This window comes from Carassius auratus, chromosome 7 (assembly GCF_003368295.1).
Source record: "Carassius auratus strain Wakin chromosome 7, ASM336829v1, whole genome shotgun sequence".
NCBI lineage: Eukaryota > Metazoa > Chordata > Actinopteri > Cypriniformes > Cyprinidae > Carassius > Carassius auratus.
Window position 1 is genome coordinate 10,526,510 of NC_039249.1, and position 435,000 is coordinate 10,961,509.

General features: G+C 37.8%; 12 protein-coding genes, 3 long non-coding RNA genes, 16 other non-coding genes and 3 pseudogenes across 44 annotated transcripts; 10 read left to right on the top strand and 24 right to left on the bottom strand.

Moving 5' to 3' along the window:
• Nucleotides 1-2,448: 2,448 nt before the first annotated feature.
• Nucleotides 2,449-49,499, top strand: LOC113105851 (lysine-specific demethylase 6B-like). 6 transcript variants are annotated; one of them, XM_026267203.1, is made up of 24 exons: nucleotides 28,407-28,774; nucleotides 28,888-28,950; nucleotides 37,063-37,161; nucleotides 38,520-38,609; nucleotides 38,855-38,978; nucleotides 39,100-39,189; nucleotides 39,274-39,484; nucleotides 39,616-39,867; nucleotides 39,950-40,114; nucleotides 40,838-41,341; nucleotides 41,515-42,022; nucleotides 42,113-44,639; nucleotides 44,765-44,891; nucleotides 45,050-45,155; nucleotides 45,281-45,486; nucleotides 45,650-45,750; nucleotides 45,888-45,956; nucleotides 46,144-46,292; nucleotides 46,405-46,519; nucleotides 46,618-46,805; nucleotides 47,074-47,215; nucleotides 47,296-47,422; nucleotides 47,550-47,720; nucleotides 47,814-49,499. In XM_026267203.1, exons 5-24 carry the CDS (start codon nucleotides 38,860-38,862, stop codon nucleotides 47,841-47,843), a joined length of 5,907 nt encoding a protein of 1,968 aa, XP_026122988.1. In that variant the 5' UTR covers nucleotides 28,407-28,774; nucleotides 28,888-28,950; nucleotides 37,063-37,161; nucleotides 38,520-38,609; nucleotides 38,855-38,859; the 3' UTR covers nucleotides 47,844-49,499. The 6 variants fall into 6 exon arrangements, with proteins under 6 accessions (XP_026122985.1, XP_026122984.1, XP_026122987.1 ...); XM_026267200.1 differs by lacking the exon at nucleotides 28,407-28,774 and adding an exon at nucleotides 2,449-2,470 and having other exon boundaries at nucleotides 41,515-44,639; XM_026267199.1 differs by lacking the exon at nucleotides 28,407-28,774 and adding an exon at nucleotides 12,779-13,144 and having other exon boundaries at nucleotides 41,515-44,639.
• A 6,069-nt stretch (nucleotides 49,500-55,568) lies between these two features.
• Nucleotides 55,569-62,207, top strand: LOC113105888 (transmembrane protein 88). Its single transcript, XM_026267258.1, has 3 exons — nucleotides 55,569-55,852; nucleotides 57,705-58,103; nucleotides 61,513-62,207. Exons 2-3 carry the CDS (start codon nucleotides 57,711-57,713, stop codon nucleotides 61,792-61,794), a joined length of 675 nt encoding a protein of 224 aa, XP_026123043.1. The 5' UTR covers nucleotides 55,569-55,852; nucleotides 57,705-57,710; the 3' UTR covers nucleotides 61,795-62,207.
• An 8,902-nt stretch (nucleotides 62,208-71,109) lies between these two features.
• LOC113105906 (uncharacterized) lies at nucleotides 71,110-73,714 on the bottom strand. The gene is made up of 5 exons (XR_003292412.1): nucleotides 72,841-73,714; nucleotides 72,112-72,753; nucleotides 71,914-71,999; nucleotides 71,699-71,779; nucleotides 71,110-71,611 (listed from the first exon to the last, which is right to left on the bottom strand). It is a non-coding gene; the product is annotated as an uncharacterized LOC113105906 (long non-coding RNA).
• Nucleotides 73,715-89,083: 15,369 nt separating this feature from the next.
• Nucleotides 89,084-89,274, bottom strand: LOC113106652 (U2 spliceosomal RNA). Its single transcript, XR_003292527.1, has one exon. It is a non-coding gene; the product is annotated as a U2 spliceosomal RNA (small nuclear RNA).
• A 647-nt stretch (nucleotides 89,275-89,921) lies between these two features.
• Nucleotides 89,922-90,085, bottom strand: LOC113106638 (U1 spliceosomal RNA). The gene has a single exon (XR_003292513.1). It is a non-coding gene; the product is annotated as a U1 spliceosomal RNA (small nuclear RNA).
• A 1,521-nt stretch (nucleotides 90,086-91,606) lies between these two features.
• LOC113106654 (uncharacterized) lies at nucleotides 91,607-91,782 on the bottom strand (annotated as a pseudogene).
• A 1,261-nt stretch (nucleotides 91,783-93,043) lies between these two features.
• On the bottom strand, nucleotides 93,044-93,234 carry LOC113106649 (U2 spliceosomal RNA). The gene has a single exon (XR_003292524.1). It is a non-coding gene; the product is annotated as a U2 spliceosomal RNA (small nuclear RNA).
• Nucleotides 93,235-96,099: 2,865 nt separating this feature from the next.
• Nucleotides 96,100-96,262, bottom strand: LOC113106645 (U1 spliceosomal RNA). Its single transcript, XR_003292520.1, has one exon. It is a non-coding gene; the product is annotated as a U1 spliceosomal RNA (small nuclear RNA).
• An 8,574-nt stretch (nucleotides 96,263-104,836) lies between these two features.
• Nucleotides 104,837-105,000, bottom strand: LOC113106639 (U1 spliceosomal RNA). Its single transcript, XR_003292514.1, has one exon. It is a non-coding gene; the product is annotated as a U1 spliceosomal RNA (small nuclear RNA).
• A 7,377-nt stretch (nucleotides 105,001-112,377) lies between these two features.
• Nucleotides 112,378-112,568, bottom strand: LOC113106646 (U2 spliceosomal RNA). Its single transcript, XR_003292521.1, has one exon. It is a non-coding gene; the product is annotated as a U2 spliceosomal RNA (small nuclear RNA).
• Nucleotides 112,569-114,234: 1,666 nt separating this feature from the next.
• On the bottom strand, nucleotides 114,235-114,398 carry LOC113106640 (U1 spliceosomal RNA). The gene has a single exon (XR_003292515.1). It is a non-coding gene; the product is annotated as a U1 spliceosomal RNA (small nuclear RNA).
• Nucleotides 114,399-118,794: 4,396 nt separating this feature from the next.
• Nucleotides 118,795-118,985, bottom strand: LOC113106647 (U2 spliceosomal RNA). The gene has a single exon (XR_003292522.1). It is a non-coding gene; the product is annotated as a U2 spliceosomal RNA (small nuclear RNA).
• A 652-nt stretch (nucleotides 118,986-119,637) lies between these two features.
• Nucleotides 119,638-119,801, bottom strand: LOC113106641 (U1 spliceosomal RNA). Its single transcript, XR_003292516.1, has one exon. It is a non-coding gene; the product is annotated as a U1 spliceosomal RNA (small nuclear RNA).
• A 4,397-nt stretch (nucleotides 119,802-124,198) lies between these two features.
• LOC113106648 (U2 spliceosomal RNA) lies at nucleotides 124,199-124,389 on the bottom strand. Its single transcript, XR_003292523.1, has one exon. It is a non-coding gene; the product is annotated as a U2 spliceosomal RNA (small nuclear RNA).
• A 655-nt stretch (nucleotides 124,390-125,044) lies between these two features.
• Nucleotides 125,045-125,208, bottom strand: LOC113106642 (U1 spliceosomal RNA). The gene has a single exon (XR_003292517.1). It is a non-coding gene; the product is annotated as a U1 spliceosomal RNA (small nuclear RNA).
• A 7,020-nt stretch (nucleotides 125,209-132,228) lies between these two features.
• Nucleotides 132,229-132,419, bottom strand: LOC113106650 (U2 spliceosomal RNA). Its single transcript, XR_003292525.1, has one exon. It is a non-coding gene; the product is annotated as a U2 spliceosomal RNA (small nuclear RNA).
• A 1,184-nt stretch (nucleotides 132,420-133,603) lies between these two features.
• LOC113106643 (U1 spliceosomal RNA) lies at nucleotides 133,604-133,767 on the bottom strand. The gene has a single exon (XR_003292518.1). It is a non-coding gene; the product is annotated as a U1 spliceosomal RNA (small nuclear RNA).
• A 1,342-nt stretch (nucleotides 133,768-135,109) lies between these two features.
• On the bottom strand, nucleotides 135,110-135,300 carry LOC113106653 (U2 spliceosomal RNA). The gene has a single exon (XR_003292528.1). It is a non-coding gene; the product is annotated as a U2 spliceosomal RNA (small nuclear RNA).
• An 18,762-nt stretch (nucleotides 135,301-154,062) lies between these two features.
• Nucleotides 154,063-154,226, bottom strand: LOC113106644 (U1 spliceosomal RNA). Its single transcript, XR_003292519.1, has one exon. It is a non-coding gene; the product is annotated as a U1 spliceosomal RNA (small nuclear RNA).
• An 8,045-nt stretch (nucleotides 154,227-162,271) lies between these two features.
• Nucleotides 162,272-162,462, bottom strand: LOC113106651 (U2 spliceosomal RNA). Its single transcript, XR_003292526.1, has one exon. It is a non-coding gene; the product is annotated as a U2 spliceosomal RNA (small nuclear RNA).
• Nucleotides 162,463-165,516: 3,054 nt separating this feature from the next.
• Nucleotides 165,517-168,501, top strand: LOC113105890 (transmembrane 4 L6 family member 5-like). Its single transcript, XM_026267260.1, has 5 exons — nucleotides 165,517-165,771; nucleotides 167,133-167,213; nucleotides 167,425-167,567; nucleotides 167,709-167,898; nucleotides 168,184-168,501. The coding sequence occupies exons 1-5, from the start codon at nucleotides 165,601-165,603 to the stop codon at nucleotides 168,199-168,201; spliced, it is 603 nt and encodes a 200-aa protein (XP_026123045.1). The 5' UTR covers nucleotides 165,517-165,600; the 3' UTR covers nucleotides 168,202-168,501.
• On the bottom strand, nucleotides 167,150-169,914 carry LOC113105909 (uncharacterized). The gene is made up of 3 exons (XR_003292416.1): nucleotides 169,862-169,914; nucleotides 167,722-167,879; nucleotides 167,150-167,223 (listed from the first exon to the last, which is right to left on the bottom strand). It is a non-coding gene; the product is annotated as an uncharacterized LOC113105909 (long non-coding RNA).
• Nucleotides 169,915-172,334: 2,420 nt separating this feature from the next.
• On the top strand, nucleotides 172,335-178,300 carry LOC113105904 (uncharacterized). The gene is made up of 3 exons (XR_003292410.1): nucleotides 172,335-172,487; nucleotides 177,657-177,752; nucleotides 178,015-178,300. It is a non-coding gene; the product is annotated as an uncharacterized LOC113105904 (long non-coding RNA).
• A 1,288-nt stretch (nucleotides 178,301-179,588) lies between these two features.
• Nucleotides 179,589-185,783, bottom strand: LOC113105868 (N6-adenosine-methyltransferase subunit METTL3-like). The gene is made up of 11 exons (XM_026267225.1): nucleotides 185,500-185,783; nucleotides 184,924-185,111; nucleotides 184,023-184,478; nucleotides 183,778-183,953; nucleotides 183,328-183,541; nucleotides 182,263-182,450; nucleotides 181,428-181,466; nucleotides 181,241-181,349; nucleotides 180,173-180,238; nucleotides 179,961-180,073; nucleotides 179,589-179,817 (listed from the first exon to the last, which is right to left on the bottom strand). The coding sequence occupies exons 1-11, from the start codon at nucleotides 185,600-185,602 to the stop codon at nucleotides 179,706-179,708; spliced, it is 1,764 nt and encodes a 587-aa protein (XP_026123010.1). The 5' UTR covers nucleotides 185,603-185,783; the 3' UTR covers nucleotides 179,589-179,705.
• A 123-nt stretch (nucleotides 185,784-185,906) lies between these two features.
• Nucleotides 185,907-187,471, top strand: LOC113105898 (ribonuclease P protein subunit p20-like). Its single transcript, XM_026267274.1, has 2 exons — nucleotides 185,907-186,113; nucleotides 186,662-187,471. The coding sequence occupies exon 2, from the start codon at nucleotides 186,682-186,684 to the stop codon at nucleotides 187,123-187,125; it is 444 nt and encodes a 147-aa protein (XP_026123059.1). The 5' UTR covers nucleotides 185,907-186,113; nucleotides 186,662-186,681; the 3' UTR covers nucleotides 187,126-187,471.
• A 290-nt stretch (nucleotides 187,472-187,761) lies between these two features.
• On the bottom strand, nucleotides 187,762-207,982 carry LOC113105893 (erythropoietin). Of its 5 annotated transcripts, XM_026267267.1 has the most exons (6): nucleotides 207,771-207,982; nucleotides 206,506-206,673; nucleotides 191,599-191,729; nucleotides 190,804-190,890; nucleotides 190,526-190,690; nucleotides 187,762-189,404 (listed from the first exon to the last, which is right to left on the bottom strand). In XM_026267267.1, exons 3-6 carry the CDS (start codon nucleotides 191,707-191,709, stop codon nucleotides 189,252-189,254), a joined length of 516 nt encoding a protein of 171 aa, XP_026123052.1. In that variant the 5' UTR covers nucleotides 191,710-191,729; nucleotides 206,506-206,673; nucleotides 207,771-207,982; the 3' UTR covers nucleotides 187,762-189,251. The 5 variants fall into 5 exon arrangements, with proteins under 5 accessions (XP_026123052.1, XP_026123053.1, XP_026123049.1 ...); XM_026267268.1 differs by lacking the exon at nucleotides 206,506-206,673; XM_026267264.1 differs by lacking the exons at nucleotides 206,506-206,673; nucleotides 207,771-207,982 and adding an exon at nucleotides 205,819-205,886.
• A 720-nt stretch (nucleotides 207,983-208,702) lies between these two features.
• Nucleotides 208,703-209,528, top strand: LOC113105887 (ufm1-specific protease 1-like; annotated as a pseudogene).
• Nucleotides 209,529-210,218: 690 nt separating this feature from the next.
• Nucleotides 210,219-212,233, bottom strand: LOC113105883 (endonuclease domain-containing 1 protein-like). Its single transcript, XM_026267252.1, has 2 exons — nucleotides 211,686-212,233; nucleotides 210,219-211,045 (listed from the first exon to the last, which is right to left on the bottom strand). The coding sequence occupies exons 1-2, from the start codon at nucleotides 211,977-211,979 to the stop codon at nucleotides 210,464-210,466; spliced, it is 876 nt and encodes a 291-aa protein (XP_026123037.1). The 5' UTR covers nucleotides 211,980-212,233; the 3' UTR covers nucleotides 210,219-210,463.
• Nucleotides 212,234-212,381: 148 nt separating this feature from the next.
• LOC113105881 (endonuclease domain-containing 1 protein-like) lies at nucleotides 212,382-214,465 on the bottom strand. The gene is made up of 2 exons (XM_026267249.1): nucleotides 214,093-214,465; nucleotides 212,382-213,918 (listed from the first exon to the last, which is right to left on the bottom strand). Exons 1-2 carry the CDS (start codon nucleotides 214,384-214,386, stop codon nucleotides 213,319-213,321), a joined length of 894 nt encoding a protein of 297 aa, XP_026123034.1. The 5' UTR covers nucleotides 214,387-214,465; the 3' UTR covers nucleotides 212,382-213,318.
• A 1,156-nt stretch (nucleotides 214,466-215,621) lies between these two features.
• On the top strand, nucleotides 215,622-220,133 carry LOC113105864 (uncharacterized protein K02A2.6-like). The gene is made up of 2 exons (XM_026267220.1): nucleotides 215,622-217,819; nucleotides 218,379-220,133. Exons 1-2 carry the CDS (start codon nucleotides 215,852-215,854, stop codon nucleotides 218,385-218,387), a joined length of 1,977 nt encoding a protein of 658 aa, XP_026123005.1. The 5' UTR covers nucleotides 215,622-215,851; the 3' UTR covers nucleotides 218,388-220,133.
• A 2,126-nt stretch (nucleotides 220,134-222,259) lies between these two features.
• Nucleotides 222,260-232,168, top strand: LOC113105853 (interferon-induced very large GTPase 1-like; annotated as a pseudogene).
• A 2,189-nt stretch (nucleotides 232,169-234,357) lies between these two features.
• Nucleotides 234,358-379,381, bottom strand: LOC113105858 (neuroligin-2-like). 2 transcript variants are annotated; one of them, XM_026267208.1, is made up of 9 exons: nucleotides 378,494-379,380; nucleotides 322,255-323,059; nucleotides 302,547-302,600; nucleotides 284,093-284,242; nucleotides 241,845-242,030; nucleotides 240,121-240,386; nucleotides 238,233-238,392; nucleotides 237,264-237,630; nucleotides 234,358-235,900 (listed from the first exon to the last, which is right to left on the bottom strand). In XM_026267208.1, exons 2-9 carry the CDS (start codon nucleotides 322,724-322,726, stop codon nucleotides 235,069-235,071), a joined length of 2,487 nt encoding a protein of 828 aa, XP_026122993.1. In that variant the 5' UTR covers nucleotides 322,727-323,059; nucleotides 378,494-379,380; the 3' UTR covers nucleotides 234,358-235,068. The 2 variants fall into 2 exon arrangements, with proteins under 2 accessions (XP_026122993.1, XP_026122994.1); XM_026267209.1 differs by lacking the exon at nucleotides 302,547-302,600 and having other exon boundaries at nucleotides 378,494-379,381.
• A 16,844-nt stretch (nucleotides 379,382-396,225) lies between these two features.
• On the top strand, nucleotides 396,226-398,289 carry LOC113105902 (transmembrane protein 256). Its single transcript, XM_026267279.1, has 4 exons — nucleotides 396,226-396,386; nucleotides 396,529-396,566; nucleotides 397,066-397,146; nucleotides 397,742-398,289. The coding sequence occupies exons 1-4, from the start codon at nucleotides 396,305-396,307 to the stop codon at nucleotides 397,883-397,885; spliced, it is 345 nt and encodes a 114-aa protein (XP_026123064.1). The 5' UTR covers nucleotides 396,226-396,304; the 3' UTR covers nucleotides 397,886-398,289.
• A 3,348-nt stretch (nucleotides 398,290-401,637) lies between these two features.
• On the top strand, nucleotides 401,638-409,134 carry LOC113105872 (protein MB21D2-like). 4 transcript variants are annotated; one of them, XM_026267237.1, is made up of 3 exons: nucleotides 401,638-401,856; nucleotides 402,462-402,673; nucleotides 406,561-409,134. In XM_026267237.1, exons 2-3 carry the CDS (start codon nucleotides 402,472-402,474, stop codon nucleotides 407,922-407,924), a joined length of 1,566 nt encoding a protein of 521 aa, XP_026123022.1. In that variant the 5' UTR covers nucleotides 401,638-401,856; nucleotides 402,462-402,471; the 3' UTR covers nucleotides 407,925-409,134. The 4 variants fall into 4 exon arrangements, with proteins under 4 accessions (XP_026123022.1, XP_026123023.1, XP_026123021.1 ...); XM_026267238.1 differs by having other exon boundaries at nucleotides 401,638-401,801; XM_026267236.1 differs by having other exon boundaries at nucleotides 401,639-401,811.
• Nucleotides 409,135-435,000: the final 25,866 nt, after the last annotated feature.

The following is a 435,000-nucleotide window of genomic DNA, read 5'->3' on the forward strand; positions in this document are numbered from 1 at the left end:
TCTGTGTTTATGTGTGTATATATATCTGTGCTGCACTATTTGAAACATTTCAACAGTTTACGTTCCCTTTGTAATCATGTGCAGTACTGTTCAAAAGTTTGGAGGAAGTAGGCCTGGTTTTTTTTTTTTTAAAGAAACAAAGTAATACTTTTATTGATCATGGGTGCATTAAATTTATCATAAGTGTCTGTAAAGACATTTATAATGTTTGAAAGATTCTGTTTTTAAATTGTTTTGTTTAAATGTTGTTGTTTTTTGTTTTTTTTCTATTCATCCAAAAATGTATCGCAAAGATATTCAGCTATTCATATTCAACTTCATTTTTGAAGGATCATGTGACAATTAAGATTCAAGTAATGACTTCTGAAAAATTTAGCTTTGCCAAATCAGGAATGAATTACATTATAAAATGTATATCTAAATAGAAAACAGTTATTTTAAATTGTACAAATGTTTTACAATATTACAGTTTTTACTGTGTTTTGGTCAAATTCTTTCAAAACCATTAAAATGTCTTACCGACAGTAGTGTATGTAAGGGGATTCATTCTGTCATCAGTATCCCATCTTAAAATCATTGTGGGAATATTGTTTTCATATAAAAAACAGATAAAAAATCAGCTCAGTGTAAAACCCTGACAATGCAAGAAACCCTCATTTATGTGATATATTGCACATTAGATAAGCCAGCAGACCTGTGGTAAAGGCATTTATATGCACAGCGAAATCGAAGCACTAACTTGACCTTACACGTCTGAGTGAGTGTGAAAATTGTGAGTGAGTCTGCGTACAAAAACTTTTAAGACACCCTGAACCCTCATGACCTCTGCGCCCAGACGTTGTCCCTTCCCCCATGCCAGTGAAAACCCCATCTGCATTCAACACAACATCACAAACCTACACACAGCTTCCAGCAGTCACCATCCCTCCTCTCTCACTCAACACGTATGAAGAAAACACTCATGCTTTATCTGCATGTAACATGATGACTTTTACTACACAGCATCTGCAGTCCTGTGTGTGTTTTGAAATAAAACAGTGAGCCATGCACCGCAGTACTTTTCCACAAATAAGGGATAGTGTTGTCACAATACCAAAATTTCAGTAGTTAGAAATCAGTTCTCAATATGACCAGTACAAACATGCAGGCTAAACAGACTAGCAAAAACATGATTCTTGCTTTGATGGATTTTTTATGTATAATGTGGTCATGCGAAAAAGTTAGGACACCCTACTGAATTCCATAGTTTTCCTATCAGGATATAATAAATAAAAAAAATAACTGGACCTTTCCAGTTCTTAAAATTTGGAAAATAAAACCTCAGATGAACACATGGTATATTGCATATATTCAACAAAATAAAGCCAAAATGGAAAAAGCCATGGGTGACATAATTAGGGACACCCCTGCTGTTAACATAAGATTTAAGTGGGTAAGTAGCAGTCAGGCACTGCTTTGATTAACTGATCATCAGCAAGTGTGAGCACCTCTATAAAAGCTTCAGGTGTGTGTTAACACGGTGCCAAGGAGGTAAGACATCAGAATGATCTTAGAGAAGCAGTTGTTCTATCTAAAAAAGCATGGCAGCACGGTTTAGGTTTGCAAGTTTGCATCTATCTTTTAAAAGTGTTTTAGAAGAATGTCCTTTGAACAGATGAGACCAAAGTGGAGATGTTTGGCTATAATGCACCGCAGTACGTTTGGTGAAAACCTAACAAGCATATCAGCACAAACACCTCATACCTAAAGACACACATGCTGGTGGAGGACTGCTGATTTTGGGCTCGTTTTGTAGTCACAGGACCTGGGCACCTCACAGTCAAATGTGAGGACATCCATTCAAAAGTGGATCAAAAGGCAATTGAATAGGCTATGTCTTTATATTTATGTTTTTTTTTATTCCCAATAAAGTCAGGTCTATTATATTAACTATTAAGAGTTTTTAACTATTCTTTTGACTAATCACACCTGCACCATTCACTGCAGTGAAGAAAAGTATATGTACACTTCATTGCTTTTGTTTCATTCACACAGTACAGCAAGGCGCTTAAAACGCCAAGGTTATGGGTTCTAATGCATGAAGACTTATACCTTGAATGCAATGTAAGAATCATAATGCAACAATAAAGCATCTGGCATATGTATAAATGTAAATGTAGTAATCTTTATTTGTCAGATTCACTATTGTGAATGCTGCTACACTTCTGGATCTATTGTGGAACTTCTGAAATGTAAAATTCTTGTAAATATGTGAACTTGCAAATATACACAGAAGAGCGGCTAGCACAGTTTCACTGATCAGAGCGTTTGGAAAATGCTGCATGGGCTCTTTTGGGTGCTTTTTTATGTGTTAAAGTGAGTCTTGAAGTACTACATGGTAATGAATCCGTCCTGCTGGATATTCATGAAGTTTTCCCTTTTTGTGTTCCACAGAAGACAGAAACTGATTCGGGTTTGGAGTGACGTGAGGGTGAGTAAATTGATCGTTTTCTTTTGTTGATGAACTGGAACTATCCCTTTTAGTAGAGTTTTGTACACTGTGACCATTTAGTGAGTGTGTGAGTGACAGAAGTAACATAAAGGGGGGTTGAAATCCAAGATAAAAGCCAAGGAAAGAGAAACTTCCAAAACTTCAGAGCCTGTCTGTCTCCCTCACATTCTCTCCCTGGAGTCAGACAGGAGCGGGATGGGGGCGGGGACCAGACAGGTCGACGCCCCCTCAACCATATGCCCACAGTGAGAGGGGCACACATGTCTCTGTCCAATAGGTGGTCTGCAACAGAAACAGAGCACAGTAGTTTGATGGATGTGGCCTAAAGTGACTCAGTCTTTGGTCAGTGTGTTTGTGTGTGTGTTTCTCTTCCACTCTATTTTTATATTTTTTAACCCAAAAGGTGACTCACTCTCTTTCTGTCTTTCTGTGGGCCAAAACCAGTGTGTGTGCAGTGAAGACAGCAGTTGAACACACAACCTTATGAACATTTTTAAACAGCAGCCTTATATATATATATATTTCTATATGCATCCATGCACACAAAAACTCCTTGAACCCGTGAGGAAAGTCTGTAAGACTCACGTGCTGAGGCATGTACAAACCAGCAGCATGTGGTTTGTGTTTGTGTGTTTGACCCTTTTTCCCTTCCTCTCTCTTTTTTCCTGTCGCTCATTCTTTTTGGACTTGTTGCCTTTCCTTTTCCAACATCCAGCAGCTATCAAAGCACTGACCGAACATCCCAACACACACACAAATAGCACATTCAGAGCGGTTCACATACTTACTCCTTTGTATGTGAGCTAAGAGAATCCAGATGCACGTGCCTGTGTGTGTGTGTGTGTGTGTGTGTGTGTGTGTGTTTTGTCTAAGCCTGAGCTGTCTGTAGCTGACTCAGCTGATAGTGAACACTTAATAAGGTCTTTTTTGGACAGATCCGACAGTAGTTTATTAGGTCTGTGGGCTTTCTGGGCACACATTCAGACCCTGCTTTCAGACGCAAGACTTCTTAAACTGAAATGTGTGTGATGAACATTTTGCATGGTTGCTATGTCAAGGACCTGTTATGGAACAAAACAAGAGTAGTGTGTAAACTAAGTTTGTGTTGAGGAAATTATTTCATCACTTTTTTTCTATAAATATTGAGCAGCACAACAGTTTCAGTGTCAGTAATAATAAGAAATGTTTCCTGAGCACCAAATCAGCATATTAGAAGGATTTCTGACATCAGTATATTAAAACAGAAAACAGTTATTTTAAATTGTAATAATATTTCAATATATTACTGTATTTTTGATCAAATAATATAGCCTTGGTGAGCTTAAGAGAGTTGTTTCAAAAACATCTTACTGCAAACAAACATTTGTAGGGTAGTGTACATATGTGTAAACACAGATGTATGGCACCGTCCTGTTTCCACCACTCAGCATTTATTAATCATCCTGCTTCAATCCTCTTTAAACCTAGTATTCTGCTTCGAGTCAGTCACATGTGGTCAGTGTTAAACACATGCGTAAACAGGGTTAAAAACAATGTGTCTCATTGCATTAACATTACCTGATATTGTGAGTTGTGCATACAATCATGAAATCAGAGACCCTCTTGGTCACAGGAGATGCATTTCAGATGCATGTTATTACCAGGTGTAAACAGCAGTGTGTATCCGTTTACCACTAGTGACCGGATCACATGAGACGGATGTTAATGCCAGGTGTAAACAGACCAAGGTCACACACACACACACACACACATACTGTACAAGCAATAAAAGTGTGTGTGAAGTCTATTATTCATCATATACACAATGCATAGAAAAAAGGCAGATGCATTCATATCTAATGTGAAATTGTTGTTGCATTATTTGTGTTTTTACTTGTGTGTGTGTTTCAAAACCACATGCACACGTTCATATGTGAATATTAAGTATTTTCGCCATTACATTCCAAATAACTTTCACGTTCACACACACTTGCTCCATCCTACACACACACTTTTAAACTATCTCTGCAAGCTGTGGATCAGGGCCAGAGGGGAAAGATGAAAGATCAGATGGGAGAGTAGGCCACATGAAAAGCCATGCTACTGCAGGGTCAAAAAGATCACCTTCTATAAAGGTCAAAGTTCATGCAGCCCTGTCATGCTTCAGCACGTGTCCTGAGCAAGTGTCCTAGCAACCGAACCGGAGTGTTTGCTGAGTAAATATGCATCAGGGTGCATGAGCCCGAGCTCGCCCGCACACACAGACTTTGATGTTCAGGATCCCGGTGGGTTGAGATGAAATGTGGAGCAGATTTTCCAGGGACTTTTTATTTGTTCTTCCTGTTTTTCGGTCCATGTGAGATGAAAATAAATCTGTGTGTGATCTTTGCCTCAGTAAAACAGGGAGCAGTGGGGAAGGAGGCACATATGTAGATAAACGTACAGCATTTCTTCAAACTGTTTTTCCACCATGATGATAGCTAGCATGAATGCTTGAAAGCTTTTCGCTAATGTGACAAGCCTGCATAGCTAGCAGTATTTGTGTTCACATTGATCGAGATTGATCTTAATGCCTCATTTCAAACACAAATAAACTTATTCTAAGTCTAAGATGTTAACCTGAGGTTCCCAGGATCATTAAACAGCGTATCTTGTTGATACAAGAGAGAATTTTACTTTTTGGGTTTCAGGGTAAGAATAATTTTTTTTAAATGGAATTAATACTTTCATTCCACAAGGATGCATAATTGATCAAAAGTGACAGTAAAAATGTTACAAAAGGCTTATTTCAAATAAATGTTTTTCTTTGTGACAGCTTCCACAAAAATAGTAAGCAGCACAACTGTTTTAAACCTCGACAACGATAATTACAATAGAAAACATATTATAAACATATATTATAAAATATAATATTAGTTTTTGGCAATGATTAATCTCATCCAAAATAAAAATAAAAGTTTGTATTTATATAATATATGAGTGTGTACTGTGTATATTTATTATGTATATATAAAGACACATACATACAGTATATATTTAGAAAATATTTACATGCATTTGTATGTGTGTGTGTGTGTGTGTGTATAGATATATTATAGTTTATAGATATAAACATATTTTTTTAAATAAATACATGCATATGTGTGTGTATTTATATATATTCATAATAATTAACAGTAGACACACATATATTATATACATGTACTTTTTATTTTAGATGGAATTAATTGTTGCCCAGCACTAAATAATATTTCACAACATTACTGTTTACTGCAGCCTAAGTGGGCATAAGATATTTGTTTGAAAAGCATTACAAAATCTCATCAACCCCAGACTTAACATTTAAATAACTTAAAATTCAAAGTAGCATTTGCTGTCCCTGGTTGCCCCCAGCTAACTTGAGTCTGAGACCCTTGGGTTAACCTTTGTGAGAGAAACATGTCCTCAGAGACAAAGTCTTAAAGTCTTGCTTGAAGTTTCACTATGGTGCAGCATGCATGCATTTGTGTTTGCACATCTGGTTAAGTAGGTGTGTAAATGCCTTGTGCAAAAGATGTGTCTGTGTTTCTGCAGGCCAGTCTTGTGCAATACAGCTGTATGTGTGTGGATTTGTGAGTTGTTGTCGTCTTGGTTTCTGCTGGTCTGCTGAAGTTCCTGCTAATGTTTATTCCTGAGCCTGTTTATCTCATGGTCCACGTGAACTAGACAGTAGACATGATTGTGTGTGAGCGTGTATATGATTCCTACCGCTGCTTATAGCTTTGCATTGCCTGTGTTGCCAGCAGAAGTGGTATTTCTAAAAATATCCCATAAACCCACTCACCTCCTCCTGCATCCCCTGCTGGATAACCTCCCCCCGCTGTGGATCGCTCCACCCTGTCATGAAATGCAGGCTGCTCCTGCTGCACATTCCACATGGAAGAGCAAACCATCTGCCTGCAGAGCCAAAGGGGGAGAATTCCCAAGGAAGCCTTTCTTGCTCTACAGCATGCAAATGATATGAAAATTTGTGTTTTTTCATGTTTTCTCACATGCACACACTTTAGCAGAAGTTTTACTTTGCAACACACTTGCTACCATGCATGCAAGTGTCTTTGTGTGCAACCGTAGTGCGTACTGAAGTGTGCATGCAAGTCATCTCCCAGTATGTGTTTGATTCTTATGTATGGATAAGGTGTGTTTCCATGCATGTGTTTTTATTCCCATATGAGAGCGTGTGTTTGGCCAGCTGTGTAGAGGTACATTCTTTAAGCTCCAGGCGGAGGGGGGGTTGGAAAACAGAGCAGGCGAATTCCCTCTGAGCATGTCCAGGACTAAACTGCAAACCCAACAAAACTCACGTGGCTTTCTGTTTGTCTCTTTCTTTCTTGTATAAACAGAAGTTAGTTTGAATTGAGAAATGTCAGTTTTGGTTATTCTGCAGTTTGTTGCTTTGAATTGTTTTAATGCTGTAATCTTGGAAATAATATAACATATTAAAATATAATAATGCCAGCCCCGCCCCATTTTTACTCCCACTAGTCTAAACAGGAAGCACTTTGGATCCTGCTTTTTCAGGGTTGCAAATAAACCGTATGTTTCTTGTTCTCTTTCTTTACAACTCTTATTCATTCTCTGTTACAGATTGGGGAAAAAAGTAACAAGTTCAGTCAGAAGAGAACGGAAAAGTTTAGTTTTACTGCATGATCATAGTTGCTCCTGTAGGTGTTAGTGCTTTTGTGTAGAAGATAACGTGTTTAGTTATGAGTCTAACTTTGAAAAAAGTAAACCCATTTGCTTCTAATTATTTTTGTAACAATATAAATGACTTTACTGTTACTTTTGATCATTTTAATGCATCCTTGGTGAATAAGGGTATTCATTTCTTACTGAGTGATAGATTTATAACAACAATTTGATTCAATTCATTCAAAAGAACAAGTGACAAACTAACTGTGCATGTTGATAGCGTTCTGTCTCAATTGACCACTTGTGATTGGACATGGAAGTTAATGTCAGATGTAAACAGGTGCAGAGTGCAGTGAGAAATGACTGTTCTTGTAGTCATGTGTATGAGTAAAGGGTGCACTGACACACTCATGCCATCAGTGCTGAAGGTGTGTGTGTGTGTGTGTGTTCATCAGGACCGGCTGACAGTGGCAGACTAGCACACTGAATAGCACTTAACCTTCACCTCACATTCACAGCGGGAATGTGCATTTTGCTGGCACGCATTAATAGATTATTGATGTGATGGTTGACAGTCAGATGGAGGTGGAAATGGACCTATAATTTCATGCCGATGTCAGACAGACAACACAAATACTAATTTACATCCTCACAGGAAATGATTTCTCATGGAGAAGAGAGAAGCAAGAATGGGTGAGCGAAAGAGATTAATAGAGTTTTCTCTATAACACCCTTTTCTCTCTCTATCTGTCTCTCCCTGGTCTGCGTTTTGGACAGATGGGTTGAGGTATCAGTTTTTAATGAAAAGCGCAGTGTAAGAGTCACATGACCGTCTCTCACACACAAACAGACAATTCAAATCATTGTGGAGCTCACATATAGACACTTAGGGTCCTATTTTAACGATCTAAACGCAAAGTGTGTGAAGCGCACATTTTTGGAATGGGTTGTGCCTATTCTTTTAATAAGTAATGGGCGTAACGTTCAATAAACTAATCAGAGTGTCATCTCCCATTCCCTTTAAGAGCGTGATGCGCTCGCGTCATGGCGGATCGCTATTTACATGGCGGAATTTGTTGGTGGAAAAGCTGAACGCTTCTCAAGCAAAGAAACCAATCTGCTCGTGCGTGAAGTAAAAGCATGTGAGCATATCATCTACAGGACAAGCAGGAATCCACTAAAGCTTCCCGAGGTGGGATGGGATGAAGAAGAATTTCATTCATCATAAGTAGTAATAGGCTGAATTGCAAATAGGTAGCCTAATTCTAATACCCACAATGACTATCCATCACTAGGATACATTTTTATATTTATGTAGCCTACACAATAATATTCTTTTACACTGTAATCCTTTTGTTTTTAATATTTGGCATGTTTGTATGATGCGCATCCCTGTGTGTAATAAGCAAAGCCAACGCGCACCGTGGACCCGCCCAGAGGCGCATTTTCTACCAACTCTCTCTTTAAATAACAAAAAAAAATTGCGCCATTTACTTTAAACTTTAGACCAGGTTTGAGTTGGTCTATGGCACAGTCAATTTTCAGCTCCTTAAAATAGCAATGCACCTGAACACACCTCTTTTTTAGACCAGCACGCCCATGGGCGCACATATGGTGCAAATGCATTTGCTAATTAAACACATGGTGCTGGATGGGAAAATGCGAACTGCGCGGGACTGAAACTAGCAAACACACTTCCTCTGAGCCTTGCATCGCATTGCGCCGGGTGTATGATAGGGCCCTTAGTTTGGAATAAGAACAGAATGGTTCAAATTTGTGTTGTGTTATTGAATAATGGAATAATTGCATGTTACTTTTTGTGGTTCAAAGAAAGAATAAAAACACCTAGATTATAGTCGTTACATTCAGTGACCTGAATACATTCTGGGCAAATTTGACTGGTATGATCAATCAGACAAAAGTGTTTACATGATTTTATCTTTTTGAAAAATATTTTACGCTCACCGAAGGTGCATTTATTTGATCAAAAGTTATTATTTAAATTTTAATAAAAAATATTAAAACAAATTAAATTAAAATATTAAAATTCCATTTCTTCCTGTGGTTGCAAAGCTGAATTTTCAGCAGCTATTACTCTGTTCAATCATTATAATATGTTGTTGCTCAAGAAACATTTCTTATTATTATCAGTGTTGAAAACTTTTACAAATTTCTGTAAAACATGATTAATTTATTGTTTTATCAGGTACCATTGATGAATAGATATTTCAAAAGAACAGTATTTACTTCAATTAGATTTTTAAAATAATTTACAAGTCATATTTTGCTCAGTTTAATGTGCATTAATTAAAGTAAATGACTTAAATGTAGTTGTTACTTCAAAAATGTTGCTGTGCATTCATGGCCATGCTGTTGTTACTAATCAGCTCATAATGATTCCTAATGGGTTAACAGTGTTTATATGAATTGATTGACAGTTTCCTTGACAAAAGAGAACTTAATCTAAATCTAGGTCAGAAGTCGGAAGCAGTGCATTGTGGGATGCATTGTTAGGAATGTGCTGATTGGTAATAGCACACAGCTGCAGCTCATTAGTCATTAATTGCCAATTAATCAGCAGCTCCTCATTGTGTATTTTAAAGGGAAATAAAGAAGGGAAACGAGAAGTTGGAAATGTTGAAAAGAGGAATCGATTGGTGGCATGGGCAGAAGAACATGATTCTTACTTTCCTTTCCTCCTATCACAGTTTCTTTTCTTAATGACAACACTTGCTCTCTCTCTCTAACATCTCCACAGTATGTTAACAGGAAGAACAGTAGACAGAAGAGACATGTTTTTATGTGTGTTTTATCTTTTGCATATATTGCTTGTATACTGTATATGATGGACAAAGCCATAGTCATCAGAAATTAAACTTTTACAGTGAATGAAAAAATAAAATCATGCAGGCATTGTAAAGAAGTTGTTAATTAAAGACGGAGTAGTGTAAACTACATCATATCTGACTTGCTGACACATGGTTATTTGTCATGTGTGTCATTCAGTCATCTTTTATACGTTTGGTTACATAACTCCACAAAGGACTTTGATACCAGGAGCATTCCCTGACACACATTTACTCACAATCTCTTTTCTTTTGTCTGTTGGCCAAGAGTCAAATATTTCACTTCTCCTTGGCACACGGCCACATCTCTGCGGTAATAAATCAATACAATGGAAATTATGTAACGCTTGGGCCAAAGGCACTGTGGACGATAGTGAATGTGGCTTTATTTGGCTTCTGAATTCTCTTGCTCTCTCCCTTCCTTCCTTTCTCAGAGAGATTTTTAAAATAACTTTCGTCTTTGTTGTATCATGGGAATGGAATTCATGAAAGAAAGCTAAAAATAGCTGGCATTTTATCTTGGGACGACTTTTTTATGTGTGTGTGTTTTCTTACTTTATTACTGAACAATGTAAGCATGACTTTTTTGCACCAAGTCAGCAGGTTTTCCATCCAGCCTCCTTTTTCGGGTCTCGCAGTGGAACGTTTTCTGCTGCACGTGGATATCGTCATCTGTTGTGTGTGTGCTTGAGGCTGATTTGAGTCGACACCGTAGGAATAAAGTTACAGCACAAAACAGCTGTTTCTTTATTCTCTGTCCCACGCCTTCAACACACATACAGATGTGTATCTCACACATGCACATAAATTTCACTAGTGATGTATCCAAACAAAATCATGCAGAAACATGCATACATGACTGTTTTCAACATTGATACAATAAAAAGTTTTTCTGGCGCACCAAATCTTCATATTAGATTGATTTCTTACACTGTGACACTAAAGACAGAAGTAATGGCTGCTGAAAATTCAGCTTTGCCATAACAGAAATAAATTACATTTGAAAGTAACTTCAGTTAGAAAACAGTCATTTTAAATTGCAATATTTCACAATATTTATTTTAATATCAAACAAGTGCTGGTTTAAAGGGGTCATATGATGTTGCTAAAAATAACTTTTTTGTGTGTATTTGGTGTAATGCAATGTGTTTATGCCGTTTAAGGTTTAAAAAACACATTATTTTCCACATAATGTATATTACTCTTTCTCCTCTATGCCCCGCCTTTCTGAAACGCATCGATTTTTACAAAGCTCATCGTTCTGAAAGCGAGGTGTGCTGTGATTGGTCAGCTATCCAGTGCGTTGTGATTGGCTGAAATGTTACGCCCCTCACTATACTGTTTAGTTGTGTGTCCTAGCATGACAAGACAAAAACATTGAAATCCATTACAAATGAGGCATTTGTTGCATCCAGTGGGCCAACAATAATCCAATAGTTACTGATTATAATGACTTATACTGTCTTTTTATGCGTTGCATTGTGTATCGCGCTGTGTAAATATCAAACCATGTCTGCATTTGTGATTGGAGAAACGACAAACAACAAGCGCTGCTCTACAGCTCATCAGTGGAAATCCTTTACATATGTGAATGTACTTACAGACTGTGAGTTAGAAGTGCCCCACTTTATAGTAACAGACACCGGTGTTGAGGGATACTCTCCCAGGAAACAGTCCTTGTCCTTCGTAAAATGCACTGCACACATCTGAATATTACTACAACCGAATATACTACAAACAAAGTAGTTTCGCTTTCACAACCAAACACAGCATCTCCACAACATGGTTCACATTTCTTTGCGTGAACATTTGGGTGGCGTTATGCAAATCTTCCCACATTGTGACAGAGACATGTGGGGGTGTGTCTTAGGAGGGCATGACTGATTAACTTAAAAAAAATATCTCTTTGGATTTGAGACTTTAGTCTTTGCTTATCACTCCAAAGAGAAAGAAAAATGTAAATCACATCATATGACCCCTATAAAACCATGAAGGCTTACTGTCCCCAAAACTGTAGTATATGTTTGATCATTCTTAAAATAATTAATAAAAAAAGGTAAATATATAGTGAAAACATAATAATAAAAAAGGAAGAATAATCTAATCTGTATGAACCAGAATATAGGTATCTAAAGTTGCAGCACTAATCGGCCAAATAAGAGAAGTAACAGCAGATCATTTCAAGAATTACTAATATAATATAATACTGATTGACCTACTGACCTCCTTGACGTGTAGTTCACTAAGACTTTTTCACTCGGATTCTTAGTGAAAGCATTGAACACGTTGCACACTTAAAATATTGAATAAACAAGCATTCGAGGAAAGTGTGTAAGTTTGTGAATGAGGGGCATCTGCAGAAATCTGTGATGCATTTTATGGATCTCTGCAGGTGTACCGGCATGATGCTCTCTGAGATCACACAGAAATACTGGAAGGGAACGAGAGAATGAACTATAGTAAAAGGATCCCTTCCACTTTCTGATCCCTTATATCTGACACACACTGGGAGGGGGGGAGGGAGGGAGGGTGAGAATGAGGCTAAAGAGAGAGAGAGGTGACAGGGGACAGGGGGGAGGGGCTGTTTAGAGCGAGAGATGTGAAAAAAATGAAGAGAGGCAGGCTGGCCTATAGCAGGGGTTGGGCTTAAGCGCTGTCTGTGTGTGTGTGTGTGAGATCAGCTCCTTTCCTCTCTTTGTTTGACTACTGAGTGGAAAAAAGCAGAGAAAGAGTGTGTGTGTGTGAGTGAGTGAGTGAGAGAGAGAGAGAGAGAGGGAGGGAGTGAGAGAGGGGAGAAGGATTGAAGGATTGAGGGAGGAAAGCAGTGAGAGAAGGAGAACGAGGGAGACACACTCTTTTTTTTTTTCTTTGGCTGAAATAGAAGGAATTCTGTTTTGTTTGGAGCTGGAAACCTGCATCCTCTTGACTGTCTGCTTCTGCATGGTGTGATTATTGTTTGCAAGCCCTGCTGCCGGTGTGTGTGTGTGTGTGTGTGTGTGCATGCGTATGCGTGTGTTTGTGTGTGTGGGGGTGGGCAGGTAGTCAAGCCTGCAGCTGGTTAAAGGGAAAATAAGAGCCGAGATTTTACCGAACTGGCTGAACGAGCAGCTCTCAGTGTGGAATTACCTCAGAAACACAGGGAATAACACTGGGAAACACGGTAAGACACACACGCTCCCTCTATCCACTGCTGCTGCTCTGTTTCTTTGTGCTTCCAGCAGGGCATTTAAACTGAACTCGTGAAAGTATCCGGGCTGCGTTTGCACAGCTCAGCAGAATAAAAACACACACTAGGTGGAGAGCAAAAGAAAGTTGCACTGCTTTTCCCAATCGGAATGCCGCACAAAGAAAGCTTTATGTATGCATTCACTCCGGCTGGCTCTGTTTATAATCTGACTGTCACACAAATTCACTCTACTGCAAAAAAGAAAAGATAAAACAGAAATGCTCCTCAGTTTTCCGGTGTCTGCTTCCCACACATCCATATGGAAAAGCAGGATGTATACATCCTGACAAGATTCCAGTTCCGTTAGCGACTCTTTGTTAAGTGGGGTGAATTTGTGTAATTGTTTTGCAGGTGTGTGTGTGTGTGTGTGTGTGCTGTCCGTTGTGGTCTTAGGAAGTGGTGGTTATGGATTGTGTTAGTTGAGAACTAGAGTAAAACCCCGGCGGCGTGAGTGTGTGAACCTCCACTTCCTCCTGGCCGTGTGTCCATCTCACACAACCCACATCCATTACCGGCATCCTGGAGTGTTTCGATCAATCAAGAGTCATTGTGCGGATGTGTGTTTGTGTGTGTGTGTGTGTGTGTGCGTGCATTGCTGGGCGTGTATCAGTTGGCTCCGCCCCTCATTAAAGCTCTCCACTAAGATAAAGAAACACAAAACATTGCCGGAAGAGCACACTTCATCATTGTCATCAGGAGATTGTGTAAAACAATCGCACGGCCTTATCTGTCAGTATTCGGTTTCTCCATTCCTAGTTCTCCACATCTCTCGATCTTCTTCCTCGCCCCATCTATCGGCACAAGAGCGAATTTCGACTGTCTGCCCTGAAACGAATTTGACGTAGTGTTGCCAGTGCTTGTTTTCATCAGAGTGTCTGCGTGTCGCCCTCAGGCCGCTTTTGCTTTTAGCCTACATTCCTGTTTGAGCTCCACTAGCTGCTGTTTACGCTGAGCACAATCCAACTCTGTTAACATTAGCAGCATGAAGACTATTATTACCCATAATGCCATGGTGATTAGCAGTGTGCTAATCTATTCATTAGCTGCTAATCAGATAATTGTCAGCAGTGGTAATGACTGGGCTGTTTGTGTGTTCCTGAAGTAGTTTTGTATAGTTGTCAAAATACCAGTGAGCTAACATGATGTCATCAAAAAAACTAAAGAAATTAAATTATAATAATAACAAGTTTTTTTCCTGACTGTTCTTATGTGATTTCTAATTTCATTTTGATGTTTACAATATTGACGATAAGTAATTGCTAAGGTATTTTTGGCGTAAACCATGCTCTTGTATTACTTTGCCGAAAAACCAGCCTAAGGTGATTTGCCGGTCTTATATGGTTTAAGCTGGTTTCCTAGGCTGTCCCAGCTGAAGTTTAACTAATTGAGCTGAGACTTTATCGCCTGAACAGCTGAAGTGTCCAAAGCGTCTCTAAAACCATCTCAGACCATCAAATCAGTGAAGGCTGGTTTTGTGTGTTTTAGCTTTCCATCCAATGTCCCTTTCACACTGCACGTTGGACCCCGGAAAATTGTCGGAACATTGCCGGGTCGCCTTCTGTGTGAATGCAAACATGTCCCGGGATTGATTCCGCGATTTATCCCGGGTCGCGTACTTAGTAACATTGCCGGGTTCAGTCCCGGAACGAGCGCTGTGTGAACAAAATCCAGCTAATGCCGTAAAGGGTGTGTCGTAGTGATGACTTATTGCGTGACTTTTAATCAACATTTGGGGCGAAAAAAATATGTGTAAACTATAATGAGGCAAAGATCAGTTGGTTTATCACTTTCCGCGCTGAAGCTGAGATCGTTCGCCAGCTTCAGTGAAACTTAACGTACCTATCGTTTTCGACGCGTACATTACACGTCACATCCATATGTCATGTGTCTTTATGGGTTGTGTGTGAAAGCACGCACGCACATATTCCGGGTAAACACTTGCAGGGTGAAAGGGACAAAATCTAGCGACCCGGGTACAATTCCCGGGACACATTACCCGTGTATTTTCCAGAATCGCAGTATGAAAGGTGGCTCGAGTCATGTTGGATTTGCCTCAGTCTCCATTGTAAACTCTGTCTTTATCACTCCCTGTGATGGGTGTTTGTTCTTCTGCAGATGTGGTGTGGGTGTGTGTGTGTGTGTCCTGAACCCCACCCCCAGGACAGGCCTGGCCGAACCGGGGATTGTGCATTCATTGGAATGGAGAGAGAAGGGAGGGAGGCAGGCAGGAATGATTGAGTGGGCTGCCTGGAGAAGAAAAGGAGACGAGAGATAGAGAGAGGGATGGGGGAGGGAAAATGTTGTTTGGCTGGTGTTATGCTCTTTGGTTGAAGGAGGAGAGGGGGAGGTGGGGAGGTAGTGACACCCAGCTGGTTAGTTTGAAAAGGAAAGATGTGCAAACATCATAGGACGAGAGAATGCACGGATTGCTGAGGAACAGGGTCTTATGTGCTTAAACGAGAGTGAAAACACAAATATCACGTGACAGGAACAATTTGCACAGAAAAAATGCTTATAAACACTGACAATAAATTGACACTACAGTCATGTATGTGTGTTTTCAACTCTTTTTATCATGGCAGTTAGTGCTGACAGTGCGCGTGGTTTCTTGGTGAGATCACGTTTGATGTGATTTGTTTTGTAAAGTTTGTTCCGTCTCCCCTCTGTCTCTCTCAGAGTCATGCACTTTCTATCTCACACACACTCTCATAAATTCCTTATTATCGTTAGCGTGCAACTCGATCAGTCCAAATACACACCTGTGTTTCCTGCGCCTCCTTTGTCTCGCTTGAGTCTCCTGGGAATGAGGTGGGACTGACACACACATGCACACATTCTCTTGAGTAGACAACAGAAGCTGTCTTGCCTCAGAATATCAAGTTTATTCATATTTAGCAGCGTCTTTGTTCTCTAGCATGGAAGGCACAGTGCTTTTGTTAAAAAATTAAGCTGTAGAGATTCTGACAGAGTTATTCTATAATATCATTTTGGGTTTATGGAGGGTTTATAAGAAAACAGCCACATTTAATCGTACAGTTTTGCAGAATTTGATGTTTCCCCATTTAAAGTGATAGGAGATGCGAGTGCAGATTAGCAATTGGCTGGTTCATTCAGAAGGCGGGGCTTCTTGCGATTGAGCGGCCATATTGGCATAAACAGTATGCTTCTTTATGGTTTTTCTTGCAGAACTTTGCCAATATTTATACATTTCCACAGTCTTTATCCCATCTCTTTCATGTTTGGTATGCATGAAATCCATTTATAAATCCGTTTAGTATGCATTCGTTTTTTAGTGTGGGCGGGACTACCTGGAAGTAAACGATTTAATTTATTTTCATGACGTTCTAAATTCCATCAAAACATTAAATGTGAAAAATATTCCTTTGTTAGAAAGTAATGCTGACAATAGAGCAGGGACTTAACACGAAATCAGCTTTATAAACACTCATAAACACAAACACAGACTGTGGTTTGAGTATGTGTGTGTGTGTGTGTGTGTGTGTGTTTCTGTCATCTTTAATTCTCTGTTTGTATGCCTTTGATCTGCCTCTGTTCTTTTCGTCCTTTCTCCACCATCTCTCTATGTTTGTCTGCTGACAGCCCAAAACACTTTCTTGTTAATCTTGAATTGAGTCGTGCTCTGTACAGTATACACACATCCCGTCAGTGAGCTATTGTAAATGTTTCTGGAACATCGCACACCTGCTTCAGAGGAAATGTGTATTATGGGGCGTGACCCCTCTGTGACCCCTGGGCGTGATCGATGGCCGTTTCGCATTACTTAAATGGAGTCATGTGACTGAACGATAGAGTTACGCCATCAGTGGATGAAATGGCACCCGGCCAATCGATGGCAAGATCATAGTGATATGGAGAGAGAGAAAGGTCACATCAGGGTCAAAAGTGTGTGTGTTAGAGCCCCATTTCTTCATGATTGTGTCATCACCCTTTTTCCTCCCTCTTCTCTCTCTCTCTTTCTCTCCTCTGTAATACCATTACGGGCGAGCCACCTTTCTAACCCAGTTTTCCAGTGAGCTTTGACCTCATGAGTAAGGTGTGTGTACAGTATGTCTGATTATAGCAGTACTCTGACCTGTTGTGTAAGGTGTGTGTGTTTGTGTTGTGTAAGACTCCACATTAGTGTGTGTGTGTGTGTGTGTGTGAGGTGTGCGATAAGAACTGGAGCCGCTCAGGCTGCACAACGGTGAGATTCTTTGCAGGTCTGTACGAGATTTAGTGCCTTTCTCTGGACTGAGATACGTGTGTGTGTGTGTGTGTCTCACACTCCAGTAACCTGATCCATTTCCTGTAGATGTGGGAGCCTGTATAGACGACCCCCGTGTGTCTGTGTATGTATGTGTGTCTTGTTGCAGTCAAAGTCATTGTTGATGTTGTAATTGATTTCTCACTGCACTTGTTTCTGTAGTGTGAGACGTCTAGAGTGTTAATTCAGCTGCCTTAATGCGAGTGTGTGTGTGTGTGTGTGTGTGTGTGTGTGTGTGTGTGTTTATGAATGTGTTTTCTGAATGACTATTGGTTTTGTAGATGAAGTTGAATTTCTCTTTATAATAAATAGGAAGTTGGTCTCCATTTCTTCCCCTTAGTTTACAGTTCACCTGCATGAAGAGTGTTAGGACAGAAACTTTATGCATGAACGCATGTGGCACGATTGAAGATACTTGTCCAACATGTTTCAGAAATAAGCTGTACATAGTTGTAATTTAAAATTTAAGTCAAATGTATATTAACAAACCTCTGCTCCAAATGTTTATTTTATTTATATAGTTAAAAAAACTTTTTTTATATTTAATGATTATTTATATTTAATAATCTTTATTGTACTTAATGATTTTATTTATTTATTTTTATTTATTTAATTTTTTTTGTGGAAAAAAAAAAGAGCAAATAATGTATGTTTTCTTACATTGTGACACATCCAAAAAAAGTAGGACAGGAATGTTTTCGTTTTGCAGATTGTATTGTTAGATACTTTCATGAGTTCAGATTTTAGATGCGAGCTTGCAGTCATTTTCAAGCAAGGGGCGGAGTTTAAGCAAACTAAATGATTGGAGAAGCCCGACATAGATCACTAGAGTCTCGCTTTCACATGACGTTATGACATTTTTATAAGCTCGATAACATGCATTCACAAAGTAGGATGAATTTTTTATAGGATGCAAACTTTAAACCTATTCCAAGACTATTTACTATTTATTTAAAATAATAACAAATAATAATAGTTATTGGCAAGTAATGCAGCACCTTCAGTCCATCTTTACTGATGAGCCCTGGTAAGGGCCTGAATATGTATATATCCATAATTTGGAAACAAGGCTCTGTTAAATGTCTTAAAATGTTGTGTTGTAATGTGATTCTTTGTTCTAAGATCATAATAATACCGGTCTGTTCATAGAGACAGTCTTATCTGTGAGATGGCATCATGAATAAGAGATGGAGTAAGAGAGGTGGCTTTTGAGGTTTAGATGCTGAATACTGTCTGAATCATTCGGTGTGCGTGTGAGCAAGCTGGCGTGGACATGTTACCACCTTCAGTGCGGCAGGTGCGAGATACGAGGAGTGTGTAAAGCTGATCCCATTTGGTTTTAGCAGCAGTATCAAAGGCAACTGTGTACGTTGCTCTCATTGAATGTTTATGTGGAGCCATTTGCTCGCAGCTATAGTGGCGTCCCCTGCTGTGTGTGTGTGTGTGTGAGCATTCGTGTGCTCTGGTTGAGAATAAATAGAACAGCAGTGTGATTTCACACCCCTCCTCCTCTCCTACCATCCCCTTCCCCCATCTCTCTCTCTCTCTCTCTCTCTCTCTCTCTTCAGCATCAGTGCATCTGTGTCATGTCACAGGGTTCTGCCGTCCCAGAGTAACCCACATCCCCCTCCTTCACACTAAATGCTCGCTTTTTCTCTTGCCCGCTCTCTATACCTCATCATCTCTCCTTGCACTTACTGTTTATATACACACACTTCTTTGATATTACAGCATCTGCATTCGTAAAATACATTTAGTTGGCTTTTTCTGTGTGGCGTTGTCATCAGCCCTGATCACACACATGTGCACACATTCAGCACATATATACGTGTGCATGTGTGGTATGCAAGAGCGAGTGAGCACAAAAGGCTTTTGTATGTTAATGTGTGTTTGCATGTGTGTTTGTTCGGCCTCAGGCTCCTCCCCCAGGGAGAGACGGGCAGGTGTGGAACAGATTGAGTTCTGCCTCAACGCACACACGCATGAACACACCTGCATGCTCACTAACACACATACAGCATCACACACCAACTCAACACAAAGCATGCAAACCTATTAATGTACACATATACAAACACACTTACTATCATGCACTCTATCTCGGAAAGTAATGGCAGAGATAGAAGAAGCCTAATATACATATATCTTGAATTCAGCCACTCTCTTATAATGAGGGAATCATTGAATTGTTCACTCGAATGATTTGTTCAAAACACTTATTCATTCAGGAATGTAACACCACTAGTATGCAAATCTCTATTCATTTTGTGTTTATGTAGAAAGGTCAGCTGCTGTGGTTATATTTATAGATATTCATGTAAATTGTTTATTGCCATAGAATTAGAATGATTTCCACAGAAACAAGACTGTAGCTGGGACTGGCAAAGTTTACTTTGATTTGATCATGTTTAACTAAAATAAAACAACACTTCATCCTTTGCAAAAAAAAGAGGGGAACACTAGAACATGTTTTTTTTGCTCCAGAGAGTTTACTGTGCAGTGTTTAATGCTATATAGAGAACTCATTATAGAGGAAAAGGCTAGAAAACCCATGATCACAGATTGATGTTCTGCTGTGAGGATTGTCAACTGATGCTATGATGTAGTTTGTGTTGGTCTCACATCATATAGAACATGGTTTCTTCATTTTCCAGTTCAAACGAATCAGAACAAAACTCCCAGAATCCCCCTAAACAGACCCACATTTCACTGAATTTCTCCTGCTCTCTGTCTTTTTCTCAATCTGCTTTGGGCTTTCTCTTCCTCTTTTGCAGACATTATCACATACTCATCGTGCCTTACATTTTCTGCATACTTTAGTTTTAATGACAGTGTGTTTTGACTGAGCATCTGCTGTTAAACCCAGTGTTTATATGAATGCAAATTTCTATTATTTTGCTATATTAAGTGTGTTTGTGTGTGTGTGTGTGGTCTTGTGGTGGTTCAGACACATGTGGATCATATGTGAGTTTAAGCCGTTTTGTGAAGGTGAATTTTAGTGTTAACAGATGGATTTACTGAAGAATACACCACACACTTATACAGACATATAGAATATAAATTACATGCATGCACACACAATGTCAAACCAATTGTTTAAACAATTTGCAAACCATCACATACAGTTTTAATTACTTGCTCTTTGTCTTTTGTTTAACAACTCTTTGTAACTATTAAGTATTGCAATGCAATGTAACTAGGTCTCCAACCTGTAATCAATCCCGGGAATCAATCATCCCACAGAAGGCAATCCGGCAGTTTTCCGGGACCAACATGCAGTGTGAAAGGGGCTTTTATGCCAGGTCAGCCAAAAATGATGTTGTGCTACCTATCCATCCGATTTTCTAGTGCAGAATTATGCTATTTCCTTTGAATTAGCCTATAGGTAAATAACTAGAGTAGAATAACAAAGTGTGGTGAAATACCTGCACAACAAAACAGTGTGTTTATAATTATAATAATAAATCAAACTAATCTGATAACAAATACCAGTCTACGGTAACAAACAGTAACTGGAAACGGCGGACACTGGAAGCCCTGCACATTCGAGGTGAAAACGGCCATGCCTCTTATGCTAAAGATAAGGTGGATAATACTGGAGTGCATTTCCTTTTCATTCAACCAAACAATATTAATTGCACACACAGAGGGTGAATAATTTCTATGTTTTGTCGTTCACTTCACTTTTTCCATAAACCAAAACATGAAAGTTAAAGGTGTCCAGTGTTATTTCCTCCTTCACAGAGTCACACAGGTTTAGCTCAGCATGAAGTAATGACATGAGTTCATGTTGACAGACTTTTAATTTTGGGGTGAACTATCCTGTCAAGGCATAATTATGTCCTTGTAACAGTACAATCAGGAAAAAGTAGTTATTTGACTATAAATAATAAAAAAAGACTTACAGGCTATAAAACACAGAATATGGGTTACATGGGCTGCTAAAACAGACTTTATCTCTGCCTCTCTGAACGACTTTACCTCTTTGGGACATGGTAAAACAGCTTTTACAGGTTTCAAACGCACATATAGCGCCACTGTTTTTGACAGAGTAGAAAAGCTAGTACCATTAAAGGCTGAAGACTGTATTTGTGATGTTTGGTGTGGCGTATAATGACAGTCTGTGCTGTCTGTCTGTGCTAGTCGTCTGCAGCGGCTACGTTCTGTAGGAACTGAACTCAGTAAAAAATGTCTTGCCCAAAAGTCTTGTTCACTTGAGATCTGTGAGATTGATTTACAAGAAGTTGGTCCCTCGGGGTTTAGGATATATTTGTGCGTGTGTTCGTAATAGAGAAGGTGCAGAAACGTGTGTGAGCCTGTTTGCTGATTGTTTTTACCTGACTGGATGATGTTCTTGTTTCTGGCTCTGTCTGTCTGTGTGCGTGTGTGTGTGTGTGTGTGTGTGTGTGTGTGTGCGTGCACGTGTGTGTGCGTGCATGTGTGTGTGCGTGCAAGAAAAAACATTTTGTCTAGTCTGGCTGTCGGTGGATATAGATGGAAAGTCAATTATTGAACTTTCTAAGGGAAAAACAGAGAAAATAGCTGTTTTGTTGTGGGCTGCTGTCTGTTTCTCAAACTCAGGCTACTGTTATGTGGTCAGCTGAGTGTGTTTGTGTTTGAAAGAGACCTACAGAAAATGCACCACACCCTCATGAACGACTGACAGATGTTCAAAGACGTTTTAATTATTCATGAGAGAGTTCAAATGCACATGCACACACACACAGATGCTCTTAAGAGAGTCTGCGTTTAGCATTAGGGATTCCTGTGTGTGTGGGTACAGGTTTGCATGTGGGTAATTTTCGCAAACCATACATTGCTGAATCTGACCTTTTCATGCGACATGTGGCAAAAGTTCACTAAACCAAATCTTCAGTGCGGTTTCTGCACACCCCCACACACGACCGATCACAGTCACAACCACACGAACGAACGCAAACTAGTGGGCCAGACCAAAACAAATGAAACGGACTTAAGCGGACATAAGTGGGATCATGATTTGACTTGGTATCACGCTGTAACATTGTACTTCAACAGGACGGAAGGCTCTTGGTTTGAATTTCACAGATTTTAGATACATTGCCTTAAATGTACTGTTAAAGTGATGGTGACTGTACAATACTTTCTATATTTAGGGATGCTTGCTAAGGCAGCTACTATAAATGTTTGTTACTGCGGTTAATCAAAGTCATGTTTATTGGCATATTAACATATTGCAGGGCTGTGGAGGAGACATAACACTTTTCAGCAAATACAGGCCATAAATAAGATCTAACAATAATATAGCAGTGGGTAAATTAGGGATTTTAAAAAATCTGCAGGAATATTGAAACTTAACTTGTGTTTGCATTTAAGCATTTCACTGGCATTTTTATCCAAGGCGTCCTACATTGTATTCAAGGTATGTTTTGCATATGTCATGATCTGTTTTGCGCTACATGAACACTAATGATGTTGCATTGCAACGTGATTGTTAAGCAAAGGTGTGTGGTTTCTTTTAAAAGCAATCTGTCTGGTTGACCAAGAAACAAGGGACAGGTGATGAACTTAAACTTTAGTTCCCAGGAAGCGATTGCAACAAACTCCCATTAAGAAAACTTTTGGTTATCATTGTAAACCAATTATCAGTAACGGTTTAAATTTTCTTAAGGGTTTGTATCAACCGGCTGCAGAACATCAGAGATATATTTGGTGTGTTCTTCTGTGCACTAAATAACTGTGTAATAATAAACCCTGAATAACTTTGTAAGGCACCTTAGTAAACACCACATACAACTGCATAGCAATGCCATTGCAACCAGTCACTTGTGATTTTGCATGGAACATTTTCTTCAAAAAGTATCTGTATGTCTGTGCTCATGTGAATGTTGCGGTGTGTGTGTGTGTGTGTGTGTGAGTGTGTGTGTTTTGTGTGCACATTGGGGTATGTGGTCTATTGTCCCAACACGAGGAACAGTTCTGAGTCATATAGTGACTAACCATCAGAACAGCTGAATACAGTACCATGATTCACACAAAACAAGCTCACACATGAACATGAATGCACTTAGTCTTCCACTTTGCACCCATAAAAGCGGTGCACACGTGTCGGTCTGTGTCAGCTTGAGTGTAGGTCGCAAGGAGCAGGTGTGGTAAGGAGGTTGGTTAGGTAAGTAAAGTGATATAACCTTAGTGCTCTATAACATACAGGATGATAAACTGTGACACAGCTTGTAATCTGGGTTTGAGGCTCTCAGGGGTGAAAAAGCTTTTCAGACATAGTTACGGTTTTACTTAAATGTTTTGACTAGTAGCTCTGGGGTAATTGTGCTTGCATGTTTGGGGGGGGTTGTCTAATTTTTAGTTGAATAATGTAAGTAAAACCTGAAATTATAGGCTACTTAGTTCTGGTTGGCATCTTTTTGAGATCATTAATACAAAGGCAGAACAGGTTGTACAGGATGTATATAATAGCTTTGTTTGCTAATGCATACAGTAAGTTCATTAATGGCTAATGGAGTGTGTATTGAGTAGGTCATCATATGTGTGTGTACATGCCCCAGCTGGTGTACATACAACAGGGAAGGGAGAAAAATCTGTGCTGGTAAATCCAGCTAAACCTGGTGAGCCATCTTGGATCTGCAACAAACCAGCTGGCCAGAGCAGTTTAAAGTCTCGATTAAATGGAAGTAGCGCCAGATCTTATCTTCCATAATGGGACATACATCTGAGTCAGTTTAACGGATTATTGAAAACTAAAAAAACTAAAGTAACGATAAACGCAAGCTTGCAGGGGCAAGTTTAAGCAGAATAAATGACAGAGAAAACCTTGTAATTTTCACTAGAAGAATGATAGTAATGATATTTTGATTGAACATTACAATATATAAAAATGAAACATGCAGTGATAAATTGTTCACTATAAGATCTATAGCATGCATTGAGAAAATGTTGAATTTCATGCTGACTCTAGTAAGTTCAAGCTGGTTTGTTAAGCATTAAAGCTGGTTGACCAGCTGCCGTCTTGAGCTGGATTTCCCAGCAGGTATGGGGACTGTTTTTCTCTCTTTTTCATTCTCTCTCGCTCTCAACCTGTCTCTCGCTTTCATGCTCTCTGATCACCAGTGCTCTCATCTGTATCAAGAACACTTTGAGTCTGAGTGTCACACTTTCTGTGACTCATGGACTTGTGTTTTCTCATGTTTGTTTGGTCTGTGGCCTCTTATACTCCTCTGAATCCTCTCTTCACCTTCAGAGATTAGATACGTCTTTGGGTAGTGGAGATAGAGGCCTTTTCTCATCTAAATCTTGTAAACTCCCCCTCACTGTGACCTTTGAGCTCATGGAGCCTGTCAGAGTTCAGAGTGACATTTAAAACGAAATACTAGATGTTAGCTTTGCGATTTGCTGTCAGGGTTTGATTCCAGAAAAGATATCACTTTTTTTTTCATCTCTGTGTCTCTCTCTCGATCTCAGTGATCACACTGGCCTGTTGTGTTTCAGTTGCTACTAATAGCAGTGCTTTTGCAGTTGCACAGCGTTTGGACTTTAGGTTCGTGTTGACTTTACAGTTGTCGCTGGAGGCCTGTTATAAAACTCAGAGCAGCTGTCTCTCTGCAGGGGGGCGACCTTTGGACTTTAAGGTCATAAGTCAAGCAGCCTAACCACTTCTGGTTTATAGTCATCAATAAACAAATAAACCCACTTTATCTGACCAAAGATTGCTGTCGTTTTCATTCTACAGAGAGAACGGTTTTGTGTGGGGCTTTTAAATGTTTCCACCTCAAGCTACAGCTTTGGGTAGCAACAGAGAGAGAAGGTGGAGAATTGGTGAGAGTCCAAAAAAGAAAGAGTACCCGAGTAAATTACAGTGAGGAATTTTATTTTTCTTGCCTTCTAGCATTTCCACCACAATAATTATACATTTTTTGAGAAATTATTTATATACAGTGTTTAAAAAGACAGAAAAAATGGTGAAGCACCTTATTATTTATTTATTTATTTTTAATTCAGATGGCCAATTAACAGCAGAGACATGCAAGCTGTTCAAAGCCAAAGGAGGCCATACAAACTTTTTTGGTTGTTATGGATGAATAAAGACTCTTTAGTTGTTTCAAATTAAATTGAATGTATGCATTTCACAGACGCTTTTATCCAAAGCGACTTATAGTGCATTCAAGCTAAAAAAAAACACATACCTAACATGTGTTCCCTGGGAATCGAACCCACAACCTTTGCACTTATTACACAATGCTCTACCACTGAGCCACAGGACTATATCTGCCTACTAGCTGACAGTAACCAATTTTAGTTTAAAACAAGTGTTTGACAGATTCCTAAACTTTGGGTCTTCTTTTTATTAGACTGTATTTATTTACTGCAATTGGGCATATGAATATAAAATAAAGCATTTTATTATTATTACTCCCTTGTAAAACAGATAATTTTAAAATTCATCGATAACAACAATAATTATATCTTAGCATTACAAATACTACTGTGACTAAAGAGCATACACATACTGTTGTATTGATCATTGCAGAAACATACAAAATATTTTTGATAACCACACTGTTATATTAAGGCAAATTTGGCACAAACCTTACATTGGATTTAAGTTTTACTAATTCACTTCATTTTTTGTCTTTGTGTTGTTTGTTTGTTTAAATGTTGAGCATATGTATGTAAAAAGATAATAAAGCCCATGTATAAATCTTAAAATACTCAAGTATAAATACAAATTTTTATTTCTGTATGTGTCTAAAACAATATTCATGTGACTGATTAAATGTAAAGTTTTCTTTGCAATAAACTAATCATGCAATATGTATATATTACTATAATATTATTCATTTTTTTTCATGAAACTGAATTGAAATAAACATGTTCTATGTATATTACTGTATTCATAAACAACAAAGATTTTGACATTTTCAACCCATTATTAATGATGAGACTTCAATGACACATCATTGTCAGTATGCAGTCACAGATAATCCTAGTTAATATGCTTGCAAGGCACAGATACACATACAAGATAAACGAAATTAAGGTTTAACAATACTGCTAACGCTTATCTGTATATATCGTTCCTCCTGTGTCCTCAGAGGGTGGTTACAGTCCCCCTACTGTTTGAGTGGGACATCTACTTTCCCTATGAGTTGGCATGAACTATGGTGTGTAATGCATATGTGGGAGTATGTGGCGTAAATGTGGGCACAGTGGGCAGACGTGGGAGTTAACCCTATGAATGAACCATCCATCCATGTGTAGCAGCTGTGACAACTAATGCACCCTAATGCTGACTCAGTGGAGCCCACAAAGTGGGAGCAGAGAGTTGATCTAAAGGCCGCTGTCGGTTCTCACACGCACACATACACATACCACTCATTTCTGCCATTGCACATCTGACAGTTCTGCGTATTTCACTTCTGTGTGTGTTCAGAGTTCTGCGGTGCTCATGGGAACGCTGCTATATTTAGCCGCTGTGTGAGAACGGGAGACTGAGCTCTGTCCCTCCCTGATTAAATGGCCAGAGCCAAGCAATCGGAACTACAAGCGCGCCTCTGGAATTAAAGTGCTCTAAAAACACGCACATATCTTTTGAAATCTGTTGTAAGGGCAGAATGTTAGTGTCCTAGCCCACACGAGCACAATGGTTGGGTGTGAGTGGGAGAGATCACAGGCCGTCACACCCCGGTCATATCCCTTCTTCCTGTCTGGTGTATCCTATGATGTGGTCATCGCCACACACACAATCTCCGAACAGCAAAGACAGTCTGCGGCTGGAATGTGATGAGGGTTGCATGATAGAAAAAGAAAAGCCATATTTTTCAAGCTCCCAAAGAAGCCATTCGCACATCTGCTGTTGTTGATGTTTGCCTGTTTTTGGTAGGAGTTGTGCTCGGAGCAGCTTATGTCCTGTGTGTGTGTGTGTGTGTGTGTGTGATGTCCTTCTGCTGCTGTCCAAGAAGCCTGGTTCCCGTGACACACTCCCGTGGTTTGGCTGGCCTGTTTTGTCTCGCTGCCACTGATGTAACCTTGCTAAATATAACGTGCTGATCACACACACGCATGCAGCGTCTGTTCTCTGTTAAATGAACATACCATGCTGTCCTCACACAGTCAAGAAACATCCTGACATAGCAGATGCCATCAGTTAAAAAAAAAAGAAAAAAAAAAAAACTTCAGTCGTGACTGTTGAATAAGTCCGAAAAAAAAGTGGATACTCTTCCAGTGTAATTTTAAAAATTTTATCCAGAGTTTTTCTCTGTTTTTCTTCATTTCAGTACTTCTCGGTCCATCTGTTATTCCCGTCCTATTTTTATTCCACTTTGATTTACAGCGCTCGTCTGTCTTGTCCAACGCTCTCAACTTCAAACCTTTTACATTTTGAATAAACTCTGCAATAGCTGCCCTAATGTTTTTTTTTTTAAGTTCATCTGAACATCAGATTCAAGTTTTTTAGTTATTTGTTATTTTTTGCAATCTAATTTTATATAATAATAATAATAATAGCAATAAGAAGAATATTATTATTATTATAGTATTATCATCATCCTCGTTGTTGTTGTTGTTTATTAATAAATATAGAATTATAAATGGATGTTTACATGGTATAAAATTGAAATCGACCTCTTACAAAAATTTACTAATAGTAACAAATAATAATACATTATTATTATTATTTTTAGATATGGGACTAATTATTATTAGCCCCATATATACTGAATAGCGTGTCCTGAGTCTATATATATGACGCTGCTTGTATGAGTGAGTCTTGGGTACAGCATTTTTGTGGATTATTAATGTGTGATGAGGAGTGATCATCGTGTTCAGACTTATTAATAGTTGGGAGGCGGAACTGCTGTCCCGGCTGGCTGTGAGAGTAGGACACGAGTCACGAGTCCGTCTTAAATAAGGCAGCAGGCGGAGATGCGCCGGTTTGCGCTGTCAGGGAATTCCGGTGCCGTGCGCGCTGACGTCACGACAGGGGCGGTCCCGTGGAGAGAGAGGAGAGCGCGCGCCTCAGTAGCCGAAGCTGTGCGTCCCTTTAAAAAACCCAAGCGCAACTCGATCCCTGCCTTAGCTCACAAACACAGCTCTGTGCTCGCTATACAGAGCGAAGACTTACCCAACAACAACATTAAATATCAGCAGCACGCCGTCTGCGGAGAAAAACAACAGACTTTTGACGTTTAAACCGAAGGATTTGCGAAAACAGACGATTTTGCCGGATTACTATTGTTGTTATTCAGCTGGTACACTCATCTGCACGCCAAGGAGAAGTTGCTGATAAACTGCGCGTGCGATATTCACCGGTACTGTCATGGATTTAGCAACATATTCGTGTTTTAACGCTTGTTTTTGTTCTCCAGCAGCGTTTTATTCCGGCAGCGCTTATAACATGATGTCCTCGTTTGTTCTCCAACAGATCCCGTCTAACTTTTGGGAGCGCTAGTGGAGACGCAAGCTGAACGAGTTTTACTACTTCGGGGTAAGTTAAGTCAGATCTCTCTCTTGTTTCAGTTGTTTTATCGTTGTTAACCCTGTGGCAAACTCGTGACTACTTCATAGTTCAGTGCTGGAAAGAAATGAACGTTGCACTTCTTATTAAAGAGTAGCAACAGTTTGTGTGAATGAAAGCGTTGTAGTAACAGTGACCGGAAGAGGAGCGCTCGCGCATTAACGCGCATTAACTCTTTAGTGCCCACAAACGCATGCCTTTGAAACAATGAATGACGTTCTGTCTTTAGAGAGATAATCTTTGGGCAAATCAAAGCATGGTTTGATTATTGGGTTGGGTGTGTGATTGTGTAATCTATTGCTGTATTGTGTAAGTAGGGTGTTCAGGCACTAAGTGTTTAGATGTAGGTTGTAAAGCCTCAGTCCCACGTGTGTCCGGTGGAAGGGGGTTGGTTTCAGTGTGTAAACTGACCTGGCCCATCCCCAATGTCCAGACATGCTCACTGGTGCCAAACAAATCCAGTTCTCTTTTACAAGTATCTTACTACATTATACTAAATTATAAAGCAAAAGTTATTTTTTAGTTTCATATAAATCTTCATGACCTTGACACAGTCATGAGTCTAAATTGGTCCCCTGTTATATGGTTTTCTTGTCACATGACAACAACAAAATAGCCTGCATATGCTTAAGCCATACTGAATTAAGAATATGTGATCCTGGAGAGCAAAACCAGTCATAAGTAGCGGTAGCCAACAATGCATTGTATGGGTTAAAATTAGTGATTTTTCTTTTATGCAAAACAATCATTATGAAATTAAGTAAATGTTACATTTATGTAAATGTTATGAAGATTTTTTGTGAATTTCCTACCATAAATATATCTGAACTTAATTTTTGATTAGTAATTGTGCATTGCTAAGAACTTCATTTGGACAACTCTAAAGGCGATTTTCTCAATATTTAGCTTATTATTATTATATTTTTTTTTATTGCTACCTCACATTCCAGATTTTCAAATAGTTGTATCTTTGCCAAATATTTTCCTATACTAAAAAAAAAAAATCTTATTTATTCGGCTTTTAGGTGATTTAAAAAAAAAAAAAAAAAACTTTTTTTGTGGTCCATGGTCACATACTTGAAAACAGAATTGCTTCTTTACATACATTTTTTAACACTAGCAAAATATTATGCCAAACGACTACTATTTCTATTTATCTTCATGCATCTACATGTTTTTGACCTTCAACTCTCTATGGAAGAAAAGAGGTTGAAATAAAATTTAACCGACCTAAGAAAGAGCACCACTTCATTGACCCATTTATGTGTGTGTGATGGCAATGTGATCCGCTCCTCTTTGTTTGACACGGGAGGGCTGGGCAGTCTCATAAAGCTGAATGGATTGCCTCAGCCTGCTCGTGCTGAACTCAGTGCGTCTGTCTGAAAGGAAATCATTTGCATCTTTTTCAACTACAACAAGCCTCCAGCCCAACCTGGGGTGGGGTGTTTTTTCTCTCAGCGTTTGCATGTGCGTTTGAACATATTCCGGCGTCTGGGTTAAGGGAATATGCAGGGGAAATTTCTCCGTCACATGCTAGGAGGAATATTTTGTGTTGACGTTGAACAAACATTGCTGACAGCATGTGAAGTTACAGTGAAACAGTTAGGTGTTGGTTGTATGAGCGTGTCTGGAGGGCGAGTTGGGACACTCTGCATTTTACGGGCGCTCATAAACACCGCATGGAAGTAAACACGGGGGTATATGAAGGACAGGAAGATCCCTTTGAAGATCGACTTCCGATCAATTAGCACGACTGATGTAAAAACAGAGAGCCTGCGTTTGTTTCTCTTTGAAGTTGTAGGTTGTATATTTCGAGAGCGCAGCAGCTGCCGAGACTCGGTCCTCCTCAGACCAGCGGGTGTTTTGAATCAGCCGCCGTATTGCAGCGTCACTGCCCCTTTATTGTGACGGCATAGACTTGTGTTAAAGCTATAGGCCAGACTAAAATAAGAAACACAATTGCTGTGAATATATACTTCTCCTCAATTGTTTGAAAGTGTGTAGAACTGTGCATTAGGGCAATGTTTTGATTAGTGAAGTTCAATACGACAACTAAAATAATCACTAAATCAGTGTTTTTTTATTTTTATGCACTATGTCTGTCTTCCCATCATTAATTTTAAGTAATGATAGAACAGTCAAAAGGGTGTGTTTGTGTTCTTAACAAGTGAAGTAAAGCGAGAAAGGTGTAGGTTGCATATTTCATGTGTGCATATTTCAACAAAGGAATGATAAAATATCATGTAGGTCAGTGGGCTTGCTAGTGTGTTTAGTCAACGTATGCTTATGTCACGGTTGCCTTTCGACAGTGATGATGGCAGAGAGCCAGGCTGAAGCGAGTGTGGTTATACTGGTATTTCAGGACTGTCCGAATAATAATAAAAAAAGTTGTAGGCTGTAAAGTGCTCCTCATTCATTCCACTGAACTCAAACGGTTGTGTGTGGGCGAGTTTTTCCCATGTTAGGACTGTACTTTTGTGGTAAAAGGAAGTGATGTAGGCAAGCTAGAGGAATCTCACAAGAGAAAGTGTGTGAGTCTGTGATTGTGTGTTATTAAGTTTGATGAGTTGGACTTAGGTGGTCTAATAAAAGACACCAAGAAGGAAAAGGGTTTAATTCTGTTTTAAACCAGATTATCTTTTTTTTTCCCTCTCATGACTGATTTATTTTTTCCTTTGTTGCTTTGCCTGTCTGTTATCTCACATTTTGGCAGAACACCGGAGTGAGGGGAAAAGGGAGAGTGAGTAAAAGAGAGGGAGGGGTGGCGAAACTATTGTGGGAGGGGCTGAAAGGAACGGAGAGTGGTGGAAAACAAAAAAGATCAGTCATGTTTCTGTGACTCAAGTCAGAGGTTTTTTGGATCGAGTGAGCAGCCAGGATGCATCACACAGATCACTAACATGCGTCATAACCTGGGGAGGGATTATTGTCCTGTATTGCATGCATAAAGTAACATTTTCAAATCACTAACTCATCATATTTCAATTAGTGTCTGAAATATTTTAGATGCTCAGCTGCATCCCTCTTCGACTTTGTAGGCGTCAGACACAAGTTGCCTTGTCAACCCGAGAGCCAGCTTCTTTGTGATTTATCCTTTTTGTTACTAATAACTAATAAGTGTGCCTGTTTTGTTGGTGTGTAATGCACTTGCTTCTGGGAAACGAGGAGTTTGAATGTAGGAGGGGGCTAACGAGAGATAAACAAGACCGATGTTCAAGGTTTGACTGTTCCAGTAATGCAAAGCTGCGATGTTGATGGCTACAGAGAAAGGTCATTAGTGGTGCTTTGTATCTATAATGTTAAAAGAGAATGGAAGAGCAAACTTGTGTCTCCTGATATCTCACAATGACACATTCGTACAGTCTGTGCGGCTGAGTGCATTAAAAGTTGTTGTTTCTCGCAGATGGCTGCAGAATTTGATGCAGACTCCAGACTTTCATGTCTAGCAGACGTTCACACACACTTGAGTCACTGCCATTCAGGCACAGCACACGTCTTTCAGCTTTTTGCCATTTGGGCTGTCTGTTGTGTAAAGTGCTGGCACGTCAGCCACTCTTTCTGTTCCTTAAAAGTTTTACTCGAGTTCTCAGAAGAACTGTCACACAAGCTGACCGACAGCAGTATGGATATAACCCAGACAGAAAGACAACAGCAACATCTGCTGAGCCTAATGGGACTTAACAGGATGAGAAACTAGACACTTTTTTGACCATTCATAAATAAATACACACAGTATATATTCCACAGGATGTTTCATCATTCCCCCTAGTCACTTTTAAGACACCCTCCCCTCTTTTGAGAGGCCCACTTCCTGTTGCACTGGCGACGACTTCCGTTCTCATCATATCTGTTCTGCTTTCTTTAATCTCACATGCTGGTACAGTCACATTCACAGACGAGCGCAAAAGCAGAATTTTCCCTGACTATCTAGATAAGAGATATCAACATGTCTTAGGTCTGATCTCTTGCATTTCTTTTAAAACCGTTGAAATGGCACGTCTCTGAAGTTGTAACACCGGTCATATAGTTGTTATTGGGGAAGTATCACACACGCACACGTTTGTTTTTGTGAAGAGCGGGGACATCCCATAGGTGTAATGTTTTTTATACTGTACAAACTGTATATTCTATGGCCCTACACCAACCCTAAGCCTCACAGGAAACTTTGTGCATTTTTACTTTCTCAAAATAATTCTGTATGATTTATAAGCATTTTGAAAAATGGGGACATGGGTTATGTTCTCATAAGTCACCCTCTCCTTGTAATACCTGTGTCATACCCATGTCATTATACAGAGTTGTGTCCTGATATATCACAAAAACAAGAGCACACACACACATACATACATATTTATATGTGTGTGTGTGTTTAAATTGAATCATAATCTTCTGGCATGCATCTCTCTAGTGACATTTGCCGGACTTCTCCAAAAAGTTAGTTCACTTTCACTGACTGCAAAATCTGCCTCTATCTAATCAACAACTGATGAACATAACCGAGTCCCCACCCTCTTTCTTCTCTCTCTCTCTCTCTCTCTCTCTCTCTTGAGTATTCTGTGATGTACATCACAGTGAACTGAAAAAAAAGATCTGTTGTCACTTTTGTTTCATTATGTTTTTGAAGTCAACGTGAGATCAAAATGGACCGTATTTACTTTCCGAATGCACATCTCTGGTCTTATCGTGCATAGAAAGCCTACATCATCTTTCATCCAAATTACTACACAATCCACCTCTAAAGCTTAGTCAACACGAAGCCAGAGTTTTCCCTATGAAATCTTTTTTTTAAAATCTCATCTCAAGAAACATCTGCGTCCACACGAAACCACAAAACCGACACAAAACGATGTAGTATACATGTCCGACCAACATGTGGCGCTGTAATTCTGCCACAGAGATGCAGTAAAAACACAGAAAGCTTGGACTATGCACATAAACCTTGCATGTGGTATACAAATGAACATGTCAATAAAAAGACTGTCATTTTAGTGTTTGTTCATTTGTTGTTTCGGTTACGTGACGTAGCGCTGTCTGACTAGGGTCGAGACGTGGGCTGATTACGTCATCGTTTCAGAAAATATACAGATTCGCTTTCCAAACGAAAACGCAAGGGTGGCGTTTTCACATTTATCTACTCAGGGACCCGGTTTCCAAAAAAAAAAAGTTTTATTTTACCCAAAACGCACGATCCGTGTGGACGAAACGCCTATACGTTACAAAAGTCTCGTACTTCAGTTTTTCAATGAATATCCTTTTTCATTTAGAAACATGGCAAGTTACAGAAGTAAAGTTTCATGTCAACAACTTCTTTTATGAGTAATATCAGTGTCAGTAATACACCTAATTCAAGGTAGTGACAAAGGGTGTTTTCTCAGCAGTGCTTACCACAATGACAGCATGGTTGTTTACTCATAATAGGACATGAACACTAGTTACTAAGAAAAGCATGGCGTTTCTCTGTGTCGACTCAAAAAGAAACAACTGAGAGCTGAGACCTGAATCAAAGATGTCAGGAATGAGGGTGAATATTCAGATTAGGGTCACCTGAGTCTTTCCCCCTCTAGTAAGACAATCTTTTATAGACCGCTAATGTGCCCTGGTTTATATATTAGCCTACATGTTTATTCATTAACAGCTGATGCCAGCTGGACAACATTTTAGTGCTGGAGTGTCAATATCATATCGATGCCTGTGATGTTAGCGCTGCTTATCTTCAAACGCTCCATCCAGATGGATTTATCATCTGTCTAGCAACCATAAATCAGGAGCGATGAACTAGGTCGAGGGCGACGACATGAAAACCAGAGCAGGGAAAGTAATCATGGTCTGTGCACAGAAGCCAGTTGTGACATTCTCAAAGCGTAATGGGGCCAGTCGTGAAAGTTTTTATTGTAATGTTATTTCTGGAAGGGGGTTGCAAGGTCGAGGAAGGCTTGTTGCAGAGTTACATGTAGGCGAGGGCTCGGCCAGAGAGTCACATAGAAGCGAGGACTGTGTGTGTCCTCGGTTGAACTCAGGATCAAGATGTACAATCATGTACACCATCGTGACGTGAGGCAGACACACACGGAGGGAAGGGAACAGACACAAGCCTACTGTGACGTTGTACTTCCTTGTGCCTCTGTGTGTGTGATCGCTATCTGAGGTGGGTTATATAATGGCCGAATGTGAGCGCTCACCCACAGGCCCTTCCGCTGGCCCCCTTTGATCACTGAGGAACATTCCAGCGCTGCCATTTCCCCTGTTCTTCGCATCTACCTATCTTTATCACAATCTGTTCTCCCTCTCCTGGCACAATTCCTTGAATCCGTTCCATGCCGTTCTTTTCCGCATACTCGAACGCTCGGCTGTGTTGGCTCTCCGAGTTGCGTTGTGGTATTTTCTGGCGGGAATGAGGACGCTGTCGTCATGCTGGGAGATGACATCATTCACACGACCCAAAGCACTATTCTAAAATGGAATTTTCACATTGCCATGTTATTGATGTCAGTCCTCATCTATTCAAAAGTGAATCATAACCTAAAACAGTTTTTTTTTTTTTTAAGTGTACGCATCACTTCAGACGTCATATTTTAGTTGGTTAGTTCTCACCGTGATTTCCTGAATATATATGTATTTTTTTTGGTAGCTTGATTGGACAGGGTTGGTTGGAGACGCCCACATATGGGTCCCTCTTTTGGTTTGGTGTTTTTAGGCATTGATCTGGTAAGTGTGAAGACTTGGTGTGACTGGAATAGTTGTTTGATGTTTCTTGTCATGGGGAATTTTAACAAGCTGAGGGGCGATGTGGGGGTGAATGGGGATTTTTTTTATTAGTTATGACATCGTTGTAACATTTATGATTTAGAAATTATTCAAAATCTATGACTTTTAAATCGTTTTTGAAGAATGAGTAAATACACATGACATTTCTAGAAAACGGTTGGCTAAAGCATGACGGCTAATAGAGATGCAACGCCTTTCAGTGAGCCAACAACCACACAACCTCATTCACTCTTATAATCAATCACCGCAAGCCACCTGTTTTCTCCTGTCTGATCGACATCGGTGAGTTTCGGATTCCCCGGTTTGGTGAAATATAAAAAAACCCCACTGTAAATTTACAGTTCGTATGTTTTGCATCCAAAACAACACACTGTGACAGATATCGATGACGGCACACGTTCTGAAATTCCCGGTGCTGTGACTGAGGTGGATCATCCCCGATCACCTGACCGTAAGGCGTGTGCGAGAGAAGTCGGGCTATGTGGGGTAAGCCCTCTCCATGTTTGAGTCATGGGAGTTCCCCAGTTACACAGCAGACAGCGAGCTGTTATCAGACTTTGTGTATGCGTGTTTCGATTTGTCTCTCTTACAATAATAAGAATCAGTTTCGGGGTGCTGTATTGTTTCCACATTACTAGAAATCTGTATTACTTGAAATTAAAACATGTTCTCGTAAAAAGCGTAGCTGTAGCAGAATGATTTGTCATTCTATGTGTAATGTGGGAATGGAAAACTTTCAGTTTGGGTTAATGTGTGTTTTCCCTCAACTTTCTACCCTGGTCTTCAAACTTTTTTGGAGGACAAAAGACCACCAGTTGAAAACGGCAAAAAATTAAGTTTTAGCATTTTTGCATAAAGCTTTAGTTGGGTTTTTTTGGGGGTGGTTCTCTAAAACTAGTTTAAGATCACACAATATTTGGCAGACTCGCTGCTGAAGACCCTTGGTTTACACTGTGAACGTGCCTCTTTACAAACATTTTCTCTGATGCTAAAACATGCACATATACCAACTGAAAACACTTTCTATAAATCCCATCAATTCTGAGCGTTATTTCTCATGAGGTGTTTACACTAGTGATAGTTGGATTTCCGCACCGATACGACTCTTAAAAAAAAAAACACTTCTCTTCTCTTGAGTCATTTTTGACACCCTGTCCATGATAGGTTACTGCCGGCACAGCTGCAAAGCCTGGCTGTTTTTACCGCACTTATGCTGATTGGATGGAATAAAGCCAGTGTGAAAGATCAGGAACACAAATGAAAGCAAAGTCAAACTCTGTGCACTGATGGTTATTACCTCTTTATCTCTCTCTACAGCAATCTACGACCACCGAGTCAGCTGAGATGATCGATAGTTGGTGCTAAACCCTAATTCCTCTGACGTTTGAGAAGTGGTGCTAGATGCTTATTTGACAGGTAAAGTGTGTGTTTGTGTGAATGTGCAGAAACCGTTCGAAGAATGCCGTGTGCTGCAGGGTCACGATTAATACAGTCCCCAATAGGCAGCTAAATCCGGAGTTCCTGAAATATCGCAGAAGCCTTTTAATAGTACGACACTGCGAGCCAGAGAGGAGTGGGTGGGCTCGTGTGCACTGTAGGCTCAAAATACACACACTTGCGCACTGACTAAACCTGCTGAGCAATGAATAGCTCACACACACTATCCAAACAGTCCCTGAATATTGTCACATACTTATTTATCTTTAGATTCATTGATGCCTCATCGCCAAAATTGCAGCTTAAACACTGTATTAAAGGGTTGTGAATTTCATCAGTAAGTGTTACACTGCATGTTGAGTTTGTAGCTCAGGACTAATCCATCAGGTTATACAGCATTTTATGGATGACACGTTTTGCATCTGTGGCCTGTTTGATTGTGTAATGTGTGTGTGTGTGTGTGTTTAATTTGTGCTATAGAGAGAGAAAGCCTGTGTGTGTCACACTTGAAACGCTTTTGCCAAGTCCATAATTAGTGTGCACTAGGCGTCCTTTGCCGTATGGGTATACATGCACATGTGCCAAGCGATTTTCAATCGAGTGTGTGCATGCTTGCCAATGTTTGTGCATTTAGTGTGTGCCATGTGTGTTGAGAATGCATGGGAAAGCTCAGTGTGTTTGCATGCATGGATGTTTCATGGGAGCACAGCCGGTCTTCTCACTTTGGTATCTCCCTAAAGAACACTTTAATTTTAGACCCGTCTTTTTACCCTAATCTGTCCATCCATCCTGTTCAAGCCTTCTGCTGTTCCTTTCTTCCCTCCACCCCTTGCTCTCTTTCTTTCTATCCTTTCCTCTCTCCATCACGCCTGGCCTAATGAGATTAACCTCTCTCTTGTCATAGACACACACACTCATACACATGCAAATAATCAAACTCGAGCAACACAACACAAGTACACACTATCCTTTCGGTACACATGCACACAGACACCGCTGGCTTGACTCCAGGGCTTTGCTCTGGTCGTCCCCTCCCTCCAATCACTCTCACCCTCTGCCAAGAGGCCCTAGGAAGGGTTATAATGACCTCAGTGTACTCACCCTACAGGTGAACTCCCACAAGCCCATCTGTGCACCCTTTCCTCCCATTAGAATACAGAAAAACACTGCCCCCTAGAGGCAGAGAGTGGAGGGTTCCTTTGTTATTAGCTGCCTTCAGGCCAAACATTCATACAGACTACAAAGGATGTGTTTTCCCCCTGTGTTTAATGGATTTGGCAGTTATTTGTGCCTCACCCCCTTATGTCCCATCTCTTCTCTTTTCTTTCTCTCTCCAGTTGGCAAGAGTAGCAGTAAACAGCTTCTCCTTGTTGGTGAGTGGCCCTCTCTGTTTTGCAGTGGAGGGCTTCACACTCACAGCTAGTGTGGTGAGTAACCATGTGCTTTGTTCTCTTGTATTCTCTTATCTAATAAATTAAAAGTGTCTGCTCTTCCATCTTAAGTTAAGCCAAGATATAATGCATAACGATTTAGTAGTTGAGTAGTCCAGTGTCACAACCACTTCGCTACATGCTGGAATGCAAGATTTTGCATATTTTTCCTGGCAGTGATAGATGTATTGGCTAAGACAATGAAGACATGTAGGAAAGTAAATGGTCTGTTTATTGTCTAGGCTGGATGCATCACACAACAGAACAGTTCACCGGGTGCAGCACACGGGACCCTTTTCCTCTGGACGGTCTCAACCGGGGACCATGGGCTCCCGTGGGCAGCCACGCCTGGCCACCTCCCTCCAGGTAATATACCTCATGATCAGGGCCGAATCATGCTTTTAGTGAATTCACTGAAAAAGTTACGCTAACTGAGCTATGAGAAGGAATGATCACAGCAAAACCTTGTTTTCTTATCTCTCGATAGGTGCTTACCAGGTGTCAATCAGCACCAGTTCCTCCCCCATATGCCACATAGTCACGTGACTGGGCTAAATCATAAATTCGTAAACAATGGGTGAGTTTTTAATAAACTACCGTATATTGTTGTTTTACAAATGCATCTGGCCTAAGGTTTGTTAATGTGTCTTTGTATTTGCAGTCCCTTACATCGAGGAGATAAGCAAGACCTGTCTCAGGCTTTGTTGCCAGGATTACAAAGGACAACCCATGCTCCTCCCAGGCCTTGGGAAACAACCAGAACTGGCCAGGGATATGAGCCATTGCCTGGTGATAACCACAACCGACTGCACAATGGCTACAACGCAGGACCTCCTGCACACCTCACAGCTCGAGCCAGTCAGCTACTGAAGGTGATTATTGTGCTTAGATTTCATTACTGTGCTCCTTATATGCTCTCTTGTTAAATGAAAATGAATAGTGCTCCTGTATAAATCAGTATTTAGTACTGTAGCCAACTACTTTCTCTCACTTTATCCACCAGTACGGTGTACCTCATTCTCAGCTCTCAGCCCATGGCTCACGGCCCATGCCTCCTTTACCTGATATGTGGACTCAACCTCAGACTCAGCAGCAATCCAGGGGTCCTCATTCTCACTCTGGACAGTTAAAACGACCTGGGCCCCCTCTTGGAGAGCACTCGGTCATTCAGCATACCCCTGCTCCTTCTTTGCACCGGCCCATGGAGGACTGCCCCAGTCCAAATAAAAGAAAGAAGAGTTCTGGGTCTGAACAGGTTAGTCGAGTGCACATCATGTGATATGCCCAATTCTGCATTTTTTGTCCTAAAACCTCTTTTTTACTGTTTCTTATGACAGACGCCTAATTCCGCTATACAGCGCATATCTGGGCCGCCTGTACATTTGAATCAGCAACTATCCTCCAACTACCCCCCACCAAAACCTGGCTTTTGGAACCCATTGCACAAAGGTGGAGCACCCTGGAACCCAAACGAACACAAAAGCAGACCCATTGATTTCCAGGTCAGTCACTGCTGAAATGGAGCATAGAGTTAGTTCTGGCAGGTCACGTTAGTCTGCCTATAGGAATACAACACCAATCATAATTCTCTTTATAAGGTCATTTCAGTCATTATTCAGCAGCTATTGCTTTGCTCAGGAGCTAATCACCCACCTCCATCTGCAACTCTTCCTCTCGTCCAGTCAGGACTTGGCATTGGATAATCTCATTGAGTCAGACGACTGAATAATATTGTTACATAAAATAATCACTTAGAACATTAATGATATCGGTTACATTAATCATTAATGTTGGTTCTGTTCTATTTACCATAGGGGTGTTATTTATCCTCTCCCAGCTCCTATCCATGCCTGGCCGCATGGATGGGCAGGGACTGTTTGCCCAGAACAGAACCACACCCCCAACCTAAAATGTTATGAATATTGATATTCTAAAATATTTTTTTGTTTGGCATGCTGATATTTGGCATCATCTGTAACTGCCTCTATCAGCTTTTACTTATAATCTTTGTGACAAAAGCCAGAAATCAGGTGTGAATGAATTTAATGGGTTAAATATCTAGAACTGTCTGTAATCCAAGACCTGTAGCGTGAAATGCGGTATGACTGAAACTGAGATCAGCGAAGATCGATGAAAGTCGTGTATTGTGTGATGTTTAGTCTTCTCTTTTGTTTTACATTTGATGTACTTGGCTCACATGGCCAATTCCTATTCTCTATATACAGGATTCAGCTAAGTCAGGAATTGGAAGCTTCCCCTATAAACCACCTCCCTTGAATCCATCAACCACGTCTTCACCCACCGTTCCCAACACAAGAGGCTACGAAGAATGCAGGGGTCCTCCACCACAGTCCCACAAGACTGCTCAGTCACCACAGTCTCTGGGACCACCTTCACAGAACCCTCACATCCACCATTCTACTTACTCCTACCCCAACAGCAGACCTTCAGCCCAGACCCAAGTGGAACCACGTGGTACTACTTCACAAAGAGGACATGATTCTGCATTGAGTTCTTTGAATAAACAAGCTCCACCCCAACCTACATCCTCATCATCACCACCACGGGCAGATGGGGAGCGCCCTGCACCCTCACCAGCAAACCACACCTCTGTGCCTTACAGTCACCCCCAGTTCCAGCCTCACCCAGGGCTGGACCATTCCAGCCCACCAGCCAGCAACCAGGCCACAGTACCTCAGCACAAACCCCATAAACCCTGGAGGAACCAGGTAACACACAGAGTTTCACATTAAACAAAATTTCTGATACACAAACAGATCTCCCTGTTCAAGACCTAAAATTGCTAGCTGTTTAGTCACAACATGTGCTGTAAAATGTAATTATCAATAGTAACAATTTTGTGTCATATGATTTGTTCACTATAATATTAATTACCCTTTAGGAATCTCGTGACTTTTCAGCAAGAGGGCATTCTCAGGCTGCCACACACCTTTCTCAGGCACCGAATAGGCTTACTGGGGGCGACCAGGGTCCAGGGACCCCCCAGCGTGTAAGCCCTCCTCAGGCCCCTGCACGAAAACCTGTCATTACCCCAAACCTAGAAACTCCTCGTCCACCTCGCCCTCTGGAACTATACACAAATTTTGGAAGCATCCCTGCCTCAAGCTCAGCACCCTCTACCACCTCCTCCATTCCCAGTACCCTGAGCAACTGGAGAGCAATGGATTCTTCAGTGTTAATCTCAAACCCAAACCATGTGTCGATGATTGGTCAAAATGTAACTCATCCAGGGTATCAGGGTGTCCACCCTGGTGTTGCAACCCTTCCAAACCCACATCGAGGGGCACAATCTCTGATTCAGTCCACTCAACCCCACATAGGACAAGGCAGACCCAACTACTCCCCAGTGTCCTCTTCCTCCACCCTAAACTCAGGTCTTCAGAGATCAGGTGAGAGCGTCATCACCAGCAAGACTTCTCAACACTTTTTCAACATTCTCCCTCCAGTCAGTTCACCTTTACCTTTTCCTCAACCTCCAGAACACATAAAGGTCAGCTCAGCCCTCAAGCCAATTTCTAGTAATTCATACAACTCCGCACCCACCCAAGCCTCCTCCTCAATTTCTCAGGCAACTACTACTGTTCCAGCCCCAGTCTACCCAAGGTCCTGTTTGCAGCCTGCTGCCCCAAGCTCCCAGTCCATTGTTGATGCTTTGAATAAACTTGATGCAGAGCTGCAAGGCCACATGCAAATAGAGGAGAGAAGTAGAGACCAGAATGAAGAGGGAAAACGGAATGTAGTACGGAAAGAAATGGAGACAAAGCCACACGGTGAGTCTGCCATCAAGAGTCTGGAACGTCTGCTGTCGGGTAGTGCAGGGGAGTCTCCAGCTCCTCGTTTGTCCCCAGCCAATGCACTCTCCTCCAGCTCACCTCCTAGCCAGAATTCACCGCATTATCTCTGGCTGAGTCGGGGAGGAGTGCCCCAACATCTTTCTGGAACTGCAGCGAACAATATGGAACGGTCACAACCACCTCCCCTCACCCCCCAGACAGAATATGCCCGTGAGAAGCAAAGGCAAAGAGAGAAATGGAAAAGTGGTGCACCATCTCAGAATTCCACTGGGAATCCCAAATACCCCTCAGAGTCAGGTCTCATCAGCCCCATCGACAGCCACACCATGCAATTGAAACCTGACCCATCCAAAGATATCAGCATGTTGAAAACCTCTCATAATGCTGAGATTATAAATGCAATTCCCAACCCTCCACCTCTGCGAGAGCCACCCAAACTTTATCAGGCTTTCCCCAAGGACGTTCGCTCTCCATGCACACCTATCAGCACGACTACGAGCAGCCTTCAAAAGCAAATGCCCAGTACAGGACTTGGTAATTTGGTTAGCAGTGCTAGAAGTTGCAGTGGTGACTCTGATGGTGCCCAATTTGAGGAGGAAACTTCTGAGCTCTTACCAGATGGATTGGCTAACATTATGAAGATGCTGGATGAGTCCATCAAGAAAGAAGAGGAGTTGTATTCTGGCCAGAGCAGAGAACAGGCAGTACCGAAACCTCTGTTTTCTACAAATGTGGCACCTATGAAGAGTTATTTGTGTGCACCAGACCTCATGCCTGCCCTAAAGCAATCTCCGACTGCTGCTTATCAGCCAGATGGCCATTCAAGCCCACCTGTGTTAAGTCGGCAAGGTTCACTGGCTTCTCCTTGTAGTCGTACTTCTTCACTTGAGGAAGAAGAGGAGGTTCTTAAGGTCATTCCCAAGCCTGCCAATTCCATTAGCATGCAGTCTCAACAAAGCAATCTTTCCACAACAGGAACAAACTATCGCCATAGTGACTTGGCCAAGCTGTATGGCCTTCCAGACGTAGAGAAAAGTGAGTGTGAGGATGATGAAGCAGATCGGGATGAAGATGAAACTCCTTCCTGTTCACCACCACCACAGCGGCCACACCTCCATCAAACAGGTGTGAACAGCATGTTTAAAAACCTTGCATCTGTACTTGAGAGCCAGAAGTACACCTACAGAGGTGGACCCTTTGGTCGTCCTCCTCCTTCTGCTTTTATGGGAGTGAAGTACTCTTCATCTCTTTCTCTGGAGCCTGACATTTGCAGACAACAACAAAGCACTTCTCCCACATCAGGTTCATCCGATCACCCAGGTTTTAGCAGTCCAACGCAAACCTCCAACGCCATTAGTAACTCAGGACAGCCCTGTCCCCTCTCACCTACAGATTGGGCATCAGAGAGCAAGAGAGGGGATAAGATAAGCCAGCCAGATCTTTTGGACAATGATGATGAAGATATTTCAGAGGAATCCACAGGAGAGAAGGATTCTGGAAACGTGAAAGACTTGTTGAAAAAACGGCCAATACTGACCACCATCTCCGAGTCTTCACTAGCAGAGCTTGGTCATAGCTATGAGGTGAACAAACACGTACTCCCTCAAAGGCAGAGCTCTAAGGCAGAGTCTGATAAAGAAAAGGACCGACACAGAGACCGAGAACGAGAGAAGAAACACAAACACAGTAGCAGTAGCAAAAAACATGAGGACCGGAAAGAGAGAAAGAAAAAGCACAGAGAAAGACACGATGATGCGTCTCTTTCCTCATCCTCATCTTCCAGCTCAAGTCGACGGCACAGGGACGGAAAGTCACACAAGGAAAAAAAGAGCAGGCAGGTTCTGGGTAACCTGGACCTTCAGAGTAAAGAATTTAGAGAGAAGGAACAAGACCGTGACGGAGACAAGAAGAGAAGGAAGGATGAATGTAGCCGACCCCAGAGTGAAGAAGAGTGGACGCGGAGTAAAGATAAGGGCGCCAGCTCTGGATGTTCGTCTGATCACCCATCAGCTTCTTCAGCATTATGTTCTGATGACTTTCAGAAACTGAAAGCACTGACAGATGGGCCACCCAAAGAACTGAAGATACGCCTCATAAAGGTGGAGAGTGGGGACAGGGAGACATTTATTGCTTCAGAGGTAGAGGAGAGAAGGATTCCTCTGGAGGAAATCACCATAAAGAACACCGCTAGTGAAATCATCAGAGCTTGCAAGTAAGCAATATTTGTGTGTAGGAAGTCTTAAAACGGTTTATTTCTTGGCTGCGGTTGCAATATATTTTGATGTGATTTGGACCCGTGAAAGGCCGTAACTGATATTTAATGTCTTGTTGTTTCAGGGGGGCTCGTGTGAAGGGGAAATTTAAGGAATCGTACCTTCTACCTGCCCTCTCTGTTAAACCAGTTTTGACCACAGAACTGCCCATCCCTCAAGAGAAACTCAACCCCCCCACACCTAGCATCTATGTAAGCGCTGCAGTAGCATTGTCAGCATCTCTTGCCCCTTGTGGCCTTTTTGTGTATTACATGCACAACAACCTCTGCTCCAGTAAAAACACAGTTAATGCTCCAATGTGTGAAAGTTTGTCTTAATTGATTTCCATGTTGTTGTTGTTTCTCTGCAGTTGGAAAGTAAAAGAGATGCATTCTCTCCGGTCCTGCTACAGTTCTGCACGGATTCTAAGAACCCCATTACTGTCATCCGGGGACTAGCTGGCTCCCTCAGATTAAGTAGGTTTAGGCACAATGTATTATGGATGGATGGATGGACAGATACTCAAGTTGTACATTTTGTAACTTTTTAATAGTTGCTGTTGTGGAAACTTAGTTAATTTTTCTTTCCTTCCTCTTCATAGATCTTGGTCTGTTTTCAACTAAATCTTTGGTGGAGGCAAATGCGGAGCATGCGGTAGAGGTCCGGACCCAGGTCCAGCAGCCAGCTGATGAGAACTGGGATCCCAGCGGCACTGGCCAGACCTGGCCCTGCGAGAGCAGCAGGTCGCATACAACAATTGCCAAGTATGCCCAGTACCAGGCCTCCAGCTTCCAAGAGAGCTTACAGGTTTGAACACAAACATACAACCAAACACATAAAAAAATTTAGTTTGTTAGTTTCCAGAGATTTCTTGGTCATTTTGCAAATATTGTACAAATGAAACGAATTTCAATATGAATCATATGCATCATGCACTAAAATGCGCCTATATAATTATCTACCTTTAAAGGAAGAGAAGGGCAGTGATGACGAGGATGATGATGATGAAGATGAGAAATCAGCCACTAACTCTGAGAATACAACCAGTAGCTCTTCAGCTCCTAACTCCAGGTAATGTTTTGCAAGTTTAGCACAGCACCAAATTCTTGATTTTGTCCAAATATCTGCCTCTTTTTAAAATTTTTAATGCATGTACGTATAAATCTTTAAAATGTTTTAACTTAAAATGTCTTGATTTGTCTTTATAGTTTAGAGCAGAAACCTGTGGGGAAGATAATAAAATTTGGCACCAACATTGACCTGTCCGATCCGAAAAGGTAAGACTACTGTGCAGAAATGTATAACCTTTTCTTGTCATCTCATTTGGATGATATAAAAACCTTAAATATTTAAAACTTCAAGATATGGTTGGGGATACAGTAATGGGATACTGCCCATGTAAAGTGCAAGATTGTATACAGTTTTTGTTTCAAACTAAATTGCGTTTTTTGTCTTTTTCTTAAGATGGAAGCCTCAGCTGCAGGAGCTGCAGAAGCTGCCGGCATTTATGCGCGTGTCCTCCAGTGGTAACATGCTGAGTCATGTTGGCCACACCATTCTGGGAATGAATACAGTACAACTCTACATGAAAGTCCCTGGCTGCCGCACACCAGGTTTGACACAAGCACTAATAGCTTTCTTGATTTGTGTGTTGTAGAAATCAAAGATAGGTCTGCTTTGGCAAGTAGTTTTTTCTTTATTGGTGTTAAATGCTTGTATCATCAGGACACCAGGAAAACAATAACTTCTGTTCCGTAAACATCAATATTGGGCCTGGAGACTGTGAGTGGTTTGGCGTTCATGACAACTACTGGGAGGCCATCAGTGATTTCTGTGAAAAGTAAGAAAGTTTACAAAAACAGTCAAATTATGTTTAATTCTTATACATTTATGTTAAACTAAATACTTTATTAAGAAGTTTGTGAATTTTTCTATCAGGCATGGAGTCGACTACCTGACAGGATCATGGTGGCCGGTTCTGGATGACTTGTACCGCGCTAACATCCCTGTGTACCGGTTCATCCAAAGACCAGGAGACCTGGTGTGGATCAATGCAGGCACTGTACACTGGGTTCAGGCTGTGGGCTGGTGCAACAACATTGCTTGGAATGTGGGACCTGTCAACTGTGAGTAACCCACACATTTACCTTCTCTTCTCTTTATCGTTCAAAGCTTGGTGGTTTTTGGATGTTTTAGTGCCTGTAGCTGAAAATCCTGATTATTCATTGTCATTGCAATTCCATAAAATATGTATGATGTGTGCCAGGAATAGCCTACATTCAATGGAATAAAATACAATCTAATCACTTTGAAATACATTTTATCAGTCATTGCAACTGTTAATCTAATTGTCACTAAATGTGTAATACTAAAGCTGTTTTTCTGACTTTGTAGCTTATCAGTACCAGTTGGCTTTAGAGAGATTTGAGTGGAACGAAGTGAAGAAAGTCAAATCCATCGTTCCAATGATTAACGTATCCTGGAACTTGGCACGGAATGTCAAATTCACTGACCCAGACACTTACAAGATGATCAAGTGAGTATGCAGCAGCAGCAGCAAGTTACATCCCAGTTTAGTAGCAGACATTTAATCCGTTTGCCTTTGCTCTTTTTCAGACACTGTCTCCTCCAGTCTATTAAGCACATTCAGATTCTGAGGGACCAGCTGGTGGCAGGAGGAAAGAAGATTTCCTACCAGAGCAGAGTGAAGGATGAGCCGGCCTATTACTGTAACGAGTGTGATGTGAGTGGATTGTGCCACGCAATTTGTAAAGTATATGTAGGCAGGCCCTAGATAGAAAAAACAACCAAAGAAAAAAACAAAAAGTTACACAATAATAATGCAAGTTTTTGTTTTTGTTCTCATGCAGGTGGAGGTGTTTAACCTGCTGTTTGTGACCAGTGAGAATGGCAGCCGGAAGATGTATGTGGTGCACTGTGAGGACTGTGCACGACAACGCAACCCAAACCTCTCCAATGTAGTAGTGCTGGAGCAGTACCGCATGGAGGAGCTCATGAGCGTGTACGACTCTTTCAGCCTGGTGAGTGCACCCACACCCTTCGTCAAATCGAACAAACAACCGCCAAGCTTCAAAAAGAGCTAACCTTTCTCATTTGTATGTGTGCTTTCTCAGGCTACCAGTTCCAGCTCCAGCTCCCGATGAGGACGTCTCATCCCTCGTCCTCACACAGCCATAACCAAAACTCCTGTTCGCAGGACAAGATCTTTTATTTTAGTCCAATTAAGACTTGGGGGAAAAAAATACTTACTACTGTTAATATTTGTTGAACAGCCAATCGAGAACCAGTTTACTCCGCACTGTTTACAAAACCAATCAGCCAATAAGACTCCAGTTTGGTGCTGTCGTGGCTTACAAGCGGCAGAGTTGCCGAGATCCTGTCGTTTTGGGTTTTGTTCTTCATTTTTGGGGTATTAAATACTGAAATGTGTAAATGCTCTTTGTATTTTTCCGTGGGTGCTTTTTTTTTTTTTCTTCAATAATTTATTATTTTTAAACCTAGAACAGCCTAGATATATACCACATTGGCCTTGTGACTTGTATTTAGTGAAGAGAGAAAAATTAATAATACTAATAATAGAGCTATGGACATTTTTCTAAAGCATTAAGACTTAAAAGAAATACAGTTGTTCAGAATGCTTCAAAACATACGGGTTTTAAAAGAGGCTTTCAGTTTCAGTATGGAATGTTGTGTTTATATCATCAGGACAAGCATTTTAGGATTGCATTTCGGATCAGTCATTTTTTTCCTGCATTTTAGGAGTATAATTGTTCAGTTTTGTCGGTTTTATTCAATGAATTGTTTCTCACCTCTATATATTCTTTTGATTTTTTTTTTTTTTTTAATGTTCTATTTATTGGATATAAAATGTTCTCCCCTGCCTCAACTTGGTTATCAGAGATGTTTTAAGGGTTTCTATTGTTAGTCTAAATCCTCAGTAAGATTTCAAGGGTGCTGGTTCTTTTTATGAGTTCCAAGCTTTGAGTTCTGGTGCTTGCCCCTTTAAATATCTTTCCCTGTCTATATATGAAATATCTCTGAACTGACTCTTTGTCCATGTAGATTGTAGAGCACAGAGGGTAGGGTTTGATTCATCAGACGTTGTCTGTTATACACGACATATGTTAACAGGTGACTTGGTATCTCTTTTGTTTTCGACTAAGATGGTGACTTGGACTGATGTCAGTGATTCTGAGCCTAGGTTAGCAGCTACTCTTTATCGGGGCTAAAATCAGTTTTTTGATACTCTTACACATTTAGTGGTGCTTCTGTCCTGTTGTAAATGCTGTTTGTTTGAGGACACAGGTGCTTTGCTGAATACAGCAGCCATAATCTTTATATATTCACAGTATACAGTAATTGGCTGTAGTGGGATGTCATACTGTAAGGCCGAAAAATCACATTGAACTGTAAATTGCGGCATTTTACTGAAATGAGTAACGGTGTGAAAGGGGATTTAACGCATTATTGTTTTTGATTTATATACTGTAATTTGTTACAGCTTTAGAAGCGTTAGTGTGAAATAATTCATGTATTATCAGGAAAATGGTTTTGATTATGATATAGATGGTGCTGAGTTCTTCTTGAGCGACTCAATATTTTTAAGAAATATTTTTCCTTCTTGCAATATACACACTTTTCCTCTTTTCGTTTTATTTTTGTGGTTATTTAAAATCTGCACTGTTTTGGAATTCACACACAAAGCAAACTGAGCCAGACATGTCTTAAACACTTTGTGAATTCGTGTGTCATTGATATTATTACTCTGAATAATATTAAATGCTTTTGATAAACTTTGATCAGTGCCATGTCTCTGTATTCATTCAGTCAAAGCAGCAAGGTTTCAAAAGCCTTAATGATTTATCACGTTTTAACATCATAAAATGCCCAGTACTTAAAACAGAAGAATGGTGATTTATAGCAATAACTGAAATAAATACATGTCTATGAGACAAATATGCATACATTCATTATCAGGTTCCTAACATTTACAAGTGTTAATCATATATATATATGCTTCATTTATTATGTATTTTGGCAGAATCAACTGTCTGTCATTTAATGAAGTATGAGTGACCCTTGCTTGCATTATGTTGCATCTTTCATCTTTTGCATCAAAGGCCAGCAGGGGTCATGCATACATCATCAAATAAATAAACTCACAAGATACATAACTTAAACCGTTTTCAGCTGTGATTTATTCAGGATACAGCACATAGAATGTATAAATGGGGGAAAAAAATATAGATATATATATATAATATACATATACAATTTTACCTCAAACTTTTTTTATATGTAAAAAAAATATATATATATATATAATTAAAAAAAATATTCTCCTACACACTCGCAGTCAAAGCTGAAATATAGTACTTTCACTAAAATAAATTTAATTTTACCAAAAACTTGCTCCCTCAGCTGATATTTAATAGATTAAATGCACTAGAATGTTATTGGAATAATTAGTGGAGACACGTTTCTTATTATTATTAAAAATATTCATATTACTCAAGGAATTGTTTGAATTAAGTTCTGGTGCTTTTATTTAGGCTTCACGATTCTTCAAAGTTACATTTCTTTGTGAAGATTATCTTGATGGGCAAAACATGAAAGTTTCATGAACTATGATTGAACACCGTTTTTTTTTGTTTAAGATAATCCAAAAGCCTGTGGAAAAATCCTATTGGCTTTTTGTCGAGGGAACAAGTGTCATGCTAACAGCCAGAGATGGGACCAAGTCACACATGTGCAAGTCTCAAGTAAGTCTCAAGTCTTAACCTTCAAGTCTCAAGTAAGTCCCAAGTATTTTTTTCTTGGGCAAGTCAAGTCAAGTCAAGTCCAAGTCAAGTCACCTTAATATTGTTATTTTACCTGCAGAATCTGATCTTAATAAAGTTAAAAAATAAGATATAAGTAACTGTCAGTAAATTAAAATAATTTGGATTTGCATTGAAAATACTCATGTTCAGTAAAATACATCATGGAATCAAACAAAATTGTAACTTCCTAAAATTATTTATTTTTCACTTCTGCCAACAGTGTTTGAAATGTTTTACATTTTCAACATTGAGTCCATAAAACAAATAACAGCTAAACATCCAACAGACTCCTCTCTGAACACCTCTCTCTCTCTCAAACACAGTTTACATACAACATTAAACTGTTACATTTCTCCTCTCTCTCTCTCTCTCTCTCTCTCTCTTACACTCTCTCTCAGAGTATAGAATATAAATATGACATATTTTCAGTTGTTTCATACTTTTTTGTTATGTACAGTACAGACCAAAAGTTTGTACACACCTTCTCATTCAAAGAGTTTTCTTTATTTTCATGACTATGAAAATTGTAGATTCACACTGAAGGCATCAAAACTATGAATTAACACATGTGGAATTATATACATAACAAAGTGTGAAACAACCGAAAATATGCAATATTCTTGGCTCTTCAAAGTAGCCACCTTTTGCTTTGATTACTGCTTTGCACACTCTTGGCATTCTCTTGATGAGTTTCAAGAGGTAGTCACCTGAAATGGTCTTCCAACAGTCTTGAAGGAGTTCCCTGAAAGATGCTTAGCACTTGTTGGCCCTTTTGCCTTCTGTCTGCGGTCCAGCTCACCCCTAAACCATCTCGACTGGGTTCAGGTCCGGTGACTGTGGAGGCCAGGTCATCTGGAGCAGCACCCCATCACTCTCCTTCTTGGTCAAATAGCCCTTGATGCATTCAGTGTGACTCTACAATTTTCATAGTCATGAAAATAAAGAAAACTCTTTGAATGAGACGGTGTGTCCAAACTTTTGGTCTGTACTGTACATAACAAAAAAGTATGAAACAACTGAAAATACGTCATATTTATATTCTGTACTGTGTATATATATATATATATGTATGTAATATGCACTTGTCATGATTGGGTAATCGCGGCAGCTACATTTGTTTTTCTGATTAATTGTTTTGCTCTATGAGAAAGACAAGGTAACAAAATATTCGGGGCTTATGCCCCCTTAGCCCAACCCTAGCGCCGCCCCTGGAATGCGTTTTTTTGACGGCCTGCTAGCGGATCATTAGGGGCCGTTCACATCACGTCTTCTGTGCGCGCAAGTTCGTTATTTCCAATGTAGGCGCGCGGTATGCGCGCTCATAATGGAAGCAACGCGCTCAACATCTAAACTTTTCAGAATGCCGCAAGCGCACCGCAGGTCATGTGACAATAACTAACCAATCAGCTTCATCCTTTCTCGTATCAATGTTGAAAGCTCAGCTAAGATGAAGGAACAGCTGTTCATAGCTTTATATGGATTGCCATTTTGAAATGAATTTAGTAGCAGAGCTACTGCGAGCGATTTTTAGTGCTGCAAATCCATTTATCCTTTGCTGAAATTTCCGCGTTTTCATTGAGAGAGAGCGTGTCATGGATGCTTAGCAACGACAGACGCCCCAGGAGCACTTCTGCCCAAGCGCTTTGGAAAGAAGTAGAAAGCGGCGCGACTAGCGTTTTCCACGCGTTTTTAGGCGCGAACTATTGAAGACAAAAGCGATGACCCTCGGTACCTCTCAGGCTGACATGTTGATGTGCTGGGATATCTGATTTAAGTGGGCGTGGTGTGTGTAAGGTAGAGAGGGCATGACTGATGATAGTGTCCTGATCCAGTCACGACGCTATTCTCAGCCTGCGCTCCAGCTGAGTAATTAACTTTATTTTAAAAAATAATTTATATATTTTATATTCAAAATGAAAACATGATGTGATTAACACTCAAGTCATTCAAGTCATCGTGTCTCAAGTCAAGTCAAGTCCCGAGTCTTTAACTTCCAAGTCCGAGTCAAGTCTCAAGTCCTAAAAATAGCGACTCGAGTCGACTCGAGTCCAAGTCACCAAGTCACAAGTCCCCATGTCTGCTAACAGCTGATCTCATGTTTTGGTGTCAGATTCATCCCTATCAAAGTTCTTTCCTGTTCTTCGCTGCTGACGCAGGTTCAGAGGAACCAGAGCTTGTTTGCGTTTGGGATCAGCTTTCAGTAATATGGCCTATCACTAAACTTTTGGCACAAGAAATTTTGTCATTTTGTGTAGTAGCGTTCCATATGAACACACCCATGTGGGCTCCTGATGTTGACGGCTGTTGAAATGATGATCAAACACCAAGAATTCATTTCAACTGATAACACCTTACTTTGTAATACATTGTTATCCATGCTCAGTTATTGCAGAAATTTTACTCCCATCATATTACTCCCAGTTTGCTAGCTTAAAGTGACATGGCACAAAACTGCCCAGGACCTCAAGTAAAGAGTTCAAAAAGGACAGAGGTTCATTCAGAGGTTAATGTTGCACAGGCTTGCGGATTTCCTACTTCCTGTAAGTACAGGAAGCTCTTTTCACCCTTCCTTTATCACATTACTCAGTTTTGCTCCATTCAGAAAGCCAAATCCTTGTTTAATGTACAAAGTCCCAAAGACGAGCATCACCGAGGTGAACTCAAAATAGCACTTGCCACAAACCAGAGGCTGGTGAAAACAAATCACTCAAAGACATGTAAAGCCTTATAAAAAAATACAAAATAAAATACACAGGGGTTTTAACTACTTACTGCAAACCTTGACAAGCTATATTTTGGATATCATTTGCACAACACCTTTTAGCCAGTAATTAATTAAGCCAGTTAAGTCAGCCATAATTACCAAATCAAGCTTTCTTTATTTCTTCCCTTTAGAAAAAAAGAAAATAAATATTCACTCCTCCTATTTATGTCCTGTTAACTGTTCGTATGTATTGCATATTAGCCCAGGTTTTATCTTTTCATTTGGACTGTCTTAAACTGACTGCACTCCTTTGAGTGAGGTCAGGGGTCGCTACCCAGGGGAACAGATAAAAAGTAAAGGAACCACTGACTCTAGAAAGCAGTGGGAAATCTTATATCTACACATTAATTGATCTGTGTGTGATTTGGACCACAGATGGGCTCTTATCAGTTACGCAACCCAACATTTACTCTATTCCTCCCCTTGCAACCACTCCCACTGTATTCTCTGATTTTCTTTTCATCATTGAGGAACCATGCTGCTCCTCTCCATCCTTCCTTCAGCTCTCTCAATCTGTCCTGGACATCAGTTGTTTGTGATCATTTCTGTTTCCCCATGTGGCCTTCAAAACTAAAGTCTGATCAAAAGACCCTAAAACAGCCTCAGTCACATCAAATGTTCAATGTGAAATAAATGTATGTTGGCCAAAATTATTGGCACCCCTAGAAATTCTAAATATATTTTCATTAATAAAAAGCCCAATTCCCTTAATCATCCATTACAAGGAGTAAAACCAAAGAATATAGTTCTGATGTGTGGAACAGAAAACATTGTTGAGCTTCACAACATAGAAAGTTGCTTTAAGAAAAGAGTTAAAGCATTGAATATTTCTACCATTTCCACCATCAGGATAATAATTAAGTGGTTCCAATCAATCAAAGATGTTACAAATCTACCTGGAAGAGGACATGTCTATATCGCCCTAATGCACGGTGAGGAGGAGAGTTTGAGTGGTCAAAGACACTCCAATGATTACAGCCGGAGAATTGCAAAGATTAGTTGAGCTCTGGGGTCAGAAAACCCTAAAAATTGGTTAGGGTTAGGGTTACAACCACATGTTGTTCGGGAGGGTTTCAAGAAAAATTCTCCTCGCTCATCCAAATACAAACTCCAGCATATTCAGTTGTCACACACGACTAAAACTTAAAAAAGGCACTGGCTTCTATGGTCAGATGAAACAAAAAAATGTTTGAGAAGTAATACAACCAGATGAGTTTTGTACAGTTATGTTCAGATACATGGCATCATGGATTGTATCAAATACCAAGAAACAAAAAACTAAACCCTTCTGCCTCTGTTAGAAATCTTATAATAGACCATGTTTGGATCTTCCATCAGGAGAGTATTACAAAACAAACGTCAAAATAGTTTATGCTGGAAATGTTGAAAAATTGCATCCAGTGGGGACATAATTACTGATTATAATGACGACTTATAAAAAACACAGCACAATGTAAAAAGACAGTATATTTAAAAACAAATATAAATACGCACTGCCTTCTTTGCGTAAACAATGGTGTGTTATCCAAATCTTCCCAAATCTTGACGTAGACATGAGGGGGCTTGTTTAAACGAGGATTTTTTAGGACGGCATGGAAGAGTCTTAACTTTTCAATAGAATATCTCTTTGGGCTTGAGACTTTAGTCTTTGCAACTTTAGGGATCTTATCTATTCACAAACAGCTTGTAACACTCCAAAGAGAAAGGAAAACTTGAAAATCGCATTATATGACCCCTTTAAAGAAGTAATGCTGATGAATAGATTAAAGACCGGAATTCTTTTGATTTCTAATTACATTTCTAAATTCTTATTTCTGATATGGTCCTAAAAGCCATGGGAACAGCCTCACCAAAAATGAATAAATAAATAATTGCTGTTATCTCTGCAATGCCCCATAAAAGTCCAGCAATAGTTGCATAACAATTGCATTATGGGTGGAGGATGATGGATAACGTGTTTATACACAGAACACGTAGAGATGGCAATATCAATCAAACCAACACGATTACAGGAAAGCAAACACTCGTCCCCATGTGCTATGAGGAGTTTATGATACGATTAAATAAGAATAATGGAAGTCTGGAACATGTGGGGTAAATGTGAGGTGGTTTCATGCCCTCTCTATCCATCCGGAGTAATTAAAGTTCTCACTTCAGATCTTTAAATAAACATTGCTTCCCCCATACAAAGAGTGAAGAAAGAGAGAGAAGAGAGGGGTAAGGGAAAAGGGGAGGGGGCACGAGGGAGGCACAGAGAAAGGCACTGCTATAACTGCCAGGCAGGACACATACATATCTCAGTCTGCCTCAGAGAGAGAGAGAGAGAGAGAGCCAGTGGACAGAATACAGCAAACCTGAGCTAAAACCAACGATAGACTTCAGAGAACACAAGAAATGAGAGCAACCATCAGACTAATACATGAGGAAAAACGTTAGAATTTAAGAAATTCTACCCATTTCTGAACCAGGAATTCCAAACAAACTTCCATTAAAACAAAACAAGGAGTGCATGTTGTGTTAGTCAAAGGCAACAAAAAGAAGAGGACATCTGGAGTCACACCACTGGGTGAGTGGAGGCTGTGGAGGGCTTGTGAGACTTACCTATCAGAGTCATGATACAGCTATCTGCTTGACTACTCTTTTTACATTCATTCACATAACCAGTAACAAGCAAATGCACTTCTGCGTCATTTAATGTTGCGTGATGCATATCTGTAAGGTCTAACATGTCAAATCTAATGAGAGACTGTTTAACAATGAAACAAAATATAGTTGAATCATTTAAAATACCACATCATGCAAAAGCATATATTGGCATATATATACTTTTTTGAAGTACTGAAGCCACATCAGACCTTAATGCAAATGTAAAAGTAAAAACCCATTCCACCTTGAAGCTACAAAATATTTAAGTTGGTTTCAATTCTTAAATTGAGCCTCATACATGCATAAAAATAGTAGAGTTTAGTTAATGGTCCCAAAGTTTTGACTCCAAGTTAATTCTCAATTTAGTGATTCCCAGAAACTGCAAACAGAGTTAGTGGGTGGAGCAGTGCAGGTTTGACATGGTGTGCGCTTGTGTTCAGGTTTCCTGTGAGTGAGGGGTGATCTAGTGTTTGTTGAGTCACCTGCTGTGTAACAAACAGAATACAATGGCAGGAAGACAACACAACCATCAGCAAGCGCACAAACGTGTGCATGTCTCCCTCATCATGCATCACTGATGGCATATTCAGGATCTAGTGTTTAAGGGTCAGACTGCATGTGTGTGTGAAAGAGTCGTAGACCATCCTGTATCCATTTTTAGATGATTTGTGTATGGCACTGAGGCCACAGCTGTATGGCGTGTAAACTATTTGTGTAGTTTGACCTCGCTCTATTGTTCTGGAGTGCTATCTGGATGGTCAACCTAACCGTCCAAGCATTGACGGGGGTGTAAGGCACCTCTTTTCAATGCTCCACCTTTTACTGGAGCCAACATCCTGAAAATCTAGCTTGAAGAATATAGTGAAATAAAGAAAATTAAGTCTCTTAAGATCTTAAATGACAAGAATCTGTTAGATTTCCATTTCTACATTGAAAAAGAATGTATACATCATAGTAGCATTTGTTGTACCACCATGAATTTATTCTGAAGGGATTTATTCTACAAGCATTGGGTCCCGACAGGATGGGTCTTATTACGGTTTTACTTATTGCAAATTTATGATAAATGCATATTTATTTATGCATATAAATGCAACTCTTCATCACTTGATCTTATCGCCAGTGTTGTTCCAAACACACTCAAATACCAATAAGATTCTGCCACAAAGCGCCAGTTAGCTTTCAGATAACAATCAGTCGCTGATAAAAGAGCTAATTAAAAGATCACAAACCCAGCTTCCTGGCGATAAGTGATTTAACCTTGCCCTGAACCTTTTTGAAGCAGTAAACTGTCCAAGGCAGATATCAAAGTTGACTATGATTGCATCCACCCCTGACAATATTTATTGTAAGACATGTTCCAGGGTTCTGAACAACTGCTGACAGGGATTGAGAGAGAAATAACTTCAGACAGCTTAGTGCAGCCACTGCCATCAACAAACAGAGATCACATTCACTGATTTTTCAGGGTGTTGACAGCTGAGTTTAAGCTCAGATTTTAAGATGGTTGAGGTTAAAGATGGGGAGCCGAAACCCCATCTATGGCCACTTTAAAATTTGTGTAAATTAACTGTTTTAATCAATGCATGTACAATCTAAAAGCATAAAAATAATTTACAAAAAAAAATGTTGGCTAACTGTTTTGCAAACAATTTGCTGAGCTCCGACAATGTGGTTCAAGCCTACAACTGAAAATACAAAACTCAAGAAGCACTTTCATTCACAGTTTAACAAAGTAATATGTAATGTCCATGATTCTCTGTTTTCATCAGACTAGGATGAGCATGAATAGCACACTGGAGAAGGGGGCTCATCACCAGGTCCTGGACCTCTCTGAAGAGCTCCCAACCAACAGCCATCACCACCACCACCATCACAATCACACCGGTCTCCAGCACACCAACTCCTTGGCCTCCACTGTGCCAGTCGGGACCCCAGTGGGTGGGTCTGGAGTGGTTGTGCCTCCACCTTACTCGGCTGCGGAGGCTGGGAGAGGTGAAGCGCCGCTGGAGCTCCGGGGCTCTCTGGACTGCTGGGCGTGCTCCGTGCTGGTGACGGCGCAGAACCTGCTGATCGCAGCCATCAATGCCTGCCTGGCCGGGGTGGTTTTCGGGCTCATCCTAACTCCTGCTATTGTCATGGTGGTGTTTGGCTTCGTCTGCCATTCAACAGTAAGAATTGAAATGAAATTGAATTTTTTTTTCAGGTTTTTCATTTTTCATGTATAGAGGACTTTTAAGTAGGTCCACAGGAACAAAAAGCAAGCCGCTTAATTCTACAGGTCAGAGGGTAGGAGACTTTCATAAAATCATAAAAAAGTGAACTTAAGAAAAAAACTAAAATTATTTTATAATTCATCAGAAAAACACTGATAAAGATAAAAAAAAAAAAAAATAAAAAATAAAAAAATAAACTTTACTCCAAAGATCATAAATATAGTATATGCCAGATTTACTAACAGTTTACACCAGCACAATCCATCTTTTGACATTAAAATAGTATTTTCAGGATTTACTAAAGATGCGCAGTGAAGAATTAGCGCTTAAAAGGCGTGAAAACATTTTTTTTTTGCACTTGACCTCATTGAATAGGCCTTTCAGGCATAACATTTATGGGAGGAGATTATTAAAATGAATCACGCAATGCGATTTACTAACGTTTGAATTCAACAAATTACTGGTATTTGCACCATTTTTTAATGCCCCCCAAACCCCACCCACCCACCCAAAAAAAAAAACATCTTAAAGCAGGCGGTAATTTGCGTTGCTCTTAGTAGATTACTCTGGTCGTTATGAAATAATGATCTCTCTGCATCTATGTTCTTTAATGTGCGCAATTTTTTTTTTTTTTTTTACATTTTTCCCTTCCATCTGCGCTTTTATGGAATTGCGCTCTAATGCTAATTTGCCCTGTTTCGTTAAAAATGGCTCTATATGTAATATACCATACTGCATACAACATATGATACGCAGCCAGTTTTTAGTATCGGAAAAATCTAAAGATAATGACAAATCTTCACAAGTAATAAAGTCTATACAAATTCTTTCTTAAATGAGATTGAATACCAATGGGAAGAATACTGCATAATAATGGAGTCTTCACTGCAACTTTCATATTTAGATCTTGGAAAAATAAAATCCATTTATGCTTAAAGCATACTGAAAACTTGGTCCCCGAGAAAAACAATGTTGATACTAAAGGAATGTCCTTTATAATCTGGGAAAAGATATCCTTCTAGGGATTTATGGGAGTTTGGCCTCTGTTTCTCTTTGATACACCAAGTAATCTCTTAATCTTGGGCATTTCTCAGCAGTCTGAGTGCAGGAGTATTAGCAGGGGCAGGTCATGACGTCGGATGAGGAGTGTTTTCAGGACAGAAGTGGATTCATGGAGTTTAAAGGGGTCATCGGAGGCCAATTTTCAACAAGTTGATATGATTCTTTAGGGTGTTATTGAAAAGACTGTAACATAGTTTGTAGGGCTGGGCGATAAATCGATTTTATCGATTAACTTGCATGGGAGTAAATAACACGATGATACATAGGCGGACTGATAACAGCTCACTCAGGGCAGGTCTAAGGTAAGACACCAGAACAGTCTGTGCTAAAACACTACTGTCAATCAGACAATCGATTTGAGAAAGTTAAGATTTTAGTAGATTAAAAAAAACACTGGGTGGATTTTTATCATTATAAGGTGGTTGCTCACACACTGCCAACACACATTTCTTGTAAAAGTGCATGTGGTATCCGATGACCCCTTTAAAAACATTCTCACAACGCTGTATAGCGAGCGACCGCCCTCGACATTCTTGCACTATTACCCACAGAAGATTAGATCTACTGCTTCTCCACCGTATCAGCTCTGTTCATTTTCAACAAAACACTCTCACATTTTATTACAGACAAGTTTGTGTAAGATACAAACCTTTCAGCTCACTACTACATTCTCTTCGTCTCTTGCTAGAAGAAAACCGCTTAAATCATCTTGACGCATCCCCCGTGGGTCAGTAAGGGTCAATGTGTGTAAATAAAGGCCGAATTCTTCTGATCTCTCCAATTACAAGACCTTTAGGATCTAAGATCAATAGCCACTCGGACCAGTTAGTCCCCATGTGACACTAGATCACCCATGAAAGAGAGATTAATCCAAACGGAGCAACAGACCACCATGGTACTCAAAAGAGTAAATAGTTTGTCATAGAAGCAGTCACATACTCAAGATTCTGTCTAGATGCATAATAGGATCACTTCTAAACAAAGCGTCAGCTCCAACTCCAGAATGAATCTGCATGATTTAAATCCAAATCTAAAAGACTGAAGTGATGAGTGTGCATTTGTCTCAAGGTGTTGGATCCTTTCTAAACATATGGTTAACATCAAGGCCACATATGTGCATCAGTTCCCTGAAACGACTCTAATCTTATCTGCACACACAACAGTACTACAGACAGCTGGAATCCCTCATACTTTAGAGACATACCAAAAGAGAACTGTGGCCGATTTCCAACTTTGAGAAGTTTTACATTTTATTGCATCACCCTTTGACGTTTTCTTAAATTCTTACAGCCCAAAAATATACATTTGCTGATGATTTACTCACCGTCAGGCCATCCAGAAAGTAGATGAGTATGTTTCTTTATTGGACCAGATTTGCATAAATTCAGTGCTACATCACTTGCTCGCCAGTGGATCTTCTGCAGTGAATGGGTGCCGTCAGAGTCAAAATAGCTGATGAAAACATCACAATACATATTACGTTTCTAACCACAATGAAATTCATAATTAAAGCTGTCACAATATTATTTAATGATAGGAGTAGTGAATTTTACAAGCATCTACTCGAGTGAAGAAACCTGTCAGAGTGAGAAAGTGCAGGTCAAATTGCAGATGGGCTTTATCGGTTATCTCTCTCCTCTGTTTATTCAGTCGCCTCTTCTTCCCTTCAGCTCACAGGGGGATTGATGAAGAATGTAGGGGTCTCTTTATGCCTCAATCCTTTCCATCCTGCGCAATGCCAATTATCCAAAAGAATTAAAATAATGCATAATGTTTATTTGAAGTCTCTGTGCATATATGAAGCTTTAGGCAGGCTGATGCAGAATCTATATTTTGGTAGCGATCGGGCACAGAGCAGCTCAAACGGAGAAAAAATTAAAAAGCGTTGCATACATATTTAAACAATGTCAGCTGCACTTCTAATATTAAATGTTTGCACATTTTAGCAATACTTTCCCTAGGAATTTTTTACAAAGCAAAGATTATATATTGAAGTTTTAGTGATTTAGAGCAGCAGTGGCCTTCTGTCAAAATATAACATTACATTAAAATAATAATAATAATCAGAAATAAATAAAAAAGACTACCTTGGAAGTAAAAAGGGATCAACTCCCTAAAGAAAACAAGCATATGGTAGACATTCTTCAGTGTGTCTGTTCTTCGTCTGTCCACACCTCAAAGATGGTGTTCCTCCAGGGACACTTCATTTCTCTTTGACCCTCCTCTGCAATGCCTACATGCATTCCTGCACTCATCCTTGACCTCACACAGGTCCACACCAGTCAAATGTCTCTCTTTTCAGGTGCGACCGCACGGTTCATCACCATACTGCTCGGATCTACTGACTGACGGCGGCTGTGTGGCTTTGCTGGTTGTGGGTTTCTTGCTAGTGACGCCGCTCCTGGTTCTGGCCTTGGCTGCGTACTGCCGGCTTGCTCGTCACCTTCAGCTGGGTCTGTGTTTTATTCCATACAGCCGTGCCGTCTACAAAAACCTTCCAGCGACCCAGCACCGTGGCTTGACAGGGGGCTGCTGTGGACAGCGATCTGGGAAAGGAGAAGGGAAGGGGAAGGTGTGGGTGTGAAGGAAACGACTACACTTCTGTTGTACTGGAGATATGCAATGTTGTGAAAGAACACCATATGCATTATAGACCAAAAATCCTAAATATTTCAATCTATATGACAGACAAAGACAAAGAATTCCTATTTACCGATTTACACCATGTTTGTAAATTTTTGATGCAACTATTATAGTGTTAATTAATCGATTTCAGTACTTGACATTTATAAAATAATCAAATATCCAAAAATGATGTGTATGTACTCTTTGTATAACAAATGCTATCTGCATTCTTAACGGTCAGCACATTTTTCCGGAAAACATTGTCAAAAATATATATATTTTTTTTCTTATAACCTGTACAGTGTTGTGTATTTCTCTTTTCTTAAATGTTAGGCCTATATTCAAATCATTAAATTCTGTAATTTCACAGAACTGAAGGGCTGCTCTCCTAATTCTGCACAATATTTATTTAGACAACATAGAAATTCCTCATAAGCCTTATTCAGAGGGAAGTTGTTTATCATGGGGACACACACATTACTGGGGGAAAAATAACAATATTTCATAATTGCTCCACCACAGCTAGTGGGAGCCGTTGACCACCCGTTTAATCCCAATTTTTTTTCCAGACAAGAACATTCACAGATAGTGTTTCATTAGTGGCCAATAATTATTTTTTGAAAGTTTTTTGGAAAGGTGTGTAAAAATTGTTTTATAGTCTGTCATAATTGTGAACATGGAATTAACATATTTCCGCAGTCATAAAATGTTAATATTGTAACTTATTTGTAACATTTTCAACTTTTAATTTAATTGCAGTATTTTGTCATTTACATATATGTATAAATTCACTATTATGCCACCTGTCGTAATTATGATCCTCAACGTGTTTTCTCATTCTGTGAAAACACTCAACAAAATATAATAATTGTGAATTCACATATTACACCTTAAATATATTATAGAACAAAAAAATCTTTTTCATATCTTTAACATACTTTACTAATCTTTTGTTCTGGAGCTTTGAGGTGGTCATCATCGACTGATGGTGCAAACAGGACAAAAACTGCTCTGGTCATGTGACAATTTGCATTAAACATGTGAAACTGCATATATTTCAGTGAAACCCTTTAAATTTTTTAATTTTTCTTTTTTTTTATTTACATATTTTCAGGAAATGCACTTAAACGTTAGTCAATGTTTTTAGAGCTTTATAAATGAAAACCTTTATTTTTTTATGGTCAAAATTGTGACCGGTGGGGTTAAATGGGTAAAGAACAAAAAGATGAAAGACAAGCACATGGGTCATTATTATGGCAGCAACAGGTATGCTATACAATTTTAAAATATGTATTATATAGGTCCACAAATTCATACATAAACATATAAAATATTAAAATTTATGTTTAACTTATGTAAGAGGTTTCTGCTTATATCCACATTTTTAACATCATAATTTTGAGAGATAATATATATATATTTCATATTATTCTATGCATATGACATTTTATCTACATCATGAGGTGCCACATGAGAAACGTATGAAAAGGGATGAAGACAAAAAGCCAGGGTGTAAGGAAATACTACAAATGGAAACAATTTATGGAAAGCAAATCACTGAAGCGTTCAAAATAATATGGTATACAAGTTAAAACATTTTCAGAATGATATACTTCTACAGAAAACAAATAATTTTTATTTAGATACATCTTTTCCATTAAGTACTAGCACTTATTCATTAGACAGTACATACTAATTACTAGTTACTCATTTATTAGATACTAGTCCTAATTGCAGTAGTGGCTACTAACTATTATATTGTTTCTACTAACAAATTGTTTTTTTTTGCCATTGACTTCTATGGGAATCTGTCATTGAGAGATCAACTATTCAGTTTTGACTAGTGTTACTAGTATTATTTACATTAGGAGTTATTCATTAGGTACTAGTACTCATTCATTAGACTCTAGAACCTATTCAGATTAACTATCACTACCAGTTCATTTTGAGAAATCGGCAAATGCATAAAGAACCAGTGAGAATATAATTGGAAACTTTTTAATTCAAACAGATCACTACATAAACATACGTTTTTGTGTGTTAGCCTATCTTGCTAATTGGTTACCATCAAAACATAAGAAAAGATTACAAACCTGTTGTCCAACAAAAGTATAATGATGTTTTACTCCAAATTCACTTCATAACATCAGTCAAGTATTTGAAATTACTTATTTTTGTGATCTGACATGGTTTTATGAAACAGAATGAGGCAAAATATCCTATAACGTTATAAAGGCTGTCGATTAGCATTGCATTTTAAATGCACTTTATTCTTATAAAAATACCAGAGATGTCTTGAACAACATATAAAACTATACATTGTCACAATCATTGCTTATTGTCTTCATGTATCATTAGTAAAACATCTATATGCATATTATTCAGCTACTAGGCTACATCTACAGCGAAAGCTGAAAGTGTTTTGTCCATATAAGGGATTTCCTGTAATGTCATCAGTGAGTCTCACTTGTTATTTTTGTAATAACAATATTTTAATGTTTTATATTTAGAAAGAATAACCATAATCATCATTAGTTATAATGATCTATAAAAACCCAATTGTGCAGCCCTACAAGTAAAGCAGAGCTATTGTTTTCTTTTTATTTTTTCTTTATTCATTTTGGGCTTTTTCCCCCCAAAATATAGAAAATGTTTGTCTGAAAACCATAAGGTTTGGATTTTTTTTTGTGCCTGTAAAAACATTCAATTTCTGTAGCATCACTGCTATATGCAAACATGTATAACAACCCTGATATGATATTTATTGTTTTAACTGGAGGAAAATAATAGATAATAAAATTGAGCCTCTGGTGTTGCAGGCAGATGCTACTCCTCTGAGGGGGTGTCATCTCTTCTCAGGTGTTCTGGATCCAGACTAAAGCTGGTGGAAATCCTAAATTACCACGGGATGTAAATCCTGTGGCAAAACAGAGAAACAAATAGAGAAATAATAAGCGTAGCTGCTGTTCCAACCAAGTAATGGTTGTGTGTGTAGCAGGTGGAGCTTGATGGTTGAGGGCGGTTGTGGAAGAAACCCAATGGCACCCCCCACCTGTACCAGGCTTACTGGGGGACATTATTATAAAAATGGACAGCATATTATTGTCATGGATTTTGATGATGTGCGGCTGAATTAAAATAAAGATCAGAGGAAATCAGAAAATAGAAGTTAAACAAATTGTTCAATTTATTAGTCATTCCCACATTTAGAAAAACAAACAGACTGTTCTCAATTATCTGAACTAACTTTGTTAAAAGTGCAAAGGAAAAAAAATACTTTTGAACGTGTTGTTTGACCTGCTCAAAATTACACATTAGATATGTGACTAGTGTTTGTAATGAATATCTCTGTATTATTATCGGAAGTTATATTAATATAGTTGCTAGCAACAGTAACAGGAATAGTGATATATTTATAATAGGCATTATGCCAGGTCAAGTATTCCAGGTCAGTCATTCAAGTAAAAAAGACATCAGTATTGCAAACCAGTGAAGAACTGTAAACCATTATTAAATGGCAATAAACTATAAAACGGTCACAACCATAACATAAACTGTAGAACAATCAACTGTTGTGTAACATTTATTAATAACACTGATAAAAGTCAAGTGGTATGTAGAGCAATAACACTTGGTGATGTCTGTTTAGACAAACTCACGAGGCCTGAGATTGAGAGCCCAAGCGAACGTCAACTGCTTTTTTAAAGTCTGCAAAATTCTTAAAAGTTTGTCCAGCAAGGTCTTTGGACGATTTAGAACTTTCGCAGTAGCTCTTTTTTCGGTACTTTTTGTGGCCTTGAGTGAGTTGGCCACACATTGCACAGACGTATACTTTTACTGTGTCTGGATGTTCCATGCCACTGCGCTCTGCTTTCTTTCTTTTGTAGAATGTTGATCTTGATGCCGACGGTGACGGAATGGATGCCTGCGGCAGGGAAACTGCAGGAGGTCCTGTTAGGGGTGCACCCATCAGCTGAGTTGGCGTGGACGTGCGCATGGTCTGGACTGGTGCAGGTAACATCTGAGGGGGAGGAGCGGGAGCCAGAGAGAAGAGATGTGGGAGTCTCGGTTTAAGCTTTCTGGTCCCTGCCAAAGATGGAGTGGCCTGATACTGCACTGTAGGTCGGCTGGTGTGTGGTCTTTCGTCAGGAAGCTCAATCGCTGGAGGCTGGCTGGTGCTAGAAACACTCCGATGACGACGGAGCACAGCCAAACCTTGATCTGTCACATTTGTGGCTGACAAGACCTCCTGCCTCCTGATGAACTCACTAACACACTTTGAATTAATTTTTAGTATCGGAATGCCGAGCTTGCTGAGTGCAGCGTCACCCACAGTCACTCTCTGCTGCACACGCTGAACCAGGATGAAGCCACAGCTGTTTAATAAGGCAGTACATCAGATTGTTCTTTCTGGAGTCAAACAAGTGGGTGCCCGAGTAACGCTTGCTGAACTTCAGCTTTTGCACCGAAGATGCCTCAGACGGATCTCCACTTGTTCGACCGAACAGAGCATTGCCCCAGCATGCCGAGTAAAGGCTGTCGAACTGCTGGATGCTGCGATCGTGGAGGTTAAGGTTGTTCCAGGCACTGATGACTGGAACAACTCATCGCAAGCTTTTCCTCCTCAAAGGCAATTTCTACAAGGACTTTGCACAGATCCTCTACGTGTGAGTAACCCCAGAGTGCAGTCTGGACGATGGGGCGGGGCGACACTTCGAGGCGGAGCGACACGTGTCGCCCCGCCCATATTTGTTTCCCCCGCCTTTGACATTTTCCTCCGAGCCAGCAGGGGGCAGTTTGCGTTGAAACAAACAGAACGGTGGCAACTACAGCAGCAGAGTAATAACGCTATTCCGTTGATTGCTTGAGGTGAGTAAAAGTGGTTGTGTAAATATCTTATAATATGAAATGCATGTTCGATCATTTATTTATCCATGGTACGTTCAATTTGAATAATTATTTTTAATAATTGTTATAAATTGCTCATTTTATTGTTCTTTGTGGATTGTAACAGTACACTCTGTACATGGCTTTAGTTCATAGGTTCGATTTTACAGAGGTATGGCATCACATTTGTCAAGTTATTTGAACAGACATGCATGATTTTTGTGTGTATATTATTATTATTATTATTATTATTATTATTATTATTTTTCAGGATGACATGATCCGGAGGTGGTGGTGTTCTGTTCTCCTGGACAGCTTTACTCCGCAAATGTATGTAGCTGTTTGAATGTTGCTACATGAAACATTACTCTGTACTATATCTAGCAATATACCTACCTCTTGACATTTGTTCTTTTAGAGCTCAACCTCTGAGGGGAGGAACTTCACCATTCACCATGTCTTCAGGCAGAGTCCAGCAAAGCAGGTTATTTGTGCACATACATTCATTAAGAACTAATAATTACACATGTGTGCATGCAGAGGTATTTTAGTTATTACAGCTACATAGTTGTTCAGATGTGAAATTGGTATTATGTACAAGTACTATATTGGTCAGCACTGTGGATTATTTCATATATAGCTATCAGTTAACATCAGCATCAAAGACATTTAAAAACATTTCAGCCTAATTCATTTTCAGCAAGTTTTTTAAATAATTTCTGTTTGCGATCTAATGTGGATTTTGTTCACCATATAAGACAGAAATATTTATATTCTATGTAAAAGATCTTCTTGTGGATCATGCATACAAATATATAGAAATATCTCACTGGATTATTACAATTAATGGCAAAATGAATGTGTTGAAATGTAAACTAATATATCCTACTGACACCCAACAGCAAAAGATATAAATAATTGGCTTAAAACAGTTTTTTTTTCAATGTGAAAATACTAACTTGCCTAATACTTCTGCACAGTACTGTATATATTAACATTTTATTAGTGTTATTATAAAAGAATGAGTATGCAGTTGTGACAACAATCTATAGAGTTTTTAATGAGAGTTTTAAAGCAAGGTTGTCTGTATTCAGGGTTTATATAATGTTTAATAACTTTTATATACATGTATAAATAAACCTATGTATGTTTTTGATTCAACAGCTTCCACTGGCAATCCTCAGGGAAGTTATTTTGTCGGCGGGTGACTCTCCATATTTGACACTTTCTCTGGTTTGCAGATGGTTTAGGGATGTGCTCCGAAGTTTTTCGGAAAGTGGCACAGTTTGCCTGGCTAGACAGTAAGATTTCCCCGTTTAATGCTCATTCTCCAATTGAATTTTGTAGTATAATTATTATTATCTTTCATGTATTTTGTCTTTACACTATAAGTTGTGGCCAACTGGAAGAATTGTCCTCCTGTCTCTCGGAACGAGTTCAGACGGATGTACAGCATCAGGGAACGCTTGCAGTGCAGAGCCCTTTTCAAGTTTAACCCACCAGGGTACAGGGAAGAGACCGGCGTGGTGATCTTCTGGGCTTTTGTGTACACAGGATTTTTTTTTTTTTTTTTTTTTTTTGCGGCATGAAACACATTTGTGTTAAGTTCATTGAAGGGAAACAGAGAATGGGCTGAGATCAACTGGTTTTGATTATTAATTGATGTCATTTAAAGTTAAACTTTGCAGTGTATAATGTTTTAATAAAAAAGCTATGGAAAACACGTGCATGACAACAGGTTTCAGTCATTTACATCAGTCTATCATTCTTTAAGGTTTCTCATATTTGATGGTAACATCATTTGCTAAGCATTGCTCATAATGGATTCTTAATTTAGTTGTGACAGGATTGTGAGGATTAATGAGGTTTTCAGTAGTGCAGTTCAGAAAACAAATAACAGAAAGTAACAAGTGTTTGTGGGCAAGTTCTTTAGAACCTGTATAGTTCCTTCCTTGCAAAAAGTAACCATGGATTTATTGTAGTAAAAATATTTGTTGGCATATTAATTACTGTGAGCTGCATTTATAAAAACACCATAGTTTTACTATAGTTACTGTAGCAGAACCATGGTAAATTTTCGTAGGGGCCAAGAGAATGTTCAGAATATTATTGGTGACGTTCAGAGACTGGTGACAATTTGTTATACACACACACACAGATATATATATATATATATACACACACACATATATATGTATGTATATATAATTTGAATATATAAATAAAGGTACTCCATGACTATCTACATAACCATACTTCGCATAATATTGCCGTGTCATTTTCAAACCAGCGAGTAATGCCGAGGTAGCGTCTACACTACAGCCATTGAGGGAGTAGACCATTTATTTCTATTCTGTTCGTCGTAATCCAAAACTATTTGTATTTATACGGGAAGTTGTGGAAATGCAACAATAAATGCAAAAACACAACATTTATATTCACTTTTTAATTTATATTAAAAGTTTATTCATCTGAGTGTCTACTTCCGCATTCCAATCCTGCTAATAGCGTCATAATTCTCTATACCAATAAGCTGTAAAATCATCACTCATCTGTACACCAATAAGCTCATCTTAATCATAAACCAATAACCGCTGAGGTGGGCGGGGCGACAACGTGTCGCCCCGCCCCATCGTCCAGACTGCACTCTGGGATACTTGCTACGTGTTGGTATCCAGGGAGATGATTGGGACCGCACACATCCTCCACACAGGGATCAAACTCTGCAGCCGCTACCTAGGCAGGGAGACACAGACTGTTTCTCAGAGGAGTCAGACGATCACCCTCACTGTTGGAGTTATATCCCACGTCCTCCTCCTCCTCTTCCTCCTCTGCTGCGGCAACAGAGACCTCATCATCTTCATCCTCACCCACTCGAAATGACTTTTTGGTCTTCCAGGCTGTTGCTCCCTCTCACTGTGCTGTATTGTGGAAGACGCACACCGTTACGGATGTGATGGTGTACATGTTTCTCACCGGCAGATACTGGATGCATTTGAGGTGCTTCTGTTGGTTCTCCCAGATGTGGTCGATGGCTGCAGCGTCCTTGAACAGATGCACCTGGTTCATCCATCCCAGCTGCTCCCTTCAAGATATCAATGGCACTCTGAACACCTGCACAGGTTTCCTTGGCACCCACTTTTATCCTCCTGACATGACAGCGGAGGACTGACTTGCAGTTCGATGATCTGGCTGTTGGGTAACTGGCACGTACCGCCTGTACCAGGAGAGCCACATCGCCCTTGTTGTAGACAAAGACTGCAGCGGAAAGGGCAGACTTAAACAGGGCATACTTTGGATGGTAATCCATCCGTAGGGCTGCATCAAATCGATGGATCCAATGAAAGATGTCGAGCCATACCAGCATACCCCTGTCAGTCCACTCCCTCAAGAGCTGCTCCCCAGAAGACACGTCGTGGATACAACAGCAGCCGCAATCCATGTACTGCTGAAAAAAAAAATAAAATGAAAGATTTTGAATTCATATTAGATTAAAAAATCCAATCTTGGTTTTGATCTGGATTAAATCCTCAGTTTGTGTTGTTTAAAATGTTTTCATAAGATTTGGATACTTTTGATCCCCAAAAAACTGGATTATTCTGATCCCAGCAAAGAAGGGAATATTTCAGTACCAAAAGTGTAATAAAACTTTAAAACTGGTCCAACAAATACTTCTTTGTAAAATGTAATATATCTCCAATTAACCGTCAAAATAAAATAAAAATATTATATTTACCATAATAGTTATTACTACTGTTTATTAATGACTGAAATTCCCCATGATGCAAGAATAGATAATCAGACTTTTGTTTGTTTGTTTGCATTTGTAAAACGATTTAATTTACCTTTTGGTGGAGTTGTACTTTAGGACTTTGCCAAAAGTAGACATAATCTGTGTGCGGTCGTCCTCTATGTTAACTGTTTCTGCAATGAGAAAGGCCTTTCTCAACAGCTTTGGACACGGCAGCTCTCTCCTCGCTAGTGGTCACTGGAATAGTTGGCAAAAATTCCCTAAAAAGCACCAAAAATACTTCATTATAGGTGGTGAAAAAACAAACAAAAAAACCACTTAGAGAGTGAATTGAGGGGAGATCTGTTCCTATTGCAGTGAGGTCTCCTGGTGTGCTGAAGTCAGATGGAAATCTGCAGTCATATGCGAAAAGAAACCAATGAACTTAACTTACGTGTGATCTTCCCAGGTTTTTCATACTGGATGAGGAGGATGGTGTACAAGTCCTTTCTTTGCAGGTACTTCTCGCAGTGGCTCTCCAGGACCTGCCTCCACACTTTGGCCATGGTGTTGCCCTCGGTGCAATGCCTAGTCAGGCGGATAACCTGCTTAGATTTTTTTTTTTTCAGAATCTATCAGAAATTAAATAATTGGGAAATTGTGCAGAAAACTCACTGTAACATCAAGACAGCAGGGAACACTGCTCTGTGACTCCTTTGCAACCTTTCTGCAAGCATTGCATGCAAGGACTTCTGTCAGCATGGAGTACCAGCCAGACATGTGGCAGATCTGCCTGAAAGTTTTCGAATACCCACAACGTTAAGAAAGGCCTTCTGACTGGAACGTGCCGATCAGTCAGACCTTGGACACCGAAGACTGTAACGCCACACTACGACTGGTCTCCAGAAAACAACGGAGCTATGAAAGGGTCTGCTGAGGGGAACTTTCCTTCCACCACTTCAGGACATTCAGGAGGGTGAAACCACATTCTGTTGTCCTTCAGGACTTTCCTCCACCTCGTGCTGCCGTGCTTGTCTTTATAAGACATTGCCCTCTGAAAAAGTCCTCTTTCAGCATCCTCCTTTAGCCACGTTATGTCTGCGCTGGTGAGCCCATTAGGACCAGACTCCCACATGTTGTGCCAACCCTAAAGCGTCACCTGGTAGTATAACAGAGACAAAATCTTATGTAACAAACACCCAAACAGTTTCCTTGTCTAACAACCACTGACTACTTAGACAGTTACCTCAGGATGTGCTGTGTCTGCTGCTGATGTCGCAGTACCCAGGCATGGCTGAGGTGCTGATGCAGGAACTCATGCATGAGCCTTAAACGCAAGTGTATTAGTGAAAACATTTTTCATTTTCCTATGCATACTTTTGCATGCCCTACCCATTTATGGTGCCCCACCTGGAATTGGGGAGGTAACAGGTAATTGTGATGTACAAACTAGGGACTTACAGCATACGGTGAAACAGTCTGTGGTTGGCTTCTGTGGAGGATCAGGATGGGAGTTTTTTCTGGAGACTTTTTTCTACCCCCAACTGCTAAATGAGGACAGTTGTTGTCATCAGCACACACAGTGTTTTTTGACTATTAATACAGGGTTCATGCCATGATAACATTAATAATTCAAGACATTAATAAAGTGAAATAAACCTTTTAAAGGAGGTGAGAGCTTACACCAGCAGAGCGTCATCCACCCAGCCACCATCGCCTTTGGACCCTGATGAGCTGGAGCTGGCAGCTGCTGTGGGAGGGTCCCTTCCTGAAGTGCTTCAGAGACTTGGTGGTGATGTCCTCCGCCTTCATCACCAGCTACTGCTGAACAGAGCAGTGCGTCTCCTGTGCCATTTTCCATTCGTGGTCGGTCCCGGCTTGTGGGTCAATCTGAAGAGTCTTGTGCAGGCTGTACCACTGCCACTTCTCCAGGAATGTCCATTAATGGCCCTGTCCACGTAGATCTTCAGGTGACAGGAGACTTGTGGAAACAGCTGCACATACCTCAGAAGGAGATCATTCACCCACTCATCAGGGCTCGCTTTTCTTTCATGACGGTGGTGTTCTTTTATGTGCATATCAAGCAGACTAAAATATCACATAAGACCATCAATTTGTGGAAAAACAAGTGATGAAAAATGTTAATTCTGTTAAGTACAGCATACTACTTCATGTAGCCAACGTTGTTCTCCACCAGCAATTTAAAACTTTGGCCGTTGTATTTGCCAAATGTAATCTGGAGTTGGCCAAGGAACTGCACCTCTGATGGAGTCGAGGTAATGGACTGACATCTCTTTTTGGCTGAAAACAGAGAAATTGTGATGACTTTAATGATAAGCTTAAAAAAAGAGACTATGCTGCAGTGGAAACACATCAATGAGATATTACCTTCCTCACAAGCTGTTTTTTTATCCTGGACTGTGTTGTGAGATGCCAGTGCCTTGGCCTCCTTTGAAGCCTTAAGGCGGCATTGTTGCCTTTTTGTGTCTAAAATGCACAAGGTGGGAAACAAGGGATCCATGTTTAACACACCTGTAGGAAACAGTCTCTTATAATCACCATATTATTATGGGGAAAAATTTGTCCCCAAGCAAGTATTGAATAAATTTGAATGTGTTCAAATGTGTTCAATACTTTTTATTGTTCCTTTCCACATTATTACACTCATCTTCATAATGGACTTAACTGATTTTTTGTTGTTGTTTATGTCTCTAGCCCTATTCAGACGATACTTACCAGCTGACCCAAATCTGAACCTCTGCTTCATGAAGTAAACGGAAACACTCAGGAACCGTCCCAACGGATGGAAATTATTTTACTCTATCGCTTTATTCCAAGCAACAAGGTCGTCCCAAGGCACGAAATTCGCAGGCTATGAGGGGGTAGTGATGCTGGGTGTAACTAAAAAGGTGCCATTGTGAGTCTCATTTCAGATAATCTTATTAACTGTTAATCTCCTGAATTGCAACTTTATCACGCTATTCAGCGCCAATCCCGTCATTCAGTCAATTTCACTGGTTAAGGTAAGGTGTGGGGTAGGTTTAGGGGTTTGCATTTCTTGTTGTTTTTTGTAGTTTAGGAAACACTTTAACTGACACAACCAGTAAAAACTTCTGAATCAGCTGTGGGGCAGAGTTTGCACAAGTGGATTGGGGGAAAAATTGTGCATGCGTGTAATGCGCCTGTCTCTCAATGGGAGGAAGCCACGCCCTATTTTGGAGGTCCCACCCCATTTTGGAGTTTCCGCCTCTATTTGGAGATCTCCAGGCTGCAGTTATACCCTTCTCCCGGGCATTGACTCCCATTCATTTTGGCGCCACTTTGACAGCGAATAACTCTACATCTGAGGCTTTAAAGACTCCATTTGTCCATTTATACATTTTCGTGTTTCTTTAGAAATAATTAAAGGCTCCCTTACCTTGTATCTCATGTTATGGTTTTTGTGAAAATAGGCTAACAATTGCGTCATAACCTGCGAGAAATTACCGTATGGACAGGAGAAGCTCACAGGCAATCTTTTACCGTCTATGAAGCAATCGGGGGGAAGTGGAGGCATAAAGTCAAGAGAGAAGCCCATAGAGAGTCCATAAAAGCAACGGGACAAAATTGTTCAACAACGTTTTGAGGAATTGAAATATAATTTGGTATGTGGCAAGTATTAAGTATTCACTACATATGAAGTAACACTTATCCACAAACTTTAAATAATTTATCTACTTCATTAAATAATGTAGTATGGATAACAGGGTATCTATATTAATGGAGGATGCGGAAATTATCATGAAATTATACATGCAATGGAAGAAAAAAAAAACATCTCATTGTCAATCGTGTTTAACGTTATTCCTTTATTTATTTACAGATAAAGGATACGCTTGAAGATGAATGTGATCCCTTTCATCCTGGTCGGAAGCCATCTACAACATGTTCCATCCTACATAACCTAATGTGAAATAAAGGAAACCATTTCTGTTCAAGTGTTTTTGACCATGATTTATTAGCCAAAACTACATGATTTAACAACCTAGCTCACAATTCTTTACACGTTGGAATATTATATGGTCAAATGTTTTACACAAAGAGATGAAATCAAGTAGAATGAGCAATTTTAAGAGACTAATTAAAATGAATATATTGAATGGATACAAAAATGACTGTTATTGGTGACATAAGTTATTGTCCATTTATTATCTATATGTTATTTAACAGGCCAAAGCAGACATTTTTGTCCCAAGCGATTTACTATAACTCTTATATGAATGATTCGTCCATTTCTCTTGCAATGTAGATAACAGTTAACGCCATTTTGTGGTTATATTCGGTGACCATTAACGTTATACAACACCATGTTCATCAATTAACATGTGCCCAGCAAGCACGTTATCTTTACCAATGCCTAATTTAATCATGCTTAATATTTAAAATATGCGCTCCCTGGGCGGTTAAATAAATATGACTTATTTAACTTATTCAACTTAGCGGTTTAAAATTAATTACTAATGTTAACTAGCATTTAGTTAACATTCAAGGCGCAGGCTAATTATTGCTATCTTGTTATCTCCTTGCATGTACATGGATAACTTATGAATTCATATCACAAGTTGAATATAATTTAACATAACTTTTTAATATTATGCATAACTTAATATGGTGTACTGGCTTTAAAAAATGTAACAAATACTATGCAAAATGAAACATAATGAATCAATACTTACCAAAATGTGCTCCTGTTCACGCTCGCCGTCTCTGCAAGAGTGATTCAGATTCCTTTTGGCACAGTCAGACTTGTTGCTCACGTCTCATCTACGTCATCAAACTCAGTTTGAGTCTGCTACGCTCGACCCCCAGGAAGTACTTCACTTGTCTCTGTTAGTTTAAAGGTACATCTGTACTTAAAAGATTATGTAACCGAGTGCATAAATAAACGTTGAGTAATCTTACCTGATGCTGATATTACAATAGCCAGTATTAACGGTTCACTCTTAATTTTATTTCAATTTATTTCTTATTGTTATTTATTATTATTTATTTGCCGGGAAGCAAATATATCAAACATTGTACGTGGTAAAATACATCTACGGCAATTCACATGGGCCAAAACACACGAGGAAACGCAAAAAATTATTTTTCTCAGAGGATCACGGAGTAAACAGTAGGTAATTTGCTCTGGAATTATCACAGAGAGGTTGTGTGAGAAAAACACAGACGTGGCAGATTGGGACGGGATTAAAATACACCAAGGACGTCTGTGAAACCGATTTCTCTAACGACCCCCTGTAAAACTAGTCCCGTCCGAACAGGGCTTTTGCGTACATTACCTTTTTCATAGATCTTTATCAAATAGGAAGGAGGAAGTCAAGTGATGATATCAGTGTGATTTTTATTTCAAAATAAATAACACCAGTGACAACTTCGGGGACCACGGTTTTCATCATTTTATAAAATTCATCATTTTGTTTTATTATGCCATTTATATCACATATTTGATCGATATGAATACATTATTATATTTTAAAGGGTAGAAAAACCTGCTTTTGACTGCAAAGTAAAGCAATTTCCCTCTGTACATGGCTGTGGGGATAAGCAGTTTTGTGGTGCTTGTAATTCTTTAGAATTAATTAAAAACAAATATTGCCACATTGATGGCGCAAGGTCTAATTGGTCAAACAACACATTCTTTTATTTTCAAATATTTAACAAGTTTAACACTACTGTGTTTTTCAATTGTAATATTTCTGTAAAGGCTAGGGACAGAAAAATAGATGTTTCTGTAGAATGACCAACACACACACACAAACACACAACATTATAATAACTGTGGATGATGGGACCAGTTTGGTCTAAGCTTTAGACAGTCCAGCCTTCTGATTGGATCACTGTAGACTCGTGACCAATCGACAGGCCGGACTGTCTAAAGTCTACAGTGGCCATTGCTCTGCACTATTTGCACAGCAGCATAGACTGTTTTTTGAGGTTATCTTTAAAAAAAGTCATTACAATTTCTATGTCTTCAGCCAAAATTAGATGTCACCCCATTACCTCAATTCAGTAAACAAATGACTAATAAAGCATATTATTCACAGACAAGCAGATTTGAGCCCAGAATAGGAATATAACATGTTTAATTATGTGTAAAGCATTTTCCTCCCATTACCTGCTCGTCTTTAAATAGAATGCTTTATTAAAAAGGTTTACTGAGTTTGGTCTTATTTAAAACACGTTTTAATGCATTACGCCACATTAAGTGTTTACCTTTTAAGATGATGATTTTCTATGGAAGGAAAATGTTTAACACGTAACCTGATTAAACACCTTGCGTTCCTATTCTGGGAAGTCGTGGCCTAATGGTTAGAGGGTTGCACTCCCAATCGAAGGGTTGTGGGTTCTAGTCTCGAGCCGGACGGAATTGTGGGTGGGGGGAGTGCATGTACAGTTCTCTCTCCACCTTCAATACCATGACTTAGGTGCCCTTGAGCAAGGCATCGAACCCCCAACTGCTCCCCGGGCGCCGCAGCATAAATGGCTGCCCACTGCTCCGGGTGTGTGCTCACAGTGTGTGTGTTTCTGTTCAGTGCTCTGTGTGTGTGTGCATTTCGGATGGGTTAAATGCAGAGCACAAATTCTGAGTATGGGTCACCATACTTGGCTGAATGTCACTTCACTTTCACTTTCACTTTCATCTGCTTGTCTGAGAATATAATGCTTTATTATTAATGGTGTTTACGTAGTTTGGTCTTTTTAAAACACATTAATGCATTAAGCTACATTAATGTCCCAAATAATTCCAGCTAACTTAAAAATTATCAGCTCAATAATGGTCACAAAATGGGTCTCTGAGAAGAGGCAAATTTAATATATTAATTTAATATAAATAGATGATACTTTTTTAAGTTTCTCTCAATATTTGACCGCTGTGGTTTAGATTTTCGGAATTGGTTCGAACTAGGAATGAGTCAAAATGTGATTTTTTTTTTTTTATTTTGGTCACCCCTGAAACCGGTCATATCAGAACTTATGCATGGATTATTTCTAGGATATGAGTTTATTACATGGACTGAGTAAAAACAAAGGGTCTAAAATGCATTTGCATCACTAATCTCTAAATAATACCATTGAATGATTAAAACTTAAAATTGTGTAAAAATTTATGAAAATGTTTGCTAAAATAATTTTAACTGCACTAAAATAAGAGCATGATGTGCATGAAATTGAATTTATTACTGAAGCAACAGATTACAGGTGTGTCCTTTCTGAATCATCAGTGGCCGGTAGAAATGAAAGTTTCTCGCTTTCTTCACCTTAAAAACACAAGGAAGAGCATATTTCCTGAAATAAAGGGGAAGAAGTCAATGTTTTGCAACGTAGTAAAGAAAATTAAGGTTCATAAAAATTGAAATGGCACACAGCAGACACATTAGCCTATTGAGTTGTCATTTATCAACTCCATGAAAGATAATTTATATGTAACAATAATTGTCTTGTCAAGATACAAGTTAAAACAATACCGATACATCCTTTTCATTTTCTTTTTCATACTGTAATCTTCTGTGCATTATAATGAAAGCTTTGTAAAACTGTACAGCGTTTTTAGCTTTTTAAACAATATACTGTCGTACACCAAATATTGGATTTCCTATCATGTATGTCTATGAAAGATGGTCGAACCAATCAGAGTAGTTATGGGGTGAGGTGACACATGTAGCCCTGCCTCGATCTGCAAGCTGCAGCCTGGTGCTTCTCATCATGAAAGAAAAGCGAGCCCTGACAAGTGGGTGAAGGATTTCCTACTGAAGTATTTGCAGCTGTGTCCACAAGACTCCTGTCACCTCGAGATCAACATGGACAGGGCCATTAATGGGCAGGGCCGCTTCAGGTCATTTACATTCCTGGAGAAGTGGCAGTGGTACAGCCTGCACAAGAATCTTCAGATTGACCCCCAAGCCGGGACCGACCACGAGAGGAAAATGGCACAGGAGACGCACCGCTCTGTGCAGCAGTAGCTGGTGATGAAGGCGAAGGACATCACCACCAAGTCTCTGAAGCGCTTCAGGTAGGGACCCTCCCACAGCAGCTGAAGGACAACAGAATGTGGTTTCACCCTCCTGAATTTCCTGAAGTGGTGGAAGGAAAAGTCCCCTCAGCAGACCCTTTCATAGCTCCGTTGTTTTCTGGAGACCAGTCGTAGTGTGGCGTTACGGTCTTCGGTGTCCAAGGTCTGACTGCTCGGCACGTTCCAGTCAGAAGGCCTTTCTTAACGTTGTGGGTATTCGAAAACAGTCAGGCAGATCTGCCACATGTCTGGCTGGTACTCCATGCTGACAGAAGTCCTTGCATGCAACGCTTGCAAAAAGGCTGCAAAGGAGTAGGAGGAATACTCCATCAGTCGGTGCCTCTCATGGGACGCGTGCATCCTTATCCAGCTCACAGATCCGTGTTCCCTGCTGTCTTGACGCTACGGTGAATTCTCTGGACAATTTCACAATGATTTGATTTCTGATAGATTGGCGAGGTGTGGACAAGCAGGTTATCTGCCTGATGAAGGTTTGCACCGAGGGCAACACCATGGCAAAAGTGTGGAGGCAGGTCCTGGAGAGCCACTGCGAGAAGTACCTGCAAAGAAAGGACTTGTACACCATCCTCCTCAACCAGTACGAAAAACCTGGGAAGATCACATGTAAGTCAAAGTTAGTGTTTACCAAAACACTTAAAAAAAAAAAAAAAAAAAAAAAAAAACAACATTAAAAGGTCCCCTTCTCCGTGATCCCATGTTTTAAACTTTAGTTAGTGTGTAATGTTGTTGTTAAGAGTATAAATAATATCTGTAAAATGCTAAAGCTCAAAGTTCAATGCTAAGCGAGATATTTTATTTATCAGAATTCGCCTACAAAAAACGACCCGTTTGGACTACAGCCCTCTAGTTCCTGCAGTAATAACGTCACTAAAACAGTGTTTTGACTAACCTCCGCCCACACAAAAAAGGGGGCGTGGTCTAGTTGCGCTCCGACAGAGAAGAGGAAGAGCTGCGTTTTTGTTAAGGTTTTCATGCACATCTCGTCAGTAAAAACGCTCCTGTGATTATAAGTACATCTCTAGCACGTGCATTCTAGCCCAATCACGTTAGCAGGAGGGCAGTGCACGCTCAGCTGCTGTCGAATCACAACACAGGAACCACTGGCCCAATCAGAACTCGTTACGTATTTCTGAAGGAGGGACTTTATAGAACAAGGAAGTCATCAGCCCGTTTTTATGAGAGTGAAAACAGAGGTATACAGATAGGTGAATTGCGTGAAAAATACTTGTTTTTTACACGCGAAACATGAACACGTTATATTGTACACTGTAAACACGAAGCTTCAAAAAACTGCGAATAACGGGACCTTGAAAATTGCATATGACTGCAGATTTCCATCTGACTTCAGCACAGCAGGAAACCTCACTGTAATAGGTTCAAATCTCTGAATCCACAGTATAAGGTTTTTTTTTTCACCACCAATAATAAAGGTTTGTGTGTGTTTTCTCTGCTTTTAAGGAATTTTTTGCCAACAATTCTGCCATGGGCTGCCATGTCCAAAACTGTTGAGAAAGGCCTTTCTCATTGCAGAAGCAGGTAACATTGAGGACTACCGCGCACAGATTAGAGCTGCAACTAATGATTATATTTTTCTGTCGACTAATTTAACGATTATTTTTTCGCTTAGTCGACTAATCTAACGATTATTTTATTACAATAAATAATCTAATGTTATTTTTTTTAATTAGCTAGTGAATCCTTTGGATAACTTTACAAAAAAAAAATATAAGTACAACTTCTAATATAATATTTCAACCTTTATTCATTTTCAACCAATGTGGTTGAAGTTTTTACAGTATAAAATAATAAAGAGGGAAAGAAAATTATTTTACTATGGTAAATCTGAGTTTATGATAGCGTTTATAATTAAACCACAGAAGCCATAAATTTACAGTTGTCTGAGACCTCATGAAATGTTCTTTAGCATCACAAGCCATAAAATGTAGGCAGGGTTCTGCTATGGTTTAACATGGTTTCCAGAGGTCTGGAGCTGATTTTGGGTAGCTCGGTGGTGTGTGACTGATTTTTAAGGGGCCGTTCACATATCACGTCTTTTGCGCTCTCAAGTTCGTTATTTCCAATGTAGGCGCGCGATAAGCTCGTTTTTTCCAGGCGCGTCCGCACCACATCTCAACTTTTCAGAATGCCGCAAGCGCAAGAATATCAGACCTGAACCAGGAAGTTGGTCACCAGATCACACGGTAACCAGTTAAACCATATTATATATGTAAAAAACACATTTTTAAATAGGCACTGTCTTTATAAATAAACAGCAGATTTGAGTTTTAAACAACTACATTATCGCCTGAAATACTTCTAAAACTACATTTCATGACCCAATAACAGTAATATTTAAAAAATTATCTGAATAAATGGTGGTTGAAATCACATTGCAGCATGAACTCAACCTATCAGCATGTTGAGCGCCCAAGTCCCGCCCCTGAAAGTTCCAGATCTTGAAAAGTACTACCTCACCAGCAGGAACTTTCTGAAGTGCAATTTTTACCCAGAACTTTAAGATCCTGGTTCCTGCTAGGGCTGCACGATATTGGGAAAAAAATTACGATATTTTATTTTTCTGCAATATATATTGCGATATGAAATCAAATTTTTCTAACAAACAAAAATGGGGTGAGCACCCTTACATTCTCATTTTAAATCATTTAAACCGTATTATTTAAATTAGAGTAAATTATTTGTTTGTAACTTTAGGGTATGGTTTGAATTGTTAACATTAACTACGGCTGTCACTTTTCGTTAAAAAATCGATTGCTCAATCGATCGGACCAACCAAAACAAGTTTCGAAAATGAAAATAGGGAATCGATTTCATCCCCTTTGCGTGCAAACATCGCCGACGGCCCCAGTTTATTATTGTTTCACTTTCACAGCACATTAAACATCACTGTCTTACTTCATCTGGAAAAACTGTGCATCAATTGAAAGTTTAAAGACTCTAGCTTCGATATTTGACCAATATTTTGATAAAACATTGTTGCAGTGACAGATATTTAGTGATTTATGTCAGGAGTGCAAAATAATAAATCCGTATTATGCCACATTTTGAATAGAAATTCACCACTCACTCATATTCCGTCACGTCAGCAGCATTTTATTTGTGTACACATAGACTCACAGAACAGCGTCAATAAGGATTTATAGACCAAAGATGCATATCTGCGGAGATATATGGATATATTTACTGATGTTTACTTCATATTTCTTCAGACAGAATCGTCATTTCTATTCATTTTCCACGGATTTACGCGATCAGATGATAAACAGCCTCTCCCAGCGATCTGTGTATGTGTTTGCTATGTTGTCAGCTCGTGCTGTGTGTCACTCAGACTCCGATTGGGCCTTCCCAATGTCAATCTGAGAGTGTCATATCTGGACACTAGGGCTGTAGTACTCGAGTCCGGTCTTGGACTCGAGTCCGGACTCGAGACATTTTTCTGTCGTCTCGGACTTGTCTCGGACTCGTTGAATTTGCACTCGGACTTGTCTCGGACTTGGCCATTGGACTCGCCAAGTCTTCTAGTTGGTCTCGACCGAGTCCAGCAAAAAAAATAAAATAAAAAATTTCTCCTTCAATACAAAACCACATTTGCATGATGTCGCGACTGAAAACGTGTGGAAAACGCTAGGCGCGCCGCTCTCCTTATTTCCAAAGCACTCTGTAGCCTGCACTCTACGCTCGCGCTCCAGTGGCTTCTGCTGTTGCTGGGCAACCATGACCTGCTCTCCATGATGACGCAGAAGTTTCAGCAAAGAATAAATGGAATTCCAGCACTTAAAATCACTTGCAGTAGCTCTGCTAATAGATTCATTTAAAAAATGGCTATCCTTGTACAACTGTTTCTCCATCTTGCCTTAGCTTTCAGTATTGTTCCGGGAAAGGATGGGCATGACCAGTGGTGCGACCTGAAAAGTTTAGATGTTTCTAATTTAATTTTCTACCTGTTAGATTGTGTTTTATTTACGTCTACACCTAGATAGCCTTTTTTTAATCAATAAACGCGTATTAATGTATAGCCTTATGCAACAATTACATATGTAAATTTTAAAAACTTTATATATGACATTACATATTTACATTTTCATGTAACAGCCAGTATTTGTATCTGTAACAATCACAAAATGTTTCCTATCCGCATTCGGATACAATATCGTACAGTTACTTGATAAGACTGTTATGACTTTTTATATATTTTTTCGTAGTTATCACTGAACAAGTATGTCGTGTTAAACTGAAATAATTATTAATTTCTAAAATAATATTTATCATGCAAGCAGAGAGATGTCATGACAAACGTTTAGTGATCATTTGAACACGACTGAATCCATTCAATGCGCACATTCTCATTACGCAGAACACTTTAAGCGAGTCTTAATGTTAATGAACTTCACTAAACAGATGTGTGTGTTCCGCGCAAACCAGCAAAAGGTAAAGATGCAAACATGTAGGACAAGTAGACAATGTATCCGTATCTAAGCTGATCATTAGCCTACTCTGGAGAGAGAACTGATTTGGTTTTTGAGAGACTGAGACGCGCAGCGCGGCTGTTTGATTAGTGAGCGCGCTATGCTTATTCCATTCATTCGTATCATGGTAGCCTAAGCTTTCAATATTTGCCTTTTAAATATATACAAATAATATAACGTGTAGCTATGATGTATTATTATAGGTAAAATTACTCTTGCAACGCTCTGATTTCTGAGAGATGCACAGAGAGGCGACAACAATGCGGTGTTTGATTTGCGCTCTCTTCACTCATAAAGTTTACATTCATTCACTTCTGGCGCTGATGCCCTGGCTCACCTGTTATCTAGCAAACACCAGACTCTGTCAGCTTTAGCCGAGTATTCAGGCAGAATTATTCCTTGAGCGTTATTGGTTTTTTAAGCCATTATCCGTGCCATATTCGGCTTCAGGCACAACCCTAATTATTACATTACATATTTTATTTTTACATGCAACATAGATAAGGTCATATAGTAACAGCTACACGCAATATTGTAATTCTAAAATTCACGTCGTACTTGCAAACACTTTGTATGCTTTATGCATGCTGGAGTAGTCGATTGTTTCCGACAGAGCTCGACTAGTCTATGCAAGCACAAGCACAGTATGACAAAAATTTTGCTGTATTTATGTGCGCATGTCCAGTAGAGCCAAACGTATCCATTCTAGCCTTGCTGCGCGCATTTGTCATATCCCGAGCTTTGCGTGTGTCTGTGCACTGTGCCAATTGGCATAGTCATATACATTTTTGACCACAGATATAATGTCAACAAAAAATAAAGTACATAAAAATTATTTGACCTTACAGTTCCAAACTTTGTTTGTTTATCCAAGTTTAGCTCCCAGGGTCGGACTGGGGGTAAAACCAGTACTCATTACCAGGGCCCCAAAGGAAGAGAGGGCCCTTGAAAAGTATGAATCTGAAATATATATTTTTTACCTGGATATTTTCATGGGTGGGGGCCATGGGGGCCCATCAGGACTGCCTATGCATAGGGCCCAGGATCTTGTTTAACGCCCCTGTTAGCTTTAACCCTAATTATACACACTTGAACCTTATCAAGCTCTTACTAGATACACTAATCTTCCAGGTGTTTTAAGGCCAGTTGGAGCTAAACTTTTCAGGACACTGGCCATCCAGGATGTAGTTTGGAGACCCCTGTCCTACAGAGTTGTTACTTTGCACATGCTTTTTGATCATTACAAATAATAATGTAAAATGATTTTCTTAGAATAGGAGATATGCTTTCTCTCGCATCACAAACATTATCAGTAGTTAAGTATGTGGTCTTGAAGAGGACCCTTTTTCCTTTCATTTGGACTCGGTCTTGGACTTGGACTCGAAACTTTTGGACTTGGACTTGGACTCGAACCTCTTTGGACTCGGGTCTTGACTCGGTCTCGAATAGTCCTGGACTTGGACTTGACTTGGACTCGGCAAAGCCGGACTTGACTACAGCTCTACTGGACACCGCCCATCGTGTCACATGCTTCCTGCACACTTCCTGGTAGTTATCTGGCCAAAACTGTACACACAAAATATCCGAATAATAAACCCGCGATTACGATAGTAAAGCTTGGTATGAGAATTTCTTTAGATCTGGGGCTTTTTTATAAAAAATAATCGAAAATGTACATCGGAAATGCTAACTTGTGCAGCGATGAAAAAGGCTACAAATAACATTTTTACAACAGTAAACGACCAAATTCCACCCCTGATCGCTAAAGGAAGTTATTATAAACACTTGATCGGGGTTTAAAGTGAGTTTTGAGTAAAAGTGTACTAATAATTTCATAAATTGTCAGATGTAGCTTGATGCTAACGTTAGCACCAATGCTACTAATAGCAGGTGCTTTTCTTCTTCATAATGCATTTTTGTCTCAATAATTCACGTAAGGTCGTAAGGAAATGTTTTGTTGTATTTTTATAGTAAGACTTTTGATAAATAGGGGCTAAATGCAAAGAGAGACTGAAGTGAGATCGCTGCTTTGTTGCTTTGTAAAGCCTGAAAAACCACAATCAAGGCTAATAAAGGTGGAATAAAAACAAAAGAATAATGATAAAAGAATAATGCAGATAATGTGTCATACCTGGCGGAGGTGTGAAAGACTCGTTTGGTGAGAACAATAGAATAATGAATCGGGCAGCTTTCAACAGTGAAACATACACAAAGAGCACAGGAATGTTTACATGTGAGATCTTCTAGAGATGACAAGTGCCATAAATCCATCTGATTAACCTTCTCTAAAAACACACATGACATGGCCTTAGAAAATATTTCATAAAATTCACAGTTTTACAGATTTGATTATGAAATTGGAGTTTCGGAAGACTTGTGGCCTTAGCTACACTGTGTTTTCAAACTCATTTCCTACATCAACATTTTTTAAAATACATTTAAAACATATGTTTTTTATATTTTTATTTTTGTTTTTATGTTTGAGCTTATATATCTCTATTATCATAACAGTCTGAGTGATTCTGATTCCTGAACAGTAAACTTTAAAGTGTCAGCTTTGTGAACAAAGGTTGATTATGTATCTAGTCAGAAAGAATCATGAGCAGAAACATTTTTATTTTGGGTATGTAATTTCGGTCTCCATGCCAAAAAAGGGGGTTACTAGTAAGGGGTTAACCAAATATGTACATTATTTAAAAAAAAAAAAAAAAATAAACAATTAAAAACTCACAAACAAGCAGAAAAAGAAAATAAAGAATTCCAAAAGTGCAGTATGCATTGCGAAAGCTAGACAGAAAATACCAGCAAATATGCGCCTGACCAAGTGACGTCGAAAGCGACCTCTTACAGGAGATGCTGAGTTATGAAAATAAGCCACCATTGCCAGCTGACAGCACTTCATGCCAATTAGAGCTGAAGATCTTGGGTTTGGTCGGGTTCGGGCTTAATTTATTAGGGATGTGCAAAAGTGATCGATTACTCGAGTACTCGACCGCGACAGCGATGATCGATCACGTAAACGATGATCGAAATTATTATTATTATTATTATGGTTATGGCAGCACGCTGGGCGGCGCCCTGGTCTCTGATTGGTTAGTTTCCCACTTGATGCCTCAAAAGACGTAAGACGACATAATCATGGCCTCAAAGTCACGTAGTGATGGCTGGCTTCCCTTTGAGAAGAACGATGAAAAAACAGTTCAGGGTAAGCTGTGCAGCGCCAAGCTGTCACACAAATCTACAACAAATACAATCCGCCATCATCTAAAATTTGTAGATAAAATATCTGGCGATAACAGAGCGGAACTCAGACGAGCATTGAATCACCTGCTGTAAGACCTAAATGCAAAGCAGGCAGAACCGAGAAGACGACAAAGCTATTCGCTGAAATGGTGGTGAAAGATTTGGTGCCCTTTAGTTTCAGGGACAGAGAAGGTTTACTTGTCCAGCGGTACCTGGCTGTTCCTGCAACATCTGTTCCAGCGGAGCGAATTTATTCCACTTAAATGTGAACAGGCTGCACACTCGGCTCTCATCTGAGCACGTAGACCGCCTTATGTTTTTGAATAGAAACCGGTCGCGGTAAATATAGCCTAATACCCATTTTTTAAATATAATATTATTATTTTAGTTTTGAGTTTTAGCCATAGTTAAAATATCTAGGCTATTTGGTCTCTGTTTTATACCTTATTAATAGTTGTTTGGTTAAACTTGGTGAACTTTTTTCTTTATCTTTTAAAAACTACGTTTCACCGCTGGATCAAAATATGCTGCTGGAAGACCATGTTTTGTTACAAAAAATGCCGTTGAATAAGTAGCAAAAAAAGAAAAAAGTATCTTTGTGTGTTAATTTTTAAATCACAGACAAATAATGAAATGGTCTTTATAAAATAAAAATGCACTGGATATATTTGTAGCCTAATTATATCATATTCGGAGAGATGACGAAAATAAAAATTATTTGTCAGTTTTTATCTTAAATATATTTTACATCTTATTCAATTATTTAGCAATAATCAGTGATTTCCATGCTGTTAAATAATATTTAAATAATATTTTGGTTGATCAGAAAGTGCAAATTGAATACAAAATATTAATTAAATATTAAAATACATAAAAAAAAACGACAGTGACATATCAGCGATTTGTTTCATGCTCATATAACCAATGCCTGATAATATTGCTCTTAAATGTTTTATTTTTCTATTATTATTGATATTTTATTATTGATGTTATAATAATGCAGCCGAGCTTTTTTTCCATCATATTTGTGGGCATAATTCAATTCATATGGCTTCGAAAACGCGCAGGTGGTTTATGGAAAATAAAACTTAACTTAAAAATAAAACTTAATTACAACTATTACACTTAACGTAGATGAAAATATAGCACAAATCTGCCATATATTTACAATGAGAACTTTAAAGGAATCTATTGTAAAATCTGCCCTTGCCCATCTTTCAGCGTGCTGTCATGAAAACGCATCAGCGGGAGCTCGCGCGCGCTCTCTCTCTCTCTCTCTCTCTGTCTGTCTAACGCGTAACTTATCATCCTTTTGCGCTGATACATGTTGTAATTTTACGTCTGATATGTATCTCAGTTATCTGATTTATCATAGGATGTGTCATAGAATTAGCTTCCATTTATTGGTATACTCTTCACCTCAGGCAGATATTTCTTGCTCCTTTATTAATAACATTGCTTCATCATAATCATTATATAACCTGTCCTAATCATGTGTTTATGTTTTCATAGACAGATTTTCATGTCAGATTTTTTTATTTTATTTTCATAACAATCTTTTTTTTATTATTTTATTATATACATTATGGCCATGCCCCGACCCCTCAAGCCCCGTCCCCGATTAATCGATTAATCGTTTTTGAAACCTATCGATGATCGAAATGAGAAATTTCCCAAAATGCCCATCCCTATAATTTATATCTTATGTGAGCTCGGGCTTGCGCTCCGGTTTGAGAGGTAAACGAGCGGTCATGTGATGTGTTTAGATTAGCTTGAGAAAGATGTGAAAATGGATGCTGAGCAGGTGTAAAAGAGGCTTGCCTCTGGTGAACATGTTTTGGTTGCACCAGCAACTAAAGCAAAGTCTGATGTTTGGAAAAGTTTTTGACCTGTTTATAATGAGTGAATGAGTGAAAAATTACGCACCATTAGTGAGCGCAGGAGCGCGCTGAAGACATCTACAGTGGATTCAATCATTTTCCTCCACAAAAACATGTAGGCTTAGCCTAATCTCTGTGAGGTAAGGTTTATCAAATGACTATATATTCATTGAGTATTAAATGCAAAATGTGGACAGAGTATATACGCTAATATTGGCATTATTCTTTTATTAAATGTCAGCTGCTAGTGGCGAAGCAAATCCGGCGGAGCCTTTATCTTAATTTCATTATTGCCCAAATACAATTTATCTTAATTTAAGTTGTTAAAAAAAGACTCGTTTTATTAGTGGCATTTGTATTTATAGGCTAAATGGGCCTATGCCTATTTAGAGTGCTGAGATGTTACGATGCTACAGAGGACTCATTTTATTTCTTTATTCCAACTTCAAAGTGGCCTAGTCTACGTTAGTTATGCTGCTGCTCCTGGGGAGCAGTTGGGGGTTCGATGCCTTGCTCAAGGGCACCTAAGTTGTGGTATTGAAGGTGGAGAGAGAACTGTACATGTACTCCCCCCACCCTCAATTCCTGCTGGCCCGGGACTCTAACTCACAACCTTTCGATTGGGAGGCCGACTCTCTAACCATTAGGCCACGACTTCCTTGTTAAATAGTTTAAGTGTTACAGATTTTTCATCAAAACATTTCATCACCGGATAGTCTTACTCTTTTTTTTTTTTTTCTCTCGACACCATCGTGTCAATTGATTTTTTTTTTATATGCGCAAGGGAGAGAGAGCAAGACAGCCCTCATGTTGTTTTAAGACAGTGAAGGTGAGCTTGCGCGCGTGGCTGGGTCCCTCACATTTTATTATTAGTAGTATTATATTATAAACCATTTCTTTAAACATCTACTGACATCACACATGACAAATATAATAACTTTTAACCATTTTAGGGGGGGTGCACCATTCCCGGAGGTACTGCAATACCGGGTCGATGCGTGGAGTGGACGGAGCAAGCCCCTATTCCATCTCCCAATTCCAAAAATCAATTTAATATATGGTGCCCGGGTAGGGCACGTATCAGATATTAAACTGATAAGAACAGATACTACACTTGATCTTAGCCAAAAGGCCGAGAAGCGATACCCACAAACAGTCAACAGCAGGAACCACATTCTGTGACACAGCAGATATGATGCTGGTAAGGTAAGGTTTATTTTATTTTTTACCTCTAATACTTCTTGTGCAGAATGCTATTGTTAACACAGCTCAGGTAAGGTAAGGCTTAAAGGGTCATTAAACTCCCCTCACTTGAGCACCGGTCGTTCACACCTTAGACTTGAAAAGGGTTCAAGAAATGGGCAGACGAAGTGTTGATAAAATGGGAGGGTAAAGGGGTGGGATGAGGGGAGGAGACAGTATGAGGAGGGGAGGGGTCAAAACATAACTCAAGAGTCCTACAAATCACACTCACTACAGACACAAATACAATGAGTGGAGATAAAGACTGGGGTATACTGCATTTGAATAGAAATCTAAATAAAAATGACCATAAATTATAAACTTAAAGGCCTTAAGAATCAATATTAATAGAACTTTCACAAATTAAGCAAATATATACTTTAAACATTTTATTTCAGGACAAATATATGTATTATGTATATGTATTATCACAAACAAGCATACTGATATAAAATCCCAAAACTTATTCACAGTTATAATAAACCCCTTTTTAACTAGTAATAATTCCTTAAACAGTGTAAATTACAGTTCTATTGTTAACCAGAAAATCAGGGGAGAGCGCGAACGCAGTCCCCCACTACCAGAAATTATGCAGTCGAGATTCCCACATTTGGGGAATTCGCAGGGGTCAGCACAACCGGAGTGCAATGGCTGAGCCTCGCCCTGGGTGAACCACCTTCTTGATCATGGTATCTCCCCTGCCAGGTAAGTATGAATTCTACACCGACCCTGAAGGGGGAGCACTTAAGGTCACATTATTTTCAGTGATGATGAGACATCACTCCATATGGTTCATCACGATCTAAACTCTCAATCTACTAAACTCCAGATCTTGTTGAACCACTGGACCTTTAGTTGTTTTTACAGTAGTACAAAGGCTAAAGCGATCATTGACAACTACATTCAGACAGTTGGGCCTTCTTATGAAAGACCGCTCACTGCAGAGAAAATAGGTGGAGCTTACATGTAGCTCCCCCTCTCTAGACATCCAGCGAGGAGGAGTGAATATAATGTGCGCATATGGGAGGAGGTAGAACACATCCTTACCCTACCAAATAAGTGTTTTTCCAGGATAGCGACAGAGTTTAGCAAGTGTGTTTGTGTTGTTGTCTTTTCAGTGACGAATGTTTTATAAACAAGGCCCAGGTCGACACTGAATTTCCACATCATTTGCTATTAAAAAATGGAACGGTCCCAGTGATAAAATACCCCATTCATGCAAGTACAATTTCATCAGATTTCTGTATCTTGTTGGAAATCAGCACATAAGTGAATATATATTAAATGGAAACAACACACGCCCCCACTTGACTATATAGCTCCACCCACAGCATGCCTCCAGGAGCTCTGCTTTTTCCGAAGAGAATCGGAAAACTGTATTTTTCTTTTATATACATGATAAAACTATTATTATTATCATGATCATAACTTTTATTATTATAACTACTACTACTACTAGGGTTCAGTGTTTTTTTTTTAAGCACCATTTTAGTTTTTGTTCAGTATCCATTTTAAAAACTATCGGTTAATCAGTATCGGCCAGTGTGGTCCAACCTAACTATTGTATCTGCAAAATCCACTGTTGGTCGACCTCTATATGTTCATTAAATAAAGGCCTTCAATAAATACGTGTTTTTTTAAGAAAAATATATTTCAATAGGAATGCACTGAAGTACAAACCAAAGATTTGCACAGAAACATGTAGGATGATTTCAATATAAACCAAGAGGAGACTGGTTTTCCTTTGCCAAAGAAAGGAAACTTTGCTTTCTTCACTCCAATGAACAAACTCGAGAGACTAGCATAGGTACACGCGGTGCGCATACATCTTACGTCATCCATCGGAACGACTTCCACGCATGACCGATAACTCAAGTCAGAGAAAAGTGTTTACGTTAGAAAAGTGGTAACGTTCCGTCAGTCCCCTCAGTCGGAAGATGACAAAACGAGCGCAATGGCGGCACCGTTTTTTTCATGGAAAATAAGGTGAATATTGTTCGTTCTTCTGTAAATTAGGTGTCTTGAATTAGGGTGTTTTTTCTACACAATACAACCAAGAGTTCGAGGTGCCCTGTTCACAGACCCAGTGCCTACGGTGCAGTGAGATATTTCTAATTGACCCTCTGATGTCACATGGACTACTTTGATGTTTTCTTATTTTCAAATGTAATTATATGTAAACCGTTTCTTTAAACCGCACACATGACAAAAATAATAACTTTTAACCATTTTAGGGGAGGTGCACCATTCCCAGAGGTACTGCAATACCAGGTCGATGCATGGAGTGGACGGAGCAAGCCCCTATTCCATCTCCCTATTCCAAATATCAATTTAATATATGGTGCCCGGGTAGGGCACGTATCAGACATTAAACCAGTAAGAACAGATTTTTTTCTTTTGAAAAAGTTGTCACCGTTTTACTTTTTCACACACTTTTCTTTTTTTTTTCAATAACCCAATTTTTTTAAAGCATGCCAGAAACCATATAATAAATACACGTTTTAAAATAAAATACAAACTTCATTAAAACCATTATATATAACTTTGTTTTTAAAATTCCATGTTTGTGATATGTTTAACAGGTGTGAATGTTTTAAAAGTAGAAATAATAGTAAAAACAAGTTTAAAATAGCACACATGCATTATATTTTTGTAAAACAACAACAATTACTTTTGATATAACAATAAAAAAACAAATTAATATTCTTTAAAAGTAATCTGTTGTGCAAAAACCGGGGATGAGTCTTTATCAATTTATTTTTCACCCCACTCTCCAGAACAGGCATGTGAGATGCTTCTTTATGGGCTCAGTGGAGACGTGCGCGTAAACATAGTATATCTAGCCTAGCTACGTCATCGTGCAGCGAGGAAAAACTCGAGACAACAATAATATGAACAACAGAACATTTCATAATTTTGTCAAAACACTCACTGGTAGAAGCATGTGACAAGCAACAGCAACCTACTTCAAGAAACACTAGACACGCCCGTGCGCTCGAGAACCACATTTATTCATTTTGCACACACAAGCAACACGGTTAAATAGTTTTAAAGCATTTTCAGGAGAATATGGGATAATGCAAAGGAAAACGGCTAAATATATAATCATACAACAAAAAAAATCCTCAACACAACATACAATCTAAATATCTGTTTTTGGCGGCACTTGTTTAGTTTAAAAATAGACATGTCAAGCTTTCTATAGATATCTCTCTCATGTCATTTCGTTGAGTATTCATGTTACAGTACATGTTACAAAGTTACATGTTACAGAGTTACAGTTCATTTTAATGACGTGTTTGTAAAAGAAGATCAGCGAAGACAAAGGATGCAGACAGCAAACCTTGTTTGTTATCTTTATTTTATAAGTGTACAAAGTTTTATGTCTGTATCCCAAAAAAAACACTTTACAGAATCGATTGATGTATTGCTCTTATCTGTACGATTAAAACTGAAAGTGTCATTTAAGTTCTTTTCGGGGTTATCAGGAGAAAATGACTCAAATGTATCCGCGTTAATCGACTCCAGGCAAAATATATTATCATACAACACAAAGAAAAATCCTCAACACAACACACAGACCACCACGGAAATAAATATACAGTTCTCTATTAAGCATATTACATTAATGTAATCAACATACATTGCAATTCTTTTTTTAACAATTTTAGGGGGGGTGCACCGTTCCCGGAGGTACTGCAATACCGGGTCGATGCGTGGAGTGGACGGAGCAAGCCCCTATTCCATCTCCCAATTCCAAAAATCAATTTAATATATGGTGCCCGGGTAGGGCACGTATCAGATATTAAACTGATAAGAACAGATACTACACTTGATCTTAGCCAAAAGGCCGAGAAGCGATACCCACAAACAGTCAACAGCAGGAAACACATTCTGTGACACAGCAGATATGATGCTGGTAAGCTTTATTTTATAATTTTTTTTTACCTCTAATACTTCTTGTGCAGAATGCTATTGTTAACACAGCTCAGGTAAGGTAAGGCTTAAAGGGTCATTAAACTCCCCTTCATTAAGCACCGGTCGTTCACACCTTAGACTTGAAAAAGGTTCAAGAAATGGGCAGACAAAGCGTTGATAAAATGGGAGGGTAAAGGGGTGGGATGAGGGGAGGAGACAGTATGAGTAGGGGAGGGGTCAAAACATAACTCAAGAGTCCTACAAATCACACTCACCACAGACACTAATACAATGAGTGGAGATAAAGACTCAGGCACACTGCATTTAAAAAAAAAAATTGAACCATGACACCCGTTTCACACATACTCCTCCTGCAGTGCGTATGAGTTGCATATTTTTTTTTCCACACCCATGTTAACTGATTTCAGCGTTCACACTGCATGTGGTTGAGGTCCGTCAATGGGTTCCAGGAGCAGTGCGTCCGCAGCAGTGCAGCGATCGTTTACATCTATTTTTGCTGTACTGTATGCGCTGAATTAAAGTGACAGCGCGGTAAGAATGAACATGGATTGACATGGAAATGCAGTCATTTCACAATAAATGTACACTAATTAAAGCTCGCTGTGTGTCACACGCAACACATGGGTTTTTGGCTAGATTTAAAACAAGAAAAAGAGCAGCTTTACAGAAACAAGGCAACATATATGCACTTTTATAGAGGCAGAAAAACAATGTTATTTAAGACCCGTTGGATAGCGTGCAATAAAGATTTAAATGCAAGGCACAAGAGTCGACTGTTTCTGTCAGTGGTGAGATTTAATATGTTTGTGATATCCTAACAAGTAGGCTAATGTTGTGTTTAAATGTGTTGCAGCTTGTTTCAGCAACTTATTATAAAAACCTAGGAGTCAAATGGAAGTTTTTTTTTTTTTTTTTTTACATGATTTGATATCAAAATAATGGACAAATGTTGTGTTTTGTGGCTTAAACAGCTGCGGATCAGTAGTGACTGCAAACGCGTCCTGTGTGAAAGCACAATAGCCGCATTTCCACTGTCGGGCCAGTGCGAGCCAGGGCTTAAAGCGGGCTGGGTGGGGCTCATAGCCCCGGGCCAGTAGCACAAGGTCAGAATAGCGCAGGATTTCCACAGTGGAGCCTGAAGCTCCGCTGCACGTCACTAAAACACGCCCTTTACACGCCTCTCAGAACAACGTCATGCAACCTCATCATTTCACCATCAAAGAGAAGTTATCAGAAAACTAAGAAATAAGTCACTGGAACATGTGCGATCACACAGGAACATGATAAAAGCGTCCGTTTGTTTGCATGCTTTGTGATATATATTCAAATTCAAAAGCATCGATGTTATAACTATAGAATTGATTTAATTTATCATCAGGACTCAAAATTAATCACACATACACTTATTTCTATTTTATTTATTTATTTTTAACGCTTATGAAAATAGCCTGCTTATTGAGTCTGTTTCTGTTTATTAGCCACAGTATAGCCGTCATATTTAGATTGAATGATAATATCTCTATTTTTATAAAAGCTCCCGAACAAAAAACATTATTAGGCTATATTCTTTTATGATAGGCAACGTGAGATAAACTCTCGAGACGAGGCTTGTGGCAGATATTTTAAGTTACTTAAATACACGATTGTGATAGAGAATAAGAAGCTGATGATTTCTTCAAGCGGTCATATTTTACCATGTTTACTATGGTCACATGTTTAGCGTGCATATCTTTTTCATCGCTTATAAATATTTCTGCCTTGTATGGTGATTCTTTAATCCACATTGGATCAAGTTATTTCAAACACTCGCTGCTGACTGAAAGAGGGTTTTGAGCTCGACTTATTTAAAAACGTGTTTAATGCTGGTGTTAAAGCTGTTATCTTTCTGAAATGATCTGCAGTGCAGACTCGCTATTTTTATAAAAGCTCATCCCGAACAAAAATCATTATTATATTTTGATGATATGCAACGTGGAGCTAAACACACGAAATGAGACGAGAGATAAAATGTTACTTAATAAATACACAATTGTGATAGAGAATAAGAAGCTAACGTCTGATTAATCCGAGCGGTCATATTTACCATCTTTACTATGGTAACGTAAATGTTTAGCGTGCATAGTCTTTTACATAGTTTATAAATATTTCTGCCTTGTTTAGTGATTATAATCCACATCGGATCAGATTATTTCAAACACTTGCTGCTAACTAAGAGTTAGTTTTGAGCTCAACTTATTTTAAAAAGTCTTTAAAGGGGGGGTGAAATGCTCGTTTTCACTCAATATCCTGTTAATCTTGAGTACCTATAGAGTAGTACTGCATCCTTCATAACTCCAAAAAGTCTTTATTTTTATTATATTTATAAGAGAAAGATTGACTCGTTGGCCCCGAGGAAGCCCCGGAAGTGACAGTGGAAACGCGACTGGCCCTGGCACGCACTAGCACGCACTAGCACGCCCGGTCTTAGCTCGATACATACAGCACCACATACGTAACATCCTTGGACTGCATACGCACTGCAGATGGATTATATGTGAAACATGCGTAAATGATCAAATTAAAGGCCTTAAGAATCAATATTAATAGATCTATCAAACAAATTAAGCAAGTTTTAAAAATTATACTTTAAGCATTTGGTTATTTCAGGTCATATGTATTATGTATATCACAAACAAACATACTGATATAGAAATCCACAACTTGTTCACAGATGTAATAAATCCCTTTTAAACTAGTTAAAGTTCCTTATAAAACATGTACATTATATTTCTATTTTTAACCAGAAAATCAGGGGAGAGCGCGAACGCAGTCCCCCACTACCAGAAATTATGCAGTCGAGATTCCCACATTTGGGGAATTCGCAGGGGTCAGCACAACCGGAGTGCAATGCTGAGCCTCGCCCTGGGTGAACCACCTTCTTGATCATGGTATCTCCCCTGCCAGGTAAGTATGAATTCTACACCGACCCTGAAGGGGGAGCACTTAAGGTCACATTATTTTCAGTGATGATGAGACGTTACAAAATATGGTCCATCATCACAATCTAAACACTCAATCTACTCTAAACTCCAGATCTTGTTGAACCACTGGTCCTTAAATTGTTTTTACAGTAGTATAAAGGCTACAGTGTTCATAGATAACTACATTCAAGACAGTTTGGCCTTCTGATGAAAGGCAGCTCACTGCAGAGAAGATAGGTGGAGCTTGTGTAGCGCCCCCCTCGCTAGATGTCCAGCATGGAGGAGCAAATAAAATGTGCGCCTATGGGAGGAGGTAGAACATCCACCCACACCCTCACCCTACTCAACTTTATCAATCTACCGCATTAGATATCCAGAGAGGTGAAGCTGGAATTCATTTGACTGCAGTTAGTACCATTTGCCACAGTGGTTGTAGGTCATGCGGAACTACCAATCAGACAAGAGATGCTCCAAGGTCTAATTTTGTCTGCTCATTGACACATTTACAAACATCATATTTTCAGAATTTACCAGGAATATTATGCAGGATTATATAACTGGAATGACAAGAAAATGTACAATGAAGGCTATAAGAGAAGAACCAAATGTATCTATTTGTGATTTTTTTAATGAGATTAAATAGTTAAATACAGCTACAAGCTTGGCAGACCATGAGATAGTTCCTTCAAATACAGTCCAAAAAAGCATAAACTGCGTTTCATGACAACACTCAGATTGACTAGTTTCATTAAAAAGGCCGATAACATTTTATAATAACTGCATGCTATTAATCATTAGTTAAGCATTAGGAAACGGTTAATTCATCATTTATAAAGCATTAATAGACATTTATAAGCAGTTTATAAATACAGATATAAATGCTTTATACCTGATTTAAAAGCATATCGATAATGTATTTAATAATTGCTTTTTCATACTTTATTAATTATCAATTTATCATTTCTAAAGTATAGCATTATTTACACAAAAGTTAAGGAGTTGTCAGTGGTTCATAAGATCACTTAGAAATTGTACGTAAATGATTAATAAACTATTTAAATGTGCATTCATACATCTTTTTATTCAGACATATAGTAATAGTTACTTATAGTGTTAATGGTTTATTAACATGTATTTTTACTGTAATTCAGGGTTAATTCAGGTAGTTATAAAACATGTAGTTGTTAGTTAACTATTTTTGTGAGCTCATCTAAAGTGAGGACTATTTATGCCTTGTAAAGCTTTTACAAATGAGATTTAAAGGCTGTTAATATTTCTATGTTCTGTATCACTGTGTTGTGTTTGTTTCTGTTTTTTTTCAGAAGATAACTTTAAATATCCTTTATAAATGCTTTACAAGGCATAACTAGCACTCACTTTAGATGAGCTCACATCAATAGTTAACTGACCACTACCAAATGCTTTATAACTACCTGAATTTACTACATTTCTTGTGATCTTATGAATCACTGGCAACTCCTAAATAACTGGTTTGTGAATAATGCTATACTTCATTGAGAAATGATAAATTGATCATGAATAAAGTATGAAATTACACATTATAGATATGCTTTTAAATCAAGAATAAAGCATTTATATCTGTATTTATAAACTGATTATTACTGTCTATTAATGCTTTATAAATTATGAATTATCTGTTTACTAATGCTTAACTAATGATTAATAGCATGCAATTATTATAAAGTGTTACCAAAAGGCCTAGATTTAAAAATCTGGAATTAAAAAACATGGAAAACATGATTAGATTAAAACATGGAAAAACTTGACTTTTACTATGTTCTATCATGCATGCAGATTATATTTTAAGTTCTAAATCATTGAATTCATAAGACTGGTTACAGCGCTGCCTATGAGCAGAAATATTAAGGATTAGGGCTGTCACTTTTGTGAAAAAAATCATTTTCGATTTAAGACAAAGTGTTCATTGAAACGATTGAAAAATCGATTTTCCATGTCTAAAAAACAAGACGTTTCCTTTTTCAACGTCAAACAATTTCAACGTCAAAATATATATGCAGAGGGGAAGGCTGCCATAAAAGAAAACCGTCACTGCAGGCTTCAACCCAGCTGCATTTATGATTCAGGCATTTCAAAAATCTCCAAGATTATTTTAAATAGTGATTCAATCCATTTCAAACAACTGTTCAAAGAATGAAACTTTAAATGGACTTGAGAACAGGCCATGTTTTTTTTTTTTATTGAACGTGACCGACACTTAGGCTAGTCGGCACTAGGTAGGCATGAAACGCGCAAAAAGGCTAGGGACATTACAAATTTATTGGACAAGAAAACAAGTCGTTCAACATTTTCGGGGTCCAGAGCAGAGCGTTTTTTTTATACACTATATATCCAGCTGTTGAGAAGAAGCGCTCCGACTGCACTGATGTCCCAGGGACACTCAGGTACAGCTGCGCAAGGTGGGGGGTATTACTGCCAATTTTCCATCACAAAAGCAGATTGCTGTCAGCTTGAAATTGTCCTTTTCATAACTCAGAATCTCCTGTAACCAGATGCGCGAATGAAGCGAATTCACGTCTACCTTGCCGCGAGACCTCAACACGCCTCTACATTGACTTAACATTGAAATCATTTGCGCCAGAACACAGCATACGAGGACGCTTTCGACTTCACTGGGTCTTATAGGCGTGTAAAATTGCTTGTATTGTCTGTCTAGCTTTCGCAACGCATACTGCACTTTCGGAATTCTTTATTTTCTTTTTCTGCTTGGTTGTGAGTTTTGTTACATCTATATTTTTCAATTGTTTAATTATTTAAAAATTAATAGTGTACATATTTGGTTAAAATCGATTCCCTATTTTCATGAAACTTTTTTTGGTTGGTCCAATCGATTGTGCAATCGATGTTCGAACTAAAAGTGACAGCCCTATTAGGGATCTGCTGATAGACTAGTGCTGCAACAACGCGTCAACGTCATCGATAACGTCGAAGTGCGTGAAATGCGTTGACGCGTCACACTGTTTGTTTACATCTCGCGAAATGGCATACTGGCAATGGAGAAAGTTGCATTCTATAACAAAAACAGTCTCAGTCAACCCATTGTTATCAAAAGTATGTGAATACTTTAAACAGAGGACAAATAAAATGGCCCTTTGTTCCCTTTGTAAAACCGATATGGTGAACCATGGCAGCACAACTGCAATGCGCGAGCACCTCAGGAGGAAAACATCTCGGCGCTCTCCGATGTTACGGTTAACTGGTTACCGTGTGATCTGGTGACCAACTTCCTGGTTCAGGTCTGATATTCTTGCGCTTGGGGCATTCTGAAAAGTTGAGATGTTTTTAACTCGATGTGGTTGCAGACGCGCCGGGAAAAAACGCACGTCGCACCGCGTCGCTTCCATTATGAGCACGCTTTTCACGCGCCTACATTAGAAATAATGAACTTGAGCACGCAATAGACGTGATATGTGAACGGCCTCTTAAAAGACAGCGCGCCGCGAGACAACAGTCACAAACCACCGAGCTACCCCGAATCAGCTCCAGATCTCTGGAAACCATGCTAAACCATAGCAGAACCCTGACTACATTTTATGGTTTGTGATGCTAATGAACATTTCATGACTTCTGAGACAACTGTAAATTTATGGCTGCTGTGGTTTAATTATAAATGCTATCATAAGCTCATATTTACCATAGCAAAACAATTTTCTTTGCCTCTTATTTATTCTATACTGTAAAAACTTCAACCACATAAGTTGAAAATGAATAAAGGTTGAAATATTATATTAGAAGTTGTAATTATTATTTTTTTGGTAAAGTTATCCAAAGGATTCATTAGCTTATTAAAAAAAAGAACATTAGATTAATTATTGTAATAAAAATAATCGTTAGATTAGTCGACAGAAAAAAATTGTCGTTAGTTGCAGCTCTATGAAAGACGTGGCTTTCAAATGCTCCAGTGTGCATCTGTGTAAGCAGGGGTGGGCAATGACAAATCTTATCAAGAAATGAGTAATTTTAATGATCATATATTTCAAAGTTAAATTATTTTTGCTTCAAATAAGGTCTTTTTAATATCAAAATGTTTTATACCATAGAAGAGTCTTTTAATGTCACCAGTGTCAATCACAAACAACTATGCTAACCCTAACCTGAAAACAAGTTAACAGCCAGCAATTAACAATTAAATAAATAATTTAAATTATTTATAAAATAATATATATATATATATATATATATATATATATATATATATATATATATATATATATATATATATATATATATATATATAAAGACTGCATATTCTTCTGTGTAAGTAAAATGTATATTTATTATTAAAGTTACATAAGTGATATAATTAGGGTTGCAAAGGGGTGGAAAATTTCCGGTAAACGTCTGGGTCTGTCCTCGCTGCAGCCTGATGTAATAGCTGGACTATATCCATTACGTAGTGGATATTTTACATGCACGCACTGTAGCAGGTCTCTAATAAATTCATATTTTTATTTTACATTTTGCCATAGCGACTCAGTTGAACGAATTGGTCTAAGTCTAACGCAGCACACGTAGCAAGTGTTTTGACTTACATTGTAAAAATGTTAATGTATAAATTAATTTGCAATGTTTATCGCCAGGATGCACATCGGTGCTGTAACCATTACATACAACAAGCACTGCAACATGATTGATATGCAGAAGTTGCACTGTAAATAGCTAATTATTAAAGGGGGGGCTACAGTTTTTCATGTATTCAGAGTTGTTCACAGAGTTAAAAAGATGGATTCTCATGCTAAACATGGCCAAAGTTTAAAAAAATAATTTGAATCAATGACAAAATCTCTGTGCCGAAAATCGTATTTCAGGGTTGGTACAAGTTTTGGCTATTTTTTTTTCTATTGTGGATCTAATGACTAGGGGTGTGCCGGTTTCAGAATTGGTGATGACGGTTATGACGTTAGTCAAATGTGGGGGGGTGGGGGGGGGTGGTTAGTGGATCTACCGTAGAGTCAATTGGTTGTTCTTGGAGATAGCGGTTTAACTCCGTGTCAGCGTGCGCTCTGATCAGTAAAGGGGCAGAGATTTCAGACCTCCATTTATTAAGGAGATCGGTCACAAAACTCATCATCCGAGCCAACGTTTTTTGAGCAAATTTCAAAGCCGCATCCGCCCGCCATCCGCTGATTGTTTTGCGGTCTATGGCCATGCAATGCTTTGCTGATGCGAGTCGCAAAAAAAAATGCCATTGTCTGTTCTAGAAAGGATGCAGCAAATATATTTAATGCTAATGTATGAGGCATAGGCCTACGCTGAGTTTCATTTGCGATGAGATGTGCTCTAGTTCACAGTGCAGTGCAAGTGAACGCGGCGTGCTGCTGCTTCCATGTCAGGGTTATCATTGTCTGCTATATTTGCTTTTTATTTATTAAAATACATGCAATTGGTTGATGAAACATTTATTAAAATTAAGACAAAATTTGTACAAAACGAAATTCGTTTTTAAGAAAGGTTTTCTACAAAGCAAAATTTTATGAAGTGGTAAATATGTCTGACGATTTACAAAACTTCATTAAGTGGTAAAAACCATGTCTCCCGATATATTGCGCATCTTATGATCCTATCTAAAAATGTTTGTAAAAAATATTTTAATGACACGGTTTTGGCGGTTATAGAGTTCTAATGACGGTGTTCAACTATAACCGCCGGTCTCACGGTTATATACGAACCGTCACACCCCTACTAATGATGTAGACGATGGTGGAACTCTTTATATGAGCATTTCTCTCTGAAAAGAGCACCCACGCACATGTCGACCAGAGGACATTTTCAGAGGAATTTTAAACAAATTAGCACATCGTGACGTCATTGACTGGGTCTTCAACCCGTGCCTTCAGGTGCATAATTGGAAACCTCATTTTGATGCAGGCTATATAGACCTCAAACAAATTAATACCTTTGTCAAAAATGTTTAATGCATGAATTTCAGGTGAGAAGAAAAAAATGAGGCACTGTTATACAAATGAGAGACCGTTTACTTTGCTTTCTTGGGTTGTCACTTTTGTGAAAAAAATCCTTTTTGATTTGTGTGACAAGTTTTAATTGAATCGATTGTAAGATTAATTAGACATTTTGCATGTCTAAAGTTTTATATGGCAAATAACACCAAATATAGATAAATCCATGGACAACAGGCAGGAAGAATGTAAAGACCAATATTTCTGATGATTTATCGGTGTGATGTTACGTGCACAATGACAAACAGGAGTGCAACAAAAAAAATAAGCAGAGAGGACTTCCATAATGCAAAACATTTACTGCAGGCTTCAACATGGCTGTGTTTACGATTAGAAATGTCAACAACAACAACAACAAAAAAACGCATAGGCGATTCTAGGGCTGTCAAAAAAAAAAAAAAAAGAATTTTGAATATTCATCGAATTTAAAAATAAAAATCCACTTCCGAATGCAAAAACGTTGCATTCAAATTTTAGGTGTGCATTAAGGAAGCCACCTTATGAGCCCCGGTACTTCACAGTCTGCGTTCCATTACATCTCGCTGCGCGCACAACCGTGTCTACACAACTTTCAAAGGACGAGCTCGACACACAGTAGCTGCTGTCTCATCTTTCACTTCATGTACGCGCACCGTCCGCGCGGTCTCAAAAAATGCCTACATGCGGATGACGAAAAGGACGTAATGCAGACAGTGTATTTAATTTAATTTTCTAAAAACAGAGACTTTATGTTGGGTTTTTGTTCCCCATCCCACTGCATCTCATGTTTTTAAATGAACAAAAAAAAAATTATTGTGTGCGACTGATTTTCTGCCCTTTTTATTTAACAATGCATGCATACATGACGCTGTTTTGTTTATAGTTCTTTAAGCAACTTAATAATTGGTTCATAAAAAAGATTTTAATAACCGAATAAACGTGCAGAATTATTTTGCTCAATGCGCTATCTTGAGGCCTCAGAATAGAAGCAAAAACTTTTCTTCTCCCTAACTGAAATTATACATTTTAAAATCGAATACAATTAGAATTTGATCATATTTAAGCTATTTTGACAGCCCTAGGCGATTCTAGCCCGAATCTTTATCTTTATGCATGAGACTGTCTACATATCGTCAGAATTCATATTTCTGTTGTAAAAAATAAATAAATTGTGAAGTAGTATTATTTGCTGTTATGCAGGTGTCCGAAGCTGCAGTTGCAGTGTGACGCATGTTCCAAAAAAAAAAAGAAAAAAAAAAAAAAAGGAAAAAGGTTTATGGCAGCTGCAACCATCATTACCAAGGGCGAACCGTTACACCGAACATTTTGTTCACTGCAGCCGCAACCATCATTACCAAGCGCGAACCGTTGACTCAGACAATGAATGAGAGGAGACGAAGCGAACGCACAGGCCATATTGTGACATCCGTTAACCAATAGTGTAAACAGATGACGTCACTGTTTTTTTTTTTATTAAGGAAGATAGCCTTCGTTTGTATGTAGGCCTAGGAAATGTATATATTTACAATACTTAAATATAATTAATACTACTATTGCTTTTGTATTAGTTGTTTGAAGAGTAAAAAAAAATGGGTTGGTCTTAACGCAAATTTACAATCTGCAAGTCGGTCAGAATGAAAGCAAAACAAAACAAATTGAGTCGGTCCTAAATTAATAGGGTCGGTCGGGTTACGGCAAACAAGAATATTTTTAAGGATGGCCTCAGCACTGCTCTTATTTTGATTAGATAATCATTAAGTGTTTAAGAATAGAAGCAGTTAAAGTGGGATGGAGCGTTCACACCAGATGCGAATGAAGCGTGAGTGACTTACATATTAAGTCAATGCAAAGACGTGAATAGACAACCTGCGGCGCAAATTGAATGTTTCGGGGGTGAGTTGAAAAATCTAACTTCAGAAATGTTGAAACTTTAGAAATTTCACACCGCTTTATTCAATCAGGAGCTTGCTCTAGTAGTGACATGATTACGACATAGCGGAGGGAAAATCCGAAACAACAATGGGGGACAAACCCTAATCCTAACCCATACAGAAAAAGGAATAAAAAGAAACATGCTTGGAAGAATTAGATTGATTGAATAAAGACCATACATCACCTGTTAGATTTACCCAAAATGAATTATATTTTGTTGAACCACTAAAGAGACATCAGAGCCAGCAGTAAATGACAGAAAGACTAGCAGAGTTGAGAATGCTCTCGGCAGATACATGATCACAAAGCTTTGAAAAAAGCAAGACAAAACATGAAAAAGCACTTTTTGGCTTTTTAATTCATGCAATGGTGAAAACAAAATGGGCAAAATACATAGGGAGAAAATAAAAAACATATATGAATCAAAGTAAAAACCTAAATAATATTTACAGCTATCATGAACAAATGTACCAAGATTTTAAAATTACGCTTTCAAACATTCAGCATTTCATTATTTCATGGAAAATAATACATTTATGTATATATCATAAACATACTGATGTATTAATCCACAATTTGTTCACCGACGTGATAAACCCCTCTTAAACTAGTAATAATTCCTAAACTAGCATTACAGTTCTATTGTTAACCAGAAAATCAGGGGAGAGCGCGAACGCAGTCCCCCACTACCAGAAATTATGCAGTCGAGATTCCCACATTTGGGGAATTCGCAGGGGTCAGCACAACCGGAGTGCAATGGCTGAGCCTCGCCCTGGGTGAACCACCTTCTTGATCATGGTATCTCCCCTGCCAGGTAAGTATGAATTCTACACCGACCCTGAAGGGGGAGCACTTAAGGTCACATTATTTTCAGTGATGATGAGACACTACAAAATATGGTTCATCATCACGATGTAAACACTCAATCTACTCTAAACTCCAGATCTTGTTGAACCACTGGTCCTTAAGTTGTTTTTACAGTAGTATAAAGGCTACAGTGATCATAGACCACTACATTCAAGGCAGTTGGGCCTTCCTATGAAAGGCAGCTCACTGCAGAGAAAATAGGTGGAGCTTATGTGTAGTGCCCCCCTCGCTAGATGTCCAGCGTGGAGCAGCAAATATAATGTGCGCCTATGGGAGGAGGTAGAACATCCACCCACACCCTCACCCTACTCACAACTTTATCCATCCACCACATTAGATATCCAGAGAGGTGAAGCTGGAATTCATTTGACTGCAGTTAGTACCATTTGCAATTTGCCAGTGGGTGTAGGTCATGCGGATGAATGAACTACCAATCAGACAAGAGATGCTCCAAGATCTAACACAATTGACACATTGACACAATCACGAACATCATATTTTCTGAATTTACCAGGAATATTATACAGAATTATATAACTAGAAATGACAAGAAAGTTTACAATGAAGGCTATAAGAGAGGAACCAAATGTAACAATACTAAAAAGGTTTAGATATATTTGTGAATTTTATGAGATTAAATACAGTTAAATACAGCTACAAGCTTGGCAGACATTAGATTTTTCCCTCAAATACAGTCCAAAATTGAAAAAAACAATGTCATGACAACACTCAGACTGACTCGTTTTATTAAATAGGCCTAGATTTAAACATTTGGAATTAAAAACATGGAAAACATGATTCGATTAAAACTGAGATACGTGACTCTTTTTACTATGTTCTACCATGCATGCAGATTATGTTTTAAATTACTAAACTAAAATCTGTGAATTCATAAGACTGGTACAGTGCCTATACAGATCTGTACAGATCCATCTATGAGCAGATATATTAGGGCAATATGACAAATCTTATATCAAGATTTAAGTTATAAAAAGTTATTTTTGCTTCTAAAAAGGTCTTTATAAAATCAAAATGTTTGATACCATAGAATCATCTTTTAAATGTCACCAATGTCAAAATCACAAACAACTAATGCTAACCTTAAAAGAAATAAAAACTCACCTAAAACAAGTAAACAACCAGCGATTAAATAGAAACTAATTACAGGCAATAGGACAAAAAAACACAGTTGAACAATTAAATAAGAAATGCTACATTGTGTAATCAAATATAAGACTACTGCATATTCTTCTGTGTAAACAAAATATATATTTCTTATTAAAGTTACAAAAGTGATAAAATTAGGGTTGCAAAGCGGTGGGAAATTTCCGGTAAACATCTGGGTCTCTCCTCGCTGCAGCTTGCAGCATGAAGATATAGCTGGACTACATGCATTACGTAGTGGATATTTAACATGCATGCGCTGTAGCAGGTCTCGAATAAATTCAGATTTTTATAAATGAAAAAATGTTAATGCCTAGATTAATTTGCAATGTTTTTGTCTTTAAAGTTTTATTTATTGAATAGGATGCACATGAACATATCCGCGGGGTTCTGAATGCTAACTCCTTTTGTGGACACGTTCTTTACGAAACAATGTGCAGAAACACTGCAGCTAAACTCTAAAAATTCATAGCGTTTTAGTATAATGATATTCTTATTATAATAGTATGTATTTAACGATCCCAATCATAGTTATTTATATTTCGCGTTGTAGTCTGATCTGCTCGCGCAGTGCGCTGATGAGATATCACTACAATGAAGTGCTTGACTCAAAACCAAATGCATCCTTTATCAGGTAAATAATATATCCACAATATATATACACTGGCTGAAATGTTTTAAAATCACTTGTACCCAACCTGCTTGAAAAAATCCAGTCTGTGCCTGTGTCAGTTTGAGTCTTGGTAAAGTTATAAATCCGTGGCTCCAAGATGCTCCTCTGTCGGTCACAGATTATGGGAAGTGAACCAAACCTATAGGAGTGGTTGGATTTATTCCCACACTTTAAAATATTAATTTGAATTAAATTAATAAATTTTCATTTCAGATTCTTACAGCTTTATCATAATAGGCTGTATATTAACTTAATGGGAGAAAACTGGTAGTTCTATGTGAAATCAGACATTTGAGCTCCCCTATATAGTCAAAATGGCATAAACACACCGCAAATATTCGACTGTTAGATTGGTAGTCGAATCAGGGTGGTCGAATCAGGCTCCTCAAATCAAAACATCAATATGTCGACTTTTTGGAGTCACCCCTACTAAATTTAATTATAAATGTTTATAAAATATTAGCATTTTCACAAATTAACTCTTAGCTGTGGACAGTGGCAGCTGAGCATAGCAAATTACTGTAGACTAATATGTTTTTCAAATGCAGCTTTTACAATTCAAAAATAACCCTGACGAGATCTAGCCTATGTAGATGGATTTTCGTGGCTAATGTTTATGAATAAAGCTTTAGCCCATGTTAATAATATTTATTGAGTGTGGTAATTTAAAAACTGTTTAAAATGCACAAGCCACGTTAAGCATTTTCCTTGGGAGGAAAACCTTAACACATAATTGAACACTAATTCTGGACTGACAAGCTGTGCAAATCCAAGCTGATAATGAACATGGGTTTGGGCAGCTTGTCAGTTAACAACGGCTCTGGGTATTTACAACTGCTCTGTGAAATCACGCACCTGATAGAATTTACTGAGGAGATGGGCATTAATCATCGGCCGATATATATTGTGCACCCCTATGGACTAGTATTTGTAAATATTACGCCACAAATTTTGATTTAAGTATGAATCCTCCTTGTTCTGAGTGTCTCAGTTAACGAATGGCGCAGACACTAGGTTTAAATACATATAAGCCGCGTTTCCACCGCAGGAACTTTACCCAGGAACTAGGGACTTTGGCCTGGTACTTGGTGTGTTTCCACCGCAAGAACTAGGAACTAAAAGTTCCGGGTAAAAAAATGCCCCTCAGAAAGTCCCTGCTGGCGAGGTGGTACTTTTTCAAAGTCCTGGAACTTTCGGGGGCGGGACTTTGGCGCTAAACATGCTGATTGGTTGAGTTCACGCAACATTGGTTGAGTTCAACCACCATTTATTCGGATCACCATTTTCAAAATATTACTGTTATTGTGTTATGAAATGTAATTTTAAAAAGTATTTCAGGCGAGAATGTAGTTGTTTAAAACTCAAATCTGTTGTTTATTTATAAAAGACAGCGCCTATTTAAAAATGTGTTTCGCCGATCTCGTAGACGGTGAGCTCCACTTGATCATCGGGAGCTTAGTCCTCATGTATCCACAGAGAGCAGCCTCTCCTGGGATAGACCTTCTGATATGTGCCGCTGGCTCTGATGTGTCTTTAGTGGTTAAACAAAATATAATTCAGCTGCGGGGTAAATCTAACAGGTTTTTTTTTGGTCTGTATTCAATTTATCTATATGTTAAAATGAAAATAAAAAAGGCAAGTCTATATAATATTTCATTTCATTGCAATGGCTGTATATAACGTTACACATATCCCTGAACTAAGTACATTTCTGCAGCTGTTATTATGTTTAAATGAAAACGAAAGGAGGCAGTGGTATTTTATATCCTATTTCGTTTTATTGTAAACATACAGTAAGGAAAATTGCTGTAGCCATGACGAGCTGACTGAAGTTATCAAGTGCTGCTGTTTATAGATTTACCGGACTTGCGTCGTCGCGGACATCACACTCCCCAGTCGAATGCACAAAGTCTGAACTAACTACCGATGATGCACGTCCAAAATCAGCGTAATTTTTTTTTATTTTTATTTTTTTATCAGTGGTACTTTGTATTGAGAAATGAGCGCAGACCTACGTTACCATTCTATTTGCCTAATCTACCCTGTACTTTACACCGCAGTGGAAACGCAGAAAGCAACAGGTCTGGGGGGAAAAATGTTCCTGGTAAAAAAAGTTCCTGGTAAAAATGTTCCGGGTAATTAATATACTGAAGAGCGCATGATGCTCACTGATTTCAGCATCTACCGTCTCACTAAATGATGAAAAAACACATGAAAAATGTAGTAGAAAAAAAATTATTTTACTCTTATTTACTTTCTTAGACATTGTGTGGGTTTTTATATATTTTTATTTTCCTTTTGATTTAACTTGTGTTTCTCTCTCAATATGTCACCTGAAATGCAACAAAGACATCACACAGTAAAGCAAAGAGCCTTTGAACTCTTCAGTGTGGGTAATTTACTCAGGAAAGACAGGAGTTAGCTATAAAGGCCTTTGACCTCACGGGTGTGAAGGCACACAAACACACAGTAAAATGAAAGATCAGAAAGAGCCTTTGAACTCTTTAGTGCAGAAAAGACAAAGCAATTGAAGACCTCATAGATGTGAAGATCTGTGAAAAGCCCAGGGGGTTTGAAGAACCATTGCTTTTTCTGAAAACCAATAAGATTGGTTTATGGGGTTAAGTGGAAATTTACAGAGGAGGAGCCTTTTAAGACGTGTGTGTGTGTGGGGTGGGTTATAACAGCATAATAAGGCTGTCTGTTTTCAGTGTGATCTAGGTCTGTTGTGGTTCTGGGTAGCTGCTAAAACTTGAACACACCTCTAAGGAAAATAAACTTCTTTATAAATATAATTTCATTCCTTGTCTCTTAAACTGTGATGCTATTTGTTAATAATTGTTTTTGCCACAACAACATCATCATCACCAGAACTGCTCTGAAAGTAACTTCATGAGCATTTGACCGTTTGAGTAAAACTAGCATCATATCACATTCACAGAATTGTAAAGGTATTCACGGCAACCCATCAAAATAAAAGTCCAGATTGTTTTGAAGTCTATTTTTCAGTAGAATGTACATAGCCTACTACTCCTACTAAAATGAAAAAAAAAAACAGTATTTAAGGAATAATCACATTTCAATGTTTTAACTTTAATAGTAAATCCCCTTTGTTCGCCAAATTTAATTTTCATTAAAAGATAAATGAAAATAATTTTGTTTTAGTTTATGCCTTCAAATAATTAGACATGTTGAAACACAATTTGTACAATAAACAAAAAAAGGTGAGAAAAAAAGAATGTAACATTTCATAAGGCCCTAAACATTAAATTGATGTAAAAATGTATAAGTTTTATGATTTTAATTAATTATACTTGCTTTTTGATTGCTAAACTTTACTTTATTAAAAAGGAGTGGAAATAAAATGGAATACAGAAAAATGAAAATGGAAATTATGGAATTTTGAAAAAATAAATAAAATGGAATTTAGGAAAAAATAAAACTGATTTACTAGTGCCCTATTAGAGTGAGGTAATTTCAACATTCACTATTACTATTATTTTCATTTTTTTTATTATTCTAACTACTACTACTACTAGTAGGGTTCAGTAGTTTTTTTTAAGCACCATTTTAGTTTTTGTTCAGTATAGATTTTAAAAACTATCGGTTAATTAATCAGTATCAGCCAGTGTGGTCCAACCTAGCTATTGTATCAGCAAAATCCACTGTCAGTCAAACTCTATATGTTCATTAAATAAAGGCCTTCAATAAATACAACATGCGTTTTTGTAAGAAAAATAGATTTCAATAGGAATGCATCGAAGTACAAACCAAAGACTTGCACAGAAAGATGTAGGAAGATGTCAATATAAACCAAAAGGAGACCGGTTTCCTTTGCCAAAGAAAGGAAACTTTGCTTTCTTTACTCCAATGAACAAACTCGAGAGACTAGCATAGGTACACGCGGTGCGCATACATCTTACATCATCCACCGGAGCGGCTTCCACGCATGACTGATAACTGAAGTGAGAGAAAAGTGTTTGTGTTAGAAAAGTGGTAACGTTAAGTCATTCCCCTCAGTCGGAAGTAAGATGACAAAACGAGTGCAATGGCGGCACCGTTTTTGCCATGGGAAATAAAGGTGAATATTGTTCGTTCTTCTGTAAATTAGGTGTCTTGAATTAAGGTGTTTTTTCTACACAATACAACCAAAAGTTCCAGGTGCCATGTTCACAGACCCAGTGCCTTCGATGCAGTGAGATATTTAAAGACTGCCTGGGTATAGGGATGCATCGATACCACAATTCTGGTTTTGGTACATTACTGAATCTAATACCTCGTTATCGATATTAAATCGATACCACAGGTGACCAAAAACCAGCCTCAGAAGTTGAATGAACAAACAATTTTATTTAAAAAAGCACTGCATGAAACTGCTGCACCAAATGTACAAACCAAAAGAATCAAAATGTTCACAAAAAAAAAAAAAACCTACAGCCAAGCCAGGGAACATACAGTAGGTTAAATTCTGAAAAGATACTATTAAAATAGTTTAATATCTTCATATCTTGTCGGTCTTTACTCATCACACGGTGCAAAAAAAACCCAAAAACGTATCAATGTAACAAACCAAAAAAAACAACAACCGTTTAAGTCAGACACATCAGATTCTTGACTCGTGAACAAGTCATTATCTGGCTCGGCTCAGTGTTCATCTTCAATTCTCTCTTCACAGCAGTTCAGTCAGTGTACGGTTTGAGTAAATGAATTACTCCGGGATATTGGTTTGTTTGAACTCAGAGGGAGTGTCCGCCACGTTAAAAAAAAAGTTAACAGCTTAAGTCATTTGTGGATTAATGCATATTGGAGACAGTTTAAAACTATTCAGTTCGATTTGGTTAACTAGTTCAAAAAGATCCGGTTACATCGAATGATTCGATCGCGAACCGGATATCACAAACTGCTTTGTTCTGAACTCTCTCACAACAGACACGGAAGAGAAGACAATGCTGAATAAAGTCGTAGTTTTTGCTATTTTTGGACCAAAATGTATTTTCGATGCTTCAAAAAATTCTAACTGACCCTCTGATGTCACATGGAGTACTTTGATGTTTTTCTTAACTTTCTGGACATGGACATTAGACCGTTCACACAGCTTCAATGGAGGGACTAAGAGCTCTCAGACTAAGTCTAAAATATCTTAAACTGTGTTACAAAGATAAATTGAGGTGTCACGGGTTTGGAACTACATGAGAGTAAGTTAATGAAACAATTTTGCTATTTGGGTTAACTAACCCTTTAATGTTCTTTAATACTTTAACATTTTATTATTCTGTAGAGTATTCTGTTAAGTATGCGCATGCGCTTTTAACGACGCGTCACGTAGGCTGCGAAAACAATTGATGTCATCACACAATGCAAATTACACGCATGCGTGTTATAGACACCATATGCCGCATTTCCACCGAAATTACCCAGAACAAATGTAATTATATATAAAATGTTTACACATTTCAAACATCACGCATGACAAAAATAATAACTTTTAACCATTTAGGGGGTGCACCGTTCCCGGAGGTACTGCAATACCGGGTCGATGCGTGGAGTGGACGGAGCAAGCCCCTATTCCATCTCCCAATTCCAAAAATCAATTTAATATATGGTGCCCGGGTAGGGCACGTATCAGATATTAAACTGATAAGAACAGATACTACACTTGATCTTAGCCAAAAGGCCGAGAAGCGATACCCACAAACACTCAACAGCAGGAACCACATTCTTTGACACAGCAGATATGATGCTGGTTAGGTAAGGTTTATTTTATTTTTTTACCTCTAATACTTCTTGTGCAGAATGCTGTTGTTAACACAGCTCAGGTAAGGTAAGGCTTAAAGGGTCATTAAACTCCCCTCACTTGAGCACCGGTCGTTCACACCTTAGACTTGAAAAGGGTTCAAGAAATGGGCAGACGAAGCGTTGATAAAATGGGAGGGTAAAGGGGTGGGATGAGGGGAGGAGACAGTATGAGGAGGGGAGGGGTCAAAACGTAACTCAAGAGTCCTACAAATCACACTCACTACAGACACTAAAACAATGAATAGAGATAAAGACTGGGGTATACTGCATTTAAAAAATAGGACCATAAATAATCAAAGTAAAAGCCTTAAGAAACAATATAAATAGAACTATCAAAAACAAATTAAGCAATAGAGGTGGGCAGATCGATACTAATATCGATAATATCGATACCAACGTTGGTATCGGTATTGATCGATACCAACGGGAAAATATCGATACTTAAGTTTCAGTTTCTCTCGTTTTGCGACCTGGCCGTGTTTATCAAAATGCTGCTACTGTCACAGAGCAGAGCAAGCTCTCAAGAGTGCTGCTCGTGCTCGACACTGCTCTCCGCCCCTCTACTGTGTTGTACCGTCACGTGACTCACCACTAGCGCTACCACCAGCAGTCAGGCGCGCGCACCGCTCAGCCGCGCATTTCTAACAGCAGTCAGTCAGAGGCGGAGAGAAAGAGGAGCGTTGTATGGCTGTATTTTCAGGCCGATCTACCCTTTTTGTGTCAGCTGTGAAAGGGATACTAGTTTCTATATTTAAACTACACATAGTGATGTGCACCAGACTTAATTATTTTTATTATTTATTATTTTATCAATAGCTGATTCTCCAAGAGCAGTGGATATTACAAGGCGCCTATCAGAAATGATTGTGAAGGACCTGCAGCCTCTTTCCATAGTGAAAGATGTCGGCTTCAGGAATTTTGTACAAGGAGAATTTGTTTTTACATTGTGAAGTAAAACTTTATGACTTTAAGAAAAAAAAATCCTGAAAAGAAGTGCACTAAAGAGGAGAAACATTTTTTTATTAACATGCTACTTGAAAAGAGAATTTGTTTTTACTTTTTTTTATATATATATTTGTGAAGTAATCATTTTGTAACTTTGTTTAAAAAAAAAAAACAGAAGTAACCAAAAGTTGTTTCTGAACAAAAGCTTTTGTAGTACTGATTAATAACCCGAAATGCAAATCACAAAAACAAATTAAAAGTCATGAAAATTCATTTAGATTTAGGTTGAAGACGCATCCACCTTAATTATTAAAAAGTATTGGTATTGGTATCGGTATCGGCGATACTGGCCCTGTATTTACTTGGTATCGGATCGATACCAAATCTAGCGGTATCGCACACCTCTATTAAGCAAGTTTTAAAAATTATACTTTAAACAATAAGCATTTTGTTATTTCAGGACAAATATTATACGTATTATGTATAATTATCACAAACAAACATACTGATATAGAGTCCCAAAACTTATTCACAGTTATAATAAACCCCTTTTTAACTAGTAATAATTCCTTAAACTATGTACATTATATTTCTATTTTTAACCAGAAGATCAGGGGAGAGCGCGAACGCAGTCCCCCACTACCAGAAATTATGCAGTCGAGATTCCCACATTTGGGGAATTCGCAGGGGTCAGCACAACCGGAGTGCAATGGCTGAGCCTCGCCCTGGGTGAACCACCTTCTTGATCATGGTATCTCCCCTGCCAGGTAAGTATGAATTCTACACTGACCCTGAAGGGGGAGCATTTAAGGGAATATTATTGTCAGTGATGATGAGACATTACTCCATTAGATTCATCATCCCGATCTAAACAATCTACTCTAAACTCCAGATCTTGTTAAACCACTGGTCCTTAAGTTGTTTTTACAGTAGTACAAAACTACAGTGATCACTGACAACTACATTCAGACAGTTGGGCCTTCTTATGAAAGAAAGCTCACTGCAGAGAAAATGGGTGGAGCTTACATGTAGCTCCCCCTTGCTAGACATCCAGCAAGGAGGAGTAAATAATTTGTGCCTAATGGGAGGAGGTAGAACACACCCTCACCCTACCCACAACTCTATCCATCCACCTCATTTGATATCCAGAGAGGTGAAGCTGGAATTAATTTGACTGCAGTTAGTACCATTTGCATCCAATTACAAGTACACCCGGCTGCAGCCTGCAGATCGAGGCAGGGCTGGACCTGGGGAGTGTTTGCATGTACAGCCCCGCCCCCGAACTAATCTGATTGGTTTGATCTTTCATAGACATACTAGATAGGAAATGTGTGCTTAGTAGGTGTAGGACACACTATGTTGATTAAAAAGCTAAAAACGTTGTGCAGTTTTACAAAGCCTTTACAATAATGCAGTTGTATATTGGTAACTAGACTCAATATAATTGAATCAAGAGATGTCTGCTGCAAGTTTTATCTGGACCAGTCGAATCCACAAATGAATCATTGGGACATTCAAAAGTGTTTAGCATGAAAGTACATGGCCTCATGAAATAAAACCGTGTTTTAAAAAGACCAAACTAATTAAACAAATTATTAATAAAGCATTATATTCACAGACAAGCAGATTTGAGGTCAGAATACGAACACAACGTGCTTAAGGTGTGAAGCATTTTCCTCCCATAACCTGCTTGTGTGTAAATAGAATGCTTTATTAAAAATGTTTACTGCTGTTTGGCCTTTTTAAAAACACGTTTTAATGCATTACGCCACGTTAAGCGTTTTCCTTTTAGTCTGATGGTTTTCTATCGGAGGAAAATGCTTAACGTGCAATTAAACGCATTGCGTTCTTATTCTGGACTTATCTGCTTGTCTGTGAATGCTTTATTATTATTATTATTGCGTTTATGGAGTTCCGTCTTTTTTAAACACCATTTTAATGCATTAAGCCACATTAAACTTAGTATGTCCCAAATCATTCTAGCTGATTGAAAATAATCAGCTCAATAATGGTCATAAAATGGGTATCGGAGAAGATACCAATGTAATATATTAATTTAATATAAATATGATACTTTATAAAGTTTCTCAATATTTGACGGCAGTGGCGATGAGACAACTGCACAAAAATAAGAGCATGATGATCATGAAATTCCGCTAGTTACTATAGCAACAGATTACAGGTGTGTCCTTTCAGAATCATCATTGGCTGGCAGAAATAAAAGTTTCTTGATTTCTTCACTTTAAAATAACGAGGAGCAGCATATTTTTCTGAAATAAAGGGGAGGAAAAAAGTCTATGCTTTGCAATATAGTAAAGTAAAAATGTAAATGTCACACAGAAGACACATTATTGCAGTGTCATTTATCAACTGCATGACAGATAATTATATGTAACAATGATTGTCTTGTCATGTTATATAAATAAAAATGATACTGATACATCCTTTCAATTTCCTTACTCATACTATGATACGAAATAATCGCGACTGTTTTACCAGCTATTTTGAAGATCAACGTTCGCGACAAAATAAAAAGTGCAAACTAATGAAGCAGAAATCACTTAGTTCCTCACTTTCCGTGCTGATGCAGAGATCGTTCGCTTGCTTCAGTGAAAGTATAACGTGCCTAACGTTTTCTACTCATACATTACACGTCATGCCCTGATGTCACGTGTCGTTACAGGACCTTTACGGTATGTGTGTGAAATCACGCACCTATCCCGGGTAATCACTGAAGGCGTGAAGGTGCAAAATCTAACGACCTGGGAACAATTGCCGGAACACTTTACAGAGTATTTGCCAGAATCGTAGTGTGAAAGGGGCTTTAATGAGCATTTGACTGTTTGATTGGAGTAAAACTAGCATTATATCACAACCCATCAATTAAAAAGTTCAGTCTGTTTTGAAGTCTACTTTTTAGTAGAATGTACATAGCCTACTACTACTACAATAAAACCAACAATATTTTTTAAGGAATAATCACATTTCCATGTTTTGTTTTTAATAGAAAATCTTTTGCTTGCCAAAAAAAGTTCTTAATTTTGATTAAAAGAAAAAAAATGAAGTTTTATTGCCTTCAAATAATGAAAAAAATTCTGAATTTTGAAAAAAAATAAAATGGAATTCAGGAAAAAATAAAACTGATTTCCTAGTGCCCTATTAGAGTGTGGTAATTTCAACATTCACTATTACTATTATTATCATTACTTTTATTATTCTAACTACTACTACTAGGGTTCAGTAGTTTAAGCACCATTTTACTTTTTGTTAAGTATCCATTTAAAAAAATATCGGTTAATTAATCAGTATCAGCCAGTGTGGTCCAACCTAGCTATTGTATCAGCAAAATCCTCTGTCGGTCTACCTCTATATGTTCATTAAATAAAGGCCTTCTATAAATACAACATGCGTTTTTGTAAAAAAAAAATATATATTTCAATAGGAATGCACCGAAGTACAAACCAAAGATTTGCACAGAAAGATGTAGGAAGATTTCAATATAAACCAAGAGGAGACTGGTTTTCCTTTGCCAAAAAAAGGAAACTTTGCTTTCTTCACTCCAATAAACAAACTCGAGAGACTAGCATAGGTACACGCGGTGTGCATACATCTTACGTCATCCACCGGAGCGGCTTCCACGCATGACTGATAACTGAAGTGAGAGAAAAGTGTTTGTGTTAGAAAAGTGGTAACGTTACGTCATTCCCCTCAGTCGGAAGTAAGATGACAAAACGAGTGCAATGGCGGCACCGTTTTTGCCATGGGAAATAAGGTGAATACTGTTTGTTCTTCTGTAAATTAGGTGTCTTGAATTAGGGTGTTTTTTTCTACACAATACAACCAAGAGTTCCAGGTGCCATGTTCACAGACCTAGTGCCTACGGTGCAGTGAGATATTAAAAGACTGCCTGGGTATAGGGAGATATATAACAATTCTGGTTTTGGTACGTTACTGAATCTAATACCTCATTATCGATATTAAATCGATACCACAGGTGACCAATAACCAGCCTCAGAAGTTGAATGAACAAACAATTTTATTTAAAAAAGCACTGCTTGAAACTCTGCTGCACCAAATGTACAAATCAAAAAAATCAAAATGTTCACAAAAAAAAAAAAAAAACTACAGCCAAGCCAGGGAACATACAGTAGGTTAAATTCTGAAAAGATACTATTAAAATAGTTTAATATCTTCATATCTTGTCGGTCTTTACTCATCACACGTTGCAAAAAAAAGCAAAAACAAAAAACATAAATTAAACAAACCAAAAAAACAACAAAAACGTTTTTTTTTTTTTTTTTGTGAACGAGTCATTATCTGGCTCGGCTCGGCGTTCATCTTCAGTTCTCTCTTTACAGCAGGTCAGTCAGTGTACGGTTTGAGTAAATGAATTACTCCGGGATATTGGTTTGTTTTAACTCAGAGGGAGTGTCAGCCACATAAAAAAAGTTAACAGCTTAAGTCAATTGTGGATTAATGCATATTGGAGACAGTTTAAATGATTCAGTTCGATTTGGTTAACTGGTTCAAAAAGATCCGGTTACATCGAATGATTCGATCGCGAACCGGACATCACAAACTGCTTTGTTCTGAACTCTCTCACAACAGACACGGAGGAGAAGACAATGCTGAATAAAGTCGTACGTTTTGCTATTTTTGGACCAAAATGTATTTTCGATGCTTCAAAAAATTCTAACTGACCCTCTGATGTCACATGGAGTACTTTGATGTTTTTCTTACCTTTCTGGACATGGAAAGTAGACCCTTCACACAGCATCAATGGAGGGACTAAGAGCTCTCAGACTAAGTCTAAAATATCTTAAACTGTGTTACAAAGATAAATTGAGGTGTCACGGGTTTGGAACTACATGAGTAAGTTAATGGAACAATTTTGATATTTGGGTTAACTAACCCTTTAATGTTCTTTAATACTTTAACATTTTATTATTCTTTAGAGTATTCTGTTAAGTATGCGTATGCGCTCTAACGACGTGTCACGTAGGCCGCGAAAACATTTGATGTCATCACACAATGCAAATTACACGCATGCGTGTTATAGACACCATATGCCGCATTTCAACCGAAATTACCCAGAACAAATGTAATTATATATAAACTGTTTACACATTTTAAACATCACGCATGACAAAAACAATAACTTTTAACCATTTAGGGGGTGCACCGTTCCCGGAGGTACTGCAATACCGGGTCGATGCGTGGAGTGGACGGAGCAAGCCCCTATTCCATCTCCCAATTCCAAAAATCAATTTAATATATGGTGCCCGGGTAGGGCACGTATCAGATATTAAACTGATAAGAACAGATACTACACTTGATCTTAGCCAAAAGGCCGAGAAGCGATACCCACAAACAGTCAACAGCAGGAACCACATTCTGTGACACAGCAGATATGATGCTGGTTAGGTAAGGTTTATTTTATTACCTCTAATACTTCTTGTGGAGAATGCTATTGTTAACACAGCTCAGGTAAGGTAAGGCTTAAAGGGCCATTAAACTCCCCTCACTTGAGCACTGGTCGTTCACACCTTAGACTTGAAAAGGGTTCAAGACATGGGCAGACGAAGCGTTGATAAAATGGGAGGGTAAAGGGGTGGGATGAGGGGAGGAGACAGTATGAGTAGGGGAGGGGTCAAAACATAACTCAAGAGTCCTACAAATCACACTCACTACAGACACGAAAACAATGAGTGGAGATAAAGACTGGGGCATACTGCATTTAAAAAATAGGACCATAAATAATCAAAGTAAAAGCCTTAAGAAACAATATAAATAGAACTATCAAAAACTAATTAAGCAAGTTTTAAAAATTATACTTTAAACAATAAGCATTTTGTTATTTCAGGACAAATATTATATGTATTGTGTATAAGTATCACAAACAAACAAACTGATATAGAACCCCAAAACTTATTCACAGTTATTATAAACACCTTTTTAACTAGTAATAATTCCTTAAACTATGTACATTATATTTCTATTTTTAACCAGAAGATCAGGGGAGAGCGCGAACGCAGTCCCCCACTACCAGAAATTATGCAGTCGAGATTCCCACATTTGGGGAATTCGCAGGGGTCAGCACAACCGGAGTGCAATGGCTGAGCCTCGCCCTGGGTGAACCACCTTCTTGATCATGGTATCTCCCCTGCCAGGTAAGTATGAATTCTACAACGACCCTGAAGGGGCAGCATTTAAGGGAATATTATTGTCAGTGATGATGAGACATTACTCCATTAGATTCATCATCACGATCTAAACAATCTACTCTAAACTCCAGATCTTGTTGAACCACTGGTCCTTAAGTTGTTTTTACAGTAGTACAAAACTACAGTGATCATTGACAACTACACTCAGACAGATGGGCCTTCTTATGAAAGAAAGCTCACTGCAGAGAAAATGGGTGGAGCTTACATGTAGCTCCCCTTGCTAGACATCCAGCAAGGAGGAGTAAATAATTTGTGCCTAATGGGAGGAGGTAGAACACACCCTCACCCTACCCATAACTCTATCCATCCACCTCATTTGATATCCAGAGAGGTGAAGCTGGAATTAATTTGACTGCAGTTAGTACCATTTGCATCCAATTTCAAGTGCACCCGGCTGCAGCCTGCAGATCGAGGCAGGGCTGGACCTGGGGAGTGTTTGCACGTACAGCCCCGCCCCCGAACTAATCTGATTGGTTTGATCTTTCATAGACATACTAGATAGGAAATGTGTGCTTAGTAGGTGTAGGACACACTATGTTGATTAAAAAGCTAAAAACGTGCAGTTTCACAAAGCCTTTACAATAATGCAGTTGTATATTGGTAACTAGACTCACTATAATTGAATCAAGAGATGTTTGCTGCAAGTTTTATCTGGACCAGTCGAATTCACAAATGAATCATTGGGACATTCAAAAGTGTTTAGCATGAAAGTACGTGGCCTCATGAAATAAAACCGTGTTTTAAAAAGACCAAACTAAGTAAACAAATTATTAATAAAGCATTATATTCACAGACAAGCAGATTTGAGGCCAGAATACGAACACAACGTGCTTAAGGTGTGAATCATTTTCCTCCCATAACCTGCTTGTGTCTAAATAGAATGCTTTATTAAAAATGTTTACTGCTGTTTGGCCTTTTTAAAAACACGTTTTAATGCATTACGCCACGTTAAGCGTTTTCCTTTTAGTCTGATGGTTTTCTATCGGAGGAAAATGCTTAACGTGCAATTAAACGCATTGCGTTCTTATTCTGGACTTATCTGCTTGTCTGTGAATGCTTTATTATTATTATTATTGCGTTTATGGAGTTCTGTCTTTTTAGACACCATTTTAATGCATTAAGCCACATTAAACTTAGTATGTCCCAAATCATTCTAGCTGATTGAAAATAATCAGCTCAATAATGGTCATAAAATGGGTATCGGAGAAGATACCAATGTAATATATTAATTTAATATAAATATGATACTTTATAAAGTTTCTCAATATTTGACGGCAGTGGCGATGAGACAACTGCACAAAAATAAGAGCATGATGATCATGAAATTCCGCTAGTTACTATAGCAACAGATTACAGGTGTGTCCTTTCAGAATCATCATTGGCTGGCAGAAATAAAAGTTTCTTGATTTCTTCACTTTAAAATAACGAGGAGCAGCATATTTTTCTGAAATAAAGGGGAGGAAAAAAGTCTATGCTTTGCAATATAGTAAAGTAAAAATGTAAATGTCACACAGAAGACACATTATTGCAGTGTCATTTATCAACTGCATGACAGATAATTATATGTAACAATGATTGTCTTTTCATGTTATATAAATAAAAATGATACTGATACATCCTTTCAATTTCCTTACTCATACTATGATACGAAATAATCGCGACTGTTTTACCAACTATTTTGAAGATCAACGTTCGCGACAAAAAAAAAAAAGTGCAAACTAATGAAGCAGAAATCACTTAGTTTCCTCACTTTCCGTGCTGATGCAGAGATCGTTCGCTTGCTTCAGTGAAAGTATAACGTGCCTAACGTTTTCTACTCATACATTACACGTCATGCCCTGATGTCACGTGTCGTTACAGGACCTTTACGGTATGTGTGAGAAATCACGCACCTATCCCGGGTAATCACTGAAGGTGTGAAAGTGCAAAATCTAACGACCTGGGAACAATTGCCGGAACACTTTACAGAGTATTTGCCGGAATCGTAGTGTGAAAGGGGCTTTAATGAGCATTTGACTGTTTGATTGGAGTAAAACTAGCATCATATCACAACCCATCAATTAAAAAGTTCAGTCTGTTTTGAAGTCTACTTTTCAGTAGAATGTACATAGCCTACTACTACTACAATAAAACCAACAATATTTTTTAAGGAATAATCACATTTCCATGTTTTCTTTTTAATAGAAAATCTTTTGCTTGCCAAAAAAAGTTCTTAATTTTGATTAAAAGATAAAAAGAAAAAACATGAAGTTTTATTGCCTTCAAATAATGAAAAAAATTCTGAATTTTGAAAAAAATAAAATGGAATTCAGGAAAAAATAAAACTGATTTCCTAGTGCCCTATTAGAGTGTGGTAATTTGAACATTCACTATTACTATTATTACTTTTATTATTCTAACTACTACTACTAGGGTTCAGTAGTTTTTTAAGCACCATTTTACTTTTTGTTAAGTATCCATTTAAAAAAATATCGGTTAATTAATCAGTATCGGCCAGTGTGGTCCAACCTAGCTATTGTATCTGCAAAATCCACTGTCGGTCTACCTCTATATGTTCATTAAATAAAGGCCTTCAATAAATACAACATACGTTTTTGTAAAAAAAATATATATATTTCAATAGGAATGCACCGAAGTACAAACCAAAGATTTGCACAGAAAGATGTAGGAAGATTTCAATATAAACCAAGAGGAGACTGGTTTTCCTTTGCCAAAGAAAGGAAACTTTGCTTTCTTCACTCCAATAAACAAACTCGAGAGACTAGCATAGGTACACGCGGTGCGCATACATCTTACGTCATCCACCGGAGCGGCTTCCACGCATGACTGATAACTGAAGTGAGAGAAAAGTGTTTACGTTAGAAAAGTGGTAACGTTACGTCATTCCCCTCAGTCGGAAGTAAGATGACAAAACGAGTGCAATGGCGGCACCGTTTTTGCCATGGGAAATAAAGGTGAATATTGTTCGTTCTTCTTTAAATTAGGTGTCTTGAATTAATGTGTTTTTTCTACACAATACAACCAAAAGTTCCAGGTGCCATGTTCACAGGCCCAATGCCTTCGATGCAGTGAGATATTTAAAGACTGCCTGGGTATAGGGATGGATCGATACCACAATTCTGGTTTTGGTAAATTACTGAATCTAATACCTCATTATCGATATTAAATCGATACCACAGGTGACTAATAACCAGCCTCAGAAGTTAAATGAACAAACAATTTTATTTAAAAAAGCACTACTTGAAACTCTGCTGCACCAAATGTACAAACCAAAAGAATCAAAATGATCACAAAAAAAAAAAAAAAACCCTACAGCCAAGCCAGGGTTAAATTCTGAGAAGATACTATTAAAATAGTTTAATATCTTCATATCTTGTCGATCTTTACTCATCACACGGTGCAAAAAAACCCCAAAAACGTATCAATGTAACAAACCAAAAAAAACAACAACCGTTTCTGTCAGACACATCAGATTCTTGACTCGTGAATTATCTGGCTCGGCTCGGTGTTCATCTTCAATTCTCTCTTCACAGCAGTTCAGTCAGTGTACTGTTTGAGTAAATGAATTACTCAAGGATATTGGTTTGTTTTAACTCAGAGAGAGTGTCAGCCACGTTAAAAAAAAGTTACCAGCTTAAGTCATTTGTGGATTAATGCATATTGGAGACAGTTTAAAACGATTCAGTTCGATTTGGTGAACTGGTTCAAAAAGATCCGGTTACATCGAATGATTCAATCGCGAACCGGATATCACAAACTGCTTTGTTCTGAACTCTCTCACAACAGACACGGAAGAGAAGACAATGCTGAATAAAGTCGTAGTTTTTGCTATTTTTTGACCAAAATGTATTTTCGATGCTTCAGAAAATTCTAACTGACCCTCTGATGTCACATGGAGTACTTTGATGTTTTTCTTACCTTTCTGGACATGGACAGTAGACCCTTCACACAGCATCAATGGAGGGACTAAGAGCTCTCAGACTAAGTCTAAAATATCTTAAACTGTGTTACAAAGATAAATTGAGGTGTCACGGGTTTGGAACTACATGAGAGTAAGTTAATGAAACAATTTTGCTATTTAGGTTAACTAACCCTTTAATGTTCTTTAATACTTTAACATTTTATTATTCTGTAGAGTATTCTGTTAAGTATGCGCATGCGCTTTAACGACGCGTCACGTAGGCCGCGAAAACAATTGATGTCATCACACAATGCAAATTACACGCATGCGTGTTATAGACACCATATGCCGCATTTCCACCGAAATTACCCAGAACAAATGTAATTATATATAAACTGTTTACACATTTCAAACATCACGCATGACAAAAATAATAACTTTTAACCATTTAGGGGGTGCACCGTTCCCGGAGGTACTGCAATACCGGGTCGATGCGTGGAGTGGACGGAGCAAGCCCCTATTCCATCTCCCAATTCCAAAAATCAATTTAATATATGGTGCCCGGGTAGGGCACGTATCAGATATTAAACTGATAAGAACAGATACTACACTTGATCTTAGCCAAAAGGCCGAGAAGCGATACCCACAAACAGTCAACAGCAGGAACCACATTCTGTGACACAGCAGATATGATGCTGGTAAGGTGAGGTTTATTTTATTTTTTACCTCTAATACTTCTTGTGCAGAATGCTGTTGTTAACACAGCTCAGGTAAGGTAAGGCTTAAAGGGTCATTAAACTCCCCTTACTTGAGCACCGGTCGTTCACACCTTAGACTTGAAAAGGGTTCAAGAAATGGGCAGACGAAGCGTTGATAAAATGGGAGGGTAAAGGGGTGGGATGAGGGGAGGAGACAGTATGAGGAGGGGAGGGGTCAAAACGTAACTCAAGAGTCCTACAAATCACACTCACTACAGACACGAAAACAATGAGTGGAGATAAAGACTGGGGCATACTGCATTTAAAAAATAGGACCATAAATAATCAAAGTAAAAGCCTTAAGAAACAATATAAATAGAACTATCAAAAACAAATTAAGCAAGTTTTAAAAATTATACTTTAAACAATAAGCATTTTGTTATTTCAGGACAAATATTATATGTATTATGTATAATTATCACAAACAAACATACTGATATAGAGTCCCAAAACTTATTCACAGTTATAATAAACCCCTTTTTAACTAGTAATAATTCCTTAAACTGTGTAAATTACAGTTCTATTGTTAACCAGAAATCAGGGGAGAGCGCGAACGCAGTCCCCCACTACCAGAAATTATGCAGTCGAGATTCCCACATTTGGGGAATTCGCAGGGGTCAGCACAACCGGAGTGCAATGGCTGAGCCTCGCCCTGGGTGAACCACCTTCTTGATCATGGTATCTCCCCTGCCAGGTAAGTATGAATTCTACATCAACCCTGAAGGGGAAGCACTTAAGGTCACATTATTTTCAGTGATGATGAGACGTCACTCCATATGGTTCATGATCACGATGTAAACACTCAATCTACTCTAAACTCCAGATCTTGTTGAACCACTGGTCCTTAAGTTGTTTTTACAGTAGTACAAAAACTACAGTGATCATTGACAGCTACATTCAGACAGTTTGGCCTTCTGATGTCAGGAAAAGGGTATAACTGCAGCCTGGAGATCTCCAAATAGGGGCCGGAACTCCAAAACAGTGTGGGAGCTCCAAAATAGGGCGTGGCTTATTTCCATTGAGAGACAGGCGCATGACATGCATGCACAATTTTTCCCCCAATCCACTTTAGTGCAAACTCTGCCCCACAACTGATTCAGAAGTTTTTATTGGTTGTGTCAGTTAAAGTGTTTCCTAAACCATGCAGCAAAAAAAACGCTAACCCCTAAACCTACCCCACACTTTACCTTAACCAGTGAAATTGACTGAATGACGGGATTGGACCTGAATAGCATGGTAAAGAAAGTTGCAGTTCCGAAGATAAATGGTTAATAACATTATGCGATATGAGAATCACAGCACAATGGCACCTTTTTATTTACACCCAGCATCACTACCCCCTACTAGCCTGCAAATTTTGTGTTCCGGGACAGCCTTGTTGCTTAGAATAAAACGACAGTAAATCTTTCCCCTCTGCTGGGACGGCTCCTGGGTGATTCCGGTTTACATCATGAAGCAGAGGTTCAAACTTGGGACCAAACACCACTGGCTTTGGCCTCTGCTCTCAAGGAGAATGTTTATTCATATCGCATATTTTATTTTAGATGAACTAGAAACAATGTTTCATTTATAAAGTTTTATTTTTAAATGCAAGTCAGTAACAATTGGCTGAAGGTACAGCCAATGATGAAAGTCTTTGCGAAAGGAGACTACGTCCCATTTTGGAGGTTCTGCCCAATTTTGGAGTTCATGGCACATTATGAAGATATCCGGTCTGCAGTTATACCCACTTGGATGTCAGGCTGCTCACTGTAGAGAAAATGGGTGGAGCTTACATGATCTCCCCGTGGCTAGATGTCCAGTGAGGAGCGAATATAATTTGTGCCTAATGGGAGTAGGTAGAATATCCACCCACACCCTTACCCTACCCAGAACTCTATCCTTTCATCGCATTAGATATCCAGAGAGCTGGAACTAGAATTCATTTGAGACTGCAGTTATTACAACTTGATTCTGATTGGCCGCAGTGGCTGTAGGTCTTTCCACCAATCATGTAGAAGAACAACTGAACTACCGATCAAAGAGGCCGGTCAAATGACAAAATAACTTATTTGGACTAGGTAATCTGCCCAAGACAAACTAGACAAGACCACATCATCCAAAAGAAGTCTCACAACCAAACAATAACTTGCCAACAAGGCACTGGAAGATGGCTGGAAGTTCAGGAATTTTGAAAAAGTAATACCTCGCCAGCAGGGACTTTCTGAGGGGCATTTTTTCCCCCCAGAACTTTATTTAGTTCCTGGTTCCTGCAGTGGAAACACAGTACCAGGCCAAAGTCCCTAGTTCCTGGGTAAAGTTCCTGCGGTGGAAACGCGGCTTATGTCACTCAACATGTACCATTGAAAACAAAGGTTTAAGAGATACATCATCTAACTGCTCTTGAATAAAATTCTCCCTGGGGAAATTAAAAATAGAGGGCAAAAGATTATCTGATATACCTTTCTGCTGAGAGACAAACTCCCCAGAAAAAATGTCCGAAGTGATGTTGTCTGTTAAGGTCATACCAAGTGGTTCACCTTAAACTGTCCCAACACCAACTTAATCTGAAAGACCACTCTCACCCACATCATTTTCACAATGAACAGGTAAAGTTTCCTCTATGGTTAAGTCACTGTCAAGGTCTAAAGAAACTTCACCTTCATACAGTCAGTCAGCTTCAAGCTGTTTTCTCCTGGCTCAGATGACAGCACAGGAAGGAAACGCATGGGCAAATCTCTGACCGCATTCATCAGGAACATCTGCAGACACAGGTTCAATCATTCTTGATTGTTTGTGGTTTTCCCTTTCCTTTTTTTTTTTTTTTTTTTTTTTACAGTTGATCACTTGGTTTCTGGCTTGTATATGGAGTTATATGGAGTATAACGGTAAATTATAGTGTGTGTGTGTGTATGTGTGTGTGAGAGAGATTCTTGATTGTTGGTGGTTTTACCTGTTGGGAAGAGGTAACATTTGTTATTTTTTACAGTTGATCACTAGGTGGGACCATTAACCCTTTAGGTAGGCCTGTGCAAAGAAAGGCTTAGTTTCTGGCTTGTATATGGAGTTATATGGAGTATAATAGCAAATTACTGTGTATGTGTGTATGATAGAGAGAGAGAAAGAGAGGGTGTGAGAGAGAACTTTGTGCACTTACCTTGATGTACAGTATCTGAAAAAAAAATCAAAATATGCACCCCATGCTCTCAGAACTACATGGAGTAAACAAAAAAACAAAAAGAAGTGTTTCTGCACTTGCTTTGATGGTGAAAAGTACAGATGGCCTAAATATGAAATGCTCCTCTTTTCTTGATGGTAAAGACAGTTTAAAACCTTAAAATCCTGTAAAAAAAAAAAAAAAGAAAAAAATCTACTTTGCATCAAATTGATGAACAATGTATTATGAACCAAAATGCAATACCAATTTCAAATAAGCTGCAGCTCGCTGGAGGGGTCACGCTACATAATCATTTCTAAAACTTTGGTACAAGTCAATCCCTTTCTAGTGTTGCTTGCTGCTCTTTTCCCCATTAAATATTCAGCACGATGGCATGCAAGTATTTAAATCCACGTACTTTGCTTTTGTTTAGTCTATTCGCTTAAGTCTGACGTCACGTAGCAGTGCTTCCGTGTCCAAACGCTCTATCAGTTACCAGGAGAAAACAACAAAATGCGCTAATATAACCTCACAATGTTATAGAATACTAGCGAAAAAGTTAGAATATTAACCTTTAACTCCATACCGAAGAACCAGATAGCCAGACAATGAAAATATTAATATAAAAAAAACAAATATTATTTGTGTTTGGGACACTGTGAACACAGAGACTGTAATGTATATCGTAAGTTTGAAAGCGTTTAACTTAAATTATCAATATGAATAAACAATGCTCATAAAAGGCTGCTGAGGTCATATTCTCAAGTGAAGTGAGTTGAGGCCTGGACCCGGAAACAGCACTTTTTACTTCATCACTTAACCAAATACTTTCACCACCATTAAAAGGCAGCAGGTGCATAAATACAGTTTTGTTTACTCCATGTAGTTCTAAGAGCTGAGGTGTACATTGTGATTTTCTGAAATACATTAAGGTAAGTGCGCAAAGGTTTCTCTCACACACACACTCTCCCTCTCTTTCACACACACACACACACACACACACTCAATATAATATGCTGTTATACTCCATATAGCTTCATATTCAGAAACTAAGCTTTTTTTGCACAGGCCTATTTAAATGGTTAATGGTCCCACCTAGTGATCAACTGTAAAAATAACAAATGTTACCTCTTCCCAACAGGGAAAACCACAAACAATCAAGAATGCATGATTACATGGTGTCATGGCTTTGCAATCAAAAAATGTTGTTATAATTGAAGTCAATGGGGCAAAAACAGCCACCAACAACAAATTAGGGAGAAAAAAATAAAATCTAATGCCGCACAAAAACTAAAAATGCATCAAAGCCAATGTTGCTACTAATCTTTGACATGCCCAAGACTGTTATAAAAAGTAAAAAAAAAAAATCCAGCCACAATTACTTTTATATTGAAAATGTCATTTTGTGTGTTTTTTCCCCCAAATCAGTAACATAATTTATGAATTTGGCAATTAAAGAGTTAAAATCTTGGATTTTTTTTTAAAACATTTGGTAGTTTTGATCAGGACTGAGGTTGATTAACAGATTTATGAAAAAAAAAAAAATATATGAATCTGATACATTTTTACAGCAGTTTAATTGAGTGGATGTTTTCATCCCGAACAACTCGAAAGGGTAGTGAATTTGAACAATCCACAAGGGCTAAATAATGGCGCAGAAGCGCTACTTGGTTTATTACACCCACAGAAGCATGCATGACACTCGCAGTGATTTCAGCGTACGGTTCAATTTAAAGAAAAGTATTTGCCAGTAATGTATTACTATTGTTTAGCAAAATGTAAATAGTGCAATATTATTGGTTTTTTATTAACTCTGGTTGAATGTATTTGCAATCAACTGTAGGCTGCTGTTCTTTGTTCACAATAGTGTGAAACAACTGGAACATATAATCAGCCTCTTAGGTCAACATCAGGTCAATGAATGGGCTCTCCATGGGAGAGATCCTTTCAAGTCATCAAAAGGTTACACTATCATTGGCTCTCCATGGGGTGTTATTGTATTGTTTGTAGCACATTTGTTGACAGGTATAAAGGTCCGTTCTCACAGACAGTACCTTGAGTTAAGATTGTTTGAAGGATAACATGCTAGCAACACTGCTGAGGAACTGCTACCTCCAATAAATTCTTCTCACCACAAGAACTTCGGTCAAGTTGACTTATTTTATGAAAAAAAAAATGAATAAATTAAGTTGTTTAATGCCACGAAATTAAAATCTTGATATTCCATTTTTGAGAATCGATACAGTATCCCCAAACAAAATATCGGGATACTCCAGTGTATTGATATTTTCTTACACTCCTAGTACTCACCAGGGTTTCCATTGGTTTACATCTCCGATATGCCTGCTTGTTGAAACTAACCTAACTAGTCTTCAAAGGACTACTGGGCTCCAGACAACTTGAAATGCTGAACAAGTATGTGAATTAATATAAAGTTTCTATGCCGTGCACTTTAAATATGTCACAGACTTTTACACACTGTTCTGTTATTTTGGCGACATTTCCACGCCTCGAAACATGATGAAGGTTGCTGGATGAAGGTTTCCTGCGTGTTCGGTCTTTTAGCGCATAGAGTTATTCAATTTAGTTAGGTCAAATCTGACACCATTTTATTAATCTCACTCCATTTTAGTATGACCTTGAATTTAGGTTGGAATGCAAATTGGTTGTAGGTCTTTTTCTAATTAGTAGACCCATTCTTCTGACATTTGATTATTCTACTTAAACTTTTTTAATATTAACTTGTGTCATGTATTCATGTCGCTAACAAGGATTCACCGCAAGACTAGAGTCAATTCTGCCAATTACATATCCAATTCAAACATATAAAAATCATATCAATACAAAATATCAAATTCTCAAAGATGCATCTTAAAGTAAAATATGCATACCAGACCTTAGAAAATACATTGTATGAAGTGAAGAGACACTCAACACGCTTTCTGGCTACAGAATTGCCCTGATCCTTTTACTGCAGTCCTTTAAATACTGCAGACCAAGACAAACATCCCCCGAGATGAAGACAGAAACTAACAATTGGAATTTGCATTAACTAGGGTGCCAAACCTGAGTGGGTTTACAACTCAAAGGGAACAGAAAGTAATTTACTTGGAGGACCCTTGGAAAGGGCACTCCCATTACAGTAATCAAAATTTCTCTTGACTCTTAGGATCTGTATCATCTTCTAATCTACTTTTGTAAGATTGAGACCATTGTACCAGTTGCACTGGGACATTTTAAATCATACCAAACATATAGTCACCTGTTGTATACACTTAACATTGCACAGATTTAGAGTGAATTTTAGGTGAGAGAGAAAGGATGTGGAATATAGAATGAGGGAGTGTGATGGTTAGGTGTGAATGGCTAGGCGTGGTGTGTCTCCGATGGCACTTTAACCTATGCAGGAGGGTGTTCAGGAGAGTGTTCAAATGTTAATTATCAAGAAAGTCCTTTGTTCTCTTAGGGAAAAGTCATCCCTCAGTCCAGACAATCTAAGTGGGATTAAGTAAAGACCGGAGATCTCCAAAATGGGCAGTGAACTCCAAAATTGGGCAGAACCTCCAAAGTGGGGCAGGGTCTCCTTTTGCAGAGACTTTCACCATTGGCTGTGGCTTCAGCCAATTGTTACTGACTTACATTTCAAAATAAAACTTTATAAACTATTCTCCACGAGAGCAGAGGCCAAAGCTTCTGCCCTTTGGTGTTTGGACCCAAGTCTGAACCTCTGCTTCATGATGTAAACTGCAATCCCTCAGGAGCCGTCCCAGCGAAGGGGAAAGATTTTACTCAATCGTTTTATTCCAAACAACGGAACATGAAATTTGTAGGCTAGGAGGGGGTAGTGATACTGGGTGTAACTAAAAAGATGGCATTGTGCGGTGAGTCTCATATCGCATAATCTTATTAAACGTTTATCTCCTGAATTGCAACTTCAACACGCTATTCAGCGCCAATCCCGCCATTCAGTCAATTTCACTGGTTAAGGTGTGGGATTGGTTTAGGGATTAGCATTTTTTGTTTCATAGTTTAGGAAACACTTTGAGAGACAACCAATAAAAACTTCAGAATCAGTTGAGGGACGAAGTTTGCACTTAAGTGGATTGGGGGAAAATTGTGCGTGTCATGCGCCTGTCTCTCAATGGGAGGAAGCCACTGCCTATTTTGGAGCTCCCTCTTGTTTTGGAGTTCCTGCCCCTATTTGGAGATCTCCAGGCTGCAGTTATACCCCTTTTCAGACAATCTGACTCCAGCCTTACAAAATAAACTGTGATTGGTTGTTTGACATGTCGGTCAAATGGCCTCATGGGAGGGGCCTTTACCAATGAAAGCTGCAATGAATTCCAGACCTTCTATCATGCTATCTTACTACACGCTGGAGTGAGAACCTATAAACATTTTTACCCATTGCTTTTGTGAAAACATACACTTGCATAAAGTTTATGAATGAACCCTATTTCCTTGCCTGCTGATTAAATCAAACCTACAAAAATAAAAAGTATCTCCAGCATCACTACTCCACATTTTAAAAAGGTTAAACTACACTACACCAATAGTGTAAATATTTTTTTTTTTTTACCATTTTAGGGGGGTGCACCGTTCCCGGAGGTACTGCAATACCGGGTCGATGCGTGGAGTGGACGGAGCAAGCCCCTATTCCATCTCCCAATTCCAAAAATCAATTTAATATATGGTGCCCGGGTAGGGCACGTATCAGATATTAAACTGATAAGAACAGATACTACACTTGATCTTAGCCAAAAGGCCGAGAAGCGATACCCACAAACAGTCAACAGCAGGAACCACATTCTGTGACACAGCAGATATGATACTGGTAAGCTTTAGTTAACTTTTTAACTCTTAATAGTTCTTCTGCATAATGCAATTGTTAACATAGCTCAGGTAAGGTAAGGCTTAAAGGGTCATGAAACCCCTCTTACTTGAGCATTGGTCATTCACACCTTAGATTTAAAAATAAATTTTGAGAAATTGGCAGACAAAACAACAAAATGGGAGGGGGTTAAAGAGTGGGATGAGGGGAGGATCCAATATAAGGAGGGGAGGGGTCAAAGCACAACAACTCAACAGTCCTACAAAAAAAAAAAAAAAAAAAATCACTACAGACTTTAAGAACAATAAGTGGAGATAGAAACAGGGGCACACTGCTTTTTAAAAATATGACTATATCAAAGTAAAAAAAAAAAAAACATTTAATTAAGAAACTTAAGAACATTTACAACTATCATGAACAAATGAAGCATGTTTTGAAGTTGTGGCCTAGTAGTTAGAGAGTTTGACTTCTAGCCCTAAGGTTGTGGGTTTGAGTCTCAGCTGGCAATACCACAACTGAAGTTCCAGGGAGCACAAAACCGCCAATTGCTCCCCGGGTGACGCAGCAGAATTGGCTGCCCACTGCTCTGAGTGTGTGATCACACCGTGTTAATGTTCACTGCTGTGTACGCGTGTGTGTGTGTGTGTGTGTGAACTTTGGATGGGTTAAATGCAGAGCATGAATTCTGGGTATGGGTCACCATACTTGGCTGTATGTCATGTCACTGGGGGGCACCTAGGGGTTCAGTGCCTTGCTAAAAGGCATTTAAGCCATGGTTACTGAGAGTGGAGGAGTGCTCTGTTCAGCTACAACTCCTGCCAGCACAGACTCGAAACTGTGACCTTCAACTCTCTAACCATTAGGCCACAGCTGCCCCAATAAAGACATTTGTTGTTTAACACTTAAAGGGGAAATAAAAGGCACAAGCCTGTTTATCTTTTAGTCCATACTGCATTGAATTTTGGGTTTTCATCATTAACTTCATGTTCTTTATCCACTTAGCTTATTAAACAATCCACTGTATTACCACTAACAAACATACTGATCCACAACTTTCTAACGAGATAGATAAACTCCTCAAACTACTAATAATTCCATATATGTTAGAATTCTATTTTTAACCAGATGATCAGGGGAGAGCGCGAACGCAGTCCCCCACTACCAGAAATTATGCAGTCGAGATTCCCACATTTGGGGAATTCGCAGGGGTCAGCACAACCGGAGTGCAATGGCTGAGCCTCGCCCTGGGTGAACCACCTTCTTGATCATGGTATCTCCCCTGCCAGGTAAGTATGAATTCTACACCGACCCTGAAGGGGGAGCACTTAAGGGAACATTATTTTCAGTGATGATGAGACATTACCTTACTCCATATGGTTCTTCATCACAATCTGAACTCTCAATCAACTCTAAGCTGTATACCTTGTTGAACCATTGGTCCTAAAATTTTTACAGTAGTACAAAGGCTACAGCGATCATTGACAACTACATTCAGACAGTTGGGCCTTCTGATGAAAAGCTGCTCACTGCAGAGCAGATGGGTGGTGCTTATGTGTAGCTCCACCTCACTAGTGAGGAGCAGCAAATAGAATGTGCTTAAATGGGGGGAGGTAGAACATCCACCCACACTCTCACCCTAACCCTACCCACAACTCTATCCTTCCACCCCATCAGGCGCCCAAAGAGGTGGAGCTGGGGTTCATTCCACGCTGCAGTTAGTAACACTTGCTTCTGATTGGCCACAGTGGCTGTAGATCTGTCAACCAATCATGTAGAAGCAGGCTTGCCGCGAGAGACGGTGCTGACTGTGTTAAGCCGCAACACCAGGCATGTCACTTGGCCACTGCGGCACTGACCCCAATGGCCCCCAAAAGCTTATGCTCTTCTGTGTAAGCAGTGACACAAGGAGCATTTACACATTGATTTCAACAAAAACAGTGCATCAATGCAGCGCGGATGACACAGAAGGGTGCACGCGGCTTGTGTTCAGCTCAAGTTGCCCAAAATGGCGCTACGGTTATGCAGAGAGACACAGAGGAGACAAACTGTTGAATTAAGTTATTTTTGTTTTCTTCAATGACAAAAGCAGTTTGATTAAGATATAAATCAAAAATGCAAAAAGTCTGGCTGTGCTTAATGGGTACATGTTTATCATGCAGTTGTAGGCAGGCACTAGAAGGTTCTGTCAAACAGTACTGCAGTCAAAAAAAAAGCAAAAAATTAAAGTCATAACAGTGATTGACAGATGCCTCCACATGAACACACATCCCACTTTATTCTTTTAGACGATCAGAATACTTATAAAAAGTATTAAATAGTAAAAGCTATATAAAAAAATTTACGGAAAAAAAATTAGTCTAGTTACAACACCTTCTAGCAGGTGTAAATGACAACACCTTCTAGCAGGTGTAAATGACGCCATCCAGCAGAACCTTTACCCACTGCTTTTGCACACACAAAAAATTATGATTGAAAAACCCTTGTTCTCCTGCATTTTCAAACATAAATAAAATGTAAACACTATAACAATCCATCCCAAAACTATACACTAACAAAATGTAAAACATAAAAATACTGACTATTTCTTAAAATGTACTAAAATCACACAAGAACAACACATATTATTAACCATTTTAGGGGGGTGCACCATTCCCGGAGGTACTGCAATACCGGGTCGATGCGTGGAGTGGACGGAGCAAGCCCCTATTCCATCTCCCAACTCCAAAAATCAATTTAATATATGGTGCCCGGGTAGGGCACGTATCAGATATTAAACTGATAAGAACAGATACTACACTTGATCTTAGCCAAAAGGCCGAGAAGCGATACCCACAAATGGTCAACAGCAGGAACCACATTCTGTGACACAGCAGATATGATGCTGGTTAGCTTTTATTTAGTATATTTTCTTAAAATGGGTCTTTAAGAGTTCTTGTGCAGAATGTATTTAACATAGTTCAGGTAATGATTAAAGGGTCACAGAGAGGTAAGGATTAAAGGGTCACAAAATCCCCCTTACTTGAGCACCAGTCGTTCACACCTTAAAAACAAAAGAAATGGGCATACAAAGCTGTGAAAAGTAGGAGGGTAAAGGGTGAGATGAGGGGAGGAGTTAAAGCACAAAAACACAACAGACCTACACTCACACTCACTACACTCACAAAAAAACAAAAAACAAAAAAAAAACACCACAAGTGTTGGGAAACACCACATTTACATTTTTTTATGTTTTTGTAAATATATGCAAATACGTTCAAATTGAATAAACATTTAGTTATTACAGGGCATGTAGTCTGTAATAGTGTTGTCACGGTACCATAATTTCAGTATTCAGTAACGATACAATTGAAAATCCAAGGTTCTTGATACCAATTTCAGTACAAAAGCAAAACACAAAAATATGCTAATAAAAAAAAAAAATAACTTTTTAGCACTAAAAATAAAACCAATGCCATTCTTTATGCTTATTTACAATTGTGTTTATAGTTTTTCTACAAGTTATATAATTATGAAAAACAGTAAACAAGTTTCACCCAAATTTAATTTGTCTTAATTTATGAAATGTAAACATTTTATTTTTGGTAAATAAAGGGGATTTGCTATTAAAATTAAAACATTTAAGAAATATTGTGATTTATTTCTTTATAAATTTTTTTTCAACAGTAGTAGCAGTATCACATACATTTTACTAAATAATAGTAATATTCTTAGTAATGTAATATTAAGGCCTAATGAATGCATATTTGTCATTTTAACTGAACTTAAGACTGGTGGTGATGCTTAAGATATTTTTGGTCATTGAGGGTTTCTGTAAAAAAACACAAAAAAAAAGTAATAGATCATATTAATTATTATTAAAAGATAATACTACTACTAATTCTACTATCATACTAATGTATATACAATGCACTATGAATTGATGAGCTGCTGGGTTCATGAATATTAATTACGTTCTCTGCGTTGATTTGCTGAAATCAAAACAGGGACGGTACAAGATCAGCACCAGCCAATGAAATTGCCATTTGCACATTAGCTCTGCCCACTACCAGAGAAACCGGTATGTCTTCTGCTTGTTCGAAAATGAATATGAATAATTCTAAATGAACTCCATTATTTTGACAGGAGAAGACAAAGAATAGTTTACATACAGCGAGTCGATTCAGCGTGGTAAGACTCTCGCTCGCTCTCTCTTTGCATGTGTGAGAAACAGCGCTATCAGTAAAGCGACGGGGAGTCGTGCGCCTTCACAAAGAGTTTACAGAGCATCAAATACAGGTGTGTATTTGGACGCTGTGCGTCCATTGAGATTAACTGATAAGTTCAGATCGCTTGATGGAGAGAGAACTCTGAAGCTCAGATGCTGAAATTAATGCGTCATGCGCTTCAGTCTATGAAGTAAACAAACCCGCACGTCTCTGCCATTCATTAATTCACACAGAGACGCGCAGAACACATTCATATTTCAAACAACTTTTGCGGCTTAACATTTACAGATACTGGTCCATATGGAGATTTGATTTGATTAATTTATGCTAACTTTGACAAATTCCATGACTGTCCATATTAAAATGCAAGTTTCATTTTCATGACTTTGAGATTCCGTCCTCGTTTTCTTCTTCGCGGAAATCATAGCGCTGAACCGGGTTTGAATGGGACCTCGGTACTACCGGTACTTAAAGAAACCTGGTACCGTCACATTTAAAAAAAATGTAGTACCAACTTGGTACCGAAATACCGGGTCTTTTGACAACACTAGTCTGTAATTATAAAAATTGAGGATGAAAATTTAAAAGATGTTTTAAAGCTCACCATATCCTTTTACAATATCTTCATCACGGTCATAATCACTACAAACTAGAAATGTAACAATATCAAAATCTCAATGAAATATTGCAATAAAGTCCATGATATTGATATATTGAAGAATTGGAATTTTTTTTTTTTTTACATTTTAAAGCTTAAATCGAATGCATGTTGAGAATTCAAAATAAAGAGCTCCATCCTATGTTCTTAAAGAGCCAGTAAGATGAAAATTCTAAGCTTCCTATCACTGTTTATAAGTCCTGTACATTAGGTTTAAATCCATCCAAGGTTAAAAAACATTGTCATTTTGTCAAAATATCATTTTAAAATTACCTCAATTCTCAGAGATCCCCAAACGGTTCGCGCGAAGCTGTTCAAAAGATTCAGTTTCCTTAAAGGGGGGGGGGGGGTGAACTGCTCGTTTTCACTCAATATCCTGTTAATCTTGAGTACCTATAGAGTAGTACTGCATCCTTCATAACTCCAAAAAATCTTTATTTTTATAATATTTATAAGAGAAAGATAGTCTGTACCGATTTTTCCCGGAAAAACACAAGTGGCTGGAGGTGGGATGTGTGGGCGGAGCTAAAGAATCACGAGCGCCAGTAGGCTTTCGCGTTGAGAGCGTTTGGAAGCTGCCTGTGACACAGATCCAGAGGCTGAAATTTAACAAGAGCAGTATCAGCAAAGGCGTCTCCATGTGGTATGTACTGAAACTGTATATATTTGCTTAGCGGTTTTTGAAAATGACTAAGTTCCACTTTATGTCGTCTTTTTTTTTTAAGCTGTACATTTGGAAAGTGCAGTTTGATGACAACATCGCATGTTGTTTACTTGATGTGCTTACTCGCTGATAGCTAAGTTAAGAACAACGAGATATTTGAAGCAGTTTTACTCACCGCATTTGGTTCCAACACACGATCGTGACCCTTTTTCATTGGGACTGCACATCATTGGCGCATCTTTTGTAGTCTTTACGATGGGGTAGTGGAAAAGCACAGACCAACTGCATGCATCATTTAGTCAATCAAGCCTGTGCATTTCAGGCAGTAAACATTGCAACTCTTCTGAGCAGACAGATGAGAGAGAGAGAGAGAGAGAGAGGAGGCAAGTAACATGAAAAATTTAGCGACATGTAAAAAACCATGAGAGAGAAACAGGAGAGTGAGATGGAGAAAGTTAGGAAAAAGACAAGTGAGATGGAGAAAGTTACAGAAGATTTAGAAAGATCTAACAAATCATGCTCTCCAAAAAAAGAAAAGTTGACAGCGGAAATAGAGCTTTTAATCTGGAATGGACAGACTCATTTCAGTTTATACTTCCCACTTGGAGCACCTAAATCAGTGTGTCTCATGTGTTCAGAAACCGTGGCAATTATTAAAAATGCCAATGTGAAATTCCATAAGACAAAACAAAAGTTAAGAAACATAACCACTTAAATCTGAAGTGAGCTCTCAAATAATAAGTAGTCTCAGAGCCCAATATGGCCAGTCAACCAAGATCCTGAGCCACACATTGACTGCCCAACAACTTGCTCATGAGTGTTCCCCTCAAGAGTTGCTTGGACTTTGGGTCAACGCAAAACCCATATACTGATGGAGGGGTTGTCAAAGAATCCATGAGTGCAGTAGCCAAAACAATACTTGAGGGAAACAAATACAAAAGCTTTGTGATTAAATAAAGCAAATACCCATGTAAGCATCATCTACCACAAAGATAAGGGAAATATTAACTCTGTGCTAACACAAAGCAAATTAAAATAAATAATTGTATATTATTCCTATGACAATAATAGCCATACATTGTAATATTATTGCACTGAAAAAAAAAGTTAGTATTTTCACAGGTAAATAATCTTGTAACGCTACAGTAGGAAAATTACAATACTTTTGTCCTAATTTCCAAATATGCAAGCAGAGCCTGAAACTATAACTTTGACACATCACATTAATTTGCATATTTATGACGTCAGGTTTGCGTTCAGCACCTCAGATCTGTTCTACTCTCTGATCTGTCACATACTGTTTCAAGAAGGATTCATTCAATCAGAATGCAGTTTATTGAATGATATCAGTCAGTGCCTCATTGTCAGCAAGAAACTAACGGTGAACTCTCCTACACCGCGCTAATCTCTCCTTTGCCTTTATTAGTGGTCTTATGTGAGCGAGTTAATGACTAGAAAGTAAATTGTTTATATCCAGTAAATGCAGCTTTGTGGTCTTTGAGTTACAAGCTTGTTTACTTGTCATTGCGGCAATCCACGCCAAAGTTTGTCTGTCAGTCCTTACCTAATACTCCAAAACAATTTGAACCTTCGAGCTGGATGCTGCGTCTACACTTGTCTAATGATGTTAGATGACCTGAATGCAGAGAATCAAGTTCAAGGAGCACACCCTAGACGTAGTTTGTCAGCCAACCTACTTATAAGATTTTGAATTGCAGTACGCTGGGCTGCCTAGAGCTAATGTCCTCCTGCCACAGTCAACCCATCAACCACATGGGTCATATGACATTCAACAGTATGATTACTACATAGATCTTTTTATGGCCCATCCGAGTACATCTAGTATTCATCATGATCAAAGAGAAGAGTTTGTTGGTTCACCTGATTCTTTAGAATAATCAAGCTCGACACTGGACCCCTGGTACCTTACCACAGATTATTGGAGTAAGAGAGAAGAACACAACCGTCACAGGACTGCACATTCATCATCACTCCCTGATGTCCAAAGTGCAGTGGGGTTAATACTTGGGGCTGAAGTGTAGGATCTGACCTTAGACTTGGTTAATAAGCATCTCCTGCATGCTTTTCTGGATCTCGAAGTCGGCTCCTCCTCATGCAAATTTCTTTGTTCCAGATAATGTAGCTGCTCTGATTTACTCTGTTAGTGTTGCTACTCAGAGTTACTCAGGACACAAGACAGCCAACAACAGGAAAGAGAGATTCTTTTACCTCCTCACAACCTCCTCCTTGCTACAGTTTTGCTCTTCAGATACAAGCCCTTGTAGGATTCCTTATGACATTAGGGGATGAAGGAGATGTTGAATTGCACTGTGGATCTCATGTGGCTCAACTTTTGTCTAAACTCCCTCCAGAACAAGGAGCATCCTTCCGCAGACACGTGAGTTATGAACCAGGAGGAGTATAAACTCTCCTTGACTTAACAAAATGGCTGAAGTTCAAGTCTTGGTTCCAAGATCCAGAGAGCTTTGGTGGCCCCAGAAAGATATAGCCCATTCCTGAGTGGATCAATGGGAGACCAAAGCCAAGACTAGACAGACAACAAGCCTCCATGGCTCAAATGAACCATTTTCCTAAATTTCACAAGCGTCTAGTTAAGATCTCTGCCTTCTGTCCATATTGTGACAATAAAGAACACTACCCGAATCAGTGCCCCACATTCCAATCCCTAACCAAATTCCAAGTGATTGGATTAAGAATAATAACAGATGCTGAAAGTGTGGACGCAACAATCGAGCTCTTGTGCACTCTTAAGAAACTCTGCCATTTGTGTAATGGAAAACACCTCCAGATTCTCCATCAAGTAAACAATTAAGCCAGTAAATTAAGGGACCCGTTTAGTTAGTTAAACGAGCAAAAGGCTATGCCTAGATCGCCCTCAAGTGTTTAGTAGCATACTTCTGAAAGTGGTCAGAGTCATTCTAAAGCATTCAGGGGCAGAGCCTAGATACTTACACTGTGCTTAATGATTGTTTTGAATAAACTACGCTATTACCAATGGCAGCCAGAAAGCTGGGACTCACAAACCAGGCAAAGGACTTAGCCTTGTGAACTATAAGGCAAGACATTACTAGGCTTTGTGGTGCCTCAGGGTCCTTTCAGATTTTAACTTCATCTCAGCCAGGCAGGAGCTACAACACAATGGGAGCCTTCACTTCAGAACAACTGAGCTTGACTGAACATACTTACACTGTTGCAGAACTTCAGTGACATTACGACTCCTACCGACAGAGGCTTACCATAACAGCCTGTACACAAAGCCTGTCCCTTGTTACTGATCGGAGTGGATCATCCTCACCTTATCACTCCTATCAAACCAGTATGACTTGGTCCACCTGGAGGTCCGTCAGCAGTCAGGAAATGACCAGGTTGGTATTTACAAGGTCCAGCAACAGTCTTCAGAGATGTCACCTCCCACCAGTGTCTGCACATTGCAGTTAATCCCTCCATGACAGAGTTGTTCCAGAATGTTGAGAGACTCTGGCAAGCAGACGTGATTCCTGACAGATCAGAGAAATCTATTACTCTGTCTAAGCAGGACAAAGAAGCCCTTAACTTGCTCCAGTCAAAGACTGTCGGAGTAGTGATGGATGGCGTGTGTCGCTATGTCACTCCTCTCTTGCGTAAGAAGAATATGCTCAGTCTTCAAGCTCCCATGGAGGGAGTGCTTTGTAACCTTAAGAAAAGAGAAAAACCTGGAGAAAGACCCAAATCAAAGCGTCACCTACCAACAGGAGATGAAGAAATTTGAGACCTTGGGTTATGTCGTCAAACTCCTACCTGAAACATTTCATTTACACAGCGAGTCATGGTTCATCCCTCACTACACCTTGTGCAGCACAATGGTAAAAACAGAGTGGTTTTTAATTGATCATTTAACTTTGAAGGCCTTAACCTGAATGACTATTCACTGCCAGGACCAGCCTTCCTACGCTTTCGTGAACAATAAGCGGCAATAAGCGGCAACATTAAAGGGATGTTCCACAACTCTGTTACTGTTTTGCCAGCGGTGGTTATGAACTTCACCAGTGGGCAAGTAATGACCCAAATATGCTGGTGTAACCCAGCTATCTTGCCAGGTGTATTCTCCTTATTTGCGGTTCCCCTCTGTGTTCGCGGGGTGTCGCGGGACTTTGCGAGGTGTCGCGAGACCTGAAACCGAGGGTTGCGTCATTTCCCTTTAAATATGGCCGCGCGCTGTTGTTTGGTGTGTGTGTTCGGGAGCTGGTGTGTTGAGCTGCTGCAGGTGGGCGTTTAGTCGGTAAAACATTTCATTAATTTAACTCTTGGTTTAAATTATGTATGTCAACCTTTTAGATTGCCCTTACCTTTTTGACTGCTGTTGAGTGACTTAATGACACAGGAACTGGTGAGTTGTCATTGTTATACGGTGCTAATAGTGTATTGTATGTGTATATGGATCGGATAGCCGGTGCTGGCGCTGGCTGTACTTTAATTATACTGAGTCTGACTGTGTATGTATATGTATATATATAGTATGTATATATTTAACTGAGTTATACATTAAGCTTAATATTGTTGTATTATGAAGTTGTCAACTACCCTTTTTGATTTTGAAATGCATTATGATGATATGTATTGATGTCTATTTATAAGAGTACTCTTGTTGATTGTTAAATTATTTATATTGCTATATGCAGTATTTAATTTGAAGAATGTACATGGAACAAATTAATTGAGATTATGATATGACGACTTTATTGCATTATGGTGATTAATAGTTGAGATGCTTGGAACCAGAGTGATGTATTAATTGGTCCTGTTTCGTACAGGCCAGGTTCTGTGCATTGATGGCGAGCCACTAGGCCCAAAAACGGATGCTTTGGGATGCATTCATCTATCGGCATGGTAGGAGGTGCTGCAGCTGTTAATTGATACACCTGCACACACACCCTTAGAGACATTTGCACACACCTTTTGGGGATTCTCTATACATCAATACTGAGCTTATGAACTGTTCCATTATGGACCCCTTGGACTCTGCCTGTCTTGAGGGCTGTGTGATGTGAACTGCTGTGGCTTTATGCATTTTTTTGTTATTATGCTTTATCAAATACTGAATTGTTGTATGTTCATTAATCAATTTGAACTGGATACTTATGTGCACGTGTAAATATTGTAAATATTTGTTGTTCTATATGTAATACAATTCACAATTGCACTGCAGCCTTGACTGTGTATCATTGAACTTTGCCTTTTCCTCCTTGAGCCAAACTAGAACCTTCTGATACTGGTACAATATTCTGATTTATAATTGCAGTACTTATAGATGCTACATAACTTTGGCGAGCCAGCCAGGAGGAATTGGTAAGTTTAATGTGCATTGGAGTTATTTATTTGGATTATATTGCAGTTCAGTAAGAATAATGGATGTGTTTTTGAAGCGTGGTATTAAAATACCCAATGCTGTGTTGTTGGAGGGCATAACTGAACCAGGGAGTAATGAAGTTATTGAGTTTTTAAGCAAATATGGGTCAGTCGATAAAATTGAGGAAATTTCTGAGACCGAATCGGGGTATGATGGTGTGCTTGTGGTTGAATTTACTACCGGTGCAGCTTTGGAATCGTTGCGTCCCATTTTGCCATACACATGGGTCTCGTCTAAAAAGACACATACATGTTGTATTTTGGAGTTATCTTCTGTTTGTACAGATCACCTTGCTAAAGTTAAAACTATGTTGTATTAGTCAGATTTGAAGAATTTAGCCAAATTAACTGGGGTTGACTACACAGAAGAACTCAAAACAACGATGTCTCAGATTGGACTTTCGGTTTCTGAGCTCTGCCCTGCGCCTCATGTGGAAGATCCATCAGTAACTGGGTCGCCTACGCTGCCAGAGCCATCAGTGAAGCAATCAACTCAGTCTCCATCAGCCAGTCCTGTTCCCCTTGTGGACACTGCCGCACCCAGGTCTGTCACTTAGCCCTGCAGTGACCCAGTTAATCCTAGGCAGCCAGGTATGAGACCTTCAATTTCCAGCATTGATGTCCATCCACCTGAGGTTCAGCGCTACGTAGTAGAGCACATTGTGAAGAATGAGGAGAGTGCAGTACATCAGAGGCTCAGAGTTTTCTCAGGTCGGGTTCCCAGACCCACTCATGAGGCTGACTATGACACCTGGCGGTCGGGAGTAGAACATTTGTTGAAGGATCCATCTGTGTCCGACCTCCATCGCTCTAGAAGGATAGTGGAGAGCCTCCTTCCTCCAGCAGCAGACATGATAAAGCAATTGAGTACCAGCACGTTACCTATAGAGTATTTAGACACTCTTGACTCTGCATATGATACTGTTCAAGATGGGGACGAACTGTTTGCTAGATTCATGGATACATTTCAGGATACCGGCGAGAAACCATCTGCCTACCTCCAACGGCTCCAGGTTGTCCTGAATTCTGCCATGAAAAGGGGTGGAGTCATAGGGTCTGAAGTAAATCGGCATTTGTTGAACCAGTTTTGTCGTGGATGCTGGGACAATTCTTTGATTGCTGAGCTCCAGCTAAAACAAAAGAAGATATGCCCACCCACTTTTGCTGAACTGCTGCTCCTCTTGCGCACTGAAGAGGACCGAGAGGCAGCAAAAGCTCAGCGAATGAAGCAATATCTCGGGTCTACACGACAGAAACTTACTCCAGCAAAACCTGGTTATTGCTTTCGGTGTGGTGAGGATGGTCACATCCGTCCCCAGTGTGAGAATGAACCAAATTCTACCCTGGTTGCTCGTAAAAAGAAACAGTTTAATAGCAACCAACAAAACACTTCCAATTTCGCTCATTTAAACTAAGTTCGGTCCCTGTTGTGGGACAGACAGGGGCCGGAGGGGATCAAATCTGTCCAAAGAAAAAAAAAGATTGTCAAGTGTGCAGAATTGTCACAGTCCAAGATAAAGAATGTAACCATACAACTTCCAAAGGGTTTGGTGGGTTCAAATTGTTCTGCAGTTGTTCAAATTGCTGGACATAACTACCCTTGCCTTTTGGATACAGGTTCACAGGTCACCACAATTCCAGTCTCTTTGTACAATCAGAGTCTCAGCGATCACCCTGTGAAGCCACTTTACGACTTAATCCAGGTAGAAGGTGCCGCCGGTCAGTCAGTACCATACCTGGGGTATGTAGAGATGACCATAGGTTTTCATAAAGAGTTCTTGGGAGAGGAATTTGATGTACAGACTCTTGCCTTGATTGTACCCGATGGTCATCCTGAGGGTTTTTCAATGGTACTTATTGGCATGAATACTCTGGAGCCTTTATATGAGCGATATACCAGCAGTGATATCTCTAATTTTCAACATACGGCTAAAGGGTACAGTGCAGTCTTAAAGCTCCTACAACTGAAGCACCAACAAAGCCAGCTGGGTCGAGTAGGATCCGTGAAGTTGAGTCAGACATCAGTACTGATCCCTTCTGGTCAAACCATTGTTCTAGAAGGATCTGCCAGAATAGACAGTCCAACTACAGTTCAATGGGCTGTGATTGAACATCCTGTATCCTCCCTCCCTGGTGGGCTATGTGTCCAGAGTTGTCATCACATTCCCAACTCATGCTCCCTATAAGGTTCCTGTTCTCGTTATGAACGAGTCTGAACCGGATATTCTTATTCCGCCAATGACCGTAATTGCTGATATTGGTTTGTCACCTATCATCCTGGCTCAGCACACTGTAAACACTCCTTTAGTTCCAGAATGTTCCCAAAGAAGCACTTTGGAGTTAAATTTTGGTGAATCGGTTATCCCAACTGAATGGAAGGAGCGAGTAACATCTAAGCTCAACCAAATGCCTGAAGTGTTTTCTCACCATGATCTTGATTTCGGCTGTACAGACCAGGTAAAACACCATATCAAGCTCCATGATGAAACTTCTTTCAAGCTTCGAGCTAGGCCGATCCATCCCCATGACATTGAAGCTGTTCGAAGCCATTTGCGGGATCTGCTTGAAGCTGACATCATCCGAGATTCTGAGTCATCATTTGCCTCCCCAATTGTGGTGGTCCGGAAGCGGAATGGTGATGTTAGGTTGTGCATTGACTATCGTAAATTAAATTTACAAACTGTGAAAGATGCCTATGCCCTGCCGAACCTTGAAGAGTCGTTTTCAGCATTAACGGGCTCCAGATGGTTTACAGTTCTGGATCTAAAATCTGGATATTACCAGATTCAAATGAGTGAAGCTGATAAGGCTAAAACTGCATTTGTGACACCGTTGGGGTTCTGGGAATGGAATCGGATGCCGCAAGGTGTTACGAATGCTCCAAGTACATTCCAGAGACTTATGGAGAAGTGTATGGGTGACCTGAATCTCAAGGAAGTCCTTGTATTTCTAGATGACATCATTATTTTCTCTGACACCTTAGAGGAGCATGAGAAGCGCCTATTCAGAGTACTTACCCGCCTGAAGGAATTTGGCTTGAAGCTGTCTCCTCAAAAATTAAAAATTTTCCAGTCCAGTGTACGTTACCTTGGACATGTTCTATCTGAGAAGGGGGTTGAAACGGATCCTGAAAAAATATCTGCTCTCAAATCCTGGCCAGTCCCCCGAAATCTTAAAGAACTACGGTCCTTTCTAGGATTTGCAGGATATTATCGGAGGTTCATCAAAAATTACGCCACCATAGTAAAACCCCTTAATGTCCTTACGAGAGGCTATGCACCCCTTCGTCAGTCTATCAAAGATAAAAGGCCTGCTGGAAAGTTCTTGGATCCAAAGCAGTCCTTTGGGAAGAGATGGACGCTTGATTGCCAGGCTGCTTTTGACACCATAATTTCTAAGCTAACAACTGCTCCTGTCCTTGGGTTCGCCAATCCGAAGTTGCCTTACATCCTTCACACCGATGCTAGCATAATTGGATTGGGAGCCGTTCTATACCAAGAACAGGATGATCAACTCCGGGTAATTGCTTATGCCAGCCGAGGCCTATCTCAGAGTGAGTCTCGATATCCGGCACACAAACTTGAGTTTCTGGCCTTAAAATGGAGTGTTACAGAGAAATTCCATGATTATTTTTATGGTGCTAACTTTACAGTTGTTACAGACAACAATCCTCTTACGTACGTTTTGACCTCAGCAAAATTGGATGCCACAAGTCACCGGTGGCTAGCTGCATTATCATCTTATTCCTTCAAGATGCAGTATCGAGCTGGCAGACACAACTTTGATGCCGATGCTCTGTCTAGACGTTACAATGAAGTGTCCGATAAGGCTTCAAGCTGTGAAGAATGGGACCTTGTGAACCGCCTAGCAGAGCAACTGTGTGACCCTGGTGAAGCTGTTGAAATTGACCCCGACATTGTGGTCGCTATATGTCAGAGCAGCCTTGTTAGATCATGCCATCCTGCTGATTATACTCAATCTGAAGTGACCTTAGTTGAGTCTCTTTCTGTCCATGCTAATATTATTCCTAACTGTTTTGCTGAGGAAGAGTCACATGGCCTTCCTGTCATTTCTCCTTTAACCATGCTGACTTAAGAGAAGAGCAGTGTGCTGACCCAGCAATTCGAGAAGTCATTTACCAGCTTGAGACAGGGGAAAAGGTTTCTTCCGTTGTCAGAGAGGAACTTCCTGAGCTTCCATTGTTGTTACGGGAGTGGAATCAGTTGGAGCTGGAAGAGGGAGATTTATACAGGAGAAGACAGGACGAAGATAAACTTACCCTTCAGCTTGTTCTGCCTCCAGTGTTGCGTTCCGTAGTGTTGAAGAATCTCCATAGTGATATGGGGCACATGGGTATAGATCAAACTCTGGATTTGGTGCAACAGCCATTCTTTTGGCCAAAAATGACTACTTATGTTGAGAACTTTATTAAGACCTGTGGTCGTTGTATAAGACGTAAGACTCCTCCTGATAAGGCAGCTCCTTTAGTAAATATTCAAACCAGTCGTCCTTTGGAATTAGTATGTGTGGATTTTCTAACGCTTGAGCCGGACAGCAGCAACACTAAGAACATCTTGGTGCTTACTGATCACTTCACTAAATTTGCAGTCGCTATCCCAACTGCAAACCAGAAGGCTAAAACTGTGGCAAAGTGTCTGTGGAACGATTTTATGGTTTGCTATGGCATTCCAGAACGGTTACATTCTGACCAAGGTCCAGACTTTGAGTCTAAGCTGATTAAAGAGCTCTGCGATGTAGCTGGCTTCAAGAAAACTCGGACCACTCCATACCATCCCAGGGGCAACCCTGTTGAGCGCTTTAACCGGACACTGTTAAACATGCTGGGAACTCTCGAGAACAAGCAGAAGGCTATTTGGAGGGAGTACGTTAAACCTCTTGTCCATGCATATAACTGTACGCGGAATGAGGTAACCGGGTTCACACCTTATGAACTCCTGTTTGGACGATCCCCACGACTCCCAGTTGACTTGGCTTTCGAGTTGCCAGTATGTAACTCTTCATCTCCCTCGCACTCCCAGTATGTGAAGGATTTAAGATCACGTCTCGAGGAGAGCTATAAGCTTACATGCCAGAATGCTCAGAAGTCAGCTAAAAGGAACAAAAGTCGGTTCGATCAATGTGTAAAACCTGCGAGCTTGGATGTTAGGGACCGAGTCCTTGTTCGGAATGTTAGAATCCGAGGAAAACATAAGCTCGAAGATAAGTGGGAACAAGAGGTGTATGTGGTTGTAAAACGTGCAGGGGATCTTCCAGTTTACATTGTGAGACCAGAGACTAGGGAGGGACCTACCCGTACGCTCCATCGTGATCTGCTCTTGCCCTGTGGCTTCTTATCAGCTTCGGTTACAGAGGATTTCTCAGAAGATCTTATTTCTCAAAAACCCCATACTCGTAGCCAGAGTCCCAACCGTACTGACCAAGTTGATTTCTTTGAGGATGGGGATACTGCGGATGCTGAACTTACTATCTTTGGGAGTTTTCCCCAGATTCCAATGAAGTTTAGTGTGGAAAGAGCGAGTGGAGGTGAACATGATACAACGATCCATGACATTGTGGGGTCTACCTCACTGACAGCCCCAAGTGACATTGCTTCGGTTTTACCATTACCACAAAGTCCTGCAACAGGACCTTCACTTGCAGTTTCAATTGAAACCCACTTACCTGAAGCTGAAGAGTCTTGGCCAATTATTGGTGAAGACCCAATTATGTCAAGCTGTGAGGTAGGAACTCCTGTGGAAGAGGCGGAGTTAGGAGAGCCTGGAAATATTTTGCCTTACCCAGTAGAGGAAGATAATATGAGAGAGATGGAGCTACTTGTAGGAGAAGAATTGGAAAGTCTTGTGGAAGAGATAATTGTTAATGTGCCTGAAGCTGAAGTGCTTCTGGAACCTGAGGCTGAAGATCTTGAGCCAGTCCAATCTGAGTCAATTGTGGGTTTTGATGTTCATAGTTCTGCTACTGCCCCCAGTGATATAGTGGGATCTGATGTAGTACCCAGGCGTTCAGGTCAGCAGCGTCAACCCCTTCAACGACTTCAATATGCAGTATTGGGCAACCCGTTAATTTCAGTCGTGCAAACCCTTTTTCATAGTTTGGCTAATGTTTATACAGAGGCTCTTAGTCAAGCTGCAGCAACTGACTCCATCCCTAGACCATAATAGTTGCAGTTTATATGCAACGGGGACGTGCATGATTTAGGGGGGGAGGGTGCAACCCAGCTATCTTGCCAGGTGTATTCTCCTTATTTGCGGTTCCCCTCTGTGTTCGCGAGGTGTCGCGAGACTTGAAACCGAGGGTTGCGTCATTTCCCTTTAAATATGGCCGCACGCTGTTGTTTGGTGTGTGTGTGCGGGAGCTGGTGTGTTGAGCTGCTGCAGGTGGGCGTTTAGTCGGTAAAACATTTCATTAATTTAACTCTTGGTTTAAATTATGTATGTCAACCTTTTAGATTTTCCTTACCTTTTTGACTGCTGTTGAGTGACTTAATGACACAGGAACTGGTGAGTTGTCATTGTTATAAGGTGCTAATAGTGTATTGTATGTGTATATGGATCGGATAGCCGGTGCTGGCGCTGGCTGTACTTTAATTATACTGAGTCTGACTGTGTATGTATATATATATATAGTGCCTATTTAACTGAGTTATACATTAAGCTTACTATTGTTGTATTATGAAGTTGTCAACTACCCTTTTTGATTCTGAAATGCATTTTGATGATATGTATTGATGTCTATTTATAGGAGTACTCTTGTTGATTGTTAAGCTATTTATATTGCTATATGCAGTATTTAATTTGAAGAATGTACATGGAACAAATTAATTGAGATTATGATATGATGACTTTATTGTATTATGGTGATTAATAGTTGAGATGCTTGGAACCAGAGTGATGTATTAATTGGTCCTGTTTCGTACAGGCCAGGTTCTGTGCATTGATGGCGAGCCACTAGGCCCAAAAACTGATGCTTTGGGATGCATTCATCTATCGGCATGGTAGGAGGTGCTGCAGCTGTTAATTGATACACCTGCACACACACCCTTAGAGACATTTGCACACACCTTTTGGGGATTCTCTATACATCAATACTGAGCTTATGAACTGTTTCATTATGGACCCCTTGGACTCTGCCTGTCTTGAGGGCTGTGTGTTGTGAACTGCTGTGGCTTTATGCATTTTTTTTGTTATTATGCTTTATCAAATACTGAATTGTTGTATGTTCATTAATCAATTTGAACTGGATACTTCTTATGTGCACGTGTAAATATTGTAAATATTTGTTGTTCTATATGTAATACAATTCACAATTGCACTGCAGCCTTGACTCTGTGTATCATTGAACTTTGCCTTTTCCTCCTTGAGCCAAACTAGAACCTTCCGATACTGGTACAATATTCTGATTTATAATTGCAGCACTTATAGATGCTACACTAGACCACCTATAGAAAGCAAGATCTACCAGTACAGAATTGTGGCTCTCTCTAGATTGTACCAATTTGCAAGAATCTGCACTAGGTTTAAGGTGGCACTACAAATCAGATGTCCTTTGGTATAATACCCGTCCTGTCAAGCCTGGACCAATGTACCCTTCGACACATTTACAGAGTACTTGCAACTCAAGTTAGTTCAGAGATATGGGACAAGCAACAAGACTGGGATGATCCAAATCTATCTGCTGAACTTTTGAGATCCTGTAGCAAATGGGAAGCAGAACTGCCTACGTTGGCAAGTATCTCTGCTGTGTCACAACCTCAGGTATTGATCATTCTCACAACACCAAACAGAGTCACATCTTTTGCAACGCATTTAAGTGAGTGTATGGATCTGTTGCCTATTTTACATATGGAGGATGACAATGGTCTTTTTCAGTTAGGCTTTTTACTAACAAGGTCGCCTCAAACTGATGTCTGACCATTCCCCAACTAGAGCTGTGTGCTGCCCTGAATGGTGCCCAAATAGCCAAACTCTTACATACTGAGCTCTCCCTCCAATTCAATACAGTGACACAATGGACAGATCCCACTACCATTTTAGCCTGGCTCAAGTCTGAATCATACAGATTCAAGGTGTTTGTTGGTACCAGGATAGCTGAAATTCAAGAGCTGACCGCTGAATGTACCTGGCGATATGTAGATTCAAGTAGTAATCCTGCTCATGACCAAACCAGAGGTAAAACTCTTTCCAAACTTTCAATGCCCAATAGATGTAGCCAAGGACCATCATTCCTACTTGAGTTTGAATCAGCATAGCCTATCAACCCCCTCATACAGCCACCGGAAATCCGTTTATTAATCATCTGTGGCCATATGAGAGAAGTTGCTGTAACTGATATTACTGACTTACCACAACAGTACTTGGAACTAGGGGTGTGCACTAGGGCTAAACGATATGGACAAAATTTCATATCTCGATTTTCATGCCTGATATCTTGTTATCGATACTATATGACTACGTGTTCTTTTGCTAAGCACGACCAGCACAACACGTCACTCTTGTTTGCATCGTCTTTTCTGAATCCTAAATACTTCCAAATTATGGAAGATGATTTAGGTTTTGGCACCAAGTCAGATTCTGCACTACCACCGGCCGCATTATCTCCCGCACTCATTTCTTTCTTTCTAATTTATCCGCTGTCTCTGTACAGCGTGCATAGACGTTGGAACAGGGGGGCTGGGGGCAGAGACAGGAGCGCTCAGAGGCAGAGCTGTCATATATCACAACTTTTACGTGTTTTCAACCACATAAGTACTAAAAAACAATACATTTAGAGTTTGTAAAATACACACTGATGTCTATGAAAGAGGTAATAATCCTTTCCATTATAATTCGACACGTTTTATTCATATCAGATACACATCGTGTAAGTAACTTCAGTGTTTACATATTCTATTCCCAGTTTACCAGCCACTTACTTTTAAGTATCTCGGGAGAAGTGGATGAATTCACATGTTGTAAACATAGAGGTAGTAAATCCTACAGATCCGAATCTCTGAACTGCATAGTGGGAAGCTATCCGTAATCAACAACATCTGTGCAAATTCATAAAATGGCAGATCTCCCACCAGCTAGACTACTCAAACCTCCATTTTATAGTACAGGCATGGAGTGTTTTGGATCATTTCAAGTCAAGATTGGCAGAGGATGTAAAAAATAATTTTCAATTGGTCTCACAACTCAAAGTATTCACCTAGATCTCCTTACATCCATTTATATGGATTCTTTTCTAATGGCCTTGAGGAGATTTGTAGCCCGTCATGGCACACCTGCTGAGCTGTATTTAGACCATGGCACTAACTTCCATGGAGAACAAAGAGTTGCAAGAAGCCATTGTGACACTCACTTTCCAGATGCAAAGCTAAACAGAAAATTGCATTCCACTTAAATCCACCTGTAGCCCCACACTTTGGGGGTGCTTGGGAAAGAGAAATTAAGTCTGTCAAGACTGCCCTTCGCATCACAGTTAGCTCCCAATTCGTAACAGAGGAAGTACTCCAAACAGTGTTCATCGCAGTGGAGGGAATACTTAACAGCAATTACCATTTCCAGTAATGTAGCTAACCTCGACCCTGTCACACCAAATTACCTGCTCATGGTGCGGCCAGAGAGCTCACTACCATTTGTAGTTTATCCTGCTACAGAACTTATGGACAGACAGAGATGGAGGTAGTGTCAATTTCTAGCCGATCAGTTCTGGTTAAGTTTCATCCATCACTACCACTACACAGACACCAGTGAACTCTCTACTGGAACTATTGTAATGTTCATCGATCCACAACTACCACGAGCATTATGGTTTAGTAGACAAAATTGTAAAGACATTCCCAGGTTCTGATGGCCATATCAGAGCTGCAGAGATTCAAGTTAACGAAAATATCTACCTCGTCTGATCCGCCTTCCTGCATTCACAGATCTAGAGGAGCCTTAGCCCCCTCAGACTGACTAGTGTTCTAGAGTGCAAATATATACACACACACACATAAATAATATGTGATGGAGTTTCTGACATGGCTTTCATATCTAATGCTAAGAGTAACCTTACGACGCCATCTTGTGGACAATTGTGTACTGCAACAAATGTAACCTGTATTATTGCTTGAGTGAATGTTATTTAAATGAGCTGTATTTCTAATAATTCTTTGATCTTTTCAGACCACTCACTGTTACAACTCAACCTAATCAACAGTAAACTCCTAACTTTGGTTCAGTCTTATGTGTTCTTACCAACACACCAGTGCAGATACAAAATGACCTATTCCAGCACAAATACAGTCCTTACCTAATTCTCCAAAATCTATTGTATACAACTGAATGCCCCAAAAAGCTCTTCACATTTTTCTGTTGTGATACTTAAAATGTATTTATATTTGTTTTAATATCCAGGAGTCATTCGCACTTTATTCCTTAAATCCAGAATTATTAGCGACATTGTCTGATAAAATCAACATACCTCTACACTTACTATACTTTTGTTCAATATTTACATTCTATTAAAATGTTAAACAAATTACTTTGTTTTATAGGCATAGACAATGTTTTGCATTCGTGCTTTCAGAATTCTACAAACACTTTCTACACAGAAAATTCAACACAGACTAGTTTTAACACTACAAAATTTTACTATTTTTAACCAAAAGATCAGGGGAGAGCGCGAACGCAGTCCCCCACTACCAGAAATTATGCAGTCGAGATTCCCACATTTGGGGAATTCGCAGGGGTCAGCACAACCGGAGTGCAATGGCTGAGCCTCGCCCTGGGTGAACCACCTTCTTGATCATGGTATCTCCCCTGCCAGGTAAGTATGAATTCTACATCAACCCTGAAGGGGGAGCACTTAAGGGAACATTATTCTCAGTGACGATGAGACACTACTTTACTACAATCTATCAAACACACAAATAAGGCAGAATATTTTCACCTGTTCTTAGAAGGTTTCACCACAAATCTAACTATTAACAGCATATCATGATACTTCTACAGAGAAAACATTCCCATGATGCAACAGTAGAGTAAATCAGCACATAAAATTCTCCTCAGAACATAGAAACCCAACCTTAAAGACCACAGACAATTAGCTAATCTTCTCTGAATGCTGAAAAACAGTTGTAAAGCAGAGATTCTCTGCTTTTCGGAGAACTTGTGTCATATTTTGATATTCAGCGGCTCCTAGTGTACGTGATTACGTTATCACATTTTGACAACGTTGATTCGTCAGAAGAAACCAATGCATTTCTTTGCTTTGAGCCAAACAGGAACGATTGTTGATGCTAAATCCCACCCCCCAATGCCCAGATTGGTTCAAACTGTCCCATATTCAACCAATAAACACAGGTTTTGGTCTTCTGAACCGCCATTTAGGATTTTTAGCATGGTAAATTTGAACAAATGCAAAGTGAAAGTAAAATCTGTCATGTGTGCATGAAAACTAACACAAAATACATTTGCATAAGATAACGCTCCAAAAAAAGCCCAGAAAAACACACAACTGAGTACTTTAACATAAAACACAGGGTTTCCCCAACCATTATATAAGGGGGGGCGGGCGCCCCCCTAACGGCTCGGCCCGCCCCCCTTGAAGGTCAAGTAAACTGGATTAGATTTTCTTTATAGCGCCAGATTACTCACACAAAAACACTTGCGTCACATACAGATGAGCACTAGAGGATGGATAGCACGCGGCGGGAAATGTCGTGTCAAACAGATGAAAACCAGACAAAAATATTTCTGTTTTTTAAATGCTCACAGGGAACTGAAGATGGCAACACTCGTTGTACTGCGAGTAGCAGCCGGAGTAGCTCTCCTTCTCAAAGTTTAAGTGCTGAGCATCCTGCCCCTGACAAGCATCAAAAGTCCACTCATCACCGGATGACAGGTTTAGACCCAGAATGGCTGTTTATCCTGAAACGTTGTTTTTTATTTGGCATTTATGTAATCATGCATACATTGCTAACAAGTCTTCACTAGCGATCATGCTTGTGGTTGCCAGATGAGAAGAGCTCTAAGCCCCAAAACAGAGATGGCGGAAAAAGCGCTGATGATGATGATGATATGAAAACAGCCTATGAGTTTAGCGATCTCTCCACAACGATATTCTGCTTACATGAAAGTGTCATATAGACAATCCAAAACCATTTGTTACCGTTTACCGTTTGTGTTACAAAATGGGTCATGATCAAACTTTCACTGAGGTTCAATAATGGATCTGTTGTGTTTGAGAAATAAATGCACTTTTCCTCCCTTTGACAATAAAATGAGGAAAAATTAACATATATTGAAATAGCTGGAAATTATATTAAGAGTTTCTAAAGTTGTTTTTTTTTTTTTTTTTTTTACCAGTTTTCGTGTTGAAAATGGCATGGCAATGTTAGTTTTCTGTGTGTATTCACGATATTTGAGCAAATTTACTGTGCGATCGGAGTGGCTTTTTCCCATTTGCAAAAGACCCGGCTTTAAGTGTTGATGTCTGTGTCAATTTTCCCCAACCCCCCAAAAGCTGTAAATCTAGGGGAAACACTAAAACAAACCAAAAGCTTTTTCAGTTGCAACAAGCATATGTTTCATTCATATTGTGTGTAGTTTGTAAATCGTCTGCAATTCTTTTATTTTTGTTACAGAAAACAAATTGTGCAATTGTTTTAACTAAATCGCTGCACAGGTTGTTTTGTTGATCATAGATTGAAAACATTTCTCTGAAAAAGACACTTTTTTTTTTAACTGGGTGATTCTCACGAAATCGTAGTTTCAAAGATTTCATACATGACATTTTAAAAAATGTTTGTATCAACAAATTTTCTTTTTAAGCATTAAGAACCAGGTCTGAAGTGTCGGTGACCATAAATTGAAATAAGTTTTACTGACAATTTAACCATTTTTTGAACATTTTCCAAAACATGTCGTTAAAAATCTCATTACCGTAACACTCTGATAAGTCCAGTGCCATGGGGAAAAATAATACATTTTTACATTTTTAAAAATGGTTTATTAACAGTCATGCACAGTTACTTGAAACTTTGGTATAAAATATATTTTTATAATCACATTTTTATGTGTTTTTCAATTATTTCTCTCATTACCGCAACACCTTCTGCATTTTGCAACCCATTTTTATAAATTTTTTCATTAAAAGCTGAAATATTTTCAAAATGATGTGGCAAACCTGAAAGAACATAATGTATAGATTCTGCACATACAGTTAAAAGCAGACTACTATTTTTAAATTTGTTAAATCTTAAAAGAATGCATGTTGCGGTAATGATACATAGGTTACGGAAATGAGGTTCATGATTTCGGTAATGATAATAAGCATATTAAGTATGTGGTATAGTCAAACAAATAATATTTAATGTAGAAAATAAATTAGATAATATTGGCATAAATTATTTTGCAGTGCTTCATAACTAGTTAACATAGGGTATAAACCCCAGGGGCCATTTTCACAAAATATTTTAAGTGAAACTAAATGTTGCTCCTATCTCCACATCTTTAGGACTCTTTGACTCTTCTTCAAGTACTTCATAAAGTGTTTTTATGTAAAAATCAGCTCTTAAATCTGTGAAAAGTTAGTGGTAGTCAAGAGGACAGCTAAATCACAAAGACCAAATCATACACAATCCTAAAATGGCTGTTTCCACAGCAATCCAGTTTGGATTTATTTTACCTTTGTACTAAATCTTACTGTCATATCAGCCATAATATTTAACGTCTGTTAATTAAAAGGCTGCTTATACATATAATAATTATTTATAAGATGCAGACATGTAGAGGCTGACAATTAGCTGAACATATGCTTGTTTAATTAGTGACACTCTAGTTCAAACTTTATTTGAATATTGCAACATTTTAATTTTGAAATCTTTATTTGATTATGGCAACATGATATCTCATTCTACAATATTTCTATTATTAAATAACTGACAGATACCCATCCCTTATCAGCCAATCACTGTGGGTGTAGTTAGTAATCATGCTGACATCATCCATACCAAAAAGGTCGTCCTCACTCTTTTTCTTAGCTTAAGATTTCTCCCCATTCCTTAGTAAAATTCTGTCACAGCTGATTTATGAATAAGTTTTAAGAGAAGCTGTTTAAAGGGGACCCTGTGGTTTTCCGCAAAAATAAATACTTAATAGTGCAATGTTAGAAAACAAACAAGACTAATATTAGTTTTGTAATTTAGTTTTATTATTAAAAACATATTAACAATACATTATTACAAATAATGTTTCTTATTTTTTTATATTTTATGTAATAATCATATAATTATGTAATAACTATTTATTAATTGTCATTGACAGTGGGAATGTAGTCTTTGATAACTCAAGTGGATTTTTTTCTTTCTACTGAAAGAGTTGGTTCTGCTAAAGAGTACACCCAAGTGTGAACCTTAAGCTTTTACAAAATCGCTCATTCCTAAAAAGATGGTTCACAATATATTTTTCTTTTTTCCATAAAGATGTTCTCCTTCAATTTAACCCTAACCATTCTTTAATAATTGTTTTTGAATTAGAATTTAAAACTGCTGCATTTTGTCATATTTAAATACACTGCCATTCAAAAGTTTAGCATCAATAATAAAAAATAAAAGTTTTTTAAAGCCTCTTCTGCTCATCAAGGCTGCATTTATTTGATCAGAACTACAGTAAAAACAGTAATATTATGATAAAGTGATGGTTATCTTTTTAATATACTTTAAACCAGAATTTTATTTCTGTGGTGACAAAAGCTGAATTTTCAGCATCATTACTCCAGGTTTCAGTGTCAAATGATCCTTTAGAAATTATTCCAATATGACATACAGTAGAGCTGCACGATTAATCGTTAAAAGATCGCGATCTCGATTCAGACACCCTCTCGATCTCATTTCTAAAAGACAACGATTCCCCGAGTCTGTTAAACATTTGACTAAAGTCTTACCGGATCATTCAAATCCGTGCGCGCACTGCCGCTGACACAGAGAGAGCTCTTACCATGTTTGGTTATGAAACATATTCACAAACAGTCTTTTCAACTACACAGTATTATATCTGTCTTACAGTCATTTATATTATCACAGAAATACTGGGATAAAGTTTATAGTTTAAATATAAACATTGATGTCTATATGGCAGCGATCAAAATATAACAAATCCCCTTTTGAAAGTACTGCGCTTTAAATAACGTTTGTGTCGATTGCATTGTTTCACCAATAGGTGGCAACAAGTGTCTTAATTTATTTGTCAATGAATTAATTTTTCATTCAAGAGAATCGTTCAAAAATGCTGATTCATCCATAAATGAAACAAGTGTAGTAGGTTTATGAGTGAGTCTTGAATCAGTGATCTAAACAACTTTTTCATCATTCTAATATTAAAAAACTGGGGTTTTAAATATATTATATATACACTACCAGTCAAAAGTTTTTGAACCATAAGATGTGTAATGTTTTTTTAAAGTCTCTTCTGCTCACCAAACTATATTTATCTGATCCAAAGTACAGCAAAAACAGTAAAGTTTTGAAATATTTTTACCATTTAAAATAACTGCTTTCACTTGAATGTATTTTAAAATGTAATTTATTTCTGTGGTGTGCAGCTGTATTTTCAGCATCATTACTCCAGTCTTCAGTGTCACATGATCTTCAGAAATCATTCTAATATGCTGTTTTGCCGTTCAAAAAAAACATTATTATTATTATTATTATTATTGTTGTTGAAAACAGATGAGTAGATTTTTTTCAGGTTTCTTTGATAGAAAGTTCAGAAGAACAATAATTGTGGTGTAATAGAAATATTTTTTTATAAATGTCTTTGTCTTTTTTTTGGGGGGGGGGGGGGGGGGGGATCTGCCGTAGAGTCAATTGGTTGTTCTTGGAGATAGCGGGTTAACTCCGTATCAGCGCCACTCTGATCGGTAAAGGGGCAGAGATTTCAGACCTCCGTTTATTAAGGAGATCTGTCACAAAACTCATCATCCGCACCAATGTTTTTTGAGCAAATTTCAAAGCCGCACCCGCCCGCCATCCACTGATTGTTTTGCGATGCAATGCTTTGCTGATGCGAGCCGCAAAAAAAGCCATTGTCTGTTCTAGAAAGGATGCAGCAAAGATATTTAATGCTAATGTATGAGGCATAGGCCTACGCTGAGTTTCATTTATGATGAGATGTGCTCTAGTTCACAGTGCAGTGCAAGTGAACGCGGCGCGCTGCTGCTTCCATGTCACGTTTCATCAACCAATTGCATGTATTTTGATAAATAAAAAGCAAATATAGCAGACAATGATAACCATTTATTAAAATTAAGATAAAATTTGTACAAAACGAAATTCGTTTTTAAGAAAGGTTTTCTACAAAGCAAAATTTTATGAAGTGGTAAATATCATGTCTGACGATTTACAAAACTTCATTAAGTGGTAAAAACCATGTCTCCCGATATATTGCGCATCTTATGATCCTATCTAAAAAATGAAAATTTTTGATAAAAAATGTTTGTAAAAAATATTTTAATGACACGTTTTTGGCGGTTATAGAGTTCTAATGACGGTGTTCAACTATAACCACCGGTCTCACGGTTATATACTAACCGTCACACCCCTAGCTCTGCATTTAACCCATCCAAAGTGCACACACACAGCAGTGCGCGCACACACACACACACACACACACACACACACACAAAGTTCTGTTGCTCAGTATAAAAATCATTACACTTATAGAAAGTCCTCATAATGACAGATGCACCAACATTTGTGTAGGCTTCCCAACAATTTTTGATAACTACTCCTGCTGTAACCTCTAACCCACAATGTCTCTCTCCTTCCTGGGGTTTGGTGGGTTGGTATAAACGTTTTCTCTGAAATTGGTCACCCTAGCCTTTGCTTAAGCTTTTTTGTTTTGTTATTAAATAATATTTAATTTAACTGTATGATTAAATTCTCATAACCGAAAAAGAGGTTCTCTCTACCGCAACTGGCCTTAAATTGTTGCGGTGAGTGAAAATGGTGTTGTGGAGGATGAGGTGTCTTAGCATGTTTTGCTAACAACAGAGAAACCATGATGATTTAGCAAATTTTTTACTCCGTGTATATAATCAGGCATTAATGAAGTATATTTTCATAGAAAATTTGTAATCTAATATTTTTCTAAATGTGGAAAACTACCCGTTTCGGTGATGATAATCAATTTGTCGTGTACACGTTCTGACAAGAGAATTTCACACTTTTAACTGGAACAATATGAAGATATCTGCCTACCTTGTTGGTATTTTGAAGGTTCTGCCTCATGTATTGCTTAATTTAAAATCAAGATTTATATACACATACATGATATACACATACATACACACACACATATATACATATACACATATATACACATACATATACATATATATACACATATATACATATACATATACATACATACATACATATACATATATATACACATATATACATATACATATATACATATACATATATATATATATACATATACATATATATATCATGGGTTAAGGAACAAAATTAATGAAACATGAGCAGTTGCCACAAATTAATAAGTCGTAGGAATGAATATCCTTTCTGTCCTGTGTCCCGCAGCCCTGCAAAGCGCACAATATATAATAATCTGGTGAAATTACTTAGTTACTACATTTCTATTTCTTTCAATGATGAAGAACTTTGTGTTGTTTCAATTTTAATGTCCTTTTAATATTTAAATCACATTAAAAGCCTAATTTGTACATTATGATTGAATGATGATGCATTTATAAAGGGTCACTCACAGCTGCTCGCACATGTTTTGTGCATGAGCCGCATGCATTCCAATATTAAATAAGGTAACCGGCCATCGATAAACTTTAATAGATTCAATCTCTCTCTAGATTAATCCATTAATTAATCGTTGACATCCCTATGACAGACAAAAGTCTGTAAAATGCCTGAGACAACCAAGAGGTCCTTGCTGCAGCCTGTAGGATCAGATTCAATATGTATTGGATGTTTGACGAGCATGCTCAGTATTGGATTTTAACGTGCAAAGTGGGGCTGTCACTAAAGACAGTATTTAATGTAAATTAAACCATTATTATGAGATATAGATGCATTTCATAGGCTTACACAAGTTATATTATACTGTGATTTTAAACTAGTAGTGTATTCAAACTTTAAGCAAATTATGGCAGTTTTGAATAAAATAGTTTGGTATGGAAGCTGTATATTTTTTTTATTAGTTTGATTAATTTTAGAAATAAAACTAAATTACAATTTTGTTTTTCTTTATGAAAAAATGGGTAACCATGGTCTTTATTTTTTCCTCTGATAGTCTAATAGTTCAGCAATCGAATATTATTTTTCGTTGTCACTCTCTGTGTGCTTTCCGTGACAAGAGTATAAAAGTTATAGGTCTACTAAAACATCCAGATATTTATTTATACCATATAAATATAAAAAGAAAACAACGTGCGCGTAAGCGTAGTATAGAAATCTATCCCAACTACGTCATCGTGCAGCGAGGACAAACTCGAGACAACGAGAATGCGAACAGAAGAGAACATTAATTTCGTCATTTTGTCAAAAACTCACTGGTAGAAGCATGCGACAAGCAACAACAGCCTACTTCAAGAAACACTAGAAACGCGCGTGCGCTCGACAACCACATTTATTCATTTTGCACACACATGCAACGCGGATAAATAGTTTAAAAGCATTTGGAAAGCAAAGGAAAACAGGCAAAATATATAATCATACAACACAAAATCCTCAACACAACACAACACACAGACCACCACGGTGACAAATACACACTTCTCTATTAAGCACACTACATTAATGTAATCGACATACGTTGCAATTCTTTTTTTAACCATTTTAGGGGGGTGCACCGTTCCCGGAGGTACTGCAATACCGGGTCGATGCGTGGAGTGGACGGAGCAAGCCCCTATTCCATCTCCCAATTCCAAAAATCAATTTAATATATGGTGCCCGGGTAGGGCACGTATCAGATATTAAACTGATAAGAACAGATACTACACTTGATCTTAGCCAAAAGGCCGAGAAGCGATACCCAAAAACAGTCAACAGCAGGAACCACATTCTTTGACACAGCAGATATGACGACGACGTTGGTTTTATTATCGTTTCTTTTTAACCGACAATACTCTTGTACATCATGGTATCTTGACTACACACTCGTATTACCACTTGGTTATATCATTTAGTTTAAAAAATCGGAGCTTTATTCAACAGAGGCTGAGAGGAGGCGTGTGTATTACAGTGAGGTAACGTGCTTGTTGGCCAACCAGAAGCTTAGAAGCAATTCCAGGACTGTAATAATATAAAGCTGTTGTCATCATCAAACGTATCAAACGGAAATGAAAATAAAGTCACTTGGAACATGACAGCAAAGGTAAAATACACGGGATTTGTCGAGTTAACGTGAAACATCGCCTTCAAACGCGGGAAGGGTCTGCCCCCCAGCGGACAAAACAAGAACTACCCTTCAAACAGCTCAGCGATGACGCAGTTACAAATAAATCATGTTAAAAAAACCCATAAATAATACTTCTAGGGGAACTAACGTTATACAAAACAACGCTATGACTAAATAAGTGCATACATCGTGTTTTTTCCTGATAAACCTAGTACAAGCACATGCAGTGTCTCATTCCTTAAACTTTTTAACACTTTATTAATAAACATATCATCTTAATTTACTAAATGCACACGGAACCACTTTTGTATCTTCGGATCAATATATTTAGGCCCTGTAACTTTACTCAATTAACAGTAACGTTCCAAGTTTACAACGCACTACTAGCTAAAATGCTCCAGGGCAAATTATAGGCTAACATTACTCATCTTCATGCTAATTACATAGGCTAACTGAATTTGCAGTTAATGTCATCCAACAACGAACATATTTTATGTCAGATAACGCAATACTTGAAACAACACCTCGATGTTAAACATTAATTGGATGGCGTTAACGTTACCTGAATTTGAACTAGCAACATCGAAAAACTGTCAAATTGTCGACGCCTTCGACAAAACACATCAAATAACATCTGACTGTCGGTTAGTGTTACACTATAACTTGTTTTAAATGACTTACCTTGCTTTGAACCCGAGCAGTTGTGACATTTGTTAACGTTCAACGCTTCAAATCCTCTCGCGAACTTTTTTTTTTTCCCCTCTCGCGAATTTCACGTGCACCACTTAATAACGTCACAGATTTACGTATCCTACAGATTACAGACCAACAAGGCCAAATATTATAAACATTAAAATGTTATCCTCCTTTAAAGTCTCAAAAAGTAGTATTTTATTTCTAGTATAAAAAAAAAAAAGTATAAACAAGTTTTAATGTTCTACCGTTACCCTTGGTCGTCGTGACGACATGCCTTGGCGTAGCCGCCATGTTAATGGCCTCCTTTACTGCCATTCGGACTACTGCGCAGTGTTTAGACGTACTCCCTCTCAGCCGTGTGTCTTAATTTAATTAATAAAAAATCTATTCCAACCATGGTAAACCATTGTTGTATTGTGGGTTGTAATAGCGCAAAAAAAAAAAAATCGCCATGGGGAAATAAATGAGAATGGATTAACTTTCCACAGCTTTCCTGCTATGAGGCGCGACCACGGAGACCATAACATCTGAATATTAATTTATATAGCTTAAGTCAACATTGACATTGAAAATAAGCGAAATTTTCCGGGCCACCCATCCAAAATACGGGCATATTTCAACATTCATCTTTGACAGGTCCGATGGAAGGGCTTACGGGATATTTTACATGAAAAAACTAAAAGGGAAGACAGCGGGGAAAGAGCTAAAATACGCGAGAACCCCGGAAAAAACGGGAGGTTGACAGACAGCTACTAACTAAACTTTTTAAACACATAGTTAAAAGCACACGTTTGAATGGCTGTTAGCATTAACGGTTACTAAACTAGCAGCTAGGTGGAGCGCAGCTTACCTTTGTCCGGATTACTGTAAACTGTTTGTCTGCTTTATGACCTGCAGCTCCTGAACCCATCCATTTGTGAACCACACATGAGACTCCAATGACTTGTAGCTTCGTTACTGTTCTGAAGTGCGCTCACAAAACAAAAAAGGTAGCCGAAGATATCTGTAATGAAAAAGTGCGACAGCAAGTCGTCGTCGTTGGTGGCGCTCCACTCTTTGTTGGGAATTTCATATAGATCCAAACCATTAATAGTGCCGATTTTGTCCACATTACAGTCCCTGTCATCCCTATTTAGCGTATCCCTGTAAATCCCACAGCATTTTGCAATTTTAACATTTTTTTTCTTTCTCCCAACTCTGCTTCTTCTCGTTCGACTTGCTGTATATTTCCATTCGCGAGGCCATCAAAATGACCGCCACGTCCCAGAATGCAACGCGGCGCCCAGGTCCTATTATATTCAACAAAGAAAAAATATACTTTTTATGACTACTTTTAATGTCCATATTATTTATTTTCTGCCAAGATGTCCGTTCAGTCACCTCAACAGTCATTTTAACTGTTTTAGGTATTAAAAACCATTGGTAAAAACTCTTTTGAGTTTTACAGTAAGCTTCTGTTAGGGTTTAATGTTCCATGCAACTTTTTTTGAAAGGAAAAAAAATTGTCTTAATTGTCATGGTCCTTTCAAGCTTTTTTTCACACCTTACAACACTTTATAAGGGTAAAAGAACATCTAGCCTATTAAAAATGTTATTTCAACAAACAGTAAACTACTTAAACTGAAGTGTTTTAGTGAATGGTACTGAATGAAGAATATCTGAAAAGAAATAACAATGCAGAAGTATCATTAACCTTTACAAAACCATTATAAATAAAGTTGCCATTTCTAACACAAGATATTATAAAACAGGGCTGTAAAATGGGCCTTGTTTTTTTATCAGGATTCATTTTATGGCTTTACTGTAACTATTGTCCCCACACACCTTACACTGATCAAACCAGCCACAATACACGTACACATGTCAGTAATTATCCAAACCAGAAACTTCATCCACTTCCCACTGTTATGGTAACGCACCATAAATGGCACTGATAAAAGCACTGTAAACATTGTCAAGTCTCAAATGGCATTCTGTGCAATCATTCAGAGCCTGTGCTGCACTGAGAATAACACAGCCTTTGACCATTTCTCCTGATTTATAAAGTTTAAAAAAAAAATACAGATCCATTTCAATGTGTACTGGGAAGTGTGCACGGTTAGTGGGGCTAATTCTTCTGCCCACAGCTTTTATGTGTATAATAGCCAATATACTTTTATTCTTCCCTAATGGAGAACAGCTGGAAATTGGCCAGATTTCCCTTCAAGTCTGGCTTATGGGAGGTGTGCTCGGCGGTGGACTAATTGTGAGTAATTCAGTCTATTTAATTGATCTCATCATTAATGCAGCATTTGCCTGAACTTGGCTGTTTCCTAAAAAACTAAAACAAATCTGTCTGTCTTGTTATTATGAGATGCACTCACCAAAGCTGTCACTGGGGTGCTGCTTTTTTGAAAGGTACAAATACTAATATGCACTAATATGTACACTTTAGGTATTAATATGTATCTTTAAGGTATTAAATACACCCTTAAATAAGGTTCAAATGTGTAAAAGGGTAGCACCCCAGTGACAGGTTTTGTACCTTTTAATTTTCTGAGAATGTGAGATTATTAGTGGAGTATTAATGTTTAATGTTTAAATGAACAGGCCTAACCTGGTCTGATGTTTTAGGTAGAACATCAGATACTTCAAACACTGCAACAAGGCTTTGTGTGCTATTTATTTAATTCATGATAATCCATGGCACACCAATCAATAAATAAAATAAGTATGGTTGAATAAGCATTAGCATAAGTCAATAAGAATAAAGGAACTTTAGATTGGAGGAAGAAAAATATATCTGTGGTGAGCAAATACAGTGATGACAAACAGTGGTCCACTATGCAGAGATTCAATGCTCAGAACGGAATAAAAAAGGTACAAAATCTGTCACAGTACCCTTTTCGAAAGATACATCTTTGTACATTTTTTTTTTTACCCCTGAAGGGTGCATTTAAGGTTCATTTTAGTACCTTAATGGTACACACACACACACACACACACACACACACACACACACACACACACACACACACACACACACACACACACACACACACACACACACATATATATATATATATATATGACCAGATATGACCTGGATGGATTAATCCTGAGTAAAGTTATAAGTTATGTAAGCTGGCTCAGGATCACATCAAACAATAAGTGCATTTACAGAGGAACATGCTATGAGCAAGTACACATATCAGAGAAAAAATAGATGTGTGATGTGTGATGTGTGATTAAGCGCATTTTGATAAAACAATCACTCTTAAAAATAAACGTTCCAAAAACTTGATTTTGCAAAGTGATGTCAGAAGAACAATATAGGGTTTCCCATAGAAGCATTTAGTGAACAGTTATTTAAAGAACACATTTTCTCAGTATGAAGCACTTTTTAATAATCCGAAGAGCATTTTTCCACTTTAAAGTACGTTAAAAGTTCTTCATGGAATCATGGATGCCAATAACGAATCTTAATTTTGAACTGTTCAGTACAAATTATTTATCCTAGATTTAAGTCATTTACACAAACATTGTTTAACCTGCTTTACGGCAAACCTTATCTCGTTGAGATCACAGTTTACGATAAGTTAATATGCACTCACTTTTATTCATCAGATGATGTGTCCAAGCTGCTCAGCCATCAGAGCCGGGGGCAAAGGCTGTTGCGGGGCTGGTTGTTGTGGAAACCGTTGTCGTGTGAGTAAATCTGACAAAGAAAATCACCCTAACATGTAACAATTAACAAAAAAATTTAAAATCACTATCATTCACAACAAGAAGCTCACTAGTGGAGCCGTACAATGTAAAAACATATAAACAACTTTCTCTTTTGCATATACAGTAAATGCAGTCTATATATAAATGATTTTGATAGTTTAATGTTTCATGTTCTCTTTTTTTCGTTCAGATGCTGAATTCTGTTTTCTCTTCTGTATTTGGCATTGTTGGGTCGGCCTACTGTGCCTCTGTTGCCATTGCAGCACTGGCTGTTGGGCCTCTATGCAAAGACAAGAATGGTGATTGGGTATATCCCTTCGAGGATACGGCAAGGTAAGAACACCTAAAATCTTTAAGAAAAATGAAATGAAATTGCAAAAGGAAATTGCTGTTCTTTGTATGGCCACTAGATGAGCTCTTATCCCGCACTTCAACTAAATCTCCTTCTCTCTTCTTTTCATCTCGCTGTAACAGGAACAGCAGTTACCTGGGGGATAAGACCACATGGTCCGAGTGTGCCTTTCCCGAGAATGTGGTTCTCTGGCACATCGTGCTGTTCTCCATACTCTTGGGTCTGTCTCTGATCCAGATGATACTCTGTGTCATTCAGGTTGTGAACGGATGTGTAGGCTGCCTCTGTGGAGACTGCCGGAAAAAGAAATCGGTAAAGTTTACACAACAGCATTTAATTTTACAATAACTCTGAAACAGTTTTGAGTTTAATTTCTTGAACAGAAGCTACATCTGACAGACTGGCATGTAAAAGAGAACCGCTTTGTGCTGTCTATTAAACAGAATACTGGCAGCATGGACAATAGTCTCTGTATTATAACCAGCTAACACAGACAAACGAATCCAAACTGTGTAAACATTCGGATCTCTCAACACTAAATAATAACGAGATGCCTTTTTTATGTATTGGGAATGATAGTTCTTTTTTGTACAACAGGATGAGGGAGGTCTATGAGATCTGCAGAGGAGGAATACAAAAATAAATCAACAACCATTCAATCTGGAGCTCTCTCACAACACTAACAACTTGCAATCCAAGCAGTCACTAAAAAGAGATGTTGTGTGTAAACCATATTTTAACTTTATTATGTGTTTAGTGTTACTGTAGCAGTGAATTATAATCAAATATAATAGAAATTGTATAGAAATGTAAAAATTATTTGTCTTTTTTTTAATAAACGCTGTGCATTTTGGAATACTTAATCACCAGGTCCTAATGATACACTACAGCTCTCTTTTTTTTACAATAAACATAATTTGCTGACATTTATTTTGTCTCTCATGAGCCATTATTAACTTGAGTAATGTCTATCATTAGAGTTGGCATCAGATTGCATGAGAATGATATTTCCTCTACAGGTTACAGAAATACCCTGAGTGTTTTCTTTTTCTGGTGTTCTTGGCAGGAGTCATCGTGTGTGTGTGTGTGTGTGTGTGTGTGTGTGTGTCCTTGCTTTTCTATTTTCTAGTTTAGTGCATTGAGACTCTGAAACCTTGGGTTGGCTGTTTTCCATTTGCTTTCTAAAAAAAAAAGTCTGATAAAAACCACCATGTTCCTTTCTGCTTTCCTCTCTCCATCTCGGCATCTGTGTCATTCATTCTTTTCACAACTCACTGCTTTCACTATTGTAACTCTGACACCGGAACAAACCGGATCTTGCAGCACGCAAAGGAAAACAGTAAGTCAAACCCCCTGGTGGTTAAAACCAGACCTGCAGCTGTATCGAAAACATTAAGAAGGGGCATTTTCAAAAAGAGCATCAGATATCTTTAAAGTATTCAAAGAATGGATATTGCTATTAGCTCAATGAAGTCTGACATACTTATCGAGTCTATAGACCCTGTGCTCATATTTAGCCCATAATCGTCGTTAGCACAGCAGCCCTACACTCTAATTGCTAATCCTGCGCACAAACACCTATTTGAAGCTCATGCTAGGATAAAGGCTGTAGAATCTCAAAACAAGCTTACAGATTGCCCAGACCAAGCAAACTGATCATTGTAAACATGCCATATATGTCTCAGCCACAAGGGGAGAGACGCAACAGCATGTCCTAGTACACATCACTAAGTCAGCTAAATGTATAGACCTTGTTCAAACCAGACCAGTGTGTTCCAGAAAAGGATGTTCTGTTCTTACTGGGATTACATATGTAAATATACTGTACACATAATTGCATGACATACATATAATGATGTAAATGTTCGAATATTTTATTTGAATTCTATATAATTGACCCTAATGTTTTGGTCATTTTGACCTGGAGAGGATTTTATTTTTTGTCTAGTTAATGTTGAGAGGCGGTTGTACTAAAGGCTTTGGCATGGACCTGGCCAGACTAATTCGATGGCCATCCACCATTTAGACACAGAGAATAGGCACAAAACACTCATCAACTCCCACAATGGCTCCAGACAACAGCAGAAGGAAACAGACCAGAAAAGCGCTGGATCAGACTGAATGGAGCATGTGAACGGATGTTATAGAATTTATTAAATTTAAACCATTCGGTTTAATGGTTCATTCAATTCATATTAAAACTTAATTTTTTATTTCTTTGTATGCCTTTGAGAATGTAACATACATGCACACACTTGAGTTTTTGTAAAATTACCCTGATTTTCTGAAGAATCATCAGCTTCATGTCACTGCACATCTTTCTCTGCGTGATTCATTACCTCTGAAATCGACAAATAACATCATAGTCATTATGGTTTATGAATGTAGGAATTTGACACAGCCTTGTTGTGAGCTCACACACACCCCAGAGAAAAGTGGGTGTGGAGGGGAGGTGGATTGTTGACAGGGACAAAATTAGGGAGGTGGGGGTAGCAGTTTTGGGGAGGGAGAACAGGGTGGGAAAACTGGTAAAAAGCGATTCAAGCCGGACTAGGGCAGATATTCTATGCACTGACACCAAACAACAGCATGCAAGTAAGCTCTGCTGCTTTAGTGTGCATGGGAGAGTAAATACTCATTAAATCACTCATCTTCCTACGAGAGTTTGCACATATGCCAACTCAAAAAAAGGGTTATTTCTTTTTGGGTTTCTGCAGAGGATTTTTGTTATTCTGTTTAAGCTATTGCACTTATTCTTTCTTGTGATTTAAAGAACAGTTTGTTCCTCCCACACATTTTTTTTTATCTCTCATTTTGAAAGTGTATATCATAAATCAAGTCTTTTCTATAATAAACACTTAATAGAGATGGTGTTGATCATAGGTAATTATTCTTCTGACAGTGCCACACAAAGCAGGAGACATCACCAGCGATAGTGGGAGAAACATTATGGAAAATAGATGTGATTGGATTTTACAAAAACAACAATAGGTCTCTGTCCATCACACTAACGCTGATTAAACATGGTGCTCTCTTATTATGTGCAGTATTACGCAAGTGACAAACCATCTTTTCTTTAAATGATCTGATTTAGAGACAATGCTCATGGAAGATGAAGCAAAACAAACAGAATGTATCAACAGTATACATCGTATCTTATCCTGTGATATCTGACCTCAACAACACTATTTCGTTAAACAGCCTGCAGTCAAACAATCAATCTAATGTCTATTAGGTATCAGATCCCATTCCATGCTCATGACAAACATTCATTCTTTTCCTTACATGGGTAAACAGGTTTTTAACACAGGGTTTGGGATGCTCCCTATTACTGTCTAACAACAAAGTTACAAACATATTTTGCTCTTAATCATGGAAGTAGAGTTATAAACCTACTTTCTTTCTGTAGATGTCAAAATAAAAAAAATAAAAAAGAGAAGGGATGAGCTAAACAGGAGAAACAAGAAGAGAAAGAAATTAAAATTAAACTTGGAGCATTAATTTGGCTTAATTATTTTCTTTATTTTTTTAGGTCGAAAATTTTACATAAAAGGGAGTTGGGTTCAGAGAATGAAATGGTTCTCAAATAACTGAAACATAAATTAATGAAATAAATAAAAATCCCACAACTCATAAAACAATTTCCTGCTTTCCCACATGGATGATGAGAATTCAAAGAAAATCTCAGAGTTTATTTATCCTTCTAACACTGTTCTTAAATCAGTCTTTAAATGGAAATAACTCAAATAACTAAGTCTTTAAATGGAAATAACTAAAAGATAGGACAAACTTCAGACTGCTCTCTGATCAGTAGCAAATGGGTTAATGCTATTGGTCCTAAATCACACAATAGTTACCAGCAATGGGGGGCTTTGCCCTTCGACCCAGATTGTGGAGCGGACTTGATGTTCAGAATTCTAATTGGTTTGTAAATTTCCACTGGAAAAAAAAAAAAACAGCAAACAGAATGTCAGCTAGAAAATAAAAATGAATAAAGGTGTAAATACACATTTCCTGGTCTATGCTGATGTCAGTGATGTTTCTTGGAAGTGTAAAGATTAGCTTTTTTTTGTTTGCTTGATCTTTTACTCTTGAGAAGTTGAATGCTCTTCAGATTCAGCGTATGAAGTAGTGTTCGATGTTGCCCTGAATGTAAACTGGAGCCGTGGGGGCTTGTGGAGACTGGCCTACTGCCTAAAACTGCAGTTATATTAAGCAAAACTGCAAATGGCCAAGAGTTGTGATCTAAGAATATCTTAAACACACTATAAAACTCTGATTATGCGAAATAAAAATCATCATAATAATAAAACTTCTAAAAACTTTAACAATGATGATAAATCTAAAACATTAAAACATCTTAATGGTCTTGTGGATGAAATTTTAAGTACAGCATGAGACCGAGGTTAATATTTTCTCAGTGGCTTCCAATACTAATGCATAAACGCTAAAATGTTCATCATCCTTATACTGCAGCACAAAATAAAAATGTCCACTTTAACTGAACTATTCATGCATGTCATTATGCATGACTAATTTATATGACATGCAGTATGGAAATGAGAACCTCAAGAACTTGCACGTGGGAAAATTATAAATAGTTTAATAAATTGGTCCTGAATAGTGAGAATGTTTTTCTCATGCTGAGCTGGAGACGTGACAGCACACAAGCAAGCTACTGAGTGAAAGAGAAGGAGGAGGAGGAGGAGGAGGGCGTGCTGCTCAGATAAGCTATTTAAAGCTGTGCTCAGACCTGAAGCTTTCCATGTTGTCGTAGCTGAACGGGTTCAATCATTGCCAGTGATCTGTCAGTGAGTTGGAGAACATTTCAACTATCACTTGGAATCTGAAGAATTCTTTGCTTGACGTGCCAGAATAAGTGCGTTTCAAAAGAACAAACTGTGAGTCAATTGATTAGACTATTTAATATTAGGCTATGTATAAAACTGTACACACTGAATTATACAAATATGGAAAATTCAGTCCTATAAAGGTTGTTAAACAATATGGAGGTGTGTCAAAGAGGGAGTGTCTAACAATATTCATGTCAAAGTTGCTTCAGGTAAGAAATAGGCTATATGTTTTTGAAATAATTAGTTATTTTAACAAGAAAACCTGTTAAGCTGTTAGTGGAAATACATAATTTTACTGTAAAACTGCTTTTGTGTATAAATTACCGCAGCCTAGGCTGTAGCTTAATTGCTTCCAACAGGACAATACACCTTTTACAGTATTTTTATTTATTTTTTTTACAAATCAACTGTAATTTAGCTACAATGAATGCTGCTTGTGTTTTACGCTATATTTAAAGTTTTTAGGTAGGCTAGCCTAATCTGTGAAGCATTGTTTGCTTGTTTAGTGAACACTGCAGCAGCGTTTGTTTATTTGTTCTTGCATAAAGTCAGATTTAGATGAAAATTATTCTGGCTTTATGCTTTATCATCTATTTTACGAATAACAGGATGCATATTAAATATAGCCAGACAGAAAAAATATAATTCCACACACAATCCATGAAACCTTTTAACACGGGTATTAATGATTCAAGGCTACATGTGAAAATTTTATTTTATTGCGTAGCACTGTGAACTCCCAGAGGGTAAAAATGCATTATTAAACCAATAAATATTTCCACTAATTCTCTATCAGCAAATAGCCTGTAACCTTCAGAGCGAAATTTGCGTTAGATTTTCATTCATCGCTTGGCAAACTGCTTGACAGCAGTGAAGGTGTTGTTAAGCTCAACTGCTCAGGTAGCCTCTCTCTATTTTCGCTTAAGAGATGTACTTTTCCTCTTAACTCTGGCTGATCTCTTGCACGAGATTTTATGTAACGTACTTGTCTGCGAATGGTGCGTCTGGACCACGAATAACCTTGCAGCATGCCCAAGGAAATCACATGTGATCTTGTCAACATCCTTTCATATTTAAACATTTATATGCATTTGCCTCCCCCCTTTTTCCCTGTCACACCACAGCGTGCTCGAGTGTCACGTACTGCACATACACACACAGCAAGTCTCAATGGGACAGCGCGTGAGCGCGCGCGAGCATGCAGCCAGGCGGGAGAGGGGGGGAGTAGCAAGCGATTTAAAATGACATTAAAATCATAAAAGTCACTTTGAGATTCTAACACCTTTGAAAGCATCAACACTCAAATTTATGAACTTCCTGCAAGAACTAAATCACATGCATGCGTCAAAAGTCTATTTTTATATATTGGACGCCAAAAAGGGCAATCAGCCTCTCATAAATATAGCCTAGCCTACACCACGTAAACAACGAAACTGAAAACCACTGATACTGAAACTAGGTCTTATTAATCATTTGGATATTCACCTACAGCTCACAGTTTCAGATGTGAAATTAGACCTACAGCTTTGATCAGAAGAAGGAACTTAAACACGTTTGAATTCACAGGTTATCCTTATCTCCTTCAAAAATGCTGAAGATTTTATTGAATGCACAAGCTTGTTGAGAAAAAAAGCGGTGCGCTTGAAATGATTAGAAAAGCATGCATCCTATGCATTGCTGCAATCCACAGTCCAGGAAAAATGCTGTGGTGCTGTAAATCAGTGAGAAATTATGTCTCGGATGACAGCCCTTGTTTGTTTCTGAGGGTGTGTAATTGAATGTGTGCATAGCTAGTGTCCTATTCTAAGAAAAGAGGCTATATGAAGGAGGAGGCAAAGTAGAATGAAGTGTCGTAACTTTAGTACATATGTACTCAGACTATAAGAGACAAAACACAGGCATACTGATACACAAACACATCTCACAGTGTTTGGTAAATGACCTGGAGTGGGACATCATGTTAGGCCACAAGTTTAGATTACAACCCTATAAGGATTTTTCTGTGTGTTTGCTTTTGTGTATACAAGATCTTGCTTGTAGTACATTTATAAGTGCATGTCTAGATGACTAGTAAACAACTTAGCTGTAAATCATACACTACTTACATCATTTCTTGGTCTCTGGGCAAAAACATCGGCAAGTTTAAACCATTAGGAAAGAAAATGTAACATTTCCTCTGTTCTGTATCCTCCTTATACACTTTTTCCCAAACTGGTTTGGGCATTTTTTTTCTTTCGCTTTTCGCCATAAACCGAGCACACAAAGAAATAAGAATGGAATCTTAATTCCCCTGATGAACGCTTCCACATAAATTATGTTTTGCTTGAGTTATGAAAAAGTGAGAGGAATGTTTAAGATTGGCACAAGAAGTGACAGAAATGTGTGTGCATTTACTGGAACAAAGGGAATAATTAAAACATTTTGTTTTCAGCGTCAGTATTGGCAAATATCTTGGACACAATGTTCTCCACAAAAGCTCAGATGTTTGTGGTTTGATGCAAGGACTGATGCAAACCATCTGAGGCTGTTTTTTACACCATTTATCAAACACAAATAATTTCATCTGCGATCTGAACTGGTGACACTTCATGACTATAATGAAAAGAAGACATTTGCAGAAGCCTGAAAACTTGAAATGAAAAAAACTTGAGTTAAATCAAGCAGTCCCTTATCATTTAGCCTCTTTAATTAATCAAGATCTTAAAATATAAATCAACAAATGATCATAATGCTAAAACTAAAATAAAAGAGCAAAACAAATGCTCATAACATGCTATGTTTGCAGGCAGATCTGAACAGATGTTTTTCCAAAATGTTCACTTTTCCACAAAACAATGAGCTATTCCAACACTTACAAAATTCTCAACACAACTGATTTGCAAAATACATTTTTTAAAAAAAAGTTAATTACAATTCAGAATTGTGCACGTTTTGTCCTCAGGCAATTTAACGAAGCTGAACAATAGCATGAGAGAACGCCTCTGATTTATGAGTTCATAACAGAAATAAAAGGACGGGATGGGAACAGAATGTTATGTATGACAGTGAACGACAATGACATGTAGTGACATGGTTCTGTAACAACAGTTTTACTAACACACAGACACTCTTTAATGCATGAGAACGACATGTAGTTGGATGGAAAACATTATTTTTTTTATGTTATGACTTGCATTTCAAGGCTGACTACTCTGATCTCATGACTTATTACACAAGCTTTATTTTTATGATCCTATTCAGCATGTATTATTTTAATATGCAAACATTAACCCAAGAATAATATGCAGGTCGGCCACTAAGGTATTACATTGGTTTCTGGGGCAGACTGGATTCACAGAGCATATCAGAACAGAGTAAATGCCAAGTCATTAAAAATTAACCATTAACCCTGTATACTACAAACCAAAGGCCAGAAAAACCTGGGAAAGGGTGATAAGAGGAGCACTGGTCACTTCGTCACAAAAAGCTCTTAAGAAGACATGTTTCTATTTGTCTTTGGCTAGGTTTCTGATGAAAATGAACCAAGTCATACACTAAGTAAATCAATCTGTAACCCACATACTCAACAACTGCAGGGCATGAATCACTTCAAACACGAGTTTATAAACAAATTATGATTCATACACTTTAAAAGCTGTCAAAAGTGATTCATAAACTACAAGTCGAACTCCTAATAGTGCCAAGATTGCAAAACTGCCAGCCTCTATCAGAGGACTTGACCTGGCGTGTAATACCTCATGGATTTATTCGATCGGATGACTCCGTCTCCGTTCAGTCTACACACTGACGTCGTTGTATGGGATTAGACCACAGAACAGAGGTTTGCATACACAAGGCTGTAATGAGATTATACAGTAGGCTACAGTACATACAACCAATAATCAAAACAAACAACAGCCGTTTTACCTTAATGACCACAGTAGCACCAGGAGGGCAAAAAACAATAGACACTTTTGCTAGTTTAGAAATGTTAGTGGTGGATGAAGTACACAGATCAAGTACTTGAGTAGAAGTACAGATACGTGTAATAAAATATTACTCCAGTAAAAGTACTCCGTTTTAAAGACCAACTGATTTTCACCATGAAGAAAAAAAGTTTTTTAAAGTTTGTTGTTGTGCACAGTTATATAAATGACATGAGAATAAGGCCTGAAGTAAGGAAGGACATTTTAAGGAAAATATAATTATGTTTTCATATTTAATTTTCTTCTCAAACCTTGTCTGTGATGTAAAAACATCAGATGGCATCACTTCCCAATTACTGTAGTTACCATGTTCTGACCATCACATCATTTATTTTCCATCCAGATGTAATTTATCTAGGTGGTTGAATACAAATATTTGGACTTAGATCGAAAAAAAAATACCTCAATTTAGCAGTTAGCTAGACAGTTAGCATCAGCTAACAATATTTATTATTTTCAGTATGGTTATGAATAAACATTCATTTCTGTCTACTCGGCTAGTTAATCCAAACGATATAAAAATGTATACTGTAGATAAACAATATAAAAACAGACGTCACATAGGACATGCAATATCATTTAAATAAAACTGTTAACATTACGGCAGCTGGGAATTCGAACGTGCATGAGTTATTTGATTAAATCTGTGTTATTTTTATGTTTCGGGTTTTTTTTTTAACAGAAACACTGATGTTGATGAGTCTGCATTCAAACATTTCAGTGGGCTTGAATAGATCACCCTTTACAGCAGATTTAGTTCACAAACATCTGATAGTTTTGATCTAAATGTGATTTTCAGTTACAATAAATATTCCTAAAATTCGACATTAATAACTTACTTTTAGCAGCATCAGTCGCGCGCACGCGCTCACAAGATCTTACGGTTCTTACTTGTGAATTCAGTTCACTGGAGGTCATTAAACGGTTCATTTGAATCAGTGAGTTGTCGATTCGAGAACAGCTGCAATCCGATCATTCTAATTCGTAAAATGAATCGTTTGGTGCGATTTGCGAACCGATTTAAAAGGTTCACTAAAAAAAGAATCAGTTCGTTCTTGAATCAGACACGGTTAGAGCACGTGATATGTTATAAGGAGAAAATATAAAGAAAAGTAGGGAAGTAAAAAGTACGAGCTTGTGCTTTGGAATGTACTGAAGTAAAAGTAATAGTTGAAGTAAAGCTGTCCACTACTATTTATTGGTGATACATAGTGATGTCAGTGTGTCTAACATGTATTTCTCTTGTCTGTAGCTCCCTCTGGTGACATGGGTGTAAAAATGCTGCAGTGCTTTCCTTTCTACAGACGCTGCAAGGAGAAGTGCAAAAAACAGTGCCCTCCTGAGACGGGTAAGTCAATATCTCAGACTTTATCACTTTTTCAGATAAAGCTAAAAGGCAATTGATAACATGGTCAAATGATAAATTGGTAGTTGACATGAAATCCGTGTCCTCTCTCTGACAGCATAAACTATATATGTTTTTTTCAAAGTGCATTAACATTTTATTTTTATTATGTTTTTATGAGGTGTGAAGATTCTAAATTTGTATATCATTTTTATTTTTTTTATGAAATGAGATAATTATATAATTTTCTTTTCTGCTTATTCAGCAGTAGCAAGTGAAGAGGTGAAACCTCGGCTGTGTTCCACTACCTCCTGGGGCAGTGAAGGGGACAGCAGCAGCAGTCCAAGGTGCCCACAGGCCTATTTTTCCCACAAGGCTCGGCTCTCGCTGAGACACCAGATGGATAGCAACATCAATGCAGTGGATGCAACATACTAACTTTGTTCTGCAGGCAGTCTCTGGAGAATCCAGATTTACAGTCCCTGTCCAGTTTAAGTCCCTTACTGGAGAGTTTTTTTTGGGGGGGGGGGGGGCGGGGGGGGGGGGGGGACTGGAGAATGAGAACAAGAAACATGGAAGTTTTCCTCTCCTTGCACGCCCATGGACACTCATGACCATCAGCTGTATGCATTGTAATATCAATGTCAAGATACTTGTCTGAATTTCGGTACAGCAATGAGTGTAAAGAGGTACAACTGAGTGTAATTGGGTGAAAGGGATATTTAGAAACAATCTTAAGAGTGATGTTTACATGATAACCATTAAGTGCTTTTTTTCTAGCCTGTAGCATTTGCCCTCCACAGCCTAAATCTAAATGATCTCAACTAGATGCTGGTTTTATCTGTGGACAAACACTATACACTATAATGCAATGTAATTTTTTGAGCCAGATATAAATTTGTTCAGGATATTTGATGAATAGGATACCTAATAATATGAACCACACTTTGCCTTGTCATAAATTTAGTGTGTACTGTGAAGCAACAAAATGTTTTTTTGTTTTTTTTCACATTAACAGAAAAAACATTTTTTAAGCTCATTTGGCTTTATTTGTAAGTGCCATTTTCTTTGCCTTGCAGCTGCATCAAGGTCCTTTAACATAATGTTTATATCACAGCCCTGACTTTAATTTCATTTTTATTATGTACAGATTTCGAGTCTTTTTGACATATGCAATGACCATAAACCAATTTAGCTTGAGGGGTGTTTTTGTAAAAATAAAAAATAAAAAAGATGGTTGTTTAATGGACTTTATGTAATTATGCAATTTCACCAATTAATATATTATTATGAAGATGGCCCAGATTCTAAATCTTTGAAAGGCTTTCTTCTTATTGCATGCATAAAACTATTGAAATGAATGGAGATGTTTGTCATGATCCACTCATTGCTTCTGTTACGACATGTTTGAAATAACAGGTTTACCTACTAGTGATGTGTATCTAGACTTCTTCACTTTGTTGTGTGCACATGTATTAACATTTGTTTTTTAAATGTTAAATGTGGATTTCTACACTCAAACCCAGTAAAAGAACAGAATTCACTAGACACTGTTACACCTTTGAAGTCACAATGTGAAAGAGAAGATATTTTTGGTATGTTTTGTATGCAATGTCTAAATCAATTTTATAGTAAAAAAAAAAGGACAATGTAAAAATAGATTATAATAGATTTAAAACAGCACATGTCCTGTTGCTTTCACTGATGATTGTAAAAAATAAAAAAACTTTTTCAAAAAGAAACATGTATCTTTTATTTTTATACTACTCTAACAAAAAATTGTCTATAAAGAATTACCTGTGAAATCATTAATGAGTCTGTACAGAACGACGACAAAAACGTGGTTCAGTGTTTTTATTTTAAAAAAGCAAAGTGATATAAAAATGTGTTCTTTTACTCGTGAATCCTGTGGCAGAGTTCAACAATCAGCTGTAAATTCTCTCACTAGCCCAGTCCTCACATGTTTTTAGGTTTGGAGATGACCCCGTCAGGGTAGCGCTTCTTAAAACGTGCAACTACTTCAGGGTCTAAAAGGTGAATACCGTCCAGCTGATTACCAAGAGTTATCCTGGAAAACAAATCAGGTTGCGAAAGATCAGAAAAAACGAGCAAGTTAGCAATAAAGCGAGGTATCACATCTGATTACTTAAACGTGTACTTAGTCACGTAAGTGATTTGGAAATCAAAAAAGTCCCTGAACGTCTGACTCACCAGTTAGGCTGCACATTGTGTGGTCTCCCAAACAATTCAATCTTTCGTGTACCAGGTGACAAACGCTCAATCATTCCATAGATTTCATCTGGTTTATGACTAGTGGAGCGGACCTTAAGTTGTAGACAGATGACAGATGGTATTTTAGTGCACTGATCATCACTGACTTTAAATTAATCACTGCTTTATCAGCAATACTGGTTAGGACTGACCTCTGCCACTATAACATCACAATCAAGGCCTCTGTTAAAACCTTGCGGGTTTCCTTTTACTCCCACCTGAACAAACAAACAGAGAGATAGAGAGAAAGAAAAGGAGAGAATACAAGTAAGGTATAATGTATTTTCACAAAAATATTAAGCTGTTTTCAAATGTAATAATAATAATAATTAATGGCTGCTGAAAAGTCAATATAAGCAGCCTTGAGAAGATGCCTGCAGAAATGGGGATAGATTCTTGTATAAACAGGGCAAATACGCACTGGAAAAGGAGATCAGAGTGGCAAAGAGAAATTATACCGGAAAGCTAAAGAACCAATTATTTTCCAGTGATCCTGTTTCAGTATGGAAAGACCTGAAGGAGATCACTATCACTTATTGCAGGTTTAAAAAAAACACCCCCATGCTTCATAAGCTCCACCATCATCCCCGTCCCAAAGAAATCCAAAATTACAAAAATAAATGACTACAGACATGTGGCTCTAACGTCTGTGGTCATGACGTCATTTGAAAGACTAGTTTTGGCTTATCTGCAGGACATCACTGGACATTACTTACTTTCCTCTTTTAACATTATCATCCCAAACCTCCTCCTGCCCAAACTAACTCAGCTCTCCGTGCCCACCTCCATCTGTCAGAGGATCAACAGCTTCCTGAGAGACAGGCAGCAGCTAGTGAGGCTTGGAAAACTCTCATCCACCACCTGTACGATCAGCACTGGTATCCCCCAGGGCTCGATCCTCTCCCCACTGTTCTTTTCCCTGTACACCAACGACTGCACCTCTAAAGACCCCTCTGTCAAGCTCCTGAAGTTTGCAGATGACACCACACTCATCGGCCTCATTCAGGGCGGTGACGAGTCTGCTTAAAACAGTGGAGATGATCGTGGACTTCAGGGGAAACCCCCTGCTCTCCCCTCATTCTTATTATCTGTGTCCTGTCTTAAAGTCAGTCATTCTGTTGCACTGTGGAGCTTCTGTCACTAAACAAATTCCTTGTATGTGTTAACATACCTGGCAATAAAGCTCATTCTGATTCTTATTCTCATATTCTCACACATACCAAGCAATGCTCTTTGCCATGATTTAGCCAGTGTCCAGTCCTTCCAGTACGAATGATCCTCTGAAGCTGGTTAGTCTTTACCCAGATAATCTCATCGACACGCTCATAGCTAATTGAATGACAGAAAACAAAAATATTAGCTATATTTAAAGAGATCATCACATTTTCCACATGTAAAATCACCTACCCCCATAAGCTTAGACACTCTCTGCCCAGCTCCATAGCTCTGTGAAGACAGAAAATGAACTATTGATGAACTGCATTTGGACTGTTGGTAAGACGGCATTAAATTACCCTTTTTTTAATTTCTTCAGATCATTTATTTATAGATACCTCTTCTTATGGCATGCATATGTGACCCTGAACCACAAGACCAGTCTTAAATGTAAATTTTTCAAAATTGAGATTTATACATCATCCAAAAGGTGAACAAAAAAAATAAAAAAACTTTCAGCTGATGTATGTTTTTTTTAGGATAGGACAATATTTGGACGAGATACAACTATTTGAAAATCTGGAATCCGAGGGTGCAAAAAAATTCTAAATATTGAGAAAATCGCCTATAAAGTTTTCCAAAGTAAGTTCTTAGAAATGTATATTACTGATCAAAACAGTAGGAAATTTACAAAATATCCTCATGGAACACAATCTTTACTAAATATCCTAATGATTTTTTGCATAAAAGAAAAATCTATAATTTTGACCCATACAATGTTTTATTTTTTTGGCTTTCGCTAAAATTATACCCAAGCTACTTAAGACTGGTTTTGTGCTCCAGGGTCACATATGATAATGGAAAATGCATTTAGACACAGATTTAATCAATTGTGTTCAAAGTTGTTCAAAATTTATTTCTGGAATATCCAAAACATCTGGATATAATCACAGATTTTTATTACAAGATCATTTTATTTTGTATTTAGGTTTACATTTATCAGTGTGGCAAAAGTGCAAAATCTTAATACACTTAGATAAAAGGGTCTTAAGAAGCTTTGTGCTCAGTCGCTCCCCAGAGCCCCTACCTTCCTGTCACCCAGAGGAAGAGGAACCCGTCATCCTGCAGAATAGGAATGTTGAGTTTCCTCATCTCGTCGTCTGTGAGTGTTCCATATGGAAGCTCCATGTGAATGTCCCATGGCGGGTCGGCCATCACCACTGCAAACTTCCCCAAGATAGACACATCCAGATATCGGATGTCACAGCAAATCCACTGAGAAGGGGATAAGGTTAGAGGACATAATTCTGTTATGTCTCAAAATAAAAATGCCAATCACAATTTTAATTTGAAAAAAAAAAAAGTGTTTGAATATGTAGACAAATACAAGAACAGTGACAGCAAATGTGAAAAGGAAAGAAGAATGCTCTAAGCAATTACAGGACAGAAACACATCTAGGTCCAGTTGTGTCGGATGTACATAAGTTACAACTATTTTTGATTTAAAGTTACAACTTACACATCACTTCCTCTTTTGTGTTGCACCATTAAACTTACTCTACATTCCCACTGAATATTAACAGACACTTTCAACCAGGTGTAACTACATGAGTAAGCTCTTGTTAAACCCCTCAGACTTCAATCTTTTAGACACAGAGAATAATGTTGACATTTACACTTGCTTATAATTTGAGAGAGAAAACGTGTGAATCACATGTGAACGAGTTACTTTGTTAGCGTTTCTCTACAAACTCAGATTGTATGTATGGGCTTCAGTCCATGTTGTGCAGATCAAATAAATAAATCAGAATATATATCTAATTTCTTTTTGATTTCTTGTTAAATAAAAATTCATGAGTGAGTTTTATTTTGTTACAATAATTAAATGTATTTAAGCATTAGTTACAAGAAGCAAAATAACTAAAGAACAAATGGTATCACCAAATAAAGTACTGAGTTAGTTTCATGCTAGTTAGTAGCGAACTCTCTAGTGTAGACTTTACATTCCAGAAGGAGTAGGAACTTATGAACCCAAGAGAACATATCTATTCCTATATTATAGTGGTTTCAGCTAATTTCAGCTTGAAGTCACTTACTGTATACTACAGCATAACAGAAGCTGTGGAAGAGGTCAATATTTATGACACTTTACCTGTGAAGGAAACAACTTGCCATCGTTGCCGTCTCCCACAGCGGAGTGCAGTCCAAGCTCAGTGGCCCCTGCCTGGGGCCCCAACATGTCACCCTCAGCTTCAGGAGGGCTGTCAATCTCATAGTGCACATATTTACAAGTGTCCATGTGGAAACAAGTATTCAGAAAGGAGCAGTCGCCAAGGCTCTCATCTGTGTGTTTGTTGATGATTCGCCTTAGAAGGTTAAATTAAAACATGTATACATATACATGGCTAAATTATTTGTTTATAATACGTTCAGATAATATTATCATAATGCATAGTAAAAAATATTAATGATGATTATTTTTACCAGTTTTTTTAAATGTATGATTATACAGTTAATTCATAGACTATTATAATTCTAATTTATAGATATTTTATACGGTTATTTGTTTCAATGAGAATTTTTGCAGTGTTTGTGCACTGACCTGAAGTGCAGCTTGGTGCAGGGCTGAGGTGTGTCGCCCGACTGCACACACTCTTCTTTCGTCCCATGATCACAGAACTCCTGCACTTGAGCTCTGCCTCGCGATCGAAACTTCTCCACAATCGACTGTTCCTTTGCTGAACTGGTGTTTAACAGCTCTAGGATCTCTTGGCTCACCTGAGGCACAAGTATACATACATCAGACTCCACATACACATAAATGCACTTGCTACTCAATTATTATACCTTTTTGCTTTGCTGTTCTTTAGTGGACTGCTGGCTCAGTAGACTTTCAATCTCCATGTCCAGATGAGATGCTTGTACTTTGCTGCTCCGCCCTTTTTTCTCAGGCCCGCCCCCTCCAACACCAGAGGACCCTGTAAGCTGCGAGTTCGAGGCAGGACCCAGTGAAGCAGAGGACTTTTTAGGAGGTGAAGATGGTGCTTGAAGCAAAGGGGAGGAGCCAGGGGCTCTTTTTTGATGGATGATGTCATCTCCTTTTCTTTTAATGGCAGTTCTCTGTGGTTGGGCTGTGCTGCCAATCATTGCCCATAGTTTGGTGTGGTCGACTGAAGTGACGAGGGTCGAGGAGGAAGAGGACGAGGAGGCAGTGATGGACGGCTGTCGAACTTCAATAAGTTCTTGGGCAGAAAATTTGAGGAGGAGACTTTGGATGCATGCATGGGAAACTACAGACTCAGACTGAGTCAAAGATGCAAATGAGGGAGATTGAGAAGGACAGAGAGACAAAAACAAAAAAAATTTATATTTCTATAGTATTCAAAACAAGTTTAGATAAATGTGACAATTTATGTTTCACATTGTCCATATACTTAACAGATTTAACAATTTTACTATTTTGTTCTCTAATGCAGGAGGTAGTAATAATGAGTAAACCTACATGTCCAGGTTTTTGACTGGTAGTTAATGATACATGGGGAGACTTTTTTTGAGCAATGCTGCTTGGGCATTTTCCCACTGTCATTAATGACATCTTTTTAATTTTTTGGGTGAACTAACCCTTTAACTGGATACTTTAGATCGGTCGTTGTCCCTTTGTCTTACCTTGTTGCCCTGCAACATTGCTCAAAAAGTTTCCCTGTGTATCATCTGCCATAGTGTACACAAGCATGCACACAGATCTTACTGTGTTTAGCTGGTTGGTGATAGCTAGGGAATCAGTTGGGAGAGAAAGACTCAGTTCAGACAGGTATCCCAGCAGCTTCTTCTCTAGTTCCGGGTCTGGAGGCTTCTCAACGTCCACTTGTGGAGGACTCTGAAGCGCCGGTCCAGGGCTGTCGCTCCTTGCAGATCCTCCCTCAACAGCTCCAGTCTCTGTTAAAAACAAGACCTAATTGTTGGAAAAATGCACATACACAGTAGGTGGCACCATAGACCCACTAAGTGCACTATTGCAAAAAAAAAAAAAAAAACTTGATTCATTCTTCCTTTGGCATGCATTTAAAGATAGTTTCGGCAACATGATACCACACTTCTTACAGAATCTTATGTGGTCTCTATATTCAGCATTTGATATCAAGCTAATAAAGCTGAATGTATGAACAACATGGTTTTTAATGATATCTCTCATTACATATCCAGGAAGTATTTTATTTATAAATATGGATTTTTTTTTTTTTTTACAAATATCTCAAATGCCATTTATGGTACAGTTAATCGTTTTGCAGATCTCACAGCACGTGACGTTAGTTTATCAACACACCGATGCCCAGTTGAGTTGTGTCTTTTCTTCTCCTCTGCAGCCTCTCGCGCAGGGAATCCAGCTGCTTTTTGTGCGCCTGGATGTGACTCCATGTGTCTGACATGGCTTGGATGAAACTAGATAAACAATAAAACTAAAGAACAGACAAATTAAACAGATATTTCATAAATGTCGGTTCACTTATTGTAATCCCGCGCTGAGTGACTATACTCTCCGTACCCACAATGCCGTTAAACCGAGTGAATTTCAAAATAAAAGACCCTCACGACGTAATAATCGCAATTTTATCAAGTCTCTCTTTCAAATGAGTACTGGGACGCATAAACACAGTTTATTCTATTGTGCTTAATTTATAATGATATAATATACGAAATAAAAAAAAACATATGTTTCATCCAATAACAGAGCAGTACGTATTATGTAATCGAACAGAGCGTCTGAAGGTTTCAGTTCCTGTGTAAGTGAGCGGTCTTCCGGTATATGAGGAGAGAAGACGATCCTGGAAATACACAGATGTAAACCGCAAATAAAATTAAGAGAAGAAGAAATACGAAGATTAATTTATTTACCAGCTAGTTTGACTGCAGCTGAAAAACAAGCACATCTAATTCAAGGTAGTACTCGCTCTCAAAAACAAATAATATAGGATAATGATTATGGTTTAACGTTGGTTATTTCTAGGGAGCTGAAAACAGGTTTCATTAAAAATAAAAGCCAGGACCGAATGTTTACGGAACGGAAAAACCAGTAACGTTAATAGGGTTTCATTTATTTCTGTTTCGCCACGCCGCAACGGTGTAACGTTACCGTTACAGTTAAACAAACAGCGCGACCGACGATTCATGAACGAGGACTCGCAGGAGTCGGTTCTTTTTTGAAAGGACGTCGTCGGATTGACTCATATGAATCGGTTCAATGAAGTCAATCAAAAGACTTTTGATTTAAACAAACAAAAGCCGCCATTTATTTAGCTATTTTGTACTAATTGATATGTAAACCTAAATAATGAATATGTGAATATATTCAGCTGCTAACATTAGTGCCAATTTATAACATTTATGAGTGTTCACAGGTCTGCTGTGTGTCATTTTCACTCGCTGAAAACAACAACAACAACATATCAACTTTAAGCGTTGATTAACTTCTTGTTCTTTCGGTACAGAGCTTTTCCCGTGTTTTGACATGGCCGAGCCACGCAGCCCGGTGTCCGCTTCTGTAGCCCATAACCCGATGGTGCCCGCCCCAGAGGGCTCAACGCTTGAGGTGGACCCGATGGAGTTCACCCTCCGCAAGCGTCTGCCGCGCAAACTGCCCAAACGACGGAACGACGTCTACGTCAACATGAAAACCGACTTCAAGGCCCAGCTGGCGAGGTGTCAGAAGCTTCTGGACGCTCATAGGGAAATCTGCATCCACGGTCTGGGACTGGCCATCAACCGGGCCATAAACATCGCCCTGCAGCTCCAGACGTCCAGCCAGGGTGCGCTGCAGCTGGCGGCCAACACGTCCACCGTAGAGCTCATAGATGACCTGGAGCCCGATGACCCGGATGAGGCGGCGGAGCCGCTCACACGCACCCGTAATAACTCCGCAATACACATCAAGGTGTTTTATCCCAACCCATAGAGCCAGTATAAGTATTAACACAACAAATGACAACCTCAAAGACTTCATAAACAATCATGAAATGTTCGTGGTATGTGTGAGTGGTTTAAAGGTGATGTCTATTTTATTTTGCATGACTATTCTGGTTCAGCCTGAAGCTTATTTAATTAAATGCTGTGGTGTTCTTGAATGTTTAATTTGAAAAACAATGTAGAAAGGAAATGTGCCGTATCGTATATTTTTCCCACCTTCAGAATTATATGTCAGATTATGTATTTGTTTTCTCATGTAAGTGAACTTCATCAAGATCATGCATCAGTTGTGTTTTAAAGCTCAGTTAAATGGAAAGTAAAAAGACATTGTTAGACCTACCTGCGGTTTTCGTCTTTCTGTTTATAGTTATAGTCTATTTTAAGGATAAATGATTTCAAGTTATAACTTAATACCTATATTGTTCCTCTTTAAAATGCTATTGGCTAATAATGACAGATTTGACAAGGGTCTCCTTTCACCAAGTGTGTGGCTATAATATGGGGCACATATGCCATAAAATTTTAATATGTATAACTTTCTGACTGGGAAATGGAGATGGCATGTTAGCATGGTTGGGATGAACAGCTAAGCTTAAATTTATCTGAAAGATGCAGAGGGTCGACATCTGATGGCTGCTCAGTAATAGATCAGATTTGCTTTTATTAAGTATACTGTATCAAAATGTTTGCCCAGCCATTCTTGAACAAACTAAAAGAGCAGATATTTTGGTAGCAAGTAGAGTGAAAAGGAATGACACAAAAGGGTTTTCAAAAACATTTAGTGGTGTGACTAAATTCCTTCAGTGGAAACATGACAAAAATCCGGTACTTATTTTATAATCCTGCCATGTCTAAGGCATAATGTATGCCTAGTTCTTCCTCTCATAGATAATAAAGTACTTGTTTTCTCATTAAATTCTTCAAGAATTCACATTGGAATCACATGTATTTACAGAATTGTGAGCAGTGTATTGACATTCTCAGCAGAGATGCTTCATAAGACAAAAAGAAAAACTTCCTCTCTCCTTGTTTTTGCATTTCTATTTTCAGCTAAGAATAGTACTTTGTATTTGAATACCAAATGACATTGTGATGAAAGAACCAAACAACAGCAAAACAACAGGAAAAAAACATCTACAAACATACTTTGTTGCATCTAGACGGAGACTGATTGACAGACGTAAAAAAACAGGCTATTTACGAAAAACACAAGTTATACAGAAAAAAAAAAGAAACAAAATGTCAACCTTACGATCATTTCCCAAAGGCAAATATGCAGCGTCGTGCGTAAAGTGGAAGCAGGCCAGGATGTTCGTCATACACACACTAATCAATATTGTTCCTGGAAGCGACGTTATCTGCACAGGACCGCGTAATTCAGACATGAGCTAACGCAAAGCCTCATCAGCTCTCACGAAAGCTTCCAATTCCCCCGACACAAGCAGCAATCTAGTCCTTCTTCCTGTTCACCCCAACTGACCCGTAAGAATTCAGCATTACAGCCTTCCTCCCCGAAGCTTGAAACATTCCCTGCAGCATTCACGAAAGTCACACATACGTACACACACACAGACGTAACACCGAAATGAATATAAAACCTACAGTGCATATTTAATATTGATAAATAGGCTTCTCTATCAACAGTTCAATGTTTGGAGGTGCTTCAGGCCACAGTGAATGGAGGAAGAGAGGTCTTCACTTGAATAGCTTCAGAAAAGAACCTGCAAAAGCAAGTGATTCCAGCTCTAAGAAATATCATCTATATAAATAATGACAATTTTATAAGCAATACAAAACACTTGGAAAAAAAAGTCCCAGATAAACCTTCCCAGTCGAGCTGGGCAAGTGCCAACAGTCATGTGGGGAAAGAGGAGTGATTTCTTGAAGTTTCATGATTGCGTTTGGTTGATTTTGGTTGATTTTCTGCAAAGGCAGCCAAAGCGAGCGCTTTGCATTCTGGGGGATGTCTTCTTTTCCCTTTGTGAGTAAATCTTTCAAAGTGCTACAACTCCCAGTCATTCAAACCTCAGCAACATATCCTTTGTAATAGCCCATTATCCTGCCCTTCTGATATGAGGAGCTCCAATTAGTTTGGCCCTTGCTCAAAATTGTCTATCAGCTGACACCTTGTTTGCAGACAGGTGCACTGGCAAGCAGATGACGCACTTTTCCCCGCAGGAAGTTGCTGTGGACCTGAAACAGCTCTGAGATCGATGATACTTTCTGTGTCTCCTCGTCTTCTCCACCGCTGGCAGGAGGTACATATTCCTGAGGGACAGAGCGAAATGGGTTAGAGAGTAATAATGCAGTGCAACTAATACTTAAAACTCTCATATTCATGCTTTTAAATTCTGAATAACTTTTCTATACTGACTGGAAGAAGAAAAAAAAAAAAACGTGATTTTCTACTGGAACTTTTTCCATTAAGTTTTACTTTAAATTTACGGAAAATGTACTCGACCTCAGATCTCATTAGAACAGAACTGGAGAAATTTAGCACTACATCACTTACTCCCCAATAGATCCTCTGCAGTGAATGGGATATCATCAGCTGTTGGGACTCTCATTCTGACGGCACCCATTCAATGCAAAGGATCCATTAGTGAGCAGTTGACGTAATCCTAAATTTCTCCAAATCTCTTCCAATAAAGAAAAACGTATCTGTTTCATGGATGTCCTGAGCATATTTTCATTGTTGGGTGAACTATTCCTTTAACACAACACAATGCTTAATTTCCATTTTATTTCTTAATTTCTATATTGTTTTCAGCTGAGAGTGTAGTCCCATAGCCTCTGCTTGTTTTTATCTAGCACTACCACACAATGACACAATCACAGTAATGCGACGAACATGCTTTCTTCCTGAAGTTGACAAAATTTTGTAGTACACTACACTTGATTAGCATAACATCCAGTTTCCTGTTCCTGTAGCTTGAGTGGGAGAGCAAGACGTCACAGGGTTTGATTCTCAAAAAAACAGAGAAGCTGATGCCATTTGTGTATATTGAATGAAAAGTATAGCTTAAATGCACTGTGCACATGCCAAATGCATGCCAGTATATGTCAATTTGCTAATGAAAAGTGTCATTCTGGAGCACAATGGTTCAAAAGTTTACTCAGCAAGAACACAAGAAGTTACAAAGAACCTGTTTGTTTTAACACTGATAATAAAAAGAAATGTAACAAATCAGCATATTAGAATGATTTCTGAAGGATCAGGTGACACTGAAGACAGGAGCAATTCATCTTTGACATCCCAGGAATAAAAGATATTTTAAAATATATTATAATAGAAAAGTTCACAATATAACTGTTTTGAATCGATTTTAACTGCAGCCCTGCTGAGCATAAGAGACCTCTCTTTCTCCAAGTGACCTGCATGAACTCACCGGTATGCTGACACTTCGCAGCACTTGTCTGATGCTGGCAATGTTGCTAATACTGGCATCTACGTGGGACTGTAGCACGTCAGTCTGATTAGACGCCTGTAATGAGCCGATGGCCTCGTTCAGCACGTGTAAGCCTGACTGGACCTCCTGAGCTTTCTCCTCTATCTGAAGAGACATACAGAATAGATTCAGAAAGGAATGTGTTAACCACATTATTTATAAGATATTCATCTATATTATATTAAGTCTTCACAACGGGAACATGCAGGACAACTTACATTCATTGCTTCCCAGACATCAAAATCAACTCTTGTCAGAGGAACAGTGAAGTTTGTTGCAATGCTGCAAGCATCCTTACACGCTCTCTGTGATAGCAAAAACATTCAAGTGACATTTATTAATGCAGCACGTTACACAACAGAAATTGTTTCAAAGCAGCATAACAGTCCTACACAAGAAAATAACAGTATTAATGTTGCAAACCCCTTAAATTCTGAAACAAATACAACGTCAGCAATACAATGGCTCCAAAAAGACAATAGCATCATTATTCAGCTCAGCTTCGTTCAATGACAGTAGTGTCAGTATTAGCAAAGTTCATTAGGAAACATGATTTAGCTACTGAATTGGCATTATTCAGCGTGAGTTGATTGTTGATTCAGCTTGTGCTAGGTTAATCAAGATATTAAAAGTTTAATTCAGCTATAAGAAGATCTACAGAAGGCAACAGTGTCATTATTTTCAATCAATTAATTTCAGTAACAGTGTCAAGTGTTGCAAAGTTAATCAGTTATGAAATTTAGCTATAAAGCAGTTCTACAGAAGACAATTTATCCAGCTTCCTTTATTTCAAAGTCATGTGGTATTCACTGGGAACTCTTTCAGTGGGTAAGGAGTCATTCACTAGTGTTCAGAAACAGCTAGAGAGGGCACACGCGAAGAGGACGGACTGCACACTTGGCATTGCAAATATGTGCTAAAGAATTGCACAGATGAAAGAAAGAAAGTGAACTGCTTGGAGTTACACTGAAACGTGTTTATAACATCACAGCCATCATGTGCATGTCTCTCACCATAGCAGCCTCTGCATCCCAAGCCTCCTTAATGAAATGGTCGAGGACGCGCAGGTCACAGATGGGGCGTAATGGGGAGGACAGGCCTGGACGGGTCCACTCCAGCACCATCAGCAGTACGGCAAAGAGTCCTGGCATGCATACAACAAATCAAGATCAGTGTCAAACTGTAATGACACTAATACGATAGTAAAAATTTAAGACAAACAGATATTAACATTATTGTAAAAAATTATTATGTACAAAATGTTTCTATATAAAATATATACATGTTGAAAACAAATTGCTTTGAATCCTAATTGAACAATTTGTAATTAAAGTTTAATTATGCTTTATGTTTAATAACTCAGTTTGTTGTATTTGATATCATTTTGACAAATATTTAAGGGCGTATATACTCACTAAAAAACAATACAACTTAATACTTAAAAATAACAACAAACCTGACTTTGATTTTATCTTGAAGAGACTAAAGCAAATGTGATTTTAACGAATGGTGACAAGACTTGCCACAAGGTGGAGCACTCCTACGTTCTGGTAAAGAGGTATATGAAGTGATTTTGTATTAATATGAAGTACTTCTGCTCATCTGGCATCTTAACTAAGCACCTTTTATCACCTGTAGTCCAGCACGTGTTCATGCAGCTAGCAGTTTTCACAATGTTAACATCAAGAAATAATAACTACTGAGACAACTATAACAGTTACATCCACAACAGTGCACGATAATGTTCTGCTTATTATATGGACATGCTTCAGTCATGTCAGTTATATCTGTTGCTTTCAATGTTCAAGCTGCATGATGGATTATGACTGGCTCAATATATTACCATTCATCAGCTAAAAATAACTTTGAACGTGATTCCTATGATGTTATTCTTCTGTGTGGTTATCATTACAGTTATGGTGCGAACTTCCCAATTCTCCTAGAATTAGAGCCATTATTAAAGATTTATAATTACAGTTATCATCTTTGGTGTGACCTGGTCTTTAGATCCTGTGATTTCCAGTTAAAATATGAAGTGCCACTCTGTTCCTTGTTGCTCTTCAAGATTAAGATGTCTCAATTTGTAAAAGTGAAAGATTTCCATCATGTGCATGCTGTAAATAACCATTTGACTGCATTCTTGGTGCAAGATAAATAAATCGATAACTGTAAAGAACTAACTAAAACCACCAAATATCATAACCAAGATACAAGTCACCAACATTATGCCCTGAAAAAAGCAGACAATTCTATTCATGAAGAAAAAGACACACCCACACCGTGCTATCTGGAATGAAGAGACAGATTACACAGAAAGAGTGTTTGTGTATGTCTGGTCTGCAGCATCTAATCCTCTATCACATGCGTGTCAGATTGTGTGAAACCTAAGGTCTGAGTCGAACCAGAAATTAAACGATAAAAATACATATTTGCAGTGGCAACAAATGGTGATTCTAATCTCTTCCTATTGCTTCCTAAGACACACTTTTTACACAGTTTAAGGCAGATAAGTACCGCATGAATAAGTATTCATTCTATGTAGTTAGTCGTGTGATATTCTGGCATTTATGTCTTTGAATGCAGTCTTTCAGCTTTAGTGGGTTATGACGCAATAGGTCTCTTATCAAAGCAGATGTACCCTCTGGAGATGCTCTGATCTTGAGCACATGTAATGTAGAACTCCAGGTTGGGTCAAAATTTTGAGTAGAACATCAATGATCAGAATTTCCTTTAGACTTTGAGATGAGTGGATGTGATCTCACTTTTGGCCTCAGCTTGACAAATGACTTTACTGCTGATCTTGGCAGAGAATGGCGTCTTGTCACGAAGGCGACAGAAGTTCTGTTGACACCATGACCTGTCGAAAATCTAAGAACTGTCTGAATGCTACAAAACGCACGTCCACCATGTAATCAGACCATCTCGAACAGCTTTTCCAGGAACTAGACCTATATTCCATCTGACCAAGACTCCAGCATTTCACAGTCACGTAATTTAATTACGCGTGGCCTCCCCACTTCAACATATGAGCACAGAGCTCTGTTTATTTTAGGCAGCCCCCACCTCCATCTCTCATAGTGACCCAGCTACTACAGGTCACTTAAGAGACCACCATGCATGGATGCTGTTGCCTCCCCCCATTTATACATTTGTTTTAGTTTCTGTTCAAAAGTTTAAGGATCAGTGAGACTTTTTTGCTTTCAGAAGAAAGCTCACCAACATTGTATTTCATTTAATCAAAACTACAGTAAAAACAGTAATTTTGTGTTTATATTATTACAACTTAAAAAAACTTATTTTAAATTAAATATACTTTGAAATGTAATTTATTCCTGTGATGACAAAGCTGAATTTTCTGCAGCCATTATTCCAGTATTCAGTGTCACATGATCTTCAGAAATCAGTCTAATATGCTGATTTACTGCATTTCTTCTTATTATCATCACAGTTAAAAACAGCTGTTCTGCTTAACATTATTGTGTAGATTGTGATAAAAAAAAAAAAAATTCAGGGTGTTTTGAACAACATGCGCTTCATTTTTGTGAAACTGGATTTGTGTGGATCAATGTAAACGTTTTTTTTTTTTTTTTTTTTTTTACCAACCGTCCCCCGAATTTTAGAATGGTACATTATTTTACTGGGTTAGAACATATAATAAATAATATAAATAATTATATATTAAAAGAAGAGTGAAATCTTGAATTACAACCATTAGATCAAACTGATATTTCAATTTCAGCATGTATACATTGACTACATGAATAAATATCCACTACATTAATAAAATAAAGATTTTTTCTAAGTGTTTAAAGTGTATTTTGGCAATAGAAATTATAGAAAGTATAATTTTTTTTCTAACAGATAAAATCATGGGAGAAGCCATGTGTGATCATCCCTTGATCTGCAATTGAGATTTTTCTGCAAAGTCATTGTCCCATTACACAGGACGTCATTTCAGAACAGAATTTGCCAGTCCACTGTCAACTTTTGATGATGCAGCAATTTTACACTGACTCAGCTCTCACTGTAATGTAAAACTCATGTTTAATAAAGATGCTAGGTCATGCATGGGAAAATCCAACACAAATAGATTGCAAGCTGAGAGCTCTTTACTTCCTTGGTTAATAATATCTTTAAAAAAAGTGATGTGACTGAGCACAATGGGAATTACAGTTTTAAATCAATGTATTGTTATTATTTCTACATGCACATTTTTTTAATTGCAGTGATACCACTATCCCCACGCACTTTCGTGTGTTCACTTTTCGTAGTGTCAGAAGAAAATGATTTGGGACTGTTTGGCTCTCCTCTCAATGCAATGCATGCTGTATAAACAACGTTAAACATATTGTTTGCTATTCATTCCTTTCAGTATGAATTTCACTCGACAATGAATTTTTTAAATGCACAATAAGACAGTAAGAATCAGTTTGATAAAAGCGTATCTTACCTGAACCGTGAAACATTCGCAAAACAACTTGGCATTTTTCAAACACATGATTAAAAATGATAAATATCGCGCAGAGCCTGCTCAGCTGGTGGCACAAAAGACATGGATAGCCTCGAGCACAGACGCATCCAGCGCGCGCTGCTTCCAAGCACTCTGTGGGACGCACACGCGATCAAATACAATGACACCGTCCCTTCCCACGAGCACGTACTGCGATCCGCTCGGCTGTGCAGCACCCTATTGGCAAGCTTTCTATGAATGTAAATTCCCCCTCACTCCACGAAAGCGCACCGCGACTTAGCAGAAAAGGTGGACCTCTCTCTTTAATGTTCAGAAAGAGGTGGAGAATGGACTTGCTACAAAAATGTTTAACTTCAGGCGGGATAAAAAAAAAAAAAAAGGACAGACTGAAGCCGTTTAATTTACTCACTGGTTATCTGCATCTCAGAATCCAGTTCTTACAGGATCCTCTCCGTTTCGTCCATAGCTCCGTCTATTGCCCATTAATTGCAACCGAAGCTTTTTAAGGTATTGTCAGCACTCATCGGTTCCGTAATGCGTATTTATTTATTTTCAATTCATGACTTTGAAAATAAAAATCAAATATAACAGTCTCGTGATAGTTATCAGATCAACTTCCTGTTTTGGAAAGGATTAGTCTTTCATTGTTACTCACATAATATCAGTTTTCTCAAAGTAAATAGCGCAGCAAAGAGCTTCCTCTCAAGGCAATTTACAATGATCTTTTAGCTCAATTTTCCACTGTATACTTCCAAACAAGGGAGGTAACACAAAGAAATGAAACAATGCACATGTTTGCTTGTGTTTAGGGTCTGATAAGCAGTTCTTCATATTCATTCAGCATACCTTTAAATTGGTAAGAATTAGGTCCTGTTTAAATATATGTGTATATAGTTAGATAACATGTTGTATGCCAGTAGTAACCTATAGCTTGGAGATCTCAAGCCAACAAGGAGATAAATCAAACGAATGACTACGGTTTTGCAACCGTCCAAGACCAGGGGGCCTATCTTTAGAGATGTTAAAAAGTAAAGTATAAATAGGTGACATTCAGGTAGCAACTAAACTTTTATCATTTTAGATCATTTTGCAACCATAACATTTAGTTATAGGCCAAGTTATAAATTAAAGTTAATCACAATAAAGATGTATACATCATCAGCAGATTCCCTTCACCACATTAACTCCACCTTTCACTGTAAAAAGAAATAATTAAATAAAATACATGGCTGCTGATTGCACGGGACATCATCCATTAATTTTACAGACATTTGTGTTAACTCTAAACCACAATGCATTGCAATGTTACATGTAAAATACTAGTGAAACCCTTAAAAAAATTAATTCCTTCAAATTATGTTTTTTTTTTCAGATTTTGTTTGTTTAGTGTTATTTCTCATTTATATTAATTAATTGGCAGGGGAACTGAATCATCATGCATATTTTGTAATTCATTACATGATTACTACATAAAAGTCCTTTAACGGCGTCTTTGGTTTCATGAAGAACCTTTAACATTAATGGAACATTTCCATTCAACAAAAGGTTCTTTATAGTGGGGAAAAGGCTATTTAGATTATTCTAATGCTCTTCACACTAAGAAAATAAATGCTTGTTTGTTTCAGAAAGGTTTACTGAAATGTCCTTTGGGAAACCCAAACTAGTTCTTCTCTGGCATCCCTGTGAAAACCCCTTTTCGGAAACCTTAGTGTTAGCTTTATTTGGAGCTCAAATTTGGAATCTCTGGAAGTTGTTTCAGATGTTGGTTCTGACAGGTGTAGTCTAAAATTAAGGAGAAAAAGTATCAGTACTACTTTATATTGTCTGGCAAATGGACAAATGTGACCCTGGACCACAAAACCACGGGTTGTGCAGGGGTATATTATAGCAACATGTGGGTCAGAATGATACATTTTTATTTTATGGCAAAAATAATTTGGATATTAAATAAAGATCATGTTCCATGAAGATATTTAGTACATTTCCTCAAATAAATATTTAAAAACTTAATTTTTGATTAGTAACATGCATTGTTAAAAACTTTATCTGTACAACTTTAAAAGCGATTTTATCAATATTTTTTTTTTTTTTTTTTTGGCACCCTCAGAATCAAGATTTTCAAATTGTATTTCTGCCAAAAATTGTCCTATCCTAACAAACCATACATGAATGGAAAGCTTATTTGTTTAGCTTTCAAGTGGTTTCATGGCTGGTTTTGTGGTTCAGGATCACAAACAACATCAGGAATATTACACTTCAGAAGTTTTTAAATATAATTGGCGCAGAGTAGCGTAATTCAGGAAGGTAAAGGGAGTCTATCCAGGAAAACAGACTGGGTCACTGAGAAGACAAAGAGTGTACAGAGTTCAAAGCTACTGAATTTACCCTCAGGGATCAATAAAGTTTATCTATACATCTCTAGAGGGCATTCACAAGACAGAATCTCTACGGATTTTGTCTAAGGCACAAAGGTTACTTGTGTGGCTTTTTTCTTTCTTTTCTTTCTTACAGTCAAAAATTACTAAGCTGAATTATATATCTGTTTCATTAGTCAATAGTCAGTCTTAAATAAGTTTCCTTTCAGTGCATCAACAGAAGAATACATTTTTTACGTGCAGCACATGTATTTCACGTGCTCTTCCAGGCAGGTCTGTTTGTTAAAGGATGACAGAATACAAGTTGTTTGGGCAACAGTTGTACAATGTATATGATTCCAAGTACATGTACGAGGCCCAACTCCTCTCAATTCTACAGATAATCGATAAAGGTCTCTCTATTTGTTTAAAAGCTTCCACCAATATGAGAATTGTTTTTTTTTCTTTTTTATAAAATATATAACCTCAAACCTCTTTGCTGTTTTACTTATAATATATTTCTCTCTAAATTTGCTTCTAATATCTTTACCTGTTTGCATGAGATATAACACACATTCACTGTATATTATTTAATCTGTTTCAATAAACAAGAATTCGAAGTTGTTTGCGCACACACACACACACACACACACACACAGCCAAGTTCTGTATCGCTTACACTGTTTGTGATAGATATCATGCTTTGCAGCTCACAAAGCCATAAAAACTGTTTGGATATCACCGTTTATTATTTCCTCTGTTTTAGTAAACATCACAATAATAAGGTGTTTGCACACACGTAGACAAGTTCTTGTATTGCCTACAGACACCATGTTTGTTGTCATGGCTCTAAATCTTTCTAAATCATTTGCCGTCTTGTTTGATCAAACTACTGTTTGCTCTGCCTGAGCCAAACTGAGAGCAAAGAGAGACAAGGTACGTGCTGTGGAACATGTGTGATGGCTGGGGAGGGGGCGAGGGCGGGGGAGTCTCGGCATGGTGACTCCGAGGCTTGGACCCTGTCATTGAAATTGGGATGACTAAAAAAAAGTGAAGGGGGTTATGTGTGGGAGGAAGACCCAAGGACACCCTCCCCTTTTTACTAGAAAACAAAGACAACCAGAAGCACTGCAGAGATGAAGAGAGAGACAGTGGGTGAGAATAAGAAGGAGACCTGCATAGTAAGAGAGAATGACTCTTTATTCCTGAATGGAAAGAGAGCTAGATTAGTCTCCTTGTTTGAGGTCCAGTGGCGCGCCACAAGACAGGAAACTTACATAATAGAATAGAGGACGGGGAGGTCGGAGCCACTAACGTGGCCTGTCGGAAGTTATTGTTTCTGAATAAGAGGCATCCTGAATTAATTATCTTGAGTTCAACGGGTAAAGCTTTCTTTCAGACTGTTGCCCTGTTAGTGGTTCTCTTTATAGTTTATGCTTACATAGAATACACACACACACACACACATTTGGTCAGTAAGATTTTATCATCAGTAAGATGTTTTGGCAACACAGCGGCATATTAAAACAAATAAATATTTTTAAATATATTAAAAGAGAAAACAGTTATTTCAATCATATTTCAGTATTTAAATTTATTGTTGGTCAAATAAATGCAGTAAACAATGATAACAATATGGTTAAAACTATTATTTTTCAAGATTATAATATTAATAAATGTTAATATTGCGAAATAGTCTTATAATTTAAAAATAACTTTTTTCTATTATAATACTGTATAGGACCCAGGGAGGGTCCTTACTAAGCAGACTCCAGATGATGTTGAAGCTTATTTGGAGGTGTTTGAGAGAACTGCCGTCAGAGAGAAATGGCCTGAAGAAGACTGGGGCACCTTATTGGAACCTTTTTTGACCGGGAAAGCCCAAAGAGCCTGTCAGGATCTACCTGTTAAAGATGCAGCTGATTATGTGAAGTTAAAGCAGGCCATCTTGTCCCACTATGGGCATAGCCTCCCTGCTCATGCCCAACGTTTTCACGCATGGACTTTTGATCCAACCCAGCCAGTTAGACCTCAAATCGCCACACTGATCCGACTGACAAAAGCCTGGCTCACTACAGGGGAAGGCCCCTCAGTGGTGGAAAGGATTGTGCTGGACCGTTGCATTTGGTCCCTGCCAGCTGAGGCCAAGCGCTATGCTGCACAAACCAGTCCTGCTGATGTAGAAACTCTGACAGCCCTATTAGAAAACCATCAAGTGACAGTCGAGGTAATGAAAGTGAATCGTCAGGATCCATCGAGAATGGGCCGTTCAAGTACCAGAGGAGGGCCACCAAAAAACCAGGGGGACTCTCAGTTGGCAAGGTCAGTAACACCAGCCCAGAGAACCCAAACCCACCTCTCTGGACACCAACCAGCAGCCAAACCCCATGAAGATGCTACTCCTGTAGACAGGAAGGTCACCTATCCTGGGGTTGTCCAGGAAGGGAAGAATCCATGCCCTCTGCATGTCACTATGGGATGACCTGTTGGGCAAGCCAAGAGACAACAGCCCCCCATATTCCTGTAAGAGTGGCCAACCAAGACACAGAAGCCCTTCTGAACTCAGGAAGTGTGGTTACCCTAGTTCAGCCTGAATATGCACTGGGGCCAAAAGGCCCCTCCATAGTGGTGTCCTGCATTCATAGAGATCAGAAGAGCTACCCAACTGTACAGGTTGAGATGATAATACCCAGAGGAGCATGTACTCTCAAAGCTGGGGTGGTTGACGGCCTGTCAGTACCAGTTCTGTTAGGCAGGGAATGCCCAGTGTATGAGCGTTATTGGCCTCTAGAACCCAGAAAAACCTGACCAAGGCCTAAAAGCCATGTTAAGAGAAGTACTGAAAAACCTCAGTCCTTCCGGGTGTTTGCAGCACCTTCAGATCAGCAGTCAGGGAGGGAGTCAGTGACCCCAGATAGTGGTGTAGTAAATATCCCTCTGGAAGATGAAGCAGAAACTCCCTCTAATGGTGAAGACTTCTCTGAGTTCCCCCAAGTGGAGGCATTTGATAGGGATAGGCCTGGGCAGTTTGGCACCACTTAGCTGCAAGACCCTAACCTGGAACATGCTTGGAAAAGCATCAAGGCTGTGGATGACCAGTTACTAGATGGGGTGAGTGAACTAACTTATCCATATTTTGCTGTTAAAAATAACTTGCTGTACCGAGTCATTAAGAATTGATGGGGAGGTTGTTGAGCAGTCTCTAGAGTGTTGTATTTAGCTCACTCCTATATCTTGGGAGCCCACCTGGGAATGGAGCAGGCATACGAACAGATCCTGAGGAGGTTTTACTGGCCAGGGGTGAAGAGAGCAGTTGAAGAGTACTGCAGACAGTGTGCAATGTGCCAGAAAACCAGCCCCAAGGTAAACTATCGCAACCCATTGGTTCCTTTACCCATTATTGAGACTCCTTTCCACAGAATAGCAATGGACATCATGGGGCCACTGCCCAAATCCAGCCAGGGCCATCAATACATTTTGGTAATCCTGGATTATGCTACGCGATATCCAGAGGGTATACCCCTACGAGCAGCAACTGCTAAAGCAGTGGCCAGAGAGACATTCACGCTTTTCAGCCGAGTGGGCATTGTGGAAGAGATTCTAACAGACCAGGGTACCTGCTTCATGTCCAAAATCATGAAAGAGATGTGTAAACTCCTGAAGGTGAGCCAGATTCGTACCTCTGTGTATCATCCTCAGACAGACGGGTTGGTAGAGAGGTTTAATCAGACCTTAAAGCAAATGTTAAGAAAAGTGATTGAGGTGGATGGGGAAAAACTGGGATCAGTTATTGCCTTATGTGCTGTTCTCCATAAGGGAAGTGCCCCAGATTTTCCCCATTTGTACTCCTCTATGGGCGAAGGCCAAGATGGCTGATGGATATTGCCAAACAGGTCTGGGAGAATCAACCGTCGCCACATCGCTCTGTAGTGGAACAGATGCAACGGATGACTCCAGTATGGCCAATTGTTCGAGAGCACATTAAACAGGCACAAGAGGCCCAGGCATGAGTCTACAACAGAGGAGCTCAGCTGAGAGAGTTTCAACCAGGAGAAAAAGTAATGGTGTTGGTCCCTACACAGGAATGCAAGTATCTCGCCAAGTGGCATGGGGCGTATGAAGTTGTTGAACGGGTGGGCCTATACGGTGACGGTGAACTATAAGATTAGGCAGCTCGGTCGTCGCCGGGCCCACTAGATTTATCACATAAATTTACTCAAGAAATTGTATGAGCCAGGGCAATGTTTGCTGTCCACACTGTCATCCCAAGTTTTCTCCCAGGAACCTGTGGAAATGGGAGCACACCTGAGCCCAACCCAGAAACCAGACCTTCGGGAGATGGTAAGCCAATATTCAGATGTATTCTCCCTACTACCAGGACGGACCACAGTGGTCTACCATGACAGAACCTGGGAGGAAAGTGAGACTGAAGCCCTATCGCATCCCAGAAGCTCAGAGGGAAGCTATTCGTGAGGAAGTAAGGAAGATGCTGGCCCTGAACATCATTGAAGAAACCAGCAGTGAGTGGTGGAGCCCAATTCAGAAAGTCCCTGCAGGCGAGGTGGTACTTTTTCAAAGTTCCGGAACTTTCGGGGGTGGGATTTGGGCACTAAACATCCTGACTGGTTGAGTTCACTCAGCGTTGGTTGAGTTCAACCACCATTTATTCGGATCAACATTTTCAAAATATTACTTTTATTGTGTCATGAAATGTAAATTTAAAAGTATTTCAGGCGAGAATGTAGTTATTTAAAACTCAAATCTTTGGTTTATTTATAAAGACAGCGGCTATTTAAAAATTTGTTTCGCCGATCTCAGAGACCGTCAGCTCCACGCAATCAGCAAGAGCTCAGTGATCATCTATCCACCGAGAAGCAGCCTCACCTCGGCTAGACCTTTTGATATGTGCCGCTGGCTCTGATGTCTCTTTAGTGGTTAAACATAAAATATAATTCAGCTGCGGGGTAAATCTAACAGGTTTTCTTTGGTCTGTATTCAATTTATCTATGTTAAAATGAAAATAAAGGCAAATTTATATTGTTTCATTGTAATGGCTATATATATACATATATATATATATCCCTGAACTAAGTACATTTCTGCAGCTGTTCTTATGTTAAAATGAAAACGAAAGGAGGCAATGGTATTTGATATCCTATTTAGTTTTATTGTAAATATACAGAGAGGAAAATTGCAGTAGCCATGGTCAGCTGACTGAAGTTATCAAGGATTTTGTAATGATTTTAGAAAATTGAACAAAATCTCCAAATTTGACGCTTATCCAGTGCCCAGAGTGGATGAGCTCATTGAGCGCCTGGGGCCAGCCCACTTTGTATCCACTCTGGACCTGACTAAGGGGTACTGGCAGGTCCCCTTAACTGACCAGGCCAAGGAAAAAACAGCATTTTCCACTCCTGATGGGTTATTTTAATACCGGGTTCTACCATTTGGGGTCCACGGGGCACCGCCGACCTTCCAAAGAATGATGGATAGGATCCTTCGACCCCATCAGGAGTATGCTGCAGCCTACCTGGATGACATTGTGGTTCACAGTGCTGACTGGTCTTCCCACCTGAGCAGATTGCGGGCTGTATTGAGCACCCTCCGGGAGGCAGGCTTTACGGCCAACCCAACCAAATGCAAATTAGGATTGGAAGAGGCAGAATATCTTGGGTTCACCATTGGACGTGGTAATGTTCGAAAAAAAAAAAAAAAACGACACCACCTCCAAGTGCCAAAACCGGTAACAAAGAAACAGGTAAAAACATTCCTGGGTCTGGTTGGATATTACCGTCAGTTTATCCCAAACTTTGCAACGCTGGCAGCTCCATTACATGACTTGACCAAAAACCACCTACCTCACCATGTCGTCTGGTCTACTGAAGTAGAACAGGCCTTTTCCTCTCTTAAGCAGGCCCTAGGTGAGAACCCAGTGTTGATAACTCCAGACTTCCAACAACCTTTCATTGTCCAAACTGATGCCTCAGAGACGGGTTTGGGAGCAGTCCTTTCACAGCAAAGAAATGGAGAGGAACATCCCATTACGTTCATTAGCCGTAAGTTACTCAAACATGAACGCAATTATTCCACAGTTGAGAAAGAATGTTTGGCCATCAGGTGGGCTCTCAAAAAGCTGAAATATTACCTGCTGGGTAGAGAATTCACCCTTATTACAGACCATGCTCCTCTGAAAAGGATGTCTACTGCAAAGGACTCTAATGCTCATGTCACACGTTGGTTCCTGGCTCTACAGGACTTCTGATTCAGAGTAGAGCATCGAGGTGGAAAGTTGCAAGGAAATGTGGATGCCCTGTCTCGAAGGGAGGAGTGCCTTTGGTCGGTCGCTCCTGGTAATAGCCTGGAGTTGAGGGGGGGAATGTGTGGCAAGCCAATGTGGGAATTAGAAACCCCAAACCAGAGGAGCAGGCCTTGGCTAGGAAAAGTCATCAATCATGAGTACTTCCACCTGCTCACCCTCCAGACATGGAACCACCCACAGCTGCAGTCAATGATTACCTAATGGAGGTCATCATAAAGGTAGGATCTCTGCTTCAGTTTGAGAGAGTGGCCTGAGGAGAAGGTGCTAAAGCCTCTGGATGGTCTAGACAAGCGAAAGAGTAACCGAAGACAACTGACTGAAGAGCAAAGTGGGTGAATTTTGTCACATGTTGCTTACTGACCTGCCTTTCCTATGCTCTGTCTCCCATTTTAAGGTGGCCCTGTGTGGAACGGACATAGTGAACACCAACAACGAAGATACCCCAGACTGGGAAGAACTTAAGTTTCCATTTAGATTTCTTTTTGGACCCTCAATATTTCTTGGCTGAATAAAAGCCTCTGTTTGGTTAACTCTCCCTCTGCCTCTCTTGTGGTTTTGTTTAGTGGCAAATAAAACATAATTTCACCCTAGGAGCCCACAATACATTTTAGAATATAATGAATTCCTGTGATGGCAATTACATACTTTAGAAATCATTCTAACATGCTTACTTGGCACAAATATTATTATTATTATTATTAATGTTAAAGACCGGTTTTACTGCAAAATATTTTATGAACCGTGTCATATAAAAAATAAATAGTTTTATATTCATTAAGGATGCATTAAATCGATGGAAAGTGCCATTTACAAAAATGCATTTATAATTTTACATATGATTTCTATTTCAAATAAATGCTCTTCTTTTTAGCTTTCTATTCATCAAATAATCTTGTACAGTTCCCTTAAAAATAATCATTAAGCACAAGTAATAATTGAGCACCAAATCAGCATATTAGAATGATTTGTGAATGATCACGTGACACTTAAATTCAGTTGGTTTTAATTTACATATGCATGCATTACAAAGTGAAGCTCCAACTCCGTTTCAACTACAGGCCAAAAGAGGAAACCTGCAGATATGGCAGTGTTCTCCCACACACAGCCTTCTGGTGACTCTACTGTTTTAAACAACCTGACTGATTGTTTCGGGAAGACCCTTTCCTCTCGCCCTGAACCCTTCATCTTCAGCTATAAATATCACACTGCTCTTTAGGAGGTGTTGGGATTTTAATAGACTGGAAAGAGCTTCATTTACTGATAAAATCTGCTCTTTACAATGATAGACTACCAGCTTTTTCTGGCTGTAAGCATATAAGGATATCTTCTCTCTCAAACAGAAATCTTAATTATATTTAGCCCTTAACTGATCATAAACTGATTCTGTTTTTTTATTCTCTTCATTCAAATAAAAAAAATTGCCATTTCACATGCTATCAAACAACCATCATTCACCAGCTTATTTTTACCCCAATGCATATGATGTGCTATTTGTGCAATTATACTGATTTTGTGTAAACTACAGATGTCAAATAGTCACTGCCCATTTTTTTTGAAAACTTTCAGTTAGCAAAAAACATGCTGTGCATAAAGTCACATGTCCTTCAACGCCAATAAATAAAATATATATTTTTTTATTATTTGACAAGCTTGTGTGTAACCAGTCTTAAACAGCACACACATGCTAATCATGTCACTATGCCAAATTCACAGTTAAACCATTTAGAGAATGACCGACAGCTTGCTAGTGGACAGAAAGAAATCCTGAGGTCATTTCATGAATGAAGACAGCAGTAATTAAAAAACTGCTGAAGTTAACAGAGAAGACAGTAATGCAGTCACAAGTGTCTTACATAATATTACAGAAACATTCACAATACACATCAACGAAAATGTTAAACCTGAGAGCTTAGTAAGGTTTTGGCAACAAACATTTTCAAAAAGTGGCAACACTTAACTTAGTAATTCCTTTATGCTATTAGCATGCAATGTTTAAACAATAAAAATTTACACATTTGCAATAAAATCTCTGAAAAGTTGCATGCAATAACAGTGTAATATGTTCTGACCCTGCCAAGCCTCCACTCACCTACAGTTTTCCGTACAGTCTTGTGTCCAGCTTGAATCATAACTACACGCCCACAAACAGTGTGACCTCTTTAGGAACAGGGTTTTATTCTTTCCATTCTAACTACGGTATTTTGCATCAGGGGCCTGATATTTAGGTTAGTTCTGGAATTTCTTCCATCTCCAGATTTGTGTCTGATCTTAAGTGTTCATCTTTATTCTATCTCAAGTCAAAACATTACATTTCTAGCCAGCATTCACGTATCCCTTATCATACATTGTTTATCGTAGTCTATTCTTTGACCTTGTGATCTGTTTTTATACATGTTTTTTCTGTGTCTCTATTATCTACCTGCTGTGTCTTGACCTTGGTTGAAATCCCTTTCAGTTTAATGGATCTTACATGCATCCACTAAAGCCAACTGTTAATAAACTATAATATTACTTTTGATGAAATATTTTAACCGTAATCCCTGTATTTTATTTCAAAAATAAATATTTGGTTGTATAACTGGGTTGTATAGCTTCAAATGGCTACCGTTTCACAATAGGCCGACAATAAATGGTAATGGCATGGGACATTTTTATGTAAAACAGGATATCTATTTTAATGATTAAGAGAACATAAAGCCGTATCATGCATAAAGTTCATCATGCAGCTAAATGCATGAACCTACATGATACGTCAAAACAGCTGTGTTTACCATACCATTTGTTTGTCCTCGTACAAGTTGTTTTTCTTTCCGGCGACAATGGCATCCAGTCTATCCAGAGATATTTTGGGGATTGTTCCTGCTTTGAAACCTTTATTAGCGGAGTAATGTGTGATACTACTTCTGCCAGTGTTGCTTCTCTGGTTGTAGAGGTCTTTGTTTGTCTTGGGGAATGGACAGAGGAAGATTAGTATTTCTGTCCATAAGAAAACAACTAAGGCCCTGTCCACACAAACACAGGTATTTTCAAAACTGGAGTTTTTTCCATGCATCCACACAAACGCAACACCAGGTCACTGAAACCAAGCATTGGCTTGTGTCCATGCTCTGTTATCTCCGCCTACTATAAACTTTTTCAGGCTTCTGATTGGGCAACATGGCTTTACGGTTGTCACTTGTTGGCTTGGCATGCTCTTGACAGTGCTTCATAGCATGCTTTTGCGTTTTCGTGAAGATGTAGATTTATTTTTATTTCTTTTAAATGTAAGACGGAAAAACTCAATTTATAAAAATACTGTGTACGTGTGGACATGGCCTGAAAAACAAAAAGAATGTAAGCTCCAATCAAAGTGTTAAGATAATAATAAAACTAGGGGAACATACAACAAGGGGAACAAATATAATGTAAAATATATGATTCCTTAATGCATTAGTTGAGAAACATGATCTTTGGACAATCGATTAGCAACTATAACGATGCATAACAATACAACTTATTCAGTGCACATAATATTCATCTCTAGGTTGGCATTTACTGCACAACCAAATTTTCTAATTAATTAATAAACATGTAACATAACGTAGCTTACCTGATTCATACACTGTAAAACCAAACAGTGAAAATTAATGAAAAAATTTAATTCATTGCAGTGCTCTCCAAAGCCAGAGTCGAATGGATCAAATTTTAGGATGACTGGCTCCCCCTACTGATGAACTCAGCATATGAGCATAATCAGGGGATGTAGGATATATTTTTACTAAACATCCTAAAAATAAGATAATTTCAATAATGTATCAACAACTTCCTAATAAATGCCAGCCAGTGCATCAAATAATTAAAAGTGAAAACTAAAAAATGACATCATGCACGTATGTCTGTAACTGTAAATGGGAAATCCGCACTAACCCAGCAGAAATATTATCAGAGTTGCATGCCATGCACAGCGTCTTTCAGCGAGTTGCAAAAAAACAACCACACAGCGCGAAAAGTTAAATTCGAATCACATACAAAGGAATAAACGATCAAATCAATAGAGCTTACCAGTTGTTTTGATGAAATGTTCAAAAAGTTTTACATGTTTGAATCAGCCTGCCAGTCCGTCTTCGAAGGAACTCAACGGTTATAACGATACTGCTTCAACTTCTCACTCATTTAGGCATCTGAATTGCAATTTATTATTACTTTAAGTGATCGTCTCGAAGTGACCCAATTTAAGTTGTGTGTTAGTGAAAAATCTGTTTAACTGCTGACTGAGTGTTCAGATTCAAATTTGGCTCGTTCTTGAACGATTCGTTCATTTGGAATGAAATTCAATGAACCTTTAATGTTACTCGTGAAGAACGAGTCGTCTCGGGGGGTGATTCGTTCAATCGCGCATGCGCAAAATTCTATAGCTTCCGTTCTGAAGTTAGTCTAGTTCACCTGTTTCAGTTTCTTTTACTGTCTATGGGTTCAGTCAATGCAGTCTGAGCAGGAAAGATAATTTATTAGTTCATCTCATGATTGTTCGGGTTTTTCGAGTCGTTCATTAATCACGTCACGGACCCATAAGCTTTGACCATAGACCAGCTATCTTAGAACTATTTTTGTCTAATGAAAAAGAAGGATTTTTCCTGTTATGATTTATTGTTATTTCTACACATTGGTTAATATGTCCATAACAGAGTTGACAAACGATACCGTAACTTATAATAACTTTTTATATACTAGGTAAACATAGCACAGGATTATGTGAAACATGCCAAGTAATGGAAACAGTATGTATGAGCAGGAAAGAAATTAAATAATAATTGGATGCAAATAATTTACAATCAGAAATGTATTAATCACAAATCAAGGATCAGGTAAAATTATAAAGGCTGTTTTAAAATACAGTGATCTTAAGAACAGAATATAGATTTTAAAATGAAATCACTTCACCTGAAAGCTGATATGCAACTCTCTAATAAAACCACAGAAGAAGAAGCGATGAAACCACATGAAACGTTCATTTGTATTTATTTTTAGTGCTTGAACGGTGACTATCAGCCCGTATATATTCGTGCAGACATGGAAAGAGGGGCACCTAAGAAAACGGAGTATGTAGATTGGGGTAGACATGTTTGTGGACAAACTCCGATGACAGCCAATAACAAAACATGGAAGGATGCTTTAGTAAAGAGCGCCATCTCCAGCCATCTCCAGACTGTGACAGATGCTCAGTGAGACTGCCTCTATTATCATTATGGTTGTGACGGCAAGGAAGACAGAGGTTGGGGTTGTGGATACAGGACTATTCAGACCATGGCTTCATGGTTGAGTTTTAATCAAGCTCACAGTGTGAGCCACAGACACCCACCTAGTCTTTCTGAGATCCAACAAACTTTGGTGGAAATTGGGGACAAATTTGGGATCTAGGGAGGGAGTGGATTGGGACATCTGAGGCAAGTCTTGTTCTTGACCAGTTGTATGATGTTTCCTGCCAGTTTCCTGCATGTGCGGTGTGGCGAGGAGCTTGACCAAGCCCTGGAAGATCTTCATGACCACTTCCTTAGCCGTGGGTCACCTGTTATAATGGGAGGAGACAGAGACAATTCCTCCAAGGGGATCTTAGGTGTGTGCACTGGCAAACGGGGAAGTTATTTGCTTGTTATGGACCCTCATTACTTTGGCTGTCCTTTGGATAAAAAGTCATTGCAAAGTCAAGGTTGGGTTTCATGGAAAGCAGCTGGTTATTTGGATCAGTGCTCTTTCTACAATCTTTGTCTCCCTCTGACTGCTAAGAAGTGACTTGGTTTTTCTCCCATATGCAATATGCATTGACTTGGGTGGAACAAGGACTATTGTTAGGTGAACTATGCTATAAAATGCAGTTTTTTTGGCCTTGTGTGCAAAATTAGTAATTTTTCTGTTTTAACCCAATCATATGATTAAAATAATCAAATGAAAATGGCATTGACATCAATGCTCATTTCTTTCTTGTATTAACTTGTGCCTCAAAGCTGTCACAGCAAGAGCAAAGTAGTATTTGAATATCAAACCATGACAAAGAACTGATAAATGAACCGCATGCAACTTTTTAAAAATTTTAATATTTATATCACAGCTGAATCTGAAGTGTTAACAGCATCCTGAAGTTTGTCTGTTCTGTTTACATTTATAATCATTTAATCTCATTAATCTACCCAAAATGTGCTTTAGCTTTACAGATGGGAAGTACAGCATGGTATTAAACAAACTAACATCTAGGCTCTAATAAAGGGTAAAGATCAGAAATGAAGCGGTCTAGCTGAAACCTTTTGTCCCCAAGTAATTTATATCAGCTTGTATCTTTTAATGGTTTACATGGCTTTAAGTTATATCTCATGCAAAATTGAAAATTCTTTCAGTATTTACTCACCGTCATGTTGTTTCAAACCTGTATGAGTTTCTTTTTTTCTGCTGAACACAAAAGAAGTTGTTTTAAAAATGTGGGAACCAAACATCTACTGGCCGTCTACTGGTTAAGGGACACCAATCACCCACATTCTTCAAAATATCTTCTAGTATGTTCAACAAATAAACTCATACAAGTTGAGTAATGATGAAAGAATTTTCATTTTCGAGCGAACTACTCCTATAATTTGATGAATTAAAATATTATCATTTATTACACACAAATGCAATGCATACTCTTTTGTATTAAGTTTAATATAGTGTCTTCCATCGTTATGATAATGAACCCATTGGATTGGTTTATTATCCCCATCTAATATTTACGCATCTGACACACAGTCACTGTAAAAGATCTGGAAGTTCTTGTCCACCTCCATTTTGCCCTTGAGGAACTTCTCCAGATTTTTGATAGGAACCTCCACCATGTGGTTGTTCACGCGATCATTAAGACCGTAGGCGCCGAACGCTGGAAACTTATACCGCTCTGAGTAGGGAGCATTGTGATCGTAATCTGAGCAGCAGTAGGCTGTCCACATGAACTCTGGGATGGCCACACGATCTAGGTTATCACGTCGGATCATATTACCTGATGTTGTCACCCCAGTGATCACATAAGCCTTTCCATGACAATAATTGTTGAGCCGTTTGCGGGTAACCTCCAACTGTGTGCTCCAGGGACCAAAATTGAACTCCCTTATCAAGGGAACTACATTGGTCAGTGTGTATGTGGCAGCTTTGTCCAGCGGGTCTACCTGATGCTCATCGGGGCTCATTTGGCCACGTTCATATTGCACTACATCAACGTAGTCTTCTAATACAGCCTGCGTGTCTTCAAAGTTTTTGTGCATTAAGGAAGACTGAGGAAAGGGTTCCATGTTACTGCTTCCTTTATCAGTTGCCAGCTGTGCAAAATGAAAAATGCAGGTGATGAGCATGAGATTAAGATGGGTTTAGATTCTCAGAACCTAACCCAGATCACATTTAAACATTTCAGGAGAGAAACATTCAACTGTATCAGTTTAGTATGGAAGCAGATTCTTTATTTATTTACTTGATTATTGCAGTCATGTAAATATTAAAACGTTGAGTTTTTGAAAAAATGGTAAGAAGGTGTAATGCTCACCCAGGCAGCTTTTATTTTGATATAAATAAGTAAAAGTTTATTTTAATATGTGAGAAAATATCATTTATTCCTGTGATGGACAATCCAGTCTTCAGTGTAACATGATTCTTTAGGAATCATTCTAATATGCCACTTTCTGATGCTTAAGAAACATTTTTTATCAAAGTTGAAAACAATTATGCTGTTTGATATTATTGTTTGGTATTATTGTGGAAACGTGATACGTAACACAGGAATGTTCAAAAAAACAACAACAATTAAACAATTTTTTCAGAAAGTTTTTACTATATTTTTGCATTGCAAATGCTGTATTAATTTATTGCATCTTCGTTAAATAAAAACAATAATTAAAAAAACAGACCTTAAACTTTTGAACAATACAGAATATACTAATCATGTTTTTGTTAACACACACTCACCTGCGGTTCAAACATCCAGGGAATGTCGACCCGTTTTTCCCCATCTGATTTCTTGAAGGTGTATGCTGAATATATGGGGATGTGTTTTTGGGGGTCGTAGAGGGTAACAAAGCGAGGCTTGTCCACATAGCGCTGGCAGATCTTCTTTAGGGAAGTACTGAGGTAACCTCGTGGTGGAGTGCCCATGTAAAGGAAATCCTTACAGCGATCTACTTGGGAGAAGTCGTCCACAACTCCAGCTTGTGATCTTAATATCAAACACATCAGTGACCAGCAATAGACTGTGAGCTTCATGTTGTCCTAAAGACTTTAAATTGTTGTCTGTTTTCTCTGTAAAATGTTCTTTGGACTGAAAGTATCACAAAAATAAAAAAACTTAACTGCCTCTGCACAGGTAGGAAGAGAATAAAATGAGGACCATTGAAAATTCTAATGCAGGGTATAAAGTACATGCAAAACTATGTTCGGATAGTCTGAACTAACTGATAGATGGACTTCAGTGTGCCATTATCTTCATCATGCAAATCATCAAGGTGAATTTGCTCGCTGCTGGCCTAAAGTTCATTGGCTCCTTAAAGGTGAATATAGTTTTCCGGTCAGCCTGCAACCTGAGTCTGAATAGGAGGTGATAGAAATTTCACAAAATTATACTTTTAGAAAAGTTATAAATGTAATTTCGGAAGGGGTACTCCCGTCTAATTTTCCAATTAACATCAAAGTATAAAAAAACATCCTCTTACTTCTGTTGTTAGTTCTTTCAGCATCTCCTCTTCTTCTTTTATGCACATTAATTTATCTTTTGTTTCTCTGAGCCCTCCATTGCAGACATCAAGCCAAATCTGTTTACCACTAATGCCAAGATTATAAGCACACAAACTCGTGAAATGTTTTCTTCATAGATGTGAGAATAATAAATTGAATGCTAGATGGACTGTTACTTGACTTATCTTTCCGTGTTGCACACTCAGTTCAGTAAAAATTACAAGAACTCTTACACATACCTTCCAGCTGTAGAGTATATGCAAGTCACCACTGAGTTGTGTTCACAATTTCAGCAGTTAAAACATCTTTAAATTCACATTCATGTACTCACTATATCAACAAAGTGATATTTAAATGCAGTGATACAAGCCGTGTAAAGTCATGGACACACAACTTGCTCTGCAGTGTGGCATGATAATATGGAAATCATCTACAAAGACTAAGACGAAGTCTGATAGGTGACTTTTCTCTCTTCACAGGTAGTGTAGTCTTGCCTGACTGCATTCAAATTGAATTAAAATTAATATTAAAGCACATGCTACTGCAAGCCAAATTCAATCTCTTATTTATTTATTATTAGTTTGTTTACATTATGCTCTTGAATGGTTCTTACATTCATAATGTAAGAACAATTTAAATGTAATTTTCTCAAATTGTTCTTAACACTAAAATAAATCAACATGATCAAAACCTTATGAAAATTTGGGAATATAATTGATGTATGTTTACTCCTCGAGTATAAGCTCCATATTCCCAGTATTATATAAAAAAATTTAAAAACGGAGTACTTTTCTATAGATTCAATACATTTAAAATGAACCGATTTTTTTCTGAGAATTATTCCATATGTCTGAGTGTTGAGTCGCTTCATTCACTCCCTATTGGCATGTGAATTTTCTGTGAGACAGTCTTTAAAAAAGATGCTCACGCTTTTGTCCATGTCAGTCTGACTTTTCAGAAATGCCTCTAAAGCTTTCAAAGGCACTTCAGTAACACTGTGTCCCACTATCTCATTCAAAGCATATGCTGCATAAGTGGGAAACATGTATCGTACATCATAGGGTGAGTTCCGATCAAACCGTGGACAGCAATAAGCGGACCACAAATGCTTTGGGACGGCCATGCGGTCCTCTCTTCCTCTTCGGATGGTCACCCCTGATACAGTCACCCCAGTCACCACATAGGCAGGACCACGGCAGAAGTTATTCAGGCGGCGGCGTACCATATCGATATAAACGGACCATGGACCCTCCAGTAAGTCTGTGATCTGAGGTACTACATTTGTGAGAGTATAGGTAGCTGCTTTGTCTTGGTTGTCCGCCTGGTGCTGGTCAGGGTTGAGTGGGCCACGCTCGTACTCCACCGCATCAACATAGTCTGCTAACACAGCCTGGCTCTCCTCAAGCAGTTGGTCGGTTTCACCACTAGAGGGCAACTCTCTCATGTTTCCGCTTTCATCAGCAGAAACCAGCTGGGGGGGGGGGGCAAGAAATAAAAATCCATTGAAACTCATATTGACAGAACAGCAACAGTACCATTTTACTGCTATGTGATGAATTCTCTGTTCTCAAAATAAAGACCTTTTTTGTTCAAACGATGTAGAATATTTAAAATAGGCTACACAAATGCTAAGGTAATCTGCTACCTGTGGTTCATACATCCAGGGTGTGTCCATCCTCCGCTGTCCATCTGACTTCTTGAAGGTGTAAGCCGAATAAAGCGCCAAACGGCGTCTGCTGTCATACAGTGTGGCGTAACGTAGTTTATCTCCGTATCGTTGGCAGATCCTCTTCAGATTGCCCCCTCGGACACCTGTGGGTGCTGTGTGCATGTAGAAGAACTGACTGCATTCTTTAAAGCTGTCAGAGACTGTGCCACGTGCCAGACGCAAACCTGTTAATAGAAGAAGCCTGAAGATAAAAATCTTCCAAAGAGCCATCAGAAAGTGAGATGTTGACAAGTTCTCAGTATTTGTGACAACATTTCCAGTTTTTAAATGCAAAGGCAGGCAAATCCATTTGTTCTTCCATGGTGTTTCAAGCCAGACTGATAACTGAAAGTGTGAAAGCTACCATATGCAAAGCATAACCTTTTTTTTTTTTACCCTGCCATATAAACCTGTTTGACCAATGGAACACTAGGAGGTTTGACAACAGACTGAATGATCAGATTCTGCTCATAAAGGAATCTGGCTTATTGATGGAAATCACAGTATGTTTATAAAAATAAAATATAAGCACAGCCCATTGCTCACACATTAATTGACCAGTGTCTCATAATGGATTTTAACAGGAACTGACCGTACAATTTCATCTCACCATATGTTTTTGTAATACATCTTGGGCTTGGCACAATTCGTACACCCTTAAAAATAAAGTTGCTTAAAAGGTTCTTCACAGCGATGCCATATAAGAACCATGTCTGGTTCCACAAAGAACCATTAAATCAAAGGTTCTTAAAATAACCATCTTTCTTAAGCTCTAAAATGTTTTGTTTCAACCCAACTTTAGGTCAAATATGGACTAACCCAACCATTAGGTTAAATTTTTACATTACAATTTTAACCCAAAAGATGGGTTAGTCCATATTTTATCCAAACAACCCAGTTTTTGTTGGAGTGTAACTTTTTATAATCTGAAGAACTTTCTTTCGCCACAAATAACCTTTTGTGAAACAGTACAGTTCTTCATATTTTAAAGGTTTTTTTATGGAACTCGTGAAGTACCTTTATTTTAAAGAGTGTAGTTTTCACCTGTAGAAATGCACATCTAGAAGGCAAAATGATGGCCACCAGTTTTTTGTTTTTATCAGGATTGTATTAAGTACTAATGTACTAAGGGAGTGATATTGACATACCAAATTTAATATACAACTTTTTGATGACGCAAATTATGTACAGGTGGGCAGATCCGCACAGAATATGAATGTAATGCACTATGAACATTAAAAAAATTTCCCATAGAAAACCATTATAAAGAAAATGTAAATAAATAAACCGTATGAGTGAGCAGATTACTGGGACAATCAACCCCCCTTACCCCCCCCGCACCATTTCTCAGAAAAGTCATATTGTGTATGAGTTTCGTTTTAGATGTAAATCATAGTTTCATTTTCGCATAAGGACCATACTGTTACAATATGTTCTATATTGTCAGAAAGATGTGGAAGACCATGTATTGTTAATCTGTGAGTCCTGTGTTTTTGACGTCATTGAGATGCGCGAGCACGTGAAGTAAAGTGAGAGCACTGAGTAGCATGTGGTTGTGAGATTCCTTTATTTATATAAAATAGAGATATTACCAGAGAGAACCAAGCATAACATGGTGGCAGCGGTAAAGTACGATACAAAAGTGAAACATTAAGTTTGCTATCGAGAAAGCAACTGCGAGAGACGAGGTCCGATTATGGAGGGTGCGTTCGGATTGAAACCGCCAGCAAACTTTGACTGGAATGCTACGTGCATACCCAAAGCTTGGAAAGCGTGGGAAGAGGAGTTTTCCCTGTACATCGATTTGTCGCTTACAGACGCGGACAACAAAACGAAGGTAAAAGTTTTCCAATATTTAATCGGAGAAACAGGAAGAGAACTGTGTAAGACGCTGAGCGCGGCTCTGCCGGCTGACGGCGAGCTGACGCTGGAATGGCTGTTAACCGCGTTCAGAAATCATTGCAATCCAGCACCGAATGAAACTGTGGAAAGATACAAATTTTTCTCCAGAAATCAGAACTCAGGCGAAACGTTTGACAAATATGTTACTGACTTGAAAGTGCTGGCTGACACATGCAATTTTGGATCGGCGAGAGATTCTCTGATTAGAGACCGAATAGTATGCGGCATAATGAACTCGCACGTGAGAGAACGCCTATTAAGAGAGATGGACCTGACACTTGATAAGTGTGTAAGGATATGTAAAGCATCAGAACTGTCAAAAGAGAATGTGATGACTATTGAGGGTCAGAAAACGGAAGTGCATGCAGTTCAGAGAGTTAGACAGGCCCAGAGTGCCAAACAGACACAACCAGCTAAGTGCAAATTCTGTGGAAAACCGCATGAGTGGAAAAAACTGAGTTGCCCAGCTTATGGAAAGCAGTGCAGGAAATGTGGAAAGATGAACCATTTTGCAGCCACATGCAAAACAAAAGAGACCGTGCGAAAAGGAATACACAGTGTGGCAGAAAAGGAAGAAGAACCATATCAAGAAATCCTAAGCCTTAGTTCACAAAAGGAGGACAAACATGGAAAACAGCTGTTTGCAACCATGCTGATAGGTGAGAGGCCAGTAAAATTTCAACTAGACTGCGGAGCCAGTTGCAACGTCATACCCATTCAACTGTTAAACCCTGACACAGTAATGGAAAAGACTGAAGAGATTCTGGTCATGTATAACAAGAGCACTTTGAAACCCATAGGGAAGTGCAGAATAAAAATAAGAAACCCCAGAAACAGAAAACTTTATCGTCTGGAGTTCATTGTAGTGGAGGAAAGCTCATCAGTTCCCCTGCTAGGAAACAAGGCCGTGCAAGCAATGGATCTGGTAAGAATACAGCATGAAAACATTATGGCAATTGATGATATTGTTACCACAGAGAGATGCAAAGAAAACGAAACGTGGGGCAAGGAAGACTTACAACGAGAGTATGCTGATGTATTTGAGGGAGATGGATGCCTGGAAGGGAAATATAACCTCGAGGTGGATCCTGAAGTTAAACCGGTGAGGCTTCCAAAGCGCAGAGTTCCGGTGGCACTAATGAAGCATCTAAAAGTTGAATTAGAAAGCCTGGTAGATAGAGGCATCATAGCTCAGGTTGAAAAGAGCACAGATTGGATTAGCAGCATGGTGGTGGTGAAGAAACCAAGTGGGAAATTAAGAATCTGTATAGATCCAAGACCACTAAACAAAGCACTTAAGCGTCAACACTTTCCTCTGCCTACCATAGACGATGTTCTCCCGGATCTGACCAAGGCGAGAGTTTTTACAGTGTGTGATGTAAAGGACGGATTCTGGCATGTAAGGCTGTCAGAAGAGTCAAGTTATCTTACCACTTTCGCTACTCCATTTGGCAGGTATAGATGGATCAGAATGCCCATGGGGATCAGCCCGGCTCCAGAAGTTTTCCAGCACAGGTTGACTCAGGCGCTGGAGGGGCTCCCAGGAATCCGGATAATAGCGGATGACATCCTCATCTGTGGGGAAGGCGATAATGATGAGGCAGCGGAGAAAGATCATAACAAAAAACTGAGACAACTACTGGATCGGTGTAGAAACAGAAACATCAAACTAAATTTCAACAAACTCAAGCTGAAACAGAAAGAGGTGCCATACATCGGACACAGACTGACTTCAGAGGGTCTAAAGATTGATCCAGAGAAGGTGAGAGCCATAATGGAGATGCCCAGGCCGTCAGATGTGAAGGGGCTGCAGAGATTATTTGGTATGGTGAACTATCTGTCCAAATTTTGTGCACACTTGTCAGATAGCTGCGATGCATTAAGACAACTGACACACAGAGATGTGGTTTGGGAATGGACTGATATACAGGAAGAAGCGTTCAATAAATTGAAACAAACGATTGCCTCTGCACCAGTTTTGAAATATTATAATCCAGAAGAAGACCTAGTTCTCCAATGTGATTCCTCAGAGACCGGGCTGGGTGCAGCACTTCTGCAGGCAGGACAACCAGTTGCTTTTTGCAGCAGAGCACTTACACCCACGGAAAAAGGGTATGCTCAAATAGAGAAAGAATGCCTGGCAATCCTGTTTGGGATGGAGAAATTCCACCAGTACACCTACGGCCGGAATGTAGAAGTCCATTCTGACCACAAACCCCTAGAAACTATCACAAGAAAGCCTCTTTTAGATGCACCTAAGAGATTGCAGAGAATGCTTTTGAGGCTTCAGCGATATGATATCAATGTTGTCTATGTTCCAGGTCGACTAATGTACCTAGCAGACACTCTCAGCAGAGCGTACTTACCGGAGTGTGCTACAGAAGGATCCGTAGAGACAGAAATTGAGACGATTAACATGCTGCAGTACCTGCCCATATCAGAAGGAAGTCTACAGAAGATACAGACAGAAACGGCTAAGGATGGGACATCTCAGATATTACAGCAAGTGATAGTCCAAGGATGGCCGGAAGAGAAGATTCAGCTGAAAGAAGAGGTGAGACCATTTTTTTCAGTAAGAGAAGAGCTTAGTGTGCAACATGGTGTGATTTTCAGAGGAGAGAGAGCTGTAATACCAGCACAGCTAAGAAAAGAAATCATGGAGAGAATTCATGCTTCGCACTTAGGCATAGAAAGCTGTTTACGCCGAGCAAGAGACTGCGTATACTGGCCCGGGATGAGTGCCGCCATAAGAACATACGTAGGAAACTGTGCAGTCTGCAGAGCAGTGGATGCACGGCAGCAGAAAGAGACATTGTGCCCACATGACATTCCTATGAGACCATGGTCAAAAGTGGGAACAGACTTGTTTTCATTTAACAACAGAGCATATCTCATCACAGTGGATTACTTTTCAAACTTCTGGGAAGTAGACTGTCTCACGGACACCAGGTCAAGTACAGTAATACACAAGTTAAAGGCCCATTTTGCACGACACGGGATCCCAGACACTGTGATCTCTGATAACGGACCACAGTACAGCTCACAAGAATTCAAGCAGTTCAGTACAGCTTGGGAATTTAAACATGTAACGTCATCTCCAGCTTATCCACAAAGCAACGGCAAAGCGGAGTCTGCGGTAAAGACGGCCAAACAGCTGATGGAGAAAGCAAAGAGAGCCAAGACTGATCCATATCTAGCTATTCTGGAACACAGGAACACACCATCTCAGGGGTTCCAGGCCAGTCCGGCACAAAGACTCATGAGCAGAAGGACTAAAACATTACTGCCGACACATGACAGCCTCCTGCAGCCAGGTGTTGTAAACACAGAACACGCAGTAAAAGACAACCAACGCAAACAAGCATTCTACTACAACAGAGGAGCAAAAGATCTGAGACCTCTCCAGCAAGGAGAACACGTAAGAGTTCAGTTGGACACCAAACACAGATCTGACTGGACACCAGCAAAAGTGTTAAGAATCGCCAATAACAGATCATATACAGTCAAGCTGGAAAATGGAACTGTTGTAAGGAGGAATAGGAAACATCTCAGACCTGTGCCTGGAGGACCACAGAGAGCAGAAACACAAAACTTGAGGGACAAGATTGAACAGTCTAATCAGATGATCCAGCGGGATGAGGGACATTCACAGACAGTACCAGAGACACACACACGCACACAACATTCGGATAACAACAACAGTGTTGTGACAACCAGATGTGGCAGAATAGTCAAGAGACCAACACACTTGAAAGATTTTGTTTAAATCTGTTAATTGTTATTGTGACACTTAATCGTTACTTTGAGTATCTGTTATATTGTTGTTCTTAGTCAAAAGTTTATTGCATACAGTGACCTCAGTGACAGTAAAAAAAAAAAAAAAGGAAGGATGTTACAATATGTTCTATATTGTCAGAAAGATGTGGAAGACCATGTATTGTTAATCTGTGAGTCCTGTGTTTTTGACGTCATTGAGATGCGCGAGCACGTGAAGTAAAGTGAGAGCACTGAGTAGCATGTGGTTGTGAGATTCCTTTATTTATATAAAAATAGAGATATTACCAGAGAGAACCAAGCATAACACATACCACTGAAATGTGTTACGTTAATGAGCAAATATAATGAATATACAGCATTTAGTTAATACGTAGACAACGAAAATGAAAGCTAACGTTTTGTAAAAACGTACACTAACATGGTAAACGCTCGCGCATTTAATTTTTTATTTCAGTTGCCTACATGGTTTAGTCCTGTTGAGTCCTTTACTCAAGAGTATAAAAGTGTGAGGCGTGGTTAGATTCCTTTCAAATGCAGAGGTTTTCTTTCACTAGACGTGGATAACCAATTGTAAGTAGCTACCTTTAGTATTAATTGAAAATATTTGCTGAATCACTGTCTTAACCTGCCTAAAGTGTTACTGTAAATAAAAAATATATTTTTTTCATAGACTACAATTCAGGGTGTTGAATGAATATGTCTGTTACAGGCGTTATAACAGATAACAAATGAAAATAAAAGTCGACAAAAATTGTGGTTGGTGTTTAATTGCGTTGCTACGCAATTTTAGTGAGCGCACGCGAATCTCTTGAGAGTTTTGCAGTGAGATGCGATTATCTTTCTGACTCCACCAGTTGAGTCCCTGTAAACATGTGGTGGGGGTTTGTATTGCAAAGGGGAAAATAACTAGATTTTTATACTGTAGATACTGCTATATTATCTACATTAACTATATGCTGTTATATATAGAAGAAAAAAAAACTTTCATGGGCAGCATAGAATTTCATGCACTTTCACAACAAAACAAACGTTTTATCTGTATTGAATAATAATAAGTATACTGCAGGGCCTTTGAATGCTTGAATCTGATTGGCTGACGAACATTCTGAGGTGTGCAATTATTTTCTGGGAAACGCACGGCGAAAGTAGTTCCAGGCAGCTCTCCTGACCGCATTACAGTTCCATATCACTTCGCATAGTTAACAGTAACGGTCACGCAGTTTGCACAAAAATTTGTTGTCAGCGCTGCCCTGACGATTTTATCAGTTAGCCTGTATAGTGTAGCAACTTGGCTACACGTGACATTTCTCACTAACGATGTAATAACAGACGCTGCAGCATAAGGGGCCGTTCACATATCGCGCCTAAAAACGAGTGGAAAACGCCAAGCGCGCCACTTTCTTCTTTCCAAAGCGCTCGGGCAGTTGCGCTCCTGAGGCGTCTGCCTTTGCTAAGCAACCATGACCCACTCTCTCCATGAACACGCGGAAATTTTTAGCAAATGATAAATTGATTTACAGCACTAAGAATCGCTTGCAGTAGCTCTGCTATTAAATTTATTTGAAAATGGCTATACATAAACAGCTATGGTCAGCTGTTCTTTCGTCTTGGCTGAGCTTTCAACATTGTTACAGGAAAGGATGGAGCTGATTGTTAAGTTCTTGTCACATGACCCGCGGTGCGCTTGTGGCATTGTGGCATAGCTGAGATGTTTTTAACTCTATGCGGTGTGGACGCGCCTGGAAAAAACGAGCGCGTCGCTTCCATTATGAGCGCGCATACCGCGCGCCTACATTGGAAATAACGAACTTGAGCGCGCAAAAGACGCGATGTGTTTAGAGACGCACAGAGGTACGTTAGAATAATTCACACAAGCTCACTCTCTCTCTCTCTCTCCCTCTCTTTCTCTGTCTGTCTGTCGCTCTCTTTCTAATAATAACTGCATTTTAATGCTATCAACGGCTCAAGCCTCTGTTATCAGTTTTAAAATGACGTTTTGGTGCTAGCAAAGGGGATTGGATGGTTCGCGGAAGAAATAGTCCTACTCACAATAGCGATTTAAGTAAAAAACCGGTCAAATCCCTTTACATAAATCATCAGATCGATGTCTTGAGGTGTGGTAATCATGAGATGAACTAATTAATTCTCTTTCCGGCTCGAGACCGCGTTGGTTTCGCGTATGGGGCTGTCACGTGATTAAGGAACGAATCAAACTCGACCCGAAAGACTCATGAGATGAACTAATCAATTCTCTTTCCGGCTCAAGACCGCGTTAGTTTTGCGTATAGGGCTGTCACGTGATTAAGGAACGAGTCAAACTCGACCCGAAAGACTCATGAGATGAACTAATCAATTCTCTTTCCGGCTCAAGACCGCGTTAGTTTTGCGTATGGGGCTGTCACGTGATTCAGGAATGACTTAAACCCGAAGACTTCTCAGATAATAGGTGAGATGAGCTAATCACAGACTGAAGACCCAGGTAAAGAATGAGTATTTTTTTCTTTATCTCATAGCATTTTAGTTTTGTATTGTTTGTAGTGTGATCGACGTTTGCGTAAGTACTAGATGTGTTGGGGAGGTAGCACTTAATATTTTAATAACATTTTGCTAAAATGAACGAAATGAACGAAATGACTCGAAAAAAGGTTCGTTCATTTTGCTGAACGAGACTCAAAAGTCCGAGTCGGTAAAATGATCCGAACTTCCCATCACTAGTAACCATGGTATAAACAGAATAATTGACGCCGGACCGTTAAATTCAACGGCCTGTCGTCAATTACTCCTATACAACATCTTTGTTCTCTTTCTCTGTGTCATTGTTTCTACACTGGTATTTTTTTTCAACTAACTTTTTTATTTATACCATACAAGGCCAAGGGTGTAACTTAGCTTTTGACACTGAATAAAAAAATAAAATAAAAGAACACCCAATCATTTTCACTGTTTTGAAGTTTTCCAACATATTCATAACTCTTAAACAGTCAAGTATGTTTTGGAATGCTGTCTTCATTTGGCTAAAATACCATTAACCCAGCCTACAAATGTATGTTCTGAGAACGTTTTCCAAATGTTCCCTTTTGGTTGTAGGAACGTTATTTAGAACGTTCCAAAAAATCTAAAATGTCCAGTTTGCTTAACGTTCCTACAACGTTCTTGAAATCTACATTTCATAAAAAATATATAACATTCTATGAACGTTTATTTATAACGTTCCAAAAACTTTGAAATATCCAGTTTGCTTAACATTCCCAGAATGTTATTTGATAGTCAGCATAATGTTCCTGCAATGTTCTTGAAACCTAAATTTTGAAAAAAAAAAAAAAAAGAAAAACGTTCTATGAACGTTTATTTTTTAACATTCCAAGAACGTTAAAATGTCCAGTTTGCTTAACGTTGCTAGAATGTTATTTTATGGTTAGCATAATGTTCCTATAATGTACTTTCCACTTAAATTTTATTAAAAATAAAACATTGTATAAACATTAATTTGAACATTACAAAGTGTAGCTTAATAAAGTGTTATTTTCAGGTTAGCACTGTTGCAACATTCTCTTTCAACATAATGTTTATTAACACAACATTCCAGATCCAAGCAAGCATATAATTACATGTGCATTTCAACAGGTATCTGAATCATTAATCACTTTCAAAAATCTCATTAACACATTGAACAGACTGGTGAAAATTTCATATCATGTAAAAAAAAACATTAAGTCCCCTGTAGTCAAATATTGTTAATATTAATGTGTAAATTCTCATTAAACCACAGCTTAATGGTAATTTTTTTTGTTTTTGCTATAATGTATTTTTAGTTTTGTGATTTTTTAAAGTTTTTTACATTTTAACGTTCTTGGAATGTTAAAAAATAAACTTTCATAGGATATTGTTTTTAAATAAAAATGTTGTTCTAAGAACGTTTTCTAGCAACCTTATAAGAACATTCATCAGGTACAAATAACATCCTAAAGACGTTTCGAGAACGTTTCTAGCAACCTTACAAGAACATTAACAACATTATGAGAACGTTCCAAAAACGTTAATTTTAATAATGTTTTGTTCTAACATTTACACAACTTTTAAAGAATGTTAGTGAATGTTCCTTGGAACGTTCCCTGTTAGCTGGGGAGTTGTTCTTATCTTGGTGCTGCGCTTCTCTTCTGGTGAACTTTACGCCATGTAATAAATGCGCACCCTTGAAAGCGCACAGTTTTCTACATAAAAACTTTAATTGAACTTCTTAGGTAATATCAATAGTATAAAGTTTCAGATGCGTAGAAAATTAAAAAAAAGAAATACATATATTTAATTGTTTGATAAAAATTACTGCCCTTGCACTCGCTGGATATTGGTAGGGACATGGTGCCCCCCCCCCCTCCAATTCTACGCCCCTGCTAGAACATTACATTATTGTTTTGAGGAAAATATTAGGACAGGACTACAGTGGTAATGTTAAAGGAACTATATAAATAATACAATATTTTTGTAAAGTAATTAATCTGAACTGCAAATAACATTTTTAGCCATTTTAAAATATGCATCCATTTAATTTCAGTTGTATTCCTAATATCGTGAAAGCACAAAGCACAATTATGAATGACATGAACCATGTAAATCGCAGCCCAACTTTCAATTAAAAAAATAAAATAAAAATTATATATATAAATTAAAACTGCTCAGGTAATTTCAGGGGTAGGCTATGATACATATTCGCTTTAGTAACTTTAGACTTATATTCAGCTAATAAATAAATATGCTGCATTTTTCTGAAATTATTGTATGATTGTTTGGGCAGTCTCAAGCTATAGCTTAAACATTTCAAAATACAGTCGGCTTCAGATCGGTTTTAATCTATGCACAAATAATGCAGCCAAATAATTCTGATTGGGTTGGTAGGACTGTCATTTAGGTGGACTCAGCCCACCCCTGCCTAGACTGGAGCCGGCCCTGGGTGCTATACCACGTGATTGTTGTTTAAGAATTTTTTATAAAGTAATAGGTTACATTTGTAATATTTATCCAAAGCTACTTACACATTGGCTATCTCATTCATTTTGACTATGACGAGCACTGAGGCGGATGAACCTAAAAATTACATAGACTATTTTGGCATCCAAAGAACAAACAGAGTGGTACAGTGCAATGGAGCAGCATCAAGAATATAAAAAATATTGGTGACGTTTCCATTGCAGATGGAAATTTCCTTTACAAAGCTTTGAATAGTGTGATATTATTTAATGTAAACTTGTACACTAATGTAAATAAATGAAGTCATAATTAACTACTTAATAGTATAAAATAATTATTGATTTATAGTCTACTAATTTATTTGGGCTAATTAAAACTGGATCAGTTTTCCTTTTAGGAGTCTAAGTCAACTCACAAGTAGTTGGAATGGACTGTCCCAGTGAGGAGGAAGTAAGCATCTCTTTCTTTCACTTTCATGAGACAGATTTGTTTGCAAATGATGTGCCTTTTATTAGTCACTGAGAGTTGCATACACTTAATAATATTTGTCAAATTTAGTCTTGAAAAATCTGAGTTTGCATGCCACTAATGCTTTAAAAACTTCAAATTAAGGAATTTGCAGATGCTAGTGAATACATTGAAGATGAACAACAAACATTTACTGCAGGAGCACATGCTGTTAAGTCATATCAAAATGAAGATGTTTCCATGTTACAAGGTAACAAAATTATGTATATGAATGCATAACAATATATAGGATACTGACTTTGATAAACCAAATGACATTACTTTTCAAATGATAAAAATATATTGGTCTTTTTTTCCCTCAGATATCCATGCACCAAATGCAATCTCAGTACAGCTTATTGGGACCAGTTCTGTTACTCTTGCTTGGGATAGTCCAGACAACATAACTACATTTGAGTTGACCTACTACAGTCTCACATCTACAAAGACCACTACTATCACACATTCCTCAACCATAGAGGTGGAAGATCTGTGTCCAGGGACTGAGTACACTTTCAGCCTTGTTTCTGTATCAGACAGTGGAGAACGCAGTGTGGAGGTTAAAGCGACTGCATGCACCAGTAATTATCTTTCAGTCTGAACTTAGAATTGTATTACAGCATGTCTTTATAATTGACCAAAAAAATAAATGACATTATAAATATTTGTATCGTGTTCATTGCAGGGCCACTCCCACCTGAAAACTTCAAGGTTGAGAGTGTGGGCACCAATTCAGTTTCTCTTATTTGGGATGCATCTGGCAGTGAGGAGAGCAGTTTTCATGTTGCTTGCAGCCAGAATGGAAGAATGTTTCAGGAGAAGATGACAAATTCAAGAACTATGGATTTCTGTGACCTAAGTCCTGGAAAGAAGTACTGTTTTAACATTACCAAAGTGCTTCCAAATGGCAACAGAAGTAAAGAAGCAGTCACATATGCTCAAACCAGTTAGTAGAATAATATCCAACTTCAATACAAACATTGATATGCCTTATTTTAAACATTTATTAAAAAATGTGTATTGAGTAAAATCAAACAAATTTTTTTTTTCAACAGAAACAAACATCCAAAGCCTTTTACAAGAATTGGGTTTGGAGAAGTACTACCCAAATAAACTCTCCCTCAATGATGTTCTACAGATTGAGAAGAGGTCAGTGACAGATGAGCCAGCCCAGTCCCTATCATCCTTACCATGGCTGTTTCTAAAGAAACTGATGATGGTGAATGTGACTGCAAGAAGTGTCAAATGTTCATCTGATGAGAGTGAAGATTTGTCAAGCTTAGATTTTAACAATGAATCATTTGATTTTCTGAATGATCAGTACAACAGTGTAAATCCTTTAGACATAGTGTCCGCCCTTTTCCTTTGTTCAGATGGTTTCCTCCAACAGGAAATGGTCTCAAAAATGTCAATGTGTCAGTTCTCTGTGCCTTTGCTTCTTCCAAACAGTGACACTCACCAGTGCATGTTAATGCTTTGGGCCATGAGAGATATTGTGAAGAAATGTAGACCTCATTATTTGTCAGACCCAAGAGGCTTTGTGGAGGAGAGAATTGTTCACTTTGAGCTCCCCCTAGTTTCTTTTGTTAGACTTGGTGACTGCAGCATTTCTAAATCTCAGATCTTAAACAAATTGCTTAGCAACCCCCAGCAGTATCATGACACCTTTGTACATCGAGATATGGATTGTGGAGACATTCCAAGAAAGATATCAAATGGGTTAGTGGAGATGAGTTGGTATCTACCTTGTGGAAACAAAAACATTGATGTTTTTCCTGAACCCGTGGCTGTCGCAAACTTGAGAGGCGACATCAGTACCTTTGAAACACAGTACACCTTCCTATGCCAGACCTCCACTGCCGTTTTTGTGTTCTTTGACAATCTGGACACAAACTACAAGTTACTCACCAACCAACATGCTAAAGCACAGTTTTTTTTAGTAGGCAATGTACAAAACAAAGCATTTGATTTCGATCAGTTGAAAAGGACAGCTTCTGAAATGAGTCTGAAGAAAAACAACATAATTCTGAAGAACAATCAAAATGATGCAAATTTTGTAAAAAATCTGCTTTCTTCAGTGAATCTCATAATTAATAATCATTCCAACAAAGCACGTCTGGAGGGAATGGACAACATAGCACATGAACTCGGAATTTTAGTTGATGAAGACATCCAGGAATGTCAGAATGCTAAAGATAATGCACATGCCTTGACGAAAAATATACAGGACACACTGCAGTTCAAAGAGACACAGCTTCCCCTTCAGGGTTAAAATCTGGAAAGATTTGGCAAAACTGGAGAAAGAGGAATGCAGACTCCGGAAAGCTGGTGATCAAAACATAGAGGCATACAAGAGTGATCTCCAGATCAAAAAGACTGAACTCAGGAAACAGCAGAGTAAATATGATATCTCAGATGCCATGTCCTGCTTTGTTAGTGCACTATCAAGTTCAAATCAGGAGAGATCCTACTTCTTGAAGTGGATGCGGATGAACCTTGACAATATCTCCCGAAAAAACCTCTCTAGCCTCAGAGAACAGTACAAAGAAAAGTGTCAACAATTTTCAGAAAACAAAGAGGAAATTGCACGGCTTGACCAACAGATCTCTAACAGTTCTTTAGGAGTAGAGCACTTCCTGCGTGAAATGGGGCAACTCTATGAAGCTGCGGTGTCGCTTCCAGAAAACATACAATCACGTAAACAAATGCTCCACTTACCCAGGCTATGTGCTCAGCTGATGTTGGATGGCTTCCCTCTGGAACTGGTTGATGGAGATGCATCGAATATTCCTCTCACATGGGTTAGTGATGTGCTTATGTATTTGAACTCTTTGGTGCAGCCAAATAATAAAATCATAGTGGTGACAGTTTGGGAGTCCAGAGTACAGGGAAGTCCACTTTACTGAACACCATGTTTGGAGTACAGTTCGCAGTCAGCAGTGGACGATGCACTAGAGGAGCTTTTATGCAGCTGATAAAAGTCAAAGAGGACATCAAGAAAAATCTCAGCTGTGATTATTTAGTGATAATTGACACCGAAGGTCTGAAATCTCCAGAGCTGGCAAAACTAGATGATAGTCATGAACATGACAATGAATTAGCCACACTTGTTGTTGGTTTGAGTGATATTACAATTATCAATATTGCAATGGAGAATTCCACTGAGATGAAGGATATTTTGCAGATTGTGGTCCATGCTTTCCTTAGAATGAAGGAAATAGGTAAAAAACCCAAGTGTCAGTTTGTCCACCAAAATGTTGCTGATGTATCAGCCCATGACAAGAACATGAGAGATCGAAAGCTTCTGCTGGAGCAGCTGAATGAGATGACAGAGGCAGCAGCTAAAATGGAGAACAAGGAGGACTATAAAATGTTTACTGATGTGATGGAGTATGATCCAGAGACTTGCAATTGGTATATTCCTGGACTCTGGCATGGAAATCCTCCAATGGCACCAGTGAATGCTGGCTACTCCGAGTCAGTCTATGACCTTAAAAAGAACATGATTGATGTAATTGGAGAATGCAAACTCAAAACATCTGGAAACAACATAACAGAATTTTTGGAGTGGACAAAAAGCTTGTGGAATGCAGTCAAATTTGAAAATTTCATATTTAGTTTCAGGAATAGCTTGGTGGCTGATGCATACATGAGACTGTGCACAGAATTTCATAAATGGGAGTGGTCTTTCAAGAAGCATATGCACTTGTGGTTAACAGGAGCTGAAACCAGAGTGTCAAATTTTGAGATAGTCAAACTGAAATCAGACAAGTCAGATCTAAAAGATCTTTTATGCAACCTGAAACAAGAAGCTGTCACCAAGCTTGACACCTTGGAAAAGACCACAATGGAAAACCTTTCCAAGTACTTTGAACAAACAGAGGGGCATGTCTACCTTGTGGAAAAGTACAAAGAAGACTTTGTAAGCAGTGTAAAATCTCTCAGGAGGGAAACTGAGAGCTCTCTGCTGACACAGCTTGAGGCAAAAGTGGACATTAGGAGAGGAATGAACAATCTGGATAATATCAAGAAAACATTCACTGATACAATGGAGAAAAAAGTGCTGGGCCTACTGGAGGAGTTACGCAAAAACAACAGCTCAAAGAGTGATGCACATATGACTGACGAACAACTTGACAGATTTTTTGGACAAATATGGCAAGACACCTTGCATGAGCTGTCGTTTACTGGATTAAAGGAAAGAAATATATATGATTGTGTTTTCAGTCAACTTCGACAAACATGAAACAGAAGGGAAGTTCTGTTGCTGAAAAATTAAGTAAAGTGAGTCTGATGAACTTTGGAACAGAAGTGTTCATAGTCGCCAAAGAATTCTTTTTGAAAAGGTGGATTAAACGCATGATCAATGACAACTCAACAATGGACCTTCAGAATTTGGCAGATAACATCATTCAGACATGCTCTCAATTTGTCTCGGACAAGACTTCAAATATTTCAGATTACCATGATGCTTTCATCCAGGAGATCCTACATATCATAGATAACAGATTGAAGTCCAACAAGAATATGGGGTTTTCAGATGAATTTGAACTTTCCTTGAAATTACACATTTGTGGGTTTTCGGCAAGAGCATTTCAAGAAATGCATGAATATTTCATCATGGTCAGTGACCCACGTAGATGCCTTGATCAGTATAAAGACAAATATCGCAATGATTTCAAGGACCTGTTCCATGATCGTGATCAGTGTCAGAGAAAGGCTGAAGAATTCACTACACTGTGCTTGATGCCTGCAGTGGAATCTTTCATCTACAGTTCCTTGGGTCCAGACATTGTGGACAAAATGCTTCAGGGAAACAATGCATTTAAATTCAGCACACGTGCATTTTTCCAGTACTCACTCCTAAAGCAACTTGTGAATGAAGATAAGTTTGAACAGTATGTGAAATACATCAGCTCCTATGAAGGCTTTGTTAAGGGCTGGATATTAGATCAAATCAACAAACAGTTTTCAAATGACCATGAAGTGTCTGAGTTGGAGGAACTTCACCTTAGAGGGATCACCAAGGAGATACTAGAAGCTGTCAAAATGGCACAGAATGAAACAAACAAGAATGGAATCAAAGGATTCATCCAGTGCATATGTAGGAAGCTTGGACAAAAGCTTATAATTCCCAAAGATGCTCTAGATACAGTAATGGCCTTAAACAATGCATCTCAAGAGCCATTTGCAAGCTGGCTAACTAAATCTGTAGAGGAGATGGAACAGACACTGATGGAACAAATGAAAAAAGTTGACATACAGGGCAAACTCTGCATGCTTAAAATGAAACCCCAGGATGAGCTCTTCAAACGTGTGTTTGGATGTGGGAAACAGTGTCCATTCTGCAGAGCTCCATGTGAGGCTGGTGGAGAAGCCCACACTGATCACTGTGCTTCAGTTCACAGACCTAAGGGACTTGGCCAGTATAGATATGAAAACAATGAAAAATTAGTGCCTAATATCTGCTCAACAGATGTAAACAGTGAATCACAATTTAAGTGTTTTCAAACTAATTATGACTATCATCCTTACAAAAGATACAGAGAAATCTTTCCTGATTGGCACATCCCAGCAGATCCTAGCATACAGGCCTCAGACTACTGGAAATATGTGATGGCCCGTTTCAACACTAAGTTTGCTGAAGAATACAAAGCTCGCCCTGCTGATATCCCCTCGACCTGGAAGTCCATCACAAAGCAGCAAGCAGAAAACAGTTTAAAAGAATCTTTCAGCATCAAATAAACAATTATGCCACAAGTTACCATAGATTTCTTGATTTAGCTCCACTTTCACATTAATTAAATTTTTTTTTATTGATTACCTCCAAAAAGTTTCAGCTATGTTCCAGTAACCAACAATAATACTTGCACTTAGGAACTGGAAATGACCATGAGTTTATCATATCAATGTGAAAGACGGTTTAACTAGGAGACAGAAAAATGCCATATTGCAACGTGCAACATATAGTACAATGGTGAAATGTTTTAGAGGTTAGTGGTTATTTTTTCAAGTTTGTTATTTCATGAAAATCTCTTCTTAACTTCCTGTTTGTTGTCAAAATAATCTACTTTAGTTTTTCATTTCTTTAGAATGATATACTACAAAAAATAAATAGTTAATACTTTTTAATTAGTTTACTTAATTCTAAACTATGAATAAAACAAATGTTTTAAACATGTATGTATTGATACTGATGTATTGTGATTTTTGACTATGTAACCAATTAAACAAACAAGTGCCTTTTAATTAAGTGCTTGCTTATAAATGCAAATGTTATATCCTATGTACTGTAGAACAGAACTGCATAATTATATGTTAAACGATCCTAATCTTGATCCAAACACCTATGAGTTATATGAGTTTTTCCTAAATCATAATGATTCTGCAGATTCTGTCTGTCTCTGTTATATAGCTATACGATCACAGTGTTCTTTGTATGTTTAGGAAAGCAAATGAGTTATATAAATAATTAGTAGTTTGATGAAAAGAAAACAAGAGCCTGATGTCTGGCTATGAATTTCTTTAATGTTCCCCAGATCAGAGTCACAGCATACAGTGTGTAATAACTTCTAAATAAAGAGAAATATCATCACCTTATTTATATATTTTTTACCATTCTTTTTAAAAAATCCATTATTAACATGTTTATTCCTCATCAACTGTGGTGTTCTGATTCTGAACATATATATAGTAAAACAGGGCAACAGGTGTAAATTTGCTTTAGGACCCAGTAAAATGTATTTATTTTCTTAGAGGAATAACGTGTGTTTCATTTATTCAGTAATCTTTAAACCATCAGACTTGACATATCCAGATCCTTGTGCACCTTTAATTTGGCATTATTTCACTAGATGCTTAATTCATTCAAAAAATAAAATAAAATGTATAATAAAGTGTACAAATGAGACCATAAAACAATGCTTTCCTCCTATTTTAGATGTTTCATTAAATCTCTAACACCGTTTGGTAAGACTTCAATGCTACAACAAGTTCATGGCAGATGAAAAACTACTCATAACCACCATAGTTTCCAGTGCTTACTTTGCCTAAATAAACTGGACGTTCTAGTCCATCTCCATATCAAAGAATTTTGAAAACTGGTAGGATATGTACATGAAACAGACAGCCAATCATACTTGTGCAGAAATATGACTAGCTGTGATGATTCAAGTGACATTGGTATGCTACATAATACACTCGTTATATCTCTTTATGCTTAAATATGGGAGCAATTCATCCTCTCCATCCTCTGATCTCAAAACTAAATGAAGCAGCAGAAAGTGAATTTAACGAATCAGATTCATCAATTTTGCTGGTGGCTGAATTAGAACTTGCACCTGTTGTCCTGGTCACAACGTATTTCAAATTTCAAACCAGAAAGAAAAGCCAAAAGAAAAGAAGAACAAACAAAACATTTAAACAAGTAACTGAATATTTACAAATATTTTCAGTTGATTTGTTCTTACACTTAAAAATGTACAGTTCATTTCTATTCCTCCTTCTCTCACTGTACGTCTACTGAAGACCCAATGAATGGCTCGGAATGGATGTAGACTCTTTATTCTGTATGTACCACGACATTACACTCTAGTGGTTGAGCGTCCAAAAACAAACGAGAGAAATAACAAAAGAGTCAGAACTACTGATTATTAGAACTGAGGTTGTTTTGTACGCAGCTCTAGTCAACGCCTCATAGTTTGTTTCAAATGGAGTTCAGTTATACCTACAACCACACAAAAGTCCACAGATGGTACATATTCACAGGTCCAACCTACACTCTCGGATCTCAGGAAGGTACTTGCAACCAAAAGTTTGTTCCAATCTCCCTTCGTTTATTGTCCGGTTGTTGTTGTTTTCAGTCAAACACTGCGGAAGAAAGTTCTGTTTTCATGAATGAACCTCCAGCATGTTTGCTCAGGAATTAGAGTCTGTTCATGTTTAGTACTATGTGCAGCATACTGGCGTTAGTTCTTGCTCCATCATGATGGTCCTGGGCATCTCGGGCTCAATACACTAGAGCCAACAGTGAGACAAACCCATTTCACAATCCGTCATCCTCCCGTGACACAGCAATGGCAGACAAATAAGACTAACAAGGCAAGAGAACATAAGTGATCATGTTTATCCCACAGCTACTGTCCAGTGATTCAGAGCCATTTGTTCTTTAACCTGAACAATCTGATTGATTTTTCTATATAAAGATCTGGTTTGCCACCACTATTTGCTGTGCTTGTCATAACCTTGTCAAAAAGTGTGCAGTGCAGACAGATGTGAGATATGTAGAGATGTGGGTGAACACATCAAACTGATATTAGCAGTGCTTCCAGTCTATTCCCAAATATTTAGTATGTTAAATGGCCAGGTAGGTTTTCCTGAATGATAGAGGGCCAAAGATTTCTGTGTTATGAGGATTTCTCTCTCTCGCTGTGCCTCTCCGTCACATATTCTCTTACCTCATATAAGCCCACAAATGTACAGGACACCTGGCTATTGCCTAGAAAACACACTCTCTTTATGTGTGCACACGCACAAATACACAAAAAGATGCTTATTAAACTTGGTTGGTAAAAACCAAATGGTGTTGAACTGAAAGAATAAGGACAGAGATAGAACGAGAGAGGACACGGAGAGAGAAAGATGGGCTGAGGTGTAAGAGCATCATTTGTATTGTACATGTGCATTTGCTATTTGCTGTATTTATGCAATTGTTCGGACCATCCCAGATGGCTCTGGAAGAGCACTACATGGTTGATGGTCAAATAATAGCACCAACATCTGTATATGAATGTCAAAAAGCATTAAAAAGAATATTGTCGATAGCTCTCTTTCTGGATACAGAGAGAGGTTACTGTCCTATAGAGTGGTCAGACTGAGGAGGTTACATTTGGACTAATACTGATGAAAATACCACTGCAGAGAAGGAGAAGCAAGCAAACTTCAAAAACAAACAAACAAACAAAAAAAGTCCTTCTTGGTGCTTTAAAATATTTCATGCATAGATCCCACAGAGCAATCCATGTAATATATATTTAAATCATTCTTTTATATATTTGTCTTTATATTTATACATACAAAAATCTTCCTAAGAAACAACACATAGCCAAGTCAAATATGTGTGATAAAATGACACGCACAGTGCAGAGCGATAGCGAGAAAAAAGAAACGAGAGGATGTTGGCACTTTTGTTTTCGTCTTCTGTCAGATGCTGTCATTTTCTCTCTTTGTGTCTTGTTACAAGGAATGGTTTAATACTTGACACATAACTGCAGGTAAACACAACATATCCAGCTTGCGCCTTTTATCGAATGCCCTTGTGATTCATGTAAAACATAACCCAAGGACACAGATCACATTCAGACAGAGAGTGATGGGCTGCTAACGGAATAACAAAAGGATGGATGAAATCTGCACTCTGCCAATTTACTGAGAGAAGAAAAGTGGGTAAATGTCCCCATTTCTCCTTATGACATCGGATCAGCTCAGTCAATCACTGACGCGCAATTTCTTTAAGAACAATGTGTAAAAACGAACAGCAAGTTGAATCCAGTGCGAGGCTGGTGACTTGTCACTGCCGACCAAATCTGTTGCTCACCATTGAGCTCCTCTAGTGTGTACAACTTCTACCAATCCTTGATTGTGTCTATGAGAACGCCGACAGGATGCGCTGTCGCTGCTCAAGAAGTTTAGGAGCTTGAAAAGGTGGGCAGAGAGAGAAAACTGGATATGTATGAGAGCTAGTCCTCTCGTTTGGGGGTGCTACTATACACGGGTGGTGGAGTGAGGGTGGGGTAAGGTGTTGTTGTGGCCGGTGGTTGTAGGGAAAGTGTTGAAGGCATGGAGGGGTTGCATGCCAGTAATGGTGCTGGGAATCATGGTGATAGTATTGGGGGTCATGAGGGGAACATCGTCCGGTGCCCGTCGAAGTGCCAATGTGTAATCGGGTGGACATGAGGGACGTAAAATATCATGCGGTCGCAGCGGCTCCATGTCATGGTGGGGGTCGTGCTCCGAGTGCTTCATTTGCAGGGACATGATCTCTTCCTCTTGGCTGTGTGCCAAGTCATTAGCAGGTACGCCTCGCTGCGGGGACAGTCGGTGCCGTCGCATCTCGTGCCGTTTGTCGCGTTTGTAGTAAAGTGCGGCGAAGGCAAGGATGTTGAGGAAGAGGAGCGATGCACCGACAGCTACCGTCACGCTCAGTTCGGTAGAGTAGTCCCGGGTGTCGCTTGGGAAGGGAGGGAATCGAGGGGGCTCTGAGCTGTCTGGGTCCGATTCTGAAGGGTAGGTTGGGATGGGATGGCGTGTGGTACGAGGTCCCTGACCCTTCCAGGGTGGGGTGCGGGCGGTTCCTGGAGGCAGCCGGGTTGTGGCGGTGCTGAAGACCTCCTCGTGAAGGTTGTGGAGGTGAGGAACCAGTTCCAGCCAGAAGGCAACCTTATTCGCTCGGTAGTTGTCCCGGATGCGAGGCTTCAGGCCAATGTGGAGATACTGCTTGTCTTTGGAGTTGAACTTGGTCCAGATCACTTCCTCAAAGCGGTTGGGTTTGGTGTGGATGAACTTGGTGTCCTGAGGAACAGGCAAGTTGGGATCCCTGGAGAAAAACAGATATCTTGTGTCAAAAGGGTATTTTAATGAATTCTGAGAAAACTGAGAAGCCTTTTTAAATCAAATTGGAATTTAAAACAGGATACAGAACTGCGATTAGAATTCGGGGCCAGGTGATAAAAGATTTTTATATTCATTGGAAAAAAAAAAAATCACAATATAATAAACCTTTGAGAAATGTTTAATATTTAGCCAACGTCTAGATGATCTGGAACACTGGAACTCAAGGTCTCATCGTCAAGCTGCCAAAATAAAGGTTTAAAAATATATATTATATTACTATTCCCTATATTGAAAAATAAATCTACATTAATTTTATGCTAAGTACACTAGAAATACATTTACATATTTATGTGCTTAATAAAAATACCCAACTAAAGATATACTGAGGTATATTTGATTGCACTAAAGTGTAAATATTGCAAGTATATTATAGGTACACTTTAAATATCTTGCATTTAAAGAGAGATATTAATCTAATCAAATATCATAAAGCCCTCACCAACAGTGACATTAAAACTAATTTTAGGCTTCATGTTAAGAAATGTGCATTGTGCACAAGTAGTACTCCAAATAAAGTTTAATTATAATTTTTATATAATTAAACAGGTTTCAAGCCATATGTCAGTAAATATTTTAATAGATTTGAACAGTAATTATGAAATAAATGTATTTTAAATCCACTAGTCAACATTTGAAGTGGATCAAAACCTTCATCAAAGTTGTCATAAAAGCTTAAATGCATTCTTGTCTTTGAATTTGATCAGTTTCAAATGTTGACTACAGTACATTATTTTTTTCACTATGGTTTTATAGTAAAATGCAATTTTATGTAATTAATATGTAAAAATGTAATTTTATTACCTAATTTTAATGAATATTATACAATCAAGATACTTTTTCAACCAAGTTTTAATTTATAACAAATTCTGTTGTGCAGCACATTCTTTTACCCAAAAAAAAGCAATGTGTCATAAATGTATTGTTATATTTCTGAATTCATTTTATGACGACACCATTTTTGATAAAAAATGTATAAAATCCAGAAAAAATAAAACTCTGTCAATAACTTGTATAAAGTCATTCCCGAGGTCTAAGAAGCATGAGGAATTTCCTTCCCTATTAATTGTATGAAATTAATATCTAACCCTAACCCTAATCTATATTGAATGATATGGAAAAAAATGCATGATAATATTTTTTGCCATATTGTCCAAACCCCATAGAAAATAAGACGTTTTTAGAATTATTTTACTGTCATTTCAAAACAAATGTGTTATGACTATAATTTAGCTATTTAAACATAAAGATAGAAAGAAAGAAAGAATATTTAGCATATTCAGACTCACCCGGTCTTGGCAAAGTTGGTCCAGTAAGTCATCACCACAGCGCTAAGCATGACATCATTTTTGGAAAAGTTGCAAGGGAAGAGGTCTGTTGCTCCGATCATGGGCACCCCGAACACATATGGTATCTCATCCCCGTGAGCAGCGTCTGCCCACTCGGGTCGGGTCTCGGTCTGGCAGTGGTGATAGAAGGTGTAGAAGTAGACGGGAGACTGGTAGTCTGCATGGAGCTTGGCAGTAGCTACGGCTGGAGCCACCCACTGGTGATCCGTGAACAACGCCAGGAGAGTCTTGCGCCGCATTTCACCATTGTCTCGGTCTGCCCAGTCTGTGTACATGAACTTAATAGTCTCCCTCAGGATGTCTTTACCTACAAAAAGACAGAGAATAATTACAGTAAAGAAAGAACTGACAAGAGCATTTACCGTAAGTGTGTAGGCTATATGAATATGTTTGTCTTATGAACTTGGAGAAATTCACCCCATTAATGCAGGTTGTTTGTAAAAACAACAATATTTAATAGTGCACATTAAATACCAGACATAAAATCTCCACATTACAGGTCACATTCATGAAAGAGCATGCTGTTGGACATTTCTTGTCTTTTATCAGCCTCTAGTGGAAAATGTTAACAACAGCACCTAATCAAGAATAAGCAGAATATCTAGTAGCTTGCTGTACTCATTTTATAGTTGTACTCAGCATTGTCCCTCATTAAAAGTCAGAATGATGTCTACCCAAACAGACTTGAACATAAGAATTACAAAGACTTCTCTGCATTACACCTGTATTCAGGAGAATTGAATCTAAAAACCCATTTGTTTTTCAACCTGACAAAACAAGATCAAACTCTGGCACAGTTGAACATGGAATATGCTGATATAGAAAAATCTAGATGTTTACTTTCTAATGATAATTTTAAAACAGGCAAGAAAAATGAAAGTCAAATGAACAGGGGACTTGAGATCTCACCTTTAGGATAGCCATAGAGGTTATCCACAAAGTTGGAGATGGTGTAGTCAAAAGCTGCAGCTGAAATGCCCTCTTCACTCTCAGTGCCCCCATCATCCACAAACTTCAGCCCCTCTCCCTGATTTACACCAATCAGAAGGTCGTAGTTCAAGAACTCCCCCTAGTGGAGACAGAATTCAACATTTTCTGACAAACTAGCTACAAGAAAAAGATTTCTTCCATATTTGGCAGTTATTCTTCAACTTTTGTTACTTAGACTGATTTTAAAGAACTTAGAACTTAGTTTTAAAGCTTTAAACTTAGTCATGTATATTTAATTAAATATTCCTATTTTAGAAATGTTAAATTAGATAGAATTTCATTAAGCTTGTCCCCTATACCTAGACTTTAATAAATGTATAAAATGTGTTAACACCTGTTGCAATTTTACTTTGCACTTTTTCATGAGATCTTAAAAAAGGACCTTTTCCCGAGATCTGAAAATCCTGAAAGTCCACCCACAAACACCCAATTATTTTGGTCTTCGTTACATTTAAATGCGAAATAAGAAGCAAACATTTTAAAGAATTATGAGTATCATTCAAAAATAAAAATGTATACATTAAGAAAAAAGTATAAATGTTTTAAGAAGTGACTGACTTTAACTGACATTTTAAAAGTATATGGTGTCACTTGTTTTCATTAAACATTAAGTCTGCAGTTACAAAAGTAGATAGCTTTATTCAAAACCCTGTCCTTGAAACCTGACTAAGATTTGGTTTAAAAGTTAGTTTGGGTGGTTTACTGAAAGTAGTTTTAACCGTATATGTGACCCTGGAGCACAAAACCAGTCTGAAGTCTCTGGGGTATATTTTTAGCAAAAAAAATTGGTAACACTTTATAATAACTGCATGCTATTAATCATTAGTTAAGCATTAGGAAACAGTTAATTCATCATTTATAAAGCATTAATAGACATTTATAAGCAGTTTATAAATATAGATATAAATGCTTTATACCTGATTTAAAAGCATATCTATAATGTATTTAATAATTGTTTTTTCATACTTTATTAATGATCAATTTATCATTTCTAAATTAAGGTAGTTGTAAAACATATGCAGTTGTTAGTTAACTATTTTTGTGAGCTCATCTAAAGTGATGACTATTTATGCCTTGTAAAGCTTTTACAAATGAGATTTAAAGGCTGTTAATATTTCTATGTTCTGTATCACTGTGTTGTGTTTGTTTCTGTTTTTTGTTTAGAAGATAACTGAGCCTTTAAATATCCTTTATAAATGCTTTACAAGGCATAACTAGTCCTCACTTTAGAACAGCTAACATAAATAGTTAACTGACCACTACTAAATGCTTTATAACTACCTGAATTTACTACATTTCTTGTGATCTTATGATTCACTGGCAACTCCTAAATAACTGGTTTGTGAATAATGCTATACTTCATTGAGAAATGATAAATTGATCATGAATAAAGTATGAAAATACAATTATTAAACACATTATAGATATGCTCTTAAATCAAGAATAAAGCATTTATATCTGTATTTATAAACTGCTTATTACGGTCTATTAATGCTTTATAAACTATGAATTATCTGTTTACTAATGCTTAATTAATGATTAATAGTGTGCAGTTATTATAAAGTGTTACCGAAAAATTTGTATGGGTCAAAATTATAGATTTTTCTTTTATGCCAAATATCATTGGGATATTAAGTTTCATAAAGATATTTTGTAATATATCAAATAATTTTCGATAATAATTCATTAAATAGACACTTAAAAGACTGGTTTTGTGGTCCAGGGTCACATATATGGCTATGCTGAATTATGAATTAACGTAGGTCTTAGAAACCTTCTCCACAAATGAAAGTAATCTGAAGATCACCTGCTGCATCAGGATCTCGGGGTCATCTGGCACAACGTCTCCGTCCATCACGGGTCCAAATGCAATGTGGTAGCGGGCCGGCTGGATGTCCTGATCCACCAACTCTCTGAAATTTTTCCTGCGGAGACAATCCACCAGGTCTGCGGTCTCCCCATATGTGCATCCCACTTTACGGGCCAGAATCTTAGTGTACTTCAATGGCTGGTAGCTAATGGACCAGCTGGAGATGGCTGTACCACTCTGAGCGATGGCTCTCTGAAACAGGCCTGGGATGAGAGGGAACAATAACAAGCTGTTCACTACACAGAAGAAAGCCTGCATACAGTACATCATATACCTGGTTTATACATACACGGTCATTGACACCCATGGATTTTTTTTTTTTTTTTTAAACCTCACAATGTTATTTTTTAAATATAATTATATAATTTTCCATCATTTCCAATGGTCCTGATGTATGCCAAATTAAGTAAATATATATCTCATGTAGTCTCAAATATAATACGAGGTCATAAAAGCTACATGCATACTAATTAGCTTCTATTAAACTTGATTTCTTGCCAACTAAGCTTTTAACTTTGATATACAATGGTATACTGTAGTATGGTTATTTAAATGTTATTTTGTATATCATTATATCCAGGGCTTGTTAATTGGATGCATTTTTTTTATTTCAATTCCAGTGGCGCTTAACACAGTGTCAGCTGGAATTAAATCAATGAAAAACTGAGAAGAGAAGAAAATAAGGATCGGGGTTTGGCACAAACACCATTTTTCAGTGATTACCGAGGTAGCACTGTACTAATTCCATCTTGCATTGACATAATAACAGTAAATCTGTTATTCTCTTGTAGCCTTTTCACTTACAAACACTTTACAAACAAAGCCTTTTTCTTACTCTCAAGAGAAGAGTGCAGACTTATTTCCAAAGGGCTCGTCTTTTCCTTGTTCTGCCCTCCTTCTTTTCTTTCTGTCTTTTTAATTATTGAAGAGCATGTTACCTTTCCCAGAGAAATCAATATTGAGCTACTGTAGCTTTGTCTCTGCTAACACGTCTGTTCTTTTCTCTTTACCTAGCTTATCCAAACAGCCACACAAACAGACATTTAGTTAAGAGGTGCTCTTTTTTTTTTGATTATTTGCTCCACTTCAGTAAACTCTATCCACTTACTTAACCTTAAAGGGACAGTCCACACAAAAATGAACATTAATCATTTACTCCCCCTGAAGTCATTCCAAATCTGTATCAACATTCTAACATTCTTCAGATTATCTTCTTTTGTGTTCCATACTGTTTTGGATTGACATGAGGGCGAGGGAACATGACAGAATGGTCATTTTTAGGTGTACTGTCCCTTTAAGACTTACCTACATACCTTTATTTGTTTATCTCTTCCTGTTTCAGTTGGCTCGGGCTCCTTACAGGGAAATAACATGATTGATTTCTCTAGGGTAAAAACTGTCATGACTTACCTGGTGTGATTGACAGTTGAGGGCTGTAGGATTGATGTTAGGTGAGGATGACAGTGATGATGAAGATGGTGTGGGTTAAGGTGGACGTTTTTGACGAGCAATGTAACAGAACACAGTTGGACAGGACGGTGAGACATGTAGTGAGGTAACACACACACACATGCACACAGCATTAATAATGAGATGGAAACCTGCAGGGATAGTATTAGTCTGTTAAAGCATTAACACACACACACACACACTTGTCTTACCCTCAGAGTGGTGTGACAGGATGAGTAGGTTGACACAAGACGCTCCAGCCCCAGAGCCAAAGATCGTGATCCGTTCAGGATCGCCACCAAAGTGTCCAATATTCTCATTCAGCCAACGCAAGGCCTGGATTTGATCCAACAGGCCATAGTTCCCTTTAGCAGACTGATCTCCTGTGCTAAGAAAACCTAGAGTACAGTAGAAGAGAAACAGAAGAAAGGAGGAAAGGAAAAAAGACCGATTTGTTAATGGAGAGCAGTTATATGATTGTTAGCTAAAACTATTACAAATTGCATTTGGCCATTGAAATACAGCTGATATAAAATACAATATCAATATTATGAAAAACATGAAAATGAGAAAGTTAAGTACTGAAATGACTAAAACTATCACATAATTACATTTAAAAAGCTATTAAAAATCACAAAAGCACATAAACAACAGGAATGTAAAAACAATAGTAAATAAATACCTTATAGAATATAAAAATATTAAAATAATTGATAGAGAGTAGGGACGTGCATATTCATAACTGGCTGATGCGATACGCACCTCAATGCATTGCCAACAATACAATACATTAAAGATAGATATGAAGCAGCTACCGATACGATTCACCCTCGTTATGATGCAGTGCAATCCAAATTCGATTTGATTCAGCACAATGCAATTCAAAGCAATATGATGCAATGGAAAAATATGATGTTATAGAATTCAATATGGTACAACAAATCAGTAGTGCTGTGATATGTCATATTTACATAGCAGCAATGGTGATGAGAGAACATGATCAGAGAAGATAAAACAATCTACATATAAAATGATGGTCACAAATTATTTATTGTGAAGTGCATCTACTAATAATCATATAAAAATAAATAGTGTTTTACCGATGCAAATATTTAAGAATCGATGCATCGCGATACAAATGGCAATTTGAATCTTATGCACACTCGGTGAATCTTACCATCCCTAATAGAGAGTGCAATGATACCATCAGTGTAACATTGTTTAGCAGTAAATCATAAAAATGAAAAAGAAATATAATGGACTGAAAACAAACAAACAAAATACATTTGTTTCGGTGGTTCACCGCTGATCTTATTTAGTCAAATGTCTGATAACAGCAGGGTAGGAATGAAAGTGAGAGCTTGAGACTGGAGAGAGAGAGAGAGAGAGAGAGAGAAGGAGAGAGAGAGAGAGAGAGAGAGAGAGAGAGAGAGAGAGGAGCATGACTGAGATAGAGGGTGAATGAGTGGGTGCTCTAATTTGGAAAAACTGTTTCATCTGCCTCCAAGTCACCAGGAACTTTACTGATCAAAGTCTGACACACACACACACACACACACACACACACACACACACACACACACACATCTTGCGCATGTAGAAATATTTCAATGGAAATAAAAGGCCTGTATCAAACTGCCTAATACAAGGCAGAGATCAAAACTAACGGCCTTTCTGCATTTGTGCCCAGTCAGATAACACTTCTGGATAAAGGTGTCTTCTGATGAAACCTACTTCCTCTGGGCAGTCATTATTCAAATCGTTCTAATATACTGGTTTGCTGATCAAAAAAACATTTCTTATTGTTATCAATGCTGAAAAAGTTGTGTGCAATATTTTTGGGGAAAACATGATAATTTTTTTTCCTGGATTCTTGGATGAATAAAACGTTCATTTTTTTTTGCAACAATGTTATTTCTTGAGCCACTGAATGTGTCTATGCTGATTAAAATATTAATTTCTTTCAAAAATAAAGTATACAAATGTACAGATTTCAACCACCCTATTCTCAGTCTTATATTATATAGGCTAGGAAAAGCTGAAAAGACTGATGGCATCTCAGATTGACAGTGTTATGCAAACACTGAACTCTGATGTGCCTTGATGCTTTCCTTCATCCATACACTGCCCGTGAAAGTGCATCTCTCAGCTTTCAGATGGATGGATTCTCACTTCTCAAAAATGCATGAGCACATACACTCAACTCTTCTTACTCTTCTCACCTATGACTTTTCTGCTGGACTTCTGTGAATATGATGACGCTACCTGAATTCATAAATACTGTGTGACAGTCTGAGGGCGAGAGATAAGAGAGGTCAGATTATGGTTGTGGAAGGACAGTTAACAATGTAGATTTATAGGTCCCATAGATGTAATGGTTTTTATACTGTACAAACTGTATATTCTATGGCCCTACACCTAACCCTAACCCTCACAGGAAACTTTGTGCATTTTTACTTTCTCAAAAAAAACTCATTCTGTATGATTTATAAGTATTTTGAAAAATGGGGGCATGGGTTATGTCCTCATAAGTCACCCTCTCCTTGTAATACCTGTGTCATACCCATGTCATTATACAGAGTTGTGTCCTGATATGACACAAGAACAAGAGCACACACACACACACACACACACACACACACTTACAACAAGAAAACTAGAAAACTAACCTGTCCAACACAGAGTCTTCCATCAAATCACAAACACATTGTAACCATTAAATACATTCTAACACAAGCAGAATACATTTTTCAGCAAATAATTCATACATTTGTTTATATGCTTGATTTTATATACAATGTATACAATTTCATTCTGCTAGTTTATTTAAAAAGGTCTTTGAAATGAATGCCTTAGAAAAATGTTGTCTAATTCACGTCGATTCTTATTGAAAGCATAAGAGGCAAATCCACTAAAAGTAGATCCAGTTAAGCATGTGCACGATCAAATGATGGAGCCGTCATACCATTGCTTGATTTGCATAATTTCTTTAGTGAACTGGGTGCTAAAGCAACTCAAAACAGCACAATGAAATAAACGGTGCTAACAGTGGCACGTGATTCATTCTTAGTGAATTGCTCTCAAAGTGAACCATTATTCTGACAATTTTTAATCAATTCCAACCCCTCAATGCACTATTAGCATGCAGTCCACATCCACACGCAGAGTGGAAAGACAGATATTTGGATAATTCTTCAAAGAGCATCAAAATAGACAAAAATGTTTAAAAAAAGGTGCATCAGTTACGGAAATGAGGTGGCTGTTTAGATTTATTACATCACCTTTAGTAGTTCTCTCACAGCAGTCAAATGATTTGCCAATATAATGCAATCTTTTGCTCAAACATATCAGTCGGCCTCAAAATCTCCTTGTAAACTTTAAAAATAACAAAGTTAAATTGTTTTTTTGGCCTAAGCTTTGTGAGCAGCCATTAAAACCACCATGGTCATTACTGATTTCACCCTTTAACATCTTCTGCTTTAAATTTATCTTCATTATCATTATTTTCTAGGCTCGGTCAGCCAGATTATCCTGGTGAAGTGCGTGTGTGTGTGCGTGTGTGTTCGGCTCAGCAGAAATTCGGACTGGAAAATAAGATCCCACTCTCTGATTAGCTTCTGTGGCTGTGTGTATATGTGCACAATGCCTGTTGAACTGCATGAAAGGCCTTAGGTGACATTTCCTGTAATGGCTTTAAAGAGATCATTTGCATTTGCAATACAGCACAACCAATTATTTTATATCATCATTATGTGAAATTATACCTATTCTGACATTTGACATTTTTGAATCATTTTCTAAATGCCAAGATTTGTACAGAAAAAAACTATGTCTGTATAAATTCTGCATGTATTTCAACCAATGAATAGGAAACCAACAGACTGAACTGATGGGTCATTATACAGTGATCACATTTTCATGTTATCATCAGTTATGTCTTAACATAGTGGATAAAACAGTAAACGCCTTTTTAAACATTTCTCTTTTTTTGTGGACAACATTTCTAAAAATGGAAATCACATTTGTTAAATTTTTGACAATATCACAACTAAGGGAACATGGGATAAATAAACCACGTTAAGTAGATCTTGCTGTGTTTGCTACAATATTAAACTTCTGACATAGGCAATATATTAGGAAAGTTTCAAACAAAATATGTTTTCTTGGGCATTTTCATTTAGTTAATCATTTTATCACTTAATATCACTTTCCATCCTGTTAGTCTTTTGTCATTTCTCTTTATATCAGCTAGTTGCTTAAAGACATCATCCTCGGGATGGGACAATATAATTTCAGGTGGTAAAACAATGATGTTTTGAGGCATTAGCTGGTTTATTTCATGCTTAAGCATTTAATTTTGCCAACATTTAATTTTGACAACATAATTATGTTGAAAATATCAAGTCAACACTATCGCGTAAGCTAATTCTCAGTCACTCACCAAACAGTGAATGCAATTCTTTTTTTTATCCTGTCAGATTCATTTTGTCCTGCAATTGTCTTGTAATGGTGCAAAACAGCATAATAAATAAAGTGGCTGTGCTTAACCAGGGCACATTTCTGAAAGTTTGGTATAGCCTTTCATTTAAATCCCTCTTTCAATAACAACACAGGCATATTCAAGTTACAGAGTTTTAAAGGCACTGCATTACAGGAATGACCCAGATGCTCTTATTTGGCATCCCATACCATGCTGCCCACCTGTGTGGCATCATCTGACTGACTCCACATGTTGTTGCTAAAAATGGCAATGTAAAAACAATGCACCTAAAAATATAGAGGCCTATATATAGCACATTTATAAGAATAAGCTCTCGCAGCATTGAATAACATCAGGAGTAATGCACTGCTGCTTTTTGAATAAATGAATGCTTTACGACATACTGTGCGCTAGTGGGTGTTTATATGTATGTGTGTGTGGTTGCTCACAGTTCTCTGGTGTGATTCCCACTGTGCTTGCAGGGACAAGACTGAAAAAGCCACACACGCACGCACGCACACACACACACACACACACACAGATGCACACATACTGTACAGTACATGCAACAACAGATGGAAGGTATAAACACATGGGACTGCTATAGAAACTGTTTGCTGAATGTAAGCACAGAGATGTGTGCATGGATCTGTATAACTGCTCTGTTAGGACGAGATGTGGACCAAAATAATGGGGTGGGATCTTCTTTAGCTTTCTGTTTCTCTGTCTGATTCTTTTTAGTCCTCTTTCTCTCTCCCTCCCGCTTCCATTTACTCTCATTTGCTGTGCCCTCACACACTCTACTAGCCCTCCTGCCCAGCGTAATGGGGAGTGAAATAGGGGTGACAGTGGGCATTTGTAGTCCGGCACTGCATGATGGAACACAGAACACACAAACGCTCGTACACACACCTCCACAGGTGCTCTAAATGCCAGTGGGGTCGCCACAGTCCGTGTGCGGTATCAGAGCTTTAGAAAAGAGTGAAGGCATAATGCATCTGAACACTCACTCCAGATAAAACAACAAACATTTAAGCACAATCTACCAGGCTTGCACTGTTTTAATGTGTGTATGTGTGCCTCATTCAGAACTGAACTGAGCATGCCATTGAAATTTCAGTTAATTTCCTATATTTGAAATGAGGTATCATACATGCGTGTAATTAGATGCAGGTGTGTGTGTGCAATCAGTCCCAGGAATGAGGCCGGATGAGAAATGGCGTAGTCCTGAGTGGAGTGCCCTCTGTTGGAGTGGAGTCATTTAAAATAATGAAAATAAGTACAATTACAATTAATTGTGAATACATTTGTATAACTGTTAATTTGAACTATAGCAGCAATTTTGTAAAGTGAAACCTTTATAATTGTTGTAAAGTTTTAAAAAAAAGTAAAAAAAAATCTGTTGAGGTTTTATAGACAGAAAAACACTAGATAGATAAAAGACCAATAGATAGATAGATAGATAAAAGACCGATAGATAGATAGATAGATAGATAGATAGATAGATAGATAGATAGATAGACAGACAGATAGATAGATAAAAGACCGATAGATAGATAGATAGATAGATAGATAGATAGATAGATAAAAGACCAATAGATAAAAGACAGATAGATAGATAGATGGATAGATAAAAGACAGATAGATAGATAGATAGATAGATAGATAGATAGATAGATAAAAGACTGATAGATAGATAGATAGATAGATAGATAGATAGATAGATAGATAGATAAAAGACGGATAGATAGATAGATAGATAGATAGATAGATAGATAGATAGATAGATAGATAGATAGATAGATAGATAGATAGATAAAAGACTGATAGATAGATAGATAGATAGATAGATAGATAGATAGATAGATAGATAAAAGACCAATAGATAAAAGACAGATAGATAGATAGATGGATAGATAAAAGACAGATAGATAGATAGATAGATAGATAGATAGATAAAAGACTGATAGATAGATAGATAGATAGATAGATAGATAGATAGATAGATAGATAGATAAAAGACGGATAGATAGATAGATAGATAGATAGATAGATAGATAGATAGATAAAAGACCGATAGATAGATAGATAGATAAAAGACCGATAGATAGATAGATAGATAGATAGATAGATAGATAGATAGATAGATAGATAGATAAAAGACCGATAGATAAAAGACAGATAGATAGATAGATGGATAGATAAAAGACAGATAGATAGATAGATAGATAGATAGATAGATAGATAGATAGATAGATAGATAGATAGATAAAAGACCGATAGATAAAAGACCGATAGATAGATAGATAGATAGATAGATAGATAGATAGATAGATAGATAGATAGATAGATAGATAGATAGATAGATAGATAGATAGATAGATAGATAGATAGATAGATAGATAGATAGATAGATAGATAGGCCTGACTGTTCTGATCCTTTGCTAAGAATCACTTTTAAAACAAAAAAGGCTGGACGGAAATGTCAACTTTGTGGATCAGTAAATTAAATAATACATTTTATTTTGAGATGAGAGGACTGTGGGTGGAACGGAGGATGGTTAATGATTAATAATTAACATACTAGCTCCTTTGTGTTTAACAGATGGCACTTGAACCATAAATACCTTCTCTTAACATCCTGACTCTGTCTTTCTCTATCTCTTCTGAACTTTTGTGCATTACTGTCACATTTTGTTCAGCAATGTGTGAGACTGACCCCTCGTGACCGCTTCCCCGAGACTGTCCGGGCAGCATCATGCTTCAGTGGCTGCTTGACTTCCTGTGATCCCACGCTGCATTTCCTCCCACAGCTCTGAACATTCCCTCCTCTTTCTCTTTACTTTCACGCCACTCAGGCCAACAGTGGCTCAAACAAATCTTTTTCCACTCATACCCTCTCATTCTTTCCCCTGCCTTTTAGCCTTGCAGCATAATTAAAAAATGCAAATGATATGATAAACTACAATTCATTTTGATGCTGCAGATTGTAGCTGTTTGTGCCGAATGTGGCGGATATTTGAATAAATCTGTCTGATAACAAGCTGTGTGCGCTGATAAGCATGAAATGAAGGGGGCCAAGAATATGAGGCTACATCTGTTTGGTGAAAAAAGCTGGAGGATCTGGACATGGAGACGCTGGCTGGACAGTTAAAGGGTCAGAACTGTGTTGACATATTCAGGTGAACCTGTCATGAAAGTCTGGGTCATATTCAACCCCCAAAATCACAGACGAATTGTAAAATTCAAGAATTATATTATAAGATCATTTATAGGACTATGTTACAATTAACTTTTTTTCTATTACAAAAATGAATTACAATTGTTTTGAATAAACAATTATCATTACCATAATGGGTTTAAAATGAAAACAATTATTCTCACATTTAAATAAGTGAGCAGTAATTTTTTGCATTGTGATAATATTAATTTTTGGTGGAAAAATGCTTAATTGTTATGAAAAAAAAATATATATATATATAAAGTGAAAAATAAATATATAATTTCCAATATCTTTGCATGCCATTGATCTGTCCATCCACAATGGCCTATAAAGCCATAAAACTACTCAAATTTTATTTACTATATATTTTACTATATATTATAGTATATCTACTACTTAATTTTTCCCCCCCATTTGCCAGTCAAAATTTCAAGAGTTTCTATGATGGGAGTGAAAGCGATGGACTCATGCATTCATAACTCACACTATAAATAAATGAATACAATACATTATACATTAATGTCAAAATGTTTTTCTTCATTATTGGGAATATTTCAGCACGGAAAGAAAGAGAAAGGTATGTACTCACACACAATGCCTGGACTACAGTACTGTTGAGCCTTTCAGATTTCACAAAACTTTCATAATATTTAGCAACAGGCTGACATTTAGAAATGATCATCTATAAAAACAAATGGCTCATAAATACAGATTAGAATCCCACAGTTTCATCTTTTTAAGTTAATACTTTACACTAACCAGATAAGAAAGAGAGATGGAGAAAGAGAGAGGATGAAAGCTACTTAGCAAGAAGAATGATGATGTGGAAGATGCTAAAGAGTCTGATTCACATGGTTGCCTATTTTGATAAAGAACTGTCTGATTAGACAGAAAGAGAGCATCTGATCAACATGTAAATCTGCCTTTATCTAAAATAAGTGATACCACAAAAATAGGCTGATGAATTTACTTTTCAGTATGACTTGTCTTCATGTACGAAAAATTTTGTAAAAAAGAAAATGCATACAGATGCAGATCAGATTTTCTTCCAGGCCAAAAGTAATAAGTATAGACTATTTTTTTACACATACTGTAGATAATATTGTACACACGTAAGAAAACAGCTGTTGATTACTTCAAAGGTGAATCCAGCCAACACACGTCAGCTACTTGCTTTTCAGCGAGCGCTTCTCTGATATGTGTGAATGCAAAAGTACTCAGTCAGTCAGGAGAACCGTGTATAGAAAGTGAGTAATATCATGCCTAAGTGTAAATCAAAATCTGTGGCGAGCGGACAGCCTATGCTATCTCTCGTGTGGGGATACACACGATTTGTGCATCGTCGGTTTGGGAGTAGCGCTTTACATTGTCAGGGGGGTATCTCCTCATCCACCACCAGTGGTTGCTCACATCACCCTGCTCATGAAATCTTACTTCTCTATTGGACTGATATCACATTTGCTTCAGAACGTGGTCTCATCGGGGGTGTACCCAAAGCATTCAACATAGCGTCTTGTTCCCTTCAGGGAACCATGGTTTTATACATAACCTAGAGACCTTTTTTGTGTTAACTTATAAAAAACTAAAACCCACACAAACCCTGAAAGCTGCCTAAAAATAGCCATTCAAACTGGAACTGCTTTCCAATTCAAAAGTGCACTATGCATCAGATGGTCAGTGAATGGTCAGTGAATCCACCTGAGGCTGAGACTATTAAATGTCACTGAGTATAGACTTTGCTCTACAGGTGAAGGAGACTGTTAGGAGAGAGAGAGAGAAGCCTAAGACTGAATTTGCATGCACTTTACTGTATAGAACGTTTTTGATGTGAGTTTTTCCTTTAAAGTGCATCCATCTCTCTTTCCTTCTTCTCTCTCTGTTCTGCAGTGTGCAGGTTTTGTATAGTTTGGCTTCTGGGAGTGACTTGAGTTTTTGTGTTTACCCACTGTGTGTGTAAGGAACAGCGCAATGCACCAGTGCTACCTGAAAAGACACACTTTCTGTCTCTATTTCTTACAGACGTACAGACACATTGAAATACAGACAAACTCGGCAGGCTCAACCTCAATCATTTCAGGATTTGAACACAATAATGCTAGTATCTCTGTGTCAATGTAAAAATGATGTAAAACATAGGCTAAAAGTTTTAATGCTTTCTCCTATACTGCCAAGTTGGTATTAAGCTGGCTGGCAATATGACCTCTGAGTCTGACCAGCTGAGAAGTGCCCAAATCTCCTCTTAAACAGGCAGATGTTTTTCTTTCTTTTGCAGGGATGTAGCAGTAACTGCAAAGTAATTTTATTTGTAACATAATGGTAACAATGGTAATAGTGCTATATTTCTGGAAAAAGAGGGATGAGTAAGAGATGGAAAATGCAGATGCTCACTGTGAGAATGAGCGACAAGAACACACAGGGAGGAAGAGACGGAGAGGCAGCAGGAAAGAGATGTTCTCATATTTATATGATGATGAAGCAGAGGCTTTTACTGGCAGGTGTAAAGAGCCCTCTCCTCTGTTAGAGAAACAGTCCCAGATAGACAAAGAGCTCAAACATTCATCCCCTTCATACAGCGCGCACACAGCAATATTGTAAACATTATTAAAATGTAAAACAATTCTTTTCTGTTTAATGAATTTTAAAATCTTATTTATTCCTGATAGTAAAGTTAAATGTTCAGCAGCATTACCCCAGTGTTCAGTTTCATATGATCCTTCAGAAATAATTTTAATATGCTGATTTGCTCCTCAAAAAACATGCATAATTATTATCAATGTTAAAAACAGTTATACTGCATAATATTTTTCTAGACATGGAGTTAATGTTTCAATATTCTTTGATTAATACAATTTCAAAAGAATAGCATTTATTAGAAATATTAAACTTTTTTAACATTATACATGACGTTAATCACTTTTGAGCAATTAAATGCATCCAATAATATCACTTTTTCTATATAAAAAATATAAAGCTGCACAACTGTTTTCAACATTGATAATTAGAAATTGTTTGTTGAGCAGCAAAGTATACTGGAATGATTTCTGAAAGATCACTGAAGACATTTTACAATATTTTAAAATAAATGTAGTAATATTAAATAAATACAGCCTTGGTGAGCATAAGACACATCTTTCAAAAACATAAAAAAATCATCATTACTGCAAACTTTTGACTGCCAGTATTCAGTTAAATGATTGAGGTTACTACACTGGGTTCTGGTGCTGATGCAAGGCCAGTCATGGCTGCCACAGTTCACTGTTGCCTGGCAACATTCCAAAGATGCTGCAAAGAGACTCGCCTGTGCTGAGACAATTCTTGTCTGTTGACATCTGTCTCTGTCCTTTTCCCTGTGAGTGTGTACATGTGTGTTGGTGCATTACATTTAACTCTCTTAAAGTGTGTTAGTGCATGCCTATGTACAAGGTCCTTGTGTTTGTGGGTTAGATTGTCATTAATTTGTTTCTTCAGGTAATCAGCACAGCCCTGGAGAGATTTAACAGAGGCGATACAGAAAGTGTGATAGAAAACATGGAGAAAGATTCATCAAGATGGAGGCGGGGAGCAAACGTGACGGCACCAGGAGTGATTGAAACAGACTATAGATAAACAGAAAACAATGAATGAGAGAAAACAAGGTGAGACTAAAACACACAAAAGGTGATAAACATCAAGATGGAGAGAGAGAGAGAGAGAGAGAGAGAGAGAGAGAGAGTAAATAAAAAACTAGCAGGCTAGCTGGGCTTCTATTCACGTATTTCTGTGAAAATATTGGGATGTAACATTAATTTGCTGGTTGCAAACACTAAGATGTGATTTCAACTTCCACCAGGTTTAAGTGGATATGTATAAATATGTATTTAAATGGACTAGTTGGTCATACATGAACTACAATGGAAAAAAAGAACAAATAAATTCTCCAAAAAAACTAAATGTGCCTCAACTGAATACAAAAACAAAACAGGTTACTTTGGGAATCCTGAATTGCTGGAGCTAAAGCTAAATCATATAAATTATAAAATATATATATTTTTCAAAAAGATAAACATTTCTATATTAATAATACATAATTATTTTGATTAATTTATTTAAATCCATGTGCTAATTTTTTATTAAATCAAAAATTTTGTACTCATGGCAAGTCATTTATTATCTTTATTTTAAAAAAAGTCAAAACTGGGATGCAAACATACTGACATAAATCAGAAGCAAGCAACTCTGCAGCAAAGATTCTGTAAAATCTGTGCATCACAAATGAGTCTCCCAGATAAAACTAAATCTGTGAGTCTGTGACACCATTCTGGGGTAGTTTATTAGTCTTTGACAGGCAGTGTGTGTGTATATGTTCCTCCTCTTGAGCTCCATCACACACACATACACACACACACACACACACACACACACAGAGAATAATATTGCATTTTGAAATGATGGATCTCACTTCCTATTTTATAAAACAGATTTTTTCCCAACCTCTACTTTGTGAAAATTAAAAATTCAACATTTTTCCATCAATCTAATTTTTCAAACCAGAGACTCATTACTCCACTAATTAGTACTGTGAATATCTCATTTTCACAGAAATATTAAATCACGCTCTGATTATAATGAGAAAATTATGATACGATCATTAAATATGCTGATGGTACTGATTATACCAGAATTAAAAAGGCTTCATATGTTCAATACCCAATCAATGTGAGAGAGAGAGAGCAATATGGACACGTTCATCATCCCTTGCCTTGCATCCCTTGCATTAGACTCCTTTTATGCATGTATACAACTTACAACACTCCCAGAAACAACTTTATTGGTATTATTATTATTATTATTAGCTGTAAGAGAGTGAATATGCTCAGTGTTGAGCCGAAATGGCGGGTTTGGGATGAATAGCTGGAGATTGGTGGCCATGATCTTATCTCGCCTCCTAATTACCATGCTACATTCAGACAGCCTTATCCAGCCAATGGCAACACGGCCTGCCTCATCATATTCATAAGCTGATTTGAATATGGATTTATTCGTGCAAAGGCTCAAAATCCCTAGGCCTTAGCTCTCCGGTCTTAAATGCTGACTAGCTAGAAGTGATTCCAGATGATGCATGAACAACTACTTAATCATCTGTGATAAAAAGCATGCAACAATTGATTTCATTACATACTTTTGTGCTTCTGATAATCTGTAAGATTAATGCAGAACTGGACTGACAGGTTAGACTTGTTGAGAGAAGCTCAGTTTTACAGCATTTTGACAAAATTGGGGGAAAAAGCAGGTGACAGTTCAATCATCGTGATGGGCAGGAGCAACTAAATATGCTGCCTCCAAAAACTTTTGGGAAGAAATTCATAGATATTCAGTAAACATTGTCATTTTCTTTCAAACATTGGCAGTTAAATATGTAAATTTTAGTGCGTACTGCAATCTGGTTAACTTTTGAGTTGGATGAGTGTGTGTTGTGTGTGTGTGTGTATGTGTGTGTGTGTGCATTTATTTTTAATCTCTCTTTAAATCTTACTTGCCTACCACCAGCTTGCTGATGCCTCCACATTAAAAGCTGCTGATAATGAAAGTTGCATGGAAAAGATTTCTTCTTCTCTTTCTGTCATCCTATCACACTTTTTACAGTTGTTTCATAATCTTGTTCGGCTTTCTTTCGTGCTATCGTCTATCATGCGATAAGCAAATCTCACACACATCTCAATGCTCTCCTGTGCATCAAGGGCATCTTCGACACCGAGACAACATTTCAGTAACATTAACATGGTATAGAACAACACATCTATTTATCTCAGTCTTAAACAATAGACTCAACAGATCTGCAGTCCTAGTTCTGAGGAGCATGTGTGTGTTGCAATGTGATGATAAGAGAGAAACACACTGTGCTGAATAATATCTTATCTGTAGCGCCAACGGGAGGAAAGAAAAAGACCAAACGCTCTGATTAGTTATTGCAGACTATATTTTTGCACAACAACAGCCTCCAAGTCCAGGCCTTTGCCATTACAGAATAGGACGGAGAAAATGAAATGGAAAAAGAAACAAAAGAGGGACAAATATGAATGGTGAGGCTAACAATATAAGGAAAATTAGGAAAATGGAGAAAAATGATAAATAAAAAAGCAAATGAGTTGGCAAGTTAATGTGCTGGACCAGTCAAGGTTGTCCTCAGACAAGGAGGAAGTTGTAGTGGGATATGCAAATACTGGTAATAAGTCAGACATTGATTTATCCATACTGTACGTGTAGGGGCTCTGCCCTGAGATGGCCATTCGTCATTGAACTTCTGTCAGAGAATCGGGACATTGCAAATGAGCAATATTGTGGCGAGTCGTAATTCACTTCATGGCAAGAGTTAACCTAAAGCATATGTAGCATGCAGATAATCACAGGTAATGCCATTTTGAATGCGATATTGCAGAGGAAACACTAGTTTCTGGCTTATCCAAGAGAATCACAGACTTACTATGCACCGAGCTGCTCCGCAGGGGTTAAAACGACTTCAAAGCGATCAACAATTATCAAACACACGCAAACCCATTAGGGGAAAATGCTTTAATCGAATAGGTGCTGATGTGTTATATTTTAGCCCTGACTCTACAGCCCCCTAGGTGTCTTATGGTAGGTAAATCACAAGTTTAATTCCAGCTTCATAAGAGGAGCTAAGATCCGTCCAATCAAAGAAAGGCTTGTGTCCTGCCATGGGTCGCAACCTTCGGATGGGTGCGTTCTCACATGCTTGATTGACCAATTCTGCCTCACAGGATTCATGTGCATGTCCAACTGCTGTGGTGTTTAAAATGCACTCCAGGAACCGCTTTTCTGATGCCCTGAAATTGGTCAACTCCTTTTGGTTTTCATTTGTGGATAGTTATTTGTTTTCAATTGAAATGGTAGTTTATAGCACAAAATAGGCCCATTTTAAATCTTTTGCTGTTAATCTAATCTGGAAGTTCCTTATAATTTCTCAAATGAGCAATTGGAGACCAAAAATCTTCCGGGATATGATGTTAAATGGGTAGTTTAGACAAAAATGAAAATTCTGTCTTGTTCCAAACCTACAGGACTTTCTTTCTTCGCTGAAACACAGAAGAAGATATTGGGAAGAAATCTCCCACTGTTTTCACCTACACATTGTAAGTAAAGGTCTAAAACCCCAATGACTTTCAATGTATTAACAAAAACAGAGACATTTTATCAAAATATCTTCTTTTGCACAGAACAAAGATACAGCCTTGGAATGATATAAGGTTTAGTAAATGATGGCCAAATTTTCCTTTCTGTGTGAACTATTCCTTAAAGTTTAAGATGAGACAAGTGCTCACAAGTACTCACAGTATAGCTTCTCGCTGAACCTCCAAATAATAGATCTACTAATTGCATTTTTGGAGCAATTTTCTTAACTTAATTTCATATGTGCTGCTTTGTCTGTCACCTCCCAAGTGTTACCAGGGCAATGCTATTTAAACTGGCACAGCCCATTTGCACATGACAATGCGTGAGTGCCCAATTTGGTTCGGAGAAACGAGATGTGGATGACAGCTAGCTAATGAGAGAAACATCTGGGATTTGAGGGTGTGAGAGGGGAACTCTTGTTCTCTTCATAGGGTTCGATTGTAGGTCTGTGCCAAAATATCACATTCCATCTGGATGGAGCTGTCAGCCCAGAACAAACCAACGTGTTTGTAGAGGAAGAGTCAATTTGAAAGAAGATTTTCTGTAATGATAAATGATAATGCATCCTTACTATAACTTCAACATCTTCAACAAACAAATGCATTAAAATAGTGATGCTTTTAAGGGCAGTAGTTAAGCGACAGATGATTGCTGGCCAGTGACTCAATGCACAATATTTGAAACTTAAAACTATAACTCCCCTAAAACAGAGCTGTACTATTGACATGAGCCAGTTTAGCAAATATATGCAGAGACAGAACGCAGAACAAAATGTGCTTAGAAAAGAAAAGCTTTTATCGATAATTGAGTCTTGTAATATTTAAGTGGAATTGTATCTCATGAATATATTTGCAACAGTGTTGTTGAATTAAATATGTGAAAGTAATCTGTTAAAGCACGTTAAAAGGCAAAACTGTCTTGAAATGAAAGACACTTTTACAAGTTTGTCAGGTAATTCCAGATGCATGAAACAAAGCTCCATAGACCGTGTCCCAAACATTAGGTTATATACAGTATATTCTATTGTTTTCGTTTTCATTACAAGGAAAATTATTTAAGTAGGATTATAAAAGTATATATATATGATTAATTTAGGATTATATAAAATTACGAGTGTTTGTGTATGTTATTAATTACATTAATTAGGATTATACATAAATTAAATGTGTGTGAGTGTGTATGTGCAGATAGCCTATACGTCGTAATATTAACATTATGTTGTATAATTAATGAAGCGTATTCTATATGAAATAAAGGATGAGTTAAATCCCATTGATTATAAAACTGCTATGCGTCAGATCAGATAAGAGAGAGAGTACAAGTTCTTTATCCGTTATAGTGTATAAAAGATAAATAAATGCAATGTCTGTGTCAAATGTCTGTTTTCCATATTTTTCTTGCTGTGTGTTATAATACACAATGCCATAAAATATATTTTCCCCCAAACAGAAAATCATTGTGTAATTTGAACCATATAGACACGCTAATGATGCCAGTCTGCCATCTGTGAATATTGTTCACATGTAAAACGAAATGCTGAAAGCAATCAAAAACTAGCTCATTACAAAATCCCAACAATTAAATTTTTGAATCATTGGGCTTTATTCTAGTTTTTTTAGTAAACATAAATAGACGTGCACACAAGATCTGAGAACGCCGGTAAAGGTGTACAAGCAGAGCCAAACTGGGGTAATGGGCAAATATCTGTGCCAATAGTGTTTTGCTTAAACCATTTTTGACCTTTCCTTGTTTAAATACCACAGTTTAAGGTGTTTCCATGACTTTCCATGTTGGTTAAGGAACATAATCAGCAAGACTGTGCATTTAAATAGACACAAAACTTAATGTGATTTTCCTACTGTAATCAAGACTGCTCAAGTGAGTTCCTCGCACATTATATCTCCAGATTTGTATGCAAAAGAGCATGTTGCGAGGCATAAAAGGTCATTTCAGAGGCTTTTTTCACTTTAATGGCAGAGATGTGCATTCCTTCGATCACGAATGACAGGATGTAAAAATGTATTCCCGCTGTTCACTTCCCGATTTCACATTCTCCGTCTAAAACCTCCTCCTTGTTTGACAGTGAACAACCCTGGGAATTTGCCCCCATCTCCTCAGGAACGCATTCGACTGCCATGTGTCTTTTAGCAACCAAAGCATCCACATTGAAAAACCTGCTCTGGCTTTAGGTTGAGAGGCCAAACAAATTCCCTGTTATCAGTGTTATTACTATTAGTAGCAATAATGTGGAAATAATTACGGAAAGCATGCCCCCCAATCCCCTTCTGCTCCATTGGGTAGCAAGCTAAATTAATAAAGAGAAAATGAAATCTCCTGCTTTCGTAGGTGAACAGACACCGTCAAATACAGACTGCGCTTTCTTGCCATGGTAACCATTTAAGAATGATGAATCTATGGAAAGCATTTGTCTCTCTCTCTCTCTCTCTCTCTTTCGGTCTCTCCTTCGCACGTCTTAACAGCTCTGTTCATCCATGGAAGGATTCATAATTAATGGACGTTATAATTGTAGAAAGAGAGCAGGAAAGCGGGAATGGGAGTGCAGTAATGAGGAAGGGGAAGAAAAAAAAGAGTGCGTCCTCAACACTTCTTGCCAGTTCTAAATATGGATCTGGCACACATATTCACAGAGACATGAATGCACAAGCGCTGTGCGTCCGGGGATTGAAAACAAACCGCAAAATGCAGGATCAACAGATCATACATGCATACAAATAAGACCTTTATTTTAAGTATATTATTAACAATGCATGTGTAAAAACACATTGCCTGATAAGTGTAAAGAGAAAAACATAAACAGTTCAAGTCACAATAATGCTTTTGAGGATACAATATCACCCTCCTAATTTCCACTTCCAACATCAATCAAATACAGATGATTTTGTCTGTGAAACTGCATGCTATGTGATCCCTCAGAAGGTCTATTACCTTGTTCAGACATGATTAAAAAAAGTCCAAACTATTTGAAATGATTTTAAAGTGCATGATTCTTTAATAGCTTTAATATTTAGTAAAATATTCATTCCCAATTGAAGATCTACAAACTTTCAGTTTTCCCTGTTTTATCCTGTTTATCTGTTTTATTTGCTGGATCAGCCAACATTTTCTCAGCACTGCTGTCTTTTAGAGAATAGTGCAGTGGAGAGCATTTAAGCGCCTCGATGATATGCCCACGATGTCTGTGGGAGAGTGAATGCATCCAGCATTGGCAAAACTTAAAGGGTTAGTTTACCCAAAAGTGAACATTTTGTAGAACACAAAAGAATATCATAAAAAAAATGTGTATGTACTTTTGTTCAGCAAACAAAACAAGATTGGACCCCACTGAATTGCTTGTTTGGATACCACAAACAGTTATAAAATATCTTTTATGTGTGTGTGTTTCATAGAAGAAAGAAAGTCAAAAAGGTTCGCAACCTATATACATTGAGTAAATAATGAGAAAATGTTCATTTATGGGAGAACTACCCCTTTAATCACACACACAACTGAGTGCCTAATAATTTGTATATTACACATTTAAGTTTATTACATTCTGTGATGGCTGAAATATTGGTTAAATAAAGTGTCATGAATCTCTTGACTTTTAAAGACATGTTTCTCCTGCAGTTTCAGACCAGCCCTTGCTCTCTTTAGCTCTAGACTCTTGGCTTCCCGACTCATTAAATGTGAATTTACTGAACACTTCTCTAATCTCAAACCAGCTGCTGATAAAGTCTTTGTGTGCTGCAGGCTTTCTTACCAAATCTTGCCAGGACACACTGACCTTCTATTTCCTGCCAATAAAATCTCTCAAACTCTCAGAAATAAGATGACCTGCCCTTTATCTGAAGTTTATACATTTATTAAAGGGGAAAAATAATACGTGAATCTCTGTTTTGTGCGTTGATTCTTGACGGGAAGTGAAAAGGCATCTGACCTTCTGTGCAGACATGTCAAACTTCCTCTGTGTCAGCAGTATGGTTCAATGCTACATGTGAATCAGTACAGGAGACCGGATGCATTGGGATGCAGGTTCATGCTCAGTTAAGTTCTCTCTACACGAGAAAACCAAATGTGATCACGTCACAAAAAAGGTTTGAATGCATCAATGTGATTTTAGGAATGTCCGGTAAGATTCCTCTTGGGGTTCTGCATCAGAAACTGCCACTGAGATGAATGAAAATACAAACAGATTGCGCTTTTTTAGGTACTATTGCTACTATACAAAACGTCATTATGGCTGTGAGAATGGGGGCAATTGTGACTATATTTTTGCATTACATCACTTGCCCATCAGTGGATCCTCTACAGTGAATGGGTGCCGTCAGAATAAGAGTTCAAACAGCTGATAAAAACATCACAATAATCCACAAGACTCAAATTCATCAATTAACGTCTCGTGAAGCAAAAATTTGCTTGTTCGTATTAAACAAATCTAGCATTAGAAATGTTTTGTACTGTTTTCACTTGATCTATGCATATTTCTCTCCTGATTCAGACAAGACCATTTTTTTTTCAATGTTGAGGAAGCAATATTATGTGAAGAAGACTTATTATAAACATGCAGCGTTTCACTTCACAAGATGTTAATTGATAGATTGGAGTTGGAAATTTGTTGTAAATATATGAACTCTCATTCTGACGGCACCCATTCAAAGCAGAAGATCCAGTGATCATACAGTGATGTGAAATTGAAATTTCTCTAAAAAGTTCAGATGAAGAAACATCTATACACCAGATGACCTGAGGGTGGGTACATTTTCTTTCTTTTTTTTTGGTTGAACTAATTGCATGACTGAAAGGAAAAAATGACTCAATATCTAACAAACATAATTTCATTAATTTTATATGCTAGCTGATTAGCATATTTTAGTCAAAAGGTGTAACCCATTCCACAAAATTATAGTGTAGACTTGTGCAAAGTACATATTACATTTGACAGATAAAAGAATCAGCACCATACAAAAGTGATAATTATTCAATATTTTCTTCAGCTGTGTTGAATCAATGATATCATTGAAGGTTTGTTCTAATGTAGCTAGGTGTATTGCGATTAAAACAGTTATAATTGCCTGTTACAATCTCCCCTGTTTGTCTGATAGCAGAGCTGGCAGGTTTAAAGTACCTAGATTTAAGAAAATAAGGGTATGTGTGAAAGACAGTGTATTTAAAGAGAATAATTTAGTACCCCACTGCTTTCGCTACTGTAATTGTCAAGTTAGTGAGAACAGGAGTTGACAGATGGTACAAAGAACAAAGGTGATACAGACCTGATTTTTTAATAATTCATTGAGCCAGGTTTAAACCCCTAAAGCAGTTCAATTCACACAAATGATTCAGTGATAACACAAGCATCTAAACGTGAACGCTCTTTCAGCTGGCACACACACAGACACGTGTATGTTTCAAATCGATTCGTTCCCTCAGGGCTCCGAAAGGCAATCATAAGGTGGTGAATGGCAACCCTGGCACTTTCCAAACCCGTCCAATTCACTTTCATCAATCGCCTCAGCGCACTCTTTCTCCTTCTCTGCTTATTTACGTCCAATCACAAGGGACAAAGAGGTGACATAAGAATCTAAAATGCACGGACACGACCAGGTCGCTGTGCCTTAACTTTCTTCAAGTACAACAAAACCATCTGACCTTTTAACCTATTTTTTTTTTGGTCTTTTTCCTCAGCACTTTCCCTCCTGGAGAGTGATAACCGGGGGTATAAAGCACTTTTCACCCATCATAGTTCAGTGATCTGATTGGCTCCATTGATTTTCTAGAAGATCACACTGGATACCTTGTTAACTTGTCAGGAAACATTTATACAAACACAAAATGTGAGCAAATGCACACACACATGATATTTGACTCAGAGAACCAATCCATCAATAATATATATAGCTAGTAAAGTAGTAAGAAATTGTTCCCTATATGCTAGTTTATTAGCAAAAGCCCTTCAATTTACCTGAATGGGGAAACAACAAAATCTTGAAAGCTGGTTTCATAATGTGAAAAACCAGTGAAAAAAAATGAAAGCATGATTTATTTTATAACCTACAGTTATTTTCTAGTACTCCAACTCTGACCCATACAAACAGCCATACGCATATGGTCATAAATATGGAGGAAACAAGGAAAAAAAGGTCAGGTGACAGAAACAGATGAATAGAATGAAATGCTAAAGAGTACATTTATGCTGGACAGTGTGCAGAGGACCCAGGATTTAGTCTGTGTGTGTGTGTGTGTGTGTGTCCGCACTCCTGCTGTCATTCATACTAACTGAATACGAAGGCCAGCACTAAACAGCGGCTAATGGAAGCTGACGAGTAAAAGCTTACTGCTGTCTGAACCAGCCACACATATACAGGCTCTCTTGCCTGTGACACTCTCAAATTCAGAATGTGTCTTGGTTCAATAGAGATCAGCCGTTATTCAGGAGCAGCGTTTGCACATGGTTATTCCACTAGCAGCAGCTTGTGAGGGTGCGAATCTACAGCAGGTCTGTACCCGCAGCGTTCAACCCGGTGCTGAGAAAGTCACAGAGGTGTGAGAGAGGTGCCAGAGAGATGGCCAGTGGTATAAAACAGGGGAAATGTGAAAAAAAAGGATGAACGAATGAGCGCGCAAGGAGGTTTTATGTCAATGGAATTCATTTTCATAAAACTAACAGATTAAATTTTTTTATATGTACATTCAAAATTATAATCCTTTTATGGCTTTATCATTTAGTATTCTTAAAAATCTTTTTATGTGTTTATTTATTATAATTTTTTGGCCAGAGCTGGACTTTACGATGCTATAAACATGCTTTTTTAACTAATTTATTTCTAGTCTTTACAGATATTAATTCTGAATGGCACAATAACATGCAATTCAAAGCAGTATCTACTTCCCTCATATTCAAACACTCGATAATCTTTAATTCTATTATATGCATTTGATGTTAATTGGTAATAAAAAACACTTAATAAATGTTTCCTGTACATATTACTGTCAGTTAATCATTGCTTAGCATGTACAGACAAATACAAAAAGAAAACTTTTAACCAATTTGTAAATAAATGTCAAGTGCATAAATGCACACAGTAAATAATAGTACACATTGTATATATTATAAACACATTTAAAATACATTAACAAACATATTTTTGGATCACACATTTCAGCTGAAACTGGAATCAATTATTTGACATGGGCTTTAATATATTATTCAACACATCGACATAAGCATGCTTCTTTGAAAAACTACAAAAATTATGATTTAAAATGTATATTAAAGGGGACATCGAATTAAATTTTCATTTGTTAAGCTTTTTATTTGGCATGTGTGCCAGCTCAGTAAAAGCTGAAAAGAAAACACTCAGCCAATTTGTTTTGAGCTGTCTCAGTCTGAAACTGTGTCATCCAGCAAGCTGTTTCAATAAGTGTCCAGTTTCTACGAATAAGACCACCTCTGAGCCATATATGGAGTCCAATGCAGTGATTCACGTTTCTTGTGTTGACACCCCATGGAAGCAAGGGGTGGGGTGAACAGGAACTTATTATCATTTAAAGCTGCGGTAGGGAACTTTTGATGCTCTAGCGGTTAATAAACAGAACTGCTTGCGTCTTGCGGAGGAAACATCGTAGCCGGATCTACTTCTCTCTGTTTATGTCTATGAAGAATCACAAAGGTACTGGGTTACTCCGCCGCGGTATCCCCGAAGCAATCTAAAATAGTCCGAATATAAACACTTATTATAGGTGCACCCTACTGATTCAGAACAAGCTAAAAACACGGTTTGGAAAATGGATTCATGGTGTACTCGTTTATTATATACATTTTTCTACATTTTGAACACAAACAAAGTTACGGACCGGACCTCTGATTGGTTGTTTCTTACCGGGAGCGGTGTATTTCTGCTAATGGCAATAGGACACTGGGAGGAGCCAGAGGAGCTTGATTTTTTCACAGATTATCTGTCTCATATTCTACTGTCAGGACATAATGACAGGTTTAATAAATATGTAAAAAATATTTTTTTACAAAAGTTCCCTACAGCACCTTTAAAGAGACATGTACGGTGGCCGAGAGAGCTAAATGTGCTGCAACTTCAGAAAACAAAAAGGCAAATAGAAAAAGCACCAGCAAATCAAGAAAACATCTTCATCAGTTTGACAGCAGGTGCTGCAAATGCTCACAACACAACCAAATAAAGAATTTTATTCACAGCACGTTTTTTTAGTTTGGTTGTGTTGTAAGCATTTGCAGCACGTGTTGTCAAATTGATGAAGTTTTTTTTTGTGGTGTTTTTTTCTATTTGCATCATGTTTCTTTATGTGGTTGTGTTGTGAGTATTTGCATAGGTTTCTTGTGAGCATTTGCTGTGTGTTGTCAAATTGATTAAATTGTTTTCTTCATTTGCAGGTGTGTTTTTTTATATTTGCAGTGTACTGAGCTCTCAGACATGCATCGAAATGGGTTGCTGTAAAAAGGGTAGTGTTTTACATGACCATTGAGGAATTTTAACCAAATTACATTACAGACATTTCATGAAGACACAAAAGAATCATACCAGTTTGTGGAAATGGGCATCAAATGTCGCCTTTAAGTAAAACTTATTTACATTTTATTAATAGTGCATTTAGGTTTGCTAAGAAACAGTCTCTATAAGCACATAAAAGTAATATTATATTATCTGTAAGTACGTTTTAAAAAGTATAGGCATACTTCTTTTTCACAAGGGAATATACTGATTTTAATCTCAAGTAACATTTGAAGAATTTGGTTCCAAAACGCAATAAATCCATTTGGATTAATTTCAGTAAAAATGGGATTCTTTTACCAAGAAAGTGGCAAAATGAAAACTACTATTTTCATAGCATCTTTAGGTTATAATAACATAAAAAAAAATTGATTTTCAAAAATGTATTATAAAATTGTATTATTATTTTTTTCTCAAAATGCAATAAATCCATGATACTTTTCCCCCTCAAAATGCAATTAATTAATTGAATCAATATGAATCTATCAATATGGATCTACTGCTACTATTAATCACAGAACCCTCTTTACTGCATGACAATCACATGCGATTTATCGTGCAGCCCTTGTTTGTTTGGCCATAGTTGAAGAAACACCTGTAAATAGTGAGTGATGGAAAAGGAGAGAATAAAAGAGAATGCATACACGTGAAAGAAGAAGACAGACACAGATGAATGAATCTGGGGTTTAGGGATGTTAGCCACCGAAACAGAGGGGATAAAGGAACGCAAAAGGGGAAAGGGAAACGACAAACAGGTGAGATAGGTGGAGCAAAAGGAGACAGATGTTGCTGTGGTGATTTGGATAGATGGGTGGCTATTAATGTTTGAGACGAGGGGAACGGAAGTAAAGCAGACAATGAGAGAATGATGGATGATGAGGAGGAGTGGGACGGAAGAGTACAACAAGCGGAGAGAGAGCATGAACAACACGATTTCCTGGCGAGGGACACTGAAAGAAAGAGAGAGAGTGTTGTGAATGTAGTCTGACAGGCTGTCATAACAGCCATGGGCCTGGACCTGTCAGCCAGGGTGAGAGTGCATAGAAAAGAAGGATAGAGGGAAGGAATGAACGAAGGACGGAGCCAGAACTCCAGAGACTACATGGTACTTTGTTCTGTCTGGTCAGTAAACACGTCCTGCCCTTGTCATGAAATCGGTTCAACAGTTGAGCTCGAGCGAATTTCCTGTGAGGTATTCATTGTGGACTGATCTTTTGACTGGGGAGAAAATGGAATGTTCCTGATTACCATCTTTAATAAAACAGAGTGTCATCAGTCAAAACAGTGACGACTCTAATGAATTGACCTCATTTGTTATTCAGCTCTCTGAAATACTCCATTCTGATTGGCCGTTCGCAGCACTTGGAGGATAAACACTGGGGAAATCACATGACAAGTAGAAAAAAGTTGGATAAGCAAATGTTGTTGGTAATCATGTTAACTATGACATCACTAGCTAACGGTACATTTTTCCTGATGCATATCCCAAACTAATTGATTTTTGAACAGCTTTTGTCACAGTGTTATTTGTGTTAGTGTGAGAAACATGTCTTAAGCAGACGGTTCCTGCATATATTGTATGCTGAATTGTTTTCAACCAATCATTCTGCTGGAAATTTCATTTTATTGTGATTGCATGAGTGGACAATAATTTGTTTGATCAAATTATACTCAGTGGGGACTGAAAGTTACTTTTCTTAAGATAAAGCGAAGAACTTTATATACCGCACTGGTAATGGTAAAGTACAAACTTTAAAATTTGTAGTTAACATAGCATACAAGTATTTTACATACTGTACAAACTTGTAAAACAAACCTTAAATTTTGATAAGCTCCCCGTCACACAAATTAATTACATAAATGATTGTACAGTAATGCAGTCATAAAAAAAACCAATGTTACACTAAGTTACATTTTAATACATGAATTCTGTATTTGTGTGTGTGTGTGTGTGTGTATACACAAGAAATTCCTCACATTCAAAGCAGAAATGTTGCCACAAGTCTAACTAACCCATGAATTTATCAAGTGACCTAAAAATCCCAGAACTGACTGCAGCGAATTTAAGAATGAAGTTAACCAATTAAATGTGTCACATTTTTTTAGGCACTTAAAATGTTTGACAGAAGTGATTGCTCCGTTATATTACTATGGAGGAAAAGAAAATCTAGTTTTATGTTGAAAAGTGTGTGTGAATTGTCCCACAATGTCTGTCCCTACTGCTTCTTGAAACAGTGACACCAAAGGCATTACCTATTGAGGTTCAGCGTAAGGAAATCCTACAAAATGACAACATTAGTTCAGAGTGACAGTTCTTGGGTTGACACACTCTGTAATTTTCTTCCCAAGAGTAATTTCAGCAGTATTGTTGAAGTGAAGTGCTGGGTGCCGAACTCTAAGCTTCATACTGAATTATACATCATATGAATTTATGCATACATAAAAAGTATGCTAGAAAGCAAATACAGCGTGAAGCAGCAAAATGCTTAATATAAATGAAACTGGTGTGGAGATACGAATGAGAATGACAGAAAAAACGATTGTGTAAATGTGTAAAGGTATAGAATGGACGAGACAAAAGAAAGATGAGGTAAAGCTACATCTTTAATTCAGCACAGTATATAGTGCCGTAAAGTTATAAAATGTATCAAATGAGAACGCTAAGCAAAGGCGAACCAATATTCCCTCCTTCCATACTTCATGTGTATTTCTTTAGCCACATATAGATCTTTAATTTGATCTGTAACTGTCCTGCTAGTTCTGGGTTCCACATACAAATCCAGAGTGATTAAACAAAAGCCAACCTCAACGTGAAGCAAGAGAAACCACTGGTGGGACTGAAAAGACGCTGCAGAAGACCATCCATCCAAGGAATGCAGCCAAACTCTCAGCTTGCAAGAGTGTCTTAATTGGGCTCACACAAACACACAGTCAGCCAGCTAGGACTCCCATGTCTCCAGTTAGAAAAGTCTCATATCTTTGGACTTTCTGGATGTTATTTTTCTGCCTCAGATTTTACAAATTAACCTTTGATCAATCTAAAAAAGTCATATTTTATTTCTGCATTTCAGATAAAATGATTTTCTTGATATCACACACACACACACACACACACATACTGTATATACTGTACAGTGGCCTCAAAAATGATTTGGACACTTAAAAATAATGTCAAAGTATCTACCATTTATCTGAAAGAAATATAGCATCAGCACACTTTTAGTCATAACATTTCTAAAAATGTAGTTTAACAGAATTCAATTATTAAGCAACTTAAGATGTATACTACAGTTCAAAATGAAATCAAAAAGTTACATTCTGGTTTTCAACATATTTAATGATAATAACTACACTTTTGATTTTTATAATAGGACAGGTGTGTCCACATACTAAAAATAGACACACATATGTGGACACTTTAACTGAAAAAAAAAAAAAAAATTATAATGGGGTAGGAGTTTGTAAGATTTTTTTCTTCATCTTACTCCTGTTCTTCTTGTCATGGAATGTATTTTGTGTTTGTTGGATTGTTGTTGTGGTATTTCGTGTTGCATTACCATGATAAGAGAATAAATAAATGAAATGAAAATATAAAAAATATTTATTACAAATTATTCTAATTGTACAGAACAGAATGGAAAAGTGGACAGGGAACTCATGGCTGCTGTGCTGCTTGCTGCCATGTTTGAGTTAATAAAGCTCTCAATGTTGAATTTAACTCACATTGATTGTGTGAACAAGGCTGTGATTACATGATGACTTCTTTACATGAGTAAACACAGCTCAGTGTGGTACCCTCAGTGGAGGGGAACATTTGAGAATAAAGCAGCCAGTTTACTGCATGTTAATTGATTTTGAATGCAGATATGTGTAACATGCTTGAATACCCTACACTGATCAAGCAACAAAATAAACATACAAACGAATACTTAGGTCTGCACTGACTGCAGTGCTCTAAATTTCAATAAAGCTGCTTTTCCAATGAGTCTTAGCCCTAGACGGCACATGCACCGACCTCCGCTCATAGACCACCTGTTGCATATGGCCACGGGCGTAATTTCCTTTGGGGACAGGGGGGACATGTCCCCCCCACTTTTCAAAATCCCGTTCATGCCCCCCCCCACTTTCAAATTAGTTTGTTATGATTTTTTTTTAACCGCGCGACGTCATCGTCACGGAGGAGTAGGACCGAGCAGAACAGAACAGACATCCCGTCTCTCTGTGTCGACGCGCGCGTCCGCGTACAGGCAGGGACGTCTCGTGCACACTCGAAATAGTGTAAGCGCACTGAAACTTCTACTGAGCAGCCGGTATCACAGTCAGACATGAAACGCCAGCAACAGATTACTTTAAGGTCATGGATGAAAAAAAAGAAAGGAGTTGTGAGTTAGTTGATTCAGTAAATTAGCTCAGGTCAGGGTAATCAAAATGTCTGTCTAGTTATTTTTTTACAGTCTATGGTCTACACCTGTTGATGAGCTAACGTTAACATACACTGTTGCTAGGTCAATTCAGACCGTTAGCTAGCTAACCTAAACATTTAATGTTGCCTAGAACATTCTGTGTCCACTTTAAACAGCAGCGTTTTCTGTCAGCAATGTATGACAATCAGACTCTGGCTGCTGTTATAGGCTACTCAACTCATTATACTCAGATGCAGAAAAAAATAAGTCTTAATAATAAATGTTTTTCTAAACTTGAGCTATTGTTGTTCACTTACAATATTTGTTCATTTAAAATGGAAGTTAATTTGTAAAAATTAGACATTAAGGCTTAATGTCGAGCTAGCCTGAGTTAGCCTAAATTTAATATAGTGTTATGGTTATGTGATGAGCCTGAGTATAGTTTTACACATCAGCCCAGTCTAGTCTGTAAAGTTATTGATACGCAGTCAGGGTTTTTTTTTTACACATTAATCTGAAAATTAATGTAGCACACCCAGTTTTTAAAATGTACATCCAGAGACTCTTTTCTGGCTATGTGGACTCAATATGATCATAACTCAGTTGTTTTCATATCAGAGCACAGATGAGGTGGAGCTGCTTCAGAACAGAGAGGGTGAGATAGAGCAGTAGCAGCACAATGTTACAGGGAGGTTATGTGCTGTATGAAAGGCCTGGTGATTTTGATTTGTTGGTGATAAAAGGGAAGAAGTGTACATGATGAATAATGAATACAGTTTGAATATTATCAAGTTAAATGTTCTTCTTGTAGGAGCCAAATTGCGTGTTGTTATTTGTTTAGAATATTTTTTTAACATGGTCACATCATCACATGGGTGTGGTTTCATATTATTTACCTGCTCACTTGTGTGGTGGGAGAGAAACAGAATCAGTTGACTGTTATAATATAGTTTCAGTTGTGATGAACTTGTGTTTATTTATTTTTTTATGCCATGCTTTCATATCAGAGAACAGATGAGGTGAAGCTGATTAAAGACAGGGAGGGTGAGGCAGGGAGAAGTAGCTCAGAGTTGCAGGTATGTGCTTTGTAAAGGGTCAGGTAATTAATTTTAATTATGTCATGTCAGAAACAGGCCAGCACATTTTCATATTTCATAGGTGAGACAGGGAAAATTTTTAGTGAAAGTTTTTGACTTTATAATGTTATTCCCTCAAGTCTTGGCTATTCAACAATAAATAAAGTAAGTCATCTTTTTCTTATACATAGTAGTCTATTATTCTTTTTGGCAGAATTTATCATTATAAACAACTTAAGTATTTCCTGGATTTTGTATCACCATAGTCCCTAACTGTATGTAAATGGAGGAAATGGGATTCAAATCGAAAACATTTTCCCCATTTTGTGTCCCCCCCCACTTCTCAAACCAAAGTTACACCTTTATGGCACAACCTCAATGAGTCAGGGTGCACTATTCCTGGAGGCATGCTGTTATCTATCTATCTATCTATCTATCTATCTATCTATCTATCTATCTATCTATCTATCTATCTATCTATCTATCTATCTGTAATGGGGCTGACGTTAGACATGCGGATCCACGTGCAAGGCTTGTATTACACAGAGACGTGGTTGGAACAGGCATGGGTCAAACACTGGCAAACAGGTATATAGAGGGCAAGACAAATATTCCTAGGGCAAGCGTGGGTATTTGGTGAACAAACAATATCCAGAGGGGTAAGCAAGAGGGGTAATCCAGTATCCAGAGCAAAGGGTCAAAACACGAGAAACAGGGCAAGGCAGAAAAAAGACTAAACTATGAAATCTAGAAACTAAGATAAGACTATGAAAACCATAAACTGAAACAAGACTATGAAAACAAACACGGAAAGGCTTGGTATTGCAGCTATCTCTAGGAGAGGGATATGTGCAGAACAATACTCGGCAGTGTGTGGGGGGAAATCCAATGCTTATAAAGAATGTCTGATGATTGTGGTGTGTGTGTGATTGTTATCAGGTGAATGTGATTGGTGCAATGGAGCATGGGAAATGTAGTCCAGGGTGTACTGTGTAGAGTGAAACTCTGTGTGGTGGATTAACGGCAGTTCAAAGACAAGATCATGACACTATCTATCTATCTATCTATCTATCTATCTATCTATCTATCTATCTATCTATCTATCTATCTATCTATCTATCTATCTATCTATCTATCTATCTATCCGTCTGTCTGTCAGTTCTGTTTGTGAAATAATCAGTGCTTATCATTCCAAGCTATTACCTAATTATTAATTAACCAATTAACACAAAGGTTGTTTCAGCAAGCTAAGCATCAAGATGAGCAGAGCAGGCTTGAGTAATTACAATGAAATCTAATTAGAGGTAGATGAATTAAAAAAAGAAAACAATTGGGATCAGAATGGACTAATACAGTTAAACATCTCATTGATGATTCTAGCCGGTCTCTGTCTCCTCTAAACTGTTTGTATGCAGAATCCACAGAATCCAAAAATGTTTCTCTGTCTGCATTAAGGAAGGGGAAAAACAAACACATGTTGATTTCAAATCATATACTAGTGCTTCTAGCACCGTCCCGTCCAATCCCACATCGACACGTAGGCTCTGGAACACCTGATTGGCTCAGCACTAGAGGTGTGCAGCTTCCAAAGCCTTTGAATAGTCTAAGAGTTATGACCGAGGTACACTGCTGTTAGATACTTCAGTGATGTCTAAAGAAGAGTGAAACAAGGAGTACGCCTTGCTGAGCACCACAAACCGAAGAGGACGAGTCACCCCCCCCCCCACCACGAAATTCTTCTTCCTATAGAAAAGAATCATTGGAATAAATAAGTAGTGATAATAGCGGTGGAGGTCTTTGTTTCTACTCAGCAGAGTGTGGGAGGTTTATTAAACACTCAGTGCAAGACAGTGGAATGAAAGGAGACTAGCAGAGATATCACCATCCCCTGAGGCTGCAAGACCAGCGTGAAAACACGCTGACAGGAAATGGGCTGCTTCCCCAGAATGCACCAGTTAATTGGTTAATGAGTTAATTAGTTAATTAGCATGAGCAGCTTGCAAACCTGGAATTTTGCACCGAATGTAGGGTAGGGGCGCTTGGGCACATGGGTATGCAGTCTTACACGTTTAAACACACGCAATATGGCATATGCAAACCTGATTACACCAAATTGCAGCCTGAAATGAACCTTAAACCACCCCCTCTCTCCCCATATGCTACTTTCCATCAGTCATCCATGCGATGTGTGTGTGTGTTTAACCTGAAGTAATTGCGGCTTTGTGCAGTCCCTTCTGATCTAATTTGCATGAAAGGAAAATGGGAGCTGAGGGAAGGGCGGCAGCTGATCTCCACAGTTATGACCTTAAAATGGAGAGAGATTGAGCATAAAGCCAAAAAAAAAAAAAAAAAAGGAGAGGAGAAAATTGACATTTCCAGATCATTTTATAAATGTAAAGGGTGGGTGACATTACTTTTTGGGAAGACATGGGATATTTATACTAACTAGGGCAGGCAATGTCAACTATGTATTACATACAGTGGCCACAAAAAGAAACAAAATGCATTCATTGTAACTGATGCAAAATATCAATATAAAATAACCTTGCTTGAGTTTATTGCAGTTGCTTTTAACCAGCTGGCCATTAAAATGATTTTTAGTGGCTTTTCACTTCCAGGTTCGTACATGTGTCATAGCAAATTTAGTAGTTCAACTCATTAACTATGGAGAAGGGGACAACTATAGAAACTTTCCCCAAATCTGATCTTTAGAAAGTTTCCAAATACCTTTTGTCTTAAAGGAATATTTCATCATATTACATGTTTCAGAGAACTTTGAATATAGAGCATGAGTCATGCCACTTTTATTGTGTTTTTGTCACTATGGATCTTGACAGTCCTAGTTCTCATTCACTTTCCTTATATGAAAAAGAATGGCTAGGAACTGCTTTGAAAATAAACCATTTGTGCTCTGTGAAAAAGAGAAAGTCATGTAGGTTTGCAACAACATAACGTTGAGTAAATCATGAAATAATTTTGTGTGCATTACTCTTTCAATTGTAAAATATGAATCATTTTATAATTTTAAACCTAACTAAAAGATCATTTTGTCAAATGTTTTACTTGAAAAGTGGCTTAAGTATCCAATTAATTCTTTGGGCTGCTGTATACATCATTCTGCCTTTCTTTTACAGGCTGATAAAAGGTTTTGCAACCTAATGGAAGAAAAGGAAGCTTCATCCCTGTCACTTAATCTCCTTCTCCTCCATTTCTCCTGCATTCCTTGGGCTTTAAATACACTAATATTTTATTAAAATGCAATTTTACATCTGGCATTCCTGTATGTTTTGTCAGGCAGGGGGCGGCCCTCAGCTGTCAATCAATCACTAGCCACTGGTCACATCCTCCACCTGTCCTTCAGCTTATGCAAATCTGTCTGACAGCCATTATCAATGTGACTGATACTGCCCTGTGTGTATGTGTAGTTAAAATGCTACAGAGATGTTCAAAACAGAAGAGACAAGAAGAGATGACAAGAGAGCAGCAGGATTAAAAAAGCCCAGTTGTGCGGTCCAGAGAGGATGTGACCAGAGGCCACAGTCCAGTCAGTGTGCACTAGAATGGGAATAGAGACATATAAAGATGTCTCATTTTCCATCTTATATGAACAGACATGTCGAAAAAGGCTAAAATTGAATTTCAATGATAACGGAAAGAACAGTGAAAATCTTGAAATTTAAAATATATGTATAAAAAAATAGCTTGAGCATTGTTTTAGGGTCTGTGTTTATTCTAGATCCAAATACATCTACAAAATCCCCATATGACAACAAGCTGAATTCAACCGCCAGTCAAACCCAGAGATGGCTGATACATATGGGCCTTGTCTCCTTCTGTACCCACTCAAAATCCAAGGCTGTAATTCCCACAGGTTAAAGCACCTGTCAGGTGGAAAACTCCAACATCCGAACACAGACTCGCTCTATAAGCACAAAAGTTGTGTCAGCTGTTTGAAGCAAAGTTGCTCAAATCCGGGTGAATTCTCTCCTGTCTGTCAGAAGCTTGAGGAAACTTATCTCCAACTATAATGGAGCCATAAGTTTCCAGGAAGTTACAGAAAACATGTCTACGGTGTAATACATCCATGAGCGCCGTTAATCTTTTTTTTTTTTTTTTTTTTTTTTAGATCTCGTCGAGGAGGTTGGAAAACGAGGCAATAGATAATGAAGGGAAAGGGAGAAACTGCAAGAAAATATGTGATGAGGGCAAAAGAGCAATTAAAAAAGAAACCCAAATGAATGAATGAAACACGTGATGGGAAATGTGTGTGTGTGTGTGTGTGTGTGTGTGCTTCAAGATCAGACCTCTTATTTATGTCATCCTTCCATCTCTCATGTATCTTTCATTATTGTTCCTCCCTGATCTTTCAGTCTCTCTCTTCTGATTTTTCCCATCTCTCTCTTCCTCTCTCTCTCTCTCTCTCTCTCCCTCACTCTCGGAGTCAAGAGACCTCAGCTTATCTGTTCTGCCTTGGGTTGCTATGGAAACTGCTCGGATGGTCAGGATCTGGAGCTTGGCTCTTCGTTCATGTCTTAATATCTCCCTCAACCTTGTCAGGACACGCTCACACGTAAATAAGACCCCCCACTAACCATCAGTGCTTCCACCTTCCACATGAATGTCATTACTCTTCATGAACTTCTAGTTGTTGATTCAGTGTCAGTCTGTGTGTTGCAGACAGCAGCAGGTGTCTATAACAGCACCAGAATTGCAGTTTTAAGCAGCACAATACACATTTCACCCTTTCGTTCTACTTTATCTGGTGGTGAATCTCATAAAACATATCCAAGTTATATTTTACCCCAAACATTTTAAGAAAAAGGCAAAGTAAAATCACATAGTCATTAAAGTGACACTTCAGTCTAGGGACCAATTCTCACCAGTTGCTTATTAGCATGCATATTATTAACATATTGGCACTTTGTTAGCACTTATACAACCTAACCTAAAAACCCAACCTAATACTTAAAACCTAAAAACTCATCAACTACTTTCCTTCCTAACTATTAGGAGTTTATTGAGGCAAAAGTAATAGTTAATGGTTTGTTAATGGTGAGAATTGTCCAAAGGTCCCATTAGTTAATGTTAGCAACTAATATTAACTAATAAAGAACCAAACAACTGTTCACTGTTAATTCACATTATCTCAGGTTCATTAAATACTACTAACATATACCACTTTTGATTAAATAGTGTATTAGTAAATGTTTTTCAGTGTTAATTTTGGTCACATTTTAGCTTGGGAAAACCAAATTTGACTGTTAACTATGTATAATCTGTGACTTTGCCTAAATAAACTCCTAATTAAAAGTAAGTTAGGTAGTTGTAGTTTAGGTATGGGGTCGGGTTAGGGGATATAAATTATGCAGAATATGGCATGGATATGTGGTTTATAAGATCTAATAAACATTCAATAAGCTGGTTATATGCATGATAAAAGGCGACTAGTTAATAGTGAGAATTGGTTGCTAAACAAAAGTGTTACTTTCATTTTCAATGAAGTTTTTAACTAATTTTAACAAATGGAAATTTATTGTAAAGCTTTCATATTTGTATTTCTACATAATGGCACTGTACTGCTGATTTTATTAATGTGTGACAGCATGATTTCCTGAGATTCAACTATTTATTTTCAGCCTGTTATTATGTTTTAAATGTAACCTTAGAAAAAGTACTGTACCATAATTTTGAATGACTACCATTGTAGACATAATACACCAAACAAAGTACTTCAAAGTATAACATAGTGTAGAAAATGGGATAATATTTTACCATGAAGCATCTTGTTGTCAATACGTACATTTTCCAAACTATATATTTTGTCTTTCCCACTCTCCTCCTCTAAAACAACCCAGTTTTATTTTCTATTTTCTCCATCTCTGTCTCTCTTTCAGCAAAGCCAAGGTCAAGCTCTTAATGACTTTGCGAGCACCTGGTTTATCCATTACATATTTAACAAAGGGAGATGAATTCCCTTCAGAATGCACTCCAGACTGAGAGAGAGAGAGAGCAAGAGACAAACAGAAATGAGAAAATGATTCAGCTAGATAACAGACAAACAAGAATAAGAGTGAATGCTACAATGAAATATCCACTGGATTTCAGAAATGTTTTCTTGTATAGGTACTGATGTGATATCCAGCGGGTGATGCTTGGGGTCGAGACACCATTTTCCCCGTCAAGCCACAGAAAGATGCAGTGCTAAGCCTAAATCATTGCCTCCACGGCAACCGCTGTCACGGTAACAGGCGATGCTGTGAAAAAAATAAATAATAATAAAAAAATATGAAGATGGCACTTCTACCTGCAGCTCACCGCTCACCAGAGCAAAAACTGAGTATAGCAGGAAGGGAAAAGATGTATGTACAAGTGATGGTGTCAAAGCAATGATGAATGCTGTTGTAGTCTACTTAAGCTTTCTTCAGAAAAACCTGCAGCAGGGTAAAAAAAAAAACAAAGACAGACAGAACTACCTGAACGGATAAAGAGAGAGAGAAAGAAGTGTGTGTGTAAATAAGGAATTTATAACTATTGCTTATTTTCCACCCAAGCCCTTTTACTATGTGTGTCTGTTTGTTTGTGCAAGAGATACTGTATATTATGTGACAGATGATATAAAAATAATGAACTAGTTCAGCTAAATTCGATCCAAGAGTGTTTCCAATGCACACACAAACATGACACTCAATACTAACAATAACAGGCATTCAGACGTATTACTATTTTTTATGTTTTTGAAAGAAGTTTCTTCTGCTCATCAAGCCTTCATTTATTTGATCAAAAATACAGAAAAAACAGTAAAATTGTGAAATATTATTACAACTTAAAATAATAGTTTCCTATTTGAATATACTTTTAAAAAAATTATTCCTGTGATGCAAAGCTGAATTTTCAGCATCATTATTCCAGCCTTCAGTGTCACATGTAACATCCAGTCGATCACATGATCATTTAAAAATCATTCTAATATTCTGATTCATTATGAGTGTTGGAAACAGTTCTGCTGTCTGATATATTTGATGAATAAAAGGTTAAAAAGAACTGCATTTATTCAAAAAATTATAATAATATATTTTCTAATCATATATTTTCTTTACTATCACTTTTTATCAATTTAACACATCCTTGCTGAATAAAAGTATTGATCTTATTTAAAAAGAAGAAAGAAAAAAATTACTGACCCCAAATTACTGACCAGTAGTGTATATTGTTATTACAAAATATTTATATTTTAAAAACATAGCTTCTTTTTCTTTTTTTCTTTTTTTACTTTTTATTCATCAAAGTATCTTAAAAAAGTATCACATGTTCTGAAAAAAATATTAAGCAGCAGAACTGTTTCCAACTTTGATAATGCATCATCTTATTAGAATGATTTCTAAAGGATCATGTGATAATGATCCTAAAAATTCAGCTTTGCATCACAGAAAAAAATGATAATTTAAAGTATAATAAATTTAAAAACAATTATTTTACATTGTAATAATATATCACAATATTACTTTTTTTTTCTGTATTTTTGATCGAATAAATGCAGGCTTGATGAGCAGAAGAAACTTATTTCAAAAACATTAAAAACAGTAATGTTTACAAACTTTTGGTCTGTACTGTATATATAGCTGAGCTAATGGACTTGTGGGTCAGTCATCAAAACCAATTTAAACAAATCACAAACAAAGAAATAAAAGGAGATTTAAAGTTCTGTCAACCTTAGACTGGCTCTTTTAGCTGTGCAACTCAACTACTAATTTTGAATATTCACTGGATATTATGTACAGTAAAGTACAGGCAAGACAGTAAAATCACATAAAAATCCTATCTAATGTTATATACTCTATAAAATACAATTGAAGTTAACCCTGGGTTCAAATATAAGACTGGCAGATCTAACTGCATTTATAATCTAAAACACTTTTGCAATAAGGTCCAAATGGTTACCACTAGTTAATGCATTAAGAATAATACAATAATAATGCAAAACAATCCAGTACAGTGAATAGCACAAGGGAAATCACATAGAATTACAATAAAAGGTTGCATACTCCATAAAAAAAAAACGATTATAGAAATAACATTAATCCAGGATCGATCAATAAGACTGCCTGATCTAATTTCGTAAAAGTTTTAAATAAATATTCATCAGTAATTATTATAATATTTATCAATAGGGAATGCATTAAGAGTCACGAACTAACAATGAAAACCCTTTTTTTTACTGCATTTCTGAATTTGTTCATGTAAATATATATGCACTGCCTAACAAATTCAACCTTTTTCAAATGTTAATGATAATTAGTAATAGTTAATGACTTCATATAAACAATGTTTTTTAAATTGACTTTAATTTAAAAACAAAGTGCTTGTTTTTTTCATTGTGATTATTGCTATTTAAGATATATCAAAATATTGTGAAAATGTATTGATTCAATGGTTCAGATATTTGAAATCTTAGTTCGCACCTCAGACACTTGGCAAAGCCAGAGCGACTATGGGGTATACTATGGACTATGGCAGCTATGAAGTATTAAAAATATCTTCCAGTGGCTTATATAATATTAAAACAATCAAGACAACCTTCAAATGACCCATGCAACTACACAACCTTTAAATGAAAGAATTATGCAATCTTCCTTAAGTCTAAAAATGAAATCGAATTCTTTCAGTTGGATGAGGTTTGACTATAAATTGAGTCCATAAGTCTAACGAGCAAAGCATCTGTGACTGAACAAGTGACAGACTGTGTGCAGGCCAATGGTTTTATCTAAATTATAGTTTGAGCACGTCACTCATTCTCATTTCAGATGACGACCCATGATGATAGAGGATCTGCAATTCCTTGAATTACTGTCGCCTCAGTGCTCATATTGCTGGCCCACATCCAGGCTCATGACAGAAGCTGAAAGTGGAGAGGAGGGGCGTGACGACCGAATACTGCTGCCAGTGCATGATGAGATGTGCTGATGTTAATTGTGTCCTGTCATTGCTGCTATAAATCCTGCATCACATTTCAACTTTGTGGAGACTTGCATGCACCAGATGTCCTTGAGGTCCAGGTATGGCACAACTCTAGCAATGAAGGGGGATACACTTTTATGTATACTATCGTTCACTAAAGCGATACAAAGTTTTTTTTTAAACGTACAGTATGGGATTTTTGGCCACCAGGGGTCACTCAATCAATAATAACATAAGACGTACTTTGATGACGTCGGGAAAGAGCGTAGGCTCATGGGAGTTGTTGATCATTGGAATACGCGCTCTGTCGCTTCCCACATTCCTCACTCATTCTAACTTAGTATTTTGACAATCACTTCTTTTCGAACGGAGCGATATATGAATTATGAGACCCCTATCAAATCAATATTCCATCTAGCTAGTAGTAATATATGTTAAAAAAACACGGTCGCCTTTCGTTAATAATTATAATTACGTTTATACTATGATATCAAACAAGATAGTGAACTGCATTTGAAGCTACTTTATCCAGCTAGATATAGAACCAATGTAGATTTACATTATACTATACATGAGAGCTAGTCCATCTGCGTTTTACACAAGACATCATCGTTTCACAAAATATACGGATAGATACAGTTAGCTGAATGGATTCATACCTGTTTATCAGAATGCAAGCGAGTTCGGCATCTCTCTGTAGTTTCAGCTTGTCACGAAACTCTATCTTGGAAATGCAACTCCAATATTAACCCGTGTCTTGTTGCTTCTCTTGTCCCAAAACCATCTCGGGTCATTTATTTAAACCCGTATGTTTGTGCTTCACAGAACGTGCAGGCAAAGCATAATCATGATCCATAACTAAGTTACTGATTGAAGTTTAAATACGAATATAAACAATATAAATATAAAATATAATAGTCTCGATCAAGGCTAGCTACTACTTTTTCTTCTTCGTCTCGTCTTTGCTTTTGTTCACCTTTGTATTTGGCGGATCCGCAGGAAGTTAGATAAACTAGAGGGGTCAAAGTTTATATGACGCCATAGACAGGCGACAAAACGGAAATAAAGAAACGTGCCGTGTCTTCTAATTAAACTATAATTTTCTCAGGATTTGAAAGTTTGTGGAAACTGTCGGGATAATGTAAGTACACAACTAAAAAATATAAATAACATAGATATAGTGATTTCTGCTATTTTTAAAGCAGAAAAATTACATATTGCGGCTTTAAAGGTGACCAGTTAATGTTTTTGGAAAAAGTCTCTATGTCTGCATTTATTTAATCAAAAATATAGTAAAACAGTAATATTATGTCATTGCTACAGCCTTCAATGTTGCATGATCTTTCAGAAATCATTCTAATATGCAGATTTAGTGCTCATATTATTATCTATGTTGAAAACAGTTGTACTGCTTTATATGCATGATATGTACTTTTTTGATGAATAGAAAGTTCAAATAAACAGCATTAATTTGAAATATTCCATCACATTTTAAATATCTTTACTGTCAATGTAATGGATCCTTGCAAAATAAAAGTATTTATTTATTATAAATACATCTTACTGACCCCAAACTTTATTATTTCAATTAGAGCAGTATTGATCTGGTGCGGAAAAAAACAAACAAACAAACAAACAAACAGTGATCTCAATATGGGTGACTGTATTAAACTTGAAATTATAATTTTGTATTAAATTATTATCAATACAACTAGAAGACACACCAAATTATATAACTCGGTAACTCAGTTGAAAACAGATGAATAACTAGTTTTACTTAAACATTGTGTTAAAGAAACAAGCAAACTAAAAATCTTATGACAACTTTAGTACAAGGCCTAAAATAAATCAGTATTTTAGTTTAGTGTAACAGTTTGTTAGGATAATGTTAGCTACTGTAATAAAATAAGCACCTAATTTATACAAACTGGTTCACAAAAAGTTAATTAACCAAATTAATCAGTTTGCTGAACTTTAATATGGAGTTCATATTTCCCACCACTACATGATATAAAAAAGATCAATATATAAAAAAGATCAATGTGCAAACTATGTGATATTAAAAAAGTGGAATGCAGTGATGTCATCAAAAATAGCTTGAATGAGATAGCTACACCGGTTTGAAAACAGCTTAGCTACTATCAAGCTATCAAGTAGTGTCTCTACTTTTAGTTAGTTACTCTGCAGCACTGCTCCATGAACAGTTTTGGTACCATTCAAATGTATATTTTTATTTAAATTAACAGGTCACTACTAATCCCACTGTGGCTTCAATGCTGTAGACCCACACACATACTCTCTCCCTCTGCCTCAATTTAAATTCCTTGTTTCTTTGCATTATATCTAGATGGGAAAGTCTTGAGTCTATGAAGAGACAAACAGGCAGTGAGAGAAAGACATTCACAAACAAACATAAGCACTGTCTTTTGCATGGCAGGAAGAACTGAGCTGAGAGGCTGACATGTCTAAGCTTCACTATCTGCACTAAGCTCCAGAGCCAAGTACATAACACACTAATTCGACCAGAGAAAGTCAAAATGCTAAAGCACCACACCCAGGGCCTTAGAACCATCTGACTCAGCCTTTAGCCCTTCAGCTGTATTTGTGTTTGTTATATATTACAAGTATTACGAATACAAACCAGATCCAACCATTCTGCAGTTTAGTAGTAATGCTTTGAACATCTCAAGCATCTTTCTTTTTTTATTTATTTTTTATTAAGTGCAAATCTAAAGGCTGCTTTATCCCCGCTCTGGGCAGTGCCGCAGTTAAAGTAAGAAATGGAAACATATATTTCTAACTGCTGTGGCCCAATAAAACAGAGTCAAAGCTAATCTGCATGAATATATCACTCTTCAATATTTCAGACTTGTAAAATAATAAAAGAGAGAAAGAGAGAGGAAATGAGAAAGGATTTAGCACTTTAACTCAAAAACGCTTTCATAAGTCCTCATATTACCCTTAAGTAACTCTCACACTTCTGAACTATGCATATTCAGCTTTGCGGTCAAAACGAATAAAGAAACTCATTCTAATGACAATAGCAGGTAGCTTCCCCGGGGAGCTATTCTGATCCAGCATTTACTTTAAGCGACTCTTATATAATAACACCAATTAAGCAAAAATTGACCTATAGCCTGTAATTGGAGCACTGTGGGATCTGCTGGCGCTTTTTTCTGTAGAAAATCAATGGCTCAACTCACCCAGATTTAAAACCCAGACTAAAAGTTAACTATCTTGACCAGACCGCTAAAAGTGCCCCCACATTAGTGTTGTGTAGCCGGAAATGTTGCCTGGCTTTTAATGCTCATCTCATTCCCTCTTCTCTGCACAGTTTTTAGTCACTGACATACTGTTAATATAAACAAAAGAAAAATGAATCCGTGAATTAGTTCATCAGACAAAAACTTCTGCTTGATGTACATGATTGAAACACAAAACATGAACATTCCAAATGCCCAAATGAACATTCCAAATGAACGGATTTACTAAAATGAAATAACTGAAATCAAATAAATAAAAAACATGAATCCCAAAGCTGCCTTCAAAAACATTAGAGTTGGGCATCTCCATAACGGAGGCCAATGTGATACCCATCTCAATGCATAACCAACATTACGATACAATGTAGACAGATATGAAGCAGATATGTATGTACCGTATTTTTCGGACTATACTGTAAGTCGCACCTGAGTATAAGTTGCATCAGTCCAAAAATACGTCATGATGAGGGAAAAAACATATATAAGTCGCACTGGACTATAAGTCGCATTTATTTAGAAACAAGAGAAAACATTACCGTCTCCAGCCGCACTGAGCAGCATTGAGCGCCCTCTCGCGGCTGTAGATGGTAATGTTTTCTCTTGGTTCAGGTGTCTTAGTTAATTTCTCTGGGTAATGTCAAATTAATTTTGATAAATAAGTCGCACCTGACTATAAGTCGCAGGACCAGCCAAACTATGAAAAAAAGTGTGACTTATAGTCCGGAAAATACGCTAATGTGATTAACCTCATTACGATGCAGTGCAATGTTTTTTTCGATTCAATACAACAAATACATTATGTACCCTACAGCACGTTTCACAACAATTTTAAAGTGAATTGTCCAGAGAGTGGGGCTAAAACATGTTCAATACGTGATTCAAATCAAGTCATAACATAATATTCTGAAAGCATTTGTGTGAAATTTACCCTTGATAAAACAAAACTCTGTACCTCTAAATCATACTTTGTGTGAAAGTTGTTGGAGTTTTACTGCCGGTAATGTTCATTTCAACTGGAAACTACAGATCTGCAATTTGTACATATATAGTAGGTACGTTTTTTCAGTTTTGCAGAAATGTATATATAGAGGCATGCATTTCCAATGAGCATATGTTGCAACAACGAAACATCTTGATACAATTGCCAACTTGTCTCCAAAGAACACTTTTTTAAATCAATGCATTGCATCGTTAACTTTTATGCCGATGCAGCGATGCTTACCATCTGTAATAAACATGATAGCAAAATGTGTGAAAACGTCCAAAGTAAAACAAGAAATGATCTGCTCTGCCATATGGAGCAGTTTCTGTGCCTCTTGTGATTTCCGACCTGCATGAAGAGTTAATGGGAAATAAATGAAGTACACTTACCCAGAACTCCCAGCCTATAGTTCATGGTGACTACAATGACGTTCCCATATGCCGCAAGCACACTGGCGTCAAACATGTTTCCGGTTCCTTCCATGTAAGAGCCACCGTGAATGAACAGCATGACTGGTTTCTTCCTGCGGTCGCGGATGTCTAAAAAAAGTCCAAATGAGGGGAAAAGAGAGTATTGTGTAAGTGAGGGCTATAGAAAGATTAAATGATGAGTCACTTTGTGAAACTACACATTTTATTATTTATTTATTTTTTATCTGAAGGTGATGGTTGGATCCTTTGAGTGTAAATAGCTAGTCGTTAGGTCACTTTAGACACCAATGAGCTCTTACTCCTTAAGATATAACAACACATACACACACACACACACACACACACCGAGACAGATGCAGAGGCAGCTGCAGTGGAGCGTCGCTATAGAAACTGCCTCAATTTGATTTCCCCATCTTCCCAACAGAGGCCATTCCATCAATGTGACTCACTCCCATTGACTGTTGCCATGGAGATCTATTACACAGACACTTTTCTAACCCCTTTATCACCTTCAATCACCAGCTGAATCTCAGTCGATTTCATTAAAGCAGATAATTGATAAAGTCAGACACTCCAAGATGCAGCAGGAGCGAACACACACACAAACCAAAGTGTATGCTAGAGTAGAGCATCAGACAGTCAGTCAAGATGGATTAATGACTTATTCATCCATAAAACACACACAGACAGACATGTGCTGTCATACATGACTGGACAGACAAACAAATACTTCAACAATTGCTTCCGTCAACTATTTGGGTTCCAATAATGACGAATATTTAAATAATTCAATTAAATTACATTTACACAAATTATCTATCTATCATTAAACTTCTGATGTTTAAAATAGGGCTGTCAATTGATTCACATTTTAATTCAGATAAATCACATCCCTTTTCTGTGATTAAAGGGGGGGGTGAAATGCTCGTTTTCACTCAATATCCTGTTAATCTTGAGTACCTATAGAGTAGTACTGCATCCTTCATATCTCCAAAAAGTCTTTAGTTTTATTATATTTATAAGAGAAAAATAGTCTGTACCGATTTTTCCCGGAAAAACACGACCGGCTGGAGGCGTGACGTGTGGGCGGAGCTAAAGATTCACGAGAGCCAGTAGGCTTTTGCGTTGAGAGCGTTTGGAAGCTGTGAGACAGATCCAGAGGCTGAAATTTAACAAGAGCAGCATCAGCAAAGGCGTCTCTATGTGGTATGTACTGAAACCTTATATATTTGCTTAATGGTTTTGGAAAATGACTAAGTTCCACTTTATGTCGTCTTTTTTTTTTTTTTTTAAGCTGTACATGTGGAAAGTGCAGTTTGATGACAACATCGCATGTTGTTTACTTGATGTGCTTACGCGCTGACAGCTAAGTTAATAACACAGAGATATTTGAAGCAGTTTTACTCACCGCATGCGGTTCCAACACACGATCATGACCCTTTTTCGTTGGGACTGCATTATCCTTAAGCAATAAACGATGTGCAATCCGAAATGCAGGGAACAAACAAAAACACTTGCACAACTCCGTTGATGCTCTGTTTAAATTAACTCCATCCACTGGTACCTTAATGCTGTTTCTCTTTTGGTAATCTGTGCAGGGTTGTCTTGCCCTGGCAACCAAAAACACACTCCTTTTGTGACTTTTCGTGACGCTCTCGCTCTGATCAGGCTGTGCTCAGCCTCTCAGTGCTCTGCTATACAGGAGCGCGTGCTCTTCCGGCAGAAGTGCCTCAGGACCCATATAAGGAAGTTCCGCTCCATCTAATGTCACACAGAGCCATACTCGAAAAAAACTTTCCGAAACTTGTGACAAACCGGAAGAGGTTTTTTTGCAACAAAAATACTCCTTCAAACGTACAACTTAATTTTTGAAACTTTGTCCATGTTTAGCATGGGAATCCAACTCTTTAACAGTGTAAAAAACTCAGTATGCATGAAATAGCATTTCACCCCCCTTTAAACTAGAGTTGTTCCGATTCCGATACTAGTATCGGAAATATCTCCGATACCACAACAAATTCTGGCATCGGCATTGGCGAGTACATGAACCCATATACCGATCCGAAACCATTTTCTTAAACAAGACCTAGTTATGACTGCTAGCTTTGCCTAACCGCTGCACAGTTCTTATTCGCTGCTCAGAATGCATTGCAAACACAGGAAGTTGTGCTGTGTTGCCACAAGCAACCCGTTTAGAGCAGCGAAGAAGAAATGTAAACGCGTTAGCAGCACTGATCTATATATGACTATATATGAACTGCAAATTCCACATCTCTGTGGGTGATGGGCGCAGTTGTCTCTGCCGTGTGTCACTATATGAGGACACAAATGCATAAACCGTCACTTCATAAGAATTTACTGTTTCATTTGAGAAAACTGTCATATCATAAACACAGACACTCAAAGATCTTCATGGCAGCCCATTAAAATAAATGTTTGGCTTAACATGAGTAAATTGACAATATATTAAGCTACTGTTGTAGCCTACAGTAGATTTAGCTATGTATCTATGTAGTAATAATAATACGTCTCTATTAATAATAATAATTATGGCTAGATGGTTGCTTGTTTTTTACTTGTTTTGTTGTAAAGATATTATCTGATTGATATATCATTTTTTTTATATTCCTTGACTTATTTGTTGCAGTTTTTTATACAGTTACATTTGAAGTTCTTTTTTGCTTAAGAAAATAAATAATTCTATATTATAGATCAGTGGTTAGCAGTATGTCTCTGTAGTACCGGTAGTTACTGACATGTCAAATTCATGTCAGATAATAAAAATACTGTAATGAGTACAGTAGTTCACCATGTATTTGTTCATGTTTTATTTAGGGATCAGTCTGAAACACACCATAAAATAATTCTCTCAATTTACACAGGGCTAGTAGTATCTACAGCTGTATATAAAGATACATACCAAGGTATCGGATCAGTACCCGGTATCGGCCGATACCCTGAGCCCAGGTATCTGAATCGGTATCGGGAAGAGAAAAAGTGTATCGGAACATCTCTACTTTAAACACGATTAATTGCACACTTAATGAAATTAAGCATAGGCTATGTATCTTGTTTCAAATGTTTATTTTGTCATCATTTGCTACCTCCAGCAAAGTAAACTCTCAAAAGTCCCAAAAATCTCTATTTTCTGAAAGACTTTTTAAAGATAAATTTAGATTTCTTTCCAAAAAAGGACACATAGAAACTCCAAAAGGACACCAAAGGAGCACATATAAGCACATTTGAAAGAAAAAAAACTATAGTATGTGTACAGTGCAACGGCGAATAACTGTTTTATATTTTAGAGAATTCAAGTTGCGATACTGAACAGGACCACATGGATATGGCAAAAAAATTAATAAATAAAAAACTAAACCAACCGCCTGTTGACTGCCTATATCTACTACTGTATCAGACAGATCCATTCATTATTGTGAATGTGTGTGGAAACAACGTGAATGAGCGTAAATGTCTGTGCTGTGCATAAATACAAGGTGCGTTCAGTACGTCAAGAGCATTTATACATGCCTTCATATAACGGACACACGCATGCTTACTGTATGACTCCTGTATGCCACAGCAATCATCTTTACCTTGATTCCAATATTCATCCATCAAAACTTTACTCGAGAAACAGTAGTTTGCGTGTCATCTGGCCATACAGCAGCAGTGGGATGTTGACAATCCGTTCAATCTGTACTTCACACAGCACGACTGTAAGGGCGCGCGCTCTTCAGAAACAATCACGGAATATGAGAGAGCTCTGCAATCTTTGATGTAATCAGCCTGGTTTCCTTTATATTAGAGCTTTTTTGGACAGATTGTTTGAATGCATTTGCTTACTGGATCATTGGACTGAAAACTTCCCCAGAGTATAGCAGCTTAAAATTATCTAATCGCAAGCAGAGAAGCAAAATTCGGTTAAAGGGTTAGAATAGGTTAGGATTTGTAAAATGAATCACATGCGTTAACAATGACAGCCCTAGTTTAAAACCATTTCTGTCATGACAACTCTCAAAGGGATTGGCATGGTGATGTACATGACAATGTTAATGCATTTGGTCTAGATTTGATTTAGATCTGCTGTGGCAGAGCAAGTACCAAGACTCGCTATTGCCAATACATCCACCAACATGCTGCTCTGAGCATGTAAGAAATACTGCTGCTGCACAAATAACATACAGTACATGATTGGGTGCATATAGCAGATCCATACAGGTGGAGCTGGGGAAGCTGGAGGGTTTCTGGAGTGGAGTTACCACAAACATTAGCTAAGTATTTGAATGTTGAGCAGCGAGCTCATTGGCTATAGATACAGGAGAGAACGTGTGACGTGATGATGATGTCATGTCATAACGAGTTAGATCTATCGGACTGTGCCATTTAGCGTTTCATGCCAGAACTTTGTAAGTATAGTGTAATTGTAGCAGCTCATAACGGTACCTACTACTTCTGGCTAGTAACTTTTTTATTATTTACTTTCCAAAGTCATTTTTACTGGCATTCATTGTTTGACAGATGTTAATTTTGCATCCTCTGCATGCACATCGTCACATGCTTCCAGAGACGGAATTCAAACAATCAGTCAGTACTGTAGAATTGTGTTCATCTTGATTAATTTCCAACCTGTTTTTGCTATTTTTCCTCACTGCCCCTCTCTAACACTTCTAATAGATTAATTTCAAGTCTCAATGTGTTTTGTCTTAGCTTAACCACCAAAACATCCTGTGCTTTTATTTTGGCCCCCGGTGTCCTCGCTTCCTTACATTCAAACACCGCAAACATACCGTAAAATGGGCGTTCAAAGGGAGGGCAAGTAGGTCTGCAAACACACTGAGAAATGAAGGTAGAAAAAGAAAGACACAAAGATTAGAAGGGAGGAAACGAGTCCGATATTGAGGAAAACTAGGAGAGGGCGTGAAACGGAATGATCTGAAAAAAAGCCCAAAACAAAGAAACATGCATACTCAGATAGAGAGGCCCACAGGAGCTTGCTGCTCACCTCTGATCCTCTCATGCAGAACGGAGACAATAGTGTGATTAGAAACAAACTTGTGTTTACTGCTCAGCGCGTTCGCATGTGTGTGGGTGAACCCACAAACACGTACACAATCTGCCATTATGTCCCTCTGATGGTGGGGAGCCTCTATCTCTTGTGTGAACTTAATTAGCTCTGAATCCATTAGACACTGCCACATAGACAATTCCTTCCTCTATTCTCCTGTCACCCACATCCAATTAAACTGGTGCTAAAACACAATGGCATATTTCTCACTTGAGACAACTCGGCCCGATAGGCTGGCTACCGAATGCCATCATAGCTAGTGCTTGTAAATTTGGTGTTTACTAGAGCAAATTCCAAAAACATGCGATTTTGAACATATAAATGTGAAATTTATAATTTCCGGGGGTTAATTTGGTTTTGTATGCAAATTTGATTGACAGTCCATGACTGACAGGACAAAAGACTCATAGTCCATTAGTGTGTATGTTGGCTTGACAAAGTTTTTTATAAACTTTATTGACAGAGCAGCACGATAGACAGGAATAAAAAATAGAATGGAACAATAAAAAGAAAGATGGGTGGATAAATGGATGGACTAATGGACAGATGGATATAAAAAGAATGACAGACAGACAGATAGATAGACAGACAGACATACAGATAGATAGATAGACAGAAAGATAGACAGACAGACAGACAGACAGACAGATAGATAGATAGATAGATAGATAGATAGATAGATAGATAGAATGATGGACTTATAAAAAGAAAGATGGATGAATAGATAAATGGATGGATGGATATGCAAATAAAAATAAAGATTTATGTTTGGATGGACTGATAAAAAGAACGATACATGGATGAATGGTTTGGCCATCAACATGGTATTGCACTTCATCCTGCAACATCTGGACAAAACAGGGACTTATGTGAAGATCCTGTTTGTGGACTTTAGTTTCGGCTTTCAACACCATCATCCTAACAGCCTTCCAGACCAAATAGGGCTGTGCAAAAAATCGAATGCAATTTTCATGCACATCTCATCAGTAAAGACGCTCCTTTAATTAAAAGTATTATCTCCAGCACGTGTTCAGATCAGGGTTGCCAGGTTTTCACAACAAATCCTGCCCAAATTGCTTCTTAAAACTAGTCCAAAAGTAGCCCAATCGCGTTTCCAGGAGATAAAAAATTGCTTTCCGGGGTTACAATTTAAGTTTTATGGCATGGTTCCCTTGGTAAACTTCACATTTTAGGGGCTAAATGTCACGTTATTGGTATTGTCGATTCGACCCATGGACATGACAAACTTACCACAGACTTGGCAACAATGGTTGGCATTTACTACACCGAGCCGTAATTCACTGACAATCTACACAAACTAGATTTTAAAATCGGAGGCGATTCTTTGTCGATTTTGAAAGCGATTTTGTGTTATTTGTCAGTAGACGACGGCTCTGTGTAGTAACTGCCGCTCCACTTGAACCAGTGTTGCCAAGTCTGCGGTTGTTTTTCATGTCCGCGGTTCGAAGCTACCCCAATACCAATAACGTGATATTTAGCCCCTAATATGTGAATTTTACCAAGACATCCATGCCAAAAAAAAAAAAAAAAACGTATATTTTAACCCCGGGAAGCATTTTTTTTTAAATCTGGGAACCTCCTGGAATCGCGAAAAGTTTTGGACTAGTTTTGAGAAGCGCTGGGGAAGGATTTGTTGTGAAAACTTGGCAACCCTGATCTAACACAAGTGCTGGAGATAATACTTCTAATTAAAGGAGCGTCTTTACTGATGAGATGTGCATGAAAATCGCGTTCGATTTTTTGCACAGCCCTAAGACCAAACTGACCCTGTTCCTAGCTCTTTCTGCCAGTGGATTGACAGATAGGCAACAGCTAGTTAGACTGGGGAAATTCATGTCCAACAGCTGCTCCACCAACACTGGTGCCCCTCAGGGATGTGTTCTCTCCCCACTGCTCTTCTCGATGTACACCAACGACTGCACCTCTAAAGACCCCTCTGTCAAGCTCCTGAAGTTTGCAGACACTACAGTCATCGGCCTCATCCAGGGACGGTGACGAGTCTGCTTACAGAAAAAGAGCTTGACCAGCTGGCTGTCTGGTGCAGTCTTAACAACCTGGAGCTGAACACGCTCAAAACAGTGGAGATGATCGTGGACTTTAGGCGAAACTCCAGTGCACTCCCCCCGCTCCCCATCATAAACAGCACTGTGACTGCATTGGAGTCATTCAGATTCCTGGGAACCACCATCTCTCAGGACCTAAAGTGTGACAATCATATTGACTCCATTGTGAAAAAGGCCCAGCAGAGGTTGTACTTCCTCCGCCAGCTGAGGAACTTTAACCTGCCACAGGAGCTGCTGAAAAAGTTCTACTCGGCCGTCATTGAGTCTGTACTGTGCATTTAAATAACTGTCTGGTTTGGTTCAGCAACAAAATCAGACCTCAGAAGACTACAGAGAACAGTTCGGACTGCTGAAAGGATTATTGGTGCTCCCCTGCCCACCCTTCAAGAACTGTATACATCCAGAGTGAGGAAAAAGGCTCAGAAAATCATCTTTGAACTATTGCCATCTGTCCGGCGCTTCAGAGCCGCAAATACCAGAACAGTCAGGCACAAGCACAGTTTCTTCCCCCAGGCAATCTACCTCATGAACTGTTACATGTTCCCCACTTATGCAATAAAAATGTGCAATATCCTTATATTTATGTGTTACCCTTCCATCCTAGTACATCCCTGCATCTTACTCAATCCTGTTCCATTATCATTTATAGCACAATTGTTTATACACTTATTTATTTGCCTAATTTATTATTGTGTACTGGAAGCTTATGTCACTAAAACAAATTCCTTGTATGCACAAGCATACTTGGCAATAAAGCTCTTTCTGATTCTGATTCTTTTCTTTAGAGATGGCAAAATCCAGTTTTTCTGGAATACCTGAGATTGCTGCTATTTTTGCAGATTGTAAAGCAAGAGTTACTTTTCTTGGTTATAAAAACCATTATACCAAATCAACATAAAACTCAGCTATTACAGCTGTGGAAATTAACTCTGATTTAGTCTCTGAGTCACATCGTTACACTGAATGAAAGAAGATCCACCACACGACTGAAAGAATGAGGAAGAGTATGAGAGGAGGAAGACGGAGAGAGATTACAGGAGGGAGCTTTTGGTGAGGTGGAGGAGGTTTGAAGGAGCAGAAAACAGGGTATTTGAGAGACTAACAATCAACACTTAGACTACAGACTGCAGTCAGACTGTCTCTCAGGGTCTCTTGCACATGGATCAATATCGTAAAGAGTACTCAGAAGGACAAGATAGAGACAGAGAAAAATATTGCTTTAATGTACGTCGAGTCTGCAGTAGGGGTTATGAATGTTTCATGCTCTCATTAAATGCACATATGCAGACCGCCCACATGCACCTTTTTATTTTACATACATTTACTGCACATGCAAATAACCAAATTAAAGATCTAGGATTAATTCTTGGTGCTCATGCCACTCATACAAGCTGCTCTTTTCTATACAACTAAACTAGACATTGACTAATGAATGTCAAGCTCCAGAAAATGATGGAATTTCAATTTTGGGGTGAACTATTCACTTACGCTCATTTAAGTACAGCAGCACTGTTTGTGTGTGATCTCAGTTCCTCTGAGTTCAAGACAGAAGAATCCCCAATAACATTCTTGATACTGAAGAAAGAGGGAGGGGGTCTAATCTAGTGAAGAAGAGAGAGAAGGGTTTTTCTCTGAAAACAAAGACCTCTCTTTCTCTTCTTCCCCATGGCCTCCTCATACAGCCACAGAAACAAGAGGACTATTCATCTTATTTTTGATCTCTTACTATTGGACTTGTGAACTCCATCACTTCTTTCTGTACACTTGTTTGCACTTTTGTCTTCACCACATTTTTATTTTTCAGTATTCACCTCCCCCTTCTTTTCTACATTTTAAAAAGATACACCACTTAAAATTATTTAATAACTCACTCAAATGCTTTTATATTTTTTTTCAAACTCTTGTTTTTCTGTGGAACATAAGGATAATTTCCACACTCTTCTTAACACATTCCGTTTTCAGTCAAGCTTCACACCTATCAAGCTCCAAAAAAGAACAAATCCCTATAAAACGAGTGTATATGATAATTCCAGAATAATCATATCGTATCTTTGTGAGGAATCGTCCTGAAATGTAAGTTATTCACTGATAATCTTACCATCTGAGCTGTTCATTTGAGAATCAGATCTCTGAATCTTTGAACACTAATAGACAGTTATTTTGAGTGAAGTGCTGGATTATTCAGAAGACTTGGAAATATAGCATGTAAATCATATGGGCCACATTATGTTACATTTATTGTGTTTTATGCTCATTTTTAGAGCTTGATTTTGGTGATTGACAGTTGTGGTTCATGTGGCTCCTATGAACTTATGCATAAAGATTCTTCATAAAATTGTCATATAACGAAAACTAGTTGTGAACTATCCATTTTAAATCACTCTGCACTCATCTTTCGTTCTCTCCTTGACTTCTTATTGGGCTTCCAAAATAGCATGCTTAAATTGAGCTGACTTGATTTGTTTTTATTTAAAGAGGATCAATTACTGAGATCTAGCTGTGCAGAAGTTGTTCAACCATGAATAACAACCATGCACATTAACCCCCCCCCACCAAATCGAGCACACATGAACTATCACAAAAAAAAAAAAAAAACATGTATAAAGGCCTCGTTTTTCAATTCTTTCTTGCTCATTATTTTTTACCCTCATTCTTCTTCTGCTCCTTTCCCCTCACTTTCTCTCCTCTCTTTCTCCCTTGTATGCTCCCTCTTGTTTATTTCAGGATAATGGCAAGACCAACAATAATAGACTGGACTCTCCTGGCAGTCGTTGTGGGAAGGTGTGTGTGTGTGTGTGGAGAGGGTGTCCTAATTTAACCTCGTTAAGTCCCTGTCTCCCCTTTCCCCATAAACTTCCGCTCATCCAGCAAGCCCCATTTAATTGGCAGTGACTTTTGGGGGAATCTAAATGGACGGGCCGCTTGACTGGATGAGGTTCATTAAACCTATCTCCATCCTCCTCTCATTTAGATTACAGAGAAGCACTGTGAAGAGTACCGCTGTCTGGCCTGTTGACAAGAGAGAAGCATGCTGACTGGTGAACCAGAAAAACCACAGCATCCTGTTCAAGCCCGTGATTGGAGCCCACGTGAATTTACTTCTGTATTGAGAAATGAGAAGAAAGTTTCAGAGAAAACTTATCTGCATGTGCTTTTGGGCAAATTAGCTTTATTAAGTGAAAAGACCAGTCATTTAAAGACATTTCCCGAACACTGCTTTTTTTAATGGAAACAGTGACAGATATTAATCACACTTTTAAAATTTCCAGCTTTAATTTAAGGTCCATTGAAGTGCTCACGTGCAAACACACACGCGAACACACACACACGCGAACACACACACACACACACACACACACACACACACACACACACACACACACACACACACACACACAAACGCACACACACACACACACACACACACACACACACACACACACATGAATGTTTTTATTACACATTTTATACAAAATGTGGAGATTTTGTCATGTTTAGCTCACCTTTGGGTACAAATTTGCCCCAAAATAAATTAGCAGGTAGGTACACAGTTATCTTATAGTTTGAGTGACTTTTATTTCAAATGTTATAGCAGATGATATCTTAAGTAGTGTAAAAGTGATCTCTGACAGAATTCAAAGGTTCATACAGTGTCATACAGAATACATTGTTTTTCATACTTTATGAGAGACCTTAAACCTTGTGTGGCGCTCATTTTTTTGTTACCCAGCCAGTGTTTTTGGGTCTGGTTGACAGTTTTGGGTTTTTAATTCACAACACAATCAAAAATGATATGTTAAAATACTCTGTGATGGACAGACTTTGAAATGGTCTCCCATCACCGTTTTCACTGTTAATGCTGGTTGCTTGTTTGTATTTCTTCGTCTAGCTAAGCAGGCGTGGCAATAGGAAGCTGAGAAACTGAGAAAAACGCTTAGCTTCACTAGTGTATGAAAACGTTTTGGTTTATCCGTTATTCTTTTTAATTGCATTATTAATTGTATTTATTATATAAAAATGGTATGTTCCAATTTGGGGAGATTGGGAAAAAATTTGTATTTAAGATGGCCACCACTAGTAGTGAATGGATGTAGTGCTGTGTACCATGTCTCACTGTCGTAGAGGGGAGTTGGTATTGTTTTTATTACTTGCAATTCTAGTTTTAGACTGTTTTTATTACAATCTTTGTTTTAAGCTCGTAAATCTATTTATTTGCACATTTTGCACGTCTGCTCTAAATAAACAACCCTTGGGACCCCAACTTCACTATTGATCCTCCTTGATACTTCATCCCAATTACAAGAAATATAAACAGCATATATGGTCAAACTATACATTTGTGTTATTTTATAGTTTCGATGACTGTTATTGTAAATGTTGCAATTTTTAAAAAAATTTAAAAATATAAAAAAGTATACAATTCTAAAAGTACAAAAAGTGTATGAATTATTATGAATCAGCAGGTGTGTCCAAACTTTTACTCTACTATATATTATTCCCAATTTCATTTATGGACTATAAAAATCAAGATGTGTGTCCTTCAGAAAGAGATAAAGCATTTTATAAGGTGTCTATTGAGAATAATAAAAGAAAGCCTGATGAAATGTGCGATGCTGATTGGTTGTGCCCCAGCATATTTATTACTAATCAATACATTTAAATGTTGGAGTTGTTGTGAGTACACCGCTGTTTCTGTCTGGTGACTGGTGAAACTCTAACATTATTCTATTACAATGTGACTGTGATTTGATCAACACTTGCTCTCTCTCTGTCTTTCCCTGCCAGCTCGTCTAACCTGCTCTCTTAAACAGAGATCTGACAGAAGTAGGACATGTTTTTATTTCTCTACTCTCTACTCTAATGGTTGTATAGGTAAGTGAATATCTGCTTTTATTCTATTATTTCTACCTTTAATGTTCCTGCCGGGCCATTTTTCCACTTTTGTTCACTCTTGATAGGTGTTTTTTTAATGTATTTATTTTTTTACATCCTCTAACTTGCTAAATGAACAAGCAGAAGATGTTGTTTAGCGGTGTAATGTGTATGTAATGTGTGGGCGGTGTTGTTTGCCCCTAGGGGGTGCTGTAAGGTTCGGAGCTCTGTGGATGAGGGATCATGGAGGTAGGGCCCTAATGCTAATGAAAGAGAACACGCGAATAGTTAGACGTCAGCACACATCAACGCCTACAGGGCAAATACATCACACACACACACACACACACACACACACACACACACTGAAAGACAGACAGAGATGCAGGAAAGGAGAAATACAGTAGGACTGTACTGTAGAGATGAGAAAATAAGTACAGGATTGTAGGTATAAAAATTTTGTTAATACCAACATTTTTTTATTTTTTTATTCACAAATGATGATAATGCAATTATTATTATTTTGCCTTAATAAGAAAAAAAATGAATTCAGAATGAAAATTAGAAATAAGATAAGTTGAAGTACTAAAATTACTTACATTTAAATAGAAAAGCCAAAAGCACATAACGAATTTACTAAAACATTTTAATATATACATATATATATATATATATATATATATATATATATAAATTTATTCAAAATAATAATAAAGTTGACAACAGTATATAAATGGTGCTGAAATACCACAGATTCCCATCTTAAATTTTCTAAAATGTTTCTTTTTCATTTGGCTGTGCACAAGAATTTATTGCATTTGTGGTTTTATATCTCACAATTTCAACGTTCAGTTGGGATATAATGTCTATTTACTGATCTCAAAATTACAAAAAACGGGGCTACAAAATACAAATAGGCTGGTGTCCCAGGGCCTTGCAGGACCACAATTTGTCCTTGAACAGGGATCAGAAAATTTGTTTAGAAAAACTGAGAGAGTGAGAAAGAGTGAGGAATTGGCAAAGTGCAAGAGAACATGACGGATCGCTCTCTAGGTGATTCCAGCTCAGCACCTTCATCAGACACAGCATGAGTGCACGCACACACACACACACACACACCGCAGTCTGTGACACACAATCAAACCCAACGGGAACTGTGTGTGCGCCTGCAGGTCGACAGCAAATCTATTGCTTGCAGGAGTGTGTCGGCAGTTCTGTGGCACTACAGTTTTAATGATGAATGTATGTGCAGTCTCGAACACTGCAGAGGTTACAGAACATCTCATCACCAGGTGTCAACAAGAGCAAACTTAGTTTTCACAGGTAAGCTTAAACTATGCTACTTCTTATATAATGCTGCATAAACATTTTACTACAGTATTGGGTATGCAGTATGAGGCTTAGATGTCAAATATCAAAAAATATTGAGAATATTATCAATTAGGCCTGAATCTGGAAGCAAACTCTGGCAGATGTGCCTTTTAGCTCAAGTAAATAAACAAGCACATCTATATGCCGTGGGATCATCCTGCTTGTAAAGATTTGCATTTGCTGTCAATTTATCTTTATCTGAAGGATTGCTGTTTTGCTTCAATATACAGCACAGCGACTTCCCACCAGAGCTAACTGAAAACAAATTAAAAATGGCTTTCCCCAATGTAAATAAGGTTGAAATTAAATACAATTATTAAACTTAGAATATATCAATTAAACTTTAAATATAATTATTAAAGTAAAATATAAAATAAACTATAAAATAAAGCACACAAACTAAAATGAAAACTCTAAACAAAAACAAAAGCTAATTCTAAATATTAAATAATATAAAATTAAACTAAATTGTCACTCTATGCATCTCAAACAATTATTATTATTATTTTTCTGTAAACAATCAACTTTTGAGCATGTGCATCATTTCTCATATTGTATAAAATAGTGACTGATTTATATGAGACTCTGAGTGACAATGAACTGACTTGAATATTAATTCTGTAATACTGACAAGAAAATGGTGGGCAAATTGCAGCAAGAAGTGAAAGGGGTCATATAATGCGATTAAAAGTTTTCCTTTCTCTTTGGAGTGTTACAAGCTGTCCGTGCATTGATAAAATCCCTAAAGTTGCAAAGATTAAAGTCTCAAACCCAAAGACATATATTTTTCCACTCCCTGCTAAAACGGCTCGTTTAAACACGCCCCCACATGTCTATGTCACTGTGTGGGAAGTTTTGCATAACACCGCCCAAATGTTCACGCAAAGAAAGAAGGCGTAACTTTATAGTTGCTGCCGCCCCAGCTGCCATGTCGTGGAGATGCTGTGTGTTTGGTTGTAAAAGAAAACTACTTTGTTTGGTCTTCCTAAAAAGGACACAACTAGAAATCAGTGGTACAGTTCAACCCAAATATTCAGATGTTTGCAGTGCATTTTATGGAGGACTGTTTCTTGATCTGCCGGCTGTTCAGACTAACAGTCTGTAAGAATCTTTTCACATGTTTCATATTTTTTCACATCGGGCCAAAAAATGGCTTCTTCTAAAACAAACATGTTCACATAATGTTGTAATTGATGTGTATGTGAGAGTGTATTTGTAAATGAATGCTGAGGGATGAATGAAGGCTGTGGTAATTTTAATGCTTTTGTGGGGTAAATGTATTATTAACATGTGTATCTATTTGTCATCAGCCTGCTCAGGGACTACAGGTTGAAATTAGCATAAGCGCTACAACCTGGTGTAATGCATTTCTCTTTTTTAAGGTTCAAATAAATAAAGTAAAAAAAAAAAAAAAAGGATTTTCCACTAATGATTCAAACGTGAGTTTTGAGCAGTGTAGAGGAGCACTTGTTGTTTGTCATGTCTCCGGTCACAAATGCAGACATGGTTTTATGTTTACGTGGTGTGATACGCAATACTGGATGCTACAAATGTCTCGTTTGTGATGGGTTTAATTTGTTTTGTCTCGTCGCGCCAGTGTTCTGACGATTTGTGCTACCCTGTCAGATTTTACTACGTCAGACTTCGTACTTCTGCTCAATTTCAGTTCGCTTGTGTACTAAGTCTGAAATAGCAAACCAGCTCCCACATTTTCTCCGGCTCCGCACCAGCCATCCAATCAACCAACAGAGAGCTGAGAGCCATGATGTAGACACTAAGCTCCGAATTTAAGATTTTAGTTTAGGTTAGGGAAATCGAAAAATGACAGCGGACATGGAGACACAGGATGCTATTCGCTCTGTTGTGGAGAATAAAAGTACTGGACATATGTCCAGCCTAGCATTGTAGTGTTTAACCCACCTTGGTGACACTGCTCTGTGATGGCAAGTCCATGGCCTTCCTCTGCTTTTTTATGGTCCTTGGAGTTTAAGAAGGTGTATCTCAGTCTCGTTTATCGGTTGAGCTTGAACTGGCAACCTTCTGACAGGTCAGTGTCTCCTTTCTTTTCCAGTCCTTGAATATTGCCATGTCATGCTGTAATCTTGCAATTAAGTCGCAGCATTTCCGACACACTCGAAATGAACGTGAAATGAGCTGTGTTTAACAGAACTAATCCTAACTTTGACAGTTGGCTGCAAATATTTTCCTGTTCATCTCTACTGTCAAATATTAGTTTAGATGCACTGATTGTATAGTGGATGCATAGATTTACTTCACATAATCCGCAAAAGTCATTCACAGCCATGTTCACTCCGGTATTTCGGTATGGTTTGTTTTCACAGCACAACTGTGTTTACAGCGGAAGTTTGAGCCAGCACATAACACACGTCATAACCAAATGTTATGTGATTGGCTTACGGGATTTTAAACTTTAGACTTGCACCTTTATTAACATGTACACTTACCCCAACCCTTAACCTACCCTTACAGTCAGATAAATGCAGTGTTGGTGGCATAATCTGATCTGGCGTAAAATTTTAGTCACACACTTGAGGTATTCGGCAAATCATAACGCACTGGATAGCTGGCCAATCAGAGCGAACCTAGCTTTTCAGAACGATGAGCTTTGTAAAAATCTATACTTTTCAAAAAGGCGGGGCTTAGAGGAGAAACAATAATGTACAGTATGTGGAAAATAATGTGTTTTGAACCTTAAACCTCAAAAACACATTTCATTACACCAAATAATTTAATTTTTAGCAACATCATGTGACCCCTTTAACATACAACAGCTGTCAAACCCACAACCCCAATCTCGCTTTGTTCGGCTGAACTACACAAAGTTGTGCTGTCGCAGTCTGGTTGAAGAGCGTTAATTCCCTCAACCAATCAGCCGCTGATTGCTGTTGCTGCAGTAGTTTAGTGTGTGCTAATGTGTTTTGTAAATCAGGGTAACCATCCGTGAAAGACGTGTTCAGTAACCAATGAAGAGCAGAACCAGTTTCTACAAAACGATAAAGATTTATTGAAATTTAGCAGTAAACTTTTAAATTATGCCAAATTTTTATTTAACAATGACCAGTTAGTGGTCAAACAATATGGCTCTTCAATGGGCAAAACCAAAGACAATGTCAATTGTTATTGTAAAATTGTACACTACAATTCAAAAGTTTGGAACCATTCAGATATTTAAATTAAATTAAATTCTCACATGCTTTGCTTAAAATTTTAAAATAGTGTTTTGTTTTGCCAAAGATTTTGGAACATAACTGTGGAGTTTGATTATATATATATATATATATATATATATATATATATATATATATATATATATATATATATATATATATATATATATATATATATGGCATAAATTAGAATGATAAAAAATACTAACATTCTTTCTGCTCTGTTGCATAAGTCTCATATATATGAAAAGGAAAGTCCCTGAGTGAGGTGAGCCATGAACAACATAACCCCTAAACAGATGGCTTGTATCTGTTGTGGACAGGGGTGAGGAGTCCACAGATTCAGGGTCCTAAAGTATTCACTTTCAATCCACCTGATCTAGACTGAGGTGCTGATAGACTGGGGATGAGTAAGAGGACATGCTCGAGGCTGTCTTGCTGAACAGTTTATAAAGTCTGCGTGACACAGAGACGGGGGAGAAAGCGAGCACGAAGCTGTAAATTTCAAGTGTGTGTGAGTGTTTGTTCATGTTGATAATGATGTGACACACAGTCTGAATAATGAGCTGGGCTCAGGTGGACACACACCTTTGTCTCAACACTACACTAGTCACGCACTCACTCACCCAGACACATGCATAAACTCGCGCTCAGACGTCACTCTTTCTCCCTCAGCAAAAAATCGATCCTGTTTTCAGCAGCTTAACGCTGCCATGTTCACGAATAGCATTTCCCATAAACACCTGACAAACACTCACATACATTTACCTATCGGAGCTAAATGAAGGCCAATGTTGATTACAGGACAAACCTCAACCAACAAAACCCCAAATCTCAACATTTTAATTCCACATAGCATAAAACATGTGTTTGCGACTGAAGAGATCCTCATTTTGTCCTCATGTTCACAGACCCGATCTGGCAAAATATTCTTCCTTGAATATTGAGTGGGTTAATGATTCAGTTCTAGAGGACACAAGCTTTCAAGGACCCAACCAGCAGTTTATCAACACAATAAAACCAATGAGTGTCGAATTGCATTAGGAAAAGCTTCTCTTTTTTTATTTTTTTAGCTTTTCCAATCCCAATTTTTCCCATTTCCAAAGAACTATAGGTAAAAAACCCCCAGCAATATCAAGAGGGAAGAAGAAGAAGAAGAAGATGAAGAAAAAAAACTCCTTCGTAAACACCAGGGCTAAAAAAAAACACACATTGCTCTCAAGAAAGGAGTTCAAAAAATGAACATTTATAGCAATATCTAAGATAGAAGGTGACAACATGTGCTGATCCATGTGTGTGTGTATCTGTGCTTTTCTGGTTTTTCTCCCCACGGTATCATTTTGTTTCTTAGATTTATTGGCTGGTCTTTACTACCACATCCGGAGAACTATTCACACTGACAAAGCACGGTGAAAACACCTCTTTGTCTTTGTGAGAGTTGGAGATAAGTTTAAAGCCTAATAATCGCTCTGAGTCTTGAAAAACATCATAAAGCAACTGCTGTAAAATTGTGCTTCAGACAGCACTATTGGATTATTACATTTCAAAACCACTGTTCTTCTCTCATTTAATGAAGATACAGTGTTTTTTCCGCCTTCATCTTCAACTTTCAGAAGTTGCACATCTCCTTCCAAAGTCAAACGAGAACTTTTCAGCTCATTGCACACAGACATACACAGACATATATATATATATATGCACACGAGGTTCATATGTTCTACCAAAAGTATACACTATCAAAGAAAGACTGTTGCTTTTTAATTTTCCAAAAAGAGACTTAAAAAAAAAAAAAAAAAAGACAAGAAAAAAGAAAAAACATGCAACAAAAATACCTTCATCTCGTGGCCGGTTCAGTGTCGATTCATCGTGTTTTTTTGTGAGTGGACCTAGGGTTAAGACAAAAAGGAGGGAAAAAGAGAAAAGAGAAAATTCAAAAAAAGATTACTGTGGCAAGAGAAAAATCAAAAAAGAAAACAAGAAAGAGCAAAAAACAAGAAAACAGCAAGAGGTCATTGTTCTCATTCTGTTCAAAAGGTGACAAAAAACAAAAGCAAAGGCAACCAACAAAAAGCATCATAAACACAGAATAACAAGACACAAATCAGCTACAAGATCAAAGACGTTTCTGTGAATATTCCCTCTCGCCATTGTTTTGCTGTTCCTCTAACACCAGCTTTACTTGATACCGTTCCGACGGCTTGTTTGGACTCCAGGGATGAAGGAAAAATCAATGTGGAGGAATCAGGAATTAACCTCTGAGGTATGAAAAACAAGAATTCCCATTCCCATTCCCACCCCGGTCCCCCCTCCCTCCCTCCCTCCCTCCTCCGTCGCTCCTCGTGCTCCGGTCAAGCTATCATCCGCCTCGCTTTGAAAATGTGAGAGGTTGTAGAGAAGAGGACCTGAGGGAAGGAGGGCATAACACACCAGGCACGTGTTCATGTTCTCACACAAACACGGCTCAAACACCCTCTAGGGAGACGGGAACAGAGGGTGCTGTGCTCAAACACACACACACACACACACCGTGTCTCTGAGTGCAAACTGAGGAGTTTAGCCTTTCTATACAAACACAGCACAAAATAAAACGTCCAAATAAACCACCAATTATTCACAAACCCTGGAAGTGTTCTGAAACATCTGTGATCAGAAATATACTCATTTCATTTAACCTTTGAAAGACTTGATTCGAAAGACTGAGACCACAATGAAAATCTGGGATTCAAAGACTTGTTTTCGTTCAAATACATTTTATTGTTGGTTTACGCTAAACATATTTTCACTAGTGGTCTCAGGTTTCTAAATTTGCAATCTAAACTAAACAAGTGCCGATAGATGGGTGTGACTTCAATTTTGTGAGTGAAATAATTCTTATTATTATCAATGTTCAAAACAAGGTCATATTTTTGTGAAAACTGGGATACGTTTTTTTTTTTTCTTTGATGAAAAGTAAAAAGAACAGCATTTATTTGAATAGAAATCGTTTGTAACATTCGAAACATCCTTACTGTCACTTTTGATCAATTTAATAAAACTTCAATCAAAATAGAAAATCTGGTTTTCTAGACGTCACTGGTGCAGACAGAAGTGGAAAGGGACTGTAAAAAGGAGTGTAACTTCATGAAACAAATCATTTTTGTCAGCGGATGCATTATAAAGATATTTTTAGACCACTTTTAGACTTCTTTCTGTGTGAGTTGACCTGAAAAGTGCCCGTCAAAGAAAGAGACAGAAAAGAGAGGGATAGATATAGAAATATAATGAAGAGGTCTCTCTACTGGACATGGCTGTCCTTTCTCGATATTAAAGAGGAAAAAGAAAAGAGTGCATATGTGTGTGAGAGAAAGACAGCTCAGATCAACCCGCTCTGGTAGAGATGGAGAGTAAAAGGGGGGACAATGTGTGTATTCGTTGACCGAGAGAAATATCATGTCAGTCAAACACACTAGAGAGGAAGTCCAGCCAAACAGGATGTGCCATCTGCCACCGAGTCCACTACTGTTTCCCCTTTTCTGCGGTGATAGGAGGGCACCTAATGGTGTCTCGGGTGGAAAGCGAAATGACAGGATGTGGAAGCCACATTTAATGAGATTCAATAAAGTTTGGGCTGATTTATTGTATGTGAGCATTAAAAATGAGGGGGTGAAAAAGATATGTATATGCATTTAGTCTTTGTACAGAGTAAAGGGTGGCTTTTTCCACTTAAGTAATACAAGCTCATGCCCTATATACTGTATATGATAAAGAAAAAGTGATTCAGTTTTTTATTTTAATTCAGTTGATTATTTATTAATTTGATGCATTAATGACAAAGCTGTACTTTCAGCTGCCAATAATCCAGTCTTCAGTGTCATATGATCCTTCAGAAATTATTTTATTTCTATGATTTTATTATTGTTATCAATGCTGAAAAAGGATATTTTAATGAATAGGAGGTTCTAAAGAACATAAAAATAAAAAAAATAAAATATTCACTTTTAAAATTTAATGCATCGTTGCTAGATATATGCATCAAAAATGTTTGAAGCCATTTTCCTAATTTCTTCATTATTATAATTTCTCTCTGTAAAGGAAAGTACGTGATGTGTGGCCAAGTATGGTGTCCCATACTTGGAATTTGAGCTCTGCATTTAACCCATCCATGTGCACACACACCGTGAACACACACACAAACACCCAGAGCAGTGGGCAGCCGATGCTGCGGCGTCCAGGGAGCGGTTGGGGTTCAGTGCCTTGGTCAAGGGTTTCACCTCAGTTGTGGTGCTGAGGGTGGAAGAGACAATCCCCCCAAGACCTGAGACTCGAACCCGTGACCTTCGGGGCTACAAGTCAGACTCTCTATCCACGACTGCCCCCGGAGACTTACTGTCTCAGGATGGCCCTTTAACCTTCCAAAATCAATTCCATCCAATCCAAGAGGCTCATTTCTATTTTACACTCTCTGGTTTTTACCTGGATGGTGAGATGCTGGAGATATTGCTCACCAAATTCATCCTCCTCCAATCAATTTGACCATCCCTTGCCTCTCTCATATTCATTTTCTTTCTCCTTTGCTGCACGCCTCCCATCCAATTTTATTTTCTGATCATCTCTCCTCATCATTTCTCTCCTCATAACCTCGTTTTCCAAAGCCTACCTTCTCTCTATTCTCTTTGGTGCTCACACAGTCTATTATTTCAGCCCCAGTTTCTGGTGCTGACCTTGCTGTGCCCTCTGGCCTTGACAGCGCACATGACGCTCTTCTGCTTTTTTTCACACATGCATGTATGTGTGCAAGTGTGAATGTGGTTAATCCTTTATCTGTTTTTGTTTAGATGTTTAAGGCATGAAGGTTTTTGCAAGGCAATTTGTTTATCCTTTTGTATGTGTGTGGATGGTATAAATATGTAAAATCATGCCTAGCATGCATACACATGAATAAATGTGTGTCTAAGTGGTGTACGTGAGTATACATGACCGAAAGTATATGAACGCTACGCAGGAGTTACACAAGGTCGCTGTTTTGCATGGATGAGCTGTTCACACACACACACACACACACAGCAAGCCTCATCAGCAGATGCCAGTCGAATTACACACTCCCTCAGTGTTAGATGTCAGGGCTCGTAATCAGGCCGACCACAGGTGTCTGTGGACCGGATCGTTCCAGCAGGAATCTACCCTCTCCTCTGATATCCCAAACGGGGGGATATGAGTTCAATCTGCTACCTGTGGCTCACCCTCTTTACAGAAATGTGATTCAGAAAATCAGCTTGAAAGAGGAATGAGATAGCCAGATGGCTTCCACCTGATGTTTTCATGCCTCTCAGCTTCTCCTGAGTGGAAATGGGTAGAAATTAGAGCGGAGATAGAAAGAGAGCACCCAAGTGACTTTGATAGACTGGATATAATTGAGCTCTATTTAACAGCATTAAAGATGCCTGGCCGACCTGGTGTGAAGAGCGCTTCTATTATACGACATGGGGAGATGTAAATGAGAATTAGATTTAGCATTAGAGGCATTTCTATTAAACAGAGTATTGTCACAGTCCAGCATGGGTCTATAATGAGTTGAGGTTTTTCTTTTGCTTTGTTAAAGTGGCGAGGAAGATCCTTGATAGAGAGAGGAAATATGTAGCACATATTGGTATCACTGAGATACAATTACATTTTTATTAATATTTTGAATTATATTTTTTATTGTCCATTTCTTTATTTTTATTAAAGTTTTAGTAATTTAGTTGTATATTTTGTTGTTTGTATTAGTTTTTATATGTGACCCTGGAGCACAAAAGCAGTCTTAAGTCGCTGGGGTATATTTGTAGCAACAGACAAAAATACAATGTATTGGTCAAAATGATTGATTTTTCTTTTATGCCAAAAAATCATTAGGGTATTCTATGACGATATGTTGTACATTTCCTACTATAAATATATCAAAATTAATTGTTTTATTAGTAATATGAATTGGACAACTTTAAAGGTGATTTTCTCAATATTTATTTATTTACTATTATGTTTTTGCACCCTCAGATTCCAGATTTTCAAATAGTTTATTTCATATTTCATTAATATTTCAGCCAAATATTGCATAAACTAGCAAACCATACTTCAATGAAAAGCTTATTTATGATGAGTTTATTAAAAGATGTTTAAATCTGAATAAATAAATAAAAATGGACCCTTATGACTAGTTTTGTGGTCCAGGGTCACATATGTGTATATAATTGTTATTCCTATTTACTTAGGGTTTAGATAAAAGAAAAAAAGAAAAAAAGAAGAGTTTCTATTTTTTTTTTCAGTTAATCTTTGTCATTTCAAATAAAAAAACAATTGTTTATTTATTTATGAATTTAGTTTCATGTAACTATAATAAACTCTGATAGATATAGAATAGAAAAGAGATTGATTAAAACAGAGACACAAAAATGGTACAGTAATAGTATCAGACAGTAGATTTAAATACATATATATATATTTGCCCCTTTCTCAAATCGAGCTCATCTCAGATGCCTGTCTTTGTGACATCACACAGACAGGCCCCTCCCACAACAGTTTGATTGACAGTAATGTTTCAGCACAGACTGTTGGACTGCCAGAGCAGATGTAGACAAGAATGACTCCTAAGAGATTTGTCTTTTGTAGAGTTTAGCTCCAAATCTAATTAAAAGCACCTGAATAAACTAATCAAGGTCTTTGGTTTTATGTGAAAATTACATCCAGGTGTGTTGGAACACGATCGGAACTAAAACTCTGGCTGTGCCCAAAAGCTGAAAAATGACACCTCCGCAGGCAACATATGGAGGTAAGAAGCAACAAGGCACGTCCAATCATAAGACTGTGTGACATCCCATCTACTGAGACACCTTCATGTGATTGATTTTTGAGGACAGTATCGATGTATCCTTCTGCCTATAATATATCACTGTTCTGTGCATTCGATGCTGTGAAAGTTAGCTTAAAAATGCAAAAAATTAGTATTGTAATAAAAAGCTCTCTTATTTTGTAGTAGATCATTATGTTCTCTCAGAAGCCTTTCTGAAATCAGTTTTGGGATGTATCTTTGTTCGCAAACTCTGCCTGCAAAGTCACTGCCTGATAAGGCAGCAAGGCAACAAGTCAGCTGCCTAAGTTTTTGGACACAGCGTAGGGGGAAAAGTGTCTTTATATACCCAAGGTCCTGAATGATTGTCATGTTCATATGTCCTGATATTTACACTGAACTCCAAAGCAGTGGTTCTCAATCAGGGGGTCTCATTAACCCTTTAAACCCGGCGGGACATCTCTCATTGAGTAGAATAATACAATCATAATTGTTTGGGGCTTTAAATAAACTGGAGCTGGTTTTTGTACAAGAAGTCACCCCAAGACCCATATGAAAGTAAGATATTGAAGGCACCATTTTGCTTGTAACTTCATAAAACAAGCTCAGATTATGGGAAAATAGACACCAATTTTAAGAGCAGATTGTCTTGATTTAAAAGAACCATCATGAGTAACTATAATCCATCATTAATTTCTAAAAATATTCCTCAAGAATTTATAAAACACATAAAACTGCACAGGCTACATGTAGCTTAGCAAAAAAAATCAAAGGTAGCTGTCATGTAGCATTTTCCCTGGTAACTTCATAAAACATGCATATATCATAGAAAATGGCATGTCATTATTTGCAGAAAAAAGATAAAAACGCCCAAACTCACCATAATCCATCTTTCAGATCTAAAGATATCACTCATAGAGCTATAACACATAAAACAGAATTAGGACATGTAGCTTAGCAAAAAAATCAGAGGTTGCAGGCCTGTGCCATTTTAGCTCATAACTACATGATAGATCTCCAAAAAACAGAATTATTTTCAGGACAATTCTCCGTTTTAATCCATCGTTCAGATCGAAAGATTTGGTTCATATAGCTGTAACACATGAAACCAGACGAGTGTGCTTGAGGCGCAGCAGAATAATCAACCGTACTTTCACTTGTACTTTTATTTGCAACTTCAGGAAACATGCATAGATCATTGAAAATGATTCTGATTAAAAGGAGCCCAAACTTATCATAATTTGTTAATTAGATCTGAAGATACTCCTTATTATGTTATCACACACATTAAACCATTTAATAAAAAAATATATAGGCTACGTTTTCATTTATAACTTCATGAAACGTCAAGTATAGATCATGGAAAATGTCATTATTTTCATTAAAATGAGTCCAATCATATCATGATCTGTCATTTAGGTCTAAAGATATTCGTCACCGTCATGGTGTACCTTTCTCATGGCTTTTACGCTTGTCAGTTCATGAAACATGAAACATCGTGGAAAATGGCATATTATTATTTACAGCAGATCATCACGATCGAAGGGAGTCCAAAATCAAAACAATCCATTGCTTCTTGCGTGTGTAAATGATTCCTAAACCCTTGAATTTAAGAAATCAGTGGGAGAGGTCCACTGAACACTTGGCAAGCAGAATGTAAAACCGAGAATATTTCTGTGTATTTGATCTTTTATATAACTTTTTTTTTTATATATATATAATTAGGTATCGTTTTAAATCTTAGAAGTTCAGAAACATCACACAGCTCAGATAGTCATGTGTCATACTGTATGTCATTTGAAAGGTCTCTTGAAGAAGAATAAAACAAGTATAATTTGCTTTGACTAAACTTGAGTGAGCCATTACTTCAAATTCAAAACAACAATTTCAAAACTGTATAGGTCTGAAAGAAAGCTCATTCACATACAGCACATATTTTGGGGAACATAAAAAAATAAATGTTCTACTGCCTTAACTTTTTCATGAGATATTGAACGTCAAATTATTTTTCTCAAAAAGAGAATATTAAAATGCAAAGCAATTTTTTTTTCTTCTATCAAACGATACCTACCTTTTGACTCTCCTTGCTACGGTTCTGGAGTTATGAGTCAATATTTTTGTGTATGGCACCCAGAAAACAACAGTTTTTAAAACAGGTTTTTTTTTTTTTTTACTTTTGGATACTTTATGCTATCACCACAAAATGTGAAAAAATACAGCTAACATGTTGGGGAACATCATCAAAAAATATTTACTGTCCAGGGATATTGAACACTCTTAAAAATAAAGGTGCTTCAAGTTCTTCACAGTGATGCAATAGAAGAACCATTTTTGACTGTTCAGGCAAAGGTTCTTTAAAGAACCATCTCTTTCTTTCCATTTTATACTCTTCAGATGTTAAAGGTTCTTGATAGAACCATTTAGTCAGAAAGGTTCTTCTATGGCATCGTGAAGCACCTTTATTTTTTAGAGTGAATGTCAAATAAGACAGATGTGAAAAAATTCTCTTGAACACGTACATTTTGTCTGACATTTTATCAGGTATTTCTCAGCAGCTGAATGTCCAAATTAAATATTTCTTTCTCCTGAAAGTACAGAAAGTTTTTCATCAAACGATACCAAACTTTTGACTCTCCTTGCTTCAGTCTTCGAGTTATGAGTCATTATTTTTGTGTATGTTGCACAGAAAAAAAACTAAAAATTCAGTGATGCAGAAATGCCCTCAGGATTTAAAGGGTTAAACTACCAAATTGAAAAATAATTGTTATTAAATATTTGTTATTTCTTCCCGATAATGATTAAAGAACATGAAGTTCTGGATTAGAACTTACAGAAACATCAAATTAATCATGTTAAATAATTTCATATATCAATAAATAAACAGTAGAAATACCTAAATATTGTGTTGGAAAAATGGTTGAGAACCACTGCTGCAACTGATTTTATATAACCCTGTTATATTAGATAAAAAAGCCACAGTATTGCCATGGAACCACATAATAAAAAAAGGTAATATGGTAGATTTGGAGAGGGAAAGAGAGCACAAATGTTAAATAGAGAACAATAGGAGGCTGAATAAAAGTGGAAGAAGGAGTGTTTGGTGTAGACAGAGAGAAAGAGAGACACAGAGATAAGGTGGGATGGAGTGAATGTGTGAAAGAGGAATATTTGAACAGCAGAGCTGGATGGGATGACATTTAGGTGTGGTGGAGATGCAGACAGCATGAAGGTTAAAACTGTTTCCCCGGTAACCCTCGCCGCATGGAATTAAAGCTGGGTCTCCAGAGAAACACGATGCCCTGTGATTTATCTGCCTGCTCACTCATAAAGAGCTGTCATAAGACTGACATTAGACTTCAAATCCTGCACACAGCTGACATGAGCCAAGAGCTCATTATAATCACTGCTGTAATATCATATTCTGAGAAAAAATGGCCTTAAACGGTCCACTACTGGAGAGATTTAAAAAATCCCAATTAATATCTTTTGACTAAATACTGTTTATCAAAGCGTCCTTAAAACAAAATCGATGATACGTATATTGGAAAAGCAAAACTGCATAAGATATCTGTATTATTTATTCAGAGAATGTACATATATATATATGTATATTAGGGCCGGGACTCGATTAAAAAAATTAATCTAATTAATTAGAGGCTTTGTAATTAATTAATCGAAATTAATCGATTTTAAACGCATATAAATATTTGACCTGAGAACTGTGAGAAGTAATTTTTTTTCACATGGATTTATAGTATACCATTGAATAATGACTGAATACATAAGCTTAAGCAACAAAATATTGTTTATTTTTGTTCAACCAAGTCTAGCAGACCAGTGCAATTTTAGTTAATCTTAGTTAACGCGTTATTTTTTGTGTAATTAATTAATCTCAATTAACGCGTTAAAGTCCCGACCCTAATATATATATATATATATATATATATATATATATATATATATATATATATATATATATATATATATATATATATTTTTTTATATATATAAATGTTCATTCAGCAAGGATGCATTAAATTGATCTTAGGTGAAGGCAAAAACCTTATTCAATAAACAGTCCTTAAAATCATATTATGATTTTCCAGAAAAAAATATTCAACAAAATATTAACTGTTTTTAGCATAGATAATTATAAGAAATGTAGATGTTTTTTTGAAGGACCATGTGACACTGAAGACTGGTATAACATTCAGCTTTGCCATCATTGTATTTAAATGAAATTTTATATACACTCACCTAAAGGATTATTAGGAACACCATACTAATACTGTGTTTGACCCCCCTTTCGCCTTCAGAGCTGCCTTTAAGGCCCGTTCACACCAAGCATGATAACTATAAATATAACTATAAAGATAATGATATTAGCGTTCACACCAGTAAACTATATCGTCTGTTAATTCTGAGCGCATGTGCATCCGCCGCTTTAAATCCTCGAGCTCGTTATAGCAGGGTCGATTTTGATTGGATGTCAATGTTTGTATTGTTCATCAGCTGGAAAAAAAATCGCTCTAAAAATGATTCCAACGATACTGTTTCTCTATGCCTTTATCATTTTAGTTGTAGTGTGGACTCTGCTATTGTTTAATATTGAGAACGATTTTTAGAACTGTATCTTTATCGTTATCTTTATCTGTTAACTCCTGCCTGGAAGTGTCTTTTAATCCTGAAAGCTTTGATTAACTGTTTCAGGTGTGTTTAATTTTGAAGGCCCTCCAGGAGCAAGACTGGACATCCCTGATTTAAGTCAAATCTGAAGAAAACACCTGTCAGGACTAACACACACCAGCTTTTACCTTAATGTGGTGACATATGGCACAATGCTTGCATTACAGTATTAAAATATAAGGTACATATAGATAGATATTTATGTTTTTGGTAAGTACTGTTTGACACAAATATGCAGCTAAAAATACAGTACAAAATATTACATTTACGAACAAATCTCAATGAACCAATTATTAATATATCTTTTCATAATTAATATGAGATTCTAATATAATAATTAGAAAAGTAAGGTTGTAATCATATAGTGTCTTGAAGAGCAAAAACAATCAAAACTTTGCAGTAATGGTTTGCGCCACTCCATAGTGACTTATGAGGCCTATTAATGACTTTAACGTGTGTGTGTGTCTGTGTGTGAATGTGAGAGATTGTGTGTATGAGTGCACACATGACAGATGCAGGCTAATCTGGCTGATTTAATGTAATCTAGCTCATTTTAAATGACTATTGTTTTTCTCCTTTTCTCGTTGACGTTGCTGTAATCCTGTTAAAACATACAAAAGCAGCCGCTAATCACATGGATCAAAATAGAACATGTCACTGACGATGTTCCACCACGCCAACATCTTCCCTTTCCTTCCCTTCCCGCTCTCCTCCAGCTACGTCCCCGGTAACAGTTTCAATACCTTCATTCCACAGAAATCTGCAGATTTCCTCACAGAATCAGCATAGATCTGGACCGGCCTATGGGACGTGTACCAGATCTTTTTTTCCCCTCACACAGTAAAAACTGATATAAGGTCAGACCGGTTCACTCTTGACATACTCTCAAACTTCCTATCCTTTTTATTTTCACCTTATTCCATCTTTCGCCCCAAGTGCTCTTTCCTTCTTTGCCTCTCCCACAGTTTCTACTTCCACATTCATCCTTCTCCGAAGCACCAGGAGAGGTACAAGCGTGTATGAGTGTGTGTGTGTGTGTGTGTGTGTGTGTGTGTCTGTTTTTGAATCTAATTTGCATTCACAGCCACTTGCCGCCTAAGCTGCAGCAGGCACTGAAGAGACGGCCCTTTGAGCTACACGGAGAGAGAGAGAGAGAAGAAAGCAGCAGGAGGAAAGAGAGGGAAAGAGAGACAGAGTAACAGAAAGGAAATGAGAGAGCAATGGCTCTGCATGTATGCGATTTCCATGTTTCTCTCTGAGTAAGAGGAAAGATGCAGGGTGGCATTTTGAAGCCTGTTACCATCCAAGACAAAGAAACTACTTAAAGAAATAGTTATTTATGTGTCATTATTTATTATTTACTCACCCTTATGCTGCTCAAAACCTGTATGATCTTATTTTTCTGTGAAAAAGAAATATTCTTGTCATTACTGTAGTCAACCGTAAAAACATTTTTTTAGTTGAATCGATATTAAAGTAACACTAGTTTTAAGTGACCCTGGGCTGTCAAGTATCAAAATGCACCATAAAAGTAATCTAACTCATGCACTTTATTCCAAGTCTACTGAACTCGTATAATAGCTTTATGTAAGGAACAGACACTGTATGTACAGGTGCATCTCAACAAATTAGAATGTCATAATTCAACTCGTATGAAAAGCGTTTTTTAAATAAATTAAATGCACACAGACTGAAATAGTTTAAGTCTTTGGTTCTTTTAATCGTGATGATTTTGACTCACATTTAACAAAAACCCACCAATTCACAACAAATTATAATATAGTGACATGCCGATCAGCAAATCAACTCAAAACACCTGAAAAGGTTTCCTGAACCTTCAGAATGGTCTCTCAGTTTGGTTCAGTAGGCTTCACAATCATGGGGAAGATTTATGATCTGACAGTTGTCCAGAAGACAATCATTGACACCCTTCACAAGGAGGGTAAGCCACAAACATTCATTGACAAAGAAGCTGGCTGTTCACAGAGTGCTGTATCCAAGCATGTTAACAGAAAGTTGAGTGGAAGGAAAAAGTGTGGAAGAAAGACATGCACAACCAACCGAGAGAACCACAGCCTTATGAGGATTGTCAAGCAAAATGGATTCAATAATTAAAGTGTTCTTCACAAGGAATGGACTGAGGCTGGGGACAAGGCATACAGACGTGTCAAGGGATTCAGCTACAGTTGTCGTATTCCTCTTGTTAACTCCACTCCTGAACCACAGACAACGTCAGAGGCATCTTACCTGGGCTAAGGAGAAGAAGAACTGGACTGTTGCCCAGTGGTCCAAAGTCCTCTTTTCAGATGAGAACAAGTTTTGTATTTCATTTGGAAACCAAGGTCCTAGAGTCTGGAGAAAGGTTGGAGAAGCTCATAGCCCAAGATGCTTGAAGTCCAGTGTAAGTTTCCACAATCTGTGATGATTTGGGGTCAATGTAATCTGCTGGTGTTGGTCCATTGTGTTTTTTTGTAAACCAAAGTCACTGCAGCCATTTACCAAGAAATCTTGGAGCGCTTCCTTCTGCTGACCAGATTTTTGAAGATGCTGATTTCATTCTCCAGCAGGATTTGGCACCTGCCCACTCTGACAAAAGCACCAAAAGTTGATTAATTGACCATGGTGTTGATGTGCTTGACTGGCCAGCAAACTCACCAGACCTGAACCCCAGAGAGAATCTTCCAGACCACCTCAGCAGTGCCACAAACTGATCACCTCCATGTCACGCTGAATTGAGGCAGTAATTAAAGCAAAAGGAGCTGCTACCAAGTATTGAGTACATGTACAGTAAATGAACATACTTTGCAGAAGACCAACAATTCACTGAAACATTTTGTATTGGTCTTATGATGTATTCTAATTTATTGAGATAGTGAATTGGAGGGTTTTTGTTAAATGTGAGCCAAAATCATCACAATGAAAAGAACCAAAGACTTAAACTACTTCAATCTGTATGCATTGAATTAAATACACACGTTTCACAATTTGATTTTAATTACTGAAATAAATGAACTTTTCCACGACATTCTAATTTATTGAGATGCACCCGTAATTATTAGAAAAAGTATTTCCCTCTGGTGAAGCTTTTAAATCAAATACAGTGGCTACAGCGTAGATGGAAAGCCAATTGCATCAACATCGAGTGTCTCATAACAAAAGATGATGATATCAAACCTGTTACTATGGGGCCTTTTTGGCTTAAACTTTGAGCTTGACACCATGCTATTCATCATTTATAACTTACTATAACAACATCATTCAAGGGTTTGAAATTACATGATAATGAGAAAATAATTGTAATGAACGATTCCTTCAAATTTCACACCAAACCTCTACTTCATTTCTGGTGGCAAGCCAATATATATCACAAAGGCCAATAGCAGACATCAGTAGATATCTGTCATTTTGTAATTATCGGCATTAGCCATTGTGTTTTTCCTTTTGGCCTACAAGTGTCAGAATCACTGAGAAGCCCATTGCCTAATTGCAGATGTGGGGGGAGCTCTAATTTCTGTCTAATAAAAGAAAGAAAGCGAACACAATAATACTATTTCAATATACCGTCGGCATTCAGAAAATACACATTTGCATAATTTAAACAGCCTTTGAATACCCATTTAATATTTAATTACAAAAACCTTGCAAACTTCAGCAAATCCAGTTGTTAGGTGCAAAATAGTTTCCTGTATAAAACACATCAACTCTGTGCATGATGATCATAATAGGATTAAAGAGTCAAGAAGTTGCTATCTAAAGTATAAATCAGTTTATTTTATAGATTTTTTTAATAAAACTTATTTTATTTGTTTCCTATTTCGTTCAATGGAAATTAAATGTAAATGTAATTGTAGCCGTTATTACGCTTAGGGTTTTATGTAGACATTCTTAACTTAAAAAGCTTGATATATGTATATTGGCTATCAAAAAAAAAAAAAAAAAAAAATTGATCAACTACTAATCATTTCCAAAAGCATTTAGCCATTAGCGTGAATACAGTCCTCTATTTTAAATCTGTAGCAATTAGATGCTCCTGAAAACCGCTTCTTTAAACACCTAATCTATATGTGTTTATTAATGGAGTCCATTCATTCAGGATACTTTCTGTAACAGTCCCAGAAATCATAGGGATCTTTAGTAAGCTCGTTTCCATCAATCCCGTAACTGTACAAACACCTCCGACAACAACTGATGTCAAACCAATTAGCTTGTTAGCATGTGAGAAGAGTTTCTGCGTGAGGCAAAGAGGAGAGGAGAGGAAGAAAGAAAGAAAGCACGGCACGACCCAGCACAATGCACCATCTGCAAAACAACGGCCTACGTCAAGAATTCACACACACACACACACACACACACACCTAATAACTTTCTCTCAAGTGGTTCACTCTTCTGTGGTTATAAATAGAGTGTGTGGCAGTGCTCTTGCTAATTCCTTCATTGAGAGTCTACTGGTAACGCACAAAAACGCACGCACACGCTCGCACTGCTCTGACGTGCTGCCTGACAGCTACACGCAGAAAGAGCTGAGGGGTTGCCAAGATGACCCCGTCCCCTGCCAAACCCTCATTCTGTGTCAGCGTTATCTATCCATACATTTCTGCTCTCATCTCCTTCCCTCTCCAATTTCCCTCCATTTCTCGGCATCTCTCTCATTTACTTCGCTCTGCAGTACATTCGTTCTTCATTCTTGCACTATACATCTTTATTACTCAAGTCATATTCATTTTCTTGTGTCTGTCAGCTGTTATCTCATTCTTTTAATTGAGTATTTGTTATTCTCTTGAGCTGACAGCCTTATAGACACATTCATTAACACACACTTCCTCCCCAAAATCTCATGGCCCAGCAGTCTAACAATATAACAGTTCTGCTCTGGGATTTCCACACACACACACAAACACACACACACACGATTTCAAGTAAGCCTGCACACGTTCTCAGCTGGAAAGTTACCAATTTGCTCTCATTACTTTCTACTAAAACTCCAAGCTGAGACACTGAGCCATTGGTTTGACCTTGCTGCAAATTTGAAGCCTTCCTTTGGTATTCATTTAGTGAAAGAGGCAAACACAGTGGAAAAGAACAAGCTACAGTAGTTCAGGGGAGAGAAGGCTAAATGTTTTTTTTCCCTTTAAACATTCATTTGGTTGTAATATGACAATGATGCCATTGCTAAAGGCAGACCACCTCCGAGTTACACTAAACCGGTCCTGTTAAAAGTCAATATCTCAAACACTCCAGCTGTAGCCTGTGAACTTCTGTTGGAATATATATATATTGGAATATATTTTTGTCACGCGTCGCAGAGCTGTTTTTGTGCTTCTCGGCTTCTAATACTTCAAAGGGGCCCGAAACGGTCCGTCTATATTCAGAATACTCCAGGAGCTAATTAAAAAACGCCCTCCACACCAACGCTCAGGTGCTCTCCGAAGCAGTTTTGATTTCCCTCCCATAGAAAACAAGAATGCCATTCGAATTTCATCTTTTGTTCAAGTGTTCCTTCATTTCTTTCTTCCATTTCTCATTTCTACCTCCTTGGCCTTTGGGATCCTTCAATATATGGGATGTTATTGTAGCTCTTTGAGGCAGAATCATATTACAGTATATCTGCTTTGTGTAAAGCCAATCTATTCAGATTTTACTTGCTTGTTGATTTATTGATCAATTTATCTATTTTTTTTTTTGGTTTAAAAAATGAGAAAATCCTGTAAGCTTGTGTTCTCTCTCGGTCAAATGGATCTGACAGAGAAGAGTGAGTAGACAGGCTGGTGACAGTATCAGGTGGGCTGCAGAGTGCACAGTCATGCTAAAACTAACCCATCAGTCCTGCTCACACATGCCTCTGATTGACCATCCGCCTCTAGCCTTCAAACAACTCCCACAGGTTCAGTTATTTTCTCCCCAGGCATTCTCAGCCCTGCCATAAACACCGGACAACAAATGAGAGAAAATACATTTGGGCATCCAAAACCAGAACTAGGCTTTTGTTTACACATTTTGTCCACATTTGTTTATCAAAAAAAAAAAAAAAAAGGGGAAAATGTCCATGTTGTTAATGACTGCTACAGATAACGGAAATTTTGTTAGTTTGGGGTTAGTTGATGTTTGACATTAAATTAAGACTTTAATTCAAGGACAACAAAACAGAATATTTCTATTTCAATTAAACACTGTTCTGTTTTTTTTTTTGTTTTTTTTATCAAAGAATCCTTAATAAATGCATCACTGTTCCCCCACAAAATTAAAACTGTTTAATTGGAAATGTTTCTTGAGCACCAAATCAGCATATTAGAATGATTTTTGAAGGATCGCGTGAGACTTAAGACAGGAGCGGATGCTGAAAAATCAGCTTTGCCATCACAGGTATAAATTACAGCCTTTTATTTTAAAATATACTGAAAAAAGAAAACGTACACAAATAATTTATAATATTTATTTACCTGTATTTCAGAGATCAAAACTACTTTCAAAATTTTTTACATAATTATGGAAATCAATTCCGTCCTATAAAAACATAAATATTTAGTTCAGAATTCTGCTTTAGTTTCCTCTAAAAGAGGCTATAACAGATGTCACTATATGTAGTCAGAGGAACAAGAACAAAGCGAGACAAATAATGAGACTATATACAGTGCTGTATAAATTGCCTGGGGCAGTTCGGGGCAGGGATGGTCCCCACATATAGTAACTGATTCAGCTTTGATCTCCTGTCCACCCCCTCTTTTAACTCTCACATGGATCAACTGCAGTACAGCATACACTTTTGTAAAATAAGATCTGTATATCTTTACTGCAGTTCTAAGATGCAGAGTTACTCTACATATGTAAAACTAAACAAAAGACCTCCTTTATTAGATCTGAACATATATATATATAGTCATGTACAGCTTAATTATGTTCAAAATGAAGGAATTAATCCACCATTTGGTGTTGAAACACAATGCACTGGATAACGTATTTGTTCTAAAATGTGCAGGATTGCAAGCCGGCTTGGGAGAGACTGAGTGGATTAAAGGGAATTTGGGGATTTGGGAAAATGGGAGCTGGCACATTTGGGAATCTAGGAATCGGCAGATTTGCAGAGGGCTTTGTGGAAGACACATGGCGCAGAGAAAGAGATAATGTGGGATGAGAATGAGTGTTGGAAGACGCAACGAGAGAGAGAATCAGAAAGAGAAGGAAGGAAAAGAGACGCACTGCTGATGGTGTCAAAAAAAACAAGAAAACAACACTGGCATCTTTGCTGTGAACAAACACTCACAGGCCTATGCAGATGTTCAGTCTGACTGCAATGTGCTGATGTGCTATGACTGAGGCATTATATACTGTACATAGTGCACATACTGAGGTAATGAGTTTGTTGCATTTTTCTCATTAACACAGGTTGCAAATTACTAAGCATTCTTTCATAATTGAAAGAATTGCTTAAGACAATTACCATTGTAAACACAAAACACCTACACTGGCTGACAAAAAGAGGTAAAAACTGAGAGGAAGGGAGCAAAAAGGGCTCTGAGATTGCAAATTACTGCTGATGTCAATAATTTGCTTCTCTGGGCGACTTGGCGGCTGGAAGCTTAATTGCGGGAGAAAAACACCTCCTCGCAAATCAGCTCTTTCCATCCTCTGAGAGTATCTGTCCACTTTGCTCTTTCTCAAAAGTAAAAAAAAAAAAAAAAAAAAGGACAAAAAAGAACTGGAAGAGGAGAAGAAAAAGACAAATGTTGAGGGGTTTTACCACAGTCTGAAAAGTCAGTCACTTCTTTGATTTGTTAACTCTCCATCAATTTTCCCCAATCTGTCGTAAACGTATGTCTTATACTGGAGCATAAGTAATTTCCCAGAATGCTTTAGTCTTTCCAGCTGGCCTCACTCTTTAAGTAAATCATAGGGTAAACTATTCCTGACAAGTCCTGATCCAGAATGCAGTGGACTGATCATAACTGGGAAAAGGCAAGGGCATGTTCTTAGTCAAGGTCTGGTAAAGCTGCACCAAAGTTCAAAGGAAGAAAATTATTTCATTTTCACTGTAAAGTTCTTTGTAGTGTTAAAGAGATAGTCCAGTCGTAAATGAGAATTCTGTCATGATTTACTCACCCTCATGTCACTCTAAATCTGTATGGCTTTCTTTCTTCCACAGAACACACAAGAAAGATAAGGGACCCATGCTGGTAAAATTAAGTCTGAATGCGCACGGTCTAGTTTTGAGCTACAGGCAAAAGAATTAAAAAATCAGTTTTGGTTGAATTTTACAAATTAATTTTATTAAGCCCTTCTTATAGTGACCCCAATGCTCCAAATAGTAATTAAACAACATTTGCAAAGCGCATGCGTAAGATTCGCCTCTCTCTCCCAAAGTACATGATCTCCCAATAAAGTACATTATTGTGAAATAGCCTGTCTTGTCGAGAATCAAACAAACATAATCTGTTGTGTCTTACATAAACGTTTAGTTAATAGTTGGGGAAAAATCTGTTGTGTAACATTATATTAGATAAATTGATTACAGTAGGCCTTAATATAGATCAGTCTCAATGTACGTCATACATTTGAACAAAAGAAGGAATCACTCGCTCTTGATTAAACTGTTAATTTGAATCTGTTCTCATTTTGTATAGTTCAAATTAAATTGCTATATTGTAATCAATAGTACTATTATGAAAAGAATAGGAGGAAAATATGCAACGTTGCTATGTGATTTTGCTTACAAAACTTTAACTCGATTTTTCTCGAAATGAACTCTGCTGACTCTATTGCCTTCAAACTGTAGCTAAGTCATTTTTTTGTCTGATTTCAACAAGTCATATATACTTTTGAAGGCATTTTAATGGAGAATGTGAAAATAATAAAAACATTTTTTTGAAAATTTGATCATTCCGACTCGTTTTCGCCAGCACGGCAAAATGTTTCTATTGATTCTGTCCATACAGGTTAAGTCAGTGAGGTCCAAAACAATTCTGGACCCCACTGGCTTTCATTATATGGACAAAACAAGACATTGTTTGAAATATATTATCTTGTGTTACAAAGAAGAATGCAAGTCATACAGATTTGGAACATCAGTAAAAAGCAATGAGTAAATGACAACAAGTTTCAATTTCGGGCAAATTATCCCTAAACATTGTAGCATCTACTATGCAGTACATGTAACATGCATGCCTATAGGTTCCATTACTCAATAATAGAGTGCAGCAGTTAAAACCCCATTAGTTTTCTCCATAGGTGAATTGTTCTTTAATTTATAACCTGTTGAAGACAGACCTACTGTGAGCTACGAGGTTGTTAAGTGTATAATATACCTATGATTAGGGGTGCTCCGATCACGATCGGCCGATCGTTAATGCGCATCTCGTCAGTAAAGCCGGTTCTCTAATCAGCGGTTAATTCCATCAGGTGCGTGATTTCACATAGAGCAGCTGTTACTACACAGAGCCATTGTTAATAGAGAAGATGCGCAAATCACGTTAATTTTCAGCGTTTTTTGACACATCTTCTCAGTTAACAACGGCTCTGTGTAGTAACAGCTGCTCTATGTGAAATCACGCACCTGATGGAATTAACCGCTGATTAGAGAACCGGCTTTACTGACGAGATGCGCATTAACGATCGGCCGATCGTGATCGGAGCACCCCTACCTATGATTCTGCAAAAAAAACTCCACCAATCGGAGAATCCAAACAAGAAGATTGTGCCAAAATATTTTCTTAGCACCTATCCCTATTTGTATATATATGTACATAATATTTGTATATAATGCATATTTTGCAATTACATAAAATAGATTGTTTCTATATCCGTAATCAACATCAATAGTTCTAGGTCCTTCCCTTATTAAAGTTTTGTCTTTTTGTCAGATTGTTTGCTTCAAACAATTTACCTCGTAGCTGGTTGATTTTGTTCATGGCTTATAACTCCTTTGACTTTTTTAAAATACCTATGGGAAAATACTTCCTGAACCAAGGCAGCTGAAAAAAAAATGTGGATGGGCACTGTTGCACTCTACTCCTCTATTAGATATAACCATAATGCTTTGCTGTGTTGTGTCGGACACTCACCGTCCTCTGTGGGAACATAGACGTTGAGGTAGAGACAGTCTTCGCTCTGATTCTGAATGTAGGTCGCGGCCACATCCAAGTTGTCGGTAAACCACACGGGCAGCATGATCTCAGGTAAAACACCATGCACGTTCTGCGGGCAAACAGGGGCGAACTGTGTAGCGTTCCGCACTTCCTGCCAAGACCCAGGAGCTTCCGGTGGTTGAAAACGACGGTCTCCGATTGGTGCTGTGGCATAGGGGACGCCAAGGTACTGTTCAACGGGACCCAGAATCTCATTGTTAAGCTCTTTTTTAATCCCACGCAACTTTCCGTAGTTTGTGGTGACGGTGGGATATTTGGAGCCGGGATCAATGCGCTGACACGATGCCAAGGTGATCCACAGAGCCAACCAGAGGAGAGTAACTGCGTGGGTGGCCTCTGAATTGCGGGCATGGCCCAAATTGAATTTGAAGGCATGGGGCAGATACATGACTGTCTTGTTTTTCCTTCTCCGCTTCACCGGTTTATTGACTTCCGCTTTGCTTTGTCACGGGTGAAGGGCAAAGGAAAGTTAAACTATTATAACAGAACAAGAAAAAGTGGTCCCGCTGGTTTGTTTTGGTCTTTCAGGGAGAAAGAGGGAGGACAGGAATGGGGGGACTGTGGAAGGGTTGGGGTCGACGAGGGGCTGTGGTTGTGCTCAGCCCTGGTGTATTATCGTGGGAATGCAATAGAGAGTAAAGAAGAAAATTCTGTTACGTTCCATCTCCCTTAGCCGTCCTCATGAGGTCAGTTATAGAGGTCACACAGATGATTGCTGGTCCTGCCAAGAACAACAAAAAGGGTAAGTGTTAGTGATTAAAGGTTAATGTGCAAGTTGCTACCCTTTGTATGCACATATCAGCCACATGGATTTGTACAATGTTGAATGCTGCAACCTGGATTTAATTCTGTCATCATTTACAAACCCTGAAATCATTGCGAACCTGTCTGCCTCTGCGACACAAAAGAAGATAATCAGAAGAATGTCTCAGTATTTTTGTGTCTATACAACAAAATGCAATGGTTGTTTTGGACCACACTGATTTTCATTGCAAAGGTGTGGTCACATTTACCATTGCTCAACAACATTTCTCGAAATCCAGTTCTACCCTTGGTAGATTAACATTGTAATATCCATTACCGTGCAATGTTTTTGGTCTTGGTGGAATACAGTAGATCTGCAACGCTGCTGCTGTTGGTTATTGCTGTAGCTGCTGCAAGCAAGTATATGAACTTGCTACTCCAAATACTCAAATAAAGTGCAGCGAGTATTTAGACATTTCTACTGCTGTACAAGCAACATATTGAATAACCTGTAGCAGATCTACACAGGTGGAGCTGGGGAAGGTGGAGGGTTTCAGAGGAACTCTCAAAGCCTGCTGCGAACTAGTGGATGCTAACCAGCCATTTACTGTAAATGTAAAGCAGCAAGCTTATTGGCTGCACATGATACATGAACAAATCAGCTTGTGCAATTAGACTAATTCTGTTAATATCCTCAGTTTTCATTAACAACCCATCAGCCTCTGCCATCTAGAGTTTAATGATAGATCTTGGCATTCATACAGATTTGCATCTACTCTTGTGGATGAGTAACTTATTTTTAGGTGAACCATCCTATTAAGCATCTTGCAGGCATTGGTGATTACTAAAGGATTTCCAGGAGGATTGAACTTATAACCTTTTAGTTTCTAGCCCAGATCTTTAATGACACAGCAAGATTGCATTTGAGACAGAAAACTGGAACAAGTTAAACAGTTCTATAACATTTCCCATCAAACATTAATGGTTTTCAATGTTTATGAAGCTTAAAAATTCAGTGACTCAGCAATAGCAGTGCCTCACGTAGGCTTCAACGTCTAAGCCCTGGAAAAATGCAATACTGCAGGCAAAAGACAGCTCAGACGACTCGTTCAGGGCATTATGAGGATCATAAACACAATAAGACAGAGACAGGGAGACAGTGATGTGAAGGAAAACATCTCGAAACACCCACACAATGAGCCTCTATCAGTCAGTTGTGACTAACAAACTAAAAATAGATATTTTAGCTCTCACATCCTGAATGAAATCATCTGTGCGGATATGAAGTCTAATTAAGAACCGACGCATTTCGCCGTGAACGCATCTTTTGTTTTTTAAAGCCTCTAATCGCCCGAGAGAGCTGATTGATGCTTTAAAACTTTGATGTTCATTTCAAATGGTGTTAGCATTTAGCCAAGAGCGCCTAGCTTCGACGCTTAAGCATTTTAACGGTTAGCTAAAACAGAGGAGAGAGAGAGAGAGAGATTTATGTGATGTGAATGGATTTAATGTGGATTTAGATTTGAAGTCCGGACAAGACGGAGGATGAAAGGTCAAGCATAAGCAGTGAACTTTAAAACTAATGGAGAAAGAGGCATTAAATCTCGACTCCTGAGATGACAGGAATGTCATATATAACAGCACCGGAGGACACAAATAGGAGAAGATTAGAGACATTACAAAAGGTAGGCGTAGAAACAGATTGAAAATTGAATGAGAAATCATAACACTAAATATTGCAGCCGTACAGATGGATTCAACACAGATGTCATTTCCTTCAGCTCCAGAGCTGAGGTGATTGCATCCAAAAAATCTGGCAATGATGGCAAATTTCAAACCGAGCAACCGTCATTGGGAAAAATGGGAATGCTAACTGAGAGCTGTCTGCAGGTATTATAGACCTCCTTGGTGCAGTAAATGTGAATGGCAAGCTATTTAAAAAGCAAAACATTGCATCCTCATCATCATCACCATCATCGTTAATGTGGCAACAATCATCATGCTGAATGGACTCCTCCAGTGATATTACTTCATCACCATCCCATAATAGTCTCATTTAATGTGGCTATTAGCGTTTCTAGTGCAGCACTGTCGTTGCCTTGTGTGAGTCTGTCTTTTTGTTATGCCAATAAAGCTATTTGAATTTGAGAACTATGGAATGGAAAAAAAATTAAAAAGAATGAGCGAAAGATAAAGGAATAGAGAGAGAGAGAAAACCAGAGGTATGAAGACACAGTAGGTATTTAGCCCAGGGGCCTGTACAGGCACTAGTACTTTAAATACAGATAAATGCTGTAAAAATCCAAAAGCAACTCTGGTATAAATCCCCCATCAGTCTAGTATATAATGAGGTCAGACAGAAGTAATTACTCCTACTTTCATTCATAATAATTTAAGACTCAGTACTGTGCTTAGTTTGCATTCATTTTCCACCCTTATGTAAATTAAGTTCAATAAAGATAAAATGTTGCATATAAGAAAATGTAAATGCATTTAGTCTTTGAATACCATAAAGGGTGCATCTTTCCTGATATGCAGTACATGTCCCTATAATTGAGACTATGTGACTAAATATATTGGCGGAAAAAATTACAAAATTAAATCCTATACATACTTGTGCACACACAAACTATTATATTAAGTCTGGTGTATCCTTTATGTCCTCAATTTAGGTTTAACAGCATTGTACCTGTCAGTAAAAACAGGGAAACCTGAAAACTAAAAACCTTGTTTCTCAGTATCACTCCTCTTATAATTTGTCACTTTATCAGGTGACTGTGTGTGTGTGTGTGTGTGTGCTGTTGTTTTTGTGACATATCAGGACACAACTCTGTATAATGACATGGGTATGACACAGGTATTACAAGGAGAGGGTGACTTATGAGGACATAACCCATGTCCCTGTTTTTCAAAACGCTTATAAATCATACAGAATGAGTTTTTTTGAGAAAGTAAAAATGCACAAAGTTTCCTGTGAGGGTTAGGGTTGGTGTAGGGCGATAGAATATAGAGTTTGTACAGTATAAAAACCATTACACCTATGGCATGTCCCCACTTTTCACACAAACAAACGTGTGTGTGTGTGTGTGTGTGTGTTCTGTGGAGTGTAAAATAGAAGAGGATGACTCTAGGGTTCTGAGGGGAGTCTTGGGACCATTGACAGGATTCTCTGAATGCTCTTTAATTAAACCTTAGAGACCAAATATACTGCATCTCACACACACACACACACACACACACACACACACCCAACACTCTTCTTAAACGATAATACACCCGCATTGATGAGGAGAAAAGGCGGGATGAGTTAACACTGGAGAGCATGTGAAAGATTAGGGCAAATACATGACAGAGATTAGAGATGGAAAGGAACAGCGAGAGCACCGCTAGCTTCTGAGCAGTGTTTCGTAACTAACTAAAAGTAGCGACACTAATAACTAAACTGCATTCTCAATAGCATGACAGAAGTTTGGCTGTCTTCAAAATTGTGTAGCTTTTCAAATAACAAGCTATTTTTGCCAGCAGTGTTGCACGACATGCCTGTTTTTATGTCATAGTGTATCGGGCAAACAGCCTTACACCAGAGCAAACAGAGGCAATAAATGCATTCTCTCAGAATCTATTCCCTCTCTCATGTGTTGCTGGGATGTCTGATTCATTTAGGTGCCTCTTTGTTTGTTTGGATCGACTCACTTGTCATGCACTGAATTTGATATCTCCATTTTTGTATCAAAATAAATATTTATATACTTCTGTTTAACACTCTATGAAAGTGTTTTTGCGGTTTCTATTAGCTGTATGTATTTATGAGTCATACTTGCTTACATTTTACTATTTGTTTTAATTTCAATTCCTGACAAATTAATTGTATAGTCATCATTCCCTGTTACAACTAATAACAACAATTTATTAAAGCAGAATTTTTCTTCTTGCAATTAACAGCTATGTGATTAGACATCAATTTATAATAAATAGATGCAATTAATATTAAAAAAGGAATTAACTACTGTATGTACTCTGCCAAATAATAAGCGGCAGACATATCATATTGCTAAACAACAACTTAAGAAACACAGCTCCTCCAAACATAGTTTTTTTTATAATCTGTTTGCAACTGATAATTCCATTAAAACTCCTAATACTATATTAAATGAAAAACTAAACATTTAAATTAACGGTCACACTTTATTTTAAGGTCCAATTCTCACTATTAACTAACCATCAACTATGACTTTTGCCTCAATTACCTCCTAATTTCTGCTTATTATTAGTTTATAAGGTAGTTGTTAAGTTTAGGGTATTGGCTAGCATTATGGATGTCATGCATTATATGTACTTTATAAGCAGCCAATGAGGTGACATGAAAGTGGCATTTGCTTCATTTTGTTAGCTAACAATAGTGCAGCTTGAATGTATTTTCCTAATTTGCTACATCGCTGCTCATGACGCATGCTAAAGAACCCACACCAGGGTCGTGTGGCTCGTAACCCTGCTGAACTGCTGCATTCACCCTCTGACAGTTCATCACATATGTCAGTCAGCTCCCATGCGATACCTTTCCCACATTTCCATCTGCCCTTCCGTTCCACGCTGATCTAGAGTCAGCCGCAGCAGTAATTAAGGCTTATGTCAGACTAATGAGCTTGTCACAGTGTGTGCTGTGTTTAATCAGAGGACTGGAAGGGTCCAGCAGCAGCTGATGCTGCCGCAGCCGGGGCAAGAGAGGAAGAAGAGCGGCAGGACCGGAGCTAGCATGAGTTAGCATTAGCAGAGCGGCTGTATGTGGGGTGGGGGGGGGAGCACACAGGTTGTTTGGGTCTTAATTGCTTGATTGGCATCGTTACAAGATTTAAATTGGCCAGTTGTGGCTGTGCCGTATGCCCTCCGGGTGTGATGGACAATGATGAATGGGAGAAATAAACAGACAGAGAGAAACAGACGGACAAAACAGGCTACGAGAGAGAAAAGGGGAACAGTGAGGTGTGAATTGGAGACACTGGCACCAGGCCTGTCTGTGTCTGAGACAGAAGATACCTGCAGCGGGTGTCATAAAGGAGGACAGATGTGTGCAGGGGCGGGTCTGAGAACCGCCCTCATTCAGACCCTCGAGGTTTCGCTGCTGCTCGGCACCCTGGGAGATGACAGCGGTGTGTCAGCCAACTGATAGCAGAACTGCTGACGGTCAGGTCAAAAGACATCCACAACCTGTCGGTAAACCTTCTCCCTCCACTTTATCTCATGTCTCTGCCCCCCTTTTATCCGTCCGTTGATCTTTGAGTAAAGGACGGCACACAGAAGGGCTTGAAAGCATAGAAAGAGAGATCAAGAAAGACCTATAATTATCACTAATGGTTGATAAATGGGTTATTTTTATTTTAAAATTATATTTAGTTTTTCAGCTTTTTCGTATAGAGTCTACTGTTTCTTCTTTGAATTGATTGTTCTGTGCTACCTTCAATGCCAACTGAAACATATTAAATGTATTTACACATGTGCAGCTTTAAAAATGTAACAAATCTTTACAAATCTTTTATATTACACTTTAAATATATATTTCAAATCAGTTTGAAAAGAACTAAATACTGTTACTCAGCAAGGATTTATTTAATTCGACAAAAGTGACAGTAAAAACTTTTATACTTAAAAAAAAAATGAAAAGCATATAATAGCTTCTGAAAATTGCTGCTTTGCCAAATAAATGGTTTCTATTTTAATATATATTACAATGTAATCTTTAATTGTATTAACACACACACACACACACACACAAATACATATACATATATATATATGTACATACATAATAATAACTGAAATTTTTTTTTTGTAATACAAATAAATGCAGCATTGGGAAGCATCAGAGACTTCTTTCTAAAATATATTAATAGATATATATTAAACAAATATTAAACATATTTTAGTTACCCCCCAAAACAGTAAATTTAGCCTATCATTTCAATCCCTTCAATATTTTATGAACTAAAAGTGTTAGTAAAAAATTATGCATATCTAAAGCTGTTCATACAGCATTTTATACAATACATAAGAATACGATTACAAATGAGATCATATTGCCCTTGCTTCTTACATCCCAAACACAAAATTGCAGCCTGTGTCTATATTTAACACAAACAACTTTTGTCACACCCATAAAGTACATTAATCTTAAACAAGATCATTTTTTTCTAGGAGAGAGTTAGCCTGTAATCCCACTGCCCATTCCAAGTCTCTTTCCCAAAATATTTTCTATTTATTCCCCAAAACCAGTTTACAGAAAGAGAGAGAAAGAGACGAGGAGGATAACCTTTGTCCAGTCATAGGGGACAAACACACGGGAATGAATGAGTGGTCGCAGCCCACCAGAGCACAAAATTGGAAACAACAGAAGAGGAAGAGTTAAAAGCAAATATTTACATGGGTTTAATATGGACCGGGACACTTCGCTCCGTGAAGGGTCAGCGACAATCAGCGCCGTGCTAATTAGACAGCACCATTACTCACACACTACTCATATCTGCTTAATCACTGCCTGATGAAGTGTGTGTGTGTGTGTCTGTAATAAACTGGCATTGCATTTCTAGTCTTTTTACTGTATTACAAAGACAGACACCAGCACAGCAGTTCCTAAAAACGGCAGAGCGGCCGCCACAATTTCTCCTTCATTAATTTCCAAAAGCAAGTGAGGCTGTAACCGTTGCATATTCAACACATGTGCTGCCTACAGAGCCAACACCCTCTAGCTGATTACAATGTGTTCTCCTGTACAGAGTAACTCCAAACAACAAACAGAGGGAGAAACGAAGGAAAACCAACAGAAAGAAGACATCAAGAACAGCCAAAAGAGAATCTCACCCCAATCACTCTTATATAAAATCAATGATAAATGGGTTTTTGTGTGTCAGAGAGACAGAGAAGCACGAGCGAGAGAGAGAGAGATAGAGATTTTCTCTCTCTTTACTTCTCTGTGTGAGTAAGCCACTGTTTAGGCCCCAGGGTAGCTCACAGCCTGAGTCCTTTATCAATGATGAATGACCAAGTTTGTGTATAACCATGTGAGTGTGTCTGTATCTGTGCATTTTAAGTGAACATGTATGCAAAACTGCACCAAAAATGCTGTTTTTCTGTGCAATTTCAGTTATTTGGTAGCTGATATAATCTTTTCTTCCTTTTATTTCTTTTTCTGACTTTCTATCTGTCAGATGGCATGAAAAGTGAATAGAAATTATGCTGTTTCTCATGTATCAAACAGTGTACAGTCAGTTCTGTACAGTCTTGGTCTCACATTATGTCCTAACTAGGTGCCTACAAGCTTTGATTGGTGATATCTGTCCTGTTTTTTCTATCTGTCCATTGTTGGCCATTGTTGACGGCTGGGTAAAAAGGGACACTGATGAGCGCTGCGTTTTACCCAGAGCTGAATATTTTTCAGTTCTCAGCAACCATAAAAAAAAAAAAAAAACGCCAAGCATGCAGCGCTCAGTGTGAAGTAGACGCTCACCATCTCGTCACGCTGTTGCTGTTTTTAAATACTCCCATTGCTCCCAATTGAAAAAATATGCTAGCCTCAGGAAAAAACGCTTTGGTGGCTTTGTAACCCTTCCCTGCAGAACACAAGATCCAGGGGGCGTGTCCGGATCCACATCTAGGGGGTGGAGATTGGTAGGTTTAAGGGTGGAGATGGGCGGGTTTAGGGATCAGGGGGTGGATTTGAGATTTCAGATCCCATGTTGTGCATTCATGGACAGAATAAGCACGCAGTACAGACAACCGATCATTGCAAGTCTGAGTCTGCGAGGCTAGTGCACACAAGCAATACTGATGTGCTCTACAGCCTCAGCAACAGCATTATCAGAGGAGCAGAGAAGGGGAGGAGTGGGGCGGTAATAGTGAACTCCCTCCCCTTCTTTCACACTCCCTTCATCTTCTCTTTCTTTTCCTCTCCTCTTCATCTATGGGTCTGATTTAAAAGCAATGTAAAAGCTATGAAAACACACCCCCAACCATAAATCTTTGCTAAGTGTACGTGTGTGCTTACGTTTACATGCACACAGTGCATTAGGCAATTTATCCAAAGGGACTTGCATTGCAAATCTTAACTGAACATGCATTCCCTGAAAACTGAACCCATGACCTTGACGTTGCTAGCATCTAGCATCATGCTCATGCTTTGAGACACAGCAGATACTCTCCTTTACACTATAGCTCTGTTTCAACATCCAGCTGTCTCACCAACTACAAAGGGAGCTGCATTGAACTGCATTAATATTAAATTATTAATGAATTCTAACTGGAATGGAACCTCATATAGACAGGAACAGTCATACAAATTGTGGTAAAAAAAAAAAACCACAGAGGACTAGGGAAAGTTATTTTAGCTGGAAATATGGTTGTTACAGTGACAAAATGTTTGATGACACTGACATTTTACAATTGTAGATTGATCACAATATTACCCTAAATGATACAAGTCACAGTCCTCAAGCATAGTAAACACAAGTATACATTAAATAACGTAAGAACAAAAGAAACCAAACAAAACCAATAAATACAACAGAACAAAGATAGAATTAAATAAAAAGTTGATCAGGTATAACCATCTAAAAGAAGTAAGAAATATTACAGAAACTGTGATATGTAAAATACTGCACATACTTCATATGAATGACATATACAATGATTCTTATTAAAGATACAACAGTTATTTTAAATCACTTGAAAGTTTAAAAGGATTTTCTTTCATGCCAGTGCAACAATGTACTGTCACATAAGCATAACTGCAAAAGAGATGATCATTTATAATTTAAACTGATTGCTAAATGTTATCATGTCTACTAGAATATCACCTATTCACCCTATCTATTTGAAGTGAATATATGTCTCAGATTGCACGCTATGTTTGATGAATTGTTTTCACAGAACTTGTTGCAGTTGCGTTCTCGGTGAAGCATAAATGCAATGTGGCCTTAGAATTCGGCAAAAAAATGAGGTGTTTTAGAAGGCAGCATCATTTTGTTTCAGCAGTCTTCTTGTTGGATGCTTGCCTACGATGCCTTAAAATGCTGCCTCGGTAGGCAGCGCACTAGGTTTTGGAACAGAGCTTATTTGTCGGGTTCCTCCATCTATCCTTTCTAATGCTGCTGGCTCTCCGCACCTTTTCACTTCATCCCTCTATCACATCAATACACTCCCTGTGATTCAGCCTCCATTTCCACACAATAACAGCTGCCACTACACAAATTAAATACTATGGCCAATAACGATTACTGGATGGACCTAAAGCTGGGATTGGGTAGAGAACATGTGTGTGTATGTCAGTGTTTGTGTGTGACCGTGGCAAAGGCAAAGCACAGCAGTGGCACCAACAGCACATTAAGTCAGAGATCCTATTTATGACGCCAAATGATGGCCACCGTATTCTGCTCGGAGCACTTCACAGGAAAGGTATGAGGCTGAAACAGTGTTTGGGGAACTAGAGCATCCATTCAAAAAGCCTCCGATTAATCTCAGTCTAAATACCTTGAAAGCTGAGCTCAGCACTCATGAAGCGCTTGGTCTCCATGTTAAGGTTTTCCTCAGAAAACAGCTTTCACAAGATATGCTAGATAAGCAAACTGCTCTGGGAATGTGTACTTATTCATATTCACAAACACTGATACCCAGCATACACACAAATCATAGGCATCACTTATGAAGCACAGAACAGAATAACTTACCATTCGGACTTTTAGATATAAAACTCTCTCAAAACACTTCTACACAAAATAGTGATCTGCAGTGGAAAGGATGTAGTTAAAAAAAAATGCATTTTAAACATTTCTGGAATAAAATAGCTTCTCCTTGTTTTTGTTTTTGTTTTTTTTGTTGCACATATAAATTAAAGATTATGTATAGAAATATATGTATATTAATTATTTTTTTGTTTAGATGATCCATTTTAAAATAATAATGAATATTTTAAGCTTTCAAATTTGAAGATGGAAAGTTTGGGACTGGAACAATAAAATCTATACGCAAACAAAAAGGTAACAAAAATAAAATAAAAAGTTACATTCCAAATCTGTTTCAATAAAGAAGAAGAAGACAAGAAGGGGAGGAGGAGGAGAAGACATTTTTTTAAATGTGTATATAAAAAATGTTCCCTGGAACATAAAAGTGTCCAATGCTACAGAAACACCCACAAACTTTGGTCATGATTGTAAAATGTCATAATTTACAATTAGATGACCCCCCCCCCCCACAAAAAGCAGAAATTTGAACAATAATAAAAAAGAATAATTAATCAATGAAGTCCAGTGTGTTTAGAGAGACAGTCTATGAAAGAGAAAACAGGCCACTAGTAGAAAATGAATCACAATCCTCAGTTTGGGATCTGAATGCAATGAAGTCCTGCCTTTAAATTTAAAAAAGCCAATTTCAGAATTTAGGCATCGGTCTGTTTGCTCTAGAACACATTTTGCATTAGCTGCACTGGATTTGCATTCATGATTTGACAAACAGTTTTGGCGGTTTTGGTCTTATCCCATTAAAGTAGGAAGAAGCCATCCTTGCGTGACATATATAAAAAATAAAAAAACTGCCAAGATGGTTGTTGAGTGAAGTGACTTGCTCTAAAAAAGGACTTTAAATAAATCAGCCTAATATTCTGTTCAGCCCTATAGGTAGAAATAAACCCTAAAACAACCGCAAGATAATGTTTTCACACATGTGCCTGTAAACGACACACACACACACACACGCTATCATCTCAACATCTTGCATGTGAACTCTTCCATGGAACCACGTCTGAATGCACAAACCTAAACATTTTCATGTGCAGCGAGAAATCCCAGCGCACAGGTGACATGAGCAGGTGTCTGACTGAGCTTTAAACGCTCATTGCTCTTGACAAAAGAACAGTGCTCTTCATCAGTCCATCAATGTCTTCGTCACGTCTCTCCCTCTATCGCTCCATCACAGCCTCTGCGAATCAAGCAGCCACCCCACCAGCACTTGTCCTAGTTACATACATCTACTAACACAAAGATCACAGGGTGCTCGCTCTCAAAACAAGCATCGCTCTCAACTGAGAGTGCACAGATTTGAGCTCAAGTCCTGCTGTGCATTAAAAAGTATTTGGGAAGCTGTAAAACTACAACTGTCAATTAAAGTCGTTAATTTAGTAGTGTAATCAATCATACATAAACCTTAAATATTAGCAATAAATGTTCCTGTAGTGATTTCAGCAGCTATTAATCTAGCTTTCAATGTCACATGATCCTTCAGAAATCATTTCGATATGCTATTAGAGATCAAGTAGCGTTTCTTAATATCGCTGTTGTGCTGCGTAATATTCTTCTGGAAACCATTATATTTTGTTTTCAGGATTATTTGATGAATAGAAAGTTATAACTTTCGATCAATTTAATGCATCCTTGCCCAATAAAAGTATTAATTTCTTAAAATAAAATGTCACTGACCCCAAACTTTTTGAACATATATTGCTATCTGCCATTCTCCCCTCTTTTCGAATGTAAGTCTATACAAAGGATCACTTACATGTGCAGTCATTTGCATTGTTTAATTATGTTCCTGTGTAATTTAATCATTTTTTATTTTATTTTTTTATGAAAAACACCAGGTAAAATGCTTTGCAACAGCACAATTCAATCCAGCCCATGAAAGAAGAGTTTCCAAACTATTTTTACCACTTTATCACTTAGTTCCTATGGGATTTTCTATAGGGTTTATCTAAATTAACAACAGTAGCCAAGCAGGAGTGCAGCTTTTATTGCAAAATGGATTGTTCTGGACTATAGGACAGGCTTAAGTAAAAAAAAATATATTGACTTATTAAGAACTACCTTCGTTTGAATTGTTCTCATCAAATATTTATGTAAGTGATTACAATTAATTTGATTATTCAGCATGTCATGTTATAATAATGATATGCCGAATTGAAAGCATTAATCGATTGACAGCCCTAATTAAAACCAAAGGATTGCATGAATAAAGCAAACAGAAAGAGAGAGAGGGAAACAGAGCGTAGCCAGTTCGCTCCAGCTTGCAAATAGCAGAGGCTGTGTTGTGATTTACGAAGGCCGCTAGGCTGCCTAGGGCCAGACTGGGTTGGACTGCGTCATCATCAAGAGGGTTCAAGCCTATTTTAATTACGCCAGTCTATGCTTTTTTTCAGTCTAAGTCAGTTTCAGCACCACAGCAATGGTTGCTAACCAGCATGGCAACGGTCCACATGGCCATGACCTTTGCCCCTGAACATGCCTGCCAGAAGCCTGGAAGTAAACAAGCAGAGTGTGTGTGTGTGTGTGTGTGTGTGTGTGTGTGTGTGTGTGTGTGTGTGTGTGTGGGACTAGGGATGCCATCATCACACATCTAGGCATCATGCAATTTCTTCACTCAATCTGACACTGAATTATATTCATGCCAGCGCGTGTCTGCATGTGGATGTGAGAGAAAAGGAGGGGAAGCGATGGCTCATGGTGTTGCTCATCTTTTTGACATGTTTTTAGATATTCTGGCCACCAGGGAGTCTTAGTTTGTGCTATTGACTGACACTAGCGAGAGCTGAGAAGCAACACAATCCCAAAGTAATTAACACACGTGCACACAACACAAGGCTACCACATTACAAGGAGAACTGTTATTCATCTAATGACTTTAACAGAGGTCACCCCTCAGAGTCTCATAATATATTAAACATAATTTCAGCTTAATAATCTTTAACACATGTAACTGTGTGATAATTCATGTTAGACAGGAACATAATGAATTAGTTGGGACAAGCATTAGATAAATATCATCTACTGCCAGACAGATTAATGCAGCACTAAAAAAAAAACATATGAGACAAGGCTCAGATCTTATAGTGTTCAATGATTCAGGATTGAAGTCTTCCTGTAGCACAATCAGAAAAGCATGGCTTTAACAAAGTCAAGGTCACTGGTTTGATTCCCAGAAAAGGCAAGAACTGATCAAATGTGTACCTTGAATGCAATGTATGTCACTTTGGACAAAAGACAGCCAAATGTAAACTGTGCTAAAACCCGAAGAAAATCTTTCACCCAGGTAGTAATGAGATTAATTGGAGATCAAATGCAGACTTTTGAAGCTAAAAACATAATCTAAACAGTGCCACTTACTTTATTCAGTTTTCACAAGACTGTAAATTCTGCAATCGATAGTCTGATGTTTCAATATGAACATTTGTCAGCTAATTCTTCCAAGATCGAAGATTGTTCTACACTCTTCTTGTAAATCAACAATATTTTTTTCATTAGTTTTTACATGTAACTGTGCATTTCAAACTTGCATTTCAAAATAAATTCAGTAAAAACATCAAAGAAACTTCTACTTAAGATGTGTAATTTTGGTGCCACTATTGCATATATAATGTTTTTTTTGTTTAAAGGTGTACCAAACACCACATATCTTTATATTTTAACATATGATGTACTCCAAACCTTTAAATTACAAATATGTATGAACATATGAAAGAATAACCTTAAAGCAACAAACATTTCCTTTTTATTTACTGTTTACATGATTTGCTAAAAAGTGTGAACTTCATAAACCTTAATCAGTCTTCCCTGAGGAAGTCATGTTAAATTGTGTTTTACAGATGTACTTTCTGATTTTAATCCCACTTGAACTGAACATGTCTATGATTTATTTACACAACCTCAGAAAAATTACTGAGCAAATTACCTACGCTTATTCAGCATCCTCTGAGAAATCTTACCCCAATCATAACCGAATGTCTGTGATTGAGGTATATTCATTTCTCACAACGATTCTATTTTGACCCAAATGTCCCAAATTGCTGCCTGATAAACCTTTTCTATAGACCTTTTGGCCAACTTTTAAATCACTTTAATGAAACACTACCCTCATTTATGTTATAATTCAATCACATGAAGGTTTTTATTTAATTTAATTAATTTTTTTAAGTGGTTTCATGAGAACATGACCTTTTTTAACACCCACAACAGACAAAGCCACTTTAGGAATAACTACAGTAGGACTTTGCACACGTGAAACAGTTAACCCTTGGGTCAATCTAAACCCCAGGTAAATGGATTTTTGTTTTTTTCACATTTCACACTGCTCATAACTTACCAGGGGTTATCAATCAATCCTGGGTATATGACATTTCACACTTAATGTTCCTAAAACCTGGGTTAACACTCTTATTTGCATATTTGTGATATACTGTAGACTAATCATCATTGATTAAACAAATGAAGCACACAGCTTGTTTAATCAATGGCTCTAACAATATGCATCCTCATACATAACTCGTTCATTTTTGACTGGAATGAAAATAAGGCAGTGAAGGATACAAGTTCAGTGTATTTAATGGACTGTACTGTTGTTTAACAACACTCCAATTGTTCAGCTGATGAAGATGTCTTTATGATATAGCTTTAGATAAATTAATAAAAAAATTAAATTAAGCTTAAAAATTTACATATAAAATTAAAATATTCAAATTTAAATTAAAATAAAAAAATTAAAAAAAATTAATTAAAAAATTATATTTAAATAAAAAAAAAATTACATTTAAATGTAAAAATTACATTTAAATGTAAAAATTACATTTAAATGTAAAAATTACATTTAAATTTAAAAATTTAAAAAATTTAAAAATTTACATTTATTAATTTAAATTTAAGAACGGTGTCCCTGTAGCTCAATTGGTAGAGCCCTACCAATGATATGTAAAAATGTATAGCCTGAATGCACTGTAAGTTGCTTTGGATAAATGCGTCTACTAAATGCATAAATTTACATTGAATTCTTTAGATAAATACTCTATAAAACAGTTTTAAGTTGGCAATAATAACGTGATACAGTGCATGCCATTGTAAAGTTTTTTTTTTTGACTATAAAAGTACAAATAAAACCTTTTTCACTCCACTTAATGTGTTTTCTATCACCATTTGACATTTCCCCCCCCCCCCCTCAAACTATTTCTACAACATGCAGTGTTTTCATAACCGATCAAAGCACGTGCAAAAGCAGTGTTTCATAAACCTAAGTGTAAAGCAGTGCTACCTTTACCTGGGGTTAAACTGGAGTTTAGAATGACTATAATCCAGGGTTAAGTGCAGTGTAAAAACCACATCACAGACGTCACGTGTTAATAACTGGAACTCAACTGTGGTTTGGAAAATGAATCCGGTCTGAATCGCTCTTTAGTGTGGAACTAGTTTCTGTGCGAGAGCTGTTAAGATTCTCTGAGTGTTTGTCATCTCACTTAGATTTTAATATCAGTGAGGTAATTTTCACTTTAAAGGGGCTGCGATACTAAACTCACGCAGTGTGGAGTGAGGAGGATTTACTGTCACCTGGTGCGACGGTGTCTCATAATTCTTGTGACCTGGCTGCTGCTGTGGCCCTTCAGTTTCTGCTGGGATCAAACGCTCACAGTAAATGGTCTATTAACCAGCACAGGATGAGCCGACACACACACACACACACACACACAAGCGTTCTCATATCTCATATCCTTCATCTTCACTGCAACACGTATACCCTGTATACGCTTTCAATTTATCATCTGATTAATATTCCAGTGCCCACGCATTCTCACACCCCACCCCTGCGCACCCACACACACACACATCCATATAAACTTAAAACACACACTGTGTGAAGCCATATTAGCTTTGATTATGGAAATGTATGCAGAGAGAGGCATGCCAGTGTCATCTCACTATCTCTGAGCCAAGCAGTGTGTGGATGTGAAGTGTGCTAACAACACACACACATAAGCGTGTGGCTAAATGACAGAGAGCAGCCTTTTTATTAGTGCTTGTGACACTTCTTTATGTGAGAGGAAGATTGAGAGTTATCTGTTTGTGTGTTTGTCTGTGTATGTAACATGCAACACGTTCATTGGCAGTAAGGAAGCAAGGAAATGTAATTAAAAACAAAACACGGACACTGCATTTCCTGAAAAATGTTCCCATTGATGAAGTGCCCTAAAGAAATCTGCAAAACATGAATTTTTAAAAGCTTATAAAATATATACATAAACCTAAAAATGTAAAATACATTTAAATATTTAAAAAATGCAATTAAAATAATTTAAAGGATTTTCACATACGATAGTATTGATTTTTAATTTAATTCAATTTCTAATGAATTTCTAATGAAACTGTCCATGAATGAATGAACTTGGTTTCCTATTCATTTAAATAAAACAAAAAAAAAGTAGATTAATAAAAGCATCTTTGAATTTAAAATGTAAAATAAAATACATATCAATAAAAATTATATATATATATATATATATATATATATATATATATATATATATATATATATATATATATATATATATATATATATATATATACAGTATAGACCAAAAGTTTGGAAACATTACTATTTTTAATGTTTTTGAAATTATCATCAAATTGTATAAAAAATAAATCTACACCACTGAATGTAATGTATATATAGATTTTTTTTTTAATGAAATTTCTACGTATTCTACGCAATCTTTATGTATTGGGTTTGATACTCATTAAAATAAATTTTCTAAAAATCCATTATTTGAATAAAATCGTATCTTTAATGAAAATATATTTAAATAAATGAGATAAAAAGCATAAAAATTATATTTACATTGAATAGTGTGGTTTAATTTTTTTTTATATAATTTATATAATTTCTTTAAAAAACAACTTTCCAAAATAGAATAGAATTTGAATGTTTCAAATTATGACTCCACAGTGAGGCACCCACACATGCCTGAGGAGTGTTAACACACACACACACACACACACACACACACACACACACACACACACGCACACACACACACACACACACACACGCACACACACACAAGATGTGAATACAAAGCAAGCACAGAGTTTAAGATAATCCTAGAAAATCCATATGAACCCATTCCACTCCTGGTAATGTTCTTTCTACTGCTGACCAAAACATCATCATGGCAAATTACACTTGGTAACAACCTCCGTCTTTCTAATGACACTGAAATGAACCGGAGAAATCAACTGATGGCATTTCGTGTGTCACCTTGGTCACGGATCAGTAGTAAGAGCAGTCTAATTGTTATAAATTGTGCCGTATTCGTATGTGTGACACCTTTGTCTCAGATCAGTAATAAGGACAAACACTAATTGTTCTAGAATTGAACTGTTTGTCTCTCAGTGTGTGTTTCTGACCTTGCTATACTTCTTCCTATAACTAACCACTGATTCTAGCAACATCTGACAAAACGTGTAATCACCATTTACCATTGCATGTTTAAGGTCTGACACAAACCAGCGCAAACCAGCGCCAGTGTAAATCAAATCACTATAACTTTCAGATGGCTTCTCTTATACCATATGGAAGAAAAATGTTCTAGTGTCTCAATTACTTCTCATAAAAGTCAGTGAGATCACATGAAGACAGAAATTAGCAAGCTCCCGGATTTCAGACAAGATCTCAATACAGATCTCACGTCTATAAAAATGCCAAAAGCTGCATTCTTGGGTCAGACATCTGTGGATAATTCAAGAACAATAGAGATCGATGATAAGTCATTATTTAGATAAATGTGGGTTTCACGTCATCAACAACACGTGCAGTAGAAAAACATTATGACCAGCTCCTGCTCAGTCTCTGTCGTGTTAAAGACGAGATTTCACTAATGTAGTGAATAATGACCTCACACAGTTCCCAAATCAGTAATAAATGCGTGCCATTAAAGAGTCCGAGTATTTAAAAATAATGAGCAGGAATCATGTTCCCCATTCAATCATGCAGGAGCTTCATTAAACTGAAGATAAGATGCGCCGTCCAAGGTCAGACTTAAATTTGTTAGGGGTGCTTGAGGGTTCCCTAAGGGTCGCGACAGACATGGACGAACACCTCACAGCTCTCCAAGTCAAAGACATTCAACAGATCAATTAAATCATCTATTTATTTACCTCGTCATCTCCTCTGACCCTGCAAAACCTTTCAATATTCCACGGTGGGACACCCTCGGGTCTCCAGAGGTAACTGAGATATAAAAACCCAAGCCTGCGTGACACTTATCGCTACCTCCTTACAAAGTTTTTTCAGCGGACTGCATGGGGAAAGAGAGGCATATGGCACTTCAGATCAATAAAGGCATCTGTTTATTAGATAGAGCGGCGCTGTGACATGGTTTAGCTGGGGAGTGCAGCGCTGGCTGGGGTGTAATATTATAGATGTTCCCCTGCTGAGAGCTGACAAGACACACGGTGGCCCGGAGTTATATGAGCACTGCAAATTTATTCAGTTAGAGAACAAGCAAGGAGACGAGGTGTGAGATGAGGGGAAAAGAAAGGGAGATTGGATGAGGCTGAGAGAGATAACATACAGGGTATTAGCAAAAGTACAGTAAACTTTTATACAAGGGCTCGCACGGCACACGCAAAATACAGTTCTATACATTTGCATATCTTGTTTGCTTGTTAAACATTTTTATTAGTTTTCGGATTTCAATAAGCGTCCAAAAATCTGTGCTCCTGCACCTTTTGACCAGTGTATTTTCCTGACATTTCCATGACATTTTCCAGTCATTTGTGGTTACTGGATAAGGATTTTTCTAAATCTTTTTATAGAGTTTGCATTCACACAGAGCAATTTCAAGCTCATGAAAAATTTAGCGCCGAGCATAACTAGAAGAAAAAAAAAAGAAAAAGAAAATCATGACTTTTCAAGATTTTATTCATTTTAGGGATTAATGATAAGTAACCTTATCTGCTGACATTAGAATTTCTATTAAAAAAAATGTCTGATTCTGAATATTTAATGTAAATATAATATATATATATGTATTATATACTTTATATATAACTATAGATTTACATATAACTATGGAAGAAACCTGTCATGTAAAATAACAGTATTTTATATTAAAATATTTTTAAAAAATGATTCATTTATTTCTGTGATAGCAAAGCTGATTTTTAAGCAGCCATTAATCTACTCTTCAGTTTCAAGTGACCCTTCAGAAATCAGTCTAATATGTTGATTTGGTTCTCAAAGGGGTCATATGATGCGACTAACATCTTTCCTTTCTCTTTGGAGAGTTTCAAGCTCTTGGTGCATAAAGAAGATCTGTAAAGTTGCAAAGACTAAAGTCTCAAATCCAGAGAGATATTCTTTATAAAAGTTAATAGTCAACAACTCCCTCCTAAAATGGCTCGCTCTTACACGCACCACATGTCTACGTCACAATGTGGGACGATTTACATAACACCGCCCAAATGTTCATGCAAAGATCAAAAGAACAGCATTTATTTGTAATTTTAATGTTTTGTAACATTTTAAAAGTATGGACAATTTAATGTGTCCTTTCTGAATAAAAGTATTGATTTATTTTAACGGTCATTTAATGCTAGAATTCTTTGCTCCTAAATTAGATGAAGAGCAGATTGATTAGAAACCTTTTCAAGCAAGTTTTTATAACACATCTTCAAAAACTAGCTTGTCTAAACTCAGCGTCACTTATAGTTTTCAGACAACAAGCAGAAAGTCTAAGACTAATCTAATCTATTAAATGCATTTTCTACTGCAGAGTTTGACATTTTGGCTTTCGCCAGCCGTGAAACAGAACAGAGAACTCTATTGACAGTACCAAAAGTCTGGCACCCGACCTAAAGCTATCTGTAAGTTTAAAAAAAAAAAAGACTAGTAAAAGTAAGCGTTACATTTCTTCTGGCACATGCTTTTGTAGCGATGGCATCCTGGTCAAATGCCCACTGGAGCTCCTCTCTAAATAAGAGGAGGCATCATTGAGACAAATGCATGCTGCTGTTCAGATGCAGGCGGCCATAGATCACAGTGCTTGTGGCTGTTTTATCTAGTGTGTTATTATTATATTAAACTAAATCAAAGGCATACGCACAAGTAAGCCCTCGTGTAATGAAATGTCAGCCCTTGTATCAGCTTTAATATCATCTGGCATTCGTTCGTCAGCTAGCGAATTGGTGCAAAAGCGTACGTGTTTTTCTAAATCGGTATCTGAAGATGGCCTATTTCAAGAGAAGCACAAGACGCTACTCTCTAAATATTTTCTTTCCCCTCAAGATCCTGTCTGAACACAACTTGTGAATGTCATTACAAACAGTATTAAAATATCTCTCCCTCTCTCAGGCTTTCTTCCCGATTCACGCCGGAGCACACAAAGACGAGAACTTTTATAGCAGGCAACTTCCTCCGAAATAATGAGCCACTATAAATTTAAAGTCTCTCCATAAACTCGTGAGGAAAAAAAGGGGAAATAACTACTTAAGAAAGCCGCGAGGGCTGCACAAAGCACTCAAGATGGAAACATGTCCACAGTTTGAGTGCGGCAGGGTACGGGTGTGATTTACTAACTCATCATTGCTGTACTTTACGATGGCGATTGATTTTATATTTTGACAGCATTCTGCCATTGATCGGGAAATTGAAATTGCTGGAAATGTTAGACGCACGCGCTTTGATGAATTGAATAACTACAATCCCCCGAGAAGTCGCTGGTGTACAGATGCGTTGGAGTTATGCGATTATAATAGTTAAATGCATAATCATTGTACTGCTGGATAATGGAGAGCCCTGACTTAGTCTTTAGACTGCGTGCATGTGTGTGTGTGTGCAAATGTCTTCTGATGGCTTGTTTTCTCAGCGGTCGCACAAAAGATCCATTGCTCTGAGCGTGCAGACAGGAGGTGGCCATGGTAACACAGCCATTAAAGACCCATTGAAGAAAATGCCACTAAGTAGGAGAACACACACACACACAAACACACACGGCAGCCGCCCGAGCATTTAGAGGAAATAATACACTTCAAAAGCTTGTGTGTATGTAGTTCACACATACACACAAGCCTTAAAAGCATAAAATACACACACAAGCATACAACAGGTTTACGTCCCCATTTGGTGGCCAGCGAGTGAGTGAATTATAAAAAGCATGTTTGTGTGTGTGTGTGTGTGTGTGCACTTAAAGCACTCTCCTCCATTCCACTCCATTCCACTGCATCCGGCTCTTTCCATCACTGACTGTATCTTAGCTTTTACTCTCTGGCTTTCATCTGGTCTGATCTCTGATGTGTGTGATGGAGTTATTGGCAGTGGATTACACATGTGAAATAGACGACTCTTTCATCACAGAGATTTGTGTGATGTCATACATGAGCGCAAACATGTGTGGAAACCCCCGGGATGTGTTACTGTACTGTATGTGTGTGTGTGTGTGTGCGCATGTAATGAAGGATTGAAAGTGATTCTTTCTATGCAGACTTTCAAAATGTACGCTAACACACAAATAGACAGAGCACAGCTGTGCTTGAAATAGAAGAGTGGTCTTTAATAAAAGATGACAGAGGAACAGGCTCATCTACTTGTGTGTGAGGACACAATGGGGTTCATGTCTGACACCACTAGTGAAGTGCTTCGATTTTGCATTTCTGTACTTAAATACATTTTTGTTTTTTTTGTACAAATGATAACAGCTTGCTTTCAAGCAGCTGCACTGAAGCTGCACAGATTCCACATGTTTGTGTAAAACCTCTAGCATGAGAACGATCCAAAGAGCATCATGTGCTTCAGTCAAAGCAGGGACATCTGACCATCTGTACAAAAGAGCCACACATGTACTTTTCTTGATCTTGAATGTTTGTGATTCATTCATTTCTAAAAAAATATATTTGTTTGCTTTCCCGCAGTTTTGGGACAACGTGAGTAAATGATGACATGTCATAACATGCCATTTTATTGCAACTTTAGAATAAAAAATGTCGTCTCAAACCTGTAAGACCTTTGTTCATCTTTCGAAACACAAATTAAGATCTGTTTGATGAAATCCGAGAGGTCCCAGACCTTGCAGCAATGTTGCAGACCCAGAAACGTAGCAAAATAGTCCATGTGACATCAGTGTACTAGCCGTAATTTTACAAAGCTACGAGAATACTTTTTGTGTGCAAAGAAAACAAAAATAAGGACTTCTGCATGATTCAGCCTATTAAAATACATTTAGAATGATGATCACAAATTTAACCCTTTGAGCGCTACAGTCCCACATATGGGATTTAGAATGTTCAGTGACACTGAACTGTCAAATTCAAATCTGTGCTTTCCCGCTTTGAACCAGAGAGAAACCTGCACTGCACTTGTTACATTATCACAACTATGCAGTGTTCTTAAACCACAAAATCCATATTTTAGGTTACAGACATTTAAATACGCACAAGTAAAACAATGCATTTAGAGTTTGAAAAATACACACATATGTCTATGCAAGCAACAATAACAATCCATTCAAATTTAATTTGCAGATGTGTTTAATTCATATCAGATACACATACACTGTAGTTCAAGTAACTATAAAATCTACTCTATTATTCACCCAGTTCACCGGCCACTTGTTAATTGTATTACGGGAGAAATTTATGAATTAACGTGAACTCACCACCACACAGAATATGAAGAATATCACAAACTTTAGGAGTCAGCTGTGCAAAGCAGTCCTTAAGGTACCAGCACAATAACACACTTATTAACAAATATTGTCTAATTATCGCTATCGATAATATATCCTGGAAATTATTGAGATATTATTTTTTGTCAATATTGAACACTCCTAGTCTTGATACTCTTTCCAAAATGGTAGAGCGCTACAGCAGACGGGATGAGGAGCAAAAAAATAAGTGTTAAATAAAGTTTTTTGTGTTTTTTTTTGCACACAAAAAGTATTCATGTATCTTCGTAAAATGACAGTTTTCGTCCTTGCTACGTTTCTGGACCTGGGAACATTTCAGTAGTGTTGGCCCTATGCAGGGTCTGCAAAGACATCCCTTTAAGAAAAACATGGCAGCATTACCACATTAAAGCAAAAATATTTGTAGAATATTTTCAGCAGTCGTAATCACGATAAAAAAAGTTGCTTTTTGACATTAAAGTCATAACATAAGAAAGCAACATCAAAGGGGATATTCCTGTAAAACCATGGGGAGTGCAATTCCTCTAAACATTTCTCTCATTATACAAAATTAATTACTGGCAAAACAATGATACTATAATCCATGGAGAAACATGATAATTTATTTTAAAAATATATATATATATTCTTAAAAATATTCTTCAGTTACACTTTACAATAAATTCTCACTTGTTAACATCAGTTACTGCATTAACTGACAAGAACTATACATAAGTTTATACATTACAAATATTTTAACAATTTATTAAGCTTTGTTAATTTTATTAATAAATGTCTATATTCATGTTAGTTCACAGTGCATGAATTAATGCTTGCATAAAACTCTTGATCTTAAAAATGCACTAGTAAATGCTGAGATTCATATTAGCTGAGATTCATAAATTTTGTAGAAGTATTATTCCTTGTTGGTTCATGTTAACTAATGAATTTAACAAATAAAACCTTAGTGTTACTGTCATTTCTTCACAATCCTAAAACTGTTTATTTCCAGGTTTAAATGACTGAATCACAGAATTTCTTTTATTTTTCACTTTTTATTTTATTTGTATACAGTATATTGATTTTCAAACCCATACAGTATATATGTACTCTTTGTAGATGTGGGTCTATGGGTGAAGAATGCATATCTATATGTAAAAAAAACTCTGTAAACAAAGTTTTGCCTTTCTTAAACAAGCACACACACACACACACACACACACACACACAAACATACTCACCCACACATTCTATTTCATCTTTTTATATGATGCACTGCTCTGTGTTGAGCTCTATACATGTTGAATAAACGAATAAATAATAACTGCATTCCTTTTTTCTCTTTCGTTCTTTGTTTTGTTTCTTTGTTTAAAGGTCACAAACGCAATAGTGCTCTGAAATTGAGTCTACATAATTTTCTCGAAGGAAAAGTAGGAACAAAAAGATGCGGAGAGAATAACATCAGGCCACAGAAAAAGAAAGAAGTGAATTTTTAACTCTTTGAATATCTGAGCCGGTTGACAGTAGCTCCGGGACGCAGCGAGCACCCTTGAACCTTTGAAGCAGCTGTCGCTGTGTAGTGCATACTCAAGGGAGCACATTTAAGCATATTTCATTGTAAGGGAGTGTACTGGGAGTGTGAGGGGGTGAAAGGCTGCTTCTGATCACTCAAGTGTTCTTAATAAACCCGTCACTGTCTCTGCAGCACTAACACAACAGAAAGTAGCAGGCTGCGGACAGCAGTGTGCATGTGACAGAGCAAAAGAAGGATTTATGGGAAAGTCTGTGTGCATACCTGCCAGCTCATCTCCAGAGTACCCCCCCCCCCCCCAAAAAAAAAAAGCAAAAACAAAACTACTTCCATACCGATCAATACAACACACAACACTCTTCACAGACACGTAGGGATGTAGCAGCTACGGTATTTATAAAGTAGGGGGAACACATCTATCACAACCACAGACCTCAAACTTAAGAATCACGACAGAAAATTAAAGAAGTGAATGAAATCAATTTAATCTGCATGCTAGACAGAGATAAATAATGAGATACACAGAGATCCATCCCTTCACTGTAAACCCTAATAAGTTCACAGAACTCAAAAAATATTTTGTAACAGGTTACACAAAAGCATTTAAGTGATGTTTTTAAATGTTTTAAGTTTACATACAATTATAAATTACATTTCCAGTTGCCTGCCTTAAATTATCTCAATGTTATCGTATAAATATCACAATTTCTCAACTTACAATTAGGAAGTAATTCACTCAAAACTTTTTCTATTTTTCAACTCATATAATGTTTAAAATATATTTAAATGTAGTCTTTTGTTGTCCATCCTCAACCTAACCACAGGCTCTACTCTTTACCACAACACTACAAAACCAACATATCAGAAACCTTTGTAAATTCTAATAAAACACAACATTTAAGTACTAACTTATGTCCCTCTATACTAATCTTGTGTAAAAACACACAAAAAAACACTTAATTTCTACATTTATTTTCCTTGTTTTCTGATGCAAAGCATGCTGGGAACCAGAAAACGCATTCATTTTAAGTTCACCTTACTACTACAAAATGTTTCATTTATAGAACTTGAGTCCAATCAACTTAAATTATTATTTGAGTGCAATTGACTAATTTCATTGGATTAATTTCACTGCTCGGTTTTACAGTGTAAAGTCAACATGAAATGATTTTGCTTACATACACATCTTGTTTTGTATGATTCATGAGTGTACAAAGTGGGGAAAAGTCTTCATAATCTCAAATGAAAATGTAATATTTCAGTCTGCCTTTTTTTTTCTGGTTGGCGTCACCAAGTTCTCTTATTTTTTACCCCCCAGCTGTTCAGAATATATTGTTTCACTTGAAAATACATCTCTTTATGAGGATGTCGCAGGTATACTCAACCCAAAAATGACTCACACTCATGTTGTCCCAAAACTGCTGAAAAGCAAATAAAGATTTTTCAAGAAATGTCTTAAGTGTTTCTTTTTGTTCTCCATACAAATGGAAGTCAATGGATTCCAATGTTTTTGGTAGCCATTGTTGTCACAATATTTTATATTATGTTCTGCAAAGGAAAAAGTAATATATGTTTAGAATATGAGCATGAGGTTGAGTAAATAATAATAATAATAATTATTATTCTTATTATTATTGGGAGGGTTGAGTATCCCTGTACTACCTATTTTCAAACCATTTTGAAGAACATGAAATATTTTTTAAAAAAGGTTCATGTATTAAACTCATGACAAGAAACCTGCTTAAAAGAGCAATAAAAGAGCAATAAGAACCAGACAAAACTGAACTAATATATCTTCACAAACAGGCATTATAACCTAAAGCTGAAGTGTGTAATTTTCTTGATGTTAAATGTTTTTTCCCATCCCAGCTTTATATGCAGAGAAATAAAAAGTAAACTCTATGTAAGATGATTCCCCAGAAATGTAAACTATGTGGTTTTGTAATGCAATTAAACATGCATAAGTCTACGAGCATCCCAACTTACCCCACACAGCGACAATACCAATAGCCTGAGTTTTGGGATTGAAATTGCTAAATTGAAATAAACCTATAATATATATATATATTAGGGGTGTGCCGGTTTCAGAATTGGTGATGACGGTTATGACGTGAGTCAAATGTGACGGTTCATAACATAACCGTCCGGGGGGGAGGCGGATAGCGTGTTTCATTTTGTTTCATATTGTCTCGCCACCATGCTAGTGGATCTTCCGTAGAGTGAATTGGTTGATCTTGGAGATAGCGGGTTAACTCCGTTTCAGCGCGCGCTCTGATCGGTAAAGGGGCAGAGATTTCAGACCTCCGTTTATTAAGGAGATCTGTCAAAAAACTCATCATCCGCGCCAAAGTTTTTTGAGCAAATTTCAAAGCCGCACCCGCCCGCCATCCGCTGATTGTTTTGCGGTCTATGCTTTGCTGATGCGAGCCGCAAAAAAAAAAAAAAAAGCCATTGTCTGTTCTGGAAAGGATGCAGCAAAAATATTTAATGCTAGAGTATGAGGCATAGGCCTACGCTGAGTTTCATTTACAATGAGATGCGCTCTAGTTCAAAGTATAGTGCAAGTGAACGCGGCGCGCTGGTGCTTCCATGTCACGGTTATCATTGTCTGCTATATTTGCTTTTTATTTATTAAAATACATGCAATTGGTTGATGAAACATCTATTAAAATTAAGATAAAATTTGTTCAAAACGAAATTCGTTTTTAAGAAAGGTTTTCTACGAAGCAAAATTTAATGAAGTGGTAAATATCATGTCTGACGATTTACAAAACTTCATTAAGTGGTAAAAACCATGTCTCCCGATATATTGCGCATCTGATGATCCTATCTAAAAAATGAAAATAATTTTTGATAAAAAATGTTTGTAAAAAATATTTTAGTGACATGGTTTTGGCGGTTATAAAGTTCTAATGACGGTGTTCAACTATAACCGCCGGTCTCACGGTTATATACTAACCGTCACACCCCTAAATATATATATATATATATATATATATATATATATATATATATATATATATACAGTATACATATATAAAAGCTGTGTAACACTTTATAATAACTGCATGCTATTAATCATTAGTTAAGCATTAGGAAACCGTTAATTCATCATTAATAGACATTTATAAGCAGTTTATAAATACAGATAAATGCTTTATACCTGAATTAAAAGAATATCTATAATGTATTTAATAATTGTTTTTTCATACTTTATTAATGATCAATTTATCATTTCTAAATTAAGTATAGCATTATTTACACACCAGTTATTAAGGAGTTGTCAGTGGTTCATAAGATCACTTAGAAATTGTACGTAAATGATTAATAAACTATTTAAATGTGCATTCATACATCTTTTTATTCAGACATATAGTAATAGTTACTTATAGTGTTAATAAATGGTTTATTAACATGTATTTCTACTGTAATTCAGGGTTAATTCAGGTAGTTATAAAACATGTAGTTGTTAGTTAACTATTTTTGTGAGCTCATCTAAAGTGAGGACTATGTATGCCTTGTAAAGCTTTTACAAATGAGATTTAAAGGCTGTTAATATTTCTATGTTCTGTATCACTGTGTTGTGTTTGTTTCTGTTTTTTGTTTAGAAGATAACTGAGCCTTTAAATATCCTTTATAAATGCTTTACAAGGCATAGTCCTCACTTTAGAAGAGCTCACATAAATAGTTAACTGACCACGACTAAATGCTTTATAACTACCTGAATTTACTACATTTCTTGTGATCTTATGAATCACTGGCAACTCCTAAATAACTGGTGTGTAAATAATGCTTTACTTCATTGAGAATTGATAAACTGATCATGAATAGAGTATGAAATTACACATTATAAGATATGCTTTTAAATCAAGAATAAAGCATTTATATCTGTATTTATAAACTGATTATTACTGTCTATTAATGCTTTATAAATTGTGAATTATCTGTTTACTAATGCTTAACTAATGATTAATAGTGTGTAGTTATTATAGAGTGTTACCAAAAGCTGTCCTAACAGCACTCACTCACCCTTCCTCTCACTATTTGTCCTGATCTTTCTCTCTCTTGCCATCACTCTTTCACCTGCAGCAGCAGATGCGTCTTTACACGATACCATTTCTGAGCGACTGGCCCTCTGTTCTATTTTTAGGTTTTCATGCCCCCACCCCCCTCCGTTCAACTCTCTCCCTACATTATTCCGTCAGACGCTTCTCCTGAGCCGCAGCCATGGTCGATGAAACACCCCTGTGCACACGGGTATTAGAGACACACACACACACACACACATCTTGCAGAGTTGAATGGGAGGAAGCCACCTCTCTAGAACTCATCTGAGCTTTTTAGGAGCCCGGCTGAAGAGGGCTGAGATTAAAGGAAGAGTGGAGCGGAAAGACAGGTAATAGTTATTGAGAAGGTCCTCAGTAAAAGGAAAATGGAAACAGAATGGAAGGGCTACATTAAGACTACATTAAGAGTTTCTATGTTATCCTTCAGTTGCAATCCTGGAGCCAAAGATGCATCTACAATCTCTGCAAGTGAGACCGGCTCTGTAACGTAGCACTAACTGGATGGCCAGTGTGATTTATAATAATGTATGTCATGCTGAATCAAAAGAAATACTGCTATGCGGAGACCACAGATGATTTCCAAATGAATGAAAAGAGCAAGATAAACATACTGTAAAACTCAGAACTCAACAATTACACTTATATTGAAAATTTGTTGAAACAGGCAGCAAAAAACTGATTGTTGTGATTAATATTCAGATGAAAGAAAGATAAAACATTAACCCCTGATCACATCCATTTACTGAACACATCAAAAAGTCCTATTCAATACTGGACAATGTAGTACACCCAGTTAGGGATGTAAAATATCGATTATTTCAATGATCAATTATCTTTTAAATTAACAATTAATTAATCGAATAATCGTTAACCATAATGCTGCAAAATGCGTCGATTGCAGGCAGGATGTGCAAAAGCCACAAACACACACAAACACACACACACACACACACACACAAAACGCTTTCTCACTTGAATTAATGGGGTTTTAGTCTAAATAAAATGCTAGTAGCAAGATTATAAAATGAATAGATGTGATTATGATCATTTGATAAAATGAAGAGGCAAAGACCAAACACATTCAAATTACCAATTTATATTACCAAGCTAAACTCTCTGAGAGTTGTCATGACAGAACTATCAATAAGGGTGCAAACAATTGAAATTTTGCAAAACTTTTAGATGCTTCTAGCCTGCAAGAACCCATGGCCTTGAAAAAATCTAACATTAGAAATGAGCAACATGAGCAAGCCTGACATTAACAATTTGAATAGCACATTTCAGCATGGATTGTTTTGTGAGCCCATTACAGTATAAATCCAGCTTTGCAAGCTTTAGGTGCCAATATTTTCAGACTGTGAGTTAGGACTGTTGCTCCATCTTAGTATGACTGAATTTGTTGCACATATCTATGACTGACATTATAAGTGAACTACCAGGGAAATAAAACAACATAAAGACAAATTTAAAACATAAGTTTCAGATCTCACATCATCATTGGGAAAACCCACGCAGTGGAACTGAGATTAACACACAGTGATGTTTACTGTAGTGCCACAGGAAGGGAATGTGTGACAGTGTGATGATGTTTAAATTTATGCAGATTTATGTAAATTTTCTCACATTCATGAGTCGTGACATTTTGGGCTTGTTTTGCACCATGCGGCTCTGAGTATAGGGGGAATGAAAGCCAATTTAGGCCTAATTCTAATTATGACTCATCTGCTTAGCTGAGCTGCGAGGGGCACACTTACAATAACACAGAGCCGTAACCAAGTTATGGCTTTCCAAAGTGCAAGTCAAACTTAAGTATAAGGGATCATGCCAAATAATTGGTTTTATGTGTCAAAAATAATCAAAGCAAATTCAAATTTCCTGTTTATTCAAATCTCTATCACCAGACCCATTGCTCATTTCAAAGATCAGGATATTTGACTGTAAATCAATCAGTTAAGCACTTGGGAGAGAATTCACTAACAAGTAACTGATCCTGAAGATTGCACACATTGTACGTGCCATTTTAATGGCCAAAATGCTAGACAAATTATGTAAATGAAGTTACAAGCACCCAACAAGCAAAAAAAGTGTTGCTAAATATAGTTTGCATGGCAAAAAAAATAAAAAAATAAATGTACATAAACATAACTTTTAAATGCATTTTTATTTACTTGCATTCATCCATGGGCAGCAACTGTGGTATACAAATATTGAGATTTTTTTTTTACTTTTGAAGAAAAGATGCCCGTTATGTGCTTAAAGAATTGCAGTGATTTATTTAAGTTATAAAGCCACAGTAATATTTCAGCACATTAAATGTCTAGTTAAACTGGATTGGGAGAGCTTATGAAAATATGAGCACTGCATAGTAATTTACTGAATTGTCTTTGAAAAGTCATGAATAGGAAATATCAACAATCGCAACTTTGTGAGTTTTAATATACGTAAAGTAAGTGTAAACAAAATCCACAACGAACATCTTTAACATTGTATTCCACATGCAACATCTAACATGAACTAATAACCAACAACATACTGTACAGAAAGAAGACTGGTGGAAGGAGTTAACTTATAATGACTAATGAGCAAATTAATCAAAAACCATATAAACCAACAAGGCAGGAGAAAGGGAATCACAAAAAACGAAACCGATCATGACCATAACACAGTCAGTGAACAACTTATAAATATGAGGTAAATTGACTTTGGATTGATTCCACTGTTTGAGAAGCATCACAGTTGGTTTTTGTCCCAGAAGCTTCTCTTTACGCCACATTATTTCTCAGACTTACAACTACCAGTTTACCATAAATCAACATGAGCATTTATCTTATATGAACATATAGCATCCTTTTGGTAGATGCAAGCAGATGGTGGACAAAAGGGGTGTGAGCTAATCTGTGGAGAAAACAGGTTGTAGCCCAAGTGAAGAAAGATCCATTTCATCACTTAAATAGTGTTTGTAAGATGACACAGTAAAATCAGCCAACAGTAAACAATATAGAGAGGCTTATGTGTTAGCATCTGTTATAGCTGCATCAAATTTATCTCTTTCGCTCTCCGCACCTGTTTTTAACGCCATGCTTTCTATGATTTACTTTTTCCTACTTTGTATGTAGTTTCTCTCTTTTTTTCTTTAATCCCTTTTCTCACAGCTCTCCTGGCACTGACCCCTTTGCCCAGTAAAGAGAAGAAAAAGGAAAAAAAATCTGCAGAAACTGTTTGAAGAGGTGGAGGAAAAAATAGAAAGTGTACTGGACACAGAAGGTATTAGAATAAAGTAGAGATGCCAAAAAATGTACAATACCTGTATTTGTTTTTTTCTTTAGGGTATATATAAGGGTAGTGAAATGCTAAAATGAATGTACAGATATATTAAAACATCAGATTTGTGCATTAGGCCTTGCACAGCCTAAAATACATGCTACTGCTAACAATATTAACAAGACATAGAGAAAACCATTCACTGTATAGCTACATGCCATTGTTTTTATAAGTAACAGTTGTGATTATTTATCTGCATATTTACCATTAATTTAACAGCAATAAGAGTAATAATAATTATTATGGTTCTTTTTATTAGTTTCATAATTAAAACAGTAAGAGTGGCAGCTTAGCGCACTCAGACACCAATATTTTTCAGCACTGTCAAAATAAAAGTCATGTTTCTGACACATCAGCTAAATAGAAAAATTGTCTGGCCAAATATTGGCTTTGCCAATATATTCCATATTAGTTGACCACTTTAGTATATTAGCTTTTAAATACAGTATTGGTATCATCATGAAATTTCACTGCTATTGGTATCAAATACTGAAACTTCATGACAACCCAAGAAAAGCCATAAAATGGCACAGCAGAAGTGAGAAATGGATGAAACATCAAAAAATCCAACCTAATTGAATATGAAACAGATTTTCAAAAAAGTAGAGATTTGGATACCAAGCACAGAATAAGTCTTTGCCTACAGCAAAAGACAAAAAAAGACTGAGGAAAATAAGGCATGAAATGAGGACTTGATGAAAAGAGTCCTGCAGTGATTCGAGTTATGCCTCCATAGTAACAGGCTATTTTGATTTAAACCACACCTCTGAGCACTAGCTGCTGAGTCTGGCAGAATAATCACCACTCCACGTTCTCTATTGCATTACTGAGGAAAAATCACTGGCTAAATCATCAGCGCGTGAGGAAGGAGAGAGATATATGATGGAGAGAGATGGAGGTGTCCAGCGAGGGAGGAATCCAAGTAATGAATGAGAAATACAAATATGATGAGAGATACAAAACACAGAAAAAAAAATTACTTGTGGTCAAGTACCTTGGCCTTTAAATTATATGGACTATATTAGGCAGTGAACCTTGATTTGCAATTAACATTCTTATTTAAATATTTCTGTTTCAGCAATCGTATTGTGTGTGTGTGTGTGTGTGTGTGTGTGTTCTTTTTACCTTATATACTGTCTCTAAACACACATTTAAACAATAACTGTTTCTGCTCTTGAGATTGTATAGTGTGTGTGTGTGTGTCTCTCTGTGTTTGTCTCTTTGTGTGTGTGTGTGTCTGTGTGTGTTCATGTTCTTTTTACTTTATATACTGTTTCTAAACACACATTTAAACAATAACTGTTTCTGCTCTTGAGATTGTATAGTGTGTGTGTGTGTGTCTGTGTGTGTGTGTTCATGTTCTTTTTACCTTATATACTGTCTCTAAACACACATTTAAACAATAACTGTTTCTGCTCTTGAGATTCAGCAAGAACCTTGAAATTCTCTCTCTTTGTCAAGAAACGTTATTGCTATCTCGGATAAAGCGCAAAAAGACTACATCCCATCTGAAGACTTTAAAATAACAAGGCTGTAAACGGCTGATGTAATTCAACCTGTCCTCTTTCGGAAGAAGCCTGTCAATGAGACGATTTAAGCACCAACCTCTGCGAGGGTTTGGAGAGGATGGCTTCCAGAGGAACGGAGGATGTCAATTGGTCATAATTATCATCACCGCTAGAGAGGATAAATACCCACTTCTCAACATTTCACCCCACCTGTCATCTTAACCTAACCCCCCCACACTCGGAGGAAGCGAGAGCGCTTTGAAGAGACCATTGAGAAACCCTTCAGGACAGAGTGGAAGAGCTCTGATCACGCGGCGTTTAAAACAGGGGCGAGAGAGATGTTCATGAAAGGAAATAAATAGCACCCCACGCTGAGGACGAAAATGACTGCTGGGTCAAGCGGCTGGAGTTACCAGCAAATTGGAATAGATTTAATCAAATTATGTTTTATTTAACAAGTGAACTTGCATGTGTCATGGAAGTGGTTTTCACAAGGAAGGCACGGGGATTATAAATCACAAATAAACAGCAACGAGACAAAAATTGGCCAAATGGAGATGTAATGCATGCTTAAGACAAGAATCATGGAAGTAGTTTCTTTGAGTACGCATGGGAGGAATCATAATTCAGCTCTCTTTAATATTGTGACGATTTTTAGACAACAATTAGACAAAACGGTGATTATTGTTTATGCTAATGAAAGAGAATATCATCAGTCTCAAAATAAAAAAAATTCTGTCTCAGATTGTATGCAATCGGAAGCAAGAGATCTCAGAAATTAACCCTCTAGGCGCCACGGTCGAGTTTACTTGACTAAATAAAACGGCCAATTTTGTCAAATAGGGTGTCAAATTTCATGCTACCTCCCCTGCACCAGATGGCAGACATGTAATACTTCATCTCTGACTCAAAAAAACGTCATGCTCCTTTACAAAATTGTCGAGCTAGAGCGCACTGAATCATTGCAAACAAAAGCAGAGCTAGTGTGAGAGTGAGCCATTTTATCAGAGCAATATTGTCAACGTCAGCGAGAATTGGCATTAGGTTATTATTATTATTATTATTATCTAATGGCATCAATAAAGCTTCAATAAACCCGCAATGAAGTGTTGGGACTTCTATTCGTGGCCCCTGATTCTGAAGGGGAATATCTGCCTTCAGAAGATGACGGTGATACTGAGAGTGAAAGTATTACTTAATATTTTTATAATTGACAGAAAGTCTCTATCTTTTATCACTTTTAAGATACAGCCTTTTGAAATTAACGTTTTAGGAAAAAACCTCCAGCGCATAAAGGGTTAACTATTTCTTCTCAAAGACCATATTATGTTCTGTACTGTCCATATCTTACACTACAGTTCAAAAGTTTAGGGTCAGTAAGATTTGCTGCATTTATCTAATAATAATAATAATGTAACTTGTTCCTGTGGTACAGAAGAGTTATCAATGTTGTAAAGAGTTTTATTATTTTTGTTTAAATTATGCACTTTTTTCAGGATTCTTTGATGTTTAAAAATGCACAAAAGAACAGAACTGATTTGTTACAATGTAATAATCTTTACTGCCATTTTCGAAAAACCTAATATATCCTTGCCGAATAAAAGTATTCATATCTGATCCCAAAATAGTGATTTTTAAATAGTGTCTTATTTAATATCATCATCTCATTCTGTGATTGACTCATGGATCTGAACATCCAATACCTGCTGACATCACTTCTGAAAGGCAAGGCTAGTTTTGCCCCCTATCTTGCATTACAAGAGGAACTAAATGCATAGCGTGTGTATTCAGCCCGACACAGTGCTATGCTTCATATTTAATTGAGTCCTGATTGTATCGACCTGGTTCCCATGGCTTCTGCTCTACCTGTGGATAACTGCAGGTCGTGACCTCCGTGCTGCAATCTCTGCTGTTCCCACATAGCAAAATCTTCTGAATACAATACGAAGGGATGGATCAAAAGAATGTGCACAGCATGGAGTGAGAACATGAAAAACAGGGGAACTGAGAAAATGAGGAGGGGTCTTTTTTATCTCCTCTGGCGCCATATGTGACATTGTCTCATCAAAACCTCATAAAGAATTACAGCTAATTAATTTAATGGCTTTACTTGCATCACTTGAAATACCCCCAATGCACAAAAAGCCAGTAAAAGTTTATATGTCTAATAAAGTAATCATAATAACTGTCTCAGGAACAAAAGAGCAATATACTTAATGTTATTTCAATCAAATACCATAAAAGTCATGATAATTTCTTGTGTAATAATATTAACAAACACAAATCCGATATGTTCTGTGGATGAATTAGAAGCTATTGCTCAAGACAGCATTGCAGCTGTCCGTGTCTTCTCCAGAGGCTTCATGACTCTGAGACTTTGTCGACTGCTCAAGTGCTCTCTATAATTGACGAATTCATGAGGAAGAGATTAATTGGTTAGCTTTGAAAGGAGGATCAATCATGATAGATTGTCAACGATTAGGCTGTCACATTTGCAGGCACTAAACCCAAACTATTTTTGTGAAACAAACAGATATTTAACAACAATGGCCCCAAATTCTTAATGTGTACAAACTTAAATACAGTTAAAATGTATATATATATATATATATATATATATATATATATATATATGTGTGTGTGTGTGTGTGTGTGTGTGTGTGTGTGTGTATACACATCTATGCTATCTGAATACATTTTTAAATGGAATTTAAGAAACATTTATTATTTTATTTTGCTTTTTTAGTTTTGTTTATATGAGGGTCAAAGACGAAAAAGTGTTTAAGCATAAAAAAAAGTGTAATACTGCTTTAAACTGTTGTAGTTTTTGCCCCCCAAAAATGCAAAAAGTTTTCTGTTTTATTTATTTGCTATTTTATTTTCGTTTTTCTGAGCAAAAAATAAATAACTTACATTTTCCCCTGATTTACAAAAGACACCCAGTAAAATGTCATTCAGTGTAACAATCTTGTCAGGCATATTTACAACAAAAATATATTTATTATATAATAAAAGACTAATTACTTTCACCCCAACTACTAATGAGTTGTAATTTTACATTTGTAACATTTGCCACTATCCTAGGTTTGCCCATTTGTCAGTAAAAATTTTGTCCTAATTTAAAACACAGTAAAATTTAGTATGCTCCATTATTCTTTTAGATATTTTAATACGTACACATCAGAATAAGCATGTTGTTTGAATTTTCGCATAAATATTGTGTTAAACTGAATGACAATGTAACATTATTTCAACCAAATTTTGACATTTTATTCTCCAAAAACGTATTTAAAACTTAAATTTTACTTACATTTAATGTGCTTTCTATGGACACAAAATCACTTTTGTTAATTTTTCTTGATGCGGACACCTTAACGTCTTTGACCCATGAATAAATGCTGTTCTTTAAAAAGAAATTACAAAAAATTAAGAAATCTAATCTAGTGTGTGTATGCTAATTAGTTAAATATTTTGTTATCAAATGCAATGAAATTCTTGGTAACATTCACGGTTCCAATTAATGTTAATTAACATAAACAACGAACTATACATTTATTACTGTACTTATTAATCTTCGCTAATGCTAGTTAATGAAAATACAGTTATTCATTGTTAGTTCATGCTAATTCACAGTGCATAAACTAATGATAACAAGCATGACTTTTGATTTGAATAATGCATTAGTAAATGTTGAAATTAACATTAACCAAGATTAATAAATGCTGTAATTAAAGTAGTTAGCTAACATTAACTAATGGAACCTTATTCTGAATTCTTCTTTGGATATTATTATTATATTTTTAAACAGAAGAGAACAGAACACAAACAAAATAAAACATGGCTGAAGTGGCCTAATAATTTTTTGGGGTCTAATACTTTTGGAGAGTCTTGCATAGCCGATGTCAGCACAAAATGTCTTAAATGGTCATTAAATTAAATTAAAGCTGCACAACTGAAATAATAATCAAAGTTCATCACATTTCCAGAATTTAAGGGTTCTGGCCTTAGCTTCTCTCTCACTTGCCCAATTCTAAGCCAATGCCTCAGTCAGGTAACGACAGACCAAAAGAGCCCTTAGACCCAGACACCAGTTTCAAAATAAGCAGGCGTGGAGGTTCATATCATGATGAAGCCCTACCCATCAAACTGTTATTACCATTCATGTCATGCAGGACTGTTCAAATTCATATCATTCCATAAAAATTAGGCGTATTGCTACAAGACGAGCTGTGCCTTATGAGGTGCCTGACAGCTATGAGAGCCGGAGAGAAATGATACATATTAAAAACAGATTCTGTACAATGTACTCAAACACAGTGAATAATCGCACGCACTATTACTCGTTCGGATTCAGCAAAACAGATTCCCTTATACGGAGCGATTTTGTTGTACCTTATTGTGTGAAAGTCTTACAGCATGAAAATAGACTTCAAAGCACTGCTCCACACAAAACCTGCATTAACCAAAGACCAACCTCCAAACCTTAAAATAACATTCCAGATGACAAAATGGGCATTTTTAAGACTCAGTATTGGACAGTCTTTATACTTTTTCTATATAAGATTTATCGTCATGGCTTTAGGCTTTCTCTTGTGGCCAAGGTCAAATCTGAGGAGGCTATAAACCAGAGGTAACCATATAAAATGGATTTGTAAGGGAGGGACACTTCACGTAGTAATCGATGGCGATTCAAACTTCTCTCGTCTGATTTCCCTCGATCGCTCATGAATAACCCCCGTGCCACAGACCCGATTACCTCAGATTGGATAAGTCCACTGTCTTTTCTCTCTCTCTCTCTCCATTTCCTCTCCTTCTACTCTTCATTTCGCCATAATCCTTTTTGTTGTTTTATAATCTCTTTCTCTTTCTGTCTTTCATTTGCAGGTTCTTGCTTGAAATCATCCTTTTATACTGTTCTCTCTTTCAACAAACCATCTTTTTCATTACCCCACTTGTTACCTTCAGCTTCATATCTTCCTCTCTTTCTCCCTTCACTTCAACCATGTTATATTTGCTTTCTGCACATTCCTTTACCCCCGTTTCAATCCCTCGTTCTCTCTCTCTCTCTCCATACAGGTCATGGTAAGGGGGCATAATCCTTTCCCATTCCACCTCCACATTTACTTCCATTCTCTAATAGCTGAAACCAATCCTCTATGCGCCAACCCAATTTAAATTCATATGCAATCCGCTCTAGCACCCTGGGAAACCGGCTTCCTTAAATCACATTTGACCAATGTAATTTTTAAAAAATTAGACACAAATAACATGAAGCCTTTGGCGTATTTAGAGTGATGAAATTTAAACAGTTTATCGCAGTGAGTAGGAGAATTTTGATGCTAATTTAGTGTGCGTGATTCATTTATTGGTGGGCCTCTCCATGGAGGCCTGATATGTTCAAGCTATTAGCCAGTTCCAATCCTGAATAGCTCTTGGAAAAACTAAAACAACCTCAGGGGGTGGCATTTACTTTAGTGTAATTCAACAATTGATCAGTGAAGTGAATTGCTATTTTGTGTCAATTCTATTATGCGGCAACAGTTTCTAAACGCCAGGATACTGAACTCGAAGACACTGCTGCTTGACTGATATATCAATATAGTGAGAGAGGACAAAGATAAACATCAAATTAAATACCGGGAAACTCTTAAGAGCTTTTAACAAGGGTCACACGCGCACGCATTACCTGGGAGCCAATTGCCAGGTGGAGGTCTATCTATCACCCATTTACAGACCTAATGACATTTGAGATCCAGTGTGGACAAAAATTTGCTTTGTATTCACTGTATATTGGCATTCGATAAGTAGGGAATGCTGAATGTGTGAATGAGAGAGCAATTTGGGACACATTAACATTGTTGCATGGTTGCAGGCCTAAAAAAAAAATTATTAATTTATCAATATAATGAATACTCTTATTTAGCAAATACTGTATGTGCTGAATTGATTAAAAGTGAAAGACTTTCTGTTCATCAGGTGATCATAATGAATAAACAACTATTTTAATCCAAAAGTGAAAATTTTATAATTAATTACGCTCATGTTGTTAGAAACCCATAAGACGTTTATTCATCTTCGTAAAGGCAAATTAAGATATTGTTGGTAAAATCCGAGAGCTTTCTGACCCTGTATAGACAGCAACACAACTGGCACGTTCAATGCCCAGAAACCCATTGTTAAAATAGTCCATGTGACATAAGCAGTTCAACCATAATTTTATAAAGCAACAAGAATCTTTTTTTTTGCACAAAGATAAATGACATTTTTATTCAACGATTTCTGGTCTTTCACATTAGTCCTCTACACTCATCCACGAGAGTACCAAGATGCCCGCGTTTGCAATTTTTCCACTTGTAAACAACCCACATGAAAAAATACTATTGTAATATTAAAAAGTGTAATATATACAGTATAATGAATGAATGGAATGAAAATCTTTTTGTATTATATCTAGGGTGACCACCCGTCCCGCGTAGCGCGTGCGCGCACAGCGTTTGAAGCCCAATTAATGCGTCCCACATATTGAGATTGTGTCACGCATAATTAATGCTTGCTCATAAAAAGTTGGTTGCTCATCTATATCTGGAGTAGAGCTAAAGATATTTGCCCGAACCTGATGGGACCCGTCGGGACCCGACGGGTTCGGGCTTAATTTCTATCATCTTACGCGGGCTCGGGTATCAATCAATTTAAATTTCATCCCAGAACGAACCCATATCTGATTGTAAGTTTGCTAAAGCAAATAACTACTTGGCTGTCGGTTAATGTAAGTGATGTCAGTGGAAAAATAAAGTATTACATTTTGTTGAAATACTACATAGACAAATATTTTTCTCCCTTTGTAGTAACATGCAACTATGAATCTTTCACAATAAGACTAGAATTGTGTGTTAAGACAGTACATACCGTATCTTTTGATTGCATATTGACTCGACAAAGCTTTACAAAAATGGTATTTGTCCTTGCTTGATGATTTGATACAACAGTAACAGTTTTTTTCTTTAAAAGTGTACAAGGTTTACTTGATGTGCTAACACGCCGATAGCTAAGTTAACAACACAGAGATATTTGAAGCAGTTTTACTCACCGCCTGCGGTTCCAACACACGATCGTGACCCTTTTTCGTTGGGACTGCATTATCCTTAAGAAATAAACGATGTGCAAATCCAGCGTCAAACTGGGCCTTGTTTGTAAAACAAGCATCTTCGAAATGCAGGGAACAAACACAAACACTTGCACAACTCCGTTGATGCTCTGTAAAAATAAACTCCATCCACTGGTCCCTTAATGCTGTTTCTCTTTAGGTAATCTGTGCAGGGTTGTCTTGCCCTCGCAACCAAAAACTCACTCCTTTTGTGTCATTTCGCGACGCTCTCGCTCTGATCAGTGAAGTCTGTTGTGCTCTCAGTGCTCTGCTATACGGGAGCGCGCTCTTCCGGCAGAAGTGCCTCAGGACCCATATAAGGAAATTCCGCTCCATCTAACGTCACACAGAGCCATACTCGAAAAAAACTTTCTGAAACTTGTGACAAACCGGAAGAGGTATTTTTGGAACAAAAATACTCGTTCAAACGTACAACTTAATTTTTGAAACTTTGTCCATGTTTAGCATGGGAATCCAACTCTTTAACAGTGTAAAAAACTCTGTATGCATGAAATAGCATTACACCCCCCCTTTAACAAAAGCAAAAAAGGCCTCTAACAATAACTTGCTCTATTCTTTTTCGATTCTATCAGATTTAAACTAATGAATTGAAATCTTGTGGGGCAAACGTGGTCAGTGAGCTGATAGATTGAGACCCCTGCTTTAACCCCAGTGTCATGGGGGCAGACATCCATTTGAGCACAGACTCTGCTGTGTGAATTTAAAATATAAATCATTAGCAAACTGCGATGAAATCTGACATTATGATGGCAAACTTTCATTCCATATTTACACAAACTGTACCACCACAAACAGTAGCAGTCGACTTTCTCTATGCAATACAGTCGCCTTGCCCTGATGATCACACAAGCAAATCTGACCACTTACAAGACAGATCTTTGATTTGATGATTGCATTTGACTGCTAAGTTGAAAGCAATCTCAGACTGTAAAAAAAAAAAAAAAAAAAAAACTGCATAAAGTAAAAATAAAAAAATATATACATCCAGCAAATGCAATCTGATTCATAAACGAATGATTCCTATGAACCATACATTCTTTCAATATATGGGCCATCATACAATCTCAGAGAAAAGAAAAAGGTACTGTCACTGGGGCAGGACCCTTTCAAAAGGTACTAAATATGTATATTTTGTCTGCATGTGTAACCAAAAATAGTTTCCAAAAGCCACTGTTCGCCATTTGCCTTATTTCCACACAACATGTGTTCGATGGATACTGATTGTGAGTGTTTCTTTAAATTAAAATGCTCTTATAGCACATGGTCTACTTGACCTACATGCTTCAACTGAAAATGCCTTAATGGTGTTATTTTGATTTGATTGGCAGGTGCATTTCGCCCGAGTAGCTTGACAAAAAATTTAAATAAATTAATAAATAAGAGACGTGGATAATTAGTGCCAATCAACCGCAGGCGAATCATCATGCTCTTGTCAAACTGCTCATTTTCTATGAGATGCCCTAGCTTGCATGGCAATGCGAATAACACCTGTATCACTGAACAATTATGGCACAGTCAACCGCATAGATATTTAAAACGTCCTCGAGGGTGTGTGTGTGCAGATCGGGTTTTGTGAAGCATGTGTAAAGTGTTTTCCAAGAGCACATTTGTGCTAATGTCCAATTGCATAAAGCTTGCATGTGTGTGTGTGTGTGTGTGTGCGTTTATCTGCTGCCACAAACTACATTTAGCATGCATTGTGTGTGTACAGGTACTTTTGTCTAGAAGATTATGTTAACATTTACATTTATATTCCTAGAAAGCGCTTGTGTACCAAAGCAACTTACAATAAAAACCCTTGGAGCGGAGCACTTTTGTTTTTTCCTTTCCACCCTCTTTTCATTCATTTTCTAAAGCTCTCACTCCAGGGGTGCCTGTCGTTTTTCTTCATCAAAGTGCCGGGCTGTTTATTCTGTGTAGGGTGTGCTGATGTTGAGTATAATGGGATATGCACCCCGTGCGATTATAAGGCAACACACACTCGCTCCATCACTGCCATGCACTGGATGACAGATGAGACGCCCGCCCGGGAGCACTCCTTTACCCACAATCCCTCTGGCCAGCCACACTCTGAGCTGAATGACACATCTTTATTTAATAGTATTAACGGAATTGTAATTTGAAATTAATTATAGAAATATAATTGTGTTTACAGATAAAAAACTAAATTATGATTTGTTTCATGTGTTCAGAAAAGTTTTTTTAAAAAGAAATGTATGCACTACACCTTCCAAAAATTGTACATTAAACAGCACAACCCATTTTACTTCTGCAATGTATCATATTTATGAGTGAAAATGGGTTTAAAAGGAAAAAGACGAGGTAGCACTGACCTTGATTTTATCCCCAAAGAATCAATTTAAATTTCATCCCAGAACGAACCCATATCTGATTGTAAGTTTGCTAAAGCAAATAACTACTTGGCTGTCGGTTAATGTAAGTGATGTCGGTGGAAAAATAAAGTATTACATTTTGTTGCAATACTACATAGACAAATATTTTTCTCCCTTTGTAGTAACATGCAACTATGAATCTTTCACAATAAGAATAGAATTGTGTGATAAGACAGTACATACCGTATCTTTTGATTGCATATTGACTCGACAAAGCTTTACAAAAATGGTATTTGTCCTTGCTGATTTGATACAACAGTGAAATAGCACTTTCTCCTCCTCAATACTATGATCAGGATTGCAGTCTTTTACAGCAATCCACTTTACCTTTAAACAAATATTATTTTGCACAATCACGCTGAATCTTATTCCAGTGTGTTTTTCATTTGACAGCAATGTGCTATAATCCTGTCCCAGGTTGGCGGTCTGTAATATAGATTCATGTGAGCAAATGAAACTTCACTGTCCAAAGCCCTGCAGTACAATACAACATCCCATTCATACATCATTACAATGACTGTTGCTTGTGAAGAAATAAAGACAGAATGTGCTGTCTAGTAAGGTTAAGCTCTCGAGAGATGAGTACAGCTTCAAATTTCCAATCCCGTCGTACTTTTATGTTGTAGGTGGCAGTGTTGGGTTGGTTCCCATTAAGCCTCCTTGGTGCAGACGGTCTACAACTTTAGCATTGTCCTTTGACTAACAGCCTGTCTGCCATATGTTCATAGTCACCTTATACCTGATCCTCAAAAAAACAGGCCTCCCACTGCCAAACAGGACTACAGTAACACCATGAATGCTTCTCAGGAGCTGATACGTCTGTTTTAATAAAGAGCTGCAGCTTGTCCATCATTCTCTCTCTTTGTGAAGCATGTCAACTTTTCAAACAATTTTTGGCAAGCCAACATTCAGGGTTTGACCTTGACGCTCTTTGCTTTCCTAGACCTAGTTTAAATGATTCCAGTTCATTTTAAATCTACTTCCTTGCATTAAAGCTTGAATTGCAATTACACATCAATACAAATTCAGGAATTAAAAGGCATTCCCAATTCAACTCAGAATGGTGGTCACATGCACGCCAGCCATAGCACGAAATGCTTGCAGTAATATCTCTGCAGATCTGTGCAAAAGATCTCAACCTTTTGGCCTTTTCGATGGCAGTCAGCAATCTAGTAATGGAGGGAGAGTGGCCCTGCCGTAGCCTCGGCAGTAAACAAGAATGAAAGCGTGAACAGTGCTCCCCAGAGACACGGGTAACTCTCCAGGCAGTTAACACAAGCTTCTGAAGGGAGAGAGATGAAGAGAGAGGGGATGAGGAAGATAGAGAAAATGAGAATCAGGTGAAGTGACAGACAGAGAAGCAGAAATAGACTTATTAAAGCAATCCTCAACATCCTGACAACCTCATTCACAGCATCTAAGGTGGATTGTTACACCATGTCCTAACCAGATGCGAAGTGACAAGTTCCAGGAACAAGTCATTTGTCTGTCTTTACTGGAAGCAAATGTGCTGCACGATGCAATATAATCACTGGTGTTTAATATGCAGTAGAGAGGGATTTCATCCAATGGGATTTCACAGTGGGCGGAGCTATCTAGTGCCACTCTGTAAAAATAGAATCCAAATAACAAACAAAGTGTTCTGTCGCTTGATGCAGCCATGGCTGGTTTGGACAAAACTATGATTTTCATGGAAAATATAGCTTTTATGGCCTGCCACTTTATCTCGCTGCGTCTGGTTTCACGGTGTACAATAACATCATGAGGTCACCACTCTGTGACTCTAGGAAAGTGAGAGACTGAACAACTAAAACTGTGATGCTAAGTTCATTTGACAGGTTTCATTTAGCTTCTTTCCCCCTGCCATCAATCAAATAGGTGGAAATGTGCATGTACACACAGTGTATGGTGTTGATTTGCTTTTCATTGTACCTGCCAGAACCCAACCACTGTGCAGACAAAATATCCATATGCGACAGCAGAGGTTCTCAACTGGTCTGTTCAGATGGGGTCAAGGACAGAAGGAATAACAAAACAATGACGAATGCAAATAATTAAATGTAGCTAATCGCATAACCATCCACACTTACAGATATAAAATCATTTATACAGTATGTGCATTTGGGAAACTCATGTACAGTAAATTGACATTCATTGCATTCAAGACATACAACTTGAATGCAATGCTTTTTTAAGCTACAGTAACAGTAACAAAAGGCTTAAATAAAAGGCTTTACATACAGTACACTACCATTTAAAGGTTTGGGGTAAGATTTAGTTTTTTGAAAGAAGTATTTTATGATCACCAAGGCTGCATTTAAAATGTAATTTATTCCTATGAATTTTTAGCAGCCAGTCTTCAGTGTTATCTTTCAATAATCATTTGAATATGATTAAATCATGAATCATTTGAATGATTTGCTCAAGAAACTCATCTTGTTATTACACACACTTGTTAAATACAACCCAGCACTGGGTAAAATATGGACAAACCCAGCGATTGGGTTATTTTGGCCCAGCAGTTTGGTTACTACCCAGAAGGTTGGGTTACACATTTAACCCAACCATTGGTTGAAAACAAACCAATCGTATTTAACCCAGCATTTTTAAGAGCGTACTATCAGCTGTTGTGCTGCTATATTTTTGTAGAAATCGCAAAATATATATATTTTCAAGGACACTTCGATGAATAAAATGTCCAAAAGAAAAGCATTTATTTGAAAAAGTTTTTGTAACAAGCCTTTATAGTAACTTTTGATGAATTTAATGCACTTATTTTTACATTTCTTAATTAAAGTAAATTTTAATGATCCCAGACTTTTGAATGGCAGTGTATCTTTAAATGATCCGTTCTACTAAAGATAACAATAAACATATGTAAACTTATTACATGATTTGTGTTTGTGACAGCCACAATGTGTTTTGTTGGGGAGTTATTAATAATTATTGGATAAAAAAAAAAAAAATAAATACAAGTGACATTATGAAACTAATTAATGGATTTCAGTAGTTTGTTATACATTTTGGGATGTCAAACTATTTTGTTCTGTGTAATTTTGGATTGCTGGTTGATGACCAATGTAATATTTGGGTCCTGAGGCTAAATCAGAACCGTTATCCAACCGCACACTTTATATTTTTTTTAATAAAAAATACAAAAAACATTATGTATAATCAGTAATGCAGCGAAAAACAAGTCTATTCATTGTTTAAAGGAATATCACTACTCTATAACTGAAGCGTGGCGTTACACACTCAAGGACTAAACAATTGCTTGGAGGAATTATCAATGAGTGAGGCAACTCAATACTCTTCTATTGATCAACCCTCATTTGTACACCAGATAACATCCTTCTGCAGGAGAAAAGAGAGGAACAAATGGAAATATAAATCCCAGCATGTGCACTACAGCAAGGTGATACAAATGATCTGGATGCCTGACTCATTATATTTTCCTCATCGAACCATGACAAGGGACTGCCGTTAAAAGATCCCCCTCTTGAAATTAACAAAATAACTCCTCCATACATCTGTGATGCATTTAGCTTATTAAAGAAATGGTGAAATGGACATGCTAATGTGCTTCACAGGGCTGTAGTCCCCTCAGAGGACATCTGTGCATTAAACATGGAGTTCGGCGGCTCAGGGAGGCCTCGTCCCACTAAATCATGTCTGCTGATTGCCCCCATAGACACATGTTCCTGGTCCTGATCCATTTAGCAACCGCCTTGGCTCATTAGGTTCTGACACAGCATGTATGTGTGAAGAATATGCTAATAGTTAAGCAGGAAGCGAGTTAGTTTAGGTGAGGGGGATACCAGTCTACCCTAATTAGACTGAAGCTCAAAGCCCAACCCCCATCCCAGCGGAAGAAATGAATGAAAACATTGCTGATTAACCTTTTATGGCCCCGTAGGAAACCACATCTACAAATAACAAACAAGGCTTTAAAAAGACAATAAGAAAAGGTTAAGGAAGTGAAAAATATCCCTCGGTCCATTAAAAATGACACATCTGTGGTTAAAAGCAGCAGTTCGAGCCTTGTCTATTGAATTACAGCGAAGAATGGATAAAGTAGGAGGCTTAGAAAGCCTTTCTCTGGAGGCCTAATTTATGAGCATGCTGATCAATGGTTAATTAAGCCGAGAGACTGAGCGGCGTGAACGAGGGAAGAGAGGTGAAAGTGCAAAGAAAAGCTACAAGAATGAGGGGTGGTCATGGGAAATGTAGTCTTCTGTAATTACAACGTTGTTTACATTGGCCGTATTGGCATTGAAATTAATATTAAAACTGCTGACATTTCTTCCGATGGGCTTCAAGAGACTTACAAATGATTCATTATGTCTGAAAGCTCTGGGATTGCTGCCCCTGTGCTTCCTTGATGCATGAACCTACTCTGTGTGATTAACTAACAAGGCATTTATAAGGCAAGGCTCCAATAATTCAAATAAACATAAAGGTGTGTGAGAGAGAGAGAAAAATCTTCCCTCCAAAAACGAGATCAATACAAAGATGCATCTTCCATCTTCACCTTTAACTTGCCATAGTCATCTCAGACACTTCTACTCAATTAAAAGAGTAACACATTTAGTTTATTCATAAGTAGTTGCATTAAATGAGGTCAAAACGCTACAATGTACTTATCACCGCAGGTTGTAACTTTGGCACCACTATGACTTAAAATAATTTAAGGAGGCAATTAAAATGGGCTGACTTTTTACTGCAAGAGAGAGACTATCAAGATCTTACGATTCCTCTTTTTACAGATGAGAGGCATGATTTGCAAAGAATCAGCCTAATCCTTGAAAACATGTTTAGTTAATAAATAAATAAAATAAAATCTTCTGATCTTCTTATTTCCACCCTCAAACATAATTTCCCTTCCCACTTACAAAAACTCTTCCCATCTCGTATATTCCCCTTGTCTCTGGTGTTTTAGCCAGCCGTGGGTTTGCATAAGTGAAATCCCGCTTCATTGGGTTATGCCATCCCATGTGCTGTGAACAAAAAAAGCTGCAACATATTATGTGCCATTCCCATGAGGCTGTCAGTGAGTGACATTAACATCCTCTGCTGTCCAGCGGGGTGTTAACGTGTCTGTGTCTCTGATGCAGCACACTTTGTCCCAAATGACTGTCGCTCTGAAACCACCAACTGCCAGGTGCCTATTATTCTTAGTGCGGGTAAATGGCTTTTTTGGGGAGGAAAGGCTTTTTTGCCCTTTTTAAGAGCGGTGCTTGCTAATGACAACATGCTTTTATTTTGTAAGCAGCAATCACATTCACCTGGCAGACAATAACATTGTTGAAAAAATCCAGCAGATTTTCAGAGACATCACTGCATGCAAACTTGCATTATCCACCTACGCAACACAGCTTTGTGTGTTCAAGCAAATGCAGTGAAAGAGACAAATGGCTGTTTTTATATTTTCTGAATTCAGTAACTAGTGATATTGCAATTAACACACTATAGTACAACTGAACTCTAGCTAGTGAAGTGACTTTGGACCTTTAACATGATGCCAACTTATCTTTACAAGCACTCACCATATCCGCCTATCGTTTTCCACTTTCTGTTCTTTTATTGAATTGATTTGGCCTTGAGGGAAAGAAAGAGCCTTCTGATTAATGAATCTTGAAAAAGCCACTGTTTCACCTGAAAAATGGCAGAGCACCAAACACAACGCCCAGTGCTTAAAGAGAAGGAAGAAACAAACAACTCAACAAGCTGAATCGGCCAAGAAAACCATGTCATGCTTTTTTTTTATTGGAGACTTGAGCTCACTTAATTCCCTCCCTCCTATTTTCTCTCTGAATCCTTCCCTCTGTCTTTTTTGCTCAGTTTGGATTTTTTTCACTGCTGATTGTGACAGTAACAAGGATGAACAAAAAGACAAAACAAACTGGCAATCCTTCCCAATTCTTAGCTCTCATTCCTAAGTCCAGGATATGCATCAACAAGAAAAAGAAAAAAGAAAATTGTATGTATTTGTAAGATATATTCACATTGTTATTATTGTGTATTAATATTATTTTATATGATATATAATGAATATTTACATTTAAAAAAAAGTTACAAATGATCATGGGCGTAGGTTTGGTCTCAGCTTTGGTGTAAGTGCAAAGATCCAAATAGCAGTTCAAAGGAGCTTGCTAAATATTGGTGGGGACAAATTTGTAATCTCAAAATATTGATAGGGACTAGTACCTAGCGTCCCCCCCTAAACCTACGCCCATGCAAAAGATTCACAATATTCAGTTAATCAATGAAATCCTTGTTTTGTCGAATCATAATTGTGAAAAGCTTTGTGTATTTGTTACTGTACTGTACATACAACTTTAAAAAGTTACCATTTGAAACCTTGTTTTTGCAATTGAAAAAAAAATGGCAAAAAAAACCTTACATTATGCACAATATATTTTTCTTCTCTCTTTTGAAGTTCTGGTGAAATACTGTAAGACTGACTATGTTCTTGAGAAAACTTGTGACAAGACTTTCATCAGTAAAGAATAGCTACATACTGTACTAGAGTCTGAAACACAGCACTAGAGCAAGAAAGACAGAGAGAGAGAGAGAGAAATGGGGAGTTAAAACTGTACTTTCAGAAACAGTACATAGTGCATCAGGGAGTGAGTGCAGATCCTTGATTAGCTGCTCCATTCTCCATTCTCCATTCTCTCTTCTTTCACTTCAGGTTCAACCAATACACCTGCTGCACTGATCTAGGACCAGCTGCTGTGCTCTAATATTGACACAGGTCAAGTGGCCAGCCCTGCACTGCAGAGGAGTATCTGGACCAGCAGGGCTCCAAGGAAGAAGAGAGAGAGAGAGAGAGAGAGAGAGAGTAAGACAGAGAGGCTCTAGCCATCACATCATCCTCCCAAAGTGCAGAACTGCAGTGCTCAGTCGTCAATGCCTCTGTCGCCCTTCTTAACCTACATAACCAGCAAGCCAGAGACACACAGTCATGTCCTCAGCATGGAAATGCCTCTAGACACAGAGGAAGAGAGGGGGTAAAAAGAGCGGGTGAAGCTAACAGAAACAAGTGGAGTCTGAGAAAGTATATTGTCAACTACCTCACGATACAATATTTAAACAACTTTCTTCTTGGATAACTAAACTACTGAAATTTAGTGGTTGGCCGATATTCTTTTTTTTTTTTTTTTGGATAGCCAAAGCCAATGCCGATATTTTTGAGAGCCAATATATATCGGTTTAATTTAAAGATAATAATAATAACATATGTATAAGTATTGCTGGCATGAAATTTAGATTTATTTTATATGATATTTTCTAAATTGGAAATTTATAAATGAAACAATAATTTGAACTGAATAATAAAATAAACCGATTAAATAGAAAAAAAGTAAAATATATTTATTGAGTTGCCAATTTTTGGTTCTGTAAACCTATTATAGTATTTTCCACAAATTATTATTAAATATTCATAAAATAAAAGTAAACACCGCACACAACAGTAACCTGGCACTCCTTTTGTATTTAAAATGTTTATTTTAATAAACACAATGTAGAGTTAATTTCTCATACTTGAATTAAATGTTTATTAGGAATTAAAAATCTTGTTGGTACAGAACTTTATTAGACAGGAGCCTCATGCACTCAGGTGCTGTCATTTTTATCACTGTCAAAATAAAAGACCAGCTTCTAACACATCGTCCGAGGAGGATTATTGGCCGAAGATTATTGGCCTCAGCCGATAATTAAAAAGTGTCAAATATCGGTCAAGATCGGTTGACCACTATTGAGAATAAAACCATATAATCACAGAAACAAATTACAATATTACTAACAGAACCTGAGGTATTAGTGCAATAGAGTAGAAATAAAAAAGAACTAGGATTCATTAAGAAAAATATTATGAAAAATTTAGTTTTAATTGTCTTTATTTCATCAAATTAAATAATTAGAAAAATTTGAAATGACTTTGTTTTTTCTTTAAAATCCCTTTATTTTTCAATCCAAAATGTATGCCCTCCAGATTGTTTTTCCACAATCCAATCAGATCCTTGACTGCATCCAATTTTTTCCCCTTTTTGAAAAAACAAAATGTTTGACTCAGAAATAACCCACGTTATTGTCCCTGGCAACTTGCTTGTGATGGTTGTTTGTCATATCGCTGGCCGTTTTGATGGTGGCACTAACTGTGTGCTGTCTAACGCCTATTACACATTAACATTCAGACAAGGGCACAGACAGACGCAGGCATCCACAGCAGACAGTCAAACACACACACGCATATCTAAACAAACACCCTGATCAGACAGAGAAACAAAGAGAGAGAAATATCAAGAAAAGTGGTTGTTCAAAGCGTTACCAAGAGTAGCCAGAGCCCACTTGCCATAAGAGAAGCCATTAGGCTTAATAGTCCCATTCTGTGTGTGTGTGTGTGTGTGTTAGTGTGTGAGCATATGTTAACAGAACAGGAAGGAAATGGTGTAATAGCCCACTCAATGCATTTCAACTCACTCCTCTGATAGTGAATGCATTGCTTGAATTCCATTCGAGGACAGACTAGCAACTAATGCTTCTATTTATATCCCTGAAATTTGATGGAATATGATTACAGATATAAGTGCAAGTGTCTGTGTGTGTATGTGCGTGTCTTACATAATAAATATACTAATCTAGCTGAGCGTCATCGTGCAATGCGGATTTACTCAAATCCCCTCAACAGCAGGAAGAGGAAATCAGGCCATAGACGAGCAGTGACCTTGCTGCGCTGGTCACGTGACTAAACTGAATATCAATGCGGATCGATGCAATCAATACATGTCTCTGTATGATTCTGTGTGTTAAACCTGCAATGATTTCCGTTTAATAGATAGACAGAATAAATGAAAAGCAGATGATGAATTAAACACTGCATTTTAAACAGATTTCTAAACACAAACAAGAAAAATAAAAAGTCACCTGACACCATCCCCACCTGAGTGTTTATATTTTTAGACTGCTCTTATTAACACTGAATGAATTTCACAGCGTCATGCCCTGGAAACCTGCGAGCTGCTCCGGCTGCTTGTGTTGTGGGTTTATTGGTCCTGTCAAACACACTCTGGGAGCTGACAAATCTGCCATAATAAACTTTGTGTTAAAAGTGAAGTGTGTATTTTTTTGATGCTGAAATATTTTTATCCCAATGCAGAGACAGCTAAAAGTAAGCAATTTCCTGGGAGACAATGTGGGCGGTAGAACCGTCTGGGGAACCAATTATATATATGTTAGGGGTGGATGATATCCCGGTAGACAGGGTTAACATTTATTGATTAACATTTAGAGATTTCGGACTATTGTCTCTATCATGGTTACACACTCATGTGTCACAGAAACTTGACATTTGTGTGTATTAGTAATCATAGTGGTTTAAAAACAAGTGATTTAAGCTAGTGAAATGCAATCAGCAGCAAAACAGAACTAATTTAGCTATATACGCACACTATCTGAGAGATGCGTGCACGTGAAGATGGTGTTCATAGTGCACAGGTTATTTCTGTCACTTTATAGGCCGTGAACGGCTTAGTACACACCAGTATGTGTCAAATTGCCCATCTTTGCAAGTATCCTCATAAACGGAGTAATTAAGGTCTTAAGTGAAAGCAAACAGCTGAGAAAGAAAACACATGTGTAACAGTCCACTGGATCCAGGCAGCTCTTAAAGTGACAGCAGTCTAATATTCCTGCTGTCTGTCATTCAATCAAACAACAGAAGAGAGAAAATCTCCTCTTGACTAAATCACTTTTGTAACTTTAAAAAGAAGAAAAACACATTTAATTACTATATTTAATTATGTATTCATTTTTTGTGACATTGAAATAAGCTGACAAGAATTAAAAAAATAATAATTTTAAATAATGTTTTGAGTTTATATTTTTTTGAGTTTCATAATCAGAATTTTAAAATGTTTTCTGAAGGATCATGTGACACTGAAGACTGGAGTAATGGCTGCAGAAAATTCAGCTTTGCCATCACAGGAATAAATTCCATTTTAAGATGTATTAAAACAGAAAACAGTTATTTTAAACAGTAATAAAATTTCACAATATTACTGTTTTAACTTTTTGCTTTTATCAAACAAATGCGGCCTTGGTGAGTGTAGTAGTCTTCTTTCAAAAAGAACCAGCCCAAAACTTTGCAGCATACATATATATATGGAATAAATATAACAGAATTCTGTTCAGGAACATCGAATTTCTACAGAGCTGCTACACTTCACACATCACCTTTAAGTCTTACAACCCAACAGGTGCCTCACACACTGAGGGATGTGAATGTGAGTGTGTGTAAGTCTATGTGTGTGTCCAATGGTTTCATTCATGTCTTTAATCCGCTTGGCCCTCTTCACTGGTCTGTTTTATAACACCGATGTGCGAGAATACTTCACAAACCATGGTAGCCGAGTGTGTTCTTTTGAGCATTTGACCTTCCTCTAACCTTAAAACGAGAGCCTATGAGATAGAGATGAGTGAGGTGCTGTGAACAAAAAGAACAGAACAATCTGTCGAAAGAGGGGAGAGGGAAACACAACCCAGAGGAGACAGAAGGACCATCACACCCTAGTGAGGACACAGATCTCATTAAAATGGCTCCTGAGTGGTGACATGATGGCTAGCATTGACTTAAAGCTCTGGGACGCATGACCACAGAGAAACAAGGATGTGTGTATAGTTGTGAGAGAATCCTGCTTTTCTTGTTCACATTTTCCCCCTGAATCTATCTCTTACATCTGAACATCACACAGGCTCTGAACCAAGACCACTAAACACCCAGACAGGCTCTGTAGACGAGAGCACTCAGACATATAACAAAAGCTGGCAGAAATAACACAAACCAGGAGAAACCATCAAATCTGACCTTTTGACAGCACCACCTTTTATCCCCCGGCTTAATTCATCCATGACAATACCACACACACACACATACAACACACACCTCACAGCAGAATCCGAGAATAAATGAATCCGATGAGCTGTTCTGAATGAACATATTTCGGGCAAAGTGGAGGAACAGTGAGGTAAATATTGCATACACAGTCACAGTATTAGACTACAGAGAAATCAGTAACTATCAGATGAACACATGGAGATTCAAGAGCCTGGTGTCCAACTCCCTATCTGGCTCAGTTCAGCCCATCTGTTACAGGGTATGAGACCAACACACACACACACACACACACACACACACACACACTTATGTGTGCATCTACACCCATATGTTTGGGCTCTTCATCTTGTGAGATCACAGAATCTATACTCCAGCATGGCATCAAACACATAAAGCACATGCACACATGCTCATATATCCTCCAACGCTGTGGCCTCCCGCCTCTCTGTCTTTAATCAGTTCATTGAAATCAATTAGAGCTCATTGATCCGTTGCTTCTGCATGAATAAACAAGACATGCTGTCTGGTGCTGCTGCTAACATGCACGCACACAGAAAAAGCTGATACGACACGTCCACATAATGCACTACTGTACACAAATATGCTCTTGAAGATGGCCAAAAGTATGTTGCAACTGCCTTATGAATGTGTTTCACTATAGTAAAGATGAAATTCACATGTACAGTAACAAAGCAGTCCAACACAAGGACAGCCACACATTTGGTTTCATCCATTACCCTGCTCCCAAATGACACAGTGAGCTCCATATCTGCTATTTGGGCCAGAGAGAGAGAGAGAGAGAGAGAGAGAGAGCTCAGCATTCCCTGCTCACAGAACAGAGCGCTTCTGTGTCTTCTCAGTTCTGCTATCCACTAGGTTTGGGATGGCCATACTAGGATAGCATATAAATGTGGCCCATTCTTTCAGACTGTGTGTGTGTGTGTGTGTGTGTGTGGTAACTGCTGCTCTTGCTTCGACCTCTCCTCCCATCAGATGTTCGGCACATCAGTGCACCAGCGATTACTTGTCTTTGATATACGGAGATAGGTTTACGTTCCACTGTGTGTGTGAGTGTGTGTGTTTCAGGAGGACAGAGAAGGATGCTGGGGGCCGGAGTGAATCTAATTTTCGTGACGTCAAAGCATTTTCAAATATACGGTACTAAGAAAAAAAAATGAGGGAAGACCGAGCAGTGTTGTAACACCAATTTAACAAAACGTACATTGTCTGCATGGGGTGAAGTAAGTACTACACATGAATAAACATGTAACAGAAATCATATATCCATATCTAGCCTATATTGCAAAAAGACTAATATATGAAAAACATGATTTTAGATTGATAAGCTTATGCATTTCAATATTTTATTCCTGTTCTATTTGCTGTTTTGAATCTGAATTAAAATGCTTGGGATGGCATATACAGTAAATTAATCAAAAATAATATATTTAACGGCAATAAATTCCTGTAAAGAATTTAAAAGTCCATGTTTCCAACTGGTGTTAAACTCTGGTACTCTCTGCACATGACATTAATTTACACAGTTTACTTTGTCGATTTCAAAATTAGTCTAAGTTGTGTGAAAAAAAATGTGGGTATATTAAATCAATGTACAGTAATGTAAAGATATGACCAAAAAATAACCAGTTAAATAAAATGTGTGAAATTTTCAGGGAATTTGTACAGCAAAGATATGAATCTGCTCTGTCCAAAAAGGAAATACAATTTTAAAGCATTTTTTTATGCTTGGTATTAAAATGGGTCAATATGCAGGTTTAATATCTCGACACACACAATCATGCACGCTACAGCACCATCCGCGCGCGTGCCCGATGCCCCAATTGAAACGCGCGCGGATGAAGCGCCTGTCGCTCTGCATTTCGTAAAAGGCTCCTGAACAGGTTGCAGCAGCACACTGTTTAAAAAGCGCTCCTATTATTTCCCCTTATCCCAACAGCATTTTATGCATTTTCCTAATGGAAACCCTGCTTACTGTACAACAGCCTAACAAACAGTCAAAGGAGAAAGAGTTGAATCTATAATACAGAATATTTTCCACAGAAGTGCCTTTACCTGGGAACGAGCCGCAGGGAGAAACCAGAGGTCTGTGATGTTGGAGCTCTGTGGGTATTTCCTCGTTTTCTTAAGCGTTGCTCAGCGCAATTCCATCAGCCTGAGCTCGGGATAAACCAAAAGATTCTCCGTCGTCCAAGAACAGCAGGAAATGTTTCACGGTTTCTCCCGACAACACCCAGACATAAAACAGATTCAGAGGAAACGGTTGCAGAAGTGAAGGTCTGTTCACGCGCGCGCTCTTAATGAAGTCTAGTTGGATTTGTCCACTGAAGAGCTTGTTTGGAAACGACCGCCGGCTTCTCCCATTATAAGCGCATATGGGGGAAAAACCAAACAACAAACACAAATTCACTTATATGACATGTTTTCCTCCTCTGTGAGTCTAATCAACACTCTCTTTCCGTTTGCACGTATTTGATGTGATTTATTTCGGTTTTCCGGGAACGAACGCCGACGTAACGCGGTGACTTCAGCAGTGAAGTCTCGTGTTTAATCTATCGGCGAGTCCAGCTTCTGAGGGCGGCCGTGGTGGTCACCGGCTCCGCTGTCGTTTCCCCGTGACTCCGGGAGCGATGGGAGAGATGCTGTGAGGCTTTGATTGCCCATCTCTCTCTTTCTCTCAAGCGCGTTCACGCGCTCTGTGACGTTCTATATCCAAGCTCCTCTGTCGCTGTGATGACGCGCACATTCCACGCGCCGGCCTCTCAGCATCCCTGCATCCTTGTGTGATAAAGCTCTGCTGGACACGGCACTAACAGACCCCGGTGTATCACAACCAGAGTGCTGCCAGAGAGCCAAGGCTGAATTTTATACGATACGATACGTTTGATTTCTCTCCCCTTTCTCGCGCTCGAGGTCATCCTCAGTCCTGCATTAGAATGACGTCAGGGCATATTAAAGTGGCAGAAGTCCCACTTGTTCACCATCACACGATCTCACCCGCACTAGATTATTGGGGATCTTCTTATATATTCATGTTGTGCGAAGGGTGATGGAGACGCGCATCTTTGGTACCCAAAAGATTACATTCGCCATTCTCAGAAAAAAAGAATTAAAAATAAAAAACCATGTAACCATAAAAAAATAAATAATAAAATATATAATTTATATGAGTAAATAGAAAAATATTAGGCTATATGTTTTATTTATTTATTTATTTATTTATTTTTTAAAAGCAATGTTACACTGCTTCCATACTTTTTATTTATTTTTTTTTTATTTTTTTTTTACTTTATTATTTGTATAATAATAATATATCACTGCAAATATATAGGCTATTGTCATGTATTGCCATGCATTTTCTCAGGAAATAGTGAGTGAAAATTTGAAGTTGAAAAACTATTTTCTTTGTAAAAAGTACTCTAATCTTTTTTCTTTTTCTTTTTTTTTTACAATGTACTTTACACATGTCTATAAACTGAAATTTATTTTAATAAAAGCTAAATTTGGGTACAGTACTTTTTTTCTAATTCTATAATCCATTAAAATGTTATAGCAATGAATGCGTCCATGCAAACTGGTTGATATTGTGATTAACAATAAACAATTGAAACAATGCACATTTAAAAAAAAAAAAAAAATCATGTCAGTCAAATAATGTCAGTAAATTCAGTGATGATTATATCAGGTATCATGGGGACACACATGTCACCTGACAAGGACCTGCCTACAGGACTGTCAGATGTTTGGTTACATTCACAAAACACAATCCAATCCTCAATCATTACATTTATGCAGAGTTCAAATGAACTCAGTAGACTCTAATTGTAAACTACATGACATGTAATTATTCCACAATCATCCATCACTTAACATCAGTGTATTATAACGAGAAAGAAGCAGTTTTATAAATAACGATCTAATAACTATAATCTTTGCTTCTGCACCAGTTGCAGTATTATTATCTCTACACTCATGAAACTAGGAAATTTAGAGACAGGAATAAGCAAAATCTCAGCACTCTTGTGGGAATATCTATTTTCTAATTCTGCTCGACAGAATGATGTGACGAGCGTCACCATGAGCGTCAGTGAGACCCCGCTGAAGCACATCCAGTTAGATACGCAGAAACAGATCGCATCCTAACTAGTCTCCAGACAACATGGAGCAACTTCAGGAGATCTGAAATGCAGACCGGTCTCACCTTAATTTGAACTGAAGCTGGAGGCAGCAGGTGTGTCTAAATCTGTTAAAGCAGCGGAAACATCTGCTCTGGGCAGAAGAGGGATTCATTCCTCCTGTCTCTCACAGCAGGAGGGAGACACTTACTGGCCTGCCTTGCCACACTATCCCACCTTACAACACCATACACACTAGAAAACAACAGAGGCGCTTCCCCAAATGTTCCACAGACTATTATTTGTCTACAGAGTAGGAGCCAGAGTCAGCATGTGCTGTAAGAACAATTCTGTTGTTTTTACAAAACAAAACTGGCAGCTGGGGTACAAAGAATAATTGTGTAAAAACACAGTACAAATGTACAACCTGTACTTTCTACAGTATAAAACATAAAAAAAAACACTCTTCTGAATTTGCACAACCACCGATATCAAAATAATAACACATGTGGTAAAAAGAAAGACACATAATGAGTCGAAAAATTCCTCACGAGCAATAAACTAAAGTGACTAATTAAACATGAGATGTAACACGAAAACCTAAAAACGATCAAATGTAAAGAGGTAATTCTGGGAATGTTCAATTATTATTATTTTTCATTATATATAGTAGGAAACATACGATTAACCAATTAACAGTTTTTTATTAAGAGTCTTTCATTATTAAAACAATCATTTTCACAGTATGGCTTTAATGAAACGACTGCGTAAAAGTATAATAAGTGTTTACAAAATTTGTGGCATAAAGTAATTTTTCACGTTGTTTATTGACCGTAATCTTCAGCCTCATTTTCTTTTTTTTTTCTTTTTTTTTTTTTTAAAGGAAACGAAGAATGTGCAAAAAAAAAACATTAACTTCCAAAGCTCTTACATCCAAAAAATGACTATTTATTTTATGTGTTTTTTTCAGAAGCTTGATTTGTTTCATGAACAACCTGGAGAAATTGCATTTTAACAGAGCTTAAAAAATAAATAATCAAACATCCATCTCTTGCGTTTCCTTTTTTAGGTCCCATTTCTATAATGACTGATATGGCATTTTGCCAAAGTATCTTTTAACAGTCATGCCAGCGGATGATCAGTGATGAAGAAGAAGAAAAAGATGAAAGACAAGGGATGACACAAAGGGAGGACAGTGTTAGATGGATGTAAGGGGGTGAACAGAAAGAAGCAATTAGGTTGGGAGGGGGAGGTGGACTATGATTGACGACACTACTCAAGACGGTGACAAGCAAGATACTGTCCAAGCTGTCTGATGTCCCTGAGACATATTACCTTTATTCCACATGTCCACTGCACTGAACCAAAGACTGAGAGATCAGAGCAGAGGACGCAGGCAATTCTCACTGGATAAGAATCAGCCATCAAAGCTAATGGTCCACACCAGAAAGACTTACATATGTGCAGAGCTACACCACCTCTTTGATATCGGCAACACACAAACATCGCACACACATACACACACACACACTGTTTGCCTGTTGGGGGTCATCTACAACAGGAGAGGGACATACTATAAAGAAATATTCTGCCTTTCTCTTTCTCGCTCTCATTTCTACTGACGGACGTTTGATCGGTCTCATTCTCAGTAAGTGACCAGTGAGAAAAAATCTTAGAAGTGTGTTATAAGATCCATCCTTTGTTTCACAAAGATGCTTCAAACATCCATGCTCACATTCTTACAGATTGCACACAGTTCATCCACCCTCATGCTCATGTTGTAATTTGTGCATTCAATCATCATTGCTCTTATACAATGTTAATGCAATAAGCTAAATTAATTTATAGACTCGTTCGGCAGGGTCTTTTGGATGCTTTAAGTCATTATGATCTTCCATCCGTGTTTTGACAAATATCATTTGCAACCCGCAGAGGCAGTTATCAAACTTACTGATTGCCAAAAGATTAAATGTATATACACTGTTTACCATATACAGGAAATCTTCACAATGCAAAACATTGCCTGTGTGTGTGACTCTGTCAAGAGTGTCAGATTTTACCTCAAAACCAAATGAGTTTGTGCCATTAAGATTCTTATGCTGTTGTTGCCTTTTTGGCATAATTTCCCTGCAATACAAATAATTTCCTGCAATGCAAATAAAATGTAATGCAAAAACAACCAACAATAACAACAGTAACTACAACAACAGCAATGCTAACTATTAAGAATAATAATAATAATAATATAAAAGGTATAGTAGTTTAATTATGAAATGGAAATATTATATATTTTTTAATAGTTGTGTAAAAACATTCTGATAAATATAAATGCATCTGTATGCATTAAAGTACCGAGAAATGCACTTAATTAAAAATAAAATAATGTAAATTATTATTATTATTATCAGTATTATGGTAAAGCAGTTTAATTATGAAATGGATACTTTTTACAATAATAATAAAAATAATAATATAATATAATAATAAAAATATATTTCTGGCAATTCTGGTATAAATATACATTTAATTACAGATAAATGCACTTAATTAAAATGAAAATAATGTAAAATCATACTTTTCTTTATGGAAAATGTTTACAAATGTATTTATTTATTACTTATTTAATTCATCCATACAGATTTAATTTTACATTTTTGAATAAAATATAATTTACATTCAGATCGGACAACATTTTAATAGTGTATTGTGGATGAAATCACTGATGACAGAGTACAGGATCAGCTACAGTTCAGTGACCCCTGGAGATGAGGTCAAGAAGCATCAAATGCAGAATGAGTTCAGGGTTTGAGACAGATCCCGTGAAAGCGGTCGCTTCTCCTACACATGGGGGAATGGTTTTTCTTTCTTTCAGTTTCAACAAGCATTGGCTCCCTGGAACAACACTCTCACCCCCGTGTCTGTGTTCACCAGTCACGCTTCAAATGCCTCACAAATGCGACTGAGTCAAAGCGTATGCAAGGAGGTGCTGCTGTATCACACGCACACACACACACACATATAAACACACATATAAAGATCACACACCCTGTCCTGCATGTGTTCCAATGTGTGAGTATCACACTTTCCCATCAACACGTGGGAATAAATCCATCTTTACACCCTGTTGGTGGTGACGCATCACAGAATGGTGGCGGTGGAAAATGTAATCTATCTTTAAACATTAACTTCACGAGGCTTTCATTAAACTGCTGATGGCAAATTAGTTTTAGAAAGACAATCTGACAGGTGTCTCCTCACACGCCTGTCGAAACTCTGAGCATTCAGAGCCGCGTGTGACGTACTCAATGATATTGCATGCTTAATGAATGTAAATTGTCCGGCGACTGATAAAATTAGGAAGATGGCATGGCGTTCATATCACATAAATATGGTAGCTCATGTCAGAGCATTTGAGACACACGTTAATGAAGATTGAGAGTAAGATCATGTGTGATGAAATGATATGATTAACAGAATATTAAACAAATGTAGGGCCTTTGTCAATGTTTAATTGTGTCTGTAACCGTGATGTTCTTATGATTTAATTGTGGGTGTACTAATTACATTACATGTGTTTTTGTATTACCAGAGCTAGATTATAAATGATGCTTGCCTGTGAAAACCTCATTGTCGCAATGCTCGAGTGTTAAACCTTAGCTTGAGCGGTTATTGGTATGTTGTTACACGGACACAAAGGGCTTCCATTGGCAGAAAGAAAGCCGAATCACATTTTTTTTTATTTGGTAATGAACTGAACTGAATCATCGCTGATCTAACTTGAACTGAATATCTGAATTGCTTCCTTTTGTTAGATTGTTGCCATCATGAATTGAACTCATTTCAAATTGATGAACTTCAAATGGTTCTGGATCTACCCTGAAACAAAAAATGAACTGACTTGAGATAAATAATGACACTATTGTCTTTCAGAGGTTCTTTACAGTCTGAATAGTTGAGTTTGCATAACTGATTCTGATGATTTCCTGTTTATATCTGCTTTGACACAATCTGCATTGTATAAAGTGCTGCAGAAGCTGACTTAACTTGATATAAAGGGATAGTTCACCCAAAAATGAAAATTCTGTCATCATTTACTCACGCTCAAGTTGTTCCAAACCAGTACACTCTTAAAAATAAAGGTGCTTAAAATGTTCTTTACAGCGATTCCATAGAAGAACCATTTTTGTTCCACAATGAACCATTCTTTACAGAACCATTTAGACAAAAAAAGTTATTCTATAGCATTGTTAAGAGTGTATGAGTTTCTATCTTCTGTCGAATGCAAAGTAAGATATTTTGAAGATTGTTGGCAACCAAACAGTTCATTGTAGCCATTAGCGTGTTTGTCCCATTATGTTTGAATACTAACATTATCTATCTAAGTCAATGTGAACCCTGTTTGGTCAGCAGAATAGCACTATCAAAATAGTTCAGTAAAATGGTTACTTGCACTCATCAACTGCAGCTGTCACAACAGTCAAGTGACAAGCAATCCTCAATAGGTTAGACCATCAGTGACTCTTGCTTTGAATTTGATGCACTTTGAATGCATGGTCTTAGAACTCTGCTCTTATATCAGAATGGGTTCTGATTGGCTGATTTCTTTTTAGCATTAAACAGCTGAAAAAAAACAATGTTCTGGTAGTGATTCCAACAATATCATTATAGCTGTGATGTGGACTACACTTTTCTCATAACATTAGAAGAATTACACAAATTGTATTTAGTGTTTATATATATATAAACAGCTCAACTGGTAGAGCACTGCGCTAGCAAGCAAGCAAGCGCAAGGTTGGGGGTTCGATTCCCCGGGAACACATGATATGTAAAAACTGTTAGCCTGAATGCACTGTAAGTCGCTTTGGATAAAAGTGTCTGCTAAATGCATAAATTAAATTAAATTTAATATATATCATTATAGTTATTGCCCTAGGTGCCAACGGGCCTTTATTCATGACACTGGACTGCACACTGGTCGAATGTAAATGGTATGTTTCTAAGCAAAGATAAAAAACTTTAAATAAAGTTTGCAGAAGCCTCCCAGGCAGTGTGATGGGTTTCTCTACAAGAGCCGGGATGAATCAGCACTCATGCTTTTTTCTTTCTGGAAAAACATAACGCTCATTACACTCGAGGCCAGTTGGATTGACAAAACCATCGTGGAGACACTTCATTTTGAGGTCTGATCTTAATGTGCCTCTGTCAAGTAGGACATGTTCCTGAATCAGTATCCCTGTAGGACCTGGAACAACATTTGCATCAGCCGATCAGATTTTAGGAATCGGTTTAAGACCTACAATTTCCTTGTGGTTTTAAGAGCTTATTAATGGGTAACACTGGGTTAGTTTCTTTGCTGACATGTCTGGACAAACAAAATGTCAAAGAACACATTGTAGTTGGCATCACTGCAGTCTTCAATCTCTAGCCGGGTGAGCACATGTCCCCTCTCTGTCCTTCTTAAATTTTAGTTACATTTGTCTGAGTTCTGCCAGTCAGCTTCATCAGGTGTCCATGAGTCGGTACCACCTGGCAGGGTCACAGGGCCGTCCCCACAGGCAACAAAACTGGCATCCCACTGTTCCCCTCTCTCTCCTGCCATTCTCTCTTTGTTCCTCTCTCTCAGCTTGCATGACAAGAAACAGATGAATATAACAGGACGAGGTGGGACATGCTTCTACAGCGCATGTGTGCGCGTGTCTCGCACTTTCCTGGCACCTGTTCATAATTGAAACCCATATGAGATCTGGCATGAGAAAAATAGACAGAGTTAGTTGAGGAGAAATGGATACCAGATACATCCACCTGCCCTCAATATACACTCACAGGGAAAAAGAAGGGGAATGAGAGAAGGGGATACAAAGAAAAAGGCACCTGAGAGAGATGAGATAAATAGGGAGAAAGAAAGCAAAGGAAGAGAGGAATAACAAATAGAAGGAAATACTTTTCATGGTCATTTTTCATACCAAATATGCATTAATGCGAGACAGCAGTGTGTACAGCAGTGGTGATGCATTCTACACACAGTATGAGCAATGCTTTGGTTTCTAAATGAGTTCTTGTGTGGGTTGTGAACAAATGGATATAAGAAAATGAGACTCTTAAAAGTCGTCTCTTAATTATGGAAGCTATTTCCACCTCAAAGTAAATATATACAGCAGGTAATTGAGAGATTAAAAATGTAAGTAAGTCACATTTATGGATTGTTCAGATATGAATATCATTGTTACAGTGTTGGATTTTTGTCCCCCTTGGTTTGGTTCGCTTTCAGCAGGCAACATTTATAAAAGTTCCGAAAGGATGAAAACGTGGCAGGTTCCAAAACTGAACACGCCATGAGATTTACAACTGCAGTGTGGGGCACAGAGTCAAAATGATGAGAAATAAAGTCACGATTGTTGTAGTAGAAAAATAAAATAAAATAAAATAAATTCTTAATGTTAGACGTGAACTGATAGATATAAAATAAATGTGAGATACAAAGTTGCAACTGCAAGATATTAAGTTCCAAATATATATAGTTTCAATTGTGATGTACAAATGTGTGTGTACAGTGGGATATAAAGTTGAAACTGAAAATTTCTTACATATAATCTCATAATACTGAGACATTGCAATTTTAAGATATTAAGTTGTAATTATGAGAAATGAAGTAACACTTGTGAGGTATATAGTCACAACCGTAATATTAACTTACAATTAAAAAACACACAAAAAAGATACTAATAAAGATGAAATCTGTGTGTTAGGATGTGCAGTGTATGAGTGTGCATTCCCTTAATACACTTCACATTCTGCATGTACGTCATTGTGTGTGTGTGTGTGTGTGTGTAAATGTTGTGCGTCTGTGCACCTATGTTAGTGCATGTTCACACCCTCATGCGTACTTTCCCCTTCTGGGGAAGAATCCCTGGGTCAATGAATTATTCATCATACGTATCTCGTTAAAGAAAAAAAAATCAAGCCAGGAGGAAATATGGTTGTTTGATATTTCCATGAAGGGAATTCTCTCTATACCATCCTCTGAAGAAACAGGAAGCAAGAGTTCGAACACACCAGCAGTTTGAATGTAGGCCACTGTGATGATCTAACACACTGACTGATGCGAATCATTATGACTGCTCTTGTCTCCTGCTTTCGTTCCAATTTATGACAGAGTAAACGGATGCTGTACATCGTTTTAGCATTTCTGTCGTTCGGTGTGTGCGTTTGTTCACACAGCTCCACTTTAAATAGAGCACAATTTCACAGGTTATTAAGTCAGCTCATCCTGCTCTTGATTCCCGTAATTAACCATAATCATTTATTTATTTGTTTATATAGTTAGATATTTTCATCCAGTGCATTTGTAAGTCAGATGCATTCACAGAATAGTAAAGAGGCAAGTGAGAATTCAGAGTAGGGTAAATAATGAAGCAATGGCCTAAAATAAATCATGACAAACTCAGCGATGATTTCAACTCTGCATTGATTTAAATAGACCAAAAGAGCAAAGGGATCCGTGCATACAGTGATGAAAGATAATCCTGAGGATCTAAAGGAAAGGGAGATAAAAATATACAGGACAAACTAAAGACAGATGATATAAGATTAGTTCAGACTGAGATATCATTGGGCACGATAAACAATAATCAGCCTTAAGCACTTGGAGAACTCTTTACCATCACACTTATTGTTGTGTCCTCTAAGATGTCAATATTTCTTTAGACAGAGCCCCAGTGTCTCTGACTTTGCCCAGCAGTTTATCTAGCTGCAGATATTACGGTTATCTCCTAATGTAGTCTGCGCTGAATGCCAAGTAGGATAACCTGCATGTTGCATGACAGGATAATGTTGTCACACATTGCAGTACGAAATGCAAACTTTAAACTTCGATTTAAAGTTGAAATGCGTATTGAGTCACTATTAGCAGTAAATAAAACCGTTCCAAACAGTAGTTCCTCTACCCAAACTCCAGAAGTGTACACTGGCCTTCTCAAACATACAAAATCATGTTACAGTAAAAGTGTTTTTCACTAAGCACTGTATATCTGTGCTGATATAGCACTGCAGCAAGCAGATTTCAATTGAGTCATTGTCATTCTTTTCAGCTCATATCCTTTCTATGTAAATTAGGCTCATTATAGATTAATTAACAGAGACTCTCATTAATAAATGTCAGTGCAATATTTGTCTGGTGCAATTAATGTTATTAGTGCTTACATAAGTGCAATAGAATTTCTTTATAAGAGATGTTCATTTTCTATTGAGCATGGCAACATTTATTCATCAAAAAAGCATCAGATGACTAACCCTAATTGTAACATTATTTGTCTAATAATGAGATTAATAAACTAGAATTGTGATTCGTTGATCAAGAATGCTTTTTTTATTAAAGTAGCAATTCTGTAGGGTTTGCTCCAAAGGGAACAGTAAACTTGCCTTACCAAATGGATGGTTTAACAACGCACAAAATATACAGTAAGAATACACAAAAATACAATATGTGATGTGCAATACAGTGTACAGTGCTGTACACCTTCAGGGTGCAATGCTGTAGGTGAAGAGCAGAATGAGTCTAGCAGCAGGATCCAGTGTAACAAAACGAGCATCAGTGATGCAGAAGGTGCACAATATACTCTCAAATATCATTTTATGAGGATGTGAATCTATCCAGATGGATGGTGCACTCATGCTTAACAAGGCTGGGATGAACAGCAGTGGGAAACTGCCCTGAAGGGGGCTCAGTGAAAATCAGCAGAACTTGTTCTTCTCCCTTTTTTTTCCGTCTTTTTATCAGAATAAACAAGGTGTTGATTGTTGCCCAGCAGTGCTGCTAAAGTCTGTCTCCAAATCCGCCACAGCCTCTTTGGGTGTTTGTGTGTTTTGAATCAGTATAGGGTTGTCTGCATGTATATATACTGTATGCATGTATGAATGTGTACATGTGTGAAGTTTCATGTACAACAAAATCTGCCACTGCCTCAGGAAACAATACAGCCTCTTTTTCCTCAGTTAATTAACCTTGTTAATGAAAGTCACTACTTGGATGAAAGGGACTACGAGGCGCCTCTCTTTTTTATTATTTTTTCCAAACGATGATAACGTCTTACTTAAGAGGCTGCGTCTGAACTTCAAGAAGTACTCTTAAGATCCTCATAGCCCATCAGTCATCTCCGAAAAATCAATTCAGATTCTGCTGGAATTTATCTTAGAGATGGTGAGAACTCAACAGGGACGTCATTATTTCTGTGTGCAGCACAGGCTGAGGCTGGTCAGATGATGGAAATGAAGGCCTCCTGCAAACAGCCTCTTAGAAATACAATGAATAAGTCCGTTTTTCTAAGCCCAGCCCTGAGATATGTCACTCAGCATGAGGAGAGCGTCACCTGGAAATCATCCAGATATCCTTAGATCCACAAGATGGGTTGCATAGCTAAATGAAATTGTCACTACATAGGCAACAGCTGGCTTTACTGCTGTATCATCAACTGAATAAAAAGGTGCATTTGGACCTCTTTGCAGTGTCTATATATATTTTTTTCTTTCTCAAATATAAAGATATATAAAGATATGTATAATATTACAAAAGATTTCCATTTCAAATAAATGGTGTTCTTCTGAAATTTCAGTAACTTAACAGCAGCATGGTTTCCATTAAAAAAATTAAGCAGCACAACTGTTTTAAAACGGATAATACTGTGTGTTACTTAAGAACAAAATTATCATATTAGATTGATTTCTGAAGTATCATGTGTCACCGAAGGTTACTGAAAATCCAGCTTTATCATCATTGCAACAATAATGCAATACTTTCATTCTGATAACATTTCCAGCCTTAGTAAGTATAATTTATGCATTTATGCATTTTAAATTAATATTACAATAAGAACAAGGTATAGAAACTTTTATTGTTTATTTAACTATATATGTATATTTGTTGATATGTATATTGTCTGCTTGTTTTTTGGTTTGTATTTGTTTATGTCTGGGACTATCGATGGAAATTAGCATTGTGCTAAATCCGGCGTATTTACGTTCAACTTTGATTGTACGTTCATGAATATGCACTGTGCCATTTAAATAAATAAATTGAAATTGAAAGTTCTTTCGAAACATTTCTTTTAAAAATGAACTCAATCAACTAGTTTGAAAAAGAAGAGGAGATTTTGGATTAATAATTAGTAAAATCTTTAATTACTTTAATTGCTATGGCATTCTGAGCAGGTAAGCACCACAGGTCTGCTCACCGCTGAACTCTTCACAATGGAGCTGCTGGTTAAATCCTGTCCGTTTGCATGAGTTGCCTTTGAAGCAGGATGGAGATGAGCCTAATGAGCTTTACTAATTACTGTGCTGATCACTGTCCCTATCTTTTTTTGCTGTCTCTAATATCTTCCTATTTCATACTTTGACTACTGCTAGCATAAAGGCACTTTGTGCAAACGGTGCATTTCAGTACTTAGATCAGAGTACTTTACCAGAATCTCCAATGCACTCAGTGTGCGTGCCTTAATCTCCAGGATAATTTAAATGCTTGTGAAGGCCAAATTTGACAGGGAAGGCTCAAAAGATTTACATTTTAAAAACACATTTCCATAAACCGTCTAAATCTTCATAACCTATCTTTGAACAAAGCCTCTGAGCAAAGGTTAAGGTTGCTCTCATCCGTAATAAGAAATGAGGTTTATGAGGCTTTCATAATTACATTACTGTAAACATGATTTTCCTTTGTTTCCACGAGATGAAGGACGAGTCAAAATGATTTTCTGTAGTAATCAAGGGGTCAAGGTTTGGCTGGTGCACATAGACCAATTATTCCCTGCTGGTAGACAATAGATTTAAAAAACTAGTGCATTGTTTTTGCAAAGTTGGATTTCTGACAATGTCAGCATGAATACTGTTGTTATACAAAAATACAAAACCAGACATGTTTTCATTTTGTGGCAATATACACACGCTACAATCAGATGCCCCATGGACAGCACATCTTTAGCTTTAGCTTTAGCTTTGACTGACTCACACACAATGGACAAACACAGAGAGAAATGTACAAATAAAGTTTTTTATAGTTTGTCTTGTCCCTTATCATTACAAAACCTTCACAAAATTATCTGGATTCATGTTGATACCATTCAAAACAGTTGCACCTCATAAAAACAATGCAGCTCAACATAAAAAAAAAATCACGTGACATTTAAAAACTGGGAGGGATTGGCTAATAAACTTCTAAAACATTTTGAACCCCAATGATTTTCTATAAACAGAAACATAAAGGCTATTTTCGTTGTATGAACAAAATAAAATCTTCTTTTGTGTACCAAAGAAGTAAATAAGTAAATAACAGTTTTGAAAAAACACAAGGATAAATTATGTCAAAAACAGTCATTTTGGTGTGCCCCTTTAAGTTGAAGTTAGTAGTGCAAATGTTAGCGGTGCGCAAGACGACATCAAACCACTGTATACAGAGAAGAGGCTATGGATTCATCAGCTTTTGTTTCCTACCACTAAAGTTTCAAGAGACAGACGTTTGTGTGGTATTAAGCTCAAAGCCCAGAGTCAGAAAGACAGCCAAGTATCTATCAACAGCCTGATCCCTGCTGATAACCGGTATCTTCTCCTGCTCTAACACTCCCTGACTTGGCAAAAGTACGAGTTAGAGGAACTTACAGTGCATCCACAAGCCCTCAATTTCCACACAACAGTAAACCAAGAAAGCTGATCTCAGACCAAAGCTACGCCAATCACACACCATGTGCGAAAACAATCCACTGATTCGGAATCAGCTGTTGGCACCATGTTGTTTCTGCTGCAGGACTCATGTGGTGCTCTCTCTCCAACCTGCTGTTACCGGAGGTCAGGGCTGTCTCCTGAACTCTGCGAGGGATCTTTATAATTTAACGGCATACAAGGCGCTGCATCCACACACCTGCCGCACTCGCACACAAAGAGAGAGTGAGCAAGAGAGCCTCATTTCTGATCTATTATTGAAGCTCTGTATTAGAGAAAACTGTCTGTGTTGAAGGAGGAAGATTTATGCATGCATCGTGGAATTCACATTGCTGAGAATGTCTTTCAAAGGATCAATATACATTGCTCATGTTGCACAATACAATAAACACTTGTTTATAATGGAATACATGAATACGGTTATGGAATCCAAGAATAGAATAGAATAGAATAGAATGATAATGCAGAATAGAATGCTTTAAAATATTTGACTTTCACTGCATGGTGGGGACAAAAACACTGAGAAATTAAAAAAAATATCTTCTTTTGTGATGCATAAGGTTGAGTATGTGATGATAAATGTAACCCTGGACCACAAACCCAAGTCATAAGGGTCAATTTCCTGAAATTGAGATTTATACACCATCTAAAAGTTGAATAAATGAACTTTCCATTGATGTGTGTGTGTTTTTTTTTTCTAGGACAGGATGATACAACTATTCAAAATCTGTAATCTGAGGGTGCAAAAATAAAAATAAAAAATAATAATAATAATCTAAATATTCAGAAAATCCCCTTTGAAGTTGTCCAAGTGAAATTCTTAGCAATGCATATTACTAATGAAAATAAAGTTTTGTAATATTTACAGTAGGAAATTTAAAAAGTCTCTTCATGGAACATAATCTTTACTTAATATCTTCCTGATTTTTGGCATAAAATAAAAATCTATAATTTTGACCCAGCTATTGCTACAAATATACCTGTGCTACTTATGACTGCTTTTGTGGTCCAGGGTCACAACAACTCTTTAACAAATGTTATTAAAGCATCTTGCCTTTTAAAGCTGCACTCGGTAACTTTTGACGCTCTAGCGGTTAATAAACAGAACTGCTTGCGTCTTGCGGAAGAACATTGTAGCCGGAACTACTTCTCTCTGTTTATGTCTATGAAGAATCACAAAGGTACTGGGTTACTCCGCCGCGGTACCCCCGAAGCAATCTAAAATAGTCCCAATATAAACACTTATTATAGGTGCACCCTAGTGATTCAGGACAAGCTAAAAATACGGTTTGGAAAATGGATTCATGGTGAACTCGCTTATTATATAAATTTTTCTAAATTTTGAACACAAACAAAGTTACGGAGCGCAGCTCTGATTGGTTGTTTCTTACCGGGAGCGGTGTGTTTCTGCAAATGGCAATAGGACACTGGGAGGAGCCAGAGGAGCTTGATTTATTCACAGATTATCTGTCTCATATTCTACTGTCAGGACATAATGACAGGTTTAATAAATATGTAAAAAATATATATTTACAAAAGTTCCCTACAGCACCTTTAATTAGAAGCGAGATGATTTACCTGATGACAAGTTTATAAAAAGCAGATTTGGGATCATCTTGTGGTTTGATCAATCATTCTGAGAATATAATTGTGTTATTGCATTGGTCTTTTTTTGTGAGCATCCAATAAGAGTTTTTATAAAACAGAAATAACCTTGTCAGATGAGGATTCTGATGAAACCTGGCAAAAACGTGGGCAGGCTGCAGGAGGAATTGCTTCAATGAAAACTAGTGTTTGGTTTAGAAAGCCTTGACAGAGACAGCCACAGTGCACCAAGTGCATGTGGTTTTAATGCTATAATGTTTGCTATTATGTTTCATGGCTGTGCTGTTCTTCTAGTCATTTTGTCTGCTGTTGGTGGCTAAATAGCACTAGTGAGAAAACAAAGCCATTTTGCTGGAACAGACTGTCAGGTGTAGTCTCCTAATGTACTCAGAAACACATACTGTTCAACTCTCTGCATCCGCCTGACTGCTGGATCGCTCCCACATGCACAGTACAGACTTTCCTAAAGAAAAGTACACAAACTAGCACACAGATAACACAGACACAAGCACACCAATATCATCTTATACACTAGTAATGCCAAAGAGGGTCATCTACATGTGGGTCAGGCTTTGCATACATTTTAGGGACCAAATCTCATGACTAGGACGGTAAAATATGAACTCACCTACATCACAGGGACCAGCCAACCACCATGTCATGGAAAATGACCTACAAAACATACTGTAAAAAAATGAAAATGGTTTGTGTCAGTGTAAACACAAAGGTCAAAGGCCTACTATACATATTATCAAACTCAAATCTAACCCGTACTACTCAAAAACTCCCGTACACTTGTGTCAACAGAGTATGGAAAGTACAGAAGGCATGGAAATGTTTTAGCTGACTTCAGTTCGGAAGTTTACATCCAGCGCTGTTGCACAAACGCAAATGTAGGGCCTAAAACTTTTGTTTTGTGGGTTGTTATTGTTATTTTAACAGGTTAATTATTTTGTGTGCATCACAGATTTGGACAATAATCTTGTTTTTACTCAAGGGCAGGATTAAAAAAAATGTAATTTTCTAGATATTAAGGGCTTATTTCGACACCCACAGAAGTTCTAGCAGCAGTCAAAGTAAAACAGCGCCCCTCACTGGAAGTTAAAAGCCCTCCTGCTTGCTTTAGTACATTGAGAGGAATCGTAAACAAGCTCCAAAATGGCTTTATTCCCCCAACAATTGAACAGAGAAATTAAAACCGTACATACTATAAAAAACAGCAAATATTCATAATAAAATACTTTTTTTTCTACAATATAGAGATGTGCACGAACCTATGAACCACGAGAATAAGATTTAATAACTTTTCTTTAAGCGAAATGGCTGATATTTCATGTTTGATAACATATATTATATTCATATTTGAAAAAAATGATATTGTGATATATTATTAAAATTTAAAATAATTGTTTTTACATTTATTATACTTTAAATTATCATTTATTTCTGTGATGCAAAGCTGAATTTTTAGGATCATTATCACATGATCCTTTAGAAATCATTCTAATATGATGATTCATTATCAAATCTGGAAACAGTTCTGCTGCTTAATATTTTTTCAGAACATGTGATACTTTTTTAGGCTACTTTGATGAATAAAAAGTAAAAAAAAAAAGAAAAAAGAAAAAAAGAAACTATGTTTTTAAAATATTAATATTTTGTTATAACAATATTCACTACTAGTCAGTAATTTGGTGTCAGTATTTTTTTTTTCTTTATTTTAAATAAAATCAATACTTTTATTCAGCAAGGATGTGTTAAATTGATAAAAAGTGATAGTAAAGAAAATATTTTATTAGAATTTTTTTATTATTTTTATAAATGCAGTTCTTTTTAACCTTTTATTCATCAAATATATTAGACAGCAGAACTGTTTCCAACACTCATAATAAATCACAATATTAGAATGATTTCTAAATGATCATGTGATAGACCGGATGTTACATGTGACACTGAAGGCTGGAGTAATGATGCTGAATTTTTTTTTTTTTTTTTTTTTTTTAAGTATATTCAAATAGAAAACTATTATTTTAAGTTGTAATAATATTTCACAATATTACTGTTTTTTCTGTGTTGTTGATCAAATGAATGCAGGCTTGATGAACAGAAGAAACTTCTTTCAAAAACATAAAAAATAGTAATGTTTCCAAACTTTTGGTCTGTACTATATATATATATGTGTGTGTAAAACTCTTTTAGAATTCTATCTGAATGGCTGCACTTACCATATTGTGTAATTTGTTTGACCTTAACTAGTTCATTGTCACTTCACTGAAAAGCTTTATGGGAACACTCACGTGATGTGAAACTGTGCCTTTAGACGCCATCTTGGCTCAACGCACGTAATTACCAGTAGATAGCGTCATTCTCCCTGTTGGATCCGTAATGACATCAGTTTCCTGCTTTCGCTTACAGTTGTTCCCTGGTGTCCTCAGGAGTTATGAACGCTGCTTCGCTTGTTCAGAGGGTGGCAGGGATCTCTGGGGCTCTTGCTGTCGCAGCAGGTGCATATGGAGCTCATGGTAGGTGTCCTTTCTGATCGATTGTGTTTTATTTGGCTGATGGCTCTCATGTCGAACGTGACCGAGCGCGCGCCATTGAGTGTTTTCTGAAAGTCTTATAAAGCTTTAATGCATCTCTTTCGTGTCTTTCTCTCCTGGGCAGGATTCAGACACAGTGAAGCGAGTGATTACCAGAGAGAGGCGAGTATATTTGGCTATTATTCTGTAGCTTTCACTCTTTAAAATAAATAAAAAAAATCTTAATAATTAGAAACAATAATTTTGACATGAAAAGTCAAAACTCTAAAAGAACGTTTGTTATAACTGTGAGAAACATTTTACTGTCACAGGAATGCCCTTTTATCTCAGTTATGACGTAATATCACAATTTTTATGTTTATGTATTTGGATTTTATATCATAATTATGACTTCTTATCTCATAAAGTCAAATTTATTCAACATTTATTTATGATTTAGCAAAGTTATTTGTTTCTTGTTTGGTGGAAGTAGGCTTTCATAGTATGGGGTTGGGAGTAATGAATCTAATATTTTCACTACATAAGCTACATCATTGACTTTTAAAACAGAGGAAACCTTATGAATGTCATGCATTATCATTGCAACACTTGCAAGTTGCATCACGTTTGGCCCGAAATTTAAGCCCATGTTCTATTTCTTCTGTTGTTTTTGTCTCTTCAGTTGTATGATACAGCAAACAAGTATCACATCTACCACAGTCTGGCATTGTTAGGAGCTGCGCGCTGTAGGAAACCTGCTCTGGTAAACACCTTTTATCATCATTCTTACATTAACATATACATCTCTAAACTGAAATTGGAGTAATGATAACTAGATTGATTACTGATATAATTAAAATGTCACCTAGCTCTCACAAAGTGTTCCAAATTGGTCTGAATTAGTTTTTTCACATTGCATCCCTTATCTTTCAAATATATGGCTATTTGAGATATTTTGTTGTTGATGGTAAGTGTTTATGTTGATATTATTCCAAAATGTATAAACTAGCAGTCACACTAGGCAACTGATTTGCTATGCAGCCTTCTAAAAAAGCAGGACATCACCGAAATCAAACCCGACACCTGGCACCCTATTTGATTTGTTACCATTGTCTGCATGTTTATCAATCTATAATGGTTAAACTATATTAATTTCATGTTTAAATTCACATAATAAACACCTTTCAATCATTGCCAGGCTGAAAGCAAAAGAACAGAGTAGTAGAAGAATGATACTCATTATGCTAGACTTTACTACAGATGACCTCCCTTTATATTGAGAACCAAATGAATTTGATAAGGAACAAACCATTAGCAATCACATAAATTAACACACGCTGCTTCTTTTTTTCCTCAAGGCAGGGGTAGTCCTCCTCGCTGGGATGGGCTGCTTCTGTGGTCCCCTCTACCACCAGGCCTTAACCAATGACCCCAGCTTCAGCAAGTTGGCACCCATTGGAGGGTCATTGCTCATCGTTGGCTGGGCTGCGATGGCTCTTTGAACTCGGACTCCATTTGGCAGACCTTGACCCTTTTGTTTTAACATTCTCAGCGATTATGTTCTGTTTTGTCATTTCAACATGAAAAGAGGAGCTAAAGGGTGACTGAAGAAGAAAGGGGTGGAGAATTTCACATCTTATCTAACCCCTTTTCAGTGAAGTCTGGAAAGTGGTGATAAGGCCTTGGGATCAAACATAATTCTCTTTTTTTTTTTTTTTTCTCCACACTGTCACAGGCATCTTCATTTAGTCAGCATGGCAAAAAAAAATAAACTTTTGAGAAGCTTTCCTTTGTGGATTATTACTGAGTGAATGAGTCACACTCTGGGTTTGTTCGTGTCTTGAAAGTTTATGTACATGTGCTTTTCCTTTGTTTGAAAAAATAAAGCTGTCTGCAAAGCTGATTGCCAGTTTGACCTTCTGATATTGGAGGAAATGTTTCTCTGAATGTCTCTCCCTGGTCAAAATCTCAATAGCCTTAGGGCTTTGATCCTGTAAGAATGACAGTACAAAGCAGTTAATTATCGGTGACCTCGCTTTTAGCACTTCTAGTGTCCAAACTTATCTTTATTCCACTGAAAAGTGAAATCCAATGAGGTTTTAATTCTAGGGCCTGTGACTGACGGTACATAGCAGGGTTGGGGACCTTTGAAAATTGCTTAATAAATCCTCAGGTCAATTTGCAAGGGCAGCCTCATAAGCCAACTCTACTGAGGCGAAAAGCTTCTATTGATGCTGCACGTCCCAATAAAGTGATCACACCACTCGTAAAACCCTCATTAACTTGGGCTATTAGCAGAGCTGTGCAAATCAGGGCAAGACAACCAAACCACTTCTCCTGATGGAAGAATAAGACATTTCTCAGTGCTTGAAAAAAAAAATGGACATGCATGCTTATACTTGAAGCACCCAACAATATATAAAGCCATTTTCAGTTGTGTATATAATTAGATCTGATTTTGGCATCTCCAAAGCTGAAGCATGTTTTGAAAAGTTTCTTCCTCGTTTCCTCTTCCTGACATTTCAATAGTGCTGGGAATTTCACCAGTCGCTCATTACCGAAGTCAGATCAGGGTCTCCTCGTTAAAATCCATAAAGGCGTATGCGCTCTGTGTTAAGTGTCTCGTCCCTGGCTCTGTCTGGATAGATGCAGCCAGTAAAAATCAATGTTTAAAGCAACCAATACATTGCAGTGGCCCTGTGGTCATTCGGTCGTTAAATTCTCATCGCGCTTGAATGATCTTTCTGTGTTGGACCCAGCATCTAAGGGGCAGTCTGTGGGCAAGCAACTTTTAACTCGGTTTCGCTTCAATTGGGTAAGAAGCGGTCAGTGGCAGTGGAGTAGGTACTGTTAATTGCGACTCATGGGAGTTGAAGCCTCTCTTTGTCGGTATTCATGTGGCTTAACTTCCTCCCTTTGAACACCAACTGACATTTCACATTTACCCTCGCTTGTGTGGGCATTGCCAATTCATTTCCCAGTCTGATGTAGAGAATCTGAAGGTGTGGGAGGTTAGGATTTTTTTTTTTCACTTTGAGTGAAATGCCCACACGTTCTGAAATGATTACCTTTCCCGCTCACTTTTTTTGAGGCGTCAATCATATTTTTGTAGAAAAATGTAGATTGCTAATACATTTTCAACATGTCAGTCTCCCTTTAACCCCTGCACCTAAAAGATTGTCATTCTTTCTGGTGTGCTGCTTCAAAAGCTCTTCAATATTAAAATCTGAGTGCCATAAATATGGCCATAAGAGGTGAGTGGATTGTGTTAGTACAAAAGCCTGATTAAAGATCTGAATACAGAAGAGTTTTGTATTATAAATGAAGATATCATTATATGCGCATTAGATTACAGGGTTCAGTCGTTAATTAGAAGGTGTAGAGCTGTTGGGGATGGCGCAGAGAGAATGATGTTGCAGAAGTGAAGAATTAAAAGCACCTCAATGTCTTTGGCCTCCTCCGGTTCTTCCTTGGCATCAATTATCTGCGCTGTCAGCCTCTCAGATGCTGCTTCAAAGGGGAGGTATTTCAAGGTGACACCACAGCAGAGGGGGTCGGGATGGGACGGGGAGAGCGGGCGAGGGTTTTGAAGATCTTTTGATCACTCTTCACCTCCTTGAAAAAAGTATTCGAGTCGAGGATCCTCAAGCTTTTCAATGGAGTCCTCGGTGTCTGTCTTTTTAAGGCTTGTTTGCTCACTAAAGGGCAGAGTTGCGGTTCTCCAACCTTTTCAGGTTGCAGACTAGATCACAAAAACAAAACTGTTCAGTCCACCTAAAACTCCAGATCTGGGTAAAACATTCAGCCACCTCAGTGCAAACACATAGGCTACATTAGTGCATAAGTTATACTCAAAGGGGGGGTGAAATGCTATTTCATGCATACTGAGTTTTTTACACTGTTAAAGAGTTGGATTCCCATGCTAAACATGGACAAAGTTTCAAAAATTAAGTTGTATGTTTGAAGGAGTATTTCTGTTCCAAAAATACTCCTTCCGGTTTGTCACAAGTTTCGGAAAGTTTTTTTCGAGTATGGCTCTGTTTGACGTTAGATGGAGCGGAATTTCCTTATATGGGTCCTGAGGCACTTCTGCCGGAAGAGCGCGCGCCCCCGTATAGCAAGGCTGAGCAGCACAGACATTCACTGATCAGAGCAAGAGCGTCGCAAAAAGTCATAAAAGGAGTGTGTTTTTGGTTGCGAGGGCAAGACAACCCTGCACAGATTACAAAAAAAAAAAAAAAAACAGCATTAAGGGACCAGTGGATGGAGTTTATTTTTACAGAGCATCAACGGAGTTGTGCAAGTGTTTTTGTTTGTTCCCTGCATTTCGAAGATGCTTGTTTTACAAACAAGGCCCAGTTTGATGCTGGATTTGCACATCGTTTATTTCTTAAGGATAATGCAATCCCAACGAAAAAGGGTCACGATCGTGTGTTGGAACCGCAGGCGGTGAGTAAAACTGCTTCAAATATCTCTGTGTTGTTAACTTAGCTATCGGAGTGTAAGCACATCAAGTAAACAACATGAGATGTTGTCATCAAACTGCACTTTCCACATGTACAGCTTAAAAAAAAAAAGATGACATAAAGTGGAAGTTAGTCATTTTACAAAATCGCTAAGCAAATATATACAGTTACAGTCCCCCCCCCCCCCTCCTTTAAGTTTATAACCTTTAATCTAGTAATTGAAGCTTATATGGTTTCAACTTTTTATTTTTATTTTAAAGTAATTGAAATGCTTGTGAGTGCTTTTTTTGCAGATACTAATACACCACTGTTCAGGGTTCAGTTTGAGTTCTTTTTTATGTTTTTGAACGGATTTTTGTAAGATTACCTCAGTTGCATTGATTCAAACTGTGATAAGCTGTAATATTGTGAAATATTTTCTAATTCTGTGTATTTTAAAGTATAATTTAATTCTGTATAATATATATATATATATATATATATATATATATATATATATATATATATATATAATATAAATGCATAAATTAAATTTTAATTTATATATATTTATCTATACGAATATGTATATATATACTTTTTTTTAACCAATTATCCTTTCCATCCTTGCTTCAAAATTAAACTAAAATATAATATAATATAATATAATATAATATAATATAATATAATATAATATAATATAATATATAATAGAAGATGGAAAAAACGCAGAATTTAAACATAACATAAATCCGTAAACATAGTTTACTCTGGATACATTTGCGTCCCGTTAAGAAAAGTACTACTAATCCCAAGATCCTCGCTGGAGGTCCGTGATTTCCGGGAATAGTTTCGCCAGTGGGAAGGTGCGCGAGGGGAAACCTGTTGGAAATGACGCGAGCTGAAATCCTGTTTCATAAAAGAGATCACAACAAACAACCCGGGGTCTAAGGCAGAGCGCAAAGAGCCAGCGGTAAACACGGGTGTGTGTAAACCACAAACAACGACAGCCGTCGCGGAATCTAGAGGTGTTTAGCTGATTAGCACGTTAGCTCGCTCCACACCTGCTAGTCGGATCATTTGTGCTGCTCATGCTCGTTTATCACAAGAAAACAATCTATTCCCTCTCACACAGCGTATGTCATGGGGAATTCCTGATTCGAGGACATATTTCAGAGGTGTCGCTATGTTTATAACAATGACCTGTCAAGTGGTTCAGTTGTTTCGCTAGAGAGACATTAGCTGGCTAATTAGCCGATTAATCTGCCCACTGACCCACATTCAGCTTCAGCTATGAATAACTAACCTGCGTTTAGTTATTTAGAGGGAATTAAACTTTAGTCTGGGTAATTAGTGGTACTGAGTAATGCTATTTTGTTTATGTATCAGCAGTGTAATGCGTTTATCATTGAATGTAGAGGAATTTTTTCATATAAGTAATAAATAGTTATTCAAAAATGAAAAGCAGATACTATTGCAGAATACAAAAAAAGGCCCTCGCATAGTTAGCAAAGTAAAAAGCCTTAATTCTAAGATTTTATCATTTAAATGCATACATTTATAACTAGTCGTCGATCATTATAAGAGAGATGATTTTGTGTCTGTTTGGTAATATTGATGTGGTTTGTCTCAGGTAATGCTCAATGGAGACGCTCATGAGTGCCGTGGCCCCGCGTGCTCCGGCGGCGGCGAAGCGGGTGTCCGAGGTGGACTTCCGCTCGGGCACGACTCTGGAGCAGCTGGGGGATCAGGTGCAGGAGCTGGTGCAGCTGGAACAGGGCGAGTTCGGAGACCAGACCGCACTCGAGGTGCACACAGCCAAAGACTTCATCTTCAATATGCTGGGTGAGGATATCATTGTGAACACATACATATACACACAATGTACAACCCACTTTTTTGTTTGTTTATTCTGTCCTCCAAATTATGGTTGTAGCTGTTTAATTAAAGCCAGTAAATTGAATCTGCCATGTTATACATTTAAAGAGTTAGTTCATCCAAAAATGAAAATTATGTCATTAATGACTCACCTTCATGTCGTTCCAAACCCGTGAGACCTCCGTTTATCTTCGGAACACAGTTTAAGATATTTTAGATTTAGTCTGAGAGCTTTCTGTCCCTCCATTGAAAGTGTGTACGGTATACTGTCCATGTCCAGAAAGGAAATAAAGACATCATCAAAGTAGTCGAAATTGCCACACATTTGTAAGACAGACGTAAGTGCTGTTATGTACCATAGCTTTCTAAACAAATCTAACGGTTCAAAAACGTGAATGTACAAAAGTGCAGAGAGCAATGTTATGCGTTTGCTGCCTTCTCCTGCACCGTTGTTACCAACAAACTGCCGTTCGGACCCAAATTAAATAATATAAGCACAGTCCAGCGGGGGGAGGGGGAGAAATCGAACTCTGGTTCGGACCAGACAAGCAAATAAAGTGTAAAATCACCCTTAATCTTTCTGAAAGTAATTCCAACTGTATTGTAGTCCACTGTGTGAACGAGCCCTAAAACAGGAAAATAGTGTTGATTGTGGAATAATCAGTTAAAGTCAGTTCATCATTGTGATGTCATCATCCAGCTAAGTTTTCGTTATCTGTATAATATTAATAATGTTTTATAAATTGTATAACATTACTTTTACATACAGGATGTTAGGATGCTCATAGCAAGTGTACATTTTAAAAAACAGATGTGAAAGACATCCATTTTTCATTATACTGGTGAGCTTTATTTATCCAGGCCTCTGATTCAAAACTTGACCCAAGAGAAGTTTGTCCAGCAGATGTCCCTAGTTCCCCCTTATTTTCCTCTGTACATCACTCCCAGATCTCTTCCAACTCCCTTTTCTAATCACTAGCTCTGCCCTGCCACGGTGTAAACACATTAAATGGCTCTCTTTTTGCCTTTATTGTGTGATGCAAGTGAGGGAGAGAGAGATTTGTAGAACTGCATTGTTCTCTAAAACATCACTGGAGCTGCTTCACATAATCCTGTCAAATGCTGGATTAGGTGACAGTTTCTCTCTTCTCATTCGTTTTTTTCCTCCCTCACCTTCCACTCTCATCCGTAGGAAAAGTTTCAGCCTCTAGCTCTGTTCTTGTTTTGTTTTGCATGTTGTATTGTTACCTGTGCATCTTCTTTGGTTTACTTTTGGACCTTTGTTTACTGACATGGTTGGATGATGTTTTTTTTCTGCCTTCCTTTCAGTGTAACTTTTATGTTTCTTTTTGTCTGCCTCCTGTTGCTTTCATTTCTTTTTTTCTCTCGGCTTTAACCCTTGATGTTCAGCCAAATGCCTACTTATTTTTCTTGCTCGTTGTTTCCATCTCTCGCTCTCCAAAAATATGCAGACATTTTCAAAGCAACATCCATCACACACCTCCTGAGAGGGATGGGTAGACAGCTTTTTATTTTTATGCTGGGCATGGTGCTCTTTAGCATTCAGGATATATTCATGATATACTTTTGATGACCCTTACCTGTCCATCAGGATTTAGGTGTTAATTAATTTTAGAAGACCTGAATTGCTTCATGTAAAGCAATGCCTTGATTTAAATTGGCATTGATGTTTGCTTCCTTTAGCAATCATCATGATTTCTGTTCTCGCACCTCCATGACCTGCAGACATTAACATAGCATCTGCATACCAGCCTCTAAACTCACTACAATGCATTTCTCCCAGAGGAACTAATTAAATCGGAACTGTGTTAAAAATGTAAAGGGCTAAAGGGATCATTGTTAGTGTAGAAAAACAAAAAGCTCTCAACTTCGTTGTCCTGGAGTGAAGGTCACTGAGTCCCACACAAACACCATCAACAATTTTCAAATTGTAAAGACATGTATTGTTTTCTTTGTGTGTAGACATATTTACGCCAGGTTTCAGACCAAATTGAAATCTTATTAATGTGCTATTTATCTGGGAATGTTGTTAAACATAGGCCATAGAGTACAATGAAGGCAAATGGGGTGTAATATTTTTTGGAACCCAGTGTTCCTCAAAATATCTTCTTAGAGAGAAATGTATACAGGTTTGGATTAAAGGGATAGTTCACCTAAAAATGAAAAGCATCACGTGACACTGAAGACTGGAGTAATGGAGTAAAAAGTGTTAAAATAGAAAACTGCTATTTTAAATAACTGTAATATTTTTCTTTCTGTATTTTTGATCAAATAGATACAGCTTCGACGAGCATAAGAAACGTCTTTTAAAAACATAAGAAATCTTACTGATCCCAAACTTTTGAAAAAAAAAAAACTTTCTGTGCCGCTGTCAGCATCAAACAGACTTGTTTACATGGCCTTTATGCGTTAGATTTCAGACAAACGAGGACAATAATTAGTCTTTTTAAAATGTCATGTTAATATTTTAGTCTAAAAATATGCAACCTTAGCTTGGATTCATCGATCATACAGTATACACATTAATCGGAAAATGAAGTGCATGTGTCTTTGCCCTTTATGCTTGGACAGACGGATTATGTTGCATTATTATAACCGCATCCTGCGTCCTTTAAATCATAATGTTGTAGTTATTTAATTTGGAAACGTCACAAAATGTCCTGTAGAGGTGAATGAGTTCAAACTCTTGTGGGCCTATCATGTGTAAATCAGGCTTTGACAGCAGTGCACGCTGGCCTCTGATATATGACCAGTAACAGTGTATGCTAACCAGCTTCCCTTTGGCATTTCTCATGGAGAGAGATGTTTCTTATTGTAGGTCTTTTTTTTTTTTTAAAGTGGTCAATAATGGTGACCATATGAGAGAGTGATGAGTGAAATGCACCTTGTGCTAATGACTTTTGCCGTAGGGACTAATGAACATAATGAATTCATTTGCATAAACAAACTGGTAATTAATAAAGCTGTTGCTGCATATGTTAGAAGACGTGATTTTAACACCCCCAGCAAGGCAACATTTCTTTTACTTATTTCCCTAGTGAATGATTATGTTCAGATTATGGGTCATTAAAGCACTATTAAGTAACACATCCATATGGAAGCTATGCTTAAAGTATTCAGTGACTGTAAAAGCATCCTTTTAATTACATTGGACTGAAATGAAATAAAATGAGTGTGTGGTAAATAATCCGAAAGAAATGTGTATTGACCAGTTTCTGCCTTCATAAAATATTAAAAGGCAAGACGTTCATTTTTATTAAAGAGTTTCCACTGGAGATTTTTATATATTATTTTTTAGAGCACTTTCATTGGGAGCATTAATGTAAGTACAAATATTTTCATATTTTTCTTTGGCAGTTGGTCACAAAAATAAGCCACTAACAAATGGACTGTTTTATTTTTCTGAATTTCCCATCATTTTGAGCTTAAAGGGATTGTATACTCAAAAATTACCCACACTTAAATTGTTCCAAACCTTTATGACATTCTTCTGTTAAATCCGAAAGTAGATGTTTTGGTTACCAAACAATTGACCGCAGTCATTGACATTCATGGAAGCCAATGTCTGCTTTCAACTGTTTGATAACCAGCATTCTTCAAAATATCTTCCTTTGTGTTCAACAGAAGTAAGAAACTCATAAAGGTTTGGAACAACATGAGGGTGAGTAATTGATGACAACATCTTTGGATTAACTTTCTCTTTAAATTGTTCGTAAAAGTGATAATGTACCCTCAGTCCTTCCCATTCAATGTCTACCCACCCTTCCAGTTTTCTTTTTAAAGACCGGTGATATTATATATTTTTTTTTCATTAATATTCTTCATCTTCACAGGCTTGGTGCAGAAAGTAGACAAGCGATTGCCAGTTGCCAATGAATATCTGCTGCTATCAGGTGGAGCTAGGGAAGGTGTGCTTGACCTTAACCCAGAGGACCTAGGTGACTACGCCAAAGGTGTTGACTTTGATTTGGACTTCACTTTACTGGTGCCTGCTCTTAAACTGCATGACCGAAATCAGCCGGTGACGCTGGACATGCGGCATTCCCCACCATGCCATTCTTGGCTGAGCCTGCGCCTCTGCGACCCTGCGATGCTGAAGCGTTGGAGTATCTGCTGTCAAGATGAGAAAACTAGAGAGAATAAAGATGTGGAAGATGAGGAGGAAGAAACTGAAGCAGTACAAGGTTCAATCCCATCCCTGCAGCCTCCTCAATCATTAGATGGATGTTACTTCTCACCGTTGCTGGTTGCCGATTGGTTCTGGAGTGTGGTTGGGACAGCGGTGGAAGAGTTGCGGAGAAATCCTCAAAGAGGGATTCCTGTTCCCGATCGTGTGGAGCGGAATGGTCCACTAACAACACTGATTCTTACTGCAGGAACTAGCCGTATCCTTTACGACTTGCTTCCAGTGGTTTCGTTTCGAGGCTGGCCGGCCGTCGCACAGGGCTGGCTCACGACCAACCATTTCTGGGATGGCAAAATAACGGAGGAGGAGGCCATCAGCGGGTTCTACTTGCTTCCTGGCTGTTCTCCGGCTGTCAGCCCCTCAACCAGACCTGACCGCGAATGGAGACTCGCCTTCTCCCGCAGTGAGGTCCAGCTAAAGAAATGCGTGCCCTACCCAATGGCACAAGCCTTCCAAGCAGCTAAAGCTGTACTGTCAAGACTATTAGCTCGCCCTCGCACCGGCCTTAGCCTCTACCACCTACGTACCTTGATGTTTTGGGCTTGTGATCGCTTACCTACAACCTACCTTAGCTGTCCAGATCATGAGACTCCTGCTCGGCTGTTCCTTGGGCTACTTGATGACTTGGCTCACTGCGTTCTGGGCAAAAACTGTCCTAATTACTTCCTCCCTCAGTGCAACATGCTTGAGCACCTTACGGACAGTGCCGCCCTGTTGGTGGCACGAAAACTTGCACATTTACGATCCGATCCTGCAGAGCACTTAAGAGCCGCTTTGGAGCAGGCACAACAGGCATGCCAACTCAAGCGTGAGGCCGCAGTAGCTGCGAGCAATGGCCATGGGTTAGCATCACCTACCCATGGATATGGTGCGGGATCACCACAGGATGACCGGCTAGCACAACGACTACAACAGCTGGTGACAGAAAACCCTGGCAAGTCTATTTCAGTCTTCCTCAACCCAGATGATGTTACACGCCCACATTTCCGCATTGACGACAAGTTCTACTGAGTGGACCGAACTGGTTTACACACCGCCCCGGGGTACAGAAACCCTATACGGCAGAACTTCTAGAAGACATAGTCATGTCACTGTGCTACTGTATTACCAAATTGTAAAACCGAGTCTTCACAGAGTGTTCTGTTTGGCTCAACTAAGCTGACTACAATCAAAATTGCTTGACACTCCAATGAGGTATTGTATGAATTTCACAGGTGTCACAATGTCAGGGAGAACAAAAATAATAGGGGAAAAATAGATTCTAGTTATGTGACTTATATCTAATCGAAATTCAGTCGCATCCTAAAAAAAAAAATCCTAGATTTCGAAGCTTTTTTTTTTTAGCTTGCTATTCAATACTACTGAGAAAGGAAACTAGTATTTTCAGTAAATCCCGAGGGCAGTAGTAGCACTGGAAAACGAACTAGGCCAAGGTAAATTATGATGAAATCGAATGTAATTTTTTGGGTTTTTTTTGTATATGTGTGGAGAAGTTTGCGACTATTGATCACATAATCTTCTCTTTCTTTAGTCTGTCAGTTTACCCTGCTTTGTCCCTTTCTCAGGTACCTTTTTCTTTTAACTGGTGAGTCTTGAGCTGTTCTTCAGTCAAAAAAAATAAAAGCAGAAAGCGAGAAAAAGATGAAGAATAACTCGAAAATCTAGGCCTTGTCCTTTATGTAGAAGAAGCTGTTGTACAGCCTGTAGAAACAATCTTTTTACAACAGATGCTGTTCGAAGCTATTTTTTGTTCACCTTTTCTTTTTTTAAGATACTCAAGTTAGATGTGGCTGATGGTCTATCAAGGTTCAGAGACTGTTTTAGGTTAGTTGATTAGTCAAAACTGATTGATGCAGATTTTGTGTCTTATTGGTTCCCGATTGGATTCCAATCTGCACCTAAATAAGCATTATGTGTTTGTGTTACTCTAAGGGCTTTTCTTTGTCAGTCATTGTTGCATATGTCTGGATAAAGCTAAATATGGAAGATGCTTCGGAAAGTGGGATTTTGTGGTGATAAAGGTTTGCCAGCCCTGTGTACTGGAGAATTAGAAAGACCGATCCAGTTCAGGCAACAGAGGTTTAGAGAAACGTGTATAGAGACAGAGGAATGTATCTGTGTTTTGTTTAGTTTTTTTTTGCATTTGTGGAAGGGTCCTATCTCGCTCTTGCAGAATTGCATTGGTAGCTGTGGGAGGCAGAGATGGATGAAGAAAGTCAAACACGACGTCCACTGGATAGATTAGGCAAAAACCAATGGGACTCCCGGGACTATAGACATCTGCACTCCCTCACTCATTTTTTGCTTTCTGTCTCCTTGCTAAATCCTTCCCTCTTCATCGGCGTCCATCTCTGGCTGTTCTTGATCCATCTCTACCTCTTTGACTGTGCTCAAGGATTAAAGAACAATGTTACATGTGTATTCAGCATAAATCGCATTAGCGCCCTGTGGGAGTTGGCAGACCATTCGTGTGTGCTGCTGACATGGCTGCTGCGCAAATACAGAGCAATCAGTAACGGCGATATCTTTGAATGACAGCAAAATGGTGAGGAATAGGCTTTTTCTGCTGGATTTCTTATTCCAGTATGAGAGATGGGAGACGTGCTACTGAAAAGAGTGTGTGTAGTGTTGCACATGGTACAGGTAGGCTATTAAACACAATGTCTGCTGTATGCCAAGGAAAAGACACCAAAGAGAGTTTAAAAGACTGGATGCTTAGTTTAAATGTCGTGAAGGAAAATGGATGTATCTCTATTGTATGTTGTCAGGGTTTGACACTATATACCTTAAAAGGCCTCTTTAGTGGATTTAAATATTGTAAAATGCTTGAATCACTATTTGTAATGCTATTTTAAATGTTTTCCTGCATATATTGACCGTTGTTTAGCACAATGCCTGATATCAAATGAACAGTGGTACTATGCAATATTTCAGAATCATCTCTATGAATGAGATATTAAGGCCTATTATTTCTGTGATCAATACCGAGAGGGTTTTATACAATGGATTCAATGGGGGGGGGGGGGGAATTTATGTTCCTGCCTTTGGGCATGAAAACATTTTCTGGTGAAATATCTGAAGGAAGCCAAAGTGCATAATTTTCCTTCCCAACTTTTTTAAGGATGTGGTCCCAGTGTTTGATTTTCTGAGAGCATAGTCCCTTGTGTCATGCTGTTGTGTACAAAATGTATTTTTTGCCCTCAAGCAGAAAAGAAAATAAGAATATAAATAACTTATTTTAACCTCTTGAATTAATCTGGCCATCAACTCAAATTCCCTGAATTGAAAATTAAACGATGCATATTTAAATAGTACCAAATATTAATATATTTCATATAAGTTCTCAAACATGCCTCAGAATGCTTTTTTCTTTTTATAATAAATGTGCTGGGGTGGGAGGAAATTGCCCTCTGTGTAATCATGTGTGATGATGCTGGTCATAGCCATGAAATAAAACATTACATCTATGAGGATTTGTACTGTTTATATTTAATATATATAAATGTTGCTTATCTCAGATCTCAAAGATATTATCTGTACTCTAATTAAAGACCAACTTTTGTCTGCTTGAATGTATTTCTCCATTATATTGTAAATTTTGTACTAACATACGTTATGTGTATTGTGACTATAGACTTGCTCTGCTGGGCAAACTATCTGTGTGCTGGACTAAAAGATGCTAAGAGCCTAAGTTTGCAGGTATCACACTTAAAAACAAAGTGCATTTGTTCTTCAGAATTTGAAGGCATACTAAATGATATTTAGAATTAAAAGGCAGATTAATCCTACAGAAAAAGTCTTGGAACTTTCCAGTGCCTTCTCTATGTGAAATACAATGTCAGTCCAACAGAGGATGCTGTTTGACTACAAAGTGTTTGCTTGAACTGCAAGCATTCATTCTGTACCCATTCTAGATGTCCCTGTTACTCCCATCTCTCTGCTCATTCTCACAACACATTATTCTGGAGATCCCAAAAGATTACACACTGAAGGTCTGTTATTTTCGTTTCATTTAAGCTTAAAAATAAAGTTTTAGGGTTTGGAATAAATGAAAACCAAGATAAGTTGTATTAAAAGCAGAAGAAAAAAGACTCTGCAAGTTCTACATCCCCAATCAGATGCTTGTCATGTGACACACAAGCTGATTAAAGCAATCACAGAACATTTTAATGGTTTCCACAGCAAATAACTTTACAAACCATCAACTTTTAGCCATTAAAACCATTAAAAATGGGTTTTCTCCCGTGTGTTTTTGGACATATGCTAGAATTTATTGTTTTTAACAAGCTACCAATAGAAGACAATTACCAATTACCATTAGAGACCAATAGGGTCCATTACAGTTTCCAGTAAAACCAGTACAAGTCCCATTATAACCAGTAAAATCATTAAAAAATGTTCTAAAGGTGTCTATTGTTGTTGGTTTTTTTTTTTCCAGCAGATTTTTTTTTCAACATATTCCCGAAATATATAATGAAATATCTCAATTCTCAAATATGTGCAAGTAAATGCACTTAGCACCTTTATAGATTATTAGTTGATCTAAAATGGGCAAGCAGCCCTAATAGTGTAATCTATTAACTTTGCATAAAAATCCGTCTTTTTACATATGGGTGTCATACCATAAAATATTTTTAATACGACTGACTTTGTATTTAATGTGAATTTAATAAAAACATAACACTTTCATTGAGCAAAGAGCGTTTACGTTATCAAAGAACATTGTCACTTCAGTCTATCGAGTTCAAGCACTCTCAAAAACTCCCATAATAATCTATGAACCTGTTTACACTGTGAAATTAATATCTTACATTCGTGCATCTTCACTTTGTTGTTTCTTATGAGAGAATTAGCCGGAGAACTCAGTCAACCAGCGTGTGTGGTGACGAAACAACGTGTTTCAGCGATGACTCATCTGAACGCCTCTGATTGGTCCTTGCATTCATAAACTCAACATAATCGTGTGTGATTGGTTATAATGCGCAGTGCTTTAAAAACGTGTCTCTTGCTCTGTGCCAGCCAGCGAACTACAGGTCTGTCCATTTGACTGACATTTCATACTCCCAAAATGGCAAAATCTCTACCGTATCTCACCTTAGCTGACTCATGCACTCCTGTTAGCTCACCTGTGATCACGTCAAGATGTGCATGTTTGAGGTTGATTGTGAGTTTGACTTACGATTTTACATTGTTATACTGAGATAAAAATCTATTTAGTGCAAATTAATTTGTCTGTTATTTTTATTACATGTGCTGTCTAGTGTTTAATAATTTAAGGCGGTGTAGCTCATAAGCACAGCAGCAGCTGAAGGGCACTTTGGCTGTGGTTGATGGATGGATGGAGGAATGATGTTAAGCTGATGCTGAAGAGCTTCAGACACTTCTGAGAAAGATGATGAAGTTGCAGCCTCATATTTTCCGACATACTGGACACACACACACACACACACACATAGTCTCACTGATACTTCAGCAGTCTGTCCCGTTTCATAAAGAGGATTACACATCAGGCACGAGGGGATTTCCTGGAATGGGACACTCACATCCTGTCTGTCGCCTGTCTGTCAATCATTCAGTTATTACATGGTAACATTGCTATTGCTGGACATTTCTTCACTGCGACCGCCCACTTGACCCATCCTCCTCAAGGTTGAGCAGGGGACAGATGTGAGATTTGATCCTCCATGGTCACTTAGGGGAGGGGCGTGCTAGTGTAATCTGTTTCAGTATTCTCGGCATGATGTGTTACTAGAGTGATCCTAATGGAATTAATATGAATGACGTGGAGTGATGTAGTGGAGTCATTAAACAGAAATTGAAGGCCCTGGGGCAAAATCAGTTCTAATTCTGATGATGTCAAAAATATGAACCTGACAAAGATATTAACCTCTGTTTAATTTTTTTCATTATGAAAATAGTAATGATGAATGTTCTGGGGTGCTATTCCCAAAAGCACTGTTAGATTATATAGATCATCTGTGCCGTTTTTTTTTTTCTTTTTTCTGATTTGCTTAGGCTTACGACAATGCTTTTGAAAAATGCAGCATTGGGTTGTCTAACCAAAATGACAAATCTAACCAAAATGACTTTTCCCACAAGCACTCAATTCACAGCTATCCCTAAGCATTTATTTTTCTGAAACTGAAACATTTCTCACATCTTGAGTTGGATCTCTGCGCTTCATCTCTTTGATCCTTCTGGCCAATTTTGTATCGCAGTACTGCTAATGTTATCATTTCCTTTTGATTAATAGTTTGTGTTGTGTTATTTCTCACTTGCAAGTCACTTTGGAGAAATGTGTCTGCTAAATGAATAAATGCTAACTGAAATCAAGATTCTTAGTTCTTGGAGATGGAGTATTACTATGATTTTAATATCTTAACAAAAGGCTGAAGAATTCACTGTATTGATTGTGTGCAAAATTGGTTTATCAGTTATTTAATTCAGCATCACATACCCAATCTTTGAAGGTTTTTCATTTGTCCATATGCATTTACATGTTGGCAGACAGTTTTATCCAAAGTGACTTGCATTGCATTCAAGGTGTACATTTAATCAGTTCATGCATTCCTTGGGGATCAAACCAGTAACACTGGTGAAGAAACATCCACATTCAATGCCAATCAGGTAAACTTCTTCATTTGTTTGCAACTACTGCCTTTAACATTCGGGTAACAGTAGTAACACATATATGTAGGTGTTGCAGAACCCATCTAAACAGCTTCAAAACTTGTGTTTCAAAACTGTTAGTATTCAACAGCTGGGATAAAAGTACACAGCTTGTGACTTTATGCATTTATATTTGTCAGTTTGATTGGCTAAAAAAAAATTATGTGGCAGCTGATGGAAATGCATCAATTCAGCAAATTTATTACAAGATATGTTTCTTGCTTGTTTCATACAGTGGGTAAGGTTATTTGTAGCTGAAACATTTGTTTGCGTGCCATGCTCCTCGCAAATAAAAGGCAATTCTTTTTGCATTAGGGATGTTTTTTTGTTTGTTTGTTTGTTTTTTTTTGTAACAGTGCAGAAGTTTCTTGCCAAGTTCATCCTAAATAGATTTCTTGCACTACACACCTTATAACTCTGCAGCGAATTTCCAATCTTGCAATAAAGGTGCACTGTCTAGGCCTGCCTTGGCTCTTTATGCTGACAACAGGCCATTAGCACTATCTGTTTTTTTTCTGCTGTGTCTGGCCACAGAGTGCCAGCTTTGTTACCTGTTCCAGGTAAAGGGGATTTGGCCAGAATTGAGCCCTGGGCATTTTGAGTAATTAGGCCACTGTGTAACTTAAACTCAGCTCACAGAGATCAAATTACTTGGCCAGTATTAGTGTAGTTCATTTTCCTGTGCTCGATTTGTATTTGAAAAAGTTGGCCTCTACTTCTCTAACTCCAATTACTGACTCTTCTAAAATTAAGGACTGCTACTTCGCTAGTCCATATGCTAGACCTATTTGAACTGTTTCCAGGTCCATATTGAGATTCCTTAAAGTTACTTTGTTGGAGTGATGTGAGCAAATAGTCATATGATTTCTGAGATGTACCGTGTGTCTGGGAAACTGATAATGAAAAAATGTTTACCTAGGGATCCAATTAAATATAATTCATTTTAAGTATCTCAAATAAATGTTACATTTAAGTAAAAATGTAATATTGTCATTTATAATATTTAGTCTATTATTAACCCATAAGCTATAGAGCACATCTATTTCACATGCTGCTTTGTCATTTTTCTTTCATCATGTTTGATGGAGATACTTGTGTTTTTCCACCTCCACAGCAATATTTCTCTCTTTCACTCCCTCAACAACTAATTCACTCCATCCATCTTTCATCCTTCTCCATTTCCACCCAGCACCCTTCATATCTTTTTTTCCCCTCTCTCTCTCTCTCTCTCTCTCTCTCTCTCTCTCAGTTTTACCCCCTGCTCTTTTACTGGTCTACATTTATCTCCATTAGAGATGCACATGTATTAATAGTGAGGGTCTCTTCCTTGAGTCTTGAACAATTTCTATAATACTGTTTTATTTTCTACTTTTTAACCTTATTTAGCTCTGTCTCACCTCTCTTAATCAGTGGTTCTCCACTTTAGTTTGGTTATCATTATTTCACAGTTTTCATTGTATTTTGTGGGATAGGTGGTTCATTTCATTTCCTTTCAAGGAAGTCTGTAGGTGATACGAGTGGCCTTTTATTGTGGCCAGACTAAGGCACACCTGTGCAATAATCATGCTGTCTAATCAGCATCTTGATATGCCACACATGTGAGGTGAATAGATTATCTCCGCAAAGGAGAATTGCTCACGAACACAGATTTAGACAGATTTGTGAACAATATTTGAGAGAAATAGGCCTTTTGTGTACATAGAAAAATGGGGGCAAAAACTAAATTGTTGCGTTTATGATTTTGTTCAGTGTATGTATATTTGTTTATAAGAATATATTTCTTGAGAGGATACATTTAACATTTAGTTAAACAAACAAACAAAAAAACAAAAACTTCTCTGTGTTCTTGTTTACAGTCTGAAAAACACTTGCCTATCTTGTTTTATCCAGTAACATTTACCCAGCTGCTGTGGGCCCTGATTGGTGGTCAGGGGTCATGTGATGGAGATAAGATAAGAAAAGGATGGAAGGCATTAGTGATGAGCATAGTGACATGCATCATTTCGTCCACCGAATGCAATTAAAGTTTATTGATCGAGATGTTGCCCATCTCTCCTTGTCCTGGCTGGGATGTTATTCTGTAGGTTACTCTCACGCAGTCTCTCTTTCTCTCTGTCGCTGTCTCTCTCTCTTTGTGATTGCTTGCTTTTGGCAGTCTCATCCCTTCCCATTGTTTTCCTAGGGGACAGAATGGGACTTATTTGAATTACATTTCCTCTGTTTTCCTACTGCCTGGCCATTTCGATCATTATCACTGTCAGCCCATCTGTAGTTACTAAGTTCATTTACTCAGTTGCTGGATAAACTCATACCTTGTCTTATCTGTATCTCGCCAGCACTGATTGATGCAACTCTCCTGCATTTCCTCCAGGACTCTCCATTATAGTCAGTGTGCGAGTCACCATTAATACAGCTTTGTCATTTCAAAGGGCTTCATTTATTCAGGCTATCCATATAATAATTAAATGTACTTGAATGTCCAAATGAGTTATTTTTGTTTATGTTAGGTCTACACTGCCAGTGAAACAGTGCAGATGCAACATTGTGGAATATTTAGTGCGGGTGGATCATTCACAATTTAGAAATGTTCATATTGAATCATAATTCATTTATTGAAGGAGTGAAAGTGTCAGATCATTGGAGGTGAAGTGACCTTCTCAGTGTTAAGTTTTTATTTCTGCAGTTTTAATCTCATGTGACTACATGATTTAAATATATTTAAACTGTTATTCTAATGCTACTCTACCATTACAATTAGTTTTTATTAAAGCAAGTTCTTTTTAAAACAAAACCATCAAGCGACAATAAAGACTTAAAATTTGTTTTTTTCCAAATCCATCCATTTGAACTTTCTCTAAGCTAAATAATTCTGAAAAATGAAAATCACAGTTTCCACAAAAATATATAGCATCAAAACCATTTTCAACTGATAAAGGTTAGAAATTTTTCTTAAGCATTGAATCAGCATAATAGAATGATTTCTGAAGGATCACATGACACTGAAGACAATGGCTGCTGATAATGCAACTTTGCTATTACAGGATTATATAAAATGTTAACTGTATATTAAAATAGTAAACATTTATGTGTTCCTGTAGCTCAAGTGGTAGAGCATTGCATTATCAAGAGCAAGGTTGAGGGTTCGATTCCCTGGGAATACATGATAGGTAAAAATTGATAGCCTGAATGGACTGTAAGTCGCTTTGGATAAAAGCGTCTGCTAAATGCATAAATTAAATTTTTAATTTAATTTATTGTATGCTGTAATAACATTTACATTACGTATAGCAAAGCCTACGCTAGCAGAACACCCTAGCATCGTGGCATGAGCAAGCATCTCTAACATTATCTTTATAAAATGGATAATAATAATACTGAGGTGAGGGAAAATAGCTGTTTTTATTCAACATAACATGAATTATGCTACTAAAATTATGAATTGCAGGGTTTTATTAAGATGTTTTGTGCACAAAATGAGTTTAACCAAGGCCATTGAGCATCAGAGGATCTTCTCATTTATTTACAGATGTTCGGGGCGAGATTTATGTAAAGTTCGATGCTGAGGAGGGCTGTGTGTCTGTACTGCTCATTAGTTTCTGCTTGCTTGAGTGTGAGTTTAAAACTTCATTATCCTCCCGAAGCGTCAGCCTCTGCCTTCTGTTGCTCCCATCGCCTGAGTCACAGCAGACGTACCACAGAGATACTCAAGCACCACGTACACATACTCTGCTGTCGAGATGAAGGCGAGGGAATACAGCTCGCACGGCTTAAACATACACACATTCACACCTTTTACTTGTGTGAAGTTCTGACAAACTCCAGTGAATATTCTGACACACACTTCAGTTATTACGGACTCATCTTCTCCCTATTGGTGTTAATTAAATTGAAGTTTTAATTACTGATTCAGAGACCACGAGATTTTTAATGCAAAATTACTTGTGAAGTATATGAGCTCTGGACGAAAACGCCCACTTGCATATCTATCACCATGGTATTTGTGGTTCTTTTTTATTTCTTTTTTGATTGTGACATAAAATACATACACTTAATTATACTGGATCCTGTATTAATCCTACTGGAATTGTAGTGGGTCTCACCATTCATTTGATTAGCTATGGCCCTGTATGCATGTGCATGCTCATGTGCTGATGACTTTGCCTCAACAGCCCAATCTTTCTGAGCACTCGTGCACACTGGTTAATGCCCTGTGAGACCAGGCAAGTCCAGCCGCACCAGCGGTGGCTAATGGACTAAATGTGATAATGTTACAATCAATACACTTACGTTAATGCTAACCACACTAGCTCCCTATGGGCATCAAATACACTTGCAGTGTTTACAAATAAGAGCTTCATGCTGCATTAGCTGGTAAACCACAGCGCTGCATTCTCCCAACATTCAGTCTCAGATTGTTATAGAGACCTCAGACCGTGTTGGTTGACTGTGCAGAGAAACAGACATTGGTATCTAAATGAATTTTACTTAATATTTACTTAAACACAAAATATTCAGTAGCTATGACTGCTTTGATTTGCATGTCTCAATGTTTTACTGAATTTCTCCACTCTCTAATCAGCCTATTATTCATAGAAGACATATAGCTCAACACTTTTAATACCATATAATGCTATATTTATTTACGACTCTGTCTCAAATATCTGTCAGTGAACTGGTCGGCATGCTGTTTATTCACTGTCATTGGTGCAGAGTCATTATCATGGATGCCATTATTGATTGCAGTGATTAGCCTGGAGGCTAACTGGCAGTTTTACAATCTTCAGACCTTTCAAATGTGGAAAATACTTATCTGCAATAAATGCAATTATACACGAAGGAGCTGACATGGTGATCAACCAGATTGTTGATTAGCATTTATAATACCATATCCTAGCTATTATATACAGTGTATCTATTATGTTTTTATTTGTTATTATTTAACTAATTTAATTATTTAAATAAATCGGTCTTACAATTAGATTGGGCATTTTTATTTTGGAATGGCGTTTTTTATTTGCATTATGCTTTAGATGATCTTTGAATGAAGTACATTTTTCAAAAGTATAAAACGGTTCTATGTGTTTTGTATTGGTGTAAAAATCAAGTAATTTTCTTTTGCTCTAGTGATGATGTAGTTCTGCGTTTAATACAGGAATGCTCAGTCTAGCCACTATGTTAGAAATAACCCACCACTAAAATCCAGCCTTTTTTACAGTTTAGTTACTGCTTCCGTGTCTGCATCATAACACATATTCCCATTTCAAAACATATACATTTAATTTGACAGCAAAATTAGTCATTTCAAACAAAGAATATGCCAATTTTACACCATATGGAATGAATTTGCCTTTGGTTTGTAATTCTCAACTTTGAATCCAGACCCAGAATCCTTAACTTTACTGATACTTTGAATTACTGCAAAGTAAATGTGTTTTTTTGAATACTCTGTTCTTATTGCATGTGAAACTAGCATAATTGAGACGTAAACATGGTTTATACATTTCATTAAAGCCTGATCACACTTTTGATACACTTTTAATAATAACAAGTCAAGCGTTCAAATCAAGTGTTAAAACAAATATTAGCCCGCATTAAAACAGCTCTTAAACGTTGAAGTTTGAGATGTTTTCTGTATTTATTTACAGACAAATGTGTTTAGACACTGAGTGGAGAGGAATTGGAAAAATTCACACAACCTTTATGCTTTTTTATTGTGGTTTTCTTTATTTTGGTGCTCCACTGCATTGTTTGTGCTTCATTTTCCACTTCATTCTCCTTCATTTTTTCTGCACTCTCTTTGTTCTCTCTGTGTATGGTTGGAGGGGAGCATGACTAATTCTGGATCATTGTGGTATTTATTATTGCACTTAGGTTAATGGGGCTGTGTTTCAGAGCCAGAGAAAAGAGAGTGAGAGAGATGATGGGTTATTACTTATTTTTGTCCAACCCTCCTTCCTATTTTCAATCCCTCTTGTCTGAACGGGTGAACATGCTCCACCCACCAATCGCATTGCTTTCCCTTCCACCTGACTCCCACCAGAGGAATTGATTCTGCACAGGGAAAGTCATTGAGAAGAAATGAAATAGCACTAAATTTATGTGCATTCATATACATGCACCCAAAATGGATATGCATTCTTTTCTGTCACACAGTTGTGCACAAAAACACACAGGACGGCTCATCAGGGCACACAAAAACCACCATACGCAGTCACATGCACACGAAAACAAACGTGCACACTGAAATTGAAATGAGATTCTTGTCTGTAGAAAATGGATTCTGTAATGGTGCGGCCAAACCCTGAACCATGTTACGGAAGACAGAGCCATCACCAGTGGCCCTGCCGTCACTGACATTGAACAGGGGCGAAAGGACAAGGAGAGAGGGATAGAAAGAAGGAAGAAAGGAGGAATGGACTGAGAGATTGGCTGGAAAAGTGGTGTAGTAGAGCAGCATCTATTGGAATTTAAAGAGACTCTGGAAAAAAGACTTAAAATAACAAATTCATTCAACAGTACCATGTTTTTTCTCTTACAAGCAGAAGAATGCACACACAAGTGTCATGGTGCTGTTGTGAACGCAAGTCGAAGACTAGCAGGGAAGAGAAGAAATCATTGAATTAAGTCATTATTTTTGTTTTCTTGCGCACAAAAGGTTTTCTTGTAGCTTTATAACATTAGAATTGAACCACTGTCACATGGACTATTTTAATGATGTCCTTGCTACCTTTCTGGGCCTTGAACGAGTCAGTTGCATTGCTGTTTATGGAGGGTTAGAGAGCTCTCGGATTTCATCAAAAAGAAGGAAAATCTTTAACATCTGATACCCACATTATTACTTAGACTTTTGTAAAAGAGGGCAACAACTGAAGAGTTTTTATTTATTTATTTATTTTGAAATACATAAAAGAAAAATCTGATTGTAGAAACTGAGTGAAAGAGAAAAAAGGACATAGTTTCTTCTTCTCTGTGTCCTCGTGTAATCGTAGCAGAGAGACAGATGTTGTTTTTTTTCTGTTTATGTGTGATTTACATGATTGTGAAAACTGTACATAAACTTTCACTTCAAATCTATAGACACACATGAGTCCACAAACATTTTAAGATGTTAACATGTCAGCTAAAAGTAATAGAAAACACACGTGACTGAAAGGCACAAGTCAAGGACATCTAACATCATACCAGAGTTGGTTTGAAAGAACAGAAGGAGAGGCAGGAGGGGGATGTACAAGCTGTTTGTTGTATTTCTCGTATTTTGCACAGTACAATGACTCATCTTACTCATTACTACAAAGAGAGTGGTTGGTGGGGGAGCCCAGGGACAGGTCTGTGAAATCAGGGAGCTTTAGCTGCTTGAAACAGTAAAGTTATAGAGAGAGTGTGTGTGTGTGTGTGTGTGTGTGTGGGCACCAGCAGGAGAGAGAGCACACCAGTTCTGCCTGTCATCCCCCATTCTGATATACATACATCTCGCACTGTATTCAAGGCCGGAGCAGGCACTTCAAATGCACACACACACACACACACACACACACACACACACACAGGTTCTAAAGAGTGTAGTCGCACCTCAAATGCCATAGAGGCAGGAACAGCACCCCTGCCCTTCCTGGACAAGCCATAATATATCGAAGAGGACACAGTTACGCACACACACAACACATATGCTCTGTAGAGCACAGTGACTAAAATCCCTTTAGCACTCAAGCGTTCAAACAATCAATAGGTCCTTCAAACAGAAGTGTATATAAATGCCCTGTTAAGGTGATAAAGGACACAACAAAATATATGCGTATAATTATCTATCTATCTATCTATCTATCTATCTATCTATCTATCTACCTATCTATCTATCTATCTGTCTGTCTCTCTGTCTGTCTGTCTGTCCATCTGTCTGTCTGTCTCTGTCTGTCTGTCTGTCTGTCTGTCTCTGTCTCTCTGTCTTTCTTTCTGTCTGTCTGTCTGTCTCTGTCTCTCTGTCTGTCTTTCTTTCTGTCTGTCTGTCCGTCTGTCTGTCCGTCCGTCCGTCCGTCTGTCCGTCCGTCTGTCTGTCTCTGTCTCTCCTTTTCTATCTACCGTTTAATCGTTCTATCTATTTTTCTATCTACCTTTCTATCATTCTATCTATCTTTTGTTCTACCTATCGTTCTATCTATTGTTTTCATTTTATCATAGTATCTATTGTTCTATCATAGTTCTGTCGTTATATCTGTCTACCTTTCTATCATTATATATTGTTCTACCTATTCTTCCTTCAGTTTATCGTCTGTTCTATCATTTGTTTGTTCTTTGTATCGTTCTGTGCGTCGGTCTTTCTATCTGTCTTGTATCAATCGTTCTGTCTTTCTGTCTGTCATTTGTTTGTTTATTTGATCCACCTGACGTTCTGTCATCTGTTCATCTTCTCTTCTATTGTATCCGTAAGAGGTGTAATGATTCTCTATACAAAATTGAAAAGTACAGTTTACCACGCACAGAGTGATATGCATTTGTTCCATGGTATAATCCAATATAAAATCTAACTGCACGTTTGGGGCATCTTGTTTTGCCGGTGAAAACGACGTGTCAAGACTGATAGAATAGATTGTCTATCATTCTAATAAGCTAAAAAACAACAACAAGATTTTCTTTTAGGAATAGGGTTCAATTTTGTGTTGTAGAAATTAAAATATTGCAATAGGCACATACTGTATCTTGTTCTGCTTCGTATATGCTTCTTTTTTGTGTCCAGGTAGTTTGACCTTGTGTGTGTGCGTGTGTGCGTGCGTGTGTGTGTGTGTGTGTGTGTGTGTGTGTGTGCGTGTGAAATGGGCTGTGGGGGTGGCAGATGTCAGAATCACAACTTATGAAGTTATCTGCTGCTGTAATTACACTAGGGTGACCTTGAGAAGTGGCACGTATACGTGGGTCAGGTTTGAAGGTCAGGTTTTATGTACATTGAGAGAAGAATATATCCTCACAAGGATATTATAACCTCAAGTTACCCATGTGTTGGTAACAAGCCAAGGGTGAATACTAAAATGGAAAAACAGTTGATAGAAAATGCCATTAGTTCAATATAAAAAACTGAAAAAAGAATGCAGTAATTGAAAAACAAACATATTTGCAGAGGGAGTGAATATTGAATATTTCAGAGAATCTCGTAATATTAATTAATCTGAAAAGAAAGTGCCTTGTAAGCTGTTGTCATCTGCATTTTGTACAAAAAACTGAGTGTGATATACTATAAACACACATGAATCACCTGAGGAGAAACCTAGACAGAGAGAAGGAGAGTCTCTGTAAAGGTCAGTTGAACACTATCCTCTACTAAAGCTACATAAATCACTTCAGAACACACACTTACACTTACACTTAAACAAAACAAACTAGATTTATCACTTGAAACCAGTACAGAACTGCTACTGTTCACGTGTATGGCATACTCTTTCATGCTTATCGTATTATCTTGCATGCTCGCTGTACACGTATGTGTTTGATCATTTTTATTAGTTCTATCCTCAGAGAAGGAAGGGTTACCCCTGAGTTTTATCGTTAGTGGAAAATAATGAGAATCATTTTTCACTATCAAGGCTTCCCTTTCTCCCCTACACAACACACACACATACTCCCCAGTGGCCAGATGCTTGCAGTTTCAAGTCTGTCGACTTATTTACATCTCTGCAATTACAGAGTTATATGAATATTCATATAATCTAATCAACACAAAAAGGCACCTCCACTCGCTTGTGTTTGTGTGTTAAGTGACATAATTATGGAATATCAAAAGAAAGAGCTTAGTGGATATAAAAACATTTGTTAGCAAATAGTACATTTGTAATGAAATCAGTGTGTGTGTGTGTGTGTCTGAAGCATGTGTTGGTACATGATCTGTAGTCTCAGCTCCTCTTGGAAAGCCCATGGACCATTTACTAATAGTCTGATGCTTATTGCATTGAAAAGATTTCCCAAAAGGCATGTTCCATTCTAACTGACTGTCTTTATGTGATTCCACGAATCAGGGTGCACTTTTTTGATCGATCTGTGATCTAAAGTCCTGGTTATAAGTTCCCAGGCTGCTACAGTGAGCATTTCCAAGGTGAAATTAATCACTAGAGCGTCCAGTTTTAGTGGGTTGCTTTGCAGTTGCTAGATGTGTTCCTGAAGTAAAAATTATATTTGTTTTCTCAATAGAAATGCTTCTTTTGAAGCCATCTGTTAGCATACGACATACTAAACTACTCTGTATTTGTGTACAATACAGTACATATACACAGTATCCTTCAGTACAATATATTGTTTTTATTCTACAAATGACTACAAATCAGTAGTCTTTTTTTTATTTGTTAATGTCTTTTTGATTTGCATTCATGAAAGCCTTGTACCTTCTTTGTCTCTCTTTTTACCTTCTTTGTCTTATTTTCCTACTCGCCCCAAATTTGCTCGAGAAGTTTTACGGATAACTGACGTTCTGCTTTATTTTGTGAATCTTTGATCATACTTTTCCACCTTCAGACACTCATTTGTAACTTTAATGTTTATTGGTTTTGGACTTTTGCACACCTAATGCAATTTTAGTTGCATTAAAGTACAAAATGTGCAATACTTCAGACAAGCAGAAACTCGTAGAGTCTGAGCATCGGTAACGTTTGCCTTTACACAGAGTGTAAGTGAATCAGGCTCCTGGTGTCCTGTTATATTATTCAAAACAAGATGGATAACTACACAAACCTATCAGCAGTGACACTGATGACAGAAGCACTCAAGAGAGACCGTGTGCACTCTCATACATCTGTTTATGCTAAACGTACCCACCCACACTCAAACACACACTCGTCCAGAGATGACAACAGGGATTGGGTGATGGAAGATAAAAGTCTGACCTCTCTGATCAGTCCCCGTCAGTCTAAGATCTTCTGATTGCTTTGCACATGAAAGCTGGGCATTCTCTGATGCATCGATGGTAAAGTCAAGTGCAGGGCCTTGTCAATATTACACCTGACAACACAAACTCTATGACCTTCAGATAAATCAGATCCACTTAAATCCTCTCAGCATCAACCCATGTCATGATTATTTTAATTCTGTGACTTCTGTCTGCAAACACAACGATACACTCTTCTCTATGCATTTATCATTGGCTATAAGCTTGATTTTCTCATCAAGCTGATTCTGTTGGGCCTTCAATTTTGAGGCTTTGCTTTCAGAGTGATTGCAGCAGTTGGTCATTAAACCGTTTCCGTCGTTTGCTGAAGTGGTCATTGACAGTGAACACGAGTCTGCATAATAAGCGTGTTGGCTAGCTCTGTCAAAACTTGTCAAGTCACACCATCTGTTATCATATAGTCTTGTCTCAGCCATGAGTAAACACATTATTTACTAGCTTGCATAACAAACAGCTGCTGATTATATGTGGGTGTATATGAAAAAAGTCCATATGATATTTTTGTATCATGGACTGTATTGTAATTCTCAGTTTAATCAAATGATTAAATTATTAAAATAGGTAGCTTGTGATTTCATGAGTCATTTTGAATGATTCATTTAAATAATGAAAATGTGTTATTGACATGAAACCTTAGGATACATAATAACTAGATACCTTTGTGTATTTTTTATATAAAATTTGTATTAATCTATAATTGACTGCAAAAGCACCAAGTGGTGAGAAGTGATTTTATGCAGAAAGTGCGTTTTAAAGAAAGTAGTCAATCTTTTCACCACCAGTACATTCATTATTCAGTGAAATAAATCACAGAAATCCACATTATAACTTTTTTTTCTCTCACTGCAAAATTGAGCTGCAAAGCGCCTGTAGTTAATAGTAGTTAATATTTTATTTATTTTACTAATTAAAGGGATAATTCACCCAAAAATGAAAATTACACCATTATTTTCTCACCGTCAAGCCAACCTAGGTGTACATGACTTTCTTCTTTCAGAAGAATCCAATCAGAGTTATATTTATAATTGCAGTGAATGGGTTTTGAGATTTTAAGGTCCAGTAAACTGCATCCATCCATCATAAAAGTACTCCACATGAGTCTGGGGTTTAAATAAAGGCCAGATCAATGAATTTGTGTAAGAAAAATACTCATATTTATATACAGCTTTATTAAGAGGGGTGCACATAAGTGGTCCGCCGGTCTGCATGTGCGACCAAAATAACAAATGCGTAATATTATTTATTATATATAATATTATATGATTAATATATGATTTCATATTATTTGTTCTGACAGCACATTTGCGTACTGACATGGTTGACAGCTGTTAATGCACCATTACCATTTTAGATCACAAACTGTACAATATAAGTATTATTTTCAACCTAAAAAGCATAAATCTAGGCTATTTTTTATTATTTTACTGTCTATGCATTCATCTACTGACGCTCTTTAATCAGCAGCGCTAAATCCGGAAGCGCGTATACTTACTTGCCGTCAACCCGTCAAAATAAAAGCCTGCTGATTTTAAGTTTGAATATGATGAAAATGCATTTTTAATTTATTTTTAGGCGTTTATTTCCAAAGCGATTTAAAATTGGGGAATACATAAAGCGATTCTTCTTAAAGAGTTAAACAAACAAAGTAGTACTAAATATTAGCATTTTATTTTTAAGTTTAGCATACTATAAAATAAATACATTTGTATTTAATACTAGGACTGCTTTTTATTTTAAAAAATATTATCATAAACTATCATTTAGTTTATTTACTATTATTTAATAAAAAAAAAAACTAAATAAATAAAGTGTAATAATATTATATTATTAATTAATTTTTTATAGTGGCATTTAATGGGTCACGCTATATGCAGTCTGAGGACCAAAACAAATCTCCAGGTTCTTATATGAGAACCAGGCTGAAAAAGTATGTGCACCCCTGTTTATAAACCATGACCTTCTGCTAACTGCATGGCTTGAGTGTGAGTAAATCATGGGGTGATTTAAATTTTTGGATGAACTCTCCTTTATTATATTTAATTTTATTTAGTTAATACTTTATATAATATTTGTTTGTTTTCTGTAATAATTGTATCTTCTTGTAATTGTACATTGAATTGGTACACTATACATTTTGAATTGAAGTTAAAGTGTCACCCTAAACTGCAAAAATACTGTTTCACTTCTTTGACTGACAGAAAAGAAGCTTCTGGGTCTGTTTTCTGTTCTAGGCTGCTGTCGGCCTGATTGAGTGGAAAAAGGATATTAGAGAGAAAGACTCAGATGAGGTCTGGGAAAGAGTCGCTGGCACCGTATCTGTGAACAGCTCTCAGTGGCACCAGGCTCTCTGTCTTCATTGGAGTCTGTACCAATGCTAAATCCTTCTTAAAAAAAAAAAACTTGGCAGGATGCCTCTCTTTCTCCCCGTCTCTCTCCATTTGCCTCATTTTTCTGGAGCATAAGCAACTAATCTCTATCTGTTTCGCTGTGATATGACAAGCAAGCTATTCTCGCTGTGAAGCCATCTGATTGGCTGAGCAGCTATGTCTCATTCAGCACGTCTCCATGTTCTGGGTCTCTTAATTGCTTTAGAGGTTTTCACCCCTCTACGGCTTTCCCTCAGTTTGACTCTGATCTGCTTTCTGTTTCCTGCCCACGTTTCCATTCCCTACTCCTTGCTTTTATCTACATCTCTCCGTTTCTTATCCCCTCGCTCGTCTCCGTCTCAATGTCTCCAGCTTTTCTCTTCTCACTTCATGAAGCATGATGATGCTAGAACCAAGAGGAGTTTTCCTTTTTCAACCAAAATCTCATACAAACCTTTCTACATTTTACCATTAAAGGGGGAAGTTATATTTGTATTGCGCTTGGATGCATGAAAGTCAAAAGTGACATTAAAGAAATTATAATGCTACATTTCAAATAAATTCAGCTCTTTTGAACTTTCCATGCATCAAATAATTCTGGAAAAACATATGGTATCATATAAATGTTTGTACCATATACAAGGGGGTACCTAAACAAACCAAATAAAATATGAATTGTCTGTCATCATTAGCTCACCTCAATGTCTTTCCAAACATGTCACTCTTTATTTTTCATGAAGCATACCAAAGAAAGCTATTTTAAAGAACCATTCAATGGAATATTGGAAATTGTATTAAAATGGATATATTGAAAAACCCAATACAATGAATTTTTGTGCATACAATGAAAGTCAGTTGGGTCTAAAATAACATTGGACATCACAAAAAAAGAAAAAGAAGAAGTAGCTTCTTTTGTTTTAGAGAAGAAATATTTGGAACGACATGAGAGTGAGTAAATATAATTGGCATTGTCTTGTGTGCTATATTCATTAAAGACATATGCTTCTTAAGCCATTTTCCTTGCGAACTATTGGATGCTTCCCACAATGTAGGTGATTACAGGTTTTGCTATCCATGCGAGGACATTTGGTCTCCACAAAACCTGAGCCACATGTGCACACACAGCTGAGCGGGCTGCTTTTTTAGGCAATAACAAGACATGATTTGCTCCTCAGTGGACTGGAAGAGGCAATTACATTATCGGACCTTAGATGGATTTTAGAAATCGCCTGAATAACACTTCTGCTAAGCCTTTAATCCAAATTGTGATAATGGGATGGTCGACTCCATCAGCATGTACTTTTATGAGACTTGACCTTCCTGTTACAGTGATGGACTGCAAGAAACTTCTGGTCAGCCATGACTTAAGCTCCATAGATGCACATAGATTCACAAATTAGCCTGTTCAATTGGCAAAGTTGAACTAGGGTTATCCTTGGGTCACCATGTTCTCCATTTCTATTGAATTATCCATCTCTCCCATGCACCTCCCTCCCCAACATCTCTGTCTCTTTCCATGTAATCTATTTATGTCTGCACTCCTCATCACGATCCTTTCATCTCATGGTTAGAAAATGTTTCTATAACAGCAGGCCTTTTTAATCATACAAAAAATAGTTAATCCTCTGACCAAATTAAGCATTTATGTAACACTCTCGAACACTTCAATTAAAAATAAAGAAATAAATCAAAATTTTAAACGGCTCTTATTGAGGCTGGAAATTTGGCAACGAGATGAAAAACGCTCAAAGCGAACAAGGGAGAGAAAAACAATCCGTCTCTCTCTCTCTCTCTCTCTCTCTCTCTCTCGTGTCCCTCGTTCACATTGCAGAGTCTCGCAGAAGGACAACTTTCATAAGCGCTTTGATCTACTGGGAAAAAACTAGTCAAAACTAATTTGCAGACCAACTGTGCTTCTCTCCATTATAGTGGCACAAATCATGTACACAAAGAGAGGAGGGAGAAAAGCCCATCTGAACCTCACACAAACAAATGCTGTTTGGCTACACTAAAACTTCACACACACACACACACACACACACACACACACACACACACACACACACACACACACACACACACACACACACACACAAGTTTGTTTTTGTGAAGAGCGGGGACATCCCATAGGAGTAATGGTTTTTATACTGTACAAACTGTATATTCTATGGCCCTACACCAACCCTACACCTCAAAGGAAACTTTGTGCATTTTTACTTTCTCAAAAAAACTCATTCTGTATGATTACTCTTCTTGTAATACCTGTGTCATACCCATGTCATTATACAGAGAAGTGTCCTGATATGTCACAAAAACAAACGCACACACACACACACACACACACACACACACACACACACACACACATACTGTGGCTAATTAGTTAGATTATGCATATGTTAGGAGTTATACAAAAGTTGAGGTTGGTAAGTTTCTTTCTGTGTTTTTTAGCTTCTTGTGAAAACTTGTGCATTTATTAGATCAAAAATACAATAAAAACAGTAATGTTGTGAAAAATGTATTATAATTTAAAATGATTTATTCCTGTGATATATGGGACATTTCTTGTTGAACATATTATGCTGCTTATACAGTATATGATACCATCTGTTTTTCCCCGATTCTTTGATGAATGGAAAATTCAGAAGAACAGAATTTATTTGTAACATCATATTATAATTTCTTTATTGCCACTTTTAATCTAATGCATCCAAGCTAAATAAAAAATATGAATTTCTCTCTGTCAAAAACCAAACCAGTGTATAAACATTTTCGCGATTTATTTCACATATTAATATTTTCAATATCAGCATCATTGTATTTATTTTGTGATAAATCAGGACAAACTGAATTTATAAAATATATTTTTAATATTTAAATCCAACCACTTGTCACTGTACAAACAAACAGACTCTCAACACTCTTACTGCGTGAAGATTTTGTGGTAAATTTATGAAGAGTGTTACAAAACTCTTTAATGCCATCCTCATTTTCTATAACTGACCATTTCCATCAGCATCCTCCCGTCTCCTCTCCTCTCTTTGATCACCCATATCTTCTCTCTGTCTGTCTTAACTGACTTCTGTTTAGCTCTCACACTCAAATCAGTGTTCCTTTGACAGACCGCTCAACAGATGGGCGCTGTATTATCCCATTAAGTAGATACTGAAACAGCTGGAGTCACCTCTTTAAATCACACGCAGCTGGACACTGGGAGAGGACGGCGCTCTTATGATCCCCTGCCGTTTGTCATCAGGCTGCAAAGGCGGACGTTTCTCTTCTTTCCACCCCACGGCTGAGTGCCGGATTGAGCGATGTACTGCTCACAGAGCTGTAATACATTGCACTATGACTCTCATCAGTTCATTTACTGTGTGAACAGAGATTGAGATGTTATATTACAGTATGTAGCAGTGCTGCTATCTGCCAGCTAATAACTAGCCTCGGGCTAGACAGACTGGACACTAACAAAAATCTAATCACACACTTGCTCACGGTCTCATTTGATGACTTCTCTTCTAAATGAATTTATTTATTTATTTTGTAGTATCATCTAAGTCCAATTTTGATTGCATGTGGTACGTGTGTTGATACTAACCAGATTCTAGCACAGCTTTCTGAGTCTCATCAAGGTCTTTATGGTGGGATTTGGTTAGTAATTATGACGGCATTTAATGTAGCTATTCTTATTAGTTTGGGGATTTGATTTTCCAGCTTGCAGCAGGAACAAGGATTGAGAAATCACTCAACCTGGACAAAAGTGTGGCATATATAGTGGACTGATGATTGCTCATCTGAGTCTCGTTATAGGAGCACACTGTGAACTATTGCCACTGTGCCCTTGACCAAAGCACTTAACCCCAAAATCACTTTAGCAATAAATGGACTGTAAGAGGCTTTGATTATAAGCATCCGCTAAACCACTGTTGGGGTTAAAAATATTAATAATACTATCATTTTATATATAGTGTGCATATATATATATATATATATATATATATATATATATATATATATATATAAACTGTAAAGAGAGAGAATAAAAATAAAAAATTAATTGAAATAATCTCCTTTATGAAAGACAATACAAATAAACAGTAATAATATCGCATTCAGTAAATTTGCTAGAATTAGCTTATAACCCTGTAATATATATTATTATTTTTTACGGAACACTTCTTTTTTGCACCTTTAGACAAAATATGACAAAAAAGAAAATCTATGTAAAAAATAAGTCTGAATGTGTGTTTTTGAATTATACAGTATTTCCTACATACTTTTATGGCTCAAATAGTGTGATGTAGGGGAATATGATAAGCTCATAATTAAGGAGGATTTAAAAAACACCATTTAACTTTTTACTGAGCAAAAACATGCAGTTTTATGCAATTGCTTTATATAGATTACAGGGCCAAAAAGCAAGATGAAATTATTATAGGTTGTAATGTGAGCTTTTGTAACAGTATATAGCAGACAATTTGCATAAAGTGAATTAAAATATTAGTTGTCACTCTATTTCTCCCAATAATATGTTTCATAATATTTTAATGCTTATTGTTATTATTAAAGCACTGTAGTTGTACATTGTATTGCAAAACATATAATGCAATGCAATAAAATGATAACTGAGTTATGTACGAATAAACATTCCTCAAAAGCATGATATGAGTATGGTATTAATTTTAATTAATTTTTAAATGATGTATGGATAATCAAGTTAACCTTAGTTGGTTACTAGCTAAAACGTATAAACGGTCAATTTAACCTCAGAGGACACAACTGGACTTTAAGCAAAATGTTGATCATGTTCATAATTTAGAAACCTAATTTGTGTAATAAACATAACACAGTATCTCTCCTCTACACAATCCAATTTATTTCCTCCCTCTACGATCCAAGTTTGAAACTCACTAACTAACTCTGTGTATAGAAGCAGCAACTCTTTAAATATAACTTTTAGAAGTAATCATAAGTGTCTGGCGTGCATGGCTTGATGAAAGACTGTTGCAGGTGTTAAACTGATTTCCAGCAGAGAGTGAATTGATCTGAGCAGAACTGTGAGAAGCAGGCAGAGAGCCTGAAGGCAAAAGCACCTTCCTCTAGTTAGTCGCTGATACTGTACATGACACGGGTCCTGCATAAACACACTGGAGATCCACCAGCACACACAAACACGTGTAAATTTATGTCTAAAAACACATGCATGGACATTCACATCTCATCGCATCCCTCAATGCATCCCTCCAGCGTGCCTACAGTGCTTTGAGACTGTGTTCCCGTGCATGGAGGGCTGAAGTTGCTCTCTTTTCTTCTGTGTGTGTGTGTGTGTGCTGATACCTCAGTCAGGAACTGAACGGGATTGAGGACTAGCACATCCTTGTGAATCTTTAATGCTGTTTTCATCTTTATTCAGTGGATGCAGTTTTTGTAATGTGAAACAATGAGAGAGAAGCAGAAGCTTCTGTACTGGCTGAGATAACTTTACAAAATAAAAGTCACTACTAGACTTGTGTAATTTAATATGTGAAACAGAAGAAGGGATAGAAACCAGATACTATATTGTTGTGTATGCACTGAAGCTCTCATATGAACTTGAAGAAAATGAATTGAGAAGAAAATACAAAGCCTCAAGACAAATTTTTTAAAAGTTAAACTTTAACTCGTTATGCAAGAGACGTGATATATTGTATGAACGTATTGAAAAACAATGCAATAGTGGAAAAATAGTGCAAATGAATGGAAAAACATGTTCCTTGTGTACAGTAGCTGCACTATTTCCAAATTAGCTAAATTCGTTTTTAATTACCCAACTGACAAACAATAAGGGAACATTTTGCAAGCATCACGAGAATCTTACTTTTGAGTGATCTTTGAACATTCTAAAACAAGTCGTTCAAAAAAGGTCCCATGTTTTATACTTATAAAGACTGGATAACTTTGCCACCAACATTCTGTTAATATTAGTGCAAAAACATTCATTTGTAAATTTGAGAGAACCTTGCCAGATCATTTGGCGAAGTTAAGAGAACGTCCCCTGCTGGGTAGCTACTTCCCAACACTGCTGTCTGTGTGTCTACTGTATAGTTTAGTGTCTTTTGCCTGTAGCTCTTTGCTCGTGTAGGAAAAAGTATTGTGTTTTATGGGTTTTTCTTTCTCAGAAGCTGCTGCTGAGCCATTACTCCATCTGAAATATAACTCACCAGGGCTCCTTCCTCCTACAGAACAATCAGAGCAGTGTTCCCACTGAGTTATACCATTATCTACAACTTGCTGTATCTCCTCTTTATACCGGAAGGATTGCAACTAGAGTGAGGTATCCAGCTGCTTCTTGTGTTGTGAGCTCTTTCAGACATTCATTTAGAACGGCATATATGCAATTCGTGCAAAACAAACACTCCTTGTCACAAAGTAAGCTCTTTTGACTTCAATATCTACACTGCCATTTTTCAGAGAAGTCTCTTAAAGGTACAATTTGTAAGATATTTGCAGTACAATATCAAAAAACCACTAGGCTAGTGTTATATATTTTGTCCAGCTGATTACTTACAATATCTCTAATGTTTTCAACTACTTGTAAATCGTGAGAAAATCCCCATTCTAAACAGTGACACGGGGCAGTGCAGTTGCCTGTCAATGACGTTAGTTATCTTTTGTTACCGCCTTTACTGACGTAGAAACCACATGACAACATTGTCGTGGACAAATGTGGAAGTAGTGTGTCCAGCAAACCACTAGCTTGCTTCAGTTCCTTATTTACTTCGTTTTATGGTGGATTTGTGTTATTTATTTATGGAACGTAATTACAGTTTACCGTCGACAAGGATGGCTCCCATAAATGTAAACGTACGGGCCAACCAAACGACCCAAGAAGAGTTCGGGACAAGAGGAGAGAAAGAGCGAGGATCAATATCGGTGTTGCATTTTCTAGATGGAGAGATCTTCGCGACAAACTTCAACTAGAAAGAGATGCCGATCTCGCTTGTGTTTTACTCGACAGGTGAGTTGTTTTGATTCGTATCTTACAGAAAACGTATGCTATTATAACAATTAACAAGATTAGTATTATGGGGCATAAACGCCAAACGCGGGGCATCGCGTCTCTAGACCCACACGAAGACGCGCCTGATCACGTCTTTGCATTGACTTTGTATGTAATCTACTCGTGCGAATCGTTGAACTCGTGTTTGCTATGTTTGCCCAGTTATTGTGCTAAAAGACCACAAATCCCATCATTCAATGCTCCTTCTTATCGTCATCAAACCACGTGATTGTTATTGTTTTGGTAATGCGCCCTCTAGTGGCAGGTCCTATAACCTGTACCTTTAAGACCTGCATTTATTTGATAAAAAAAATACAGTAAACTGTAATAATTGTAAAGTGTTATTACAATTTAAAATAACTATTTTCTATTTTAGTTTAGTTTCAAATGTAAATTATTCCTGTTATGGCATAGCCATTACTCTAGTGACATATTATGCTTCAGAAATCATTATAATATTAGATTATCTGATGCCCAAGACACGTATTATCATGAATGTTGAAAACGGTTGCTGCTTAATGCATTTGGCATCGACTATTGTCAGGATTCTTTTTTTGGATGAACAGAAAGTTCAAATAAACAGCATTTACTTAAGAAGAAATTATAAAATTGTAAAAATATTCACTGTCACGTAAAATCAGTTTAATGCATTAATTTTTAATGACCCCAAACTTTTGAACGGTGTATATATTCATCTTGAGGCCTCCTTTCTATTCTCTTTCTTTCTCTCACCTTTCCCCTCAATTTTCTCCACCTTCCTGATGTGTGTCATCCATTCAGAATAAACGGCCGACTTCAATGGCTCAGCACTTTCTCCCTCACTTGCTCTGTCTTTCTACTCTCCCATAGATGTTTACAGATTAAGCATTATGTTAATTACCTCAACCCAGCACTGTCTTCCTTCTTATTCTTTCCCCGCTTCTGCTCTGTGTTTTTTCCCCTCCAATCTTTCTTTTCAAGTCCCTAAGGAGCAGATTACAGTTGATGCTCTTCCCATAGAGAGGGTGATGCCTGGAATGGATTTGGACTTTCCTGAACTAAATTTCTGCTTTAATACCATCTTCTTGAAGCTACATTTAGTCAGGGATG

Bases quoted from the DNA above. Each gene is read 5' to 3' on its own strand.
- LOC113105851 (XM_026267200.1), top strand. From the start codon at position 38,860: ATGCATCACACAACAGAACAGTTCACCGGGTGCAGCACACGGGACCCT. The intron at 39,868-39,949 runs GTTAGTCGAGTG...TTCTTATGACAG, and splicing joins AGAGTTCTGGGTCTGAACAG to ACGCCTAATTCCGCTATACA. The intron at 45,751-45,887 runs GTAATGTTTTGC...TTGTCTTTATAG, and splicing joins TCTTCAGCTCCTAACTCCAG to TTTAGAGCAGAAACCTGTGG.
- LOC113105888 (XM_026267258.1), top strand. From the start codon at position 57,711: ATGAGCATGAATAGCACACTGGAGAAGGGGGCTCATCACCAGGTCCTG. The intron at 58,104-61,512 runs GTAAGAATTGAA...CTCTCTTTTCAG, and splicing joins GCTTCGTCTGCCATTCAACA to GTGCGACCGCACGGTTCATC.
- LOC113105890 (XM_026267260.1), top strand. From the start codon at position 165,601: ATGTGTACTGGGAAGTGTGCACGGTTAGTGGGGCTAATTCTTCTGCCC. The intron at 165,772-167,132 runs GTGAGTAATTCA...TTTATTCATCAG, and splicing joins TGCTCGGCGGTGGACTAATT to ATGATGTGTCCAAGCTGCTC. The intron at 167,568-167,708 runs GTAAGAACACCT...TCGCTGTAACAG, and splicing joins CCCTTCGAGGATACGGCAAG to GAACAGCAGTTACCTGGGGG.
- LOC113105868 (XM_026267225.1), bottom strand. From the start codon at position 185,602: ATGTCAGACACATGGAGTCACATCCAGGCGCACAAAAAGCAGCTGGAT. The intron at 180,239-181,240 runs GTATGTGTGAGA...TTGTTTGTTCAG, and splicing joins ATGGCAAAGAGCATTGCTTG to GTGGGAGTAAAAGGAAACCC. The intron at 179,818-179,960 runs GTGAGTCAGACG...TTTGTTTTCCAG, and splicing joins CACAATGTGCAGCCTAACTG to GATAACTCTTGGTAATCAGC.
- LOC113105898 (XM_026267274.1), top strand. From the start codon at position 186,682: ATGGCCGAGCCACGCAGCCCGGTGTCCGCTTCTGTAGCCCATAACCCG.
- LOC113105893 (XM_026267264.1), bottom strand. From the start codon at position 205,858: ATGATTCAAGCTGGACACAAGACTGTACGGAAAACTGTAG. The intron at 191,730-205,818 runs GTGAGTGGAGGC...TATGCATGCCAG, and splicing joins GACTGTACGGAAAACTGTAG to GACTCTTTGCCGTACTGCTG. The intron at 190,691-190,803 runs GTAAGTTGTCCT...ATGTCTCTTCAG, and splicing joins ATGTCTGGGAAGCAATGAAT to ATAGAGGAGAAAGCTCAGGA.
- LOC113105883 (XM_026267252.1), bottom strand. From the start codon at position 211,979: ATGAAGCTCACAGTCTATTGCTGGTCACTGATGTGTTTGATATTAAGA. The intron at 211,046-211,685 runs GTGAGTGTGTGT...CATTTTGCACAG, and splicing joins CCTGGATGTTTGAACCGCAG to CTGGCAACTGATAAAGGAAG.
- LOC113105881 (XM_026267249.1), bottom strand. From the start codon at position 214,386: ATGGCTCTTTGGAAGATTTTTATCTTCAGGCTTCTTCTATTAACAGGT. The intron at 213,919-214,092 runs GTAGCAGATTAC...CCCCCCCCCCAG, and splicing joins CCTGGATGTATGAACCACAG to CTGGTTTCTGCTGATGAAAG.
- LOC113105864 (XM_026267220.1), top strand. From the start codon at position 215,852: ATGGAGGGTGCGTTCGGATTGAAACCGCCAGCAAACTTTGACTGGAAT.
- LOC113105858 (XM_026267208.1), bottom strand. From the start codon at position 322,726: ATGTATCTGCCCCATGCCTTCAAATTCAATTTGGGCCATGCCCGCAAT. The intron at 284,243-302,546 runs GTATTTTTGTTG...GACTTTTTTTAG, and splicing joins GAACCGGCCACGAGATGAAG to ACATCCGCGACCGCAGGAAG. The intron at 235,901-237,263 runs GTGAGTCTGAAT...GTTTTTCTCCAG, and splicing joins ACCAACTTTGCCAAGACCGG to GGATCCCAACTTGCCTGTTC.
- LOC113105902 (XM_026267279.1), top strand. From the start codon at position 396,305: ATGAACGCTGCTTCGCTTGTTCAGAGGGTGGCAGGGATCTCTGGGGCT. The intron at 396,387-396,528 runs GTAGGTGTCCTT...TCTCCTGGGCAG, and splicing joins AGGTGCATATGGAGCTCATG to GATTCAGACACAGTGAAGCG. The intron at 396,567-397,065 runs GCGAGTATATTT...TTGTCTCTTCAG, and splicing joins CGAGTGATTACCAGAGAGAG to TTGTATGATACAGCAAACAA.
- LOC113105872 (XM_026267237.1), top strand. From the start codon at position 402,472: ATGGAGACGCTCATGAGTGCCGTGGCCCCGCGTGCTCCGGCGGCGGCG. The intron at 402,674-406,560 runs GTGAGGATATCA...TCATCTTCACAG, and splicing joins CTTCATCTTCAATATGCTGG to GCTTGGTGCAGAAAGTAGAC.